Source organism: Ambystoma mexicanum, chromosome 3q, assembly GCF_040938575.1.
Source record: "Ambystoma mexicanum isolate Mex_15411 chromosome 3q, UKY_AmexF1_1, whole genome shotgun sequence".
Classification (NCBI taxonomy): domain Eukaryota; kingdom Metazoa; phylum Chordata; class Amphibia; order Caudata; family Ambystomatidae; genus Ambystoma; species Ambystoma mexicanum.
Genome location: NC_090926.1, coordinates 307,420,743 through 307,956,506, shown reverse-complemented (window position 1 = coordinate 307,956,506; position 535,764 = coordinate 307,420,743). Strand labels below are relative to the sequence as shown.

Genomic DNA, 535,764 nt, shown 5'->3' with positions numbered 1-535,764 from the left:
GGTTGGGGTGTCCCATGTGGAGGGTGCTGCCTGCAGGGTAGAGTCACGGGTAATGGGGGCTGAGGTGGGGGTGTCCCATGTGGAGGGGGCTGCTGGCAGGGTGGGGTCACAGGTGATGGTGGTTGGGGTGTCCCATGTGGAGGGGGCTGCCTGCAGGGTGGGGTCACGGGTGATGGAGGCTGGGGTGGGGGTGTCCCATGTGGAGGGTGCTGCCTGCAGGGTGGGGTCACGGGTGATGGGGCTGGGATGGGGGTGTCCCATGTGAAGTGGGCTGCCTGCAGGGTGGGGTCACGGGTGATGGAGGCTGGGGTGGGGGTGTCCCATGTGGAGGGGGCTGCCTGCAGGGTGGGGTCACGGGTGATGGGGGCTGGGGTGGGGGTGTCCCATGTGGAGGGGGCTGAATGCAGGGTGGGGTCACTGGCGATGGGGGCTGCGGTGTCCCATGTGGAGGGGGCTGCTTGCAGGGTGAGGTGACGGGTGATGGGGGCTGGTGTATCCCATGTAGAGGGGCTGCCTGCAGGGAGGGGTCGCAGGTGATGGGGACTGGGGTGGGGGTGTCCCGTGTGGAGGGGGCTGCCTGCAGGGTGGGGTCACAAGTAATGGGTGCTGGGGTGTCCCATGTGGAGGGGCTGCCTGCAGGGTGGCGTGACGGGTGATGGGGGTTGGGGTGTCCCATGTGGAGGGTGCTGCCTGCAGGGTAGAGTCACGGGTAATGGGGGCTGGGGTGGTGGTGTCCCATGTGGAGGGGGCTGCCGGCAGGGTGGGGTCACATGTGATGGGGGCTGGGGTGTCCCATGAGGAGGGGGCTGCCTGCAGGGTGGGGTGACGGGTGATGGAGACTGGGGTATCCCATGTGGACGGGGCTGCCAGCAGGGTGGGGTGATGGGGCTGGGGTGTCCAATGTGGAGGGGCTGCCTGCAGGGTGGGGTGACGGGTGATGGGGCTGAGGTGGCCCATATGGACAGGGCTGCCTGCAGGGTGGGTTTACAGGTGATGGGGGCTGGGGTGTCCCATGTGGAGGGGGCTGCCTACAGGGTGGGGTCACGAGTGATGGCAGCTGGGGTGTCCCATGTGCAGGGGGCTGCCTGCAGGGTGGGGTGACAGATGATGGTGGCTGGGGCATCCCATGTGGAGGAGGCTGCCTGCAGGGTGGGGTCACAGGTGATGGGGCTGGGATGGGGGTGTCCCATGTGAAGTGGGCTGCCTGCAGGGTGGGATGACGGGTGATGGGGGGCTGGGGTGTCCCATGTGGAGGGGCTGCCTGCAGGGTGGGGTCATGGGTGATGGGGCCTGGGGTGGGGGTGTCCCATGTGGAGGGGGCTGCCTGCATGGTGGGGTTATGGGCGATGGGGTGTTAAGCGGAAAACCTGTGCAGTTCCCTCTGGGACCACTGCAAAAGATTTAGGCTTACAGGTGTTGGCAGTAAACCCACTTGGTAGCTGTCTGTACCACGCAGATTCACCTGGTAGCTGTGGCTGAGCAGTCAGACTTCTCTCAAGAAAAGTTAGGCAGTATGTGGAGTATACAAAATAGGGCAATTTACACAGTAGAACAAGCAAACACGGAACAGAGCTTCGGTGTAAAGATATATAGGTATTTATTTATAACAACACGTCTATGAAAAACACTCTGGCACTAATATGGCAAACAACTTCAATTACAATTACTATAAGTAAATCAATCCCCCTAACAATAGTTCGACAAGTCTAGGTTCAACGGCACCACTTATTTGCAGACAGAGGTGAATGCTTTAACCTAGATGGCACTCTAGTATTCGTTAGGATGGGAGAGAAAAGGCAGGGTATGAAATCAACTCGGTACCAATATTTTTACGAACAAATGCAAGGCAAGTAAGGCAGGGTCTAGTGTAGATCGCAAAGTTCAGAGACCAGGCCCACTCGGAGAGAGGCAAGGTGAGATGTCCCAAAAAGTATCACAGTGGAAATGCACTTTGAGTCTTTGTCGCAAATTGTTATCGAAAGATTGGACCAGTTCAGAACAGAAAGTTAAGAAAGCTTGGAGGCGACCCAATGGAGAGGTGAGGATTAAGACACCTCACGCTAACCGTCACAAGGAAGCCAGGTGGACACGGTACCTTGTATGTGGAGAGACAGCTCCGGCGGGGGCAGTTGTTCCTGGTGGTGGATGCAAGTCGGGGCTTTGCCAAGAGAAGAGATGATCTCGTCGTCGAAGGAAAGTTGAAGATCGTTGCACCACCAGGGAAGAGACCAGCCGTGGAGTGCTCCGTCACAAGGCACCACCTTTTGGTCGCGGTATGGGCTAGTGGCTATCCGGTTGCCAGGGTGCTCAGCACGGGCAATTCGACCACTATGCCCTGGAAGCGAAGAAAAAGCAAAGGGGACTGGTTGTTCCCACCAGTCAGGGGAAGAAGACTCTCCAGCCGGGAGATCTCCTCTGTCGTCGGGAAGTGGTGAGTCGGTTCAGCAGGGCTCCACCGGAGGTGTCGTCGTTGCAGGTCGGCTCAGCTTTACCCTGGTCGGATTCTTAGGTCCTGTGGCGACTTCTCAAGATCCAGTCCCAAAAGCCCTGCTTTTATGCAGAAAACCCCCATTCATTCAGCCTAGCTGTCAATCAAAACACGCTAAGTGGTGAGCGGGGTGGCTCACCACTTGGGCCAATCACACCAGAGTGCGATTTGAGTTGGCAAGGCAACTCAGTCCAGGGTGTCTAAACCTCCTCCAACGCCCCCTGTGGTACCCAGACAGAATGGCACCACTTTGGAGGGCTTCTGTGCAGAAGCCCGCCAAAAGTGGAACAAAGGGCTCAACCTTTGGTTTAGGAGTTACAGAGACGAACACAGACACCATTTTGGAAACCGAGTTCTGGCAGAAAATACCAACCGATAGGTTTATTTAAGACAAATAAACCGGTGGTATGTTAGAGACTAACGAGAAAAAGTATTAACCTCCAACAATGGGAAGAATCCCATAGGGTTATATTCGGGGTCGAATATAACAAGTAGTTTCCACTGCCACCAGCCAAAACTCGACGAGAGGGGACGGGACTGTGCCCCCTCGAATAACAGACCCAGGGGTAATCAAATTACCCCTACCAGTACGTCCACAATAGAATGGTTTGTACTAGTTCAGTTAGTAAATTAAGGTCTAGTAAAGCCAATGGTGAATTTACATGCCCTGGGAGACAGTAGTCAGTCCCAGGGTATGGATTCTATGGTGGGGATCCTTTAGAACGCCCCGGTGTTACGGGACGGAGGGTGCGGTGTAACACACATAGCAAAACATATGAGACCCTATGGAGTAAAAGACCCCATAGCCCATCGAACACATTGACATTCAAAGGAATTAACCACATTCATGTCCAAGAGTGGGAGAAAAGAGTCTCACTCTTGGCAGGATGGAAAAAAAAAAACTCCAGAAATCCAGATAAGCTGCTGGAGGACTCACTAGGTTAGGAAATTCAGCCTAAACAGAGAATTCTCCCTAACATGGGGGTTGTGGTGTCCCATGTGGAGGGGGCTGCTTGCAGGGTGAGGTTACAGGTGATAGGGGCTGGTGTATCCCATGTAGAGGGGGCTGCCTGCAGGGTGGGGTCGCAAGTGATGGGGACTGGGGTGGGGGTGTCCCATGTGGAGGGGGCTGCCCGCAGGGTGGGGTCACAAGTAATGGGTGCTGGGGTGTCCCATGTGGAGGGGCTGCCTGCAGGGTGGGGTGATGGGTGATGGGGGCTGGGGTGTCCCATGTGGAGGGTGCTGCCTGCAGGGTGGAGTCACGGGTGATGGGGGCTGGGGTGGGGGTGTCCCATGTGGAGGGGCTGCCTGCAGGGTGGGGTCACAGGTGATGGGGACTGGGGTGTCCCATGTGGAGGGGGCTGCCTGCAGGGTGGGGTGACACGTGATGGAGACTGGGGTGTCCCATGTGGATGGGGCTTCCTGCAGGGTGGGGTCACAGGTGATGGGGGCTGGGGTGTCCCATGTGGAGGGGCTGCCTGCAGGGTGGGGTCACAGGTGATGGGGGTTGGGGTGTCCCATGTGGAGGGGGTAGCCTGCAGGGTGGGGTGACGCGTGATGGAGACTGGGGTGTCCCATGTGGAGGGGGCTGCCTGCAGGGTGGGGTCAGAGTTGATGGGGGGTGGGGGTGTCCCATGTGGATGGGGCTGCCTGCAGGGTGGGGTCACAGGTGATGGGGGCTGGGGTGTCCCATGTGGAGGGGCTGCCTGCAGGGTGGGGTCACAGGTGATGGGGGTTGGGGTGTCCCATGTGGAGGGGTTAGCCTGCAGGGTGGGGTGACGCGTGATGGAAACTGGGGTGTCCCATGTGGAGGGGGCTGCCTGCAGGGTGGGGTCAGAGTTGATGGGGGTTGGGGTGTCCCATGTGGATGGGGCTGCCTGCAGGGTGGGGTCACAGGTGATGGGGGCTGAGGTGTCCCATGTGGAGGGGGCTGCCTGCAGGGTGGGGTCACGGGTGATGGGGGCTGGGGTGGGGGTGTCCCATGTGGAGGGGACTGCCTGCAGGGTGGTGTCACGGATGATGGTGGCTGGGGTGTCCCATGTGGAGGGGGCTGCCTGCAAGGTGGGGTCATGGGTGATGGGGGCTGTGGTGTCCCATGTGGAGGGGGCTGCTTGCAGGGTGAGGTTACGGGTGATGGGGGCTGGTGTATCCCATGTAGAGGGGGCTGCCTGCAGGGTGGGGTCGCAGGTGATGGGGACTGGGGTGGGGGTGTCCCATGTGGAGGAGGCTGCCTGCAGGGTGGGGTCACAAGTAATGGGTGCTGGGGTGTCCCATGTGGAGGGGCTGCCTGCAGGGTGGGGTGATGGGTGATGGGGGCTGGGGTGGGGGTGTCCCATGTGGAGGGGCTGCCTGCAGAGTGGGGTCACAGGTGATGGGGGCTGGGGTGTCCCATGTGGAGGGGGCTGCCTGCAGGGTGGGGTGACGCGTGATGGAGACTGGGGTGTCCCATGTGGAGGGGGCTGCCTGCAGGGTGGGGTCAGAGTTGATGGGGGGTGGGGGTGTCCCATGTGGATGGGGCTGCCTGCAGGGTGGGGTCACAGGTGATGGGGGCAGGGGTGTCCCATGTGGAGGGGCTGCCCTCAGGGTGGGGTCACAGGTGATGGGGGTTGGGGTGTCCCATGTGGAGGGGGCTGCCTGCAGAGTGGGGTGACGCGTGATGGAGACTGAGGTGTCCCATGTGGCGGGGGCTGCCTGCAGGGTGGGGTCAGAGTTGATGTGGGGTGGGGGTGTCCCATGTGGATGGGGCTGCCTGCAGGGTGGGGTCACAGGTGATGGGGGCTGGGGTGTCCCATGTGGACGGGGCTGCCTGCAGGGTGGTGTCATGGATGATGGTGGCTGGGGTGTCCCATGTGGAGGGGGCTGCCTGCAGGGCGGGGTTACAGGTGATGGGGGCTGGGGTGGGGGTGTCCCATGTGGAGGGAACTGCCTGCAGGGTGGTGTCACGGATGATGGTGGCTGGGGTGTCCCATGTGGAGGGGGTTGCCTGCAAGGTGGGGTCATGGGTGATGGGGCTGGGGTGTCCCATGTGGAGGGGGCTGCCTGCAGGGTGGGGTGATGGGTGATGGGGGCTGGGGTGTCCCATGTGGAGGAGGCTACCTGCAGGGTGGGTCACGGGTGATGGGGGCAGGGGTGTCTCATGTGGAGGGGGCTGCCTGTAGGATGGGTTCACAGGTGATGGGGGCTGGAGTGTCCCATGTGGATGGGGCTTCCTGCAGGGTGGAGTCACGCCTGATGGGGGCTGGTGTGTCACATGTGGAGGGGGCTTCCTGCAGGGTAGGGTCATGGGTGATGGTGGCCGGGGTGTCCCATGTGGAGGGGGCTGACTGCAGGGTGGGGTGATGGGGGCTGGGGTGTCCCATGTGGAGGGGGCTGCTTGCAGGGTGGGGTGACAGGGGATGGTGGTTGGGGTGTCCCATGTGGAGGGGGCTGCCTGCAGGGTGGGGTCACGGGTGATGGAGGCTGGGGTGGGGGTGTCCCATGTGGAGGGTGCTGCCTGCAGGGTGGGGTCACGGGTGATGGGGCTGGGATGGGGGTGTCCCATGTGAAGTGGGCTGCCTGCAGAGTGGGGTAATGGGTGATGGGGGCTGGGGTGTCCCATGTGGAGGGGGCTGCCTGCAGGGTGGGGTTATGGGTGATGGGGGCTGGGGTGGGGGTGGGGGTGTCCTATGTGGAGGGGGCTGCCTGCAGGGTGGGGTCACTGGGATTGGGGGCTGCGGTGTCCCATGTGGAGGGGGCTGCTTGCAGGGTGAGGTTACGGGTGATGGGGGCTGGTGTATCCCATGTAGAGGGGCTGCCTGCAGGGAGGGGTCGCAGGTGATGGGGACTGGGGTGGGGGTGTCCCGTGTGGAGGGGGCTGCCTGCAGGGTGGGGTCACAAGTAATGGGTGCTGGGGTGTCCCATGTGGAGGGGCTGCCTGCAGGGTGACGTGACGGGTGATGGGGGTTGGGGTGTCCCATGTGGAGGGTGCTGCCTGCAGGGTGGAGTCACGGGTAATGGGGGCTGGGGTGGGGGTGTCCCATGTGGAGGGGGCTGCCGGCAGTGTATGGTCGCAGGTGATGGGGACTGGGGTGGGGGTGTCCCATGTGGAGGAGGCTGCCTGCAGGGTGGGGTCACAAGTAATGGGTGCTGGGGTGTCCCATGTGGAGGGGCTGCCTGCAGGGTGGGGTGATGGGTGATGGGGGCTGGGGTGGGGGTGTCCCATGTGGAGGGGCTGCCTGCAGGGTAGGGTCACAGGTGATGGGGCTGGGGTGTCCCATGTGGAGGGGGCTGCCTGCAGGGTGGGGTGATGCGTGATGGAGACTGGGGTGTTCCATGTGGAGGGGGCTGCCTGCAGGGTGGGGTCAGAGTTGATGGGGGGTGGGGGTGTCCCATGTGGATGGGGCTGCCTGCAGGGTGGGGTCACAGGTGATGGGGGCAGGGGTGTCCCATGTGGAGGGGCTGCCTGCAGGGTGGGGTCACAGGTGAAGGGGGTTGGGGTGTCCCATGTGGAGGGGGCTGCCTGCAGAGTGGGGTGACGCGTGATGGAGACTGAGGTGTCCCATGTGGAGGGGGCTGCCTGCAGGGTGGGGTCAGAGTTGATGGGGGGTGGGGGTGTCCCATGTGGATGGGGCTGCCTGCAGGGTGGGGTCACAGGTGATGGGGGCTGGGGTGTCCCATGTGGAGGGGGCTGCCTGCAGGGTGGTGTCATGGATGATGGTGGCTGGGGTGTCCCATGTGGAGGGGGCTGCCTGCAGGGTGGGGTCACGGGTGATGGGGGCTGGGGTGGGGGTGTCCCATGTGGAGGGAACTGCCTGCAGGGTGGTGTCACGGATGTTGGTGGCTGGGGTGTCCCATGTGGAGGGGGCTGCCTGCAAGGTGGGGTCATGGGTGATGGGGGCTGGGGTGTCCCATGTGGAGGGGCTGCCTGCATGGTGGGTCACGGGTCATGGGGGCAGGGGTGTCTCATGTGGAGGGGGCTGCCTGTAGGATGGGTTCACAGGTGATGGGGGCTGGAGTGTCCCATGTGGATGGGGCTTCCTGCAGGGTGGAGTCACGCCTGATGGGGGCTGGTGTGTCACATGTGGAGGGGGCTTCCTGCAGGGTAGGGTCATGGGTGATGGTGGCCGGGGTGTCCCATGTGGAGGGGGCTGACTGCAGGGTGGGGTGATGGGGGCTGGGGTGTCCCATGTGGAGGGGGCTGCTTGCAGGGTGGGGTGACAGGTGATGGTGGTTGGGGTGTCCCATGTGGAGGGGGCTGCCTGCAGGGTGGGGTCACGGGTGATGGAGGCTGGGGTGGGGGTGTCCCATGTGGAGGGTGCTGCCTGCAGGGTGGGGTCACGGGTGATGGGGCTGGGATGGGGGTGTCCCATGTGAAGTGGGCTGCCTGCAGGGTGGGGTGATGGGGGCTGGGGTGTCCCATGTGGAGGGGGCTGCCTGCAGGGTGGGGTCATGGGTGATGGGGGCTGGGGTGGGGGTGTCCCATGTGGAGGGGGCTGCCTGCAGGGTGGGGTCACTGGGATTGGGGGCTGCGGTGTCCCATGTGGAGGGGGCTGCTTGCAGGGTGAGGTTACGGGTGATGGGGGCTGGTGTATCCCATGTAGAGGGGCTGCCTGCAGGGAGGGGTCGCAGGTGATGGGGACTGGGGTGGGGGTGTCCCGTGTGGAGGGGGCTGCCTGCAGGGTGGCGTGACGGGTGATGGGGGTTGAGGTGTCCCATGTGGAGGGTGCTGCCTGCAGGGTGGAGTCATGGGTAATGGGGGCTGGGGTGGGGGTGTCCCATGTGGAGGGGGCTGCCGGCAGGGTGGGGTCACAGGTGATGGGGGCTGGGGTGTCCCATGAGGAGGGGGCTGCCTGCAGGGTGGGGTGACGGAGACTGGGGTATCCCATGTGGACGGGGCTGCCAGCAGGGTGGGGTGATGGGGCTGGGGTGTCCAATGTGGAGGGGCTGCCTGCAGGGTGGGGTGACGGGTGATGGGGGCTGAGGTGGCCCATATGGACAGGGCTGCCTGCAGGGTGGGTTTACAGGTGATGGGGGCTGGGGTGTCCCATGTGGAGGGGGCTGCCTACAGGGTGGGATCACGGGTGATGGCAGCTGGGGTGTCCCATGTGCAGGGGGCTGCCTGCAGGGTGGGGTGACAGATGATGGTGGCTGGGGTATCCCATGTGGAGGGGGCTGCCTGCAGGGTGGGGTGACGGGTGATGGGGGCTGGGGGGTCCGATGTGGAGGGGGCTGCCTGTAGGGTGGGGTCACAGGTGATGGGGCTGGGATGGGGGTGTCCCATGTGAAGTGGGCTGCCTGCAGAGTGGGATGACGGGTGATGGGGGGCTGGGGTGTCCCATGTGGAGGGGCTGCCTACAGGGTGGGGTCATGGGTGATGGGGCCTGGGGTGGGGGTGTCCCATGTGGAGGGGACTGCCTGCAGGGTGGGGTCATGGGCGATGGGGTGTTAAGCGGAAAACCTGTGCAGTTCCCTCTGGGACCACTGCAAAAGATTTAGGCTTGCAGGTGTTGGCAGTAAACCCACTTGGTAGCTGTCTGTACCACACAGATACACCTGGTAGCTGTGGCTGAGCAGTCAGACTTCTCTCAAGAAAAGTTAGGCAGTATGTGGAGTATACAAAATAGGGCAATTTACACAGTAGAACAAGCAAACACGGAACAGAGCTTCGGTGTAAAGATATATAGGTATTTATTTATAACAACACATCTATGAAAAACACTCTGGCACTAATATGGCAAACAACTTCAATTACAATTACTATAAGTAAATCAATCCCCCTAACAATAGTTCGACAAGTCTAGGTTCAACGGCACCACTTATTTGCAGACAGAGGTGAATGCTTTAACCTAGATGGCACTCTAGTATTCGTTAGGATGGGAGAGAAAAGGCAGGGTATGAAATCAACTCGGTACCAATATTTTTACGAACAAATGCAAGGCAAGTAAGGCAGGGTCTAGTGTAGATCGCAAAGTTCAGAGGCCAGGCCCACTCAGGCAAGGTGAGATGTCCCAAAAAGTATCACAGTGGAAATGCACTTTGAGTCTTTGTCGCAAATTGTTATCGAAAGATTGGACCAGTTCAGAACAGAAAGTTAAGAAAGCTTGGAGGCGACCCAATGGAGAGGTGAGGATTAAGACACCTCACGCTAACCGTCACAAGGAAGCCAGGGGACATGGTACCTTGTATGTGGAGAGACAGCTCCAGCGGGGGCAGTTGTTCCTGGTGGTGGATGCAAGTCGGGGCTTTGCCAAGAGAAGAGATGATCTCGTGGTCGAAGGAAAGTTGAAGATCGTTGCACCACCAGGGAAGAGACCAGCCGCGGAGTGCTCCGTCACAAGGCACCACCTTTTGGTCGCGGTATGGGCTAGTGGCTATCCGGTTGCCAGGGTGCTCAGCACGGGCAATTCAACCACTATGCCCTGGAAGCGAAGAAAAAGCAAAGGGGACTGGTTGTTCCCACCAGTCAGGGGAAGAAGACTCTCCAGCCGGGAGATCTCCTCTGTCGTCGGGAAGTGGTGAGTCGGTTCAGCAGGGCTCCACCGGAGGTGTCGTCGTTGCAGGTCGGCTCAGCTTTACCCTGGTCGGATTCTTAGGTCCTGTGGCGACTTCTCAAGATCCAGTCCCAAAAGCCCTGCTTTTATGCAGAAAACCCCCATTCATTCAGCCTAGCTGTCAATCAAAACACGCTAAGTGGTGAGCGGGGTGGCTCACCACTTGGGCCAATCACACCAGAGTGCGATTTGAGTTGGCAAGGCAACTCAGTCCAGGGTGTCTAAACCCCCTCCAACGCCCCCTGTGGTACCCAGACAGAATGGCACCACTTTGGAGGGCTTCTGTGCAGAAGCCCGCCAAAAGTGGAACAAAGGGCTCAACCTTTGGTTTAGGAGTTACAGAGACGAACACAGACGCCATTTTGAAAACCGAGTTCTGGCAGAAAATACCAACCGATAGGTTTATTTAAGACAAATAAACCGGTGGTATGTTAGAGACTAACGAGAAAAAGTATTAACCTCCAACAATGGGAAGAATCCCATAGGGTTATATTCGGGGTCGAATATAACAAGTAGTTTCCACTGCCACCAGCCAAAACTTGACGAGGGGGGATGGGACAGTGCCCCCTCGAATAACAGACCCAGGGGTAATCAAATTACCCCTACCAGTACGTCCACAATAGGATGGTTTGTACTAGTTCAGTTAGTAAATTTAGGTCTAGTAAAGCCAATGGTGACTTTACATGCCCTGGGAGACAGTAGTCAGTCCCAGGGTATGGAGTCTATGGTGGGGGTCCTTTAGGATGCCCCGGTGTTACGGGACGGAGGGTGCGGTGTAACACACATAGCAAAACATATGAGACCCTATGGAGTAAAAGACCCCATAGCCCATCGAACACATTGACATTCAAAGGAATTAACCACATTCATGTCCAAGAGTGGGAGAAAAGAGTTTCACTCTTGGCAGGATGGACAAAAACAAACTCCAGAAATCCAGCAAAGCTGCTGGGGGACTCACTAGGTTAGGAAATTCAGCCTAAACAGAGAATTCTCCCTAACATGGGGGTTGTGGTGTCCCATGTGCAGGGGGCTGCTTGCAGGGTGAGGTTACGGGTGATGGGGGCTGGTGTATCCCATGTAGAGGGGGCTGCCTGCAGGGTGGGGTCGCAGGTGATGGGGACTGGGGTGGGGGTGTCCCATGTGGAGGGGGCTGCCCGCAGGGTGGGGTCACAAGTAATGGGTGCTGGGGTGTCCCATGTGGAGGGGCTGCCTACAGGGTGGGGTGATGGGTGATGGGGGCTGGGGTGTCCCATGTGGAGGGTGCTGCCTGCAGGGTGGAGTCACGGGTGATGGGGGCTGGGGTGGGGGTGTCCCATGTGGAGGGGCTGCCTGCAGGTTGGGGTCACAGGTGATGGGGGCTGGGGTGTCCCATGTGGATGGGGCTGCCTGCAGGGTGGGGTCAGAGTTGATGGGGCATGTGGGTGTCCCATGTGGATGGGGCTGCCTGCAGGGTGGGGTCACAGGTGATGGGGGCTGGGGTGTCCCATGTGGAGGGGCTGCCTGCAGGGTGGTGTCACAGGTGATGGGGGTTGGGGTGTCCCATGTGGAGGGGGCTGCCTGCAGGGTGGGGTGACGCGTGATGGAGACTGGGGTGTCCCATGTCGAGGGGGCTGCCTGCAGGGTGGGGTCAGAGTTGATGGGGGGTGGGGGTGTCCCATGTGGATGGGGCTGCCTGCAGGGTGGGGTCACAGGTGATGGGGGCTGAGGTGTCCCATGTGGAGGGGGCTGCCTGCAGGGTGGGGTCACGGGTGTTGGGGGCTGGGGTGGGGGTGTCCCATGTGGAGGGGACTGCCTGCAGGGTGGGGTGATGGGTGATGGGGGCTGGGGTGTCCCATGTGGAGGGTGCTGCCTGCAGGGTGGAGTCACGGGTGATGGGGGCTGGGGTGGGGGTGTCCCATGTGGAGGGGCTGCCTGCAGGTTGGGGTCACAGGTGATGGGGGCTGGGGTGTCCCATGTGGAGGGGGCTGCCTGCAGGGTGGGGTGACACGTGATGGAGACTGGGGTGTCCCATGTGGAGGGGGCTGCCTGCAGGGTGGGGTCAGAGTTGATGGGGCATGGGGGTGTCCCATGTGGATGGGGCTGCCTGCAGGGTGGGGTCACAGGTGATGGGGGCTGGGGTGTCCCATGTGGAGGGGCTGCCTGCAGGGTGGTGTCACAGGTGATGGGGGTTGGGGTATCCCATGTGGAGGGGGCTGCCTGCAGGGTGGGGTGACGCGTGATGGAGACTGGGGTGTCCCATGTGGAGGGGGCTGCCTGCAGGGTGGGGTCAGAGTTGATGGAGGGTGAGGGTGGCCCATGTGGATGGGGCTGCCTGCAGGGTGGGGTCACAGGTGATGGGGGCTGAGGTGTCCCATGTGGAGGGGGCTGCCTGCAGGTGGGGTCACGGGTGTTGGGGGCTGGGGTGGGGGTGTCCCATGTGGAGGGGACTGCCTGCAGGGTGGTGTCACGGATGATGGTGGCTGGGATGTCCCATGTGGAGGGGGCTGCCTGCAAGGTGGGGTCATGGGTGATGGGGGCTGTGGTGTCCCATGTGGAGGGGCTGCTTGCAGGGTGAGGTTACGGGTGATGGGGGCTGGTGTATACCATGTAGAGGGGGCTGCCTGCAGGGTGGGATCGCAGGTGATGGGGACTGGGGTGGGGGTGTCCCATGTGGAGGAGGCTGCCTGCAGGGTGGGGTCACAAGTAATTGGTGCTGGGGTGTCCCATCTGGAGGGGCTGCCTGCAGGGTGGGGTGATGGGGGCTGGGGTGGGGGTGTCCCATGTGGAGGGGCTGCCTGCAGGGTGGGGTCACAGGTGATGGGGGCTGGGGTGTCCCATGTGGAGGGGGCTGCCTGCAGGGTGGGGTGACGCGTGATGGAGACTGGGGTGTCCCATGTGGAGGGGGCTGCCTGCAGGGTGGGGTCAGAGTTGATGGGGGGTGGGGGTGTCCAATGTGGATGGGGCTGCCTGCAGGGTGGGGTCACAGGTGATGGGGGCTGGGGTGTCCCATGTGGAGGGGCTGCCTGCAGGGTGGGGTCAAAGGTGATGGGGGTTGGGGTGTCCCATGTGGAGGGGGCTGCCTGCAGGGTGGGGTGACGCGTGATGGAGACTGAGGTGTCCCATGTGGAGGGGGCTGCCTGCAGGGTGGGGTCAGAGTTGATGGGGGGTGGGGGTGTCCCATGTGGATGGGGCTGCCTGCAGGGTGGGGTCACAGGTGATGGGGGCTGGGGTGTCCCATGTGGAGGGGGCTGCCTGCAGGGTGGTGTCATGGATGATGGTGGCTGGGGTGTCCCATGTGGAGGGGGCTGCCTGCAGGGTGGGGTCACGGGTGATGGGGGCTGGGGTGGGGGTGTCCCATGTGGAGGGAACTGCCTGCAGGGTGGTGTCGCGGATGATGGTGGCTGGGATGTCCCATGTGGAGGGGGCTGCCTGCAGGGTGGGGTGATGGGGGCTGGGGTGTCCCATGTGGAGGAGGCTGCCTGCAGGGTGGGTCACGGGTGATGGGGCAGGGGTGTCTCATGTGGAGGGGGCTGCTTGTAGGATGGGTTCACAGGTGATGGGGGCTGGAGTGTCCCATGTGGATGGGGCTTCCTGCAGGGTGGAGTCACGCCTGATGGGGGCTGGTGTGTCACATGTGGAGGGGGCTTCCTGCAGGGTAGGGTCATGGGTGATGGGGGCTGGGGTGGGGATGTCCCATGAGGAGGGGGCTGCCTGCAGGGTGGGGTCATGGGTGCTGGGGGCTGGGGTGGGGGTGTCCCATGTGGAGGGGGCTGACTGCAGGGTGGGGTGATGGGGGCTGGGGTGTCCCATGTGGAGGGGGCTGCCTGCAGGGTGGGGTCACTGGTGATGGGGGCTGGGGTGGGGATGTCCCATGAGGAGGGGGCTGCCTGCAGGGTGGGGTCATGGGTGCTGGGGGCTGGGGTGGGGGTGTCCCATGTGGAGGGGGCTGGCTGCAGGGTGGGGTCACTGGCGATGGGGGCTGGGGTGTCCCATGTGGAGGGGGCTGCCTGCAGGGTGGGGTCAGAGTTGATGAGGGGTGGGGGTGTCCCATGTGGATGGGGCTGCCTGCAGGGTGGGGTCATGGGTGATGGGGGCTGGGGTGGGGGTGACCCATGTGGAGGGGACTGCCTTCAGGGTGGTGTCACGGATGATGGTGGCTGGGGTGTCCCATGTGGAGGGGCTGCCTGCAGGGTGGGGTCACAGGTGATGGGGGTTGGGGTGTCCCATGTGGAGGGGGCTGCCTGCAGGGTGGGGTGACGCGTGATGGAGACTGGGGTGTCCCATGTGGAGGGGGCTGCCTGCAGGGTGGGGTCAGAGTTGATGGGGGGTGGGGGTGTCCCATGTGGATGGGGCTGCCTGCAGGGTGGGGTCACAGGTGATGGGGGCTGATGTGTCCCATGTGGAGGGGGCTGTCTGCAGGGTGGGGTCACGGGTGATGGGGGCTGGGGTGGGGGTGTCCCATGTGGAGGGGACTGCCTGCAGGGTGGTGTCACGGATGATGGTGGCTGGGGTGTCCCATGTGGAGGGGGCTGCCTGCAAGGTGGGGTCATGGGTGATGGGGGCTGTGGTGTCCCATGTGGAGGGGCCTGCTTGCAGGGTGAGGTTACGGGTGATGGGGGCTGGTGTATCCCATGTAGAGGGGGCTGCCTGCAGAGTGGGGTCGCAGGTGATGGGGACTGGGGTGGGGTGTCCCATGTGGAGGAGGCTGCCTGCAGGGTGGGGTCACAAGTAATGGGTGCTGGGGTGTCCCATGTGGAGGGGCTGCCTGCAGGGTGGGGTGATGGGTGATGGTGGCTGGGGTGGGGGTGTCCCATGTGGAGGGGCTGCCTGCAGGGTGGGGTCACAGGTGATGGGGGCTGGGGTGTCCCATGTGGAGGGGGCTGCCTGCAGGGTGGGGTGACGCGTGATGGAGACTGGGGTGTCCCATGTGGAGGGGGCTGCCTGCAGGGTGGGGTCAGAGTTGATGGGGGGTGGGGGTGTCCAATGTGGATGGGGCTGCCTGCAGGGTGGGGTCACAGGTGATGGGGCTGGGGTGTCCCATGTGGAGGGGCTGCCTGTAGGGTGGGGTCACAGGTGATGGGGGTTGGGGTGTCCCATGTGGAGGGGGCTGCCTGCAGAGTGGGGTGACGCGCGATGGAGACTGAGGTGTCCCATGTGGAGGGGGCTGCCTGCAGGGTGGGGTCAGAGTTGATGGGGGGTGGGGGTGTCCCATGTGGATGGGGCTGCCTGCAGGGTGGGGTAACAGGTGATGGGGGCTGGGGTGTCCCATGTGGAGGGGGCTGCCTGCAGGGTGGCGTCATGGATGATGGTGGCTGGGGTGTCCCATGTGGAGGGGGCTGCCTGCAGGGTGGAGTCACGGGTGATGGGGGCTGGGGTGGGGGTGTCCCATGTGGAGGGAACTGCCTGCAGGGTGGTGTCACGGATGATGGTGGCTGGGGTGTCCCATGTGGAGGGGGCTGCCTGCAAGGTGGGACTGGGGTGTCCCATGTGGAGGGGGCTGCCTGCAGGGTGGGGTGATGGGTGATGGGGGCTGGGGTGTCCCATGTGGAGGAGGCTGCCTGCAGGGTGGGTCACGGGTGATGGGGGCAGGGGTGTCTCATGTGGAGGGGGCTGCCTGTAGGATGGTTTCACAGGTGATGGAGGCTGGAGTGTCCCATGTGGATGGGGCTTCCTGCAGGGTGGAGTCACGCCTGATGGGGACTGGTGTGTCACATGTGGAGGGGCTTCCTGCAGGGTAGGGTCTTGGGTGATGGGGGCCGGGGTGTCCCATGTGGAGGGGGCTGACTGGAGGGTGGGGTGATGGGGGCTGGGGTGTCCCATGTGGAGGGGGCTGCTTGCAGGGTGGGGTGACAGGTGATGGTGGTTGGGGTGTCCCATGTGCAGGGGGCTGCCTGCAGGGTGGGGTCACGGGTGATGGAGGCTGGGGTGGGGGTGTCCCATGTGGAGGGTGCTGCCTGCAGGGTGGGGTCACGGGTGATGGGGCTGGGATGGGGGTGTCCCATGTGAAGTGGGCTGCCTGCAGGGTGGGGTGATGGGTGATGGGGGCTGGGGTGTCCCATGTGGAGGGGGCTGCCTGCATGGTGGGGTCATGGGTGATGGGGGCTGGGGTGGGGGTGTCCCATGTGGAGGGGGCTGCCTGCAGGGTGGGGTCACTGGGATTGGGGGCTGCGGTGTCCCATGTGGAGGGGGCTGCTTGCAGGGTGAGGTTACGGGTGATGGGGGCTGGTGTATCCCATGTAGAGGGGCTGCCTGCAGGGAGGGGACGCAGGTGATGGGGACTGGGGTGGGGGTGTCCCGTGGGGAGGGGGCTGCCTGCAGGGTGGGGTCACAAGTAATGGGTGCTGGGGTGTCCCATGTGGAGGGGCTGCCTGCAGGGTGGCGTGACGGGTGATGGGGGTTGGGGTGTCCCATGTGGAGGGTGCTGCCTGCAGGGTGGAGTCACGGGTAATGGGGGCTGGGGTGGGGGTGTCCCATGTGGAGGGGGCTGCCGGCAGGGTGGGGTCACAGGTGATGGGGGCTGGGGTGTCCCATGAGGAGGGGGCTGCCAGCAGGGTGGGGTGATGGGGCTGGGGTATCCAATGTGGAGGGGCTGCCTGCAGGGTGGGATGACGGGTGATGGGGGCTGAGGTGGCCCATATGGACAGGGCTGTCTGCAGGGTGGGTTTACAGGTGATGGGGGCTGGGGTGTCCCATGTGGAGGGGGCTGCCTACAGGGTGGGGTCACGGGTGATGGCAGCTGGGGTGTCCCATGTGCAGTGGGCTTCCTGCAGGGTGGGGTGACAGATGATGGTGGCTGGGGTATCCCATGTGGAGGGGGCTGCCTGCAGGGTGGGGTGACGGGTGATGGGGGCTGGGGGGTCCCATGTGGAGGGGGCTGCCTGTAGGGTGGGGTCACAGGTGATGGGGCTGGGATGGGGGTGTCCCATGTGAAGTGGGCTGCCTGCAGGGTGGGATGACGGGTGATGGGGGGCTGGGGTGTCCCATGTGGAGGGGCTGCCTGCAGGGTGGGGTCATGGGTAATGGGGCCTGGGGTGGGGTTATTCCTGAAGGACCCAGTTATCTGGAAAGGCATTTATATAGATCGCTGCAGTTCACAGCGCAGACATTTGCGGTCTAATTCTACCACTGTTTGATCATGCCAGAAATTAAAAGTCCGTTTTTTAATGACGGTTTTGAAGGTGGGTCTCCTAACAGCCAGCAAATTAAGATTGTATTGTCTGTACCATACTTAAGATTCACTACGTTTTAGCCCAGCTAGAGGCACGAATTGTGCTGCAGAAAATGATGTGAGATTACAGTGCTGAATCCCATTTAGTAGGGTGTTGGGAGTGGAGTTCGTAAGTTACCAGTATAGAGTAAAAATAACGTCTAGGTAGGCTGGGGGCCATCCCTGCAATCCCACACTACATCGTTGAATATTCAACCGTAAATCGTAAGGGAGCCTTGAGCAGAGATTTAAGGCATTGGCTCTCTATTTCTTTAACCTTTCCAATGTGATTTTGAGCCCAAATGTCGGAGGAACAACATATGATTTCAGGTAAAAGTGTCATAGTATAAATCATAATAATAGCTTTTAAGCAGTAGCCCCTGTGACATGGGACAAACAGTTTTGCCCTGCCCAAGAGCTGACGAATGGATAAGAAGAGATTGCTTATGTGTGTAGTTCATTTTAATTTGTTGTTGATAATGACGCCCAGGTAGTCTTAATGAGTGACTTCTTCTAGGCTAGAATTACCTATTTTCCAGGCATAGTTGGTATTACTGTGGCATGGGCTAGCCCTGAAAATCATGATTTAACATTTTGGAATATTGACCCTGTGGCCGTTAATGTTAGAGTATCTGGCAAGGGAATTAAGGGAAGTGTGTAAAAAGGTGACTTTAGGTATAAGCAGATTGTCGGCATACCGCAGCCATGTCAGGCATGATGGTCCCAGTCTAGAAGGGTTGGTGTTATGAGCAGTCAGTGCTTCTGGTAGGTCTGCCAGATACATATTAAACAGTAATCGCGGCAGTATGCATCCCTACTTAACATCAACATATGTGCGGTATAGGGTCAGTAAGAAAGCCAGCAGTAGAGATCCTGACTCTGACTGTGGTCTCAGAGTGCAATGCGATGATCATGCTTAGGAGCCCAGATGGAATCCCCCAGCAAGTCTGTTTTTTGCCATAGCGCCACTCTCTTCACTGTGTCAAAGGCCAAAGAGTAGTCAATAAAGGATGGATTGATGTCTAGAGCGCCAGGCACTTTTGACACAGTTAGTGAGGGCCAGGATGTTGTCTAGGGTGTTCACTGGTTTAATTCCAATGGGGTTCTTAATAAATGTTTCCCAGTCTGATTTCGAGGCACCCAGAATTAGTTTGCTGGAGTTGGAACCGTTCATTCATTGTGTTCCAAAAGGTATGCAAAACATTAGCACAAAGAAGCGTGTTCCAATTCTCTAATTTAAGTTGTTTTTGATGGCTCCTAAGCCAGATTCCATGTATTTGTTTCCTTTTACGATAATTATGCAATTTAAAAATTCTATTTTATAGACATGAAAGCTCAATTTTTCTAGCTTGACAATCAATTCTTTCGTAAAGGAGTAAGAACTGTTCTTATGTGGTTGATGTGTTCGTCTCTGGTTTGTGAATAAATAAATATAACATTGATATATCTGACAGCACAAACACCTAACAGCCACGTAGAATGTCATTAGAATAGACATGCTGCAGGTAAATTGCAAAATCTGAAAGTCATTACCCTATATTCAAACAGACAAACTTTGTGCAGAAGGCAGTTTTCCAGTGTTCCCCCATTTTTACACATACAAAATGGCGCATGCCTCTTGTTAGGCAGAAACCTGTGCAGTTCCCTTATGGACCACTGCAAAAGATTTAAGACTACAGGTGTTGGCAGTAAACCCACTTGGTAGCAGTCTGCATCACCCAGATTTACCTGGCAGCTGTGGCTGAGCAGTCAGACTTCCCTCAAGAAGAGTTAGGCAGTATGCAAAGTATACTCAATAGGCACTCAGATACAATAATACATGCAAACACTGACCAGAGCTTTGGTATCAAAGTATATAATTATTTATTTAAAAACACACAGTTGAAACACTCCAGCACTCTTATTGTAAAATATTCTAAACACAGTTACTATTATGATATATACACCCCTTTTTCCCCTTTGGATAAATCACAGTAAAACACCACTTATTTTCATACAGAGGTGAGCGCTTAACTAGATTGCACTCTAATAAGTTTTGTGAGAAAGGGAGGGAAAAAGACAGAATATGGAAAGGTACCCCACTCTAAGATTCAGGAACACTGTTAGCAAGGCAGAAGAGCAAAAGTCACTGGTGAGTCAAAGTCCAAAGACTGGGCCCACTCTTAGAGAGAGCAGAGCACAAATGCGCCCAAGATCACACAGTTACACTAGGCTTAGAAAGTCTTGCAGAGGGTTCAAAAAGAGTTTAGAGAGGCTTAGGAAAGTTTAGCCAGGGTGTCCCAGGCTAACCCAGGTTCGAAAGCCGGGGGCTAAATCTACCCGATACAGTCGGTGGCAAGGGAAGCCAGGCGGGACATGGTACCTTAAGTGGGAAGGATCCTCCAGCGGTGGCAGTTGTTCCTGGCAGTGGGTGCAAGTTGCGTCGTCGTCCAGGGGAAGAGAAGATCTCGACTTGGAGAAAAGATGAAGGTCGTTGCACTACCAGGGAAGAAACCAGCCGCAGAGTTTTCCGGTTAAAGGTGGTACCTTTGTTCGCGGTCGTGGTAAAACATGGTATCCCGGTTGCCGGGGTGCTTGGTACAGGCAAGGCGGCCACGAGGTACGTCGGGAAAGCGAAAAGACGGTGAAACTGGTTATCCCCACCAGTCAAAGGAAGAAGACTCTCCGGCGGGAGATCTCCTCTGTCGTTGGGAAAAGTGGTGAGGCAGTCCAGCAGGGCTCCACCGGTGGTGGTGTCGTGGCAGGTCGGCTCAGCTTCTCCCTCGTCGGATTCTTAGGTCCTGTGGTGACTTCTGAAGTTCCAGTCCCCAAAGCCCTGCTTTTATGCAGCAAACCCCCATTCACTCAGCCCAGCTGTCACTCAAACATGCTAAGTGGTGAGCCGGCCGGCTCACCACTTGGGCCAATCAGGATGGAGTGCGACTTTAGTTGCCTAGGCAACTCAGTCCAGGGTGCCTAAATTCCCCTCCATCCCTCCTAAGTACCCCAGACAGAGTGGCACCACTTTGGAGGGCTTCTGTGGAGAAGCCCGCCAAAAAGTGGAACAAAGGGCTCGACTTGGGTTGGAGTCACAGAAGAGAACACAAACGCCATTTTAGAATCAAGTTTCGGCAAAAAATACCAACCGGAGAATTAATATTAATTAAATAAACCGGCGGTATGTTCGAGGCTACCGTAAATAATTAAATAAAGGTAGTAGCCTAAAACAATGGGAACTCCCATAGGAAAATATTCGCGGTTGAATATAAAAAGTAGTATCCACTGCCACCAGCCAAAACTCGATCAGGGGGGACGGAGACGTGCCCCCTCGACTAACAGATCCTGGGGCAATCGAATTGCCCCAGCCAGTACGTCCACAATATGATGGTTTGTACTGGTTCTGTTCAGAATTTAAGACTAGTAAAGTCAATGGTGACTTTACATGCCCTGGGAGACAGTAGTCAGTCCCAGGGTATGGAGTCTATACTGGGGGGTCACTATGACACCCCTGTGTCACTGCACTGAGGGTGTTGTGTAACACACATCACAAAAACACATGAAGCCCTATGGGGTAAAATACCCCATAGCCCATTAAACACATCTATATCCAAAGAAACACACTCAAATCATGCCCAAGAGTGAGGGTAAAAGAGTCTCACTCTTGGCAGGAGAAAAAAATAAACCCCAGAAATCCAGCAAAGCTGCTGGGGGACTCACTAGGTTAGGAAATTCAGCCTAAACAGAGAATTCTCCCTAACACCTCTTAAATCCAATTTAGTGTAGATTGTTGCCTCCTTCACTTGATCTAGTAACACAGGGAAAAATGGCAATTAACTAACGTATTTATTGGTTGTGCATCCTTAGGTCGGGCCGTTAATGTACGAAGATCAGGTCTGCTTTTCATTAATTTAGCCTATTGTGTAATTGGACTGCTAACGCTATGTTTTCTGCACAATGAGTGGGTGAATTAACCACTTTTACTAGTACATCCTTCAATTGAGTCCTTCGTTCATGACACAACAAGGTAATGTTTTTCTCCGACCAATTGGATTCGACCACTAGACAGATGAACGTTGTAATTTATGTTCATAGTTCTTGAGAACCCTGGCAAAGAACAAGCAACTAATTATAAAGTGTTTGTGCATGTTCTTTTCTGGCGAACGGCTTTCCCACCTTCTCCTTACACCCTTGATAATCTTGGAGAATCAGATCTTGTTTTTTGACTGAGGGTATTGACTAGCTGGCTCCATTCGCACCCAAATAAGACTGCCTAAAGGATAGTTTGGTTAACTTGTTTGGGACCTGTATGGTGTGCGGAGAAGTTTGGATCTGGAAGATCCCAGTCTTTGAGGAATTAGTTCAGAAAAATAATGAAGTTGTGACCTGCCCCAACCTCTTGGGCTGAAAAGTCAGAGGGAAAAAAGTGTTCTAGTTCTTCACTCCAAATGTTGAAGTTAGGGGCGTGTGGAGCGCTGAGTGGTAGACCTAAATATTACCCTTTGGTAGTTGTTGCTGCACTAAGACCTTCCTAAGGAAGTGGGGGTGGGGGATGAGTTATTTTCTCTTATGAGTTACCCTTCTTCTATTACAGAATCTCTAATGCATAAGCTACAGTCCAAACATAGCAGTTGAGAAACAGAGTTACTGGATAGCTGCTAACATGCTCTCATCTCCTCTTCCTTGCAGGGTTTTTCTGGACAGGTCTGAAATCTAAGCAGAGCAATGGAGCATGTAGGTGTCCTGTAGGTTCTCAACTAATGTTTGGCACATGCTGGAGGTGCGCAGATCCTTAATAATAATCTTATTAAGGTATTTATTGAGCATGGACCTAGCATAGGGAAGCAACTGAACGCTTTACAATCATAGGGGTAAGAACACAATGAGGGAAGCAGAGAAAAAGGAAGCAGGGAGCCAACAGGAGATGGCATGCAATTGGGAGCAGGGGATCTACAAACAATCAGGGAAGGAGACAGTAGGGAGCAGATCACTGAGTCTCAGAGAGGGAGGGGAGTGCAGGGTGTGTGGTCTTAGGTGTTAGGGAGGAACAATTACTTGAAGAGGAAGGACTTGAGTTCCTTCCTGAACTGCAGAAGCAATTCTGAAGCTGACGGTGAGGAGGTTCCAGAGTCTTGGAGCATATACTGAGCAGGCTTGTCTTCTGGTTCGCTTCTTCCTGCACAGTCAAAATTCCAGTCTGCACATTTCCTTAATTCTCGTGAATTGCAGGACTCTAGAGATGCTGAGTTTCGCAGTGAGATAGCTTAAGGTCTTCAGGGTGACAGCCTTGTAGATGATGCAACAGGATTTGATAATTATACAAGCTTGCAGTGGGAGGCAATGCAATTCAATGAGGGTCGGGGGGATGTGGTCGAATTTGCAGAGTCCTTTGATGAGTCTTGCTGCGGACTTCAACTATAGGTGCAATGACGCCTCTGATAGCGCTGCCTCCAATTTTATTTCAGCCATGGCTGATTTGTCTTTGGCGCAACTTGTTTCCGAACCCACCCATATCTTAGGTAACCGCCTTAATCTAATCTTTTGTAAGTGTACTGATATTACAGTTGCCACCGCCCACAGCATTACCTGGTCTGATAATTTTGTTATTCCTTTTGTTTATAATTTCACTGATTGTGCTCCTGTAAACAAAATGTGTGAAAGCGCAATTGGCGTTCAGTTGACCGGCCCCTGTTCGCTGCCCATATTAATGATCTGTGTCTTGTCACTCCTTGTCTGGATGTCTGTTCTCTCTCTCAGATATTCACCACTGTGGCTGATCTGGCGGCCCCTCTCAAATTCATCAGAGTGCGGAGTCAGTCCTCGGAGCCCTGGTTTAATGACGATCATAAACTTTGTCTCAAACGCAGGCAAGCCGAATGGAAATGGCGCTCCTCCTATCCCTCTTGTGATAGGGCAGCATTCTGTGCTACTACTTCCAGCTGCCATCAAGCTATTAATCACGTTAAACTTAATGTTTTCAGTTTTCATATTGAGAATTCCATTAATCAGCCTAAAGAACTGTTTAAGGTTGTTTGTTCACTGTCAACTAACGCGTCGCCTGCTGATTCTATTCCCCCCTCCCAAAACGTATGTGACTCGCTTGCTGATTTTTCTGTTCACAAAATAAGCGATATTCATGAGCTTATTACGAATTTTCGCAGTTAAACCGCTGAGGCTATGGTTTCTCCGCCCACCCCAGTACCTCTGCAGACTCCTGTGTCTTTGACTGTCTCTGCATCCTGTTGGGACCATTTTCCATCTTTCTTGGCTTCTGATATCTCCTCGGCTGTGGAGAGAATGAAATCTGCGTCACCTATTGATGCCTTCCCTCTTAAAATAGTGAAAGAAATTCTGCCCTTTATTGTTTTTAATGTTATGGTTGCTATTAATCACTCCTGCTCTACAGGTATGATCCCTTCGGAGCTTAAACATTCCTTGGTTATTCCTCTGCTCAAAAAACCCTCTTTGACCTAACTTGCTACTTCCTTTTTTTATGAAGCTGCTATAATCTCTGGTTTCCCCCTTGCTTGGGAGGTTCTGTGAAGACACGCTGCTTTTTGATGCCTTTTAGTCAGGGTTTAGACCTGGTCGGGGTACCAAAACTGTTTTGGTCTCTGTGCTGGATGATTTGACACTGATTTCTGACCAGGGTGGAGTGGCAGCATTCATTCTGTTAATGTTACTCTCACCTGATATCCCCGGGGGCGTCTGGAAGGCTCTGAGATCTGGAACCCTGGATGCGTAGTTGCCCAGTGCTGAATAATGAATCTTAGTTATTTGTAGGGTGAGCTATCCGTCCTGCGTTTCTTGTGCAGGAGTGCCTGACGTTTGTTGGCGAGCTGTCCGAGTTGCTTCACTGGTGCAGTATGCCTTCCTTGGGCCGCGGCCTGCTGTGAATCCAAATCTGCTGTTAGGCACGTAGGTTTGTTAATTGTAAGTCTTTGTTCTGTTTATGGTGGGAATTCGTTAATGTCTTTATCTCCTTCTTTTCAGGTGTGAAGGTCTTGATGCTGGCGTGCCGGATGGAGAGGCACGTTTGTAGCTAAGAGAAAGTGTGAAGCGCCGTGCCTTTATTGTCTTTTAAGCTAACCTGTATTTTCTTCTTCTTCTCACAGGCCACTGTGGTGCTGCGAGTGGATGAGAGCGCGATGAAAAACAGGCCCCCGGAATCCGTTAAGGTAAGTACAGCGCTGTGTGGTTTTTTAATATTGAAAGCAAACCTGAATATGTCTCTTTTCCTTTGCAGATGTTGCTGTGATGCTCCGGATGGAAGTGTGGCGTAGCGCAATGGAATTCAGGTAAGACTGATAGAATACGATGTTTTGGAAGCACGTGTTCTAGTATTGTTTTTCCCTTTCTTGTTATTGCAGGTCGCAATGTTCGAACAGCAGCTGTGGTAGCGGTTCGCCGGAATTCCTTAAGCTAGTACTCACAGGTGAGTGATGTTTCTTCTTCTCTTGGTTTCCACAGATTGCAGCCCAGTTGAGATGCTGAGTGCTGGATGGTGTTTTTTCAGGTAAGACAGAATAATCTTGTTCTTGTTCTTGCAGGATTACAGGAAGATGCTGAAGACCAGGAGCTGGACACGGTGAGCGTCACGCTGCTGGTTGCAGAATAACATGAAGCGTGTTCTGCAGTCACAGTGTGGTTTATATAGCCCAGGTAAAGTAGTACCAGGGAAAGTAGTTCCAGGCCTGCCACACCCAAAACACTAGACCGCATGGCTTGCTTCTTAGAACTAGACTGTGTGGGTGCTTCCATGTTGGATTTAAAGTCCCATGTACATAAATGGGACCCAGTTTGAATAGCCCTTCCTTCCTACATATGAGCCTGGTGCCAGGGTCCTAGATTATAGCCGGTCAAGTGGCACAGCGAGTAGAGCGCTCGCTTTGACATCCGTGCAGAGCTTGCTAACGCAGGTTCGAATACCGGCAGGGCCAAACTCAGCCTTTCATCCTTCCGAGGTCGATAAATGAGCACCACACACCGTGGGTAATAATAAGCAGCGCTCAGATACCTGAGGGTTCGTAGTGCTATATAAATGCAAAATTATTATTAGATATCTTGGACGAAAGGTCCGGGTACCTTTTATGGACACATGTTTTGATGCCAACCAGACTTCGTCTCCAACTTGGTAATCAGGAGCTTTCTTTCAATGCCGGTCTGAGAATTTTTTTTGTCTGTCTTTGGCTTGCAGTAAATGTTCATTTGCCCTTTTGAAGGCTTGAGTTATGCTTGTGTGTAGAGTCTTTACCGCTGGCATTTCCAAGGTCGTGGGGGAGTCTAGTTCAGAGGTACGTGGATGTCTTCCGTATATTGTGTAGAACGGGCTTTGTCCCGTGCTGGTGGGTATGGAGTTATTGTATGCGTATTCCGCTATCCATAACAAGTCTTTCCAATTCTCTTCCACTTGATGCAGCATGCAACATAGATACTGTTTTAATGTCTGGTTTGTTCTTTCTGTTTGTCCATCCGTTTGGGGGTGATGGCTAATGGATAATCGAACATTGATTTGTGCCATGGTACAACATTTCGCCCAGACGTTGGATACAAATTGGCTTCCACGATCTGAGATTAGGACTGAGGGGAAACCATGCAGTTTTATAATCTGTTCAAGAAATGCTTTTGCCAGACCGGTAGTGTTAGGAAGTCCTTTGAATGGAATGAAATGTGCCATTTTAGAGAACAGGTCTACAGCCACCAGAATGGTATTAAAACCTTGACAGGGAGGTAAGTCTGTAATAAAATCAAGAGAAAGAGTATGCCAGGGCGCCGGTGGAATATTCAGTGGTTGTAGGAGGCCAGCTGGTTTCAGTTTTTGTGATTTATTCTGTGCACATATCCCACAGGATAGAACAAATCGAGCAATGTCCTTATGCCAGGTTGGCCCCCAATAATTCTGTTTAACCTTTTCTAGAGTCTTAGCAATTCCGGGATGGCCTTCGGTCTGGGAATCGTGATAACCAGACATGACCAGTTCTTGCAGATCTTTACTTGGTAGATATAGTCGTTGCCTGAAGTAGGGTAATCCATCCAGAACCGTGTGATGTTCATTTTGGGAATTCCATTTCCGCAAGATCTTGGGGTTCATTAAGGTTTGAATCTTATCTTGAAGTTCACTCAGAGTCAATGTGGTGGTGAGTCCCAGTAGTTTATCACTTGGGATGATGGCAACAGGGTCCAGGGTACTGTTCGTTTTATCTTCAATACCCATACGAGAACAAGGCATCAGCCTTCCCATTCCGAACTCCCGGTCGGTATGTTATTACGTAATCGTATTCTGCGAAGAATAGAGCCCACCACAACTGTCGTGACGATTGGGCTTTTGCTGACTTTAGGTATTGAAGGTTTCGGTGATCTGTGATGGTATGTCTGGCACCTAATAGATACTGCCGCCAGGCTTTGAAGGCTGATTTTATTGCCAACAATTCTTTGTCTATAATTGCATAGTTAAGTTTTGGTGGTGAGAATTTACGTGGCCAAAAGGCCACGGGGTGTAATTGGCCGGTCTCTGGATCTCTTTGAGAGAGAACTGCTCCCATAGCTACGCTGGAGGCATCAGTTTCCATTACATAGGGGAGATCAGGGCGAGGATGCCGTAAAATTGGCGCATAGGTGAATCTTTTCTTGAGTTCTTGAAAGGCCTGTTCTGCCTCTTCATTCCATTGGAATTTTTTGTTGTTTTTTCTCAGTAACGATGTGATTGGGTGGACTATCCGTGAGAAATATGGAATTAATCGGCGATAAAAATTCGCAAAGACGAGCATGCTTTGGGTTCCTTTAAGTGAAGAAGGTGACGGGCAATTAAGGATGGCATTTACTTTGTGTAAATCCATCTTGACTCCCTTTGGCGAGAGAACAAAACCGAGGAACTCAACTTCGGTGACATGGAAGGAGCATTTCTCAAGTTTAGCGTACAGTTTGTGCTGGCGAAGTTTTGCAAGGACTGAGCGAATATGTTCCACATGATCTCTTTCAGAGGGGGAATACACCAGGATGTAGTCAATATAGACCTGGGCACAGACATCGATTAATTCCCATAATACATCATTCAGGAAGTATTGCAACGCTGCGGGAGCGTTGCACAGCCCGAAAGACATTACCTGATATTCGTACAGGCCATACTTGGTGCGAAATGCAGTTTTCCATTCATCCCCTTTCTTAACACGTACAAGGTGGTATGCTCCTCTGAGGTCTAGTTTGGTGTAGATTGGGGCATCCTTGACTTGGTCCAACAGTTCCGGGATAAGGGGCAAAGGGTAGAAGTTTTTTACTGTGATTTGATTAAAGGCATACTCTAGTAAAAAAATGTATTGTCCCTATGGGTCGGCCATGTTTTTTTAAGGCTAAGTGGCTCGATTTTAGAAAACTTTCCTATGGACCTTACCCGAGTTTTCGTCCATTAAACGCACGCGAAAACAAGCACCTGGGAGCCGCCATTTTCTGAAAATCCTATCTTTTCCCCGATCGCCCTGGCTCACCTGCTTTTGCGGCACTAAATCAATTCCCCCGCCCCTGAGCCTGACATTATCAAAACATTCATATTCCCCGCCTCTCCCCGTGACGTTACTGTGCTGCGTAGGCAAACGCGCCCAGTCGTCTTCTGCGCGACTCCACACAGAACCCGGAAATCAACACAGATCAACTCACAACACAGCGCGCCACAATTCGGAATATGAAACTGTACTTTACAATGAAACAGCAACACGGTACATTTGGTAAAGTACATTTATTTGGCATCAAATGTTTAGAGAATATTCATATGAACTCCGGAAGACATTTATTTTCTTTTATCTGTATCCGCAATAACTGTTCCGTTTCATCTTGGGTCACGCGCTGTTCCATTATGGCACACAGGGTGTTCATTTTCGTAAAAAGAATCACTTTGGAAGCACGGTGAACCGCAAGGCTGTTCCATCAACTAGGCACTAGTGCAGCCTAAAGTTTGTTATGTTACTTCTAGCCACTAGTACAGCGTAAGGGCATGTGGGCCCTTGGCGATCGTCCCATAATATGGTGATCGTGCTCCAGTTGTTGACACGAAGCTGCAGGTGTCTGCTGAAGAATCCGTCCGCCGGTGTCTCAAACAGGTGGCAGTTGCAGAACGGGATCAAATACCTGTTAAGAAAACAAATAAATGATAATTAGTCTCACTAGCCGAACTTCATTAATATTACTCATTTCATTCATTACGGCCGATCAGAAACTATTTGCTTGCAAGGGTAGTTCAATGGAGTATGTTCTTCTCTAACATAAATGCGAAAAGTAACGAGATAAATCTAGGGCAACACACAATGATAAACGACACTCTACATGCATGAGGAATGATATGATATATGATATGGCATTTGTAACGCGCGTATACTCAAGTGTTTCTAGGCGTGACGAGGCAGGTGGGGAACAAGGGCAGACAGACAACGATCCTACTAGGCCAGGTGTTTTTTTCTGATCGCGCATGGGGATGGGCTGTACAAGGATAGTTGAATACAAATTAAATAATAGGGCCAGCTGGTGGCAAGTGCAAGGTAAATGCCGGGACAAGGGGCTGAAGGATACAGAGACAGTCCCGTAGTGCAGGGAATAGTGGCTGGGCCAAGGAGCCAGATCGGTGACACCAGTGAACCTGCATGCCCATGTGCCCACTACGAACAGTTTTAACATCTTTTACAGTCATCATTCATTCATTTATTCATGCATCCATTCACTAAATCTTAATTCCGGTATAAAAGCGTGTAAAGATTTACTTACATTATATTTGAAATTTCCATTGTGTCTCTTCGTAATGCAGTCTGTAAAACGGACCATGCTCTTGACAATGATTTTTCGTATACTGACCTAAAACTGAAACTCGGTCTAGTTTCTGAATTTTCTGCCTTATCGTCTCTTACGTTATTGCGCACTCCCTTCAAATGTAGTTCTTTCTGCATGGTCCCTGTCTCAAGGTCAAAAAACAATAGACCCTTATACTTCCAGTGCGACTTGTGGGCCTCATCTGTGCACTGTCCTTCGCATTCTTTATTTGCAACATCACGTAGTATAGGCATCTGTGAGAACTTGAAGTTTAGAATCCGTCTATGTAGTGCGCCTCAATGTGCAAATGCGAACTGGCTTCTCTCCCAAATGCCACGGCCTGCTTGGCTGGCGCGTTCTAAGTGCCCCAATTTTGTCCCCGTTGTCTGCGAGCTTTGCAGCCTAAATTGAAACATTTAATTTTTTGCGGAAGGTCAGGGAAAGTATAAAGTACAACAGGAGTTGAGTTAAAAGTGAGATTTATTGTTTGTTTGTTTGTTTTATTTTTTGCAATACGCAAGCCTCCCCTCCGTTAACAGTGCGCAGCATTTACATTTACATGAGATGAGACATGAGAAAAATATATACATACACGTATGTGAGGTGAATAGAGAGAATTCAAAGATGACACCCAGCTTGTTCGCCACCCATGATGGTGAAGGTAGGGGTTAGGTTTACAGGTACACTGTACAATAACATTTATTTACAAAAATACAATCCTATTGCAATTATTTAAACCGCGATTTGTACTTTACAATCAGCTGTGCATCGGCTGGGCATGGCACAGTCGCAATGTTTGGTGGCAATGGATCACTGCTCTGTACAGAAACGTCCAAAATTCCATATCTGTGCTTCTCTAACACAGCAACAATAAGGCCTTTCACAAAGTCGAACTGCATTTCATCATAGACTGGTTTGATCACCCATTGCTTACTTCGTTTTGAAAACACCTTGGTGTAGCGAGGCATCCTTACTTTGCCCCTAGTCCTAGATTGTTCACGTCCGACATTGCTGTTATGGGCCAAGACGGCTAGTAGAGTGCGATGTTTCATGCCCCGAAAGCTAAAATGCAAGCGTTTTGGCCTGTACTTTAGGCACATATTGTGGAACACCTCCAAATCTCCTGTGTGACAGAATTCTGTCAGTCCTCTCAAATCTCTTGATAGAGTTTTGTCGAAAACAATCTTCTCAATGGCTTTGTGTGTCGGTGATGATGGAATCAACCACTTCACATTGGTGGAAATGTTCATTTGCTGTCCAGCGGTGAACGTTGGTACAGTGGTGCATCAGTGACCGCCATTTTTCAAGTAGTATTTCCACTGACCCCTCGCAAGTTTTTGAGCTCCACCAAAGATGGTTGGTGATAGAATGTGACCACTGCAAAATACTTTCAAAACCTTTTTTTTTCCTGCAGCCGAGATTTTCTTATTGATTGATTTAGCAAGATGCCATACGTCAAATTGATGTTTAATATGTGGGAACTGCTCTCTCATTGTCTTGGCAATTGAAACGTGTCTATCCGTGGCTATGAGCTCGATGTCCATCCCCCTCGATTGTAGATGTTCCACTGATTTTATAAATCCTAGTTTCTCCATGGCCACTGAGGATGTACATTGTGTTACCTGCACGACCTCCGAACTCACAATTTTCTTACTATCCATGTCCTGAAAGTGGTAGGTGCAGTACTTGGCAGAAAACCCAGGGCTATCGCACTGTCCATCGCCGGCTAGCCTGAATCATTTGCCTTCGAATGTACTTGCTAGAGTCAATTGTTCAATTCTCCAAGCATCACTAATGGCCGGAAACAGATAATCACGTTGGTATGTGTAGTACAGCGCACTAGAAATGAAATGGAGTCCAACAAACTGAAAAAAAGCCTCTAACTTTCTAAAACTGGAGCCACTAAAAAGTGATGCAGCTGCACACAGTAGATTGCCTGCTGGCAGTTTCCCCAGCATCGGTTGTGCAGACCATGAGAACCTATGATTTAATCTACAGGCGGCTTTTATTTTGACGTTAGTGCCTTTCATTTTACGAGTCACATTAATCAATGGCTTCCCACATACTTTCCCTCTAACGGAATGCACACATTTCAGCATACTTATAATTTCCATCAAGCAACTGTCGAATACAATGTATTTGCTCTCTTTCATTAGACTGTCATCCTGCGTCAACGTTGTTTCAGCTTTTGACGCTGTGGAGATGTCAACACATTGGAAAGTAATATCGCTGCTATCAAGTATTGTTGCGTCTATGGATGCTGCGGCTGGTTCATTCTCTCTCATTTCAACATCTGCTAATTCAACATTGATGGGAGAACACAACAATGTCGACATATTTTTTGGTGGCAATTTTTTGGCTGGTGTAGATTGTGTAAATTGATCTGCAACTACTTCAGAGCTATCTCCAATACATTCAATAACATCTTCTTGTAGTGGTCCGGTCGCACAGTAGCTATGGTCCAATGCAACTTTGCTGTAGTCTCCAAACAGAGCTAATTCATGTTCTGGCCATTGGACATGAGCATCTCGAGCCTGAACACGCCTCGCCTCAATTAATAGTTCCGCCATAGTGTACATGGTCTGGCAAGCCACATCTCTCATTCGCTTCAATGTCTGTGTGTGTATAGTTCTGATGCCCACGGGTAACTGGAGGAGAGATTGGAAAAGGGATGTTCAGTTTAAACACAAGATGAAGTGTAGTAGAATTGACTAGAAAAAAACATAAAATAGTCCCCACCACAAAAATTTTTTTAAAGTTATTAACTGTTTGTAACTAACCTTTTTTTGTTTTTTTTTCTTTGCAACTTTTTTGACTCGACCTTCAACATCTGCACGCTGTAGCTCCGATTAGTTTCCGCATGTCCTCCCTTCCTCTTGCGCTGCAACGGGTATATTTTCTGTATCCGCATAGACAGCAAGGAATGAGGCTCCATCGTCTCCCTGAAACATAGTACTTTCATTACTATGTATCAAAATATTGTTAGCATAAAACACGTGAGGACGAACACACAGGTACATCTCAATAGCCAAATACGATTTAAACATTGTGTGCAACAATCAAACGACAAGTATTCGACCAGTGATGATCTATTTCGATGGAACTGTCAGTATCCATACATACCTCCAGCTCTGCATGGACAGCCATGAATGGTTGTATTGGAGAGGAGGCATCCGCATCTCTCTGAAACACAATACTTGCATTAGTATGCTTTTCAATATTGGAAACATAACACACACTTGGGGTCGAACGCACAGGTACATATAAAGAGATAACCGCGAAAGATGCATTGTCCAAAAGAATCAAGGAAAATCCAAATATGATCATATTTCATCGACTTATTTCAACGATTCCTTTACATCTGCATCATCTAAATGAGATGTTGTGATTGAGGTGGAAGCTCCGTCGTCTCCCTGAAACACAGTACTTGGATTAGTATGGTTTTCAATATTGGAAACATAACACACACTTGGGGTTGAACGCACAGGTACATATAAAGAGATAACCGCGAAAGATGCATTGTCCAAAAGAATCAAGGAAAATCCAAATATGATCACATTTCATCGACTTATTTCAACGATTCCTTTACATCTGCATCATCTCAATGAGATGTTGTGATTGAGGTGGAAGCTCCGTCGTCTCCCTGAAACACAGTACTTGGATTAGTATGGTTTTCAATATTGGAAACATAACACACACTTGGGGTCGAACGCACAGGTACATATAAAGAGATAACCGCGAAAGATGCATTGTCCAAAAGAATCAAGGAAAATCCAAATATGATCATATTTCATCGACTTATTTCAACGATTCCTTTACATCTGCATCATCTAAATGAGATGTTGTGATTGGGGTGGAAGCTCCGTCGTCTCCCTGAAACACAGCACTTGCGTTTATAGGGAAGAAAGTATAGCAAATGGAATCACGTTATATGATCACGCATGATGGAGCTGTCAGTATCCATACCTCGTGCTGCTGAAGAATATCTATGGATGTTGCAAATGTAGTGCGCACTTCCGAAAGCTGTTGCGCCGATTCGTATACTTGAATGTCAGGCTCTGCATCAAGTGTAGGGGTTGACGCTCCATCGACTGCCTGAAACATAGTACTTGCATTAGTGAGGATTACAATTGTGAAAACATAACATACACCTGGGGTCGACAGCACAGGTACATATCAACGGCTAACCACGAATGAAACATTGTGTAGAACAATCAAACGACAAGAATTCCAGCTCTGATGATGATGCTCGATGGAGCTGTCAGTATCCATACCTCCTGATGTTGAAAAACATCTAGAAATGTTGTAGATGTGGCGGACGCTTCAGCATCTCCCTGAAAGACAGTACTTGCATTAGTATGGTTAACACTAATTATAACTGAAAACAAACACCAGTGGACGATAACTAAGGTGTATATCAATTGGAAAGCACTAACCAAACATTCAGTAAAATAATTACACGATAGAATAAAACTATTACTTGACATGCATAAAACAAGTATGTAGCGGATTAGCCTAATAAGATTACCTGATACGCGCTAGAAGTGGTTGATAACTGCGACCACTTCAAGGATGTAGAATGTTCTTGCTTCAGATTCAAGGGATAGTCAAGAAGTTGTAAAGGTCAATTAATGATTGATAATGAAATGCCAATATTGAAAATAGCCATGTAAGCCGACAGAATACTTGAAAAATGCTCAATACAGCACAGTTCCCTGTCCCCATATATATATACATTGCGTTTGTGGGTTATGAAATCGAAAAATAATATATTGATAAATGTCATTATTCAAAAAACTATACACTCATATCAATATCGAAATTATTACAAGGGATAGAACACTTACAATATCAATTAATCCATTCGGCTACACACTACTGCAAGGCCGAAAGCTAAATCCGGACACTTGACTCACCGGTGGCGGAATGTGGACGAATAGAGTGGGAATAGCGTTTTCGAGCAATTTCCGTGTAGTTCGCCGTTTATTCTTCTTTGTTACCCAAGAAGTTGTGTACATGTCCAAGGAAAAGTGCCGGCTGCAGATGCGGTATCGATCGCCCCTCTTGTCCTCTAAGACTTGTTGGACTCTACTTTCCAGCTCATCCAGTGGATATCCGCAATGTCTGACCCATTCTCTTATTCGATCGACAGTGTTCGGGAATACATGCATTGTAGTTCCTTCAGATTTCGCATGGGTCTTCGAAGGGCAACCGCTAATCGAACAGGCAAGCATTGTTGATAAATCTGAAAAGTAAATATCGACATTATTATACCATCTTCAAGAATAAAGATTTGATACAAAAGTAAATGAATCATACAATGATCAATGCAAGGTTTGTTTTGGTCGCAGGAACTGTACCAGTTCATTATGTGCAGCTTAGTATTTGCATAAATTGCAGAAATGTATAAATGATGTGACTAAAATCTGAACATGTGACTCATCCCTTGGATGTTCTGTGTTGCACGAGAAGGAAACATGCTTACATCATAGACTGGATCCCCGAAGGATGCAATTCGATGACAATAGACACAGATGAAAATAAATAGATCTATTGATAGCATAGCAATGGAAACTCTAGTCAATAGCAATGAGACCAATGAACATAGCACTATTGTGTACTCTACTCGCAAATAGATAGAAATTAAAAAATCTGCGAAATATGACTAGGATACATGGCCTTACCTTGACCAACAAACAGTCGGATTCAGCAAGCAGAGCAGTATGTTGCAGGAGAATAGGTGGGTGGCCACAGGTAGCACACTGATGGGTTTGCTCTAAGCGGTCACAGAAGTTCACGGATAGCACAACGACGACCAGATTAGCGTAGATCTCGGTGGTTGCCAGGTAACACGTTCAGGAGTTGACTTGCAAAGCACAAAGATGTTCTCATGAGACATATCAAGTGGTTTATAAAGTATTTGGAACAGGGGTGTGTTTGTGAATGAATGACGTATGTATGTCGTGGTCTTAGGGGGGCGGCCTGCTTCAAGGGGTGGCCTGGCTGGAGACACGGGGTCTGGGGAGGCCATGTGACCGATGGCCCCTTGGTGTGGGACACCTTTTGAAGTGAACATGTTGTTTGGCACCTTGGCCTTTCGCGCCCCGGACAGCCCCCCCCATGCCAGCGAGCATCCACCAGCGCGAACCGCCTTTGATACAGGGGGGTGGGATGGATGGGCCTGGGGCGTGCAGATAAGGCACAGGAAGACTGCTGAATGGAGACACACTTATGTGGATTGCAGGGGGGCGGCCTGCTTCAAGGGGAGGCCTGGCTGGAGACACGGGGTCTGGGGAGGCCATGTGACCGATGGCCCCTTGGCGTGGGACACCTTTTGAAGTGTACATGTTGTTTGGCACCTTGGCCTTTCGCGCCCCGGACAGCCCCCCCCCATGCCAGCGAGCATCCACCGGGCGCGAACCGCCTTTATATCAATATACAGTATATCGCCTTTATATGAATGATAGTATATCGTTGCTTATCAATAACAAATGCCACATACCGCAGATTCTTGTGAGCACAGACCCACACTTCAACCAGTGTATTATAGTGGCCCAAGACCCGAAGGTCTGTATAATCCAATGGTAATTGATAGTATAGATATATGTGATTCATTTAAAAAATCGAGACAAACGTTGTTAAAATAAATGTGGTGTTTTATTTTGTATCTTATTTTCATGACACAAAAATACAAGACTTTAAAGATTATACAGGTCAGGTTGCAGCACAGCGAGAGAAAATCCCCTGTACTGACCGCTGTCACTCGGGAACGTTTCTCTAATGGCACGAACGGCACAGGCGGGTATCACTCTTCGAACGCGGTGTCCAAGCCTCCCGTGGAGCCACCATGTAAAGGAACGATAGGCCAACAGCATGTACCACCTGTGAAAAGGAATGAAACAAACTGTTTTTAAATGACCCAGATAAGTTTAATAAACGTTTGTTGTCAATGACAATTCTTGTAACTAATGGCATTTTACACAGACAAATGCTATCTAGACAATGCACACTATTCAACGCCTTACATGCGTTACAATGATATGTAGATGTAATTTTGGATATAGTAGAAGAACATGAAATAGGAGTGGTATGACGAGCAGAGTATACTTACTCGTTACTCGGATTACGAGGACGAACAGTTGCTCGAAGTTCGTGCATAAGCACCATCAAGATTCTCAACACGGCCCGTGTGAGGCAGGCTGCCCTGAAGTCTGGCAGCTCGGTGATGCATTGCGGTCGTGGCTCGCCTTCCGAAATGTAGGCCAGGCATCCCGAGTTTTCTCGGCAGCAGCAGTTCTCATCCTCGGTTGGCATTAGCTCGCACCGATTGCATGTGCACCAGGTGGAGACGCCGTCCATGCGACTAGGCCCAGGCTCTTCATCTGTTGAATCGTCCTCCCAACTGCCGTCCGAATCCCCATCGTTTTCACGTGCTTCCCTTTCCAGTAGTTCCTCCTCGGTATACTCAGGCTCGTACATGTAGGGCATTATTGTAGCCATTGTGTGGTAAACAGAGTAAAATAATTTACCGAGATGGTACAGGTGTTCACACGGGCTACAAGCGGCGAAGGTAGCTGACCAGAGCACTGAAACGAGTCACAGAATACTCAAAGTAACACAGAGAGAGGAATGGAATCGAAAACCTGCTGCTGTGTGTTGTGAAACGGTCTGTTTATACTTATTGAGGAAAGAGGCGTCCTGCCATTTCCATGGCGACACGTCATTAGCTGAAGCGAAGCGAATGTTGACACGAGACGTGCTTTGGCGTTGGGAAATGGGCGGTACGAGTCTGCTGATGACAGGCTCAGGGGCGGGGGAATTGATTTAGTGCCGCAAAAGCAGGTGAGCCAGGGCGATCGGGGAAAAGATAGGATTTTCAGAAAATGGCGGCTCCCAGGTGCTTGTTTTCGCGTGCGTTTAATGGACGAAAACTCGGGTAAGGTCCATAGGAAAGTTTTCTAAAATCGAGCCACTTAGCCTTAAAAAAACATGGCCGACCCATAGGGACAATACATTTTTTTACTAGAGTATGCCTTTAAGTGCGCGGTAATCGATGCAAGTTCTAAGATCTCCTTCCTTCTTGGGTACGAAGAATAAGGGAGAGGCTGCCGGTGATTTTGACGGGCGGATAAACCCATTAGCCAGGTATTGATCCAGATAGGACTTCAAGTGGAGATTTTCGGTTTCCGTAAGTGCAAATTCGACCACAAGGAACCTGTGCGCCAGGTATCAGGTCGATCTGACAGTCATAGGGCCTATGTGGCGGTAATGTGTTAGCCTGTTCCTTCTGAAAAACATCTTGATAATCCTGATATTCTTTTGGTAAGGTGTCTATTGGTTCCGCAATCTCGATGCTATTCCTTGAACAGATTTCAGGTTTGGCTGTGGTATAGATTTCGGGTAGCAAGCGTGGGCACATTCGTCAGAAAAGGTCAGTCTCTTTGCACGCCAGTCTATGTGGGGATTGTGTGTTATTAACCATGGCATCCCTAAGATCAACCGGAACTGAGGAGCTTTGATGAGGTCAAACGTGATTGCTTCTTGATGTCCATCCTGACACAGAAGGGTTAATTCTGTTGTGCATTTGGTTATTGGTCCCGAAGCAATTTCTGTACCGTCAACAGTAGTTACCTTTTCAGTTGTTGGTTTTGTGCATAAGGGAAGTCCCATTTCTGTTGCCAGATCTCGATCTATGTAATTACCAACTGCTCCGCTGTCTATATATGCCTCTATGGCATGCATCCGTGATGGTCGTTGGTGATTGATCAAGGTAACTGGAAGGGCGAAATGTGAGATCTGTGACTCATCCTTCTCGCTCGACAAGCGGACCTCTACGCTTGCCGGGCCTAGTAGTTTTCTGATTCCTTTCCATCATCTTCTTTCTCTGTAGCGCCTACCACCTTCCTTGGAGGTTTCACTGGGCCTTCTTTGAGGTAGTGACCCGATTTACCGCAGTATAGGAATAACTGTAGCTGTCTCCTCTTGTCTCTTTCAACCTTGGTTAAAGAGGGTCGTACTCTGCCAATCTGTATGGGTTCTGTGGTATTTTCTAATGAACGTTGAACATCTTTTGAACGTACGTACATGGCACGATTTTCGAATCTACTTCGGTCTGTTCTTCGATCCTGTAATCTGTGGTCCAACTGAACTACCAGGATGATAAACTCTGCACAGTCTTTAGGAGGGTCTACCACTTGAGCAAGGACATCCTTCAGGTCTCCTCGTAGGCCCCGATGAAACAACGTGGTTCTTTTATCTTCTGGCCACCCCGCTTCTACAACCAGTCTATTAAAGGTGGCAATATAAGTTAGCAAATCTTGATTCTCTTGGTGGAGGGGCAGGAGTTTGTGATCAAGAACTTGTCCATGCAAGTGTCGAGCAAATAACTTTTCCATCTCCTGTTGAAAACCCCTGAAGTTCTGCAGTAATGGGTCATCCCGACTCACTAAAGGTACCGACCAGTCTGCAGCACTTCCACTCAAATATGATAATAGGAAGGCCACCCTCGCCTGGTCGTTTGGGAAAGCCCCAGGCCTACAAAGAAAATGGAGGCGGCACTGGTTCATGAATGCTGCGTATCTTCTGGGGTCTCCATTAAAGCATTCTGGTGGTGCCAGGGGTACTGCTCCTGGCAACGTTATCTGTACTGGATTGACTGATGATGGTGTAGCGACGGATGGGGCGAATCCGGGCAATGGAGCCTGCCCCGCCTGTGTTTGTAGTAGCTGTTTGCTTAGTTCATCAGTACGGTCTTTTGTGACTATTAACTCTCGTCTTAAGGCATTGGTTTCCTGTCGGGCTGTGTGTACCTCGGCGCGTAAATGTCCCAAAAGCTGGGCTAACTGATCAGTTTCAGATGTCTCCATGACGCCCAGGTGTATAAGGTTTAAAGGCTTCGTGTTCTGTTACACTCACATGATATCCCCGCGGGCGTCTGGAAGGCTCTGAGATCTGGAACCCTGGATTTGTAGTTGCCCAGTGCTGAATAATGAATCTTTGTTATTTGTAGGGTGAGCTATCCGTCCTGTGTTTCTTGTGCAGGGGCGCTTGACGTTTGTTGGCGAGCTACCCGAGTTGCTTCACTGGTGCAGTACACCTTCCTTGGGCCCAGGCCTGCTGTGACCCCGAATCTGCTGGTAGGCAGGTAGGTTTGTTAATTGTAAGTCTTTGTTCTGTTTATGGTGGGAATTTGTTAATGTCTTTATCTCCTTCTCGAAGGTCTTGATACTGGCTTGCCGGATGGAGAGGCACGTTTCTAGGTAAGAGAAAGCGAGAAGCGCCGCGCCTTTATTGTCTTTGAAAGCTAACCTGTGTTTTCTTCTTCTTCTCCTCACAGGCCGCTGTGGTGCTGCGAGTGGATGAGAGTGCGATGAAAAACAGGCCCCCGGAATCCGTTAAGGTTAGTACAGCGCTGTGCGATTGTTTAATATTGAAAGCGAACCTGAATTTGTCTCTTTTCCTTTGCAGATGTTGCTGTGGTGCCCCGGATGGAAGCGTGGCGTAGCGCGATGGAATTCAGGTAAGACTGATGGAATCCGATGTTTTGGAAGCGCGCGTTCTAATATTGTTTTTCCCTTTCTTGTTATTGCAGGTCGCAATGTTCGAACAGCAGCTGTGGTAGCGGTTCGCCGGAAGTCCTTAAGCTAGTACTCACAGGTGAGTGATGTTTCTTCTTCTCTCGGTTTCCACAGATTGCAGCCCAGTTGAGATGCTGAGTGCTGGATGGTGTTTTCTCAGGTAAGACAGAATAATCTTGTTCTTGTTCTTGCAGGATTACAGGAAGATGCTGAAGACCAGGAGCTGGACACGGTGAGCGTCACGCTGCTGGTTGCAGAATAACATGAAGCGTGTTCTGCAGTCAGAGTGTGGTTTATATAGCCCAGGCAATGTAGTACCAGGGAAAGTAGTTCCAGGCCTGCCACACCCAAAACACTAGACCGCATGGCTTGCTTCTTAGAACTAGACTGTGTGGGTGCTTCCATGTTGGATTTAAAGTCCCATGTACATAAATGGGACCTAGTTTGAACAGCCCTTCCTTCCTACATATGAGCCTGGTGCCAAAGTTGCCAGGACTGGCTCCAGGAGCCCTTTTGCAGTGGTTTTAAGGCCCTTGGGGTTCTGGTGGGAGCCTGCTTGTGGCACAACTTGTGCCCCCTCACAGTGGTCATGACAGCACTCCCCCCCCAAGGCCCCTCTCATGGTATCCTTCCTGTCCGGTTCGGGTTTGGTGGGGTTATCCTGGTGAAACCTTTTAATCAGACGTGGTGCGTGAATATGTTCACTTGGTTCCCAAGTTCTGTCTTGAGGACCGCACCCTTTCCAGTCCACTAAATAATATAGCTTAGATCTGGTACGTTTTGAATCCAGGATGTTTTTAACTTCAAATTCAGGCTCTCTATCAACTAGCACAGGTTTTGGTGGTGTTAAGACTCGGGTTCCTGGTTGTACAGGTTTTACAAGTGACGCATGGAACACCGGATGAATTTGCATGCTTGGTGGTAAGACTAACTTGACGGCAACCGGATTTATCACTGATTCGATGGTATAGGGTCCTAGATTATAGCTGGTCAAGTGGCACAGCGAGTAGAGCGCTCGCTTTGACATCCATGCAGAGCTTGCTAACGCAGGTTCGAATCCGGCAGGGCCAAACTCAGCCTTTCAGAGCACCACACACCGTGGGTAATAATAAGCAGCGCTCAGATACCTGAGGGTTCATAGCGCTATATAAATGCAAAATTATTATTAGATATCTTGGAAGAAAGGTCCGGGTACCTTTTATGGGCACATGTTTTGACCCATGCTGGAGAACAACAGTTACAGGTAAGTAACTTGTTCCTTCTCCAGCATGGGGTCTGGCATGGATTCACATGCTCATGAATAAAATAATACATAGCAGTACACACATGCACAACCACGGGAGGTGGCAAAGGCTCAACATTAAGCATTACATCCAAAACTCAATATTAAGCAATTCTTACCTCCTCACCAGGCTCACCTTAGGCGAACAGGTTGCGCAGCACTGCTTGGCCGACCCTGGACTCCTCCCTGGAGTCCTGTTCGACGCAGTAGAATCTTGTGCAGGTGTGCGTCGACCTCCACGTAGCAGCCCTGCAGATGTCCAGCAGGGGCACACCAGACAGGAACGCCGTGGTAGCAGCGATCGCTCTGGTCGAATGGGCTCTCGGACGGCCGGGCAGCAGTCGGTTTGCCAACCAGTGACACTGCATGATGCAGCCGGAGAGCCATCTGGAAATGGAAGCCTTCGAGAGAGCCTTCCCTTGATTCACCAATCCAAAGTTCACAAACAGCTGTGACGTCTTCGAAAACTCTTTGTGCGGTCCACGTAGAACTTAAGCGCTCTAGCTACATCCAGCGAGTGCAAAGTCCTCTCGGCCGGCGTCGAATGCGACAGGAAGAAAACTGTTAACACCAAGGGCTCATTGAGGTGGAAGTCCGATGGCACCTTGGGCATGAAGGAGGGGTGCATCCTCAGCACCACCCTCGTGTCATGAAAAGTCAAGTATGGAGGCTTGCAAGATAGGGCCTAGATCTCTCCCACTCGTCGTGCGGAGGTGATGGCCATGAGGAACGCTGTCTTCCATGACAGGAACTTCAAAGGCGCCGAATGCATAGGCTCGAATGGCGCCCCCATGAGCCTGGTCAGCACATTAAGCTCCTACGCCGGGGCAGGAGCCTTCATCGGCAGGAACGATCGGAATAGTCCCTTCATAAATTCGTTCACCAGGCGATGAGACCACAAGGACGCCTGTCCCGTAGTCCTGGTATATCGGGAGATGGCAGCCAGATGTATTTTGATGGAGGCGTGAGCCAGTCCAGCTTTGGCCAGCGACAGTAGGTACGGCAGTACTTGAGGGGCCGTAATCCACAGAGGGTTAATCTTCTGTGCACGGCACCAGACAGAGAACCTCTTCCATTTATGACCGTAACACTTGAGAGTTGAGGACGCCCTAGCCTTTGCAAGAACCTCTCTGCAATCAGCCGGTATATCGTACCCTCCAAACTCTAGTGCCGCAGGAGCCAGGCCTGCAAATTCAGCGACTGTGGGTCGTGATGGAGAATGGCGCCTCCTTCTCTGGAGAGAAGATCCGCGTCTGCCGGCAGCTTGACTGGTGGGGACGTTGACAAGTCCAGAAGGTCCTGGAACCAGATCTGCCTCGGCCAAGCCGGTGCGACGAGGATCATCCTGCACCTGGACTTCTTGAGCTGGTTGATGAGGCGGAGCAGCAACGGCAACGGAGGGAATGCGTATAGGAACAGGCCGTCCCAAGGGAACGAGAAAGCATCGGCCATGCTCCTCGGCTGTGGGAACCTGCTGGCGAAGCTCTGGCACTTGGAGTTTGTCGCTGTCGTGAACACGTCAATCTGGGGTTTGCCCCATCGTTGGAAGAGCCGATCCACTTGATACTGGCGCAGTTCCCACTCGTGGCATGAGCGCAGCTCCCTGCTGAGTGAGTCGGCGATGGTGTTTTTTTATTCCTGCCAAGTGGAAGAGAACCAGAAACATCCCCTGGGCGACGGCCACAGATCCTGGGCCTCCTTGGATAGGCCTGGGATCTGGTGCCCCCCTGCTTCCTTTTGTAGAACATCGTGGTGGCGTTGTCGGTGAAGATCCTCACCACTTTGTCCTTGAGGGACGGAAGGAACGACTTGAGCGCCCAGAACACTGCTCGGAGCTCCAGGATGTTGATGTGGAGAGACCTCTCCTCTGGGAGCCAAAGGCCTCTTGCGTGGAGATCTCCGGTGTGGGCCCCCCAACCCTCCAGAGAGGCGTCCGTCGTCACCGTCTCCTGAAACGCCGGGGTTTGAAAGTCCGTGCCTGTAGTGAGGTGAGCCCGGGTGCCCCACCATAGGATCGCCCGACGGAACTCCTCGTCGAGAGGGAGCCTGTCCTCGAAGCAGCCCATCGCCTGAAACCAGCGGGCGCCGAGGAACTCCTGTAGCGGACGCATCCGAAGTCTGCAAAGGGGTACAAGGTAGATGCATCAGGACATCATCCCGAGAAGGGACTTGATGGACCTCACCCTGGCCACGTCCGTGGCTAACAGGCGCCGCACCTTGCCCAGGATGGTTTTGGTCCTCTCCTCTGAAGGGGAGGCCAATTGCCCCACTGTATCGAGCTTCGCTCCCAGAAACAGTGCTACTTGCAATGGAACCCGGTGGGATTTGGGGTTTTTGATGGCGAACCCCAGCTCCGTGAGTAGCTGGACGGTTCTCGCCGTATGTTCGACGGCGAGTTCCCTTGTCCTTACCCAGTCGTCCAGGTAGGGGTAGACGTGGATCCCCTGCAGGCGCAGCCATGCCGCCACTGGTGCCAGGCACTTGGTGAAAACCGTGGGTGCCGACTTTAATCCGAACGGTAGGCCTCTGAATTGGTAGTGACGTCCCTGAACCACGAACCTGAGGAACTTCCTGTGCCTTTTTAGAATGGGAATGTGGAAGTAGGCATCCTCCAGGTCCAACGACGATAGGAAGTCGCCTTCCTCCAGCTGTCCCAGCACGTGCTGGAGGGTGACCATCCTGAATTTCTGCGCCTTGATGTATTTGTTTAACCGAGGCAGGTCCAGGATGGGACGCCAACCGCCTGTCTTCTTTCTGACGAGGAAGTACCTTGAGTACACTCCGGAGCCCCGGTGCCTCCTGGGGACGAGCTCGTTGGCACCTTTCTTGAGCATCGCCTTTACCTCCAACGCAGTTGAGGGACGTGATTCTCCTTCCTGGCCACGGGAGGAATGCGAGGGCACTTCTTTTGGAATTCCAGCGAGTGCCCGTTGGCCAGGGTGTCCAGCACCCAACGATCGGTAGAGATGGACTCCCACACTCTAACGAACTTCGTCAGCCGGCCTCCCACCGGGGTGCTTCGGTGAGGGCCCGACAACCCGGCCGGGTCAGTCTTGCTTGGAGGCAGCGTTTCCGCCTTGGCCTCCTTGGCGATGACGGCGGGATCCCCCTTGCTTGCCGCAACCTCTGAAGGCCTCCTGGGAAGAGGAGCGGGCCGCCTGGCGGTAAGTGGAGGAGCCACCACTGGATCCTTTGGAGGCATCCTGTCTGCCTCCGGAGCTCCGAAAGGGCCGTCGCTGTTGAAGTACCCCAAGGGCCCGGGCCGTCTCCGAGTCGGTCTTGATGGCCTGTAGAGACTCGTCCACCGCTTTACCAAAAAGGTTGTTGCCGTCGAACGGCATGTCCAACACTCTGGTCTGGACGTCCTGGCGAAAGTCTGTCGCCTTGAGCCATCCTCATCGTCAGAGGCAAACTCTGTTGCCCAGTTGGCGAAATCCAGTATCGCCAATGTCCGTTGCCACCGTTATGGCGTGATCCGATGCCACCTCGCCTTCCTGCAGAATTTCTAGGGCCTCCGCCCTTTTGTCATCAGGCAGGAAGTCTAGCAGGGGAGCTATCTTGAACCAGTGCTCCCTGTCGTAGCGGGCTACGATCGCTAAGGCATTGGCCGGCTACATCTTCGTCGCCGCCGACGAGATGACTCCTCGTCCCATAGAGTCCAACTTCTTGCCCTCGCTGTCCGGCAGGGAAGAGGAAGTTGAAGCCGCCGCGCCCGCTGCCTTCTTCTTAGCCGCTGCCGAGACGACCGAGTCCGGTGTGGGCTGGGCCCTGAGGCACAAGGGGACGGCATCGGGGACTCAGTACTTCTTCTCGTACCTGTCCCTCTTGGCGGGTGTCGTGGAAGGGTTCTTGAGGACAGCAAGCCCCTCCTCCCAGATGTCGTCGAGTAAAGGCACCGCAAGGACCGCCTTCCTCTTGGCCTCTCGTCATTGGTACAGAAACCCCTCCTTTTTCTGTTCTTCAGGGTAGAGCTGGAAGAGCTCGGATGCCCTGGTTATCATGGCGTGAAAAGAGCTAACCTCGTCGGCTGGGGACGCCCGCGGGGGGGGGGTTGACGACGGGATGTCCGTCATGTCATCGCCGCCGTCATCGTCCGTCCCCATCGCTGTATCCATCGCTGTATCCTCTCTAGGGTCCGGCGAGGGGGATGAGGGGTCCACCGGTCTCGCAGGTACGAAGGGCGGAGCGGGGTGGACTCTCCTCTGCTTGTTCGGAGGGCTTCCCGACGGGCCTGGTTCTGGCTCCTCCGTCGGGGTGCGTGGTAATCTCGTCCTTATCTCGGTGCATAAGGATTGGATTGCCAACAAAATGGCTGCCGAGCTATCCTGGGGCTCGGGCAATGGCTGCGACGGATGGGATGGCCGCTCCACTGGGCCCTGTTCGTCGTCATCGTCGCTATCTTCGATCACGTCAGCGGGAACCGTCCCCTGGGATCGAACCTTCTCGAACCTCTCGTTGAGGCTTGTGGACCTTTCGTTGAGGCCCTTCTCGGATTCCACCAGTTCCTCTTCAGAGGCCGATTCCGAGTCTGTAATGGCCACCGGCCCCCCCCCCTCTTTTTCAGCCGGGGGCTTCACGGGGGTCTAAGCGATGGGCTGGAAAGAGGATTCCCTCCACGGTGGCAGGGATACTCTGGGCCCAGAGGCCGTTTCCACTGAGGAAGTCTCAGCCGGCTCTGCCAGGGTCGCAGCGACCACTTCGGTAGAGGCCTTAGCCAGGTGGATCAAAGCCCTCACCGCCTTAGGTGCGTCCTGGGCCTTCGCCTTGGGGGGAGGGTCAGCGCCTCGCTCCCACTTCGAGATCGACCGGGTCCGCTCCAGAGGCCTACCCGGGTTCTCGGACTTCCTCTTCCCCGAACCAGAGCGCTGGCTCGTGGTCGAACGTGCAGGGGAAGTAGCGCCCTGCTTGGCAACCGAAGAGCCCGACCTTTCGGCGCTCCCGGTGCCCGCGGACTCGCTGTGCTTGGCCTTCTGTTGGGCCCCCGTCGCCGGGGCGCCCTCACAGGACTTAGAAGCCCGCTCAGACTTCTTCTTCGCGTTTTCACCTGCTGTGCCCTTCTCCAGCCAGGTGGCGAGGCGGGAACGACGATCTTGTTTGGTCCGTTCCGAAAGGTTCTTGCAGAACGCACAGTCTTTCTCCACGTGCGTCTTGTCCTCATGAAGGCAGAAGAGACATCGCAAATACTCGTCCTCCTTGAAAATGTTATATAATCCGCATCCAGGGCAGTTCCTGAACAGCTTGGATCCGGGCGTCGAGCTTCCCTTGTCCTGGGCCATGTCCGTTGAGGTAGGCCGCAGATCTTCCGGAATCCTCCAAGCAGTGTATACTCGACGAAAACTTCACCCTTGAGGGGCGTAGAAGAATTCCGAAACGGGTCTCCGTTATCGGAAGTAGAAACGGTGGAGCTTGAGGCTCGATTAAACCGAAAAAATGAGAAAATCTCCTGAAAAAGCGTGAAAACGCAGTAAAAAAACTCGAGAGCTAAACACGAGGACTCCCAACACTTGAGCGGGCAGTAAAAATCTGAGGATGGCTGCCAGAGGTGGGGCTTAGGGAGAGTGCAGTCATTGGCAGGGGGCAGTATGACCCAGAGATCAGTGATTGGTTACTACTAAGAAAGACAGATCAGAAACAAAACTGATACTGATTTTTTCCTTTACCGAGGATTCCCAGCCTGACGACGGGGAATATTCATGAGCGTGTGAATCCATGCCAGACCCCATGCTGGAGAAAGACTGGAATTCAATGTTTTGGAAGTGCGCGTTCTAATATTGTTTTTCCCTTTCTTGTTATTGCAAGTTGCAATGTTTGAACAGCAGCTGTGGTAGCGGTTCGCCGGAAGTCTTTAAGCTAGTACTCACAGGTGAGTGATGTTTCTTCTTCTCTCAGTTGCCACAGATTGCAGCCCAGTTGAGATGCTGAGTGCTGGATGGTGTTTTCTCAGGTAAGACAGAATAATCTGGTTCTTGTTCTTGCAGGATTACAGGAAGATGCTGAAGACCAGGAGCTGGACACGGTGAGCGTCACGCTGCTGGTTGCAGAATAACACAAAGCGTGTTCTGCAGTCAGGGTGTGGTTTATATAGGCCAGGTAAAGTAGTACCAGGGAAAGTAGTTCCAGGCCTGCCACACCCAAAACACTAGACCCCATGGCTTGGTTCTTAAAACTAGACTGTGTGGGTGCTTCCATGTTGGATTTAAAGACCCATTTACATACATGGGACCTAGTTTGAGCAGCCATTCCTTCCTACCTATGAGCTTGGTGCCAAAGACACCAGGACGGGCTCCAGGAGCCCTTTTGCAGTGGTCTTAAGGCCTTCAGGGTTCTGGTGGGAGCCTGCTTGTGGCACAACTTGTGCCCCCTCACAGTGGTTATGACAGATAGACAATCAGCTGCTTTTGACACAGTCGACCACTCCATCCTGATCAGTCATCTTTCTGCTGCTGGGATCTCAGGCACAGTTCTCTCCTGTTACACTTTTCCTGTCTGATCGCCCTCAGTCACTATCTCTTCAGTCTTTCGTCTCTGCTCTATCTTCCTTGGTTTGTGGGGTTCCTCAGGACTCTGCCCTCTCGCCCACCCTGTTCAATATTTACATCCAGCCTCTTGTTGTTCTCATCTGCTCCCATGGCTTCAGATGCTACTCTTATACTGATGATACTCGGATCATAGTACGGCTGGATCTTCTTCACCCTTACCATGCCAGTCAGCTGAGGGACTGCCTGTAGGCCATTGGGAGCTGGATGAGCGACAACTGGCTCAAATTGAATGTGGGTAAATCTGAGGTTTTGGTCGTGGTCTCTACCTCGCTTTGGCCTTCCTCTATTGGTTCTTTCCCTGTCCCTGCTGCGGTTGCTAAACATCTTAGTGTTACATTTTCTGCCTCCCTTTCCATGTCTTCCTAGATCAGCTCAGTGTGCCATGGCGGGCCATTTCCAGCTGAAGATTCTGAGAAAGGTGCTGCAGTTTATCCCTTCATCTTCGTGCCCTGGTGGTTGCCGCCTTAGTTCTTAGTCGCATTGACCACTGCAACTCCCTTTATTTGGTGCAACCGGCTTATCTGGTACAATGTTTGCAAATCCTACAGAATTTTGATGACCAGCTAGCCACCGACAGCCCTTTCAGGGACCACATCGCCCCTATTCTGCGTACATTTCATTGGCTCCCTGTGGCCAAGCGTATGCCCTTCAAATCTCTGTGTCTTGTACACATGGCCTTCCATGATGTGGGGCCTGAGCACCTGCAGCAGAAGTTCTGGCCCTATGTTCCTGGCCGTCCTCTTCGCTTTGGGGACAAGTTTCTAATTTCTGTGCCTAGATTCTGCCTTGTCTGAATTGGTGGCCGTTCTTTTTCTGTGAGGGCTGCCAAGCTGTGAAATGTCCTGCCCATTGCACTTCGGTCCATGGTGGCCCATCTGCAATATAAGCATGCTTCAAAAACTCTGCTCTTTTGATTTTCCGTGTCCGGCAGTCGGTGCCTTCACAGTTTTGTTAGGTTGCCTACTTGGTTTTAGTTGCGCTGTACCTCGGTACGAAATGGATAACTTAAAAAGGACGAAAGATACTGATGATGAAGAAAATTGTGAGGCGAGAAAAGTGGGCAGAGAGACAGCTTTTAGAGGCACCTTTTGTAGGTGACTCATGAAGCCACTGATCTACAACAAGGTCTCAGCTGGTCGATAGCAAAGAATCACAAGCCCCACCGAAAGAAAAGACTTTGCAGTGTGAAGGGGGTGGAAATGCCGCAATAGCTGCTGGGGTCACAGAGACAGAACAGGAGAGGCAGGTTCCCAAGAGCGCTCTTTCGGGACTAGCCCTTTCCAGTGAAGCATGTACTTGAGCGTGCACCCTCCTGGGTGTGAATCAAGAACAGACCTAATTTCAGGAGCATCAGAATCAGAAACAGAAATAAAAATGTCAGAGGAGCTGGTAAACTGATGTGCAGGCTCAGCAGGCTTACAGAGTAAAGGGCAGGGTGTGGGCATATGCTGCAAAATGTGTCGGGTACGGTGAAACAAGGTTGAAAATCCTAAAAGGACAACAAACAACATTGTGGGCTACATAATCGGGAGGTGATTGTCACTTTCGATCAGCAGAGGCCCTTGTAAGTGTGTTTAGCCTTTTGTAGTGTGTGGTGGGTTTTGTGATATATGGAGATAATCTTCTTGGCTAACTCTTGTGCTGCTGAAACAGAATTAGTTCTTGGCAGCAGGACAGGGAACATGCGGGTCAGCAACCTGTCAGACAGCAGAAAGGGGACATACCAATGGATACATGATGATGGTTGTTGGAGGCAAATTCAAGAGTTCTATCTAGCTGTCGTGTCAGTGATATAAAACATGTGTTCTATCACCTAGTTAACCAATCCATCTGGTCATCACGTTGCATGTGAAAAGCAGGGCAGTGGTGAACTTGCAAACCTAGTTGTTTGGTCAGAGAATGTCACAATGCAGCCGAGACCCTTATGTCAGGCAAGCTATGAAGACAGACAATGGGCCTCATTACAACCATGGCGGTCTGGGAACTACGGTACCGGTAAGCATGCCGGTAACGTAGTTCCCGGACCGCCATACTACATGCTCTGCTTTCACCCGCCAAGGTATTCCTGGCGGGTGTAACGGCACCCGCGAGCAGAGCACGTCGGATGCACCGGCACAACTCTGAATGTGCCGGTGCATCCGACGTCTCCATCCCCATTCAGCCCTATGGGGAAGAATGGGGATCGTACGCCCTTGATTCCGGTACCCGCAAATGGGGAATTACCGGGTCCGCCGAGCTCGACATGATCCAGTTCTTGCCCATTCGTGGGTGCCGGAAAAAATGCAACTCCGGCGGTAGCGTGCCGTTTTTAACGGCACAGCTACCGCCACAGTTGTAATGAGGCCCAATGTGCTGGATGAACAGATGAGCCAGATTTAGATTTTTCAGATAGTAGCACTATTAGTGGAATTAAATGTCCCATCTTGGCATAAGGGTCAACTACTTCCCAATATTCTTATGAGTCAGCACAACTGTCACAGATGGCTCAAAGAATACTCTGAGTCCCATAGACAGTTCAAGTTAAAAAAAAAAAAGACTGCTCAGGGCCGTAGGGCCATCCCTCTCTCCCTCTCTCTCGCTCTAGAAAGCACCAAGGCTTTATAATAATAATAATACTTTAATGTGATATAGTAAGAAAATAAATTCAAACTTTACACATATATCAAAAGTCAAAAAAAGAAAAGTTAAACTCCTAGAATCATACATAAAATACATCTGATAAAATAAAATCGTCAGGTCCTCGAGCCTTAATCACTAAAATGGGGTCTAATACAGAATACACAATCTAAATTCAAAAGAAGCTCGAAGAGACTAAATTCCTTCTTTACTGATGTTTTCAACTGCTTTCACCAGTTGCCAAAAGTGCCTATGCCACTTTATGATAATTAGTAATAGAGTGAGCTAAATTTCCTAATCCACGTTCTATCTGTTGCCAGACGTTATAGAGGGCTATAAATAGGTGCATGTTGGAAGTATTAATACAATATAGCCAGAATGAAAATTTAGATATGGTGCTAAGATCATGCACGAATTCAGCCAGAAACTTGACAATAGAGTTCTTGAGTGCCGTGCATTGAGTTAGAACATGTCTGGCTGTTTCAGGACACAAGGGAGATTTGCACAAGCGGCAAATTCGCTCTGCAGTAGGAATGTTTTCCCTGGCTCCTGTAATCGCCAGGGTAGGTAGTTGACCTAGTCGGAACAGGATAATAAATCGGCGGAGTCTTCTAGTGGGACAGAGTAAAAGGTAGTCTTGCGGTTTCATGAACTTGAATGTTCTGTAGTTCACACAACGGTAAGATTTCAGAGTGTCCAGGTGGGCGAAGTTCTCCAGCCAGTCCCATAGGTCCACCTTTTTCCCCAGGGCATTTAGCATTTCCTTGGTCACCGTAATCCCTTTATGTTTCCAACCTATATCGTCCAGGAATTTTCCCATGTCTTTATACAGAAGGGAGGAAGTATGTTTTTTACTGAATTCCTGGTGTAAGACTGCTAAGAGGGGATTGGCCGTTCCACTTGTCATTTTCAGATAGAACCCAGTTCTTCTTTTTAATACCATGGCCTTCAATGAGGGCAGGCCCAGTTCTAATCTTATCAAGGCCATCGGTACCCCCGGGGGGAGACCCAAAATGCGTCGCCAAAACTTTCCCTCTAGCACTTGGAGCCAAGCCAGGTTCATCGTCAGCAGAGATTCTAGTCCATAGATGACCATTGGTGCAAACACTTGTATGTAGAGGTGACGTGTTCCCCACAGAGTAAAGCCTCCTTGTTTGTTAGTGAAAGATGCAATAAGAGAGATCACTTGGAGGGCCCTGCTGATACGGCCCTGTTTACATAGTGCATAATCACCTAAGGGCTCTATTTCCACTCCTAAATAGCGATAGGACGGAACATACAAAATTGTGTGTTTAAATACTGTTAAGTTCACACGGGTCACCCTTTTCCTCGTGAATCGCAAGACATTAGTTTTCTCTAGGTTAATAGTCAAGCCATTAATCTTTGCATATTCCCAGAGGGCATGGGCAGAACGCCTGAGGCCGCCGATGGTATTATCAAGGACTACTAGGTCGTCTGCATACGCCAGGACCTCGCATAACATGTCCCCTATTTTAGGAGGACAGTTATTAACCTCCGCTAGAGTCGCCGGTATGTCGTGAACATACAGGTTATAAATGAGGGGCGCTGTGACACAGCCCTGCTTAACCCCTCTATTTTGTGGTACATTTTGAGTCGATTGGCCCTCCTGATTTAAACGTAGGCGTACTGAGGTATCGCAGTGCAACAGTCTGAGATAATACAGCAAGCCAGAGGGGCACCCCAAAGCTTCAAGCTTGTTCCACAGCCTTGCTCTTGGGATCGAGTCAAATGCCGCCTTAAAGTCAATAAATAGTGCATACAGAGGGGGCTGATCCCTGCTAAGTGCCCTCGTACGCAGAACATCCATTACAAGGAGGTTGTGCGTTGTTGAAAAGTCTCGTCTAAAACCGCACTGGAATGTACAAGGCTTTGCTTGGGATGCTCATGATTCTCTGTCTTGTGGGTGGTCTTCTCTCATGCCATGTGTTTCACTGGAAGAGTAAAATAAGCCTTGGCCAGCACCTGGATTCAAAGGCTTGGGAGTGAAACAGATGTGTACTACATATATATATAAGTTGGCACATGGGGAGGGGACTGGAATAGGTGCCCTCCCAACCGCCACCTTTCCACTTTCGAGTAGGACTGACTCTGGATTCCTCCGTTGCCATGTAGACCGGGCTTCCCATCCCCCCTTGACATGGTCAAGTTGCTGACCTTGTCACACAACTCAGAGATGAAGTCCATATTTTCAAACCCCCAGGCTCTGTCAGGTACCTCTGACTGCTGCAAAATGCCATATGGTGATTGTCAAGTTTCCTTATGTTGTGCACCAATTGTGCCTTCCCGTACAACGTTTTAATTGTCCTTTGCTATGTGGGGCCACCAAAACCAATGTTGAACCATCTCCTTTATTCGGAATTTTGAGACTGCTTAAGGAGTTAATGGATAGGGGCACATAAGGTCAGTCTTGCAGTTATACCTAGTCTTATGGGATTGGTTGTACCACTGGGTGTTGTTTAACAAGCTTAATTAACTCAGGAGCTTGCAGTGATACTCTGAGTTGCTGTTCCAGCATGACAGCGCTCCAATGGTGGCTGGTTGAATGGGCTGTAGATTAGTGTTGGGCCGGGATGATAAGACAACGTGTAGTTGAATCGGATGAAACACAGCATCCAGTAGGTGAGCAGAGGGCTGAGACATCTGGCTTCTTTCACGTAAGTCAGATTTGTATGGTCCGTAATGACTTCTATCGTGTGCAGAGCTCCTTCCATCAGAAGATGCTGTTGTGTGAACCCGTCCTTGATAGCCAGAAGCTCTTATTCTTAATTGACATAATTGCACTCTATTAGGGTGAGCTTTTGTGAGTGATAGGCCATTGGATGTAATAACCATCCATTCCCTTCTGGCACAGAACATCTCCCACGGTACTGCTGGAGGCATTTGCTTCTAGTACACAGGGTTTGTGAGGGGCAGTATGGATCAAGTTGGGTGCTAAACAGAAGGCATCCTTGAGATTGAAAGCTTCTTGTGTAGCTATATCACAAACGAACGGAACAGACCATTGGGTTAGTTGATCAAGGGTCAGCCGGCAGAAATCTTCTTTAAGTTGTCAGTAAAAGCTGGTGTAGCCAAAGTATCGCTGTAGTTCTGTAAAATTGGTAGGCGTGGACCAGTTTAGGATGGCTTGCACCTTCTTCCGAACAATTCTCACCCCACTGATAGCCTTTAGTTAAAAATATAAACAGTATTTTGGAGTCAGCGTAGTATCCCATTATTCATGTTTGATGTGGTATTACTATTGTCAGGGTAGTTTCTATATCATCCAGATGCACAGCTATTTAAACCGCACGTAAATCATGGAATGTGTCAGTGATAAAGTGTTGAAAAGAGACAGGAGCATTAAAATGGCCCAAAAACATGAGAGGGTACTCGAAATGGCCGTACTTGATGTTGAAGGTGGTCTTCCACTTGCCCCCTTCCAAGATTCTTACCAGGGGGTTATACTCTCTATGCTAAACCAGCTTGGTAAACCAGGTCAAACTTGCTTGATTAGATCAGGAATGAGCGGAAGCAGATAGTGGTTCGTATTCTTGCAGTTGTCAGTGCATGACTGGAGCTCCGTTCATTTCTTTTTTAATGAAAGATATCGGGACTTCAGCAGGCGAAGTAGAAGGTCTTCTGCAGGGATTTGTCCAAATAAGTATTCAGGACACTTTTTTCTTCCCTATACAAAGAACCCATTTGCCTATGCAGAATCTTCCGATCAGGTATGAGATTGTTCATGCATTCATAATGTCAATGCGGGTGCAATTTGTCAACTTCTGTCAGTGGGAACACGACTTGATATTCAGGTGTATTATCCTTCACAGAGGGAACTATGGCGGAGCAAGCCGTGTCTATCACGGGAAATCTGGTGACGAATGCAGAGGTCTGACAAAATCGTCACTTGTTGAGTAGGCCAGCTGATGCTGGGATTGTGCAGAAACAGATGCTGTGCCACCTGCCATTGATTGTGCGCTCACCAGGAATTGGCACTACAATGCAAAGATATTGCGTGATGACTGTATGCCTGAGTGAGTGACTGTTTGTGTTGTGTAAAATTAGGAAAGATGGTGTGTCTTGGTTGTATGTACTGCTGGCCATGATGAGTGAAAAGCAGAATGTTGATGAATACTGTGGGAATGCGTAGGTCATACAATGTTGGGGGAGTCCTTTCAATGAATTTTCCTTGTGAATGCAAGTTGGGGGAGAGCTGGGATTAATGAGGTGGCCAGTTGGTGTCTCCTGTCAAATATGTTCCTAAAAAACCTAATGTGTTGAAATGACCATTGCTCTGTAGGTGTACAGAGATGATAAGTGGTTTCTAAACTCCTATTTAGCTCCACACTATTAGCGATCTCAATCATAAAGGGTAAACATGCAAAACATGAATATGGCCTTCACCCCTGCTGTGGGGAGGCGGACATGTCCTTTAATGGCCCACCAGCCCGAGCCTAGTGGGCCTCAACGAGGGCTGTGGCCCGTTAAAGGCTATGGCCCTCATTCCGAGTTAGGACTACACCATCGAGTAAATAGCTCCATGGTTGGCAACCATGGAGCTATTTACTCCATGGAATACCGGCATGGTGAATGGAGTAATTACCGGTCCATTCCAAGGTTGGATGGACCGGTAATTCCCCATTCACCATAGCCCTTCCCCATCCCCATTTCTGCCCCCATAGGGCTCAATGGGAATGGGGAAGGAGGTAATTACGGCACCGTAAATTACGGTGCCGTAATTTACTCCAAGGTCACTTTGCGGGTCCCGTAATTTACTCCTGCTAAAAGCCGGAGGTATAAAGGGACCCGCAAAGGGAACTCAGAATACGGAGGTAAGGGATTACCGCCATCGGTGCCCTAACAGGCGCCGGTAATCCCTTACCTCCAACCTCGGAATGACCCCCTATGTCTGCCAGACACAGCGGGTGTGAAAGCCATTTGCACCACAGGGATTATCTGGGGTACAACTGTTTTTTTTCCCCGGGAGATTAGCTGTACAAGCAATGCCAAACTCCTGAGTACAAAAAAAGACAAAAAAGATGGCCACCATCATAACGAAATGGAACTAAGTCCCCTTTCTATTTCTGTGGTGGCAGCCGGGAGATGGAAGGAGCTCCTGGAACAGAGCACAAAGCCCCGGTCCAGCAGGTAAGTGGGGTGGTGGGGGGTGGAGAAGGGGTATGTTTTGTTTTTGGTGTGTGGGGAGGCAACAGGGAGGAGCTCCCTGTTGACTCTCCACATTAGAATAAAAAAATGGTGCTTCCCAGAGAAGGGCTTCGGTTGACTGGAAACAGCGGACAGAGAATATGTATTCTCGCCCGCTGTTCCAGACACCTGATTGGCTTAGCGCCCTTCCCTGGGTACGAATGGCATACCTTCGTCTCTTAGCGTACAGGCCAAGGGCAGGCTATGCTATCCAGAAAGGGTGTGAGCTAGCACGGAAACATCCAAACAACAATAGGGCTGTTGCAGCAAAATAAGACAAATGTTCAATGACAGTTCTGTAAAAAACAAGACTGTTTAAAAATACAAGCACAATAATAAAAGCACTGATGATTGCCTCCTGTAAGGTAACACCAAGAATATGCAGACTTTTGCATGAAAGGGGCACTCTGGGTCTAAAGACAGGGGAACAGAGGCAAATATGTCTTTTAAAATGGTAACTAGTGATACAACATCCTTTCATCGCGGGACTTTTTCTCGCAGGGTTTTTTCCTGCAATCTATTTTACAAAAAAAAAAAACATCCATTTTTTTTGGGGGTGGTTAGAACATTATATATATGGGATAGGGGTGTTTAGGAATAGATAAAACTGAAAGGGAACAGGGGGTTGGTGGGGACCACCCAAAAATAATGTAAAAAAATTTGATGTGTTTTTTTGTTAACAAATTCACAGTAAAAAACCCAGCAAAAAACAGCCCACGATGAAATGACATGCCACCTAACTAGTTGGGTCTTTAATGTCTCTAAGACCTAATAGGTCAAGTATAATTTACTTAAAATAATAGCCCTAGCGAGACATCTTTCTTTGTTAATCTTGGGTAATTGGGATGCCTGGAGAACCCCAAACGGCTAATGTCCACATTCATCGGGCAATGGTAGCCAGGTGTGATTTTTTCATCACTGTATTTAAAAATGACTGATTACAACATGGTACATATAGAATAATTAACTACATGCGCTCATTCACAAATGCATTTTATTTAAAACATTTAATAAAGCACAAACCTAGCCTGAGTGAATACAGAGAGCTGTACAATAATAATTTACAAAAAAGTGAAAAAATCGAACTTTACAGTACACGATATAAAAGATGAAACCCCAATGAAATAGCAGAAATAATTTATACAATGAATATCTAAAGCTGAACAGTCAAATTATTTAGGAAAACGAAAGGTTATAAAATGTTTGCACAAAGTTAAAAGAGAGATCCAATTTCAAGCATGGAGGAAAGGTATTCCCTTGGAACATCGTAGAAATATCGTCTTTTTTGGGCACTGGGGATATTGTGCTCCTCGTGTCACGCAATCCTTTGTTGATTGCTTTTAGCAGGTACCAACTTCTCCTTTAAATTAGGAATACACCCTTATTAATGCCAATTTATTCTTTAAAAAACTATTGTTCAAACCGTATTATCATTATTTTCATTGTACGGGCGCAGTATGCACCTCCTGATTATTAGAAAAGAGAAACCAACATAAACAAAATACATTGCAGTACCACATTTCAGTTTAATTTAGCTTGAGGACAACAGGACACATTTATGAATACATAATCCGACCTGCCATTTTTAATCTTTCCTCTTTCATCTGTCCACATCTCTCAGTTCATGAGGGTTGTCCCCATAACTAGCACATTTGTTCTTATGAATGAGTTGTTAGGAATAGTCCTTCCCCATCTACATTCACTTGGTTGTTAGGGGAGGGTTAAACAGTTCTGGATACAGCAAAGTCCTAAAAATCTCCTCAACATTCCAAAAATGAGGGTACAGAGTTGCCATCATCTACGTATAGTCCTGGAAGTTCCTCAGTGCTCCTGGATTTCCTAAACAGGCAGGCAAGATTGGGCCTCATTACGAGGTTGGAGGTAGCCTTGCCGGTTTTACCACCAAGGCTACCTCCATACCGGAAAGAAAATCTGGCACCCGCGAATGGGCAATCACTGGGGTATTCCGGCCCTGCCGGGCCCGGTAATTGCCCTTTCGCGGGTGCCGGTGCTGGTAGATGCCCATTCCCATTGAGCCCAATAGAGCTCAATGGGAATGGGGATGCCTGTAGCACCGGCACGGTTCATTACCGTGCGGGTGCTACAGGCTTGCTGTGCTCGCGGGTGCCTTTCATTCCGCCAGGCCTGGTGGAAGGAAAGGCACCCACCAGCACAACTCAGACTTTTCCGGTCCGGTAACAATGGTACCGGCAAGCTTACTGGTATTGTTGTATCCAGACTGGCAACCTCGTAATGAGGCCCATTGTTTATAAATGCACAGGCAGAGGCTGCACAGGGGTTTCTGAGATCTATATTGTACGAATGCCCTTCCAGGATGAGGAAGAAAAGGCAAAATAGCTTATTGATAAAAATGAAGGAGTTTGACAAAATTCTGGATAATGCACCAAATATAAAAACTCTTAACATTTGTTTTCAGCGTGAGATTCACTCCTGCTGCATTTGGTTGACAGTTGTCGATCAAGCACAGTCATTGTTTTTAGATGAACACGCAGTTTTGGGATGTATGTTCTAAATCTTGGCCATCTTTGGTACCAGTCCCTGAAAGGCAAATTAGTTCATATCATCGGCTCTGCTGACCCAGTACTGCAATATGCCCTCCACCTTTTGAGTGATGAGCACATCGACCTCCAAGTCTGCTTCATGTTTGTGATCATCAAGGCACACTTGGAGGACCCTCATGTACAGACTGGTATATGGAGATAATAAGATGCAAGATGCCATGATGTCTAAGATACATTTCACTGTTACTGGAGGAATAGTCAACACTTGTAATGAAGGAACGCTTTAGGGCTGTTTCTGTGTTCCTAGAAAATTCATTCTTCAGCTGGGAATCCCCACAGAGTTCTCTTAATTCTCCAACTACTAGAGAATGTGAATGCTCCTTTTAAGGTTTTTGTACTTTATATTGGTTTGTATAGCAAGGAGAGCTTTGACAAGAAGCTGAGTGCCTAAGTATGCATGCAGTCCAAATACTAGGCGCTTTATATTAGATCAAAGTAGAAGTAGCAGATACATTAACCAGGTGTAGTTGGGGGGCAATAGGACAGGAAAAGGGAACTGCACTGATAAGACAATATTAAAATATACAAAGAGCAAGAATTACAGTGTAGAGGATTTACATATAATACAGGCTTATCATATGCAGTTTATATCAATGTAGAGGAGAGGATAGGGGATTAGAGAGGAATGCTAAAACCAGCTGATAACTGGGCTGCTTCTTCAAGTATGAAGAGATGCTCTTTTTAGGGAAGTTACTGAGTCCAATACACGTGTAATGGACTCAATGTCAGGTGGTACAGAGTTCCAGTGGTGGGTGCAAGGCGGTTGGGGATGGTGACAGGCGGAGTTAGCTAGGTGGCAGAAAACCAATGGATACGTGTATAGTCTTCAACCAAGAATTGAAAGAAGGAGCGATTGCACATGGACCGTCAAAGAAGTGGTGCACAGAGGTGGGTGAAGGTAACTGAGGTTAAAGGGGTTACAAATAGCAAAGTTGAGAACCTTGTCAAGTAGGCCAAAGGTATAAAGTGGAAGTTCCATAAGGGTGCTTGTACAGTAATCCAGCCTGCTGATGACAAGGGTGTAGATGTGAGTTTTGGCACAGTAAAAGATGCACAAGGGATGGATATTATGGAAGTAGAGGAGGTTAAGCCTGGCAGCCATAGAAGTAGAATAAGTGAATTTCTATAGCTTTAGGGCACTGTCAGTGAGAACCATTTGGTTGTGAACCATTGGGTATGGGATGAGGGTGTCCAGGGGAAAGAAAAAGAGGAGAGGAGGAGTGTGGCACTAGAATTCGGCCGACCGATGACCCCACCTTTGGAGGAACTAAGCATCAGACAGTGAAGCAACATTCAGCGATGAAGGGTAATCAGGCAATTTGTTATTTGGAAAAAGCTCCACAGTGAAGGAAGGAAAGATGAACAAGATTGCAGAGCTATCGGCAAAGTAATAATATGAGAAGCCAAAGGAGGAGATTAGCTTGCCAAGGGACAAGTTCCAGTGAGTGAATAGTTGAGTACCAAGGGCTGACCATTAAGGGATCCCAGTTGGTAGACGGGTTGCAGTGGATGTTGCAGCATTACAGGAGACATAAGAACATAAAAGTAGAAGGCAATTCCGATACAGGCAGTGTCCTGGAAGCCAAAGGACTATAAAAATAGGAGGACGGTTGAATGCGCAACAGTATCGAATGCAGCAAGGATATCAAGCAGGGCAGGGTCTAGAGGAAAGGTGGGAGCAGTGGGAAATAGTAAGAAAGTTAGCAACATGGATAATAATTGCTACTGCGGTGTGATGGCTTACTACCCGGACTGTCAGGGGTCCAGGTGTACATGCATCTCCTGGTAAATGGTGATTCGGATGAAGACCACCTGTTTTAGCATTTTTAAATATTGAGGGAGAACAAAGACAGGAAATTAGTTTGCAGGGTTGTTAAGGTCAGTTGTTGTTTTTAAAGAGGGCCAGGATGGTAGAAACCCTTATCAATTCATCCTGAAAAGGGCCGACAAGGATGTAATTCTTCCTTACATGGCCTGCCAGTGTGACCATGAATTCTGAAAAAAGACCTTTTCCTGTGGGGACTTGAAAAACCTCAGGAGCTTTTCTGTGAGTAGGTCATGTTGAAACATACAAGTTATCCTGAAGGTCTACACTGCATAACCAGTCTACATTGTGATTGGTCTGTGTTTCTCCTTGTGGGTGAGCATTTTGAATGTGTGTTTTGTGATACAGTTGTTTACATATCACTGGTTCAGGTTAGACCTTATGCCTAGTGTGCTTTTGAACCAAGATCTATCTTCTCAGTTGTTTCCTGGGTACTCTTTCTACTGCACTCTTACTGCATAGAATGAGCTTGATGTAACATGCTTTATATTGTGGGTTTTTCTAGGAGACGTGGTTTACAATTATAAGGTTTAGAAATTATTTCTGGTATATAGTACCCATGTATGGCGCTCTTGTAAGAATCTACATGTTTTGTTCCCAAATGCATTTTTGCAGAAACATTTTCCTTTGCTTTTGCTGGGATCACCTTGGGCTCCTGCATTGTCAAGCCATCTATACCTAATCTTGTGCCCAACTGACTTTCATCCAATTTTTTTTTTTGTTTTCGATGTCATGGGAATTTCGCTCCATTTTTGTCAGTATACAGTCATAAACCCTTCTTTCAAACCTGAAGGAACAATGCAGTTCACAAAAGTAATTGAATTTGGCTCCATTTTCGCTCATTTATATCATTTATCGCCATAAATCCTTCTTTCAAGCATGAAGCAATCATTGAACGGCCCTCAATTCAGAGAGTAGGTGGTGGTTCTCTTTCTTCAGCAGGCCGTATCTCCTTAAATTATGTAAGCTTCTCAAGACCTTCCCTTTAACCTCCTCCTTGCCCCTCCTCCTTGCCTACTAGTTCTATCTGCCTCTATGCCTGGTGGCCTGTATCTCTCATGAGCCTTCCAAGGCAGGCCTGCCTTTGACCAGTCTCCCCCTTTCCCCTACCAGCACTTGCCCTCAGGCACCTTTCCCGACTAGCCTTCTGAGTCTGGTCCCCCTTCCCTCCCTCGTACTAGTTGACCCCTAAACCCTTGCCAGAGCACTTGCCCTCCTGGACATCCCTTAGCATTTTCCCAGCCCCCTGACCCCCTCTCCCTTGCACTTCTCCCTCTTCCCCTCTCCCAGCACTTCATGTAACTGCACTTGCACAATCCAAATGTCACAAGGCCTAGTAGGACTGTTACTGTTATTTTCTCCCCTGTTCCCTCCTTGTCTTGTGGCGCCTGGAAACACTTTTAATGTATAGGCGCCATACAAATGCTCAATAAATAAAATAAAATAGAGCATTGGATTTTGCCGCTGCTTGGGTGCTCAATCACAGCTTTGATAGAGCATAGTCATTATGAATTGGATGCAGGCGCATCAGTGTGTTCCCAGTGCGGTAGAGGGAGAGGGTCCACCCATGTCTTCTTTGCCTCTTTCTCTCTGAAACTGCATTTTTGTTGCTTCCATCGGGGTGGTGGAGGTTGAATCTGCTTGCAACTTTTTTTGGGGGTACTGCTCTGAAGAACAGTCACAAAAAGAGCTTTCAGTACTCCAAATCCATAGATATTAGCGTACAAGTGCATGCTCACAGGCAATAAATCCACCAGAATACCAGCAAACTGTATTACCGTTACCGCCACTCGGTCTGGTGGAATGTTCACCAGATTACGAGTGGCGGTAGTCGTTGTAAATCCCCATTTCATGGAGTCCCATTGGACTCCATGGGGGATTCTGACAGTATTACAGGCGTTGGTATTACTAGCGCATGTAATACCAGCGATTTTTGCCATTAAGGTGGCAGAATGATGTCCAGCTTTTAGCTGCAGATCATTTCACCACCTCACCAGCAAACTCATAGTTGGCTGGTGCGGTAACGTGCTGTTATACGTTAATTCTGGCACCTTACTACCACACCAGCCATCTTGTAATGAGCCCCATGTCTCTGGAGGCCAAGTCTAATATATCAGCTGATGCGCTAAGGATGTTGTTTGAAAACAACTCTACTTCACACAGAACTGAAACTTCTTGTTTCTTTTCCTGCTGTAGAAACAGAAAACGGTCTTCAAACATGTCCAGAGAGACTCTAGGGTATCAAGTTATATACCCCTCCCCCTAAGCAAATGCTATTGCTGTGTGTGGTGATCGGGAACTCCAGAGTGTAAGATCTCTTTTTGGATGCAAACACCACCAGAGCGTTTGCTGGTAGTGGTAGATGACTCCTTCAAAAGAATGGATAGTCTCCTGGCCTCTTGCACTTGCTCTTGTGCTGGGATTGTCAGGTCTTGGCCAAAGCAAGAGCAAGAAAAGGTTAAATTGCAGGTTTCATGCAACACGGTGCAGACAGCACCTTCCTTTCAGGTGCTTAAGAAGTCTCCAAACTGTAAGAAAGTACTAATGTTTGAATTGATGTTGGCAAAAGCGGTATCTTGAGAGGGTCTGTTGCCTGGAGTCTGATATCACTGAAAGAGATCAAGTCATCATGTGCTGGTGATAAAGATTGCAAGTTCTACCTCTATGAATCAGATGTGTCAAAGCCCAAATAAATGGGTATTGGTGCCTGATGGTTCCATCTCCACAAAGGGATTGAGTGTAAGCTGATGCAGGCTGTCTTCTCAAAGGAGGCATATTCAGTGCAAGGAGGATATCTATTATTTATGATAATGAAAGAAGCATTAACTCCATAGCATCTACGGGGGCTTGCTGCAACACGCTTACCAACTGCTCTGGACATATTAAAGCAAGCAGTGAGTTAAAGGGGATTATTTACAGTGAGGTAAGTTTTTGGTAGTATTGATCTACTGCTCAAAGGCGAGTAGCATCTCAACACCTGTTTCTCAAAAGGCGGGCAGCACCTAGACTTTGAGAGGTCAGGCCATGAAGCTACTGAAGGGAGCCTTCTTGGTGGCATAAATCGCCTTCATGTTGGCTGTTCTGCGGAGGTATGCTTCAATAGCGAGGGTAATGCAAGGTGGCTAGCTTAAAAAGGAAATGGTGGGCACCTCTGAGTGACTCACACGGGTTCCTGAAGGGAACTCAGCAGTACCAATGAAATGTGTATCCATTAGCGTGCATACCTTCACCTTTGCTGATTCAGCAGAAAGCCTAAAGCTTAATATGTACATTTTAAACTTCAGAAGACGTTAAAAAATCATGTATTGCATGGCTGTGCAATAGCTGCACCCACCTGCATTGTAGTAATGAGAAAGACACGCCACTCATTTATAACACCCATCCCCCTTTCCCATCCCACCACTGCATCTAGTGCAAGGCTTACATATGAATGACATGAGGAAACTGTGGAGAGAGGATGGAAGCCTCTTTTAGTCACAGCAGTCTATCAAATAAGATGGGTGCCAAGAAAGACGTGGTTAAAATAAATTCAGCCGCCGACACAAAAGTTCAAACATGTTCTTCGAGAGTGGAAAAAAAACACAAATCTAAAATTCCCGCTCCTTTTTCAGATTAAAAGTACAGGTGAGATTTTTTAAAACACAGAGCATATAGTAACAGCCTACGGTGTTTTGGTATCCTGTTTGAGAGGAGGTGTAAATACAACCAAGGGGCTGCTTTTGGATAGAATATATAACTAAGAGGATGTCTTGCTGCAGGCATTTTGGAGGCTAGCTAGCGGCTTGTGACCCTATACCTTATGCAGCAAGGTATAGGGTCACAATCCCACATGTTGTCTCTTCCTTTGTGCTTAAATAAAGACATTTGGAAAAAAAGATGAAGTTAGATTTTTCGTTTTTTCAATCAGTTTTTTATTATTATATTTAAAACTGCTCCAGGATTCCAATGGACAAGCATCAATATCCCAATGGTTATAAACGTCGGTGAAGATACCATATGAATAAACACATTTCACTTTTTTTTCCTTGACACATTTGGTGACAGTGGTGGCATGTTCTCATGAGCCTCTTCAAACCTTACAAAATTCAATGAGGATTTCCTTGGCTCTTTGAGTTTCCGTAAAAGGAAGCGTTTTTCATTCTTGAAGTGGTATTGCTGAATGTAGACTTCTCAAGACCCTTGCTGCTCTCCACGCCCTCACCTTTGTCATGGATTTCAGAAGTGGCGTTGGAAGAGGATGCTGAACACCTCGCACTATCCAGATCTAGCTTTTGTACACACCATGCTCTTTGTTTTCTAAGCGCATCCACTGGATGGATTGTTAGATGGCTTCACATCTAACTTTTCTCTTCTATGAAATTCAGCATGGGACGTTGGTATGACACCTGCATGTCTTCTATCTGCCTCCTGACTAGTCATAATACATGTAGGAGTTTGAAACGCCATACATTGCTTTTGGGACGTTCATGGACAATTGTTGTTGCAATGTGTTAAATTCTACGGCAGGACACATGCTCTTTCTCTCATCCTGCTGCATAATTTTGCAGTCATCCTCAGGAAGGCAAGTTGACACATGTAACACGCCCATCTTCAAAGGACTCCACACATCTGTGATATATTCCTGTAGGATACTCAGGGCAATAGTGGCCTCCACATCTTTCCATGCTCTGACACAATTCAAGGCAAGTCAATCCATGAAGATGAAGGGCAGGATGCATGTTTGTCCTCACTTGCACACATTCACCCATTCTGTGACCCTACACTCTTCACACAACACGTAGCAACACCAATGGAAGCGGCAGTTACAGCGCTCGCTGCGAGTCTGCATCAGGATATTGTGCCCCCTGCCACAACACAGATTGCCACAACTGTCCATCTGATGGCTAGTTTTGTTGCATATACGCCCCTGGGTGCCGGGGGAGTCAATCTTAGGGTCCTTCTCACAGAAATCTGGTGACTTCTCGAAGTACACAAGCTCTTTGGCCAGCCGCTTCTTATTTAGGCGGCGGGGATGAAATACACCTGTGTTTTTGTTGTGGGAGTTGATGAACGTGGCTCGCTGGAACTTCTCCCTCAGCATGGAACTGACTGAGCGAAATTCTGGGGTGACGTGCCAGCAGGTCTTGAACTGGCAGCTGCCAGATGTACCATGACATTTACACCTCCGCTTCATATTCTCCATCACTGTCTGCAGAGAAAAACAAAAAAGCATTGGACATGGCAATATGCAAGGGCACTCGCACACGTCTAGATCCATAAGTTATCTTCTAAACATTTCCTCATTTTACCTCTCGTTCTATATTTTTACCTCGACCCCAATAGAGCAGCTGGTGGAAATAATGGGATTCCAACCAACATTTGGAATGCTCACAAACATGCCTTATTTTCAATGACTGTCATTTGTGCTGCTGGTGTCCATAGAAACCCTGCAAAAGTCGTTTACCTACTTTCATTTCTTTCCACTTACAACCTCATTCGGTGTATGGTTGAAATGGAAAAAGCGTGGTATTTTAAATACTTCATATTTTTAAAATACCACCTAATTATGAGTGTTGATCTCATGGGATTAACCTCATGGAGTACATTCTGTGCAATACAGGTGAGCCCAACACATAACAAGTTGGTATTTTTTAAAAATAGAAGATATTTAAAATACCACAGGTTTTTCCCATTATTGGTTATTGCTGCCTCTTTCAGTCTTTTCCACTGGCGGATAACCTACTCCAGTATGGCTCACTGCCCTCTTCTACTGATTTAGAATTCGTATCAAGGTGCACATTTGGGGCTTGGTGAAAAGTTTTAAAACAGCTGACGACAGTCTGCGGCCGTCCAAATCTAAATGCTGAGTGAAGATGAGTGGGCTACAAAAGAGTCATGACCTGCCGGAACATGGTGTTGTCTATAGGGAGGAGGCCGTCCTTCAGTGTGCAATTGTCTATAAAAAAGAGGCAAGAAGAAGAGGATGTGGAATGACAGGAAAAAGATGCAGCCTACAAGGAAACGCAAAGCTATTGACTGAAGGCAGAGCAAAGACAAGAGTGAAATGGTGTGGTCACAGGGAGGGCATTGTTTATAGGGCGGGTGAGCAGTCTACATGGTGGAAGGGGTGGTCAGCAAGAAAAAGTCACAGTCACGTTGCCGGAGGCACAGTCCACATGGTGGATGTATAGGAGACAATGAGGAGGCATGGTGTGTGTGGCAGGAACATGGTCAGCAGCAGGAAGGAAGCCTGGTCTGCACAGAAGGAAGCCTACCATGAAAAGTGAAGGCTGGGTCATTAGGAAGGAGTCTTTGGTGGTCTACTGGGAAACTATGTGATCTGAAGGGAGGAGCTGTAGTCTGACTGGAGGAGGCCTTGTTTACAGGGAGAAAGCCCGATATGTAGGAAAGAGGCTTGGTCTTTGGTGCAGAAGATGGTTTCAAAGGAGGAATCCAGGTTTGAAAAGAGAAGCCTCGTCTCAAGATAGCTCGTCTGGTCTGCATAGGAAAAGGCGTTTTCCACAGGAAGGATGTGTGGGCTAAAAGGCTTAGGGATGGTATTCAAGGAGGAGGCCTGTTCTACAGGGACACAATGTGGTCTGAAGGGAGGAGACATGACCTATAGGGTTGGTCGCCTACAAGGTGGAGGTCTGGTCTTTTTTTAAATAATTTCTTTATTGTCAGATGGATTTAAATTATAAACCTTTTCACATTAATTAAACAATTTAACATGAAAAAATCTCAATACAATCTAAAAACAATAAAAATACATACATTATGAATATAAAAGTCATCAATAGAGCATAATCAAATTTGCACTCCCAACATTGAGAATATCTCAATTAACATCCGATATGTTCTCCGAAGAACACGCCACATCCAGAATCTTCATACTGGGCACATCAATAGCAGTGCCCGCTATAGGAGTCATCAGAATGGGAACAATGGAACTGCTGCCATCAGGCTCGAGGAGGAGATACTTCTCAGGTTTTAATTGGGAGCTAACAATGTAGGCAGAACATGACATTGGGCCCAGGGCAAAAACCCAAGAGCATGTAGCATGGACTTACAGGGAAACTACAGCGAAAGTTCTGAAATTCCAAAAGAGGAATTACTCACACCGTTGGAGGTAGTTGATTTCCCCTGGACAACCCGAGGACCACAGCAGACCTGTTTCTCCCACTTCCTATTATATTACACCTGTATAATCACCTCCATTTGCCTGCCACTAGACTGCCGGAAATTCTGCTGCGCTACACGCTCCAGCTGCCTTTTGATTTAATGAAAGGTGAGCACAGCAGCAAAGAAAAAAGAAACAAAAACTGTGTTGACTGCCTAAGACTGCAGTAAACTCTGCCGAACTCCACTGTGCTCTGTGCCCCAGATGCCTTTTAATGAAAGGTTCCTCCACTTGCTCGTGACCAGGGTACCAGATGATCACATAACACAAATAGTACGAACACTACCCCACCATTTAGTGCTCACAAGCAACAAAAAATTCACACAAATCGAGTGGTGGTCCTAGTATGAGGATCACCATGGATTATTCTCATGGGAGACTTAGTTGTTAATGGTGCATACAAAGAGAGACAGAATGATAGATGTGAATTCTAACTATCCCTGCCTAAACGGATAGGATATCTAGGAAACGCTGATGTACCGCTTATCTAACAGTGATAGGAAACGGAATGGAATATCTAACCAATTCTAGTATGCACCTACCATCAATTGGTATTGGGAATAAGTCTCATATCATAATTAATTAGGCACACTGTGTAAATAAAGTGTGTCCTATGACTGTGCAGTAAAAATTGAGCTAAATAATGTAGCATTATCACATTCCTTATGTCAGTCTACTTGTGGTAAGAATACATTTTAATAACCTGTAAAAGTGACTGGGAGTGTGTAGGTGTTAATAAAAGATGACATAGGTCATAAGTTTAATAAAACCAGGTACTGAAATTACCCAACCCTTATATGTAAACCCATAGGGTATTTTCTGTTAGGGTGTCTCAAGAGATAGACTGAAGACAAGAATAAACGCTTCCTCAGTAAGGTGGAGAGCCTAAAAGGCACCCACCCGAGTGTGGAAGCTAGAACCGATAATTTCTTAGAGTTCTGTGTCTACCGGTTTCGTGGTTTTTACTAGAGTTTACCCACTTTCTTCAGGACAGTCTTCTTTAGGTACCAGAACAAACTGGCAAGAACAAGGGGAAAAGGATGGATTGCTGGTCGCTGGAATCCTCCTTTCTGGTACTGCTATACAATCCGTGAACAAAGGCAGTGGCCCTGGAATAGTTCTTCTCAGGCACCGGTGTGAATGACTGTGCGCTGTTTGTGTGTTTTTCAACGCAGCGCGCTATGGCATAGGATTCAATGTGCATATGTTGATTCCACAAGCTGGGAAAAATACCGTCGGAAGTTGTAGCTGCCGGGCTATCCACAAAGCTGCAAAGTAGTCGTATGGATACATTTGGAATGCATTTGTTGTGTCCCTTCATGCACATGTTGTGCTAGCTGGGACTGTGGTAGAACGTAATCTCCAGTCGGTTCTGTGGAAAAGTGGCACCGACTGGAGATTGATTACATTCTACTATATTTGGCGATCAACTGTGTCAAATGCAGCTGAGAGGTCTAAGGGGACTAGGAGACACAAGTTGCCAGTATCAATGATTCTGAGCACATCTTCTACCACTTGGATGGTTGCAGTCTCACTGCTGCATTTTGGGTGGAAGCCAGAATGGTAATCGTGGAGATCAAGCTGGTCAGTTTTGGCAAGTAGATGGGTCGCACCTACTTCCTTGAAAAGCTTCCCGATGAACAGGAGGCTTGTGTTGGGTCTGTAGTTGACTACGTCCTCTAAAACAAGCAAGGTCTTTTTTGAGAAGGAGTTGTATAAGACCTGTCTTCAACATGTCTGGGAATGAACCTTCACTGAGGAAGTTGTTCACAATACCAAGGCGTGCATTAAGTGCTGGGCCAGTGGGTTGTTTAACAAGGAAGGCAGGGAGAAAATTGTCCATTTAAATAGAGGGTTTGAGTGAAGCGAGTGTGTCTGAGGGATCCTTAGGAGAGAGTAGAGTGAAGTCTGTCCAGGAGGGCACTGCTGGAAGGGGATGCATTTGAGGCATCAATGTTACCTCTGATTTGATCAATCTTGTCAATGAAAATGTTTATTCCGTTGCATTCCTCTTATGAAGCCGACACCTTGGGGACAGGTGTGGGCTTGGAGAAGTTCTATGCTATGCAGTGCTATACAGTGCTATGCTATGTAATTCTGTGTTGCCGCAATGTTGTGGTTGTGTTGGACTGCAGCCATGTGGCCCTTCTCTCCTGGAAATCCAGGAAGGTCTACTAGAACCAAGGGATGCAGAACACCATTAATAACCAGATGGCGTGTGACTTTACAGCCAATACATCAAACAGCTATAAGTTCTCTAGTTGTCACCCAAATGTCTGCTTCTTCTGCCACCAAGCATTGCATACCTTCAGTCCACACCAACACTGGCTTCAACTCATATGCTCCTTCCCCTGCAACATCATCCTAAACCACAGAGAACCAATGACATCGCCAAGCAAGAGGTCGGCAACCTTTGCCTCTCCAGACATTTTGGACTACAACTCCCATCAGCCACAGCCAGCATGGCCATTAGTGAGGGATCATGGTAGCCATAGTCCAAAACATCTGGTGAGCCAAAGGTTGCAGACCCTGAAGGCTTTGTCCCTACTGACCTGACAGTATATATCCACCGTGCATCATGTCTAGACATTACCTGAATACATTTGTAAAAATTGGTTACCCGCATGTGGTCCTCTGGGTTTACCATGGGAGTGCAGGTGGTGGTAGTGTAGAGGAGGAGCCGAATACCTCTACCGGAAGTCCCGCCCCCATTCTGCCTCTATGTTGGCATCTGGAAATTGTGACATGCGCAAAGCCAATAATGACCTACACTGGGAAGAGTCCTTGAAACAAGGTATCCATTGAGAAAACCCTGTATGTATCCACGAAGACATGACGGTCTTCTGAAGGAAGTTCTGGAAGAAGTGTGAAGATGAACTAAAGAAGACTGGTGACGTCACATGGAGCAGAAATGACTCACCCAGAAGAGATGCAAATGAAGAGAGGATATAGACCTTATAGAATCTGATGGTGAAGTAAATAATTGAGCAACGTTTCAGGTGCGGAATGAAGATTGCACGTGCGAAGAAACACTGAAGAAAGTGCAAAGCCATTTCACAAATTTACAGATGCAGTAACCCGAGTAGGCATAGTAATCATAAGGCTGGCTATACGTAGTGAATAGACTGCAGGCGGTGCCGCCAATATATATATACATATATTACACAGCCACGGTAGTGGCTGTGTAGTTATGGTTAAGTTGCTGTTTCTATAGGAAGAGCACTTTTTGGGCGGCTTATAAAGCCGCTCCCCCTGGACGAATCCTCACCAAACTTTGCAAAAAAAGTATATGGGCCACTCTGATTTTTTTGCAAAGTTTGGTGATGTTTGGTCCGGGGGGGGGGGGGGAGTTATAGGGGGAGTCCCGAAATGTCTTTTTTTTTCATAGACAGAATGGGGGAAAACTTTGCGCAATGAAATCAAGCTCCTTAGCCCAAAAACTGATGACAAGCTCAATACGAAAACGAGTTCACAGACTACAAAATCCTTAACTGTCTTCTCAAAGGCTCCTGCGAAGTCAGGGTTCACAGATCAGCCGAGGCACCCTTTCCCTCTAAGTGCAGGGAAGGTTTAGAGGTGTTCATGATCAAAGTAATTGGCTGGAAAGGTCCTCCAGTACTACTTCCTGCAAAAAACAGCCTCAGTGTTGTCCCAGAGGCTTCTTCTCTCAGCCCACCTCCACCCAGGACCAAAGACATCCAAGTGATGTGAGGGTCAAGATCCACAGCACTCTTGTGAGGGGAGATTCACCACCACTTAACCCACCAGAAAACAATAACCACAGATTTGTGGATTCTTCCAGTGGTGGGCAGGGAGTACTGTCTTCCTCGTCCTCCCCTTCTCACTTGTTCTTTGCTCTTCTCATTGGGGTGCACAACCCTTGCAGACACAGATTCAAAATAATCTTACCGGTGTGAGCAATACAACATGTACTCTTGTCTAACAAGGGATGAGCTTTTGCTTGTTCTTTTCATCTCAAACCGAACATGTCTGGCCATCCGATGATTCTGAATTGCTTCTTTCAAACATTTTTTACCCCATGAAAAGTTCAAGATGATAAACCCAGCAATGACACAGATGCGCCAGCTCTCTGAGGACTCCCTCTCAGGACAAGTGGCGACAGAATCTAAATATGATCACTCGTTTGGAGAGTGGGGACCATTCACTCCCTGACTGCGAAGAAAATTGATGAAGATGACTTTGAGAGACGTTGTCATAAGAAACTATGTTATTTATATTTCGAGCATTTCCAGTCTGGCAATGGAAAATATTCAAAGAATGTGACAGTCTGTCAACAACGGACAAATGTGGTCCTGCGTAAGTAATTTATTTCTTTTCTTCAACTACTAAAATGCTTATACTGCGACAGCAGAAAGAGAAAAGTGACTAACAGGTGATGCAACTGTTAGGTTTCATGTTGCATTAAAAGAAACATGGTGCCACAGTGCACCCACGTGTGAAACAAACTCCAGACAATCTATACACGAGGGAAGTATACATGGACATCTGTGTACCATGTGGAATGAAGGCAGGATCGTGAAAACTCGATAAAACACTGTATCGCTATGCCACATATAAAGCTGTTCTTATTAATACTTTGCTAGATCCCTCTCTCAGGATATGTTTCACCTCACGCTGTTTATCGTCGTGAAGGAATTCTAGAACGTTTGACATTTTCTCCCATTGTTTGTGTTCATACCTAGAAAGCATAACGGCTGCATTTGCAAACCTTATAGTCATCGAAGATGTTGTAGAGACTTTCCTTCCTAAACGCTCCATCCTTTTCGACTATTTATCTTGCGGAGTTGACGTTATTGGGTTAGACTACTTTCTCCTCACAGCTGCTGCAAAAATAGACTCAGGCAATGTAAGACCACAAGGACACATCAGGGTATCCTCCTTAGGTTTTTTTATCCCGTCTGTTCTAGCGGAAGCCAAAAGCCTATGGAACCCTTTGCACAAGTGAAATATATGCCACTGAATCCACAAGTGGAGAATTTCGTTGCTGCTCCAGAATCGGAATATCCTTAAGTACAATATTAATCTCTCAAGGATCATTCTGTTGTTGAGGAACAAAATCTCCCTCATATAGATGATCTCGCAATCCCACTTCCAATAGCCTAGAGTATATCTTGAACCTCTTCTTCAGTTCTTCCTTTTGAATTTATCTATCTATCTATATTAGTTTTTATATAGCGCTAACTCGCCCAAAGACCTCAAAGCGCTCACAGAGATGGAACAGACATATATACAAAAAGGAGGACAGCAGGAGGTTGATTTTCCAGAATACAGACAGAAAGGATGGTAGGTTACTCTGCTCCCTCATCAAACAGCCAGCTCTTAAGCTGCTTTTTGAACAGATTGATGGACACACAATTTTTAATGACAGTGGGAGAGAATTCCAAATTGTTGGGACCCAGAAATTGAAGTTAGTACTACCAATTATTTTTAATAGTTGGCGGGGTTGAAGCAAATCTTGGTTATTGTTAGATCGCAGATTTCTCCTGATAGTGCCTTTCTTTATTTTTCTTGAAAGATACTTTAGTGCGGCACCAGCTAGACATTTGAGGTTTATAGTCATTAAATCGAATGTAAAAATGTCGAAAATCATGTCGAAAAAATAATGTCGAAAAAAATATGTCGGATTTCTTTTTTTGGTTGCTTTTTATTCGAAATGGGGGGGTTTCCCGCTAACCCTCCTTTTTTGTATTTTTTTTTTGTTTTACCCATTTTTTTTTACCCCCGGAACCCAAAATAAACATGTAAATAAAAAAATTCAAAATTCGACATTTTTGTTTGACATAATTTTTTCAACATTATTGTAATTCGACATTTTTTTTTCTCGATATTATGACTGCACACCAACATTTGAAGACCATCACTATGCCTTTAAATCTGATTCTTTGTCCAACCGGGAGCCAGTGAAGATTCCTCCTGGCTGTTGAAGTCCTAGAATGTCAGCTGAGCCCATTTAATGCTCTAACCACACCGTTCTGAATAGTTTGCATTTTTCTTATATTGGATTTCGAGGTGTCCATTAAAAGACTATTGCAGTAGTCCAGTTTGAATTTATTATGGCACCAGCAATTACGGCAAGATTGGGCTTGGATAGATATGGGAGGATTTGCCAGAGAAGATTGGAGAAAAGGGCACACGTAGATTTTAGGTATGAGGCATGCCTTTTAAAGGATAGATGCGAATCCATAAAGGTACCGAGTGTTTTTACGCAGTCAGATACTATGATAGTGTTATTGTTGATTTTAAAGCTTTGATATTGATCCTTTAATTTTTTTAGTCTCTGGGGGGTATCCACTATCATTAGTTCTGTCTTGGCTTCATTGAGGGCCAGTGAATTTGAAGCCATCCATTTTTGTATGGCAGAAAACACCTCTCTTACTCTCTGAGCATCTTTTTCATAGTCTCCTGACAGTGAGAAAATCAACTGGGTGTCGTCGGTGTAATTCAAATTGTTTCTTCATCTTTCTACCAAGGTGCGTTTTCACCCTCTTCCATTAAATAAACTTAGTTGTTGATGGGTTGAGATTTCATTGCCTCATTCTCAGCTACAAAAATTTTTATTGAGGTAATGATCTCCTAGATAATTGATGCCAAAGGGTCTGGTTTATTGTCCTTTTGAAGCTGCTTTTGCTTTTTTTTCTTTCTTTCTTTCTCTTTATCTAACGTCCTTTGAGTCTTTTTCTCCTTTTCTCTCAACTTCTTCCAGTTTCTTTTCAATGTATTGAAGTTCTTCTTTTGCTTTCTCTTGTGCCAAAGCAACTCCCATTTATTGTTTCTCCTGTTTTGGCTGTGGCATAGTCAATGTCATACTCGATGTAGAAGGCCCTGACATTGAAGACTACACCCCTGTTACCATTCTCTCTGACTGTGGAGGTTCCAACATCATGGACTGTGACAATGGGTCCTTCAAAACCATAGGTACCAATGACATAATCTTCGCCATTACTGTGCTCAACTATGATGCCAAATGAGCCAACAGTGAAGATTGTGTCATCATGTGGTCCAACAATGGTGTTGAAGTTGAGGCGGTGATGCTTATACACTTCAAACTCGGCGTCAGGGATTGTCGACATCGAGAGTCACTCGCAGGTGACGTAGGCCTGGCACAAGCTCTGCTCTGAGAGCCATTATCAGCTAATTCCTTGGCTTGACTTGGACTGAGGGTTTTGAGGAGATGAGATAGCGAGATTTTTTTTTCACTCACCTTATGTATTTCATATACCTTACATTTTTTCTTTGATATTTCTGCAACTTCCCCCTCAGACTCAACATATAAAATCCTCATAGCTCTTTCTTACAGCCAGGAGTGTCGTGCTCTGCATTTAGGCTGCGCACACAGTCCCTGATGTTCATTCAGATATGATCCTCTGCCCATATTTGGTACAGGGCTCGAAGATGGTTTGTTTTCTCTTTTCAGTCATCCCCACTCCCTGACATGAAGTGCTTACCAATTTAAAGTTTTGTTTTGCACAGAGAAAGGCTACAAGAGCTAAGCTCTGAAAGGGACCTGCACCTACACATGGGGTTAAAATCCGAGGTGTGAGGTGATGGGGGTGTAACTATTGTCTCAGCAGGTCAGATGGCTGGTGGGATAAAACAAACCCAATTGCGCTATTTATGTAAGGTCTTAGGGCCGCATCATGAGTTGGGCGGAGTGGCAAAAATGCAGCGGTAAGGCTATTATCACTGCATTATTGCTCCGCCCAATCACCAGTTTCGGGGAAGATCGGGGCACTCACCTCCAGCTTTCAGCTGGAGGTGATTTTGCCGACTTTTGTCCCATTCTCAGCACTATTACTGCCTGCGCTATTACCGCCATTGGTAATAACACTGAAAAGCCCCATAGAGTCACATGGACTATTAACAAAAATCAGGCGCTAACAGCGTTGGACTGACTTGCGGTAACGCTATTTGCGTTGGCGGTATCCCGGCGCAATTACCGCCAGGGTTACGCCATAGCTGTGATGAGGCCCTAATGTTTAAATACACATAACAATGAAGTCAAGATCATTACTATAGGAAGATTGTATTTTCTAACCGGCGCATTCCTACCTCGATATCTTAAGCTTACGTATCTATAAACTATCCAAAGCTGGAGAAAATAAAGGTATTTAGCTGTGGCTACAGTCGTTTAGCATTGGCATCGTTTTTAGATGTACATGCTTATTTAAATATTCCCCAACACCAAAGAGTAAATGCATTAATAAATCATCCCTAGCAGAATTGATATGTTAACATTATTATGGATACGCCCCACATTATGGCTTTTTAAAAAGGCAGGTGGGGCTTGTGTATCCCAACTGCCAGCAAACCCTCTAAACTCCTACCTCCACCCCTAACACCTCACATTGAAAGTATGTGAGATAAATCACAAGACATCCTATGGAGAGGCTACGTGGCCATGGGAATGCTGAAAGGGTAAAGGTAAATAGCTTGATTTTCTCCTTCAATTGCTCGTCTATAGAGTCGCATAATTATTTGAATATACACAGATGAGCAAGCAATAGGTACCCAAGAGGGGAGGACAAATGTTGTGTTAATGTAAAGAGATGTTGCATCTTTGAGGCAATGGTGCCTGCAAAACACCCCAAACGACCCCCTGCTCAGTGCACGTCAGATGCCCCTCAATGGGGTGTTTGCACAGAATGCTGTTGTTGCCGCATTTCCTCTCATGGAATGCCCAGGCACCTTGCTTGGTAACTGTTTCCGTGCTGCAGTGTAGCAGTAGTTGATGCAGTTCACAGCCCATTTAGTTATTGCAGTGTTCGTGACAGAACGTGCTTTCTTGGCCGATGAACAGCTGGGAAGCACATCAGAATTCCTCAATCTTTCAATCTAGTAACTCAGGCACCCATTCACCTGCAAAGTATGAAGTGATTGCTGCACTGCTGTAGCAGGGTGCTTAGACAATGCAAAGTCGCCTTCTTGTTTAGTATCATAGTCCGAGTAAAACATAGGACGGAATCAGGAAAGCATCAGGAGCCTGACTTTGTCTGCATGGAACTTGATGTTTGGCACAAATGCAGAGAAAGCATGCATTTCAACGACTTTCCTAGGAAATGTTATAGCACCTAGGAAATCTGTCTTCCGAGTGACATAGGTTAGGTCTGCAGAATGCATTGACTCAAAAAGCACCGAAATGCACTCGGTGAGCACCACACAGGGAAATGCCATGAAAGCCACTTGACTAGAGGGAGTCTGCTGAGGAACACCCTTAAGATCTCCTTCACAAGAGAACGAATAAAGAGGGTCATGCTCATTCTCTTGTATCTTGCAATTGCTGCCAGTTGGACTCTTACTGGAGTGTGCTGAAGTTCCGAAGACACCAGATGAAGTACATATGGCAGAGAGGCATAGCAAAGTCACAGAGTGTAATCCTTTATTTTAACACATGGGGGGGTCATTACGACCGTGGCGGTAGGGAGTTAACGGGGCGGTAGAGCTGCCGGGCCCGTTAACCCCCTACCGCCTCATTACGAGGTCTCCTCGTGGGACCCGCTTAGGACGCCTGGTTAAACCAGGTGTCCTTAGCGGGTCCCGCGAGCAGACTAGGATGCACAACGGGCCTGTCATTAACGGGCCCGTTGTTTGCATCCTCCCCATTCCCATTGAGCCCTATGAGGGCTCAATGGGAATGGGGATGTACCGGGTCCGGGTTCCCTGAATGGGGAAATACCGGGCCCTCCAAGGTCGGAATGGCCCGGTATTTCCCCATTCAGGGAACCCAGACCCGGTACCCGTTATGGGGGTAGCCATGCCGGAAATAGCATCATGACAACCTCCATAGTCGTAATGAGGCCCATGATTTCTACTGCACTTTTACATACCATGGGCCTCATTACAAGTATGGAGGTAGCCATGCCACTTTTAGCGGCATGGCTACACCCATACCGGGTACCGGGTTCCTTGAATGGGGAAATACTGGGCCATTCCAACCTTGGAGGACCCGGTATTTCCCCATTCAAGGAACCCGGACCCGGTGCATCCCCATTCCCATTCAAGCCCCCATAGTGCTCAATGGGAATGGGGAGGATGCTAACAATTGTTAGCATCCTGCTCTGCTCGCGGGACCCGCTAAGGACACCGGTTTTACCAGGCATCCTTAGCGGGACCCGCAAGCAGACCTCGTAATGAGGCGGTAGGGGGTTAACGGCGCTGGCAGCTCTAACGGCACCGTTAACCCCCTACTGCATGGGTCGTAATGAGGCCCCATATCTTTGACCTCCTTCTTGTGCAGACACTGCTGCTAGGTGTTGTGCATTACTTTCTGTTGTGTACATGGAGCTGTTTTGTTGTCAAAATCTGTGGTGCACCGTAGACACAGAATCTGCACCACCCACTGTGCTGATGGTATTGTTTTCTCACTCCATGACAAAGTGGGGTATCCCACCCCTCCTCCCCCACTAATTGTGATTTAGGGGGAACCCATCAGTCGGGAGTCAGACCTGTTTTGACACTTCCTCTTAGCCTGTGTTCTGACATGACAACTTACTGTCCTCTGTGTGATTTCTGATGCTGGTAACTGTAGTGTTCAGTTTGCTGAAACTGTGGACTGGTGGTGGATGGCAAATATCCGCCAGTAAAATTCCTTCCTCTTCCTGCACAAAAGGAATTGGGCACTGCTGCATAATGGCGCCCAATACCATGGCTGTGTGTATTCCTGTCTCTTCCTCTAGCAAGGCAGTGTCTACCCCTTTCCCGAAACAGCTGCTCTACATTGAATAGAAGGTCGAAGGCTTGCACCTGCATATCTGGACTGGAGTCTGTGCACCTCAACCAGGATTGCGCATGGAGAACCTGCTTCTTGCTCCTTTAAATGTGCCCTTTGGAGTCCAAGTTCAAGGCTGCTTTCATGGGATGCATAGATTCTACCCTGCCTTCCTGCAGAATGTCTTCGGTTACCTATCATTTGTTTTCAGGAAGATAGGAATCAGATTGGAGATTTATTCCAAGTGATCCTAGCATACATTGTCAGCATTATCACTGTATTGGAAGCCCTGATGTCAAGGTACGCTGGCCATTTTTCTAGACCCCTTCTCAGGCGACATATATGTCATAAAGCCTGGAATTAAGGTTTTCTTCACACCACTATGAACACCACTGAATCTAACACGAGGAGGCCTCTAAAGCACATCTGTGACTCCTCTCACGCCTTGTACATTTCTCCATAATGAACAAGAGAAAGACGTCTTGAAGATTCCAAGGCCATTTCCCCAACAATGCAGAAAATAGAGGTGGAAAGTACACAATTTTCTGCCTCCTCTTTCTGTGCAAATACATATCTGCCTTCTTCCGAAACGTTTTGCACCTGCTGCTGAAATATGTTATTGACCCTCTGCATTAGGGAGATAAAGGTTACTCATATAGCAAACATCCTCGTTGTAATTGAATGGGTCATATTTAGGTGTTATGTAGCCCTCCCAGGGACCATCCTAAGAGTGTGAAGGATACTGTCCAGGTTGTTCTTCTGCATAGATTGGTTGATGGGTCATATCCCTTCTTCTGTTTCATTGTCTCGGGGGTCTCATACATTGTAATATGTATGGGTAGACCTCCATATCTTCTTCCTCCTCATCTTCCTCTGGGAAGGTAGGTATCTCACCCTTATGTCCAATGCAGTCTGTCTGAGTGGCTGGACATACGTTTTCTTTTTTTGCTTTAAACTCTGCAGTTATGATTTGCCTTGTAGGGATGTATTCACCAGTATAGATGGAGACTGATTGCCTGAAAGTTGGAAGGCCCCTTTTATTTCTCCTTCTCCTTTTGTTTTTCTTTCTCCATTCTTTCCTTTTCGGACAGATTTTTTCTTATTTCTGCTATCTCACCATATCCTTCTTTTGTTGACTGAGCCTTTGTCTCATTCTGTCTGTTTTTCTTTACCTAGCATTATCCTCTAACCTGGCTTTAGCAGCCTTCAGTTGTTCCTGGACCCGTTTTTCTGGCATCCTCTCCACTACCTCTGACGTTAACCTCGAAGTGCTCAACAGTGGTTTTCTCTTCTTTGGCGCTGGTGTGACCATCATTGACACTGAGCGCCCGGAAGTGGCTGGTACCAACTATGATGAAAGATAGATCGATGGCCTTGCCATCGATAGACCCAATCCATATGGTATGGACGAGGAGGAAGGCACTGATGTCAACTATGTGAAAATCTTTGGTATTGACGGCAAGGGTCATGACATAAGCAAGCCAAAGTGGATCGGATCGTAAACCGTCATGAACCTCAGAACACTCAATACTCAATGATGTTGGCAACCCAAACCGAAGACAGAGCAGCACTGTTATCAGACCTCCATTTAACATAATATCTTCCAGGTAGTGGTTTGGGTTGTTGGAGAAGAGGGTGGGAGTGTGAGAAATAGTTTTCAAGTCTGGCATCTTACTTACCTTCGGATTAAGGTTTTAGGGTTGGAGTTATGTGGTCCGTGGGGCATGCGTCAGTTTGATAAAGCAAGCACTACTGTTTTTAGAAATAAAATATCTTAATGTTGGGCTTGTACAAAATTGTGTTAACGTGTATTGTTTAGGAGAATGTACAGTACTTGTCATCAAAACTTTTAATATTGGACAACATGCCATGTAGCCTTTGCCGTGAAATAATAATCTGCTTCTCACCGAGCAACCACCCACCAAGCTATTTTATCCCTATCCCTGATTCGCCTAAATGCAAACTAACCATATCTCTCCACTTCCTTTAAAGTGTGGTGCCATGCACATGCTTTAAGGCATACCCAATGTGTTGCTTTATCTACTGTCCAGCAGGGCAGGCACACAATTCCATAGCCAAGAGGTTTCCAAGCTAATAGTGGTGTTCTGTGCTGTTAAAGCTTGTATATGTCTGTATGCAGATTTTCTGAGAGAGTCCGAAATGGTGTTTTGAATGCCTGCTAGGTGGAACGGTACCAAGAACATCTGGTGATCAATGATCCAGCACTGCAGGTTCTGTGCCTCTAGAGAGAGGACTGGCAACCTTGGCCCACCCTGCTTCTTGATGTAATACATGGTGGTCGTGTTGTCCATGAAGACCCTGACTACCTTTCCCAAGACCTGAAGCTGGAAAGACTTGAGAGCCCAGAAAACTGCCCGCAGTTCCAGCACATTGACATACAAAGCTTGCTCCTCTGGGAGCCATAGGCTTCTGGCATACAGTCACCCTGTGTGGGCGCCCCAACCTTCCAGTGATGTGTCGGTAGTGACCGTCTCCTGATGTGCAAGGGTCCTGAATGGAGCCCCTTGTAAGTTGTGAGGGTGAATGGACCACCAGTGCAGGACTTGGCGGAAATTTTGATCGAAGGTTATCCTATTGTTCCATGAGCCGGAGACTGGTTTCCACCTGGCGTCCAGGAATTCCTGAAGCTGCCTTAATTGCAGCCTGCAATGAGGGACCAGATGGATGCATGAAGACATCATTCCCAACAGAGATTTGGTGGACAGGACAGTAGCAATGCTGGTTGATGACAGCCGTTGGACCTTCCCCAGGATTGCCCTTCTTCTTTCCTCCGATGGGGTAGCCAGACACGACACTGTGTTGGTTCTGCCATCACATGTAACACACTTCTTGCCAGTCTTGGGCCTTGCTGAATTGCATTCACTCATAAAAGTTCACTTTGTGGGGGTCTTGGGACGGCACCATGAACGGTTTGGGATAGTTTATGGAGAATCCAAGGGAGGTTAGAGTCTGAACTGTCTCTGCGGTCTGTTGCGCTGCATGGGCATGAGAACAAGACCAGACCAGCCATTCGTCCAGGTATGGGGAGACATACACTCCCTTCTGACAAAGGAATGCTGCCAATGGGGCCAGGCATTTGGTCAACACCCTCACGGCTGATTTGAGGCCAAAATGTAATGTCTTCCTTGGATGATGAACCTTAGGAACTTCCGATGTTTTGGGTGAATGGGAATGTGGAAGTACACATCCTCCAGGTCCAGCATCGCCAGGAAATCTCCCCCCTCCAGTTAGCTGAGCACATGTTGCAGCATGACCATTCTGAATTTCTGTGACTTCAGCAATTTGTTGAAACGACACATGTCTAGGATGGGCCACCACCCACCTGACTTCTTGCGAACCAGAAAGTATCCGGGGTACACTTCGGAGCCCTGAAGACACAGAGGAACAGGGTCTATTGCCCCTTTCAGCAGCATGGCCTGAACGTCTTTGATGAGTTGTGTTCCATGCTGTTCTTGCCTTAGCACGGGAGGAATGCAGTGGCACTTGTCTTGAAACTGCAGAGAGTGTCCCTGCTCGATGACGTTGAGCAACCATTTGTCCGTGGAGTTGTGGCACCACATGTCAACATTCTCAGTCAGAGGACCTCCCACTGGTGTGCTGAAGAGGGGGACCCGGGTCTGGGCATGGTCAAATTTCCTTCTGTGTCTGCATCCCTGTGGTTTGCAGACACTACGCTGGGTACCTCCCCTATAAGTCTGGAAGCGGCCTCTATATGCCTTCTGTGGAGTAGAGTGGGAGGACTGATGGTAATAAGGGCTGAGCACCTTAGAAGTTCACGAGACCTTCCCCTTTTAGGAGCAAATGGTCTGCCTCCCCTGTTGTAGCATGCCCAGAGAGCGTGCCATATCTATGCCAGTCTTGATGGCAAGAAGAGACTCTGCCTTTCCAAAAAGGTAATCCCCGTCAGAAAGCATGGCGAACACCTTGGCTTGGACCTCCTGCCTGAATTCTGTGGCCCTCAGCCAACCTTGACAGCGTAGGGCAATCCCCTTGCCCATCTGCTGGAAACCGGAGTCAGCAATATCAAGGGCGACTGTGATTGCATGGCCATATGCCACTTCTCCCTCCTGAAAAATGGCCATGGCCTCTGCTCTTTTGTCATCTGGCAAGAAATCGAGGATGGGCCCTAACTTGTACCATAGCTCTCTGTCTAATCGTGCCTGTATGGCTATGGCACTGGCGGCTTTATCAGTAGACTCCTTAGAGGTAGTTATGCGCTTGCCAGTCGCAACCAGCTTCCTTCCTTCCAGGTCAGGTGGGACTGAGCAAGAGGATGAAGGATTAGACAGCCTCTTCCTTGCAGCAGCCGAGACTTCTGAGTGCCATGTTGGATGGCCTCTCAGGCATTTTCGAGCCGTATCCGGCACACTATATTTCTTCTCCAGCATCTCCTTTTTCATAGGAACTGAAAAGGGTTTCTGCATCACAAGCAGCCAGTCCTCCCAGACATCATTCAGAATCAGGGCTGAGACTACGGTCTTTCTGGATGATTCACGGCACTGGAAAAGAAATCCCTCTTTTTTCTTTTCCCCTGGGACCAGGTTGAAGAGCTTAACCATTCGAGACATCATCACCTGGAAAGATCCCACCTCATCAAGTGGGGAGTCCTTAGATGGTAGGTCTACATCTGGCGGCTCACCGTCTGCAGGGACATAATCTTCAAATTCATCTGTACCCTGGGCACCATCTGTATCCGGGGAAGTGTACGTACAAGTGTCTGTTCCTGTGAGGATCAACTCCTCCACAATAGAGGGCCATGAAAAAGGAGGTTGCTGCTGGGTTGCAGGCACAGGAAGAACCACAGGAGGACCAGGAGCCATAGGCGGTAGCCGCTGCTGAATATCAGAGATGTAGAGGAGGTCCCAAATACAGCCCGCACTACAACCATCCATTTTGAAGTACCAGGAACATTCACACCGAGATATGTGACGTATGATAAGCAAATAAACCAGCAGAGAGCCGCAGTAGGGCTCTGTCCAGTACCTATCAGAAGAATGACGCCTATTGAAGTACCAGTACCAAGGAAACCATGGACAGTAAGGACAGTAAGGTACCCATTGAGAAAACCATATCAACAAATGAGACGAAACGAAGATCGCCTGAGTACAGAAGAAGAAATGACGACCAGTGAATGACATAAAGAAACGAAACGCCATGAATAAAGGATATCGCAAACCTAAAGGATATCACAAACCTAAAGTGAGAAGACAATGTCAAAGTAAGAAGTTTTAGCAATGAGTATGGCTAAGATACTTAACCAGTTTACACGTGTACATATGCTTGAAACTGCAAGAAAGCTAAGAGAATTGTGCGGCTTGCTATGCTTAGTAGAGGGATAGGTCGGCAAGCGCCATATACATATCTACCTCAAATAAAGCACATTATGTGAAGTATACTTCCACTTTGCACAAAAGGCAGAATTAAAACAAATTACTAAGGCCATTTGAGAAAGGTTTCACATTCAACGAAATCAGGAGCTGAGCGGCAGAAACAAAACTCAGCAGAGGCAACTCGTGCCTACGGAAGCAGGGTCGTATTCATCAAAATGAACGAGCAGTAGCTACAATTAACTGAAGCAAGGACCAGAATATACTTCTTTGAAGGGGCAAGATAAGAAGGCGAAGGCAGGTGGTGGGTGAACATAAAATTAAATACACAAATTATTGAAGGAAAGGCAAATCCACGGTGTCTGAATCACGTGACCAGCCGAAAGAACATAAGCAAGACCCCTACACCTACGCATGGCTGTGAGCCAGGAGAAGATATCTAGACAGAAGATGCAGTATTGAGGCCAACCACAGCAAAATAATTGACACATAGCCACTAAATTGATGATTGATTGGAGGAAGGCCGGGTAAGTTGAGGGGCACTCTGCACCTGGCCGACTATTCTGCGTGCTGCTAAGCAAAGTGAACAAGTATGCATGGGGTTGGTGCCAACCAAATCACAGTGGACCAAGTAATCTAGGGTCCTATAGTTAGTAGAACCAATGGGATGTCGTACTTTTAGTGACATCTGCAGTAGTCATTTTTGAAGGAAGGGCTTAGATGCCCACCTGACAGGGTTTACTCAATCCCCTCACTCCGTTACCATATACAGATATAGTACCTATAGTAAAGTTACCTTTTCCGAACCAATAGAATTGCATGTCAACTTTTGGGTGTTACACGTCAATGATGACGAATTTTCAGTATAAATGTTAGGATTTTTATGAAGTTCATTGGAGTTGAAGCGATAAGAAGATTGCACAATTGCTGATATTCATGACTCCCTGTTTTTTGTACCTGTCATTAAACGGACTCCCTTTGCCAAACCGTTGAGTTGTCCTTATTGATTGGTGTTGAAGTATATATCTGCACCCCCATCCATCTCACGGGTTCTGCTATCTTGTCTTAAAGTGCTTCTGAGCAAACTCCGACTCTATGGGCCGGTCGAGGGCCTCGGAGCACACTTGGTAGCAGAGATTGATGGTTATCGATTAGAAAAAGACACCCATTGACCGTTGACATAAAATAACTCTAGGTCCTCGGCAATATCACAAGTCCTTTGCCATTCGGCTGAGTAGACAATGAAGCTCCCCGTAGACAGTGTTAGAGTAAAAATAAAATCTGCAGAACGAGGTCTGAAGGGACCCGTGTTACCCACATAACCTCTTCCCACTCCTACGGGCAGCTGAGCGGGAGAACGGCCAGAGAAAGCAGTGACAAAGGCGGTGATCACGAGCATCCAGAGAGGAAACATGCGAACGGTAAGTGAAAAAGACTAATGTTTTGGCAAAAGTATATACGTTAGAACAAGTAAGGGAAAAGGTAACGGGGGAGGTGGGAAAAACAAAATATAGTCAGAAATAGATAAGAATGTATATATATATGGGGAAGGACATAATGACTCAAGAATAATCAAGTAACCAAAGAGAGAATACCGGTAAAGACACCCGAGAAGTGAGAGGAGTCGCCTAATTCCTACGCTTTTAATACAAGCAACTTGTATCCAGAGTCCTGAATGAAGAGGAACAAAATAGGTCACCACAGCGGTTAAAGACGCCGTGAAAGGGATAAGTTTAAACTCCATGTCGAGGTAATATTAGAGGCAGAGGTATATGTGGCCAGCTAGAGTTCGTCTAGTCTGTCAACGTCTGTCTTATGTGTTGTTTGTTGTGACATCATAAGTCAAACATTTTCCTTAGAGGAACTGACATAAGATTTATGCGATTGAATAACTGAGATATTGTAGTACACAAATTGATGTTTATTGAGTGAAATAGAAGATATAAAATTTTGTGGAAAAATCTGGATTGGTGCTTGCAGTGATTGGTGCTTGCTCATATTGTTGGAAATGTTTAAGTCACGTAAAGCATTGACCAGTTATATAGAAAGGGAAAGGGAACAGATTTAAGCATGGGAGACATGACTCCATTAGCACACATGTGCAAACAGTTGCCCAAACATGCACCTAAGCTGAAAAAGCACAGTGCAGAATGGGTTAAAGAAACCGCCCACAAAATGTTTATGCCTTGGCCACAGGGCGGGTCATTATCTAAAGCAGTTTTGCACCATATGACGACATACTTGCACGCCACATACACGGGGAAAAAGTTAGACAAATAACTAGCTAGCCGAGAATTGTGGAAAATGTATCAACAAGGAAGAGGAACCACCATCAGACTGGATACTTAATGTATGCACAGAGAGGGGTGAGACACCCTCAGCGCCACCTGCCCCATCTGAAACAAAGATTGAGAATGGTAAGAACAAAGGGTTATTCCCGCTGAGAGAATTGAAAGCAGCCACAGGTTATAGCAACCCAGCGTATGAGTCACCTACGTAAAGTAGTGACGAAAATCCGATTAAAGATAGAGCTAGAGATATCACCTCCAAAGTTCGAAGAACAAGGAGAGACACGATGATGAGAGAAGAGACCAGACACAGGCAAGTACATCACTCGACATGGAGAGAGAAGGAAAAAGATGGAAAAGAAGCAAGGATAGAACTGATGAGATAGCACTCGCACAGAACGAATTAATAGGAGGGCAGATTCTGTTGAAACTTGACGGCAAGGGCAATGATGACGTGAAACAAAAGGAGATGTTAGACAATGTACAGAGGAAAGAGAGGGAAAAAGAAAAAGGATTGAGAGACGAAAGAATAAAGAAAAGACATAGACAGAGACGAGAACAGTTATATCGCAAAGAGCAAGAAAGGCAATGCGATCGCAAACAGAAAGCAGCCACAGAACAAGACAGATAGGAGCAGCGAAGGTTAGAGGAAGAACAAAGGATACGAGAGAAAAGAATAAAGAGAAGAAGGGATGAGGAGATCCGAAGAGCAACTGAACGTAGGGACGAAAAGAAAAAAGAGGAAGATAGGGTCAGAGAGGAAGTGAGGAAGCACAGAGAGTTCGATGACGATATAGAAAGTAAGCAAAGACAGAGAGCACGCAATCTTGGATATCTGGAAAGAGAGATTAAAAAACCTGAGCCAGTAGTAGACTGGGAAGACATATAACAATTCTTTCCTGTGTACGATTCAGTACCAGGCACATCGAGAACAAATATCGAGGATAACTTCGGCACCAGAAGCATCGGAGAAACGATCGATAGAATATATGATGAAATGGGGCTAGAACAAATACCCCAAAGGAAAACGAGCGCCTGGAGAGCACTCAGCTTTATGACACTGAGGATGTCTCCCGAAGCAGTGGGAATAGAGAACTTCCTCTAGATAGATTACAAATAAGCAGGAGCAAAGAGGATGCAAGAAGTTGCACAAGTTGGGGGCAGACAATGTCTGACACTGAAAGAAAGGAGCGTGAAGAAACAGAGAAGGAGAGAAGACGTGAAAAGGGAGTCTCAGGAGGGAAAGGGATAAGATGGTCAGACTCTGGGGGATCTACACCGAGGGCATCAGAATTCGCCACACAGTCAGATCAGCATTAAGAAGTATCTCACGGTCAGAGGGGGGTGTCGCCACCACCCTACTTGAGCCGACTAAAGTCATTGCCTGGTAGACGGCGATGCAGGAATATTACACCTGCAATAGACAAAAGAGCAATGAGAGAGGCGGAAGAGGACTATGCGTCCCAATTTCCGTTGCTTGAGAAAGGAGGAGCAAGACCACAATATATTCCATGGCCACACATAAATCGGGAAAACCTGAAAAACAAGTTTCCAATGTTAACATCGGGAGCCGGGAAATGGATACACGAGCTTGAAAAAATGACGGGAGGGAACACGCTAGCTATCAGGGATATCAAAGGTCTCTTAATCGCCATACTTGGTGATAGAGCAGACGATGTGTGGACATGGGCGGGTTACCTTGGTGTGACCACAGTTAATACCGCGCATGACGTAGCTCCATTTAACAATTGCAGAGCCGCGGTATGGAAAGCACTACAAGTGCTATACCCAGATACTTCTGATATGAGAGCTATCATGACACGTAAAATGAAGGAGTCGGAAGACCCGTTAATTTACATACAGAATTTTCAAGACACCTGGGTACTCGAGACTCGGGAATCTTGGGGGAAATCTATACCCGTGTTCTACCATATATTGTGCCAAGGGCTGCCAGAACCAGTACAGAAACAGCTCAAGAAATTGGTGGGAATCGAGGCCAAGCCATGGTCAGAAGTACAGTTGACCATCTCACACTATTGCAGACTGCTGCAAGAAAATATATCACTAAAAGGAAGCTGCACGAAAGGGTGAAGAGGCAAAATTAGTGCAGAAGAAATTGTCAAAATATGCTCTTGAAGGAGCCATGATAACTAACACAGCTGAGTCGAGCATGTCACAAGTTAATAATCCACAGCAGAATAATCAGGGCAATACTGGGTTTTACCCCAGGGGAAGAGGATTTTGAGGAAGTGGATGGCAGAGCAATCAGGGAGGTTTCCAGAATAATCAAGGGGGTTTTCAAAATATGCAAAATGGCAATCAAGATATGTCTAATGGGCAAGTGATCAGACCACCGCCAGTATGTTGGTTGTGTGGGATGACAGGGCATTTAGCACACACATGCAGGAATCAAGGCATGATGCAGAACGGCCAAGGGATAGGAGCAGGTACGGCGAATCCACCAGCATTCTTACAGCAGGGAGTTGCACAAAATCACACAGTGCAACAACAAACAGCAGGAGCACAACAAATCCACCAGCACACAGTGGGACAAACTTGTATATGGACTAGGGCAGCTCACTGGGAACCCTGATGTGTTCTATCCTATCAGTGACACCAGACCCTCACCGGGAACCAAGGGTGGATGTCGTTATAGGGGATAAAGAATATTTCTTCTTAGTTGACACGGGTGCAACACGTTCGTGTATACGTGAAGGCAAGTTTTCCTTGTCCGGAGATGCTATAAATACTCAGATTTTCACAGGAGCTACAAGTCGTGATCCCTTTACAAACACACTTCCGGTCTCTATAGGAGAATGTGAGATGAATGTGCCTCTATTATATTCACAACAAACCCCAGTAAACATTTTGGGTCGAGATCTAATGACAAAACTAAATATGACAATCTCGTTCACGGAAGAGGGCAAAAAAATGCAAAATGATTAGAGCATACGCAGGACACACATCCATGAGAGCCATTTCATTAGAGCCAGAAATATTTGTGTATGGAATGCGCGTGCTAATGGCAGGGCTGCCAGGCCTTGCTGAGAAAACCATGAGGACCCCAGACAAATTTTTGTTCAGGCCAAGAATACCTATGCACGAGGAAAGGGGACAAATATTACCTTTAATAATACATAAAGCCGCAATGCGAGGAAAAGTGGTTTTGATTGATGGTCTGATGATGAAGGCCGACAATGGTGCACAGTAATCGCCATTGAAGAGGGGTATAGATTGACTGATGTCATTGATGCCGATCTGTTTGATGAACAAGCCGACAAAGGAGAAACAACAGTGGAGGTGAGCTTCACCTTTTGGGTGAAAATTATAAAACGAGAAGTACATCAGAGAATGATGTTAGCACAGAACCGCCCCGAAAACTGCGAGAGAGACATGGCCCTGGTGCCTGTCTCAGTGTGGACCACAGGACCCTATGACGTAGGCCTATTGAAAGGAGTCGGAGAAGTGAAGATTAAACTGAAGCCAGGAGCAATTCTACCGAAAACAAGACAATATCCCATGTCCAGGGAGGCATGTGAAGGGATTATTAAAACAATTTTGGCTATGATGGAGCAAGGCATCTTAGTGACGTCAAGGCCGATAAATTATATTGTTGAGGCCGAGTTCCCTTTAGTCCCAAACCCGGCTACAATTCTATGTAATATACCTGTTGAGGCAAAATATTTCACGGTGATTTACTTGAAAAATGCATTTTTCTCAATCCCGTTGCACCGTGACTCACAAGATCTGACGCCATTCATGTTCAGACAGATGCGTCAGAAAAGCACGAGGCTACCACACGGGTACTGTGAGTCTCCTTCTATCTTTAACAGTCCTGCAGATGGACCTAAGCAATATTACATTAGAGAGTGTTGTCTTGCAATATGTGGACGACATATTAATTTGTAGCACGACAGAGGAGCAATGCAGACACGATTCTGTTCAGCTATTGACTACATTGGCTGAGAAAGGATATAAGGTTGACAAAGAGAAGTTACAGTATTGTCAATGAGAAGTACTCAACATAGGTCAGCCGATCTCTCATGAAGGGAAAAGAGTTACCCCAGAAAGAGCTGAAGCCATACTAAACACAGCCAAGCCACAAACGGTAAAGCAGATGCAGAGCTTCTTAGGCTTTTGCAATTATGTCAGGGCATGGGTCTTTGACTACAGCTCCTACACCAAGCCATTGCTTCAGGCCCTAAAGAAGGCACAAGTGACGAAAGAAAAGATTGAATGGTCTGAGACCATGGAGGAAGGATTTGCTGAGCTCAAAAGAGCCATTTCTTTGGCACCAGTTTTAGGAATCCCCAGTTATGCAGAAGAATTTTACCTGTTCTCAAACACAAATGGCAGTGTTATGACGGCAGTACTCACGCAGAGAACAACATTGGGGTACAGGCCCCTAGCATACTATAGTGGAAATTTGGACCCAGTGATGAGAGGCCATTTCCCGTGTGAACAAAGTTTAGCTGCTGCAGCGTTTGCCATAGAGAGAACTACTACCGTTGTAATGGGATGCTCAATGACATTGTTCATTGAGCACTCGCTATTTGAGATCTTAGAGAAGCCTAAAGGCACACTGACATCTCAGAGAGCTTTTGCTTATGAAATGATCATATCGAATCCCTCAATCAAGATAGTTCGATGCAAAATAGTGAACCCAGCTATGTTCATAGCTGAGCCAGTTACTGAAGGAGAGCCAATACACGACTGTGCTAATTATAAAGGATTCTATGATGAAATTCCCAGACTGAAAGAGAATGCACTGGCAGGAGGAGAAATTATTTTCATTGACGGTTCTTCGAGAATCGATCAAAACAATGGACAAAGATATACAGACGCTGCTGTAATGAATCACACAGCAAACAGCGAGTTTGGAGTGCTTCTCAGTGCACGTATACCGTCTCATTATTCAGCACAAGCTGAAGAATTATTGGTGTTGATACTCACGATTGAGAATCACATGGACCAGGAAGTAATGGTGTACAGTGACTCCGCCTATGTTACGACAACAGTGCACGCAGGCTTAGCGCGCTGGAAAAGGAGGTGCTACCTCCGAGCGGACACCATGCCAGTACAGCATGCAGCCTTGTTAGACAGACTGATTAAGGCACTACAGCTTCCAGTGGGCATAGCCCATGGGCCACAGGAAGGGGAGAGATTTTATCTCACGAGGAAATCAAGCAGCAGATACGGAAGCCAAGCCTATGGCATCTAAGAATGAGACGATCATGGGTATGGAAGTTATTAACACTAATGAGAGAATGAGTGTCACACAAAGTACACCTGAAAGTTACAACAATATGGGACAAACACAGTTAATGGAACTCCAAGGTGAGGCACCACAGGAGGAGAAAAATGTATGGAAGCGGTGAGGGTGTTCTTTAAACCCCTGTGACAGCTTGTGGCGACTAGACAGCACTGGTAAACCAGTAATGCCTATAGCCCTGTTAAAATTAGCACAGGAGCAGATACACTACCCAGCACACACGACAAAAGAGAATCTAGCGGCAACGCTTGTGGAGGACTGGTTCATACCGAACTTAGTGGAGCATGTTGCACTTTTTCTGGTGAACTGTATAATTTGCCAACAGTTCACAGCTGGGCACACATTGAAGGTAATTAGAGGAGTCATCCCAAGGCCTAACGGACCTTTTCAACACTTGCATGTCGATTATGTCAATATGATTCAAGTATGTAAGCGGTACAGATATTTAATTTTTGTGGTGTGTCCATTCTCTAGATGGATAGAAGCAGGTCCCTGTACACACCCAGACTCTACCTGTGTGGCCACATTTCTAGTGAAGGAGGTATTTCCCAGGTGGGGGTATGTGAAGTCAGGAGATCAGATAACGGGACCCACTGTGTTGAAGTTTTCGAGCAGATTAGCTTGTTGCTTGGTATAAAGCACAAGTTTCCGTCGGCGTATCATCCGCAAGGTAACGGGAAATGCAAGAAGCTCAATGGCTTATTAAAGGAAAGGATAGCCAAGTTGAAGTTTACCCTAAGAAAGGGATGGTTGCACTGCCTTTCTTTGGCATTGTATGCACTCCGGAATCAACCCGGTTCCAACCATCATTTTACCGCACAAAATAGCCACAGGAAGAAGAATGCACACTCCACTGACACCCCGAGACAGTGCTAGATGTGATGCCCAGTCAATAGGAGAAATTTTAGGGTCTGAAATGCAAAATTACTTGAATTGCATGACATCTTGTCTTAATGTAATTTCAGGCCAGCTGCAGTGACGACGAAAAGGATGCAAGGCAGTACGGAAAACAGAAGGAGATATTATTGAAAGGACAGCTCAAGGACTTTGTGTTCCATCTGTTTTTCCTGGAGACACCGTGTTGGTAAAAAAACCATACGAGGAAAAGGTGGGACGAGCCAAGGTTTAACAATCGCTTTACAGTGGAAGACTGCACTCCCTCTGCAGTAAAACCACAAGGAAGAAGAGCTTGGACCTTTTTGGGTGACATCAAGCCATACATGGGAGAAGGCCCCCTGCCTGCACCCCAGCATGGAGAGACTACAGACGATGGGGAAGAACCACAGCACGTGCAGACGAGATCCATGAGAAGGAAGAAGGATGCATGAGCAGCAGCAAAGCAAAGACAAATTACTTTTGTGCAAAAGCTGTGGTTTTACTTTGGACATTCCTCGGAGCAAAAAGGAAGATAAGGACATACAAATAGACACTCTGTGCATCCTAGTTGCAGGGTGAAGAAGAAAATTGCATTTATAAACCAAATATCCTGCCGAATTTTAACTTTGGACTGAGGCACACTGAACCTTAATAAGGAAAAGAGAACATGCAAAATTTTGATCGAGGACACATAAGCTGGAAGAAAAACCAGTATCCTGACTCTTTCCGTACAATAACCTTGTTCGGTATCAATTATGGTGTCCCAAAGTAGCGACATCATGAAAGATGTGGTGACATACTTCGATCTAGTGCTAAGATTGTACCCGTCAGTGGTGGCGAGGCTCACCAGTGTCACTGACTTTCTTTAAGATCCTGAAAACGAAAAGACTATAAAAAGATTGCTTACTGTGATTGCCGAGCAGTTCCTCCTACTTCCTGAGTACAGCAAGGAAAAGCCAAATGTCCCAAGCGGACAAGGAAGCAAATGAGCTTATCAACGTATTGTTCTTTCGCCTAGCGAAGAGTGTCCAGAACTTGTTGGGAGAACGACAGATTATTAACTTTTCTTCCAGATCCAGCAAATACAGAACGTCTGAGCATCATCCTAAATAGCATAGTAATACAAGTGGCTCTCCACGCAAACAGAAATTGCAGACACTGTTCACAGTGAAGTGAAAAGCAAACAGTCCCAAATTCCAGATATCCCTGTCACCAGAAGACAGCAGGTTGGAAAACAATGCGTTCCTCCAGCTAATCGAGGATTTTCCAGAGCGTGTGGGGAGACCGATCGATGTTGACATCCTCACATACATCAGAGACCCAGCAAATTCCACATAGATGGGCATGCTCCTGCATGGTATTGTGATGCAAATCGAACTTTCTAATCATCAGCAGAACAATTTGAGAAGATTTTAAACTTTCCGCCGAGGGACAGATCGAGAGAGCAGTGTCAAAGATTTCATTTATTTTCTTTTTCTTTTTTGTACTGACAAGGACACAGCATGTCTTCAGGAATTAAGCAGATCAGAGGCATAGATTGGGAGCTGAAACATTTTGAACATGCACAGTAAAGAGACTTGTTGAATTATTGCTTGATTTTGACACTCCCCATAGCCTAAACAAGAAAACTGTATCCAGAACTAACAGACAAATCCAGTGGTCTGACAAGGAGAGACAATTGTTTAAGTTCTACAGCTCACAAATAGAACAAACAGGATCCAGAGACAGTATTATTTAGAATTTGTATTAAAAGTTAACACATTTTTATAGATGATAGAGATGACAGGAGGAGAGACGGTCACAGTTCCCTGGACGTAAATGCTGCTGCCTAACCTACAGGGGCATAATGTATTTGTGTATTATATTCATCATCATTTTACTGTCATTAATGATGCATTTTTTATTGGTGCACAAATCGTTCCAATTCCAGTGCACCAACCTAATGATGCACGCATGAAGCCTACGAAGGCACCCAGACCTTACATAGTCATTCCTGTCCCTAGAAGATCTGATAATGGAGTGAGTGAACTAGCAATAACACACACACACTTGTGGTAAAAAGCAAATTGAAAAGCCGGAAACAGGGTTGGTAGAGTATGAATGAAAAATGGTTACTGAGAACCACACGCATGCAAACATTGAATGCACATACACCAAGCCTAGTGTCAATGACTGCAGAACCACAATCCAAAGCATGGGAGAAGAAAAGACTGCCTACTATGGGAAATCTCACTACAAATAAAGTAAAGAGCCAAATGAAGGAAGCGGACGTCATGGAAAAACAAGAAGAGTTGGAAAGAAAGCTAACAAAAACAGCTGTATCAGAAACTCTTGATCCAACACCAAGAAAGACAAGATCAAACTCAGAGAAAATCTCTGCACGAGCACAACTGATAGCAGACACATTATGGCCATTCATAGCCAGAGAAAGGAAAATACTAGAGGAGTTGAAGAATAAACCCACAGAGACAACATTGCCGAGTATATATGTTCCAGTAAAAGGGACACGTACAAGTTATACAGTGCAGCCATATACTGAACCCAAGCCAGATTGGATGCAGACATTTCTAACCAGAAAGAACAAGACATATGAGGACAAGGAAAGCACTGCCAGACTTCCGTCCACTCAAATGGCACAGATGAAGAGGCCTGCACCATGGACCAGGATACCTGAGAATCCTCCAGTAAGAAAGAGCCATATAGATGCATTGAGGGATGTAGGTAGTTATAGCAAACTACATGAAAACCTTAAGGATCAAGAGAAGCATGCACAGAGACGACAGTGAACTAAACGATTACTTGGACAGCACAGCACATCTGGGAAACAACATTTGGTACCAACAAATGAAGGAAGTTGGAAGGAGGAGTTCAGAAGGGGAATGATTTGTTTGTGCACTCCTACCATACAGCATGGGGAAGTCCAAGATCTTTGTAGCTGTAGAAATTGATGTCCAGACAGCACACTATCTTTCGCATGTAGCAATGTGCAAGACCACAGGCCAGTTCATGGGTAGTGATGCCTCACTGAAATGGGCAACTGAAGCAACCGATCCTGATGAAGATGAGTATGTTCAAGACATAAAGACAAGAGACAGAGCTCATACTAAGAATCATGTAATAAGGTACGAAAAACCTGGAGTAAAAGGAGCTGAAATCAGATGGGAAGTGAACCAGAAACTAAATGTCCAAGGAAAAACTCCAGAATAGGCTCAAAGTTGGAAAAACAGAGGCCACATGCAGATTTGGGGAACAGTGCTTTCACCAGACGGATGGGAGAAAGGAGTAGTAATTTGCAGGGCATGGACGGTCCTTGGAGCCTGCAAAGAAGCAATCGAGAATTCACAAAGACTGTGCAAGCCCTTATGGCCAGACTTGCAAAGTTATTGACATGGGTCGAAGACAGAGGAGGACCCTTGCAGATTTTGCCACTGGAAAGCCCAAAACGATGTTTCAGGAATAATGGCACTAGAAAGGTGGGAGGGAATCAGAACTGTGGAAGAGTCTTTGATGCTCCAGGAATGATACAGGGTACTGGAGTAATTATGGATCATTATTGGGCATGTAGATCCAGAGCATACATCAGACTACCAAGAAACTGGGGAGGTATATGCACAATAGTGAATGTCCACGTTCCAGCATTGGTGATCCCGAAAAGTGACCTGAATATTGACAGTTTCCCAAAAGCAGATGCTCACCTGAGGAAAAGGAGATCAGTGGAACTGCTAACTCGGATGAAGAGAGAGAACTACTTTTTGGCCAAATCAGAAGAAGCCTTTCATGCAATCCCATATGAACACAGGCTGTTTAGCCTCACCTCATCAGTGTTCACGACAACTTTCATGCTAAGATTCCAAGTTGGAGCAAATACTAAATGGTTGCAGATAACCAGATTTGAGTTACTGCAGACCATCAACACAACCATAAAAGGATTCAATGCGATCAAAGAGGAGTTAAGAGCAGTCTGACTGATGACTCTCCAGAATAGATATGTGCTTGACATGATCACAGCCATGGATGGAGGAGTTTGTGCAAAAATCGGAGAATCATGTTGCACATTTATACCTTCTCACGATGAGGAAAATGGAATTCTAACAGAAGCCAGAGGTATGCTGACAAAACTGCAGAACCAGATGATTGATGAGATGGACGAAGTTCCTGATGACAGTTGGTTTGGATCAATTATCATGGGTTCCACAATGGATGGCAGAAGCATTCAAGTTTCTAGGAGCCCTGTTCGTGAGGATACTGCTAGGATTCTGTGTTATCAAGATAATAATCTCCCAATGCCAGAAAACTCAGAAAAAAGCCATAGGGATGAAGATCATGATTGATGTCGAGCCAGCATGGAAGCCCAAAGACTTGACTGACGAAGAAATAAGAGAGATTTTGTGAAAGCCAGCATTCATGCACCAGAAGGTTTCTATATCCCAAGAAGCATAGAAATTATGTGGCAAGATGGGTTTACTGCTGCCCAAATGGACAGTGTCAACTGATGACATGGAATAAATATGAACACATGAGAACAGCAGGAAGTCTAAAAGGAGTCATAAAAATATGGACTCCAAAGAGACATTTCATCAGACCATCATGTATAGACCCAGAAGATGAAGAAAGAATGGACCCAGGCGATGAAGTGAAGGTGAATACAGAGGATCCAAAGAAGATGGATCCAAAGAAGGAGGTGAAAGTGGTCGATAAATCGCCCAGAGGGGGGAGTGTAGAGGAGGTCCCAAATACAGCCTGCACTCCAACCATCCATTTTGAAGTACCAGGAGCGTTCACACAGAGATATGTGATGTATGATAAGCAAATAAACCAGCAGAGAGCCGCAGTGGGGCTCTGTCCAGTACCTATCAGAAGAACAATGCCTATTGAAGTACCAGTCCTGAGGAAATCATGGACCATAAGGTACCCATTGAGAAAGCCATATCAACAACCGAAGATCGCCTGAGTACAGTCTCTGAAGAAACCAAAAAGGTCTTAATGGAAGATGAATGGTGACGTCACAAGAACCTAAACGTAACTCATATGCAGAAGAAATGACGACCAGTGAATTACATAAAGAGACGAAACGCCATGAACAAAGGATATCGCAAACCTAAAGTGAAAAGACAATGTCAAAGTAAGAAGTTTTAGCAATGAGCATGGCGAAGATACTCAACCAGTTTATACGTGTACATATGCTTGAAACTGCAAGAAAGCTAAGAGAATCGTGCAGCTTGCTATGCTTAGTAGAGGTATAGTGCAGCAAGCGCCATAGTGCAGCAAGCGCCATATAGATATCTACCTCAAATAAAGCAAATTATATGAAGTATACTTCCACTTTGCACAAAAAGCAGAATTAACAAAAATTACTAAGGCCATTTGAGAAAGGTTTCACATTCAACGAAATCAGGAGCTGAGCGGCAGAAACAAAACTCAGCAGAGGCAACTCATGCCTAGGGAACCAAGGTCGTATCCATCAAAATGAACGAGCAGTAGCTTCAATTAACTGAAGCAAGGGCCAGAATATACTGCTTTGAAGGGGCAAGATAAAAAGTCGAAGGCAGGTGGTGGGTGAACATAAAATTAAATACACTAATTGTTGAAGAAAAGGCGAATCCACGGTGTCTGAATCACGTGACCAGCCGAACGAACAGAAGCAAGACCCCTACACCTACGCATGGCTGTGAGCCAGGAGAAGATATCTAGACAGAAGATGCAGTCTCGAGGCCAACCACAGCGAAATAATTGACACATAGCCACTAAAGTGATGATTGATTGGAGGAAGGCTGGGTGAGTTGAGGGGCACCCTGCACCTGGCCAACCATTCTGCGTGCTGCTATGCAAAGTGAACAAGTATTCATGGAGTTGGTGCCAACCCAATCACAGTGGACCAAGTAATCTAGGGTCATATAGTTAGTAGAACCAATGGGACGTCGTACTTTTAGTGAAGTCTGCAGTAGTCATTTTTGAAGGAAGGGCTTAGATGCCCACCTGGCAGTGTTTACCGAATCCCCTCACTCTGTTACCATATACAGATATAGTACCTATAGTAAAGTTACCTTTTCAGAACCAATAGAATTGCATGTCAACTTTTGGGTGTTACACGTCAATGATGACGAGTTTTCAGTATAAATGTTACGATTTTTATGAAGTTCATTGGAGTCGAAGCGAGAAGGAAGATCGCACCATTGCTGATATTCATGACTCCCCGTTTTTTGTACTTGCCATTAAACTGACTCCCTTTGCCAAACCATTGAGTTGTCCTTATTGATTGGTGTTGAAGTATATATCTCACCCACATCCATCTCACGGTTGCTGCTATCTTGTCTTAAAGTGCTTTTGAGCCAACTCTGACTCTATGGACCGGTTGGGGGTCTCGGAGCACAGAGACCAGAGTGTCGAGAGATGACAAAAAGTTCCAAAGAAACATCTCTTGGCAGTGGATCTCTCAGAGCCTGAGGCATGAAGATTGGGGCAGGAGGCCAGAGGCTCGTAGATTGAGCAGGCTGAAGAGGTTGTGCAGGCCGCTGGGCTGTCTGAGGAAGCAGGCAAACCCCTCTCCCCCTAGGGTGTGAGCTTACCTTTTCAAAGACTTCCTCCTCCTCTTCCTTCTGGGGCAGGATGGCAGGTGCAGAGACAGGGGCTGGAGACACAACCCTGGGAGGCCCCAAAGGGGTGGCAGATAGTAGAGGGGCCCTTGTGGGCTTGGGTAGAAATGAGGATCTAGACGCATTTCCCTCTCTCTGCTGGAACCTCTCGGTTGCCCACAGTCATCGACGAGCCTGTCAATGTGACAAAAACTGGTACCGCTAGCCTGGCCGACGGTGTCATGGATGTCGTCGTCGACAGAGTCTTTGTCAATGAGGATGACGATTTTGACAACGATCTTGGTATCCTCATTGAGGAAGTCTTTGGGGTCATCGCAATGATGCTGCTGATGACGATGGGCGATATTTCATCGACAGGGTTGACGGCAAAGGAGTGGCAGATCTCTGGCCCTCTGAAGATGGGGTTCCCTTTGTGCCCGTCACCGATCCAGACGACTGAGACACCATGGCCACGGTGCTTGTAGACGACGAAGTTGGAGAGTACAACGACTTCACCTTTTTAGGTACCTTCCCCTTGCAAGCGTCCTCAAAAGATCTAGATCAGGGGCAGTACGATCTTTGGGCCTGCCGGCCCTTGCAAAGGTTTGACTGTACACACATGCTGAGTCAGAGGCCTTACCTTCCTCCAGCCATGAAACCAGTCTCCGATGGCGATCCTTCCTCACCTTAGTGGAGAAGGACTGGCAGATGGGGCATCCTTTCACATTGTGGTCCAGGTGCAGGCAGAAAATGCACTTCTGGAGGTTGTCCTTGATGAAGATGTTCTTCTGACCACATCTTGAACTGGCCTTGAAGAGGCTCTTCTTCTCGGCCTCTGACATGGCACGTGAACTAGGCCCAAAACCTGTGGCCTCACAAAACGTAGCAATCAGATGGACGGTGGGATCAAGTTGGCAATGGATCCCCGCTGCCGACAAATCACAACGGTGACGGATTGAAGAAAGTTGGAAGGAAAACTAACATCTCTAACATCATCACTCAAAACACCAAAACCAATTCCCAGGTCACAATATTGGGGGATTTCAACCTAGGTCTTTCTGACCCCAAGGACACTGCTGCCACGACTATTGACAATATCCTTACGAATGCTGGATTCACACAGTTCATAAACCAACCTACCCACGACAAGGGTAGAACCCTTGATTGGCTAGCCGCCCATAATTGTCCCATCAACATCACCTCCAACCAACAGTGCTCATGGACTGACCACAACTTAATTACATTCAATATCGAGTCCAAATCTGTCAGCCTCTTTCCTAGCATTGCACCTGCTACGGCCACTCGCAATAAACGTGACATCACCTGCGACAGACTCCTCCCTCTCCTCCTCCCGGCTCTCAATGACCAGGCTCTCTCATGCTCTGACCCCACGGCCTTGGTTGACGCCTTTAATCGGGCTATGCTTAAAGCCTTAGACACCATTGCACCCTCTAAACTGAGAAAATCCAAACCTCGAGCCCACCTGAAGTCCTGGTTCACACCCCAGTTTAGAACTTTACGCAAAGATAAACAAATTGCGGAATCTCACTGGAAAAGTAACCACTCTCCAGCCAACAAATCGTGTCTACTCTTGGCCACCCTTAATTACAAGGAAGCCATACTCCAGGCAAAAAAAGACACATACAATAAACGCATCGAACAAGCCAAATCCAACACCAAAGAACTGTTTAAAATCCTAAAAGAACTTGAAACTCCTGTTACTGCACCTGACACCTGTACCAAAGATAGCACCTGGTGCTCCAAAATCCAAGAGGCTCTCCTAGGCAAGATTGCCACTCTTCAGATTAAAATCAACAACAAACAAACTAGCCTTCAACCTAACCCTCTACCGATCCTTACACCTACTATAAACCACTCCATCCCAGATTGTCTGACTCCTTTTAGCTTCTCTCCCCTCTCCATTCCTGAAGTGGAAAAGATCATCACCAGCCTTAAACCTTCCAACTGCCATGGTGACCTCTGTCCTGCGCCTATTATTAAGGAAGCAGCTCATGACCTAGCACCATTCATCACTACACTCATTAACTCTTCCTTTAGCTCTGGGATTGTACCGGACAACTGAAAGGATGCCTGGGTCATCCCGCTCCTGAAAAAACCTACCTTGGATCCCAGCATACCCACAAACTACAGGCCAATCACCACTGTCCCATTTTTACTAAAAATCCTTGACCGTGCGGCATACCTACAAATTCAAGAATAGCTTGAATCAAACAAACTTCTGGGACTCAGGCAATCAGGGTTTCGGCCACGCCACAGTACTGAAACTGCCCTTATCGATTTAAAAACGCAGGTCGAAGATCTCAAAGACAAAGGCAAACTTGCGCTACTACTTCTCCTGGACCTCTCGGCGGCTTTTGATCTTGTTAATCATAAAATTCTTTGTCACCACCTCAAATCAGCTGCACACTTCTCAGACAAAGCCTCAACCTGGATCAGTTCCTTCCTCGATAACAGATCAATGCGCGTGTTCTCTCCATTAGCAGCCGCCCCACCGGCCCCGGTCTCCTGTGGCGTGCCTCAAGGGTCCTGTGTCTCGCCCACGTTATATAACGTGTTCACCAAACCCCTTTTTGATATTCTGGACCACCTCGGTGTCACGTACACCAATTACGCTGACGACACCCAGATACTAATCCCTATCACAGGTGACTACACTACTGACTCCCTCGCCATCAACGCCATCTACCAGGTCATCCAAGCTTGGATGGCTCAACACAGACTTTGTCTAAATGATGAAAAGACAGAGCTCCTCATTCTTGGTTCACCACAAAAACTCACGAAACTTGACCCTGCTTTTAAGTCCTTCACCATTGACGGGAATACTATCCCTACTGCTAAGGACACAAAAACCTTAGGGATTTACATTGACTCGACATTATCCCTGACTAGACAAACCAACTCAGTCTCATCAGCAGCAGCTTATACTTGTAAGCTTATTACGGCCTGTCGCCCGTTCCTTTCCACAGCTAACTGCGTGACCTTGGCTAGGACCCTTGTACTGTCCAAGGTCGACTACTGCAATGCCCTTTACCTAGGTACTAATCGATGTAACTTAAATAAGTTACAAATTGTCCAAAACAATGCGATCAGAGCGGCCCTCAACATTCCCAGGCGCCAGCACATATCCGATACTAGGTGTAACCTTCACTTGCTCTCTATCCCACACCGCATTTCCTTGAAGTCTTTGGCTCTCACCCATAAATGCCTTCACAACCAAGCTCCCTGTTACTTGGCGAACAGATTTGCCCTCCATAGCTCCACTAGACCTCGCAGATCGGCCCAAGCCCCCACGATTCAATCTCCAAAGATCAGGTGGAACCAGCTTCCCCATCTTGGCAGCCAAACTTTGGAACTCACTCCCTAATGAGCTAAGAGCAGAACCCTCCTTCCTGAAATTCAGGAAATGAGGGGAGAGGTCTTACCAAAGCCTGGCTGTCCTCCCAAGACATCTAACACTGGCTCACTGCCCTACTTGCACTTTGACAGACTCTTGTATATGCATTCTGCTTATCGTCTTAATGATATTCTCCTGTTTGTAAATTTTGAAATTCTCCTGTAAAACATTTATACTGCCATGTTATACTTTCATCATGTTGTATCCAAGTTATGCGCCCGGTTGCCCCTGGGCCTGGTGCGCTATAGAAATAAAATAAATACAAATACAAATCAAAATAGTCAAAATACTCGAGAAAGTCGAAGGGCGAAACTCGAGGACTCCCAACATGAAAACGTGTATTAAAAACCTGAAGGTGGCCACCAGAGGTGGAGCTAAAGAGGATGAATGTCATTGGTTGGGGCAGTTTGACCCAAAGTGACAGCAATAGGCTATACGAGCGAGAAAGGAACTTTTAGCTTCAAACTAAACAACTTTATTTTACAGAGGATTACGAGTGAGACGACGAGGAATATTCATTGCATGTGAATCCATGCAAGACCCCATGCTGGAGAACTGAACACTTCACTTAAACAAGGGAACAGCTGGCTATATACCTGATCATCAGTGCTTTTTCTGTGAATTGTTATGAGCTAAAATTAAAAAACACTGTTTGATTAAAATATGCACTATTGTTTGCAAGCAGATTGGTGGAGTACAACACAAATCCAAAGATATACAATTAGAGGTCTATTACAGGTAGCTACAAAAAAACATGCCAAGTGGCTCAGATTGTTTATGGCTATTACTCTCATAGCATCAATGTGCTGCTTTGGCAACAAACCTCCACTGTCTGATTTGTTTAGGTCTGATATTTGAAAACAATAAAAAGAAAAAAAAGAAACAAAATATGGCATTCGTTGTCTATGAGTTTCTAAGCTGCACTGTGACTGATGGAAGGTCTATCTTCATTCCTCAAGCAAATCGTCAAATCTGTCAACTACCAAAGTGACTAGTTCGCGTTTAGAATGTGTTTTTATTAACAGGTGGAGTCAAATAATGTTATCCAATCAAGCAATTGGCAGGGGGATATTGTATATGCGAAATTGTAAATGATATGCTCCATGGACAAAGACTTTTAATAATTAATAATAGTAAGAGAGGCACTGTTGCTTAAAAAAGAAAATGATTGCATGGAGGACTGAACATTAAAGGGATGACTTTGACAACTTGTGATATTATTGGGCTTTATGAGCATTGGTTACGTACAGGGCATTAAACCGCTTAATGGGTATTGTGACAATTCACCAGTGTGAGAAATCTGAGGGTGTTTTTACTCCTAAAACCCCTGGATCCTCTTCTTCGCAGGTGGCAAGGGAAAGGCCATTGCTCTTGGATCCCGACCCGATGGGTGGAGAAGTGAGGGAGGATCACCTAGGTGGAGGCTCCCCGCAGATTGGGAGTGGGGTGCAGATTGGGAGTGGGATTTCCCCCTTTACCTATTTATGACCAACCTAACCCTTCTCTGACCCTTATGGGCTACTTCAAGACCTCTCCCCTCATTTCCCCAAATTTAACATTTAAAAGTACTGGGATGAGGAAGAGGAGACAGAGTAATAAACACTACACCTCCATTTCACCACTCTGGTACTGGGTTGAAGAAGATGATTGCAGAGTGTAGTGAGAGTCAGGCATGTACCTTTAATCATAGTCAGGCAAACATAGGTAAGGATCCACACCTGTAACCTGTTAAGCGGTTGCAGGAGTATAAAAGAGATTAACAAGGAAGCCTGCATTGGAGAGACCAGCATGGGCCCTTTTTGTATGGTGGGATCGGAGAAGGAGCCAGGACGCTGGCAGATACCCCAGAGACTTGTGGGGCACAAGACAAGTATGGAGTGCTGTTGCCTCAGGTGTGGGAGCCTCCAGGACAAAGCATGAACAGAAGGAGCGGCGGGCGAACCAAGAAGAGAGAGGATGCCGTCCGCATCCGTTGAGAAATCTCTCCAATTGCCGGCATGCAGAGGAAAATGCCTGGCATGTGAGCTGGGCTTGCAACAGATAGCTCGCCAGCCTCGGAATCAGAGAAGAAGCTGCGGATGCCGTCGGATGGAGACGCAGAGAGCCGGTGAGTGTCAGGGAGAGCACATGGGCACCAGGGCACTCCTAGAGGTCCATAGATAATTAACAGTCCTGGAAAGCAAGTTCAGCAAATGCGTATTGAATACCGAATTGAACAGAAACTTTAAATTAAGCATAACAAATGCATCTTAAATACTGGAGTGAATGGAAATGTAAAATCAAGCATAACGAATGCATAGTAAATACTGAACTGAATGGAAACTTAAAAATAAGCATAACAAACACATCTAAAATACCAAACTGAAAAGAAAGGTGAAATTAAGCGTAACCAAACTGAATGAAACCTTGAAGCTAGAACTATTGAATACGGAATACAATAAAACGTTATGGGCAAAGCAAATACTGAAAGACAGCCAAAGTGCCCACGGTAAAGGGCGCAAGTGTGAAAGAGTGCCACAGAAAGGTGGGGTATGAGCAAAACCCCCACAAAGTGAACTTTTATGAGTGAATGCAATGCAGCAAAGCCCATGACTGGCAAGAGGTGTGTTACACATGATGGCAGAACCAAGAGGTTGATAAGGAGAAGCCATACAAGGGTAAAATTGCACATAAAGCCAAGCGGCCAACAAAGAGAAACAAATTGAAGGTGACTTGGTGACAGGTGCAGGAGATGAAGAACATAGGGATCCTGGTTGTGCGACCTGTGATGGGTGGGCCGCTTTGTCTGACATCTGCACCTAGACCAATGACCACTGAATGAGGAAAAATCAAAGACATTGGGCCTCAATACGGGTCCGGCGGTAACCCTGCTGGTGCTACCAGCGGGTTGCAGCCAGACCCGTAATGATTTAACGGTACCTGACTTCCCAGTGCCACCGGCCCATTGTGAAACAAACCAAGGAGAAGCATTGTGAGTGAACTGGTGAGGTAAACCAGAAGGGAACTGCATGTGTTGTCTTAAGAGCGAAGCCTCAAGACCCCTTTGCATTTTAAACTGTGTTGCCTACAACTTGGGGAAGGGAACTCTGAGGATTGTTTTGAACTGTATTGCCTTGAACGTGAGAAAGGTAATCTTGAGACTTTTGAGGAACTTTCTTACACTTGGGGAAGGGGAGCTGAAAGAAAGCTGGGAGCTGGAAGAAGCTCAGTACTTTCAGTTAAGCACTATTTCTTTTGATAGTAATATCCCTACACATTGGTTAGCTTTATTTGTGAGGGCAAGAATAGGTTTTGGACACAGGCGGACATTTAAGTTGAACTCTTTGATTCAGACTTTCCTTAGTTTCGTTCAGTAGGGAAATCCCACCTTAGTATAGGGCAAGTTAGGCCTTCTACCATCCTGACATTTGAGTTAATTAATATCTTTTGTTTGAACTTTAAGTCTGTGGTCTGTTTCTTCATGATACCTTCACACCAGGTATGTCACTGCTCCCCAGTGGGAGCCCTTTCCCATGAGGCTAGGGCCAGGCTCGGACTGGCCTTTAGGGCAATAGGGAAATGGCCGAACCAAAAATGCAAAATGCTGGTGTGGGCCAGTTATTTCTGGTCAAAGCGGGCCACTTTTCTGCCCACTGTGGGCCAGTTTCATGAGGTACTTCACTAAGCAGCTAGTAATTTTGACCAGTGTTGCTGAATAAATATTGTTTAAAATGCACAATTTGCATCACATTTTATCAAAAAACAACTCCCCCTTGGGTACTATTCAAACAGTCTGTAACAAAAGGAGTTAATTGGCATTTGCAAATGTGGGGCACTTTTCCACTCGTGCCTGAGACAATTTTATGCCCCAGTCCAATCCTGGCTAGGGCAGTGTGGCCACTAGCCAATAGTTCCCTTAGGGCTGGTTCAATGCTGGAAGACATCTTGGGCAAGGGGTCCCCCTCTGGGGACTAGGATGATCACCTAGGGTACAGCCCCTTGAATAATATCACAACCAAATCTTCCCTAACCCCTCTCCTTTCCAAACCACTTCCTTGAGAGTAGACCAATGTATTATTGTAGTACATGGGATACAGCCAACACAGAAAGTACTAGGACGAAGAAGAGCACAGAAGACATGAAGATTACTGACTGTGCTAGTACTGGTATGAGGTGGCCCACAGGAGGCATGAAGATCAAAGTTTCAAGAGATACAAAGGACTTTGACAATCCGCGAGGGTGGGACTGGCAACAATGCATCACAAAAGACGATTGACTATAGAACTTGTCAAGCCCAGCTGGGAGAAGCAACAGGTGTGGAAACCATCCAGAGCAGAAGTTTTCAAATCCTGCCGGTTGACCGGAGATACTGATGAGCGGAAGACGCTGGCAAATCGTTGAGGGACTTCTCGATGGGTCCAGCTGGAGCAGATCCGATCACAAAGCAGGAAAAGAGAACCGAGTAGTAGTGCATAACGTGCAGCTGCCATGGTGCTACGGAAGCAGAGGAGAGAAGCCCTAAGAGCTGGAAAGATGGAGCCCAGTCCGAGGAAGTCCTGGTGGCGTAACTAAGTCCCAAAGAAGGTAACGGGGGTATGCAAGATCTGGAGGGGACACAGGGGTTGAAGAAAAGCAATCTTGAGCAGCTCTCCACTGGCCCAGTAGTAACAACCAAACTATTGGAAGAGTGGACCGAGCGTCTGAGGAGGACTTCCTTGTCGCAGTGGCAGCAATAAGTCCAATGACCACCAGAGAATGGTCTGGTACCCCAACACAAGTGAAGTGAGCATCTGCGGAGAACCTCCTCATCACAGTGGCAGCAATAAGCCCACTGACCACGAGAGAAGTATCTGGCACCCCAACACAAGTGAATCGAGCAACCGAGGAGAACCTTCTCATTGCAATGGCAGCAATAAGCCCACTGACCACCAGAGAATGGTCTGGGACCACAATATTAGTGAACTGAACATCTGAGGAGAGCTTCCTCGTTGCAGTGGCAGCAATAAACCCACTGACCACCAGAGAAGGGTCTGGGACCTCAAAATAAGTGAGGTGAGCATCCGAGGAGAACTTTCTCATTGCAGTGGCAGCAATAAGCCCACTGACTACCGGAGAGGGGTCTGGGATCCCAACATTAGTGAACTGAGCATGCGAGGAAAGCATCATCATCGCAGTGGCAGGGAGAAGTCCACTGAAACCCCGAGAAGGATTTGGGACTTCGCTAATACTATGAGCGAGTAGAAAAATAAACATCAAGTTGAAAGATAAGGAAACAACCTCTCAAACCCAAGGGGAAGAAACTTATGCCCTTTGAATATACTCAAGAGACGCCAGGGGAAGGGAGTCATTTCCCCGGTTTTGTTATGAATTATATTGGAGTTTGAGGACAAATCCAGGAGAAGGGAGTCATTTTTCTGGTCCCAAAAGTTGAGTGGTACAAAGATTTTGTTGGAACCACCAGTCAGGGGAAAAGAGACATTCCCCCTGGCATCCTTTTGCAACAGAACATTTCGGAAACACCACCTGAATAACAGGAGAAGGGAGTCATTCTCCTGGAGAAGGAACTTTCTGTTGGATTATTCTTTAGTTGTAGTGTAAGGGATAGAAGTATGGTGTCACATGGGACAGTGGAGTTTGATTTCAACAGACATTAGTTTGAGGCAGGAAACCTAGGGATAGTCAGGGTTTCTTTTTACTATAAATGAACGTTTTTAGCAACCACTATACCACCTTTGTGTCAGCTGTCTTCTTTGACACCCTTACAGTAAATGTACGAGTTAGGCGTTGGCCAGTTCTCATGGACTACCGACAGACACACCGCCTGAGCCTGCTTTGTCGCTTTTAAGTGTCTACTGTATACTTAGTTTGAACCTCGTCCTGCCCAAACCAGGAACTTCAAAAGGGTACCCTCTCCACTCCATGCACTGTCTGTTTCAAAGAATGCAACCTGTTCTTTAAAAGGGGGTTGCACCCTTTTACTCCATCACAACTTCCATTCCCATTTCACACTAGCCTCCCTATCTGAGCCCTCCCACCTCCCCTCACGCTTGTCGCAGTCCCCGTCTGCCACTTCTTCCAGGCTGCCCCTCTCCCCTGCACCCTTTTCACACCCTCCTGACCCATATCCCTAAGCCCACCTGTGCTGCCTTGCTTTGCAGTGAGGACCCACATGGCAAAGACAGCGCAGTAAATACCTCCGCTGCTAATGTAGCAAGGGTGAGGTATGTCACGTATGTAAATCATTCAATCATTCAATGCCTAACGTAAAATAGAAGTCCCATTTCTACTGCATTTTTCTCACAAGAAATGTAAACATTAGGAGCAGGATTGGCCGATACAACTTACTGTATTCAACTAATCCAGCTTGTAATGCATGTGTTGGAAACATGGAAGCCCGGGCTGCTGTAGTACATTGCAAGGGTACATGAAGACACACTTCTATCATGCAATGTAATTTACGTTTGTCTTTTTTCGTAGTAACTGTATACTATGGATGTTTGTCGGGTTTTCTTGGCCAATTACACACTGAAATATAAAAAGAACTCCATTCTATGGAGGCATCTAGAAACACTTCCCTGCCTGAAATGCAAAAGCAGGTGACATTGTAGACAACTGAGCAGCGGTAGCTACACATGGGGAGTTTTTATACTGTACTTAAGGAAATTGCAGGAGTTGAGTGCACCACAAAATATAGTTACCACCTGCTGGATATGTCTGTGCCAAAAATAACTTTGTTTATAGAGACTAAATTACCACTCTTCTGCACAGCATAGGTAGTGAGGGGGATCAAACATACAACTTAGAAAAAAACGGAGTTGTGACCTCTCCATCAGTGCTCTTTTTAAAAATAAATATTAAGCATACACATGGCTTACAATTGTACGCCCTAACCAACAGTCGAAGATAGCAGGTGGTAGGAGTAAAGACAGAACTACAATGTGGAGATTGGCACACCTACTGCACAGGAGCTAGTAAAAATGACATGTCCCATACACAAAGAATTATCATTTTAAACAACGGGCAGAGTTTCACAAAATCAAAGGAAAATAGCATTGATCGTATAGGTGGAGATAAACTGACAATTTTCACTGATGGTGGCACCATTTTAGTAGCTGCAGGTATTTCCGTGCTTTACTTTTTTAGTGTCCCTAGTGCATAGGTGGGATTGTACGGGATACTGGGTAAATGTACAAGGTAGGACTCAGCCAGTTATTCTAGACTACCAAAGTCCAGCCAGACTCAACCAATCAAGTTGTAAGTACCTACTGTATAAGTAGTGTATTTATACTGGGGGTATGGTTTCATTCAATGTACTGGAGCCTATATTTTATATTTCATATTTCATATATACAGTAGGAGACGTATTTGCATCAGGCAACTTATATGTTTTTTGTAGTGGCAGTATACTTTGGCAAGTACCTTTTGTTTGGTCAGTCTTTTCATGAATTATTATTATAATTAATAATGGAGAGGATAATTAATAATATGAGATTATTGGTTGTGAGGATGGAACCAGAGCTTCTGGGGTTGCTTGCTTCCCAGCCATGGGGTGTAACCTTTGGTACACCAAAGCTCTGACTATGACACATGCCAGAACGGTTGTGCCTGATAAAAGTGTGCCCATCTGTGTTGAGTACAGTGAAAGCATGTGCAAACTCCTCGACTGATGTTGAATGACAAGAAAACACAGGGGCTCATTTTGGACAAAATCGTAATTTGACGTTGGAGAGCTGTAACGTTTACACTGTAACGTAAGCAGCCCCCAAACACCATAATTTTTTCACTTGCACTGCAGGATGCAAATATAAAGGGCAAAAGGCAACGTACAAGCGTGTACGCCACCGTTTGCCCTTTACATTTGCACTCCTGCCTGGCATGTTGGTATGCCATACAGTGTTTACTTTTGTTTGTGAGCACTGTGTGCCATGCTCATTGCAAGCGGCACTTACAAATGAAATGCAACCCGCCCCCACATGCTGGTGTAGCCCATGAAGACATTTTGCAGATACCCTCCAGAGCACAGGCCTTTAATTGGGACCAATGATGCTTTAGCCCTTACTAAATGTATGGTTCTATGTTCATTCTTCGCCCGTTTTGTTTCACATCACTTTTTGGCGATTATTATTTTTATTTACATTTTTATTTATTTTTGTATGTATTATTTATCCCTATAAACAACCCCACCCTACCCCTTACATGCCTACCCCCTCAAGCATGTGGTCACAGTCTTGGTGAAGGAAATCTTTCATATCTGCCATCATCTTTACAAATAATGAGGGGTAAAACGTAATCCAAAGGGAGTATTTTGAACAGATAAAGTTAACACTTTCTCATTGTGGCTTACCAGTGGTACAATGATTGAGGGCATATCAGGGTGTACATTTACCTATCCTGCAAGTGAGTACCACACAACTATTTCCCCTCCTGGAGATCGGAGCACTTCTGAGCTGGAATAACTACCTTAAACCTTTCTACCAGACGAAATATGTTCAGGTTGTTCCACAAGTTTGTCTTGTTCATCTTTGCCACTGCAACGTAGTGATTGTAGAATCCTAATAGAATCTCTTAAGTGTGACCACCTCTATCAGATTCATTTGGAACATTTGGAAATATTTGATAAACATTTGTGAGAGATGGGGGAAAGAGGAAGGGGATTTCTAGTAGCTGTAATCTACATTCTTTGCTCACCCCCTAAAGGATTGAGGGATATTGTGTATTGGTTCTAAGCTTGATGGAAAAAGGGCTAACCTCATTCCTCCTGGAGAATAATATTTCCTGGCTTTGGGACCACAAGTTCCTGCTCGTGGCAGCAGGTGATGTTACAGTGAGGAAAACATAGGGTATGTAGACGCTTCTTGGTTTGGAAACTGATGATCAATTAATGTAGTCCTATCATTTCTGAGCCTTTGCTTCATAGGCAAAAAAGAGCTTGCAGGAAGCAGTCTCTCTCTTTTTCCCTCTCTCTTTCTTCTGAGATATGAAAATAGGTGCTTTTTCTAAGCCTGATTGATAATAGACGTAAGTGGTTTCGATGTTAGGATATTCATCTTTTCCTTAGATAGTTCCTTGTCAGTTGACAAGTGAAAAAGGTGAAGACCACTGAAAGGAAGTTTGTGCTACTTCGCTTATGCTTCAGGGATCAGTTTGATTTATGGGCAAGCCTGCTGTCTGACATCTAAACCAATGCGCAATACCCTGACAGACATGTCAACATGCATTGTAATGGACTAAAACATATGTATGGCCACTTGTTTGACCTCTGTAATTCCCACCAAGAACTGCTCTTTCTTATTTGGCACAAGGTAACCGGAAATTCTGTGGCATCGTTCCATGGTAAGCCCTTACAGTGGCCTCTGTGTTTGTCTATCGAAGCTGTAGGGCACTGCTGAGGTACATATTCTTACCTACAACATTTATTGAAGTCTTCTATTTGCCTAATGTAGTTAAGTTGGAGACAAATGAGAAGTAGAAGGCCCTCTGTCTTTAGCCGAGATGACTGTTGAATGGGCCAGATGGGTAGAAGCAGGCCACAATTTCTCCACGGGTGAAAATGAAATTTTGCATCCAGCTTCATATTATTAACTCAATGGGTGGTGTCCTATATTTTCTTGACCTCCCGGATGACATGAAGTTGCAAGGGTATTTGTGTTTTACTTGCTTTTGCTGATCGACCAGAACGAAGATCCCTGTTTAGGCTGCCAAAAGTCTCTCAAGATTGTAAGCTGATAAACTCCTCCATCATTACCATTACTCTCTCGTGATATGCCTTTTCACATTAAGGCTGTGTTTGGTCTTCTGTTAGGGCTATTTCTGCATGCTTTAATTTCCATAGAGGCTCTTTGGTGTCCAGAGATTGGGACTTAGTGACCAGAACGTCAGTGCTGTAGGACACAAAATGAGAGTATGAGCTGGTTACAGGATTACTACTTTTGAGTCACTTGATATTTTTTGTGGTGAGTTTTAGTATTGATTTGCACTTGATAGATATCTGCATGCTTTTACTTTTGATTAACTTAGCAAAAAAGAAGGCACGCACCCGGGCCTGTATCACTTGTGATTTAATGTATGTCCCCTTTTAAGAATAGTATAGAATGCTCTTAGACTGTGATTTTGTGCAATTCGCTCTCTTCTCTATTTATTTTCACTTGGTGTGAACAAAAGCCTGTGTGGGGATTTGGAGGAGTTGCAAGAAAGTACAAATTGGAACCCTCTTAATTTGTTTTCCAAACTTTACCCATGGGCCTGTCATTTTCATGTTGGGTAAAAGCTCTGGAGTGAAGGAGGAAAGGTGACATCTGGAGCCAGGCGATGTCAGCCAGGAAAAAGGGTTGTGTTTACTATTGTTGAGATACTCTATGAATTTTCAGCCCGAGAAAGTAGAAGAACCCATTTTGACATTGTTCCCTCTAGAATTTCAGTCCCCTGCTGTAAAAGATGCCTCTCCATTTCTTTCTAAATTTCCATAGCAAAGTACTAAAAAGCACAGGAGTGAACAGTCATAACAAAGATCAAATGCATACTCAAAATGACAGAAAAGAAACTAAAACTGAACAATGGAGGTGCATCACCTCACTTATTTCAGAAAATCATCCACTCTCAGAAGTTGAGTGTCTGGGACTGTCACTGCAGCTGCCGTATTTAGTTAGCAGACATTAAAAAAAGACTTTCAATACTATCAATGTTTGTCTCCAGCAGTTTCGGCATCAACGTTCAAATGAAGACACGTTGAAACAACTTCAGAAGTGTTTTGATTATTGCAAATACTCTGGTTTTCTGTTAATCTTAAACTTTTAATGTCTAAATATATTTTAATTCATTAATATATAGCTTATATGCACCTAGATTAAAACTAACTTTGACCCACGGTTTCACTGACTGATCCTGTGTATGTATGTGCATCCTTCAACAATGGTGATAATACTTTGTAAGGTCTTTATTTTGTTGTTGTTAGGAAAAAGAATAAAAACGTCAGATCATTTGCTGCTAACAGGAGTCACACCTTTTAAAATGAAAGATTGCTTAGGGCCAGCTAGTGAAAGAGCGTGTCCAGGCACCAAAGAACTCATTACTCGACAACTTGCAAATGTGTACAGTTTTCTAGTGTATGATTGAGGGTCCTGTGGCATAGCCTCTCACATAGTAGGGTATCCATACCCAGATAGCAGACTTCTCTCACATAGGGATAACAATTCTGCAAAATACATACATCCTGCAAAGGTGTACCTGGTGCAGTAGCGCAGACTTCCAACTAGGCTAGACTTGTTTGCAAGCCAGGAGTTCAGACACAGCCATTGCCACAAAGCCGATGAGTTACCTGCCGGCCCACACGGTTGTTGTGGATCCTCATTCGGGCTTGGATGTCCCGAGGGGATTCTCTGGAGTCTAGGAAATCCCTGGAGAACCTTTCCCCAAATTCCAGTTCGTGGCTGCAGCCTCCCCACTCCCATGTGTCCTGTGGGTTGGGCTCTGCTGGCTCGCCAAGCAGCGGTGACAGATCTGGATGGTAGCCCTTCACTTTGGCCAGAGCCTGCAGCTGCAGCTGGTTCAACTTGAGTCGTATCTTCTCTTCATTGCTTCGTCGCTTCCCCTCACAGCCACAACCATGCAGCTTCCCGAGACTGCAGGCTGTGGCCACTGAGTGCATAACACCAGCCGCCAGCAGGGAGAAAGTGAAGGCGCTCTCACGGAAACCTGGGGGCAGAGGAGAGGAGTGTTTTTAGGATGACCAAAGGAAGACACAAAATCAACCCCCTGTCCCGCCTCTTTGCTTTACATAATCAGATGGTCCTTTGCTCAACATTAAGTGCTCTGTCCTTCGTCTCTCTTCTATTCTTCTATCCAGTGACCTGCCTTATAAGGATTCCCTTTCAATGATCCACTGAAGCCAACCCAACTAAAAGCTTTCTGCTTTTCATCTTTACTCCTTCCAATGGCCTTCAGACCTGCCACAAAATCACACGTGCTGTGCCTTCCTCTGCTCCTTCCTTATGGACCGTTTACCCTGCTGACCCATCACCCAATTCGGATTTTCCTGCCTTTGCTCTACTTTCCTACCAATGAGCTTATCTTTGCATAACTAAAGCTGTCCTGCTATTCGCTCATCTTTCCAGTTATCTACAGACCAACAGCCAACTTCAACTGCTCTGCTCTTGTTTGCCTTTTCTTCCAGTGGCCTGCTGGCTTTCTGTCCAAACTAAGGTGCCTACCCCTTCCTTTTAAATGTGTCCCATTTTTCCACGTCCACTAAAGTGCCAAGCGTTTCTCTCATTGGTTCTTAAAACGGCAAGCTTCCCTTTCACACTGCCTAGGAATTCGTTCTGACCCAATCGTCCTCCCTTTAACTGTAATAACTAGAAGTAATCTAACCTCCCTCTCTGTGCATTTAATGCTCGGGGGCTAAACACAAATTGATGTGCTGTGTCGTTCTGGATCTTGGTCCCTCCATCAATGATGCGTGCTATGGTTCCTTCAAACCAATTTCACTAACTGTCTGCTCTTCACCTATTGGAGGTTGCAAGCTGTTTTTTTCCAATGGTCCTGAGGTTGCTCTGCTTCCATTTCTTTCCAGCCCTCGAATCCACACATCAAGGTATGCTGTGTTATCCTTTCTCTTTAGTGTTTGAACCTTGCACATATTGAGTGTCCTGCAGCCTAGCTTCTGCCCGTCCTCCATAAATTAAGGCCTATTGTCTATCCCCCATTTTGGTTCCAAGGCCTTACACATGTTGAGCTGTGCTGTGTTCTTTATGTCTTGCATTCAGATGGGCTACATCCTGAGGTATGCTGTGCTATCTATCCTAAATGGTATTTATTTACCAATAAAGTGAGTGACATTCCTGCTCCTTTCCAAGCCAGAAATATAGTAACACTTTGCCATCCAGTCTACCCGCACATCTTCCTGCCTTATACTTAAACACAATCATTCCTGGCACTCCAGGAGACCTTACTAGGCACTCCCCTGTAATCTCTTGTCCTGCCAATGACTTGATTGATTTGCCCTTGCTCTTGGCCTCATACATGTATATTGCACTTGTCACCCATCTGTCCATGTTCTCTGTCTGGGTCTTGCGTCCTCCTCACACCTGTCGTTCAGACAGTCGTGTAATTGTCTCCTTCCCTGCCTGTCATCATTAGTCACATATCTGTCTCCCGCCTGTCCCTGCCCTCCGCCTTAGACTACTGTGCCTTCCCCATGTATTGCCTTCAGCCTCAGAGAGTTTTGTGCTTCCATCCTGCCCCTTCCTCACAGATGGTCGTGTGCCTTTACTTATCACTGTACCTCAGTTTGATATTCCACTTCCCTGACAGTGTTTGCCTCAGTCAGTATTGTGCCTCCACCTACCCTTGTCTCTCTGCCACAAAGAGTTTTTGTCTCCCTCCTTTTCCAGTCATTCTCCTTTATCAGTCTTGAGCCACTATTCTATCACCTCAGTCTGGCGGCTCACCTCTGTGTCTATCCCGATCAGGAAATCAGGTGCCTCCCTCCTGCACTAGTCCTCCTCCAAATGCAGCCCTGTGCTTTCCTCCTCTGCCTTCGGTCTTCCTCAGACTTTCATGTCCCTACCACCAGTTTCACTCTTGATCTCAGTCACTGTTGTGTCTCCCACTTGTTCCACCACTTCCAACACTTTTGCGACTCACCGCCCCCCTGTACTTCTACTTTAGACATTGTTCTCGCCCACCCGTCTGCTCCTGTCAACTGTGTACCTCGCTACAGTGCCTGCTCGCTGTATCATACTGTTCTATTTCTATCTTCTGTGTCTACCAGCACTATGGGTGGATGTGTTCTTACTTTAGAGAAACCAGCTACAAAAGTGAGCTTCTGGCTGTTATTAACATTTTGTTAGCTGTACAGAAAATGAAGACATCACGTGTTTCCCTTCAGCATGCTCCTTTTCTGTGATGTATCTTATTTCAACAGACTTAAGACTAAATACCATAAACTGAATCCATATACCACAATATGAGTTCACACAGCCCACTAGTATTAACATATTATACAACACACCTCAACTTGAATACAGACACCTCAGCAGTCCACACACTTGAAGCAGAGTTCACAAACACATGAACCAGAGCCCACAAACATAAACCTGAATCAACAAACCCAAGCACGATGAAAAACATTACGCCCTTCAATGAGCCTTAACTTGAAGTAATTTTTTCTTCAAAATAAAGATGTTTGTTTTATTTGAACCTTAACTTAAGTTCACACGTTGTAACCTCAATCCACTCCAGCACACCTGAAGTCAATACCATATACTTTAACATGAGTCTGCCCATCTAAACTGGGTTAATACACCTGAATGTCAGTCTAAAAATGAACATACATGAATACCATTGAATACACATCAGAACAGGCATCAGCACAACTCAACAAAAACATTGCTCAACAAGTATCAATACATTCCAAAATGCAACACCAAAAATGAACATGTGTCAACACGAACCAAATCAGCTGAACATTACTCAACACACCTCAAAAGGGCTTTGTCTAATGAAACATATATTGCAATACATCTAAACATTCAGCATATCCCAGCACGCATCAGGTAATTTCCTCACCACAATATTGTCAAGGCAACATCCCAAATACCCCAACCAGTATCATGCTCTTATGTGTCCCAACACACGGACAAGAACCATAGTTCCTGAAAGAGTATTAGCACCCGGGGTGGCGGGAGCAACTAATCAGATTGCTTGGATCGTGGGCTGAATCCCACAATCAAAGCCCGCCTTCCAAGCAGCCTGCCAGCTGCTTCCCCTGCCCCGCCATCTTACCCCAACCCTCCCTTCATGTTAAATTCCCCATCCTTCCCACCCCCACTTACCTGTTCTCTAAAGCGGCGTTGACTCCATCCTGGCCACCATGGAAATAGAAGAGGGACTCCTTATGGAGCCCCGCCTTCCTGATCCATTGCGGCCTTCTTAAGAAAGTATTTTCTTTCAATGAACGGGATGCAGCGAGGCGTACCGTTCATTGAAAGAAAATACATTGTTCTTAGCACCCTGGCTTACCGGATTGGCAACCCGAGGTGCCAATAGCAATAATCACTCGTTCCACAGGCTGGAACGGATGATAACGACACCGGGGACCCTCGTCGTCGCTATGCTCGTACATGTATCAACACACCACCAGGTGAAACTCCCAATAATCATGCTCAAGTCAACACACCAGCAACGTTTAACATCCCTCTAGATTTGGCAGCATCTGCTAAAACACACCGACATGCACTGACATACCTCAGTATGAATCAACACATGTCACTGTGAATGAACACACTTGAACATGTTAAACATACCTTCATTTGCAACAAAGGTAAAGATGATTGGCCATATATCAACATGGATCAAAACATGTCAATAGGAGATGCAACTCATACAGTCAGGTTTCCTGCCTCTGCGAAGTCTTAAATTCAGGACCAAGAACAGAATTAGATTAGACTGAGCTGGTTTTCAGATCGGTTGCATATAGTCACCAGAAACGTGTGTTTTACACTGGCACCATGGAATGAGAGTTAAAGCTTTCCTAAGGACTAAGAAGGGTGCAAGGAGAATCAGAAGGGGAAAGAGCTCAAGACCCTCCTTTTCTAGAAATTGCTCCTAGCCTAGGTCCATACACCGGCCATTACCCACCATACCTGATGCCCAGTGTTCCTCCCCTGCATACTTATAGATCCCTTGCTGACAATTGCCCTTCCTCCCCTGTTCTTAGATCCCCACTCCCTTGTTTTTCTGCTCCCTCACCTTGCTCTTTCCCCTATGGTTGCAAAGCGCTCTGTTGCTTCCCGAAGCTAGGTCGCGCTCAATAAATACCCTAATAATAATGATAATAATAATAATAATTAGAACATTTAGTTAATGCAATTCAAATATATTTAAATTATAACATGATGTCAAAACAAATACATTCAAAATAAGTACGATTAATTTCGCAAAATAAAGTCAGTACTTGGATTGAAATTATGAACAATATTCAGGATTTGCCACTGGATGAAAGTGCAAAACGTTCTTTAAATAAAATGCATATTGTCGTTTGAGATTTTTCCTAGCTGACCTACAACCAGAGGAATAAATTAGGTCATGCCCAGAAACTAGGGCTTTGCCACATTGCAGGAATCTTTGGTTAAACTCGAAGAAATCACGCGTGCAAACGACAAAAGCAAATTCTTTTGTAGGGTGCAATGTATTTCATAACTTAGCTTCAGGACTGTCACACTTTGGTCTAGGTATGAAGAAGCTAACTTATTTTAGCTCAAGTTCTCTCTAATATGGATCTGGCATGCTTAAGGGCTGTGCTTTTATTGTTAAAGTGCATGGCCTCCTACCTATGGGCATCACTGCACAGCACTTCCTGAGCATTATGGCTAAGATTTTGGATAGGGCTTCTTTCCATATTCTTCTTGGAAACATAGGTGTCGGTGCATGGCCTGCCTCTGTGTCACCCCCCCACCCCCGTTGATCGTCAATTGCATGGTCAACTGCACTGTCAGGGTAAAACTAGAAAGAAGATCCAGGACTCTGTGCCCAATTAATTTTGCCAAAAAAAACCCCAACCCAAAATATAAGCATCCATTGAAATGGTCATTGAAACATAGCAGTAAGACCATTTCAATGGACGCTTATGTTTTGGGTTGGGTTTTTTTTTTGGAAACATACGTAATTTATAATTTGACTCACATAGAGGGATACAGATTTGAATAAATTGTGAATATAACAGCCCTGATTTGAGAAAGGCCGAGGAAGGCCGAAACACCTGTCATCAGCCTAAGGGCAATTCATTAAAAATATGTACCCACATAATTGGGCGCAGAGTCCTGGATCTTCTTTCTAGTTTTTCCCATTGTCTATGACGGGTTTCTATTGGCTTACCGTCAATCCAGTGAACTGCGACCACACAAAAGCATCTATATAAGGGGGAGTAGGGGTCTCCTACCCCCTTTCCACTGTTTGAATACACTCTACTAACGTGGAAGAACAACACTACTATAACCATTGAATCTCGAGTCGCCGAACAGACCAGCTGTACCCATAAGCCTGATGATGTGTATACTTTTGCACCGTCAGGGTACTTCAGTGTCTACCACAGTATCCTCTTCTTGTATTCCACCATTAGGGTAGAGTGGCTAATCATGTGATCCACTAAACCAATTTGAAGCGTATAGCTCCTCAGATAGTCCAGCTTCTTCTGACTGTTCTTGAGCACTTCCTGACAGGTAAACAAAGCATTGGGCATTGAGTGTACCATGATCGTAATTCTATCTAGCAGTGATTGAGGTGCAAAGGTTTTATCTTTTGGTTGTCTTTGTCCACATGTACTCAAAATACTGTCAGACCTGATAGCCGCTGCTTCACAATGTCGAGGCTTCCAGCTGTTTCCCAACTTTGTTTCGCCATCTACAACCCAGACTCAGGGCCATGGCATAGTCTCTTTGCTGTAAAACCTGAACCTCATTTTCAGGAGGCATCAATATTTGGTAGAGGTGGCATTCTTGTCAGCAGCAGTAATTGCTATTTGGTGAGACTTATCAAATGGTTGCTGTAGATGATTTACATACTTGAGGTACGTTTAATGTCATGTCCAATCTGGGGTAACCTCAAATCAGAGGTTAGTAGCAGGAAAGACTTCCGTCCAAACTTCATGAAATAGGTAACTAACCCATGGCATTATTGCAAACCAAAGTATCCCTATGCTGGCTCCAATGTGCCTGGCCCTCTATTGGCAAAGTGCCAAGCATGTCTAATAATGCCCGATTGAATCTTTCATCTTGTGCATCTGCCTGAGGATAGTATGGGAGGTGCAGGTTTCCTTAACATTGACAAGACGCATTGTTTCACGTATGTGACAGGATTGAAAACCAGGACCTTTATTTGAATGTAGTCATGTTGACCGACCATAGTACTCAAAGAACTTTTTCCATATCGCTTTAGTGACTGTGGTGGCTTTTTGATATTTAGTTGGATTAGCTTGAGTGTATCAAGGGAAACTATTTGATCACCAGGATGTTTTGTACTCCTCTGCTGTTTATCTCCACAATCATCAAATTGGTACACTCTGGGTCCATGGGCCTGGCACTCTGCAGCAGGCGAAGATAGGCTGCAGGATGAATGCCAGCTTTGTGGGTGAAGCACTGAACAAATGATTAACAGTACGTTTCCACATCTTCAGTAAAGCATGGCCGGTAGTATCTGGTCTGAATGAGCTCTATTGTCCCTATGTTATGCATCTCTTCCCCGGTGCCCATGCTGGTAATACAGAAATTACAACACAGCAGGAGAACTCTGATGGGATATTACTGGTCAGGGAAGCAGGTAATCACTGATCTGACTTTATTTACACAGAACTCCACCTTTACCACGGTTTTCCACTTTGTAGTCATCTGATACTCTGCCTCATAATGAGGCAGAGTAAGTCCACTCCTGTCCCACATGGCATTGTCTATGCTGCCATCTCGTAACTGCGCAACTCAGATTTACTTTCGAGTCCTGAGGTCCAAATCTGCTTGTTTAAAACAGATGCTATTGTAGTAGGCTCCTGGTATCCCTGTTGAAGTTCCTCCCAGATTGTCCACCACTCTGGCTTGGTATGGATTTGATTTGGTTGAATTCACCCAGCAAGCTTCCCCCTACATGGATGAAACCTCTGCCTAGGAAACTTGTGCATATTCTTCATCTAGGTAAGGCAGGTGGGAGAATGTATTTTTATCAGATTTGCTCACTTCAGGCTGATACAAAAATTGAAAATCATAGGCAAACAGAGGGGCTAGCTAAAAATAACCTAGAGCATCCAGTTTGCCTGACTTCAATATGTAGGTATACAGGAACAGCAGAGGCTGAGATGCAAGCAGCAAGGAAAGAGTGAGTATGGAGGACTTTTACAGAGAGGAAAAGACAGATGCACAGGGAAACGGGATTCGGGTACGGGAGGAGCCAAAAGGCAAAACTAGAAGTTCTCAGGTGAGGACACATAACAGCATCAATAACGGGACTGAACACATGGGCCTGGAATGCTGCAAACGATGATGCACATTTTGTTCCATATGGTCATTCTGAAGGACCATTTTGGAATCATGCTGTGTTAAATAAAAATGGTAATGCTTTCAGATTTCCATCTCTAATAAACATGTCTGTCTCTGTGCCCTTCTTCCCATTGAATCATGCAGTGTCCTTCTTTGGATCCTAACAGAAGATGAGAGGGTTGCTTTCAGTTCTGACTGTTTTGTTCCATGGAGATAGTCTTGCAGTGCTTCCATGATGATCCACTTCAAATCTAGAAACTCAGGTTTATCTACTAGATGGTTCCTTTCAGGTGGATTCAGGCAGAGGTGGCAAAGGCAACTAGTCTCCATTTTCCTTGCTGATCCTGGTATAAGTCTGCAGCTGGATCATCCAGATTGGCATTCACATGAAGGACATCGGGACGTTTCATATCATTTCAGGCCAATACAGGAGCTTCTATAAGAGTCTTGATAAGTGTGTGGAAAGCTTGCATAAATGCAATGGTCCAATGCTCCCCAAACGGTTCACTGTGATGAACTGGAGCACGGTTCTGATTTGTATTTATTTTCCTCTGTTCTGCTGGTAGCCTTTGATTAGGTCTGTAAATGGCCTATCACTTTCTGAGAAATCTGGGACAAAACCTCGATAGTAACTGCAGAAATCCAAGGCTTACGGGTCAACTCAGAGAAACCTAGAGGGCAGGTAAAGGCTGACTTCCCCAGAACTTTGGGATACATGAGTATCTGGTAATAGCTACTATGCAGATTCAACACTGAGAACCAATGGCTTCTATCAAGCAGTCTAGAGCTTCATCTATTTTGTGGCTGTTTAACCTTCTATAATCAAAACACATTCTGACATCATTATTTTTCTGCTTGGCCACCACAGTCAGTGAACCATAAGGGCTCTTGGACTCTGGAATTAAGCCATCTCCTCCAGATGGCACTTGGCATCTTCCACAACAGCTGGAGTGATACATCTCAAACATTCTCTGAATGGGGCATCATCACTGACCAGATATGGTGTTAAACACTATGTGGTTCCCCAGTGTCCCAATGATGTGCCGACAATAGTCCCACTTCTTCAGGTGGCTCCTTTATTGCATCACAGCTTGTAGTTGAACCTTGTACGGGAAGGGCTTGCGAACTGAGCCATTTTAATGCCTCCTGCAAACTGGACAGAATGATATGTGATACTTGTTTCTCCCCCAGTTCATTTGTAAGCACCTTCCTCTGAGCCAACAGCCCCCCTGGTAAGTTATAATTTTCCACCTAAAGCCTTGCATGTCGTCAGTGTGGGCGGAGATGGATCTGACCAGATAGGATTACTATGATGTGGACTGCAATACTACCCTAACTATTCATGATGGAGATCATATTTTCTACAAGTCCCACATGTGGATCATTATGAGCCAATTGCTTCTTTAGCTAAGCCTTTGGCAGACAGGATGCATTGTTAATGTGCAGTCATAATGTGTGCAAGTCATTTGCTTGCTGCATATCCTTGCAATTCCCCCACACACTGCAGAATTTGTCCCAATCACGAAAGGTACTTCTGAATAGGCATGCCAGGTGATGCTTAGGTGATGCTCACCAGTGCCAGAACAGTGAAAGTAGTGTTAAATTCTGCTACTATCAGATTCACTCCAGTCCCAATCAATAATTCAAGTGGAAGGTGCTTTAAATACAGTTGGTAGTAGGCCTCATAGTCAATGGCCAACTGAGATTCACTCTCCAACTGAGCGTTAGTGCATCTTCCTTACAAATCGACTGGGACCGAACTACTAGCAAAATCAATCACATGGGGATGACAACAAACCTTTGGTGGGTGGTAGGTACTGGTTGCTTAACACACATGACATATTATTCTACATGATTGGGTACCTTTGCTGTGTCAGTACTTTCCGACATAGTCGGACGTGCTGGCTGCACTATTTTTCCGACATGGCATGCAGAGGTGATCACAATGCAGCAAGTGTAGCAGTCATGTTTTCATAGTCAGCATCTCGGTGAAACTCTGGTGTAACGTCATCTAATCTACAGCAGTAAAATAAATACCAGGGGTACAGTGGAGTAGCTTGCCAGGCTGCCTATTTTCGTGGCTCTTCTGAATTGCTGGCACACTCCTTCCTTTGAGGGTGTTGCAGAGTCTCTCCCTGTTGCCACATAAGAGGATTTATGTTAATAAATTACCAGTTTGTGCTGTAACCACTGCATCAACTGTTGGAGTTCCCTGACTATATGAAGTATCTGTGGTAGCATTCTCTCCTTTCTTTGTGTTACAGTAAATGCTTTTTTCATCCATCTCTCCTTGCACAGTTCGGATCTCTTTTCCAGTGACTCCTTCAGCCTCACTTGAATGAGCATCATTTGAACAGTCTCTATCTTGGGCAGCACTCATTTAGTTTTTCTGCCTTCACTTCTTTTCTCTGATGGGCCAAGTGGACACGTCGCTCAATGCGGTAATCTAATAGATTTTTCTGATGGTTCGTGCTTGGTGGCATTGAACTTCACCGTCAATTTTACTCGAATTCTGTGCTACCAGATGCTTCCTCTAAGGTATACATAACTTGTTTGGAACAGGATTAGAGTTTAAAAAGGATTGAATTGTCTTTAACACTGGCCCCGTGGCGCTACAATCACACATCGCCATGTCTAAAGATCTGGCAGTTGCAACACACTTTCAAAGTATTTTTTTCATCAGCCAACAACTAAAAATGATCTTTCCCTTTAGGTGCAGGCTGTTCCTCTGTAAACGGGCAGTGGCTGTGGTAGCAAGCAGCCTAGCCTTTTTCTCTCGGAGTGTGAGATCAGTGGTGGTGCAACAGATGTACAGGTTTTTCTCCAGCTATACATTTAAGAACCAAATGGGTATTTTCATTACAGAATCTCCTTCCTGTAACTCACTGGCTACGTCTTTTCCCCTAAAAACGATGAGCGCTATATAACAACATGACACATTTCTTCCCCAGTTCAGGAATCCGGCATATTAGCTCTTCACTTTCCATACTATGGATTCTAATATAGTGTTAGTGGCCTTGTAAAGCTCCCCTCTGCTACTGTTGGTGGCTATGCTGTGCCTGGCACTCTAAGAAAAAGGGTGTGTGGTTAATTAGTGGGACAGTGGGAAAGAGTGGGACAGTGGGAAAGACAGATGCGAAACCCGTAGTGTTGATGGGTGCAGGTTGGAAGCACCCCGGTGCCTGTGTGCCAATCTGCTTTCTATGGGTTTGGCGGAAGAAACTTGGGAATATGTTATTCCTAGGGAAGAGTCCAAGATCTGATCAAGAGGAAGCCTTGGTTGTGGCTCAGTAAGTATTCATATGCTAACAGTACGGCTGGTGGTGGCAGTCTCTGGGGGGTTTGTGTGTGTGTAGCGTAAGGTGGTAAGAGATCTTAAAGAGGAGCCGATTAGTCAGCGGAAGGCACAACAACTTGCTACCCTGCTGCTACCCCAGGCCATTTGTAGACAGGTAAGGAAACAAACGGAGTGGACCCACAATTTTAGAAATATCTTAAAGACACCTTTATAAGATTATTTGGGACTAGCCATAAAACCACCCATGCATAACGGTGGTAAAAGTATACACAAGAAATTACTATAGTAGTTAATTCCACCAATGACTGCCCCCTCGAATCCAATACTACATCAAATTCTTAAATGTATATAGAAAACAATATTGTCTTTAGGCTTTTGGGCTTCTACTGATTGACCTAAAGACAATATCTATGTTTCCTTGCATACAGAAATAGCTGTTCTGAACAGTAAATCCCATGGCATCTTTTTCTATAGCCAGTTGGGCTCTTTTGGCACAATATTGCCAAGGTGCAACCTCCTTGATTTGTATGTGGTACGTTTGGCAATTCCACAGATCAGACATTGCCCTGATGAAGGACCACACTGACTCTTCAAATGCGTAGGCCATGTCTGTCTGCCATTTGATCACGAAGCATGTTATTACCACATTAAATCTGATGATTGCTTAAAATTCTTGATTTACTTGCTTTATACATACATTTAAGAATTTGATAGTATTGACTACAAAGGGGCTGTCATTAATGAAATTAACTAATTCAGTAATTTATCTTGCAGACAGGTTCCATTTCTCTAGCTCCCAATGCCACTTCTCCCTTTCTCTCTGTCTCTAATTCTCAAATAGATACATTGTACCCCATGGGGAACAAAACACACATCTGTGAGTTGGCAGATGAGGTAAAGAGCCGGTGTGGAAACACAAATATTGTCATAACCTGCCACGGATTATGGGATTCAAGGATTTAAGGTTCAGTTAAAGGGCAGCTTAAACTTGAGAGCCAGGTAGAGTTCCTGAGTCATGGAAATTGGCAATCATGTTTCCAATATTTCAAAAAGGAAGTAGATATAACCCCTTGGCTTATCGGCCCATTTCTCTCCTAGATACCAATCTTAAAATATTTTGTAGGGTCCTGCTTGATATCTTGGTGCATTGGGTCACCGAGAGCAACATTCTTGCGAGGGTTCAGCTTGGCTTCTGTCTGGGGCTCGGTACAAGCAAACAAGCCCTCAATCTCTACTTAATAAAAGCCTACTCTTTGTATATGAAACAAGCGCCAGTTTATTTGGCCTTCATGGGCCTGAGCACAGCATTTGATAAAGTTAACAAATCTAAACTCTGGCATGTGCTCAGATCCTTGAATTGCGCGAATGATATTCCAAATATTATGAGAAACATACATCTGGACACCAAGGCATATGTCAAAACTAGAGCAAATAGCCATTTCTTTCACCTTTTACTTTAAGACATCAGCAGGAGTATGCCAAGGATGCATCTTGGCTCCGTTGTTGTTCTCGCTATAATCCTTGTGGATAGTGGTACTGATCTACCAAAGTTTTGGAATACATTTCTTCCTGTGCTCGCCTACGCAGGCGACATTGTGCTAATTGCTCGGACTCTGTGAACCTTGCAAATATTAATAAATGAGTAGCCTATGTACATGAACTCCTTTGATCTTCAGGTGAAGTCTTCAATAATGGTTTGTAAAAAAAAGAAGACATCTCAAAATACCCCAGATGTGAAGCAACCAATTCCCAATCCCGTAGGTGACAGAATTCGACTACCTTGACATCAGAGACCCACACATAGCCAAACACTTAGTATGAAACACAATTTTGGTGGCATTGCTAGATTTAAATCACAACCGCCCAATATGATCCTTAAAATATATGCGATGAAAATTTAATCTTTTGGCACTTTATGGTGCCACCCTGTGGGGAATGTTGAATGAGTTCTTGCTGCAACTTTGTGAGAATTGTTTTTTAAAGAATCTGCTGGGCCTTCCTCAAGCAACACCAAATCATGCTGTCCATTTTGAGTTGGGCATCCATCATTTGGAGAATGATCTGAGAATAGAGCCGTCCCTTCACTGGGTTTTCCTCTGGTCAAATCCCAAATAAACCCTATTGCATTTTATCATTAACAATATCTTGAACAAATCTGGGGCCCTATCAATTCCCCATTTTAAGCATATTAAGCACGCCATAACAGAAACAAATACATTTTCTAATCAACTTAAAACACGTTTTGCTACGAGTGGCGTGCAAGCTTAGAAATGCAGAAACTGTCCAACCAGACGTATGCATGGCTTGCCTCAAACAAAATGTAGAACTATCTGTTATGGAGTAACTTGTTGAAAGACAAGTGCCTAATCACAAGGGCTCGTCTTAATGGCTTACCTCTCAGACCGATAACGGCAAAGAATACAGGCAATGATCATGATGAAAAGTGCAATATGTGATCAGACTTTTCAGAAGATTTATTACACGTCATATTCTTCTGTACGGCATACCAACAGGATAAACAATAACACTGACTTTAAGGGATGCTGGCTTTACACAATGCTGTCCAGCTCTTTATTACCTACTAAGAACTGAAACCCCCTTAGTAGGCTGGGCACTACTTTAGTTTCTTAGACAGGACCTAACAATAAGGGGCAGAAAAGCAACAGCAGAACATAACTAATGCTCATGCTTAACCTTGATTTTGACTGATTTTGCCATCGCTTGCCTTTTAGATTGTCTTATACTCTTTATGTACTATTATTTTTAATGATGTGTTTCATATGTAATAATTGAATATGTTTTATGGAATTATTTTTCTGTGCAATAACTGAACGGACAAACCAACGAATGGTCATATCTATAAACAATAGTAAGGTTCCTCATTGAACACACTCTGAGTTCATTACAAAAGTCAGCTATAAACACTCTGTAGCACAGTGGAGCCTCTTAGCAGTGCCTCCACAGAATGATGTCATTGTAGCCTGTTACCGGGAACCAATAAGAAATTGATAGTGCAACTTGTCTGGTGAGTAGGAGATAGGCTACTGGGAACTTACAAATTCCCCTGTTGAGTACATGAGGTCAGTCCTAAACTTGAGCATTTTATATACCATACCTGTGGGCAGTAATTTACTTGCCAATAATTTACCTGAGCTGACAGCACCAATCTCAGGAATACGTCCAATAGCTAAAATAATTTGAACCGTTGAAGGAAATGTTATGCACTATGTGTTAACATCACCTGCCCTGCTCTGGGGACGTCCAGTGAGGCCTTCTCTAGGTTAGCGGATGATGGGTTTAGGAGCTTTAAGGCGAGGATCCCCTTGTCACCCTTGCAAAGTCCCTGTCTCATACAGTTAGGAACAGATAGGATTAGGGTGTCTACCAAGGGGGCTCGGTTAGGGAAGTCATCCAGCAAAGGAACCCCCACAAATGGAGAGACTAGCCAGCCCCAAGACCCACATTAGAAATGGGAGCCACTCTCAGGGGTAGCGCCATCCGGTCATCCCCACACCAGCTTATAGAAGATACACACCTGGATTCCATTACCCTAGAGAGGCAGAAAGGCAGGACCAGGGTGTGGCAAACAGTATGCTGTTAAGACTTTCTTTAGAAAGTCTGCAGTTTGGTTGAACACTTTTGGTCAATTCGACCAAATGCATAATGTGTATAAGTAGGGGAGTAGGGTGTGGGGGTGATGAGGGCGAGTGCATGGAAAAAGAAGGTGGGGGTTCCCTCACTACAAAAAAATGTCAGGTGGGACAAAACTAGTCAACCATTCTGCAAAAGAATGTTTTTAAAACACGCAGAACCATGACAGAGAGGGAACTGATCAAGGGGAGGCACAGGCATATTCCAAGAACCACAATGGGGCTGTAAGCCATCCCAGAGGGTGGAAACACAAAGCCAATTCCCGGCACAGTAATACAATTTAGTCCTCTCTCAACAGAGAGAAGCTTGTAGGTGGGGAAAATACGCTATAAAAACCCAAGAGCTCAGTCTGATAGTGGAAGCATTTGGAGTAGGAGCTGAAGACAAGAAACTGAAGACAGAAGCTGTTTTGGAGAAAGCTGTAGGAGAGACCAGGAGGACCTCGAAGAGGAGCAAGGCACAATAAGCTGGAATACATTTCCAAAAGCCTGGGCTACACTGGAGCCTTGAAGCTGGAGAGACAAAGGAGACCAAAGAGAGGAGCTAAGAGAACCGCACTAGCTGATAAGGTGTGAGCGAGTGGTGGCCAAGGATAGTAAGGGCAATAGGCAACATCTGAACCTACTAGCTGACCATAAAAAGTCACCTGCCACCTCAATTCCATACATGCATACAACACACCATTTCTTACTCGCCAAGAGTCAAAGCCAAAGGCTATTGCAAATTTTGAGCCCTGGTAAGGGTGACCCGAGAAAGCGTGCTACAAAGAGAGGTAAAGAAGGTGCAAGTAGTATTAGCAAATTAGAGACAATCATTGTGGAGAGGAGTGGAGCTCAGAGAGCCGAAGAAGATTCAAATGACAGTTGTGTGTTGGTGAAGATCATTGTGGAGATGGGTAATGCCCGGAGGGGTGAAGAAGGTGCGCGAGGCTGTAGTGAGTCAAAGAAGAGCATAGAGGTGCCTGGTGGCAGCCAGAGGGGTGAACAAAATTCAAGTCATAGTTGTGAAGTGGAGAAGATCATTGAGTATAAGTAAGGTTGGTGCCCAGGGAGGTAGGAAGTGGAAAAGCCAGTAGTGAGTTTGAGGGGGTCCTTGAGTAAATGGGTGATGCTCAGAGGGGATAAAAAGGTGGGAGAAGTAAGAAAGACCTGGAAAATTTGATTGAAAAGGCAAGGTGCCCATACTGGTGAAGAAGGTTGGAGAGAATAAAGAGAAGAAAGGCGAATACAGCGGCAAAAGGTGGGTACGAAAGGAGAAAGAAAGTGAGGAAAGGGATGTGAAGTTGGTCAAGAATTGGTAAAGGAAGTGGAGGTAGGTAGAGCAGGAGGATGACCGGAAGAACAGGAGGAGAATTTGGTCCAAGAGTTAAGGAAAGAGATAGAGAACTTGAAGAGGTTACAGGAGAAGCAAGGCCAGTTCTGGTTGAGGAAACTGAAGTTGAGGTTGAGGTTAAGCAAAGTGGGTTACGGGCCAGAGAGGAGAGGGTGAGGCGTAACGGAATCGTAGGATGGAGAGTTAGAGTAATTGGCCACCCTCCTGTCCCACCACACTTTCCTGGTCCACATCAAGGACTTTGTGACCTATCACACCATCTCCCCAAACTGCTTATTCCTTGCCCTCAAGCATCAGAGCGTTCCACTGAGGTAGAGCACATAGTTGTGCAAAAGCCTCGAGGAGGAAGAGAGACCATCAAATATGACACACACTTCCCTCTATTGCAGCACCAACACGAAATCACACAGCAAACTGTGCACGCCTTCCACCTCCCACTCCATCATAACACACTAAACCCCCAGCACTACACCACAGGCACACAAACCAATCATATGGAGACTCATGCACCAAACCAACACCAAACTATGCCACCTAGAAGCAAACCCAACACACAGTGTCTGTTTTCTTCTGAGCTGAAGCTACCAACATCACAGGAAAAGCTCTCTTGTGCTCTCCATCTGCGTCCCACTAACTAACCCCCAACTCTGCTTCCTTGTCAGATGCAACTGACTGCCTGGAGACCATGAAAAAGGCAGAGATGTGTGGTATAAATCACAATAACATAACTGGGAATAAGAGCAAAGCTTTATCAAGAGATAATTCTATTAAAACTGGGACCATTGCAAGAGTCATAAGAAATGGCAATATCTGAAAAAGAATGGAATTCGATTTCCCTTGAGGGATCTCTTTACCCACCCATGTCCACACAAACAAGCAACTGTTCCTTTTTGAAGTAAATCCTCACTTCTGACTCTCTTGGGAGGCTGCAAAAACATGCAAAATCAATATGAAAGAGTACAGTAGGTGAGGGGCTCCATGGTGAGTCTGTCACTGAAGAAAAAACCTAACCAAGGAAGCCACAGTCTGCCTGAAAACAAACAATAGGACAATTCCACAAATAGCCCTGTTTTGATCTGCATTGGCTCTTATCGTCACACACCACAGCGGGTCCCTAGAGGAACTTACAGGCGGCAGGTGGGCTGGAACAGTAGGCAGAACCGCAGCATGTTCACTTGGATGTCTCAGCCACTGATGCTCAGTCTGATGTGCAGCAGCAGCTTTCCCACCATGAGTGCCCGAAATGCAGCATTAAGCAGGGAATGTAGACACTGCCCCTGCAAAGCAGTGGAGCTTTGAGAAGATTCCTATCTAGTGCCAGGCAGGACAGTCTCAGGCATAAGATCTGGAAGTCCATGCATAGGGCCTCAAGCATCCATGATGCTCAGATGATACCTATAAGACTGAAGATCAGGAACGGCGGGTGTGTCGTTCGTCAGCAACTATAACCCCCGAGCGACCGGGTTCGGAGCAGGGCAAGAAACCCAGCAAAGAGCTGGGTAATGATCCCTGGGACAGTCCCTTGTTGAAAGGCCTGACAAGTATAGGTGAAGCCTGTCGGGAAATGAGCAGCACAACCAGTATTACCCTTCCCCTGTGCCAAATGTTCTCCCATTCAAACCCCAATGTTCTACCCCCCCCTACAGTAACCATAATATCCTCACCATAGGGAGGAACAAATAATCCCTTTACAGGGTTTCTGAATGATCAAAATGGGTGATCATTTTGTATAAATAAATGTGAACATAATCCAAATACTACCCTAACAAAAATCGACAGCACCACCTGACAGCCATATTCTGCGTTCGAGTTTAGGCATGAGTTTAGCATTTAACAGAGGCACCTGTCAGGCAGCATAACTCCACAGCATTTATATGGCATAGCAGTTACCAGATCAGTGATAGTTTTATATAAAGAATAATAGTTATAGATAGGGACGGTTGTACAGTACCCACACCTCTAATATTTCAGCACAAAGCAGTTTTATATTATATTCATTAAAAGTTGGTGTTGAGGGAGAATTGAAGGGTGTAATCACATAATGTGTCCATGTAAAGTCCTCAAATTGCTTACTTAAGTCCCTCTCCCATTTTATTTTACTCATGGGGTTGAGGAGGCAATAGGTCTTGCACCAAATTGTAAAGCATCGAGACAATTCTACAGCATCGCATGCTGTTACTATGCATTTAAGGGTAGGGTATCGAGGTGGCTTTTGAGGAAAATGTGGACTCCATCACTTAAAGGCCATGCACGTACAATGGTATTGGAACGTTAAATGAAAATTACCAACCTTGTTAACAAATTGCTCTTTGGAAACAAACTTGCCCTCTGCATATATCTTATATAAAAGGTATGCCAAGATGGGAGCAAGTGTTCTCTATCTCTTCATTGCACTTAGAACCCAATTCCTCGATACCCCACAGGCGTGTAGGAGAATGGGATATTCACCCATTTATGCAACTTTCTCCGACCCCTTATAGAGTAGAATACTGGATCAAATGTACAGGTATCAGTTGGGTTGATAGAGAGCAGGTTTGCTTGTATCGAATGTGGGTGGACTTACAATTTCTCCTATTCAAATGTGAGACAAGAAAAGGGATCATGCATCCGATCGTATGCTAATTGAGTTTGTGCTCCTAAGTCGTAGAGTTCCAGAAAAGGGATCATGGCATCCAATCGTATGCTAATTGAGTTTGTGCTACTAAGTCGTAGAGTTCCATGTCGGCCGCCCCAAGTCCCCATTGGGAAAAAGCGTGCCATTGTTTCCCATTTTATCTTTGCAGACCTTGTGTGCCATCCTAATTGTATTAAAAGTGAGCACAGCTGCTCAAAAAGGGTCCTACCTGGCCATATGGGAATGTTTTGGAATAGATTAAAAGAGTTTGGGAAATGTTAGTATTTTAGTGTTAGATATGTTCCCATATGTAGATATGGGCAACAAAATCCATTGTGAGATTTTATGATGGAGGGATTGAAGGTAGGTGCTGTGATTGTTGTTCAGGAGCGAGGTGTCTACTCACTATGATTCCCAGGTATTTTACTGATTGCTGTTTCCACTTATATTCTCCCATACCTGGTGGTTTAGAGGTCTTGTTTGTTAAGGGAAACAGTAATGATTTTGACCAATTTATATGAAGGCTTTAAAAGTGGCCACATGTCTCTTTCTCTCTCTATCTCCTGTGTGAGCAGGCAAAGGTTTAACGTTTTAACGTAGACTACAATCTCGTCAGCATTAAGGGATATGATCTCTTTTTGCCCCCACATCACCAGCCACCTTTCTACAGGCAAAGTTCTAATCCTGGTAGCTAGTTTTTCCAAAGCAAGAGTGAATAGGAGGGACGATAGGGGGCAACCCTGTCTATTTCCCATATCCAACTGGAACAAGTCTCAGCATCTGCCCAGCAGACTAATCCTCGTGGTGGGAGCGAATATAATAATTTCACGTACTTCATTAACCTGAAATTCCGATTTTCTCAAGGAGTCTAATCAAATGCCTTTGGACCATCTAATAGAGCTGCCACTGCTTGGACACCTCGGTCAATTTGGGCCATGATCGCACAAACATTTGCCGTAAATTTAAAGCTGTGGATCTGCCGGGATGAAATGCAGAGATTGATCAGGATGAATTAGTGGAGTTACCTGTGACATTATATGATCTGATAGGAGTTTTGCAGAGATTTTTTAATGTATATTTATTAACGATATAGGCCTGCATGAGGCAAAGGGCTTTTGAGGAAGGCAGTGCCAAGATAGCATTTAGAATATCTGAAGCGATTAACGGGAATTGTTTTGAAAAAGTGCAAGTACTTACAGTTTGGAAATCATTTGACATCCTGGATAATGTTAATAATTTCTTTCTGTGTTCTTGCAGGCACTCATTTGTGTCCAGCATGGCTCAACGAATTATAACTGTGGTCATGTGACCAATGATGACTCACTTTCATTTATGGCATACCCAAACCTCCATAACGGGCTAATGCGGTTGTACCTCTACTTCCTTTGATGGAAGTTCATTTATGAGTCATTTCAGTAGGGATATATGTGAACCACTGGCTTCTGATGTTGGCAGACACCAAAGACAAGCATTTAATTAAAACTCTTTGAACCAAAATTAGTTGGGCAGGACATTCCTTAAATTAAAAATGTAGACCACTGATTGCAAACCTCAGATATTTGAAGGATTCTGTATGCACCAACATTAGAATGCATGCATCTTGCAGGTGAAGTAAACATGAAATATCGAACTCCGAATGGACGTTAGAAAATACATTATAGTTATACTACAAAGCCCTTAAAGAACACCCGACCTTAGATCTCTGTTAGTGCTTTCTTCTGCCAAAGAAGGCTATACTCGATTTGTAGACATCCTCCTGCAGGTGTATCAACAGCAAGTGTTTGGGTATTGGAACAATCAAAGGGGTTGCCTGTTGAACTCAAGGGTTTGACCTAATGTTGCTGCATTTGGATTGCTGTTTGGACCCATTGTTGTAAATGCATCAGTGTCTGCACATATCAATAGACATCTGCATTGTGCTCTTGCACACAGACAGTAAGATTATGCTGAGTGGAGGCATGTCCCGGAAGAGCAGAAGAGGTAGGAGGATTCCCTACATTGTTCATTATTCAGCCCTCCCAGCCAGGCTGCTGATGATGCACTGGTAAGAAGAAAATGTGGCCAGGCCACTGTGGGAGCCAGAGTGAGTGAGAAGGTAGAGTCATGTGTGCGAGGAGTGGTGCAATAAACGGTATGGCCAATCTAGCCATCTAGAAGCATCCAGAGGGTTAGTCTGTAAAGGTTCCTTGCATCAAGACCAAAACAGGGTGGTGAATTTGTGGATGTGGAAGGGGAGGGGTGTGAGTGGGCGGGGCAAGCTGGTAGTCCCCCACTCCAACTCAAAGATAAAATGAGCCAGAACAGGGCTGCCAATATCAATGCAGCAATGTGAGAACACTGATACAAAGACTGACAATACAAACCTTACAGATGCTATCACACAGAACTAGCTGTAAAGATAGTTTCATAAGTGTTGATTGGTTAATAACACAGTACTGCATCCCACACTTTTCTTTCAATTATACCCACTGATAAACACTTGACAAAAGGTTTAACTTAGTGTAGCTTCATTAGTTCATTGTCACTTGGGACGTATGATGGATTAACCGCCCTAATTGATTTAAAATCCCAAATCGATGAGCTGAGAGACAAAGGGAGGACAGTACTCCTGCTCTTACTTGATCTCTCAGCTGCATTTGATTTAGTGGACCATAAGGTCCTCTGTAGACACCTTGACTCTGCCGCTCACTTCTCCTCTGAGGCTATCAGATGGATTGAATCATTCCTGAGCGAGAGAACCATGAGAGTATTCTCTCCATCGGCAGCCGCAGACCCTACCCCTATCCTGTGCGGTGTTCCTCAAGGTTCTTGTGTCTCTCCAACGCTATACAACATTTTCACCCTTGTTCGATGATTTGGACCATCTGGGTGTCATCTAGACTAATTATGCAGATGATACACAGATTCTCCTCCCGCTTTCTGGGGATCATAGTAAGGAGACGGAGTTGGTGAACAGGGCATATCTTATCATCCAGGCATGGATGGCCACTCATGGCCTTTGCCTGAACGATGATAAGACTGAGTTGATAATCATGGGTACACACGCCAACATCAAAAAACTAGGCCAGGAATTTTCTTCATTCAATATCGACGGAAATACCCTCAAAGTCTCCAAGGAAGTAAAAACCCTTGGTTTCTACTTGGACTCCACTTTGTCCTTTGATAAACAGGTAAAATCCTTGGCCTCCACCACGGACTACACTTGCAAGCTGATAAGAGCAAGGACAGTTGTTTGATCCTGGCCAGAGCCTTAATACTATCCAGAATTGACTGCTGTAATGCCCTCTACAGTGGTGCTAACAAAACCACCATCCGGAGGCTCCAAACATTACAAAATAACACCTTGAGAGCAGCACTTGGCATAAACAAAAGAACCCATATCTCCTCCATTAGAAACCAACATAAGCGGTTGTCTAATGGCAACAAAATATAGCTAAAAACGTTATCACTGACCCACAAAGCATTAAATAACGGGGCCCCCAGCTGCCTTACAGACAAACTTCACAGAAGAATCTCTCTCAGACCAACTAGAGCTACCAATGCTAATTGCCTGGCTATACCTAGATACAGGCTTATCACAATTGGTGGCAATAGTTTCCCAGTGAAGGCTGCCAAATTATGGAACCTACTGCCACTAGACATAAGAGCAGACCAACCATACCTACATTTCAGATTTTTTTTTATCTAACACCTCATCTCTACTGACCTCTAGTCTGCTACCCTTTGGCTAACTCCGTACCTAGATCAGCTTATTCCCACTTGCCTAATTTTCCCAGGTAAACTCGGTGTCACCTTGTAACTTGTATATTTGTACATTACATATTTTTGTGTAACCATATATGCTTTTATATTGTATATTGTGTAACCATGTAAGCCTTTATATTGTATATTATGTATATTTTGTAACCTTGTAAGCCTTGCATTTTCTTACTGCTGCGCCCTGTTACCTACGGGTCTGGTGCACATAAAAAAGTCAAACAAACAAACAAACCCTAAGAAGGGAGTAGTTTCTTACCTGTAACTCCATTTCTCCAGTGTTGGTATCTTTCATGGATTCACATGCTTAGAATATTCCCTGTCGTTAGGCTGGGAACCCTCGGTATATTTATAAAGACCTTTCCTATAGGAAAAAATGTCGACACTTCTGTGTCCTATCTACGTCGTTTTCGGGCTGCATACGCTTGACCCAATAGGACGTAGGGATATAAATAGCCCCACCCCCGCGGCTCCCTTCAGATTTTAACCCCCTAAGTAGAGGGAACATATAGAGTTTGCATTCAGGGGAGGCCGGCGGGCGCATGTGAATCCATGAAAGATGCCAACGCTGGAGAAATGGAGTTAAAGGTAAGAAACTACTCCCTTCTCCAGCATTGGATCTTTCATGGATTCACATGCTTAGAATAGATTATACAGCAGTACCCCTACCATGGAGGTGTGCCATGCAAACCAAAACTTTCCAAGCCACATATGCAGCTGGGTATGCGAAAATCCCCATCAAGGTACATTGAGGATAACTAAACATATGGCATAATGACAAGAGTATGTATACCCCTGTATGGCGCTTACCTTACCGAAACAGGTGCCGAAGGACCGCTCGCCCCATCTGCATATCTGCCGCATGTTGTTGCTCTAGGGAATAATGGCGAGTAAATGTGTGCGGCACCGACCATGATGCCGCTTGACAGATGTCCACCAATGGAATTACAGACCATAATGCTGCCGATGACGAAGCGGATCTTGTTGATTGAGCTTTTGTGCGTCTTTCCAATGGTTTTCCTGCTTTAGAGTGACAAAAAGCAATAGCCGATGACACCCAGCGGGCCAGTCCTTGCTTAGAGATCTATTTCCCCTTCACCGAAGGTCCATAAGCTACAAACAGTTGCCTTGTACGTCTAAAACCTTGAGTGTGACTGAGATAGAACTTCAAAGCTCTTTTTACATCCGAGTTTTCTCTGCCACAGAAGAAGCCGTTCCAAAGAATGTTGGAAGAACAATAGACGAATGTTTTGTGGAATGTCGTCGCCACTTTAGGAATAAAGTGAGGATTGGTTGCTAATACTACCTTGTCTTTGAAAAACCGCAGGTATGGAGGATCGATGACCAATGCCTGTAATTCCGAAAGCCTCCTTGCCCGCGCAATGGCTACTAAAAAGTCAATTTTCCATGACAAAAACTTCAACGATGACATCGGTTCGAACAGAGCTTTCATTAGTGCTGACAGTACTAGATTCAAGCTCCAGTTTGGTGGAAATTTCTTAGCTGGCGGGAAAGTTCTAAAAAAGGCCTTTCAGAAAATGCTTCACCAGTCGATCGCTGAAAAAAGGTGTTGAATGTCTTTTTCGAGTAAACCTCGAGATGGCCGCTAAATGAACCTTTAGAGAGGAAAAAACCAATCCCTGCTCTGCCAAGTGTAATAAATATGGCAGAATTTGCTGTGCTTCGACGTTCAAGGAATCTATCCCCGGATGATCCCTGCACCATATACAGAATCTTTTCCATTTACTTGCATACGAAGCGTTTGTGGATGGAGCTCATGCTGCCTGTAAAATTCGTTGACACTCTGAGGGAATGTTCAAATACCCGAACTCGGAGAAGTCAGGAGCCAGGCTATCAGGTTGAGGGAGTCTGGATCGTGATGCCAAACCGCTCCTTTGTCTTGAGATAGAAGGTTCGGAATCTTCTGGAACCTCACTGGCTCCGTTATCGACAGTTGCAGTAGATCTGAGAACCACGACTGTCTCACCCAATAAGGAGCCACCACAATCACCCGGCACGGGTACCTGTGAATCCACTGGATTGTCCGTCAGATGAGTGGAAACGGACGAAACACATAAGCAAACTTGTTCGTCCACGGGAAGGAGAACGCCTCCCCCATTGATTCGGGCTGTGGCCACCTGCTTGCAAACCGTGCACACTTCTTGTTCTCTCGGGTCGCAAACAAATCCAAGGGTGGATGACCCAATTTTCTGAAGACTTTCGCTAGCTAACCGTCATCCAGCACCCACTCGTGCAGTTTGTTCAGTTCCCTGCTGAGTGAGTCTGCCTGTATATTCTTTACCCCCGGAAGATGGTAAGCCATTATGGTGATATTCTGTTCGAGGGCCCAATGCCATATTTTCTGAGCTTCGCTCGAGAGCGTTCTGGACCGTGTGCCCCCTTGCTTCCTGAGGTAGAACATTGTTGTTGTATTGTCCGTTAGTAGTCTGACAACCGACGCTCATATGCGCGGCAGAAAGGACTTCAGCGCCCAACGTACTGCTCTTAACTCTAGCACGTTTATTTGAAGAGTAGACTCCGCTGGGGACCATTGACCTTGAACTTGCAGGGGGCCTAGATGAGTTCCCCATCCTTTCAGCGATGCATCCATCACTACAGTTACTTGGAAATCCGGCTTATGCAGGGGCATTCTCTTTGTCAGATTTTTGGAGAGCTGCCACCACTGAAGTGCCTGCCAAAGATCGTGGTTGATTCTCAGCTTGTCCGACCAAAGGCCCCGACTCTGGGGGCACCGGTCTGCCAGAAACTCTTGTATCGGCCTCATGAAGAGACCACAATTGCTCACCAATGGAATACAAGCTGCTAAGGCTCCTAGTAGCGACATGTATTTTCTGACTGACACCCTGGTGCCCACTCTCCATTCCTTTGCCTTTTGAGTCAGTTTCTGAATTCTTTCCACTGAGGGGCTCACTAGCCCTGATTGGGTTTGGAACTCTGCGCCCAGAAATACTAAGTTCCTTGAGGGCGATAGCAAGGATTTCTCAAAGTTTATCACAAACCCCAAGCGTTTCAGAAGTTGCATGGGGGCCTTTAGACTTGCTTCAGTTATGCTCGGAGACAAGCCTTTTATCAGCCAATCGTCCAGATACGGGTAAACATGATGACCTCTTCTTCGCAGCCACGCTACCACTGGAGCCAAACACTTTGTGAACGTCCTGGGAGAAGACTTTAGTCCGAAAGGGAGTACTTTGAACTGGTAATGGCTTCGACCGACTAGGAACCTTAGAAATGTTCTGTGTCGTCAATGTACCGGCATGTGAAAATATGCGTCCTGTAGATCTAACGACACCAGAAAATCTCCCGGCTGCACTGACCGGATGACCTCCTGAAGTGTAAGCATCTTGAACTTTAAACTTTTTAGGTTCTTGTTGAGTGTCCGAAGGTCCAGAATAGGTTGCCATTTGCCGTTGGGTTTTTTGACCACGAAGTAATGAGAGTAAACTCCCTGACCCATCACGGCCACTGGAACGAATTCTATAGCCCCTTTCTGCAGCATAAGCTCCACTTCTTGATGTAATATGTGAAGATGGGGTTGCGCCGAATACACTGGTGGAATCTGTGACGGCGTTTCCTTGAACTGCAGAGAGTGGCCTAGTTTTACTGTGTCTAATATCCAGCGGTCTGTTGTTATGCTTTTCCATTCGTCAACGCGACGGGCCATCCTTCCTCCCAGGACGTCCTGTACCATGTCATTGTTGTGACTTTGACTGCCTGTCTTTTGTTGACGATGAATATCCTCTTCTTCTCGAAGCCTGGTAGTTTTGGCCTGGACCGCCCTTCTATAACCTTGGGAGGCGTATGATGGCCTGCTGAAATTACGGTCTCTCGATGCAGTAAAACAGGAATTTCCTGATGCCCCTTGGAAGGGACGAAAAGATCGAAAGGCTCTTCCACTTTGTAGGGCTCCTAGTGACCTGGCCATATCCGTATCCTCTTTCATACCTTTCAATGCTTCGTCGACTTTCTCCCCGAACAGTTGATCACCCTCACACGGCATATCGAGTACCTTGTACTGCACTTCCGGTCTGAAGTTAGTACATTTCAGCGAGGCCTGCCTTCTCAAAACTACTCAATTGTTTATTTGCTTAAATCCGGACTCCGCCAAATCCACGGCAATGTTAATCGAGTGGTTCGACACTTCTTCCCCTTCCCGGACCAGTAACATGGCCGACTTTCTAGGTTCTTCAGGAAGGTGTTCTAGGATAGGGGCTAAACGATGCCACATCTCTCTGTCATATCTTGCCATAATTGCCAGCGAGTTAGCTGCTTTAACTGTCGTCGCTCCTACGGACAGAACCTTTTTGCCAAACGCGTCCTGTATTCTAGCCTCATTATCCGGAGGGGTAGAACATTTGTGCTGCGATCTGGCCTTCCTAGCTGCTGCAGCCGACACCAGTGACTCTGGAGATGGTTGAGCAATCAAGCATTTAGGCGTAGAGCCTTGAATTTCTTCTCCAACCTGCTCTTTATCGCTGGTTCTGAAAATGGATGGCGCATAGTCCTCAAACCTTCCTGCCAGACGTGGTCTAGAATGGGAACTGAGAAGACTGACTTCCTTCTTTTCCCCATATGGTCGAACAAGAAGCACTCCTTCTTTTCTACCTCTGGGCTCAGACCAAATTCAATAAAGGCTTTGCCCATCATCGTGTGAAAAGCGATGATGTCGTCCAGTGGTGATGGTTGAGCCGGGCTCCTAGGTGCTTCCATCTCCGCTTCCGACTCCCATGTAGGATCCCTCGAAGGGGATGAGGATACCTCTGAAAAAGAGTCTCTAGGTTCCGACTCGGAATCTTGTAACTCCCCTTCTTCTGGGTATGAGCGTAGGGGTTCTTTGCTCACTGGTCGGGAGGCTGGATTTTCCGTAATCCGTGTCGACGGACCCGGTTCGTCGCTGGCAGCTCTCGTCGACATCCCCGAAGGTGCGTCTATGAGGGGTAACTTCTCATCCAGCCGCTTCAGGAGAGACTGAAGAGTGGACAGCACTTGCAAGGATAATATAGATTGAGGGTTTAATAACAACGACGACGAAGCAGGGACATTTTGCCCCCCCCCCCACAATGGTCGACGACGCCACTCCCTGCAGATCTGTTGGACCAGAGATCTGTTCTCGATCCTCCTCCATGGATGATACTGAGAAAGGCCGCCTCTGGCTGTAGTAAGGTCTCTGGTAGAACCGCATCATACACCTCCGGTTGCCACGCCCTTGGAGGCTCTACCGTCGACGATGTCAACGTGGATGGGTCTATTGTCACCATCGTATTCACCGAGGCCACTACAGGCGTTGCCTGTGTTGACGGTAATACTCTCGTCAGCGACAGAGTCTTTGTAGACAATGCTATTGGCTGTGACGCAGACTCCTTTGGCGATCCCGCCTTTTTTGAGCCAGATTTATGCCTCTTCGAATCTCTACTCGAGGACGACCTGTGATGGTCGCCTGAGGAGGAGGTCTTCGAAGGGTCCTTGTCTTTTTTCGATGAAGATGAAGAAGACGACTTTCCTTAATGGCGATCTTGTCCATGTTTCGACGAGGATTCTTTCGCCTGATGTTTTTCTGAAGGGTGTTTCTCCATCGAACGCGGCTTCTTTGGAGGAGGCTCTGCCGACACCGACCAGCGATAGGATTCCGTCTGGATGACTTGGGCCTGGATGCCAGGCTGCGCGCCGACCCTACCTCCGATGAAGGATAGGTTCCTTCATTTAGCCATGTCACCAGGTGTCTAGTCCTATCCTTTAGCGCCTTCTGTGAGAAGCCTTTGCAGATCTCACAACTGTCCACCGAGTGGTGAGGGTGCAGACAGTACAAACAATCCATGTGCCCATCTCCTTCATGAACCTTTTGCAGTCCACAGGTGGCACAGGGACAGAATAACGCCTTTCCGGACATTTTAAACTGACCAGAGTAGAACTCAACCTTGTACCGAAGTAGAAACAAACATGAGGTGCTCCCGCTACTTTGGAGACGGTTGAAATCTGAAGGGAGCCGCGGGGACGGGGCTATTTATATCCCTACGTCCTATTGGGTCAAGCGTACGCAGCCCGAAAACGATGTAGATAGGACACAGAAGTTTCAAAAAATGTTCCTATAGGAAAGGTCTTTATAAATATACCGAGGGTCCCAGCCTGACAACGGGGAATATTCTAAGCTTGTGAATCCATGAAAGATCCAATGCTGGAGAACATCTTGATCTAGGCAAGTCAATTTTTATTTTGATTACATTCACTTTTTTGCTCATCAACAGATATCAGACTTCTTTTCCTGGAAATATCAGATTGAATTCAGAAATGTAATGAATGACATGCAAGTCTCCTGATGAAGATGAGGGGAGGGGTAACGTTATCCACTGTTCATTTGTACTCGTTGAAACACATGTAGTCTTGAAATGAGTTTTTCACAGTTGGGTAGATATGTTTGTATTGGACATTGAATGTATGAAATATCTAATCAATTTTCTCTTGCATTGAATTTTAGATTTGTTTTTAATTCATATACCTGTTATCATTTCTTGAAGGTAGAGTCGCATACTTACATAAATGTGCAGAGCTGTAACAGCTTAACTTCTCTCATGATGTACATTGGATTTAACTAGAAACATTCAGACTCATGTGTCAGTAGATTTAATGACAGATTTGTTCATTATTGTTAATTGATTATCTGTTCTTTATGTTATGTTTGTTTAAATCTTTATATTTGAACTCAGTGGGAAGGTTCTTGTATTTGGCTTTTCCACGTTGCTAACCATGCTGCTAAAACAGCAGGCATAGACATGACTCTGCTTAGCTCACAACTTCTCAGTCAGGAATACTTCCTATAACTCTTTATCACCCTCATTGACAGTATCACAGATCTGAAGACCAACAGTTGTAGTTGCAGCAAAACTTAGTGATGGATAAATGTGGTCATGAAGTGGAAACCGAAACAATGACCACCTATTCCCAGACAATCCAATGTTTCAAACTGTTTCAAACCAAGCACACAGGCGTAAGCAACAATTAAAGAGAACTGGATGCTGGTACCACCAAACCAATATTTTAAGTTCTAAGACAGCATTCATTTTGTGGTGGAATTATCCAGTGCCTGTAAATAATCAGCCCGAATTGTACACATAAACAGTCCAGCAAAAATATATAGCTGCAAAAAGTATCCGTGCTTTCTGAAGAGACAGGCACAATTAATTAACCAGCACAGTGAAAGAATACGATAAAAATAAAATAGTTCAAGACAATCAAACAATAAAATTAACATTTCACTAAGCCCTCATTAGAACAATCTAAACCCGGATAGTGGGTGGATGCCGAGACAGTGGCTGGGTGGATTAATGTACCACGTGGTCTTGGTTGTCCTTTGTTCTGACTTAGCAGCAGGAGCACCAAGATAGGAAGCAAAGGGGATGCCTGGTCCTTGTGGCAGCCTCACGGAGTGTCAAAGAAGGCAAGAACTGCTGTCAGCGGCCACAGAAATACAGGTACACTCGCACCTGAACTCTGTGTGGGAAATGTTTGCCAATGGAGTATGTGTGTCTAATGTTTAGTTCCTTAATTGATTTTAGCTCGTCTTTTGCATACACTTTTTCCCTATTGTGTATCTTGTTGCAATGAGTCATTTCGAGAACCTTTCGGGGATGCTACCCAAGTCTTGCAGGCAGAGGACTACAGGCTTCTTTGTGAAGGGTTTCCTACATTGGCACCCTGTAGTGAGTAGAGCACTTCAGTTGTACATATAGCCATGGTAGGATGTAGTTTCAACACTTAGTCTATCAAAAGGGGCTCTCCGTCCAGGCACATTGACTATTCTCCTTGTTGGCACTGCTTGTTGGCTCGCAGTGTCACAAGTCATCTCGAAGGGGATGGCTAATAGCTCCCAATCTCGGATAACACTACCAGAGTGTGACTGCACCTAAGTTGCAGAGTCATTCTGCCCTATGAAACATTTTCGGTCCATGCGATCACATCCAGGGAAGTCATTTGGGGGTCGCAACTGCGGCCCCTGAGTTCTCACTTGCTACCCCTGGGGTATCCCTTGCTACCACAAAAATAAAATAAAAAAAGTGTTCTTTTTTTATTTTCATGGAAGCTCCTGGACTGTGGCCAGCGGCTGGCGTTCTTGTACAGGCGTCTAAAAAAAAGGGGGGGGGGTCCACAAATGTATCACTTTGAGCAGTTACCCTAAATAAAAAAGAATAGGTATAACAAATAGTCTTTCTGGAATTCTATACAATAATTGCTAGACTCATTAAAGGTTTATTTTAGGCACACTTCAGGGGGCGAATCACTGACATTCCAACTCGGTGTCCTCGGTCACTTGATAACATTCTTGTGCCTAAAAGCTTGTGTACAGTGTAGAAATGTTTGACCATAGCACATGAAGTGGCCCTTGATTTCATTGTGCCACAATTAATGCTTTGTTGTAATGTGTCTATCTTTCCCTGGCATGCTGTTCAAGATGTTTGTTTGAGGTAATGAGTGCCCTGAGTAACGGGATGCCGCGTGAGTACGATGCTTTCTCTGCGGTACTCTAATTACTTTAATACACAGTTAGGAACCCTCCCAATGGTATGTATTTATCCAAACTGTGAAGCCTGAAAAGTAGATCTACACAGGCTTCACATGTGACCAACTTTGCATCCGATCTGCAGATGAACTGGCCTGCTGTTAAATCGCAGTTATCTGTTTAATGGTATCCAATACAGAGTTTAATTTGCTTTCTGACTTTGAGAACATTCAGACATATAATTGCTCATTTTAGTATAGCCAGCAATATAGCCATAGCTGGTAAGATAGCTCAGTGGGTTGAGCGCTCGCTGCTGCGATGTGTGCGTGATATGCAGGTTGCAGGTTCGAAGCTCGGCCAGGCCAACTCAGCCTTTCATACTTTCGAAGTCTATAAATAAGTACCAACACAGGTTGGGTAATATTGTATGTATATTTGTTCTAATTAATAGCACGTTGCTATAATTTGGCCTTGGGCGTCTGCTTGCATTCACAGTAATTTGGTAACATGAGCCTATACACACTGATTTTAACGATAGATATGGTGATTCATTGTTGTATGAATGTATATCACATTACAATCATATCTTTTCCGAAAAAAGCTGAAAACCATCTTGTTTAACTAACTCACTCTCCTCATGTTGTTTACTCTCTCCCCCTCCCCTCCTCCCTCCTCTTCCCCCCCTGTAGACATTTCTCTTCTCTTGCAACTAAGAAATTCATTTCAATGTATGTACAACTAGTCATCTGCATATCCTCTGTTTTCTTCTCGTGCAACCAAGTAATGACTGTAATGTATGTAAAATAAGTAATTTTCTTTTCCTGTAACAAGCGCCACGATGCCCACTGGGCTGCCTGTGCGCTAAACAAATGCGAATAAATAAATAAATAAATTAACCATGCCACTTCCTGTTTTGTCAAGGGGTGAAAGGTTGTGTTCCATCACTCCCAGTGATGCCACTTTGGGGTGGGGTCAAATGTCATCACTTTCTGTGATGTCATCAGAGGTCAAGGGTCATGTGACCTGGATCTTATCAAGTTTTTGTATCTTAACTTCAGCTTTTTAACTTGTGTTTGTTGATCCAATGGCTTTGGTGTTCTAATATGTCTTATCGCTCTGCGAAGTTTTTCGCTGCTTAAGTTCCAAGTCAAATTGATGTTTGTGTTTAAACATAGGTTTATTAGATCTTATTTGTACCTCAGTGAAGAGTTGGAGAGCTGATATATAAAGTCCATCTGATGGAGTTTCAGGGGTTTTATTCTGAGTGCTAGATTGAATGCACTAATAAAGATCGAAAAGATGGTGCGGGGTCCATTGCAATCGATTGCGACCACTGATTACAGTTAATTGATTGTCTACATGTGTATCATGCTGCCCGCATTTAGGTACAGTCCACTTCCATGACAGTCTTAGTTGATCATGATCACTAACAATCTGTTTCTGAATGCAGAAATTATCAATGAAGGAGAACATATTTCGGTCAGTGAATATGTAATCAATGATTGTGTTACGCTCACCTGGTTCCCACAGGGGCGTCGACCGGAACTGGGCCGCTGTTGTTTCCACCAGCGTGACGTGTAGCGCCGAGATGACTGACTGGACTGGCCCGCTCAGCCTAGTTTGTCTGGCTCGCAGGAGTACCGTTCTGCAAAGGAGAAGAGGAATTAACCACCCGTGGAATTGAGTGTCAACCCACCTTCCCCACACCCGTTGTCTTCCCACAGATCACTCTTGATGTCCCCTCCTTAGTCTCACCTGATGGTTTGGAAGGATGAGCTCTCCATCCTGCGTCGACCGCAGGGGCGCGTTGATGACCAGTTACTTCACTGGCGTAGAAGAATTGGTGAGTTCCAGTATTGACTCTAAAGTCCAATTGTTCATAAGAGTTCAAATGTCTGATCTTCACTCTGTCCGATTCCTTGCAGGTTGCCGATTAATCCACTCGAAGATTTCCAAATGGCAATTGGTAAGATTCAGGTAAGTCTAGTGTGGTTTTCCCCTTAGGGGCCGGGGTACGGCGATGAAGCAGAGTTGACTGCGCTGACCCGAGATGAGGTGAGTACCCCCCGTGGTAAATCAGGTAAGTCCTTGGGGGTAGCTTGTATAGCCTTAGAGAGTCCCCTTGCTCACCTTGCTGTCTTTGTCTCCTTAGGTGTCGGAGGGCGGCCGCGAGATGGAGAGAGCGTGATGGAATGCTGAAGTACCGCCAAGCAGGTGAGTTCAGCGCGGCGCCGTAGGAATGCGAAGCAATGCTTCAAAGACTTCTGTCTTTCAGCTCCGTGGCGAAATGGATCAGGATTCAGGTAAGGATTAAAGTTAAAACTCCTGTTCTAACCTTTATCCTTCTTTTCTTCTTGTTTCAGGAGTCCCAGGACTGAAGCGGGCGTGGCTGAAGACTGGAGCTGCTGAAAACACGGTGAGCGTTACGCTGCAGCAAGCAGAATAACGCGAAGCACGTGTGGCTGTCCGGGCGTGGTTTAAATAGCCTTGGAAGAAGATCCAGGTAAGTATTCTTCCACAGCCCCACCCAAGTAACAAAATAGTCCCTTCAGTAAAATAGTCCCTGCTAAGCCTCATTTGGCTTGAGTCTTCATGCAGCATGGTCTGCTTCAGGTGAGTATGCAGCATGGTCTGCTTCAGGTAAGTTATCAATAATGAGCCTGGCACCCATGGCGCCAGGACTGACTTTATCTTTATGAGCCTGGCGCCATAGGCGCCAGGACTGCACCCAAACAGCCCCTAACTGGGGCTTTTGGGCATGCTCCAAGTGGCATGATGCCTGCTTCCGGGGCTGCTGGGCCTGGTCTGGTCTTCCGGGGGCAGGCATCATGACAGATCGCTTGCTGATGCTGGCGCACCATGTGGGTTGTGCCGGTACATAACCCTCCATGGCTCCATTGAGCACCAATAATAGCCATCAGACCACACCACCTGCGAGCTAAGTGCGTATGCTGTTGGTCTTTAGTAGTCAGACAAGTCGGATTTAGATCACCTACAATGAATATGGCTGTAATGCATGAATCGGAGTCGATCAAGTCAAGCACTGATTCGATGGCAAGGGGGTTCGAGTAGATGTTAACTAGAGCTATGGAATTCGAGTGATAGGAGACTTTGACTAGCTGGATGAACTGATTTGGTTCGGCCCATTTCATTAAGTTTAGGCCAGAGAGTTTTTGGTAGCTACAAAAAGACCCGCCACCGGTCATCCTCTGGCTTGAATTAGTGCAGAGGTCATCACAATTGTATAATCATTCCACACAGGAGTGGTCACCAGCCACGTTTCCTGTAAAGCTATGATATAAAACTTCTCAAGAACATTGGATTTGTTGTTAATTAAATGGCAATAACCACGGGTGTTCCAAGAAATTAATTTAAATGTCTGTGATTGTTCCTTTGGTAATGGCTATGAATTGAGTGTCCTTCATGAGCAGTTATTCTGTCGATTGTGATTGAAGTTAGGTCCAGATTGTTTATATGTGGAATTTATAAAGTGAAATCTTCTAGGGTCTTGTGCTGAGCCCCTAGGCTGAAACGTGTTGATAGAATCTTGTGTCTTCTTGGAGGTGGTGTTATATCTCTCATACGATTCATAGGATAAAGTGAAGCCTAGATCAAATATCATTTGTCTGGCTTGCCATATTAAGTTAAGGATTCCACCTGATCAGATCCACAGCCTTGCACTAGTTAAATCTGACTCGTGAAGGAACTCCACTAGATCTATATCAAATTACGACAGGTCTTCCAATCTCGCTACATCAGAAAAGATATTGAGTACCGAGGTACGGTTGAGATCATATTTGTCGTTAAGAGTCCACTCTGCATTGTATTATCAATGTGTGAAAGTGAAATGCATTGTTTGGTACACTATCAGGTTTAATGGGCTTAGTCACAGACTTCAGTTGCACATTTCACTTACTGATCAATGTCGATGATTGAGGTTGATCTTGTTCAAGGGACTGGGCATGGTTCCGACCTGCAAATCTGAAGATTTCACTGCAAGTACAGAACTAGAAAAAAACTGGCGAACTGACTTTTCTATTTCAGTTATTCTTTGCTCGAGAGGGAAAGACTCTTTTCTGTCATTGGAGTATTACGAACTTGGAGGTTGTGCGACTCCATTTAGATGAGGATCATTTTTGGATGGATTGGAAGACTGTGCTTTCTGATATTCAATTTCATTTAAGAGTTCGTCAAGTGGTTCTTGTGTAATTTCTGCCACAGACATCAAATTGTTATTTTTTTTTTTGGATGATGCATTATGGCTTGACATCTTTGTGTATTTTTTGGTGATGGCAGCACTCGCATCCATAGATCGTTTCTTCGGTTTAATTAAGTTTTTTAAGAATTGTTTAGATGCCGCCTGATTTGTCAGTGCAATAGCTTTGATGTTTTTACTTTTCTTCGACTGAGGCAAAACAGAAGATTTCATGCTAGAGATTCTACTTGGATTGCAAAAGATTCTAAAATCATCCCTGACCTCTGCTAACGCTTGGGTTTTTTTTTTTATTGGTTTTTTGGTCGTTCTACGATCAGCGTTACTAGAGGGCAGTTTGGGAGATTCGGGAGAATTATATTGGCTGTTGCTAATGTTTACAATTGTGGAGCCTCCTACTGCCATGTCAGAATCGATTGCTGAGCATGGAGGATGCACAAGTGAAGCAGTATTCAAATTGGGCTGTGCAGACTAAAGATGTCAGAGGTTTTTCAGAACTGTGGGGTAGATGAGCACAGTTCCTAAATGGACAGGTTAGAGGTACTATTTTGCGACCCATAGGCAAGTGTATGGAGGGTTTGGGATATGCCATACGATGTTCTGTTAGAATGGAATTTGCATTAAGTTGTTTCTGGAATATATTATTCAAGAGTTCCGTTTGAGTATTTGGCCTAGCATCAATAGTCTCGTACAATTTTGATAAAGATGAAAGAGCCAGGTTCATGGCTATTAGATCAGGCTGAAGTAAAGGTACGATCGAAGGAGAAGAGGAAAGGGAAGATGTATGCATGTCATCCCTTACGGGAGGAGGATATCGACAAGGACGACAAATAGAATGCAGTGGTTGCTAACATTATTGGAGATTGTGACAGGCTAGAATAGTGAGATATGTTTGGTTCGTTGTGCCGTGATTTAGAAGGAGAAGATGGAGTTGCCCAAATGCGTGGTTGATAGGACGCTAGACTCAACAGGGTAGAATGAGAGTATGTCCGTTGAGGCAGAGTACGCCCCAGTTCTACTTGGTGGCACGCAATCTTTATGAAGGTGATTTGCCTGATTAACTGTGAGTGGGTGCATTTCAAATGCTCAACAAGCTTCAGAGTGTCCACTTTCGACAGCATGTCCGTCTTCAGAGTATACAAAATGGACCTACGACTCTTCAGCATGCAAAAAAATAAATAAGAGAAAAGGAGTTGCGTGTCAGGATCGAAACCCAATGCTCATGTATGCAAATAGCAACTGGCAGGTTTCAGGTGCTATGGGGATCCCTTGTAACAATAAAGATAAAGTGCAAATAATAAACGTTGACTTACAGCAAGCACATGCATAAATCGTATCGGCACACCTTGCCCACCTCTGCCCAAAACAAGCACAAACAGCCCTTTCCAACAGGGCTTCACAACAGCGTGCATGAAAAAGCATGTGCCCATGAGGTAATATGGTGTTGTGGGTAGGGTGGGAGGGGTTTATCCACTCTGAAGAAATTTGCTGCAAAATGCTGCAAATTGCACCTACAAGTTGGAGACAAACATGAGTGTAAGTAGGTTATCAATAATACGTGTGCTAGAGTCCAAATGAATAGTTCCAGGGAGAGCGTACAGTTGTGGTCAGGAAGCAAGAGTCCAGGAGTAACAGCCACAAACAGCCCTTTTCAGCAAGGCTTCAGAACAGTACACGCACAAAAGCGCGTGCCAAAGAGGTAATATGGTGTTGTGGGTAAGGTGGGAGGGGTTTATCCACTCTGAAGAAATTCACTGAAAAATGCTGCAAAATGCACGTACAAGTTGGAGACAAACATGAGTGTAAGTACGCTATCAATAATACGTGTGCTAGAGTCCAAATTAATAGTTCCAGGGAGAGCTTACCGTTGTGATCAGGAAGCAAGAGTCCAGGAGTAATAGCCACAAATAGCCGTTTGCAACAGGGCTTCACAGCAGCGCATGCGCAAAAGCGAGTGCCCAGTAGGTAATACGGTGTTGTGGGTGAGGTGGGAGGGATTTATCCACTCTGAAGAAATTCGCTGAAAAATGCTACAAAATGCACCGCTGTAGTCAGGAAGCAAGAGTCCAGGAGTAACAGCCACAAACAGCCCTTTCCAACAGGGCTTTACAACAGCGTGCAGGCAAAAGCGCGTGTGCAGGAGGTTATATGGTGTTGTGGGTAAGGTGGGAGGGGTTTATCCACTCTGAAGAAATTTGCTAAACAATGCTGCAAAAGGCACCGTTGTGATCAGGAAGCAACAGTCCAGAAGTAACAGCCACACAAGCCCTTTCCAACAAGGTTTCACAACCGCCCTTTTTTTCTGAGTGCATTACATATAATTTGCATTTTATCGTTTTGGCAGAATTCTTGTAATCACAAATCCAATTCTTGTGTCTTGTTTTCAAGTTTTTAATCTGCATGGTTCACAATGTGCACTCGTTAACAGTTTATTTATTGATCAACTTAATTTGCCATTTTAATAATTGTTTACATGAAGCGATACTGGCATCATATATTTTTGGCGTGTTGGGTTCTTGTATGTAGACAAGAACATCATTGCTGTTACCATATAGACGTGTCTCCTCACCTAGTTCGTTGATGGGTATTTACATCATTTGAGTAAACATTAATTATGTTACTCACGTTGTTTGCAATGTAATTATTGAATTTGTTCATGTTAGATGCTCTCCAAATTGTTCCATTACCCTTGTCGTTGACCTCAAGTAATCCGATAAATGGGTTTGTTGAATTTTGCATTAATCTGCAAGTGTAAGCTTAAGAAGGCATAACTACTTAATGTATTATTTTAGATTTTGAGTGAAGTTACCCTGCTTAAGAGAAATTCACCTGTGAAAATGTAATCTAGCCTGCTCGACTTGTCGTCACTTTTCCATGTATGGGGGAACATTTAGTTAGGAAGCTCACAATCATGTACCATGTGGATATCCACATTTTGCGTGAAGTCTATCCACTTTTGCCCATGTAAGGCTTGCTTTATGGCACTGATTTGACGATGCTGACTAGCATGGGAAACTTTTGTCTGATCTGTTCTCGCATAAATAATGTCACAATAAGCATTCAAATCCCTGCAAATTATGACCCTTGAGTCACAGTTATGTCATGACCAATCCGTGATTATCTGAAAAATCAGACACAGATCTTGCTGTGTGTTTACACCAGGAGGGGTCATAGACATTTTTTATGAGGATTTGTAGCTTAATCGTATTCTCGTTGATAGTTATCTCAACACACAGTATATTATCATTCGTCTGCATCGTTTTGAATTCCTGAAGTACTGATTGAGTTTTAGCACCAACTATCAGCCCCTCTAGGCCCATAAATGGTCCATCTCAGTGCACAAGGCTCTATTGCGGGATAGCCGTCTATATAGATATTTGTCCACAGCCAAGTCTTCTGCAATACCAGTAAATTATATTTCTGCAGAATTAATAAACCTTCAGTATGTCTGGTATGATGTGTGTGACCTCTGGTATTCCAGGAGAGTAGACTTATACCTTTTGTATAGCAAAGAACATATTTTCCTGTGTGGTTTAGAGCATATGGTAGCCAATACCGTCTACTAACAGCTGTCCTCTCTTTGTTTCCATTTCCATTCTTTGGATATGAGTAAAAAGAAGGACACTTATCATTGCATACAATTTTGAAATTACAGGTTGAACTTAATTGGTCAGTATCGGCTTGAAAATAACATTTCAAATGTGTAGACCATTTTTAGCACAGAAGCATAATTCACCATGATCAATTCCACTGCATCCACAGAATGACAATATATACAGAGCCTACATCCACCAATGTTGTAACCCTGAGTAGAGGTATCGTATTTAATAAGTTGAAAATGAAAAAGCGATTCAAAGGTGAGTTTTCTTCTGTTGCAAAAATATCTGTTAAACAGATTCAGTTACAGTTGTTGGATAACAGTTTCTAACAGTTTATCATGTTGCTATTTGTTGGTAAAGGACCATCATCAATTTCTTGATATTGCCTGATCAACGGTGACATTGGTTTCTTATCCACGTTATCTACATTGTTGTATGGACTTATTTCAATCACACTTTCATCAAGCTCAGGGTTTTGCAGGCTTGATGCAATTAATATATCAATTTGCTCTGAATGCAGCATTGCATTGTTCACACTCGAGTTTTGTCTGACAACCCACAAGTCTAATGTAGCTCGTTTGCATCTGGAAGCTAACTGCTTCCTGGTTTTCTTCTTGTTAATTGGTTTTCCTATGACCTCAATCCGACTATCCTAACACTCATGTGCCAAATGGTGCACCGAAGAGATAGCCAGTGCTTGCGAATTTGCCATGCTAGTAATTCCGGGGGACATTTTCTTATTTTGTGTGTGTGTTTGTTTAGGTTGGCCCCTGTTGCAGCAATCGTTATGCTTATTTCTATTTTGTTTACGCTTTACGTGTTTGGGTAATGCAATAGGAATATTGTTGCACGTTTATGGAGGATCCTGGCAAGTGGATAGATTTGTGCTTACAGCAGTCCTTAATGTAAGTTGGTCTTGTGAAACGACTGCTGCAGTAGAAATGAGACATTCTAGTTTGTCACTATTCATATCACCCCGGTTTGTAGCCGGTGGTGTGCAATGCTCTGACAGGTTATTTTCTAAATAATACGAGTGGGTACGCTGAAATATTAAAATGTCGTGATCATAATATATTTTCTGTTCGTTCTGTATCAAGAAACATGTTGTAATTAGTGATTTCAAGAACACTATTGATTGAGTGTTGGAAAAGGAGCCCTGTTTGAGTGAATTTGATTAAGGAAGTTGCTAGCATTGCTGTTCCAAAGATTATAAATTCGGAGTTCCACTGAGGCCTCAATCCTTTAGTCACTTCCAGAGTAGGAGCCTCATTTCACTTGCAACCATCATTGGTTGCCACTTCTCATTGTAAACTGTTGCATAACTCTATCAAAGAGTTATTATCAATGAAGGTGTTTATGGTTTGTGCAGTTGTCTGTGTTTCTGCAGATTCTAAACTTACGCTGTCTGCCTGAATTTTTAAGGGCGGTGTTTACCCTTCAATGGATTGAGAGGTGAAATAGGCAGTCATTTTTCCCCAAACTGCTTCATGGTTTAACCTATTCGATGACATGTCTAGGTTTACATCAATCAACGGGGCTTGGTCGGGAACGGCCTCGGAATGGAGGCCAGATTTTTTTAGTACTACTAAGGTTAAAGGGTATTTCATATTATCAGGAGTAAACAATAATGTAGAACAAGATTATCAAATGAGGTACCTCTTGAATCGAAGCCCTTGTCCCTGTTTGGTTAGCACTGCTTCGTAAATCCACAGCGCACTGCCCCCAGCCGCAGACTGCCGACTGCACTCTTCCGCACTCTTGCCGCCTTGCGGTAGCTTCACATAAGCGAAACTGAATTAATGTTGACATCCCAGCTGGGGGGGGAACAAAGTCAACAGCAACGTAGTCACTCGTGAATGTTCCTAATCCACATGGTAGTGCCCTCAATCTGCCAACTGCACTCTTCTGCATTCTCGCCACCTCACGCTCAAAAGCACTGGGAACCCAATGGTGAATCACACAGCTGCTGCTACAGAGCCAGAGCAGCCCACCTCTCAAGTGACAAATACTTTTAATAACAACATTCTGGAGGGGTTGCATATAAAAAACGTGAACTTGCCATGATAGCAACTCCCCGAATTGTAGACAAAAACATCCTTTTTTTGGGTTTCCTCATTTGTTATTCTCGAAAAACAGAATGTATACAGCATCAAGTCACCACCACTGTAGTCTCTCTCGGAGCCACCTAGGCATGTGCTTTTGTGCAAAGTGTTTAAGCACATGAACACTGTCTTTAGCGTAGGAGTGTCTCACTTTTAAGCCTTCCACAGTGCCATGATGCCATTGTGACACTAGACATGTTGAACCCATGTTCAAAAAAGCACAGCAGGCAACGTCCTTCTATTTACTTCCCTAGGTCCCAGGTGGCCACATATGACCAGGTTCTAAAGGCAGATAAACTGGAAATAAACATGGGGCATTTTAAATGAAAAGGTTTTCAAACATGGTTGCACTGGGTGAAAACCCCCCGGATAGGGCTTTCTGGAACTTTCTGCGGCCTGCTAGGACCTTTATGGACCTTTGTTTAGTGGCGTGTGTGTGAGGCAGGAGTCCACTTAGATTGAGGCCGGACGTTTATGGGTGTAAATCTGCAAAATCCCGCCTTTGAATAGCCTTTTCAATATGGGCTGCAGTTACTGTATCCTGTTACGAGAGGACATCAGGTAAATCTTAAGTGAGAACAGCGCTGTAGAGCCTGGGTACCAGGTTACATTTCCAGGTTTACCTTCCATTCCTGTGATCTGTTCATTATTTGCGTATTTAGTGGAGTGCTACCTGCTTGAAGGCACTCGAAAAACAGACATTAGGGCACAACGATATAATAAAGCATTGCATAATATAACCTGACATGACATGACCTAGCCAGCATCATATCCCCCAAAACAAAACAAAAAACGGGTGAATAAGTACATAAAAATGCAAGTGAAAAGTCTTAGTTACTTACCTGTAACTGTTTTTCTCCAGCATTGATATGATATGATATGGCATTTATAACGCGCCTATACACAAGTGTTTCAAGGCGCGGCAAGGGAAGGGAACAAAGGGAGGACAGACAGCGATCCTACTAGGCCAGGTGTCATTCAGATCATGCAAGTGCGTGGGAAGGGGGTAGGGACAGTGCAGTACATGGGAATAGATAAAACAATTAAGAATAGATAAAACAAGTAAGTAACGGCCAGCAAGAGGCAAGTGCATGGGTAAGTGCAGACATCAGGTGTCAAGGGCTGGTAGGGGAACTGTAGGGATTCAGAAACAGTCCCCAAGTGCGGGGGTTGCTAGGTGGGCAGTGCTGGCGGGGGAGGGACCTGGGCCCGAGATCAGAGGGTGTCCAGGTAGCCAGTGCAGTTACGGTTAAAGCCAGGAAGTCGACAGAGCAGAGGAGGATAAAAAATAGAAGCAAAGAGAAAGGTTTTTAGGTGCTTCCGGAACTGGAGATGGTTCTCCTCAAGTTTAAGGGACGCAGGGAGGCTGTTCCAGAGGGAGGAACCAGCCAAAGAAAGAGATCTACCACCAACTTGTTGCTTGGAGAAGCGACTGACCCTGAGGCAGTTGGAGGCAGATGAATGGAGAGCTCGAGAAGGAAGATATTTAGGGAGAGAGAGTTGAAGTTATTAAGGCCCCAGGCTCCAGAAGGCCTTGTGGACAATGCAGAGGGTTTTGAACTTAATCCTCGCAGCCACTGGGAGCCAGTGCAGAGATTTCAGTCCTGGAGAGATACGATCTCTGGGCTTGATGCCAAGGACAAGTCTTGCAGTCCTGTTCTGGATAAGTTGCAGAGGGTGGAGCGTAGAAGCAGGCAGATTTAGAAAGAGGTTGTTGCAATAGTCCAGCCTACAGAGAACCACAGCTCTGGAGACAGTGAGCTTCTGGGGGAAGGAGAGGAAAGGAAGAATACCTCTGAGGAGGTGCAGCTGGTAGTGTGACTTCTTAGAGACGTCAGAGATGTGAGGGGAGAAGGAGAGTGTGGAGTTGAAGATGACCCCAAGGTTTTTAGCTTTGCAGGTGGGAGCAGGCAGAGGGCCAACAGAGAGCTACAGGAAAGGAGGGAGCAGGTGTGCCGATGAGGAGAATCTCAGTCTTACTGGCATTAAGGCAGAGGTAATTGGCGGCACACTACTCCTGGATAGCAGACAGACCGTCAGAGATGAGGGAAGGAGAGTAGGAGGCTGAGGGTAGCCTGAAAATGAGCTGGGTGTCATCCGCATAGCACTGAAAGTTGCGGCAGAGAGCGGTGATGCGATGGGCAAGGAGTGCCAGATATTGGTTGTACAGCCAGGGAAAGAGGTTAGACCCGTGGGGGACACCAAAGGTAGAGAAAAAGGTAGCAGAGAGGAAGGACCAAGTTGGACCTGGGAGGGTCGGTCAGAGAGGAAAGAAGTCAGCCACGACAGAGCCTGACCATTGATACCCAGGTTATCACAGAGATGGTTGAGCAGGATGGCATGGTTGACAGTGTCAAAGGCAGAAGAGAGATCAAGCAGGATGAGGACGCAAGGGGTGTTAGCGTCAAGGTTGGAGAGCAGGTGTTCATGGATTTTCAGAAGAGCAGTTTCCATGCTTCTGACAGCTCTGAAGCCAGACTGATGGTTATGAAAACAACCAACAGATTTAGTGTGGAGATTGAGCTGGGGGATGGCCAGTTTCACCAGGAGCTTGCCCAGGAAGGGAGTGATGGAGAGTGGGTGATAGTTGGCCAGGCAGGAGGGGTCGCCACAGGGTTTCTTAAGAAGAGGGTGCACAAGGGAGTGCTTCAGGGGGAATGGGAAGACTCCAGTGGCGAAGGAGTGATTGCAGAAATCAGCCAGGGCAGAAGCCAGGGAGTCGATGTGGTCCTTGATAGTTTTGGAGGAACAGGGGTGAACCTGTTCCGACGAGACTTTCATAGATCGGACAAAAAACCTCATCTGCAGAGAACTGGGGAAAGGCAGAGAAGGAGGGAAGAGAGGTGGCTGCAGAAGGGCCAGAGGAAGAGCAGGGAGTAGGGGGAGCGAGGGGATAGCAGGAGAGTGAGGACAGAATGTCCTGAGTTTTAGAGATGAAGTGAGAAGCCAGTGCCGTGCAGAGGGCCTGGGAAGGGACAGGAGAGGAAGAGACTGCGCCAGGATTGCCCAGTTCCTTGCAGATTGTGAAGAGTTCAGATGAGTTGTTAGATTCCGCAGAGAGGCGTGCTTGGATGTGGGCTCTCTTCTTGTTGCGGACAGAGAGCCGGCATTGCCTTTGGAGCAGGCGGCAGGCCAGTTTGTCAAAGGATGTACATGAAGCACACCATTTCCTCTCGGCCACCCTGCACTTGCGTTTTAGGGTGACGAGGTCAGAGTCGTACCAGGAGTTGCACTTCGCCTTGGGCTTCAGGCGGATTCTCACGACAGGGGCAAGGATATCAAGAGTATCAGATATAGCAGTGTGGAGCGTGGAGAGGGCTGTGTCAGGGTGATAGTCAGCCAAAGGGGGAGGGGGTGAGAAGGTGACGGCGAAAGCCTCAACTGACATACGATTCATGGGTCGGATGACCGAGAAGGTGGGTGACAGTGATGGAAATGGCTTGGCCCAAGGGGTAGGGAGGGTGAGGTGGGAGGAGAGGAGAGAGTGATCACTCCAGGAGAGAGGAGTGGAGAGAGGGGAAGGTCTGAGGAGATTAGAACATCCAGAGTGTGCCCTGCAGAGTGAGTTGAGCCAGATGGGAGAATAGTGAGTGAAAAAGAGTCGCAGAGGGAGGACTGGAGGCATCCAGGTGGATGTTAAAGTCTCCAAGAATGAGGAGTTGAGAGGTCAAGACCAGGAGTGAGGAGGAGAGGTCCGTCCATTCAGAGAGGAAGGAGGCGATCTGACCAGGTGGCCGATAGATAGTAGCCACAGTAAGGGAATGGCTAGGGGAGAGAGAGAGCCTGCAGACGAGGCATTCAAAAGAGGAGTAGGCCTGCGTAGGAGTGACAGAGACAGGAATCCACTCGGGAAGATCAGGGCTACACCCCTCCAGAGCAGTTGGACCTGGGCCTGGAGAGGATCTTGTAGCCGTCAGGTAGGAGCGTGTCAAAGCTAGTGACAGAGCTGGCCGTAAACCATGTCTCAGTGAGACAGAGTGATATATTTGAGGGCAGAGACCCTCTTTTTTGTGTGGGGGCCTGACTCTAGAGGGTTAGACAGGAGTATTGAAGAGGAAAGATAGAGTCAAAGGCTACCCTTGTCACTAGCGCAAAAAGCAGTCACTGTTGTGTTAGCAGTGAAACTAGATTAATATATACTAGCTCATATGGATTACCAGGAACAGATAATCTTAAAACAAAGTTTAATTTAGCAAAAGACACATATTTACACAAATAGACATGTGCCTCATGTGGCACGTGGGGTATGCATAACACGAAACAGTATAATATGCATAAATGTGGGTTAGTAGGTAGAAAAAGTGACTATTATTTCATGTATTGCTAAGTCAAGTAGCAACACACAAACATTGTCGACACACTGGGTGTTATTGGTGTTTCTGGTTCGGTGAGTATTGGAATTAGGACAGAGGCTGTATAGATGGAACAGCGCTGCTGTGGGCACCGAACTGTCTTCAGGACATTGACTCTGATAAAGACGATGTTGCATGCGGATTAACGTGCACCTAAAAATGTAGATGGAAATTAGTTTAAAAAGATTTTAAAAAGAAGTGATCAAAGAGTTGTCATTAATGACAGAGAGAGCACTGCAAAAAGGTTGACCTACCTAAATTACTGTGAATGCGCCATGGCGAGAAATTCGTTGAAAAGCCGACTGACGGTGGTACAGGTGGCTGATTTTCAGTCTGAACCATCATAATATGGTATCTAAATAATAAAGATATCCGTTGTATGATTGTGGATTTTAAAAATTAAACAGGAGGCTAAATGAATATTAAGGATAGAGTAATTACCTGGAGGCCAATGGGTAGCATCAAGGTGTTCGATAAGGGGACCTGCTTGCAGGAATATGATTGACTTGTTGCAATTTGGAAAAGCCTATTGAAGTGGGAACAAAGGCTAGGGTTAATTTAAAGGCGGAAAAAGCATTTAATGCATCATGTAGTATAGGTGGGTGAAGGCATTTGAGTGGGTGGAGCCACGTTGTCAAAAGATGCAAACCACATGTGATAGCGTTTTTATTTTGCTAATGATGCTGGTGAATCTAGCGTGCGTGCTCTTAAAGGGCAGCCCTGTAGGTGATAGAGAGGTGCCGCACGTTGATGGCACTCAAATGTGAAATTTGCCAAAAAAGGCGATTGGAGTGAGGAAGCACTGCGTGCCTAGATGGGTGAGCTAAACGGCGTGAATTTCTTGGAGAGACTAGTGGGCGTGCGCCGCGGCGAAAATGAAAGGAATTAAAAGCATCACAATTTCTCCTTAGTGCGTGCCTGGATGGGGGAGCTCGTTTTTAGTGAAATGCCTCATTAACTGTCTCGTAAGATCAGAACCTAAATGGTTTTCTTACCTCTCGCCGGAACTGTATCTCTAGAATGGTGCCGTATCAACTACGCGCATGTGTGCAGCGATGTAGTGTTTATATTGAGAATGAAAAAACTTTATCGCTAGTTCTGTGTTGCTTCTGCAACCGTGCATGCGTAGGAAGGAGTAGTGTGCTTTACTGTGGATGTATGCATACTGGGGGCTTATTTAATTACCGTGGCTGAAGCAATAGCACAATTGCAATGATTGTATAATAAGCTACATGATGTGAATAGATCATGTAGAATGGCAGCAAAAAACGGTGCAAGTGTCTTAATTGCTGCTGGCTGTATGCAATTAGCTTGTGTGGGTGGACAAAGCAAGGCTGTGTAAGGCTGTGGCTTGCCTGCAAAAAATAATAATTATAGGGTAACATATTACAGATTATTACAATTGCATGCTTCGGGTTACAGGTAAAATGTACTCGTGTACGGGCTGTTGATCAGTGAATATCTCTATAAAGTGTTGTGGGTGCCTCTTGTGGAACAGTTGATTGGCAGGGCATTTCTAAGTGAAAGAGAGCTTACATTGGCCACAAAAACCTTGCAAGGATTATTTAGTGTGATGCATGATGTAAATAAATCATGCAGAGTTGCAGAAAGGTAGTTAATACAGGTATTTTGATTGCTATTAGCTGTATATAATTAACGTGTCTATGTGGACACACAAGACTATACAAGACCATAGCCCGTCTGCAAACAAAAGTTACAGGGTAAACATAATCCAGAGTTATACAGTTGCATGCTTCAGTGTTACAAATCATGATACAATACAATCATGTCCGTGCTGTTGATCAGTGAAAGGCTCGGAAAGGTGTTGTATTCATTTCTTGTTGAATAGGGCAGGGCATTACTGAGTGAGGAAGAGGTTCCACTCAATTGATATATTGAGGCCTTGTTTCACTGAGTCTAAACGATAAATACATTTTTGTTCCAATTTGTGTAATGCTAGATCTCTATTCCCCCCCCCCCGAGATGGGATTCTGCCTGTTTGTAAAACGGCCCAAAAAATGTCATTATGGCTGTGTTTCTTTGCCTTGAAATGTGCAACTAGAGGTTTGCCCTCTACTTGGTTCTTGACGCATGACCTATGTTCGCATATCTGTTGTCTTATCTCTCTTTTGCATTTGCCTACATATATTAGACTGCATAGACATTTGATGATATAGACTGACCACTTAGTCTTGCAGTAGATGAGGGAATTGAGAAGCCCAAGGATTGCCATTTAGATCGATGGTTTTGATATTACCGGTCAGGGAACAGACCGAGCAGTTTCCACATTTGTAATGGCCTCTAACAGGTGGAAGGTGCCATAATGTTGTTTCCCAGCCACATTGTGCGTCAAGCCCGAAAAAGAGCCAAATGCACCAATAGAGAATCCTGCCTGACACTGACAATAAGAGAGAAACATACGACCAAGATGACATGTGTCACGACTTTAACCTCTCTGAGCAATTCCCTCAAAAAAGTTATACTCAAACATTGGGACAAACTATAGACAGACTCTTTCAAGCCCGAGAAACCAAGATTTGCATTCAAATGCAGCAGAAATTTGAAGGATCTGTCATGATGCCTACCCCCAAGGAGCCAGACCGGGCCCAGAGGCAGACATCATGTTCCCGAGGGAAGTCCCAGCGGCCCCAGGTAGGGGCCCTTTGGACTCAGTCCTGGCGCCTTTGGCGCCAGGCTCATGTTGGACAACAGTCCAGGCGCCATAGGCGCCAGGCTCATAAAGGATGACTTTGTGTTAAGAAGTGCTTGGTGTGAACTTACCTGATGCAGACCGTGCTGCAACATCCAGGCCACCTAGAGGCCTGAATGGGACTATTTTACCTATGGGACTACTTTACCACACGGGTGTGGCCGGAGGAAGAATACATACCTTAGAGGAAGAATACATACCTGGAACTACTTTGAAGGCTATTTAAGCCACGCCCAAGCAGCAACTCACGCTTCGCGTTGTTCTGCACCTAGCAGCTGGACGCTCACCGTGTCTGCTCCTGCATCCGGACTCCAGCCACGCCTGACAGCATCCTGGAACACCTGTAAAGGGAGAAGAGAGGAGAACAGGAGAAAGAAGAGACATTACCTGCTTAATCCGCATTCCAGAGTCATCTCGCCGACGATCCTTAAGGGAAGACATTCATTTTTAAAAGCACATCGCATAGCTCGCTGCAGTGCTGCATTCCACTCACCTTTACTAGGCGCCTTCTTGCCCATCAGCGACCATCTGGATCTTCCACCGCATTTCAGCGCCTAAAGGAGAAAAAGACAAGAACACAGGTGAGCTAGGGAAGAGAATAAGAAAGGCTTAATTTCCACCATAAGATTTACCTGTTGGGTCAATCCCTCTCCACTTCGGGTTGGCACCGTTTCTTCGGCATTTCCGAACCCCGGCCCCTAAGGGGAAAAAGACATTAGCATTAGTGAGCGAATGCAAGGACATTAGCGGAACGCTCATCTAAGACTTACCTGATATTTATTATGACATCTCTTCTCAATTCGGGTCGGCGCCGCATCTTTGGCCTTTCCGAACCCCGGTCCCTAAGGGGAAAAAGACACAAGCATTAGTGCATTAATGCAAGAACACTAGAGGAACCACTCATCAAAAACTCACCAGAATTTTCCTTCGACGGTTCCATTCCCTAACTCGGAATCTTCATTCAGCACCTGAAATAGAGAAAACAGACAATGGTTATTTAAAGCTTGAACTTGCAACAGAATTCCTACGATACCTTACCGGAAAAGTCAAGCGAACTTGAACTCTCACCAATCCGAGATCCAGAGAAGTAACTGGATAACAACGCGCCCCTGCATCAGAAGCAGGATGGAGAGCTCGTCCTTTCAGACCCTAAGGTGAGACTTCACGGGGAATCGCAGAAGGGTTTCGTGGAGGGTGAAAAGGGGAGTGGGAAGCCTACGCATTATCCCGCAGATTGTTAATACTCCCTTTTCACACACAGAAGGATATTTCTACGGGCCAGACAAGCCAAATTTGGGGGTCCGGTCAATTCCATCTTCCGAGTCTTGCGCATCACCCTAGAAGAGGCCACAGCAATCCAAACCAGGCCAGCGCCTCCGTGGGAGTCAGGTGAGCGTTACAGGATCATCTAGTACATACATAACGAGAAGTTGACACTCCTAGCAACCTTCAAACAACGTTATGGCACCTTCCACCTGTCAGAGGCCATTACAAATGCGAAAACTGCTCGGTCTGTTCCCTGACCGGTAATATCAAAAGCATTGATCTAAATGGCAATCCTTGGACTTTCAATTCCCTCACCAATTGCAAGACCAAGTGGCCAGTTTATATCATCAAATGTCCATGCAATCTAATATATGTAGGCAAATGCAAAAGATAGATAAGACAACGGATATGCGAACATAGGTCATGCATCAATAACCAAGTAGAGGACAAACCTCTAGTTGCACATTTCAAGGCAAAGAAACACTGCCATAATGCCATTTTTTGGGCCATTTTACAAACAGACAGAAACCCATTTTGGGGGGGAAATAGAGATCTAGCATTACGCAAATTGGAACACAAATATATCTATCGTTCAGACTCAGTGAAACAAGGCCTCAATATATCAATTGAGTGGAACCTCTTCTTCACTCAGTAATGCCCTGCCCTGTTCAACAAGAAATGAATACAACACCTTTCCGAGCCTTTCACTGATCAACAGCACGTACATGATTGTATTGTATCATGATTTGTAACACTGAAGCATGCAACTGTATAACTCTGGATTATGTTTACCCTGTAACTTTTGTTTGCAGATGGGCTATGGTCTTGTATAGTCTTGTGTGTCCACAAAGACATGTTAATTATATACAGCTAATAGCAATCAAAATACCTATATTAACTACCTTTCTGCAACTCTGGATGATTTATTTACATCATGCATCACACTAAATAATCCTTGCAAGGTTTTTGTGGCCAATGTAAGCTCTCTTTCACTTAGAAATGCCCTGCCAATCAACTGTTCCACAAGAGGCACGCACAACACTTTATAGAGATATTCACTGATCAACAGCCCGTACACGAGTACATTTTACCTGTAACCCGAAGCATGCAACTGTAATAATCTGTAATATGTTACCCTATGATTATTATTTTTTCCAGACAAGCCACTGCCTTCAACAGCCTTGCTTTGTCCACCCACACAAGCTAATTGCATACAGCCAGCAGCAATTAAGATACCTGCACCGTTTTTTGCTGCCATTCTACATGATCTATTCACATCATGTAGCTTATTATACAATCATTGCAATTGTTGTGCGCATTGCTTAAGCCACAGTAATGAAATAAGCCCCCAGTACACATACATCCACAGTAAAGCACACTACTCCGTCCCACGCATGCGCGGTTGCGGAAGCAACACAGAACTAGCGATAACGTTTTTTCGTTCTCAATATAAACACTACATCGCCGCAAGCATGTGCGTAATTGATACGGCACCATTCTAGAGATACAGCTCTGGCGAGAGGTAAGAAAACTATTTAGGTTCTGATCTTACGAGACAGTTAATGAGACATTTCACTGAAAACAAGCTCCCCCATCCAGGCACGCACTAAGGAGAAATTGTGATGCTTTTAATTCCTTTCATTTTCGCCGTGGCGCACCCCCACAAGTCTCTCCAAGAAATTCACAGCGTTTAGCTCACCCATTTAGGCAGGCAGTGCTTCCTCACTCCAATCGCCTTTTTTGGCAAATTTCACATTTGAGTGCCATCAACGTGCGGCACCTCTCTATCACCTACAGGGCTGCCCTTGAAGAGCATGCACGCTAGATTCACCAGTATCATTAGCAAAATAAAAACGCTATCACATGTGGTTTGTAACTTTTGACAACGCGGCTCCACCCACTGGAATGCCTTCACCCACCTAGACTGCATGATGCATTCAATGCTTTTTCTGCCTTTAAATTAACCCTAGCCTTCGTTCCAACTTCAATAGGCTTATCCAAATTGCACCAAGTCAATCATATTCCTGCAAGCAGTTCCCCTTATCGAACACCTTGATGCCACCCATCGGCCTCCGGGTAATTACTCTATCTTTAATATTAATTTAGCCTCCTTTTTAATTTTTAAAATCCACAATCATACAACGGATATCTTTATTATTTAGATACCATATTCTGATAGTTCAGACTGAAAAACAGCCACTTGTACCACCGACAGTCGGCTTTTCAACTAATTTCTCGCCAATGGCGCATTCACTGTAATTTAGGTAGGTCAACCTTTTTGCAGGGCTCTCTCTGTCATTAAGGACAACTCTCTGATCACCTCTTTTTAAAATCTTTTAAAACTAATTTCCATCTACATTTTTAGGTGCATGTTAATCCCCATGCAACATCATCTTTATCAGAATCAATGTCCTGAAGACAGTTCGGTGCCCATAGCAGCGCTGTTCCATCTATACAGCCTCTGTCCTAATTCCAATACTCACCGAACCAGAAACATCAACAACACCCAGTGTGTTGACTTAGCAATACCTGAAATAATAGTTACTTGTTCTACCTACTAACCCACATTTATGCATATTATACTGTTTTGTGTTATGCATACCCCACGTGCCACATGAGGCACATGTCTATTTGTGTAAATATGTGTCTTTTGCTAAATTAAACTTTGTATTAAGATTATCTGTTCCCGGTGATCCTTATGAGCTAGTATATATTAATCTAGTTTCACGGCTAACACAAAGGTGACCGCTTTTTGCGCTAATGACAAGGGTAGCCTTTGACTCTATCTTTCCTCTTCAATATTCAGTGAGACCGAGGACATTGAGGTCAAGTTCTTCCAGAAGGCGGCAGATATCAGAGAAGTGTTTGACAGCAGAGCGAGAGTTTAGAGTGTCAATATGGAGAAGGTTGCCATCCTTGAAGGACTTCCGGGGAGGGGTACAGATCAGAGGAACACCCTTCGGAGGTGTAGAAGGAGCCCGAGAGGGGGCAGAGAGGGAAGGAGAAGGCAATGCAGCCAAGGAGGCGGCAGAGGTGGGAGGCGGGGTAGCCACGGAAAGGGGAGAAGGGACAGCAGGAGAAGAAAGGAAATTGATGAGGCGCGGGAAGCGTCTATCAAAGAGGTGAAGGTTGGCCTGAGGACCTTGGACCAAGACGGTCCCATTGGAGTAAAGATTAATGATGAACTTGGAGGAATGGAAGGAGGCCAGGGGGGCGTCCCAACGAGTGCCACCATTAATGGGAGAAGAGGAGAAAGGGGAGAGCACAGAGACCATATGAAGTGTCCGTAAGTCGGGCGCAGGGACGACAAAGAGGATGTCGGTGAGAGTTTCCTTGGAGGAGGCACTGGTGGAGGTGCCAGCGATAGGGAGGCCTGGGTTGGAGACCAGGATGTCCTTTTTAAACTTCTTCCTACCAGATTTAGTGAGGAGAGCAGGATAGTCAATAGAGAAGCAGTTAGAAAAGATAGGAGAGACAGAGAGCACCATAGAGTAGGTGGGAGAGGAGAGAGGTGAAAGGGAGAGGGGGAGACACTAGAGAAGGACACTCGAGTAGGCAAGCAAGTTGAGCAATAGGACAAGATGACGACACTCAGGAATTAAAGAGCTTACAAAATGCACAATTTAAGATAGGAGAGAAGGCACGCCTAACTTTGAGAATCCTCAAAAGAGGGAGAAAGGCCTAGGTTTCACAATGAAATTTTAAATACTGAGGCAGTGCATATTATAACAGGAGAAAAACGCATCTAAATTTGAGAATCCCGAATAAAGAGAGAAAGGCCTAGGTTTCACAATGCAATTTTAAATACTGAGACAGTGCAATTTTAAATATTGAAGTGATGCAATTTTAAATAGACAGGAGAAACAACACACCTAAGATGTGAGTCTGCTAGGTGGAGGGGGTAAGCAGGGAGGCCTGCATCATTGACCAGGGTGATGACTGGCAAATGGCGTCCCCTGCGGACACCTGCAGACACAATCTGGAGCCGGCTAAAGGGAGCCACCCTTAGCCTGGGATCCCTTCGCTGCAGGGGCTGGCGAGCAGAGCGCTGCCCTAGGAACATGAATAAAGACCTGAGAATTAACCGATCAGGGGAGGGGGGCGGGCGGGAGGGAGGGAAAAGCACAACGAAGCAACAAAGGGTCAGGGAGAGAAAAGCGCTGCAACCAGGGGCAGGGGGCCCAACAATTTGAAAAATATTATGGCGCAACAAGGCCAGGAGGGTCACAACGAGGAGGCACTCACCCAGCACGTATCTTTCATAGATTCACATGCTTGAATATTTCCTGTTGTCAGACCGGGAATCCTCTGTGATTTCAATAATCATTAAAAATGTTAAATATATACATTATTTCCATAGAACATGAATGTAGATTGCTCCTTATGGTCTATGAGCCATTCACTTGTGTAGTCCCTCCACCTCATTTTGTTCCTTTATGGCCCCAACCAATGAGGTGGCAGGGTTTAAGCTCTGCCCCAGTCAGCCATCTTCATATTTTGAGCCGTAGAGACTACAGTATGATGGATGCTGAGCGTAGGAGCAGCCTCTCAGGGAGGCGGGTGGGCGCATGTGAATCTATGAAAGATACCAAGGCTGGAGAAATACAGTTACAGTTAAATAACTAAGACTTCTCCAGCATTGGATCATTCACAGATTCAGATGCTTGAATAGAATACCAAGCAGTTAAGAACATGCCCCCATCATATATACAATAGATATGCAGAGAAAAAAACATTTCTGAGAGCCTTTACCATACAGCAACACAAAGGTTACATACTTAGGGAAAGGCGGGAGAGAAGGCTGATCCTACCTTATGTAAAGAGGTGGTGAAGCACTGTCTGGCCAACTGCAGATTCTTTGTTGGTATCTCTGTCAGGCAGTAATGCTTGGCAAATGTGTGCAGAGTGCTCCAGGTAGCGGCTCTGCATATGTCTTTCAAAGCTAGCCTGCGTGAAACGCTACTGAAGCTGCTCTCCCTCTGGTGGAGTGAGCTGAAGGAGGCTTGGTGAGGAGGTCACCTTTTGCTTGGTGACAGTGGGTGATACATTGAGAGACCCAACGTGCCAGACGTTGCTTGGAGATATGTTGGCCTTTAGTGCGGCCAGAAAAAGCAATTAACAACCTGTTGGAGAAGCGGCACTCCTTAGTTCTCTGTAAATAAAACTTCAAAACTCTTTCCACATCTAGAGAATGCAGCGTTCTTTCTGGCTCAAAGTTATGATTCTGGAAGAAAGCCGGTCGGGCAATGCGCTCTGTGAGTGTCATTTTTGACAAGACCTTGGGAAGGAATTTAGGGCGTGTTCTCAAAATGACGCGATCCTTATGAAACAAGGTAAAAGGAGGCTCTAATGACAAAGCTTGCAACTCACTGATCCTCCTGGCCGATGTGATGGCTATCAAGAAGGCTGTTTTCCAAGATAAATATTTTATGTCACATCTATGAATGGGCTCGTATGGTGGTGTAATGAGAGCTGTTAGTACAGTGTTTAGACTCCAGGCTGGAACTTATGTGGGTGTAGGCGGGTAAGTACGCATCAACCCTTTCAGGAAGATTTTGACAGCCGGTTGTGTGAGTAATGACTGTTTTTCTGGGATCGTCATGTATGCCGATATGGCCGATAGATGGACCTTGATAGAGGATAACGAAAGCCCTCCTTTAGCCAAATACAATAAGTAAAGAAGCACTTGGTCAACCGATGCGCTGAGTGGGTTGATTGATGACGTCTCACACCACTTGGAGAAACAAGTCCATTTTTGGATATAGGTGATCCGGGTGGAAGGAGCCCTCGAAGCCTTGATAATGTCCCAACAATCCGCAGGAAGATTCAGATTCAGATTCATTAGCTTACACTGCTCAGGAACCAGGCCTTGAGGTACAGGCTTGCTGGGTCGTGGTGGAGGACTTTGTGGTTCTGTTGCATCAAAAGATATTGATGCGCTTTGAGGTGAATCGGGGGCCAACGGAATAGATGCTGTAGGGCCGAGACCTGCCGAGCCCAGTCCGGTGCTACTAGGATCATTGAACAGCTCTGTTCCTTCAGTCTGTGCAGTACTCTCAATATGGGTGAGATGGGGGAAAGGCATATAGGAATTTCCCTGTCCAATCCACTGAGAATGCATCTTCTACTGACCGATGCACCGGATACCTGGAGGCAAATTCGTGGCACTTTTTATTGACTTTGGTGGCGAAGAGGTCGACCTGTGGATGACCCCATTTGGCAAATATTAGTTGGACTTCTTTCTCGTCTAGTTCCCACTCGTGAGATGTTGTGTACTCCCTGCTCAGCTTTTCTGCTAAAACATTGTCCACCCCGGAAGATGTTCCGCCTTGATTTGCACTCTGTGGCGCAAGGCCCATGCCCATAACAGTTGAGCTTCTTTTGACAAAATCTCTGACCTCGTGCCCCCTTGCTTGTTTGTGTAATGCATGGAGGTTGTATTGTCTGTCTGGACGGTCAGCACCTGTCCAGCTATTACTGGAAGAAAGGCTTTCAGCGCCCACCGTATAGCCCTGAGCTCTAGAACATTGATGTGGAGCAGGGATTCCTGGGCGGGACAAGTGCCCTTTGTTTGGAGGTCCACCAGGTGAGCCCCCCAGCCCTACAGGGATACATCTGTCCTGAGGAGAAGGGTAGAAGTTGGAGTCTAGAATGGCTTTCCTTGTAACAGGTTTTGAAATGTGTTCCACCATCGAAGTGCCTTGTGCACGGTTGTCGGTATCTGGATGATATCCTCCCATGAACCGAGTGCTTGTTTCCATTGGCGGTCCAGTGCCTCTTGAACTGGTCCCATGCAAAGTCTGCAATTTGGTATGAGAAATATATATGAGGACATCATGCCCAGGAGGGATTTGAAAGTGGGTGCTGTGGTTGTCCCTTTTTCCAGGAACCATGAGGTCAAGTGGAGAATAGCTGCTATTCTGTCTGCCGATGGTCTTACCCTGGGAATGCCTGTGTCAAGTTTGGCCCCCAGGAAGAGTACTGTCTTGCTGGGCACTGGGCAGGACTCTGTTTTGTTTATTGAAAAACCTAACCCTTTTAGGAGGTTTATTGCTCTCAAAGCCGCCAAACGTGAGTCTGGATGAGCTTGCCCTTATCAAGCAGTCGTCTAAATATGGGAAGACTTCCTTTCCTGTCCTTCTGAGTTTTGCTGCTACGGGTGCCAGACACTTGGTAAAAACTCTTGGTGCCGACTTTAGTCCGAACGGGAGCACACAGAATTGGAAATGTAACTCTCCTACAGCGAACCTGAAGAACTGTCTGTGGGCAGGGTGAATAGAAATGCGGAAGTAGGCGTCCTCCAAGTCCAGAGTGGCCAGGAGGTCTGCCTGTTTAGCCACGGTAGGACGCTTTGCAAGGATATCATCTTGAATTTGATGCTCTTGATGTATTTGTTGAGCGCTCTCAGATCCAGAATGGGTCTCCACTGACCGTTTTTCTTCTTGATCAGAAGGAAACGGGAGTAGAAACCTCTTCCCTTCTGCTGATATGGGACAGGTTCTATCGCTGCTTTTTGCAGCAATTTGTGAATTTCAGACATCTCGTGCTTTAACAGATGTACCTTGTAAGGGGTGGGTGCAAGGGATGTAGTTTTATCTAGAAATTCTATGGTATGACCCTCGCGGATCACCTGCAACACCCACTTGTCCGATGTTATAGATTGCCAACGTTGAAAAAATTGGCTTACTCCTCCCCCATTGGGGTGTGACGTTGAGGGGAAGACATGGTTTGTCAATTTTGTTTGCTCTGGGCTTTGCCCTGGTGGAGCCACACCTTCGCCTCTGGGAGTACCTGCTAGAGTATTGGTGGTACCTGTTGTCCTGGGATGTGTTTCCCTGCGTCTTTTGGCCATAGGAGGGACGATTAAATCCTCTGTATTTTGAGGAGGAGCCTCAAAAAGGAAGAAAGGATCTACGGTCCTTGTCCTTTAGGGAACTGATGGCTCGAGCTGTGTCCATGTCCGTCTTTATCCCTTTCAGGTGGTCATCAGCCTTTTTACCAAATAAGTCTTGACCGTAAAATGGCATGTCCAATATTTGTGCTTGGACCTCCGGTCTAAAATTCGTAGCTTTCATCCAGGCTTGTCTCCTCAGTACAGTACCGTGGGCCATTTGTCTGAATCCTGATTCAGACACATCAACTGCTGCGTCAATCATATGATCTGAGGTAGCTTCCCCATCTGCTATGATTAATCTGGCTTCTTCCTGAAGATCAGTTGGTAAACTTTTGACCAGTTTAGACATACGAAGCCAAGGTTCGTGGTCAAATCTAGCTGTCATGGCTAGTGAGTTGCCCGCTCAATGGTGAGAGATGCTGAGGAGGATAACTTTCTGCCCATGGTCTCTAACTTACGACCTTCCGTGTCTGGAGGGGCTGATAATGGTGATGAAGGATTGGCTAACATTTTCCTGGCTGCCACAGTAATGACAGAATCTAGCTTAGTATGTCCCCTCAAACAAAGCGCTGCTGTATTAGGAGCTTTGTATTTCTTTTTAAGTCTTGTAACCAGAGCAGGAGTGGATAATGGTGTGGCCAGTATCTTAGACCCAGATTCTCATATGGTATCAAGAAGAGGAATGGTAGTGACCATTCTTCTACGTTTGTCCCTGTGCTCATAAAGCACCGACTTTTTCTCTTCCAATGTGACTTGTAATTTGAATAAGTCTGCGGCTTTGCTGATAATGGTATGAAATGAAAATAAATCGTCCGGTGTTGAAGAGTCACCTGGAGAGTCTTTCTTTCTAGGTTTCTTAGCAATGTAATCATCCCATTCGCTATGAGTGTCAGGCTCATGCGTGATCTCACCTTCCTCGGGGTCCGAGAAATCCCTGAAAGGGTCCTCCTGCCAATCTGAGACTGATGCAGTCGATGGCACCATTGTTGGATCTCAAAACGGTGATCTTGGTCTATGCGATGATGTCGGAGACGGGACCCTTGTTGGTGAAGCACTGAGCGTCCTGCTCCTAGATCTGTGAGGAGGCTCAGGTGAGTGTGTTCTTTTATGTGGTCTGCTCCTGGTAGGAGAACGTCTTGGTGTGCTTTGCTGAGATGAGATGTCCCTCCGAGGGGATCTTAATTCCTTTGATATAGGGGACCTATTCTTTTCCTTTTGACGTCTGTTAAATTATTCAATGATCCTTTGCATCGTTTCCATGAGCGATTGATCATAAGGATCGGCGGGTTCCTCTGTGGTCGGATGCCAGGGAGGACTGTGTTCCTTGGGGGTGAGAAAAGGTTGCTCACCAACAAATTCTGTCTCCGAAAACTCCTCTTGAAGAATGAAGTCAGGGTGTTCTGTCATCTCTCTTAAAGGAGATAATTGTGCTCATATTGGTTCAGGAGTTTCTGAAATAGGAGGCACTGTTCACATTGGTTTGGGAAGACTGCTTTCATTGGATGGCATAGCAGTGGCCTCGGCGAGGGGCGTTTTGGACTTTGTTTTTTCCGTACATGAAGAAGTTTGTGTCTTTGACGGCAGCGGCTTCGTGTATGATGACTTCGTCGACGGCGGCTTCGTGGACGATGACTTTAAAGACAGTTGCCGGTCTTTGTCCATTGACGAGAGCTTCGTGGACAAGAGCTTTGTGGACGAGTGATGGGATTCCTTCATCGATGATTGTTTCGTAGATCCTGTTTTCGACGATGAGGATTTGGTCTTCGCTGACGAGTTTTGAAGTGTTGTCGTCATGGACGATAAGGGTTTCGTCGCCGACTTGGTCGTCGATGGGCCCCTATCCTTATTGCCGAATCGTAGACGGCTTCTCCGTGGACGACGTCCCCCCCTCTGATTTCTTCAAAACGCCTCCTTACCTTTGGAGGTGGTTTTTTTCCTCAGGATGCCGTATCTTGTGGTCTCCAGAGTCCAGAGGAGGTGTGGAAGAAGTTAAATCCAGCTTCCTCTTACTTTTATGAGAGGGAGAGGTGCTCCTTTCCACTGAAGAGGCCCTTCTCTTAGAAGTCTGCCTCTTAGATGGTTTGCTGGAATGTATAGGAGCTGTTTTGGCAGATTTTTCGTCAGAAGACAGACCTTTGGCATCTAAATGCAAAAGAAGTCTTCTGTGTCTGTCTTGCAGGGTTTTGTTTGAGAAAGACCTGCAAATGTCACATGTATTGATATCATGAGGATAAAGGCAGTAGATGCATTGTTCATGTAGATCATTCATGTAGACAAGTTTCTTCATGCACCTCGTGCAGTCCCTGAATAGGGAAGGCTTCTTGGCAGTTTGAAGTTCAGCCATGCTTGAGGTGAATTTCACTCGACGAATTTAGGGTGAGAAAATACATTTTCTGAGCCCAAAAAAAACAGAGCAGATAGCCCCTGGACATGGGAATAAAATAGAATACTTTAAAAGAATATAACCTAACAAAGATAAAAAATTTCGAAAGCTCAGAGAGCTGGAGGATTCCCTCTGTCTGTTAAGACTGCAGTGAAAAATCTGAAGATGGCTGACTGTGGCAGGGGCTTAAACCCTGCCACCTCATTGGTTGGGCCCATAAAGGAACACAATGAGGTGAAGGGAGGGATAGACCATAAGGAGCAATCTACATTCATATTCTGTGGAAATAATGTATATATTTAAAAAAAATGTATAATTATTTAAATCACTTAGGATTCCCGGTCTGACGACGGGTAATATTCAAGCATCTGAATCTATGAAGAATCCAATGCTGGAGAAACAAGCAACACTAAGGATGATTCCAGTTAACATGCATTTAGCTTTGGGAACAAACATATAGATCCCAGCAGATAAAACATCACACAACATGTTCCTACAGTTTAAAAACATGATATGGTATAGCATCAGTAACACAGTGTAACATACCAAACCTAAGAAACCGAGACATTCAAATGAGTGCAGAGCATAGAAAACATAGCATAGTGCAGGCACATAGCAAAATATAGATCAAAGAGTGACCGCACCGCTTGCACGGGATGGACGTATTGCTGCACACTGCTCAAATGGACCTCCACAGCAGATATTAGTAAATTGTTCATTGTAATTTTAAACAATATTCATGATTTGCTGAAGACCAGCATGATTTGTTGTGCTGTCTGTCTGACGCGTTTCTAACTCTTTTATGTGAATACTGACTAACCCCTAATATTCTAGTTATTATCCCTGATGATTTGTATGTTCTGTAAGTGAAGTAAATAACTGAAACCAATTTCTTTCAAAACTATTTTTTTTTTGTCTCTGGTGTATCTTTGCCACTTTTCGTCACCTTTTTTATTTTTAATTCTTCATTATTTGCATTGTTTCACTCTCTTGTGGGTGATTATAGGCTCTTTATTGAAACTGATATTAGTCTGTGCATACATATTACACACAGAGCTTGTTGGTAAAGATGTGGAACAGTGCTTTTTTCTTTTATATGTATACACTTTGTTGTGTGCTGCACTTTAATTGAATACCCTTTATGGGAAGATTAGATATTTACTACTAACTACCAGTCAATAGTATTTAATATTTTATTTAGTTTGCTTTGTTGAGTCTTTAGTTGGATTCTCAATTACGATTATTTGAAAAGGTATTTCCTAAGTGAGAGAGAGGCCAAACCATGTATAAATTATTCTTGAACAGTTCTTTAAGCCAAGTGCATAATGGCTACTTGGCATTTCAGGGAACTGCCATTTTCCGTATTTCCTTTGCTTTCACAGTAATCAGACTCTCGTAGTAAGATATGTATCTTAGCAGCAGTGTTTCACAGAGCTATGAGATTTATTTCTTCTTATAGGGGAAACAACGGATGGCTGTCAGGTTAGCAACTGTGAACTTAGTTGATTCCAGTTTGTTTAACATATTTTTGGATAACTCTTAAGTTAGATGTCCGTTTGACCATTTGTGGAACTACTTTTCACAGCATCTCCTCTCCTTCTATACTAGTTATAGCCATGTGACACCAGATGCCATATTTAAGCACCAATGTTTTACAGTGCTCTTGTTACATCTTCCACGTCCACTACCTTACGAACTCCTATGTTTCCCACAGACTCACGTTTCCACAAACCCACATTACGTAGCCCCCGAGGCTTACCTCTGGGCGCGCAGACAAGGCGACACCAGTGCACTCGTCATGTCAGGGGCTTCCATGGCAGACTTGGTGTCTATCGCCCTTCTCTCCGTTGGCAATGTAATTGGAGGTTCCCATTTGGCCGCAATCACCGTTGCCCATGTGGACCTGATCGTCACGTGAGAAGACCAAACGCAATCGGTATCACGTGACGACTCCCACGCCTCAACGTTTCTTGTTGAGTATCACGTGATTTTCCCCAATGGTTTAAATGCATTCAGAAACACCGAAACGGTGCTTCACAGCTGGTCTTTCTCTTGGACATTGCTGCGCTTCGAATCTACCAGGAAACATTTGGTCTCTCGACAACGGTTTGCTTAACGGATTGCTTTCTCTATGCCCTGAACTTGCCTTGAACTCTATCGGAACTCTAGGTTACTCGACACCGGTTTGCTTAACGGATTGCTTTCTCTACGCCCTGAACTTGCCTTGAACTCTATCGGAACTCTTGGTTACTCGACAACGGTCTGCTTAACGGATTGCTTTCTCTACGCCCTGAACTTGCTTTGAACACTATCAGAACTTTTGGTTACTCGACAACGGTCTGCCTAACGGAGTGTTTTCTCTTAACCCTGAACTTGCCTTGATTAGCTCTGGAACTCTTGGTTTACTCGACCACGGCCGGATTTTCTCTACGAACCACAATTCTTTGGAACCTGGGCCTATGGCCTTTCACTAGGCGTTCGCCTGATCAAGCACTTCAAATCCCAGTGCTTACCGTCATCCACCAGAGGTTGTGGAAACCTATCCTAACCTGAGCTCAGGTCCAATCACTCTCCTTCCTTTCCGGGTGGACCCGCAGTACACATACAGTGCACATAGGTAAGAACATTTAGTTTCTATTCCTAGATACCCTGTGAATTGCATTTTGCCCTGTACTAATCCCTCCTTGCCTTACAGCGCTCAAAGGGTCCTTCCGGCAGTTCCTGACTCCAGCCTCGACGAACTACCACACCTGTGGCTCCAAGGATTGCACAGGCAGTGTTCATATAATTGCCTGTGTGGTACTTGGGGACGGAGGTATTCATATCTGCACGACCGGCAACTTTGTAAACAGCTCTGTTATTTCAACATTGTTGCAGTGCACACAGGCGTATGACCGTCAGGTAAGCGGCTATAAATTCTGTGTATTGTAGAATAGTAAGCAGTCCAATTAGAGGTATTGTAGTAGATGATTTAGAGTCGGTTGCGCGATATTCATTTGGGACCATTGAATTCTTGCACTTTACAAGGGTGGTTGGCCACATATTTCACAGTCACTTCGGTGATATGTAACATCACTATTCTTAGCAACATTGTGGTCAAGAACTAATACTTTTGGTCTTTTTAATCTCTTCACTGAACTCAGTTGATTAGTTTATATACCAACTTTTGTTTAATTCAACTTGGAGTTCATATATCTGAGTATATTACATTGTTACTAATGTATGGTAAGCATACAATATTGTGAGTATTGTCTATATAATTTTTTTGCTACAGATGACAGTCTCGGAAGAAGAGTTTTTTTACTCGAAAACGCCTCAGACAGACAGCACAACAAATATAGCTGGTCATCGGCAAATCATATTATGTTAGTTGTGCTCTGTATTTGTTGTTTATAGACTTTTGCGGAGAATCTGGAATTTAAGTTTGTTATAACGCATATTTATAATGTGTAAAACTGATTAATACATTCTGTTAACAAACTAATTTAAATATTGTTTTAAAGTATATTTAACAATTTACTATTATCTGCTGTGGAGGTACACGTGGGCAGTGTGCAGCAATACGACCAGACCACACAAGCAGTGCGATCCCTCTTTGATATATTGAGTTAGATCATTGGCTCTGTAGGATCAGATGCTTGCTGGCACTCCCTCTTTTAATTACTAGTGTTAACATACATTACTTGTTAATGAGAAGGGAGAGCAGAGACTCCATTTTATTTCTTACATATCTTAACATGCCAAAGATAAGCATCCCAAACAAATAATAATGCAACCCATCAGAAGCAGAACTACAAATGTAGTGTTGTGTCCATAGTAAGATAATGTAGTGGTTTAATTTTGCCAGCACACACACACACACACACACAAACCCCACACACCAGACTCACAGTTTCTCTGTTGCTCTGGGGGTTGACTGCTTTCAAGATGTGAAATGACATGCTCTTTTGTAGGCCAAGGCCAAGGGCTCAAAAGCAAGAGAACTCCACCCCTCACACACATCCTTCATTCTGCCCTGAGGCAAATGGCTGTTTCCTTTAATTAAGAGGTGTTAGTTATCCTTTCAGTAAGAGGTATTATCTATCCTGGCAACAAGAGGGAACATTTAGGGCCTTTTCTGCAAGTGAGTCATGGCTCATTCTTTGAAAAAACGGATTGCTTCCATAAATTGAGTTTCTTTCTTTCTTATTTTCTTATTTATTTTGTGTTATATACAGGGCTAACATGCTGCCTTCCATTAGCTTCTTAGTGCTTTGAGGCACTGCAGCCCGTTGCAAGGCCCAGGAAAGAAAACACATTAAAACACATCAAATAAAGAGGTTTTAGTGCACGCTGGCACTGTGCCTGGGCCATAGGGCCCTTAGAGGGTGTGAGGATGTGAGCAGGGTGGCCGCCGGAATGCGGGACGCCCGTGCAGAGGAGCCCGCTGTACCGCGGGCGTGTGCGGCGCAAACGCTGCCAGGAGTCGCGCTGATGGGGGGCACCGGGGAGGTGTCCCTGTCGACTGGAAAGCCTTGTCGGCGTTCCGCGGCGGTGCCGGCGTTGCAGCCGCAGCGCCGCGTACGCCACGAGGACCCGGGCCACTAGCGCTGCGGCTGAGCAACCCGGGAACACGGCGTGCATCGGCGGCCTCTGGCGGCGAGCGGCGGCGGGGCTTGGGAAGTCGAGAGCCCGGCTCATGCCGACCGCTCGGCGTCGGAGGAGCGCCGTACACGTGGTCAGGAACCAGACAGGGGGGGCAAACCAGAACCCCCTCCTTACCTCGAGCAGGGCAGACCCCTAGCAGCAACATAGGGCCTCGAGCAGGACGGGCCTCCAGGGAGCATGCCTCAAGGGAGACACCATGTTGGGGGGGCGGGGCCTATGGAGAGGGCGTGTGTCAGACACGACCCAGGTGGGATAGCGACCAGGGAGTGGCTGACAACAGGGAGGGGGAGCCGGGACCAGGCAGCCAAGGGAAAGGAGGAGGAGGGGAGGGGGCAGCTCTACTCATAGAGGGTGGGTGACTAGGGTCCCCACCAATCGGAAAGGGGGGGAGGGAAGTTGTCCTTGATTGGCCCTCTTTCCCTCCAAGCATCGGGTATAAAGGGGACTGGCCTAATGGCAGTGTGGTTGCTTTTTGCAGGGAGAAGGAGAGGAGAGTGAAAGCAACTGGTGGGCCTATCCGGGTCTGTGAGAACAGGAGACACTGCAAGGGGAGAGGAACTCCTGGTGCCTTTTACTCACAGTGAAGTAACTGTGGGACAACCTGGAGTCCAACCACCGTGGTTAAGACATTACATTTAACCAGTGTGTAATAAAGGTCTGCAAAAACTCCACATCAGCTACTGTCCTGATTTCCACAAGTGGCGCAGTCGGCAGGATTAACGAGAACACCATGGAGAAAATAATACAGACACTGTCAGAGGGGCAACAACAGTTACAACAGCTCTTCCAACTTCAGGCCCAGCAGGCGGCCGCTGATCGCCAAGCCTTTCAGCAGGCAATACAAATGCAGGGTACCCTGCACATCAAGAGACGATAAAACACCTGACGGATGCAGTGACCGGCACCTGAAACCAGCCCATGGTCCCTTCCGCAGTGTTGCAGAAATTCAAGGAAGGCGAAGACCCGGCTTTCTTTTTCACCACATTCGAGAGGATCGCCCGAAATGCACAGTGGCCGGTGGACCGCTGGGGCCAGTATGTCGCTCCCCTTTTGTCCGGCATCATGCAAGGTGCCTACCAGGCCGTTAACCCAAACGGAACCACGCCTTACGCTGAAATCAAGAAGGCAGTGTTGAAACGGTTGGGACTTGACGAAGAAGCCTACAGAATGAGGCTACGCGACACTAGACTCAAACCGGGGGAGAACCCCCGACAGCTCTTCTACCGCGTTAAGGACCTCACCAAGAAATGGCTGCAAGCACCGGGAACAGGCCTACAGGATGTGTTAGATAAGGTCACCCTGGAGCAGTTCGTCGAGGCCCTACCCCCTCCGATGCAAAGATGGGTCCGACAACATCACAGACCCACCTTATCTGAGGCTGTGGACATAGCATCAGCCTACCAAAAGGCCGGGGGGGGCGGGTAAACCCTTTGGGGTCGGTTCTTCCAATCGCAGCCCGATGCCACCGTTGGAACCCCTCACAACCAAGAGCCTGCGAGTAGTGCCTCCCAAATGGAGAGCAATGGAAGAACGCCCTTCTAGACCCGAGGAGAAGAGGAGCGGTCCCGACCTGCGGCCCACCTCGTTGTCCACGGGATACCGGCAACCGCAATGTTATGACTGTGGCGAGTGGGGCCATATAGCCCGGTTTTGTCCCCAGAAGAGAGGCGCCGAGCCGATGGAGATCGGATTCATGAGGACGGAGCAAGGACCATGATGCCAAGGTCTCTACGAGATGGACGTCCGGGTAGACGGGAACCCAGCCAGGGCCCTACTCGACAGTGGAAGTCGGCAGACGGCGGTACTACCAACCGTAAATGATTCTCCTGACCTCACCAATGTTAGTATCCCAATTCGGTGTATACACGGGGATGTGAGGACCTACCCCATGAAAACCATAACAGTAGAGGTGGGCCCTAACGTTGCAGAGATGAGAGCTGCCGTCCTCCCCTCCTTACCCGCCCCGGTGGTGATTGGGACCGATCTGCCCCACTTCCACCAGACTCTCAAAGCCCTAGACCAGGGATGGTGGGAAAAAGCACCCTTTGCCAGGGAACCCATCCCCCCGAACACCCAGGGACGGGAGAGACCTGCTAGGAAAAGAAGGGAAGCTCGCCTTGCTAAATGCGCATCCATGTATGCCACCCAACGGATAGCCTGGAACCCCGAGGACCATGAGGATTCCATCCGGGGAGAAACCATGACGGACCCTACCTTAACACTTGCCCGCGAAAGAGCCATCACAGATGGGGACCCAGACCTGACCAAGGGAGCCGGTTTTACATCTAGACAGGGCCTGCTCTATCGGGTCTACCAAGAGGAGGGAGGAGCACGAAGGGAACAACTACTCCTGCCTAAAACACACAGGGGTATTGTCCTCCAGTTGGCACATAATCACCCGTGTGGGGGCCACATGGCCTCCCTAAAGACACAGCAAAATATTCTAAAACGTTTCTACTGGCCAGGGGTCTATGGGGAGGTGGCGAAATTCTGTAAGGGGTGCAAAACCTGCCAGCTGACGAGTGGGGAAAAGCCAGCCAAGGCACCTCTACAGCGGATGCCCTTGATCACCATACCCTTTCAAAGGATAGGTATAGATCTGGTAGGCCCGCTCGAGCCAGTCAGTCGTGGATATCGATACCTGCTGGTCATTGTGGATTATGCCACCCGGTACCCCGAGGCCTTCCCCCTAAAGGGGACGTCGGCTAACCAGGTATGCGACCAACTCATCCCATACTTCGCACGGGTAGGCCTACCCACCGAAATCCTCACCGATCAGGGTACAAACTTCATGTCGGCTGTCATGCGACAAGTCTGTGAAAGACTACAGATCAGACGGCTGCGCACCTCGGTCTACCACCCCCAAACGGATGGGTTGGTGGAGAGGTATAACCAAACGATAAAGAAAATGATGAAAAGGGTAACAGGCCCGGAGGGGAAGGACTGGGATAGGGTCATACCCCTGATCCTAATGGTATTGAGGGACACTCCCCAATCCTCGACAGGATTCTCCCCGTTCGAGCTGCTATTTGGAAGACAGCCCAGAACAATCCTAGATCTGGTCAAGGAGGACTGGGAAAACGCTAAGGAAACATCCCTCACCGAGTACGCCGAGGACCTTAGGGAACATCTGTCTACCTTGAGGGGACTAGCAGAAACCCATCTAGGTATAGCCCAAGACCGGCAGGAGAGGGCATACAACAAGGGCTGTCGCCTAAGAAAGCTAGAACCAATGGATAAGGTGCTAGTGTTGCTACCCACCAGTACGAAAGAAATGTTGGCTCGGTGGAGAGGTCCTTATGTGGTGAAGGACGTGGTGGGACCAGTGAATTACCGGATACACCAACCTGACCGGACCCCATCACATAAAGTCTACCATATAAACCTACTGAAGAAATGGACCGAGCCTGCCCCGGTCGACGTTCTGGCCACCCAGGGTACGGGGGTGATCTACGCAACCGGCCAATTGGATGCGGTGCAGTGGGGGGAAACACTCACGGAACACATGAAGAACGAGATCCAGAAGACGCTCCACCCCCACCGCAACACCTTCTCCCATTTACCTGGAAGGACCAGCCTAACGGAGCATCGTATTGAAACCCTAACCGGACACATAGTCCGGCTGAGGCCTTACAGGATCCCAGAGGCCTGAAGGTTGATCTTTAAGAAGGAGATCGAAGAAATGATTAGGCTGGACATCATTGAACCATCAACCAGTGCGTGGTGTTCTCCAATCGTACTCGTACCCAAGCCAGACGGGGCTGTACGATTTTGTATGGACTTTAGGCAGCTCAACATGATATCTCACTACAAGGCCTATCCCATGGCCAGGATGGATGAACTGCTGGAAAGGCTAGGTGCTGCCCGTTACCTCAGTACCTTGGACCTAACCAAGGGATACTGGCAGATCCCACTACGGGAATCTGACAAAGAAAAGACGGCCTTTGCTACGCCCCAGGGGCTCTTTCAGTATAAAGTACTACCATTCGGGTTGCAAGGGGCTCCGGCCACCTTCCAGAGGCTGATGGACGTCCTTCTGCAGCCCCACGACCAGTACGCCGCAGCCTACCTGGACGACATCGTGATATACAGCGCATCATGGAGTGACCACCTGACCCATCTACGCGAGGTGGTCGGCACCCTGACCCAGGCCGGACTCCATATCAACCCAGGGAAATCGGTCCTAGGGACCCAGGAAACCAAGTACCGCGGACATATAGTCGGTGGCGGAGTGATTCGACCACAGGTGTCCAAAATCGAGGCTATTCAGGGGATCCCAGTACCAACCAACAGGAAACAAATAAGGGCCTTCTTGGGGTTTATAGGGTACTATAGACGCTTTATTCCCAGTTTTTCTTCCCTGGCTGCGCCGCTGACCGAGGCGTTAAAGATCGGGGGTTCCCCAGACCTGTCGACCAATCACGCAGCCATACTGGCCGTCGAGGAGCTGAAGCGCAGTATATCATCCCACCCGGTGTTGGTATGCCCTGACTTCCGGAAGCATTTCTTCCTGCAGACGGATGCCTCTGGCATGGGGTTGGGGGCAGTCCTGACACAGGAGGTGGACGGGTTCCTATGGCCGATCTGTTTTGTGAGCCGGAAGCTCCTGCCGCATGAGTTAGCGTATTCCACGATCGAAAAGGAATGTCTCGCCATCAAGTGGGCGGTGGACACCTTACGATATTACCTACTGGGGAGGAAGTTTACGTTGTATACCGACCATGCACCGCTGCAGTGGTTGGCGAGACACAAGGACACCAACCAACGGGTACTGCGGTGGTTCCTGCCCCTCCAGCCCTTCGACTTCATTACCTTACATAGACCTGCCAGCTTCCAGCTGGTGGCAGATTACTTGTCCAGGTGTTCGATCCGGCCCGACCGGCCTGGATCTGTGGTGGGGGTATGTGAGGATGTGAACAGGGTGGACGCCGGAATGCGGGACGCCCGGGCAGAGGAGCCCGCTGTACCGCGGGCGTGTGCGGCGAAAACGCTGCCAGGAGTCACACTGATGGGGGGCACCGGGGAGGTGTCCCTGTCGACGGGAAAGCCTTGTCGGCGTTCCGCGGCGGTGCCGGCGTTGCAGCCGCAGCGCCACGTACGCCCACGAGGACCCGGGCCACTAGCGCTGCGGCTGAGCAACCCGGGAACACGGCGTGCATCGGCAGCCTCCGGCGGCGAGCGGCGGCAGGGCTTGGGAAGTCGCGAGCCCGGCTCGTGCCGACCGTTCGGCGTCGGAGGAGCGCCGTACACGTGGTCAGGAACCAGACAGGGCAAACCAGAACCCCCTCCTTACCTCGAGCAGGGCAGACCCCTAGCAGCAACATAGGGCCTCGAGCAGAACGGGCCTCCGGGGAGCATGCCTCAAGGGAGACACCATGTTGGGGGGGCGGGGCCTATGGAGAGGGCGTGTGTCAGACACGACCCAGGTGGGATAGCGACCAGGGAGTGGCTGACAACAGGGAGGGGGAGCCGGGACCAGGCAGCCAAGGGAAAGGAGGAGGAGGGGAGGGGGCAGCTCTACTCATAGAGGGTGGGTGCCTAGGGTCCCCACCAATCGGAAAGGGGGGAGGGAAGTTGTCCCTGATTGGCCCTCTTTCCCTCCAAGCACCGGGTATAAAGGGGACTGGCCTAATGGCAGTGTGGTTGCTTTTTGCAGGGAGAAGGAGAGGAGAGTGAGAGCAACTGGTGGGCCTATCCGGGTCCATGAGAACAGGAGACACTTCAAGGGGAGAGGAACTCCTGGTGCCTTTTACTCACAGTGAAGTAACTGTGGGACAACCTGGAGTCCAACCACCATGGTTAAGACATTACATTTAACCAGTGTGTAATAAAGGTCTGCAAAAACTCCACATCGGCTACTGTCCTGATTTCCATAGAGGGACACTAAGAAAGAGTGATGCCCTTAAAACACCCTATCTCTGGACCAGCATCTGGATGGCCCTGAAGACCCTTTCAAGGAGCAGAATGAAATGGGATGCAATGCAATGTGGTGAAATGAGATGTGCTATGTTAGACATTACCTCAGGCTCCTGACAATCAACTTTTTGCATGAGACCATTCCTCTATACTCTACTAGCACCAGAATTTGGTAACTACATCCTCTCGCCTCAGTGACTGCAAGGTTTAAACATAGTACCAGACAATTAGCATTGAGCATCCAAGTACTATTTCACCAATAGAGTATCATTGTGTATTATTGAGCAATTTTATAGTTAGCGATTCAAGATGGGAATGCTCAGATTTCCATGAGTAAAACATACTGCAATGCCCTTTAGCTCAGCCCAATCAGGAAAGCAGGAACACAATGATAATAACGTTTGCTATCAGCTGAGGTAGAAATTATGAGAAACTATGAACTCTGTACGTGTTTTCTTTATCCTTCATAAATAAACTCCAATTCTCCAGTATTGGTAACTTTCCCAGATTCACATACTTTGAATATTCCCCATCGTGAATATTCCCCATCGTTAGGCAGGTAACTCTCAGTTACCCTTGCCCATCTTGCATTCCATTTGCCTTGTTTTTGGCCATTTTGCTATCAGCCAATGGGACGTTGAGTGCTCCACTCCACCCCTTGAGACCATGTTCAGATTCTAACCATGCAGACTTTGATATATCAACTTAGCAGAGCATTTACTAGGATCGTTGGAGGTCACATGTGGATCTATGTAAGATACTAATGCTGGAGAACTGGAGTTACAGATAAGCAACTTACTCCTTCTCTAGCATTGACTTTTTCACAATATGACTGCTTTGAATAGATTGCAAAGCAGTATACACATTACTAAATGTTCCGGTGGTAGATAGGGAAAGGCTAATTTTACTGAAACATTTGTTGCAGCACTGCTCGTCCCACTGCAGCCTTGTTTCTTGCCTGCGCGTCTAGACAATGTTTTGCTGAAGTTGCGTATGGCATTGTAGAATGGGCACAGAGCTTATCACTGAGCGGTCTGTTAGCTTTCGTGTGAGAAAAGGGGAATGAACAGTTACCCACCCCGATGCCCGTTGTTTGGAGACAGAGTTTTTTACTTAGTAGAGGATTCAAACTTGATGAACAACTCTGTTGTCTTTCTAAATTCCTGTGTTCTTTGAATACAACATTTAAGTTCACGTTTGACATCAAGGGAATGCAGGGTGAGTTGAGATGCTAAGGTAGCATTAGCAAAAAATATTCATGGTACACCAGTCGAGTTTATGTGAAAATCTGACAGTGTCTTAGGAAGAAAACATGGGTTGTTTTTAAGTACCACTACTTGAAAAAAACGCAGGCATGGCTTGTTCACAGCTATCGTTTGTAGCTCTGACACACGCCTAGCAGATATGATTGCCACCTAAAAGGCCACTTTCCAGCACATGCATTTTATCTCCACCTTGTACATTGGTTCAAAGTGTAGTTTAGTGAGCATTCTGAGTACAGTATTTAAGCACAAACTGGGGGCCACCTTCCTGACTGGAGGAAAGGTACCCAAAAGCCCTTTCATACATGGTCTGATTATTCTTTTGCTGAACACTGGGCTTTTCCTGGTCTCCGTGTGTAGCTTGAGTTAGCAGCCAACAACAAGAGGTATGGGAGGACACTCTGAATGGTCATAGATTTTGCCTGAAACACCATACACAGAAATGTTTCCACTTTAGTCAGTACGGTTTTGCTGTCAACCTTGCCCTTGCAGACTGTAGCACCCTCCTGCAATCATCCGAAATGTTTAAGTGTTCAAACTCTGCAAAGTCAGGAGCCACACTGTAAGGCTGAGTGACTTGGGATTGTGATGATACATTTGTATGCCGTTCGAGGATATGAGATCTGCCGTCGGCATCCAGAGCAGCAGATGACACACTGAGAGTTGAAGGAGATCTGAATACCACTACGGTCTGGGCCACGCTGGGACTACAGGTATGGCCGAACTGGGGTGTCACGAGACAGTGACCTCCACTCTGCTTAGTAGCTGTATCGAGGGAAATGCATAGGTGAACAGACCTGTCCACGGGAGGGAAACAGCGTCCCGTTCTGACCTCTTCTGAGGGAATCTGCTGGAAAAAGTATCATGTTTTTTGATATGCTGAGTGATGAACAAATCTATTTGGGGGGGTTCCCCAAGTTTTTAACAGCTTTGCCAGTTGTAGCTCCCACCTGTAGTACTGCCTGCTATCCTGCTGAGTTAGTGCGCAGTCTTGTTCTGGGCACCTGGAAGATGGTACATACACCTGCAGGGACGTGCCTTTTTGGAGGTCCCAGTGCCGTAGGTGTTCTGCCACCAGTGATATCACTTTCGATCAGGTGCACTCTTGCTCCTGTGTATAATAAATCATGATTATGTGACAGAAAAGAATGGCGAGCCCATCTTATTGTTCTCAGTTCGAGTACACTGATGTGTAGGCATGCTATTTGCTTCGACCACTGTCCATTTATGGTCAGCGGTCGCAGGTTTCCTCCCCAACCACTCCGGGATGAGTCTTTTACCAGTGTTTCTTGATATGATGGTTCTCGTTTATGGTGAAAGGGTCGAAAGCAATTGTTTCGAATGCAATATTTCCAATTCAAAAGGACCGGAAAAAAAAATTCGAATGCAGGTATTTTTTTTTTTACAGGGGGCTCTCCCCCCCCTCCCAAACACCCGTTTTGGGGGTAAAAACCTTTTTTTTCCTATACGGAAGCCAAAAAAATAAAATACATTTAAAAAAGGGCATTCATATTTTTTTTTCGGTCCTTTTGTTTCGAAACTATTGCATTTCGAAACAATGTATTCGACCCTTTGACTGGACACCATGGTTCTCTCAGTAGTGTTCCCTGTGTGAGAATCTACATTTGGATCCACTGCTGCAGGTGTGCTAAGAGAGCTGGTTGAATGGTGATTTTGTCTTCACAGGGGTCTTAGAGCTTTCTGGCAGACATAATTACTGTATGGCACTCATTTGTAGTGTGTATTGGGGATAAGGGAAATGCAAGATGACATTGCTCCGAGTATAGAGAGGTATGTTCTCACTGAGACTGCAGGGACTGTTATGAACCTTCAGATTATGGAGAGGATGTTTTGCACTCTTTTCCCTGAAGGCTTCACTATTATGTCTGCTGTGGACAAGAAGGCCCCCAGAAAGACATAATTCTGTGTGGGTCACATGGTTGATTTTATGTAATTGTTGGAGAAACCTAGAGAGGTCAGCATGCACACTGCCTGGGTTATAGATCGGGTGGCCAGGGTCTTTGCTGGCGCTCAAACTAGCCAATCGTGTAAATATATAAACGCTGTGACTGTGTGTCCTTAGGTGTGCAGCTATCGGCGCTGACATTTCATGAAAACCATGGGCGCTGACCGGAAGTAACTTGAATTGGTAGTGAACTGTCCCCAATACAAACCTTAACTATTTTGTATGGGAAATATATGGAGTACACGCCTTTCCCTTTTCCTGTTTTGGGACCTTTCCAATGGTCCCTTTGAGGAGCATAGTAGTCACTTCCTATAGAAGCAACTCTTGAGTTTGGGGGCTTCTTTTTGAAGTTCAAGATGTGCCCCTTTTATAGGATTTCTATTACCCATTTGTCTGATGTTATCTCTACCCAATGTGGATAAATTCCTGTCATTATGTCCCCACCGAGAGACCAAGGGTGTTGGGCTTTTTGTAATGCGAGTCAGGCTTGCTGTTTATTTGAGCTGGGTCTTTTCCGAGCAGAGCCTCTTTGTTTTCCTATTGGATGATAGTCTTTGTTTCTTCGGTATCCCTGATATTCTCCATGACAGGCCTCTGGATGATAGACCTGATGGCTATATGATCGACTGCCTTTTGTCCCTGGCGCCGATCTATCTGTTACTCCATGCAAAGGCCGGTAACTTCTTGTGGACCAATCGACCTTGCACTTTCGGTATCTGTTTTAATCGCTTTTAAAGATTCATTGATCTTCTTGCCAAACAGCTCTCTGTCATCAAATGGCAGGTCAAAGACGTTTGAAGCTGCAATACCGTCCCATTTAACATCTGCTTGAGCATATTAATAGTATAGTATGGTTGGAGGCTTCCTTCTTCTCATGGATGATATCCAGTATTTCATTTCTTTTTTCTCTAGGAAGATGCTCTAAGGCAGGAGTTATGCAATGCCACATCTCCTGTTCTAGCTTTCCAGGATAGCCGGTGAATTAGCTGCTTTTACTGTAGTGGCTCCCGTAGCCAAGACCTTCTTCCTGAAGGCATCCGCCTTTCGGCCTTCATCGTCTGAAAGGGCAGAGCTATTTGCTGAAGGTGTGCTTGATCTCCTTCTGGCCGCCACTGACACCATTGATTTTGGCGTAGACTAATTAGCTAAACACTTTGGAGTGTTGTCCGAAGCTTTGAATTTCTTCTCCAATCAGCCCATGGGAGCTGGTTCTGAAAAAGGGCATTTCATAAGTAACAGTCCTCTCTCCCATACATGGTGTAATATTGCTATGAATATGTTATGTTATGTTATGTTATTTTGCACTTATATGCACTCACAAATCTTCCATGTTTTTTCATGTAGCCAACTATAAAACAATCTTTTTTTTCTTCTGTAGGATTTAGTCTGAATGTGTCACAGGCTTTGGTTATTGTAAATTATCAGGAGGAGGAGACTGACAGAGACCGGCATATTGGTTGGCATAAAATTGCATTCATCAAAAAGAAAAGAAGAAACCTAACTCTTGCTAATGCTCAGAGGGGTTTCCCTGCCTCAACTAAAGCTAAGGATTCTGTCAGGATGTCTGTCTAAAATAAATAGTCCACCGTCCTGTGTCCAAAACCTATTTTCGTCCCTTACACTTTAACTAAAGCTGGTACCACTGTTCTTGGTCCAGGAGAATGGATCCCTTCTACTGGACAGTGATTTGCAGTTCCTGTGCGTAAGGGAGCCGTTTCCTGAGGGAATGACTCCCTAATCCAGTGTATAGTTATTTTTCAAGATGTAAATTAAGGATTTGAATGGTGCAACAAAAGAAAGTTCCAAAGTGTGCAAAGCAAAGTTCCAAAGGATACGAATTTCTTAAAGAAAACAAAGTTCCAATTCGAGCCCTTGGGATCGAGAACATGAATCTCTTCTCTTGGTCTGGCTCAGGCTTCTTCAAGTGTCAAAATGTCAGAATGTCTACATTCTCTTGGCTTTCAACTACTTCTCAGGATACTGTAGATAGGTAAGGCAAGAATAGGTATTGTGCTTATCCATCTTTGCCATTCTCCACAGATGCTTCACTTGAGCTACTACTTGTCATGATAGGGGTATTTTGTCAAGGCTTTAACTTCTGCTGTGGGTCCCAGCCTCACAGTGGCTTCTTGCTGGGTTCCGTTCACCTCGTATAGTCGCCTGCCAAGTTTACAGACTATGGTAATTCTCTTGGAGACCTTGATGGTTTCTGTGCGTGTGGTTTCCAGACAAGCACTTGTTTCTTTTGGTATTGTGTTCACCTGGTATACTAGCTTGCGAGGTACTGTGACTGTGAAGATCTCGTTGGAGGCCTTGATTGTCTTTGTGGGTGCAGGTCCCAAGCAAGCACATGTTTCTCTTGGGATTTTGTTCCCCTAGTATACTAGCCTTCCAGGTACTGAGACTATGAAGGCCTCATTGGTGGCCTATGGCTTGGCATGGGTCCCAGACAAGTCCTTTGTAATCCTGCCTCCATTCTGCTGTTCCCCGACTTTTCTGGAGAGCTTATTGGTGGTCTTCGGTTGTCTGCGGGTGCTTCAGGCCTTCTCAGCTTCCCTCGACTGCTGGGACTGTGGCGACTCCAAATTGACCTGCTTCTGGGTGGCACGTCTTGGCTTCTCCATGCGTTCCAGCCTTTCCATCTGGCTGGGTGCTCAGCCTCTGCTTCTCTCGGGTGTCCATCTGCAACTGATGTTTTGGGAAAGCCTCTGCTGGCGGGCAAGTTTCCCTGCTTCTGATACTCTCAACATCCTCTATCCTCTACTGCTGCCGGGACTCGACTCCCCCGCTTCCTCCTGGGAGGGTCTCCCTCTCTCTGCAAAGTCCCTCTTCCCTTTTTATGTTCCATTCCGATTTGCTTACAAAAAAAAAAGACAACCAATGCGGTTGGTCACCGCTGATTGCCGTAAAATTCACAACTTCTTCAACTTCAAACAATCACCACTACTTGACACATGTTAAAAAGACAAACTAATAGTCATTCAACGTATGTGAATGTGTCTTAATGAGGTCACGGCAGTGTCATATTGAAACATTCAGGTTGAATATTATACATCTGTTATGAAAAGGCCATTGACACAATTGATATGATTCAAAATACAACAACAGTATAGTCTGACAAAATTCTTCTGTCCTGAACCTTAACCATTCAAACAAAACAATTACATCTAATCCTCTCCATGCCTGTAAGTCACTAAAAACGCCACCACGTATTTTGACATGGAGGGGGAGCTCAACTGTGTAATCCAAGTCCCAGTTTTCGAGAAACGTTCAATTCATAATACTCTTGATGTATATCAGAATGAAAAAGCTGTTCAGCACAAGGCCCACCCACGTCTTCGTCAGGGCAATACAATGTGAATGTAAAGTTCTAGAAAGGAAAGTATAAGTTGTAAAAGGAAACTGAAGACACAAAATCAATGGAGTGATGAAATAATTGACTGGTGAAAAAGGTGAGTGGTGACGGTAGAGGTACCAGAAAGTGAAGGAGGGGAGACACACATGCCAATGAACTGACTAAACGTGAAAAGGAAATAAACAAAAAATGTGGTGCCGGAATTCAATTCAAAGCCAGTGTAGGGGTACGAGGAATGGAATTCCCCCAGAAAACCTTGCAGTACAGCATTGTGCCGATGGGTGTGTCCCACAAAGCCAATATAACAACCACAACAAAGCCCATAAAGGACTGAAGTCACATGTCAGGGCACTCATTGTCAAAAGACACAGAAGTAAATACACTGAAAATATCAGTGGAAGAAATGTTCCAGTAGTCTGTAAAGAGCATGAAGATGTATAAGGCTTACGTTTAGAGCAAAAATGTCACTTTATTATGAACCGACAATTATATGAATAAAAAGCTCTTTACCTCTAGGTTTTAGAGGATACAATACTGATGTGGAATCGTAGGTTGTTCAAGGAACTGCATGTTGCATGATTCAGCAAGTGGGGTGGAGGCTCATCAATACATATGGCCTACAAAAACAATGCAAAAGGGCAAGAAAACGATTGAAAATCATAATTTTAGCGAGGGAGCCAGAGAAAGGGAATGTGAACCAGATTTACTGCAACTAAGAATAAATCAGGGGCGCAACAAGCGAGACCTCGGCATGGTACATGCTTGGATGTCAGCCGATTACGGCACTCTGTTTAAAGAAACCGTCGAGGAAGTGACGTCACGATGTGACGCTGCTGGAAGCCATGTCAAAGTCCTATGGGGTTACCATGGACACCAAGCGTTGTTGGCACGTAGGAGGGTGCAAATGGCCTGCATGAATGACCGATTCGTGATGGAACATACTTGTAGGGTTCTCTTGAGAGAGCTCATGAATTTTTCCGCCATTCCGTTTGCTTGCGGCCACAGCGGTGTGATTGTTCGATGTTGAAAACCAAGATGTTCCGCAAACATTGCGAAGTCATGCCCGCTGAATGGAGGGCCATTGTCCGACTTGACTACCGATGGAATGCCGTAGTCAGCGAACGTCTTGTCCAGGGCGGGTATGACTGCTTGAGCACTTGTTGAGTGAATGAGGTGCACCTCCGGGAATCGTGACATTTCGTCCACAATTACTAGCACGTATTTCCCGTTTGCCAGTGGTCCAAACATATCTACAGCCACTCGGTCCCACACTTGTGGAGGCATCGCAGACGGCTGTAGGGGTGCCGGGAAGGTTCGGTGACCCACCGCTTGGCAGGTGAGGCACTTGCCTAGGATCTGTTCCACCTGTTCGTCTAGTTTGGGGAACCAGACCTTTGTCCTCAGTTGTCTCTTGGTGGACACAATTCCGCGGTGTCCAGCGTGTGCTATGTCCAGTATTTGTTTCTGCAGGCTGGATGGTATTACAATTCTGTTCTCTTTGAGCAGCAGGCCTTCTGGGGACACAGATAGGGTGTGTCGTATTAGTTTGAAAACGCGGAGTTGAGCCTGTTCGGCTTCGGTCAGGTCTTTGACATGCCATCGGTCTGTTCGCAGACATTCTTTTATGAGGGACAGCATTTTGTCAGTAGAGGTGGCTTCCACAAGTTGAGTAATGGAGACATGTTTGGGGAATGCATTGTTGACTAGGAAGTTAAGATATTGATTTGCTTTCAAGGATTGCCGTTCTACTTGAGCAGGTAGTGGGTATCGGGAGAGAAAGTCAGCTGGGTTGTTCTCTTTGCCCGGGCGATGTATGATCTTGAAGGAATATTCCTGTAGGCGTAGACCCCATCTGGCGATTCGGGGTGGCATTTTGGCCGTGGGTTTGCCATATATCGTTGTCAGTGCTTGGTGATCAGTCACAACCGTGAAGGGGCGGCCATATAGAAAGAGGTGGTAGTGCTCGCACGCCCATACCACGGCAAGGCTCTCCTTTTCGGGTTGCGAGTATGCGCACTCTGCCTTTGATAGACTCCGGCTGGCGTAGGCTACTATGCGCTTGGGTGCATTGGGCGGCGCTCCCGGTCTGGATTGGGCTAGAATGGCCCCTAAGCCTACCGGGCTGGCGTCCACAGTGAGTTCCGTGTCATAACTGGGGTCATAGTAGGCCATGCATGACGCAGAGGATATGCGCCTTTTGATTTCCTGAAATGCTGCCTCGCATTCTGTTGTCCACTCAAATGCCTGGTCTTTCCCGGTGAGGGCTCTTAGCGGGGTGCTTACAGACGCAAAGTCTTGAATGTATCTCGTGCAATAGCTGGCCATGCCCAGGAACGATCGTATGCCGGACGCCGAAATGGGAGTGGGGGCATCCACCAGGGCTTGCACTTTCTCAGGGTCGGGGCGCATGCCTTTGTTTGAGAAGATGTGGCCAAAGAATTTCAGGGTGGTCTTGTTGATCTCACACTTTTCCGGGTTGAGCGTGAGATTGGCGTTTTCTAGCGCCATGCAGACCCTTCGTAGCGTGTCATCGTGGCTTTCTTGGGAGGTGCCGAAGATGAGAATGTCATCACTGTAATTCAAACAGTGCGGTATGTGCTTTATTATTTGGTGTATCTCGTTCTGAAAGATCTCAGCTGCAGATGATACGCCAAAGCTTAACCTCTTGTATCTGAAAAGTCCTAGATGAGTTGAGAAAGTGGTTATGTATCGAGAGGACGGGTGAAGTTCAAGTTGGTGGTAGCCCTTGTTTAGATCAAGCTTCGAAAAGACGGTGGCTCCGTGTAGTAGGTGTATCATGTCCGTCATGCGTGGAGCCAAGTGTCGTTCTCTTTCGATGGCTACATTTGGGGCCCGCATGTCTATGCAGATGCGTATTTTGGAGGTGCCGTCCTTCTTGGGTACCGGTACTATGGGTGACACCCATGGGGTCGGGCCCGACGCTGGTTCAATTATGCCTTGTTGGAGCAGTGAGTGAATCTCATCTTCCACTTGCCGTTGTATGTTGAGGGGAATGCCCCTGTAGTGTTGGGCGATGGGTTTTACTTGCTGATTAATGTGCAGCTTGATTTGTTTGTCCTTTAAACACCCAAGTCCTTTGAAGAGTGACGGGAATATCTTTTGTATCATGTCTTTGGCGCCAGAGGTGTATGCAGACATGATCTGATACATGATGCTGATGAGGCCCATTTGTATCGCTGTGCGGAAACTCAGGATGCTTCCTCCCGGGACTTCACCTTTTATTACGTATATCTTTACTTTCTGGTTCTGCTCCTTGTAGCTGCAGCGTGCAGTGAACATTCCGATACAGTCTAGCGGCCTGTTGGATCCGTAGGGGTATATTAGTGTGTCGGCTGTCTTCAGGTCTTTCTTGACTTCCAGTGATTTGTATATTATGTCATTGATGACGTTCACAGTAGCGCCGGTGTCTATTAGGAATTCTAGGTTGTGGCCATTTAGTTGGAGTAGTAGGGTCGGACTGTATTCGGCCGCTGTGGCATTTCCAATGGCATGTACATATGCTCTTTTCCTTTCTCCACTGGATGAGGATGACCTTAAAGGCTGTCTGTCCTGCGGCGAGTCATCGACGTACCTTATCCTGTGCCTTGGTCTGCGGTGTGGAGAGTGGCGTCTGCTCTCTCGGTGGGTGGACGTTTCTCTCTCTCTCCTCTCTTCTCGCCTCCTTGACGAAGGCGCTTGTTCTTTGGATGAGCTGTGAGAGCGCCTCCTTCCGTATGTGGAGCCTCGATGTGAGTTTTTGCGCGGGCTTTCCTTTCTTGGACGTCCGCCTTCTCTGCTGCTTCCCGCAGTTTGAAGGAATTTGATGTTCCTGCAGACGGACTGGAAGTGGTTGTCCCCTCCGCATTTATCACATTGATGTCCGATTGCAGGGCACGGGCCTGTATGTGGAAAGCGGAAACCACAGCGATAGCATTTTTCTTGGTCCGACGGGCTGGCAGGCGTGCGGAGGGGGCAAAGGGAGGCTGATTTGGCATTATGTGTGATGGAAATGTTGCCTAGAGATTCCGTTTGAAGGGTTAGTGCAGCGTCGGCTCTTGCAATTTGGAGAATCTCCTCTAGTGTTCTGCTCTTTTGTAGTAATTTCTTGCGAAAGTCAGGAGAACCGCATCCTGCTATGGTTTGGGATTTCAGGGCTTCTTCGGTAGAATATTTGTCGAAATCACAGTACTTCGCTCTTTTTCTTAGTCTCATGACGAAGTTGTCCATGGTTTCATCTTTGTCTTGCGTCGTGGTGTGGAACACATGTCTCTCGTAGTCGACGTTCCGTAGGGGTGCGAAGTATGCATTCAATGCGTCAATTATGCCTTGAAAAGAGTTGGTTTTGTCCTCGGGCATTTCAAACACGATGTCTCTTACCACAGGGCCCAGAGAGTGAAGTAGGATGCCCCTCAAGCGGCGTTCTTCTCGCACACCCGAGGCGTCGATGTAAATGTGAAGTTCTTTCAGCCACCTGGCCCATCTGGGCGCCAGGCTGTTGGTGTCCGTCATGTCGAAATGAGGGACTGCTTGTAGCTGCAGAGATTCAGAGGATGTGTCCTCTCCATTGTTGACTGTTCTTGGAGTGGAGCTGGCTTGGGGGCTCTGTAGGCCACTGTCAATATTGTCCGTTAACATGTCGGTGGATGATGTAGCCTGGCTGCTCTGTTGTGACGCTGTACTCACGGGAATGGCTTGTGTTGAGGGACCTGCGCCACTTCTTGTAGCGGCTCGGTCGCGCCCGCTGAACATAGGGGCTAGCGGTGACTTTGGCAGCATGAAGGCGTCATGTGCAGGAGTAGGCCCTTGGATGTCGGGCTGCCGCGTTTCTTCTTGAGAGATAAGGCAGGTTGATAAGGGGGCTGCCGTGTCCAGGCAGCAGCTGTGGTCGGTGAGCCACACGTAAAATGCAGGCTGCCAGCTGATGCGTGCAGCCGACGGTTGCTGTGCTCCTTCACTGCCCCTCAGTCTTCGGCGAGCAGGCTGCCAGCTGATGCGTGCAGCCGCCGGATGCTGAGCTCCTTCACTGCCCCTCAGACGTTGCTGTCTTCGGCGAGCGAGCGTGGGCGGGCCGGTGGCGAGCAGCAGACGCCGGAGGCAGTGGATGCGGCGCGGCCCTCACGCGACGCTGAAGTTGCCTGCAGGCGGGCGGATGCCGGAGGCAGAGGCGGTGTAGCGCGGTCCCCGCGCGACGCTGGGGTTGCCTGTAGATGGGCGTGGGTCGAAGTTCCTCGTCGCCAGTGTTGGCTTCCGACGTAGGTCGGAAGCGAAAGTAAACTAAATCAGGCTCCGACAATGATTCACGCAATGATACGCGGGAGCCAAGTTAGTGTATGCACACTCTTTATTAACTACGCCAGCACTGGCGTTAGAGGCGGTAACCCCGCCTCTTCCCTTTTTCTGTGGCCACGCCACAGCCGGTCATGAACATTAAAAGAGGACTAAAACTTTAAATAAACGTGTCCGTGAAACTAGGACACAACAAGCGTAAAGCTTGTGTGTGGAGTGGAAACGCTGAACGGACAAAAGTCAGCGTAACGTATACAAAAATAAATCCGATTGCAAAGTTGGAGTGAACAAGGGGGACGCAGTTGCACAAGTGTTCTGCAACATTTGTAAAACATATAAAGATTGATTATTGAGAAGAAATCATAACAAACGGATGTATATCATTTATGTCCCTTTGTCACGTGAAGAGAAACAAAGAAATCCCAACACCAAAGGTTGTGTAGGGATTTGATTATATCAGCAAATAATAAGCACAATATGCTGTCTCAAACAATACACGTGTATGAAACCAAAAAATGGATTCGGTCAAGATGACCGAATCCAAATGACATACATCACCAAGTGACTGAAAACAGATACTACTAAATGTCCTACTGACTAAATGTTTGTAGGACATTTTGTAGCATCTATTTGGTGGTGTTGGTAATTTTTTTTTTGGGGGGGGGTCGGAACATCTGTCCCTGCAGTTGACCCGACCCCCAAAAAAAAACGCTGCGGGGGCTGCTGGGATGTCCCCCGCAACACCCTGCTCACTATACTATCCAGTATAGTGAGTGGAGGTTGCGGGGGATACCCGTGCAGCTGACCTGAAAAAAGAAAAAAGAAAAAGGATCCTGCAGCATCGGTTCCCGATCACAGAAGTGGAAAGGGAACTGGCGTTGCAGGGACCAGCGAGACCAAAGGAAAGGCAAGTAGGGGGAAGTGGGAGAGGGGTTAGGGTTTCTTTAGATTTGGGGTTCTTTTACCTTGAATGACCGAATGGGAAATGTACAAACAATTTTGCATTTCCGTCACATTTATTTCTGCCATGGTAAAACAACCCCAATTCCAAAGAATTAGCTAATCATCACAGTTCACTCCTCTCTCTCTCTCAATCAGGCCACTCCTGGGTCTGTGAGTATTATCAAATAAGGTTCTCTGTTTTTCAAATATTTTACAGGGTCTCCCTTCTGTGGGATGTAACAATTTTCTCAATAATGGTCCAAAGTAAATCCTCAGAAGTATGTCCATAGTAGGCAAAGTGCTCAGGGATCCGATTGGAGGCTGTGTTGGTACTAATGTGTGAACAGCATTCTGTTAACCTAATAGACATTTTTCAAGTTGTCTGCCCCATGTAAAGCTTATTACAGGGACGATGTAGGGCATACATGACATTTTTTTAATTACAATTGGAGTGGAACTTGAGTTCCCACTTAATATTGCCATATGTAAAGAATTTGGTCATGTTAGTTGAGTCACAGCCAGAACAATTTCCACAGCTGTAATGACACCAAAGTTTTGGTAACCCCCACATTTCTGTTAGGGTTGAATCTCGGGGTTCAAAATATGTTCAGATTTGCTAGACACAAATTGACTAGTGCATTTGTACTGGTTTCGGTAGAGTATTCCACATTGCTCTGCTCTTCTTCCTCATCCCAGTATTACAGTCTCATCCATGTACTCAATGTTCTTCCTCGTCTCAGTGTTTCTTAGGGAAGTGACATTGCCTATTCTGCAGATATACATGTGTGTGGTTAGTGCGTCGAGTGCAGTATAACAGGGTGGTTGAGGGTGGGGTGTAGCGGAACTATACTGCGTTTGCCCTGGCATGTCCTCCCCTGTCCCAGAGGGGTGTTCCCCTCCCATGTGATCTCCCACAGTGCACTACCCCCAGGGGGACTATTGGACTGTGGCAGCACCGCCTTGGCCCCATTGGAAGAGTTCTCCCTTATGTGAAGAAGGGACGACATCCAGGGATTTGTCACACTACGATTGCGTGAAACGCTCCCACCTGATCTGGTGGTGATGGTTTGGGAGGGTAGTCTGGTCTTTATGGTTTTAGGTCAGTGTCTTCTTCCCAATCCATGTTCTGAGAAGAGACTGATGAGGAATCTGTGTCCCTTAGCTCTGGGTCCGTCTGTGAGTGCTCCCCTACTTCCTGATCTGCAGGGACTCATCTGTTTCCTCATGTACAGGTGCCAATGGCGATGGACATCTCGGTCCTTGCGTTTGTTGGTTGCACCCCTGCTGATGTTTAGGGTAGGGCCTATGTATGTGGTTGTGTACCAGTTTGATTATCTGAAATTGTGTCTTGCCGTAGAAGAATGTATCTATTTCATTCCGACATTAATATTTGCAATTAAGTAAGTACTGTATACTGAGAAACATTTGAGGAGGAACTATGGGGTCCTGTGGGGGCTGTATCTTTGGCTCTTGGGATGAAGCCGAGGCTTGTGGAGAATGTAGGTCTGCTGCCACCATAGAGTCAGCAGAATCAGAAAAACTTAGTGAATACTCTTATCAATTTTCAAATTCTGAATCTAACTAGTAGTTTCAAGATCTGGTCCGACAGGATATCTGAAATGACAGTAGCTGATGATAGCGGTACTTCAGAAGAAGTAGTTCCGGTTCCCTTGAAAGACTGACTGTGGTGAGAGCCTTCCAATTTCTTATTGCCTTCTTGCTCCCCTCACTCTGGGAAATGTCTTCTTTTTGTAGTTATGTTTTTCAACGAGATATTTGACGACTGTTTTGCAGTGGGTGAAAGTCTGGTAAGCATTCTCAATGAGCCCCCCGATGCCTGGGAAACTTTAGTATCCCACAGTGTTGACAAGTCCTCCGTGGATGTTCTCATTGACGATTCCTACTCTCTAGTGTTCAATGTTGTTCACGATGTACCGCTTCCTTGCAATTCATTCAATGGTGATTTCTTCATTGTTTTTGGTGAAGTCGATGATGATGTTGTGCCATCGATGATATATTTTCCCAGGACGATTTTATCTCCCCACTGGTCTTTGATGACTTCTCCACCGCCTTCGCTGCCACCGATGAATGTCCTGTGTAAAAGGGACAGCATTGTGGCACTGTCGGGGGTGGTTATGAGGTAATATCATCCCCATCAATATTACCGCCATATATATGGTCGTCGGGAACGGCCATAGGCGATATTATTAGTGGGGATAATTTTTGGGGTAAATGGGAGCGGGGCAATAATACGGCGGCATTCTTGTATAGCGATATTTTTGTGGGGATATTAACACATGGAACCCGGGGGTTGGGGGAGGAGCCACTCCAACCCAACATGGGTGCCTGAGTGCAGTCAGGCCCCCTCCCCAGCCCCCCTTACCTGCGCTGATGAGGCCTCAAGGCCGCAGAAGCAGCACAGAAGCCGGGGAAGACGTGCACTGAGGAGTCGCCGGAAATCGCAGCAACATCCCTGTCAAGGGGTGTCGCGAACACACAACGCCAGCCGGAGGACGTGACAAGGGGGCGCGCAACACAAAGGGGTGCCATGCTATTCACAACGCCGACTGGCTTGAGCGAGACTGTGTCTGCTGGAGCCTGTGCCAGTAGCAGAGACCAACTATCCCACCAGGGATTATATTTAAATAATAAATAGGGCCCCCTCAAAGACCTCAAACCGACTATGCCACCAGGGACAGCATTGTGGCACTGTCGGGGGTGGTTATCAGGTAATATCATCCCCATCAATATTATCGCCATATATATGGTCGTCGGGAACGGCCATAGGCGATATTATTAGTGGGGATCATTTTTGGGGTAAATGGGAGCGGGGCAATAATACGGCAGCATTCTTGTATGGCGATATTTTTGTGGGTATATTAACACATGGAACCCGGGGGTTGGGAGAGGAGCCACTCCAACCCAACATGGGTGCCTGAGTGCAGTCAGGCCCCCTCCCCAGCCCTCCTTACCTGCGCTGATGAGGCCTCCAGGCCGCAGAAGCAGCACAGAAGCTGGGGAAGACGTGCACTGAGGAGTCGCCGGAAATCGCAGCGACATCCCTGTCAAGGGGTGTCGCGAACACCACAACGCCAGCCGGAGGACGTGACAAGGGGACACGCAACACCAAGGGGTGCCACGCTATTCACAACGCCGACTGGCTTGAGCAAGACTGTGTCTGCTGGAGCCTGTGCCAGTAGCAGAGCCCAACTATCCCACCAGGGATTATATTTAAATAATAAATAGGGCCCCTCAAAAACCTTAAACCGACTATGCCACCAGGGAATATTTTCTTTTTTTTTTAAAAGCCCTACAGGCCTTGAGCAACACAATGTCCCTGGACCTTATCAATGTCCATGTTGGAAAGGGGCGGGGCTTACCAGCCCTTTTAAGCCCTCCCATATCTTTCTGCTGTCACACCCCCTTGAGCCAGGTAAGCCATTCGTTAAGTCCCCCCCCTTTGACACCTGCCCTTCTGCCTGTGCCTCTCGGCCAGGTGCGCCCCATCCCTTGTGTTTCCTCCGTGTGTGGTTCCATTGCACTCTTCCTTGTGCTGCACTCTCTCGTCCCTTCCATCCTTGTCTTCCTGCCTCCACATCCTCTGCCCGTGTGGTTTCCTCGCAATCCTTGATTGTGTGTACTCTGTGCCCCTTGCATCCTTGGCTACGCTCGCGCCTTCTCCTCCTTTGCCTGTGTGGTTCCCTCACAATCCTTGATTGCATGTGCTCCACGCCCCTTCTGTCCCTGGCTATGCTCGTGCCTGCGCGTCACTTTGCCCGCGTCGTTCTCTCGCAATCCTTCATAGCGTGTGCTGTGCGCCCCCTCCATCCTTGGCTATGCTTGCGTCTGCGCATCCTTGCACACGTGTTTCCTTCACAGTCCCTGATCGCGTGTGCTCTGCGCCCCGTCCATCCTTGGCTACGCTTGCGTGTCCTCTGCCCGCGTGGTTCCCTCGCAATCGTTCTATCCTTGGTTGCTCGCACCTAAGTGTCCTCTGCGTGTCCCCTGCTCCCCCTGTAGGCCGCTTCCCTCCCCCCTTGCCCTCTTCCCCATACCAGCCCCTGTTGCTACTCTGCTCTGCTGCTTTTCTCTTCTTCTAGGCCCCTTTTTTTGCTTGATTGCACTGTTCTTGTGTCTGCTATCATTGACTGCTGTATACTTGTACTGCCTACTTCTGTATGTGTTTCACTCTTCTCCTTAGGCTCCCTTGATAAATTGTTCTTTACTTAGCCCTCACTCTGCCTGGTTGTCCCCCGTTGTGTTCCTTTTTCTTTCAGGTCCCCTCATTCTTACTCTGTTAACTGGTTTGTTTCCTATCTTTGACTGCTGTATACCTGACTTCTACTTCTGCATGGTTTTCATTCTTCTCCTTAGGTTCCCTTAATCATTGTTCTGTTCCTTATCCCTCATCCTGCCTGTTTGTTCCCTGCTGTGTTCCTTTTTCTTTCAGGTTCCTCATTAACCGATTTGTTTTTCACATCTACATGACTGCTCTTCTTTTTTGTTTCATCAGGCCCATTGTGTATTTTATTAATTTGTTCTCGTCTCCTTCTTGTCTCGTCTGCTTGGACCCCGCCTTTTGTGCCCCCCTAGTGTCTCCACCCGCTTACCTTTTCCCTGCACTCCTCATCCCCCTTCACCTCCTTCCTCCCTTCTCCCCTCCCTCAACATCCTATATGGTGCTCTCTGTCTCTCCTATCTTCTCCAACTTCTTCTCTATTGACTATCCTGTCCTTCTAACTAAGTCTGGTATGAAGAAGTTCAAAAGGGATATCCTGGTCTCCAACCCAGGCCTCTCTATGGCTGATACCTACACCAGCGCTTCCTCAAGACAGACCCTTACCGACATCCTCTTTGTCGTTCCTTCACCAGACTTAAGGACTCAACATTTGGTCTCTGTGCTCTCTTCTTTTTCCTCCTCTCCCAATAATGGTGGCACCCGGTGGGAGGCCCTCCTCGCCCCCTTCCACTCCTCTAAAACCATCATTAATGTTTACCTAAATGGCACCGTCTTGGTCCAAGGCCCTCAGGCCAAACTCTTCCTCTTTGATAGACGCTTCCCGTGCATCATCAACTTCCTTTCTTCTCCTACTGTCCCTTCTTTCCCTTCGCCGGCTCCTCTGCATCTGCCCTCTGGCACCTCTCTGGCTTCCCCTACTTCTTCTCCGGGTGCCCTGTTGCCTCCCTCCTCTGCCACCTCTCTGGCCCTTTCATCCTCCTCCTTGGCTACCTTGCCCTCACCTTCTTCCTCTTCTGCCCACCCTCAGCCTCCTTCTACACTTCCACAGGCCATGCCTCTGACCTGTACACCTCCACAGAAGTTTTTCAAGGGTGGCAACCTTCTCCACATTTCCACCCTCAACTCTCGCTCAGCTGTCAAACACTCCTCCGACATCTGCCGTCTCCTGGAAGAACTCGACCTTGATGTTCTCTGTGTTACCGAGACATGGTTCACTGCCAGATGTGTCACAAGCTTTGGCACTCTCCTCCCTGATGGCTACAAGATCCTCCCGAACTGTTCTGGTGGGGGTGTAGCCTTGATCGTCCCGGTGTGGATCCCTGCCTCTATCATTCCTATGCAGGTCTACTCCTCCTTTGAATGCCTGGTCTGCAGGCTCTCTCTCTCTCTCCTAGCCGCTCTTTCACTGTGGCTACTATCTACCTGCCACCCGGTCAGGCAACCTCCTTCCTCTCCGAGTGGGCTGACCTCTCCTCCTCCCTCCTGGCCTCAACCACTCAACACCTCCTCCTCAGAGACCTCAACATCCACTTAGATGCTTCATGTCCCTCCTCTGTACTCTTTTGCAACCTCTGCAATTCTATTTCTCTCTCTATTCTTCCCACAGGCCCGACTCAATCTTCAGGGCACACCCTGGATGTTCTGATCCCCTCAGACCTAACACTCTCACCACTCCCCCTCTCCTGGAGTGACCACTTTCTCCTCTCCTCTCATCTCTCTCTCTACCCCTCAGGCCGAGCCAACCCCTGCACTGCCACCCGCCTTCTCTGTCATCCGACCCATAAAGTGTGTGTGAGCGGAGGCTTTTCGCTGCCACTTTTTCTCCCCCTCCTGCACCTCTGGCTGACTCACATCCTGACAAAGCCCTTTCCAACCTCCATTGTTCTATCTCTGACACTCTTGATGTACTTGCCCCTGTCACGAGAATCCGCTTGAAGCCCAAAGCCAATTGCAACTCTTGGTACGACTCAGACCTCGTCACCCTTAAACGCAAGTGTAGGGGGCTGAGAGGAAATGGCGGACATCTTGTGCTCCCTCTTACAAACTGGCCTAACGCCTGCTCCAAAGGCAGTACAGACTCTGTGTCCACACTAAGAAGAAAGCTCACATCCAAGCCCGCATCTCTGCGGCATCTAACAACTCAGACAAACTCTTTAAAATCTGCAAGGAGCTGGCCAATCCTGCTGCAGTCTCTACCTCTCCTGTCCTCTCCCAGACCCTCTGCACGGCCTTGGCTTCACATTTTATCTATAAAACCCACGGCATCCTGTCCACCCTCTCTTCCTGTCCTCCTTCTTCCTCTACTTCTCCCTCTATCTCTGGCCTTCCTGCTGCCACCTCGACTTCTACCTTCTGTTCCTTTCCTTTGTTCACCCCTGAAAAAGGTCTCTAGACAAGTCTGATCTATGAAAGCCTTGTCAAAACAGGTTCTCCTCTGTTCATCCAAAACCATCAAGGACCACACTGACACCCTCGCTCCAGCCTTGGTCGATTTTTGCAATCACTATTTCGCCACTAGAACCTTCCCTTCCCCCCTGAAGCACTCTCTTGTGAACCCTTTTCTTAAGAAACCCTCAGCCAACCCCTCCTGTCTGGCTAACTATTTCCTGATCTCCATTTCTCCTTTTCTGAGCAAACTATTGGAAAGGCTGACCATCCCCCAGCTTAACCTTCACATCAAATCTGTTGGTTGTCTCCATGACCATCAGTCTGGCTTCAGAGCGGTTGGAAGTGCGAAAACTGCTCTCCTGAACATCTGTGAAAACCTGCTCTCAAACCTTGATACTAACCACCCTTCTGTCCTCATCCATCTCGACCTCTCTTCTGCTTTTGATACGGTCAACCATGCTATCCTGCTCAACTGGCTACGTGAGAACCTGGGTATCACCGATCAGCCCCTTGCCTAGCTGACTTCCTTTCTCTCTGACTGACTCTCCCAGGTCCAACTTGGGTCCTTCCTCTCCTCTATTTCTATATCTACCTGTGGTGTTCCCCATGGGTCTAATCTTTATCCCTGGCTGTTCAACCAATACCTGGCACCTCCCTCCCACCGCATAGCTGCTCTCTGCTCCAACTTACAGTGCTATGCGGATGACACTCAGCTTGCTTTCAGTCTCCCCTCAGCCGACTCTTCTCCCTCTCTCATCCCGTATTGTCTGTCCGCAATCCAGGAGTGGTGTGCCGCCAATGATCTCTGCCTTAATGCCAGAAAGACAGAGATCCTCCTCATCAGCTAACCAGCACTATCCTTTCCTGTCACTCTCTGGCCACCCACTCTGGGCCCTCTTCCTGCTCCCACCTGTGAGGCTAAGAACTTCAGGTCATCTTTGACACCACACTCTCCTTCTCTCCTCACATCTCTGACATCTCTAAGAAGTCAAACTACCAGCTGTACCTCCTCAGAGATATTCTTCCTTTCCTCACTTTCCCTCAGAAGCTCACTGTCTCCAGTGCTCCGGTTCTCCCTAGGCTGGACTACTGCAACAGCCTCTTTCTAAATCTACCTGCCTCTACTCTCCGTCCTCTACAACTCATCCAGAACAGGACTGCAAGACTTGTCCTTGGCCTCAAGCTCAGGGATCATATCTCTCCAGCTCTGAAATTTCTCCAATGGCTCCCAGTGGGGTCAAGGATGAAGTTCAAGACCCTCTGCATTGTCCACAAGGCTTTCTGGGGCCTGCGACCGCAATACCTCCAACCCTCTCTATGGAAATATCTTCCTACTGGAGCTCTTCGCTCCTCCACCTCCAACTCCTTTATTTATTTATTTATTTATTTTAAACGGTTTTTATTAATTTTTAAAATGAACAAACAATACAAACCAAACTGGCAGCACTTTTTGCAACAATCACATGAACATCAATTAGTCAAGACCACTGCTCCCCCAATCCCTCCCCCCTCAAGAGCTTGTTTGTCCTTCACTTTCCGTATCTGCTACGTGTGGCAGGGTATCACCTCCTTCGGAGTCTGCAGAATCCGTTGTTGTTCCAAACAGTCCTGCTATTAATACTCTCCATGCCATCAGGGTACCCACTTCTTCCCCACTCATGCTACATGCCTCCTGCCATACCACCGTTTCAGCCTCCGCCCATTTCTGCAATTCCCGCCACCATACCTCCACCCGTCGCTTATGACACTGCTTCCATCCCATGGCAATCCTTCGTTTTGCGAGCACATATGCCAAGTCCTTCAATTTCCCAACATGTTTAAGTTTCCGTGGTCTGGGAAACCCTCCCAACAGGCAGGCCCAGGCCGTATCTATAATGAGCGTGACCCCTTTGTCCGCTAGTTTTTGCGCCACTTCTCCCCAGAAACTCTCAATCACTGGGCAAGACCAAAACATGTGTGTCATATCAGCATTTTCCTTGTCGCATTTTGGGCACGCTTGTCGTCCCGCATTTCCGAACTTAGATATTCTCATCGGGGTCATATAAGCTCTGTGCGTTATATACAACTGTATTTGTTGTAATCTAGCATTTCTTGACACCTTCTTGTGGTATCCCATAGCACACTCCCACATCCCATCCTCCATCTGTGCTCCCACCTCTGTTTCCCAATCCAACCTCAAATGCGTCAACTCCTTCCCAACCCGGGTCATCACCATCTCATACAATCTAGAGATTTCATGCCCCCCTTCTGATATGTCATATATTGTCCTCATAGTGGCGTCTGGGTCCTCCGCCAATACAGTGGGCCTCATTCCGAGTATGGCGGTAAGGGATAGCGGCCACCGGTAACGAGACCGGTGGCGGTATTCCCTTACCGCCATACTCCGAGTTCCCTCTGCGCCCTCGCCCTTAACGCCTGCTTTGAGCAGGTGTTAAAGTCGAGGGCGCAAAGGGGCCTGCAAGCCAATAACGGTGACCGTAATGAACGGTCACCGTTATTTGCATCTTCCCCATTCGCATTGAGCCCTATGGGGGCTCATTTGGGAATGGGGAAGAGCCTTGGTGAATGGGGAATCACCGCCCCGCCAACCTTGGAATGGGGCGGTGATTCCGCCATCCACCAAGGCGCTGCCGGTCCGGGTACGGCGTCAACCAAGGCGTTAATAGCGCTATTGGTTAGCGCCGTACTCGGAATGAGGCCCAGTCTCAGGCCAGATTTTACGAATATTCTGCACCAGCCTTAGGCACGTGACATACTGGCCCCTATGAAAGCCTGTCTCTTCCCCTAGTCCTTTAAAATCCCTAATGGTCCCCTCTTGCCAAACATCCCCCAATGTAACCAGCCCGACCGACTCCCAGTAGGTCTTGATTATCATCCGTTGCTGCTTATCTTCCCCTGCCAAAGCAACCAACGGCACCTGCGGGGAACACGGGTACGGGTCCTCCATCATTCGACATACTCTACGCTACATCTTCCACCCCAGCAACATCATTCCCGGGCGCTCCTTCATTTCTGAATTAGGCAACCAAATAATTTCCTTCAGGTAAAACGGAGTGCAGTCTTGTCCAAACAGCCTAAATTCAGGAGTTGCCTCATCAGAGAGCCATTTGACCACATATTGCAACTGACCAGCTGCATAATATTCCTCGAAATTAGGCAGCTTAATACCCCCCTCTCATGGAAATTCTGCAACTTCCATAGCGCCACTCTATTCCGGGTGCCATGCCATAGGAAGTCTCTGCACATACTATTCAGCTTGGCAAAAAACTTCTTAGGTATCATATACGGAATATTGCTGAAAAAATGTAAGAGCCTAGGCAGGACCACCATTTTAAGCATCGCCCTCCCGTCCCATCATTGCCAACGGCAACTTCTCCCAAAACCTCATGCTTATACGGATTTTTCCCACAGCCACCTCAGTGTTATGCAAATGTTCCTCCTCTACCGTATGATACACATCTATTCCGAGGTAGCGGAAGAAACCAACCGCCCATGGTATCGGCAACACTGGCAACCGCTCCGGAAGGGTTCCTCTGTAGCTACCCAATGGGAATATGCTCGATTTTTGGGGGTTCACCGCTATGCCAGACAGTTCCGCATACCTTTCCATTACCTCCAGAATATATTGTAGATTTTCCTCCGGATATTTCAAATATAATAGCAAATCGTCAGCATACAGGGATATTAGGTGTTTCTCACCCCCTACCTCAATGCCTATCGTGTCATATTGTTGCCGAAGGTACACTGCCAGGGGCTCCAGGGCCAGAATATATAACATCGGGGACCAGGGGCACCCTTGTCTGGTGCCTCTGCTAAGTTGCCACCTCTCGGATATCACCGCTCCTGTACGAACCCTAGCTAGCGGCTCACTGTACAGCAACTTCGCCCACCTAATGTAGCCCGGCCCCATCCCGTATTCCCTCAGGGCCTCCAGCAACCACGACCACCTGACTGAATCGAAAGCTTTGACTGCATCTAAGGACACAACCGCCATTTCACCCTCGCTCTTGCTCCCCCATTCAACCCCCCGGTGGAGTCGCCTATGGTTGTGGGTTATATTCCTGTTGGGGACATAACCTGTTTGGTCCGGATGTATCAATTTACTAATAACTCTCCGCAATCTATTAGCCAGGACCGCCGTCAATATCTTGCCATCCTGATTCAGCATTGACAAGGGTCTGTAGGAGCCACAGCTATACCCTGGTTTGTTGGGCTTAGGGAGCGGTATTATGATCGCTTCTCTAAGCGATTCGGGCAACCGGCCCACCTCAAACGATTCATTAAGCATTTCTAGCATGGGGGGAGTGCCGCCTCTCTATATGCTTTATAAAATTTGCTAGGAAGTCCGTCCGCTCCCGGGGTCCTACTGGTGGGCAGCTGCCTCACCACCTCATCCAATTCCTCCAAAGTAATCGGTGCATCCAGTTCTTCTCTTTCTTCGGCACTAATCTTAGGTAATCCAATATCTCTTAAAGTTTCCCTTATCTCCTCTCGGCTGCCCCCACCTTTGTCCTCATATAGTGCCCTGTAATAATCCAAGAATGCCTCATTGACTCCTTCTTGGGTGTCCGCTACCTCTCCATCCTCTCTGGTTATCGTCCTAGTCGGGGGCCTAGCACACTAAGAGGTGGCCCGTTTTATCCCCACCTGCATGCTGCCTCTCAACATACTTCTTATAGTTAAGGTTGCAGAGCCTTTCCCAAAGTTCCGCACACCGCTGCTGTAGTTTAAGTACTAGCTCCGCATCCCCCCTCCACTATTGAGTTCCCTTTCCAGTTCATCCTCAGCTCCCCCTAACTTCGTCAGGACCCCACCCTGCAGGCCCTTTGATTTAGCGATGGCAGCACCCCGCAACACCACCTTAAAGGCTTCCCAGAGTGTGCCCGCCGAGTCCACACTGCCAGTGTTCTCTTTGAAATAATGTATAATCTCGTCTCTGATATCCTCTCTGAAGATCGGATCCTTGAGCGCCTCAGTCCGGAGGCGCCACATCGGTATCCGCGCCCTGGGGCGGCAGTACCGACAGGACCCTCGTTTTCTATTCTATTTGGGTGGTCTCTACCACCACATCTGGCATGGCAAAAAAATAATCAAGTCTCGTATGCAGTTGTTGCGGGGCTGAGTAATGCGAATGCTGCTCCCCATTAGGATGTTTCAGTCTCCAAACATCTGCCAGCCCGAAGTCGTCGAGCAGCGTCTGCAAAGCCCTGGCTGCTGGGCTGGGCCTATCAATCTTATCATCAGATTTGTCTACCCTGGGGTTCAGCACACAATTAAAATCCCCCCCCCAAATAACCGCCCCACCCACACACTTACCCAGGTTGGTACACAGAGTCCTAAAATATGCTGCCGTGTTTTGATTGGGGGCATACGTATTTACAATGCACACCTCTTTATTCTCCACCAGCGCCTTCAATATAACCATCCTCCCCTCTGTATCCACCACCTCCTGTGTAAGTTGGAGCGGAACGTGCGGTGCCACCCAGACCAACACTCCCCTAGCGTAGGCAGAATACAGAGAACCCACTACAATACCTCTCCACTTCTTCCCCACCAGCTCCAACTTTTCTCGCGTCAGTTGCGGCTCCTGCAACAGTGCAATATCAATCTTCTGTCTTTTCAAATACATTTTGACCTTGTTCCTCTTTAAGTAACTATTGAGTCCCCTGACATTCCACGTTACGATCTTAAGATCCCCCATAGCTCATAAGTATAACCCCCCTTCCGTGCAGCCTATCCCACCTGCTCATGCGATACAGATACAACCCTCTAGCTCTTTCTTGTAGCCTCATGTACAAACTCGAACTCCCCATAACTATGTACACCCCAAACTCCCCACTTCCCTCCTCACCCTCCACCCATCCCTTCCCCAACACCACACTCCCCAACTGCTGCCCAGCTCCATCCATGGAACTCAGGCACCCCCACATCTAGCCCTGCAAGCACCAACCAATGCCCAGAGCTCAGTAGGGTGAAGTCGCCCTAATGGCCACTTAACTAAGGTTACTAAGTGGGGTAAAGATATCCGCTCTGCAAGGCTCCCCTAAAAGCAGCAATAGGCACAGTGCTCATAACATGTTTAACGGTCTGGCCTTCTCTGCCTAAGGCCGCTCAAATGACTATAATCAAGTCCCAGATTCCTATTCCGCGCCATCTTGTAGCGCCCTCCTCGTGCACTACTTATCTCCTCCATCTCCTCTTCCCGTCTGAACGTCAGGCTCCTGGGGGCATCCCTGCGCGTCGAGCCATCCCATGGCGTCCTCCGGAGTCTCAAAAAAGTCCTGTGTTTATGAAAAACTTTAAATTTCGCCGGATACAGCAACATTTATTTATGGCCCGCCTCTGTCAATCTCCGCTTTACCATCTCAAAGTTCATACGGCTACGCTGCACAATCAGGGTATAGTCCGGGTAGGCCGTTATATTTGCCGCCCCTCGTTTAATCGTTCCACCCTTGCGGAAGTGTTCTAGTATCCTCTCCCGATCCCGGTAATTAAGGATTTTGGCAATTACTGGCCTAGGTGGGTTTCCCGGCGGCGGCTTCCTTGTCAGAGCTCTATGCGCACGTTCCACCGCAAATCCCTGAGATAAAGCTCCTCCGGGTAGCTCCTGCAACAGCATAGATTCGATGAACTCCGTGGGATCGTGGCCCTCTGATCCTTCTGGCAGGCCTACGATGCGAATGTTATTCCGTCGGGCGCGTCCTTCTGCCTCCTCCGCCCTGTTCTCCAAGTTGCCCACTCTCTGCACCAGGGCATGCAATTCGGCCTTATGGGAGGCACAATCCGCAGTGTTCGGGCTCACCTCTTTCTCGAGGGTCTCAGTGCGCTCCGCCAGAGACCTGACGTCCTGTCGAAGTAAGTTCACCTCTTCCTGCACCTCACCGACCTTAAGGTCCAATGCCGTTTTCAGCTCAGTAACGGCCAGTTCAAGTTTAGCCTCCCAGGCCGCCTTCAGGTCCGCAATCGCAGCCAGGACCTCCTGGTTAGTGCCCGTCACAGGCATGCCGCCTGCAGGCCACTTATCCTTGCTCTTGGAACTTTCCGGACCAGGGGACGTCTTGGCGAAGTCATCCAAAGTGGGCTGCTTCGCTTTCAGTCTCACGGTTCTATTAAACATGATTCTGCAGCCGCTGGGCACATTCCAGGGGGCCATTCTCGAGCCACCCCCAGGCGAGACCTGTCCACTACCATGGGTCGTGCTTTCCCATGCAGCCGCATAAGCCCCACTCCGGCAGCTCCACGGGGTGGGGGGGCACGCACAGTCCACAAACTCTGTGAGCTTCTCACGCCGAGCTTTCCATGCACAGTGTCTCGCTACTTCGATGTGTCGTAGTGCGGCCTCAGCCCTCTATCACATCCCCAAAGGCCTACGCCAGTAGTACAACACTCTAGAAATACAGGCCGATTCGCGTTAGTAACCCAACATAGGGGACCTGCGTTCCGCGCAAGTTACAAATACGCACACAGTCCGCTCCTGTCGCCCGACCACCGTGCGGCCTGCTCCTTCCTTTGTTCCGGTCGTTGATCAACCATTTTGTTTCGTCTTCCGTCTCCGGTGCTCCTTATCTTTTTCACACAATACTCCACCGCCATTCCTCCCACGCATTCCAAATGTTCACCAAGCGCAGTCAGTCCGTTCACACACCGACATGTGTGTTTTCAGCAGTCATAGGCACGTTGTTATGCACTATTTCGGCAGGATCATTTCAGGATCTCGGGAGCTCCTCCAGATCACGTCCTCATACATGGCCCTCGTAGCCACGCCCCCCCCTCCACCTCCAACTCCTTGAGGGTCAGTCGTTTCTCCAAGCAACGAGCTGGGGGCAGATCTCTTTCTGTAACGCTCACCTGGCTCCCACGGAGGCTCTGGTCTGGGTTGCTGTGGCCTCTTCAAGCGTGATGCGCAGAATTCGGACCACCGATTGAACAGGACCCCAAAATCTTGCTTGTCTGGCCCGTAGGAATATCCTTCTGCAGATGAGAAAGGGGATTAACTGTCTGCTGAATAGTGTGCTTGCTCCCCCCTTTCCCCCTTTGTTCTTCTCTGACTTCCTCCAAAACCCCCGGTTTAAGCTCACCTTATGGTTTGGAAGGATGAACTCTCCATCCTGCTTCTGGTGCAGGGGCGCGCGTTCGTCCAGTTACTTCACTGGTTTTCAGAATGGCGCTGGCACATCCACTTGACTTTTCCGAGCGATACACCGTAAGTATGAAGATGCAAAAGTTCAAGTGTGAGCCTCCTTTTATGTTGTTTTTTCTGTCCTTTATTTCAGGTGCAGAACAAAGGCGATGCGTTGAGGGGTTGAATTGCCGGTGGTAAAATCAGGTGAGTTAGTGATGAGGGCGACCCCTCTAAATGTCTTTATAATTTCCCAGTAATGTCTTTTGTCCTTTCCCCATAGGGGCCGGGTTGCGGTACCTGCCAAAGATGCGGCGCCGACCCGAGATGTGGAATGGTTCACCAAGAAAAGCCGGTAAGTAATATGCCTGAAAATTGAGCTTTCCTCTTGTGTTCCCTTGCTCACCTTTTGACTCTTCTTCTCTCCCCTAGGTGCAGAGATGTGGCGACCGGTGCTGAGAGCCGCGATGGAGCTGGGCGGCGTCTCGGGAACAGGTGAGTGAAGCGCGGTGCTTTTAAATGAAAGTCTTCTTTCAGGAATGCTGGCGTGAAGATTCCGGATGCAGGTAAGAAGGTTGAATAAGTTCTTGGTTTTCACCTTTCTCTTCTCTTTATCCCTTACAGGTGTTCTAGGTTCGAGGCGGGCGTGGCTTGAGTCCAGGTGCAGGGGCAGACACGGTGAGCGTTCAGCTGCTGGGATGCAGAACAACGCGAAGCACGTGTGGCTGTCCAGGCGTGGCTTAAATAGCTTTGGAAGAAGTTCCAGGTGAGTATTCTTCCACAGCCCCACCCAAGTAACAAAATAGTTCCTTCAAAAAAATAGTCCCTCCTAAGCCTCATTTGGCTTGGTTCTTCATGCAGCATGGTCTGCATCAGGTGAGTGTGCAGCATGGTCTGCTTCAGGTAAGTGCACCAAACACTTCCCCTTATGAGCCTGGCGCCTATGGCGGCAGGACTGATGTCCAACATGAGCCTGGCGCCAACGGCGCCAGGACAGAGTCCAAAGAGCCCCTATAAAGGGCTGCTGGGCTTGTACCCGGGGGCGTGATGCCTGCTCCCGGGGGTGCTGGGCCTGGCCTTGTGCTCCGGGGGTAGGCATCATGACAGCACTCCCCCCCCAAGGCCCCTCCCAAGGTCGTTTCCCCAGGAGGTTTCGGTTTGTTCGGGAAATTCCGATGGAACCTTTTTACTAGCCGAGGTGCATGTACGTGGTCGCTGGGTTCCCAAGATCTTTCCTGAGGCCCGTACCCCTTCCAATCAATTAGATAGAAAAGTCTTGATTTTGAGATCTTAGAGTCCAAAATGTTCTTCACCTCGAATTCAGCCTCCCCACCTATCTGGATTGGTTCTGGTGGCTTTATTAATCTGGTTCCTGGTTGCACTGGTTTCAAAAGCGACACATGAAAAATGGGGTGATTCGCATGTTAGCTGGTAGATCTAGCTTGACTGCCACTGGGTTAATTATAGCTTTGATCGAGTAAGGGCCTAAATACCTTGGATTAAAAGTCTGAGGTCCCTTGAGCGATAAGTGTTTGGTAGCCAACCATACTTGATCCCCTATTTGGTATGGAGGCGCCTCCTTTCGATGCAGATCCGCATTCTTTTTGTATTTCCCTTTCGCATGTTGTAAGTGTGCAGTAGCATCCTTGAAGGCTTGAGTAATCGTAGAATGCAAATGGTCCACTGCGGGCATTTCAATGCTCAAAGGTGAGTCCAAGTCTGAAGTACGAGGGTGATGTCCATATAGGGTATAAAAGGGGCTTTGACCAGTTCCAGAGTGTATCGAGTTATTGTATGCATATTCAGCCACCCATAAAATATCCTTCCAATTACCCTCCGATTGGTGCAACATACATCGTAGATATTGTTCAAGGGTCTGGTTTGTTCTCTCCGTCTGACCATCGGTCTGTGGGTGGTGGCTGGTTGAGAGTCTTACGTCGATTTGTGCCAGTTGACAACACTTTTTCCAAAAATGAGAAATAAACTGGCTTCCCCGGTCGGAGATTAGTATGGACGGGAATCCATGCAGACGGATGATATTTTCGAGGAATTCCTTGGCAAGAACAAAAGCTGAAGGTAATCCTTTCAACGGAATAAAATGGGCCAACTTGGAAAATAAATCCACCACAACCAGAATAGTATTGTATCCATTACAAGAGGGCAGGTCCGTGATAAAATCTAGTGACAAGGTGTGCCAAGGCGCTGGTGGAATGTCTAAGGGTTGAAGAAGACCGGCGGGTTTTGTTTTTTTACCTTTGTTTTGGGCGCAAACTCCACAGGACATCACAAAAGATTTAATATCCTTTCGCCAGGACGGCCACCAGAATTGTCGTTTAATTTTTTCCTCTGTTTTGGCAATGCCAGGATGTCCTTCCATCAGAGTATCGTGATGACGGGAAATAACCAGTTCTTGCAATTCCTTTTCTGGCAAAAATAAACGTCCTTGGAAGTAAGGTAAGCCATCATTGATTGAAAAGGCAGACCCCCTTTTGATCCAATCCTGAAAGGCTGAAGAGTCCAGGAATAGTTTTACCCGTGCTTGAATGTCTTCAAGAGTTTGTAAAGTGGTTATCCCCAAGATTCTTTGTTCGGGAATTATCGGCACAGGTTCTGAGTTTGTGTCCATTTCTCCCATTCCAATTCGAGATAGCGCGTCCGCTTTGCCATTCTTACAGCTGGGACGGTAGGTGATTACAAAATCGAACTCAGCAAAGAGCTGTCGTGAAGACTGAGCCTTGGCAGTTTTTAAATATTGTAAATTTCGGTGATCAGTGATCACGGTGATGGTATGCCTGGCGCCAAGAAGATAATGCCGCCAAGCCTTAAAGGCGGACTTAATGGCTAATAATTCCTTATCGGTGATTGCATAATTTATCTCCGGCGGTGAGAACTTTCTGGACCAAAATGCTACGGGGTGCAGTTGGTTGGTTTCGGGGTCTCTCTGAGACAGGACAGCTCCCATGGCTAAGCTGGATGCGTCGGTTTCGACTATATATGGGAGATCAGGACGCGGGTGTTTCAAAATAGTTGCCGACGTAAATTTAGCTTTTAATTCCTGAAAGGCTTGGTCAGCTTCCTCGGTCCATTCAAAACGTTTATTCTTCCGCAAGAGTGCAGTGATGGGTTGCACCACCCGTGAAAATTCCGGGATAAACCTGCGATAAAAATTGGCAAAACCAAGCATGCTTTGGACACCTTTCACCGAACTAGGTGATGGCCATTTGAGGATGGCATCCACTTTCCGTGAGTCCATTCGGACCCCTTTAGGTGTCAGGATGAATCCAAGAAACTGAACCTCGGTGGTATGGAAAACGCATTTTTCCAGCTTTGCAAACAGTTTGTGCTGGCGCAATTTCTCAAGGATGGCCCTGACATGTTTTCTGTGATCAGATTCCGAAGAGGAGTACACCAGAATGTCATCGATATACACGACAACACAGACATCGATGAGTTCCCAAAGGACATCGTTCATGAAGAATTAGAAGGCAGCAGGCGTGTTGCACAACCCGAAAGGCATCACCTGGTATTCGAATAATCCATATCTTGTACGGAAGGCCGTTTTCCATTCGTCGCCTTCTTTTACTCGTACCAGATGATAAGCCCCCCGGAGATCTAACTTGGTGAAAATTGCAAGCATCCTTCACCTGGTCAAGGAGTTCAGGGATCAAAGGCAGAGGGTAACGATTTTTAACAGTTATCTGGTTCAATGCGCAGTAATCGATACAAGTTCTAAGGTCGCCTTCTTTTTTTGGCACGAAGAACAAAGCCGAGGATGCCGGAGACTTTGACGGGCGAATGAAACCATTGGCTAGGTATTGATCTAAATATTGTCTCAAATGCAGATTCTCCGGCTCATTAAGGGCATAAATCCTGCAACAAGGGGGTTGTGCACCGGGCACCAGATCGATTTGGCAATCATACGATCTGTGAGGAGGTAACGTGTTGGCCTGTTCCTTTTGGAAGACGTCCTGAAAGTCTTGGTATTCCGGAGGTAGTTGCATGGAGACAGAGGTTACTGATGCTAGACTGATCTTCAGTTTTTCTGGGTAGCAGGTTCGTGCACACTCCGGAAAGGTTATTCTCTTCGCTCGCCAATCAATTCGAGGATTATGTGTCTCTAACCAAGGGATTCCGAGAATAACCTGAAACTGTGGAGCCTTGATTACATCAAACACAACTGCCTGCCGATGGCCGTCTGGACCTACAAATGTCAGCTCAGCTGTGGAATGTGTTACCGGTCCCGAGGCAATTTCGGTTCCATCAACTGTGGTGATGACATCTTTGCTGGTTTTAGGACGCAGGGGAAGGTTAATCCTGGAGACCAATTCACGATCCACGTAGTTTCCTATAGCCCCACTATCGATGTATGCCTTTATTGCATGCAACCGCTTAGGCTGTTCCGGATCTACGAGGACCATTGGCACAGTGAAATGCGAGGTCTGAGAGTTAGTTTTCAAGCTCGGCAAGCGGACCCCTACGCTTATCGGGCGGGGTCGTTTCCCGATACAGAGGTTTCATGGATTTTATCAGTGCCTCATACCACCTTCCTGGGCGGCCTTGCCGGGCAATCTCGTAGAAAGTGTCCAGAGGATCCACAATAAAGACATAAGTGCATCTGCCGTCTTCTTTCACGTTCTTTTGCGTTAAAGGTCCTTTAACTCCTCCGATTTGCATTGGCTCAGAGGCTTCAGCCCCCTTGAGGTTAGCGTGGGTCTTGACTAACACCCGGGTCTCAAACTTGGACCGATCTGCTTTTCTGTTTTGCAGTCTGTGATCCAATTGGACCACTAAGTCTATATATTCTGAGCATTCTTGGGGCGGATTTACAACTTGGGCCAGGACATCTTTAAGTTCTCCGCGTAGACCTCGATAAAATAACGTGATTCTTTTATCCTCTGGCCACCCAGTTTCCACAATCAGTCTATGAAAGGTTGCAATGTAGGAAAGGAGGTCTTGATTGCCCTGTCGCAGAGATAGAAGTTCGTCATCTAGAGCCTGCCCCTGGGAGTGACGAGCAAATAACCTTTCCATGCTTGCTTGAAATCCTTGAAAATCACGAAGAATCGGGTCATCTTGAGTTACCAGTGGAACTGACCAATCGGCAGCACAGCCGCTGAGATATGACAATACAAAGGCTACCTTGGTCTGGTCGTTAGGGAAGGCCCCAGGTCTGCATAGGAAGTGCAAACGACACTGATTCATGAATACGGCGAATCGTTTGGGGTCCCCAGCAAAGCGTTCGGGTGGGGCCAGCGGCATGTTTCCAGGTAGATTAATCTGCACCGGGTTACTGGAGAGCACAGGAGCGGGGTTCCCTCCGGAACCGGGTAAAGGAGTTTGTCCAGCTTGACCTTGCAAAAGCTGTCTAGCCAGGTCATCAGCTCTTTCCTTTGTTACAATCACTTCCCTCCTGAGAGCATTAGTCTCTTGACGAGCGGCGTGTACTTCGACCCGTAATTCCCACAGTAGTTGGGCCAACTGGTCAGTCTCAGAAGTTTCCATAGCGCCTGGGTGGGAATTTGTAGGAAGTCTTCGCGTTCTGTAACGCTCGCCTGGCTCCCACGGAGGCGCTGGTCTGGTCTGGGTTGCTGTGGCCTCTTCAAGCGTGATGCGCAGAATTCGGACCACCGATTGAACAGGACCCCCAAATCATGCTTGTCTGGCCCGTAGGAATATCCTTCTGCAGATGAGAAAGGGGATTAACTGTCTGCTGAATAGTGTGCTTGCTCCCCCCTTTCCCCCTTCGTTCTTCTCTGACTTCCTCCAAAACCCCCGGTTTAAGCTCACCTTATGGTTTGGAAGGATGAACTCTCCATCCTGCTTCTGGTGCAGGGGCGCGCGTTCGTCCAGTTACTTCACTGGTTTTCAGAATGGCGCTGGCACATCCACTTGACTTTTCTGAGCGATACGCCATAAGTATGAAGATGCAAAAGTTCAAGTGTGAGCCTCCTTTTATGTTGTTTTTTCTGTCCTTTATTTCAGGTGCAGAACAAAGGCGATGCGTTGAGGGGTTAAATTGCCGGTGGTAAAATCAGGTGAGTTAGTGATGAGGGCGACCCCTCTAAATTTCTTTATAATTTCCCAGTAATGTCTTTTGTCCTTTCCCCATAGGGGCCGGGGTGCGGTACCTGCCAAAGATGCGGCGCCGACCCGAGATGTGGAATGGTTCACCAAGAAAAGCCGGTAAGTAATATGCCTGAAAATTCGGCTTTCCTCTTGTGTTCCCTTGCTCACCTTTTGTCTCTTCTTCTCTCCCCTAGGTGCAGAGATGTGGCGACCGGTGCTGAGAGCCGCGATGGAGCCGCGCGGCGTCTCGGGAACAGGTGAGTGAAGCGCGGCGCTGCAGCGAGCAACGCAGTGCTTTTAAATTAAAGTCTTCTTTCAGGATTGCTGGCGTGAAGATTCCGGATGCAGGTAAGAAGGTTGAATAAGTTCTTGGTTTTCACCTTTCTCTTCTCTTAATCCCTTACAGGTGTTCCAGGTTCGAGGCGGGCGTGGCTGGAGTCCAGGTGCAGGGGCAGACACAGTGAGCGTTCAGCTGCTGGGATGCAGAACAACGCGAAGCACGTGTGGCTGTCCGGGCGTGGCTTAAATAGCTTTAGAAGAAGTTCCAGGTGAGTATTCTTCCACAGCCCCACCCAATTAACAGAATAGTTCCTTCAAAAAAATAGTCCCTCCTAAGCCTCATTTGGCTTGGTTCTTCATGCAGCATGGTCTGCATCAGGTGAGTGTGCAGCATGGTCTGCTTCAGGTAAGTGCACCAAACACTTCCCCTTATGAGCCTGGCGCCTATGGCGCCAGGACTGATGTCCAACATGAGCCTGGCGCCAACGGTGCCAGGACAGAGACCAAAGAGCCCCTATAAAGGGCCGCTGGGCTTTTACCCGGGGGCATGATGCCTGCTCCCGGGGGTGCTGGGCCTGGCCTGGTGCTCCGGGGGTAGGCATCATGACACTTTCTTTCACTGGTGCCTCCCTCTGGAACAGCCTCCCTGCCTCTCTGAAACTTGAGCAGAACCATCTCCGGTTCCGGAAGCACCTCTAGACCTTCTTCTTTGCTTCTGTCTTCTCTCTTCCTCTCCTCTGCTGACCTCCTGGCTGATACATGCACTCGTCATCTGGCTACCCTCTGAACTCGGGTCCAGGTCCCTGCCCATCCAGCTGCATACCCGCACTTGTGGTCTGTATCTGTAATCCTACAGTCCCCTTTCCAGCACTTATTAGACATCTGTTGTCCGCACTTCTAACACTCGCACTTGTCACCTGTGGGCTGCACTACTTGTTTTGTTGATTCCTTGTCCTGCACTTGTTCATCCTCCCGTGGAACTTCTCCCCTCCCCGCTCCTCTGCACTTGCGCAATCTCAATGTCACTAGGCCAGGTAAGATCGTTGTTTTTGCCCTCCCTCTGTTTCCCCTCCCTTGCCTTGTCGCGCCGTGAGACACTTGTGTATAGGCACTTTATAAATGCCATATCATATCATATCATATCAAGTGGCCAATCATGGGAGGGGGTGGGGTATATAAGTAAGCCTGTGTGAATGCTTTAATGTGGGTTAGTTGGGTGAGGACAGGGGGTGGTAGAGGACGTCCGAGAGACGAGTGGAGGTGAGAGCAAAAGAAGTGCAGAGTATACTATTAAGAGGGAGTCTGGGGAGTGTTTGAGTGTGAAAGTAGAGTTTGAGTAGTAGCACTAGAGTAGGGGACCAGAGGGATAGTGGTAGGAGTGGGGGAAAGGGAAAAAGGAGTGAGGGGTTCTATGATAGTGAAAGGGGTGAGCAGGACACCATATCTCTGGGTTCTATGATAGTAGATGGGGTCAGCCAGGCACCATATCCCTGGGTTCTGTGACAGTAAAAGGCATGTGCAGGGCACCATATCCCTGAGGTTCGAGAAGTAATAGTAATAGTTGGGAGTAAAGCAGTAGGTAGCTGGAATAGTGGGTAGTGAGTGAGAGAAATAGGCAGCAGAATGATAAATGGTAATAGAGAGTGAAAGCGAGCGCTAGTGAATAGAAGAGTCTGATTATAACAGTAGTACAAGGTAAAGGTAGTACAGGGATACTATTAGCAATGAAATAGGAACAAAAATAAACAAAGAGTGGGAAGAGCAACAGTGAGTAGCTATTGGCATTAAGTGAATCAGAGATTATGAATAGCGGAACAATAAGAAGCGGGGACGTAGAGTGAGATGGAGGAGGTAACAAAGGGTAGCTGCAGGTGCACGTGATAGTAGGAACAGGAGTAAGAAAATAAGTACAATTGAAGGGTGGAGGTGGAAAGGCAGAGAGAGAGATCAAAGGGATAGTGACTTGATGGGAGGAGAACAGCTTGAGAGATCAGTATACCGAAGGGTCAGGTTTGAGAGGGTGTAGAAGGAGTGAGCGTGACACAGAGCGGAAGGAGGCATTGATCATAACTCCTTGAGACTCCTAATCGGTATAGGAGAGGGAAAGTTAAAAGATCCCTAGGGATCCATGTAGTCAATGACTTAGGGAAAACCTGTGAAGCCCAGTTAGTGAAAGACAGATAGGGGTTACCGGTTTCAGGGCTACTAACATCCACGTTAGGGATGTCTTGGGTATGGGGGGTGGGGGGCAAGGCCGAGGTAGACGAGAGAGGGGGCCTGCCCGAGCACCAAATATCCCAAGCCCCAGAAGAACCAGATACCTTTGTCACAAGAGAAACGCCATCTTATTTGTAAAGCATTTTAATAAAAACCCTTGGACTTGCTGTCAGAGTGCCGCCGTGTCACACCTGTCAACAATGTGTTTTTTGCCAAACACAGTTTTGTCATAGACCACGATTCTGAGGAGTGCATGTCTGTGGTTTTCAATGACGAGGATCTCCTGATCGCCGTCGGTGGGGGTGTAGTTGCCTTCATCAACCGGCACTTCCCGGTTACTGCTGCAAGTCTTTTACTTTGTTGTCCTGTCTCTTGTTGTGACATTGTGACATGGACCCAGACTTTTCCTTTTTCTCTTTTTCTTTTTGTGGTCTTTCTTCAGATCAAGTTCTCTTATGCCTCATCTGGGTCTTTTCACTGGACAGGGGGAGGGCAACACTACTGCAGGATTCAGCTTCTGAAGGGCGGGTACAAGCCTTCCTTTAGCCAACAGGCTAGACGCCTGTGCCTATCCTTGAGAGTCCTTGAGCTGAACATTTGACAAATGTATATTCTTCCATGATGTGATGGGCTGAAGGCAGTAGGTGCAGCCATGGTGAAACAGAAGTCCTCTTTGTTTTAAAAGTTAATATAGAACTTCTATAGAGCTTGGGCTATTCTAAATATTTCCTTTGATACTAGGTTTGGTAAAGACATACTGTGGACATCCTTCTCATGACTTGCATAGATGAGAATATCGATAGATGTAGAAAGACAGATAGACATATAGATTCACACAGATAGACAGAATAACAGATATACATATATACAGATGAATATGTAGAGAGACAGACACACAGACAGGCACGCAAATAGATATATAAGGTGACAAGAAGACAAAGAGATAGCTATGCACACTCTGCAGTCCCTGAACTGCATTTGTCTTCCAGTCTGCTGCCTTCCCAGACATTCTCCCAAAGAATTACCACCACAATATCTCCCTTTTTGCAGGTCGCCCCCCTCTTACCAGAGCATAAAATGGGTGGACTTATCCAGAGTCCTCTTATAACATACCCAAGTAAATGGGGGGTCAAGTATCCTGGGGAGGGAGGGAGAGGCAGGCATCAGTACTGTGATGAGGAAGAGAGCAACAAGGTGCAATGAAGATTACCTGTAAATAATTAGAGCATTACCCCTATGTCCTCTCATCCTCGACCCAGTGCATACATGTGAAGTGTAGCCCAAAGCTTTAGATTGACCAGCTAACCCATGAAATGACCATAGACCCATCATCTGTTGTGAAACCAAATGTACCTTCATTAACAATGAAGCAGAGATGGGTTTCATGTTAGAGCAGCCCGTAGCACTGCTAAAGCAAAGTCATGGTGAGCCCGGTCTGATAGATGGAGTCGATAATGGTGCATGAATGCTCCCGGAGTAGCTCAGGTGGCAGTCCTACAAATGTCCCTTAATGAGCCCCCTTCACCTCTGGTTAAAAGGACGTCACCCATTCTAGTGTACCGACCAGCAATGCCCTCAAGAGGACAAGCCCCAGAAAGGGAGTAGCCAACGGAGATGGCGTCCTTGAGCCAGCGACTTATAGATACAGAAAAAAACTTATGACTCATCCTTGTCCTCGCTAAAGGCGAGGTACAAACTGTTGGAGGGTTGGTAAGGAGCGTTGCTGTCCATGTAAGTCAATATGGTATAGATTCAATGGGGGGTCAATGTGTAATATCAGGCGCAATAATCCCTCACCGGAAACACCTAAAAATGATGATTAGATGGATTTAGGTATTTACTGAATTTATTAATCAATTTATCACTGCTATCACTGCAATATTCTATGCTAGTATCACTCCACATCCATGAGATATGTCTCTGTAAATTTCAAGGATGTAGATTGAGCTAACATACACATTACACATTGACCCCCATTGAATTTATACCAAACAGAGATGAACTTGGGGCACCAATGAGAGGTAGGGTCACCACACAATATGTGGGATAGCTAGAATGATTTACCAGCAAGATTATTGAAATACAGTCACTTATTTATTTATTTGTTCATTAAACAGATGCCAGGAAGAATTTAAGAATATTTCAAATATTTCAACTTGTAAAAATAGATGTAATTGCTCCTGAAGAAGGGAATTGAATTCCCGAAACACGTTGAGCTGCCGTACCAGTAGTCAACGCTATATAGATACAGAGACGGATATCTGTATACTGCAATATGAAGTAAATATTGTAAAAAATGATGTGGACTATTGCTTATGAACTTTAATTATGAAAAAATACTATTTAAGATGAATATGTTGTAGCATGTATGAATAAACTGTAAATAATTTTGAAAGTTGTGGATAACAAATTACTGAAACAGTATTATGAAAATTACTATTATCAATCATTACTACTGTCATTTCATAAAAAGATAAAGGGCCTCATTATGACCGAAGCGGTATGGTATGGACGGTGTCGGTATGACACTGGCACCGTCCATACCGTACTGCCTTATTCTGAGGTTCCCTCGCGGGTTCCTGACAGCCCGCCAGGTCATATCTGGCGAGCTGTGCGGCACCCGCGAGCAGAACTCGTGATTGCACCGGCACTGTTATAAACGGTGCCGGTGCAACTACGCTGCCGACCCCCATTGTGCCCTATGGGGAAGTATGGGGATCGGGAGCCCGGCATAACCGCCTCCCGCAAATGGGCAATTACTGGCCCCCTCATCTCGTAATGGGCCAGTTATTGGCCATATGCGGGAGGCGGTGCCGGCAGCGAGCATGGCGGTAGCCGTGCCTGCCATACAGGCACGGCTACAGCCATGCTCGTAATGAGGCCCAATATGTCCCTTAGGGAAGTAATACTATGAATGCTTATTCTTGAATACACAAACAGTCAATTGACTAATTGAACCATCTCTGAACAAAAACAGCTAAATTGATTTACTAATTGATTTACTTATAGTTTGTCGTTGGACAAAAACTTGAGTGTGCAAGGGACGCAAGTGTTCCACAGACCGTGGACACCCTTTTGTCTCTAAGGATTTTACTACTAAATGTTTGGTTGTTTTGCTTTTATTGTGCACAGCGGAACTAAAGCTGAATTTAATTGAATTCAACGTGAAAGGTTAAACCCATCAAAGGCATGAACATAGGATCACAATGAAGAGAACTGCCTCGAGGTTTAGAAACAGGTAGGTAACCTGGCAAAGGTGATTGCTACCGGGAAAATGGTCTTAAGCAAAAGGTATTTCAGTTCTGTTGAAGAGAGAGGTTCACAAGGAAGGCCTTGCAGATCCCTGTTCATGAGGAGAATGTCTTAGCAAGTAGTAAGGGACCTAACGCTAGGATGTGAAATAGAAAGCCTCCTAATAAGCCTGGCAGTTGTGTTTTCTGTCAGATGGAAATGCACTGTGAGCCCTGCAAAGCTCGGCTAGCTGCCCCCTGAGTCCAAAGAGATGAATGAGCCAGACCTAGATCAAATCCCTCCTTAAGGAACTGAGCAAGGGTGGCAGCACAGCAAGCCTGCATAACAAATCATTCCTGCTATACAGGCTACAAAGACCCTCCCTCCAGTGCTAAGAGTAGGAGCACAAGATCAAGGGTCACTTGGATAGGTAAGAAGAGAGGCCCTGATCATGTTGCTGAAGGCTCAACCTTTCTCTCAATGACCTGGGGGAAACAAATGTGGCAGTGGACATGGGAAGGAGAAGAGGTGGACTGTGGCAATCTGTAAGAGTTTGTCATGATAACCCTGAAACATCCCTCCATCATCCGCGTCAAGACTCTGGAAATTAGAGGGGTGGGGAAAGGTTTAAAGCAGATCCTCTGGCCACGGAATTATGAGAATAGCGCTGCCCCAGATAGCCTACTTCAGGGCTTTCAAGCAGAACAGTGGATACTTGATTTTGAATTCTGATTCAAATAGGTGCAGCTCCGGCAAACCCAAATAGGACAGTAATCATCTGGCAATAACCTTTGATGATGGACAACCATGCTGAGGAAGTTTGCTTGGTAGTTGCCGATCCCTCTGATGGGCATCTACAGAAAACAGGTTCCTTTCTCCTCAAATTCTAATGGCGGGCGTTATTATTATGGCTAAATGATGAGACCATGCTCCCCCTAGCGGTTTACATAAGCCACTACCATGGTGTTGTCTGGCTGGATCCGAACCAGCCTGTACAGCGTCTGTGGAGAGAAGAACAGCAGATCCCTCTTGATTGCTTCCAGTTGCCACCAATTGGATGACCTGAGGGATTCCTGAGTGGACCACTGCCCCTGTGTAGTTATGTTGGCAGAGAATGTTCCCCAGCTCCTCATGCTTGCATCTGCCATGATAAGAGCTTGGATGGAAAAATTGAGGGAGATCTCTGTTAGAAGATTTTATGGACTAAGCTGCCACCACAGAGCAGACGTGAACCGGGTATTTACAGGGACCAGCTGCTCGATAACCACATGTCACGGAGCCCAGTGACAGTGAAGGTGACACAGGAGGGAACACAGGTGAAGACCTCCCGAGAGATTGACGAACACAGAGGCCGCAATCATACACTCAGCACTCAACTATCCCTGTGCTGTGGCATTCTGCAAATGGCTTAAGCTAGCTGCCTCCTGCATGGTGCAAAAGGACTGGCCCTACTTGGTCAGAAACTGGTCTCCCATACACTGGAGATCTAGGGATGGAGTTGGTCGAGGTGCCTTGATGTTCACCAGAAAGCCATGAGCCGTTAAGAAGCTGCAAGTCCTGCACACAGCATTGTCTACACTGAATGGAGAGGGACTTTGAATCAGCAAATCGTCCAAGTAGGGATAGAGGAACAGGTATAGTAAACTGATAGTTAATCAATCATGTCGTTTTGCACAACGTAAATTGCCCTCCAACCGTGCTAACGGTGCCCCCCCCCCGTTGCAGCGTGTCACTAGGTGCCGGTGATGCGCCACCTAGCCTGGATTTTCTTGCTTTGTTTCTTTTGTTGCCTTTAATAGTGTTAGGGCAAGTCTCTTTCTGTCCCATCACCCTAGAACGGTGGCGCATCACCGGCACCTATGGACACGCTAAAACAGGAGGGCACAGTTAGCATGGTTGAAGGGCAATTTAGGCTGTACAAAATGACATGATTGATTAACTATCAGCTTACTATACCTGTATTCTTTTTGTGTGAATATGTTAGGGTTTTGGTACAGGTTATCCACCCACCCATAGTCCCTTTGTGTATTTATTACGGATAGAGAACCACCATCTCCTCATGCAGCCTCCTCAGCAACATTGTCAAAATCTTTTTGAACTCAGAACTCAAGCTGAAGGCGAGGACAGTAAACTGGAAATGCTGGTCCCCAATAACGAAGCTCAGGAACCGTCAGTGAGGTGGCGTGATGTGGAAGAAGGCATTCTTGACATCCAGCTATGTAAGCATCAACTGGAAAGCACCAGGGGAATGATTTTCTGCAATGACTTGATCTAGGACCAGGTAGTAGATCCCAGATGACCTGGAGACCCAAAATATGGTGAAATAATACCCCCACTCCCTGTGCTTCAGAAAAACAGGGGGGGGTGATTTTCTCTAGTAGATCATGCATCTTTTGTCACAGCGGGGCCAAATTCTGAGGATCCCTGGGTAAGGTCATATTCCTTGTCCCTGAGCAGGAATGAAGAGCAGTGAACTCGATGGAATAACCTATTTTGATACAGTCCAGTGAAGAGGTCCTTCCTCTTCCTTGGGTCCTTCCTATTATCTATCTTCCTCTCTACCTGTAGTGTTCCCCAGGGGTCTAACCTCTTGCCCTGGCTTTTCAACCAATACCTGGCAACTCTCACCCACTGCATTGCCATTTTCTGCTCAAATTTCCAGTGCTGCGCTGACGACACTCAACTCATTTTCAGGCTGCCCTCTGCCACCTCCTCTCCCTCTCTCATCTCTGATTGCCTAACTGCCATTCAAGTTTGGTGTGCCACCAATGATCTTTATCTGAATGCCAGCAAGATGGAGATCCTCCTCATCGGCACACCTTCAGCATCATTTCCCCTCACTCTCTGGCTGGCTTCCCTTGGCCCTCCTCCTACCCCCACCTGCGAGGCTAAGAACCTCGGGGTCATCTTTGACTCCACCCTTTCCTTCTCCGCCCACATCTCTGAGGTCCCTAAAAAGTCACATTTATTACTGCACCTCCTCAGAGGTACTCTGACTTTCCTCTCCTTCCCCTAGAAGCTCATGGTATCCCAAGCTCTGGTTCTCTCTAGGTTGGACTATTGTAACAGCCTCTTTCTAAATCTACCTGCCTCTACTCTCCGCCCTCTGCAACTAATCCAGAACAGGACTGCGAGACTTGTCCTTGGCCTCAAGCCCTGGGATTGTATCTCTCCAGCCCTGAAATCTCTCCATTGGCTCCGAGTGGATGCATGGATTTAATTCAAAACCCTCTGCATTGTCCACAAGGCTTTCTGGGGCCTGGGTCCAAAATACCTTCAGCTATCCCTCAGCAAATACCTCCCCTCTAGAGCTCTTTGCTCCTCTACCTCTAACTCCCTCAGGGTCAGTTGTTTTTCAAAGAAACGAGCTGGGGGTAGATCTCTGTATTCGACTGGGGCCTCCCTCTGGAACAGCCTCGCTGCCACTCTAAAAGTTGAGGAGAACCATCTCCGGTTCCGGAAGCACCACAAGACCTTCCTCTTTTCTTCTGCCTTTGCTCCCCCTCTCCCCTGCTGAGCGGTTCTCTCTTGGCACTGTGCACCTGCTCACCCTCTGTCCTCCGGGCCCAGGTACCTGCTCACCCTGCCACCCTCCCGCACTGCCTCCGGGACACCCCTTGCACTGGGGTCTGTATCTGTACCCATACAGCCCCCCCCTTTTTCTTCCTGCACTTATCAGACCTACCATGTCTGCCGCCTTAAACCTAGCACTTGCAAATTGGTGCCTGCACTACCACTGTCTGTTGCCTTTATTATGTTTATTGTTATTTATCTGTTTCTCCTCTGCTTCGCACTTTCCACTTCTCCCCCTTCCATGCACTTCCCCCCCCCCTCTCCCATGCACTTGCGCGTTCTCAATGTCACTGGGCCTAGTAAGATCGCTGTTTTGTTCTCCCCAGTTCCCCTCCCTTGCCTTGTCGCGCTCTGAAACACTTGTGTAAGAGCGCAATAGAAATAAAATATCAATATTAATATCAAAAGAGAAGAAAGTAGGGCCACCTGCATAGTAAGTGAAATGTGATGGCCTACTTTCCTGTGTTCCTTGCAATATCCAGGAAGTTGTATAAGTCTGAGTGTATATCTATAACCTTCACTAATGACAGGGAGAAGTACTTTCCATTCCCATTCTGTATCACTGGGGGGAATTTATGTTTCTATTTAAAGCAGGTCCACTAGTAACCATTCATACAGTACTAATCTGCCAACACACAGTCAGAAACATTAAGGCATCTATCCAACTAAGAACAAATTGAATGAATGAATGAATTTCTGTAAATCTGGTAAAATAAGAGTTATTTTGAATGAATATAATTCAAGACTACAAAGAACCCACTGAATGAACACAATTCAATGTAATTGGAATAAGGAAAACAAAGCATGTATTGAATAAATACAATTCAATCTAATGAACAAGTAAAATTGAATTTGAACAAGAAAACTATACCATTTCATCATTTAGGAATCTCTGTTTTGAGCGCAACAAAGAAGGATCCATTTTTTGCAGGATAATATACTAATCAGTCAGACTAATCAGTCAGATACACACAGAGTATAGTGAGCCCCATTGTGCCACATAGTGTAGTGAAGTGGCGTAGCTATCAAGCTGTTCCTTATCCATACTAAAGAGGGGTCAAAGCGTTGCTTGGGTGGGGTGGAGAATCACCTGTTTCTTATTTGCGGCCTCTGTGTACTGCTCTAGCATTGCCCCCAAAGTAGACATAGCTTTCCTTCAGCCTCCTACCCCATGTGAACCTTATGTTAGCCCTTTCCATACTTCTTGAGGTTGTCTCCTGGCTAGACATAGGGCAGGCAGGGTAAGCCATTCTTCCCCGTATATTTATACATTTGGTAAAGCATAACTCTCTCAAGATCAGGGCAGGCATACCTGAGCCCATAGAATGCCCATTACTAGTTTTAATAAATAATATGTTCATTTGGGGCCTAGGCCCAAGATATCGGAGGTGTTTGCCCAACTATAGGGTCTTGTCCACATAACCAGACGCTCTCCCTGACGGTATGCCTTGCCTGTAAGCCGGTCTCCATAGGCAGCTCATTCACCGGAGATCAGTTTGCGCAAGATTAATGTTCCTGCTCGAGCGGGCCTAGTTCCAGTGCTCAAACAGTGGTCCCTGCATGCTATGCCACTTAAGTTCAGGAAGAATACTGCCCTCGGGTGCGGTTCACAACCCTCCCAGTTGGGCACCTAAGCAGCACCTATAGGACATGGGCCCGTCCCACCTACTCATGCGCAAGCCCACTCACCTTCCTTGCCGTGGGCCTGGTCTCCCTGATGGGTGGCCAACTCCTGGTGTCCTCCGTTGGTGGGGATAGCCACAGAAGACACCCCAGAACCGTCCACTGCTGAGGGTACAGCTTGGCACATTCTCGCCAAGTGTTGCATTCAGCTACCTCTACGTCCATGTGTAAAGAGTAGGCTGATGTATCCAAAGCCTTTGACATAGTCTGGCACACAGGGCTTCTCCATAAGATAATCAACCTGAAGTTTCCAAACTACTTGGTTAACCTACTCTGCAGCTACCCGACTGAATGCAAATTCCCTGTATCGGTTTCAGAGGAATGCTCAACAGCTCGCTGCACTTGAGCAGGAGTTCCACAAGGATCTATCGTGGGCCCCTTCCTCTTCAACTTGTTTACAAATATTATACCAAAACAAATTAAATAGATAGAATTTACACTTTATGCAGATGATGTAGCAGTGATTTCGCAGTCCTTCAGTGAAAACAAAGTTGCAAAATATTTACAGACGTCCCTTGACAAGCTATCTGACTGGTATCTGGCTCTAAACTCAAGTAAAACTACAGCCACGATGGTCACCAGGGGTGCGCTGATGCTTCCAGTCTCAGTGTAAAGCTCCTCCATCACGGGCCCATAAAGTGACCTGAGGCCCCACTTACTTGACCCCCCCGCCCGGCAACCTATCAGGAGGAGAGGCGAGCCCCCACCGCACCCCTGCCCCCTGGTTCCAAGCAGGGAGTGCTTCGGAGGACCCCACCCCACTGGCCTAGGGGGGCGGCGGAACCACCGTGTGGTGTGTGAAGAAGCTCCTCCGACTAGGGGAGCGGGGGGAGTCCCTCTCCAATGCTGGGTGTCTGACGCCGGGAGGACTGTCTATGCACACAGGGAGCCAAAACCGGGACTCTTGATCCAAGCGGGGATCGGTGCACATGGAAACACCTTGGTCCAGGAGGTGTGCAAGTGGCTGCAGCAGACCAGGGGGCAACACCATCCGAGGGGAAGGTGGTTCTGCCTAAGGCCCGGACTAGTGCCAGTGGCAGTGCCAGTGAGGCAGGGGGCGAGGCCCTGCAACAACTGCCCAGAGAGGTAACAGCCTTCAAGCGGATCTATTAAGAGGAATCCCTCCTATATACCTTTTCTCTCTCCCCCAAAGTTGAAGCCCTGGCTGTCGGGTTTAGGGGTGGAAGAGACATTTTTGCCCAGCTCGTAAACTAGGGACCTGAGCAGGCGCAAGGAAGGAACCAGAGAGCAAAAAAGGAGTGGGTAACTGCCCGGTGCAACTGAGGTCGCCAAACCGGTACCCTACAAGAGAGATAAGGCCACTTTGTCTGTGTGGAGCAGGCTGGGAGAAGAAGGCTCATCCTTGTGGGGGGACAGGACTTGCGGCTGACAGAGGAGGACCCCAACCCCCGGGAGGGAGCAGAAGATCCGCTGGTCCTGTGCAGGGAGGTGTGAGCCCTCACTTCTGGGCATGTACCCGCCCCCAGGACCTCAGATAGAGGACAGGTTAGATGTTGGAGGCTCACTGTAGAGGAGGGCCTGGACCTGGTGCTGAGGGTGGGTGAAAACCCACCCCACGAGAGGGTAGAGGAATTACTGCCTGTGCTGCGAGGTGAGGGTCCCCAATTTTGGGGCATATGCCCGCCTTCCGGGCCGCAGATAGGTGCAACACCCAACGACAGGAAGGTATTCCCAAGGAAAAGATGCCTGGAGGGTTATCTCTAGTATCCCTCACCGCACACAGGCAGGGTCATCCAAGTGGAATCCTAACCTGAACAGCAGGGATCTGTGCATGGAGGCAAGACTGAAGTTGGCAACCTACAAATATGCGCCGGATTGCCCTGGAGCCGGAGTAATAGTACAGACCAAAGAGGATGGCGAGGTGCGCACTCCAGTTCCCAGTCAAATTATACCTGATAAAAAATAACTGGGTTAGATCCCAAAAAAAACGTAGTAAGTATTAACAGGGTTGAATCCCAAAACAAAGAAAAAGTATTAACAGGGTTGGATCCCTTCTGCTCTTCTGCTGTTCTGTTGCTCTGTTTTTGTTCTTCTCCTAGCGCTTTCCTGTCACAAACATTCATCAGGGAGACTGTGCTGGTATGCAGGTGGTTCCAATTAGTACCTCTAATAGTCTCCAGGGATTCTGATAGCTGTAGTTGTCTCATGTTGCCAATCAGGTGACCAGGAACTGACACCCCTCCTAATCCTCAGAGACTGCATTAGCAACTTAATTGGATTCACCTGAAAAGAAAGTCAACACAACCTCCCTGAAGAGTGTTGGGACACGAAAGTGCTAGGAGGAGGAGAACAGCAGTACAAATGCAGCAGAAGGGATCCAACCCTGTGAACATTTTTTGCAACATTTGGGATCTAACCCTGTGAATTGAACACTTTGGGATTTAACCCAGTTATTCTTTTTCTTTTTTCAGGTAGTATATTGGCCAGGACTTGGAGTGCGCGCCTCACCCCCCCTTTTGTTTTTACATGTAATTTGTGGAGATCCGGACTCCATAGGCTGCAGCAACGGGGATATTTTGCCCTACAGTGGAGAACCATAGTTATGGTTTTCCCCTCTCCCCCTGCTAAGGGTAAGATATGTGCTCCTGGAGGGGAGTCTTTCCTTGGTCACCTGAATTGAACAAATGATTTCACTACAGCTCCCATAATCCTCAGAGACTGCATTAGCAACTTAATTGGATTCACCTGAAAAGAAAGTCAACACAGACTCCCTGAAGAGTGTTGGGACACGAAAGTGCTATGAGGAGGAGAACAGCAGTACAAATGCAGCAGAAGGGATCCTAACCCAGTTATTCTTTTTCTTTTTTCAAGTAGCATATCGGCCAGGACTTGGAGTGCGCACCTCACCCCCCCTTTTGTTTTATTAGTACAGACCAACATGGCCACTGCTCCAGAGAAATCCGCTGCCACTAAAAAGGGCGTTGCTGCTTTGATGGAGGAAATCAGGAACATGAGGGCGGACGTAGGTGGTCGGGTCGACAAAATCACCCAGAGAATAGATAAAATGGAGGAGAGACTGGAGGAAGTGGAGCATAATCAAACCTCCTTCAATACCCTTGAGACCCAAATGGATATGCGGATATCCAAAATGGAGAGACATGAAGAAGAGGTCAGAATGATAATGGATGACTTAGGTTATTCCGACTCTTGCGGTTTTCTAAGGCTTTTTCGGAATCCCAGACAGAGAAGGAGAGACGGAGGTAGATCTGAAGAGAGCATTATATGAAATCACGAAAACTGGTTTTCGAGGATGACACCATAGACAAAGCGAAGATTGAGAGAATCCATTGAGCGGGAGGGGCGGCAGGAGGCCCCAAGTTGGACCTCGCCTGGTTCCATAACTACGGTGATGAATTGAAAATTCTTGAGAAAGCCAAGCAGAGGGGCCCGGTCATGTACGGAACCTCTAGAGTGACAATCTTTCAGGATTTATCTTCCTTGACCATTGCCAAGAGAAGTATGTGCTCGGCCCTTACGAAGTGGCTTAAGGAGAAGGGAGTAAGGTACAGATGGGGGTTCCCGTTCTCCATTTCTTTCGAAGTCGAGGGGCACAAATACATGATGGAAGAGGACAGTTGGTGAGAGATGCCAACACGTCAAGGGACACGAGAAAAAAGGTGGAGGATGATAGGCTGTGGCTAATCAAGGGGCCCAAAAGAAGACAGATGCCGGGATCCAGAAAATATAGGAAACTGAATACTTCACCTGCAGCGGACACCACAGAGAAGGTGCATAATCTGGGAGCTCCTTTTCTTATTGTAAGGTGTTCTAGCGGGATCAGTTGTCTCCAAAAGAAATAGGTTATAGCGTTTTTTGTGATACGCCTGGCAGCTGTGGGGTGGCGATCGGCTGCAGCCAGGAAAGTTGAGGTTACGAATGCTTGGATCTGGGAAATATAGGAAGTTGAGCATGCCACCTATGGCAGACACTTGATTCATAGCCGGGAGCAGCCCAGGTGTGGACATTGAACCTGGGAGGTATCTTTCACAGTGTACGGTGGTCATGTATGACCAGGTGCACCCCCATGATGTTATTAGAAAGCGGTTTGTTTGGTTGGGGTATTTGCCGATGGCAGGGGTCGGCTGTAACCTGGGAAGTTGTGGTTCGGTTTAGTGGGGTGGTGGGGCTCAAAGGTAATGAGATGTTTTGGGCACGGGACTGGGGGGGGGGGGACACTGGTTGCAGCTGGTGGTCCGAACATAACCTGGTGATGTCAACTGGGTGGAGTCAATCGTCCTATTGGGTTACTTAGGGAGTAGGGGAGGATGCCAGGGTGGTGGGTAGGATACGGGTCTTCTCAAAGTTGTGGTTTTCGGTTGTTGGGAGACAAATGTATGTGCACTGGCCGCCCGGAGGGACAAACGATGTGTACTGTGAGGTTCTGGAAATGTTGGAGGTCTATGAGTTGTGGGACATATGGCGGTACATGCACCTGGATGAAAGCGGGTACACCTTTTACTCAGGCCCCAGACGGTACTTTCGCCTGAATTGACTACATGTATATCTCGAGGGGTCTGAGGGATGAAGCACTGAGCTCGGAGATTTCCCCGGTCACATGGTCAGACCATGATCAGGTATCCGTGGACCTGAACTGGTAAGGGTTGGTACCCAGGGGGTCTAAATGGGGATGTAATGAGTCCCTATGGAAAGACCAGGTGTTCCACATGGAATTGACCAAAGAGATTGAGGATTTTTTTTAAATAAATAACACGGGAGAGGTCTCATGTAGAATGGTGTGGGAAGAGGGAAAGGTGACATGGACGGGATCCTGATCAGGGAAGGGGCTCAGAAAAAACGAGAGCGGATGCTAATTGAAAACAGACTGTGGGTTGAGATCGCCCAACTAGACAAGAGGGCCAGTGACACCACTGAGGGGCGAGAAGAAAGGGTCATGGAAGCGAGGGGAAAAAGGGAAGTGCTATGACTCCTAGAGGAATGTCAAATGATACAGAAAGTGCAGTTCCTGAAACAAAGATGTTATGAAAAAGGAGAAAAGGTGGAAATATTACTTGCCACCAGACTGAGGGAACAGCAAGTTGAACGGTGGCTAAAGGGCATTGAAGGGGTGGATAGAACACAGAACCAAGGGACGGATGGGATCCAAGAAGCATTTGCATTGTTCTATGAACATCTCTATACAACAGACGTCAATTCAGAGGCTGGAGTAATAACAGAGTACCTTGAGGGAACTCCGATGCCCAGGCTCTCCCCGGAGGAGGCTGAGGCAATAACGGCCAAAAGAAACAAAAAGGGCAGTGGCAACAGTAACTGTGGGGAAGGCCCCAGGGGAGGATGGCTTCTCGGCTGGCTTTTACAAGGCTTTTATTAACCCCCTAATCCTGTTCATGGTAGAACTGTTTAATGATATCCTGGAGACAGGGAAAGCCCCAGAATCCTTCTCCCGGGTGCTGATAACTGTGATACCCAAGGAGGGCAGGGACCCCCAGTTATGCAGATCCTATCACCACATCTCCCTCCTGAATATCAACACGAAAATCTATGCACTAGTCCTTGCAGCAAGACTTGAGATATATATGCCCCAACTGATCCACTCTGACAAAGTGGGCTTTATAAATGGGACGTCAGGGGGAGGATACACTTAGGAAAACCCTACATATGATTCATGAGGCGCATGAGATGGGGGGAGACCCTGCTCTCCTCTCGGTCGATGCTGAAAAAGCCTTTGACAGGGTTGAGTGGGGCTTTCGCAAGGAAGTGCTGGGTAAAGTAGGCTTGTGTGGCATTTAATGGCGGTTATTCCTGCTGGTTCACCCTAAGCAGGGGTACGAGATAGGGTTGCCCACTTTCCCTGATACTATTTGCGCTCTCCCTGGAACCGCTAGCTCAGAGAATTACAGAGGATCCCCTTGTAGAAGGATTCACGGTGGGGGGAGTGGAATAAAAGGTTGTATTATATGCTGACGATATGCTTCTGCATATTAGGAACCCCTAGCCTCCATACCTAGGGTAATCGGGTTGACTGAACAGTACAGAGTTCTCTCCGGTTTTAAGATTAACAGAGCTAAATCAGTCCTGTTCCCCCTGGATAGGGACAGGGACGCAAATATAAATAGGTTGGCTCCACTGGGATTACTGGTCAACCTGGGCACATTGCGATACTTAACCTCACGCAGGACATGGGAGACCTATTTCAGGCCACCTTCCCCACTCTCCTGTCCGGATTCCGGGCTGATCTGGAAAGATGGTAAAAACTGACCATATCATGGCTTGGACATCTCAATACCCTTAAGATGGTGTGCTTACCAAGGTTCCTCTAAGCATTCCAAATGCTTCCGATTCATGTCCCTGAAGCCTTTTTCCAGGACATAAAGGGGGTTATGGTGAAATTCTTGTGGCATTGGATAAAGACGAGAATATCCTTTGAGGTTCTCACTTTACCAAAGGATAGGGGCGGGTGGGACTCCCGAATGTGAAACTGTACTATAAAGTGGCACAGCTAAGGGTCCTCATACCCCATGTCAGAATGCAGAGGGAGTACCAGTGGGTTGGTCTGGATAATCTCCACCTGTCCCCCGCCACTCTGGGGGAATGGCTGTGGGTGCCTAGAGAAAGGCTCCCCCGCATAATTTGCGACCACCCGATTCTGCGCACAATATGAGAGGTATGGAGACAGGGCGCAGAAATGCAGGGGGTAACAACATGGCCCTCTCACTTGAGTCACTTGTGGACGGAGTACGAGACACAATCCTGAATCCTGAAAGATTTCAGGCATGATTTGAGGCAGGCCTTGAGAGGGTTGGCCAATTGGAGGGATGGCACCTTTATCAATATAACGGATCTGGAGGGGGAGCTGGACTTGGGCACCCTCTTGGTCTTTTCTTACCCCTAGTTAAAAGGGGTGCTCACAGGAGGGAAATTGAGGTACGAGATACAGAGGGACCTTACTCCATTTGAGAAGCTCTTAGATAAAAGAACGGAAATGAAGGGCCTGATTTCTGTGATGTATAGGGAACTGTTTTTTGCAGGGAACGGGTTCACTGAAAAGCTGAAGTGGAGATGGGGAAGTGACATGAAGAGGGAAATAGACCCGGTGCTGTGGTTGAGATTGTGTAAAGGGGCCTGAACCTCCATAGGTGGCAACATGATCCTGTCAGGCTCTCAAAAAGATGTTTCAGACTGTAAGTCCCGATTGCTGGCGTCTATGTGGGGATAGAGCTGACTATTGGCATATGTGGTGGAGATGCCCTCAAGTAGAGGTGTTTTGGGATGCAGAATTGGGTTGGATGAAGGAACTGGACAGGGGGTTTACTGGGTCAAAATGCTCTTCCTAATCTTGTTTCGGGTGGATGAAGTGGAGGGAGAACTGAGCATGGTGAGGGGGTTGGTAGCGCCCCTGCTGCTTGCAGCACTGGCCTGCCTAGTGATGAAATGGAAATGAGCCCGGACTCTATGTCAGAGGTACTGGATCAATGTGGCGCTGAATATATGTACCATGGAAAGAATAACTGTAGGACTCCATGGGAGTGTTGCGCCTTATGAGAGCACTTGGGGGGAATTTATGAACAGATATTTGAACAATTGAAACAATAGGATGATGAGTACAAAGATTGAGGGCATGAGGGCAAGTTCTGTTCTGACCAGGAGGTAAAAGGGAGGAGCTCCCCACATTGGGGCTGCCACCAACCAGACTATATCCCATGACGAATGTAAGGCTCAGGTGGCGGCCAAGGACATATGTGTAACACATGACTTTATTATCCTTGATCTCTAGACAAGCAAAAGTTTTTTGTTGAGATTTCTTTGAGTTAAAAAGACAGGTTATCATGGGGGTAGGGGCGAACTGGGTCGGGGGGAAGAAACGTTGGTTGATGAGTTGTCTTGTTCGCAAGGTCTGATGTTATTGTTATGTGAAAACCTATAATAAAATTAAAAAGAATTAAAAAAAATACAGCAATTCTACCAGGAAAAATGGTGAATTCCACCCTAATGGGGAGGGAATCACTTAGGAAACCAGCAGCGCCTGCCTAGAGTAACAATGGACGCAAAACTAAACTGGAAAAGCCATATTGAAAAAATCCAGCAGAAAACTACTGGCAAACTAGTAGCACTATACCCACTCTTGCAGAGTAGACCTACGCCAATATAGAGCAAGAAAAAAGTCATCCATGCCATAATCAGGCCCACCTAAACCTGCACATCTCCGTTGGGGAATGGCTGCCACAAGCGACATTGCAGCATTCTTCAGAGTCCAAAACAAGACACTACAAATTTCAGCGGGTGCTCCAAACTGGACAAAGACAGCAGATCTCCATCGTAACCTGAGTATGGAAATGTTAGATAAACCTCTCCTAAAATGGAACAAAAAATTCTATGAAGAATTGAATCGGAAAAAAACACTTGATCAGGAAACTTCCTGGTGTCACCACAAAGCCATTTGACCTCTACCTGTGGACAAATGCAGCATTGAACTTGTGAACTATCGCATCCCCACTGCATAGCGATGTAGCGCAGACCAAGATGTGTTCCTAAACGTGACTTAAAACTTCAACCAGCTACATTGGAGTAATGAGGCAAAAGCCTGAGCATCCAAAAAACACACTTCCAGAATATCTCTGACAGCGAGAAAGAAGAAAGTGGCTTGTTTCCATTTTTCATTCCCGGGCCGCCCTCCACTACAGCCTGGGACACCACCTTCTCCTTCTTTAATGACCACAGCACCTTCCTTACACTGGACCGCCTCATAGCTTCCATGCCCAACCACAGTTTCTCTGTGGGAGGAAAGGCTCCGGCCCGACTCTCTGTCGACTATGGCTTTCTCATGTGGCCTCTGTTGCCCCGGAGGCTGCCTAGGTAACATCACCACTTTCCCTTGTACCTTCTTTGTTTTTTCAACCGTCCTTTGCTGATCTTAACAGCTGACTTTGCCCAGTCCACTCAGGCCAGCCCCCATAGGGGTGGCGAGAATATACCACTTTTGGACTGCATAAGGAAAATGATTGAACAAAATGTATTAAGCACAGTGATAACCAAGTAATAAAATGTGCAGTACAATAAACAAAGTGGGACAATTATCTATATTTGGGTGAGTGTGAAGTGATATTATCTTGAAACCCCCTCAAAACCCAAATAGGGGCTCAATTGAACCAGGGGTTGCACCAGTCCAGGTGCAAGTTCTCACTCTCTAAATTAATTCCCTCTCCTCAAGCTCTATATACCCCTTCCTGTGATACCACTCCCATTCATCCTTCACTGAAACCCCACCCTGCCCTTTCCCCAGTACATAGTTGTAAATACTGCCAATGATAATCTTGTAACATATTTCCTGTAATGTGCACATTTCTAGGTGTATATCAGTGTCATACATGCCAACCCTCCCAATTTAGGCGGCAGACTCCCAATTGTTCAATGAATAATATTGCCTTTTTCCACTTTCTCCCTCCTAAAATCATTCTAACCCCCAATTAAAGCCTAAGGGAAAATTAATTATTCCTGCAGTCCATTAAAATATCTCCCTCCCAGATACTTCAGAATGTTTCCATGTATGCAGTGTTGTTTCATCTTCTTGTCGCAATGCCTCCATACTGTACGTGGGTTTTGTATATGTTGTTACATCTCATCTATCTGTATAGGTACCCATTCATGGGATAGACCAGTCAGCCATATGTGCTCCTGGAACGAGTGTCTTGTTGACATGCTTCTCCCTATCCAAATAAATACAAATATAAAACATCCATCAATCTCTGTATCCACCTATCTATACATACACACGCTCAAAGAGAACAGCCACACATATATAACATTCATCATACACATCTTGACTTTCTTCAGTAGAACTCTGACTACATCAGCATGCCTCAACCTGTTCAAACAAACTTTAACGTGTACTAGTACATAGCAATATACCTCTGCAAACCTGTGTGTATCCTAGCCTCTCACTGTACTGGAATGCAGTACAACACTTCATCATGTCAACACTACTCATTATTCATTTTCCTGCACCACTCTAACCCAACATGAATGAGTGTACCACCATACTTTTTAAAATACATTGACATATATAAATATATCAGCATGTACCAACATACTCCTCCAGCAATATAGGTAAACATACCCCTTATGTTCCTAGACCATTGGCCCTTTAGAACCCCCATTAAGATGTGCCTAGCCTAGACCATCTTGTGGCAATGGAAGGTTTAATTACCTTTACAATGTTCTTATTTAAATGTGGCATAATTCCACTAAGACCTACGCAGGGATATTTCTTCTCTGCCCATACCTCGCTTTAAAATAGCGCTTTCCTGAGGGACTTTGCCCCCATTTTCCAAGGTGGAGCAGTTCCATCGCTGAGTACGGAGCTGATGCTGACACTCGTGGATGGCGATCTGGATTCCCTGTAGTGCTGAGGCAGTGACATCAGGACTACGCACACACATCCCCATCTGACGCTTGCTGAGACCTGGTAGGGTCAGACACACAGTGTTTGGTGTCAAAATAGGGTCACCGGGGAGCCGAAGGCCCAAGATGTCTGTGCACAGTACTCTGAAAAACAAGGAAACAGAAACATATTGAGAAGAGAGAAAAAGGTTTGATGAATATAAGCCCAATGGCTGTGGGTTTACGGCGCGGACAAGTAAATAAATAAAATAAAATAATAAAAATAATAGCATTTAATGGGGCCCCCTTTTATGCAATGCAACATTTTGACGGGTGGTCACGGCCCCTTGGTGTCTTTGGTCCCGCCCCTTTTGATACAGTTTTCATATCCATTTAATATACATTTTATATTTTAAAAAAGATATCAAAATGTTTGGATATCGATATTATATAAAATGTATATTTTATATGAAGTTGGTAAACATTTAATATGAAAAGGCTATCAACAAATGTTTTGATACCTTTTTTATATCAAATGTATAGAAAGATAGGAGCAGCCGGCGACAGTGTTGCTTGGTCTACTACAGAGGGTGAAGTGAGCTCTGAGGACTGCGATAGGAAGTGGATATACATTTTATAGAGAGTTTAGATGACGTCATGATGTTATAATTTCAAGAACATAGAGAGTGATTGTAGATGGATATGGTTTTGATATACAGCTAAAATAGATTCTATTTAAAAAAGCCTAGCAAAAATCTATTTAAAATGTATATACAAATATAAAAACGAATATAAAAATCAATTTTTTAATGTAAAAATGTATATAAGAATGTACATCAAAATTAATATTGTTGTATAAAGTTGTCCCCCCCAAAAATGTGATAGCGAACTTTTTTTCATATCATTTTGATCTAAAAATATGAACTGGACATAAAGTCTATGGGCCTCATCACGACTTTGGCAGTAACCCTTAAATCTGGCAGTCGCGCTATTACCGCCGGATTTAAGGGTCCGCCAAATCAGGACTTCGGCGGATTTCGCCCCAGCTCTTGGCTGGGGGAAATCCACCGAAAATTTGCGCTATTACCACCGGCGGAAAATCCGCCAGCGGTAAGAGCGCAAATTTTCCCCATTGAGCCCAATGGGGAATGGGGCATTCCCGAATGGGCTCAATGGGGAATGGGGAATTACATGACCGCCAAACTCGTGATCCGGCGATATTAGCGCCGGGGAGTTCGGCAGTAGGGCTAATACCGCTGGCGGTAATACCGCCAGCGTTACCGCCAAAGTCGTGATCAGGCCCTATGTATAGTAGAGATGTGGTTATAGCCTTCCAGACGATCAACAGGGTCTAAAAATAACCCTATAGAGTTAAAAGACCATTGTCTTGGACAATACAGCAAGGTCACTGCCAGCTGAAAGTATCAATGACAGAGCTGGCTCGTGTTAGACAGTAAAAATGGTTGGTTTTAAACGCTTGTGAATTTTTGCATTTTGCAGATCTCAGCAAAAAGCACATGTTTGTATTTCGAGGTGTGGATAAGAAATGGTTGTATTGCCTTGTGTGAGAATAAAACAATTTCTGCATTATGCAGACCTCAGCCAAAAAAGACATGTTTGTTTTCCAACGTGCAGATAAGTAATGTTGGTATTGCGTTGGGTAAGAATACAACCATTTATGCATTTTGCAGACCTCAGCAAAAAGACATGTTTGGTTATTGTATTTGTAGTCTATCTGGGAGTTTTAGCGGCAAAGGACGACCCCAATTGTAAACAACCAGTTTTAAAACTAAAATGTATATTTTATATCAAATTGATATCAAAATTATACCCATTTTAGATCAAATATACATTTTATATAAAATTGATAGCAAAACACTTTAATATCTCTTTGATATAAAATTTATATTACATTTATATGAAAAGGGGCAGGACTAAAGACACCAAGGGTGCATGACCACCTGTCAAAAAATGTCAGAAAGGGGACCTATGGAAACCATTACATTTTCAGATGGGATGTAGTGCACCAAAGGGCGGCTGTTTCCGAACTATCTCTCCTGACTGAAGGCAAATGGGATGTGAGGTTCACAGTGCCACTGGATACAGATGCTTTTGGACTCTGTTGGAAAGTGCTGCTTAGCCAGGCTTAAATTGGAGTCAATGCTATCAAACTCTGCTAGTGTTGATCAAAACATTGGCGCTCATTTAGGGAGATCAGAAGGGATAATGTGACCAGCCACTCTGTTTTCATGAAACTATTTGATGTGTGTGCAAGATTTGGCCAGGCATAGGGTAAAGGATCTGCAGTGTTGTGTAGGGTTAAATCCCAGTGGTCCTATGCTGCTGTATGTGAAGTGAGACAGTGGCAAACTCATTCAATGGCGGTCGTTTTACAAATCCGGCAAGCACAGAAAGAGGTATAAAAAAGATTTTAGGCCAGGTTTTGCAACAATTTATTTCACTCAGGCGCATTTGTAAAGTTTTTGTTGGTGGGGTATGAGGTACGGTACAGACTTACTGTGTTCAATGTTGGTCACTCTTCAACAATTAACACACCAGAGGCCAACACTGGATGATCATGTAACGCTTCCATGTTACACCAAGAAAGCTTTTTCTTGGCCCCTCCTCCTATTTATATGTCCCACTCCATGTGCTTCCAACTGATCCCCATGCATGGACAAAAGTCTGTTCCTGGACTACGCATCCTTGCTGGGGACACAATATTCACATGCCTTTTGAACTCCATCTTCAAAAACCATATGATTTTACACATGCATGATATTTTCATGCTGGTAAAAAAAACAATGAATCCACCTTTTTAGCCCCTGCTAAAAGCAAACGGATTCCACAGGCATCCATTACAAATGCTGCCTGCCATGTGTAAATGGCAGGTAGCATTTACACTATTTGCAGTGGTGTAGAAAAACGTGTTAAGGCCATTTCACCTTTTTTTAAACACTTTTCTAAACACCTTGCAGTGAATATGGCGAAAATTGCACAAAGGGGACCGTTTGTCAGAAAGGACTAATGTAGGATGCCCCCTTCGTGATTTTTACCCTTTTTGTAAAATGAGTCCGACTATGTAGCAATGCCCAGACCGGAAGTCACAGGGCCTGATTTACAAAGCGTTTTTCAATGGGATTGCACCATTGTAAAAGGCTTTTGTAAACCAGGCCCACAGAGTCCTAAACTCTAAGGAGCTCATTTTAGAGAAACTTATAATTTGGTGGCAGGGAGCCAATATGTGTAGACATACACGTACGCAGCTCCCTGCCATCAAATGTTGGTCATTTGCATGACGGAGTGCCAATGTGCATGACAAAAGCTGGTGTCACTGCCTTTTACCTGCAGATGTGTACTCCGCCATGCAAATGAGTAAACTCGGCATACCATGATCGCATGACTGGCAGCGTTTACAATTACAATTAAACACTGCCTGCCAGGCATACAATTAATAAAACTGTGGCGTGGCATGAATGAAAGGTGTAAAAGCCTTACCCAGAGCTTTTAAACCTTTCATTCACGTTATGCCCGGAGCAAAATTAGACCCTAAGGGAGCGATGTGTGTAAAAACCAGGCAGCAGGGGCATGGGGGACTTGCAACGTAACAAACGTTTGTGCCACACCGATCTGCTCCTGCTGCCAAAAAGAAACGCATTTACACCAGCGCCCCCCCCGAATTTGTATGCGTTCTCTAAAACTGTTAACAATGGATGAAGGCAATTACAATGAGCATTAGTGCACACCTTGGCGGTTCCCTCCATGCAATTAGCACGCAATGAAATATAACCCCTATAGGGCTCAGCCTTTCAGTAAGGAAATGAGGGGGCCCTCAACATCTGCACTTACGCATATTGCATTCCCTTCCTTGGCAATTTCATTGTTTGCATTATGAAGTCCAAAAGATTCATGCAGTTCCCAGCAGACCTAGGCTCACATGCATTATTTGAACTTTATAGTTCAAACAGGTGTTAATGCATCCTGCCATGTACACATTGGGGGGGGGGGGGATTTTACATGGATTCATGTAGAATTCCCCAGCTTTTAGTAGGTGCTAAAAGCTGGCGGCTCCAAAGAAATCCAAAGCATTGACTCTAGCATGAATTAGATGCGTGTGTAAATGCAGTTCTTTCTGGAAAGTGGAGTGTATAGGGAGGCCGGAACATTTATTATGTTCCATGCGTCCCCTCCAAAATATAGAAAATAACCCGGATTCGTAAAGCATGTTTAAATACCATGCATACACGTTTTATGCATAGTTTTTACACATGTAAATGCATGAAAGCTGCATGCATGTTTTTTATACATGTCTGACCACGCCAGTTACTTGGAAAATCAGCCACGCTGACTCAGAGCCATTTTTAGGGGCTCGCGAAGCAGGCAACAACTTGGAGTGCAGATGGCAAAGGGATGCTGCCCAGCCAGCCTGTCAAATCTGTCACCTGGGAAGCAGAGATCATGATTTGTATTTTGACAATCATTAACAGGCAGCAGCAATGCTTGGACAGAGGCAAAGGACAGACGTCTACCCTTCCCATATCCATCTACCCACCGCCCCCATGACGCAACCAGAGGCTTACTAATTTTACCTCCCAAACATGATCATTGCCCTGTGAAAGTGAACATCCTTAAAACCATCTCACTACCGTGGACACAGTTGGCAATTACCACATTGAGATTCTGGCATGCCAGAGTGAGGGCAGGCCACAGCAGTGGCGTAACACAATATTTGGGGCCCCCCCTGTGAGCCATGCAGAGGGACCCCAACAACTCAACAACAAATCACGGGTTGCACCACTCTCTAGGCCGGCCTAGATTACCACGCTTGCGCAATACGCATGAACGTGCTGCTGCATGGATACGCCACACACTGCTCTAGGAGAAAGATATAAATATGCGTTTTAAAGAAATGTGCAGCACACTTTCTGAGAAAAATTGGCTAAAAGGCCAGAGCGTTTGCAATTGTTTTTTAGGGCTCCATCAATCTAAAATTCCAATACATGCAAGTCACCAACAGGTCACAGGAACATTAATGCATTAACTAATATAATGCTTTGCTATTAAAAATGCCATGCCACAATGAAAACATGTCCAAATGGCTGCACAATGTAGACCAGTCTAGATACGTAATAACATATTACAGTAAAGCATGCCAGGCCACATTTAGACATACCTAGACTGGTTGCACCAGAATACCAGTCGAAGCAATAGCACTTATCATGGTTATTTTATCGCAGATGCCCAGAATAATATACAATGCTGCAGTAAGAACCAATAAGTAACCAAGGAATTAAACACAAGTAGTATTGCAACACCATTGAGCTGTCTGGGCTCTGCCCTCTGCCCCCCCAACCCCTTGACATTTTGGGCTATGTTGACTTGACCTGGCTGACATAGAGAGCTATTGCCAGACAGAACAGGACAGAGGGGAATAGTTTCTTACCTGTAACTCCATTTCTCCAGCATTGGTATCTTTCATGGATTCACATGCTTAGAATATCCCCCGACGTCGGACTGGGAACCTTTGGTATATTTATAAAGACGTTTTCCATAGGAACAAATTTCAATACTTCTGTGTCCTATCTACGTCGTTTTGAGCCGCTTCCGCCTGCCCCCAATAGGACGTAGCGGTATAAATAGCCTCGGCCCCGCGGCTCCCTTCAGATTTTGACCTCCAAAGTAGTATGAGGTATATATATATATATATATATAGTTTGCATGCAGGGGGGCCGTCGGGCACATGTGAATCCATGTAAGATACCAATGCTGGAGAAATGGAGTTACAGGTAAGAAACTATTCCCTTCTCCAGAATTGGATTTTTCATGGATTCACATGCTTAGAATAGATTGTATAGCAGTACCCTTAATTCAGAGGTGTGTAATGCAAACTAATATCATCATAGCCACACATGCATTTAGCCATGGAAAAAACTTCCAGTCATGGTACATTAACAGTAAAAAACCAATCATGATACACTGATAGAAGGAAAACACCCCTCTATGGGGTTTACCTTACTGAAACAGGTGTCGTAGGACTGCTCGTCCCATCTGCATATCCTGTGCATGTTGTTGCTCGAGGCAATAATGTCGGGTAAATGTATGCGGCACCGACCAGGATGCCACTTGGCAGATATCCCCCAGCGGGATTCCCGACCACAATGCCACCGATGACGAAGTGGATCTCGTTGAATGGGCCTTTGGGCGCTTTTCCAGTGGCTTCCCTGCTTTCGAGTGGCAAAAAGCAATCGTCGACGATACCCAGCGGGCAAGTCCTTGCTTTGAGATCGCTTTTCCCTTTGCCGAAGGGCCATAAACTACAAATAGTTGTCTTGAGTATGATTGAGGTAAAACTTTAGAGCTCTTTTTACATCCAATGTATGGAGAGCTTTTTCCGCGAAAGACGAGGGTGTTGTGAAGAATGTCGGCAGTACAATATAAGAATGCTTGTGGAATATAATTGGAACTTTTGGTATAAAATGAGGATTGGTTGCCAATACCACTTTGTCTTTGAAAAACCTCAAGTATGGCGGATCGATAACTAACGCCTGTAGTTCCGAAAGTCGTCTTGCCGAACTAATAGCCACCAAAAAGGCTAATTTCCACTATAAGAATTTTAAAGATGACGACGACATAGGCTCGAAAGGCACCTTCATTAGTCCCGCCAGTACCAGGTTGAGACTCCAGTTTGGAGGAAACTTTTTGGTTGGAGGAAATGTTCGAAATAAGCCTTTTAGGAAATGCTTAACTAATCGATCACTAAACAGTGGTGTCGAATGTCTTTTAAGAGTGAATCTCGAAATGGCTGCCAAGTGAACCTTTATTGAAGAAAAAGATAAACCCCTTTCTGCTACGTGCAGCAAATATGGAAGAAGCTGCTCTGCCGCGATATCCAGGGGTTCTAATCCTGGTTGATCCTTGCACCACATGCAGAATCTCCTCCACTTACATGCATACAAAGTATTTGTGGATGAAGCCCGCACTGCTTGTAAAATTCGACGACAGTCTGAAGAAATGGTCAGAGCCCCAAATTCGGAGAAGTCAGGAGCCAGGCTGTCATGCTGAGGCCGTCCGGGTTGTGATGCCAAACTGCTCCCTTGTCCTGAGATAGAAGGTTCGGAATCTTCTGGAACCTCACTGGTTGTGTTATCGACAGCTGGAGTAGGTCAGAGAACCACAACTGCCTCGCCCAGTAAGGGGTCACTAGGATCACACGACTTGGGTATTTGTGAATCCCCCAGTGAGTCGGGTGGTGGCCATCTGCTCGCATACTGTATGCATACTGTATGCACTTCTTGTTCTCTCTCGTCGCAAAGAGATCTAGGGAAGGATGGCCCCATTTTCTGAAAACTTTTGTCAATTGCTGGTCGTTCAGCTCCCATTCGTGCAGTAGATTCATCTCCCTGCTGCGAAAATCTGCATGTACATTTTTTACTCGTGGCAGGTGGTAAGCTAATATGCTTATCTTCTGTTTGAGAGCCCAATGCCATATTTCCTGAGCTTCGGTCGAGAGAGTTCTGGAACGAGTACCTCCCTGTTTCCTCAGGTAGAACATTGTTGTTGTATTGTCCATCAATATTCTTACGACCAATCCCTTTATGCATGGCAAGAATGATTTTAGGGCCCAACGTACCGCCCTCAACTCCAGTACGTTGATATGAAGGGTCGTCTCTTCCGGTGACCACTGACCTTGCACTTGCAGGGACTCCAGATGGGCTCCCCATCCAGTTAGAGATGCATCCGTCACCACCGTCATCTGAAACTCTGGTTCCTGCAGGGACATTCCTCTCGTTAGATTGTCTAAGAGCTGCCACCACCGAAGCGCTTGCAGAAGCATGTTGCTGATAGTCAATTTGTCTGACCACAAGCCCCGACTTTGGGACCATCGGTCTGCCAGAAATTCTTGTATTGGTCTCATGAAGAGACGACAATTGTTTACTAATGGGATACACGACGCAATGGCCCCTAGCAGCGACATGTATTTTCTTACCGACACCCTGGTATGGGCTTTCCACTCCTTTGCCTTGTGCCTGAGTTTGTGAACTCTTTACAAGGATGGTTTTACCAGTCCTGATTGCGTCAGGAACTCCACACCCAAAAACACCAAGTTCCTTGAGGGAGTTAAGGAGGCCTTCTCGAAGTTGATCGCAAAGCCTAACCGCTGAAAAAGTCGCATAGTGGCTTCTAGACTTGCTTGTGCTATTATCGGAGATGACCCTCTTACCAACCAATCGTCCAGATAAGGGTAAACATGATGACCTTTTCTTCTTAGCCAAGCTGCTACCGGAGCCAAGCACTTTGTGAACGTCCTGGGAGGTGACTTCAGTCCGAATGGGAGTACTTTGAACTGATAGTGGGTTCGTCCGACTACGAACCTTAGAAATCTTCTGTGTCGTCGACGCATTGGTATATGAAAATATACGTCTTGCAGGTCTAACGACGGCAGAAAATCCCCCGGCTGTATAGATCGGATAACCTCCTGAAGCTTAAGCATTTTGAACTTCAGACTTTTCAGTGTCTTGTTGAGATCTCGGAGATCTAGAATGGGTCGCCACTTGCCGTTGGGTTTTTTGACAACGAAGTAACGGGAGTAAACTCCCTGACCTCTCTTGGCCACCGGGACCAATTCTATAGCCCCTTTTTGCAGCATAAGCACCACTTCTTGTTGTAATATTTGAAGATGGGGTTGCGCCAAAAACACAGGTGGAATGTGTGGTGGCACGTTTTTGAACTGCAAAGAGTGGCCCAGCTTCACTGTGTCTAACACCCAACGGTCCGATGTTATTTTCTCCCACTCGTCGACGCGGCGAGACACTCTTCCTCCCAGAACGTCCTGAAGCTCGTCATTGTTGGGTCTTTGACTGCTTGTCTTTTGTGGATGATGAATAACCTCCTCTTCTTCTAGAAGCCTGATAGTCTCAGCCTCTTCTAGTCGCCTGGGAAGCTCGCCTATAGCCTTGAGAGGAGTATGATGGCCTGCTGAAACCCCGGTCCCTGGATAACACAAATCGTGAATTTCCTGATGCTCCTCTGAAGGGGCGAAAAGATCGAAAACTTCTGCCGCTCTGTAGGGCTCCAAGAGAGCGTGCTGTGTCCGAGTCTTCTTTCATGCCTTTTAAGGCCTCGTCCACCTTCTCCCCAAACAATTGCTCTCCTTCACACGGCATATCAAGCACTTTGTACTGTACCTCTGGCCTAAAGTTCGTACACTTAAGCTAGGCTTGCCTTCTCAAAACCACTCCGTTGTTTATTTGTTTGAAACCTGCTTCCGCCAGGTCTACAGCAATGTTTATTGAGTGGTTTGACGCCTCTTTCCCCTCACGCACCAGCAACATAGCAGATTTTTTTCTGTGCTCATCCGGCAGATGTTCCAGGATGGGGGCTAAACGGTGCAACATTTCTCTGTCATATCTCGCTATTATAGCCACTGAGTTAGCTGCCTTCACCGTTGTCGCTCCTACCGACAACACTTTCTTGCCAAAGGCATCCTGCCTCCTGGCCTCAGTCCAGTGGGGTTGTGCATTTATGCTGGGACCTCGCCTTTCTTGCAGCAGCTGCCGATACCAGCGATTCTGGGGAGGGCTGCGAAGACAAACATTTTGGAGTAGACTCCGGAGCTTTAAACTTCTTTTCCAGTCTGCCTTTAACCGCAGGCTCCGAAAACGGATTGCGCATGGTTCGTAACCCTTCCTGCCAGACGTGGTCTAGAATGGGGACCGAGAATACAGACTTCCTCCTCTTCCCCATATGATCAAACAAGAAGCAGTCTTTCTTCTCATCCTCCGGGGGTCAGGCCAAACTCGACAGATGCCTTAGGCATCATTGCGTGGAGGGAACCAATGTCATCCGGTGGCGCCGGACTTCTTGGAGCTTCCACCTAAGCCTCCGATTCCCATGTCGGATTTCTTGAAGGGGACGATGATATGTTTGAAAAAGACTCTCCACGCTCTGAATCGGAATCCGGTAACTCTCCTTCCTCCGGATGTGAGCGTGAAGGATCCTCGCTAACCGGCTGGGCTGTTGGTACCAGTGCAGGTGCACCAATGTGAGGCAACTTCGCGTCCAACCAGCTCAATCGAGTCTGCAATGTGGATAACACTTCCAAGGACAACACTGCCCTGGGATTCAGTAACATTGTAACTGGGATACTTCGCCCACTCGAGACCGTCAACCTATTGACACTCTGTAATCCCAAATCCGTTGGGCCTACCACCGGTTCCCTGTCGTCTTCCACAGATGATATCGAAAGGGCCGCTTCCTGTTCTAACAGGGCCTCTGGTAAGATCGGATCGTACACCTCCGGTTGCAGGGCCCTTTCAGAGGAGCCGCCGTCGACGATGCCACCTTCTCAATCATCATCGTCTGAATTGACGAAGCGATTGCAGGAATAATCTGCGCTGATGGTAATGAAGGCGTTGTCGACCAAACTCCCGTCGACGACAGCTGTGGTTGTGGCGCAGGCTCCTTAGGCGTTCCTGCCTTTTTTGAGCTTGATTTATGCTTCGACGAATCTCGACTCAAGGATGACCTGTGATGGTCTCCTGAGGAGGTCTTAAACAGATCTTTTCTATCCTTTTTTGACGAAGAAGAAGAAGCTTTTCCCTTTGATGACGATTCCCTTTTAGAATGTTTCTCAGAGGAACGCTTCTCCGTCGAACGTGGCTTCTTCGCCGGCGGCTCTGCAGATACAGAGCGGCGGGGAACTACCAGAGATTTTGAACTCGAGGCCAAACTATGTGTAGAGCCTACCTCCGAAGGAGGGTACGCTCCCGCGCTGTCATTCAGCCACGTCACCAGACGTCTATTTCGGTCTCTCAGGGTCTTCTGGGAGAAGCCTTTACAAATCTCACAACTGTCTGCAGAATGATGAGGATGAAGACAATACAGGCAATCCTTATGCCCATCTCCCTCGTAAACCTTTTTCAATCCGCAAGTAGCACACGGATGGAACAACGCCTTCCTAGACATTGGGAAAGAAACAAAATCAACCTTGTAAAATAGCCGATAACTCAAGGTGATCCCACTACTTTGGTAGTCGGTTGAAATCTGAAGGGAGCCGAGGGGCGGGGCTATTTATACCGCTACGTCCTATTGGGGGCAGGCGTAAGTGGCCCAAAACGACGTAGATAGGACACAGAAGTGTCGAAATTTTTTCCTATGGAAAACGTCTTTATAAATATACCGAGGGTTCCCAGTCCGACGGCAGGGAATACTCTAAGCATGTGAATCCATGAAATATCCAATGCTGGAGAAATGTTAAACAGCACCTGGGTTTCGCTGTTAACAAGGGCCCAGCAATTACTAACGTAAAGCATTTCACTGTTAGTACCTGCATTCAAATGCATAAATAATTCTTAAGGCAATTGAATCTTGATGTGGGTTTAGTACTTGCATTCCAGAGAAGTGATTGAAAGGGTGGAGAGGAGACAGGAGACCGCTTATTCTGACAGCAGTACATACGTAGGTGTGGTCAGACTTAAAGGAGAGCGTTAACTGCTTGCAACATTGAAGCTGCACTAGAATAGCCTCATTAGAATGCATAAAGAAGTTAGATACCCTACAAAAATAAGTTTTTGCCCCTCCCCTACCACCTGTGAAGTTAGCCCCTCTCCCAACATTTGAAGGGTTAGCACCCCCTGAAATGTAAGTTTTGTTGTGCCCCTGAACTCAAGCACACACACTATTCAACATACACACGCACACCCAGACACACATACATTTAAATGTGTACCCTTTCACCATGCAGGCACACCCAGACAGCCACCCATACATTTAAGTGTGTGGCCTTTCACCATACAGGCACACAAACTCAGGCAGCCACCCATACATTTAAGTGTCCACCCTTTCACCATACACTCACACAGGCAGCCACCTATACATTGAATTGTGCACCAGTTCATCATACACTCACACAGGCAGCCACCTATACATTTAATTGTGCACCCTTTCATCATTCAGGCACTCCCATGCAGCCACCCATGCATGTAAGTGTGCACCACTTCACCATACACTCAACATGCACACCCAGCCATCCATACAGTTAATTGTGTATCCTTTCACCATACACTTAAATAAGTATGCACCCTTTCACCATACACTCACACAGGCAGCCACCTATACATTTAAGTGTGCACCCTTTCACCATACACTCACACAGGCAGCCACCTATACATTTAAGTGTGCACCCTTTCACCATACACTCACACAGGCAGCCACCTATACATTTAAGTGTGCACCCTTTCATCATACACTCGACATGCACACACAGCCACCCCTACATTTAATTGTGCACTCTTTCATCATACACCCACACAGGCAGCCACCTATACATTTAAGTGTGCACCTTTTCACCATCCACTCACACACGCACACATCATGGGGTAAGTCATAGAGCTCCCCCGCCCCATTACATGGAGGTCTCCAGCTCAGAAGCTTCTGTGTCATGGGGTATCGGGAGTCACTCTGCCTTCATGAAGAAATGATTTCTGTTACGCTGTACAGGTGGGCAATAAAGTCCTTTTATCTATGTTGCTGGTTTAATCAAAGGGTGCAGAGGCCGACTGGCGGAGTAGGAGGTTGTGGGGGCAGACGTGAAATAAATAAATGACCAGAGCAAACGTTAACATATGAGGAATGGACGAATTAGCATTGATTTATGGGTTTGTGGAAGAGGGATATGTTGAGTGACTACAACTACCAAATTTCTTTATTTGCTAAATGAAAGCCCAGAACTGGAAATCATTCCTACTGATCTCATGGAGTCACTTGGCCATCCTATGCTGTTTAATCAGATACACACACAAAGGTAAGGGATAAGCAAGATTGTTACCAATTATGATTGTTGCTGTTCTTCAAGTGTTAGGCTAGGACTAGGCTTGAAAACATGGGAAGGTAATGGTTTAATGGAGAGGAAGGTTTGAAGACTGACGGGATTGCACCTAACGGGAACCTGCCATTAATTTGGGATTGGTTACATCCCGGCGATTTACTGGGTATTTCAATAAATTGCCCTTACACTTGCATCATATAATAATATTAATTTGGTGATTTATTTAGCCCTTCATGTAGGCGGACCATTTCTAAGTGCAGTAATAGTCATTATTATCCACTCGTGGTACTGGATGTGTCGTCCTCAGAAAGATAAAGGGATGAGTTGACCGAAAGAGGGTTTCCAACCTGTGTCAGATGGCATCAGCTCATTCCCAAAGCAATTACTTTGCAGATGAGGTTTCCACACGGTGTGACACCGTTTCCAAGATGTTGGCATTATATACCCAGGTACGCACACCATTAGTGATACATACGTGTTCCACATACTGAGATCTTGGACTCGGGGACTCTCACCACATGCCAGGTTTCACCATTCAATGGTCATGAACTCATTACTTGGCAAACATTATTAAAATGTGCCTCTCTAGTCACATCATATGACAGCATGACTGCATTACCGCATAGACTACTTTTCTCTTAGCGTCCACTATTTTGCAGAAACCATGTAACATAACCTTAATATACCTTGGAACTGCTTCCCTGTTCCCTGCTGCCTAACCCCTTCCTTTTCTTCCACACCCTTCTTGTATTCTCCCACTGGAACATTTGGAACAGCCTTTGAGCCATCTGTTCACTGAGAGAGATTTTGGCTCTTACTACGCTTTCAAATGAGAGCACAATTGTTGAAAAAATAGATTATGCAACAGTAACAGACGCATTTGCTGCAGCAACATCTAGGAGAGTGCCCTTCGTTTAGGGCATGAACATAAACATGGAAACTAATTTTTGATTGTAATATTGTCTACTTATTATTTTGTAAGTACAATTGCATAACATGTTAATCAAAAATTACAATGATTTAATCATGTTAGCGAGGGCGTGAAGTGGGATTTTCAGCATGAAAGCAACGTGAGGGGCTATTGGCTAGAACCTGCCCTGCACAGAGTTCAATTTTTTCAGGAAAAGGGGATATTCAGCCTGGGTTTGAACCCTGAAACTGACAAAAGCGTGGAACCCTCTTAATGAGGGTGTACACTCAGCTTGCAAGCCTGCTGAACTCCTTTTGTGATCAGTCGTAAGTCAGAGGGCCTGATTTACAAAGCGTTTTTCAATGGGATTGTGCCATTGTATAACGCTGCTCAGCCTGGAAGACAGATAATGCTGACTCTTGGTTAGAATGCAAAAAGTCACGAGTGCAGACTCTTTCGGCACTCTTTTACACATCACTGATTGGCAGCACGTGTTTTGGCAGGCCGCAGGGGACATTCCGTGCAGGGTGGGGCCCAAAACTGCTGCTACCTGAGGTCTACGGCTCCATGTTTCCATAGCATCGAAGGGAAGGGCAGGGAGAACATCTCCTGCGGCCAGAGTGAATCACAATTGATAAGCAGTGCAGATCAAAACACGTTGGTGTTACAGGAGGATACTATTAGATGTATTACCTCACCAAAAAAATACATTGGTTCAAAAACAGGAAACAGGAATAATAGAAATAGATGAGCTAATACAGACATCCAGCTACAGTGCCTGGCCCTTGCACTATAGCGTTCTTCCTTGTAGTAGGTAGGACGAAGCAGTGCGCAATGATACCACCTGACTCAAGCGTTTGCTCAACTTGTTACTTTATTTGCATTTGTCTCTGCTCATCTCCTGTCCCCCTGGAGTGCTGTCCACTTCCCTTTAGTGCCGCTCCTTTCATTCTTGACCAGCCCTTTAATGTCCCGCACTGTCTACATCTTCCCGGGTCAAGCAAGATGAGCCTTCTGTGAGAAATTACTAGCTGGCAAGGGCAGAAAAGTAGTTCCAGGTACGTTCGCTCAATAAGACTTGCTGAGACACAATTAGCCGCTTTGGCTTATTGATGGGAACTTTTTCTTTGTGGCGCCTTTGATATTGATATTTTATTTCTATCGCGCTCGTACACAAGTGTTTCAGAGCGCAACAAGGCAAGGAAGGGGAACAGGGGAGAACAAAACAGCGATCTTACTAGGCCCAGTGACATTGAGAATGCGCAAGTGCATGGGAGGGGAGGAGGGGAAAAGTGCATGGAAGTGGGGAGAAGTGGAAAGTGCGAAGCAGAGGAGAAACAGATAAATAACAATAAATAAACAATAAAGGCAACAAACAGTGGTAGTGCAGCCATCAATTTGCAGGTGCTAGGTTTAAGGCAGCAGACAGGTAAGGTCTGATAAGTGCAGGAAGAAAAAGGGGGGGCTGTATGGGTACAGATACAGACCCCGTTGCAAGGGGTGCCCGGAGGCAATGCGGGAGGGTGGCAGGGTGAGCAGGTACCTGGGCCCAGAGGACAAAGGGTGGCCAGGTGCATGGTACCAAGAGAGAACAGATCAGCAGGGGAGAGGGGGAGCGAAGGCAGAAGAAAAGAGGAAGGTCTTGAGGTGCTTCCGGAACCGGAGATGGTTCTCCTCAAGTTTTAGAGTGGCAGGGAGGCTGTTTCAGAGGGAGGCCCCAGCCGAAGACAGAGATCTACCCCCAACTCGTTTCTTTGAAAAACAACTGACCCTGAGGGAGTTGGAGGTAGAGGAGCGAAGAGCTGGAGAGGGGAGGTATTTGCCGAGGGATAGCTGAAGGTATTTTGGACCCAGGCCCCAGAAAGCCTTGTGGACAATGCAGCGGGTTTTGAATGTAATCCTTGCATCCATTGGGAGACAATAGAGAGATTTCAGAGCTGGAGAGATACGATCCCAGGGCTTGAGGCCAAGGACAAGTCTTGCAGTCCTGTTCTGGATTAGTTGCAGAGCGCAGAGTAGAGGCTGGTAGATTTAGAAAGAGGCTGTTACAATAGTCCAAGCTAGAGAGAACCAGAGCTTGGGATACCATGAGCTTCTGGGGGAAGGAGAGGAAAGGCAGAGTACCTCTGAGGAGGTGCAATAGGAGGTTTGACATTTTAGAGACATCAGTGATGTGGGCAGAAAAGGAAAGGGTGGAGTCAAAAATGACCCTGAGGTTCTTAGCCTCGCAGGTGGGGGTAGGAGGAGGGCCAAGGGAGGCCGGACAGAGAGTGAGGGGAAAGGAGGGTGAAGGTGTGCCAATGATGGGGGGGATCATCGTCTTGCTGGCTTTCAGGCAGAGATAATTGGCAGCACACGAACCCTGAATGGCAGTTAGGCAATCAGAGATGAGAGAGGGAGAGGAGGTGGCCGAGGGAAGCCTGAAAATGAGTTGAGTGTCGTCAGCATAGCACTGGAAATCGGAACAAAAACATGGCAATGCAGTGGGCGAGAGTTGCCAGGTATTGGTTGAAAAGCCAGGGCGAGAGGTTAGACCCTTGGGGAACGCCACAGGTAGAGAGGAAGAGAGATGAAAGGAAGGATTCAAGTTGGATCTGGGAGGGTCGATCTGAGAGGAAAGAGGTCAGCCAGTGCCTGATCAGTGATACCTAGGTTTTCACGGAGACGGTTGAGCAGGATGGTATGGTTGACTGTGTTGAAGGCAGAAGAGAGATCGAGGAGGATGAGGACAGAGGGAATGTTAGAGTCAAGGTTGGAGAGCAAATCTTCACGGATGTTCAGGAGAGCAGTTTCCGTGCTTCTGGCAGCTCTGAAGTCAGACTGGTGGTCATGGAGACAGCCAACAGAATTGGAATGAAGGTTAAGCTGAGAGATGGCCAACTTTTCCAGGAGTTTGCCCAGAAAGGGAGTAATGGAAATTGGGCGATAGCTGGACAAGAAGGATCAGCTGTGGGTTTCTTGAGAAGAGGATGCACAAAGGAGTGCTTTAGAGTGGAGGGGAAGGATCCCGAGGCAAAGGAGTGGTTGCAAAAATCAGCAAGGGCCGGAGCGAGGGTGTCAATGTGGTCCTTGATGGTTTTAGAGGAACAGAGATGAACCTGTTTTGACGAGGCTTTCATGGATCGGAAAGGACGAGAAGGATGGTGGGCGGTGGTTAAAGGAGGGTCAGCAAGCACAGATGGAGAGGGGAGAGGAAGGCTGTGGGTGGAGAGGGTAGACAGGAAATCCTGGGTTTTGGAAATTAAGTGAGAGGTAAGGGCATTGCAAAGAGCCTGGGAGGCAACAGGAGGGGTAGAGACTGCAGCAGTGTTGGCCAGCTCCTTGCAGAATTTAAAGAGTTCGGCCGAGTTGTTAGATGCCGCAGATACACGAGCTTGAATGTGGACTTTCTTGGTGAGGACAGAGAGTCTGTATTGCCTTTGTAGCAGGCGACAGGCCAGTTTGTCAGAGGATGAACAGGAAGTCCTCCATTTCCTCTCAGCCGCCCTACACTTACGTTTAAGTGTAGCTAGGTCAAAGTCATACCAGGAATTGCACTTGGCTTTGGACTTCAAACAGATCCTCATGACAGGGGCAAGAGCATCAAGCGTATCAGAAATTGAAGAGTAGAGCAGAGACAGGGCTGTGTCAGGATGTAAGATAGCCAAAGGTGGAGGGGGGGGAAAGATAGTGGCGGCAAAAGCCTCAACTGACACATGCTTCATGGGCCGGATGTCCGAGAAGGTAGGTGGCAGTGTTGGGGTAGGCTTGGCTTTGGGGGAAGAGAGGGAGAGATGAGAGGAGAGGAGGGAGTGATCGCTCCAGGAGAGAGGAGTGGTCAGAGGGATGGAGAGGGGGAGGTCAGAGGAGATCAAGATATCGAGTGTGTGCCCTGCAGAGTGAGTCGGGCCAGAGGGGAGGATGGACAGGGAGAGGGAGTTGCAGAGGTCATGGAAGAGTACAGAGGAGGAGCAAGGAGAGTCTAAATGTATATTTAGGTCAAAGAGGAGGAGGAGTTGCGTGGTAGAAGCCAGGAGCGAGGAGGAGAGGTCTGCCCACTCAGAGAGAAATGAGGTGATTTGACCAGGAGGCCGGTAGATGGTAACCACAGTAAGAGAATGGTTAGGCGAGAGAGAAAGCCTCCAGACAAGGCATTCAAAAGAGGGGTAGGTCTGAGTGGGGATGATAGAGGCAGGAATCCACTCAGGAATGATCAGGGCTACCCCCCCCCCACCGGCCCGGGAGGATATGGGTGCAGAGAGGATCTTGCAGCCATCAGGGAGAAGAGTGTCAAAGCCCGTGACATAGCTGTCCATGAACCATGTCTCAGTAAGACCAAGGACATCAAGGTCTAGTTCTTCAAGGAGGTGGCAGATGTCAGAGGAGTGTTTGACAGCAGAGCGAGAGTTGAGAGTGGCAATATGAAGAATGTTGCCAGCCTTCAAGACCTTCCGGGGAGGGGTACAGATCAGAGGTACGCCCGGCAGAGGAGAAAGAGCCATAGGAGGGGCAGAGGAGGAGGAGGAGAGAGAGGGCAAGGTAGCCAAGGGGGAGAGGAGGGGACAGCAGGAGCTGAGAGGAAATTGATGAGGCGAGGGAAGCGCCTATCAAAGAGGAGGAGATTGGCCTGAGGGCCTTGGATCATGACAGTGCCATTAAGGTAGACATTACTGATGACTTTAGAGGAGTCGAAGGAAGCCATGAGAACTTCCCAGCGAGTGCCACCATTAATGGGAGAGGAGGAGATAGGGCAGAGCACAGAGACCATATGAGGAGTCCATAGATCTGGCGAAGGAACGACAAAGAGGATGTTGGTGAGGGTCAGTCTGGCGGAAGCATTGCAGTAGGTGTTGGCGATAGGAAGACCAGGGTTAGAGGCCAAGATATCCTTTTTGAACTTCTTCCTACCAGACCTAGTGAGAAGGGAAGGATAGTCAATGGAGAAGCAGTTGGAAAAGATAGGAGAAACAGAAAGCGCCATTGGGGTGGAAGTGAGGAGAGGATGGAGATACAGGGGAGCTAAGGCAGGTAGGTGTGGGACAAAAGAGAGTGGGTGGTCGCTGGGCTGGCAAGTTACAGAGAAAATCAGTATACAAGCAAAATACAGAGAAATTTGCAAAGGGCAGCAAGATTTTACTTTTTAGAACAAAGTAAAAACAGCAAGATTCGACTTTTTAGCACAAAGCAAAAACAGCAAGATTTGACTTTTTAGCACAAAGCAAAAATAGCAAGATTTGACTTTTTAGAACAAAACAAAAACAGCAAGATTTGACTTTTTAGAACAAAGCAAAAATAGCAAGATTTGACTTTCAATCGTGGAATCAGATGTTAGCAAAGGGTTTTAGTAAGCACTGCCGCATCAGGATGACAACATGGGAGTAACAATTAGAAAGATCAGTGATAGTCAAAGGTGATAGGAGTGAGTCGATAAGGAGGGAACAAACCCATTTTTCTGGAGGAGGCAAAGCCAAGGCAGTCCAGATTTCTTAGAGGAGTGAGGTGGCAGCATCATTGTGGTTAAGGTGCAGGGAGGACCCCAATTAGGGTTCCGGAAGCGGACAGGGAGCAGGCAGGGGCCTTAGAAGTGGGCCTTTGCTGAGAGGGCTGGCTGAAGCCTTCCGGTCCCTGATTGGATGGAAGAAAACACTCAGCAACCAATGGGAGTGCAGCACATGGAGAGGTTGTTCAGCACAGCCTGCCTACACAACAAAGAAAACCATTGCGGCCATCTTGGAAGGGCCAAAAAACAGTCAAATAAGCAGGCAATCGTGGGAAAAAAACATGTACTTTCAAAATAGCAAAGCAGCTCCAGGTATTAAAAAGCTCAAAAAATGGCAGCACGATTAAAATGCCAAATAAGACAGTCCTTTCCAACAATAATATGCAAATTTAGTTTTTTTTCTTTTTCTTCTCTTTTTTCCAATTTCAATTTTTCAGGTTTAATGGTTCCCCTGGAGGTGCAGTAATGCACAGAAAGTGCACCTACCTAATGGAATGGTCAGCAGCCAGGCACAAACTCCACATGTGCAGGAGAACAACAGATGGCCAGGAGGGTGGAAACAGGACCTCACTCTCAGTGAGAAGCAGATGAAAGAAACCAGTTCCAGCCAGTAGGCCTTGCTGAGAGGGCCTGCTGAAATCTGCCAGCCCGTGATTGGATGGAAGAAAACACTCAGCAACCAGTGGGAGTGCCTTAGCTCCACTTCCTTGCTATGTAGTTCCAAATTGTTTGTATAGTCTTTGCATACAATTCCTCTAGTTCCACTACTTCTATGTGAGGCATTTCTCGCAATGGTTCTGTCTGGGTGTCCTACTGTTACCATGGAACCTTTGATGTGAGTTGCCAACATGTGACGGGTGTCAAATGTCATATCTGACTTTTCAGTATTGGTGCTCCTATTTTCAGATGTGTTAATTTTCAGCTGCGATCTGAATTCCTTTAATGCATTCTTTTTCGCTTGCTCCTTTTCTTTAATGGTTCTCCTAGGTTTACATTGGCAATTTTGTATGCACATTTTTCCTTGCCTCAAGTCAGTAGCACATGATGTTTGCTAACCCTCAGCATTGTGGCCAGAGCTTGAATTCAAGAATATTCTACTTGTTTCACTGTGTTGTACACTTTTCCTTAGCTCATCCATACATTGTTCTATCATACCTTTGGTTTAAGACTATAGGGGAGATATCTTACTATGTGTAACTCCAATGTGCTTCATGAAAAGGGAAAGTTGTGTCCATTGAAGGGTAGATCATTTTCTGTTTACAGAATTGCTGGAATACCCCACATTGAGAATATCTCATCAAGGAGGGGAAAAAAAGTGAATGGAGACGTAGACGGTGTCACAATTATCAGAAGAAACCTGGAGTACTCATCCCTGAGGACTAACAGGTACTTTTTGCATTTGTGAAGTCCACAACATTCTCCGGGATGAAGTCCACAACATGCATCGGGAAACTTTGAAATGATCAGGGGTTCTGTTTTGCCAGTCTTTTCATGCACTGACGCAGGTGACACACCCCCACTGCTCTATCAACCATATTGTATAATGAGGGGAACCATATGGTGTCTGTCAAAAAGGGTGCTGGCACAGAATGTAAGGAGGCAGTGGGTTAATTGACCAAAAGGGGCCCCCATGCAGTGATCAAGCACACCCTCTGCTCTCAGGAGACCTCCAACCACCGGCTCTGGAACTCTCAACACCAACATTCCAGTCACCTACAAACCTTTCACACATGCACAATGCCATACCTGGCCGGTTCCCCCCTTCAACTCCTCCTTATCAGGAATAAACAAAACATACGCCCATCCCACAGCATTGGACTGTTTATTCTCACTCAATCAGCTGCCTGTAGGGTCATCCCACGCACATTCCTCATAACATCCTAATACTTTTTTTACCTTGACTCACATTCTTCATCGCCCCGCAACAATTCTTGTCTGTTGACATGCACCAGTCCAGATATGCCCAGTCATTCAGGCATATGTTCAGAGGCAGGTTTGCATCCCCTTAAGACAACGAACAGGGTGATGATATAAGTGGTGGAATGAGGTGTCATGCAGTAAGCCCATATCCTGTCATTCATGAGTGTGCTCTCATTTAATCCAGAGCTGTTCACTAACTGGAGCGTGTCCTTCACTACTCTATTAAATCTTTTGACATGACCATACTCATTCTGACAATACAAGACCGTCCTTTCATCACCATATATTTCAAAGCCTGGCATTTATACATGCATTTTTTAGAAAAAATGGGCATCACATTTTTTTGGGGTGGGTAGGAAAGGGCAGATAAGGGTTTGGGTGGATAGTGAATAGGTAAAAATAGGGGGGTTTTGGAGGGATCCCGCCACCATTTTTTTCCCGATGAACATGTTCGTTATAATGTACACATTTAAGTGCCAGGCGTTGAAATATACAGCAATGAAATGGCATAGGACCACAAGACCGTGGCCTTGTGTCCGGCTTCAAGTATCCTCAAAAATATGTGCATGTTTTCTGATCTAAATTGCACCATGTTTTGGTCAAGTGGGAAGGGAAACTTTCCTCCTGAAATACCAGGTCCAAGAATTTCTAGTGCTGCCGTACTACTTCCAGCGCACCATTACAATGTTTCTTGCCATCTCCAAAATACTAAAATGTCATCACTATAGTTGAAACAGTTGTGCTTGCGCCTGATTACCTTCCATATGCTCTCCTGGAATATCTTGGCAGCAGATGAAATGCCAAAATTGGGTTACTGGTACCTCTATAAGTACAGAAGAGAGGAAAATGTTATAATGTACCTTTATTGCCAATCTAACTCTATCTATCCCATGAATTTATAAAACAGTGGGGCACCACTTAGATAATTGTTTATTTCACTGATATGCAACCCTGAATGTCTCTCCCCTTCTATGGCTTTGTTGGCCTGTTGCATGTCAATTTACATCTGGATTTTGACCTTTCAGTAATTTTTCGGTACTGCCACAATAAGAGATATCCATGGTTTTGGACCAGTTGCAAGTTTAATAATGTCGTCCTTGAGTAAATTCTCAAATTTCTTTTTTAACTTGTGGTTACAAATGTATGAGGCCTCGACAGTGACGCTGGGCCATGAGCTTTGTGGATTCATCAATATGCAGCTTGACTGGTTGCTGCTTGGAGTTTTCCTAGTTCTTGAAATAGCAAGTGATGCAGTTTAATGATTGGAAGTGTTTGTGCTGTTTATGTCCATAGCCCTAACTGTTGCTTGGCCAAGCAACTTGTTACTTAGAATTTCACTGTTAAGGCTTTCCCTTTGCACTTAAGCGCACTAGTGCATTTTCTATGATTCTTGTCAGGACCCTTTGGATCCCAGGGGAAAACTTGCAAATCTAATGGGTATATGGAAGGTTGAATTTTCATTTTCTCATAGACAGAGATCCACATAATGTTGAGCATTCCTCCTGTGTCAATCACGACTCTGGCAGCTTAACCCCCTACATCTTCCTCTTGACTTCTCAACAGCCGTCATCATGTATATGTATTCCGACAGTCTCTGAGGCAAAGGGAGTTGTGCTCCTGATGACCATAATTCTAATATGGCTGTTACTGTTCTAACTTTGTCAATCCATGAGCCTTGTGGCAGTTGCATACAAAATTCGGTTTTTTATCAGAGCTACTAGATTTCTGGCGTATGGTAGAACATTTAAGTTCATGCACGAATAGCTGACCACGTCAAACCAAACCTGAAGCACATCTTGCCAAGACTGGGTTTGCTCCCTCGACTGGGCTGGCTCTTTCTTTCATTCGAAATTTGCTTGATATCTGGCACATCTCTTCCACTGTTGTTGCTTTTCCTAGTTCCATTTTAGCAGCCTGGTCCTCTGCCCTGGCTTACGCCCTGACCATAGCATGTTTGCTAAAGTGATCTGCTCCTTGAGCAGTATTTTCCGGAATGATGGAAATTCGCAGCCCCCTTTGATCCGCAGACAGATGACTTCCTCATTATTGAATTCATGAAAGTCGCAGTGTGACACTAGTTTTCACAGTCTTGTGAAGAGGTCTACTGATGTTGACACGCTGAATTAAAGGTGTGCGGCTCAAATTCAGTATTCCTTTGGGGATCAAAATATTCCCCATGGCTCTCTTTAATCTCTTTGTAGGACGTTACCTTGTGAAAATGTATGTATGCGTTCTTTCATCTCATCACCGACCAAATAAACAAAGTCATCTGCTATATGTGTCAGAGTAATCCTCCTTTTGTACTTCAAGTTCATTTCTGAACTGCTGAATTCAACTTTCCTGCTTGGGTCCCAGTGCGTGAGAATCAGACATGTCAAATGAAGGCAGACATCTGAATGAGGCTGCTCATGTGCTTTCTGTGTCTGACATGATTGTTGCAGGATAGGTGCTTATGCGCGATCAGCAGTTATTCGAATATGGCAAGTATATAACGTGTATATCAAACCTCTTTTTGATCAGCTTAATAAAATGGGGGTGCAGTTTACCAACTACCCAGATGACACCAGTTGCTGATGGAGCTGAGTGGTAATTTCACCAGTGACTCAGCTAAGTTCACTTCTATCTATGTGTCTGTGAAGCGTTGGATGTCTGCCCATTGGATGTGCTTGAACAGTTCAAAAGCTGAACTCATGATCTTTGGATCAGTACAAGCCAGAGCTAAGCATGATTCTAAATATTCTAGCTTTGATATCGAGGGCAATAGTATCCTAGTTTTGGATAAGGTGAAGACACTTGGAGTCTTTGTTTAATCTTCTCTTGGTGCATGCTGCTGGTATTGGTTAAAACTCGCAATATCAACTGAGGCTCTTGAGACAGGTCAGACCTTTTGTTTCTAACAGAAATTGTGAAACCCTTGTTGGAGCTTTGAGCATGCCTATAATTGACTGCTGTAATGCATTCCTAAGCGGTACCAGTAAATACTGCATTCACAAGCTGGCGGTGCACAATGAAGCAGTCGGGACAGGCAGAAATGTCCCCACTTATTAGTGCCTCTATGGGACGGCTCACCCTTACCTTAAAAAAAGTCTCAAACAGTATGAATCAAGAAGAGCTGTGTGTTCCATTAATACCACACGCTTGGTATGCCCTGGAGCCAAGCGGGTGAGGGGGAATGGCCGTTCCTTCCCTGTTCAGACGGATTGTGCCTGGAATACCCTGCCCATCGACCTGCGACAAGAAAGAAATCTGTTCTTTTGTGTCTGGATTCTCTGTGTCATGTTCCTGATGTGTCCTTCAGTGTTGGCGTGCACCCTGATGCCTGCATGCTTTGGCACGTGGTAGATAAATAAGTCCAGTCGATGCAACTGAGCACATGGTATGTATGGTGCAACCTGTACTTGGCAGACGTTCAGGCAATGATACACGTTGCATCGCAGACAGAAGAATTTAATGACTTGATAGTTTTAAGTCCACAGTGTCGAATTTTTAGCTTTTTATGCGAAGCTATGGGGATTTATTTACATAAGCAAAGTAGTCATTGATAGTGCCACAAGCATATGCTGTACTCTTGGATGCAGACTTCCGAGAAACATACCCGAAGTAAGATGGACACCAATTTAACTGGGGACAAATCACATGAGAGTTCATACGAATAGACCCGCTACCCTGATGTATATCAGCAGCTCACGGTTTAAGTATTTTCCCATGGACCAGGTGCACAGCGAGGGGAGAGGGGTGAAAGTGGCAGACCACACCCTGCCCTTCAGCACAGGAGCAGCATCAGCCCCGTGCAAAGCAAGGGCTCTCATCAGTGAGGTCCCACATAGATCACCCTTGGGATGCAGCACTCACAGGAACCTCACTCGCCAAAAGCCAGGATGCTACCAGGAGCAACAGGCCACTGCCATACAAAGATGGAAGCCGCTGGGAGTCTGACGACTTTCATTGCCAAATGTCATGTCCTTGCAGTAGGTAGGACAAAATAGTGTGCAAATATGCCAGCAGACTTGCGCATTTGCTCAACATGTTACTTTATAAGCATTTGAATATTTGGCCAAACGTGGTGTTCTTAAACTTAATCCATATTAGAGCGTGTCTCTGTACACCTTCTTTCCCCCAGTTCCCGTGTAAAGTGTGTCCGTACCCCCACTTCCTAATAGTGCCGCCCCTTTCATTCTTAATGTTTCATGTGGTATTCTGTGCTCCTAGCAGCTGTCATTCTTATGGGCCTGCACGTGCTTTACCATTAATTGGCAACACTACATGCACCACATGCTGTCCTCGTAACACTGGTAGTAACAATGGCATATTAAACCAGATGAGCCGCGTCCACGTACCTCATTCGACCCAGGCCCAGTGAAACAATTTCTGCCATCCTAGGCAAAAGGTCATTTTGCAGCACCCCCACTCATCATAAGTTGTATAACTTATTTCCATAACAAGGTAAAATCAAATCACTCTTTTTTCCACATACAATTTGTACCACTCAGTCAGGATTAGAAACTATGACCAGATCACGCAGGTTAGAATCAATGAGAAGATCAGGCAGGATTAGGGAAAATATCTATGATATCAGGTATAACTAGACATATTAACTAACAGACATCTCCACCCCACAGCACACTTGCCCCTCACTTGGTCTCTGCAAGCTCCATCCGATTTAGATATGGAGAGACTGGCTCTGCTGCCATATCCTTGCCATGCCTCCACTCACATCCATTCCGTCTTCACTAAATGGAGTCAATGAAAGGCAGAAAGCATTGGTGTCCTTTCTCCTTCCAGGCATCAGAGATGGCAAAAAAGAAACCCTCTGCTTGGCCGTGCCTTCCCAGCCAGGCAGATGGAATTCCTTTGGCATCTCAGATGCCTAGGAGGATGTAGGAGTGGGCCTATCCCGGCCAGCGTTGAGCAAGTGGTATACTTCCCAAAGCAGTAACTGATCCTGTAGGTCTTGCAGGTAAGTTCTTCCACCAGGCTGATTGATGGTAATGTCTGCCGTAGTACCACGGGGTCAGAATATGGAGTAAAGAAGTGATGGAAGCCATGGCTCGATTAGGTTTCCTAAATATAGGCATTAGTGAACATGGGAGTTTTAAACAACTTTGCTGGTCCAATGGTATTTAAAATGTACCAATACCCACAAACGGTGCCTAAAAAGGCCCCCGTGGTACTACTCAGTTTGTTGCGTAAAATCATCAATTGAATTTGGACCTAGCTGACGCTTCCTTAACGCACTAATCATTTACGGCACTGGCAGACACAATGGAAACTTTATTTGCGTCCAGAAAACACAGCAAACGCTGCAGAATTTCAACCTGACATACAGGAAAAGTACAATATGGGTAACATCGGAGCAAGTGATCCACACAAAAAGAACAGGTACAGCATTGAAAGCTTTGATTGCATACTGGATGGTTACATCATGGGCAGCAGCACTGCAAGCTACTTTCAAACACTGACCAGGTACAACATGAATAGCAGCAGTACCACACAGGCACCCCGAATAGTCACTGCATTGGCATCAGTGCTGCAAATTGCCCACATGTAAGAGCTTTTCTCAAAAACAGAGCACGTTCAGTTACTACACTGACAGGACAAGCTCTGGCTTCCCTCACAAATAGAAGCAACAAATGGACAGCATAGGCAGGGCCAGTAAAAGCTTTCCTCAATCATGTACAGGGCCAATGCAAGATTCCCATATATGATGGGCAAGGCCAGTGGAAGCTTTCCTTACAAGTAGGGGCAGAATGTTCTTTCTGTAGCTTCACCCACTCGGGAGAGGAGACATATGGGAAAGGCAGCATATGCTATCATATTATTATCATCTGCTCTTTTGAAATTGGGATACGAATGTGTGGCAGTCCATGTGGATAATGCAGTTGATATTGGAGCAACAAAACCGGCCACATCACACAATAGAAGTCCAGAGGAGAATGCTTGGTTGGTGGGAAAAAACCTAGAGACTTACTGGTAGCTTTGCATACAGATAAGATCTAGTCAACCTCGACAGAGAAATCGCGAAACACTGCATGTCGGGGGCGATGAAGGATGGGAATGGTTAATTAGCATCCTACCGCAAAAAATGTTTCCACATTGCTAATGAATTGCCTATATTATTAACATGGAACACCAGGGGCCATAAACATTTATTTGCACAAGGAGGGCTAATAGAGCCTATCGATTCCTTCACCTTTTTTGCACTACAAGGAACCTGGTTAGTTACCCCATTTATTGTTGATGGGTGGAAATGTATATCAAAGGATGACAGGGTCCTAGGGAAAGGCCTAAGGGGGGGGGGCTTGATACTAGGGGTCAAGTATCCCCTACAGTTGTCCATGGTAGATACGAAATCTACATATCTCCTGGCAGGCAAAATTCCCCTTGAAAGAAATCAGGTAGGTGGAATTGTTGGAAAAGAGATGTTAATTATTACTATTTACGATCCTCCTACTACGAAAGAGCACACCAAAATCATTAGTGAATTAGAAACTCTAATCTCAGGAAATGCAGGAATCAACAGTATCATGTGGAGATTTCAATGCCAGAATTCCCAGAAACCGTATGGTTGGTTAAACAGAAACTACTATGTGCTCCTCTCCCAGCAAGGGAGGAAAACCAGACATTGGCTGTAAACGAGGCTTGGGTTGGGCCAGGGTACTGTACTCACTAGGGCTAATGATGGTGAATGGAAATTGACCCTCTGATTCCCCTCCTCAATTCACCTGGACCTCTAACAACAGTGCTAGTATCACAGACTATGGGCCTCATTACGACTCAGGCGGTAAGGGTTTTACGGCGGCGTAAACAGCGCCGACCCTTAGCGCCTGATTCCGAGGTCCCTTAGCGCCATGGAGGTTTTAACACCTGCTTTTAGCAGGTGTTAAAATCCATGGCGCTAAGGGACCTTGATGTTAATTACGCCACCGTAATTTACGGTGGCGTAATTAACGCCTTCCCCACTCCCATTATGCCCTATGGGGCAAAATGGGAATGGGGAAGGGAAAATGGGGATTTACCGCCCCGCCAAGGTTGGAATGGGGCGGTAAATCCGCCAACCACCATGGCGTAAACGTAGTTTACGCCATGGTGGTAAAGTCACGGCCCAGGCGGTAACTTACCGCCTGGGTCGTAATGAGGCCCTATGTATTTTGCTCCAACTTAGTAAACTCTGTGATTGATATGAATATCGCGCAAAGAGAAGAGAGCGATCATCATTCCCACATTTGTGTGTTAAACTGGGTTAATCCAATTGACTTGACAGGGCAGAAGGGAGTACTCGCAATTAATGCACAAAATACCCACATCAATTGGACAACAAACAATTTACATGTAGCAGGTGAAATGGCGAACAAGCTGCTTGTCAGATATATTACTGAAGAAACAGCAGGAAATGACCATGGGAAGTGCAACACAGGGAATTGAAAGTTATGAGACTCATATACAAAGCATTACCTTCAGTTTTACTACAGAAAAGAAAATGATTGTCAATCAGGGAGGGGCCCAAGTGCAGTTAGTCCATCGGCACTGCTTTGATGTCGAGTTAAGAAATAGAAAACGACAACTAAGAGCTGAATTAAGGGGTATTACGAGTGCTAGGAGCAAGTCTATAGGGCAGCCAAACATCGTGCATCTTATAAACTGTGGCTAAAACATCACAAGTATGTTTTAGAATGTAAAAAGTTGCGCAAATTGGTATATTGTAGTATGAAGAATGACACAAAACAATTATGCAGCACCATCAATACTAACCAAGAATACAGTACCCTGGTATGGGAAGTTTGAGAAAGGGGAAGTGTTAAACACGAAGCTACATTGGGCGCCTGCTCCCCCTCTCACGTCCGTCATGAGATAGATGCAACACACCTGTGGACTTATTGTTGAAAACTGACATATATCAAGAACATGATCAGTGTTAGTAAATCTTCAATGGCCCCCGAAGCGCGATGTTAGGGAGAATATACATTTCTGCCCTAATTTCCTCCCACCTTACAGACCCCCCAGCTCTTTTGCTGGATTTAGGATTTCTTCATTTGAACTCGAAAGTGAGTGGGACATTTGTTTCACTCCCTCTTGTGTTTTTCACTGACTAGGAATTTATGTTTTCACTGTTTTTGGAGTCTAACAAACTCCATAGGCATCTGCTTTGTGTATAGTGACACACAGCACCTTCAGTGCAGTGTCACTGTGAAATAATTTGAATTCCTTTGGATTTCTCATAAGGTTTAAATACCTTTTCTTGGGTGAACTACTGTTCCCAAGAATAGTAAGGTGAAATTGATGTTACTTACCTATTTACTTTGTAGGTCCAGCACACACAATATTATGTGGAGTGCTGGCGGGTACCTTAGTAGCCCCTTATCCTACTTTCTCATGTAACATGTTTTGTTACCTTAACTACTTTAAATGGCTGATGGCAGTGGTTTACTTTTTACTACCATTGTGCTTGTATACCACAGGCTGAACCCTCATCTGCATTACAGCACCAATGGGTGTCCATTTTGTTAAAATGGCCCGTCTTCTTTTTTCACCATTTTCTGTTTGTGAGGTATTTCTTGGCTTTTACTCTCCATTGAGATAGGTTTGAGCCCTTTGTGTGTTTTGCTTTTGGCTGGCTTCAACCCTGAAGCCCAGCCCTGCCTCCAGTGTATCTGGAAGGGCAGGAAGTGACAGAGGGTCCTCAAAATCCCCTGTTCTATGCCTCTAGGTGTCTGAACGAAACCCGTCCTGATTGGCTGGCTGTCCTAAAAGGACAGCCACCCTGCTGTGTGATTGACAACCTAGTCTTTGAATGAAGGGGAAACTTGCTTAAAAGGCGAGGGTTTTGGAACTAGAGACGGAGTCCACCACTGGAAGAAACATCCAAAGATCCGGACAGAACGACTTTTCCCCTTGGGCTGGTAGGACCAACTAGCCCTGAGAGGAACTCCACCTTGGAGCAATCCCCGACTTGCTGTGCCTCTGCATTGCTTCAAAAGCCCAATGCCAGGGGTCGAGTGTCCATAACCGAGTGCAATGTCTTCCGTGGAACAAATCCGGCCAAAAGCTCCAGCAGCCTCCTAAGGACACTCCAGAAGCAGGAAATCCCTCACCAGAATCCCCTCACCAGAGTCTTGGACTGAGGGAGTAAGGAAAGTCCAACCAGAGATATTCATTCTGCATCAGTGCTGTTTGCGAGGCGCTGAAACCGTGAGTGCTGCTGAATCGAAGAGAACCCATAGCTTCCAAAGTCCTTTCCCGAGTACTGCCGCAGGAGCCCTCCAAACGTCCTCCCTCTTGTCCACACAACTGAGGCTCAGGAACCAGGGTCTGCTTGGCTGTAGCAAGCCAGAATCCAGCTGGACCACTTTCTTCAAACCAGAGGTACTGTGTGGGCTTGGGGTACTGACCATATTTCCTTACGTCATGCTTTCTCACTTGAGAATTGCATTGACTTACATTTTCTGAGTTGGTTCCAACTCCCTTTTCACAGGCTTAACAGCTTGTGTGCCTTCAGTGATTTTATTTCAACTATCTGACTTTGTGAAAGACTTTTACCCAAGAAGTGCATCAAAACTATAGACTTTGTCCAATTGACGATGGCTGTCCTGGCTCTCTAAAGGCACCTTTCTGAATCCAGTGACTTTGGCATTGCTTGTCCTACATAGGTTGTAATTTGTTGAACACCTTTACTGCTGGGAAAGACTAACGTACATTTAATTGGCGGATTAAAACTGTCTTCCAGCTATAAGAAAGTATGTTCAACCTTTCTATTTCCTTTAATCCTTCCTTCCTGAAACTCAGAGTTTAAAAAGTATATTGGTGTTAAATATAAATGCGATACTATCCTTGTTATTGAAGTCACTTCCGGGTGTACGAGAAATGTATTAGCATAAGCAAAGTGTATTCACCAACTTTGTTAACTTTGAAAAGTGATTCCAAAATTTACTTGACTGTTACAAACAATTGCCTTTTTAAAGAATTAATATATATTTATAACTGAAACCTTGAGAGTATAAGTGTTACTTGGTTACTTGTATTGACTGATTTCATCTGTACGGCTCTACAGCTCCCATTTACCCCTCTTGAGATAGGCCTGGCTGCTCAGTCAGAGTACCAACTTGTGTACTACAGACCTATACCAAAAGGTGGGTTACCTGCCACCAAGCAGATACGTATTTTGTAGTCTCACACAGTGTGACTGCACCAATTCTTACCTAACACTGGAAAATATATACAGATGGTTGTTTAGTATGATTATTGCCTGCACACAGACACTAAGGTAAGAGTGATAATGAATCATCTTGGGCGGATGAGTAAATGGATCGGGCCTTGCTCTGGACTCAAACAGGGATGCATTATTAGCACCAACACTGTTTAATCTATACCTGGCTGACTTGCGGGATGGCATTGCTCATTACAACTCGATACCACCCAAGTTGGGCAGGGCAGAGATACAATGGCTTGCATACGCCGACAACCTGGCATTGTTGGATTTAACACCAAGGGGACTGTAGCCCTTATTGGATCGATTACATCAGTATGTAGTGCTTAATTCACTAGAAAGTAATGCTAATAAGAAACAATTAATGGCGTTTGCTCCCAATTATCATCTTCTTTTGGTCACAAGTCCCAATCCTGGACATTAAATGGTGACAAAATTGATACTGTCAGTGCCTATAAGTAACTGGGTGTAATTATTGACAGCAGATTAAATGGAAAACTGCATCTCCAGAATGTTCAGCTCAGAATCACTCCGGTCACAGGTGCTATTAAAGTACTGACTTACAACGCAGGAGGTTACTCTATTGGTATGATCATTAAGGTATATAAGACTAAAAGCTGGCCCATATTAACATATGAGATTGAATTCTGGGGTTTAAAGTTTATTGCTAAATTAGCACTGATGGAAAGATGTATATTGTGGAGGCTACTGAGGCTAAACAAGCATACTCCAGCAGAATACATCTATTTGGTATACATGGTGAGTATTGCCACGAGAATTGACCAATGTAGTCTACATATGTTTTGGAAGATAACAAATGAGGCAGCTGGCACCTTACTATGATAGCTTGGGGCACGCTAACCATTACAAAAATATGTATATGAAATCTAGTACTATTGTTAAACTTGTGGACCATGCTCAGCTATGGCTCAATAGAACCACTGTCGATGTAAACTTTCTCCCGTACTCAGGATTTAAGAACAAGATGCGCCACATCCTTGAAATACACTTTAGAGATCAACACTTGGTGGAGTTAGTGGGGAAATCTAGTGTTGGCTTATTTGTCATTTATAATCTGGGGAGGGAAGTATACCTTCATATGTTAACAGTTTCTCTGGGAATCATTTAATATGGACGTATAATGAAGTTTAATGAGGACATGATCCACAGAAAATTGGGAGTGTGCCTGGGGACACCAAGAGACGCTAGGCTATGTCGCTTATGTCGTGAAAACCTGAGAGAGACTACCAAACATCTACTACTGGAATGTGTAGCCCTGGAGGGTGTTGGGGCTAGACATATGCAGTCTTGGAGTAGACGGGATAATGAAAAAGAGAATGACATGTGGGAAATATGTATGTCTGGTAATAATGATGCATGTATAGTTTACTTGATGACATTGTGGATTATCATTAAAAACATCCATAGTATCATTAACATTTGACATTCTAACATTGTGAATGACTTGCTTTTTAAATTATTTTTCATGATGTGAAAGAGAATAGTATTTAAAGTTGACTTTTATTGTTAAACTGTATAATACTTATTAATAAAAATAAAATGTACCATAACTAATAATAATAATATTAATAATAACAATAACATTAGGAAAAAGTAGAAGAATGCCTTGCAAGCCTACATAATTTCTATCTCTATCCTAAACCTGAGTTACAGGCTAAAAAGCTCAGGATCAGCAGAACCAAATTAATCTTACTGCAACTTAAGCAGCAGCCCATCCAGCTTCATGTTAAGGCCTTGTCCTGCAGAAATGATCTATCTACTTGAGTCCCTGCAAACACAAAAGTCCTGTATGTATTTATTGTTGTGCGTCTATAGTTCATCATCTTAACTTTTCACGCATTTGGCATGAGACAAAGCTGCACATTGATATGATATGAGGGGTTATTTATAACGCGCTTAATACCCAGAGGTTTCTGAGCGCGGACCCGGGGATCGGACCTGTGTTGCTTCGTGTCGTCTTGCTTCTACAGCAAGCATGTTGCCACTGAGCTATCCTCCCACTCCCATTAACTAACTACTTTACCTTAACTAACACATTAAAAACATTTACATTTACAAGCACCCTATGAAATACAGAAACTTAACAACACTTTTCCTCGAAACCTAAAATCCCACTTAAAAAGTCAAGAAAACTATTAACCCACAACTCTTCAGTCCGTAGCTTAATAAAAAGAATCCAATTTCATATTCCGCATCATTTCTAGGGCTGGGCAATTCAGACATAACTGTTTTAGCAATTCATCCTCCTGCAAACAATACTGACAATTTCGAGACCCCTTTTCTCTCTTGCTCCTAATACCCATCATCTCCACTGTTGGCAACAAATTCAATTTGAACCTTAATAGCACAGAGGTGTGCAGTCTCGGAGAAGCTGCAGTCTGTTGTTGATTTCCTTCGCTGTCCCGGGCTTCCAGTTGGAGGAGTGCTGAAAAAACACCATCAGGCACAGAGCAGTGCCGAAGTGTGCAGTCTCGGCAGTCTCCGGTGAGCTACGGTGAGGTGGTGAGGGTTTCTTCTTCCCTCCATTGAACTGAGTGCTTTTAAGAGGGGGACTAATTAGTAAAGCCCATGGTGCCTGCGGGGCAGAGACCTTTTGAGCCATGGTAGGGTGGGACTAGCGCCCCCTGTATTAAGGAACAAGTAAAAAGCCAGCGTGAAAAGGGGAGATATTTTCTGATTTTTTATGACGCCTCGCACCAGCAGTTGATGAGTGAGATGGTATCGCTGGGCCACAGTAGGAACTTGAGGCGGTAAGAGAGGCTGTCAGACTGTACCTCTGCTTGGTTAGCCTCTTCATATCTACTGGTGTGGGGCCGTAGGGGAAGAGTCTGCTGTTATGGTTGCTACTTTGTGAATGAAGTATGTGGGCTGTTGCCTGACACTACCTTGGCTAATGCTAATGCTCCTGCAGGGATGATTCCGGTGAAAGCAGCAGCGATAAAAACTGTTTTGGTTAAAGTGTTGGAAGAGCCGCTGGACGGGGCTTCTCTTTAGCCTGTGATGGCTCACGTTGGCGGGGACACTTGCCTAACTCCTAAAGCGCTGGTCAATGTTCCGCCAGCAACATAATGTTTACGCCACAGAATAAGCCCATTATGGATGGGTCTGCTGGGTAGGGGAGTTTGGACCCCGCACTTTGCCAAGGGGGGGAGTAGTTTATGGCCTTATTAGTAATCTGGACAGAGAATTGTCAAGAATTGAGCAGAATATTCAGGCCATGGTCCGCTTGGAGTCTGGGTAGAATCTGTACTTAATATCAAACGTTTCAATATTGGCGCCTGTCATTTTGCATGAAATAGGAAAGTGTGTGAGGCTTTCGCTGGATTTTAAAACTAACCAGTGGCTTATTCCGGAACTCATGTGCTGGCACTAACAGAAATTGTGCTACATCAGCTTGCGCTAAAGAGCCAGGAGAAATGTGATATAGCCTGCTCAGCAATACTAAAGGAGTAGTAATGTGGCAGCAACAGATGTATCACCACTTTATTGCCATTTTACCTTGCCACTATATTCATAGTTTGGAGGTGATGTGGAGAAAAATACCCTAGCAGATGGCTGGAGATTTGTCCTCCAGATTACTTCCAGAAAATGGCAGATTTACCACAAGCGAAATTATGATGTAAATCCTCCAAATCCCGAATGGAGTTCTATGGCAAACCACGAATGGGGGATTCGCACTGTCAAACCGACACAATTGATCTGGCATATTTACAGCGATCATGTTTGAAAATAACGTTATTTGAGTTTACCAGTATTTCCTCTGGAAATACTGCAGAAATCGTAATGGGGTCCCGAGACTTTCACTTTTTGTGGTGACTTTTCTTTTCTAGATGAAAACCAAAGACCTTAATTCCCAAAGGAACAGACTTTTCCTCACTCGCAAAAAGTATTCTTTGCTGAGCCTGGGGGCTCAGATCTGAGAGGAGTACAGTTCTGTTGTCATTATGCACCCCGTACCTCAGATGTTGGTGTTTTAGGACAGCCATTACCATGCTCCCACTGTTGGTAGCTCCTTCAGAACTTCTAGTCTGAGCCTAAAAACCCTGGTCACCACCACCAACACACGTGTTGTCCATCACTATACCACTTCAAATAAGGCTCAGTGTCTATCACTATCTCACTTCAAATAAGGCTTTGAAAAAACTCTTTTAGCTCTTCCTCTGCAATATCTCAGGAAAACCTCCAGAGTTTTGAGGTCCTCCCTTTCGCTAATATTTCTACTCCGTTTTCCAAATGTTAAACAGATGAGAAAGCAGAATGCTGGAAGCTCTTATAAGTGTCCTATGATGCTCTTGAATGGTAATTCAGGGGCAGACACATTTGATTCAAGACAAGTGACTCCTTTTTAGCAACAGACATCATAGCAGAGGATTTTTGCCTCTTTACCTCCATGGACGAGATGCCTGTTTCAACCACACCTGTCGTCTCGTGCATTCTGTCAAAATGATTCCATAATCCTTTTGTTTACCTCATTGAACCCAAGAAGGGTTGTGCTTGATGTCACAGATCAAAAAGGTAGGATTTACTCTTCACCTATTTCTTTCCTTTAGTTGTGCTCTTGTAGCCATGAAATGTGTATTGGCATTCCTGCAGCTCAGGTTACTCCACAACAGAAACAGTGGTTTCTGCCTTCAGACAGCAGTACCAGTGGATCTGCCTCCATGTGTGCGCCACATATGCATTGCTGCCACCACTCCTGCTAAGCCAATCTGGGTGCCAATGCCCATCCAGGCCAATTCTGGCGTCAGTGCAAGATGCTGTTTCACTGCTTCTGTGCCCTTCCGACCTGTGCACCTTTGCATTTAAAGGCTGTACTCTCTGATTGAGATTTCTCTGCACAGGCCATCTCTGCAATCAAATGCCTCAGTGATTCACTGAGGCTGCCATGACAGCCTGAAACCATGTGCTTCTGGGAACTAGAGGAACACTCCTCACCTCCTGAATTCACAGGCTGGAGGCTACATTAGAGCACTGGCCCTTCACATAACAGTGCATCTCCAACTCCAGGAACATCCTGCAGCGGAAAACCCAAGATGGGACGTGACAGGTGGGCCATGCAGTAAATCCAGTGCCTGAGTCCACAGAAAACATGCCCACCTTAGGCCTGTGGTGGCTCTGCTCACCCATTAGATACCATTAATTGACCAATCATGGTGCAGATGCTGATCTGTTGGCGTAAGAAATACCCAAATGCAATAAAGGCCTGATCCCTTAACAATTGCCCATTTTCCCAGGCACTCAGGAGAAAGTCTCCAGTAGGTCTAGCATGAGCAGTACTTTGGTTTTACTGGCATCAGCGGAAGTGTGTACAAATTCCTTTGTATCCTCCAACATATTCCCAGTACCTCTATCTGGTCTATGTGACTGATTATCACTCATGTAGGACTGACAGCGTGTCCAAGAATATTTGAAGTTGTTATACAGTTGTTCCTTCCATATTCTTGTCCACAAAATTGAGGTTGAAGATGAAGCAGTGAATGGCTAACTCTTTTCTTTAGGCAAGGGTTTAGAGCAGTATGTTTTAAGGTCTTGAGGACAAGACCCTCTTTAAGAAATGCTGTGACAGGATGCCATCAGTGACAGCGGAATAGCCTGAGCTTTTTTGATTTTTAACATAAAATGATGAGGGGAAATCTGTCTCTGAAAGCGAGACCTGCTAATCAGACCCCACTTTCATAATTAGTATAGTGCAAACATGTAACTCTGCTGAACCTGTATTCTGACACCAGTGCCATGTAGTTTAGAGACATTGCAGTTACAAAGTGACATTTCCAATCCTGCCAACAGCCAAAGATAGAACCCAAAGTTACAGCAGGCAGAGCCTGCTTTAAACCATGGTCATCCCTGATCCCAAATTCTATAATTATATGTCTCCAAAGCCTGGGAGCAGATGAAACTCTAAATATAAGTAATGTCTAGTTTTGACATGCTGGACTCTTGGAATCTACAATTATACCAGCCAAAACCTATTGGCGTCATATTATTGTTCGCTTGTTTGCTTGTGACTCATCTCACTGATACAGCCTTATGTGTTTCAGCATCTACGTCGGATTTCACAAACAATAGTCATTTAGGCCCAGCCCAGGAAACTACCTTTTTGATCTCTTTGGGAAAACATGTCTCATTCTCCAGAGAATAGGCCATCTCTACAGGGGGTTAGCTGGGAACGACTGCTTCAAAGGCGAGCCCTGTCAGGACAATGGAGAGCTCACTCCATCTCTTTCGTGCAGTGCAGGTAGCAGAGAGGGCAGGGTTAAAGTTGTCAGCAGAGAAGCATTAGACCAGAGAAGGGTCCCACCATCTTGGACTCTCCCAGGTTCCCCACGCTCACTGTGGCCCATTCCCAATTCCTGCAGAAAAGGGGGACATGGCCAGCTGGGGAATGAGGCAGAGTGATTCCCCTTCAGCTCCTGGGTGCCATGTGGTTTTTATGAGATGGTGCCTACTCCAGTGACTCGTAACGTAGGAGCTAAGGTCACCAACCTGCGTGGTGCCTCAGTGATTGATCCGAGCTGCACAGCGACACAGACTATAGCCCCAGAAAGACCAAACCCCAAGTGGACCTCAGCAGCGACTCCGACAGCAGCCCACATGGTCGCAACTCACTGGAGAGGTAGGTGAAATGGCTTTAACCATTGGCCGCCTCCATACTACGGAATGTGGATTGCCGCTGAGACGACGTGTGTGAATTCCTGGAGGGTGTCCACAGCGGGAGACACCCCTACGGCGTGGAATGAAAAAGAGCTAGAGCGTCACCGGAGTGGGAAGCACTGCTGACACACAGTGCCGGCTCAGCGGGCACTCTGAAGGTTGCGGATTGATAAAGATGAATGTGAGGGCTGCCTTTGCCATGAGTTGAGAACCAGCCTGAGTTGAGGAGCGTCGAGGTCCCTGGTGATAATGCCATAGTGACACAACAGGACAGTAGAGACCACTAGCGGTGCTTGCAGCCATGTAGGTCACCTCAGCCCAGAGGCAAAGAGTCACTAAATATGACTATGTAGGACCTGGATTTTGAACACCTCCCTCCTTACAATTTTGAACCATACCAGCCCCAATAATCTGGCCAGACGATGCTGTAAGTGTAGGGCAACAGAAGCTTCTCCAGTAGGAGTTGCCAGATCAGAAGCTGAATCCTGGTTGGCCGTTTGTATTTCCCTGAGGTGAAAGCTGCCCCATGAAGACGGTTCTCCCCAAGAACAAAGAACCGAAACAGAATTACATTAAATAGATGCTTTCAGCCACTAGCTCATCCCATAGGATGGAGGCAGGAAAACAGAGCCAGAATCCAAGCACCCTCTTTCAGAGACGAGACTGCTCCTGCTATGAAAGGGGACATTAAACATATGCTTTTGGAGCTGAAATAGGACATCCTACTTTGCAGGCAATAGTTTTCCTCCTCCATTAAAGAGCTAGACCAACATTTTCACAAAATTGAATCAAGAGTGGAAGCAGATGAAAATGGTCTCTCTGAACAGGGGTACGAGCAGGACCTTTTAACCTAGAGGATACAACAATTAGAGAAAAACTATGCCCTCTTTGCTGATAAAGTAGAGGATGCCGAGAATAGATCCTGTAGAAATACTATTCGCTTGAGAAGTATTCCGAATGAAATTCAGGCGGCAGAACTTTAAAAATATGTGTGAGAATTCTTTGAAGACCTCTTGGGGAGCGAGACTCTGCCTTCTTTGATATTTGACGAAACCCATAGTCTTCTCACAGTATCAGCAGCGGAAAAACGTTAACCCAGATTTACGAACAAGGGTTTACTATCTGCATATCAAGGATCAAATCATGAGAGCAGCGCAACAGAAAGATACCATTACTTTCAGAGGGGCAATGATAAACATCTTTCAAGACTTATCCCAATCTACTCTCCAACTCTGACGAAGAATGAAACTTATCTTACTATGTACGACTCAAGCACGATAACACTGCATAAAAATAGGACCACCTCTTCACCTTTGTTTGTTTATTTATTTGTAGAGCGCACCTGGCCGTTAGGCATCTGGGCGCTTATGAAGTCTTAGATTACAGTTACATCTTAGGTTACATTTACAGCTGAGGTTACAGTAACATCTTAGGTTATATTTACATTTACATTAACAGCTTAAAGCAACATATAGGAGTAACAGTAGAATGCAGAGTAGAAGGTTAACATTGGTATGTACATGTGCAACACAGGTAAGGTCACGGTTACATATAAAGGGTTTACATAAGCAGTTATAGGCAACATATAGGAGTATCAGAAGTATACAGAGAAGAGAATTAACATAGGTATGTTAAGTGCAACACAGGGGTATTGCCTGGAAAGTAGGTGCGTATGGACCGGTCAAAGGGTTATGCGTCAGCAGTCATTGGTGTGTAGCCAGAGTTTAACATTAGTTTTGATGGAGTGGAAGGAGGGTGTGGCTCTTAAGGAATCCAGGATTGAGTTCCATAGTTGAGCTGCCAGTACTGGGAAGCTTGAACCTCCAGTTCGCTTCAGATTGAAGTTGGGGATTCTGATACTGTTAGCTTGAGCCTTTCTGATGGGACGTTTGTATGTATACTTTTTTAAATTTTTCTATGAGGTATGCAGGTGCTTTGTTATTGAGACAGTTGTATGTAATGTTCAGAGTTTTAGGTTTGATTCTGTCATTGATGGCCAACCATTTGGTGGATCTCCTTTGGTCAGATATGTGCTGTCCTTTGGGAATGCCTAAGGCTGTTCTAAGGGCATTGTTTTGCAGGGTTTGGAGTTTATTGATGTTTATGTCATGACCCTTGCCCCTGGCCCTCACTGGCAAGTCAGCCTTCCAGTTAGGGCCAGGTCAAAGGCCTTAAAACCTCATCCAAGACTCTCTTGGAGCCAGCCCTGGCGCCTTTGGTGCCAGGCTCATAACCATCATGAAGACCAACATTAGAATGGGACTATTTACTTGAGACTATTTAACTTGGGGGGGGGGGGTGGTTCAGCCAACATGGAGGCACACACATAGCTCAGTTACAAGGAACTGAGCTATGCGGTCCAGTCTTGTGGGTGTGGCAGGCCTGGGACTACTTTACCTGGACTACTTTGGGTGTGGCAGGCCTGGGACTATTTTACCTGGACTACTTTACCTGAGACTATTTAAACCGCACCCAAACAGCAGAACATACTTTGCGTTATTCTGCTGTGGGCAGCGTAACGCTCACAGTGTCCAGTTCTTTGATGCCAGTTTACCTGAAACCAAGGACCTGCAGAGAGAGAAAGAACACTACGAAACTTACCTGGAACAGTATCCTGTCTTCAATCCATCGCCGACTTAATTTCCACTCACCTGAAGGTATGAACTCCATCATCCGGCACCGCATGCATCCTAGAATACCATAACCTGGAAAGAGGAAAAAGAAAGACAGCATTAGTAAGCGTTTACTCACGTTTCCTCCCGAATGACGAAAGACACACAATTCTTACCTGGGTAGTCATCTCCTGGTCAGTATCATTGCTGGAACATTACGGCGCTCGGCGAGGAACATCGCAACCTGCAAGGAGAGAAAAGACACAGGTTAGCAATATAAAAGGTGAAACAGCGCATTGCGTATTACTCACCGGACAGCATCGTGCACACCGCGCTTTCGCCTACCGGCCCATGCTCATCTTCAAACTGCATGACAACACCAAAATACCTTTCCATACCTAAAAGAAAAGAAGCAAGACATTATTATTCAAACTAAGAGGAATATAAGAACTGCGTATAAAGACTGTAAAGCAGCAAACCTACAGAGTCGCAGCTGGCCTGGATTCCCACAGGGGGGCTTGCACCCGTGAAGTAACTTGGTCGCTTCTCGCCCCCCACATCTACGCGCCCCTGCCACGAGGAGCAGGATGGAGAATCCACCTTTTACAATATTAAGGTGAGGAGAGGGCCCAAGGGGGAGGAAGGAGTTGAGGCCAAGGGAGGTGGGAAAACATAAAGACAATCTGGTATTGAATCGAGCTCTCCTATATTGCAGACCCATCTTTAACCAGAGGCCTTAACAAGGGACCGGGAGAGGATTCAAAAGTGCAAATCATCCAACCAGGGCTGGGTGGCATCCCGTGGATACCAAATGAGCGTAACAGTTTACTAGTGCCTAGGTAAAGTGCGTTGCAGTAGTCTAGTTTCGATAGGATTAAAGCCTGTGCAATAGTGGTACAGCTATCAGTGGTCAGAAATGGTTTACATGCATGGATTAGTTTGCAAGTGTAGTTTGTTGCTGATGCTGTGGCATTTACTTGCTTGTTAAGGTTAAGAGCTGAATCTAAATAGAAGCCTAAGGTTTTAACTTCCTTGGCTACATTGATTTTAATACCATCAATGTTGATGGATTTGTACATGTGGGAAAGTTTGTTTAGTTTGCTAGTGGATCCAATGATTAAAAGCTCAGTTTCTTCGTTGTTCAGACATAGACCGTGGGTGCCATCCAGGTTTGTATGATTTGATAGATTTTGTTTATGAGGTTAGTGTCTTTGTTATATTCTCCCTGGATTGGGATGAGGATCTCGGTGTTGTCTGCATAATTAGTGTATGAGACACCCAGTTTGTTCAGAATATCAAAGAGTGGCTCTGTAAAAATATTATACAAAGTAGGGGAGACACAGGACCCCTGAGGAACGCCGCAGGTGATGGGTACTGGGTCAGCAGCTGAAGTGGCGAAAAGACTCTTATAGTTCCATTGTCCAGGAAGGAGTTTATCCACGCAGTGGCCTTTGTGGAGAAGTTGGCAGCCGATTTGAGATAGTTGCATAGTACTTTATGGTCGACGAAATCAAAAGCAGCTGACAGATCTAGGAGTAAAAGAATAGAGGTTTCTCCTCTATCTTTATGTTCATCTAGTTGGTTCTCGAGATCGAGTGCCGTCTCGGTTCCATGTTTTGGTCTTGGTCTGAATCCAGGTTGTCAAGTGCCTAGTAAGTTATTAATCTCCAAGTAGGATTGAATCTGTAGATAGGCAGCTTTATCTAAAATTTTAAGGAGAAAAAGAACTGTCGTTATGGGTCTATAATTCGTTGGGACACTAGGGTCTAGGTTAGGCTTTTTTAAAAGGGGTAGTATCCAGGCATCTTTAAGGTTGGTAGGCACAGAGAAGAATTTAAAGGATGAGTTGATGAAGGAGGTAACAAAAGGAGCTAGGTCTTGTGCAGCTTCTTTGATAATGGGGGCTGGGCAGGTATCGCCAAGGCATCGAGAAGGTTTAAGTGATGTGATGATATTCTTAGCTTCCGCAATGGAAATAGACCTGAAGTTGAACTGGTTGTATGGTTTAGTTTGGTTGATGGCGAGTTCTTGTAAAATGGCTTCTTGAGTGGAGAGCGCAATGTTATGGATGGAGGTTCTTTTGGCTGATATTTTGTCTTGTAGCATGGAGATTTTATTGCATAAGGCATTTTGAATGTTTGTGCACCAGGCTTTATCTTTGGGGCATGAGTCTACAGGTGCGATAGGGGATTCTAATTCTCTGAGAATAGAGACAATTTCCCTAGTGTTTGAGTTTGCTTTTTTAATTCTGTCATTGAAGGTTTCTTTTTTTTGACTGTATAATTTCTTTCTTATATCTATTGGTGAGGGAGGTGAGAAGATTTTTATTTTGGGGGAAAAGGATTTTTTTTCCAACAGGCTTCTGCTTGTCTTTTTTCTTTGCGCAGGGCTTTTAGGCTTGGGGTAAACCACGTGTTAAAATGGGCGAGAAGTTTAGATTTGCTCAGTTTCAGAGGCGCAATGGCATCTATGGCTGAGTTGATAGTGTTATTATACAGGTCAACCAGGTCATTAGGGTTGGTGATCGGGTCGGAATGATTGGTGATGGGCTGAATCAAAGGAAGGAGATTTGTGACTGTTATATATTTTTTTTACAACGAGTGAGGGCTGATTGTCGAAGTTTGAGGTAAGTCGAAAATGGTAAACGAGATCAGGTAATGATCAGTCCATATGCACAGTCCAGTGGCAGTTATGAAGAAGGTGCAGTTTATATCTGCCACCCAGTCCAGGGTACAGCCTTTGAAGTGAGTGGGGCTGTTGTTCCTGATGGTAAGGCAGCTTCCATAAACATATTAGCTAGGATAGAGGCATTAGTATCTTAAGGGTCATTGAAGCCTAAGTTGAAGTCGCCAAGTAGGATAATTTGTGTCCCAGGTTTGGCATTAATATTCAGAAGGCAGTTATGCCTTCTTCAAAAGTTCCTAATGGGCCAGGAGGTCTATAGATTAGGTGCACAGCAATAGTGTGTGAGGCGGAGATTCCTAATTTTAATGATAGTAATTCCGCTGATGGCATAATCATATGATTTATTTCTTTGATGGTGAGGTCGGCTCTGCAGATGAATGCTATGCCGCCTCCTTTGGAAGTTTCTCTGTCTTTTCTAAAGATGGTGAAGTTCGTAGGTATAGCTAGCATTAGGGCTGGGCCGGCTGCTTTATGCAGCCATGTTTTGGTGACTGCTAGGAAGTCAAGTTAGTTGCAAGTAATGATGTCGGCAATTTCAGATGCATGGGCTAGCAGAGATCTAACGTTAATGAGGCCTCCTTTGAGATCATGAGTTTTTTTATGGTATCACTGGTGTGGTCAGTGTTGATTGAAGTTAAGGTTTCAAGGGACTTAGTGCAGGGTTTCTGACTAAGGATAGGTTCAGTTTTAGAGGTGTTGCAGAAGGCTTGTGTTGGCTTCAGCTTGGAATGGTTGTGTGAGTGGTAGGCTGGTGGTAACTTCGGCAGTCTAGATCCTAGTCTATAATTTCTCAGTTTGGTAGGACAAGTCTGGCTAGGGTAGATCTGGGTGGTGGTGTCTAGTGTCTGTTGGGTTGAGGGCAGGGCTTGCATCTGGCTACTTAATTCCCTTGCTGTCGGGAGTCTATAGTAGAAGGCTGCCATCGTAGATAGGGCAATGAGTGTGGTAAGGATGACTAGAGAGCAGGTGGTTGGAATGGACATAGGAAATGTCATATGGGTATTGGTGGAGGTATTCGTCTAGTATCGGCAAGTGTAAAGTGTAGGTCTAGGCTAGTTCAAAATGGCAACAATATGCGTAGGTCTAGGCTAGTTAAAAATGGCAACAGTGAGCATAGGGCCAGGCTAGTTTAAAAATGGCAACAGTAAGCATAGGGCCAGGCTAGTTCAAAATGGCAATAGTAAATATAGGGCCAGGCTAGTTCAAAATGGCAACAGTGAGCATAGGGCCAGGCTAGTTCAAAATGGCAACAGTAAGCATAGGGCCAGGCTAGTTCAAAATGGCAAAAACAAGGAGGTGATGGCTGGAAGGTTTAGACTGAATCTTAACCACTGGCATTGCTCGGGGCAACCCTCCCGACCATCGTTATTCGCCTGCCAAGCCATTACAGAAGGGGAAAGACCATATGCAAATCAGGCTTGGCCCCACCCCAAAAGGGGAAGTCCAGCCCGAACTGCTAGGTCACATCCCTTCTGCACGAGACCACAAGCATCCCCAAACATGTTTCACCCTTGTTGGGGCTCATTAGTGAGGAGTAGCTTGGGTCTCTAGGCCCAGCAGGCACGGGACCCACGTCTGGGCATACCCGTCCCACTCGGGGTGACAAAGCAAAAACAAAGAGGTGATGGCTGGAAGGTTTAGACTGAATCTTAACCACTGGCATTGCTCGGGGCAACCCTCCAGACCATCGTTCTTCGCCTGCCAAGCCATTACAGAAGGGGAAAGACCATATGCAAATCAGGCTTGGCCCCACCCCAAAAGGGGAAGTCCAGCCCGAACTGCTAGGTCACAGGCTAGTTTAAAAATGGCAACAGTAAGCATAGGGCCAGGCTAGTTCAAAATGGCAACAGTAAATATAGGGCCAGGCTAGTTCAAAATGGCAACAGTAAGCATAGGGCCAGGCTAGTTCAAAATGGCAACAGTATGCATAAGGCCAGGCTAGTTCCAAATGGCAACAGTAAGCCTAGGGCCGGGCTAGTTCAAAATGGCAGCAGTAAGCATAGGGCTAGGCTAGTACAATGAGTGGCAAAGTGCTCAGGTCTATTTAGGTTATTTCAGTATGATAGAGGAACAGTATGCAGTGTTTAGATAGATTCCAGAGGCAATAGTGTGCATATATGGTAGTATGCTAAGGCACGTAGTTGGACAATAGGCGCTAGAGCGAGAGCAGTGATAGGCAGTTTAGTTAGTTATACCATTATGTGGGTTCACCAGGTGACACATTAAATGCCAGCATGAACAAGGACAGCAGAATCAATTAGGCAAGCACATGAGAGGCAGCTAAAAAGCAAGTAAGTCAGCTAAATGTGGCTAAGCCAACCCAGGGAATCACATTCAAAGCAATTAGGGTAATGTAGGCAGGGCACAGGCAGCAGAATCAAATTGCACAACACGTCAATGTGAACTAAGAGATAATTAGCAAGGTCTGTAGTGAGCCACTTAATACAGTTTGTAGCACCATGTTAGAGGCCGCAAAGTTCGTATGTTATAGCACTTAGAGGCAGCAATAATTACATTGGCACTGCATGTATAAAACCACTGAAGACAGTTTAAATTGATATGATACATGTACGTTGTTTAGGGATAGAGCAAATAACGTTAAGCATCAGTAATAGGTATATGCATGTCAATACTAGGCTACTTATAGGCAACAAGCAACGCTATACAGTGACATAGTAAGCAGATATATAATGGCACATTCAGTTACAGGGAGTGGGGGCCGGTTAAGCACTAAGGAGTGAGAGTGGCACGCAGCAACAAGTGTGGCAGGGGGCCAATATTAGTTAGTAGTGTCTGGCAATGATGTCTCACAATAATGTCAGCGGTAGTGTTTACCGGTGGAGCTGGTTATTAAGGGTAGCGCAGACAAAGTCAACAAGGAATAGAAGTTAGGCTGGGCAGGAGTTGATGTGGATCGATAAGAAAGCTTACCAGTGGTAGCAGGGACACCACGGCAGGAAAGCCACAAACGTTGTTGAAGGGGTGCAGGACTCCTGGCCCTAGGCTCGACAGCTCCTGACAGGCTCGGGACAGGAGCCTTCGCTGGTCCGCCTTAGTTGCAGATGCTGGCTTGCACCTGCTGGCGAGCCTCGCAAGGGGATAGGCTGTGTGCTGGCCAATCCGTAGCAAGGTGAATGGGAAGTGCGCTTTAGGTGCCAAAATTTCAGAGGTCGGCCATCTTGGCGTGAACAGACCTTATGGTTGTCGGGCACAAATCAAACAATCACGTAGTTGTTGCTGGTCTTATCTTTCTTCATTAGAAAGCAACACACATTTCAATGTAAGGGTGAACAAAAAAACTGCATAACATACAAAGAGGCAGCTTCAGTTTTGGGGATGTTAACTGAAACTTCAGATGATTTATTGGATCAAACACCCCACCCACTTCATAGGAGGGATCGGTGAAAGGATAAAAGATGGAAGAAATCACATGAGAGGACTCAGCATGGCGAGGAGTCAGACCTTACATGAGAAGTACCTTATGCCCCAGGGTAGAGACTCTGACTGATAGACTTGGATGCAACACTATTATTGTTTTTACTTTTAACTTCGCCTGAGCTTATGAGGTTGACGGCTGGGGGTGCCACCCATGGAATACAAATTTCAGGTCCTGAATTGGAGGAGTCACTGGGGCAGTTAAGGCGCTTATCATGAGGTAAAATTAGGCACAACAGAGCTATCTCATTTCCCAATGTCCATTGCAAATGTAAATCTGCACAATGTTTCCATTTGGTCTTTGAGACTGAGATGCCTTGTCTTTTTGGAATGGATAAACCATGAACTTACGTTTATCTTCCGTATGGTTCTTTTGATGTTTTTTTTTCTTCATACAGCTTCTGAGTGATGGTGTGTGGAAATGTTCTAGGGTGATCCTTATGATGTGCTGGAATCAAATAGGGAGGGCGATCAGGTCAGTGGACCATTCTATGGCTGTTACACAATGCAACATGAGGTAAAGAGGGATGAGCTTACTCTGAATTCACTCAATGTACAATGTGCAAGGCCTTAATTCGCCTATAAAATGATGTAGGGCCTTAAAGCCTTGAAACCTGATTCGGCACTCCTTCAGGAGACTCGTCTCTTGCAGAGCGTTCAGTTGAGGTTACATTCTCAATGGTTTCAAAAACAGAATTTCTCCTCAGCGCCATCTAAAATGCCAGGGTGCCAATTGTTTTGGTGAAGGGTATTGATTGGATAGTTGAAGATGTTACATCTGATAATGAGTGGAGAGTTTTAGGGATCAGATTAAATCTTTACAGGTGGTTAGTGAACTACTTTATTTCCATCTACACTCCAATGAGGGCCAAAATTGTATTTTCACAACATTGACCCCCAGTACAACTGATTTTCAAAACAGGGAATTAGTAGTTTGGGGGATTTAATACTGTGCTTAACCCCTTACTTGACAGGTGTAGGACAGATATTTATGCAGCGATTTGAGGTGATATCATGCTCACAACACCTGATACATAGGCCCCACAGAAGATGGGTGTATTTATATTTTTGTATTTTATTGAATTTATATAGTGTTTGAATCCAAAACACTTTACAAGAGGAACCAACAATATACAGCAAGCAGTACATAACAATTGAATTAAACCAGAAAGCAGTACAAAAACAATTTACATTATGGAAGGGGAAGAAGAGGAGGGAGGGGTCAAGGAGAGAGAAGAGATAAAGGGTGGCAGGAAATGAGAGAGAAGAAGTATGAGAGGAGCGAAAGGGAGTAAGGACAAGGAAGGAATAGAGGAGGGTGAGAAACTTACAGGAAATTAGGAAAGAGAGAGTGGAGAGAAAGGAGAGAGAGAAAGGGGGAAGGATGTAGGCGTCATGATCCCTGTCCCTAGCCCGTTTAGGCAAAACACTGGAATCAGGCCACGATCCCCCACATGGTCCTTAAAGGCCTCCCCATCTCATCTGAGACCCGCTTGGAGTCAGACCTGGCCTGTGGCGTCAGGCTCATACATGACTCAGAGGAAAGACTTGGCACTGGACTTGGTAATGCATTTTGGGCAATATGGATGCCCCCACATAACTAAGTTCCATGAACTGAGCTATGCGGTCTAGCTTTTTGGGTGTGGTTTGACCTAGGGATACCTGGGATACCTGGAGGCTATATAAACCACGCCCGGGCAGAGAAACACGCTTTGTGTTACTCTGCGCCTGCAGTGTGACACTCTCCGTGTTCGGATCGGTCTCCTGAAGGCCTTCGCCTTTCCTCCGCATCCCGCGTACCTGAAAGAACAAGAACAGCATTAATATCACACTTACCTTGAGGAGAATCCTGCTTCCATCCATCGCTCCTCCGGTCCTGTGGACAGAATTTCGGCAGTGTCTTCTCCATCTCGGAACGCCGCACCCTGGGAAGAAAAGAACGAAGAGAGAAGACATTGGTAAGCATGCTCGCATCCCCGATTCTTCTAAAACAGCAAGAAGAGTCAAACACTTACCTGAACTCGAGCCGCTCATGGTAACTTCAGCTCCGGAACACGCCATCGACCTACAAAGGGAAAAGAAAACACAGGTTAGCACATAAAGGACAAGAAGGCGCCGCACAGTGCGCTTTACTCACCGCACCATAACTCTCAGCCGGTGGCCTTACTGGGACATTGCAGGGCCTGCAAGGGACAAAGAGAGACATAGGTCAGCACATGAAAAAGCGAACAGCGCCGCGCACCACGCTTTCACTCACCGCTAGTGCTCGGCTCCCCTAAGCCGCACAACACCATCACCGACCCCCTCCAACACCTAAGGGAGAAGAGAAGACATTATTAACGGGCAAGAGACAAGAAAAGGACAGTTCACCAAGAATCAACAAACTTACCTTGTCGGGCTGGAGTTACAAGCCCAGACGCATTGGGCCTGCAACAGTGAAGCAACTAGGTCGCGCAACGCCCACATCTACCGACGCACCCCTTCACCGAAGAACAGGACGGAGAGCACACGACAAAAGAAAACAAGGTGAGGAGAGGACATAGGGGAAGGTTGGTCCTCAAGGGAAGTGGGGGTCAAGCAACCAGAGACAATAAAGTTAAAATCTGGAAATCCTGTATTTCAGGACCGGTCACCAGTCGAACAGATTCCAGGGAAGGGTTCGAGATCGTGAGTGGTCCAGACAGGCTGAGTGGCGTCCCCGTGGATATCAGGTGAGCGTTACAGAACGCAAAGCCTCATACCATAATCCACCTGGACGTCATGGAAACGTCAGAAACCGACCAGTTAGTTCAAATGCTGGGACAGTTACGTGCTGAAGTACATGCAGCCAGGCAGGAGACAAATATCCTGAGGAGGGAGTTGATAGTCGCTAAAGAACGCACTGACGACTTGAGTCGGCAACTTCTCCAGTCACAAGCGGGACATGCACCGTTGCCCGGTAACGTGTCATCAATGCCAGTACCATCAGCCAACCCTGTACAAATAACCCTTCCTGGGGCAGTTCCTTTGGCCCCACCTGAACGATTCACGGGAGACCCCAAGAAGTATGCAACATTTATGAACCAATGCCGTCTGCATTTCCTTTGTAGGCTTGGGGCCTTTCCAAATGACCAATCACAGGTTGCTTTTGTGCTATCCTATCTGAGCGGCAGTGCTGCAGACTGGTCTGTACCCTTTGTCAGTCAGGATGATCCGTTGCTACAGGACTTCAGGGGTTTTCAGTAGGAGATGGAGAAACTCTTCGCTCGTCGTACCCATGGACAGGCATTAGACAACAAACTTTTGTCCCTTCGTCAAGAAAACCAAGACCTATTAACATATATAGCAACCTTCAATAGGCTTGTGGTTGAAGCAGGATGGCCGGAGGAGAAGAGAACCACGTTATTTCATTGGGGGTATACGGGGGGAGTTAAAGGATGTTCTTGCTCAAGTGGTGGACCCCCCTGAATGACTGTGCAGAGTTCATTAACCTTGTGGTTCAATTAGATCATAGGTTGCAAGTCCGAATAGCAGATCAGATCAGACTGGACACTCGCCCTATGTATGTATAATCAAAGGACAATGCTTCACGAACAACAGAAAGTTCAGGGGAACCAATGCAGATCGGAGGGGTCAGGGCCCCCTTGACTAAGGCTAAAAGGGACAAGAGAAGGCAGCAGCAGTTATGTTTGTACTGTGAAAAGTCCAGTGAAACCACCAAGGAGAACCGTAGGGGCCACAGACAAAGAAGATACCAACAAAGAATCGGAAAACTACCAAGCCCGGCAAGTGTAGGGGTCCATTTGTCGAGCAAAGAAAGTGAACTACAGACCTCCCATTTTGCATTGTCTGTGATCTTGATCAACCGCCAACAATCATCTCGGATGCATGCCGTAAAGCGTACATAGACAGTGGAGCAGTTGGGAACTATATGGACCAAGATCTCGCAGCAAAGATGGGGCTTTCTTTATGCCCTAAATCAACCACTGACTCTTCACCACTGTTGATGGTATGGAAATAGCTTCTGGTCCAGTATGCCAATGCACCGCAGTGTTAACCCTTCTGTGCCAGGATGGACACCGGGAATCTATCGCTTTCGACCTCAAGGCGCCCCAGTTCTGGTTGCTTTTAGGAATGTCGTGGTTGGTAGCTCACAACCCTCGAATAGATTGGCATGCAAAAGAGTTGGCCTTTTACGAAAGTTGTGCTCATACTTGTTACCATCAAGGGAGAAAGTCAACTGATACTGACACCCCTGTTCAAGGAACAGCGGCAACAACTCTGGGGGTAACCGGTACCCTACCAAGTGAATACCAGGACTTTCAAGTCGTATTTCAGAAAGAACAAGCTAATACCTTACCACTGCACTGACCATACGATTGCCAGATCGACCTGATACCCGGCGAACAGATCCCTTGTGGGCGAATCGACGCTCTCACAGAACCAGAAAACCAGCATCTAAAGTCCTACTTCGATCAATACCTGGCAAACGGATTCATCCGCCCCTCGAAGTCGCCCGCACCCTCTACTCTATTCTTCGTGCCGAACAAGGAAGGGGATTTGAGGACTTGCATCGACTATTGCGCATTAAACCACATCACCGTAAAAAATCGCTGCCCTCTACCTCTCATTCCAGAACTACTAGACCAGGTTAAAGATGCCCGGATTTACACCAAGTTAGACCTTAGAGGAGCGTACCATCTCGTTCGAGTGAAAAAACGGTGACGAATGGAATACTGCTTTTCGTACCAAATATGGCCTGTACGAATATCAGGTAATGCCCTTTGGCCTTTGGCTCCCGCTGCATTTCAATAATTCATGAACGATGTCTTAAGGGAATTAATCGATGTCTGTGCCTGATGTTTATATTGATGATATCCTGATATATTCCGCCTCCAAACAGGACCATGTCAAGCATGTTCGATTTGTTCTGGCAAAACTCTGCCAACATCAGCTCTATGCCAAACTCGAAAAATGCTCATTTCATGTATCCGAAGTGGAGTTTCTTGGTTTCATCCTCACCCAAAAAGGAATTTGAATGGATGTACACAAGGTAGATGCTATCCTCAATTGGCCATCGCCAAATTCATTCAAGGGAGTCCAGAGCATGTTAGGTTTCGCAAATTTCTACCGCCGATTCATCTCAGGGTTTTTGCAAATAGTGCATCCAATCACATCATTGCTAAGAAAATGCAATAAGAAGTTTCAATGGACAGAAGAAGCAGAAAAAGCCTTCCTGGGAACTCAAGGTAAGATTTACTTCTGCCCCGATTCTACGTCATCCTCGCCCAGACCTCCCGTACGTGGTGGAGTCGGACACCTCAAGTATGGCAATGGGAGCTGTTCTCTTACAAAAGGACCCAGAAACGGGTCAATTACACCCTGTCGCCTTCTGGGCTCGTAAATTCACACCACCCGAGCTCAATTACGCTATCACGGGCAAAGAACTCCTAGCCATCAAGTCAGCCTTTAAGGCCTGGCGACATTATCTCCTAGATGCTCGACACACAATCACCGTAATAACTGACCATCGAAATCTACAGTACCTAAAACCAGCAAAGGCTCTATCTTCACGGCAACTACGCTGGGCCCTTTTCTTAGCTGAATATGATTATGTGATCACGTTTCGAACAGGAGTTAAAAAGGAAAAGGCTGATGCTCTTTCCCGTATGGGTATTGACGAACAGGTATACAAGACTCCCGATCCAATAGCCATTATTCCAAGTGACAAACTCCTGGGAATTACAGAAACCATAGCTCAGAGCGAGTTACATGAAGCAATCCAAAGCTTTATGAGTCCCGAGCATTTACAAGAGTAAAGTACACAAGGAGAACATCACACAATAAAAAACCAACTACCCAACTTCAGGAACCGTTTATTCCTACCGAATAAAGAACTACAAGAACAAGTCATCTCCGGTTATCACGACTCCTTAATCGAGGGCCATCCTGGAATTGCAAAGACTCTAGCCAAGGTAAAACGAAGTTACTGGTGGCCCACGTGGCGTAAGGACATTATCCAATTCATCCTATCCTGCGGTGTATGTGCACAAAATAAATCATCAAAGCAAAAAGCAGCTGGACTCTTTCAACCATTGGAAATTCCACCAGCGCTCTGGCATACGCTATCCATCGATTTTATTACCGATTTACCACCCAGTCAAGGATTTAACACCATTCTAGTGGTTGTGGACCTATTTTCAAAAATGGAATACTTCATTCCTCTTGATGGTCTTCCAAACGCATCCACTTTGGCAAAAGTGTTTCTCGAACGCATCGTACGGCTCCATGGGTTTCCTTCGGTACTGGTCTCGGATCGAGGTACTCAATTCGTCTCCAACTTCTGGAGGAAGTGTTGTTCTATGGCCCAAATCAACATTCGATTATCCACCAGTCACCATCCCCAAACGGATGGTCAAACAGAGAGAATGAACTAAACATCCGAGCAGTACCTACGCTGTATGCTACATCAAGTAGACAGAAGTTGGACGAACCTGTTATGGATAGCTGAATATGCCTGTAATAATTCTCTACAAACCAGTACTGGGCAGACTCCCTTTTACACCATATATGGTAGGCATCCGTGCACTTCCGAACTAGATGCCCCTTCTACCTTGGAAATGCCAACAATTAAAAACCTGCACGCGACCATTTCTCAAACCTTTAAAAGGGCAGTCGAACATCTACTCCAGGCTAAGAACCGTCAAAAGAAATTTGCTGACCATCGTCGAGCAGAGGCCCCCAAACAGATTCCAGGGAAGGGTTCCAGATCGTGAGTGGTCCAGACAGGCTGAGTGGCGTCCCCGTGGATATCAGGTGAGCGTGACAGTAGGAAAGGAAAAGGAGGGGTTGGGGAGAATACTAAAAGAAGTAGGAGAGAGCAAAGGGTTTTAAGGAGATGATTGAAAGAGATAGGATTTTAGGGAGGTACGAAAGTAAGTAAAGAAGGAAGTGGAGCGGATGGAAAGAGGGAGGCGGTTCCAGTGGAAAGGGGAACTCCTCTAGGATCATGTATCCAATACGAGATTGCTTTGTACTTTTGGGAACATCGCACCCCCGACATTTCGATCAACACTGTTTGGTATACCTTCAAGCCAGTAATTATAGGTTGTTAAATTAGCTTGGCTTCCAAATAAAACAAGCAGAAATGGTTGGCAGTTACTCTGCTTGTTAGAAAAATTCAATCTCTCCAACAACAACACAAAATGAATGCTTCTCGCCAAGTGAACACTAAATTAAAACACGCTTGAACGAATGTACTCGCCTTGAAAGCTAAAGACACGCTTATGCCTTACTGAAAACAAAACCATTTTATTTTATGCATTCCAATAAAGAAAATTAGCTTTTGGTTTTACAAGTTAGAGGTACGAGGATGGCCATTAGAGCGTTCAAGGATCAGTCAGACATAAGATTGTGAACAATACACATAAGTGTGATATCGGTAGATCTATGAACAATTGTTCACTAGACAATGAGGGAGGTCCAGGGCCAGGAGGAAGATCTAGCCTCTACTGAGATACTGATGCTTTATCCACTATTAACTTGAGGGTTCAATGAGCCCAGTACATGCCAGGAGATCCAGGCAGTCATTAATTTCTTATCAGGGGGGAAACCATCAGACCCAAAAGGTTTGTCATCAAGGTGTGCAAGTTTGCTGGTACTGCATTTAAGCACGTTATTTAAAAGCTTTCCGACAGCTTGATTGAGATAGGCAGAATGGCCCTCTCTCTTTGCTTTGTTGGCTCTTGACACCCACAAAGCTTTTGACCAAGTAGATTGGACTTACCTGGACTTGCTGCTAAAGAGATTTGGCCTAGGCAAGAGATATATAAATTGGATTAACATTAAATATTCCTCCACATCAATAGCAATTTACATGAACAGCCAATTCCCCACTCCCATACCTATCACAAGGAAAGTGGTCTTCAAACTTTGGGGCTGGCTCATACGATGTCTGGGGTAAAGGAGGGTGCGAGGGTCTTCAAAAAGTGAGTATGGATGCTTCTTTCAATATAACGTACAAGCAGTTATTGTATCTGGGGAGGCCCCAGCAACAATATTTTTCCTCAAGGGAGTTCAGCATGAAAATGTTTGAATACCACTACACCAGGATCACCATTTCTCCTTGTATGGAACCATTCGCACAACAAATTTGAGTTAATGCCTCCATACAAGGCCAAGATTTAAGAACCCTGCATCATAAATAGCTCTTTTCATTGATGATATCCTTTTTTTTATAATAGTTCCTAAAACTACCCTCCCACCTCTGAAGCAAGAGATAACCAACTTTGGTGAATGGTCAGGCTTTAAAGTTAACTATCAAAAATCCCAAGCGTTAGGCATTACGGTTCCAAAATAACAACAATTGAACTTTAGTTGGCAACCCAGAGAGATTAAATACCTGGGGATTTATTTGACTAAATCTCACTCATCATTATTAAGATAAAACATATCCGAGTTTCTCCATCCAATAACCAAAGATTTGGTGTGTTGTAGTCCAGTGGACATATCCTGGATATGTTGGATAATATCATTTAAAATGAATATGCTACAATGACTATTATACTTATTTATGGCTTTTCGAGTTCGCTTTCCCACTCAGTTTCTCTCTAAAATGCAAAACAAAGTCTCCTCATTCATTTGGGCCAACAAACCCTCTTGTGTAGCTTGCTGTCTACCGTTGGCCTGAAAATGCAATGGTGGTCTGGGAATACCCAATATTGGTTGGTGCTTGACTGGGTGGATGATACACACTCAACAAAATGGAAACAGATAGGGCAGCACGTCATCCAATCATTTTTACCGAGATTAATTCCCCTTCGACCACAAGCCGGGTGCGCCTTAAAAGGCAAACTAGTAACAATTGATATCACATTGTTTTACTGAGAACAAGCCAATAAGAAGTTCAAATGATCTTCCTACTTTTCTCCCTTATCTCCAATCTGGGGGAACCAAGACCTTTTCTCTGGTCTGTGATGGAGGGATTTTGAGAAATGGGTACATGGGGGGGGACTAACCACATAACAATTATTTTATGATCAAGGTAGCATCCTCACCTTCGATCAATGCAAAACCCGGTTTTCGGTACTCGAATCAGATGCAGACAAGGAACTAGAAATACTACTAAATTTGAGGACACTCTATTGGCAGGAGCATCAACTAAATGAGTTTCAATCTCATTTCAAATCTTTGATGTAGTGGGTGGTTGTCCAGCCTATAAATAAATGCAAACCTGGGCCGAAGATATGCATGCTGATATAGCCATGCCCTCTTGGACTAGTTTTTGGGATAGAATTTCTAAATCCTCGCTGTCCACTCAGATCATGGAAAATGGTTATAAAATGTGTTTTAGGGGGTACTTGACCCCCTTGAGGCTCCACAAAATAAGCCCTGGAAGATTCCCTCTCTGTTGGCGCTGGCCCGGGATAAACAGAACCTTCCTACATCAATGGTGGGCTTGTAGGGTCATTCGCCCCTTTTTCGTCACAATCCTTAACAACATGTACATAATTGCGAAGGTGCAGCTTCCATTGAATCCTCGTATTATGTTGTTGGGAGATGTTGAAGAGGAAGAGGTTTATAGGTTAAGAGGGGCCACCTCAAGGTTGATTACTGAATGCATAATCGCAGCTGGGATAACAGTTGCAGCTCACTGGACATCTCCTCATGCTGCTCCAATCGCTGAATGGGAGGGCCTGCCTACAGAACTTTATGGTCATGGACAAAATTAAAGCAATACTTAAGAACACTATACCTAAATTCAGTGCAACTTAGTCCCCCTTCCTTGAATAGGTAGATGCCAAAGAATGTAATAAAATTTAAATAAAAATACTAAAAAAAGGAAATCACTCTGGTTATGACATCACCAGAAAAAAGACTCTGAACACAGCAGCCAAGATGCGACCCCTCACAGAACGATAGAAGGTGGCCAATCTGCTGTGGCAGTGTGCCCATTTAACCCCCTCGATTGAATCATCTTTGGACCAAAGAAGAAGAATAATTTTGCCTCACAAAGATTTCTAAGAAGGTGAAAGCCATTTCCATCAACCATCCCAGGAGAACAATTGGGGTGATATGATGATTGGACAAGGCTTACTGCATGCTGAAATAGGAACCTGCCCAATGGAGGGGACAGCCCCTGAAAGTGTACTCTGGAAACCTTCCTGGCTGGGAAGTGCAGAAGAATGCTGCACCTTTCCCTTGGAGACCATGGACGGGGTCACCCAGCAACCAGAATTCAAGAACCCATCTCTGGCCATTGTTTGTCCACTTTGATTGTTTGTCGAGATGGCTCCACCGCTTCGAGATGCTTTTAGAACAGCTAAAAGCATGGAGAGCTGCCTTTGCCACTCATCGTTTTTGAACTGCTGTCGTAAAGTCAAGAGTGGTCAAACGCAAAAACAAGTGCACAATGGTTGCTGGTACAGTTGGGGATGGGTCAATGAGCAGATGTCATCTCTGCCCTTTGTGTAGATGTGCTTGGTGTGGCAACAGGACATCCACAAGGAGCAAGGACCAAGAAAAACCACATGTCCCAGCAGCCCCATGGCCAAAAACTACAGCGCCAGCAGCCCGGACTCTATCTAGGAGAAAACCAGGCACACGGGGCCTGCAAACAACCCGGGCGACGCCCAGGCCGACACCCAAAGCAACGCGCATGCGCGAGAAGGCTACTGCACATGCGCGAACCCCCGAACGCTTGTTCGCGCTCGAGATTGCACCCAAGAGGACGCATTTTACAGAGCTCCAGCAGAAGCCATACGCGGGGCCCGCCCTTGCTGCTAGGAAGATACTCACTGGCCCCGCATTGCCTAAGATAAGTGGCAGTTATTTTACTAACGTTACGGCGCATACTTACCTTGTTGACTAACTTTGGGAAGGCTCCGGTTGACTGTTTGACAGCCGCGAGTTCGCGAAGCGCATTGGGGAAACTGCAGATACTAATCCAGATGCATGCCGCAGTTCGCTCGCTAGTTGCGGGCATTTTCATGTCTTGGTAAAACGAAGCACCCACGGCTCACGGGACGAACAAACTAACTGTTTCCTTTTTTATCAGGAGCATACTGATTACGAAGCGCCAGCTGCCCACACAGACTGAACAGGCGGCCAGCGGAGCAAGAATGGGAAAGCCAGAGCTAAGTGCTTTTCTATTTAATGTCTAAGTATCTAACGCATTTTCTGCCAGGTGTTGTTGTTGCTAGCCACAGCCGAGCACTCCTTGGGTGCACATTTCTAGTTTTGAGGAATCCTTTCCGTGTATTATGTGTGTGAACTTATGTGCCTTCACATTGTACTTGGGGGGGGGGGGCTAATGTTCGTGTCAATCCCGCATTTGAACACTGCTCAGTGCTGATATTAACTGAGTGAGGTATTTCAACAAAAGGGGGTAACGCATGCATGAGATATGAATGCATGTGTGTGTGAATGTGATTGCTGAGGTACAGAAAGAACTTCAGCATAGCAACCAACAAACAGGCTCATCGAGGACAGAGCCAAGGAGCATGCCATCCCCTTGAACCCCTCTACCTATCCATAACCCCTCCCTAATCCTCAACCCGGTTTTCCCACTTCCTCCAACCTATCCAATCCGTGGACCCTAACCCTCTTTCCCCATGGGGGTCACGGTGGCCTGCGTTCACCTAATCCAGGCGCCAAGACCACCAAGGGGAGGTAGGAGTTCTTGCTGCTTCTGCGCTGGATCGTATCACGCCATGACAGTAGCGCAAACCCACGTATTTCCTAAGCGCCCAAACAGCACGAACTCAGAAAGCCATGGAAGACATAACCCGCGTCCTACAAGAGTTGAAATCTGCGCTCGAGGCAACTAGGCAAGACTATGCAACCTTGGCCAGCCGGGTGCAGGTGCTGACAGCTCAAGGAAGCCCACTTCCAGATGGGGCCCCTCCAACTCCAGTGCAAGTCCAAGTGAACACAGAACCACCCATGCCCGTAGCCGCCCCAGAAAGGTATGGGGGGACCCCCAAAAGTACTCTATTTTCATGAAGCAATGTCAATTGCACTTTCTGACTAGACCAACAATCTTCCGATCTGATCAGTCGCGCACCGCCTTTGTTATCTCCTACCTCACCGGAGAGGCAGCAGCATGGGCCACCCTTCTCGTACAGAAAGATGATGCAATATTGTATGATTGGACGGAATTTCAAGAGGAATTTGGAAAGGTATTTCACAGAAGGGTAGCTTCTTTGATACAGGATCTGGAACTACTCACCTTACGGCAAGGGAGCAAAGATTTAATCACCTATGTGACTACTTTCAATCGTTTGGTGGTAGAAGCCGAGTGGCCTCACAAGAAGAGAATGGCTCTTTTTTACCAGGAGCTCCAGGAAGAGTTAAAGGACCTAATAGTGCAAATAGATCCCCAGCCAACCACTTGTTCGGGAATGAATGACCTGGCCTTGCGCTTGGATCATCACCAAGGTGAGAGGAGGCAAGACAAGAGAAGGTGAGAGGGCAGACCAAACTTAGCAAGACTGGATTACCCCATCTAGCTCCGGTAAAGTGGAAAAAAAACCAGAGTCTGAGCCCATGCAAATAGGGACAATTCGAGGGCCGATCTCCAAGGAAGAACGGGATAAGCGACGGCGGGAGAAGTTGTGTATGTATTGCGGTAAACCCGGACACTTCGTGCGGGAGTGTGGGGCGAAACCTAAGAACATTCCATCTCTGGGAAACGCCAACGCTCGCCAGTGAGTCGGGCGGATCTGCGGAGCCAAAACCATCACAACACCCCTCTGAATACGTTGGGAAATGTGACGCATGCCCATAGAACTCACATTACCGTTACAGGAATTCTACAGACACGCCAGAATGACCAGTCTGTTACTGTCATGATTGATTCAGGAGCTACAGGCAACTTCATGGACGTAAGCTACACCCAAAAGATGGGTTTACCAGTAAGTTCTAAGGACACTCAGGAAGCACTCTGTTCCGTTGATGGATCTCTGTTGAAGTCGGGACCTGTGACACAGCAAACAGGGGAGATGGTATGGAACATCCAGGGTCACAAAGAGTTAATCCGGTTCGATGTTATTGCAGCCCCCAATTTGGATTTATCCTCAGCCTGCCTTAGCAGGCTGAGGATAACTGTATTTCAGATCACGGTTTTTCAGTATTTCAGTCAACTGTATTTCAGATCACGGTTTGGCCTCGATTCCTACTAATTTCTTGAGCTGCTTCTGTACCTGATCTGGCAGCCTTGGCATAATATATGGCAGAACACGGGTATAGATTTCCCCCAAGATTCCTGCGTTTCAAGTACCCAAGCGTCTTGGAAATTCTGAATATAAAGCAAGGGGTCTTCTGACTCCTTCATTTTCCGTGACATTATAGCTCCCATGTCAGAAGTATATCGATCGTAATACTTTCCATACTGCGGCTCTGCAATTGTTAAACGGTGCTCTGTCATGCGCGGTATTAACTGTATTCACACCATAGTAACCTGCGCGTGTCCACACATCATCAGCTCTATCACCAAGTATGGCGATTAAAAGACCCTTGATATCCTCTATAACTAACGTGTTCCCTCCCGTCATTTTTTCTAACTCATGTATCCATTTTCCAGCACCTGAAGTCAGCATTGGAAGCTTGTTTTTCAGGTTTTCCCGATCCATGTGTGGCCATGGAATATACTGTGGTCTCGCTCCTCCTTTCTCGAGCAACGGAAATTGGGATGCATAGTCCTCTCGCTCTTCTCTCATTGTTTTTCTATCTACTGCATGAGTGATATTCTCTCATCGCTGCCTACCTGGTAATGTCCTCAGTCGTCTTCCATAGGGTGGTGGAGACACCCCCCTCTGACCGTACAATATTTCTTCGCATTGGCCTAACTGCGTGGCTGATTCCGATGCCCTCGGCGCAGACACACTAGAATCCGACCATCTTATTCCCTTTCCACTTGAGAAGCGTCTTTCGCGTCTTCTATCGTCTTCCTTTCCCTAATATTTCTCTCTTTCTGCGTCTGACATTATCTGTGCCCAACTTGTGCAACTTCTCACATCCTCCTTGTTCTTACTGATTTCCAACCTATCTAGGGAGAGCTCTCTATTCTTACTATTTAGGGAGACGTCCTCAGCATCATAAAGCTGAGTGCTCTCCAGGCGCTCATTCTCCCCTCCCCCTTGGGGTACTTGTTCTAGCCCCATTTCATCATATATTCTATCTATGGTTTCTCTGATGCTTCTGGTGTCGAAGTCATCCTCGATACTTGCCCTAGACATGCCTGGTACTGAATCGTACACAGGAAAGAATTCTTTGATGTCTTCCCACTCTACTACTGGATCAGGTTTTTGAAACTCTCTTTCCAGATATTGAAGATCGCGTGCTCTCTGTCTTCGCTTACGTTTTATGTCGTCATTGGATTCTCTCCGCTTCCTCGCTTCTTCTCTGACTCTATCCTCTTCCTCTTTCTTTGCATTTCTATGTTCATTTGTCCTTCGTATTTCCTCATCCCTTCGTCTCTTTATTCTTATTGCCTGTATCTTTTGCTCATCTTCTATTTAACTTCGTTCCTGTCTGTCTTGATCATTAGATGCTCTCTGTTTATGATCTCGTTGTCTTTCTTGCTCTTCACGATATAACTGCTCTCATCTCTGCCTATCTTATTTCCCAAGTATTTCATCTCTCAATCTTTTTTCCTGTTCCTTCTCCGTTCTCTGTACATCGTTTAACTTCTCTTTTCGATTTGCGTCATCAACGCTTTTACCATCGAGTTTCAATAGAATCTGAATTCCCATCCATTCGTTCTGTGCGAATGCTATCTCATCAGTTCTATCCTCATTTCCTTTCCATCTCTTGCCTTCTCTCTCTGTATCGGGAGATGTACTTGTTTGTACCTGGTCTTTCCTCTTGTTTTCGCGTCTCTTCTTGTCCCTTGGGACCTTGGAGGCGATATCTCTACCACTGTCTTTGTCTAGGCTTTCGTCATTACTTTGCATAGGTGACTCATATGCCGTGTTGCTGTGCCCCGTGGTTGCTTTAAGCTCTCTTAGTGGGTATAATCCATCGTCCTTACTGACTTTGATTTTTGTTTCAGACGGGGCAGGTGGCACGGAAGGTCTCTCACCCCCCCTCTGTATATACGTTAAGTATCCAATCTAACGGTGGCTCCTCCTCCTTATCCTCTTGGTACATCTTCCAAAGCTCTAAAGTAGCTAGGCGTTTATCTAACTTTTTACCTTTGTATGTGGCATGCAAATATGTCGTCATGTGCTGTAGGACCGCTTTAGACAGCGATCCACCCTGGGGCCACGGCATAAACATTTTGTTTGGGGTTTCTTTAACCCATTCCGCACTGTACTTTTTCAGCTTGGGTGCATGTTTTGGCAACTGTTTGCACAGGTGTACTAATGGAGTCATATCCTCCATGCTTAAACCTGTTCCCCTTTCCTTCATATAACACTTGTAATGACCTTCTGTTTCTTTAAACAACTCCAACAATATGAGCGAGCACCAATCGTCGCAAGCTCCAATCTTGTTTTTTCCACAAAAATTATACTTCTTTTTTCAACCAACAAATATCAATTCGTATTCCACAATATCTCATTTAATCGCGTAATTTTTTATGCTCGTTCCTTAAAAGGAAAATTCATCCTATGACGTCACAAAACAAAACACATAAAACAGACGTTAACGGACTAGACAAACTCCAGCTGGCTACACAGATTTCTGCCCCTAATCTTATCCCGACATGGGGTGTAAGCCCATCCCTTTCACAGCGTCTTAAACCTCTGTGGTCTCATATTTATTCCCGTTTTATTCAGGACTATAGATGCAGGCTTCTTCTAACTGCTATATTGAGTGTAGGAATTTGGGCATATCCTTTCTCTACTCGGGTGTCCTCCCTGGCATTCCCCTCTTCTCGAGTGTCCTCCCCGGTATTCTTATCCACTACTTGGTCACCCCTTGAGTCTCTATTTCCTTCCCCATATATATATATATATATTCTACTCTGCTTCTAACTATATTTTGTTTTCTTTTCTTCCTCTCCCTCCGTTACCATCCCTTACTTGTTCTAAGGCATGCACTTTTGCCAAAGTATTCAGTCTTTTTCACTCACCGGTCGCATGTTTCCTCTCTGGATGCTCAGGATCACCGCCTTGGTCACCGCCTCTCCTGCCGCTTGCTCACTCAGCTGCCCATAGAAGTGGGATGGGGTTTGTAGGGGAAAGTACAGGTCCCTTCAGGCCTTCACATGCAGGTTTTGCTCTTTACTCTTACCACCATCTATGAGGAGCTTCACAGTCTACTTATCCGGATGGCAAAGGACTCGTGACATTGCCGAGGACCTAGAGTTACTTTATGTCGACGGTCAATGGATGTCTTACCTAATTGATAATCGATAACCATCAAACTCTACTACCAAGTGTGCAGGAGGGACCCCAGCCAGCCCATAGGACTGGGGTTTTCCCAAACAGCACTTTAAGATGGAATAGCGGCACCCGTGAGATGGATGGGGATGCAGATTAGTACTCAAGCATCAAATCAATAATGACAACTCAATGGTTTGGCAAAGGGAGTCAGTTTAATGACAAGTACAAAAAACAGGGAGCTATGAACATCAGCGGTTGCTCGATCTTCCTTCTCACTTGAACTCCAATGAACTTCACAAAAATCACATCCTTTATACTAAAAACTCATCATCGCTGACGTGAAACGCTAAAAATGTTGAATGCAATTCTATTGGTTATAGGAAGGTAACTTTACTATAGGTACTATATCTATATAAAGTAAGGGGGAGACGGGATTGGATAGACAATGTCAGATGGGGCAACTAAGCCCTTCCTTCAAAATGGCTACTGTAAACGTCACTAAAAGTACGACCTCTCATTGGTTCTACAGACTATAGGATCCTAGATTACTTGGTACATTGTGATTGGGTTGATACCACGTCACCTTGTACTTTTCCACTTTGATTAGCAGCATGCAGAATGGTTGGCCAGGTGCAGAGTGCCCGTCAGCTCCCTTAGCCTCCCACCAACCAGTACCACCATCCATCACTGACCCACTGGCCATGTGTCAATTAGTTTATAATTTGTAGGCCTCGATGCTGCCTCTCTGTCTGGGAGAACTCGGATATCTGTGTATGGCTCAAGGCTGCGCGTAATTGTGAAGGCCCCAACTCTTCTTGCTTGGCAGGTCACGTGTTTTAGGCACAGTGAAATCATCTCCATCTCAATGTAATTTGTGTATTTGATTTTAGCTTTCTGTCCACCAAATGCCTTCTGTTGCTTATCTTGACTCCTTTGAACAGGATACTCCGCTCTTGGCATCGTAAATTGTATTAGCCTGTGTCAGCAAAGATGACCTTGGTTTCTTTGCACGGTTCTCATGCATCTGCGTTTCGTTTCTGTCTTTGGCCTTCGATTCCCGTGTTTGAGGGCCTTCGCTCCTGGGGCCTCTAGTAACTTGCGGTTGGTTCTGCCCTTTTGCAAAGTGGATATATCCGTCATATAAAGTGCTCCTTTTGAGGTAGATATGTGTATGTGGCACTTGTCGCACTATAGGTTTCTACTAAGCATAGCAAGCCGCACGATTTCCTCAGCTTTCTTGCGTTTCCAAGTATATGTACACGTGTAAACTGGTTGCGTATTTTATGGCATAAGCTTCTTATTCTTGACATCGTTCTTTTAACTTCAACTCAGGATGTCGCTTATCCATGGTGTTTCGTCTCTTTGCGTAATTCACAGGTCGTCATTTTCTTTGTCTGAGAGTCAGTCTGAGTTCTTGTGACGTCACCATTCATCTTCTTTTAGGACTTTGTTGACTTCTTCAGGGACTGTACTCAGACGATCTTCATTCCGTTTTATTTGTTGATATGGTTTCCTCAATGGGTAATTTACTGTACATGTTTTCTTTGGTGTCGGTACTTCAATAGGTGCTGTCAGTCTGATTGGTACCGGGCAGAGCCCCACTGCGGCTCTCTACTGGTTTATTTGCTAATCGTATGTCACGTATCTCGGCGTGAACGTTCCTGGCACTTCAAAATGTGCGCTTTGAGTGCGGGTCGTGCTTGGGACCTCCTCTACAAACTGTCACAGACATGTCATATAAACACATTTGTGTTTGTTCTTATGTTCGCTAAATGCTCTTTGTTTTTTGCATAGCACTAAGTAGTTTACAATGGACCTATTTGTGTTCCGCCCCTTTCTCACAGATGTTCTGCTAGATGATTTTTCTGGACGGCTGATGTTGTCAGGGATAATTTAACTCCTGTAGCTCTATTTAAGTGATCTCTGTGCTTGGTGGGGGTCCTTCTGCTACACACTATGCAGCAAGCCAGGTAAATTTGTGGGTTTATAAGTGCTCAACTCACCCTTAATGGAGCACAGGAAAAAACACTGGCCCATCCACACACCAGCTCAGGTAACTGTCAACCTTACACATCATTATTCAAACCACCAACATTCCACATGACACCATCAGGTTCCACTGACAACCAGCACACTAAGTAATGTACATAATTAACATTTCTATACTTCTCCCCCGTTCGTTCATAACACACACTATCAGAATGAACACAATGAGCATATTACTACACCTCTCCCCGTTCACTCATTGCAACAAGACAAAACCAGACACCTTACGTGGCAAAGGAAACACACCACCCCCGAGCTCACCTGCCGGCAAAACCACAACAAGTGAGAACAGATGAAACTGCAGATGGAAGAACCTTTCACCAGACAACCATATATTCTGGTACCAAACAGCCACGTGAGTAATGCACCTACCACAGGAAAACAAAACAATGGAATACAACATATTGGAAAACTGAGCAGCCTACACAGCACACACAGCTAACCAGCCACTGCAAATTTAGACAACTGATGCCATCCACCAGGCACAGGAGATAGCAGATGCCTAACAGTGAAAACTCCTAGACACACCTTCCAACGGCACTGAACAAACCAACCACACTCACCACCACTGTAACCAACAATGGTAAAACACCCATAGGGCAAACTCCTGACTGTAACAACAGTAAAACCCTGGCTGTAACCAACAGCCTAAAACAACTCACTTTATTGACATCCCCCACTGTAACCAACAGTCAAACTCTCGCTGTAACCAACAGCCTAAAACAACTGATACAACCACCCCGACTGTAACCAACAGTAAAATTCTGGCTGTAACCAACAGCCTAAAACAACTCACATGACAACCCCGACTGTAACCAAAGTCAAACTCTTGCTGTAAATACCAACATCCTAAACAACTCACACAACCTCTGTTGTAACCAACAGTCAAACTCTGGCTGTAAACAACAGCCTAAAACACCTCACACGATCACACCGACTGTAACCAACAGTCAATCTCTGGCTGTAGCCAACAGCTTAAAACAACTCACATGACCTCCCTAACTGTAACCAATAGTCAAACTCAACGCCACCCTGCACAACTGAACACAACAAATAGAGACATACTAACACAACAGCATGAGTGCAAAAACCTTTTTGAACACCATCCTGCAAAGTACTTTCACTGGGCGTCCAGCAAAGAAATGTCCACCTTAAACCTTGCACCCACATGTCCAAACTTTGCCCCCTGGAAGGAAAACATGTTACTGTCCAATAAAGACAGGTACATTGCCCGCATTAAAAAAAAAAAAAAACACGAGTGTCCCACAAGATAAATACCCCACACCCACAAGTCCAAGTTCCCCCTAGAAAGGAAATGCAAATTAAGGCATGGCAACTCTGTAAAACACAACACAATAAAGCAACACAAAATAAAACTTGGCAATATTAGAGCGCACTAGTGGGGTACGAGGGGCCACAACATGAACACGCACCCAACAGTTGCACAGCAGGTGCCGGAACGTATCCCTGGCCACGCGGCTCAGGCTCTGTGCTCCGCCGCCCGGCCCCAGCACCCTTCCTGCTCCTTTCCGAGAGGGATGTTGGCCCCCCCCGCCCGAACCTCAGTTACATTACCAGCGCAGAACTTCTCCTCTCCGATGGCTCACAAATCTCTGATCTGTTAATGGCTCAGATCCTTCTGCACCACCCAGCCCGCAAGTCCTACGAGGTCAAAGGCAAACCTCGCCCTCAGCTGTTACTTCAGCTGCTCCCAGCAATTGCTCCTGCTGCACCACAGGGCCTGCAGTCTTGGCTAGTGGCAATGTGGATGGGGTCTCTTCGGGGGCAGTGTCTACCCCCTGGTGCTCCCCCACAGCAGCACCTGGTCCTTGCAAAGGAATCCTCATCGCCATTGAAGTGATCTCTGTGGGGGTCCTTCTGCTACACACCACGCAGGAAGCCAGGAAAGTCCATGGGTTTATTAGTGCTCAACTGTACACTGTAACTCTTAGTGTAGCACACGGAAAAACACTGGCCCATCCACACACCAACTCAGGTCTCTCTAACTGTCCACCTCACACATCATTATTCAAACCACCAACATTCCACATGATACCATCAAGTTCCACTGACAACCAGCACACTGATAAGTAATGTACAACCCGAACATTACTACATCCATCTTGTGCAAGCAAAAGTAAATTTAAAGTGACATAGCCTTTATTTTGTGAAGACTGGTGTGTCACCAGGGAATATGTGCATTACTATTTGCCCTTCCTTGAAGGCAGTTAATAGCTAAAGATTATCATGGGACTGGCAGACAACAAGGGCAATGAGTGAGCACTTAAAAGGAGCTATTAAACACACACGGCCTCAGTAATTTATTTAAAGAACATGGATGATTTACTCACTGATTGAATTGCTTATATCCCAAGTCAGAAAGGGACTTATTTACAGACAGAGGTTGTTTAGAAACTGAACCAGAGGGAGTTTTATTTACAGTATGCAGACCTAATTTAAAAAGAAACACCTAAGACCATATTTGGTGTCCAAAAGTACATCTTTGCAGGGGTTTAGGAAGCATTTTTTGTTTGGAACAGGTGGCCTTTGCTTAATGGGCATGTGCGTCCTTTAGGCCATGTCCAGCACAATTGTCCAGCACAATTTGCTCACGCCTACTTTCCAGAGCCCCCCTCAATTTCTCTACTAAACAACAAAATAATGGCACATAGGTGGAGGCATCCCGTTCCTTCGGGTGGTAAAAAGGACTGCTGGGCCAGGCTGGTTGGAGGAATTTGTGTGGGGAGGAACACACAGGCACGTCCTTGTGTGCTTCAAATTTAAGGGGGAAGCTAATTTTGCAGTTTAAAGGGTTCCTGTCCTGTCCGTGGGGGACAAACTCCACCCATCATTATGGAGGAAAGGAGATGGGATGGAGTTCTATCCAACTTGGCGCTCTATCACTACATTTGCCAGCCTCTATAATGTTTCTGCTCCTCCAATTTGCTTGTATGAGCGTGTTGGCATCATCAGGTTACGTCTGGAAATATTTCTCCAAATAATGAAGGTACTTCTACTTCTTTGTCCTCTTCTTTTCTCTGGTTTATTTTTTTGTATACAGTATATTTTTCTAAAAATCCCTTTTCTTTATCTATAGCTCCAGATTTGTTCCTTGGAGTTTTATAATATCCAATCACTCTATTGATTCTTATTATCAAGTACATCAATTCATTATGCAATCGCGTATTGAATAACTTCTATGATTGTCATGAGTAAATAATGATGAGATTTTTATGATTATTTAGGTTTTGATTGATTTTCTTTGATAATTGTTACAATTATGTGCTATTATATATATATATATATATATATATATATATATATATATATATATATATATATATATATATATAGAGAGAGAGAGAGAGAGAGAGAGAGAGAGAGAGAGAGAGAGATATATATATATATCTGCATCATTAGTAAGAAAATTAGGAGGGAATTGCAAGGAATTTCTTAAGTTTCTCCATTCAGTGAACTGTTTGTTAATCACTTATCTATGAGCTAAACAATTATCAGTATCTTGTCCTAAAATTATCTTTTGTTGATACTGTTGACAGAGAATCGTGTTGCTCCTGATGAAAGGAATGTGTTCCCGAAAAGCGCTGAGCATTTTTTGAATAAACCCAAAAATGATTTCAAATTACCCTGGAGTCTGAATAATTACCTTGGATTACTTCTACACTTGATTTTTAAATCTCTGTGTTTTGCATAATATATGTACATTCATATTGAACTAAATTACATTACGGCTGGTTTTCCGAGTCCAAAGGTGTTCAGGGGACAGGGGCATCCCAGAATTGGGATTCCATTGTTTCCAACACAGTATTTATAAAACACTATCCCAAACCCCATTAGATCACTACCGCCTGGATCGAATATGGAGAGTTAGGATGTTCCTGAGGCAGTCTAGACAGCCGGCTTCTAGATCATCACCTCTAGCATAAGCCAGTTAATGACAATAGGGGTCAACATTCAGTAGTACTTATCAAGTTTAAGGACGCCTGGGTTAGGGCAAAGGTTCAACGATAGATGAAATAGTGAGTGACGGCAGTAGGGCCCCATGAAACCTTTAATAAAAAATCCTTAAACTGCCTCAGAGACTGGGAGTGATTCTTGAGCCATCTCTGATGACTATAAATAAAATGTGGCTTTGAACTGGAGGTCTACTGCGATGGCTGCTAGGTGGAGTTGTGGAATATGCGACATGGCATAAATGGATTATCTTAATTTCACATTTCAGTTGAAAGGGGTTTCTTCAAGCCTTTTTTAGCCCACCATAACTTTATTGGTGATATAAAAGGCATTCACAAGGCATTCAAAACTGTAACTTGCTGTTCATCTAGAGCTTGGAAGTGATGTGGTCAAGTACTTACATTGCTACTACACCACTTAACTAAAATGTGTGATCCTGGCCAACTCATTTAATCTCACTGTGCCCTACCATACCAGAGTACCAATCTAGAAGACATTTGATTCAGCATGTACACCATTGAAAAAAGCCCCACACTGGTGTTGCTCCATAAATCATCATTTGTCTCTAAGCTCACTCATGGAAACAACCTATCATTTATATTCATCCCATCACCCCAAGGCACTCATCTAAGCCAGCAACATCTGTCTACTGCTGCACTGCGATGCAAGTCCATTCAGGGACTCCAACTGCCCCCAGGAAGTGAGACATGGCCAGGGTCTAGTATTGCCATGAGACCCCCTAAGATAGCTGCCGCCTGAGCGTCGAAGCACAGCCTCCCTGAGCAGCCACACACCAGCACTAGAGGCCCTGATTGACCGCATCAACTTCCTGAATGCATGCCCTTGGTCCGCCGGATGGTGGAGCCATCATCATCCCAAGGCACTCACCTAAGGCAGCAGCAACTGTCTACTGCTGCGCTGTGACTCAAGTGCATGCAGGGACTCCAACTGCCCCCACGAAGTGAGACATGGCCAGGGTCTAGTATTGCCATGAGACCTCTTAAGATGGCCGCCGCCGCAGCATTAATGCACAGCCTCCCTGAGGAGCCACACACCAGCACTGCAGGCCCTGATTGGCCGCATCAACTTCCTTTATGCCTGCCCTTCGTCTGCCGATGGTGGAGCCGGCATCTACCCAAGGCACTCCTCTAAGGCAGCAGCAGCTGTCTACTGCTGTCTGCTGCTTGCCACTATTGCCCGGGACCGAGCAACACTCTACTGCATCGACAATGAATCAAACGAAAGGCAAGCCTGACGTACAAAAATGTACAGCTGGCACTTATTGTCCATCCAGTAATGGCTATGCTCCTACACGATGCACGTGACACTACCCACTACCCTGCCCAACCCCCTTCCTCCCCACCGCTGCTGCTTTCATATCACTTGAAGGAGCGCATCATGCAGCAAAAAGCTGCGACAACTATTCCCGAGCACAAGGTAGCTAGGTCCCCGATTACCTACCCGCCATTGACCAGACAATCCCTCTATCATCTACACGTCCTCACAGCGCAAAAACAATCCTGACCCATCCAAGCAAAACGCCTCCCCCACCACAGCTCCATGAGGGACTACCAGCATCTCTCCCCAAAAGAAAAAACATGTGCACTGGCTGGTGCGCGTTTATACACGCCTGCACCACTCCAGCAGCTCCGGCTCATGACCCCCGCTGACGCACCTCACTGCCACACAAATTCTTGCATAGCACCACCACCACCCACAGGCCTCCTAAATGTTCACCACTTTAATCACGCCCCATCTAAACTCTCCAAATACCAGGGTCCCCCCCATCGGAGCATAGCACTGTCGCTCAGCCAAGCCTCACCGCCAACGCTGCGCCGAACCGGCCCCCATTCTCCACACCCTAAGATGCCGCTCCGCTCCTCCTCTGCCCCTCCCCATCTCTCTCCAGAGACATTCCTAACCAAACTGATGCTCCAGCCCCACCCCACAAGCAGCAAGAAATGCCAGATTATGCTTGTGAACCGGCAGTAGCCTCCCTACCACCTCCCAGTATCTAGCCAAATAAGAAAAAGTCACTTGAGTTCAAGATCCTGGCCATACTCCCCCTCTCCCCAGTCACCAAAACATCGAATGCCCATATCCAACTACCCAGGAAAACACCTACTCTCCCCACGCCCACCACGCCCACCACTACAAGCAGTCAACAGAAGAAAACCGCTTTGACCCCTACACCCTACACCCACTCACCATTGCCCTCCCCACGTTACAGCCAGCACCATCATCAAACCCACACCAGGACCGAGGTCCACAACGAAAACAACATCAGACATCAAACGCCTTAATGCTGACACATCCTGCCAAGAACCCCAACAATGCCCACGACTCTATGGAGCTCTCATCATTGCTAAGTCACTCCCTGCTCATGCCCTGGACATCAATGACCTGATTACCAATCAAAAACTAGACTTACTGGCATCACAGAAACTTGGCTCCAGCAAGCCTCTGGCCCCGCGCTATCCCTAGCCCTTCCCGAAGGCTTCACCATCCTAAGGTGTAATAGACCAGACTCCTGAGGTGGAGGCATAGCCCTTATCTATAGGGACACCCTTCAAATCAGACCCTGCAGCAACACCACATATGCTCACTGTGAGCACCTTGCCATTAAACTGACCACTGCTCGCACAGACTCCATCACCATACACACGCTCTACCAGCAGCCAGGACCCACAGCTGCATTTGAGGAACATCACAGCCACGCTATTGGCAATAATATTAAACCAACCTCTAGAGCCATAATACTAGGTGACTTTAACCTAGGCCTCATTGACCCTTCCGATCCTGCAGCTTCTGTTGCTGTAATGCTCTTTCAGACCTTGGATTCTTATCTCCCACCGACAACAAAGGCAAAACCCTTGACTGGATATCAGACCTGAACAGCTAGTTCAACATCACCTCCAACTCCTCTTGTCCCTGGTCGGACCATCATATCATTGGCTTTTCATTCCCCTCGCTGAAACAACCCCTTGCGCCCAGCCCACGCTACCACCAACCTTAGCCCGGGTCTCCCAGAAAATCACGAAAGATTCCATCTCCCACTCCCTCAACCGCAGTGGAAAAAAGACCCTGCGAATCTTCCCAAAACGGCTTTTAACAAAATGACCAAAGAATATAAACAAGCTATTACAGCTGCCAAACCTCAAACCTACAACTCCAGAATTGAGAAATACCAACTCAAACTCCAGGGAATTGTTCAAAATCCGCAGAGACCTTGAATCACTTGTCACAGCCCCAAATTCCACTGACAAAGACGAAACATGGTGCTTAAATATTCAGAATGCCAAGCACAAGAAAATATGCCTACTCCAGAAAAACATTTAGTTGAAGCAAAGCCAAACGACCCCCACTAACTTACCAACCCCAACCATAAAACACACTGCACCTACTTTCCACTTCAGGGAAATCTCAGAACTAGAAACAGCCAACATCCTGAAAAACCTTAAACCCTCAAACTGCAAGGGTGACATCTGTCCAGCTTCCATAATTAAAGACTGCTTGGAAGATCTGGTACCCTTCATTACCAAATTCATCAACGCCTCCTTTTTCTCAAACCTAGTCCCAGCCAGTCTTAAGGAATCCTGGGTCCGCCCCCTACTGAAAAAACCATCACTCGACCCCCTCCAGTCCCAAACAACTACTGCCCCATCACACCAGTACAATTCTTGCTTAAGATCCTGGACAGAGCAGCCTTCAACCAGATCCAATCCTACCTCGAATCTAAACACATCCTAGGGATGTGTCAATCAGGCTTCCGACCTGGCCACAGTACAGAATCGGTTCTTCTAGAGCTAAAGATCCAACTTGAGTCCTTCAGAGAAGATGGCAAACCAGCCATTCCTCTCCTACTAGATCTATGGGCTGCATTCGACCTAGTAAACCACACCACCTTATGTGAGCACCTTATTACATCAGTTAACTTCTCCGCCAATGCCACTTCCTGGATTGCCTTCTTCCTAGAAGGGAGAACAATGAGAGTCTTCTCAGACACTGCGAGTGCTCCTCCTATTCCCATTCCCTGTGGCATCCCCAAGGTTCCTGTGTCTCCCCCTCCCTCTACAACATATTCACCAAACCTCTATTCGACATTCTCGATGACATCGGCATATCCTATACCAACTATGCCGATGACACCCAAATCTTCCTACCCCTGTCAGGCTCCTACGAAAAAGATTCCCTCACGCTCAACAAAATCTACTCTACTATTCAAAAATGGATGGCTTCCAACTACCTGTGTCTGAACGATGATAAGACTGAGATCTTGCTGGCAGCCCCACCTGCAATGATGCAAAAGCTCAGCACCCAATACACTGCATTCAGGATAGAGGGGTTCCAGATCCCCGCCTCATCTGCAGTAAAAACTCTGTGCATTCGCCTGGACTCCGCCCTCTCCCTCACCAAACAAGTAAGTGCTGTGGCATCCTCAGCAGCTTACACAGCCAAACTCATCAATGCAGCAAGACAATTCTTGATGCCAGAGTGCTGCCTGACCATTGCTAGAGCTACCATGGGCGCAAAACTGGATTATTGTAATGACCTCTCCCGGGACTTCCAAACAGAACATTAACAAACTCCAGATAATCCAAAACAACGCCCTCCAAGCTGTGCTAAACATCCCCAGAAGAGACCATGGGGGTCATTCTGAGTTGGGCAGTAAGGGTTACCGGGCACCGGTAAGGAGACCGGTGCCGGTAAACCCTTACCGCCCAATTCCGAGGTCCCTTAGTGGGAACCGCAAAGAACGTGTGGTCTGACCACACGTCCTTTACGGGTCCCACTAAGGGACCAGGGCGCTAATTATGGGCCTGCTGTTCGCGGGCCCGTAATTAGCACCTTCCCCATGCCCATTGAGCCCTATGGGGGCTCAAATGGGAATGGGGAATGGTTGGTTGAATGGGGACTTACCGCGTCTGCACAGGAAGGAATGTCCCGGTAAGTCCCCATTCAACCAGACCGGACACGGACCCGGTATTGGAGGCAGCCATGGTCCTAGTAGCACCATGGCTGCCTCCAATCTCGGAATGAGGCCCCATATTTCAGCCACCAGAAAACAGGCACAATGGCTCCCAATAAGGGAAAGGATTATTTTGAAAATGTTATCCATTACCCACAAATGTCTGAGCAACACTGCCCCGCAATACCTTGCCCAGAAAATTGAGAGAGCAAAATCCATTAGACCAGTTGGGTCTATCTATGCTCATCGACTCACCCTACCAAAAGTCAAAAGAGACAAAGGAGGTGGGGTGAGCTTCCCGACTGTTGCAGTTAACCATTGGAACTCCCTCCCCACACATCTAAGAGCAGAGAACACCTACTGGACCTTCTGAAAGGCATTGAAAACTTGACTCTTTGCCTAAACAGACATCTACCTTCACGTTGCCTATTGTTATATTAACATGCGCCGATGTGTTTTGTCTGTTTTGATCCACAGCATGTTATATACCGCCACATTTAAGTCTGTATCATGAAACTGGTTTGCAACAGCGCCCTGGTGACCCAGGGTCTGGGCGCTTTATAAATGGAAAAATAAATAAATAAATTGTGAACACCAATGCAATGTGAAGAATATGGGCTGCAAAAAAGTGATGCATGCACACCTAAGAGGCAGCACATGAAACATCTCAGATTGTGTTAAATTGACTTTTATTTTGTATGCACACGTACTGGCTTTAAGCCCATTTAATTTAGTGCTCCCAATGTTGTCAGAGAAACAAACTCGAAGAAGATAGAGGTAACATAAATTGGCAAAGATTGCATAGTATGGCCAAGCAGAGGAGTCAGGATTAGATGCCCACTCACCCCAGATTAGTCATCAAATCAGTCAATAGTTGCCAGGTAGTAGAGGTCTCTTTTGAAACAGTAGGCTTTCCAAACTGTGAGTACTGAAAGACTAGAAGGGCCTAGTAGATCTGTAGGGCTGTCTCTCAGCAAGGGTACAGGTGGGATATCATGCCCCTATTTAATTGCCAAAACATTCATACTTCCTTACAAACTTGAAAGGACTGCTGCCTTTGTGGTGTGACATGGGCAGTAAAGTACTGTATTGTCCGTCATGCAGAATACCAAACATATTTTTATTTTTATTCGTTAAAGCGCTGACCTAGCTGGAGAGCAGAGGAGCGCTGTATAGAGTGTGGGTAGCCAGCATTTGGGCTGGAATATTTTAACAGTAGTGCAGTACTGTGAGGTCTGTGTGTCGGTATGTGCGTCCATTGGGATTAGTCCTTCATCAGGTGTTGTTGTTGAAAGAGCCATGTTTTGAGAGATTTGCGAAATTGGAGAATTGTGGGGGCATTTCGAGCCAACACTGGGATGGGTGCTTGACAAGAGAAGGATTGTTTGTGGTTCGTCTCTTTGTGGACGAGTTCTGACTCATGCCGGTTGATTGGCATGTGATACAAGTACTCAGCATTTGAGGCAATAACTGACATGTGAGACACAAATTAGGCCACAATATCTGGAATATTATATGTGAACATGGCATTTGATGGCAATAGATGCCATGTACATGGTTCGAAATTGAGGGGAGTTGGGAGCTAGTTAGCTACTACCTTTAGCCAATAAGGGCCTTGTTAGCGTGACACCCACAGCTACCAGGAGCTACTTTTGACTCTCCAGACCAACTGATGCCGAACAAATACACCTATGTGACTTAAACTTTGTGCATTAGGGGCAGTCAATGAATAAACATTAGGACACATCTATATAACATTTAAAGTATGAGGGTTCATAAATAAAGAGCACAATTATAGGTTTGCATCTTATGCCGAAGTTAGATTTGTGGAACGCTATGCATTAGCTCCTGGTTCTCCAGTTATAGCTTGTGGTCACTGGAAAATGTTGGATACCCAGGGGCTGTTTTTAGCTCCTGCTTATCCAATTTTAATTTCGATCCCTGCATGTGATAAATATTCCTAGGACTTTGATAGGAATACTTAGCAAGCAATGTGAGTGTCTGCCATTTCATGCTGATATCTGCCATGTAATGTGCAAATCCTGACATTTCATGGAGATACATGGCTTTTCAAGGCCATACACCTGGTTCGAGTAGATGGAATTTGATAATGTAGAGGAGCAGCCTCTCTTCCGCTCTTTTTCTAACAAGACAGGTAAATATGGTAGTTAGGGCCAATACCCCTCTCTACTGTCTAACATTGTAAAAATTAGGAGTATTGTCTATTGGGGCAGCTAAGCTTCCCTTATTTAAGGCAAGTACATTGAAAATAGGTAACACTGGACACACTTATTTAGGGCAACATAGAACATGAAGGGTAAGGTATGCTTACATTGCGCACAACAATAATGATCACAGAATATAGATTAGAAAAAGATAGCCCTTGTATTACAGATGGCTGCAGGTCTCAGAATTCCATGAAGGTTTAAAAAGTGCTGGAAGCACAGGAAAAGTACTGTGTGCAGAGAGTATGTTGGGCAGAAAGCCAAGGTACAGTGAGATGGCAGAAACAAAAAGTCTGAAGATGCCCCTGGGCTGATGCGCTTTAAAAATATGAATAAATAAATAAATGAAGATGAAATTCCTGGGAATTTGTTTTTGTCCAGCTTTAAGGTTGCACCACATGTCGACGATTCAGTGAAATTTGGAATTTGGGAAACTAACTAGTCTTGCTAATTTGCATAGGGAGTCATGTGTTTCAGGAAGTGTTTATGTCCAATGGGACACAAGCAATGTCTTTACCTTTAAGTAAAATGGCCAATTAGAACATGTTAAAATCTAAGATTCAGATTAGCATAACAATTATTGTGCAATACTGTATTTTCTGTAAAAAATATATTTAAAATGGACAGGCTTTGAGTCCTTGCTTTGCTAACTGACCAACTATGGCTCGTGTAACGGCTCCCAGTTGACTGAGAATAAAACCTTTGCTGTTGGAACAATCCATCTCTAGAGGGGCTTTTATTGATTTATGACCGAGCAGGGCCTCCTCAACAATAGCAATACTTGCCATCTGATGTGAGTGTCTGGCACATGATGGGAACGCCCGACATGTTAGTAGCATCTGAGCATTTGTTGGGAATACGTGGCATACGATAGAAGTACCCAGTGCTTCAAGGCAATGCATATGATACAAATATCTGAGTATGAGTTGGGAATATTTGTCATATGTGTAAATATGTAATTGCAGGGCACTAACATCCCCATGGCTACAGTGTGACATTTGATGGCACTAGATGCAATTTTATGAAAGTATTTGACCTTTTGAGTGAAAAACCTGTCATGAAATATGAAAAACTGTATTGAATGCTAATGTCTGGCATGTGAGTACCGAGCAGGAGAAAATATGAAGCATGAGTATGTGTCATTTAAAGGTAATACTCGACATGTGATGTGATTACCTGGGCATTTGACTGAAATACCTGACACCATCAAAAATTATTTCACTGTAACAATATATCTGTTAGCTTTGTCAGTGTTTGTTTATACATGCAGTCCACATATTGGTTGACAAAAAAGTAAACATAATTTTACAGGATGTGATCCCTTTATATCAAAGATGATCTGTTTTTGGATTGACTTTACATTTTCAAATCATGTAGATACAAATACACCTTGGAATTGCTTAAGTGTGACCTACAATTATAGTATTGCAGTATATTTTTTTTCTGGCCAGATTTACCTGTGTAAGGCCATACAAACAAATAAAATGTTAAACCATGTCCTGTTAACCAAACCTTTTCCCCAACCTATTTTTGGAGTGAGTCCGCCGCTCTGCCTTCCTCTGAGGAAACAGGACACAGCACCATGCAGTCCTCAATGTACGACACAGACAAAGGACATGGTTCTGCTGGCAGGTTTGGAAGCTTTGCTTCTCACTGCAGTTCTGTGAATTCTGAGAATTGTGACACACATTGGTGGTCAATGGGACTGTAGGGGGCTCCTCCTAGTTCATTCAGATTACAGCAGAGACTTTTTGAATCTTGCTGTAAAAGGGTACATTCTTACAGACACCCTCAGAGCTTTTCATTTGTTAGGTAAATATTTCCCCTCTGAGAGATCTCTGCTACTCTCATGTAACCACCTGACACTTTATGAGGCCTTGCAAGGCAAGTGTTTACCATCAATATTATATTCAGTATTACAGCTAAGGTTGCCTGGGAATGGACCAATGGTCCAACCTGCCTGTGTGCCACTTGGGGGACCATTCAAAAGTAAAAAATTGTGTTATCTTGAAACTTGCGAGTGGAGCACTCTTATATCAGTTTGAAATAGGCCGACGTTCACTTATGAGGGCTGAGCTGGTATTCCACTCTGCCCCCACAATGAAAGAAAATACCTGGGTCTTTTTCAGTGTGGCACCCTGTTAATAGGATGGGTGCAGGCCTTCATATAACAGCCAGGACTTGCTTCTGGGGCGCTCCCCACCCGGAAGGAGAGCACCACATCTTCACGCTGTCACCCAGGCTGAACTATCGCTTCACCTAGGGCTCCGCAGCAGGAAGTGGAGCACTTTGTGAGAGCTGCTTGTCCCACTACTTGCCTAGGCGGTACCATCCGAAGTCCCGGGCCACTCTACAACCGTAGCCGGGGTGAAAGCACTTTGTGGGACCTCCCTGCTGTTGCTGATAGTTCCACTCCACTCTTGGAATACACAACCCGGCAAGGACGCTGCCTTTTGCTCCCCCCCACAGCTGCTGATGGTGCTTACTAAAAAGTGCACCTTATGAGGACTGTGTATATTTTTAAGGGCTCTTAAGATTTTAAACCTTTTATATGCAGCTGCTCAGTAATAGGTTTAATTGTGTTTACTCCCTTTAAAAGAAAATATAAAACTGCTTGTGTACTGGAGCGTATTTAATATATCTCTATAACATCTAATCACTAAAAAGAAAATCCACTGGCATCCATTTGTCTGAGTGTTGTGTTTATATTTAATATAACCTAGTGTTTCCCTTCATAGGGATTTTGGAATATTGCTGCACCTATCACTTTACTGACTCAATCGTTATCCCAGTGTGGCACAAACAGGGTTATTGCAGGTCTTGGGTGAACGGGGATGCCGGAGACAGGTAAGAGGTGGGCTTAAAGACAAAGAAACCAAGCAGAAAAGTGGTTTATCATGCCCACCTGCAGCTGTCTCCCGCCAAGTGCAATCTGAATCATGCCCATTACATTTTTTTGAGGCATTGCTGAGATCACCCTATGGTGTGCCTATACCTACTCTACTGATCAGGCCTTTCCTATCCGACATCTTGGTGTTAGTGTATATATTGCTAGTGTCCAGTGAACGTTTATGTTTTTCCCCACATGTTATTTTGTACAATTTTTGGGGAAAGCCTTTAATTTGTATATGATCATAATCTTTGTCCATCTACAGATAGAATAGACTGCGCCATCAGCATCTATCTCGGAATACTGGACTATCTTGCCAAAACAACTACAACGAATACATAACGCAGCAGCAAGACTACTCCTCGTACTCATTAAGAAAGAACACATCACACCAGCACTGAGGACCCTACATTGGCTACCAGTTTAAAAAATAATCTTCTACAAAACACTCTGCACAACCTACATAGCAATCCAGGGTTAAGTAGTAGAATTCATACAGGGAAGAATCGCCAACTACAAACCGAATGGAACACTAAGGTCCAGCAAAGGCAATTGCCTTGAAAAAAATAAATCAAACCGAAATTTGGTAGATCAGCATCCTCCTGCATCTCAGCAAAACTTTGGAACTCACAAAGGAAATATGATCAACAGAAGACCACCTAAAATTCTGAAAATTGCTAAAAATGTGAACCTTTAACTTACTGAGCTAAACAGGAAACACGGTTGAAGGGAAACAGCCTGCACAACACACACAAAACACCCAAAACAACTGCAACCTAATTAACCAAAACCTGGATGACCCAACTAAATAAAGCATTTGAACACAAACCACCATAGAAGAATATTAACCTTGCCAGACCAACATAACCATTGCATAGAAGGGCACAGACTTCTAACAACACTAACTAACCCTACTAAAAACCTTCCTATATCCGGCATACTCACCCTCAAATACCAAACAAAACACACACATACCTCTACCGCAGCAGATACATAAAACCACCACAAAAGGCACACACATAGCAATATCTAACTAAAAGCAACACACTACAGAAAACGAAAACGATTGCACACAAATCATCCCGCACACTCCTACAAAGAACACTGCCTAACCCTTACCAACTAAAAACAAACCCAGCATACAGTGATCGTTTTTTCTGAACTGAAGCTACAAACAGCACATCAAAGCTCTCTAGCTCTTTCCCTCTAACTAAGCCCTCCCAGCCCTCCTTCCGTTTCAGATTCGCCAGAGCGCCTGAACACCATGAAAATGACAGCGGTGCACAGTATGAATCACAATAATATAACATAACATTGTGTTGTGATTTTGCCAGATTTGCCACTAGAAGGACAGTGAGGCACCATCACCATTGATCAGCTTCAGGTAGTTAGCTGGGCTGAGGAAATTAAGCCACAACATTGCTTTATCATACGTGACACCCCGTCCCACGGAGCACACCACTCCAACAGGTGCTCAAATTGAGAGAGTCCATAGAGTCTGTCACCGGCCGGGTCAAGTGCCAGAGTAAAGCCACTAGCCTAGCTGGGACCAGTATACTGGTCTTCTATGGCCCCAGAGAAGTCAACCATTTGACATTGCCTCTTACCATACCTGAAGGAGAGCCAACAGTGTCCTATCCTCTTTGGACCCATACCCCCTGAAGAGAGTTGCAGGCTACCCAACATCCATTCCTAGACCACGTCGTGCCTTGCCCAGCACTGCGCCTAGTCCTGCGGCAATGCCTAGTGTAGGTACCATTATGGTCATTCCCGAAAACACCCCTAGTTTCTCTGTGCCAGTACTAAACCCATGAATAGAGGCACCAAACTGATAGCTTGCCCCATAGCAGACGCTTTCAAGGTTGTGTTGCTGAAGACCAGTGCCACACCAGGTGAGCATGAGCCCTACATCCGCCTTACACCCTTCTTGGGGGAGAAACCTACCTTAAGAGGTTAAGATGAATATCAGATCCGGGCAGATCAGACTAATCAGATGATACAAGACTGGAGAGCTCCTGGCCGGGAGACGTGGCGAAGCATGATTGAGAGTCTTCTAGGTCCTGCGTGAGAGAGATTCAGGCGATCTGTGCCATGCATCCAGACACCACCATGGACAACATAATATGCATGCTGGATGGTGTTTTGGGATTAACAGAATCAGATGCAGTGCTCATGGTGAAATATTAAGCCACTTGCTTCCAACCAGAAGACTCATAGAATACCTTGCCGGGACGGAGACAATTCTTCAGCTAGCTTTGCAGCGGAAGGGGTTTGAGCCAAACAGCCTCTACCTGGTTAGGCTGCAACAAGTTGTGCACAGAGTAAGATCCCTGCCTCTGATGCTAATGCATCAGGGAATCCACAAACTGGTCCGGAAGGTGCATACTCTGGAAGGAGAGACAGAGGACACAGTGTATTGTCTACCCAGTCAGCTGGCGTCCCCATAGACACCCCAAAGTATGACCTGAAACATCAAGAGGGGGAGTTGCGCCACCCATTCATACCATGCAGAGGGCACTTGCCAAGGCACTGCCTTTCATGACACCACTCAGGCCACTAGCTCCCAGGGAAATAGGGTCCAGCTCACTGCTCAGGGATATAGTGGACAGCTCACTTCTCTCAGCTCTGAGGGATATATGTCCAGCTCACTTCTAAGAAGCTATTGTTCCCAGCCTTCATATACAGTGCACATCTCACTTCGCTCAGCTCTCAAGGATATAGTGCCCAGCTCACTTAGAAGGAATAAAGTGCTGAGGTTATGTCTAAAGTATATAGTTAACAGCTGATTTCTATGAGATTTATAATATCCGGGGTATAGTGCCCAGTTTACATTTAAAGGGACATAACTCTCTTCCCTTTATGCCCCCACGGATAGAGGAACTTTTTCCCTCTGCTGCAGGCTCAGGAATAGAGTGCTGGCTTTAGGGTTACAGATATCCTCACCCTCTAGATTGCCTCCTGGGACAAATTCCTCTATTCCGCTCTCTCTCTCTGGAGTCCCAGGTCTCACAGATTTATTTGCATCTGTAGCTTCTTCAGGCTCTTTGGATATCATTGGGTTTCCGTGTTCTCTCAGCTATTTTAGGCTTTTTTGCTCTTCCAGGCATTTTAGCTCATCCAGTCCTCTTGGATCTACCAGGACCCTCTTCACTCTTGGGGCCCTCAGTTCTGTAAAGCCCCTCTGCTCTCTCAGTCAAGTGCCTCCTCCCTGAGCTCCTTCGTTAACTGAGTTGACTATGCTTCCCTTTTTGATCCTCTTGAAACTGTCACTTTCATGGGGCCAGAACCAGAAAGAAACACCCCGAAGGGTTTGGCAGTCAGGTGGATCCCTATTGCCTCCTCATTGGTAGTGAGGCTTTGTAATTCCAGACTGGAAATGAAAGGCTTTAAAAGGCCTGGTGGCCATCCACTGTGGAGTTGCAACATGTGCTCTGAATTTTTGTTTGGTTGGCTCCCCATGTATATCCCTCCCTGGTTTTACCTGCTGCTTCTAGGTAAGCGGTGTTGTGTGGTGGAGGTTTTGATTTCTGGAGCCTCTTTGTCATCCTTCTTACTTTGAATGTCCTTATTTTCCAATGTGCTTTGGAGGTCAGTGTACATGTTTCGGTTTGCCTATCCTCCTGTTAAATGTGTGGTTGTTCATCACATTGAGTTTCCATGATGAGTGTAGGAGAGGTCTCCTAAACCTTGCCGAGACTACTCTTGAATGAGGGGGGTTGCAAGAATGTGGCACTCATGGGGTTTAACTGGTTTTTGGTGTGTCTTGACTCTTGTCCCCAGAGAACGGGAAAGGTGGTCCCAATGAAAAGGAAAGGGAGTATCCCTCCTGAGTGAGGGGCTTACAAAGGTGTGGATTTCTCAGGGCTTGGACTGGATCTTGGAAGGTTTTGACTCGTGTTCCCAGTGACAGAGAAGGTGGTCACACAAAATTAAAAGTGTTTTGTGGGTCCCACAGATCCAACCTTCACTGACACCCACAAATTGACTATTGTGTGCAGGAGGATGTCTCTGCGGGTGGTGCCAGGATACTGACTTTGCCACCATGGATAAGCTGTACATTATAACATTTTGGTTACTAGCATGGGATTCATTGATACTTGGGATTACCAGCTTGACCACCGGGAATAATTTGGGGCATGTGGATGTATGAAAGATCCAATGGTGGCGAAATAGAGCTAAGGGTCTGGGTTGTCTGAAGTATATCATTGGGAGCTAGCTACAAGGCAGCTACTTGGCATCAGGGGAAGTGTATCCATTTCACAGCACTCGCTGTTTCAGCTTTTTCAATAAAAAAGAAAGAAAAAATGACAGAAAGAAACAACAAAAGAAAAAAATGAAAGAGAGAGAAACAGACTGACAGTAATTTTGTGTTTATTTTTGTAAATAAATAAAATATGTTTTAAATGTTTTCTGGGGTCCTGCTGGACCCGGCAATTATCCTAAGTGTTATACGATATGATGCAGATCCCTTGAGGGAGAAGTCTAAGTTACTTACCTGTAACTGTATTTTTCCAGCATTGGTATCGTTCATAGATTTACATGCTTGAATATTCCCTGACGTCAGCCTGGGAATTCTCTGTAATATAAATATTTATAAGCTATATTAAAAAATATCCCTTAGGGAAATGCTACACACCCAGCCCCACAGGTCCTGTGTAGCCTCTCACTTGTGTAGACCCTCCACCTTCTTTGGTCCTTTTTAGACCCAAACCAATGAGGTGGCAGGGTTAATCTCCACCCCAGTCAGCCATCTTCAGATCTTGAACCGTGAAGGCTGACAGTTGATGACTGACTGGAGGAGGGAGCAGCCTCTCCTCAGGGGAGTAGGTCAGGCACATGTGAATCTATGAAAGATGCTCATGCTGGAGAAATACAGTTGCAGGTAAACAACTAAAGACTTCCCCAGCATTGGATCTTTCATAGATTCACATGCTTCAATAAAATACCAAGCAGCTAAAGTAGTATGAATGTGTTTGATAGCAAGACATTTGTATATAGCTATATGCAATATATAACACGACTATGACTGTAAAGCTACTCACAACCTTAGAAGAACTGAACTAGAGGAAGAAGCCTAGCACAGTACATGTAACAGTTACACCAGCAACGGGAAGGCGGGATATGAAGAGAACATTTAAAGAACATTGGACTGCTCCTACCTTAAGCAAATAGGTGCTGAAGCACTGCCTGTCCTACTGCCGTTTCCCTTCTGCCGTCTTTTTCCAAGCAGTAATGCTGGGCGAACGTGTGGAGTGTACTTAGAGTAGCCGCACAGCATATGTCTTTTAGAGATGCCCCTGCTTGGAACGCTGCTGAAGCCACTCTCGCCCTGGTGGAATGTGCTGTCGGTGTGGATGGTAGCGGGTCGTTTCTCATTTGTTGGCAATGGGTAATGCAGCTGGAGACCCAACGTGCCAGACTCTGTTTGGTGATGCATCGATACTTGGTGCATCTTGCGAACGCGAGGAAAAGTCTCTTGGATGCCCTGAAGTCTTTTGTTCTTTCCATGTAGAACTTCAGCGACGTCCAGTGAATGCAGTGTTTGCTCTGCTGTGATTGTATGGTTGCCAAAGAATGTAGGTAGCACAATCCGCTCCGACAGAATAGACTCAGACATGAGCGTAGGAATGAAATTAGGGTGAGGTCAGAGGATGACTTTATCATTCTGAAAGATGATAAATGGTGGTTCGATGGAAAGTGCTTCTAGTTCCCCAATGTGTCTGGCTGATGTGATGGCCAGTAGGAAGGATGTCTTCCAAGAAAGGAACTTTACGTCACATCTGTGGATAGGTTTGTAGGGTGCTCTCATCAGCGCTGCCAGAACTGTGTTAAGGCTCCAGGTAGGGATGGCTCTTCTCTTTCTCAGAAAGGTGTGCATTAAACTCTTCAGGAATGTTTTGACCACGGGATTCGAGACCAGAGAGTCTTGATAAGGTTTAGTGGTATAAGCTGAGATGGCTGAAAGGTGAACCTTAATGGATGGGACCGCTAGTCCACGTTTTGCTAACTGTAAAAGATAAGGTAAGATTTGTTCCACTGATATTGAAAGGGTATCTGTACTTGTCCCTGCGCACCACACCTTGAAGCATTTCCACTTTTTGACAAATGTTCACCCTGTGGACGGAGCCCTGGCTGCTCGGAGTTTACCCCCGCACTCGAGGTCTAGGTTGTGGCATTTTCGCTGATGAGGAGCCAGCCCCTGAGAGACAGGCTGGCAGGGTTGTGGTGCAGCAACTTGCCCCTGTGCTGTGACAGTAGGTGTGGATGTGGTTGGTGATGGACAGGGTTCTCCCGTGCTAGTTGAAGGAGTGCAGTGTGCCATATCTGACATAGCCATATCGGGGCTATCATGATCATGATGGAATGTTGTTTGTTCGTTCTGTGGAGCACGCGTGGAATTAAAGGCGTTGGAGGGAAGCCGTAAAAGAGCTTTAACCTCCAGTCCACTGAGAACGCATCTCCCAGGGAGTATGTCTTTGGGAACCTAGAAGTGAACTGATTGCATTTTCTGTTTTTGATGGTTGCAAATATATCTATCTCAGGCTTCCCCCCACCTGTGGAACAGCTTGTCTAGTTTCTTGTTTAGTTCCCATTGGTGGAATTGTAGGAATTGCCGGCTGAGCTTGTCCGCCAGTATGTCAACCTTCCCGGGAAGATGTTCTGCCCTCATGTGGATCCTGTGCTGCAATGCCCAATTCCAGTGTCTTTGTGCTTCTTGTGACAAGATGCTGGATTCAGTGCCACCTTTTTGTTTGTGTAGTACATTCACGTAGTGTTGTCCGTCTGCACTTTCACCACCTGTCCTGTGAGTACTAGCAAGAAAGATCTCAGCACCCATCTGATGGCACTGAGTTCCAGCACATTTATGTTCAGGCATAATTCTGCTTGTGACCACACTCGCTGGCTAGTTGATTGCCCAAGTAGGCTCCCCATCCCGACCGTGAGGTGTCCGTCCTTAGGAGAAGAGTGGACGTTGGTATTTGGAAAGGAATGCCCTGTAGCAGATTGATGTCCTTGGCCCACCATTTCAGGGCCTTTTGGAGATTTGGTGTGAGGTGCACACTGTCCTCCCATGATCTGCTGTGTTGCACCCATTGCTTGTCCAGCTCCTCCTGCAGTGGTCTCATTTTCAGGATCCAATTGGGCATGATACAGAAGGACATCATGCCCAGAAGGGATTTGAATTCTCTTACAGTGGAGCTTGTTTTCCTTTGGAACCATGCAATGAGAATTTGCATTGCGGTCACCCTGTCTGGAGAGGAATGATCCCTTGAGACTCAAGTATATAGATTTGCCCCTATGAAGATGGCTGTTTGAGCTGGCACGGTAGAGGTTTTGTCTTCACTGATCAAGAAGCCTAGGTTTTGGAGTAGGATTGTCACCCTTTCCACTGCCTCTGACGCTGCTCTAAGGGAAACCCCCCTTTACAAGTCAGTCATCTAGGTATGGGAAAACGTGTATGCCCGATCATCTGAGATGGGTGGCTACTGGAGCTAGAGATTTTGTGAAGACCCTTAGTGCTGACTTGAGCCCGAAGTACTTCTGGTCTTAAGCTAGTGGCCTTCATCCAGGTCTGACATCTCAAGACTGTGCCGTGTGCCATTTGTCTAAAACCGCAATGGGCTGCGTCTACTGAGGTGTCTATCATGTGGTCCGAGACTGCCTCGCCATCTGTGATTATGGCTTTAGCCTCCTCCTGGAACTCATCTGGTCGGTGTCTTACTAGGTCCAACATGCAGAGCCACAGTTCTCTCTCCAACCTGGCCATTATTACTATGGTGTTACTAGCCCATACAGCCAATGAGGCTGCTTCTGAGACCTTTCTCCCGATTGCCTCCAGATTGCGTTGTCCTTTAACGGGCAGAGCTGTGAGAGGAGAGGCCGGGTTTTGCAGTCTTTTTCTCGCTGCAACCGAGACTACAGAGTCTGGCTTAGTGTGACCTCTTAGGCACCATGGTGCCGAATCAGGAGCCTTATATTTCTTTTCTGGTCTTGCCACCAGTGCTGGCATGGAGAGAGGGGTGGCCAGAATATTTTCCCATCCTTCCCAAAGTTTATCCAATATAGGGATTGTGGTTACTGTCTGGTGCCTCTTGTCCCTATTTCATAGAGGACTGGTTCCTTTTTCTTCTGAAGCTACCTGGATTTTGAAAATGTCAGCCGACTTGGCGATATTAGAGTGAAAAGAGACAATATTATCTGAGGGAACGTTTTTAATATAGTTTATAATTCTTTACATTACAGAGGATTCCCAGTCTGACGACAGGGAATATTCAAGCATGTGAATCTATGAAAGATCCAATGCTGGAGAAAGTAGATCTCCCACCAAGTCGCTACTCTTGAAAATTCACTGTGGCTGTGTCATGTTCCAGGAGTTCCAGCTCATTTAGCCTTTCAGTATGGTGCAGTAACTCCCTACTTAAACAAAATAAAGCAAGTGGAACACTTCTAAGTGCATACAGTAATAAAGATAAATAACATAGCACATGTTAATTGGGTATTCATTTATGTCACTCAGGTTTTAGTGCCAGCAGAAATAATCAGGCTGTGCGCCATAAACACACATGTACACCGCATTTGTTTGCACTGTGGAATGGAACACACAATGTCGCTCTTATCCTATGATGCAGTGCTGGTTCTACTGTCTTTTAAAAACATTTTCTTTTTATATTTAGCCCAATTCTAAACTCTGCCATTTTAATAGACAAGGGTATTATAGAGATTTGGTGAGGATGTCAAAATGTGGTCAAGTGGGCAAGCCAGGATTAGACCCCAGTACACTGAGACCACAATCACCAACTCAAGTCACCAAACTACATATCCTACCAGCTAAAGATTGCACGCTTACAGGGAAAATAATATACTTTCTAGAATGCGTGTACCTCTAAAATTCTTTATCCTTTGAGACAAGTAAAATATGGTAGCATAACAATTAACTTTGTGTTAGAAAGTACATTTTGACAAGAGACCATAAAAATCATATCCTCCCTTGCCTCTTCGCACCCTGAAAAACGTGTGTATGGGCGCGCTATAAATAAAATGTCATATCATATCATAACAATTTTAGATACACAGTGATTCGGCAATGAGAACTAACATAACCTTGAATGGGTGCAGGATTTGCAGTGTAATTATAGCAACATTTGTTCTTTTAAACTTTGTTATGTTAGTTCATTCGTTTTATACATGTTGTGTTGTCTGTAAGCCCTTAAGGGCGGCAATGACTGATTTGACACTAATATTGGTTTTGAGCTAACTTGTTATTTTCATTCACTTTCTCATTTTAATTAATATTGGTTTCTTGTAGAGCACTGCTGCTGTTTGGTAGCCCCATTTCTGTTGAAAGATTGTCTTTGTTATTCATTTTAGACTGGCCCGCTGTGGTCATTTTACCACTGTGGATGGAGCCAGTTATTTGCATTGCATGTTGGCTCACTGAGTGGCCGAAAGCATTATCCAGATTCCCAGACCCCCCTTTGTTTCGAATAAATTAACTTTGGGTTTCACCCTAAGTTAACAGGGCGATCCAGACGTGGACCCCTTGCTCACTGTTCTTAGAGAGTGCAACAGTTTCACCTCACTGATGATGCCCAACAAGGCTGAAACACGTGTATGGGGTTACTGATGGTACTCTTGTTCAGAGGAGAATTGCCTAGCATTTCGGCGCTGGACTGCCCCTGGGCAGGACAAAGGCTGATATGCGGGGAAATTTCTTCTCTGTGAAAGGGACAGTGAGCTAAAGACTTGGTAGAGTCTCTCCCAGGGGTTATTCACCCAAGAACAGGTCATTGGACTGTGTTCGTGCTGGTAGAGAGATTCCCAGACCCCCCTTTGTTTTGAATAAATTAACTTTGGGTTTCACCCTAAGTTAACAGGGCGATCCAGACGTGGACCCCTTGCTCACTGTTCCTAGAGAGGCAACAGTTTCACCTCACTGATGATGCCCAACAAGGCTGAAACACTTGTATGGGGTTACTGATGGTACTCTTATTCAGAGGAGAATTGCCTAGCATTTCGGCGCTGGACTGCCCCTGGGCAGGACAAAGGCTGATATGCGGGGAAATTTCTTCTCTGTGAAAGGGACAGTGAGCTAAAGACTTGGTAGAGTCTCTCTCAGGGGTTATTCACCCAAGAACAGGTCATTGGACTGTGTTCGTGCTGGTAGAGAGATTCCCAGACCCCCCTTTGTTTTGAATAAATTAACTTTGGGTTTCACCCTAAGTTAACAGGGCGATCCAGACTTGGACCCCTTGCTCACTGCTCTTAGAGAGGCAACAGTTTCACCTCACTGATGATGCCCAACAAGGCTGAAACACGTGTATGGGGTTACTGATGGTACTCTTGTTCAGAGGAGAATTGCCTAGCATTTTGGCGCTGGACTGCCCCTGGGCAGGACAAAGGCTGATATGCGGGGAAATTTCTTCTCTGTGAAAGGGACAGTGAACTAAAGACTTGGTAGAGTCTCTCCCAGGGGTTATTCACCCAAGAACAGGTCATTGGACTGTGTTCGTGCTGGTAGAGAGATTCCCAGACCCCCCTTTGTTTTGAATAAATTAACTTTGGGTTTCACCCTAAGTTAACAGGGCGATCCAGACGTGGACCCTTTGCTCACTGTTCTTAGAGAGGCACCAGTTTCACCTCACTGAGGATGCCCAACAAGGCTGAAACACGTGTATGGGGTTACTGATGGTACTCTTGTTCAGATGAGAATTGCCTAGCATTTCGGCGCTGGACTGCCCCTGGGCAGGACAAAGGCTGATATGCGGGGAAATTTCTTCTCTGTGAAAGGGACAGTGAGCTAAAGACTTGGTAGAGTCTCTCCCAGGGGTTATTCACCCAAGAACAGGTTATTGGACTGTGTTCGTGCTGGTAGAGAGATTCCCAGAGCCCCCTTTGTTTTCATTATATGACACAAGCTGCTCTGGCTTAAGAGTCACACAGGGCTTGCCCAAACGTTGGATTCTAAACTTCAGCGGATTCAGAAATTGCTTAATTACAGCAGCACTGACTCTTTTCAACTTTGTTATGTCAGTCAATTTTCTTTATTTGTTGTGTTGCTTGCAAGCGCTTAAAGTGGTGGTGGGTGCCTAGACACCAATATTGGTTTGTAGTAACTAATCATTTATTTCATTTTTTTTTATTTTCCTTAATAATAGTTACTTGTAGAGTGCTATCGTTTGCCAGAGTTTGCCTATCCCCATTTCTGTTGAAAGGTTTTTTTGCTATTAATTTTAGACTGGCAAAAGGTGGTCATTTTACCACTCTGGGAGAAGCCAGGCATTTACACTGCATCTATGGTCAGTGATTGGCCTATGGCATCATATGAAACCAGCAGCTCGGGCTAAAGCAGGAGTCGGCAACCCGCAGATCTCCAGATGTTTTGGACTATGACTCCCATGATCTATCACCATTATCTATGCTGGCAAGGGCTGATGGGAGTTGTAGTCCAAAACATCTGGCAAGCCAAATGTTGCAGAATCCTGGGCTAAACGCCTGCATGCAGCTCACCAAAGGCAAGACCATCCGAGTCTGTTTACCAGTCTGGGCTTTATTCTGCACCTTTTTCATGGGCCAACTGGTGTGCTTCTGTTCCAGCTTCCTCATGACTGATACATGATGTCCCGATACTTTGATCGTTCAAGACATCAAATCATCTTTCTATGAAGGAGAAAGACATACTGGCGCAAGGATTTCTTTGTTATATACAGGGCAGGATAAGTATTACAATGCGGAATGACCCCAAGTCAAATGATATTTGCAGAGACTGCTCGTTCGCATCGCGTAGAGGGACGGATTTTCACTCTTCATCTAATCAGAATATTAGCACCCCTCACATCAAAGCAATGTTGATTAATGTACGATCAGCTATCACAAATTGTATTTCCATCAACATTCTTATTCCTTATTTTAAACCTGATTTACTTTTTATGACAAACTTAGCATAAAACATAACCGCACAGGTAGGAAAGGTGGGGATGTTGTATTAGATCTAAAATTAATATGAGCATGAGCAGCGTAGACTTATTGCATTTTAAATGTTTATTTGGTGCAACAACCACAGCAGATTCTTGCTAACCTTCTTCCTCAATTTTTTTTCACAGAATTTATCATTTTTGCTGACAGCTCCAAGGTGACTTTATTGGAAGATTTGACCTACTGGTTTGATGTACCAGGCAATTCAAACACCAAAGCTGCTCTTGTTTTCTTGCAGATTTTTGACTTTTGCAATTGGTCTATGAGACAACACATTGGACAGGCCCAGATGTTTGACTGTGTTTTTTATAATCCAAATTTAATAACAGAGCATTCACCTACTTTTCTCCTCTGGTCCAATCATGCTGGGGTACCTTTTTCTGCTGCTATTGATACTAAGAACAGGTGCAAGATAATAAATCTTCTCTTTAAAATTGAAAATGGTCCGCTGTGCACGACTGTCTGAAATAATCTTACAGCAAATCATGTTTTCTTTTCGAGGTGTTAGCCCAGCATTAAAAAGAATCACAAAAGTTTGGGTTTTGATACCTTTCATTGGACTAGCTGAAAGGAGTATGCTGAGATGGAATAATGCATTAGCTTTCGAAGAAACTAAGAACCTCTTCATCAGATGGTGAAAATCCTTTGAAATCTTTGGGAACAGGGACCAGATCACTCTAGGAATTTGGACAGGTTCTAAGAGAAAACCTCAAAAGCTATCCATAATTCAGCCCCTTTAAAGCTTTAGAGATGTTGTAAAAAATACAACCTGGTAACACATGGTATACCTCAGACCATTAGGTCCTGAACATTTCTTTTAAGCAACCTGAAGGGACTTCGGAAGGTAATATGATTGCAGCTGTAAACAGAAAATGTGTGTATCTCCCAGATCCTATAATAAGGCCTTAGTTGGCACAAAGAACAAATATTTTCAATCCTCATATTTAATATTGCAAAACTGTCTCGGGAACAGGTTAAAGTACTCAGTCATTTGCAATCCTAGTCCTTTGGGATGTTCAGAAATTCCTTCACAACCAATTTGTGATAACTTTGCTTTGTTTTTTTTCACCAAAAGTCTTAAAATTCAAGCTGAACTAATCCAGTCTGAGATACTGATGGAGTTATGCTTTCCATTAACATACTTTAGGCTTAGAAACTAGATCAATTTTTCTGAAATGTTAGCCTGTATCAGTTAACATTCCTAAAAATGATGTCTTTTCTTCGTCCCATGGGATCACCACAACAGCCATGCCCCGGCCACCACACATTTTGGATGGCCGTGCCCTTGTTGTCTTTGCCATTTGCACCATTAGTAAAAACCTCTAATACTTGGATAGTTCACAATTTTTCCAAACTACTGGTAATTATCCTGTTGTTGAAAAAGCCTTCTTTTGGTCCTAGTGATCCTTCTCCCTTTCTTGCCAACTTCATCTCTCTCCGATCCGGGGAAGATTGTACTTCTCAATTGCAAACATTTATAGAAGAACCTCCTAACTTGGATTATCCTCTGGCAGACTTCTGCGCTACAGTATGATGTCTGTTATTGTCACAGCACTGGATGATATCAGGAGAGTAGTGGATGACGACGGTGTCAGGCCCTTAGTGTCTTTAGCTCGCTCAATAGCTTTCAACACTGTTAATCATTCTTACCTTCTGGGTCATCTTCTGGGTCTCACTGTTATTGCTTGGCTGAAGTCCGATTTGTCTGATTGAATACAGTCAGTGGCTCTTCCTCCTTTTGAGTCAAAGCTAGTGGCGGTCACTTGTGGTGTACAACAGGGCTCTTCCCTCAGTTCTCTTTTGGTTAATAAACATTTAAGATCTTCGGCCAATTTTGTTTGCTCTTACGAGCTAACCTGCTTCAAGTATGCTAATGATACCTAGGTAGTCTTCGGATTTGGAGGTTGACCTGGGAACTGCTACTGTCCTTTTTAGGAGATGCCTGCAGGAGGTTTGAGAATGGATGGACAGCAACAAACTAAACTTTAATCCCTCCAAAAGAGAGCTTTTGATATGTTATTCAAAGACTAGGATAAGTACAACTGTTGATCATTGGAATGCATGGCTTATTCATTCTTGGCTCACGGCTTTAGGATCCTGTGCTACTTTGGTACGAAATCTGGGCGTTGGTGGATTCTTTGCTATATTCCTCCCAACATCTTAGCTTAACTTGAAGGACTTTCTTTTTGATTGATTGATTGATTGATATTTAATTTCTATCGTGCTCATACACAAGTGTTTCAGAGCACGACAAGGAAGGGAAGGGGAACAGGGAAGAAACAAAAACAACGATCTTCTCCAGCATTGGATCTTTCATGGATTCACATGCTTAGAATATTCCCCGTCGTCGGACTGGGAGTCCTCGGTATATTTATAAAGACTTTTTCCATAGGAAAAAATGTTGACACTTCTGTGTCCTATCTACGTCGTTGTGGGCCGCTTATGCCTGCCCCAATAGGACGTAGTGGTATAAATAGCCGCACCCCCGTGGAACCCTTCAGATTTCAACCGTCTACCAAAGTAGTGGGGTCACCTCGTGGTATCTGCAATTTTACAAGGTTGATTTTCTTTCTTTCCCATTGTCTGGGAAGGCGTTGTTCCGTCCATGTGCTACATGCGGATTGAAAAAGGTTTACGAGGGAGATGGGCATATGGATTGCGTGTATTGTCTTCATCCTCAACATTCTGCAGACAGTTATGAGATTTGTAAAGGCTTCTCACAGAAGACCCTGAAAGTCCGAAATAGACGTCTGGTGACGTGGCTGAATGATGGCGCGGGAGCGTACCCTCCTTCGGAGGTAGGCTCTACACATAGTTTGGCCTCGAGATCAAAATCTCCGGCAGCTCCCCGCCGCTCTGTATCTGCAGAGCCGCCGGTGAAGAAGCCACGTTCGACGGAGAAGCGTTCCTCTGAGAAACATTCTACGAGAGAATCGTCATCAAAGGGAAAAGCTTCATCTTCTTCTTCGTCAAAAAAGGATAGAAAAGATCTGTTTAAGACTTCCTCAAGAGACCATCACAGGTCATCCTCGAGTCGAGATTCGTCAAAGCATAAATGAAGCTCAAAAAAGGCGGAACGCCTCAGGAGCCTGCACCACAACCATTCCTGTCGTCGACGGGAGTTCGGTCATCGACGCCTTCAATTCCATCAGCGCAGTTTATTCCTGCAATCGCTTCGTCGATTCAGATGACGATGATTGAGAAGGTGGAATCGTCGACAGTGGCCCCTCCGGAGGGCTGGCATTAGGAGGTGTACTATCCGAACTTACCAGAGGCCCTGTTACAACAGGAAGCGGCCGTCTCAATATCATCTGTGGACATATCATCGTCCCCTTCAAGAGATCCAACATGGGAATCGGAGGCTGAGGTGGAAGCTCCAAGAAGTCCGGCGCAACCATCACCGCCGGATGACATCGGTTCCTTCCACGCAATGATGGGTAAAGCATGTATCAAGTTTGGCCTGACCCCGGAGGAGGAAAAGAAAGACTGCTTCTTGTTTGATCATATGGGGAAGAGGAGGAAGTCGGTATTTTCAGTCTGGCAAGAAGGGTTACGAACCATGCACCATCCGTTTTCGGAGCCTGCGGTTAAAGGCAGACTGGAAAAGAAGTTTAAAGCTCCGGAGTCTACTCCAAAATGTTTGTCTTTGCAGCCCTTCCCGGAATCTGTGGTATCGGCAGCTGCTGCAAGAAAGGCGAGGTCACAGCATAAATGCACAACCCCCCCGGACAACCAGGCCAGGAGGCAGGATGCCTTTGGCAAGAAAGTGTTGTCGGTAGGAGCGACAACGGTGAAGGCAGCTAACTCACTGGCTATAATGGCGAGATACGACAGAGAAATGTGGCACCATTTAGCCCCTATCCTGGAACATCTACCGGATGAGCAGAGAAAATCTGCTATGTTGCTGGTGCGTGAGGGGGAAGAGGCGTCAAACCACTCAATTAACATTGCCGTAGACCCGGCGGAAACAGGTTTCAAACAAATAAACAACAGAGTGGTTTTGAGAAGGCAAGCCTGGCTTAAGTGTATGAACTTTAGGCCAGAGGTACAGTACAAAGTGCTTGATATGCCATGTGAAGGGGAGCAATTGTTTGGGGAGAAGGTGGACGAGGCCTTAAAAGGCATGAAAGAAGACTCGGACACAGCACGCTCTCTTGGAGCCCTACAGAGCGGCAGAAGTTTTCGATCTTTTCTCCCCTTCAGAGGAGCATCAGGAAATTCCCGATTTGTGTCATCCAGGGACTGGGGTTTCAGCAGGCCATTGTACTCCTCTTAAGGCTATAGGCGAGCTGCCCAGGCGACTAGAAGATGCAGAGACTATCAGGCTTCTAGAAGAAGAGGAGGTTATTCATCGTCCACGAAAGACAAGCAGTCGAAGACCCAACAATGACGAGCTTCAGGACGTCCTAGGAGGAAGAGTGTCTCGCTGTGTCGACGAGTGGGAGAAAATAACATCGGACCGTTGGGTGTTAGACAGAGTGAAACTGGGCCACTCTTTGCAGTTCAAAAATGTGACACTGCACATTCCACCTGTGTTTTTGGCACAACCCCATCTTCAAATATTACAACAAGAAGTGGTACTTATGCTGCAAAAACGGGCTATAGAATTGGTCCCGGTGGCCGAGAGGGGTCAGGGAGTTTACTCCCGTTACTTCATTGTCAAAAAACCCAACGGCAAGTGGCAACCCATTCTAGATCTCCGAGATCTCAACAATACACTGAAAAGTCTGAAGTTGAAAATGCTTACGCTTCAGGAGGTTATCCGATCTATACAGCCGGGGGATTTTCTGGCGTCGTTAGACCTGCAAGACGCATATTTTCATATACCAATGCGTCGACGACACAGAAGATTTCTAAGGTTCGTAGTCGGACGAACCCACTATCAGTTCAAAGTACTCCCATTCGGACTAAAGTCATCTCCCAGGACGTTCACAAAGTGCTTAGCTCCAGTAGCAGCTTGGCTAAGAAGAAAAGGTCATCATGTTTACCCTTATCTGGACGATTGGTTGGTAAGGGTGTCGTCTCCGATAATAGCACAAGCAAGTCTAAAAGCCACTACGCGACTTCTGCAGCGGTTAGGCTTTGCGATCAACTTCGAGAAGTCCTCAACTCCCTCAAGGAACTCGGTGTTTTTGGGTGCGTAGTTCCTGACGCAGTCAGGACTGGTAAAACCATCCTTGGAAAGAGTTCACAAACTCGGGCACAAGGCAAAGGAGTGGAAAGCCAACACCAGTGTGTCGGTAAGAAAATACGTCACTTCTAGGGGCCATGGCGTCCTGTATCCCATTAGTAAACAATTGTCGTCTCTTCATGAGATCAATACAAGAATTTCTGGCAGACCGATGGTCCCAAAGTCGGGGATTGTGGTCTGACAAATTGTCTATCAGCAACAAGCTTCTGCAAGCGCTTCGGTGGTGGCAGCTCTTAGACAATCTAACGAGAGGGATGTCCCTGCAGGAACCAGAGTTTCAGATGACGGTGGTGACGGATGCATCTCTGACTGGATGGGGAGCCCATCTGGAGTCCCTGCAAGTGCAAGGTCAGTGGTCACCGGAAGAGTCGACCCTTCATATCAACGTACTGGAGTTGAGGGCGGTACATTGGGCCCTAAAATCACCTTACCACCTGCCAGGAGTAAAAAATGTACAGGCGGATAATCTCAGCAGGGAGATGAATCGACTGCACGAATGGGAGTTGAACGACCAGCAACTGAGGAAAGTTTTCAGAAAATGGGGCCATCCTTCCCTAGATCTCTTTGCGACGAGAGAGAACAAGAAGTGCACACAGTATGCGAGCAGATGGCCACAACCCGACTCACTGGGGGAAGCATTCTCCTTCCCGTGGACGGGCAAGTTTGTGAATGCATTTCCTCCATTTCCATTCATCCGAAGGACTCTAAAATGGATTCACAAATACCCATGTTGTGTGATCCTAGTGGCCCCTTACTGGGCGAGGCAGTCGTCGTTCTCTGACCTACTCCAGCTGTTGATAACGCAACCAGTGAGGTTCCAGAAGATTCTGAACCTTCTATCTCAGCACAAGAGAGCAATTTGGCAACACGACCCGGACGGCCTCAGCCTGACAGCCTGGCTCCTGACTTCTCCGAATTTGGGGCTCTGACCATTTCATCAGACTGTCGTAGAACTTTACAAGCAGCGCGGCCTCCGTCCACGAATACTTCGTATGCATGTAAGTGGAGGAGATTCTGCATGTGGTGCAAGGATCAACCAGGATTAGAATCCCTGAATATCGCGGCAGAGCAGCTTCTTCCATAGTTGCTGCACTTAGCAGAAAGGGGTTTATCTTTTTCTTCGATAAAGGTTCACTTGGCGGCCATTTAGAAATTCACTCGTAAAAGACTTTTAGCACCACTGTTTAGTGATTGATTAGTTAAACATTTCCTAAAAGGCTTATTTCGAACATTTCCTCCAACCAAAAAGTTTCCTCCGAACTGGAGTCTCAACCTGGTACTGGCGGGACTAATGAAGGCGCCTTTCAAACCTATGTCGTCCTCATCTTTAAAATTCTTATCGTGGAAATTAGCCTTTTTGGTGGCTATTACTTCGGCAAGACGACTTTCGGAACTACAGGCGTTAGTAATCGATCCACCATACGTGAGGTTTTTCAAAGACAAAGTGGTATTGGCAACCAATCCTCATTTTATACCAAAAGTTCCAACTATATTCCACAAGCATTCTTCTATTGTACTGCCGACATTTTTCGCAACACCCTCGTCTTTCGCGGAAAAAGCTCTCCATACATTGGATGTAAAAAGAGCTCTGAAGTTTTACCTCAATCGTACTCAAGACTTTAGAGGTACAAGACAACTATTTGTGGCTTATGGCCCTTCGACAAAGGGAAAAGCGATCTCAAAGCAAGGACTTGCCCGCTGGGTATCGTCGACGATTGCTTTTTGCCACTCGAAAGCAGGGAAGCTTCTGGAAAAGCGCCCAAAGGCCCATTTAACGAGATCCACTTCGTCATCGGCGGCATTGTGGTCCGCTGGGGGATATCTGTCAAGCGGCATCCTGGTCGGTGCCGCATACATTTACCCGACATTATTGCCTCGAGCAGCAACATGCAGAGGATATGCAGATGGGACGAGCAGTCCTACGACACCTGTTTCAGTAAGGTAAGCCCCATAGAGGGGTGTTTTCCTTCTATCAATGTATCTTAATTGGTTTTTACTGTTAATGTACCATGACTGGAAGTTTTTTCTATGGCTAAATGCATGTGTGGCTATGATGATATTGGTTTGCATTACACACCTCCAAATTAGGGGTACTGCTATACAATCTATTCTAAGCATGTGAATCCATGAAAGATCCAATGCTGGAGAAGGGAATAGTTTCTTACCTGTAACTCCATTTCTCCAGCATTGGTATCTTTCATGGATTCACATGCGCCTGCCGGCCTCCCCTGCATGCAAACTATATATTATATATATATATATATATATATATGTATATATATATATATATATATATATATATATACCCCATACCACTTTGGGGGTTAAAATCTGAAGGGAGCCGCGGGGCCAGGGCTATTTATACCGCTACGTCCTATTGGGGCAGGCGTAAGCGGCACAAAACGACGTAGCTAGGACACAGAAGTGTCGAAATTTTTTCCTATGGAAAACGTCTTTATAAATATACCGAGGTTTCCCAGTCCGATGACGGGGAATATTCTAAGCATGTGAATCCATGAAAGATACCAATGCTGGAGAAATGGAGTTACAGGTAAGAAACTATCCCTTACTAGGCCCAGTGACATTGAGAACGTGCAAGTGCATGTTAGAGGGGGAGGGGGAGAAGTGCATGGAAGGGGGAACAAAAGGAGAGTGCGGAGGGAGGAGGAAAAAAACATAAATAATAATAAATTAATAAATAAAAAGGCAACAAACGGAGGGAGTGCAGCCAGCAAGCGGCAAGTGCTGGGTTTAAGGCAGCAGGCTGGGTAGTTCTGATAAGTGCAGGAAGAAAATAAAAAGGGGGGGCTGTATGGGTACAGATACAGACCCCAGTGCAAGGGGTGGCCCGGAGGTAGTGCGTGTAGGTGGCAAGAGGAGCAGGTACCTGGGCCCGGAGGAAAGAGCGAGAGTAGAATCAGAAGCGGAGGGGGGGGGGGGGCGAAAGCAGAAGCAAAGAGGAAGGTCTTGAGGTGCTTCTGGAACCGGAAGATGGTTCTCCTCAAGTTTTAGAGTGGCAGGGAGGCGTTTCCAGAGGGAGACCCCAGCCGAAGACAGAGATCTACGTTCCAGCTTGTTTCTTTGAGAAACGACTGACCCTGAGGGAGTTAGAGGTAGAGGAGCGGAGTGCTCAAGATGGGAGGTATTTGCGGAGGGATAGTTGAAGGTATGTTGGACCCAGGCCCCAGAAAGCCTTGTGCACAATGCAGAGGGTTTTGAATTTAATCCTTGCATCCACTGGGAGCCAATGGAGAGATTTCAGAGCTGAAGAGATATGATCCCAGGGCTTGAGGCCAAGGACAAGTCTCGCAGTCCTGTTCTGGATAAATTGCAAAGGGGGGAGAGTAGAGGTAGGTAGATTAAGAAAGAGGCTGTTGCAATAGTCCAACCTAGAGAGAACCAGAGCTTGGGGGAATGAGAGGAAAGGAAGAGTACCTCTGAGGAGGTGCAGTAGTTTCATTTGAAGACTCTGTGATGGCTTATAGACTTTCTCTTCTGCAGAACATTCAACTTGCTAATGTATTTGTGCCTAGCTGCATTGATTACTACAATGCTATCTATCTTGGGCTTCCAAAATCTGAACTATATAGACTTCACTTAGTCCAGAAATCAACAGCCAGAGTGGTTTTGTGTCTGGCCCAGAGCGAGCCTTTCGTCCTCACCCTCTGCACTTTTAACTGGCTTCCTGTAAAAGAGCAGAGTACCCTGCAAGGCCAAGGTCTAGGTTTTTTTCAGAAGCGTTTCCCATTTTATGTCCCTTCCAAGTCAGTAATGTCAGCTTTGGGAAATGTGCAGTTTTACACCGACAAGATGATGTGTGTGGCTAATCGTTTCCTAATCAGGCAGCTGTTCTCAGGGACTCCCTTCTAGTAGAACTTTGCATGACAGCAGATCACGTTGTATTTGGATGCAAGCTTAAAACCTATCGTTTGTTCATGTTAGTTAGCTGCTATATTACCTATCTATGCCCTATTGTTTTTAAAAGGTCAAGAAAAATATAAGGTGCCATGTAATCATAAAGGAAATGTACACCTCAGTGGAGCTCATATAGTACAACACCTGATTTCTAACATTAATAAACTCTGGCTCATTTAGGTGCATTTTGATCATTAATTTCTTACATTTCTATTCAGAGGTCTCATGTTTTCCATGCCATGTGTGAGGAAGTTATCCAGCCTGATTTTTTCTTGAAATTTAGTGAATTTTAGCCCTAACTTGAAACCAAGGGCAACAAAACTACAATTCCCAGAATTCCGTAGCAAAAACAGCAATGGATGCTTTTCTCACGCAGGGCATGGGAACATTTGAAAGCTCTTTACACAATGCATTCACAAAATGAAGCACTGCACTTAGAATAGTGTGGCTACCGCTGTTTTCAGAATGTAAACTAATTGATGTTCCCTTTGGCCACAATGACTAGATTAAAAGCCTGGAGCAGGGGGGGCGCTGTGACGCGGCGCGCAAGATGGCGGTGGCCTGAGAGCGCTCCACCGTAGACTGACTAATTTGGTCTGCATTGCCCCCTGATGTGGCTCTATCCAGCAGCTACTGCGGTGTTGGCTGCAGCGGAGGGTGGCGGGCAGCGCTGGGAGCAGTTTCGGCATCAGAGCCCGGAGGAATTGTCATCGACCGGTGGTTCGGGCCTGTGATTGATTGCGCGCTGCCCCTCTCCCCAGCGTTGACAGCCGCGACGGGGCCAGGCGCTTGGTGCCGGGGATTGCCTTGGTGCCTGTGCGGGTCTCCGTTGGCTGGGGCGGCGTTGGAGCTGTGGCTGCGCCTGGCGTTGGTGGCCGGCTCCGGAGCGGGAGATCTCTGGGCACTCCAGAGAGAGAGGCGCTCCCGCCCGCGACACGTGGACCTTGCCCGCCCGCTGAGGTGAGCGTTGGCGAGGGACCCCCACGGCTGGGTGGGACCCACGAGGGGGCTGGATTGTCCTGTGGCCGGGTTTTGGTCCCCCTGGCCTCTTCCCTCTTGGTTTGGCTGGCGGCAGGGTTTTATCCTGTGGTGGTGTCCTGAGGATCCTTCTTCCGCTCCTCTGCTGTGCTCTGGACTGCTGGTGGCGGGGGGGGGGGTCCTTGGAGCAGCGACGCTCTGGTCTTAGGGAGTGCTCGCTGGACTGGGGGCCTCTGTCTTGGATGGGCTATCCCCCCCGCTGGACATGCCGCAACCTGCTACTGTGCCTTGAATTGGGAGGGGTGGGGGGCTGTCCCACCTTCCTGACATCTTCACCTGCCAGGGTTCCTGCGGAGATGAGCCTGGGATGAGATTCGGTGGTCTCGGTCTGATCAGTGCTGATCTTGGGTGGGGCAGAGGTGCCGTGTCCTGGTTGCACCTCCAAGGGGCTCCCTGGGCTCCCCTGAACGGCTTGTTTATTCACTCCTGCCGTTCTGTTGCTATTGGCTGGGAGCCCTGTTCGGGGAGTGCTCCAGTGGGAGGCCTGGGCCTTTGTCGTGAAAGAGTTACCTAAAGATATCTCGGCTGTGTGTGCCACGGTCTTTTTCAACGGATCTGGCATTTTACCCTCAATCAATCCTCGTGGTATCTGTCTGGCATGGGTAATCAGAAAAAGCAGGCCAGGATGGAGCAGTTCGACAGGACCGAGATCCGTCACAACAGGACTCAGGCTCTAACTCTTCGCAGATTGACATTGGGGCCCTCAATCAAACTCTGTTGGCGTTGAAAGGGAGCACAGACAGTCTTGGTGCAAAAATTGATGCTTTATCTTGCAAGGTAGACTGCTCCGCGGTTCAGATTGATAAATTGTGCGGCAGAATGTCCGAGGCTGAACATAGAATTGGGGACAGCGAGGACAAAATAGCAGTGCTCCAGTGGGAAGTCGCTTCTCTTCAACAAACGGTCCAGACAGTTGTGGCAAAGAACGAGGATCTTGAGGGGAGATCTAGGCGGAATAATATAAGGATTACCGGGGTGGCGGAATACACCCAGATTGACAATATGGAATTGTTTGTGGAAAGGTTACTGATGGATGTACTTGATAATCCCCCGGTCACTAGCCACTTCATGGTGGAGCGAGCACATCGATCGTTGGCGAGCGGGCCTCCCCCTGGTGCTCCCGAGAGGGCCATTATCGCTCGGACTTTCCATTATAGAGACCGGGATACGCTGCTGAGGGCGGCGAGAGAGAAGAAGACTCTTAAAATGGGGCTCAGCAACTATACGGCTCTTCCCAGACTTCAGCCAGCAAGTACAGGACCAGAGGAAACCGTTTCAAAATGCTAAAATCATTCTAAAATAAAAGGCTGTTCGCTACGCAATGCTGTATCCAGCAAAGCTTAAGGTTTTTCATGATGGCAAAACCCTGTTCTTCACCTCCTCTGATGCTGCTGAGAGATTTGCAAACGAAATTCAAGCTCCTGAGGAGTCCTCTCGGGGCTCACCCTGATGTAATGCTGGATGTTATGCCCTTTTTTTCTTTTTTCTTCTCTTTTCCTCTACTTGTATGATCTGGTGCCCCGCAGGGGCTCATATTTGCCTGTTTTAAGGGTAATATTGTCGATGAAAGGGGCAATGTGGTTAATGTACATACTTCAGAGGATATGGTGTAGCCCCCGGCCAGATGGAGCTGCAGCAGCCCCCAGCACCCCTCATGCCCAGCGGCGCTATGCTTTTGTTTGGTGTGTTCTGTGAGGGGTTTTTGGAGGTAGGGTGGGATGTGACAGCCGGTAGATTGGGGTTTCTGGTGTGGGTGGGTGGAGGGTGGGGAGTTTTACTTCAGAGGGTTTTGAAGGTTAGTCAAGCAGTTCTGAGAGTGTTACTTGTGGGGGGATCTATCTTTCAGGTTTTTTTTCGGAAATATTGGCACCTTGGGGTTTCTTTCCATGTTCTTTTTGTTCAGTGTTCACCTACCACGCTAAACTTGCTGCCTCTAATTACTGTCCTTGTTCCCACATGACGTAACTCAGGTCTGTGGGCCTATCGCACTTTCAAATATGAATCTCACTGTAATCTCATGGAATATTCGGGGCTGCACTAACCGGAAAAAATCCCGACTCCTTGCGCACTACTTGAGGAATCATCATGCCAATGTCTTCTGTGTCCAAGAAACCCACCTGGGGCCGGAGCAAAGCTTGCCAGCGTTGGCTGGCTGGGGAGTTCATAGATATGCCTCTTCATACTCTACCCATTCCAGGGGTGTGGCAATTTAAATTCACAGTTCCTTGAACTTCAAATTGCATAAAACACTTACATATACAGAGAGTCGGTTTGTCATGGTGGCAGGGGAGATTGCGCGATGGTCGGTCCTATTTGTAAGCATATATGGCCCCAACTATGACTGCCCTGACTTTTTTCTGAATTGTGCTATGCACTTGCGTACATTTCCCGGGTATGAGGTGGTCTGGACGGGGGATTTCAATGTGGGTCTAATTCCCCGGAAACTCAGGATAGCATTGAGGATAAGAGGAGGGAAATACAGCTTCATTTAGCCGACGAGGATAGGTTTCTGGGGGACCCGATTATAGCTTCCAGGTTTGTGGAGGGAGATCGTCCTAGCAAAACGCTTGCTTGGGCTATTCGCCAGGAGCGCCATCTGCGATCTATGGTGGAAATTGAAACTATGGAGGGAGAGTCCACCAGGGATAGTGGTAAGATTAATGAAATGTTTCGGGGGTATTATGAAACGCTGTACACCTCTAAAACGAGAGCTTCTCACAACGACATCACCCGTTACTTGGATAGGGTAGTACTGGGGTGGCTTGACCCAACCGTGGGGGCTTTGTTGAAAGAACCTCCCACGGATGAGGAACTGCTTCAAGTTATTCAATCTCTTCCAAATGGTAAGGCCCCAGGAATAGATGCATCACTGCCGAGCTGTACAAGGCTTTCCCTGCTTTAATAATCCCTCATTTACGTAAAATGTTTGAAGCGTCTGCTTCTTCCGGGGTTCTTCCCGAGTCCACTAGGACAGCTTTGGTAACTGTTCTGCTTAAGCCAGATAAGGATTCCAGATATTGTGCATTGTATAGACCTCTGTCGTTGGTAAATACCGATAATAAGATTATCGCCAAGCTGTTAGCAGATAGGCTTCTTCCTCTTATGCCAGCCTTGGTTCTTCCGGACCAGGCGGGATTTATACCGGGCCGGTCTACTCAGAACAACCTTCGTAGACTATTCACTTTGATGCACAACATTAACCCTGAGGTCCCTATTGTAGTCGCAGCACTCGATGCAGAAAAGGCATTCGACTCTGCCGAGTGGCCTTTTCTTTTCGAGGTCCTCAGGAGAGCTGGTATGGGCACCACGTTCTTGCAGTGTATCCGATTGTTGTACACGGCCCCAAGGGCCCTGGTATATACTAACGGTATCCAGTCCGCTCCTATCTTTCCTTCGAGGAGCACTAGGCAGGGCTGTCCCTTTTCCCCTATTTATTCGCTTTAGCCATAGAACCAGTGGCCTGCGTTCTTAGGGAATTTCATGCCCATAGGGGGGTTTCACTTCGGTCCCATACGTCTATTGTCTCCTTGTACGCGGATGACATGTTAATATACATAAAGTACCCGCAAATCAATCTGAATCCTGTGGTGGAGGAGATCCAGGAATTTGGGGCTATGTCTGGTCTCTGTATCAATTGGGCAAAATCTGGAGGTGCTTTCGCTTACCCCAGATGTCTCCCCTGCAGATATCGGTGACTCTTTTGCGTGGCGTCCACTAGGCATCTGTTATTTGGGTATCCGGGTATCCACTTCCCCTGTTAGGCTTTATGAGGAGAATTATCTCGCCGCCTTAAAACACTTGGAGCACAGAGTGGATACGTGGTCCCGCCTTCCTCGTTCTCAGGCCGCTCGCATTGCATTGTCCAAGATGGTGGTGTTGCCTAGGTTGTTATATGTGTTCAACAATGTACCGATTTGGCCTCCGGTTTCTTTTTGGCGACGTGTGAAGACATTGATGAATAAACTGCTATGGGCTGGGAAGTATCCTCGCGTCTCCCTGGAGACTATGTGTCGTCCCTACTCCCAGGGGGGAATGGATGTGCCAGATCTTAATTTATATTATTTGGTGGCACAGGTGCAGTATGCTGTGTGGTGGTGGTCCCCCTCGGTTGACCTAGCGCATTCTCGTTTGGAGAAGGCCATCGCGTATCCTGACGATCTTAGGGGTCTCTTGTGGGCTCTGCGGGAGAGATGCCCCAAGGCTGAGATCCAGCCTATTGACATCACTATCAGAGCCTGGCATCGGCTCACGGAGCGGACTAGGTTGCCCCAGTGGTACGCTCCAGCGATGGCTATATTTATTTTTAAATTTGTTTATTGGCATTTTTCAGCAATATCAATCACATAACATTCAAAAGTGCCGTGCACATATATGGTTGCAATACATTTTTAACTTAACATTAAACATTATCGTTCCAGCAATGGCTATATATCGCGTTCGGGGCATCCCGCTCACACATGAGAAGGTGTTTATTCAACACTTCTCTAATCTCCAGATTCATACTTTGGGGGATGTGGCGCCGGACGGTAAATTTGTGCTCTGGGATGATCTCACGGCAAGGGGCCCTTGGAATCCTATAACACATCTTCTGTATTTTCGGTTGCGGGAGTTGCTGAGAGCCGGGTGGAGTGAGTTCCCGGTCGCCCCTCTCCCTTCCCCTCTCATTTCATACGCCACTGAGCCAGCATCCACCAAGAAGCTAATCTCGACTCTGTACGGTTTGGCCCGAGAGGCCCACCCTTCTTCTGGTACTGGTTATAGGGGTAGGTGGGAGAGCTCCCTGGGGAAAGTGTGGTCGGAAGAGCAGTGGAGTCAGGTTTGCATTCAGACCAGGGCCATTTCTGTCAATTGTAGATTTCGCTTGATACAATTTAAATTTTTGCATCAGTCATACTTTTCCCCTCTGAGAATACACACAATGTTTCCTCTTCAGCCCCCAGAATGTAAGAGGGGATGTCAAACCCCTGTTGACTTTCTTCATGTGGTGTGGTTGTGCCCCTTGGTTTATACTCTCTGGTCGAGTATAGCAGAGGCTATGTCAAGTATGATTGATATTGATATCCCCTTTACCCCCGAATGCTGGTTGCTAGCGCTGGTGGATTTTGGCTCTGCTAGCCAGAGACGCCTTGTTGGCATGGCTTCAGTTCTGGCCAGGACGCTTTTAGCACAGAAGTGGGGGGCCCCAGCGCCGCCCACGTTCCAGCACTGGCTCAATCTGTTGGCGTGCTGTGAACACAGAGAGACTCAGTACAATTTAACGCTTCCAACTGCCAGCAAACCTATAGACTACTGGGGCCCTTTCAGGAGTTATATGGCTAGGAAGGAGGACTCGGAAGCGGATTCAGATGTGAAGTCGATGGAGGGGTGACTCTGTGATGTTTCTTACTCTACTTGGGCTGTGCAATGTTATGGTCACAATTTTGGGATGGTGGTGTGGTGATAAGGTTTAATTTCTGTCTATATCTGTTTTTATTTATGTGGCCTTTTTTTCCAGAGTGCTAAAGTACTTTGCTGATGATATGCTTGGGGAGAGTGTGGGGGGTGGGGGTGGGTTTCCAGGGGGGTTTTGTTTCTCTACAATATTTAGTTGAGGGGGTTCCTCGTTGGAATGCTGTTGAGTATTGTTTATTGTTTTTTGTAAAATGCAAATAAAGACAATTTAAAAAATAAAAACAATAAACACGTGCTGTCTCTGAGGCAGGCTAACCCCCTTCCTGGAGAGAAGCGCATGTCAAGCAAAAAAAATTAACAAAATAAAAAAAGCCTGGAGCAAATGCATCAAATTCCTGCAGGCTTTAGAGCAGGAAAGAGAAGTATTCCACAAAATTAATTCCTGGAAATCCTCTGATCAAATCTGTAGAGTTGATTTGCCCCTACTGATTGGCTGATAGATCGCTAATAAAACTCTAAAAAGAAGATTTCCACTGGAGAAAGGTTTCATCAAAACAAGATTTCTGTATCTCTCGCTGCAATTCATAGTTGCACTGTCGTCGAGCCTGTCATCCAGACAAGCGTGACCAGTCAGTAGGAAGCCACACTAGGACAGATATACATGTGCCTTTGGCGAGAAAAATAAAGGCAGAGACTATCAGATTCCCCAGAAATGTCAGCAGTCCTGTGTGCCATGAGAAGCTGCATCTTGTTCTGAGAAACAAGAGCAATCATTGGACTCAAAAACTCAGTGGTTTAAAATATATTTTAAAATGTGTTAGCATGGTTACCGTCCTAAACTAAGAAATTTCAATATACAATATCTCGAAGAAAGGTTTACATTATTATCAAATTGAACAATAAGGCATTGAACTCTGTCACAACATACACAGAGGGTATTGGCACTCTTTCTCATTGGCACTCACCTGATCCTCATGTTGGCCCAATAGTCAGATAAAATTAATATGAATTTCACATGTCAAAGAAATGTATAAATAGCTCTATAACCAATTTGGGAATGGGTTCAATCACCTCTAACTCTCAATGTAAAGCATACCAAACTCATAATATGGAGAATTTCAAAAAAGGCAAGTAGCGTCAACACTGGATGGACACAAAAATAAGGTAAGTAAAATGTTTATTAAGGAAAGATACAAAATGGGCAAGAGAAAATTTAAATGCTCTTGCCACCAGTCACCATATTCGATAAAAGCTTTCTAAACACAGTTAAACCTGGGGATCCATGAAATTGCCTCTCTTGAGAATAAACTCTGTAACCAAGAATTAGGAGAACTTCTCCTAACAAAAAGAAACAAGTCTAGAGGTTTTGTATGCCTTACTCGGACCTCCCTCCCTAGGATCACTTCTCATTTGTAAAAAGGTGGATTAAGTAAAGCTGTAAGCCCTCCGTGTCCAAACAAAGTCTGTGGCTTAAGCAAATGTCTCTGTCTTCCAGAAAAGGCCTCTGAGTTTTACAATCCTCAATACAGGGATAACTTCCCGGGTCATATAGAGTCAGGTCCTCTGCTTCTTATCCTAACCTCCTGGGAGACCTCTTTGCCTGGGTATCAGGCCTTACGTGCAAATACATGTTAGGCCTGGACAGGGGCAAAAGCTAGAGCTCGGTGAGATGGAAGTGAGTTGCATAGTTTCTGTTGGAAGACCTGACCTTCTCTGCTTGTTGAAGGAGGGCGAATTCTCCATCTCCCTTTTTTGGTGTCCTGCCCAACAACTCCTCCTCATCTATTTCTTCTGCATCCCCTGACTTAACCTCTCATCCTTTTTTCTCTCTTCTTCCCCCTACTCTATCACTCACCACATGCTTGTATCTCCACTTCTCTTCCACTCACACCTGTCAAAACATTTCCACCTATCCTTGAACGCATTCCTCCTCACCCCTTAATATTTCCTTCAACCTGCTCCTGCCCCATTTCCACCTCTTCTCACTGTATGATAATCCCCATAACCACTTTCTTATTCTGATCCACATCCTTCTCCTTCTTCCTATGTTCCTCCTCACAACTCCATTGTTCTTAGCCTCAGCCTACTAACTTCTTGCCACCTCTCTTCAGCCTCCTTCTTCATGTTCTGACACCACCTCATTCTGCCTATGTCTACAGCTTCCCCTAACACTCCTTTTTTTGCATCCAATGTTCACACTACAAACAGAGACTTCCTGTTTTATGTAAAGTGATTGCCTCTCGCTTAACCAAGCTCAAGTGTTTTTTCCTTTTCAGGGCAAGAAAGACGTTGGGTCTGTGGTAGTTTAATATAGCTTTCTTGTTGTTTTTGTGGCTGCACCCCTTCTCACCAACTCTTTACTTTTCTCCACTTACTCACTACTTATTTTGTCTTCACCACCTCCTCCTGCTCTAAATTTTCAAATTTTACATTTTATTAATGTTATAGCAAAATAGATAGTTAATCCACAAATTACAGAATTTCATACATATACAACACATTCTCAATACATACTCAGTAAAATGTACTTATTAAACCTCTGTATAATTGAATCAACATTTCAAACAAATACACAAATATCATTTCATTCTTATCATCCAGACAAATTCCACGACTGATCTAAGAATTAACACTTATGTACTGTCTAGAGTTACCACTACTTTAGACCAAACTCAATGTAATGCCATAAGGAAAGACTCAGAATAAGAATTCAAGCAATATTGCCAGAAATGGTCAGATAGAATATAAGACCAATTATGTACGTACTGGCCATAGTTCGAATAATAGACACTTTGCATTCTCGGGCAACAGGTCATTACATGTCTCACTGTTTCTATAGCATCAGTATTCTTACACATACGACAATAGCGTTGGTCGTTTGGTAATTTCCATTGCGTACCACGAATAAGGCTAACCGGAAGTTGGTTAATTATCATGCATATATGGAATTTGCGTAATAGAGGATCAGGGCAGCGTATCAGGTAAGATTGGGGATGTAAGTAAGAGTACAGCGTTCCTTCTATGTACTTGTGGTTGTGTAATTCATTCATACGCGTAAAGTTGGCTTCCCAATCCTTTTTCCTTCATTTTTGTTTAAATGGCAATTTGAAAGATTTATAATGACCACAACAGTTACATTCAGTGTTCCATTCTAATTCGATAAATAGAGCACGACAGGTAGTGTCGTATATATTCGTGCAGTCATACTTCCTCAAATTTATCACGTTAGACCCAATAAAGTGCAATAGTTCACTTTCTGGTTGGCACATGGCTTTCAATAGCAAGAGTCCCCGCTGTTGCAACAGACTAGCTTTAAGGGGTTGGAGACCCAGCTCTACCCTTACATATTGGATCGGACAGGAGGGAGGCAAACCTAAAATATTACGCCAAAAATATCCCTCTATTTTTGCGAGCCATGATACGTTTTTCATTCTGATGACTTCAATCCTATAAGTGACAACTGGTGTTAACCATTGCCTGTAGAGCATTAGAATTCCTTTCAAGGAATAACCTGCATAATGATATACAAAGTTCTTTATGAGTAAAGTGATTTGTTTGGCACGTCTGATTTTATTTTCAATTAGCAAGCCAAAACCCGCTTTGCTGCTTAACAATATTCCTAGGTATCTATAGCTATTAGTGTATTCGATGTTACCCCAGGATACCACCATCTTCGGTCTATTAATTTTCTTAGATGAGTAGAGCATAATTTGAGTTTTTATTAAATTAATAGTGAGTCAATATTCTTTAGCAAAACTGCCCAGTTCTTCTAGAATTGATTTCATCCCACTAAAAGTATGATCCACTATTACAAGATTGTCTGCATAGAAGAGGGCAGAGACCCTTTCGGTACCGAATTTAGCTGGACAATTTGCTTTTGCTTCCAAACGACCTATCAGCTTCGAAAGGTACAGGTTAAACAAGAAAGCAGCCAATAGGCATCCTTGTTTAACCCCTTTGACTTTTATAGGCTTAGAAAGACGTCCCTGATTATCGATTCGCACTTGGGATGCTAGTGTTAGCGTGAAGTTGCTTCAGGATCGTGAGTAGCCAATTTGGGCACTGCATCTCATTAAGTACTACCCACAATTTCGAACGATTGACGCTGACAAACGCAGATGTAAAGTCTATAAAAGTTATATAGAGTGATTGATTGCCTATAATCTTGGCTCTAGATGTTATTGCGTCAAGAAGGCAAACATTGTGGGTAGTACTGGTGCCTCTCTGAAGCGAGATTGAATGGGTGCAAAATAGAATTGGCATTATACCAACTTTGTAAGTGATTAAGGATGATTGATGTACACACTTTACTAGTGGTATCAAGAATGGACAGCATCAGTAATTTTCAGGAATATCTCTGGCTCCAGCTTTAAATACTGGAATTATAATGGCTGTCTTCCAGGATATAGGAATAGATTGGTCATAACAAATCTTACTAAACAGTACAAAGAGTATTTCAGCCCATAGGTTAGAGTCTTGTTTCATTACTATAGACGCTAGACCATTAGGGCCGGGAGCCCGGGAATTATTCAGATGTCTAATTATTTCCAGAATGCTTCCTTTTGAATATTCCAATGGCCTCATAGATTCATTGGATTTAGTAGGGGAATAATGTTTATGTTCGTACATGATCTTAGTTAGTTACGTCTCCCACTTTTCTTCACTTAAGATGTTCAATACCATTTGCTTTGAATTAGTTCTAGCTCTATTAAGTAGTTTCCATATAGTCGATATGACATTCTTCAATAGCACACTGATCATTGTTTGCCATTTCAAATTAATTTTGGTAAACCTTCTGCGTTTGCACCAGTTGTAATAATTATTAGCTATGCTCTTCTTACGGCTGCAATAAGATAAAAGGGGAGCTTCATATTTTTCAACGTACGTAGCTCCCTCCTATATTGTTGTCTCATAACATGCAATTCACCATCAAAAGAGCAGTTCAAACGTTTACCTGTAACATTATTAGCAGTACCAGAAAAAGTGGCCACATCAGTGGCAATCGTTCTGATGGCATTTTCAATATCGTCACCGTTCATGTTCAACATTACAGTATGTAAATCACCTAACAGTACACCAATACTTCGAGACATTTTTTTACATTTACTAACATTCCATTTCAATCGATTGCCACTGTTATTAGCGCTAATGTGCATAGGGCCTTGCATGCCGCAGTCTAGAGTAGTCATGTTAAGTTTAGCCCGAATGAGTGAATGATCACTAGCCACTTAGTCTAAGACCTCAAAATCAGAGGTACAATTAAGCATATTAGTATTAGCCCAACAGTAGTCGAGGGTTGCTGATTTTTTTCCCACAGGCCCAGGTTCTTTTACCAGGTGTATCACTACTAGTTCTCCAATTCAGGGACCAACATTCCCACTCAGCTAAGTAGGATCTCCATTTTTTACCTCGAGCATTACATTGTGTTCTAATCATGACATTAGATTTTTCTATGTTCTCAAATCGTTCAGATTTCTGCACAAGTCCACATCGTGCATTAAAGTCTCCTCCTAGTATTACCACATGATTATTGTCTGTCGCCAGCCAGTTCGTTATTAGCTCATCAATTGTATCAAATATGGTATCTGTATGTTCACCACTAGTGGGGTGGTCATAAATGTTTATTATTAGCATTTTGAATATAGAGGTGGAGTTTTTAGCAAAAACCTGAACAGCCAGTACATTATCATTAGGTAGTAGCGATGTAACCTCACTTGCATGGAAATCATGAGTGACCCCAATAATGAGGCCACCATAAGGTCTGCCCTTAAGGCCTTTTTTTGTGTTGTGTTGGAATAATAAATTGGAGTCAACATGAACATCTTTTTGTAGCCATGTCTCTTGTAACATGAATACTGAGTTGGAAATAATGGCATCAAAAGAGCAGCCTGAGATAATAAAGTGGGCATGGCCTCAAGTATTCCAAGATGCTATGGAACATACTCATGGTTCGGGCTGCTGCATTTGGCTCACTAATTTCTGCAGCCCCATCCACCCAATATGGTTCTCTTTAGCTATGTCAGTGTTGGATTTCGATGTTGCACTTGTCTTACATGACTTACAGTGATCACATTGAGTTTGTGGGGTAGATGAGGGGATAGATTGATCCAACCCATATTCCAGGTATTCAAGGGATTCGGCCTGCAACCGTACCAATGCAGCTGTAGCTGGGAGTACACAGTGGACCTTCGTAAATGCCCCAAAGTCACGCCTCAATGGTTCAATAAATTCCATGCCGTATGAGCTGAGTATCCATAATGCTGGAATTTTATTATATAGTGACATCAGCGTCGATCTGTTGATTGGTTTCTTTGTTTTATTCTCAGATTTTTCACTCACAGCTACAACTCGAATGCTAGGTGTTTTGGCAGTAGGTACATGCAGTTCAGCTGTCAAGTCTGTAGATATTCCAGCAACACAAGCATCTTGTGTTTTGCTCAGAAGGCTGTCGGATACCAAAACAGTTTTGTGTGAGTCACAAATCGATTGTATTTTGGTGTCCTTGTTGTTATCACAGGTTTTCGTATGTTGCAGGTTATTTTCTTGGAGAAGCCAGCTTGTTAACATACCTGTTTTAAATTCTTGCCGTTTCCTTCTTCGATTTGCTCATTTTCGTAGGCGTCTGTTTTTATTTTTAGGAAGATTCAAAGAGGATGCCATTGAATTATGGGAGTGGACAGATTGACTTTGCACGTCTTCCATAAGAGGTATGATTTGGGCTTCATCATTCTGCTGTCTCTGTTTCTTAGCAACTCTTCCAGCTTGTTTCTGATTCGGTGTGATAGTGGAGAAACATTAGTAGGCTCAGGTACATTTGTGGCATCTATCAGCTCTACTGACATGTTAGTGTTTTTTCCTTCACCATTTTTGTCAGTATTGATAGCTTCACTTATAATATTGGCATCGGCTGTGCCTCTATGATAGTCATATAAAATGTCTAGGATCTCACCATGCTTTAGAGAACTGATTATATATTCTGTCACAGAGTTTAATCAATATCTTTAGCGCAAAGTGGAGTAGGCTTACTGAGGGGGTAATATTGTGAGAACCCAAGTCATTAGAGTTATGTCTTGAATTTTTGCCAGTCTCAATGGGCATTCCCACTTTCCCTGATTTCCTCTTTGATGGCTTGGATCGTGGAGTTAGGTTGAAATGACAGTGGAAATATCGAAGCCGTACTAGACAATCTGGGAGATGAGCACAGTTGTTTGTTCCCCTCTATAGGTCTCGGCACTTCCAAATCTTCTTCTTGTATTTCACCAATATTACCTGCCGCTTCAGCAGTTGCCCTATTAGAACCACACAGTCGGTAACAAAGTGCTAACAATCAGTTCTCATTGATTGCGCCGCACGAGGGTGCAGATGTCAAACTTAGCTTTGCATTACTTTCACTGTTATGGACTTGTGCGGTAGTTTTGGCATTAAGCTTTGTTGCCTCCTCATTAGTGGCATCTTTTTATTTGTCTGCACTGAAGATTTGTTGCTTTCATCATTCGTTGCTTTCGTCCGCTCCTCTCTGTTATACCTTGCGGTTTTCCCATAAGGTTTAGACTTGTAGTGTTTACTTTTGCTTTGTACTTTTCCAGGCATTGTGTACATTGGAGCCTATCAATCGAGCCAACAGTGTCTTTCAGCATGTAATCACGAGAGAAGTAGGGGTATGTCAATCGATCAGCGGGTTTCAATTTCAGGCAGAGCATTACTGGATACAATATATAATTAAATATAAATTGTCACAGCTTCACCTGGCCGAACACCGCAGAACACTCTGCAGCACACTTCGCTACACGATCCGCGTGTACGGCTGTATTTATGTAGAGTTCTTCTGGCAAGAGCGTCGCCGCAGTAGGAGGAGAAAACAGACCTTCAGGAGGAAAGTAAAACAACAGCAATCCAAGGGAAAGTATCCACCACAGAACACTCTGCAACACACTCCACACTCCTCTATTTTCACCTTTATCCAGCCTTCTTCTTATTGCTCTGTCAATACCTCCTTCTTCTTGTATCTACTGCTTCCGCTAGCACTCAATTTTTGCATCTAACTCCCACCTTGCTACCAGAGATTTCCCGGTTTATACAAGTGTTGACACCACCCCACAGACATCCTCTTAATTAATCGGGCTCAGGTGTTTGTTATTTTCTGGCAAAGAACAGTATTGGGTGACTAGTAATTGAACCTAGCTTTCCTCCTACTTTTGTGCCTCCCCCCATGCGTTCAGGCTGAGCCTTGTTGAAGACCAGCAACCATTTTGAAACTCTACTCTGATACTGCAGCAAGCACGGTTGCAACCATAGAGCGATGTGCCTGTGCCAGTTATTTCCTCGCCACTTATAAGAATCAGCAAAATACAGGTGTCTGGGTAAGGAGGAAGAGGAGGGAGTTCTGTGGCCATGTCACCCTAGCTGACTGCATCAGCGCTCAAAACATCATTCTTGGTTTGCTGGTGCCCATGCCAAGTCAGCGTTTAAGTTGCACTGTTTGGGCTGACACGGTTCCTGGTGGTGAGGAGGAAGAGGAGGGAGTTCTGTAGTCTTGCCCCCCTAGCAGATTGCATCAGCACTTAAAACATAAACCCTTGCACGCCAGCGCCTGTGCAAAAGTCAGCACTCAAGTCACGCTGTTTGGGGGCTGGTTGCATGGAGCTGTGGGGGCTTGTAAGAGTGTTTGCAGTGAGAATTCTTATTGGAGAGAGAGCCATTTCAAAGACAGAGCCTATGTAATCCCACACTTGAGGAAGTGACCAGGAAGTAACGCCAGTATAAAATATTACAATGTGAGTGAAAGTTTACAAAACGTTGTGGTAGTTTGTAAGCATGGGCAAAAGAAAAGCTGCACGTAATCAAGTAACTCAACCTCTTTGTAAGAAACCAGCGGTTTAAGGAGGGGTGGGGGTGTTCAATATCGGAGAATGAGACACTATTAGGGGATATTAAGGCTTTTCTTGCCCAGACCAGGGAGGAGGAGGCCAAAAGAAAATCTCAGAGAATGAGACACTATTAGGGGATATTAAGGCTTTTCTTGCCCAGACCAGGGAGGAGGAGGCCAAAAGAAAATCTATAGGCCCAGAGGAGCAAAAGAGAACCACTGTAAACGCCCAAGTTCAGAAAAGCTTTACTGTTGAGCCTAATCATTTGGCAACATATGGAATACTCTGTGCAGGTCATCAAAGGAGGGGGCTGTAGGTATTCACTCCCTGTTGAAAGACATTTAAATACTAAAAACACTCCCAAGGTCCCCATATGAAAATAATCCTGGAACTGACATTGTCAATACTGACCAGGAAGAGGAGCGTGATTTGATTTGCTTTTTGGAGGATATTGTAATTTCTAACCGTTTTCCGCCCCTCAGTGGATGTGCTGATCTCAGACCATCTGTTGAGATACTGCATGTGTGTATGTCTCCTGTGACCTCCTAATCAATAAGGGAATAGTTTCTTACCTGTAACTCCATTTCTCCAGCATTGGTATCTTTCATGGATTCACATGCTTAGAATATTCCCCGTCGTTAGGTTGGGAACCCTCAGTACATTTATAAAGCCGTTTTCCATGGGAAAAATGTTGACACTTCTGTGTCCTATCTACGTCGTTTTGGGCTGCTTACGCGTGCCCCAATAGGACGCAGCGGTATAAATGCCCCCGCGGCTCCCTTCAGATTTTAACCCCTCCAAAGTAGAATGGGGGTATATATATTTTGTATACAGGGGAGGCCGGCGAGCGCATGTGGATCCATGAAAGATACCAATGCTGGAGAAATGGAGCTACAGGTAAGAAACTATTCCATTCTCCAGCATTGGATCTTTCATGGATTCACATGCTTAGAATAGATTGTATAGCAGTACTCCTGATTTGGCGGTGTGAATGCAAACCAATACCATCCTAAGCACACATTTTCTCTTTTTTCTTTTTTAAACTTCAGCGGTTACACGTTGGTTTAACAAACAACCACAACAACAACCACAATATACATTAAGATATATATATATATTGATTAAAGGACATTCCCCTGAATAGGGCTTACCTCACTGAAACAGATGACGTAGGACTGCTCGTCCCATCTGTACATCGTCTTCATGCTGCCTTTCGAGGCAATAATGGCGGGTAAATGTATGTGGCACCGACCAGGATGCCGCCTGACAGATATCTGTCAGCGGAATCCCAGCCCACACCGCCGCCGAAGACGAAGTTGATCTTGTGGAATGGGCTCTCGGACGCCTTTCCAGCGGCTGCCCCGCTTTCGAGTGACAAAAGGCAATCGTCGACGAGACCCATCTAGCCAGTCCTTGTTTCGAGATCACCTTTCCTTTTGCCGACGACCCATAAGCCACAAACAGCTGTCTTGTATTTCTAAATTGCTGAGTACGATGAAGGTAAAACTTTAGAGCTCTTTTCACATCCAGTGTATGGAGAGCTTTTTCCCTGACCGATGAAGGAGTCGCGAAGAATGTAGGTAATATATCGACGAATATTTATGAAAGACAGTAGGAATTTTCAGTATGAAATGAGGGTTGGTCGCCAACACCACCTTGTCTTTAAAAAATATGGAGGATCAATGACTAGTGCTTGTATCTCCGAGAGTCAGCGTGCTGAAGTGATAGCCACCAAAAAAAGCCAACTTCCACTATAAGAATTTCAGAGACGAAGACGCCATAGGTTCATTAGTCCCGTCAAAACTAGGTTAAGACTCCAGTTCGGATGAAAATTTTTAATTGGGGGAAAAGCACGAAATAAGCCTTTCATAAAGTGTTTTATCAGCCTATCACTAAACAGTGGTGATGAATGCCTTCTACGCGTGAATCTTGAAATGGCTGCCAGATGAACCTTTATCGATGAGAAGGATAAACCTCTCTCTGCTAAATGCAGCAAATATGGAAGAAGCTGTTTCCGGAATTATATTCAGAGGCTCTAAACCTGGTTGATCTTTACACCACAAGCAGAATCTCCTCCACTTGCATGCATATGACGTGTTTGTGGACGGAGCCCGTGCGGCTTGTAAAATTCGATGGCAATCCGATGAAATAGTTAGGGTACCAAACTCTGAGAAGTCAGGAGCCAGGCTGTCAGGTTGAGACTGTCCGGATCGTGATGCCACACTGTTCCCTTGTCCCAGGACAGGAGGTTCGGAACCTTCTGAAGCTTCACTGGTCGCACTATTGATAGCTGGAGCAGGTCGGAGAACCATGCCTGTCTCGGCCAATAAGGAGCCACTAAGATCACTCGACACCGGTATCTGTGAATCCATTGCAGGGTCCGTCCTATGAGTGGAAATGGGGGAAAAGCGTACAGAAACTTGTCCGTCCACAGGAAGGAGAATGCCTCCCCCAGCGAATCGAGTTGCGCCCATCTGCTGGCGTACTGTGTGCATTTCTTGTTCTCCCTCGTCGCAAAGAGATCCAGGGAAGGTTGTCCCCACTTTTTGAAAATCTCCGACAACTGTTGCTCGTTCAATTCCCATTCGTGTAGCTGATCCATTTCCCTGCTGAGAGAATCTGCTTGCACATTTTTTATTCCCGGAAGATGGTAGGCTACTATAGTTATATTTTGTTGTAGAGCCCAATGCCATACTTCCTGAGCTTCTGTCGAGAGAGTTCTGGAATGAGTACCTCCTTGTTTTCTTAAGTAGAACATTGTTGTCGTGTTGTCTGTCAATACTCTCATCACTGATCCTTTTATGTTCGGCAGAAAAGCTTTCAAGGCCCAACGTACTGCCCTCAACTCCAGCATGTTGATATGAAGGGCTGATTCCTCCGACGACCACCGGCCTTGCGTTTGGAGAGAGCCCAGATGCGCTCCCCATCCAGTCAGAGATGCATCCGTCACTATCGTCATATGAAACTCCGGGTCCTGCAGGGGCATCCCTCCAATAGATTTTCGAAGATTTGCCACCATCGTAGTGCTCATAGGAGCTTGTTGTTGACAGTCAGTTTGTCCGACCAAAGCCCTTGGCTCTGGGCCCATCGGTCTGCCAGGAATTCTTGAATTGGCCTCATAAAGAGGCGACAGTTGTTTACCAAGGGGATACACAAAGCCATGGCCCCCAATATCGACATATATCTCCTTACCGACACTCTGGTGTTGACTTTCCACTGTTTTGCCAGCCGATTGGGCCTGTGAATCCTCTCCACAGATGGTTTCACCAATCCTGACTGAGTTTCAAACTCTGCACCCAAAAACACCAGGTTCCTTGAGGGAGTTAAGGAGGACTTTTCGAAGTTGACCGCAAATCCTGGTCGTCGCAGAAGTTGCATGGTGGCCTCTAGACTTGCTTGCGTTTTTATAGGGGACGACCCCCTCACCAACCAATCATCCAGATAAGGGTAAACATGATGACCCTGTTTTCTTAACCATGCTGCTACCGGGGCTAAGCACTTTGTGAACGTTCTGGGAGATGACTTTAATCCGAATGGGAGCACTGTGAACTGGTAGTGGGTCCGCCCGACTACAAACCTCAGGAACTTTCTGTGTCGTCGACGCATTGGTATATGAAAATACGCATCCTGGAGATCCAACGACGCCAGAAAATCCCCCTGTTGAATAGACCGGATCACTTCCTGAAGTGTGAGCATATTGAATTTCAGATTTGTTTTGTTGAGGTCTCGAAGATCGAGAATGGGACGCCACTTTCCGTTGGGTTTCTTCACAACAAAGTATCGGGAGTAAACTCCTTGACCTCTCTCTGACACAGGTACCAATTCTATAGCCCCTTTTTGTAGCATAAGAACTACTTCTTGTTTTAAAATTGGCAGATGGGCCTGAGCCGAAAACACTGGTGGAATGTGCGACGGCTTGATTTTGATTAGTAAGGAATGGCCGAACTTCACTTTGTCCAATACCCACCGGTCTGATGTTATCTTCTCCCACTCGTCGACATGGTGAGACACCCTGCCTCCCAGGACGTTCTGAAACTCGTCATTGCTGGTCTTTTGATTGTTTGTCCTTCATCGACGATGTGTAACCTCCCCTTTTTCTTGAGGCTTGATAGTCTCGACGTCTTCTTGCGGTTTGAGAAGCCCACCTGTAGCCTTGAGAGGAGTATGACAGTCTCTTGAACGTACGGTCCCAGGATGACGAGAACTGGGAATTTCCTGACGCTCCTCTGAAGGGGCGAAACTAACGAAAACTTATGCCACTCTGAAGGGCCCCAAGAGAGCATGCTGTGTCCGAGTCTTCTTTTATGCCTTTACAAGGCCTCGTCCACTTTCTCCTCAAATAGGTGTTCTCCTTCAAAGGGCATATCCAACACTTTATATTGTACTTCTGGCTGAAAGTTGGTGCATTTGAGCCAGGCCTGTCTCCTCAAAACCACTCCTTTGTTAATTTGCTTAAAGCCTGATTCTGCCAGATCTACGGCGATGTTTATGCCGTGATTGTAAGCCTCTTCCTCTTCACGAACAAGTAACATCGCAGATTTTCTATGTTCGTCCGGCAGATGTTCCAGTATGGGTGCTAAACGATGCCACATTTCTCTGTCATACCTCGCCATAATAGCTAGAGAATTGGCCTCCTTCACTGTTGTTGCCCACACCGACAACACCTTCTTGCCAAAAGCATCTTGTCTCCTAGCCTCGTTCTCCAGAGGAGTTGTGCATTTATGTTGAGACCTTGCCTTTCTTGCAGCAGTTGCCGATACCACTGATTCTGGAGAAGGTTGAGAAGACAAAGATTTTGGAGTAGACTCAGGAGGCTTAAATTTCTTTTCCAGTCTGAGTTTAATCGCCGGCTCCGAGAACGGATGACGCATTGTTCGTAGCCCCTCTTGCCATACATGCCATACGAGAAGCTTTTACAAATGTCACAATTGTCAGCCGAATGGTGAGGGTGGAGACAATATATACAGTCCATATGGCCATCTCCTTCGTACACCTTCTTTAATCCACATGTAGCACACGGACGAAATAGAGCTTTCCCAGACATTAGTAAAAAACGAAACAACAACCTAGTAAAATAGTAGATGACACGAGGTGATCCCACTACTTTGGAAGACGGTTGAAATCTGAAGGGAGCCGCGGCGGCGGGGCTTTTATACGGCTACGTCCTATTGGGGCACGAGTAAGCAGCCCAAAACGACGTAGATAGGACACAAAAGTGTCAAAAATGTTCCTACGGAAACCGGCTTTATAAATGTACCGAGGGTTCCCAGCCTGACGACGGGGAATATTCTAAGCATGTGAATCCATGAAAGATCCAATGCTGGAGAAGTGAGTATGTCTGTGGACAAGTTATCCCTAAAGACATTTTGCCAGGTGACAGCTATCCTTGGTCGATGTGAATCATGTTAAACAGGCTGTTTGCTTGCATTGTGCTGGTTATAATAAGACTTTAGATAACTGTGCCAAAAAATCTGAATAACTAAAGGATTTGACTGCATTATTGAGAACCACAGAGATAGCTTTGCATCTTTTTCTGCAGTTACAGAGCAGGTTCTATGCCCACAGTCAAATGAACGCAGATAGGAGTTGTAGATGCCCCAACTAACTGTAATCAAAGTCCTGGCATGTGGTCTAGCAATCTTCTGGCAAACACCAGGGCAGGCAGGAAATGCCTGCAAGGTCTTATCTATGTCAACTAATTGCAGTGAACCGGGGACTGAATGGGATGTACATCCCCCAAGAGCCTAAGATTCATCTATTTCCTGTAAATCGTTTGACTAACCCAAAGTGGCAAAAGAGATTCCTACAAGCAGGACATTTTACATGACAAGGGTACCTACGCTCTCTAAGGGAATCTGGGAAAGTCATGGCTCTTTGACTGATAAAAGAATCCACTGGATTTGACATTTGAAGGGATGTTGTGCCATCATAAGGGACAATATTATATCTGTCAGTAGGAAAGAAGATTACTTCACCATTTATGATGTAATCGAGGTTACCCTAAGAGACCGATATTTAATAGAAGGACTCTTAGAAATCGACTAAGGTGCTCTTCCACCAGCTGGTTGTTATGTTGTGCTATGAAAGGTGCTGCTGAAATCTAAGCCTGCTATTTCTTTCCAGGACACTGTGAAGTCTACTAGGAGCACTCTTAGTGGAAACAGTATCAGGTAATAATATCCCTATATATATGGTCGCCATATATAATGTTGCCGTGAAAAGGTTGTGGTGACATTATAGAGGTGACCATATATATAGGGACAGGGGAAGCAGGGTTGTGGGGGTGTCCCTTGCTCCTCTTGAAAAAAAGGATTTGGGTGTTGCGGGTCTGTCCCCCTCATGTTACATGTAATAATGTCCCCGCAAAAAAGGCAATTTTTCAGCGATATTTTTGAGGGGACATTATTACATGGAACCATGGAAACATCAGCCAGCGCCCCACAGGACCACCACACTGGGACCTCGCCATAAGGAAGCTTGACATGATCCGCACCCCCCACATGCGGATATAGTTGACCCAAAGGGGAATCGACAGGGACATTAAAGATTTTGTCCTCAAACATAGCAGGTGTAGCAAGTAATTTGGGGAATCCATGCTGGATGTTTTTTTGTTGAGAAATATGATATTGTGTGTTTCGAGAAAACATAGGTAAGAAATCCCCTACAATTGCCTGATTATCGAAATGTTAGTATTCCAGCAGTTAAAGGTTCACATGGCCGCCCTTGTAGAGAATTATAATTTTGGTGCCATGAGAAGATGAGATATAAATTCTCCACCCTGCATAATCCTGATTTCCCATAGTTATTGCTCAAATGGTACGTTATACAAATTGTAGTATGTAATATTTCAATCAATCAATTTACTATATTTCATAAATTTCCAAATGTACATAAAATTACTAATTCATATGCACAGTTCATCACAAAAATAATAATAAAATGGCTAAAACGTCATAAATTATCGATTTTACATAGATATCTTTTCCTATACACATTTCATTACAATAACATGATAAGAATAGCATATCTAAGGTAATATTTTATACAAACTCTCAAGGTGCCAATTATAAACCTTTTAACTTCACAACATACTAAGTGTTCATTTTGAAGGAAAGTTCATGCAGGATGGCATTGCCTGAATCCATTTTCCTTTAATATCGGTAGAATTGCTTACTTTGGGCAACAAAACATAAAATCTTAGCAGATCCTCCACCACATTTAAAGTGCACATTCATTTTTTCTTCTCCGGGCCACCACGTTCCCATGTTACTCTTGTCTCCTCCAGGGGTAATACATTTAACCTGACGTTTGTAAGAATTAACACAGAATACCTACTTTACAACCACGTTAGATATGGTTCTGTTCCCAGGGTGGTTTTAAATGGATAATAATTCCTCACTGATGCCATTCTCTTGTACCCCAATATATTCCTTGATGTAGATCTTTAATAGTCTGCTTGTAATTACTCTGGAGTGACAAAGGGTTCATCAATCAATAGCTAAATGCAATTTTTGTTAGCCCTTTTTTAACATAATAGAACCAGGGTATTCTAAATGGTGTGTCACTGCGCATCATGTCAGCTACCAGTTTCCTGGTAATCATAAGTTCTTCATTTCCCCATATTGCACACCATGTCAAAAGTGATTGTGTTTTCATCCGATCTTCTATGTACAGAGCACCAAGTTCTTAGTGGAGGATGAACAGTGGCGTTCCCTACCAAAACTTTAATATGTTCCGTAGAAAGGCATTCTTACTAAAACCAGCTTTTGTAAGTGTATGTATCTCCAGACGTCAGCTGCATTGGATGCCGAACCTACAGTCTTAGCTTGGTATGTCTTCATTATAGCCAGAATAGAAATGCTTCCTGTCTGTTTGACAAAGTGAAAAGGTGCTGCATTTTGCTCTCTCATGTGTGCGGCTTTCTCAAGAATGTGTTGTGCCCATGGCAGCTTATTGGGAAAAGTAGTGCGCAGATAATCGTACTTCTCAACCAATTGTGGCATCTTTCATTTATATAATATATTTCTAGGGGGGGGAGGGTTCCTTAGACCTATTGCCATTATTTTGGACTACAGCAAAACAAACGAGGGGATGGCTGGAAGGTTTACAATTAATCTTAACCTCTGGCATTTCTCTGGGCAACCCTCCAGACCATCGTTCTTCACCTGTCAAGCCATTTTTAAAAGTTAAAGATCATATGCAAATAAGGCTTGGTCCCACCCCAAAAGGGGAAGTCCAGGCCAAACTACTTGGTCACATCCCTTCTGCATGAGACCACAAGCATCCCCAAACATGTTTTGCCTTTTTGGGCCTCATCAGTGAGGAGTAGCTTGGGTCTCTAGGCCCAGCAGGCACGGGATACATGCCTGGGCATACCCGTCCCGCTCGAGGTAACTACACCAAAACAAAAGAAGTGATGGCTGGAAGGTTTAGAATTAATCTTTATCTCTGGCATTGCTCTGGGCACCCCTCCAGACCATCTTTCTTCGCCTGCCACGCCATTACAAAAGGGGAAAGACCATATGCAAATCAGGCTTGGTGCCACCGCAAAAGAGGCAGGGCAGGCCGAACTGCTTGGTCACATCCCTTCTGTACGCGACCACAAGCATACACAAACATGTGTCACACTCTGCCTCTTGTCTCACCTGTTTGTCCTTTGATGTCTTCCTTCTTGGAGGTCTTTCTTTCTTTCTGGTCGTTCGGGACTTGTACAAGTACGGACGAGTATCCTCTGTCGCCAGTGTGCAGACCAGATACCTGCCTCGAAGAGACGCTAGACGTCCTGAGTTCCAGGTAGATCAGGCGAGTATCAATCTAAAGTCCGGGACGGGTCTGGGAACCAGGAAGGAATCAAGGAACTCGCACAGTGCCGAGAACAGAGTGCGAGAACGGTACGGATCAGAGTCGAAGGCCAGGGAAGGAAAGAGGTTTGAACGAATCCACAAGTGGGAAGCGTGAGGAGCGGTACTGAGTGGATACCAGGAAGGAAATAGGGTACCGCTGGCAAAAAAGGGGGTTAGCACGGGAGTAGAGGAAAATGTTAGGTACGCACTTGCCGGTAACACAGAAAGGTAGTGTTGAGACACGCAGAGCCGCTGGGGCGTGTCTGTTTTCTAGGAAGTGGCAGGTCTAACTGAAACACTATACAGTAGACTTCTCAATTACGCCGGCCATGTTGGTAGTATACCGGACACGATATTGCGGTGCTTGGTGGGCACATGTAGTCCAGAAAGGGCGGAAATGGTGAATCATGACAGCATGCCTCCTCTTAAACTTCGATGCACCAGGTTTACCTGGATGAGTCAGATGGAACCTCCGTACCAAGAGGGGGGCATTCATGTTGGACACAGGTTCCCATGTTCGTTCACTGGGCGGATAACCTTTCCATTCCACCAAGCATTGCAGTCGACCTCTCATATATCTGGAATCACATATCCTGGAAACCTCAAATTCGATTTGATCATTGACGAGTACAGGGGTAGGTCGAAGAGCTGTCCTGGTGGATTGAGAATAGGGTTTGAGCAAGGAAGTGTGAAAAACGGGATGGATCTTCTTCCAGGATTCTGGTAATTGAAGTCGAAATGTCACAGGGTTAATGATTTCCTTTATTGCAAAGGGCCCGTAGAATCGAGGGGTCAACTTATTGGGTCGTAGGTGTCGAGGCAAAAGTCTAGAAGAAAGCCAGACCTTGTCACCAATGGCATACATAGGACCAGGTCTCCTCCTGGTATCTGCATGTCTTTTAACATCCATCCTGGCTCTTTCTAGATGTATTTTTGCGTCCTTGTGTTCAGTGACTAAATGCTCTATCAAGGAATCAATCGAAGGAACCGGGGTGGAGTGAGGCAGGAGAGTTGGCAGAACAGATGGATGGAAAGCTTGCCTACAAAAGAAAGGGCTTGTCTTGATAGCGGAGTGGTCAGAATTACTGTATGCAAATTCAGCTACTGGAATTAAAACTGGCCAATCATCCTGGACTTTGGAAGCAAAGCATTGTAAGTATTGTTCTAGGGTCTGATTTACTTGTTCGGTTATCCCATTAGACTGAGGAGGGTATCCTGAAGATAGGGAACGTTGAATACCGAACATTTGACACAAGTACTTCCAAAATCAGGAAATGTATTGAAGCGCGCGGTCTGAAATGATTTTGGAAGGGAGACCATGTAGTCTAAAGATGTGATTCAAAAAATATCCCTGCCATTTCTTGTGCCAAAGGTAACTTATACAAAGGAATGAAATGGGCCAAGTGGGAAAATAGGTCGATGGTAACCATAATGGTAGTGAAACCTTTGGAAGGAGGTAGATCCATGATAGAATCGGTGGCAATTATCTCCCACGGCCGGTCTGGCAATGCAGGTTGATTGAGAAGACCCGCTGGTTTTCTATTGTCGCACTTGTTCCTACTGCAGACAGCACAGGCTTGGATCGATGTCTTTATATCATCAATCATTCTAGGCCACCAAACGTTTCTCTGGATGACTCAAAGGGCAGCTTTAATGCCTCGATGCCCGGAATGGAAGGTATCATGACAGAGGTTTGTTCTTGGTTCTCAGGGTATGTGTAGGTATAACCAATCTCTTGTCCTTGAAAAGGTAACCATCCTTAGCGATTAGGGACCATTGGTTGGTCTTGGTGTAATCCTTCCAGAAAGTGGAGTCTCAGTGTGGACATTATCCAATAGAGAGCTGGCCTGGGCTACGAATACAGTATCGGGAAACATCTTGGGAAAGGCACAGGCTTCATCCGGTTCGCAATCAGGATGTCTAGGTAATACATCAGCGATTATGTTGGTTTGTCCGGGTACATGTTGAATGTGAAACTGATATTGGGCAAAAAAAAAGGCTCAACGAGCCTGACGACTGTTTCTGCACTCCAGAGATTGCAGGACCTGTAGATTCCGATTATCAGTTCGAACTTGTACAGGCAACTTGGCACCCAAAAGCAAATGACGCCACTCTGTAAAAGCCTGTCGGATGGCGAGCAGTTCCTTCTCCAGTACTGAGTAATGTGTTTCACTAGGATTCAAAGTTCAAGAAAGGTATGTAATGGGATGTTCCTCTTTGTCCTCGGATTCTTGTTTTAGCACTGCCCCAATAGCGTAATCTGAGGCATCAATTTCTACCAGGAAGGGTTAATTGATGTCGGGTTGAGCCAGGACAGGTCCTTGAGTAAACCTTTGTTTTAGTTCTTGGAAGGCGGTTTCTTGATCTACTGACCAATTGAAGGGTATGTCTTTCTTTAACAATGCAACTATAGGTTTTACTATGGCAGAGAATGCAGGAATGAACTTCCTATAAAAATGTGCAAGTCCCAGGAAGGATTGTATCTGTTTTACGGATGTAGGAGCAGGCCACGAAAGAATAGATTCAACCTTGGCGGGATCCATTTCTACTCCTTGGGGACTTAAAAAAATCCCAGGTAATGAACTGTAGGGACATGAAAAATACACTTCTCTGGTTTGGCCAGCAGCTTATTCTCTCGCAGGTGTTGTAAAACCAAGGTCACATGTTCTTGATGTAGGATGGGATCGTTGGAATATATCAATATGTCATCCAGGTAAACAATAACAAAAAGGAATAGCATGTCTGAAAAGACTCTATCCATAAAGCGCTGGAAAACCACTGGAGCATTGACAAGACCAAATGGCATAATCAAATATTCAAAATGTCCGAAGGGCGTCCTGAAGGTAGTCTTCCACTCATCGCCTTCCTTTATACGGGTTAAATGGTAAGCATCCCGCAAGTCGAGTTTGGTAAAGATTACGGCGCCACGTACCAATTCCAATATGTCAGAGATGAGTAGTAATGGATAATGGTCCTTGAGGGTGCATTTATTAAGACCCCGGTAGTCCAGGCATGGTCGGAGTTCCTTTGTGTCCTTTTTGGGCACAAAGAACAAAGAGGTCCCAGCAGGAGACTTAGAAGGATGAATGGTTCCATTGGCGAGATTGGTGTCCAGGTATTCTCTTAGAGCTCTTTTCTCATGTTCTGAAAGAATAAACCTCCTTACAAATGGTATAAATGCAGAAACTTCAGTATCGATAGCACAGTCTTCTGGTCAATGGGGAGGTAGTGACTGAACAATGGCTGTTGAGAATACATCTGAAAATTGATGATATTTTTCAGGTAGCTGGGTGATGTTGGAAACACAAATAGGTGGTTGTTCTAGGATCTGGGTTTCCGTGGATATGGGTTGCATCAAATTCCGGGACAGACAATGAGATAGACAAAATTCTGAACCTAAAAACAAAGACCCGGCTGCCCAGTTGATGTATGGTTTGTGTTTGTGAAGCCAGGGCATTCCCAGAACCATTGGGTAATGAGTTGCCTTCATTATGTCAAAACGTTACATCTCCTGGTGGTTGTTTATTGAAAGTAGTAATTCTGTGGTTTGCTGGGTTATGGGTCCAGAAGACAATGGTTTCCCATCTATCCCTTCGACCACCTGGATAATTTCTTTGGAATCTCGGGGAATATTGTGCTTCAAGGCCCACTCGTGGTCCAGGAAGATACCCATTGCATCACAATCCACTAGGGCCAGGATGGAATGTTTCTGCTTATTGGCGGTTGACAAGGATACCTGAAGTACCACCAAGGTGTTTTGATGATGACAGCTCAAGGAAGGAGAAGAATCAGAGCAAGTTCCTTTCTCCCGAAGCTGGGCTCCGTTCAAGATCGGGAGCTGGCGTTTCCCAAACGCCGAGGTGGGGCTATTGGACAGTTTCTTACGAGGTGTTTGTCAGAGGCACAATACATACAGAGTCCAGTATTGATCCGATGAGTCCTTTCCTGTGGAGAGATAGGTCCCCGCAAGGAGCCGAGTTGCATAGGTTCAGTATTCGGGGAGTGAGGAGTGGCTGTTTCTTTAGGGCTAGGATAATCCAAGGGGGCCTTTGGTGGTAATGTCTATGTTTTTCTCTTCTCTGCCTTTCTCTTTTGAATACGGAAGTCGATTTGTAAGGACAAGACTAATAGAGCCTGGAAGGAACCTGGACGGGCCACTCTAGATAATTCATCCTTGATTTCATCATTTAACCCACGACGAAACAAGGTAAAAAATGCCTCTGGGGTCCAATCTGCCTCCTTAGCCAATTGCTTAAAGCGGGTTTCATAAAACAACATATCTTGGTTTCCTTTTTGGAATTCCACCAGCTTCTCTTGGGCACTGTAACCTTGTTCAGGACGGTCAAACATGGTTTTGAAGGCATCCATGAATCCTTCATAGTTGTCCAGGAGCGGGTCTCAACATTCACCAAGGGAGTTGCCCAGGCTAAAACATTTCCAGAGAGATGGGAGATTATAAATCCCACTTTAGCCCTGGGTGTAGAAGAAAAATAGTAGGGTTTGAATTTGAAATGCACCAGACATGAATCAAGGAAGTAACGCATTGCCTTTGAGGCACCATCGTATTTGCCCACTATGCCCCCTACCAGGGCACTTTCCTGGAATGCCGAGTACCTGGATAGCACAAGTTGTTTTAGTGCTGCATTTTCAGATTTGAGATTCTGAACTTCTGTTGTTATCTCTTGCATTCCTCTCATGAGGTCCTGGACAGCATCCTCCATGTTAGTTTCAATATCAGGCTTTTGGCGTCTCAAACTGTCACACTCTGCTTCTTATCTCATCTATTTGTCCTTTGATGTCTTCTTTCTTGGAGGTCTTTCTTTCTTTCTGGTTGTTCGGGAATTGTACAAGTACGGGTGAGTATCCTCTGTCGCCAATGTGCAGACCGGAAACCCGCCTCGAAGAGATGGTAGATGTTCAGAGTTCCAGGAAGATCAGGTGAGTATTGATCTAAAGTCCGGGACAGGTCTGGGAACCAGGAAGGAATCAGCGAACTCGCACAGTGACGAGAACAGAGTGTTCGAGAACGGTACGGATCAGGGCCGGAAAGGAAATAGGGTACTGCTGGAAAAAGGGGGTTAGCACAGGAGTAGAGGAAAATGCTAGGTACGCACTTGCCAGTAACTCGGAAAGGTAGCCTTGAGACGCTCAGAGCCGCAGGACGTGTCTGTTTTCTGGGAAGTGGCAGGTCTAGCTGAAATACTAGACAGCAGACTTTTCAATGGCGCTGACCATGTTGGTAGACTACCAGACACAATATTGCAGTGCTTGATTGACCATGTAGTCCAGAAAGGGTGGAAACGGTGAATCATGACAACATGTTTTGGCCTTTTTGGGCCACCTCAGTGAGGAGTAGCTTGGGTCTCTTGGCCCAGCAGGCACAGGACCCACGTCTGCGCAAACCAGTCCCACCTTTGGTGACTACAGCAAAACAAAAGAGGTGATGGATGGAAGGTACAGAATTTATATTAACCTCTGGCATTGCTTTTGGGTTGGGACCAAGCCTGACTTGCATATGGTCTTTCCCCTTCAGTAATGGTTTGGCAGGCAAAGAACGATGGTCTGGAGGGTTGCACAGAGCAATGGCAGAGGTTAGAATTAATTCAAAACCTTCCAGCCATCACCTCTTTTGTATTACTTTGGACTTGACTGCATTCATAGACAGAGCCCTGGTGTCCATAAATATCACAAATGGATTAATCAAGGTTTTAATGCATTCAGGGTTCTTGCCTGCAAGACTGCATAACCTGCATATAACAGGACAGGAAATAAGTGTCCTCCCATCGTCAGAACATCAATGAGCTTTAATATTTCCTGCACTAATTCATTAATATAGAGGTTGAAGAGAAGGAGTGCCAATATGTACACCCTGTCTTACTCCTTTTTAAGAACAAAAAGGAGTTGTTTGCTAGATGATTCAGCTCGGATGGACATTTTTGAATCTGAGTAAAGAGCTTTCAAGATTCTTAATAAACATGTTGTGGTAGTGTAGTAGACCCCATACACAGTTCCTATTAAAACAATCAAAAGCACTGGAGAGGTCCAAAAAACCCAAATACATTTGTGAGCCATTACCAACGTTGTACTTTGTAAATATCAGCAGAAGATTTAGCATCTGCTCCTGAGTGCCCACCCCCACTCTAAATCCATACAGTATTTCTGCAAGGCGCTCTGAGGCCCTTTACCATTCCAGTAATCTTGCATGGATTACCTGGCCAAACAGATTAGTTGCCTCATCCAACTAGGAGATTGGCCTATAGCATGCAGGATCAGAAACACTACTCTTATTAAATATTGGCAATAGTATCGCCAATTTCCATGATTCCAGTATCATATATTACCTCCCGATTGCATTAAATAGTACTAAGAGAATCTCAGACCAGAACGGCACATCAAACTTGTATAAATCGGCCAGAAAATATGTAATATTTACTTAGGGCCACTCAAAGGCAGGACTTAGACCCCTGAGGGATCTCAAGAGTTAAGTTCAATTACTGCTACATTCTAACTCAAAAATGATGCCTGTAGGATTCGAGTCATGGGGGACTATAATGTACAAGTCAAACCTTTGCCTATATAAGAAGGGCTCATGCAGGTAGTTGAACTGGTGTGGATACATCCTTGATGTGTGCACAGATATCCCTGTCTGAAGGCACCCAGATGTTTTAAAAGTAGTTCCACTATTACAGCAGGAAATGGCCAGTTTCCAGGAAGACATATCCTCAAAACCTGCTTTTAGGAGAGGAGCAACACCATCTAAGGTAGATTATATATTAATCGATTGTGCAAACTGGCAACAAAAATGTTTTCAAAACTACAGGTGGCTTGGTGTGCAGACGCCCATGCAAGCAGTCTAATTCGGGGCTGTAGTATTGTTTCACTGAACCATGGGCCGCCCTGTTTCTCTCCAGGAATACTTTGATGTTATCCAAGAATTCCTTGCAGGATATAAGGGACCTATGCATATTGTCCTATGGGGAGGGCTGTGCCACCAGGCTGCGGCCAATTTGAGCATACTAAACCGTACTAGTGGGGTCCTTGCTTAAAGGAGCGGGGAAGATTACTTGCAGATGTGACAAGTTCCTGACAAAAGGCTAGGCCAAAGTGGGGCAGGCCAGAGGGTCTTCGCCAGATTACCCTCACGCTCAGCATCACATAAAAGGTGGTTGCATCTAGCCCCTGTGGCGATAAAAACCCTCTCCCCCAACAGTCAGGTATGGGAAATTGTCCCAGGAGTTAGCAACTTTTTCCAAAGACTTTGCTATCTGGACAGAAACACTTAATGTGGGAATATATAATGTAGATAAGCCAGAGACACATCCACTAATGTCCTATATTAGGTTTGAGGCACCCAATAGCATAGTCCACAGCCTTACAATCCTATTCACTACAATAAGCCACCCGTTAGAGAGACGGATACACATTTGAGTCTATATATATCACTTACCGACTGCAGAGCCAGAGGGACAAGGTGATGATCCAAGGGCAGGTGTCGGAGGGTGAGCTGTGGGCCATACTCTGACCGCACTCTGCACCTGGGTCTCTTCTGATGTGAAAGCACCCTAGGGTGGAACCTCGTCTTCATCTCCTGGCCCTGGGGGGACTCTTCCCCACAGACCCCCAGGCTACTTGGCCACTGCAATAGGAGAAATACTTGGGTTAGTCTGTTGGGCAGTGGAGCAGAGTGAAAATCAGAAGCAAATAATGAAAAACACAAGTTCCATTATTTCAGATTCTGGTGTCTACTCTGAAGCTTCTTCTGTACTCAAATGTATGGCTAGAGAGCGCACAGGGACTTAACATACATGACACACTGACAGAGATCCTCACAGATAAAATGATGACTTCATAAACACACAACTAAGACCATCACAGGCAAAAAGAGTTTCTTACAGTGAGTCGTGTGGATAAAAAAAAATACTTTCCTGCAGTGATGTCCTGCTCACCCCAAACCTACATCAGAACATGCTTCTTTAGACGTTATTCCCGTACTTCCTGATATTTCATAAGAGAATAGGGCCTCGCAAAGAAAGGGAAGGTTGCAAGAAAACTGAGTTAAGAACCCTCAGGCACCCACCGCTGCGCTCTTTTACTATAGGAAGGTAAATGCAGCTCCTGAAACAAAGTGTGAAAAGTCTGAACTGTGCAGATAACTTACACAAGAGCCCAGCCTCAGTCCTGGAGATATCAAGCCTCCCAGAACCCGCTCTCCTTAGGTTCCTAACAGCGCTTAGTAGCTTCCAGAAACCAAGTCCAGGGCATTGCTTTCAATAGATGAACTGACCAATGCCCTCTGTCATTTGAAAGGGACCCCAGTTGCATCGAGCCTGCCTGCCCCCACCACCTACCTGTTCATGACCAAGAGTGGGAGCAGGTTGTATTTTACACTGTTCACTCCTGGGCAGAACCACAGTGACAACACAGTCCCTTTTCTCACACTTGAGCTTGAATTTAAGAAGGCTGTGGCCTCTAAGAAACAATATTTCCTTTAACCCTGTGCACCCCATGTCTCAAGATTCCCATTATCTCTAACTAGAATATATGTTTTCAGCAGCAGAATTTAATGACATCAAAATAAGCTCCTCGTCATCATCAATAGTACTGTACTTTCGTATGATACCATAAAAGTCACAGAGAAAAAGCAAAATACAAGAAAGGTAAAATAAATAAATATAATAAAGGTCTCATGAAAATATTTAAAAAAGAAATGACAAATCACAAAGTTCATGACGCAATATATAAGGCATATGAACGACAGCCGTGAATAGTGCAAGCACTGAATTCTCACGTTCCTTTATTCCCATTGCCGATTTTAGAAAAGCCTGAAAAGCCAATCCCACTATTTTATTTAGTATCAGATTTAAGAGGGCTGGCCGGCACTGTGTGAAACCTCTCGATTTTAATAAAGCTATCATCAAAGTGAAGAGACGGATAAAGTCGTATGTTGGACTAAACAGAACAGAATCAAGCAGGGTTTCCACTAGTCAGAGCAGAAAGGGAGTACATTAAACTTCATTGCATGCTGACAATTTGTGAAGATGTTGGCAGTCGGCAACAAGCCAAATCTGAAAGAAGTTAACGATCCTCTATCATTGGGTTTAGAAATCAATGCTAAATAGCTGTCAATCGTACCTTAAGAATCTCTCAATTCATAGTTTTTCTTCAATTTCACACTTTTCCTCTGCCCTCAATACATTTTGTCCTAAACAGTGAACCGATTTTCCAATTTATTTTTTCTAATGGTGTAAGGCCGGTTAAATATTGGCATAATACAGAATGATACTGTCCCTAGATGCCAAAACGCCAAAATGCCAAGTTAACAAGCCTTAGTAGAGCACCTCCAAATTGAGCAGCAGAGACCGTTCATTGTAATCACATGCCATTTGCAATCAGGGAAATATTAGTGTCAAGATCTCTTAAAAATAGCTACGGGTCATCTCATATAGGAATCACAAAACACCTTGTTTATAGAACAGCTAACGCCCGAGTGCATGCGATTTAAAAAGAAAGTAGACTAACGGCTCAATAGCTAAGGCGAAAAGCAGCTCTGAGTGGAGACCTCCCCCCAAACCCCATGTGTCCCTCTCTCTCAGGAAATGGATTCTGACACGTGACTATTAGAGGAAACCCTTCATCAAGGCAATACAATAGTCACCAGCTTCATCGTCTTAAGAACAGAAAACACAAGACAGCATTTCAAATCAAAAGCGGTCTTGATATCTAAAAACAGGCGCCCTACTGTTATTTTGTGATCAAGAAATGGTTGTAAAAAACGGCCTCAGATTCCCCAGCAATGACCTGCCCTATATACAACCTGATTGTTCCGGCAGGACCATAACTGGCATTAGTCCCTTATCTAAACTTATATTGTCAACATTGAGCATCAACAACAGATGATATGATGAAAATGTGCTCTTATCTTTATCGAGCTTAAGCAATGCTGTTATATGGGCTTTCCTTTTAGTGTTGACAGGCATAATATTAATTAAAACGTTCTCATATCATTAGTTCGACAGTGTGAAGATGTGATTAAACTCTAGATAAAATTTAATTGTGAGCTTGTCAGAGCCAGGTGCCTTACTGGGTGGGGCAAAGTCACCAAATTAATCGAGAACTTCACAAATGAAGCTCAGAGCATTACAAGGTTCCCTATGGTTATTTTCGAAGGACGCCAGCTCTGCCCGATTCAAGTAAGTGCAATTAAGTATATTTTCCTGAGAAACATTGCTTTTGAATCAATATAGATTTTACTAATATGATTTAAATGTTTCATAGAGCGCATGTGTCTCTAAATGTTGTACTAGCCACGTAATAATTTCTTCATTACTGTTGTCTTCATCTAATGCACAATCAAGCTAGTAGACGCTTGGGGTAGCCATTCTGACAAAAGCTCATGCTCATGTTCCTTTGGCACATATTACTAGTTTCCCTGTGGGCCATGTCTCTGTATTGGTAAAATGCATTAGTTTAATATCTAAAAGGGTGTGTTTGCAGCAGAAGGCTCATTGAGTGCCAGAAATGGGGGAGTCTTAGATTGAAGCATGGATGCAAATGTAAGGCCTATTAGAGCCTTATATTTAAACCTCCAGGCAATAATATTCTGGTGGTCTATATTAAAATTAATGTGTATTAAAATGGGAGTCAGCAATGGTTAAAGGCAATGTGGCACATCAGTATTGGCTTTAAGTATAGCAAGGGTGACCATCCACTGATTGATTCGAGAGCAGAATCATGTACCATAGAGTGGAGCATGACTGCTATACATGGAGCATTGACTGTTCACCACAGGTCAAAAAAATGAAACAGTTTCATCGACGACAAATAGTTCTCCTGGAGCTAGATTTTATCCTAGGTGCAGCTTCCATTCTAAAAAGGGAGTGCTCCAAGACTTCATTAAAGTTGCCATCAAAAATAAACTCAGTCTTGATGAACTGGTGGAGCCTTGCAAAAGGGTCTCAAAGACTTTGGGAAGTCATGGTTTGAAGCATGTAGATTATCAGGTCAGTTTGGGGTCATAGAGCATGCAAAATACCATCATCTATTGGCTTTTAGAGTCAACAAAAGACTTGCAAAAACAAAACTGCAGGTCTCAATGGATCAAAGATACCATCCCTCTGGAATGAGTAGAGTTTCTTTAATGCCACTTTGGATTTTCTGAGGACTTTGCAAAATTAACATGCACCTCCGTGGATCAATGACTCTCTGGAAAAATTGCCATCTGCAAAAGATGCCTGCTAAGGCAAGCTAAATTTGTTGAGCCTTTTCAAGATTATTGATACCGTAACTTTCCAAATGACCGTAACCACAACTTTAGCTTTATCGGGCATAGTGTGTCTGTAGGTTGTGGAATTTGGCATACATACCTGGAAAGAATAAGGTATACAGTCCTGCATTTCTAGCCACACGTAATCTTGTATTTGCAAACTGAATAGTACGATGGCATAAACATAAACAACTCATGATGTCATATCCCACTCCTGCCCACATTAACTTAACCACAACTGGCAGAAAAGTGGCGTCCCATTCCAAGACCACCTTAATGGCGTAGTTCTGTAACAGTGATATATAGAAAGGTGCAACAATGTACAGTCAACCCACACTCCCCACAAAATATAATAATTTGCTACCAAAATGGAAAACATTAACAGTCATAGCTGAGTACAGGAGGACGAGCAGCACCATGTCAGCTGACAACCGAGTAGAGGAAATTGGAAGGAGAAACACAAATAGCATTGAGGGAATCATATTGTTTAAAGCATCCATTAAGGTAACATATCAGGAGACAGGACCTTTATGAACTCGGTTCTATTTGATAAAGTATTTTGCCTCATCGGGAGACAGGAAATGGTAAGACTTTAGCTTAGCCAGAAAAAAGCACCTGAATGGCCATTTGGCAATTACAGTGTAAAAATGTCTGAAAGTGTAATATTTTTAAAATTGTTTGTGCGTTACTGCTGCCTCGTTTCCCTCCTTCCCCTTCCCCTCACCTTGTCCCTTCTCCTCCTCTCTCCCCTGGTTCTGATTGGGCAGTGGCCTGTAGCACAGAGGTGCCTCGTTGTGTCCGTGGCTTCAGGCCTGCATTTTGCATCAGCTAGCTGAAGCACACGGTAAGATTTGCTCGAGCGTTCTGCTCGTGAGTGCCTTGGGGGATATTTGTTATGCATGTGGCTCCATCTAGTTGTTTGGCCCCAACGTCTCGTGTCCCTTTCCCCTTTCCCCGACCTGCTTCCGCTTTGTCTCCAAGCCGCCCACGACCCCTGATTGGCCCTCTGCCAAACATAACTGACCTTCCCAGGGCAGCCCTCTGCCCGGCAGCAGCCCCTGCAGCTAAGGGCCCCTAGGCAAAGGGCGGCTCCAGCTAGTGTCTGCATGTGTCTGCAAGGGAAGCCAGTTGCCAGCAGTCAACCAGTAGCGGCTAAGGTGGGTGGGAGTGGCCCAGCCTTTTCCCCCACTATTCAGGACTCTCAAGCTTAGGTGTGCTTTTTCTCCTGTTTTTAAAATTGCATTTGAAAAGTCTTTAAAATCCAAGTGTCAGTCATCTTGTCCAATTGTGAACTTGTCTCGTCTGCTTGCACCCTGCCCTGTGCCCTTCCCTAGTGTTCTCCCCTTCCTACTCCCTTCTTCTTCTCTCCTCTCCCTACCTACTCTATGGTGCTCTCTGTCTCTCCTATCTTCTCTAACTACTTCTCTATCGACTATCCTGCTCTCCTCAGTAAAACTGGTAGGAAGCAGTTTAAAAAGGACATCCTGGTCTCCAACCCAGGCCTCCCTATCACTGACACCTATACCAGTGCCTCCTCCAGGCAAACATTTACCTACATCCTCTTTGTCATTCATTCACCAGACCTATGGACTCTACATATGGTTTCTGTGCTCTCTCCTTGCTCTTCTTCTCCCATTAATGGTGGCACCCGGTGGGAGTCCCTCCTGGCCTTCTTCCACTCCTCTAAGGTCATCATTAATGTTTACGTGAATGGTACCGTCTTGGCCCAAAGCCCTCAAGCCAACCCCCTCCTCTTTGATAGATGCTTCTCGCGCTGCATCAATTTCCTTTCTTCTCCTGCTGTCCCCTCTCTCCCCTTCACGGCTCCCTCGCTCTCACCCTGTTGTCTCCTCCTTGGCTACCTTGCCATCTCCTCCTGCCTCTTCTGCCCCTCCTCAGGCTTCTTCTACACCTCCGCAGGGCATACCTCTGATTTGTACCCCTTCCCGGAAGTCTTTCAAGGATGACAATCTTCTCCATATTGGCACTCTCAACTCTCGCTCAGCTGTCAAACTCTCCTCTGACATCTGCCGCCTCCTGGAGGAACTTGACCTCGATGCCCTCGGTTTCACCGAGACATGGTTCACGGTCAGCTCTGTCACAAGCTTTCACACTCTCCTTCCTGACGGCTGCAAGATCCTCACCGCTCCCAGATCCAACCGTTCCGGAAGGGGTGTAGCCCTGATCTTCCCTGAGTGGATCCTTGCCTCTGTCATTCCTATGCCGGTCTAATCATCTTTCAAACGCCTTGTCTGCAGGCTCTCTCTCTCTCCTTGCCATTACCTTACTGTGGCTACCATCTATCGGCCACCTGGTCAGATCTCCTCCTTCCTCTCTGTGCGGGCGGATCTCTCCTCGTCTCTTCTGGTCTCGACCACTCAACTCCTCCTTCTTGGAGACTTTAACGTCCACCTGGATGCTTCCTGTCACTCCACTGGACTCTTTCTTGACCTCTGCAACTCTCTCTCACTCGCAATCCTCTCCACAGACCTTCCCTTTTCTATCACTCTCACCACTCCTCTCTCCTTTACTGATCACTTTCTCCTTTCCTCCCATCTCACCCTCTCTACCCCTCAGGCCAAGCCAACTCCAGCACTGCCACCTACCTTCTCGGTTATTCGAACCATGAAGCGTGTGTCAGTTGATGCTTTCGCCGCCACTCCCAACCCACCAGTTCCCCCTTGGCTGACTCACACCCTGACACAGCCCTTTCCGTGCTCCACTCTGCTATATTGGATACTCTCAATGTTCTTGCCCCTGTCATGAGGATCCGCCTGAAGCCCAAAGCCAAGTGCAACTCTTGATTTGACTCAGACCTCATCACCCTTAAACGGAAGTGCAGGGTGGCTGAGAGGAAATGGCGTGCTTCCGGTACATCCTCTGACAAATTGGCCTGCTGCCTGCTCCATAGGAAATACCGGCTCTCTGTCCGCACCAAGAAGAGAGCCCACATCCAAGCCCGCGTCTCCGTGGCATCTAACAACTCGGCCAAACTCTTTAAAATCTACAAGGAGCTGGAGAATCCTGCTGCAGTCTCTACCTCTCTTGTCCCCTCCCAGGCCCTCTGCACGGCTCTGGCTTCTCATTTTATCTCTAAAACTCAGGACATCCTGTCCTCTCTCTCTTCCACTCCCCCTCCCCCCTCTTCTCCCTGCTCTTCCTCTGACCTTTCTGCAGCCACCTCTACTCCCTCCTCCTGTGCCTTTCCCCTGTTCTCCTCTGACAAGGTTTCCAGACAAGTCTGATCTATGAAAGTCTCGTCAAAACAGGTTCACCACTGTTCCTCCAAAACCATCAAGGACCACATTGACACCTTGGCTCCTGCTCTGGCTGATTTCTGAAACCACTCCTTCACCACTGGAGTCTTCCCCTCCCCCCTGAAGCACTCCCTTGTGCACCCCTTCTTAAAAAACCCTCTGCCGACCCTTCCTTCCCGGCTAACTATCGCCCAATCTCCATCACTCCCTTCCTGAGCAAACTCCTGGAAAAGCTGGACATCTCTCAGCTTAATCTTCACACTGAATCTGTTGGTTGTCTCCATGACCATCAGTCTCACTTCAGAGCTGCCAGAAGCATGGAAAAAGCTCTCCTGAACATCTGTGAAGACCTGCTCTCCAACCTCGATTCCAACACCCCATGTGTCCTCATCTTACTTGATCTCTCTTCTGCCTTTGATATGGTCAACCATGCCATCCTGCTGAACCATCTCTGTGATAACCTGGGTATCACCGATCAGGCCCTGGCTTGGCTGACTTCATTCCTCTCCGATCGACCCTCCCAGGTCTAATTTGGGCTCTTCCTCTCCTCTATCTCTAACTCTACCTCTGGTGTTCCCCAGGGGTCTAACCTCTCTCCCTGGCTGTTCAACCAATACCTTGCACTTCTTGCCCATCGCATTGCCGCTCTCTGCCCCAACTTTCAGTGCTATGCGGATGACACTCAACTCATCTTCAGGCTCCCTTCCGCCACCTTTTCTCCTTCTCTCATCTCTGACTGTCTATCTGCCATCCAGGAGTGGTGCGCCGCCAATGATCTCTGCCTTAATGCCAGTAAGATCGATATTCTCCTCATCGGCACGCCTGCTCCCTCCTTTCCTGTTACTCTCTGGCCGGCCTCTCTTGGCCCTCCCCCTACTCCCACCTATGAAGCTAAAAACCTAGGGGTCATCTTCGACTCCATACTTTCCTTCTCTCCTCACATCTCTGACTGGCTAAGAAGTCACACTACCAGCTGCACCTCCTCTGAGGTATTCTTCCTTTCCTCTCTTTCCCTCAGAAGCTCCCTGTCTCCAGAGCTCTGGTTCTATCTAGGCTGGACTACTGCAACAGCCTCTTTCTAAATCTGCCTGCCTCTACTCTCCACCCTCTGCAACTGATCCAAAACAGGACTGCGAGACTTGTATTTGGCCACAAGCCCAGAGATCGTATCTCTCCAGGCCTGAAATCTCTGCACTGGCTCCCAGTGGTGGCGAGGATTAAGTTCAAAACTCTCTGCATTGTCCACAAGGCCTCAATACCTTCAACTCTCTCTTCCTACATATCTTCCCTCTCGATCTATTCGCTCATCCGCCTCCAACTCCCTCAGGGTCCGTGGCTTCTCCAAACAGCAAGTTGGTTGTAGATCTCTCTCTGGAACAACCTCCCTGCCTCTCTGAAACTTGAGGAGAACCATCTCCGGTTCCGGAAGCACCTCAAGACCTTCCCCTTTCGCTTCTGCTTTCTCTCCTCCTCTCCCCTGCTGATCTCCTAGCTGAAACTGAACTGGTTACCTAGCTACCCTCTGATCTCGGGCCCAGGTCCGCTTCCTGCCAGTTGCACACCTGCACTGCCCCCGCCCCCCGGCAACCCTTGCACTCGGGGACTGTTTCTGTATCCCCTCAGCCCCTAGTAGCACTTGACACCTGATGTCTGCACTTACCCATGCACTTGCCACCAGCTGGCCACACTCTTATTTATTGTCTTTATTTATCTTACTGTTACCCTATGTACTGCACTGTCCCTTCCCCTTTCCCCCTGCACTTTTCCCCTTCCCCCCTCCCCTGCACTTGTGCGATCGCAATGTCACCTGACCTAGTAGGATCGCTGTCTCTGTCCTCCCTCTGTTGTCTATGATCACTGATGTCAAAAGCTGCCGAAAGATCTAACAATAAGAGTAGAACTGGGTGGCTTCTTTCAATGATTCCCACGATGTTAGACTTAAGATCCAGAAGAGCTCTTTCTGTTCCATGTTGGGATCTAAAACCATATTGGTGGCTATTTATTCAATTATCTTCTTCTATGAACTTCTGAAGCTGTAGATATGCCACTCAGTCCAGGATTTTTAACAGATAAGGGACATTGGTGATTGGCCTATAATTCTTCAGAACTGCAGGATCAAGTGTGTCCTTTTTCAAGAGGGGGGTAACCCAAACATCCTTTCGGACAGCAGGTACAGTGCCAGATTAAAATGATAAATTAATCATTTTTGTGATCCAAGGGATCAGAACGTCTAAGGAGCCTTTCAAAATGTTGGAACGGCATGAATCCCCCAGACAGGATGTAGACTTCATATTTGTAACAATCTCTAAAATCTAATTTTCAGTGAAGCTATGAAAGACAAATCTAGGGAGGGTTTCAAGTGTGCGTAAGTGTGAACTGTTTATGGTAGTGAAATCATTGTTAGATGCTGGGCTGGTCATTTGATTAGCAATGGATAGGCGATGACCCGCAATTCTATTCACAAATTCATCCTGTATGGATCGACACCAGGTAGAGTCTTTGGAGACAGGTAAGAAGGGAGATGAGTGTTTTAAATAGTTCTTTAGAATTTCATTTTGAATTATCAATGCGTAAATTACAGGTTTTCTTTTGGCTTCGATAATGGTGTGTTTATATAGTTGTACACATTTTGTATAGTTCTCTAGGGTGGTGGCGCAGGCGTTCTTCCTCCATTTTCATTCTGCAGCTATTTGTATCTTTCTTGCTTCCACAATCTCATCTTTGAACCATGTTTTCTTCATGGTTTCCACTTTTAGCAGCTTTGTTTTTTCAAGGGCAAGGATATCAATGGTATTCTTAATGGCAGCTGATAAGTGAGAGGCCAGGTCGGAGGAATTTACACACGCTTCAATATGACCTATTTTAGTTGTAATAAGAGCGGAGAATGCAGTGGCTGAGACGTTATTAATGTTACGGCAAGTCCTCTTTGCTCTAGGGTTTGGGTCAAGTCTGGGAGGAGAGTTTGGGAGCCTAATCGCAGTATGAACGAATAGATGGTCCGACCATGGACATGGTGGGGTGCTAGTGGCTAAACTCTGGACATTATGGGGTCATTCAGGGAGGAAAAAAATCAGTGTATGCATTGACATGAAAGCCCTGAGAAAAGACAGCGTTTTCCAGGCACTAGGTAGTATGTTTTCCAAAAACACTTCTCGTAGTCTGGTGGTTATGGACTCTGCAAAGCCATGAATTCGTGTTTAGCCTTCACTGAAGTCAGATCCTTCACAAAATATGTTAATATAGCTACTGGATGATGTACAGCATTCTCTATGCTGACAATCTGCCACCCAACCAACCAGCTTTTAGTGTTGGTACATGCGTGATGGCAGCCACCTATCGCAAATCTATTAATATGTATGGTAAAGAAAGAACAGGAGGGCTGGCAGAGGAGGAGAAGGCATGAGGATGTGAACAGGGATACTTTAAGTACTGACCCAATCACTCCAAAACCACAACTATGGTGTAGGGTGGCCCCTCCCACTACTAGTACATCCACACCCAAAACACAATTACATGGTATATGGCGTGTCTTTATGTTTTGTGAATCTCAATTAAGCTGGAGCTGGTCCTTTCTCCTACTCAGTTTCATGCCTGCATAATATGTGTGGACTATATCAGATGCTCTCTACCTGCCAAAACCTATACAATGACCCCTGAGAGTCTTCATCTGTATGTACAGATTCGCTCCATGCCCAGTCATTTCTGCAGCCAGATCAAATCTGCATTATGCACTGGCATGGTACCTTATTTACGCTCAGACTGCAGGGACAGCAAAGGATTCATAGATACATCAGACACCACCACTGCCCTTCAGATCTGTGTCTTACAGATTCTTTTGGGCATTACCAAATCTCTACTCTTACCTCTCGGCTATCTGACTATCCTCTACTCCTCCGACCTGCCTTCTCCTCCTTTATATCCTCTCTACCAGGATGAACTTCTCCAAAACAGACCAACGCTAGTGTTAGAGGACGGGATGTGTTTTTGTCATTGACGAATCGTAGATAAACTAGTGGTGGGCTTCCTGGTCTCACATGATGACACATTGTCCAACTGGAAATAGTGGATCTCTTGATGAATCACAGGTTTATTCATTGGGTTCATATAGCCAATAAGGGACCTCTCAGTTGAGTGGTCAAGTTCGTTCAGTCATTTAGAGGCCACAAATATCCTCTAGGAGGTAAGGGATGGCAACGATAAAAAGGAGCCACCTGCAACACTGGCACAGAAGGTGTACCAAGTGCACGTGTCCTTGGAAGCTGATAGTGAACAAGGAGTCACCACTGTCCTCTCTAGTGGTGGTGTGGTGTGGAGGAGAAGAGCGGTCCTAGCATGTCCCAGGGTCAGGTTGCAGCATGGCAGTGACATCAAACGTACCCTGGTCAAACCCCTGCACTAGTCCAGCCTGGCCAATCAGCATCAGTGGCACCAGGAACTATGGCCAGCAGATGGCCCCTTTTACTGGAGCCACCCCCCAAGTGATTGGGTATGATTGACAACCATAATCAATCCTCATTCGTCATGTGGTCTATGCCATAAGGCATAGGTGGCTCTATTGCCTTTATTGCGGGTACTTTGCTAGCTGTGGGGAGCTAGACTGTGTAGTGATGGTGGGCAACCTAAGGAGACATATGGATTGTCACCATATGTCCTGCAGGATGTTGTTATGGGGGGAAGGACTGAGGCTTCCTTGGGGAGGGACAGGCCACACAAGTGGCAGTGAACTGTGGGAGGGAATGAAAACTTTAGCGTGCGGCTGAACCCTGTGAAAAAACAGAGAAACGTAATGGGTGGCAACACCCTGTGGGGGAATCTGAGAACCTTTGCAGGAACATGAAAACGTTTGACACATTTGCAATCTGGATTTGAAAGCATGCCTTGCCCCATAGTCAAAGCAATGGCATGTGAAAGACAGCAACTAGTCAGGGCCTCTCAGTCACAGTGACTAGAACCTCAACTATTTGTTTCCCAACCACATTCACGATGAAACATCTGCAATCCACTTTGCAGTTCTAGGCATGTACTGAGTAACAAATCAACATCATCAACTGAGCTATTGTTTTGGTTGGAAGTAGATGTCCTTCCACTGTCTTCCGCAATAAAATGCGTGCTCATCTTTATACAATTGTCAACCGTTTAACATGCAGCACTGCAAAGCATATCTTGTGGTTAGAGATGTGATGAGTTGACCTGCTGCTACTCCGGTGCCTAGTGGGGTGATTCTAAAACCCTCTGAGACACCTGTGCAGCATCGCCTCCTCATAGCAGGGACCAGTCACATGTCTCACATGATAGAATCCACTCCACCCCAAAAGAAGCCAACCTCAATTAGTCAAGCCATTAGGGGGATGATTAGAAAATAACACTACATTTCCTACATAGGAAAATCCGGATAGGACCAGGAGGTCACATTCAATATTACACAGATAGGAGAGCTTGAGGTGGACCAACCCAACAAAGGGTGTTTCAAACCCCAGGGAAGATGCCCAGGGGTATACAAAAACCTTCACCTAAAAAGGGAAGAAAAAGATATTTTATCCTCAGCCACTCTCCTGGGGAACTTATCATATACAAACCACACCAAGGAAAGCAGGAGAAGGCCAAAGTAGCTTTAGGGGGAGATGATCTTCAAGAAGAAGGGAGAGAGGCAGCAGGTGGAAAGGAAGAGACAGGGCAAACCAGTGAAAATCAAGATGGCTCGCCCACCTCTTGTAGCCTCTACCTCATTAAGCCGACCCCCAGAAAACCTGCAGTAATTAAGCTGCTGAAGCGAGTCATGGTAGGTCCCTATCCTAAAGTCTCAGCTGCAGCCTGTTGGCTTGAAGACCAGCCTAGGGAAGGTGCCAGGCCACTCAAAAATCAGCAGAAACATCAGTTCCTGCATGCACTAACACAATTTTCTACACAAATCAGTATCATTAGAACAACATTAATTACAGGAGAGAACAAAATTGTTATAAATCCTCTAATTGATAACAATGAGCGCTTTGAAACACATCGTGTATAGGCGCTACATGAATAAGCTATCATATCATAATAACATATTGCCACTCTCTTGAGACCGAATCATGTATTCAAAAAGAAGAACACATTCTGATGTTTCCATTCCTCAAATGAGCTATCGTCCATTTAAAGAAAATAACAATGTATTCAATTCTCAAAATAACAAAGCTCCACCGCCTACACATGTTTTACCCCTCTGGGCTTATTCAATGCATACATATCTAATGTACATCAATGTTTCCAAAAATGTTTAATATGATTCATGAAACATATTACCATGCATCACATCAAAGACAATTTCAATAGAAAAAGATAATCATATACAAAGGAAAGAAATACAGCAAAACAAGGGGAAAAGAAAAAACAAGAACATAATATGTTATTTCAACAATGCAAACAACACATTACACAAATTCACATGTGTACATTAATACATTCAATTAGTATTACATTTCATCTTTAATTCATTCCATAATGTATAGCCTTTTATTTAAATTCCGTTACATGCACATTTTAAACTTAATATGGTCTTACCCTGTCATAGTATATTTTTTAACCTAATATGAGGGCAGACACAAAGATCTTACCAGCAGGAATAGAACGGACAGGTCTTATTTTACGGATATTAAAGAGTTGGTAGCGACAGCTTCAAGAGATATTAGAAATATGAGAAGGAAACGTGGTGGCGAGGAGGGCAGAACCAGCTGAAGCAGTGGGGTACTTGTAAGATAGAGGGGACCCAAGGGTGGGACCTGTCAGTCAACCAGCCAAACTCTGCTACCATGGGAACCTTGCTCCATCCAAATCGACAGATGTGAAACAAAGACTTAGCCAGTCAGCACCCCAATGCACAGGGACTACTCTGGAACCAGGTAGACGCCTCACCATTTATGTAAACCTTAAAGAGGAACTTTATAGGGGATCCAGGACCTTCCCAAGCAAGCCCTCAACACTAACTTACTATTGGCTTCAGGAGGGGTTCAGCTAAAGAACCTGGGAGAGACATTTGAGGAATAATTTAATCCCTCCTCCCCCATTTGCTATTTTGGCCCTAAACTGTGCACAATCCCAAATAAACCTTTGTACACTGTACATGTGAGTAAGTCTTCTCTGTGATGCCAGTGGCTGGCCTGACAGAGACAACAACTCCTGCAGCACTAAAATCTCTCTAGGACTGCACAATTGCAGGAGGCAGGTGAACGCTTCTACAGCAATTCACAGAGGTGCTGCTGGCCAGCCAGACTGGTTGCTGTATCAATACTATACCAGGTCACCATCCCTTCCGCTAGGTGAGGTGTCTGATAAATAGGTATCAAGAGCATGTCCGTTTGATGGTGCGTTGCCTGATCCTTTTGACTATCTGTATTAAAGATGCCTGAATCATTGTAAAATATGTTCCACAGATTTTGCTCCCCATAGACTTTGATAGCATTGCCCACACAACTTTCAACAGGTGTCAGTGATGTGCTTCTCAATGATGCCGACGCCTTTTGTTAGCTTGACATGTCCACTGTATTTAACATAATTTGGGCTAGTTGATGCCCCTCATTTTGCCTGAATTCTCTCTCGGATTGATGTTACAAGAGTTGGAGCAAAGCATCCTTGCACATTTTCTCAGTGTCTCCTCCTTGTGATGTTTGCTGCAGGTATTCCTCCCCTGAGAGATATGGAAAAAAAGCATCCACTTTGACTTTGAAACAAGGACCCACAAAGGAAGCCAGAAGGTACTCAATGTTGCCGTCAAATCCAACTACCAAGGGATCACCAAGGTTGAAAGCAGGTCCCTTACCAGCTGTGCCTCATCTGCACCACTTTCCAAGGCACCAGCCCTAACCATGTTGGTCAAGTTAAGCTCAAGCAGGTACTCCACGGTGAGAACCTCACTCAGAGATTTGTTGTGATAGCTGACCCACTTGGTGGTCTCCTACAAATGTTGCACCGAAGAGCAGACATTAGACAGCCGTTGTTAGTGTTTGAAATGCCCCATCTAGAGCTTTCCTATGGGTGTTGCAGTAATCTGTGATGACATTGTACTGCTCACGTTGCCTGACCAGAATGTGTAAATAAGTGTTCTAAATGGTGGCCACTGAGGTCTGTTGTCCAGTGGCAACTTGTGCCACACTTGCAGTTGGTGCACTACATTTCTAGCATGGTAAACCCAGTAAAAATGGGAGCTGATCTTCTGAGCCACAGCCTCCATTTCTTTCACAGCCTTACAATTGTTGAAAAAGCGTTTGACCACAAGGTGAAGGGCATCCACAAATCGCAGGAAGTGCATTGACTTGCCAATTCATAAGGCAAAAAAACATTTGATCCACTGTCTGCTGCAACAAAGCCCAAAAGCAAAATACAAGGCCTTAGCAACTGTCCTTCTGCCTCAACCCCTTTCTCCCAGAAGTCAACTCTTTGGCTTATGCCCTGATACTTATGCATGCTGAACTGCACAGACCTTCTGCTCTCTTTATTTAATCCAGGACCCCTGTTGGCCTTTGGAGGGAAGAAAGGCTACCCATTGTGCCGTGACAGCTATTTAATGTTCTAACCGCTTGTCCACAGGTCCCTGGTGAAGTGGACATTTTGCCAGACTGACTGCTGTAGTGCCTTCCCCACTGTAGCCATAACATCATTTTACATTTCATGTACCACTTTGCGAGAGGACAGAAAAGTAAGCTGGGAACTTCCCAGTCTGATAGAATTTTCCTATAAGGCCACGGAATACAGGAATTTCCACAAATGAGTAAAAAAATAAATCTGTTGTCAACATTAGAGCCAGGTTAGCATTGAATGGGCGATGTCTTTCATGGAATGTTTTTTGGCCACACTCAAGCGCTTTCATAACACTGCTCTGATGCAATGGGGAATCACTGGTACGCACCACTGAAGTACAGGGGGTAGAGCTTGGCATCTTACACAAGTCAGCTGAAGTATTTTCAAGTGTAATTCAGCCGACTGGTGTAGTAATACTGCTCAGATGTAGTGGGAGGGATGTACCTCGGATCTTTTGACTTCTTCCCATGTCTGTTCATGGTGGCTCTGCTTATGGGGCCACTTAGATGTGATTCCCAAGCTGGCCCCTGCCTTCCTACAGCTCACTGCTTTCCAGCAGAATGTGAAAGGGGTCAGATACAGTTGCTGTTCATTCTCTGAGAAGTACTGCCACTCAGGGGTGTAGACTTTTGATTTTTCTCGGGATGGCCTTTCCAGGGGTGCCTGGGCCCCTGGAGCACCCGCTTTCTCTGCGCTCATGCTGCCACCTGGTGCTCGGATGGTGGTGCTGGTGGAGTTCTTGATGCCATGGAATGAAGTGATGTGCTTTCTGAGGTGCAACAGGCTGTTTCTAAAAGAGACTGCATACAGGTAAGGGGCACACTTCTATTAATACTACAGCCGCTGCAACTGTAGTGTCACTCACCTCTGCCTCACTTCTTTCAAACAGAAATGTTTGTTTCCGTCTGCACTCTTCCTCAATAATCTCATCATTACTACTGTCTGGCCTAGTGGATGGGGTCGGTGGGGAGAGAGACCCGGGATTTACAATGTCCTTCTACTGCTCAAGTACTCTGTCTGTTGATCTTCAGTAAAAAATATCTGCACACTTCCCCCTCCCGTCCCTGAGATAGTGGACGGAACTGAAAGTGCAACCTCCTCTGTCGGTCTCGTGGGATGTGCATTGTCGTGGTGCAATACCCTTGCATGTTCTTTTACTGGCGCATGCACACCAGAGTCACCGGTAACAGGGTGCACGAAACTTGAGTTGGACAATACCCTCAATTGACCATGTACAATTTTGATATTCGTAGCGCACATAGCACGTGCAGCAGCAACGGTGAAAAGACCTCTAGCGGCATTTCTTTCCCCTCCCTCTGGTTCGTTTGGGTTCTGACTTGTTGTTCCAAATGTGCGTCACCCTCCAAGTCCCCGATTCTCTGCTGCTCCATCCCAGCAAAATCAGGTGAGTGAGCCTCTTCCACAAGCTGCCCTCAGTGATTCCTTGATTGTCATGTTCCTCATCCCAGATGTCACCCGATGACATGTGTCTCGTCCAAGAGACAAACAGTAAACGTTATGCCACCCGCCACCTCCTGAATCTCTACTGCTCCTTCCCCACAAAATCAGACAATCGTAATTTGACCACACCATACCCACAGGATTCCAGGCAGCTCTTACTCAAGCACCCATGTGGCACCCGTTGGCATGTGTATCGCCCACTCACTTCAGGAGACGGCATTGACTGCATTACCTGCCTCTTTCCTGAATCTTTGCTGCTGCCCCCAGCCAAATCAGGCGAGTGAGACTTTCTCACCAGCTGCCCTCAGAGATTCCCGGCATCTTCCACTCCGTCTCTCAGGTGTCACCTAATGGCATGTATCTCATCTACATGCTTCAAGATATGGGCAATAACTGGTGTGTTACTCCCCGCCTCCCTAAATCTTTCCAGCTCCCTCCCAGCAAAATCAGGTGAGTCTAGCCAGCTGATCCTACTCATCCCATGTGTCACCCAATGGCACTTGTTTCGTCCACTCACTTCAAGAGATGGAAGCTGACTGGTGTGTAACCTGACACCTCCCAGAATCTTTGCTGCTCCCTCCCGACAAAATCAGGACCCAACAGGTGCCCTCACGGATTCCTGGATTCACCTGCTCCTCCTCTCTGGTGTCACTCAAATACATGTGTCTCATCCACTCGCTTCAAGTGACATGCACTGAGTGTCTGCTGGTCCTAACCAGCAAAATTAGGCAAGCGTTACCCTCTCTTAAGCTGCCTTCTGGGATTTCCAGCCGCCCCCCCACTTCTCCTCCCAGTTGTAACCTGATGACACCTCTCTTGTCCACACGCTTCAAGAGACAGACACTGACTGTAGTGTCACACACGTCTCCCCATATTTCTGCTGCTCTCTTCCGCAAAATCACGAGAGTGTGACTCTCGCGCAAACTGCCCTCAGTGATTCCCAGCTCCTCCCAGGTGTCATGTGTCTCTTTAAATCGCTTCAAGAGATGTCGGGTGTTGGCATGTCTGTTGGTCACCCTCTCAAAATCCCTAAAAGTGTAACACAATGCTGTGTAAGCAAAACAAATTCCAAATCTCATTCTCGCAAAGCGTACCATTCGCTCAAAACATCTTCTTACAACTACTCTTAATGCACTCCAGTTTAGTGGGACTCCTTCTCTAAAATCTTCCTGAAACTGAATGGGTGTTGCTGCCAAGTGTCCCACTTTAACGCATATGGAGCGCCCTCAGAATACGTTTTTCAAATGTTTGTTCAAGGTCCATTCTGGATGAAGTGTAATTCGAGGTTGCAGAAAAGTTCATAAAGGCCTACAAACCACCACCTCTCCTGCTGACCATTGAGCATGATTGTGCAGCCTACAACTCATGCCTATTTTGCACATTACCATGAGTGCCCCCACTGATGGTGTGTGAAAATCAGAAACATGATTTGCCCAGTATCACAATGTGCTGCCACTGGGAATCGATGATTTGTTAATCTAGTTTCATAACCTCATGGTAAGATTGAGGTGAGATGGCAGTCGATCTAAATTGGAAATTACGTAACAGGAAATGAGACTCAGAGTGGAGCTAACAAATAGGGACATTTAAGGATTTCCTCAAAAAGAGTGCCTGCTAAAAGCAGGGCGGACTGTGATAGCATCACCTCATAGGTCAGGCAGAGCTTGTTTTATGTCTATTGTGGAAATGGGGGTGCCTTTCATTCAATACTGAATGTGAAACACTGGGTTAATCCACCTCTAGAAGATATGCAATGAGGTCATTGCATGTTGTTAGAGCACGGAGACGGAGAGATATGGTTGTGATTATTTCAGCGATAATGTTTGGAAATGTAACTACCGAGGTAGATCTTGGGAAGAAACGTATTCTCCACTAGCAATAACGTATTTCTGTCTAAATTAACATCCATTTGCAATATGCTGAATGTGCTTCCAAGTTAATGACATTGAGGGAGCGTGCTCCCATACGGTTGGCACGGCTAAGAATGAAAGTGCTCATTAAGGCCATCATGTACAGCATCCTCAACTAACGTCTCCATTACAAAATTGCCCTAACCTTGACTTATTGGCATCATGTATCTATACATTGATAGCTCTGGTGTGCTCCTTATTTAAGTAATGCAAATACTTTATGAATGGTGCATGATACCTTTCGAACCGAGACATCATCCACCCTTGACAATTATACATGGCAATTATTACTATTAGTCATAATATCATCATTAGGAAAACTACCTCTAAATGGAGAGAGGTGCACACGTTACTACACCCTGAAGTTGGCCTTGGGAGTTGGAAGCATGTCATAAATTCGCTATAATGCAACATAGCAAAGTTGGCACGGGCTGGGGCAGAGTCAGGCCGATATGACTCTGAAAGGTTGATGGGAATGTGCAAATGCTAGTTTTCTCTCAGGTGTCATGGCTAGGAAATCGAGTTTGGCAGGAATAGAACTAGCCATACAGCTTTCACCTGTCAATGAATAGCCAGGAAGTCTAGGACAGTGTCATCCCATTTGCTGCAACAGGCTGTTCTGATTGGCAGAGTCACTACATTTCAGGCTCCATACGTATGAGAGACAATGCCCAGAAGTTGGTAGAATTGGACACCTTTCATTAGTGCTAGGGTTTTTGGAGAGGACTTAGAGGAGAAGGTGGGCAAAGTCCCCAGACAAAATAAGAATGCAGGCACTCTCAGATACAAGGCTTGCTCGCATCCTCAGAAGACTCGTCTAGAGCAAGACGGTAGAGCATGTTAACACACCTCGGCAGGGCAAGGCTCCATTGTCTCCAAGGGGAGGCGCAGACCAGCCCTCTCAGACAAAGGGTCCTGACCCCCACTAAGAATAAGCAGTCTTCACTGCAAGGGTATATCACAGGTTCTGGCGAGACTGGATCAATTTTGCCATCAGTGGTAAAAAGATGTATCAGACCTTTGGGTATTTGCGATCAGCATGGTATTGCGTAGAATTTGCATTAACTACTCCAGTTATTGGCTCACATACCACTCCAGTTCCCCAGCACATGGTGATAAAGGCAGTACTGCAGGAAGGCTGAGGGCTGTGTCAGTGGAATGGTGATACTCAGTCATCTTTCTTGTCCCAAAGAGCTCGGGGGAAAGCGGGGGCTGGAGGGTTCAGACTGGTCATCAACCGGAAAGAAGCCAACTGATTCAAAGAGAAGAGCCCCTTCAAAAGGAGATACTGCAAGGGATAATTACACCCACTGCAAAGAGGGGAATGGCTTGCATCACTGGACATGATGAACGCATATCTGCATATTCCAATCCATTTGGCGTATCATCGCCTACGGTTTGTGGTGGACACTGAGCAATATTAATTTGTGATGCTGTCGTTTGACCTGCGATTGGTCCCTTGGGTATTCACCAAGACTCTGGGTCCATTGGTAGGAATTCTGCATGAGGATGGGGTAAGGATCTATCTGTACCTGTAGGATTGGCTGATATATGGATCATCCCAGTCCCAGATGGAGGAGGATGTCACCTGAAAGTGCACAGCCTACTGATAATGTCGCCAACTCTCATCTGACTCCAATTCGGAAGTTACAGTTAATCAGCACTGTCTTCATCACAGACAGTAGAATAGTCCAGCTACCAGAAGACAGGCCTACATCTTTGAGGACAGTGATTCTTGGCCTGGGACGATTTGTTTGCTACTGCAAAGGCTTGCATTCATCAATGACCCTTGTCTCACCTGCATCAGATGTGGTGATCCTCCTCCCAGAATTTTGAGAAGAGGATGCTGATCTCGGAATAAATCAAAGAGCTGCTCCTGATGGGCCAGAGCCCCGTGGAAAATAATGACGTGACACCAGAGCAGATTTCAAAATGTCCTGCTTTATTAACATGGAACTACGTACTGCCTTATTCTCTCTCACTCCTCCCCTACCTTTCCCCTCTTCCACACGTGACTCCAATTTTTGACCCAGCAGTCGACCAACGAGTCCATGAACGGGAACCATACATGGCACCTTAATTGCTGTTTCGTATTATTGGCACCCTGGTGCCCCTCGTGTTCTGTCTTGATCACTTCGGCACTCGACAGCCTCGTAATAGGATGACTTGGTCCTTAACTGCAAGTTCGGTGTGAACCCTTGCTAGTCTGTCGAGCTCTTCTCTGCACACCCCTGGGTAGTTTAGAACTGCGCGCCGGTAGTCTCTCCATTTGTTGTTACTTGTCATGCTGACCACCAGTGCTATGGAAAGGTCGACCACAGATGCAGCCGCAACTGCTTCAAGAGACAATGCAGGTGGGAGTGTGTTGGCAGCCACATAATTAATGTATTCGGTGCTGCCTTTCCTGGTGACCGGTGAACCTGTCGGGTGCCGAGACAAGTAGTCGGCAGGGTTGTGATCCCACCCGGGTCTGTGAACAATGTCATAGTTGTATTCCTGCAGCCTGATGCCCCAGCACTCTCTCCTTGGTGGCATTTTGGTGCACGGGCTGCCCAGCGACAGCAGTGCCTGATCATCTGTAATGAGGGTGAACTTCTTGTCGATAATGAAATTGTGAAAATGTTCACACGCCGCCAGGCTCTCCTTCTCGGCCAGGGAGTAGGCAGACTCGGGAACTCATAGGGCTCTGCTGGCGTATGCGATGATGTGTCTGGAGTGGATATCAGAACCGCTCGTCTGTGCCAGATGGCCCCTAGCCCAACAGGGCTTGTGTCCACCATTTCCGTGTGCCACTCAGGGTCGAAATAGGCCAAACGGTGAGCCTCTGACAGGGCCCTTTTAATGGAGACAAACGCATCTTGACATTCCTCTGACCATTCAAACATGCTGTCTTTTTATAGCAAACACCTCAAGGGCTCAGTGAGGGAGGCGTAGTGGGGTATATAGCACACGCAGTAGCTGACCATCCCTAGAAAGGAACGGACGTCTGCAACTAGCTTTGGCTCGTGGAGGTGTAAGATAGTACTAACCTTGTCTCCAAAGAAATTGAGTTTGATTTTACTGAAGCAACATTTTGCGATGTTGAGCGTCAAGCCTATGTCTTGGATGGCCTTGCAGGTCGCAAGTAGAGCAGCATCATGCTCTTCCCGCGAGGTGCCAAAGACAAGTATATCGTCACTGTAGTTTAAAGCCCCTTTTATAGGTCTGATCACCTGCCTTATGGCCTCTTGAAAAATCTCGGCCGCTGACGAAATGCCGAAGTTAAGGCGGATGTAGCGAAACAGCCCGTCATGGGTGGTAAACATGGTGATTCCTCTTGACTCCGGGTGTAGCTCCAACTAGTGATATCCTTGGAGTAGGTCTAGTTTGGAGAACATCACAGATTTATTGAGCTGAGCGATCATGTCCTCAATGCATGGGCCAGGGTGCCGTTCCCGCTGAATGGCTGTGTTGGCCGCCCTCATGTCCACGCATGGCTGCCCTCCTTCCTTGGACACTATCACTAATGGCGACACCCATGGTGTCGGACCGGTGGCTGGCTTGATGATTCCGTCGCTCAGTAATTGGTTTAGTTCCTTAGATACAGCCTCTTGCAGGAGAAAACCCACTTCCCTTGGGTGCTGTGGGACGGGCTGGACATTGTCATCTTTATGCAGCCAAATTGGAGGTCCCCTGAACTTTCCTAGACCTTTGCATAGGCGGTGAAATTCAGCCAGAATTGTCTCTTGTGTGATGGGGTGCGGCCTGGTGACTACAGCATTTATCCATTCTTTCTGCTCGGTGATGTGGTTGACTGGATTACGTCCCCTTCCTTGAAATGGATGTCAATGAGGCCCAGACAGGACGCGGTGTGGTAGCTAAGGAGGCATCGCCCCTTGGTTGGGCTTCGAATGATGTGGATGATTGCGGTCACCATTCGGTCTTCATGCATGAGCCACCTCTTGAAGTAGCCAATGGAGTGAAGGGGCATTGTCGCTCCCCACTGGAAGATTTGTGAGTTTGTTTTGGCGAGTGCCAGTATTCCGGGTATTTGTAGGAACTCTTGCTACCCATAATGTTGACAATGGTGCCAGAGTCGACTAGAAAGCAAAATTGCTTGTTGCCAATGTTGACCACTATCCTAGGGGCCTCCTTCACCTCACGGTCATCTTGGATGAGATTGACGTATTCGTCTTGGTAGGCCTGGTTGTATTCGTCCCTTCCATCTGAGGGTGTGGCTTGATATGGGTCGCTGTAGTCAAGGAATGATTGTGGGGTTCATCATATTCGTCTTCTAGCTGCGGAGATAGGTCGTAGTAGTCATTGCACTGGACGTGGTCGGCTGGGGGATATTCGTCGATGGCTCTGACGTATCGTAATTGCACTGGCTGGAAAAATCTGTTTTGATATGTTGGTCATTGTGTGGCTCTCCCATATGTTCTGTTTTGTGGTTGTGGAGTTAGCCTAGGGGTAGGGAAAGGTCTACCCTCTCTGCAGACAGATTGAAAGTGTCCTTCTCTGCCACAGTTGGCACAAATTTGGGAGAGTGCAGGGCAGGTCCCTGAGTGCGGGAACGCCATGCCGCACCGGTAGCATTGCCTTTAGGGACTGGGTCCCGGTTGGTTAGGTCCTCTGTATGGTGCAGGGTCTCTGTCTCCTGGTCTCTGGGATACTGGTTGTATTGATGCAATGAGTTCGGCCTTATCTTGTTTGGTGTTTGAAGTACCTGTCATGGAGGCTGCCTGCGCGTCCACTCTCTCGAAGATCCTTGCTAGTTCGCTCACTTCATCGATTGAGAGTGACTTCTTCAGCAACAGTTTTTTAAGGGAATTGGACAGGCACCCCTCTATTACACATAGCTGTATCGCCTTGTCTAAGGAAAATGCGTGGAATTGGCAGTGCATGCCTTTCACTCTCAGGCGGGTGATGAATTTGTCAATTGTTTCTACCGTTTGCTGCATGCATTGATTAAACATATTTCATTCATAGTCTCAATTTGGCTTGATAACAAGTTTCTTGTTCAGGGCATTTATCAGTGAAGGGTAGTCTGGCTGGTCTTTTGGGGGAATTGTCTTGACAATGGTTTTTATTTCGCTCTTGGTTGATTTACATGTCATATAAGTTAGGTGACTTCTCTTCCCCTGCTGCTTTTATGAAATGATTGAAATCGTACATCCACTTGACCCATCGGGGGCCCTTGTTCTCTTGCGGGGTCATTGTTAAAAGGAGTGGCATCCGCAGCAGGGTTACTTTGGAGTTGGGCGTCGGTGGCAGTGACCCCTGGTTGCTCATGGTGGCATTTGAGGTAGGTTTGCTCTCGTATACAGGAGCTCCATGTTGAAATTGATTGTCGGCGCAGGTGCAGACTGGGCACGGCCATGGGTATGTAAGGTGTGCGCTGCAGTGGATTGCAACCTGTGCATGTAGTTTCCATTAGGTTTCACCCCCTTTGCGTTATGTCCATGCTGTGAATGGGAGGGGAGGTCTCTTGCCACTGGGGCCTTGTGTGCGGTTGTTGTCTACTAAAAAAGGAGGCTCTAGCTCTGTTTCGTCGTCCCCCTCGTGTCGGGTAAGTATTGATTTTTTTTTGTGGTGGGGAGCTCTTTCTGTGTTTATTTTCCCCTTTTAATTGCGGTATGCTTGCAAATGTCTCTCATGTGCTCTCCTGGGCAGCTTAATGGGGCGCTGCTGTGGTGGGGAGTAGGTTGGCCGCAATGCAGGCTTGTCGCGGCAAGGACTGGTGGAAAGGGAGAGCAGCGTGCCGTCACCAACCTGAATGGAACTTCAGGAACACGTGCACCGACTGCGAGACCTCTGCTAGTCGCTGGCGGACTGCCGTGTGACGGACAAGGTGGAATAGGAAGGACGCGTCAGGACAGCTGTGGATGGCAGCTTCTTTTCTTTTTCTTTTGTTTTTTTTTTTCAGCCCGGGATCGGGTGAACATGGCCGCGGGATTGCTGGTGCACAGAACACAGAGCAGGAGCTGGATCAGCAGGCTGGCGAGGTGGGATCACCCGCTGTGCAGGACTGCTCCGGGTTGCGGGAGACAGCCACGTCGCAAGTTGTTGGACCGGAAGCCTGTGGAAAATAAGGACGCGACACCAGAGCAGATTTCAAAACGACTTGCTTTACTAACATGGAACTACGTACTGCCTTATTCTCTCTCACTCCTCCCCGTCGTTACCCCTCTTCCACACGTGACTCCACTTCCCTTAAAGGAGCAGTACTGGGTAATAGCTTCCATGGTGATTGGTCCCAGCTAGTTGAAAAAGCCACGTTTTTAGACACTTTGAATTTTGGGGGCATTCCGAGCCTATACTGGGATGAATTGCTCAGGGGCACAACAGAAAAGGTATTGTAAATATATTTTAGCTAGTCTTTGTGAATAAGGTCTTTTGATTTTCCTTCATTCAGGTGTATCTGTAAGGCATTATTACATTCCAAAGTGAGAATGCTAAGGAATTATATGTCAGACTTGCCATCTCTCAACAGCCCATGGGCCTCTTTAAGATATTGATCCACACTCAACATCACTAGATTTGTGACTGTATCTGATTTTCTGATGACTTTAGTTTTATCCATTGGTAAGGATTTAGTAGCCTCGCTGTTTTTTTCCTAAATTTGCCACTCTTCTTTAACCATTGTTACACTACAGTTTCAACCCAATCTTTCAGAATTGCCTTAACAATATCATTTATCTTGCCTTTTCAGTATTTCAACATCCTTTATTGTTCAACATCCTTTATTGTTGGCTGGTATGAAAGTTAACCCCAATTTCAAAACCGCGATACTTGTTGTAAAAGAATTTTAAAGTCTGCAATTTGTTCATGCAGTTTAGCTGAATTCAAATAACTACATATACATATACCTGTATATGTGTATGTGGGGGTAGAGGAGTAGGACGTGGGCATTGGAGTTGAGGGTGTGTGCACTGGCCGAATTCATGATGGCCAAAACTGCACAAAGTGCACACTTTAAAAAGAAGGCTATGAAAACATACAGAACCAAGCAAACAATTCACTTGCAATTTTAATTCTATCTGATATAGTAAACGCACAATTTTCATCCTCTGCAACAATTTCCATGTGTGAGTTTGCTGTCAATGTCTGCAAACAGCTCTCCCCTAAAATGTAATGAGCTTCATTCCAGGTTTGGCAGTGCGGGAAAAAGTGGTGGTAATTCTGTTACCACCATGTTTCTTGGCAGTAACAGAATTGTCACTGCTTTTCCCTCATGAGCAAATTATAATTTTTGGCAGATTTAGTGCACAGTAAATACGCTGATTCTTAGTGGAAAGTGCTGGTTTCACCTTCAGCTTGTTGCTGGAGGTAAATCCTCCACTTAACCTCCAAAAATTGGCAGATGTTCCATACAGTAATTCCACCAGCACGTACATCCACGAAAAATCCCAAAATTGGGGATTACACCATCCTCCCACCACTTGTAATCCCATGGAAAACACACAGGACATAGTGGCAGTAACCATAACGAATTTTAGCAGTAATTAAGTAATTGGCTGCTGAATTACAGGCAAACTTGGAATGAGGGCCAATGGTATTTCTTCGGTCTCAATATCATCTCCATTAATGAGGCTCTTGGGGATACAATCCCCTGAACATTTTGGTTTCCCTACCAGTTTTTTCCACATATGAGCGTATTCATTTTCTTTGTTTTGTGTTCTGTAAAACCAGCCTCATTTCTTCGACAAACTTTGGGCCCTGCCTCTTATCACATGCTCACTTGCCATTTTCACCCATGAAGAGCTAGGTGGGTGAAGGCTTGCATCTATTTGTATTTAAAGTCCTCATAATACTGAAGATCATATGTTTAACATATTATCATATTTTCCTGAAAAAGTATAGAAGGTTCCTTTTGAATAGTCTATTTGATCTCTTCAATTTCCTTTCCTGTCCCTGGTGAATCTCCCACTGGCATCTGTTCAAATTATCTTGCATTTTAAACCCAAACGCTTTGATTATTTTCTGACCTTTTTCTTGACTCCATTTATTTTATAGTGTTCCAATAGCATTATTCAAATTCTTAATTCGTAATCTTGTATATTCGATTACATATGTAACCATATCTTCATAGCAAGTCTCCAGTTCTAATTCCCACTCTTCAAATGGACTTCAGGTATATGTTCCGGTTTTGGAAACTGTTCACTACTGAAAATACTTTACTGTCTAAGTGCTCCTAGCTTTTGTACAAAGGGTATCTGTCACCACTCACAGGTGCAAGCTCACTCCCAACATGAGAGGAAAAAAGCAATGAGAGTCACTAATGAATCTGGAATGTACGAAAAATGATTGATACTGAAAAAAACTACTTCCTTTTCAAGCCTTGCATCCTGCACAGACTTGGTCGCAATCCCCCAAATATGCCTGGCTGCACCACCTAAGATGTAATTGTAACATCTGAATAGATACAGACAATTCTACAAATGTGTGGCTGGATCTCCATGTGGCCCCTTTAGAGATGTCCATCAAGGCATCATTTCCGTCCCTCTTATTTCATAGGCACCCATACACTATGTCACTAACAGCATTAGCTCACAAGGGTTACAAAGCATCAAAACAGAAGTTACAATTATGTAAAGAAAGGGATGCAGTAGTTGGGGCACAACGTGGTATCAGGATATTGACTATTAGCCAAAAGAAGTACAGAAGCTCTATTAACGGTTCATAAACCTATAACAATAACACAGATGTGTACATTTCTAGGGATAGCATGGCACTGTTACCAGTGGATTCTAGGTTACACAGCATTGATCAAACCATTACAAGAATTAACAAAATTGAACTTGCCTGTACCAATAGCATGGTCAGCAGAGGATGCACAGGTTTTCACCTTGAGAAAATATGAACTCAAAAGTACAGCAGCCCCAGGGTTGCCCAATTGCCACAACAATGTACACCTTATATTGCCATGAGAGAAATGGATTTTCATTAGCAGTTCTTTCACAGAAACTTGGTGTGAAACACCATCAACTTGCATTTTACAGCACATCTCTTCACCCAGTCTGCAGGGTTTCCCTCTTGTCTCAAATATGTCACTGCAGCCGCATAAGCAGTACAGCAGTGTGAATATATGGTACTGTGATTCCCAATTGAAGATGCAGTCTTACATGCTATTACTGCAATATTAAAGCAAACCCCGTTCACCTTCTCACTTAACATAATATGAGATGTTGCTACTCGGTTTTTCTCATATTACACTGACATGCTGGCCTGTTTTAAATCCTGCATCTCTAGTATTGGGTCCAACAGATGGCGAGCCCCAATATTGTGTAGCTTTTACAGATTAACTTGCACTACCCAGAAAATACCTCCTTAATGTGCCCAAACATAATCCTGGCCTAATTGTTTTTGTTGATGAGTCCTTTTGTGATGGTGATAATGGGAAATTCGTTTTACGCTATGCTGCCTGTTCTACCCAAACAGTAACAGAGAGTGCCCTGTTGCCAAATATGTTCTCCTCCCAGGTTGCAAATTTGGTATCTCTGACACAAGCATGCATGCATATTAGCAGATCAACAGAGTGTCACGACTTACTCTGACTCGAGGTACCCTTTTGGGGTGGGGCACAATTTTGGTCAGTTATGGAACTAGAGAGGTATCCTCAGATCATGACGTGCAGCCATCAAGAATAACCCCTATTGTTACTGTTTGTTCTCTATTTCTTGATTCTATCTGTGTTTTACGACAATGGGAAGGGAAAACAAACTTGGAGCCAGGGGCGTTGCTAGGGGGGGGCTAAGGGGGCTATAGCCCCTGATCTTTTGGTTGTAGCCCCGGATAGAATCTCAGGAGCTACAGCCAAAAGACCAGCTAGCCCCCAGTCCCAACAGTTCTGACATCAGCTTAGCCCCGGGTCTTTTCCAGACCTAGCAACTCCCCTGCTTGGAGCTGTTATCAAGAGGTATACATTTAAACAATGTGATCACCACTGTCAAAGTTAATAGTTGGCCATTGTGGTGAAAGGGCAGCATCATGGCATGGGAGGGAGGGGATTGTGGATTCCTTGGGTATTAGAACTGAATAGAGAACTTTTTATTAGTGCGCATTCCATCTGCAGCGAAATGCAGAATATGATACAGCAGGTTGTAGGTCATTTGGTCGAAAACCAAATGATCAAATGCCATTTGATCGAGAGTCAAATGGTTGAAAAATGGTCGATTTTTTTTTTTTTATGGGGGGTTTCTCCCTCCATCCCTCTTTTTCTATATTAATTTTTTTTTTACCAAACAGAACTAAAAAAATATATAAATGAAAAAATTCAACCATTTTTTTTTCAACCATTTCACTTTCGATCAAATGGCCATTCGATCTTTTATTTTCGACCATTTGACCGGACACCGATACAGCAATCTCTGCCACCAGTGTTAAACCACAAACTGCACCTGTTATTGTCCAGTCAAATGAATCCTACAGACCAGAATGAACTTATGTAGCCCAAGCTACCACATGCAACCAATCTTGCATTGTAATGTGAGAACAATTGTATTTTTTAGAAAATAGCAGGCACTCCGAAAGGATGATAATGTGGTACACGGACGGCAGGATTCAGGTAACAATTGAGGAAATGACACACCATGGACTGTATAAAGGAGACACCCAACTCGAAGTTCCCTTTCCAGTGACAGTGGACATGGTGGCTACTAACACTCTTTGCAACATTGAGCACAACATTGACATTGTATTTTATTAACAGATTTATCAATGGAACATTATTCTACCACTAATATGGTATGCTCTCATAGACCTTGTTTGTACTGAACAGAGAGATATTTAGAAAATGATATGGCTTTTTCTGTAGTGCAATATTCCATCTCTAATTTTATAAATGCAGGGAGGTCAGGAAATGTGGCACGAGACGGAAACCGTGCTAAATGGGCTAGGACACATGGTATCTATCTCAGCCATTTGTCTAGTAAATCAAAGAGCTTGTTCATCATGACATGTAAGCGGAACGTTCAGGATTGTGTGTGGAAAGGGGCAAATTCTGTGCCTGGCGTTTATACAAGGGCCAATCACCTAAGGGCCGTTTCGGTCGGTTGGAGAAGGAAACCAGATTTATAAGAAGACAAATGTCAAACGTCAATACCAATGTCAGGGAAGTGAACTCCAGCGAGTGCGCCAGGAGTGGTGTTCAGCATTGTTCGGCACCTGGACTTGTCTTTCTACATTATTCTGCATGATTGAATTGCAAACTTCAATCCCGTGCTGAGGTATACACTGAACATCAAAACATTTGCTAATCCTGCTACAGATGCCTTGCGAACACTACGTGTTTACTAACAGCCTGTATATCCTATTTTACTCAGGCAAACAAATTATTGGGACATTATTTACTGCTTACGGAGCAGTGGCCACGCCCCCAAGCTGGAAGCAGCACATAAGGAGCGGGTGTACGCATCCGCACGTGCGTATCAAGCAATTGCTCCAGGAGTGCTGTTCGGCATTGTTCAGCACCTGGACCTGTCTTTCTACATTATTTTGCATGATTGAATTGCAGACTCCAATCCCGTACTGAGCTATACACTGAACATTAAGACATTTACCAAACCTGCTACAGATGCCTTGCGAAGCACTATGGGCCTCATTACGAGATCCGCGGCAAAAACCAAACCTTACCGGCATAGAGGCAATACCGTGTCCAGATAGCACTGACGCCGCAAACAGCGGCCGATTACGAGAATGCATGCACACGCGTAGCGGCATGCCGGTATCGTCTGTACCGGCATGCCGTAAAAGACCCTAAAACCCCTGCTAGCGGTGTTATGGAAAGCGCTAACACCTCCTCTGCCTTCATCCACCCCTAAATAATGGGCTCTGGCAATACCGAGCCCGCCAATACCGGGCCCAGCAATACCGGAACCGGAAGTAACGTCATTGCGCCAGAACGGGAAATGCTACGGCGGATATCTTGAAAAACACAATCCATTGCAATCCTCGAGACACAGGACCGGGAGCCACACACCACCAGCTACATCTGCAGCAACACCTCCAGCACAATGCCAAAGGCCATTAAAAAAGGAGCATCCCGCCAGCAAAAGGAGTGCTTCTCTGAGGACGAGTTAAACATGCTGGCAGACACTCTGGCCCAGAATGGAGACATGGAGTTTGCATCAGACCTCAGGAGAGGTGCGCAGCTGAAAAAGAAAGAAATATGGGAGCAAGTGGCCTAGAAGGTTAGTGCGGTTGGCACCACCCCCCGCACCATCAAGGATGTCAAAAAAAGGTGGGATGACCTGAGCTTCCGTGTGCGCAATATCCTCTCTGCAAATCAGAGCCAGGGTCTGGCTACAGGCGGTGGGTCCAACTCCCCGATAAAACTCACTCGATGGGAAGAAACCTGTGCCAGCACCATTGGCATGGAGGCGATAGAGGGGGTGGGAGACATGGAGCGTGGAGTGCTGTCATCGGCTGATGGAGGTGAGTGTCCACGCAAACCACTGGAATGCAAAGTATGATGATGGGCCACAAATGTGACAGTGACATGAGCCAATGCATGGGCCATCACACACACATGGACACATCCCTGCCTAGATCCTGTCCCCAGCACGTCACATCGACATGCATGCAGCATGCCAATGCCATACCTGAGACACAACCCACAAACAGCTAAACGGCATGTATCACACGGCACGCAGTCCACAATACAAAGCCATGTCACACAGCATACACCACCTTACACATGTGTGAACCAGACTTATGCCTGAATAACACCCCCATCTAGCAGGCAACTTGTATATCACAACTCCAAGACAGCATATCATCAAATGTGTACAACTGCACTAATACCAATGTATGCATGATGCATGTATAACCATCACTGATGCCGTCCCTCTCTCGGTCTCCCACAGGCTCAGATTCCGACAGCGATGCTCAGGACACAGCTGCACAGGCCACGACTCCATCTAAGAAGGCCAGGGGCAGGGAAGACAGCAACAGGCCTTCCACGTCTAAGGGCCCAGCCAAGCAACATCAGCCACTGAAGGCAAAGCCGACACAGTGTGGCAAGGCACAGGGGCGGCAAAGGACAGCCGCAATACCAACAGTGGCTATACCTGTGGAATCCACTGAACTGGAGCCAGTGGCAAATGGACCCTGTCTGCTGCAAACAGCTATGTAGGGGAGGCAGCTGCCACAGCGCCCCAGAGTGGCGATGAAGGACAGTGCCAAGACAAGGTATGTGTCCCTGAGGACGACAACCTGTCAACGGAAGTTGTAGGCACACCCAGCCCCAGCCAAACACCCCAGCACACCCCAGTGAGCACCCCCAATAGCACCACACTCAACAAGTCTGGTGCAGAGGCAATACCAGAGGCCTGGAGCCCCACAGAGGACCCACATGCATTGAGCCCCTTGCCCGATGTCCCATCCACCTCCACAGGGGTCTGGGACGGGGAGTGGCAAATGGCACAGATGGAGGGGTGCCAGCAGGAGCTGACAGGGCTTGTGAAACAGTACGTTTCAGATGGTGACCTGACAAGGAAGGAGGCCCGTGAGAACACTACAGCCATGAAAGGGACCATTGAGTCTAGCAGTATACGCATATGTGAGGAGCTGTCGGCAGTGAGGCGGGTCCTGGCCAGGATTGCCGATGCCTTGGATGCTCCGCGTCCTGCCCCGACAGTGGAGCATGCGGGCACAGGGTCATCATCCAGCTCCACCCAGACGAACCCCCTGCGCAGGTCATCGCGCACCACGCGGCGCTCCAACATACCGCCCCCAGAGGCCAACAGAGGACACAAGTAGCAGGGGCAGCCTGCATGTGCAGACTAATGTAGACTCATGTAGCATACCATTGCACACCATGTGTGGGGGAGTTGTGGGGGGGAGGGGAAGGGGGTGTGTGGGGGAGGCGGGAGTTGGAAGGGGGTGTGTGGGGGAGTTGTGGGTGGAGCGAGTGTGTGGGGGGTAGTGTGAGGTGGAGGGTCAACACACTTGGTTCATATTACCTGTTCAATACACCCGTTGTGTACCAAAAAATTACATGACTGGACATTGCTTATTGCGTATGTCTGCTTTATTGGTTTACAGTGCACAGTGTCCATGTACCCCCACAAACAGTGCCCTGAGTCCCACATCCATGGCAACCTCTGCATCCATGTGTCTTAGAAATATTGCCCTATCACAGACTGGAGCACAGCACGTCCCTCCTGTGCATCGCCACCTGGATGATGTGCAACCCCTCCTTCATCATCCTCATCCTCACCTGGTGGTTGCTGTTCAATGTCAGGGGGTAGAGGCACGTTCCATCGGATGCACATATTGTGCAGCATGGCACATGCCATGATGATCTTGGCCACCTTCTCATGCCTGTACAGGAGTGCCCCATCCGACCTGCTGAGGCAGCAAAACTGTGCCTTCAACAGGCCAAAGGTCTGCTCGATCACCACACGGTATGGGTATGGGCCCGATTTTAGTCCTCTTCATGCCTGTTCTGTGGGTTCCGGACAGGGGTGAGGAGCCACAGCTTCAAGGGATAGCCAGCATCACCTGCATGGGTGCAAAATAAGGTATTTGTGTGTGTCAATTCCTAACATGACACCTGTACTTATCACTCACATGCCTGCATATTTATGTTGTTCACATGCACATGTCCCTGGATGTATCTACACATTTTAACTTGCCACAATGTGTGCTGTCTCATGGTCTACAGGTGTGGGTTGCACCGTCCAGATGATGCAGGGTGTCCACTTCCTTGCTGGTGTTCATGCACTGTGGATGCCTACCGCTGTATTTGCTATCATCTATGTGATGTGGAGTGATGTTTATTCCCATGGTGACATGCAGTGCTACTGTGGTGGTGGGCCAGTGACAAGCAGTGTATTCCCTTGGTGGGATTCATTTGTGCGCACTCATGGATGCATGTCCTGTGTTGTGTTTTGCTGTAGTCATTTACATTGTGCATACTCACAGCATGTCACTGCATTGTGTTACAGAGGGTAAGGTCTGATGATGTGCAGTGGACATGTTGTGGGATGTGGGCTGGTTGCAAGTCAGGCATATTTTCATTGGTGTGCAGCTTCCATAATTAGTATGAGGTTTAGGTGTCATGTTCAGTTTGGGATGCTTTGGGGCACAGTGTTTTGCAGTATGGTCATTGTCCAGTCACCACCCCAATCACACCCGGGTGGTGTGTGCATCTCTCCCCCCCCATTACGCTGCCATGTGCCTGTCATGCAATTTACCAAGCAGCCAGGCACGTCGTCCAGCATGTCGCTCCATGTAGCGTGGTAGCGTGGAGTTCCGCAGGACCACAGAATCATGAGTTGATCCGGGATATCGGGCCCAACAATGTGTGATGAACTTGATGGAGTCACATACCATCTGCACATTGACAGAGTGGTATAGCTTACGATTGCGGTACGCCACCTCCATGACATTTGGGACCACCAATTCCACATTGGTGCAGTCGAGGGCACCGATACAATTTGGCATGTCTGCCAGTGCATGGAAGCCAATTTTTGTGTCAAAGATCTCCTGAACAGTCCGTGGTAGGGATATGTAGTCGCTTGAGTGCTTCAGGAGGGCATCCAGCACTTGGTTCAGCATGCGTGAAAAAAAAGGTTGTGATATGCCATGCATCTGCCCCACTGTGTGCTGGTAGGTGCATGTAGTCAGGAAGTGGAGAACAGACACTACCTTCAGTAGAGGGGCAATGGCGGTGCGTATTTCAATCAGGTTGCCAATGTCGTCGTGTATCATGTCCACAATGGTGGTGATGGTGTCCCGGTCCAGGCGGTATAGGGTGGGGATCTGCTCAGGGGTTAGGTTCAAAGGACTGCTTCTGATGCGAGGGATTGGAGGCTGCCTGTGTGGTACCACTGGCTGCACTGGTGGGACTTGCTGCGCTTGTCTCACCCTCATTCTCCTCCTGCGTCTCCTCTGTGGTGCCTGTTGTAGTTGTTGCTCATGGTGTAGCAATGCAAGCATGTCCTCCAGCCCCAATATCGCAACTGCAAGTGGGATCATTTTGGTGTGGTGTGTGGGTGTGCTCGGCCAGACTCCATTGCCTCCACCTGTGCTGATTGTGTGCACCTGTGGCAGTTGGGAACACTGCACATTGCTGTTAGCGGGTGATTTGCGATGCCGGCATCGCGGTTTCCCTTATTACTGCCTTTGTGATGCCGGTAGTTGCATGTCGCGTGACTTGTGATGTCCCCCTCTTAGCGGCATCCCAGCATTGCCAGCCCGTAGGGCCGCGTGCCCGTGCGCATGCCGGTACAGGGGAGCATGGTCTCAGCGGTGGCTCTGATACCGGGTTGTCGACTCTTAATAGACCTGAGCGGTATGCGGTGCCAGTATTCCCTTACCGGCATCGTTTTTCCATTACCGTGAATCTCGTAATGAGGCCCTATGTGTTTATAACAGCCTGGATATCTTATTTCACTCAGGCAAACAAATTACTTGGGACAATATTTACTGCTTACGGCGCAGTGGCCACGCCCCCCGATCCAAAAGCAGCAAATAAGAAGCAGGCATGCGCATCTGCGCACGTGCATCCTGCGAGTGCTCCAAGAGTGCTGTTCGTCTGTTCAGAGGATTCAGGGGTGAGGCATAAGGCAGTGTTTACTTTAAACGCTTTGAGCTTGGTTATTTGCCCAGATACTTTATTTTTCTTGTAAAGGTATATAAATGCCACAACATGAGCAACAAAACGAGGGCCTTGGTAGATATACTCACGGCCCTGTTGATATTTTCTAATCGCCGGAATAGTTTGTCACATGCTATGGCCCTCCCATTACCCCCTTCAGCAATTAAAATATGTGCATTCGGTGAGCCAGCTGAGAGTATTAGTGGTGGAGAGGGGGCACGGAAAGTAAACTTGGGGCCCTGTGAAATCATCTCCTCTCTACCCCCTTTGGTTATTGAGATGGGTTCCTTACCACAGGATATACAAGATCAAATTATGGATAGGGATTCTATTGATTTTCTTCCTAATAATCAAGATCAGCTTAATGGGTCTTATGTATATACACCCTCTATCTCTGGTAATGGGGAAATGATACTTTGTTAAAAACCCACCAATTAGGCAGCAGAGAAAATGATAACGGCTATCTAATGCCCAGCAGTAGTATGTCAGCTCTCATGTGCTGATAGAGGAGGATACTAATGCAGTGGTTTCAACCATATTAAATCTACGCTACCACTTCTCCATGGAAAACGAAAATCCAGACTTCACATTTAAATGAAATTAGTAATCAAGTAACATCACTTATACATTTGATAAGGGAGCTTTCTTCTGTTCCTGAAACCATGGTGGGGGGTATTGTTTGCAAGGAATTGGAAAGGGAGCTTCCTTTAAAACATTTTGCAGTGAATGGCCTTACTGCCACCAGGATGGAAACTACACCTAAAAGGGCAGAAAATAGCAATAGAGAGATCAACAGGGACATTATTATTAGTAATAATGATCATGCTAAAAAATACAAAGATATAAGAAGGTAAAAAATCCCTCACTAAGAAAGCATTAAATAAATCATTGTGACAAAATGTATGTGCAACCTGGTATTTGGAACCCCAAATGGAAGAGACTTGATAACAGGGAATGGGTAGGAAGGTCCCTGGAGGAGACAGTAGGAGAAGCAATATTACCAAATGGGCTATATGTACCTTCCGATCTCAGGCTGGCTGACGCCTTGAATCACAAGGGAACGGTCAAAGGAAATTTGGAGGAGTGTGAGCATAGTAACACGACTGAAACAGCTATGTTCAAAATATTTAATCAGAATCTGCCGGGATAAACAATTCCTGGTTACCCACCATATTGAATTGCTTTTAAGTACAAACAAGAAGGGGGTGTCTGCAAAAAAGGTGCAACAGTTGAGGCACTGCCGGTTACATTTTCTCCTAAAAGGCGCATATCGTCTAATAAAAATGATAAAAGGGATGTTCCTATCAATTCCCCTACAATGAACGAGACGGAAAATAGAGACCTCATAAAACTGCTAATATTTCAGGAAAAATGTAAAGCAGTAAATGATGACGGAAGGGCCCCATGTGAACCACAGATAAATACAGGCCTTCGTTATGAAGTCCAAAAGGTCACCCACACATAGATAAATTACAAAACCCAGCAATTCACTCTTGTTTTCTCGTAGTGAGTTGTGAAATACCTTTGATTCCCCGTCAGGAGTTATCAGGGGTGAATCTAAAACATGTAGGAAACAATGAAGAAAGTGAGAAAGAGGCTAGAGATGTCTTAGGTGGGAATATCAAGACCACCCTTACTGATTTTAATATCCCCATTAAAGCTCAAAGGGAATTTCTGCGGACATAAGAGGGTTCCTGTACAAGGTGTGTGCTCTGATAATTCCTTAAGTATTAAACCCCGGGAATCCTGTTTTAGTTATCCTGTCTTCCCAAACGAAATGAGCTTAATGCTGAATTACATGTTTAACAAAGGTGGTCCCGATTATCTGAACAGCAGCACTGTATTATCCTTAGTTGATGAAATACCATCACTTAGGCTTATCACAACTAATGACATCAAACTGGTTGATTTCATCCATCTTGGAAGGAAAGAGTATGTGCGTCTGGTAATTCCCTCGAGAATGGTTTATGGAGTAATGATGAATGAAGTAGAGAACCTCCATAAAGTAGGTTATGATCTTTGCCCCTTTGAATTCCCTTTGGGGGTGGGCCAAGAGGGGAGTGCGAAAAGAGATGTGGACAGTGGAAGCACAGCTAAATGGAAGACTTTTTTAGTGAAGTCTCAGTAGTTTATAGAATAGTTAGATAGTTCAAAAAAGGATTTGAGGTGCATAGGAGAGAAATGCAACCTTGACACATAGGTTGTGCAAAATACGGAAAAACAAACAAGTTCCCGATTTAGGAACTCACGTCCCCTGCACATTTCTTATGTCTGGAATACCAGACCAACAATTCATAGCTTGAAATCACAATATTTCTAGTAAGTATTTGTATTACATATACTAGGAGAGAGAACGTTTTGAAAAAATGATCATTCAGTCAAATTATGTCACAAGAACAAGTCTTCATTTTATTCATGATGGCGAAGCTGTGGAAGGCCCAACGCGTTTCGAGTGAAAAACACACTCTTCATCAGGGGCAATTCAAATTATGGAAAAAATTATATACAATATTTACATGAGAATAAAGAAATGTGGTTCTTTAGGTCAACATATCCTTGCTAATTCAAGTTAAGTAAATAACTATTCTCCAAATCATCAATTTTTGATAGGCTCTCTGAATGTACTAAAAAAGTCCCAATGCTATAGTAAGTAATTATTACACATTTAAGTACAGTAGGAATGTATTATCTACTATCACAATCTGAAGGGAGACATCGTTCCCATCTTGTCTATAGCTACTTGATAAAGGGTACCTCAGGAGGGAAAGACTCTTTAGGATGTCATTTGGGTCAGATTGACCATGTCAGATTTAAACTTTTAGAATATGCAGCAAATGAAGTAATCTCAAAAGTCTGACCTTGTGATTTTTTGTAATATGTGACTCTTCTGGGTTCATAAATGGTGATCTCCGAATGGTAGTACCCGCTCATGCGGGGAAATGGAATAATTCTAAACTGGATGCAGTAAATTATCGGTAGAATAAAAGGAAAACTTAAGTAACTGCTAAACTGGATGTCCTAAGAGGAAAGAAAAAGGGCAAAACGTTGACTTACTAAAGTCTGCGTGATGACTCTTAGATGGTGGTCCAGTCAAGGTCAGTGTGTACACTTAACTGATCTCCAGCAAAAAGCGTGATCTACAAAGGTAAGTAAAAAATAACAGTGGAAGTCAGTCAGTGCTTTGGAGTAAAAGCACTAACATCTTTATAGTGATATCCAGAAGGGTGGGTCAGCAGAGCCAGAGTCTTCTTACCTGAGTCTTCAGCTAGAATCTTCAACAGTGTTGCACAATGGAGACAGGACACCCAGATGGATGTCCGACTCCATTATCAACGTTGCGGCGCGCTAAATACGATATTTGAAGATGACGTCATCACGCACATGCGCGTAAGACGTCATAAGGTAGAACTTAACAAGTACCGTAATCAAGTAATAAGGTATAACCTTATGGGTATAAAACATGGGTATAAAACAAGTCCGTGTCCAGCCCTGTTTACATAATAACGTCATCACGCATGCGCGCGGGTGACATCACATGTAAACAAAGGGGGCGCCGTATCTAAAATCAGTAGAAAGGACTAATCTGAATGATTAGGTATCTGCAAATTGAGTTAGTATGCTCCAGTGTCTTAGAAATGTAACAAAGGCATTCAAATCTCCAGAAAAACAGCTGAGGGGAGAAATAATAAACCAAAAAGAATGGGGGAGTTTTTGTTACGACTCATCGTGGTAGCGAGGGTAATTTGGGCATGTAAGTGTCTAAAAAAGTCTGATCCAGCTCTTCCTGAGAGAAAAACAAGGGGAAGGGATAAAGCAGCGGTAGACTGCAGGTCTAAGATAGTAAGATTATTGCATCAGTAAAAGACAATCAAGTCTGTCATGGTGTTTAAGGGATCAAAACTTTAAAAACCTGGGTCACGAAACCCTCTTCCTGACTATGGGAGAGAGGCATGTCTAAATTGGACGGACTAGAGAGGGTGCCGACTTACACTAAACTAGTCGGTGAGCTCATCTAAAGTGTGAGTATATATATATGTTCCAATTTTTAGTAAAATCAAAGGTGATCATAAGCGAGGGCATTGATAAATAATTACATGGTTTCCAGTTACACTGCCCACACAAGGGGTTCACATTCTGATGTGGAAATTGTGTATCCGTGGGAGCAACTGTATCCAGTGCAGATCATACTAGTACTTAAAAATGGCTGGATAGAGAGATGCACTAGCATCATGTCTATGGTAATCACAACACATACCTTCAAAATTTCGTGACTGATGTGATAGTCACTTCTGAATAAGGTAATGTCTGCCTGGATTCGGTTCACATTATAATGACTGGTAGTATACAATTGAACAGATGCCAAAGTGAAGATAAATAGACCCAAATGGGGTCAGAGGAAGGGAAGATAATGGGGGAAGAGGAAGGGAAGATAACTAAAGCTGTAAAATGTGTGTTTTAAATAAAAGGACCCAAGTAGTAGTCTTCATTAAGGCCAAGACGAGACATGGCGTCCAGTTTATGAATCCAATAAAGTTCTCGTTGAGCCAGTAGGTTTGGCAAATCGCCACCCCTTGAAAGGGGATGGATCACTTCGAGTATTGCAAAACGCATTCGTGAGATATTATGATTGTCTCTGAAGTGACGAAACACAGGTGATTTGAGATTTTTCATTCTGATCTGAGACTTGTGTTCCGTCCATTTTTCTTTAGCACGTCTGCTTGTCTTCCCCACGTAGTATTTACCACAGGGGCATCGGATGGTATAAATGACATTTTTTGATTCGCAAGTAGCATAACTCTTCAGGGGGATCTTTTTCCCATTATTTGGATGTCTAATGTGGTCTCCCTTTATGACGTTGGAGCAATGTTGACTATTAAGGCATGGTAGGTCCCATTTTTTTGTTTCATAAATGTCCTCTGGGTAGATTTCTTTGGTCTTTCCGCTTTGATCAGAGTATCTCGAAGGTTCCTCCCTCTTTTGTAAGCTAGCATAGCCTTATCCCTTCCCCTTGTTCTTCTCTCAGGAAGAGCTGGATCAGACTTTTTTTAGACACTTATATGCCCAAATCAACCTTGCTGCCACGATGAGTCGATGAAAACTCCCCCCTTCTTTTTGGTATATTATTTCTCCCCTCAGCCGTTTTTCCAGAGATGTGAATGCCTTTATTACATTTCTAAGACACTGGAGCATACTAACTCCATTTGCAGATACCTAATCATTCCGATTAGTCCTTTCTACTGATTTTAGATACGGCACCCCCTTTGTTTACATGTGACGTCACCCGCGCGCCTGCGTGATGATGTCATTATGTAAACAGGGCTGGACACGGACTTGCTTTAATCCCCAAGTGCATTTAATAGTACCTGTTTCACTGGCACAACACTCTGACCATTCTTTGAACTATACCCATAAGGTTATACCTTATTACTTGATTACGGTACTTGTTAAAATCTACCTTATGACGTCTCACGCGCATGCGCGTGATGATGTCATCTTCAAATATTGTATTTAGCGTGCCGCAACGTTGACAATGGAGTCGGACATCCATCTGGGTGTCCTGTCTCCATTGTGCAACGCTGTTGAAGATTCTAGCTGAAGACTCAGGTAAGAAGACTCTGGCTCTGCTGACCCACCCTTCTGGATATCACTATAAAGATGTTAGTGCTTTTACTCCAAAGCACTGACTGACTTCCACTATTATTTTTTACTTACTTTTGTAGATCCCGCTTTTTGCTGGAGATCAGTTAAGTGTACACACTGACCTTGACTGGACCACCATCTAAGAGTCATCACGCAGACTTTCGTAAGTCAAAGTTTTGCCCTTTTTCTTTCCTCTTAGGACATCCAGTTTAGCAGTTACTTAAGTTTTCCTTTTATTCTACCGATAATTTACTGCATCCAGTTTAGAATTATTCCATTTCCCCGCATGAGCGGGTACTACCCTTCGGAGATCACCATTTATGAACCCAGAAGCGTCACATATTACAAAAAATCACAAGGTCAGACTTTTGAGACTACTTCATTTGCTGCATATTCTAGAAGTTTAAATCTGACATGGTCAATCTGACCCAAATGACGACCTGAAGAGTCTTTCCCTCCTGAGGTACCCTTTATCAAGTAGCTATAGACAAGATGGGAACGATGTCTCACTTCAGATTGTGATAGTAGATAATACATTCCTACTGTACTTAAATGTGTAATAATTACTTACTATAGCATTGGGACTTTTTTAGTACATTCAGAGAGTCTATCAAAAATTGATGATTTTGAGCATAGTTATTTACTTAACTTGAATTAGCAAGGATATGTTGACCCAAGGAACCACATTTCTTTATTCTCATGTAAATATTGTATATAATTGTTTCCAGAATTTGAATTGCCCCTGATGAAGAGTGTGTTTTTCACTCGAAACGCGTTGGGCCTTCCACAGCTTCGCCATCATGAATAAAATGAAGACTTGTTCTTGTGACATAATTTGACTGAATGATAATTTTTTCAAAACGTTCTCTCTCCTAATATATGTAATACAAATACTTACTAGAAATTTTGTGATTTCAAGCTATGAATTGTTGGTCTGGTATTCCAGACATACAAAAGTGTGCAGGGGACGTGAGTTTCCAAATTGGGAACTTGTTTGTTTTCCAAAGAGGGGAGTGGCCAGTGGCCTGGGGGTGTTGCTCTACAGATCAAGAGTTAATGGAAGAGAGGGATCGGCTGGGAAGGTACATGTTGATCTAAAGATGAGGCGGGACAGATCTAACTGGCGGTGGCTAGTAATAACATTTAGAGAATCCATCACTCAGTTAAGAGAAATGAGAGGTCCTCTTTAGCGTAGATTCTGATCTCACACTAGTTTCTTGGAATGTTTGAGAATTCTCTGCACTGTGCTCAAACATGACTTTGTGTTATTTTTTGCGCTCATCCACACTTATTTGCTTACAAGAAACTTGGCTGACTGGATTGCCTTCTTTTGAAGGCTATGAAACAATAAGTGAACCAGCCCCTCAAGGCTTGAGGGGTCACTGTGCGGTTTGGTCTCCTCATTGCAGTCCACCAAGGAATGTAAGGGTGTTCTTGTGGTTATAAAAATAGATACAGGTGACCAGTTTAATCAACTTTTGTTGTTTAATATATATTGGAATTTGCTTGGGGTTATTGATGTTGAACCAAAAGATTGAAGATTGGTACCTGACATGCCAGGTAGGCCAGGTGGTGGTGTTAGGGGGCTTTAATACAGGTTGCTCCATATCCCCATTGTTGGATTGTGATCAATTACTGGGGGTGTTCCTCCCCAACACCTACACTGTGGCGGGACGAGGATCGAGTCTCGTGGGTGAGCGCAGTTAGATGCAAAAAGATACAGAGTCAAAGATGGTGCTCCAATTTGGAAGGTTGGGGTTTACCACTACTGTGTAATCTCAAAGGGTGCAGGTCAAAACTCTGCTACCTGGTTTGGTAATAATACCTCATCATGTATTGATTATATATTTGTTTCTAAATCCATCTATAATGGGAGCAGATCATTTGAAATCCTTGATTCTGAGTTTAGTGATCATGCAATATTGTTGGCAACCTTTGAGTGGAACAAATATGATCATTGTGTGGATATCTACAACTCATCTGTTAAGATAAATCAACAAGGTAACCGATTGCAGAGCTTAGTCCACCCGGACCAATGCGGGTTTGTCGGGGTAAGGAACACGTCTGGTAACATCTCGCACCTTCACCACATTATGGATCCAGTGAAGCCACACAAGCGTGACTTGGCAACAGCCTCCTTTGACGCTATGAAGGTGTTTGATTCCCCGGAGTGGAGATGGCTATTCCGGGTGCTGAGGGAATTCGGGTTTGGGGATAATATATGTAGATGGCTGGCCCTAAGAAACCTATGGCGATGGTGAGGACTAACAACTGGGTGTCGGGGACATGGGAACTGTACAGGGGGACGCGGTTAGGTTGTGCAGCTTCCTCAATTCTGTTTGCCCTGTCCCTGGAGCCTGTGGCAGCGTTCCTACAGCAGGAAATGAAGGAGGCCGGGATTGAAGCAGGAGGTCAAAAGCATATTGTTTCCCTTTAAGCGGATGACTTGTTGTTTTACAAGGCAGATTCTAAGGTTCATCTCCCAGAGCTGCTTGAAATATTGCGAAATTTTCAATACATGTCTGGCTTTCGCATTAATCCGGGGAAGTCGGTGCTGTTCCCATTAGGGGGGTTAAGAGATTGTCCACTGGAGGAACTGCCAGAGTTGGGAATAAAATGGGAGAGGGAGTCATTCCAGTATTTGGGGGTACGGGTATTCCATGAAATGGCGGATACATTTGTACACAATACAGGGAGGGCATTGTCCAAAATAGGAGACTCAGTCCAATTCTGGAAGGTTTTACCCCTTTCTTTGATGGTTAGGGTGGCACTATGCAAAATGGTGATCTTGCCACGATTGCTTTATTTCTTTACCAATATCCCTTATGTGCCGAAGAGAGTCTTTTTTTAAATGCTGGAAGTTAAGGTTAGGGAAATATTGTGGGATATGGGGAGGAGGAGGATATACTTAGAGATATTGCTGAGGACTAGAGAGGAAGGGGGACTAGGCCTCCCGAATTATGAAAAGTACTTTGTGGCGACACAGTTGCAGTCAGTGTTGGTGTGGGGTCAACCGGGGGGGGAGACGCTGAGGGGGTTGATGGGGGATCTGCCGCCGAATCGTAGGCCGGTTGAATTACTTTGGTATCCAATAGGTAATAAGGGGAGGACTATCGTGTTTGAGGCGGTGAGAGAGACGTGGAGGAAGTATGTTAGTGGTAGGGTGTCTGGGGGGCGTTATGAGGGCAGTCTTCAATGGGGTGCTGATTAGAAGCTCCGCCAGGGGATTGGGAGGGTAGGAATGCAGAGGCTTTGGGAGAAGGGATGTGAGACGGTGGGGGATCTCTTTGATGGTGGGAAGATACTTACCTGTAAGGAATGGTGCTTGAAGTTTGGCCTACCGAAGGGGCTTTTCCTAGCATATGGAGCAGTGGTCCGTAGGTTAGCGGAGATATGGGAGGGAATTCTGGAGGAACCGGAGCTGTGTCCGGTGCTCTGAGTTTTGCTAGACCGGACGGGAGGTAGGGCGCATATTTCACAGATCTATAAAGCCCTACGGGAGGGGGACTCTGAGGGGGAGCTGAAGGTTAAGGAGAAGTGGGAGGCGGACATGGGATACCAAATATCGGAAAAGGAATGGGCACAGGTCTGGGGTCTGGTCTGGAAGACATCAAGGAACGCCCGCTTCCAGGTCCAATTTAATATTTTACATAGGATGTACGTGACCCCAGTGGTACTTCGGGCAATGAACAGGGATCTGTCGGATGAATGCCCTAGGTGTGGCATGGCACAGGCTGGGTTCTGGCATATATATGGGAGTGTGGGATAATAGCTGAGTATTGGGACGAGGTTATTAAAGGTGTGAATGGGTTGCTGGGGACCAGGTCGCAACAGAGTCCGGAAATATGTACATGGGGTAAGCTCCCAGGGGGGAGAAGGCACAAAATACGGAACAAGATGGGCCGGTTCCTGTTGATACTGGCTAAACACTGCATGGCAATAGCATGGAAACGCCCACAAGGCCCAGCGATAAATATGTTGCGGAGGGTTGTCCGGAGATGGGGTATGGCGGAACTAACGATTTTGCAGAAGGCATACACTAAGATTGAAGGGGAGCGTGTGTTGATTCATTGGACTCAATTGTTGAATGACTTGTCAAAGGCTAATGATTTACGGCTGCCTAGGTGGGGGCGGGGGACGGGGGGGCGTGGGGTAAGGACGAATGGGGAAGACATGAACCAACGGAATGGCGGTGGACCCGCCTGATTCTCAGGGATACCATAGATGAAGGAGGATTGCTTGCCGTGACCTATGGAAGGAATGGATGCCTGGAGGGAAGGGGGGGGTAGAGGGGACTCAGTGGGGTTGTGAACTCAATGATATTATTAAAAGTTACTAAAAGTGTTGGGGGTAACTGGGGGGTCAGGGAGTTGGGGAGAGGAGGGTGGAGGGGAGGGTGGGGGTGTTACTGGTTTGTTATTACAAAATGCCAATAGTGTTTAAAAAAAACAAGGCAACTGATTGAGATGGAAGGAAAATAATGTATATTTAACATGTCTATCCTAAAGGACTTTGAGAACTCCTCTCTAGAGCTAAAGAGGTCAACATAAACCTGTCTGTCTTTTAATAAATATATAATGACTGTACTGGCTTCAACTGAGAAAGGAAGGTCTATATGTTCATGTGCACAAATTAATCCTAGAATACAACAAATGGAAAGGATCATCAGAATGGAGAATTTCACCCACAGAAGAGCATAAAAATAAACTTACAGAAATCTCCTCACACTATAAAAAAAGAAATTGTCCTGGCCAAACGGAATTCTTACAATAAGCGAATAGTCTCAGCTAACGCAAGTAGGAGGGAGCTGTTTTCAATCCTAAAAGAATTAGAGTCGCCCACTCCGGATATATGCACATAAGACAAAGCCTGGTGCACGGAGATACAACAAGCATTAACCAACAAAGTCACCATGCTTCGAAAGAAAATTGTGGCTAAAAAAGCTTCCCTTAATCAGCCGCCAATGGTTAACAACCCACCCCCATTGGAGCAAAATACTACTAGCCAATTCAGATTTCCCAAAACCTCTATCCTGGAGGTGGAAAAAACTATTCTCTCTCTTAAGCCCTCCAATTGTCAAGGTGACTTGTGCCCGGCACAACTCATAAAAGATGCTGCCAGAGAACTCTCGCCCTTCATATCCAAGCTCGTAAATGCCTCATTTACCTCAGGCATTGTACCATCCAACCTGAAACAATCATGGGTACTACCCCTACTAAAAAAACAATTCCTCGACCCCCTCATCCCCACAAATTACCGTCCCATAGCAACAGTCCCCTTTCTGCTAAAAATCCTGGACAAGATACCATACACCCAAATGCAAACATTTCTAGAACAACATAAGCTACTAGGAACAAGGCAGTCCGGCTTCCACCCTCAACATGGTACCGAGACAGCGCTCATTGACTTGAAGGCCCAAATAGATGAGTTAAGAGACAAAGGCCAAACAGCACTCCTACTTTTGGATCTCTCTGCCTTCTTCGACCTTGTAGACCATAAAGTCCTTTGCAACCACCTTAACTCTGCAGCGCACTTCTCCAAAGAAGCCATACTATGGGTCGAATCTTTCCTGAATCAAAGGACCATGAGGGTGTTCTCCCCCTCAGATGCAGCGGATCCTATTCTGATCCTGTGCAGTGTTCCCCAAGGCTCCTGCATATCTCCGACACTATACAACATATTTACCAATCTGGAACTTCTTGGTATCACCTACACTAATTATACAGATGATACCCAGATCCTTCTCCCACTTTCCGGGAATTACAACACACGGTCTATGCCTGAATGATGACAAAAAAGAGCTAATCATTCTAGGCACGCACTCCACCCTCAAAAAACTAGGCCAGAAATATCATGCCTTCAAGATTGATGGAAACATTATCAATGTTGCCAAGGAAGTGAAAACTCTGGGCTTCTGCCTAGATGCCATGCTCTCCTTCAACAAACAGGTGAACTCTCTGGCCTCATCCACAGCCTACACCTGTGAGCTTATCAGAGCTGGTAAACACTTTATCTCTGATGAGAACTGCTTGATCCTAGCGAGAGCCCTCATATTATCCAGGCTTGATTATTGTAATGCCCTATATATTGGGGCTAACAAATTCATCCTGCATAGAATACAAATTCTACAAAATAATGCCTTGAGAGCAGCTCTTGGAATCCCCAAACACACCCATACCTCTAAGATAAGGCGGAACAACAACTGACTGTCGACCCAAGACAAAGGGCCTCATTACACGGATGGCGGACAACCATGGCGCTATTAGCGCCATGGTTCATGCCAGTAAAATACTGGCACCGCCTTGGCGGAAAGGGGAATTACCGCCCCATTCCAAGGTTGGCGGGGCGGTAATTCCCCCTTCCACCATTGCCCTTCCCCATTCCCATTTTTGCCCCATAGGGTTCAATGGGAATGGGGAAGGCGCTAATTACGGTACCGCAAATTGCGGTACCGTAATTAGCTCCCTGGGTCCCTTTGCGGGTTGGTTTTTAACGCCTGCAAAAAGCAGGCGTTAAATCCCCCAACCCGCAAAGGGACCTCGTAGTAAGGTGGTAAGGATTTACCGGTACCGGTATTTTACCGGTACCGGTAAATCCTTACCGCCATCCGTGTAATGAGGCCCACAATCTTAATGAAAGTTGCCTCCCTCACTCACAAAGCCCTGAATAATGTGGCGCCACCCTATGTCTCCGATAGATTCATAGAAAGAAGATCATCCAGACCTTCCAGAAGCTCCTATGCCAACACCCTTATCATCCCGAGATCAAAATTGACCAAGGCCGGAGGTGCTAGCTTCCCCGTCCGGGCGGCCCAACTATGGAACTCACTGCCCACAGCCATATGCGCTGAGAAATCCTACCTTAAATTCAGAGCCAACTACATCAATCACCTGAAACACTCGATCAACTAACCACCACCCACGGACTTCCTCCTGCCTGTATTATAGATACAAATTGTATATTATAATTGCTCTATTTTGCTTGACCATTGCTACACCACCGGCAAGCATTATATAAATATCATATCTTGTATATATCCTATTGTATAAATATGTATAATTACCTGTATAATAAGGTATTGCATTGCTGCCTATCCTATCTATAGTATTTTCATCATGTAAAATGCAACGTGTAACTATTGTAACCATTTGTAAGCTTCGCATACCTTGTACTGCTGCGCCTTCTTATCCTTGGGTCTGGTGCGCATTATAAATGAATAAAACAAACAAACAAACAAACAAACAAACAAACAAAATAGATATGGCAAATAAATAACATTTCAGATGTGGGATTGGATGCAAGAACCATTCTAATCATTAAAAGCCTAAAGGAGGAATTGAAGAACTGGACCAAAGCTTACCGGTTTACTTTACTTCAAAAAGTGAGGATATGTTGACCTCTTTGAGGGAGGGTAGCTCATGTACATTTTGGAGCTTGATCAATGACCTTGAAAGGACGCAATGCTCCCTAGAAACTAATCCAATAATGGAGGAGATATGGGTTGTGTATTTAGGGATTTGTATAAATTGGGTGTGAATACAAGTCTGAACTACCTGGATGTAACCTATGTCTTGTGGCCACTGAAATTCACATCTGAAGAAATAGCTGTAAGGATATCCACGGCTAGTCCTTCGAGAGCAAGGGGCCCTAACTCCCTCATCTATACAATATTTAAACAGAACATTGGTCTGTGGTCCAGAATATTTTATGTACTTTTCACTGACATTGTTAACACTAAGAAAATTCCCACATCCTGGAAAATGTCTTATGTACTCCCAATATATAAGAAGAGGAAGAAGATATCTCCCGGTAACTATCGCCCTATCTCCTTAATGGATGTAGACTCAAAAATATTTGCTTCAATACTTTGGGACATGTAGAAGAATGGTGCATTGAGAAGAACATCTTACATATTTTTCAGTTGGCATTTCAGAAGCATATGGGTAATGATTGTGGAGGTCTCCTGCTGAGTAGTCTACAGCAATTGGCTTGGAGAGATGTAGCTTCCATGGAGTGGTTTAGCGGATCGTCTGACTCTTTGGTCTAAACTAAAACATTTGGGAATTCCTGAAGGCCTAGTGACCATATTGATTTTTACACACCTGGAGGCAGTAGATGGACAAATCCGTACTCCTGAATTGAAGCAACAGGAGGTTAGTCTGATCATCCAAGAGGTTAGTCTAATCTCTTGGAACATAGCTGGCTTCAGGAAACACCAGATAGATCAAGATTGGTGTAGGTTCATTCGGGGATACGAAGTGGTGTGTCTCCAGGAAATCTGGTTACTGGGTTCGCCCATACTTCAAGGCTATGAGGCCTACCAAGTACCGGCCACGAAGGGGCTTAAGAGTAGGCCGTTCAGTGGGCTGGCAATATGGATTAGTACTGCTCTCGACTGGCAAAATTTCAATATTGATTCTGGCTCCAGGCGCTTCGGAAGGGATCAGCCGGCAAAACCCACCTATCAAGGAAATAATAGTGCCAGGCACATAGATGACATTCTCCTGTCAATGGAATTGTGGACTAATGCAAAGGACTTTGAGGTCCTGGAAAAACAGGGAAGGGACCACAAGCCACCACCTCTATAGCTGATTAATTTGGGAAATAAAAGTGTAATTACAAAGGTAATCCTAGCTGTCCTATCCAAATCCAAGGATAAACTAAAGAGAGAATTAAATTGCTCGATTTGGACTTAGTTTTATTAAAACCAAAATTATATGAGTTGATCCTTCCTGAATTCGAGCGGCTCCTATTAATAGATCCCAGCAATGGAGATATGCACTCTGCATATGATAATTTGATCTGATTAATACAACCGTTTAGTTTGTGACAAAGCCCAGCAAGAAGATAACAAAGCATGTGATACATTGCAATACTTTGTTGACAAGAACTACGAGATACCTAAACTTGACATCCTGAACTGCTTAAAAAAACATAAGGCCCCAGATACAATGGAATTGAAGCGTCTGAGGGCAAAGTATAAGTCCTTAATAAAGACTAAAAAAGAAAATCATGTCTGCCGAGAATGGGATAAAATGCAGGAAGCCTTACAGTCCGGGGATATTTCCAAATTTTGGAAAACAGTCAGTGGGATTAAAGAAGGGTGTGGCAATAATACAGCTGTTAATATAAGCCCTAAAACCTGGAGACAATATTTCCAGAACCTTTATGGTCATGAAATGCAATCAGATACCCAGAGTATTGCAATACAGGACTGTGACAGAACTAATTCCCCAGTTACAATCCAATTTGAACTACAAGAGGTTTATAATGCTATCTGCTCCCAGAAGTGTGGAAAAGCCCCCGGACCGGACCTTGTACCATATGGGCCCAGTTTTATGGCACCTATTTAGCACAATTCTTGAATCCAATAAAGTACCCTCACCTGGCAAAATGTGATAATAGTTCTAATTTATAAAAAGGGAGGGAGGGAGTATCCGGGGAACTTTAGGCTGATCTCCTTACTGGATGGGGTAGGGAAAGTATTTGCCAGAGTCATCTATGAGCGCCTTCAGGAGTGGGTGATTAAGGAAAATGTGACCACCTTGAGGCAGGATTTCGCCCCAAAATAAGTACCACGGTTCAGGTGGTACATCTACACATGTTCATGCAGAAAAACACAGCCCTGAGAAACATGAAGGTATATTCTGTGTTCATTGATCTCAGGACTACTTTTGATTCTGTGTCACGAGAGTTGTTGTGGTCAATTCTGATAAACAGGGGTATACCAAAGGGCCTTTTACGAATAATAGCAGAACTCTATTCTCATAACGGCGCATCAGTGCTATGGGGGCTAAGGAGTGAGCTAACAGAACCTTTTGAGGTGATTAGGGGGGTGAGACAAGGATGTGTCCATGCCCTCCTATTGTTCCTATTGTACATTTATGAAATACGCCATGTAAGATAGAAATGCTTGGACCAGCCGAAATTGGGCCAGGAGGCCATACCAATGCTGCTTTTTGCAGATGACGCTGTCCTTTTATCTACATCTGCAAAAGGGATTGCGAGCACTCTTGAAAACTTTGTGGAGAAATGCTCGGAGTTGCATCTCGAGATTAACATAGGAAAAATAAAATCATTCATTTTTCGGACAAAATTCAAAATATTTATGGAACTCAATTTGAACATCAAAGATTCTCTCCTTGAACAAGTGCAATGTTATGATTACCTGGGCATAAGATTTAATGACATGGGTAGTTGGACATCGCAGGTGCTCAAATCAAGTGCAACGCTAGAAAAAAATGGGGGAGTGATAAGGAGGTTTTTCTTTGCTCACGGTCTGGGTGCTATATCTCCGGCCCTCACAATGTATGTTGCCCAGTCCAAATCTGCTGCCGTGTATGAGGCAGAGATCTGGGGTCATTCTACCTGAGAAAAAATTGGGGTTTGTCAAAAGAGCATTTTTGAAAAAGCCACTCAGGCTGTAGACAGCATGTCTGGCTAGTCCGGTATATTTAGAACTAAGTTTAAGGCAAATTCAAAGTGCTGCCCCCCTCAGGCCGGTACTCTACTGGCTCAGACTATGGTCAATCCCTGAACTCACAACATATTTTACGGCACTGATATACACAATGTAATTTAGGGTGCTAGATCCTTACCTTGGCTGACACATGTTAAAATAACTTTGTTGAGAATGAATTTGGGAAACCTTTGGTTAGCGCCTGGACACCAGAGGGTTTTGGCGCAATATAAATGATTTAACATAACATAACAACCCACAAGGAGTAACCTTGGGAGACATGAACAAAGTCAAGACAATTTCACAGTTAACATTGCAGGTTGAACTGGTTAATGCTTGTAACAGTCTGGCCAGGGGACCTATATACCTTGCCGATAAGTTGGCCACAGGGTTCAAAGAATATTCAGATCTGATTAAACCCCCCCTTGCCTGCTCTCTGTGCTTAACATACAGGTTCTCCCAATTGAATTTGGCTTATCGTACTAAAAAGTGGCAGACCACTGGCACTGACTTATGCTTGGTATGTGGCTCAGCTAAAGAATCTATGGATCACTTCCCGTTATTTTGTCGGGGCAACTGCGTGGCCAGGTGCAGGTATTTAAAAACAATAAGCAACACACGCGGTATACGCCGAACCAGTGATACCCTTCTACTTTTCATGTGTAGCAATGATATAAATGTAGTGTTCTTTGTAGCAAGTTATATTCACTAAGCATGGCCCATAAGAGCAAGAACACAAAAAACTGTAGGACTTGAGATCTAGAGTGTTACTACTGTAAATCGCGCTTAAACTGGAAAAAAGTGACTTTGTCCGTTTTACTATGTCTCCAACACACTTGATTTAATATTTTAATTTAAGTAATGCCATATGCGTTCTGTTGCTGTTTTTGCACTACCATGAAGCTGCTAATGTACTTGGGATCCACCTTTTCTTGCAATGATTGCACTTTTCGTAAAATGGTTGAAATGATTGTTTATTATGCACTATGATGTAAGGTTTTATTTAGAGCTTCTCGTATCTTATTTACTCTCTGCATAAAATGATGCCATTTTAAGCAGCTAACACGATTTATGAATTGCTATTTTATGAATTGCATCTCCTTTTTAACATTGTGACATAATGTGTTCCTTTTTTGGTATATAACATAATTGTCGAATAAAAGTCATATGATGATGATGATAATGATATTAATTTTTCTTCGTAAGAACTTAACTATTCCACTAAGGCTTAATAATGATGGACTAATGCACCAATCAATTCCAACTGCAAATCGCCCTAGACAGGGATGTATATTGGCCCCAACATTATTTAACATTTATGTCTCAGATGAGGCTGAGTTCCTTTCTAAATCAGCCTTTGTTTCTCCAATAATTGGCAAACTAACGATTGTTTGGGCAGCATATGCGGACGACTTTATTTTAATGGATTTAACTCCAATTGGGCTCCAAAGATTTATTAAGAGTTTTAATGATTATATGTATGCAAGTAACCTGTTAATCAACCCTTCAAAGACAGTTGTATTGAAATTGAGTAGATCTCGTAAGAAATGCTATTTGTCATGGTACATCAATAATACTAAGTTCCAAGTCAAAGACAGCATGGTTTGTCTGGGGTACCGTATTATTGGTACAAAAGGGTGTAGATGTGCACTCAATGGTTCTGGAGTTTTAGCTACTATCCTTTGATTAGGGTCAATGTACCTCATTATAAGTTTGCCGGTCCGGGAACTACGGTACCAGTAAGCTTGCCGGTACTGTAATTCCAGGAAAGGCAAACTACGAGTTGTGCTTGCGGGTGTCTTTCTGCCTGCCAGTTCGGACCTGGCTGGCAGAGCGGCACCCGCGAGCACAGCATGTCGAATGGGGAGGTGCATCCGACCTCCCTATTCCCATTCGGCCCTATGGAGCCGAATGGGAATGGGGAGCATCTTTTTTTCCGGGGCCCGCAAATGGGCAATTACCGGGTCCGGCAGGGCTGTAATGACCCGGTAATTGCCCATTCTCGGGCACCAGAAAACAAATGACACCAGCGGCGCCGATGTCATAATGAGGCCCAATGTATCTAGGATTTTAAGGTGCACCTAGTCAGATCTATGCTACATGATCAAATAATGGTATAGAGAACAGGTCCTTCGAAATCATTGAAGGACAGATTTAAGGACACTTTACACAATATAATTGTAAAACAATATTACAAACAAGATTGAGTTTGTCAGATTCGAAGTTATAGAAAGTTTCTACTGATTTGTGTACAAAGAAATTCAACAGTTGAGAAGGAATTTGCTTCTCACATTAGTAAATAACAAAATAAAAAGGCATATATTTTGTACTGAGTAGTTCTTTACAGGTATATACAGTTCACCTGATAGTTGAAATTAGTCATTGCGTTGTTTTTACAGAAAACATTTACATAAAGAGAACATTCACTGGCATTTTTGTCTTGATATCACAACAATTCAGTACTAGAAGTCTTGTTAAACCAGATATCTCAATAGGGATGGGTGTTACAGTCACCTATTAATTACTTGAGTTTCTGGCTGAATTGCCCTTCTTCAGGTAAGAGTATCTGGGGATGCAGTCAGATTCTAAAAGTGAAAGTAAAGACAGATTGGTATCAATGTTGTGGAAACACTTAGAAGTTAAGCTACTAATTTTTTAAATATTTTTCGTTTTGCAAATTCAGTGGATCCATGAATCTCTTGTCACTGAAGAAGTGATATTACGGGTTGTGATGCCCTTCACATATGTAGGAAAATGAATTCGCCAGTTCTGTGGGTAAAAATGTTTTTTATATAGAATCATGAATATGACAGAGGGGCAGACAAGTCGGCCTCTTGTGGGATCAGATGCTTAAAAACAGCCCTGGGTCCCACTCGAGGCCGGCATTAGTGCAACATTGTGGCGAGTCTCATTCCTTTCAATGTGAATAACACCCTTCCATTTCATAAGAAGGAATAAGAGTATTGGGTTTTGTAATCTTCCTGTCTGGAAAATCAGCAGCAGCTCTGCCTTCGTTTGGGGAGGTTCAATTCACAGTGTCTGTGGACAAGTGATTGCGTTAGATATGGTATTTAGTTGTTGAAGTGATAATTAAGTTTCCACATTTTCATCGCGCCACATGGCAGTGACTCATATTCTTCATCCCATCTATTGTCTATATTGCACGGTTGTTTGTACCTTTCTTGGTGATGTTATGTTTGTCCGCTTCTGGTATGGTTGTCAAGGAAGCGTTGACTCTATAGGAGTAGTCAAGTTCAAATGTGTTGAGGGGATTCAGAATGTGCGTGGTTGTGCCTGCAAGGAAAATCCCAGTGTTAACTTTGTTAACTTTTCGACCATGTGGGTAGACATGCTAGTGTCTACAAGTTCTTCTGATGAACCTATCGATTTAGGGTTAGGTTTCTACGAGGCTTACCATCGCTTCCAATGTTCTTCGCATGTCCATCCGCGTTCGCATTCACTCGCTCGCTCTCCTCGCGTCTCGTCGCGTCTGCTCATTGCTGGGCAGCGGGCGTGCCTGCACGTTCATTCATATTGAAATCAGGTCGATGAATCAAGTACTGCTGAGCACCATCTTGGTCTATGTTTTGAGGTTGAGTCAATGCAGTATAAATCAACTAATGACCATTTGTCCTGCAATATGGTTGGAATCCAAGTTGTAAATATTGTCCCTTTCTCCAGAGTAATAACGATGTTTAATACTGGCAGCTTGCTGTTTGATGTCCATTAATATCTCTAATGGTGTACGGAAGTTCTACTTGATTGAGTCATGCATAATAATGGAGGATATGGCATTCTGTCAGTCACATAATTGTACTAATGGCATCTAGATATCTATGGTTTCATTAATTCGTGGTTGCAGTTTTCACATTGTTCAGCAAGTGCATAATAATAGATAACAATTAAGGTCCCAATCCACATTCATCCCATGTGGATACACTGTGTCAAGTTGTTCAATCTAATATATTTCTCTCTGTTGCCGAAGTCTATTCAATGCCCCACCTTTCCCACAATGCTCCTTTCAAGTTTATAAGCCTGCTGAAGAGCTATGGGCCAATAGCAGCCACATAAGGCCCGGTCCGTGGGCAGGATGTGTGTGGAACTTGAATATCCACAAAGAAGTGGCAAATCAAGATTGCCGACCAGCCAGCCACATTTGTGCTCATTGTCCCAGAAATAACAGCAGATGTCTAGTTAGGTCCCGGAACAGATTGACAGTTTTGGCCCTTTGGCCCTGCAAGGCTGCAGTGCACCAGGAACCTACAGCCAGGACAGATAGTAGTAGTAGAAGATAGAATATGTTTTTCACGTTTGTGTCATGGGTTTTCATTAGAGAGATCGGAACTATTGAGCTTCAACGACAGTTTGGGTTAGCAAAAGCTCCCTCTTGAGATTTACACTTTACAATGTAGACATGCACTAGGACCCAGCTGTTTATTGGCCGGCTGAAAGGAAATGATTAAGTCTTGCTTATGAAATGGCATTCAATTGGTTAACTCTCTTTCTATATTGATTCTCAACTTATTAGACTATATATATATATATATCAATGAAAAAACGAGAAACAAAAGGACGTTATAGTTAAGTTGCACTAATAAAAACCTATGAAATTCAATGGAAAAACATTGTTACATGTTTTTTGTGTCAATGACATTTGTGATGTCATCTTTGATGTCCTGGGTGTTAGTCTTAGCAGTGCACGGTGGTGGCGCAAGTTATGGTTGCTTAGCTTACCATAACTGGCGAATTTCGGAGGTTTTTTCAGTTGTGCCTGTAACCATAATGTCCCTGTAACAATGTTTTTCCATTGAATGTCATAGGTTTTTATTAGTGCAACTTAACTATAAAGTCCCTTTAACAAAGTTTTTTCATTGAATTTCATAGGTTTTTATTAGTAAAACTTAACCATAACGTCCCTTTAACAAAGTTTTTTCATTGAATTTCATAGGTTTTTAGTAGTGCAACTTAACCATAACGTCCCTTTAACGTTTTTTCAGTGAATTTCCTGGGTTTTTACCAGTGCATGCAATTTTCCCACAACTTACTAATATCATACTCACCCAATAAGCAATATTTTCGTCCAATTTACAAAGTTTCACCTTAAAACTCTGCCATTTCCCACCTTGTAGCATCATTTTTAACACGTCTATTCACTTTTTGCAACTTTTTGAAATAATTTTTCATCCGTAGCCGTCCGGGAACATCTGATTTCATCGCATACCTTCTGGACAGTGCCACTTGACCATATGCTTGCGCGCGGCATGGTGACATGTTCGCGAAGGCATCTGTACTTCGTGATCGGATCTGTGCTTCGAAGACAGTTCGGTACTGCATTTTCTACTTATCTAGGAACTTTCAACTTCAAAATTTCCCTTGCACACCTCCTACACCTTTTTGTACTCATTATGCATTAACAATCTAGTACACGGTACATATTTGGAAGAATTTTTATCAAAACTGCTATTTATCTTAAAAATGGCATCAGTTATTGCCATCCCTCCTCCCCAAGAGCCACCACCACCACCAGCTGGAGAACCTTCACAACAAAAAAAGCACAGTACTTCCAAAGACAATGAAGAGGACCAAGAAGATGAGGTAGAGGAAGGGCCTACTTCTAGCACTAAGATCTAATCATGGGTGTGCCAATTCTTTACTACTGTTGGGAGTGTACCAAAGGCTAAAACTACCAAAGTGAAATGTACTCCTACGGGGCCACCTACATGCGCTGCCACACCAAAACAAATGACCACAATGCTCTCAGAAAGGTTGTTCCTTTCTCAGCAAGTAGTAAGCTGTCTTCCTCCACCTCATCTTCCTCAACAAATACTGTAACCACACAGCCTCATGTCTGTGTGCTTCCGCGCATTATAAAGAAATGAATAAATAAATAAATAAGGAGGGCTCTGGACCATTATCATCCATTGCAGCCCCTGAAATGGGGGATAAAGGCCATTAGCACCCCTGGTTCTCAAAGCGGGAGCCCAGGGTGCAGTGTCCGGCAGTAAGAAGGAAGGAAAATCCTTTTCCAAGACAGCCAACATGGAAAGAGAAGGGGGGCTCCGTACACAGCCCCTCTTCCATTGCCATGGCAGCCTGCAAAACCCTATGAACATATTACCACAAGCACATGTTTTCCCTTTCAAACCTATCCTACCTTCGAATAACTTTACCACATAGTCGGTCCCAGGTGGACATGGCCACTTTAATACCATTTTTCATCCCTAGCGGTCATGGCCAGTAGCCAGATTGTCTGCGTCATGACCGTATACCATGATCCAGACAATCTGGCCACTGCCCATGGCCACAGGCTACACATCAGTCACCAAAGTTCTATCAATATTTTTTGTACCTACATTACGACACTTGTCAAAAAATAAAACACAAGCACATTTGCAAAACCATGCTTTAATGTCCTTTTTATATTTTTTTATTTTTATTTATTAAATTTCACTGCGCCGAAGCCCGCAGACATCAGGGCACAACAGGGGATACAAGACGAACAAGACAAAAAATACTCCTTATATAGGTTTGCTAGAAATTCACCCATGTTTTATTTTTTCAAAAGTGTCAAATGCATGCACACACAATAGTCATATAACTTAGCCCGCAAAATCGATTCAGACTTTACCACTTTAGAAGACCACAAAAATAAACTCATAAAAATCTCCTCACAGTATAAGAAGGAAATTATCCTGGCCAAACGTAACTCATACAATAAGCAAATCTCCTCGGCCAACTCAAGCATGAGTCAGCTGTTCTTCATCTTAAAGGAACTAGAGTCGCCCAGTCCTACTCCAGATATATGCACTAAAGACAAAGCTTGGTGCACAGGGATACAACAAGCACTTGCCAACAAAGTCACTATGCTCCAAAAGAAAATAGCGGCTAAGAAAGCAACACTCACTCAATCACCAATACCTAATATCAACCCACCCTCCATGGAACAAAACGCAACTAACCAATTCAGATTTACAAAAACATCTATCCGGGAGGTGGAGAAAGTCATCCTTTCTCTGAAGCCCTCCAACTGCCAAGGAGATCTGTGCCCTGCACAACTCATGAAAGATGCCGCTAGAGAACTATCCCCCTTTATAACTAAACTCATTAATGCCTCTTTCACCTCAGGTATCGTGCCGTCCAATTTAAAACAATCATGGGTACTGCCGTTGCTAAAAAAACAATCCCTAGACCCCCTTATGCCTACCAACTACCACCCCATTACTACAGTCCCCTTGATGCTAAAAATCCTGGACAAGATAGCATATACCGAAATTCAAAAATTCCTAGAAAACCACAAGCTCCTGGGAGTGAGGCTGTCTGGCTTCCGCCCACAGCATGGGACTGAGACCGCTCTCATCGACTTAAAAGCTCAAATTGATGAGCTAAGAGACAAAGGTCAAACAGCCCTCCTTCTACGCTTGGATCTCTCGGCCGCAGTCGACCTTGTAGATCATAAAGTCCTCTGTAACCACCTTAACTCCGCTGCACATTTCTCCAAAGAAGCCATAATCTGGGTTGAATCCTTCCTCAGCGAAAGGACTATGAGAGTGTTCTCACCTTCAGATGCAGCGGACCCAATCCCTATACTGTGTGATGTCCCCCAGGGCTCCTGTGTATCCTCGACACTATACAACATATTAACTAAGCCCCTTTTTGATGATCTGGACCGTCTTTGTATCACCTACACTAACTATGCAGATGATACTCATATCCTCCTTCCCACTTTCAGGGGATTACAACAAGGATTTGGCCGTGGTAAATAAGGTGTATCTCAACATCCAGGCATGGATGGCTACGCACGGTCTATGCCTGAATGATGATAAAATTAAACTAATAATATTGTGAACACACTCCAATCTTACCAAACTAGGTCAGGATTACTCTGCATTCAAGATCGATGGTAATACCATCAAGGTGGCTAAGGAAGTGAAGACCCTAGGTTTTCATCAAGATGCCACCCTCTCCCTGAACAAACAGGTGAACTCACTGGCCTCAGCCACAGTTTATACATGTAAGCTTATCAGAGCCGGTAAACACTTTATTTCTAATCACAACTGCTTGATTTTAGCAAGGGCTCTTGCTTTATCTAGACTCGATTACTGTAATGCATTGTATATTGGGGCCAACAAATATATCCTACACAGATTACAAACTTTACGAAATAATGCCCTGAGAGCAGCTCTTGGCATCTCCAGACGATCACACATTTCTGAGATAAGGCGCAACAATAATTGGTTGTCTACCCAAGACAAAATCCTATTGAAAGTTGCCTCCCTCACACACAAAGCCCTGAACAATGTGGCGTCTCCTTATTGACTGACAGATTTGTAGAAAGAAGATCCACCAGACCCTCAAGAATCTCTAACCCCAACACACTTATTATTGCAAGATTCAAATTGACCAAGGCCGGAGACGCCAGTTTCCCTGTCTGGGCGGCCCAAGTATGGAACTCACTTCCCCACACTATACGTGAAGAGAAATCTTACCCAAATTTAGATTCAATTACATCAATCACCTGAAGCTATCGACCAACTAGCCAGCGCCTCCTCCATCTTGCTGATATCCTAGCTGCAACCTGTATAATACCCTGTATATAAATCATTGTACTACTGTTATAATCTATATACTCTATTAGCAGTATATGTAACTATGTAACACCTGTTGATAAATATCCTGTAGGTAATTTACTGTACTATTGCTACAACCTGTAAATACTATAAGCATTGTGTGTAATTAGCTATTTTTGTACTATGTGTAATTATGTAACTATGTATCCTAAGCTTCACATATCCTGTACTGTTGCGCCCTCTTACCCTGGATCTGGTGCGCATTATAAGTGAATAAAACAAACAAACAAACAAACAAACAAAAACATTTAGATCTAGATCTAACATCTTTTTGCAAACGTTTGTGTAGATTTGTCAAATTGCACCACATTTATAAGCCTTTCCAATATTTTTGGACCCCCCCTCTTATTTTGCCCCTCTTGACAGAATCCCACCAAACTTAGCAAGAACATACATATCTAGATATATAATCGTTTCGCAAACCTTTGTGTAGAATCATCAAATGGCACCACATTTATAAGCCTTTACAATATTTTGGGACCCCCCCTCTAATTTTGCCCCCTCTTGACAGAAAGCCCACCAAACTTTGTAAAAACATTTATACCTTGATCTATAAACATTTTGCCAATGTAAGTGTAGATTCGTCAAATGGCACCTCAATTATAAGCCGTTACAATATTTTGTGACCCCCCTCTAATTTCTGCCCCACTTGACAAAATCCACTCAGACTTTACAAAACCATGTATATCTAAACCTAAAATCTTTTTGCAAACTTTTGTGTAGATTTGTCAAATGGCACCTCATTTATAAGCCTTTAAAATATTCTCGGCCCCCCCCCTCTAATTTTGCCCCCTCTTGACAGAATCCCACTAAACTTGCAAACCCATTCAGAATCAGGTTAAGAATATAAATGCAAAGTTTCATGCAGTTTCATTAGGTGGCGCCAAAGTTATAAGCCATTCCAGATCTGCTTTTCACCAGCCCTGTAATGCAGAGGTGCCCGCGAACTTGACAGAACTGTTCACGAACATCCGGACCGTTTGCTGACTTTCACGGCAAAACCACCTGTTTTTTTGCTTCTTGCAGCCATATCCCATCCCATCCTCATCACCCCTCAACTCCCCAGAGATTACTTGATAAGTTTGACAAGTGCATAGTTGTGTTTTTTTATATGTTTTTACAGCGATGTCTGCGGACAGTGGCAGTTGTCCGTGAATCCAAGATGGTGGGCGCATCGAGAAAATGTGACGCACCTCACGCTTCACTCCAACCAATCAGTGAACACGTCGTCTGTCCGCAGACATGATGTAAGCCAATTGGGCAATAGGTGTCCTGTCCGCAGAGCGAACAGGGAAGTGTGTCTGCAGAGCGGACATAGATATCACACATTTTTTAGACCTACTTTTTGGTCGTTTTAAAAGATAATACTGGACGGAAATGTCCACCAAATTTACAAAAGCACGCCTTCGTGACCAAGCCGCCGCTCCTGCTGCAAATTTGTTGAAAATCCCTCCAGTGGTTTGGGCTGTAGACGTGAGCAAGGTTTTTTCTCCATTCAGTCTATTGGGGAAAAAAATAAATTTTGGGACCTACCCTATAACTTTGCCCCCCCTTGACCAAACCTCACCAAACATTGCAATTAGAGTAGGCCATATACTTTTATTGCAAAGTTTGGTGAGGATTCGTCCAGAGGGAGCGAACTTATAACCCGGCCAAAAAGTGCTCTTTCTATGGGTTTAGCAACTTAACGATAACTACATGGAATATATATATATATATATATTAACCAGGTTACTCATCGTAGTGACCACCTTACTCCTAGTCCATAGTACCCTTTCCTCCATACGTATGGGACATCTCTCCATCCTGTGGAACGGGACCGGAGCACTTTGTAAAAAGCATCCAAAAAATGATTTTCAAAAATGTGTCCTTCCTCTCTTTTTTGAGTGGGGCCCGGCACGCGGACGTAACCTTGCCCACCTTGGCTCCGCCCCGCGCATCGCCTATCAGTCCTTTTCTATCGCCAGGTCAGAGACCTATTAGCAATAACAGAGGAACCTTATTAGAGGGGACGGCGGGCGGGCGTATGGAGGAAAGGGGACTATGGACTAAGAGTAAGGTGGTCACTTCGGTGAGTAACCTGGTTATACTCCTACGTCCCATCCCCTTTCCTCCATACTTATGGGAGATTCCCAAGCACTCCTAACAGGAACTACGGGTGGATGGAAATACCCCTTACTGAAAAAGGTTCTTCAGCACAGCCTGACCAAACTGAGCATCAGCTCTTGAGCTCATGTCAAGACAATAATGCTTACAAAAAGCAGATGGGGAGGCCCAAGTAGCTGCCCTAGCGATAGACTCCCAGGGCACATATTTCTTAAAAGCAACCATGGCAACCTTGCCCCGCACCAGGTGTGCATGAATACCCTTAGGAGGTTTCAGCCCTTGGACGGTGAAAAACTCCGTAATGCAGGCGGCAATCCACCGAGAAATAGTTGCCTTAGACTCCTGCTTACCCTGAGGGTTACCAAAAGTCACAAACAGTTCAGAAGAACTCCTAAGTCCAGATAGAACTTAAGAGCCCTTCTGACATCGAGACAATGGAGAACCCTTTCGGCCTCTGAGGTAGGGTTCGGAAAAAGACCGGCAGGGAGATCGACTGAGTCAGATGGAATTCAGTTACCACCTTCGGCAGGAAAGCAGAATTCATCCGTAGGACTCCCTTATCCTTGTGAAAAACCAAAAAGGGATGCTCCACTGACAAGGCCTGGAGCTCACTCACCCGCCTCGCTGACGTAACAGCAACCAAAAAGGACACTTTCCAGGATAGGTACTTGAGTTCCACCCTGGCCATTGGTTCAAAAGGCTTATGGCACAACGCTGTCAGGACTACATTTAGATCCCACGGCGGGTGCGGACTACGAATTGGAGGGTAGAGGCGTGTCAAGCCTGTAAAATGCCTCTTAACCACTGGATTTCACAGAGAGTAAGAGCATTGGTCCGTAGAAAGGTAAGCGGAGACTGCTGAAAGATAAGTTCTGCACCACAGAACGCGAACACCCGACTCTTCTAAGAAGGATACGAAGGACAGCACCATGTCAATCGTAGCCCCCCTTGGGTCGAACTGTTTTTCCAAACACCAATGACAGAACCTAAGCCATTTACTTCTGTATTGGGATCTAGTCGAGGGTTTCCTGGCTGCTTGGATAATACGCACGTTATCCGCAGACAAGTTAAGATGTTCTAAAGACTTGAACTCAGGCACCATGCCGGCAAGCTGAGCGATTGTGGGCACGGGTGCCACATCTGCTATTCCCCCTGATGAAGAAGATTGGGGGTCACTGGTAACCGGATTGGCGGATACACCGACAGGTGTTGAAGTTCTGAACCAAAACCTGGCCGGCCACCACGGGGCTATGAGTAGAAGGGAACAGTTCACTGAGTTCTTCAGCTTCCAAATTGCTCGATGGACTAGAGGCAGAGGTGGGAAGGCGTAAGCTCTCATGTTGTGCCATGGAATCTCGAGCGCATCCCCCAGAGAGGAGGCTCCCAGCCCCCCTCTGGAGGCATACTGAGGAAGCTTTGTGTTTACCGCCGTAGCGAAGAGGTCCACCTCCGGTGTGCCCCAACGCAAGAAATCCATGAGAGGACCTCTGCCTTCAACTCCCACTCGTAGCTGACCACTGTCCGCCGGCTGAGGGCATCCACTGTGACATTCAACTGGCCCGGGATGTACACTGCAAGCAGCCAAACACCATGAACCACAGCCCACTCCCAAATCTGGATGGACAGGTCCACGAGAGGGGGAGACTTGGTTTCCCCTTGCTTGTTAATGTAATACATCGACACCACATTGTCTGTGAGCATGCGGACCACATTGTTGGCTATAATCAGTCTGAATGCCCTGAGCGCTAGGAAGATTACCAGAAGCTCTTAATGATTTATGTGGAGGAGCTTGTCCTGAGGCGACCAGAGATCCGAGACCTGAAGAGGATCTAACGTCGCACCCCACCCCAGGAGGGATGAGTCTGTCATGATCGTCACCGTAGGGTCTTGGTCCTGAAACTCCGCACCCACCGACAGGTTGCTGAGAGATGACCACCATTCCAGGTCCACTCTCATGGAAGCCGGAATCATTACCAGCTTGGAATCCGGGTCCACAGCCTGACACCAAGAACTACGAAGAGCCATCTGGGTCCGCCTCATCTTGAGACGAGCCAGAGGAAGAGCCAACACGAACAAGGCCATGAGGCCCAGAAGCCTCTGGAACCACCAGGCCGACATGCTCTCCGACTGCGCAAACATCTGACACGTGGCATTCTGTCCCCGGTCAGGTACACTCTGCAGTCGATTGTGTTCCAGCAAAAACCCAGGAAAAACAAGTCCTGTGAGACCGTCATGGAAGATTTCCGCCAGTTCACCGACAGCCCAAGGTGGAACAGGAGCTGAAGGAGAGACTGAAGATTGCCCGCTGCTTCCAACGGACAAGGGCTCCATAAGAGCCAGTCGTCCAAATACAGATACACATGTATACCCAGCAGACGAAGATAGGCCGCAATCACCGACATCATCTTCGTGAAGACACGCGGTGCAGAGCTGAGGCCAAAAGGAAGCACTCGAAACTGGAAGTGCTCCTCTCCCAAAGATTGTGTGGATTCCAAATCAGAATATGCATGTACGCATCCTGAAGATCCACCACACTGAGCCAATCACCTCCCTGTGCAAGGAGGACCGTATCTGGCTGAGCGTGATCATCTTGAATTTCTCTTGGGGTAGGAAAAGATTGAACTGGGAAAGGTCGAGGATGGTGCGCAGGCCAGACTGGTTGGGTTTGGGCACCGTAAACAGCCGGGAGTAGAAGCCCTCCCCTCGCTCCCTGAGGGGAACGGGTTCCACAGCTCTGAGGTCCAGACGTTTCTGAACCTCAGCTTTGAGGGAGGGCGAGCCCGACAGCTGAAATGGAGGGTTGAAGTGTGGGGTAGGGGGTAGGGGTAAGCGGAAGCCCACCTGAGTGACTGACAAGACCCATCTGTCTTCGGTGATGGTCTGCCATGCCTCCCAATGAGACGCAATGCGTCCTCCCACCGGGGTCTCGCACGAGCGCAGAGAATCCTCATTTTGTGGGTTTTTCAGTGGTGTTACCACCTGAACCTGAGGAGGATGCTGAGGAGCAGGAGAAAAACCGACTCCGTTGTTGCCTATGGTGGTTATTCCCCAAAGGGGTATCCACTCGGTGAGATTTCCGATCTAGGAAGCCCATAAAGCCAGAGTATCAACCCCCAACATAAGGCCCCGAGCCGAGGTGTCTACGTGATGAGCCGCAGCCTCCAGGAGATCCTGTGCCAAGACCCTGGCGTCGGATAATCCCACTTTAAAGTCTTCCAGCTTCTCGACCGGGATGCACTCCTCAAACTCTGGCAGACCTTTCCACATCCGCATATTAGCCCCCGCTAACCCCAGTTCGGCATTGGCCTGCCTGAGCTGCAAGGCCGAGTTGGCGAAAATTTTTCTCACAAGGGAGTCAAGGAGCTTATCCTCCTTTCCCAGAACCTGAGTAGCCGTCGTGGAAGAGGATGCTGCAGGCCTGGACTGCAAAGTGGCCGCAGCCACCACTGTGGAGGAGGGTGGCGGACAAGACGACAGGGCCACCTCTTCCGAAGAATGCAGCCTGTATCGCACATCAATTTTCTTATTGAAGAAAAGTCCAGAGTGTGGCTTCTCCCAAACCCTACGGACCTCGGCCAGAACGTCCTTCTGCAAGAACAGGCCGGTACGCTCCAAAGGAGACAGGGTGAACGCCCCAGAAAGCACGCCCTCCTGTGGAGCGGGTGCCTCAGGTACCGGAACATCTAAGAAGGCCATCATGTCCAGTACCCGGTCATGGAAAGCTCTTATAGAGCGGGGCACGTCCTCGTTGTCCTGATCGCCTTGCGCGTCATCCGACAGGTCAGGATCCTGCTGAGCCATGTCGGGCGCTGCCTTGTCCACAGGGGACAATGGGAGCAAAGGCGGAAGAGTCGAGGAGGCACCGTAGGCATGGGAGGCGCCGGCGGAACCACCGGAGGAACGGGTGGAGCCGGAGGCGCGGCGGACATATCTCTCTAAAAAGCCCTTTGAAATATTCCCTCATGGGGTCGGTACGCATGACCGTTTGAAATTTACTGAAAAAGGCTTCCTCTGGGGACTGCTTTGGCGGCCTCTCATGAGGAGGATAATTCCAGGGACGTAACGGGGAAGGGTTCCACACCGGCCCCTCCACCGAAATACCAACATAAATCAACGGTGCCGACCCCGCGGGCAACGAAACAGTGTGCGGAAGGGGCATCCAGGCGTTCCAATCATAAACTGACTGATAAGGATGCGCACAAGGGACTCTATGTTCACCCACGGAACCAAGCCCTACACCTGAGGCCAATGGCGTAGTTGTAGGGGCAGCACCCAAAATGGCCGCCTCGGTCGTGGCAGGAACGGGCGCCATTTTGTCATCGCCTGAGGGGAACTGCGGCACATGAGGAAGTGAGACAGGGGTCCCCGTCGATGGATCAGGGGTCTTAACTTTAGCCTTAACATAAGGGACCTCGGCAGAGCCGGTACTATGAGGCCTGGAATGTTTCTGCGACATACCAACCGCCAAATTAGCCTTCCAAGGAAGGACCTCGGCACTGCCAGTAAAAGAAGAACTTTCCTTCTTTGCCCGTTCAACAGGTCTGGTGTTGCCGCAAGAGCGGGAACGGTGAGAAACAGCTTTCACCGATAAGGCCTTGCCAGGCCTCTCAGAACTGTTGGTAACTTTAGCCTCTGTACGAGGGACCTCAGACCCTGGTCCGGTAACAGCCTTATCTGCGCGGGCCTCGAACATCCGTTCGGTGACACCAAGCCCACCCAGGGTGTCGGGGCGCACCCCGGTCTTATTCTTGAGGGATGCCGAAAGTGAGGCCTCAGAGCGAGCTCCGGTACCCCCCGAATCAGTAGAACAGGGTCTACAAATAGCCCCCACAGGAGGGGCCTCGGAGCGTGCTCCGATATCCACAGGCCCCTTACGGAGACCCTCAGAGAAAACTCTGGTACAATTATTAGGCCCAACGGGCACTTCAGGGCAATCCCCGGTGACAGAGCGATCAACGCTCCTCCCGGCCCGGGAGGAACCTGGGAAGGTATCCCCCGGCCTGGGTGCTTTGAAAAGTAAAGAACTTACCGGGCGTTTCTTCTTTTCGTCGATGAACGATTGAAAATGCGAAGGAGGAGTTCGTCGGAACACCTCCTCCCACCACTCCAACCGACGTTGAAGTACCCAGACCGAAAGGGAGTCGCAGTAAAAACAGGAGTCCCAACGGTGATCCGGACCCAAGCACTCTAAACAAAGAGGAAGGGATCCGCCCTCGCGAAGCGTCGGTGGCACGATGAACAATCTGGAAAGTCTAGTTTGAACGACGTAAACAGACTAGTACACGATCGCTAGCGAGAGCCAGAGAGAAAAAAGGGAAGAAAATCTTCTGAGGATGCAAGTGCGTCCAGTCCCGAACGAGCGGAGAAAAGGACTGATGGGCGATGCACGGGGCGGAGCCAAGGTGGGCGGGGTTACGGCTGCGTGCCGGGCCCCGCAAGAAAGAGAGGAAGGACACATTTTAAAAAAAAAAATTTGGGATGCTTTTTACAAAGTGCTCTGGTGCCGTCCTACAGGACGGAGAGATGTCCCATAAGTATGGAGGAAAGGGGACGGGACATAGAAGTAATATATATGTATACACTCCAAGTCCAGCAGATCTCTGACATAAGTAGACAGACACACCTTACAAACGTTTTTGGTGTCTTGGTGTGAGAAGAGCCATTGCAACAGCATACCAATATGCCATATTGTGCACTCCTTAAGCTTTGCTATGTCTAGGTATGGAGGGCACTAAAAATAAACCTTTATATTCCTTATAGTCCGCCATAATGGCATTATTCATATTATAATGTGCAGCTTTTTTTGTTGCAGGTGCCAATCTAATAAAAGATCAATATATTTGTGTATGCTGCTAGAGAGGCTGAGATTCCTGAAAATCCGATTTTCTATTTGCATGGTGAAAATGTTAAAGATGATAATGCAGTATGCATTGAAATGTATGCCTTGATGAAAATAAATGTCTACTCGTTCTGTTAGGGGGTTAATAAAAGTCATTCCGTTTTGACCAGGCTCCCATTAAAGCCTTAAATCAATACTTATGTAACAAGGATTAATAAGTGATTTTTAATAAAGTGAGTAGTTGCACAGAAACTGCAGAAGGGGTGACTGAGGGAGCGAAAACATATTCCTTTGTTTTAAATTGTTCTCTTTTAACAGTTTTATCTTGCCTACTTTATTAACTTAGACTAACACACATTATTATAAAACCGCAAACATTAGGGTTGCTTTTACATTTTACATGAGATTACAGCCTATAGAGGGGTTGGCAAGATAATATGAGGCCTCAAGCCACCATAATATGCTGACTCGGCATTAGCTGGGAAGCAGCAGAGAATGGTAATAATGGAGGATTCAGTATAGGATATTGACTGGTGGAAAACCACAGACTGCCAGGAATATGAGAAAGACAGCAAGTAGCCCCAAGGTTACTGCCGAATCTTGACATTTCAATAAAATTATCATCACATGATCGGAGGAAGGAGAAGACAGACTAATGAGGAAAGTAATAAATGAACGAAGTGGAACTTGCTCCCAAAATGGGAGAAAGGATCTTCTCAAGACTATTAAGAAATCCATTCGGCAGATTCAATTATTCTTTAAAAGAGTGTGACTTGGGAGACAGCGCTTAGGGGACTGCTGGAAGTTTAAAAGAGGACAAATTGATGGTTTTTGCATTGCATTGCAATGTGATAAACTGTCTCTGTTCCTTGCTTCTCTTCCAGATGTTATTGCATTGTCTCTGTTTCTTCCACAGGAGTGATTTCCCCAATGATACAACAAGTGACAGTGATGCCCCTAGAACTCCTATGCAGAGCACATCCAGCACTCTTCCCATTTAAGGCATGTCATGCCCTAATAATAAAATAATGTGTTATGGTTGGTGGTTTTGGCCCTCCAAAATTGCCCTTTACCCCCCCAAAAAGTATGGTAAGAAACCTTCAAATTGGACCATATTAAAATACCTGACGGATAAGACAGATAGCTGAGTAATATGAATACAGAGGTTTCCAGGCAGAGATGCTGTCAGATGCCTCACCCAGACATGTCTGCTTGAAGACTGAATGTTCAATCAATCCCCAAGCAGCCTGCAAACCAAGAGGTGTCACCAAATGGCACTGTGGTGTTCATTAGCGGCTGGACTCTTGCTGCCTTCAGGTTAGTTATACCTTCATTCTTTCTAGCATCAGGCCAGAGGGCAATTAAAGCCAGGAATTGTGGATTAAGTAAACCAAGTAAATGAAGTCTTTTATCGAGCACCTCAGCCATTTCAGTGGTCTTTCTGTGTGTGGATATGGGTCTGGGCCTTAGTGGAGGTACAGGTGGAGGTAGATGTGAAACTTGAAGTATTGATGAGTGAAGGCCGAAGTACCCAAGTCCTATGTGCTGGTACAGTTCTATGTGGTTGGTGGTAGTGAAACATGGGTATGTATTTTATCACAAGAGGAGAACAGGAGATGTATAACATCTCTAGACATTGGGTGAGCTGATGGCTTGAGGGAGGGGAGTGTGATAAAGTAAAGATGGGAGCTCTGGCATTGCACCAACAAGATTGTGTATTGTTCGACTATATCCTGTGGTTTATGGTATTACTAATTCAGGCACCTTTTTTTACAAGGTATCTTTCAGTTACCTAGCCTACCTTTAAGCCAAAGAACAATTTGACACAATCCTTTTGTTACGTTCATAGCTGTGTGTAGGCCATTTTGAGAATTTCATGAGATCATTGGGCTCAAGAGCGATTGGAAGGATCCACAGCAGAGAAGGAAAGAGAGAGAAAAGAGGAAGGAGGCTGTGAATATGTGTAAACAAATCCTTTAAGTCATTATTGAGACTCGGTGTGACTCACTGGCGACGAGCTCGACCTCCAGAAGGAAGCATTGCATGTATTGCAGGGGTAGTGACCTACCTAGCTGCATCCTCTGCAATACGCACAGAGATTTGTTTGCTACATCGTTGTGTGTGCATCTTCAGGCCACATGGGGGTATGCCACTGATACAGGGTGCAATGTTCTAAGGTAAGGATTTACAGTATTACCTTAAGAGCGCAGCACAAACTGTAGTCCGTTTGAATGGAAATACACACAGTGTGCGCACAGAGAAGGATCACAGCCCTGTGCCCCTCAATGCCTGTCCGGAGAGACGTGGACTAGAGGAAGGCACCCCAAGACGGACACGGTGTAGAAGATGTTGCAGCCTAGGGCATTCTGTTGTTTGGCAAGGCTTGCTTGGCATTGCGCTGGCTGCACAGTCATTTATTAAAAAACGAAACGAAAACAGGAACGCAAGGGTCATCTAAAGGACTAAGTGATGCCTGGCAAGAAGTATTTACAAGCCTCTCCACAATATAAAACAGCACAAAGGGAATTCTACAAAACAAAACAAAAAGAAACCTTTAGGAAAATCAATACAGTAAACATAATATAATCCCAGAATAATAACACGAGCAGAATGCAGCACATAGAGCCCCGTCCAAAATGTCTCCAGAACCGAGGGAAACATAAGTTCCCATGGCAATGCTGGAAAGCGGATTTTGACACGTATCTGGAGGCCATAGCTGGGGCTAAAGTATCTGCAGCAAGAAAAAAGCATTATTTATGCACAGTTTGGCCTCGGAAGGACAGGAGGTCTGTTGGTATTTACCACCCATACTAGAGGATCAAGAGGGAGATGGGCTAAATGTATGCGAAGACGTTGTAGCAAGAATAGAGAAACCATATAAAAAGAAAGACGGTCATGCTAGAAAGGTACAACTTCTACAACAGGGAACAACTGCCATGAGAATCCATCAATGAGTATCTGGCTGCTCTTCGAACAATTGCAGCCAAACAAATGCAACTTTGCACAGTTTTTAAACAAAGTGCTAAGGGGCCAGTTGATGGTTCACCCTACCAACAACCAAATTAGGGAAAGAGTATGGAAGGAATCAGAGCCTTCGTTGGAGGGGGTAATTAGAATTGCTGAAAGCACAGCGAGATCATCTACTGCCCAACATCCATCATCACTCCTGCTTCTGCCATTCAATTTGTTATTTGAACTCGGCCGTGCAAAGGATCAATGTGCCTGAGAATAAAAGGGAGTGTGAGCATGGCCTTATTTTCTGGTCTAGTTTATAGCTTGCCCAAAGTCTATTTTCATCTGACTATGTGAAAGGAGACCATGTTTTGAGTTCCGTCGTCGTATTTAATACTATTAAATGAATAGAAGCTGCCACTTCTAGTGTGTTTCCATTACACCTCAAACAGGACCTCTGCACGCTTCTCATGTTCATTGTATCTTCTCGAAAACCAGGTTCTTGGCGGCCCAAACTTTTGACACAGGGCCAGACAAGCCTTCTCGAATCTTCCTTTTCCGTCAGCTGTTTTATTCTACTGCGTCACACATTCAACCCTTCTATTCATGGGGTCTTAGTTGGCTAAAATGCATTGTGGAACATCCAGATTCTATACACACATATATATATATTGGCGGCACACCCTGCAGTCTGTTCACTACGTATAGCCAGCCTTTTGATTACTTAGTTCTACTTGCGTTACTGCATCTGTACAATTATAAAACGTCTTTGCATTTTGTTCAGTGCTTCTCCCGTATGTGCAATCTTCATTTTGCTTATAAAATATTACTCAATTCTTTACTTCGACATCAGATTATATACGATCTATTCACATTCTCCATTGGCATCTCTTCTGTTCTCTCTATTCTCCCGTCTGGGCCGACTCATTCTGCAGGCACACTCTTGATGCTCTGATCTCTTCTGACCTTCCCCTCTCTGTCCCTCTCTCCACTCCTCTCTCCTGGAGTGATCACTTTCTCCTATCCTCCCACCTCATCCTCCCTAACCCTCAGGCAAATCCACCTTCATCACTGCCACCCTCCTTCTCGGTCATCCGACCCATGAAGCTCGTGTCAGTTGAGGCCTTCGCCGCCACCTTCTCATCCCACCGTCCCCCTTCGGCTGACTCCCACCCTGACACAGCCCTCTCCATTTTCCTATCTGCTATATCTGATACTCTTGATATCCTTGCCCTAGTCATGAGAATCCGCCTTAAGCCCAAAGCCAAATGTAACTCCTGGTATGACTCGGATGTCGTCACCCTAAAACGCAAGTGCAGGGTGGCAGAGAGGAAATGGCGTGCTTCATGCTCATCCTCTGACAAACTGACCTGCCGCCTGCTCCAAAGGCAATACCGGCTCTCTGTTCTCACCAAGAAGAGAGCTCTTATCCAAGCCCACGTCTCTGCGGCATCTAACAACTCGGCTGAACTCTTTAAAATCTGCAAGGAATTGGCCGACCCTGCTACAGTCTCTACCTCTCCTGTCCCCTCCCAGGCCCTCTGCACGGCATTGGCTTTCACTTCATTTCAAAAACTCAGGGCATCCTGTCCTCACTCTCCTATCACCTCCCTCCCTCTATTCCCTGCTCTTCCTCTGGCCCTTCTGCAGCCACCCCTCCTCCCTCCTTCTCTGCCTTTCCCCTTTTCTCTGCTGACGAGGTCTCCAGACAAGTCCGATCTATGAACGTCTCGTCAAAACAGGTTCAACCCTGTTCCTCCAAAACTATCAAGGACCACATCGACTCCCTGGCTCCTGCCCTGGCTGACTTCTGCAATCACTCCATCGCTTCTAGAGTCTTCCCATCCCCCCTTAAGCACTCCCTTGTGCACCCTCTTCTTAAGAAAGCCTCTTCCGACCCCTCCTGCCCAGCTAACTATCGCCCAATCTCCATCACTCCCTTCCTGGGCAAGCTTCTGGAGAAACTGGCCATCTCCCAGCTTAATCTCCATGCTGGATCTGTTGGTTGTCTTCATGACTATCAGTCTGGATTCAGAGCTGCCAGAAGCACGGAAACTGCGCTCCTGAACAATCATGAAGACCTTCTCTCCAACCTTGACTCTAACACTCCGTGTGTTCTCATTTTGCTCGATCTCTCTTCTGCCTTTGATACTGTCAACCATACCATCCTGCTCAACTGTCTCTGTGATAACCTGGGTATCACTGGTCAGGCTCTGGCGTGGCTGACCTCATTCCTCTCCAATCGACCCTCCCAGGTCCAACTGGGGTCCTTCCTCTCTGACATCTTTTTCTCTACATGTGGTGTCCCCTAGGGATCTAACCTCTCTCCCTGGCTGTTCAACCAATATCTGGCACTCCTTGCCCACCGCATCGCCGCTCTCTGACCCATCTTTCAGTGCTATGCGGATGATACCCAGCTCATTTTCAGGCTACCCTCGGCCTCCTCCTTTCCTTCCTTCATCTCTGACTATCTGTCTGCTATCCAGGAATGGTGTGCCGCCAATGACCTCTGCCTTAATGCCAGTAGGACTGAGATTCAACTCATCGGCACACCCACTCCTTCCTTCCCTGCAGCTCTCTGGCTGGCCTCTCTTGGCCCTCTTCCTGCTCCTACCTGCAAGGCAAAAAACCTCGGGTCATCTTTGACTCCACACTCTCCTTCTCTCCTCACATATCTGACGTCTCTAAGAAGTCACACTACCAGCTGCTCCCCCTCAGAGGTATACTTCCTTTCCTCTCCTTCCCCCAGAAGCTCACTGTCTCCAGAGCCCTGGTTCTCTCTAAGCTGGACTACTGTAACAGCCTCTATCTAAATCTGCCTGCCTCTACTCTCCTCCCTCTGCAACTCATCCAGAACACGACTGCGAGACTTGTCCTTGGCCTCAAGCCCAGGGACCATATCTCTCCAGGACTGAAATCTCTGCACTAGCTCCCAGTGGCTGCAAGGATTAAGTTCAAAACCCTCTGCATTGTCCACAATGCCTTCTGGGGCTTGGGGCCAAAATACCTTCAACTCTCCCTTCCTAAATATCTTCCTTCTCGAACTCTTCGCTCATCTGCCTCCAACTCCATCAGGGTCAGCCGCTTCTCCAAGCAACGAGTTGGGGGTAGATCTCTCCCCGCGGCAGGAGCCTACCTCTGGAACAGCCTTCCTGCCTCCCTGAAACTTGAGGAGAACCATCTCCAGTTCCAGAAGCACCTGAAAACCTTCCTCTTTGCTTCTGCTCTCTCTCCTCCTCTCCCCTGCTAAATTCCGACTGAAACTGCACTAAATCTGCAACTGGGCCACTCTCACCGATCTCGGTCCCTGGCCCAGCCACTCCCCCCTTGCACTGCCTCCCTGGCAACCCCTGCACTGCGGGACTGTCTCTGTATACCTACAGCCCCCCTTCCCAGCACGTGTCTGCACTTACCCTGCACTTGCCACCAGCTGGCCCTTATTATTTATCTTGTTATTCTACTACCCCTGTACTGCACTTTGACCCTCTCCCTTTCCCCTTGCACTTTCCCTTCCCCTCTGCCCATGCACTTGCACAATCTGAATGACACCTGGCCTTTTAAGATCGTTGTCTGTCTTCCCTTTGTCCCCCCTCCCTGCCTTGTTGCTCCTTGAAACACTTGTGTATAGGCGCGTTACAAATGCCATATCATATCATATCATATCATTCTGGGTGCGTAATGTCTGCTTCAGATGACGTCACCAGTCTTCTCTTTCACTCATCTTCACACTTCTTCTGGATTTCCTTCAGAAGACTGTCATTTCTTTGCAGGCACATCATGTAGGGTTTTCTCAATGGATACCTTGTTTCAAGGACTCTTTGCGGTATAGGTACCATCACTGGTGTTGCACATGTCGAAATTTCCGGTTTCCAACATATAGGCAAAATGGGGGCGGGACTTCCGGTAGAGGCACTTAGCTCCTCCTCTACAGCTTGCATATTAAATCCAGTAGTTCTCCTGAAATCCAGTCTTCCTACATTTCTGTGCTTGATGGGAGGAATGTGGAGAATCAAGGGGCTATCCTCAATTTATTTTGGCAATTTTTCTTGGTTAGGGATAGTGGATTGGAATGCAGGCTGCCTCAGTGATAACCACAATGAGGAATCATGGTATGTTATAATTAAACCTAGCTGGCCTCATTGCAGTGCTGGTGGCAAAATGCTCTTCAGCAATGCTCTTCAGCAAGCTCAGGCAACAGTGCAGTGCTAGTGCAGCCTCATCATGTATTGTGATCCACGGATGCAATGATTGCGATGGGTAAATGTATGGCATTGACGGCTTGGTATCTGCAGCTGCGGTGTGTGATCAAGAATGTTGTGCAGAGTTCTTAATGAATGGTCCATAAAATATAGCCTTCATGTTGATTCATGTGCTCATCCACAGCCCTCTTGCCATGGACAGCTTGTTAGGAACCCTGCTCCTTCACAAGGCCAACCTGGAAAACGGCTCTTTTCTATTTCAAGGCTGCAGTTAAAGAATTTAGGAGCATTGAAATCTCTTCACATGCCAGGTGTTCCCTTTGCCCTATGTACACAAGGCCAAACTGCCAGATAGCACATTTTTATGGCAAGAAGGAATGTAATGACACTGGCACAGGTGGGATTTGGGAAGAATGGGATGCTGTAGACTGCTGTAAGGGTCCCAGAGGGTCCCAGAGTGACCATGAAGGTATTATATTATAGTTACATCTAGATGCTCTTCCCCCTTCCCAATTTGTTGGGGCAGAGTACATAGAATATAATTAAGTTTGTAAATTTTCGCTCCTGCCTATTAGACGCTTCTATCTTGCGAAATGTGAACCGGTTCTTTTGTACGGTTTGGACATTTGTACAAAGGACTTGAGTTCCTACCTAAATGTGATCCAGGGGAAACTGTGGAAGGAAGTAATGGGCCTTTCTAGGGCAGTCCCCAATTCCATTATTCGGCACGAGTTATGTCTCATATCACTTAAAGCCAAATACTTGTGGAGGCAGCTCTCTTCTTTTAGAAAAATACATGATCCTCCGATAAACACCTTATATGAGTTGGTGAATAAGGTAGTCAAAACGGGGGCTGTACTATCTATCAAGAGTTTTAGCGATAGAATGTTTTCTTTGTTGGAATCGCTGGGACTTTGTTTTGACGATCTGATTCAACGACCGGGATTAGTTAAAAAATCTTTATTTAGGTCAGACTGGGTAGACACAGTAAATGATATAGAGTCCCATATTACCTACAAGGAGTATGCTAAATTTTTGCATGCAAGGGAATCGATTCCTCTATATATTCAAAGATTTCCTTGCCAGAAGGCGAGAACCACATTTATGCGTTTTAGACTAAACCAGATGCCCACCCTAGAAAGAATTTACCATTGGACCCATAAAGAAAAAGGGTCGAATGAAAATTCTAAAAGTCTCTCATGTCGATTTTGTGGAGCGACTGACATGATAGAAACACTTATGCACCTTCTCCTTACATGCACCCATTTTGGGAATAAAAGATCTCTCTACTTTACAGATAGATTTGATGGGGATTGGGAAATATCGAAGAATCTGTTCTGGAGTCGCTGCATGTGGGGTGCAAATATCTCCCTAATCCTCGCATTGAATTCACTCCTACTTAATATTCAGGAGCAACTGGAAGCAAAAAATAAGGAATTCAATGAGTAGAGACTAGAGTGGATCTATGGTATATGGGATGATCTACGGTATATGAAATGTAAACTGTATATAATATGTATGGAATTTGATTTTATGTCTAAGAACGATTTTATAGGCTGATAAATGCGTTGAAATCTCTTTATATATAGATATTTGTATTTGTATATTTGTATACCTGCTCATAAAATGAAATGTATTTTTTCTTATTTGTTTGTAATGCACTTTATGTTGTATAAGGTTTTATGTAAACTAATCATACAACAATAAAAAATAAATAAAAAAAAAATATAATTAATGTGGAGGAAGTTAGCAAAAGGCCTCAAGTGGACATATTGTGCAGAGCCCCATGGCCAGACAAAGGATCTGGCCTGGCAGAGATGTCCAGCCAGTAATCCTACCACAATGCCTGGGGCTTAGTATGCTTTGATAACTAACATATCCCACTGATGTGCGCATGCCTATGAAAAGCCACAGATGTTGCTTTGAATTTGGTGGAATGCATGAGAATCCCCCAGGAACCAGTTCACTATGCAGAGTGCAGGCCTTAAACATACTGCACACAATACACCTGGCGAAACGCCACCATGGTTTATCAATCATTGTCAGGCACACAGGAATGTCTTGTTCTGTCTAAATAGAACATTCAAGTCCTAGCCAGCTAAATACATGTCCTGGTTCAAATGGTAATCAGATAAAATCCCAGGGGTGAACACCACCTTCTCAGCATGGAAGACTGTCTAACGTTCCTTAGAGAATAAAGTCTACAACTTTCTCACTCTCCTGGCGGGAGTGACCTCAACCAAAAAAGCAATCTTCCAGGAGATGACGTCAAGTTTGGAGGAAACTGTAGGTTCAAAAGGCTTCTTTGCAATAGAATCCATAACGAAATATAAATCCCAATTTCACCTTAAAACTCGACTACTGTCTTCTCCAGTTTTACATATGTCAAGGATTTTGATTTTTATTGTCCTGCTCGCCCCTTTGTTTCTCGCCCATTTGTTTCAACGCTTTGGGTTAAAGTGCTTTATAAATAAATAAATACAAACTGAGCATTAGGGTAACGGGAAGTGGGTAATAAGTAAGATCTGCAGCATTTGTCACAGATTAATACATATACAGCTTGGCACAGTTTGTAGATTCAACTAGTAGATGCATAGCGGTTATACCCTTCCCCTCTAGAGTTGCCAAGGAACCAATAAGATCTGTATCTATTTTTTCCCATACCCTAGTGAAAATTTCACATATAACTACACACACACAGGCATCACCAAACATACAACACACACAAACACCACTCAATATAGCGTAATCAGAGTTACCTGACGCTAATCACAGGTAAAACTAGAGAGCAGCATGGTCCTAAGAGCCCATGGGAAACATCATCGAGATTCAGTTTTCATTCATACAGCTCATTAAATGATGACCATGCATCTAAGCAAAGGTCTTCCTTGTCTCGCCTTGCATACATCGCCTCTCAACCGTTGAAAAAATGTAGAGCTCCGTGATCAGACCTTCCACCTGTGTTTTGTACTAGTCTGCCAGACCATCAGTATCTGCTTCATGGCTATAATCAAGGCCATGCTTATCCAGTCATACTGGCCCTTGCTGATGCTTAAGTCGTTCACTTTTTAGTGGTGAAAAGCCAAGGCCAGTTGCTCAATCATGTGACAAGTTACTGTCACGTTCAGTCTATTCATGATATCGACCCAGAACCCTTTAACTCTCTCACAGTCCCCCTGAAACATGTGGCGCAAACTCCCCTTCTCACTCCCCCATTCACAGCAATGGTTATTGTAAGGTCTTTGTAAAGTCAACCCAGTTTCTGCATCCGCTTAGACCGCATACAGTCTCTGGTTTTATGAAGAGTATGTTGAGATCTAGCTTTGCAGTAAACGTGTCCCAGTACATGTATTGCATTGTTCTACAGGCACCTCACAATTTAGGTTATCTTCCCATTTCTGCCTTAGTCATCTCATATGTCATTTGTACCTTGCTCTCAGGCATGACATTGATAAATGTGGCCAGCTTTCTTTCGGAGGGAGAGTCAAACAATCTAAAACGATCTGGTCCATCTTTCACGGGATTATGTTTCAATGCTTGGGAGGATGAATGATACTCTTAAATATGATAGTTTCTTGATTGGCACAAAATCCTGTCTTGAGGATTCAATGCTAGCCTCAGCGACATATCGACCACTTTACCAAGAAAAATAAATTATCTGTACTGGAAGCTGATTCAAATTCTTCTGCTCTGTTGAAATGCCCATATTGAACAGAGTGCTTCACACTTTCTGAAAATTCTCTAAAAGGACTGGTCTGATAAGAGTTCTGATCAACTAATCAACTAGGCAGAGACATACCAACCAAAATCCCCCAAAGACTGCGATGCGCCATTATAATTAACAGAACCTAGGTAAACAATGATAAGGGAAAATGGGGGCCAAAATGAAGACACTCATACTGCAAGTGCCAACCCCTAAACCTACATTGTAAGCCAGAATTATTTTTGATATTTTCACATCCTAATCCAAATAAATTAAGCATCTAGAAAAACTGGAAATGCTAACCAATTCCCTCAAAGAGACTTGAAGATGTTCCACCGGTGCAATGCTCAATGGAAGGCTCTGAGCAACTTCTCCAAATGGCTTCTTTTGTTTCTACTCTGTTTATGTGTCTTCTTTTTTTGTTTATATTTATGAATCATGTTAATACAAATATGTGATCAATATAATAAGTCATAAAAACAGCCTTTTGTATGAAGTAATATAACAGGGATATATGAGATACTAACAATAACTGTAATAACTCTACAATATGAATATATTCTAATAATGGTAATGTAGACAAGCAGGGGGCAGATAGACAAAGATGATACAAAAGGAAAAGGAGGAAGGGGATGTTAAGGACATAATAAACACTAAAGTAATATAACATTCAATTAATTAGAACTGGGTCGCTGTTTTAACATCTGGATGTCCTAAAGATGCCTTAAGTTAGGCATGGTACCTCATAACTACTTGAGACATTCAATTTACCAACATATCAGTCACATCCTTGTTTATGGAAAGGGTGGATGCTCGCAAGTTAAGTGCTGGCCTCTCATAAGGGGCCAGCCTGCACTTCCTCTCAGTCCTTTATTCTTCCTATGTCGATAAATTGAGCACTATTAAATTGGGTACTAATAGCAGCTGTTATTACAGCACTTATAATGGGATGAATCCTGCATGAAGCACTATTTAACAATACTAATTATAACTACTATTATTAGAACAGCTTCCTAAGACAAACATTGTAAACATGTAAACTCATCTGATGTCTGAGTGGTAAGCAGATGTGTAGATTTGTCAGATCCTTAAAATAGTTGTGCAGAATAACTAGACAAAATTGAAGGTAATGGAATGTAAGTGGTCTTGCATAGAGCCATTTGCCACGATTGGTGGACTCACTGCATTTTGCTCTGTAAGAAAAAAGGGGGTGGTATTCATTAGTGGAACAGTGTGAAAGATAGATGCGGAACATGTGGTGGTGATGGGTGCAGGATGGAAGTACCCAGTTCCTGAGTGGCAATCTACCTTCTATGGGTGTAGCAAGGATAAATGGGAGTATGTTACCCTTAGGGAAGATCAAATAGACAAAAGCACTTTGGTTCTGGTTAACCGCTTTTGTGGGAGTGTGCAACAGGGCTAAAGAGGAGAGCTTAGTCGTGGCTCTGTTAGTGTTTATGTGCTAATGGCTAGGCCTGTTGTGGCGGTATGTGGAGGTATTTTTGTGTGTAGTGTAAAGTGGTAGATCTTAGAGGTGAGTTGGTTAGTCGGAGAAAGGCGGGAGTAGCCCTTACAAAGCAAAACCCTTTATTGCTATCCTTGGCCATTTGTAGACAGGTTCCATTTCTATGGCTCCCACTGCCACCTCTCTCTTTCTCTCTCTGTCTCAAATAGATACATCGAGGAACAAAACAGGCATCTACTAGTTGCCAGATGAGGGTAAGGGGTGGTATTGAAAATAAGACATTATCTTAACCTGCTAGCGCTTATGTGAGGCAAGAGGTTTTGGTTCAGTGGAAGGGCAGCTTGAGATTTGGGGACTGCAGTCACCCATTTCACCTTCCTTAGTATGTTGGTTAGCAGGCTGAGAAATGCAGCCAACCTCACTCTATTATGCTCATGTGCTATGTTCAACTGCCTGCTGAGACGTTTGCCCATCTGCCAGGAGTCCATCAATCACTTGCCTAAAAGTCTGGTCCATGTGTTCAAACACTTTCTTCCCAGTACTGTCCCATGTCCTATTATCTTAATCCAGATAATGTTCAATCTGGGAAGTGGAAAACGTTCCCTCCTCTAAAGCCACCATCTACATATGCTTCAGTAGATAAGATACCTTGAAACATCACTATCTTATCTGTGGATGTTTTGTACTTAAAGTACTGTCTAAATTCGTGAACAACGCAGGCTGTGAAAAGAAGTTTTTTTTTAACAAATGTGCAGCACATTCATAAAGTGATGTTCCCACGGAAAAATTGGAAACTGGTTATCTCATTGAATTTTGGGCAAAGGTTATGAACAAGATAGCTTTTCTAGAACAATCAACACAAACCCTTCATTGCGTCAGTCATTACACTCCTGAACAACTTCTTTGGAAGGACAGAAATCTGAATCTACTCTGAGGAAGTAGTATCCAAACGATATGGCATTTTGTGGGATCTGCAGTCGCTTGAAGCATGCAAGGCACATCTAGAGGGAATATCAAACGACTATCTATGGGTGCAGGTTCTGCTATAATAGCAGGTTAAACAGGAGTAGGTAAAAACAAACCCCTAAGTGTATATGCGAGCACATCCAAGACCCGCCTGAAGACAGAGCAGCACGCAAACTGTCTGAATCTGAACGTGGAACATGTATCCTCCTCTCTTCCCATTCAGAGGGACAATCGAAAGACATGAGAAAATAAGATAAATGCACCGACTATGACTTGAATGCCCTCTGGGGACAGTACCGAAGATATATTAAAATTAATAGACCTTGGACACTGAACTATTGTCAAAAATACATTTGACAATGTTTGCTGAGGAGAAGTCTTCAGAATTGGAGAAAACATTGAAGTTAACGGAACACCATTTAAAGCTTCCATGCCCAAAAGTGAAATAACAATGCTGTGTCTGGAGAAGAAAAAGCAGAAAAAATATAACAAATAAATCCCTTTAAGTCGGTCGAACGAAGACCAAAACATTTAGGAAGAGTTTCATATTTCTCTTACCAATTCTTGAAATGCAAGCAATTCACTATTTATTTAGATGGGTAACCTTTCAGATTTGTATGAGAAATTCCAATTTTTAACACCAGTTATTTTTCTAATAATATTTTCATTGCAGCTTTCAGATTTATTTTTTACAGTATCAGCTGATAAGTGTTTCACATTTTAGGCACTTTTACAAGGCTTAGCAATTATCTCTTTTTTGTATTCAATCCACTGAATAATTTCAGACTTTTAATTCAAGTGAATAGATTCTGCTCATGTAATTCATGCTGGGCCGTCTATCTATATACCAGCATAGATTGGGAGGTCCTTTGTTTTCTTTGCATTGTGGCTGACTACCATGCGAGTGAACTTGAAATTTAAGATGGTATATTGCCAAGCATGTCAACAGGAGTTAAATTAACAGGATCTACCTACCTAAATTAAAGGTCTGGGACCAGTAAATTGATTCAATACATCTCTCTATATATATAAAAGGGAAATCAGTGGATATGTGTGTGTGTCTGTTCGAAATGTTCAGCATATTTACTAAAATGCTACAAACCTGAAATTTGGCATGTGGGTGGGTTTCATGGTGTAGACAATGTAAAAGTATAAAATATAAATGTTTAAAATGTTTTTTTTTTACCGGTCTGCAATGCTTGAGTATGTGTGTGTGTGTGTTCAATAGGTTCAGCATACTTCCCAACAAAAGTTCAGCATACTTCTACAAACCTGAAATGTGCCATATTGCTAGCTTCCATGGTGTAGACAATGTAACAAGTATAAAATATATCTTTTTGGGATTTATTCATTTATTTTTTAAGCGGTCTGCAGTGCTTAACCCAAAAATATGGCTCCTTGCACCGTAGTTCTACGTTAATTGTTCCTAAAGTTCAGCTGTTCATGAACATTTCAGCAGTTCACTGTTCCTAAACTTTCAAAACTATCAGCATTCTAGCTGACATTAGCAGCACTCACTTTCAAAGTCATGCGGGTGGCACAATACGGTGCTTTCGTAGTAATGCAGATGACAAGAAATGGTACATGTCTCTTCAAAAGGGTCCGCAATGACGTTGTCCACCCCCCGAGGCGTATCTCTCATGACAATTACAAAAACCACCTTTTCCCACGGAAGTTGATGAATGTATGCCATCGCAACAGTACGAAGTACGAAGCTTACATGCTTCAGCCGTCCACGTACGGATACAGCACTTCAAGCTTACACGATTCAGCCCTACACATATGGCACTTATGGTGAGGTCGCTGTTGCCTCAGCTGTAGGTCGGGACACCAATAAAGTTGCTGCACAATCTCAACGCTCCAACTCAAAGTAGCTGGGACCAATTTACGGGATCCATGCGTTTCACATGCTCAGCTTTATGTGGCTTGCTCCATGTGGCTTGCTCCAGAGTTGGAAACAAAGATAATTTCTTCATAACAAATCCTATGGGAAATACTAGTAATATTGTCTACCAAGAAGCATTGGTTTAGTTCATTAAATAAACTTCAAACTAATACTGAAGTAGTAATTACTGTGAGAAGCCCAGGTACACCTGCTAATACATTATATAAATGATAAGCCTTGAAAAAGCACCAAAACATGTCAGCCGATGCTGTAAAAATGAATATAAAAGCTGCAATAATGAGATTATGAAAACAACAGCTGGTCCTAAAAAAGTGGAATCCCTCATCAACATCTTTAAATGCCTCCACCAAAATACATATCTTTGCTAACATTTCAAATACTGTTACACAAAATATGGCACTGTCTCCAAGTGTTTTGAGTGTTTTGAAACATGTTTGACTGACTTAAAGGGACACACCAGGATACATCTCTTATACAAACAGACAATTTCAAATTGGCCACCCCTTTCGAAAACACCTGCAGCTCCCTGATAATTCTCCATATCAATTATACAAAGTGTTTGTGGGTGTACCACTCCCAGTCTTTCCTCTTCTTTGTTTTTTGCAAAATCACAAATATCTAGTACTGAAGTGGAAACTGCCTCTGCAGACCACAAAGGGACCAATCGAGTTTGCTGGTCTGGATACAACTGTACCGGTAAGCTTGTCAGTACCATTGTATCCAGACTGGCAAACTCCGAGTTGTGCTCGCGGGTGCCTTTCATTCCGCCAGGTCTGACCTGGCGGTATGAAAGGCACCCGCGAGCACGGCATGCCTGTAGCACAGGCACCGTAATGATTGGTGCCGGTGCTACAGGCATCCTCATTCCCATTGAGCCCTATGGGGCTCAAATGGGAATGGGGATCACCCGATTCCGGCACCCGCGAAAGGGCAATTACCGGGTCTGGTGGGGCCAGAATACCCTGGTAATTGTCCATTCACGGGTGCCGGATTTTATCCGCAAGTTTGGAGGTAGCCTGTCTGTATTACAGGCATGGCTACCTCCAAACTTCTAATGAGGCCCTGTGACTTTTGTTCTTTGCTTGTCTTTACAATGCGTTCTCTTTGTCTGAGGATGGAATACTTGGTACCATTCTTAGACTCGTGATTCATTTTCTTTCCCTTCAGAGTCAGTCCAGAATCTATAGAATGGTAAACATGGAATTATGTAAAGTTTTGTATCTTCTAGTACCAAAGCAGCAGGATTATGTAAGGATTGGTGCTCAACTTCAAAGAGATAAACCGCTGGAACCACTGTCGTCACTTCAGGAGATATGGTCACAAAATTCAAAAGAATCCTCTCTAGAGGAGGCAAGCCCTAGTTGGAGCTGGTCTTAGATGTTAGGGTCCCTCTTCAGCACTGCACTGACCTTGTCCACGGGAACTGTGTGCCTGGTTCTGAAGGATTGATGGTTACACCATGCAGATTTGCAGCCTTGCCGAGTAGGTGCATAGCGGCAGTTCCAGAGCCCATGGTCTTTACCTTGTCCACTGGAAGCCTTCAAGCTGTGGTAGTGACTTTTGGACCTTTGCTGACGGACCCTACAGTCACCCGCACTGAGCCTGATCAAGGTTTCCCTTCCCTGTGCCTGAGATGTGCAGTTGATGATGAAGTCCACCACTGCCCACAGAGCTTTTATCCTTTATCCTTCATATTCTGGAGCAGGGAGTGAGGGGTGATTCCAGCATAGAATGCCCAAGACTGCAGGAGATGATGACTACCCAAGCATCTGATGCACACACCGTGTGGGGCGCTGCCCAGGCGTAGCACATGCATATGATGCATGCCTTAAGGCCGGTAAGACATGGTGAGCGACTTGCGGCAGTCAATGGAAAAAATGTAAATAAAAAACTAAACCAATTGTAGCTTTAACATTTTACATTTTTAAAGAGGATAATGTGTATGATGACATAGAGCCTCACACACCAAACGAGAAACCCCTTTATAATAAAGCACACAAGACATAATGAGGGGGGTGGACGAAAAAAGCTGTTCCCTACCTGACACGTAGGTGGAAAAGCAAAGACTGGTGGTTGGGCTGCTGGGGCCCACATATAGGGGCTATGGAGCCCTTCGCCTATGAAGGGCTGCGCACCAACTGAGAGCGGGGGTCTAAATTCTATAGCTGAAGATCCGCAATAGCAAAGAGCAGATGTGAGGGTTGGTCATCTGCGGGGGCACGGTTCCTAACACATTGGGAATGAAGGAGATAATCTGGACATAAGATTACCTTTATTTCTTGTAGGGACTAAAGGGTCTTTAGACCATTTGTAAAAATCAAATACTCTGCAAGCACTGGGTCCCTCCTATTTTCACTCTAGGTCTGCGCTCTTCATTCGCGCCCCCCCCCCCCCGCCCTCCCCTCGCACTGAAGACTGCCTCCAACACAGTCATCACAGTCAGGACGACACTGCCTCCATATTAGGTCTTTGCCTAATTGTGGAATAGTGGCACTTCTTTCCAGTCGACAAAAACAAACTTATGAGTAAAGGCACTTATGGAATGTTAACATTTAAAGTTTCTGAGTATACGCAATCACTAGACTGAACCATCCAGACAAGGGGCTTGGTGGGGCAGCCAAAACCTCCATATCACAGACACTATATGTTGCTTGTGGTTTGTAAACGGATGGAAAGTGTTGTGGGGAGCAACACAAAATAACAGGTTCAATTCTTCTGAGTGTTGCAGCCTGAGGGGCTGGGAGTTCTGCCTGTGCACCAGCCATACCCTATAAGTAATGAACTTCAGACAGGAACCCTATGCAGCCAAATTCGCTGTTATTTTCACTGGCTGAGGTTCTGGAGGCAGCTCAGAGACATGCCTACCTCAATATCTAGTTCATATTTCTCTGTCCCATTCCTTTCCTCTCCACTTCTCCTTCTCACCTCCCATTTACCCTCAGCCTTTCCTAGCGTATGCTCCAAAGCTAAGCTTCAAGTTAGCACGTAGCTTTACTTCAATGTTCTTCTTTTTAACCTCCATATTTCAAGTGTATATACCCTTCAAGCTCTGTTCCCCAAAAATGAACAGGGGGCACTTGAAGACGTGCTCCCGTAAATGCCTTGTTATAATGTAGGTAGTGATGGCACTGTGTTCCCCATTTTCCCTAGTCAAGTAACCTCGACGATTGCCTGGATGTATATATATATATATATATATATATTTGTTTTAGGTGATTCAGAGAGCAGCAGCATGTTCCACAAGATCAGGGTGAACCTCGGTGGACATACAGTCTCTGGTGTCCACTGCATTCACCATTGTCACCAAGGACATCCACCGCCAGACTTGGTCACTGTGAGTGACTCCAGTCCCACAGCATTGCAATCTGAAAATGCAAACCTGCCGCCGTTGCAGGATTCCTTGAAGAAAATCCATACTGCATGGTTTCTCAAAGAATTGCTTCCATCCCACCACAGCCCCATATTATCTTAACAGCAGCTTTACATTCTGACAATCATGTCCTCGGACAGACTATCTCTTTCCAGAGTCACCAGACACAGAGAACAGCAACAGTGAGAGTACAGAATATCCTTTAGCCCAGCTTAATCCAAGGGTCCAACTGCGAAATGCTACTTCTGATTTTGTTATACTTATTCACTACTGGATCTCTTTTGACATCATTATTTTCTCATAAAAGTCAATGTCTCCGGCTAGACATCAAACATAATAACATGTGATAATCGTATCTATCTGTACCAGGTGCCATACACCCAGAAAAAGTCTCATGTCTCTCTTTCATCGGTTGAACTTGTTTCCTTTAAACTCGTTTTCTTCTGTGCCATTTTATCCTTTAACGCTTGCTCTCCATGCGTTTCTCACCACCAACTCCCCTTGCCTCATTTGATCTCCGTCTCTACCGGTCTACCTCAATGTCACTGCCCCCATTTCCCCTACATCTAGTACTCTGTGGCTTATCACCGCCCTCTTGTATCTATCCTTCCTTCCCCTTTGTGCCTCGATCTCTCTGCCCGATACTTACCTCTCTGATATTGTATGCTAATCCCTCCTTCATCTCTTCCCTGTGCCCACATCCCAATCCATCCCTCTCTTTCTCTCTCTGCCCAATCCCGTCAACATCACTTCCCCTTTGCCCGATTCACACTAAACCTCGGTTTTTCTGAACAAGTGACCCTCATCTTTGACCTGTTCATGTTTGTATTTGGATTTGTATATTTGTCACATGCTAATCCCAATGGGAACCAGACAGGAGACCCTTTATCTGGGTGCAGATTTCAAATAAAAGAACCAGACTATGCAACCATGGAACAAACAACAGAAGAGGAATGGAATAGTTTCTTACCTGTAACTCCATTTCTCCAGCATTGGTATCTTTCATGGATTCACATGCTTAGAATATTCCCCGTCGTCAGGCTGGGAATCCTCGGTAAGTTATATAGGCATTTTCCATAGGAAAACTTCAGACACTTTTGTGTCCTATCTATGTAGTTTTGGGCCACGTACGCCAGCGCCACTAGGACGTAGAGGTATAAATAGCCCCGCCCCCGCGGCTCCCTCAGATTTCGGCCCCCAAAGTAGTATGGGGGGATCTCTGGTTTGCATGCGTAGGGGAGGCTGGCAGGCGCATGTGAATCCATGAAAGATACCAATGCTGGAGAAATGGAGTTACAGGTAAGAAACTATTCCCTTCTCCAGCATTGGATCTTTCATGGATTCACATGCTTAGAATAGATTGTATAGCAGTATCCCCCAACGTTGGAGGTGTGTATGCAAACCAATATCACAATAACCATAATGCATATTTACCATGGCAAAACATCACATTATAGTATGTTAACAGTGAAAACACAACACTTTAAAGTACATTAGCCGAAGGATGTAACCCCTTAATTGGGGCTTACCTTATTGAAACAGGTGCCGTAGGACTGCACAACCCATCTGTGTATCCTCAGCATGTTGCTGTTCGAGGCAATAATGCCGGGTAAACGTGTGTGGTACCGACCAGGGAGCCACCTGACAGATATCTCCCAGCGGAATTCCGGACCACAATGCCGTCGACAAAGAAGTGGATCTCGTTGAATGGGCCCTTGGACGCTTTTCCAGCGGTTTTCCGGCTTTTGAGTGACAAAAAGAAATAGCAGACGACACCCATCGGGCTAGTCCTTGTTTTGAGATCGGTTTACCTTTAGCCGAAGGGCCATAAGCCACAAATAGTTGTCTTGTGTCTCTGAAGCTTTTAATGCGATGGAGGTAACATTTTTAAGCTCTTTTCACGTCCAATGTATGGAGAGTCTTCTCAACAGACGAAGGTGTTGGAAAAAACGTCGGCAGCACTATAGAAGAGTGCTTATGGAACATGGTAGGCACTTTAGGAATGAAATGAGGATTAGTAGCCATCACGACTTTAATATTGAAAAACCTCAGGTACGGTGGATCGATCACTGAAGTTTGTATTTCTGACAGTCGTCGAGCCGAAGTAATAGCCACCAGAAAAGCCAATTTCCACGACAAAAATTTCAATGATGACGATGACATCGGCTCAAAAGGGGCCTTCATCAGCCCTGCCAGAACCAAGTTAAGACTCCCGATTGGAGGAAACTTTTTCGTGGGAGGAAAGGTTCGGAACAATCCTTTAAGGAAATGTTTAATCAGCCGGTCACTAAATAACGGAGTTGAATATCTCTTCCGAGTAAATTTCGAAATGGCAGCCAGATGCACTTTTATGGATGAAACAGACAAGCCTTTTTGAGCTAGGAGTGGCAAGTATGGTAGAAGCTGTTCCGGTGTGATATTAAGCGGAACCAAACCTGGTTGACCTGCGCACCATATGCAGAATCTCTTCCATTTGTATGAATATGAAGCGTTCATTAATGGCGCCCTCGCAGCTTGCAAAATGTGACGACAGTCCGCTGGAATCGCTAACGTACCAAACTCGGAGAAATAAGGAGCCAGGCTGTCAGACTGAGGCTGTCCGGGTCGTGATGCCAAACAACCCCTTTCTCTTGAGACAGAAGGTTCAGGATTTTCTGGAACCTCATTGGTTCTGCCGCTGAAAGATGGAGTAGATTGGAGAACCACACTTGTCTGGCGCAGTACGGGGCCACCAGGATCACCCGACATGGATATCTGTGGATCCATTGCAGCGTCCGACGTATGAGCGGAAACGGGGGAAAGGCATACAGAAACTTGTCCGTCCACGGGAAAGAGAATGCTTTCCCTAGTGAGCCTTGCTGTGGCCACCTGCTCGCGTATTGTAGGCATTTCCTGTTGTCTCTCGTCGCAAAGAGATCGAGGGCCGGACGACCCCATTTCTCGAAGACAAGGTGTAGTTGTTGGTCGTTAAGTTCCCATTCGTGTAGTCGATTCATCTCCCTGCTGAGAGAGTCTGCTTGCACATTTTTAACTCCTGGCAAGTGGAATGCCAATAGATATATCTTCGGGCCCAATGCCAGATCTCCTGGGCTTTGGACGACAGAGTTCTGGAGCGAGTTCCTCCCTGCTATCTTAGATAAAACATTGTTGTTGTGTTGTCTGTTATGATCCGTACAACTGATCCCTTTATCCGTGGAAGAAAGGATTTCAGGGCCCAACTCACCACCCTTAACTCCAGCACATTGATGTGAAGGCCGGACCCCTCCGATGACCAACGACCCTGAACCTGTAGGGAATCCAGATGAGCTCTCCATCCAGTTAGAGAAGCATCCATCACCACTGTCATCTGGAACACCGGTTCCAGCAAGGGCATTCCCTTTGTCAGATTTATGGAAACTCTCCACCATTGAAGCGCCTGCACAAGCTTGCTGTTGATGGTCAATTTGTCCGACCAACGCCCTTGACTCTGTGCCCATCGATCCGCCAAGAATTCCTGAATCGGCCTCACGAAGAGACGACAATTGTTGATTAAGGATATGCAGGAAGACATGGTCCCCAGTAGGGACATGTACCTTCGCACTGACACTCTGGTGTCGACTTTCCAATCCAATGCTTTTTGCTGTAGTTTCAGAACCCTTTCGACGGATGGCTTTACCAGTCCTGACTGCGTCTGGAACTCCGCCCCCAGAAAGACCAAGGCCCTTGATGGCGATAAGGAGGACTTTTCGAAGTTTATTGCGAAGCCCAAACGTTGTAGGAGGCACATGGTGCCATTCAGACTTTCCTGTGCCCTTTCCGGAGACAATCCCCTGACTAGCCAATCGTCCAGATAAGGGTACACATGATGACCTTCTTTCCTTAACCAGGCTGCTACTGGAGCCAGACATTTCGTGAACGTCCTGGGAGACGATTTCAGTCCGAACGGGAGGACCTTGAACTGATAGTGGGTTCGTCCGACGACGAACCGTAGAAATCTTTTGTGTCGTCGACGCATCGGATTTTAGACTCTTGAGCAGTTTGTTGGGAGCTCGTAGATCTAGAATGGGACGCCATTTTCCATTGAGTTTCTTGACGACAAAGTAACGGGAGTACACTCCCTGTCCTCTTTCTGCTACTGGGACCAGTTCTATAGCCCCTTTCTGCCGCATAAGCGCCACCTCTTGCATTAGTATTTGAAGGTGGGGCTGCGCCGAGAACACCGGTGGAATGCGTGGTGGCTTGTCCTTGACCTGTAGAGAATGGCCCAGATGTATTGTGTCCAAAACCCATTGGTCTGTTGTTATGCGCGCCCACTCTCGACGTGACGAGACACTCTGCCCCCCAGGACGTCCTGAAAGTTGTCATTGCTGGCTTTTGGCCTGTTTATCCTTCGTCGACGAGGAGTAGGCGCCTCGTCGTCTGGAGGTTTGGTAATCTCTGCCTTTACGAGTAGCTTGGGCTGCACGTCTGTAGCCTTGGGAAGAGTAGGAGGGTCTGCTGAAACCTCGGTCTCTAGATGATCCAAACCGGGAGTTACCTGATGCTCCTCTGAAAGGACAAAAGGAACGACAATTCCTACCACTCTGGAGGGCTCCAAGGGAACGAGCCGTGTCAGAATCTTCTTTCATGTCCTTCAAGGCCTCATCCACTTTCTCCCCAAACAGGTGTTCTCCTTCGCACGGCATATCCATTACCTTATATTGTACCTCTGGTCTGAACGTCGTGCACTTAAGCCAAGGCTTGCCTTCGTAACACTACGCCATTGTTGATTTGCTTAAAGCCTGATTCCGCCAGGTCGACAGCAATGTTAATGGAATGATTGGAAGCCTCTTCTCCCTCACGTACGAGCAGCATGGCAGACTTCCTGTGTTCTTCAGGCAGATGGTCCAAGATAGGAGCCAGCCGATGCCACATCTCTCTATCATACCTGGCCATAATAGCCAGGGAGTTGGCTGCTTTTACTGTAGTCGCTCCAACCGATAGCACTTTCTTGCCAAAAGCATCTTGCCTCCTGGCTTCGTTTTCTGGCGGGGTCGTGCATTTGTGTTGAGACCTTGCCTTTCTGGCCGCCACGGCGGATACCACCAATTCTGGCGAAGGTTGAGACGTCAAGCACTTGGGAGTCGATTCCGGAGCCTTGAATTTCTTTTCCAATCAACCTTTTATTGCCGGTTCCGAAAAAGGATGACGCATGGTTTTTAGTCCCTCCTGCCAGACATGGTCTAAAATGGGGATAGCAAATATCGACTTTCTTCTCTTGCCCATATGATCGAAAAGAAAACAATCTTTTTTCTCTTCTTCTGGGACTAGGCCAAACTCTGCACATGTCTTACCCATCATGGCATGGAAAGCACCCACGTCATCAGGCGGTGATGGCTGCGCCGGACTCTTTGGAGTTTCCATCTCCGCTTCAGAGTCCCATGTAGGGTCCCTTGAGGGGGATAACGAGATGTCTGAACCCGACCCTTCACGTTCCGACTCTGACAGTTCTCCTTCTTCCTGTGGACGAGAACGATCTTCCTCAACCGGGTAAGCGGTAGGAATTCTGGATGGACGGCGAGGAGCCGGGCCTGGCTCGTCGACGACTGGCGAAGCCTGTAACACTGTCGGGACACTAGGCTGAGGTAACCATGTGTCCAACCGCTCCAACAGCTTCTGTAACGTCCCCTCCAGGGATAGAACTGTCTGGGGATTCAGTAAGGAAGAGGTAACTGGAATGGCACTTCCACTCGAGAGCGACACCGACCAGTTGGTTGTAATCCCAGATCGGTTGGATGTGCGACCGGACCACGTTCATCCTCTGCCGACAAGATGGAGAAAGCCGCTTCTGGTTGCAGCAAGGCCTCAGGCAGGATCTGATCGAAAACCTCTGGTTGCCATCCCACCGACGGGGCCACCGTCGACGATGACATATTTTCCATAGCCGCTGTTTGACCTGACGAAATAACCGTAGGAAGAGCCGTTGCCGAAGACAAAGCAGGCGTCGACGATCGGACCGTCGTCGATGAAGTCTGTGGTGCATGGCCTTGAGGTGTTCCTGCCATTTTTGAACTCGACTTGTGGGACGAGGACTCTCGACTCGAGGTAGACTTATGACAGTCTCCTGAGGAGGATTTCGATGGGTCTTTTCTCTCCTTTTTAGATGAGGAGGAAGGAGACGAAGCCTTATGTGAAGAGGAGGACCTTGCAGGATGTTTCTCCGAGGGGCGTTTTTCAGATGAACGTGATTTCTTCGCTGGAGGCTCCGCCGACACTGAGCGATGAGGGGGCACAGGAGACTTAGATCTCGAGGCTGTAGAGCCTACCTCCGATGCCGGGTACGCACCCGCTCCGTCATTGAGCCAAGTAACCAGGCGTATGTTGCGGTCTTTTAGGGTCTTTTGTGAGAAGCCCTGACAGATCTCACACGTGTCCGCCGTATGATGAGGGTGAAGACAGTAAATACAGTCCATATGCCCGTCACCTTCATACACTTTCTTAAGACCGCATGTAGCACACGGACGAAATAACGCCTTTCCAGACATTCTTCGAAAAGAAACAGTCGAAGAAGAAGAAGAAGAAGAACACACAACCTAATAAAATAGTAGATACTCGAGGTAATCCCACTACCTTGGAAGATGGTTGAAATCTGAGGGAGCCGCGGGGGCGGGGCTATTTATACCTCTACGTCCTAGTGGCGCTGGCGTACGCGGCCCAAAACGACATAGATAGGACACAAAAGTGTCGGAAGTTTTCTTATGGAAAATGTCTATCTAACTTACCGAAGATTCCCAGCCTGACGACGGGGAATATTCTAAGCATGTGAATCCATGACAGATCCAATGCTGGAGAAGGTAGTGAGCATTTTTCAAAATGTAAGTAAAGTGTCAACCTTGCGTAGCTCCACGGTAAGCTTGTTCCACAATGTGGGGCCAATTACTACAAAGTTTCTGTCGCCCCTGGAACAACTAGTGTGAGGAATTACTAGGAGGTTGCTGTGCATTAGCAAACACCTTACAGGCTGGTGCTATTTTAGCAGCATGAACAGGTAAGGCGGGGCCAGCCCAAGCTTGCTCTTAAAAACCCAGCAGAGCATTTTAAACTGTATCCTTTGCTGGCACCGGCAGACACTGGAGTTCTCGCGAAAAGGTGTCATGGACGTGGAAGATGAGGAACAATGTTGCATTTTGAATATTTTGAAACTTTAGTTGCTGATAGTTCGGTAGACCAGCATATACAGCGTTACCATAATCAATGTAGGAATTGATAAGGATACCAGTAACCAGTTGCCAGTATTCTTCAGGGATAAAGGGCAGAGCTCTTTTCAGTAGCCAGAGGCAAAGGCTGCAGCACTGGCGACTTTGTTAATATGTGATAAAAATGATAAATCCTTATCCCCCAAAAGTCACCAGATTTATCACCCTTGATGCGTAAGAGGTAGGGAGCCCAAAAAGTTGAGGAGTGCTAGGAATACAATGAGGGTTATTTAGCAACAATAGCAGGCCAAGCAATAAAACCTTTCTTTTCTTAGGGTTGAGTCATAGGCCATTACTGGTGAGCCAATCATGAAACTTGAATAAACCTTTCACCGAGATGGGGAATGTTTCGAAGGAGCCAGAAACATTGACACAAATATGCATATCATCTGTATATGAGTTATATAAATGATAGTGCAACTGGAATCTTTGTAGGATTCTCATCAACAGTTCTATATACAGATTGTAAGTAAACGTGACAGGGGTGAACTCTGAGGAACACCACAACCGAACTTAATGGGTTCTGACATATGAGGGCTAATGTGAACCATGTGTTCTCGGTTTGAGAGAAAATGATTAAACCAATTAAGGGTCAGCTCAGTCATCCCTGTCAGACTATGGAGCTGAGGCAGTAGAATGTCATTAATGAAGGAGTCAAAGGCCGTGGTTAGGTACAACATAATTAATAAGGACATTGGACCACTGCCTGCGTTGGCCAAAATGTCCTCCCAAACAGCAAGAAGGGCAGACTCTGTGCCATGCTTGGTGCAAATGCCCAATTAAAAAATATATAGGATTTAATTTTGTGTGTGTAATCCTGTAATTGCAAAGTCAACATTTTCTCCACAATATTCGCTATCCGGGAAGAGCTGGCTATAGGCCTAAAGTTATTCAAACTAGAAGGATCCAAGGAAGGTTTTTTAAGAATGGAGAAAATAAAACCTTCTTAAATGAACTTGGCACTATACCTTGCGAAAAGGATAGATTAATAACATAGGAAACCACTGAAGCCAACTGAGGTGCCAAATTGCCAACTACTATGGCCGGAATTGCGTTGAGCTTGAGTTGAGTAGGTTTTAGGGGCAGAAGTAGAGATGAAACTACCTCAGCCGAGCTTGTTTGCAACATGAAAGGAAAACAAACCAAGGAGATTTCATCCATTTCCCTCGAGAGTAGGACTGAACTCGTATCAGACTGAGAAGAACAGTTCTGTGTGTCCAGTTCCTTTGTGACTGTTGGTTGCTGCAAGTTTGGTCAAGGTTTTGTCCTATGCCAAGTTTGACTTGGATGTCTTTTATTTTGAAGGGAAAAAAATACAATAAAGTCCTGAACCAACTTTTCCGAGTGGATAAGGGAGGAGGACAAACAGGAGGGTTGGATGAAGTTCTTAATGGTCCTAAAAAGTTAATCAGTGTATTGCTTGCTGCCAGAATCTGCTCCTGAATGTAAGAAACTTTGGAGGAAAGAATCCCTATTTTATAAGCTAGCTGTGCTTGGCGGGCTATCTCCAACCAAACCGTGTTTTGATGACGCCGCCAATTTTTCTCAGGTCTTCTGACTTCTTTTTGTTGGGGTCAATAAATGTAATGAATACCACGATTTAGAAATATTTTTACATTCCCCCGCTTCATGGGGGCATATGATTATTGGCAGCAAAAAAGAGTCGCAATCAACACTATTATCCAAAGGGGGTATATTGGCCACCAAACTTGAAGAGGGGATTTTTAATAAGGTGGATTTAGATCTATAGCTTAGAGGGACATTTCTCGGAGGGATCCTTCTCATGCCAACTGAAACTAAACAGTTGTATATAGTTATCACGGCCTAAAGGTAATGGCTGGAAGGTTTTGAATCAATCATAACCACTGGCACAGCTCTTGGCAACCCTGCAATCGTTTAAGCCCGTTAAGCCATTACTGAAGGGTAAAGTCCACATGCAAATCAGGCTTGGTCCCGTCCCAAAAGGGGCTGTCCAGTCCGAACTGCTAGGATGCATCTCTTCTGCACAAGACCCATATAATGATCACTCCAGCTTACCAGAATCGAAGTGAGGGACTCAATAATCAATTGCCTGCCAAAAATCAAGTCAAGGCAATGTTCAGCTAAATGTGAGGTTTCATTCCATTCTCTCTCTCTCTGCTCCGCTCTATACATCCCTCTCCTTGCACAATTTCCTGTCCGTTCTCCTCTCTTTCCCTCATTGCCCCCCCGCCTAGTTCCCCACCGCAACAACTAGCTGTCCCATCCCCACATCATCTCTCTCTCAAACTGCCCCTCAATAGTAGTGGCTTATTTACAGATCACTGGCTCTTTATATTCCATCTTACTCCATCCTTTCTCTATGGCCCAATATCCTATCTTGGCCTCCAAAGCTTCCCTGCCAACCCTTCTTTCTGCCCAGTTGCCCTCCATCTCTACTTACATAGGCCCCAGTCCAAATCTTGCCCTCTCTTTGTCCCACTAAACGCGCCTCCATCTCCCTCTTTTTATAGCTCAATCCACCTCTATCCTTCTGTCTCAATGCTCCATTCTCTCATTCCCTCCTTTATACCCCAGTCTCACATCATTTTCCCTATCTATGCCCAAATACCCTCCTTCAGACAGTCTCTCCAAGTTTAGTTGAGTTTGTTTGTATAGTGCTAAATGTCTAAAAATGTGTTGGTGCATACTGCTTCTTAAAAAGAAACCAGGACTAGCTTTACCTAGTGGGACTGTTACGTAAAGGGCCTTTTTGATTTTTTGTAAAAGTGTGGCTGATTTTACTCCAATACATTTTTGTAACACTGCAGTTATTTTTCCTCCAATTTAAGGTTTATCTAGTGAAGGTGAAAGCTTATAAAATACCTTTAGGCAACAAATGACAATTCCTCACCACAGTATTCATTGGAACATCAACTGAAGGTTGGGATCAAGAATTAAGAGTTTTCCTGGCATTTTATTTTGTACAACTGAGAGGAGATAGAACCCGCCCACATATGATCCTTTTCTCATTGTTCAGTACTAGCCAACTGCTGTCCTTCCAAGGTTTTTCTTCCAAATAATGGTTAAAAAGGCTGGCCTCTTTTGCATGGTCTATGGTTATGACTAAGAGAGTTGTGCAATGTGCTTCATCCGTATTTGTTTGAACCCCCAAACTAAACATTGTAAGCGCTTGCACGCTTTACCCGTTTCTTCTCGGGTGAACTCCAATCTGCTATCTTATCATCACCAGTTAAAGGCACGGCTCCTATCTCTGTATTTTTGTTAACCCTCTGATTTACCTGGTCTTGTCCTCTGTCTGGAACCAAGGATTGTATATTCTTTTTTAATAATTTGAATCTTATATTTGTGCTTTTGGTACGGCGCTCTGCCTCCATACTCTAATGCTATGTTGGATTTTCAGAAACAAACAATAAAATAATATACAAATAATACTGGAGCTATTCAAGCGCTATGAACAGCAGGGAACGTTGTCAAAACACACATGTGGGCGCTTCCCGAGGGGCTTCAGAGTTACCACATGCAGAAAGGATGGAGGCAAGCCGCATGGGTGGTGGTTCCCATACTCTGCCTCTGGCATTAAGTGCTCCTCTGCATTTGCCAAAGCAGGGTTCACATGCCTGCCGGCAAAGGCCTGTGCCAGTCCTCCACTGGAGCACCTTACCAGGCTGTCACCACTTACCTTTCCCAAACATAGGATCTCATCTAAATCTGATCGGACGTTTGGTCTGAAAAGGTGCTGCTTGGAATTAGCTCCACTGCAAGACATTTCCCAAATTCCAACCAATCACAGAAAGAAATGCCACAGGCCAAGCAGTAACTGGAGTTGTGTTTCAGGAATACTGCTGTCGGTATTCCATAAACATCACTTGCTGTATTTGTTTATACATTTTCTTGTATCCATTTCCAACCTCGTTTTGTGGGCGGAATGGATAGTGTGTAGTAATGGTTCCCGCCATTACTGTAATATTTTTGAATGCACAAAAGTTTACATTCTGACTCTAATTCATTACACGTGAAAGGCTGTGTGAGGGTAGGCTACAGAGAAGCACACTTTCTCAACTTTCTGCAATGCCCCCATTACTTCGGTGTGTGTCCTGCATTGAAGGGAAGGGCTTTTCTCCTGTGCAGTTGAAAAAATAACTAGAAGGATGTTTTACAAGTTTCCCTCCACCTCTAAAATGGCGGTAGGGATTACCCTGTAATCGTGGATTTCAACTGGAAAGCTGCTGCAGGCATGTGCCATTATTGCAGCAACGAGGTTGACGGACTGGTACAAACAGGGGTATTTTGCAAATACTGCCTTTTTTAACGTATACCCTCGAACCTGTAATGACTCCAATGATGTTTTAGCTAACAGTCTAAAGCTTCTAGGGTTTAATTAATGCATGCAATAGTTTTCAATTAGAGATTTTTAGAATGATGGATTGATTATTCGCTCGAGGAGTTCACTGTGTAACACCTTCAACCCACCCTAAGAGACGACACGAACCCAACTATATCCACGTATGAAAGCGTTTAAAGATGGGGATGGTCACGCTGATCTTGGACTGAGATCTACCCTAGCCACGCACGGGGCAGCGACTCTGGGGTCCTAAGCAAGGGGTCGCCTCTCACATCCCGTTGGAATCGAACCACCTGCAAACATTTCTCTGGTTGGACCATCTTGCGCTCTGGGGTGACCTTAAATTGATGTGCTGGGCCCGACAAAACTCTTTTGGGTTTGTATTCCGGTGAATGTATTTGCTTTTTCATTTGATGAGGTCTCTGGTCTCCCTTGCACAAAGGCGAGCTCGTGTATACACTAATTACCCGTGTGTTGTCCATTGAATGTCGTTTGAAGTTAGTTACCCCCAGTATGACAAGGGAATCCATGGGGGTTTACCCCTACCGTCTCTGTAAATAAGTATTGATTGGCAGGCCCCCCCTGCTATGCCGCTAAGAATACTGTGCTCACCCCTCGCCGTCTATTCCTAATTCTGCAGCCCCACTCCTCTTCGGGCCCCTGCCTATCGCTCTCTCCATGCCGCATTCCCCCACCTGCGCCAGTCCCCTCTCGGTTTCTCTGCCCCATGCTCTCTGACCCTCCCTCTCTCTTCTCTTTCCCTCTGCGTGCACTTATCGCAGCCGACCCTGATTCATCTTTCTAATTACAGAACAATACCTCTTCTAAATGTATGTCTGTGTCCCAGGCGCTCGCTAGCTCTTTGTCGCCCCCTCGCTCACGCAAGCACGTATGTCAGTTCCTAACAGTCACGATCTTACTCTCACACCAGCATTATCAGCTGTTTTTTGTTTGAATCCCCCTTGCTTTATATCTTCACGATCCCCCCATCAGTCTGTCCTGTCTTTTTCTATCTCACTGCCTCCCTCTTTTGCCAGTCTGACTCTCTTCTGTCCACCTCTGCACTTATTTCAAACCCCCTGGCCGCTTTCTTTCTCGCCAGTTTACTGCTGTCTCCGCACGCCTTATTCCCCCTCTCCCTGCCTCTGTCCGCCTCTTATCTGACCTTTCTCTAGCAATGTCCGTTTGTTTCAAGTCCTTACCCTCTACCCCTTTCCTTCCCCTTATTAATTTCTTGATTCTCTGGTTTTCGGGCGCCTAAGAGGCGTTTTATTGAATGGTCGGCGCTTCACATGCGACGCACTCCCTGATCCTCTTTTATTCGCTGCCCAGCCTTCTTTTACCTTTCACACTTATGACCGCATCCACCCTGCTCTTCCTCTCGCCCCCTCAAACAGCCCAGCTTCTTTTTCTGTATTTCTCCCAATCTCTTCGCTGCTTCCTCTATGCTGCTCCCTTACTCTGCAGTGCCTGTGGTCTCCCTGTTATTTAAAGTCCCACCCCCCTCTGCTCCCCCACACCACTGCACCGTCACAAACGCCGCGGGTGCTGCTCACCTGAGTTGCTGGCTCCCACACTGCCCAGCATACGGGGCGTCTCTGGTCATTGATGTAGTTTTAGCCGGCCTCATGCTGCCTGCAGTATTCTGGGCATTGGCTCGTGTTCGGCGGGGAGAGTCAGGGGGCGTCGAATCTGACTTCCGGTAATGGGGGCGATTGTCAAGTTATGCGGGTCTTCGCGCAAACGTCCTACCGTTATGCATGGGTGCCCTTAACTGGTGGAAGGCAACTGCCGTGCACGGGTCCAATTGTTAGGTGCCCCACGCTACTGGGTTCTTACATTAGTTTCTCTGTGTTGGTGAATGCTTGAGGCAAGTGCACTGCACTGGTGGGTGCTGAGGACAGGTGCGTCATGTGCGGATTTCGGAGGGCGGCACCCTCTCCTGGCGGCTCGAGGAACACGGTGACCAGCGCTGATGGGTGCTGGAGGCAGGTGCGCTGTTTTGATCCTAGAAGCAGGTGGCTTGCGAAGGTGCTTCTGGAGTGAGGGACCCTGCGCTCGTGGGCTTGTGAGGCGGGCGCCCTGCGCTGGCCCACCACTTCAGGTGCCTTGTGATACTGTGCTGGACGAGGCAGGTGCCCTGTGCTTGTTTTGGAGGCAGGTGTCCTCTGTCCCGCTGCTTTCCCCCGCGCTGCCTGGGCTCCGCACTGTTCTCTCTGCCAACAGAGAGCCTGTGCGTGCTTCTCTTCCCTGTGAAGTTGCTGCGGTCTCTGCTGGAGCAGCCACTCCCTGCAGCTCCAAAGCACTCCCCCTCCATGGCACGCACCTCTCCCCCTCCATGGCACCCACCTCTTTCCCTGCGAGCCGCCTGCCGCGCCTTTCATCTCGAAACATTCTACAGCCCCTGATCTATTTGCAGCCAAAAACGTTACTGTCTTTCTGATCCTTTCATCCTCCCCGCTCTCTCTGATCCCTCTTTCCCCTCGTCCTCTGATCTCTCGCCCCTCCCGCCCCCCAGGGCCGAATCTTTGCCAAACTCACGATCTCTTTCTGCAGCCCCCCCCTCCACTTTCTCGCACCCATCACACTACGTTCACCATCTGATCTGCTTGTGCCCCTTCCCCACACCAGATCTCCCTCAGTGCCTTCTCTTTGTGGCCTGTGTCTTACTTTCACGGCTCACAAAACCTTAGGCACTGTTAAATAAATCCCCAAAACCACTTTTAAAATCGGACAAAACAATAACATCTTTTTTTTCATTTATTGTGTTTTGGTTACAAATAACAAACAGGTCAATCATCAAATAAAGTCTATGAACGAAGAGGGCAATCAGAACAATTCATTCATTAGTAAAAACTCAAATTACCATTCGATCAAGCCCAGCTTTTTCAGAAAATTTAAGATCCTATAATTAGGGAGGTACACTGCAAAGCAGTGACCCCCAAAGCAATCGGAGTCCATCTTGTACATGTTCAACATGTATTTCCCCAAAATACGACACGCACTTCAGCCAATGGCAGACACTCCACAACTAGGGGCCTGATTCATAGAATTTTTGGCACACTTTTCAGCACGCAAACTCCATTCATTGATTCATGGATCAGAATTTGCGTGACTTTTCTTGACTTTGTGCGGGTCCGTCACAACGTTGCATGCACCCGAGCGCTTTGTGTGACACATCACGCAAAGTATGGGACGGGCCTGTGCAAAGAAATAATACGGGCGGGACATGCAAATTCCCCATGTCCCCCACAAAATGAGGAAAAACACGGAATAACGTGGGCATGTTGAGGGACGGGCACGCAGAGAAATTACCAGTCCAGTCAAGCGCAAACATAACCAAATTCATGGATTTCAAAGCGCAACGTCACATTGGGAAAAGTCACACGCAAACCTTGTGATCTTACCACCACAATATAGGAGACACAAAGTACAACGCTCAAACTCCCAACTCCCTCCTCTTGTATCACCTGTGCTTTCCTAGATTAGGACTAGAGTGTAACCTTTTCTCTTGTGTTAATAACAACTGCTATCTACTGACTCGGACCATTCTGTAACCTGGTCCCACACATTATTTATTGTATTTATCATTGCCCTCTGTTTCTCACTGCTATGTAACCTTCGGTAATTTGCTGCTCAATAAGTTCAATGCAAACAGAATAAGTTCCCTATTTGGGAACTCCTGTCCCCTGCACACTATCAATGGCTAGATAAGCCCAGTAATTAATACATCTTAGTAAATTCTCAATGAGGATATGAGAATCATATGACCTTCTATATAAGAAAATAAACTTTAGGAAAAAATGACATTCGAAAAAATGACATTAGTTAGACTTCACAAGAGGTTTTCAATTTTTCTGAAGAATAATTTATTTTTCATGCAGGTGTGCCCAACACCGAGATTGATCCTCTTCACCAGGGGCTGATAATTCATTTAACTTTCAGATCTATTAATGCAAAAAAAATTTAAACATATGTGTCAAATTAGATTCTATCCATTCTGAAAGTTTTTAACAAGTATATGGTGAAAAAAACAAATATCACATTTGTGAATACAATAGGAAATCAAGCTAATCTTTATTTTTTAGAACCCCTGAGTAGCAGAAAATAAATAAAGTACCGTTGTTTACTATAGAAATTTTCCTAAAAGAAATAGTTTTGCTTGTATTTTGTAAGCCATCAGAAATGTCAAAAATGGTGGAATAACTTGTATTTTGTAAGCCATCAGAAATATCAAAAATGGTGGAATAACTTTTGTAAGTCATCATGAGTGTCACATGTTACAGGACCAATATGCTGTTATAAAACTCTTAAGGTATTCAGAAAGTTTAAGAATAATCAACATATATTATGATGATATTGAAAAATATGAAGTCAACACGGGTAACTCAGAGAAAGCATACCGTATTTTCCTCATTCTGTTAAGAAGATTCAAACATGCTTAGGAATGAAGTCCCATTTGTCATGGAATACTGGAGCATACTTCATTTGCTATAAGAAATATTAGATATGTATATTCAGGAATCTAACTATATAAGTATGTTGAAAAAATCAGTACCAACTTACTCACGAGCATTTACAGAAAACCTACAGACTGCAATAGCACATTACATTTTGGAAGTTTCCATCCAAGTCACCTCAAGGACAATTTACCATTCAGTCAGATGTTAAGACTAAAAAGGATCACATCAGATACTACACTACTCCAATGTGGAATATGACAACATGAAGGAAAGGTTCAAGAAGAGAGGATTTCCCGATGAAATTTTGGAGAAAACGGTCACACGCACTGAGGCCCTAACGAGGACTAACCTTCTTGAAGAAAAACCTAAAAAACCTACTACAAGACTAATCCACACCTTAAAATTCTCAAATCAAAGTTAACAAATTAAGAGAATTATCACAAAAACTGGACGTTAATAAAATCAGATCCTAACCTGCACAGGTTATTCCCCGAGCCACCCATGTTGGCCTATAAAAGGGGCAGAAACTTGAAAGATAGCTTGATTAAAGCTGAAAAAATTAAAACCTCCAATCAAACTACCTTGAGAAAACAAAAACCTGGCACTTATCCATGTCTACACTGTCAACACTGTGCTAATATTATTAAAGGAGACTACATCCGCCATCCTAACAACGGCAAAAAAATATTCCTCTCAGATTTTGCAACATGTGACAGTAAAAATGTTGTGTATGCCCTGAGATGCTCTTGTGGCAAATATTACATTGGCAAAACAATCAGAAAAGCAAAGGAACGCTGGACGAACACAAATCTAATATCAGAACTAATAATGATAAATCCCCAGTGTTCAGACACTTCAAAGAAAATGGCCACAATATTATCCAATTAAGATGGGTAATTTTGGAAGTGGTAAAAACGAGCTCAGAGAGAACTCCAATGGATACATAAATTAGATGCTGTCAATCCCCATGGCCTTAATGAGGACTTTTACTTGGGACCCTTTCTTTAAAAATATGATAAACACCTAATTACAGCCTGATTCTGAAATATCTCTGATTGTGACTCATTGAAATTTTCATCTGATATGCAAGTTTAAAGATTGTGCACTCTTGGTAATGAGACAGAATTACATGGATGTTACGACTAATTGTGATGACAGTATTTCTTAAAATATTCAGATCCCGTCCCTGGAGTGTATTCCAGTATTCTACAGCATTTGATACATAGATTGTGAACTCACTTAGGGGAGACAGCCAAGATCCTGGGATAGCATGTTTCACATTTCTACTGTGTTACTGTTCTATGAGAACCCAGAGATAAATCTGTTTTGATTCATAGATACCACTCTGGAGTCGTCCACAGAGATACACGTCTACTGAATAGGCATATATCCTCCAATGTACACTTAGTTATATGTTCCTCCATTTACCCTGTGTATTCTGTGAGCTCTTCTTTCAATACATATTGAAGGGTGATTAAGGATTAGCTGACTCCTTGACTGCAAGATTACTTTCAACATTTGATTGCAGACATAAAGCTAGTAAACACATCCACACATGTTGAGAAGCTCACTTTGGACTCAATATAGACTCTCAGATAAAGGACTTTTTTCCCGCTCATAGAACATCTACGCCACACGCGCAACTAATGCAGTACTATGATGACCTTCATCCTTGAAGTTTACTCTGTCCTGTGACGTAGCCGCGATACACCCCTTTGTTTACATCCATGACATCTCGCATGTCAGCGATGTGATGACGTCATGGGTTAAACGTATATTTATTCCACCATTTTGGGAGCGAACAAACACAGCGCGGCTGGTCGCCATTTTTCAACGCATTCTGTAGAACCACATCCACTGATGTTAAGCAAATTTACACCAGTGGAGGTTCCAACACTCACTGTGGACTCTACTACAGAGTAGTAAGTACTCTTTACCTACGTATCCCATACCCACTAATTTATGAAATTATATTTTATTTATATTGCGCTCGTATACAAGTGTTTCAGAGAGCGACCAGGCAAAAAGGGAGGGGAACAAGGGAGAGAAAAAACAGAAAAAAACAGCGATCTTACTAGTCCCAGTGACATTTAAGAAAGCGCAAGTGCATGGGAAAGGAAAATAGGGGAAAAATGCAGGGAGGGGGGCGGGTGGAGTGAAGTGCAAAGCAGAGGAGAGAAACATAAATAAATATTAAATAGAATAAATAAGGGCTTTAAACCATGGTAGTGCTGCTAGCAAGTGGCAGGTCAAAGTTAGTCAGAAAGGTATATCTGATAAGTGCAGATGAAACGTGGGATGGGGACTGTATGGGTACAGATACAGAACCCTAGTGCAGATGGTGTCCTGGAGGCAGTGTAGGAGGGTGGCAGGGTGAGCAGATACCTGGGCCCGAAAGAACAGAGGGTGGCCAGGTGCGCAATGCCATGAGAAGAAACAGACCAACAGGGGAAAAGGGTGGCAAAGGAAGAGGCGAAGAGGAAGGTCTTGAGAAGTTTCCGGAACCAAAGATGTTTTTCCTCAAGTTTCAAGGTGGCCGGGAGACTGTTCCAAAGGGAGGCACCAGCCGAAGACAGGGATCTACCCCCAGCTCATTTTTTTGCAAAACGACTAACCCTGAGGGAGTAAGAAGTAGAGGAGCAAAGGGTTCGAGAGGGGAGTTATTTACGGAGGGATAGTTGAAGGTATACTGGACCCAGGCCCCAGAAAGCCTTGTGGACAATGCAGATGGCTTTAAATTTAATCCTTGCATCCGCTGGGAACCAATGAAGGGATTTCAAGGCTGGAGAGATACGATCCCAGGGCTTGAGGCCAAGGACAAGTCTCGCAATCCTGTTCTGGATTAGTTGTAGAGGGCGGAGAGTGGAGGCAGATAGATTTAGGAAGAGGCTGTTACAGTAATCCAGTCTGGAAAGAACCAGAGCTCGGGAGACAGTGAGCTTTTGAAGGAAGGAGAGGAAAGGTAGAGTACCTCTAAGGAGGTGAAGTAAAAAGTTAGATTTTTTGGAGACATCAGAGATGTGTGCGGAGAAGGAAAGTGTAGAGTCAAAGATAACCCCAAAGTTCTTAGCCGCACAAGTGGGGGTGGGAGGCGGGCCAAGGAAGGCCGGCCAGAGAGTGAGAGGAAAGGATGGAGATGGTGTACCAATAAGGAGGATCTCAGTCTTGCTGGCATTTAGACATAGATTATTGGCGGCACACCAATTTTGAATGGCGATTAGACAATCAGAGATGAGGGAAGGAGAGGAGGAGGCTGAAGGAAGCCTGAAAATGAGTTGGGTGTCGTCAGCATAGCACTGGAAAGTTGAGCAGAACATTGAGATGCAGTAAGCGAGAGTTGCCAGGTATTGGTTGAAAAGCCAGGGTGAGAAGATAGACCCCTGGGGAACACCACATGTGGTGATGGAGATAGAAGATAGGAAGGACCCAAGTTGTACCTGGGAGGGTCAATCAGAGAGAAAAGAGGTCAGCCAGGCCACAGCCTGATCAGTGATACCAAGGTTGTCATGAAGACGATTGAGCAGGGTGGTATGGTTGATCGTGTAAAACGCAGAGGAGAGATCAAGTAGGATGAGGACAGAGGGAATGTTAGAATCAAGGTTGGAGAGCAGGTTTTCACGGATGTTCAGGAGAGCAGTTTCTGTACTTATGGCAGCTCTGAAGCCAGATTGGTGGTCATGGAGGGAGCCAACAGAGTCAGAATGGAGATTAAGCTGAGAGATGGCCATCTTTTCCAACAGCTACCCGGTAGTTTGCCCGACATGACGGATCAGCAGTGGATTTCTTGAGGAGAGGATGCACAAGGGAGTGTTTAAGAGGGGTGGGGAAAGAGCCAGAGGCAAAGGAGAGGTTACTGAAATCAGCAAGGGCTGGCACAAGGGTATCAATGTGGTCCCTAATGGTTTTAGAGGAACAGGTATGGACCTGTTTTGATGAGGTTTTCATAGATCAGACTTCTCTAGATATCTCATCAGGGGAGAAAAGAGGAAAGGAGGAGAAAGGGGGATGAGAGGTAGCTGAAGGAGGGTCAGCAAGCTGAGAAGGAGAGGGAGGAGGAGGGGGAGCAGAGGAGAGGGTGGACAGGATGTCCCGGGTTTTAGAGATAAAGTGAGAGGCAAGGGCATTGCAAAGATCCTGGGAGGAGAGAAGAGGGGTGGAGACTGCAGCAGGGTTGGCCAGCTCCTTGCAGATTTTGAAAAGTTCTGCTGAGTTGTTAGATGCCGCAGAGACGCGGGCTTGTATGTGGACTCTCTTCTTAGTATGGACAGCAAGTCGGTATTGCCTTTGGAGCAGGCGGCAGGCCAGTTTGTCAGAGGATGAGCAAGAAGCCCTCCATTTCCTTTCCACCGTCCTACACATCCGTTTAAGTGTAGCTAGGTCAGAGTCATACCAAGAATTGCACTTGGCTTTGGACTTCAAACGGATCCTCATGACGGGGGCAAGAGTACCAAGAGTAGCAGAAATAGAGGAGTAGAGAAGAGAGAGGGCTGTGTCAGGGTGCGAGTCAGCCTGGGGTAGAGGAGGGGGGGAGAAGGTTGCAGCAAAGGCCTCGACTGACCCACGCTTCATGGGCCAGATATCTGAGACGGTGGTTTGATTATATAGTTTGATTCTTGAATATGCATATCTTATATTTCTTATAGCAAATGAAGTATGTTCCAGTATTCCATGACAAATGGGACTTCATTCCTAAGCATGTTTGAATCTTCTTATCAGAATGAGGAAAATACAGTATGCTTTCTCTGAGTTACCCGTGTTGACTTAATATTTTTTAATGTCATCATAATATATGTTGATTATTCTTAAACTTTCTGAATACCTTAAGAGTTTTATAACAGAATATTGGTCCAGTAACATGTGACACTCATGATGACTTACAAAATACAAGTCATTCCACCATTTTTGACATTTCTGATGGCTTACAAAATACAAGCAAATCTACTATTTGTTTTAGGACAATTTCTATAGTAAACAATGGTACTTTATTTATTTTCTGCTACTCAGGGGTTCTAAAAAATAAAAAAAGATTAGCCTGATTTCCTATTGTATTCACAAATGTGATATTATGTTTATTTCACCATATACTTGTTAAAAACATCCAGAATGGATAGAATCTAATTTGACACATATGTTTAAATTTCTTTTGCATTAATAGATCTGAAAGTTGAATGAATTATCAGCCCCTGATGAAGAGACTCAATCTCGAAACGCTTTGAGCACACCTGTATGAAAAATAAATTATTCTTGAGAAAAATTGGAAACCTCTTGTGAAGTCTAACTAATGTCATTTTTTCAAATGTCATTTTTTCCTAAAGTGTATTTTCTTATATAGAAGGTCATATGATCATCATATCCTCATTGAGAATTTACTAAGATTTATTAATTACTGGGCTTATCTAGCCATTGATAGTGTGCAGGGGACGGGAGTTCCCAAATAGGGAACATATTCTGTTTCTATTGTATTCACAACCCATATGCCAGGGTTCTTACTACTCTCCCCTGCACCTTAAATCACAAAAACATTTGATATACCAGAACAAAACCCCAGCCTTTTGGAAACCTTTTCTAAATATTAGGAGTGTAAGGTGTCTAAATTCTATTGGTCAATAAGTTCAATGCGCCCAGTTACCCCAGGGTTCGGTTGCACTATACAGATAAATAAACTAAACTAAAGGAACCAACGCGTACAAAGCACGCAATGCACTCTATTGAAACGTCACTCATCCAGGATGAATGCAGTTATACTGGGAGCCATTGTACATGGCCATAGAAGGAGGAGGAGCAGGATGTGCTTTTCTGACTATGTACTACGCTCTTTGGGCTGCCAGATGACCATGTGTATGCAAGGTATAGGTTCCCACCCCATCTCATTGTAGACCTGGTCAGGGAGTGGGAGGAAGTCCTTGCATCACCCACCATCTGCTCCCATGCCCTCACAGCCGTGGAGAAGGTGCTGACATCCCTACATTTCATTGCCACAGGGTCTTTTCAGTGCACCACTGCCATTGTAGGGGGCATCTTGCAGGCCACGCAATCCCAGTGCCTACAACAGGTATTGGGCTGCATCACATCACGTGCGTGTGTGTATAGGCACATATACATGCCACGCACATTGCAGGCAAGGCAGAGAGTATGCCAAGAGTTCTATGCCATAGCACACTTCCCACGTGTGCTAAGCCATTGACTGCACACATGTCGCCTTACAGCCCCTCGGATTGATGGAGCACATTTACTGCAACCGAAAGCATTGCCATTCAATCAATGTCCAGGTTATCTGTGATGCAAACAGAATTATCATGCAACTCAATGCCAATTTCCCTGGAAGCACACATGACAGCTTCATTTACAGTCACCACTGTATGAGGCCCTGGCATCGGGAGCCTTTGGCAACATCTGGCCCATTGGTGAGTATCAACTCTCATGCAGTTGCACTTGAGTGCAGTCACATGACACACTTAAGAACAGACCATGATAATCAATGACAACAACCATTTACACATTTTCAGAGGTCAGTGCCTACCCGCTCTCACCATTCCTGTACGCCATTCCAGAATCCTGTCACACCAGCCGAGGTAAGGTACAATGCAGCACACATAGCCACTAGGGGCATAGTGGAGCGCACATTTGGGTTGCTCAAATCATGTTTCCACTGCCTTGACCAATCTGGCAGCGTATGGCAATACGCCCCACCAGAAGTATGCAGAATCATCATAGTGATTTGTGGGATATCAGCCGTACTTCCCCACATTACCAAGCTGCACTTCAGCAGAACCAGCAAAATGGCTGCGCATGCTCCTTTGAGGACCAGGGCCTTGCCTCAAAACTGCGTTTTGCAGCTACAAAAGGATGGCTGCACTGTTTTGCCAAGCACCATGGGGCAAGTTGGAACAGGGAGCACCCCGAGAAAGGCTGCCACGGTGTGTTCTTGTGTGTACTAAAGAAGCAAAGTGAAAAGCTGCGCTGCTTTGCTGCTAGCCCAAAGTTTCCCAGTGAAAAAAGGGAAATATTTTACATATAGAATGATGCCGCTCTGATGCTCTTTTCATCTGTTCTACATTACTCTGCTTTTATCAGTGAGGCCCTGCCATGTCCATCCATATTCCGAGTGTGCTTCTTCAGAAGAGGGCATTATTCCTGAATGTCAGGCTGTATCAGACAAAATCTGGGAAATCAACAGAAACTTCATTTCAGCTGCAAAAACGCTTTTGGGCTACAAAATGTCAAAAATCACTACTTCAAAAGAGGCCCTGGCTCTCTGGGTCTATGTCAATTTCAGTGGACCTGTGTCTTAAACAGATTGCTGTATAAGTGAAACTGACTAGGGCTGCAAAACAATGTTTGGAATCCAGATGGGAAAGAAAAAACGAATTTGAAAGGGAAATCCCAGCCGACTTCACCACATGTTTAAATGTGCTTTTGCAAAATAAGAAAAATACCTGTTTTAAAAGTGTATGTTGGATAAGGCCCTGTTCTGGCATAGCAACGTAAAGGGGTTTTTGCTGGGAAACATATATGGGATGTTTTATTTCATTTGGCTTGCTTCTGATTCAGAACAAAATAAAATAAAATAATGAATTAAATGCAGTGGCTGGACTGTGGAAGCTCCAGAACAAGTTTTTCTGCTGGCTAAACTGAGGCCTTCCCCCAACAGGAGCCGCAAGAGAGTTCTGGGACACACACATGTTAATTGCTACCTTTGAAAACTTTGAATGGAACAAGAGAAAGAAATGTCACACGCTCGTCAGAAATTTGTCTGGGCTTCAGCTTGAGACAATAGATCTGGGACACCTATGTGTGAAGTGGGGGAAGTGGAAATAAAACATTCAATCAAACTGGAAACCCCCATGTCCACCCTGGGCTGAAACTGACAGTTGGTGGTAGCTGAAGACAAAAATAGTGCCAGTTGAAGGACAAAGGCTGACCATCTGTCTCAAAATACTATTTGATGAATACACTTTTAAGACTGTTAATTTTGTAACCGGACAGCGCAGACATGTAAATGTTGTACAGTTTAAATGTGATTTTCGTGGCTTCTATACAAGATGTGGTGGCCGTCCATAGCATGTATGGACACAAACGCCAGGAAAATGTAAATCATAGGGAAAGTACATATGGTGGAACGTTAAACATTTATAGAAATATGCCCTATGATAACATGCACACACACCTAAAATTGTGGGATTTTGGGTGAAGTGGTTCTTGCTAAAATTATGAAAAACTATTAGAAGGACGAAACAATGGCGTATAGAATTGGGAGTGGGAACACCATGCTTTGTATAAAATATGTAATCTGCTTATGTAATTTGTTAAAGTCCCACAACTGTACAAATGTGTAATTTATTTTAAGGATGATTTTGGCAAAAAGGACTGTGGGAAGGCTTTGCACCTCATAAAACACTACCTCATAAACTGAGTCCCCTCCTACAGGAGGCAACCAACATTGGCTGGCCTATCCGGTGTTAGGGGGCAGGTCTAGTTTACTTCTGCCCAACCACAAACCCGATGATGTCACCCGCTTTATATAAGTGGTGCGAGCTCACAGGGACAGGACACACTCTCTCCTGAATTTCCAGCGCCTGCGTATCCTGACATTCCAGATCCACCGTTGGAAGAATCCAGACTCTACTGTAAGGCCAAAGCATAGCTGATCCTATCCCCACAAGGCCATTGGGAAGCATCTTGTGACCAGACTGGCTTTTCTGCCCACTGCCTGCATGCTCGCTGTATCCTTGCCATCATTCAGTGACCAGACTTGCCCAGCTGTTTGCTGTAAGGGGCGCCCGCTATCCGGTGACCAGAACCTTTTGAGCCCAGAACCCGGTTGGTTGTCCCAATTTCCAAACTCGAGTGCTGATTGTGAGTATTTCCCTATCCCATAGCAATGCATATTCTACCCATCTTGATACTTTGGGGGTAATTACGAGGTTGGAGGTAAAAAACAGTTTTTACCGACATGGAGCAAATACTGTGTCCATGTAGGAAAGAGGCCGCTAACAGTGGCCTATTACGAGTTTGCGTGCACAAGCGTAGCGGCATGCCAGTTTCGACAGTACCGGCATGCCGCTAAAGTCACAAAAATACCCCTTAGAGGCATCATGGGAAGCGCAGAGAGCACTACCGTCGCCGTCCACCTCTAAATAACAGGCCCGGCATCAATGGATACAGCATTAGCGGGCACCGCTATTAGTGGGTACTGCTAATAAATGGAACCGGAAGTAACGTCATCGCGCTGAAACGGGAAAGCGCACGGCGGCCATCTTTAAAAACACAAATCATTGTCATCCTCTCTACACAGCACCTGGAGACTGATTCTGACAGAAGAAAAACATCTACTCCACCAGTATCATGCCAAAGGCGGTGAAGAAAGGGGCATCCCGGCAACGTAAGGACCGGTTTTCAGAGGACGAGCTCACAATGCTAGCAGACACGCTGGCTGAAAATGCTGAGGTGGTCTTTGCGAATTACCTCAAGAGAGCAGCCCAGCTCAAGAAAAAAGAGATCTGGGAACAAGTAGCCCGTAAAGTGAGTGCAGTTGGGAACACCCCCCGCACAGTGAAGGACGTGTGTAAACGGTGGGACAACCTACGCCTCAGAGTGCGTAATACCATGTCGGCCAACCGGAGCCACTGTCTGGCTACTGGCGGTGGCCCTAGCTCGCCAATTAAACTCAGCTGCTGGGAGGAAACCTGCGCCAGCAGTATCAGCATTGAGTCTATCGAAGGTGTGGGCGAGATGGAACATGGCGCCACATCATCCACAGATGGAGGTGAGTGTCCTAAGAAAACACTGTAATGCAAAGTATGATGATAGTCCACCAATGTGACTGTGCCATTAGGCAGTGCATGGCCCATTGCAGACGCATGGACACATCCCTGCCTAGATGCCGTCCTCAGCACTGACACATCCACATGCATGCAGCATGCCAAATGCCATACCTCAGACACACCCCACAAACATTAAACGGCATTAGTCACACTGCACGCAGTCCACAACAGAAATGCATGTCATACAGCAGACACCACCTCAAACATGTGTGACCCCGACGTATGCCTGCATGCTCCCCCCATATAGCAAGCAACCTGAATGTCAAAACTCCAATCCCTAATCACCTCTAATGTGTAGAACAGCAATAATACCAATGTATGCATGATGCATTTAGAACCATCGCTGATGCCGTCCCTCTCTCGGTCCCCCACAGGCTCAGATCCTGACAGCGAGGCCCGGGACTCAGCGGCGCAGGCAACAACTCCCAGGAAGAACGCCAGGGGCAGGGAAGAAGGCAACAGGCCTTCTACATCAAAAGGCCCAGGCAAGTCACAGCTGCCACAGAAGGGGAAGGCACCACAGGATGCTACCTCACTGGGGCGGCTAAGAGCCACTGCCACAGCAACAGTCCCCACAACAGATGTGTGCACTGCACAGGAGCCTGTGGCCGATGGGGCTCTTTCAGCTGCCAACTGCTCTGTCGGGGTGGTGGCAGCCACGGCACCCCATAGCGACGAGGATGTACAGAGCCAAGGCCACGTGTGTGTCCCTGTGGAGGATGAGTCATCAGACTTACCTGCCACACCCAGTCCCCCGCCATCACCCCAGATCACACCATTCAGCACCACCAATGACAGCACACAGGAGCAGTCTGGAGGGGAGCCAGGGCAAGGAAGCTTGAGCCCCACAGAGGAGGCACATGATTTGGCACATGTGCCACATGCAGCATCCACCTCCACTGGTGTCCGGGATGGGGTGCAGCAAATGGCACCGACGGAGCAGCGCCAGGAGGTGCTGACAGGCCTAGTCAGACAATTTGTCTAGGACGGTGCCCTGGCAAGGCAGGAGGGCCAGGACAACACTCCGTTCTTGAGACAGGCCATGGAAGCAAGCACGACTTGTAGATACAAGGAGGAGTTTTCTGCTGTAAGGCAGGTCCTTTGCCGTATAGCAGATGCCTTGGAGGCAGAGCATCTTGCCTCACGACTGGAGCAAGCGGGTACGGCCTCCCCTTCGAGCTCTACTCAGACCAGCCCCCTTTGCAGGTCTGCGTGCACCTTGCGGCGCTCAGACATGCCACCACCAGATGCGGGAAGTGGTCAAAAGTAGATGGGGCAGCCTGAATATGGCAATTGATGCAGAAACACCATGTGTGGGGGAGTTGTGGGGGAGGGCGAGGGGGAGAGGGTGTGTGGGGTAGTTGTGGGGGGAGGGGGGAGAGGGTGTGTGGGGGAGTTGTGGGGGGAGGGGAGGGGGAGAGGGTGTGTGGGGGAGTTGTGGAGGAGGGGGGAGAGGGTGTGTGGGGGAGTTGTGGGGGGAGGAAGAGGGGGGAGAGGGTGTGTTTGAGGTGGAGGGTATGAGCACTTTTTACTATTTTACTGTTTAAAACACCCGTTGTGTACATGAAAAAATACTTGAGTGGATATTCCTTATTGTATATGTGTCATTTATTGGTCTACAGTGCTTAGTGTAAATGTACTCCCACACCCAGTTCCCTCAGTCCCACTTTCATGGCACCCTCTGCACCCATGTGTCGTAGAAATATTGGCCAATCACAGACTGGCACACAGCACGTCCCTCCTGTGCATCTGCACCGCGATGATGTGCGCCTACATATTCTTCATCCTCTTCAGCATCACCTGGTGGTTGCAGTTCAATGTCAGGGGGGAGGGGTACGTTCCGTCGGATACACATGTTGTGCAGCATGACACATGCCATGATGATCTTGGCCACCTTCTCATTCCTGTAGAGGAGTGCCCCACCCGACCGGCTGAGGCAGCGAAAACGTGCCTTCAACAGGCCAAATCTCTGCTCGATGACTTCACGGGTACGGGTATGGGAACGATTGTAGTCCTCTTCCTGCCTGTTCTGCGGGTTCCGGACAGGGGTGAGGAGCCACGGCTTCAAGGGATAGCCACTATCACCTGCATGGGTGCAAAATAAGGTATGTGTTAGTCAATTCATGATGTATAGCTGTACTTATCACACATGCCTGCAGATAGTTGTTGGTCACATGCACATGTCTATGGTTATATGCACACATTTTACCTTGCCTCAATGTGTGCTGTGCCATGGTCTTATGGTGTGGATTTGTCATGATTCCTGCCCCTTATGTCCCAGCCCTCCAAGATGTCAGGCTGGAGCGAGGCCACGATCACCTACATGGCCCTCAAGGGCCTCTCCATCCCTCCAAAGACCCACTTGGAGTCAGACTTGGCGCTTGTGGCACCAGACTCACTCACTCCCATAGGATAACATTGGGGATTGGACTTGTAGTGCATTGATGGGGACAAGATGGATGCCCCCACATATTTTGGTTCCCAGAACTACATGTGCAGTCTAGTCTTTTGGGTGTGGTTCAGCCCAGAGACACCTGGGATACCCAGAGACTATTTAAGCCACGCCCAGGCCAAGAAACATGCTTTGTGTTTTCTGCACCTGCAGCGTGACACTCACCGTGTTCGGATCGGTCTCCAGTGGGCCTGCATCTTTCTTCTGCGCTCAGCTCCTGCAAGAACAAGAACATTGTTAGGAACAGCCTTACCTTGTGGAGCTTCTGCCCATCATTCATCGCTCCTTCTGTTCTGCGGGCATCTTTGGCGGTGCCATTCCCAATCCCGGCACGCCACTTCCTAAGGAAAAGGGAAAAGAACAGAAAAAAGGCATTAGTAAGCATTAAGCAAATCTTCGCTTATTTTTAAAGACTGTACGAGCGTTAAACGCTTTCCTGAATCCCAGCCGTTCTGGGGGATCTCTGTCTCCGCAACTTCTCATCCATCTGCAAGAGGGAAAAGACACTCCAGGTTAGCGTGGAAACATCTAGAGGCGCTGCATGCCGCTCTTACTCACCGCATTTCTTTTTCATAACCGGCATCCACGCTGAAAACGTTGCGGCACCTAAAAGACACAGAAAAAGAACTCAGTTCAATACAAATATGAAATGGTTGCATTGCGCTCTCACTCACCTTCGGCGCTACTCATCTCAGCAGCACGTCGCCATCCCCGGACGCTGCCCATCATCTAAGGAAGGAAAGAAACGAAGTTAGAGAACTGTTCAAAAGACTCATTATACTTACCTGTCGGACTCTTGCCAGTGAAGTAACTAGGCAGCCACGAGCCTGCATCAATCAACGCGCCCCTGCGCTGAAAGCAGGACGGAGAGCACACTTTCCAAGAAAACAAGGTGAGCTGTGGATCAAAGGGAAGGGTTGGACCCCCGGGAAGAAGGGGTTCAAGCACACAGAGACAATAGGGAGTTAAACTCTACCAATCCTGTGTTTCAGGCCCAGTCTGCAGTCGAGTAGACTCCAGGGAAGGGTTCGAGGTCGTAAGAGATCAGAACAGGCTGAGTGACATCCCCATGGATACGAGGTGAGCGTTACAGGATTGCGTCTTGAAGCTGATTCACGGTGTACACTGCCTTGATGTTGCTCATGCATTGTAGACGCATACCGCTGTGTTTGTGTTATATATGTGATGTGTAGTGTTCTGTATGATTTTCTTACTGGCAGCGTTGGCAGTAGTCTCTGCATTATTTAGCATTCAGCGCTGATTATTCCCATGGTGACATGCTGCACTACTGTGGTGGTGGCCCTGTGACAAGCAGTGGATTCCCTTGGTGGTTTTGTTTTGTGCACTCTCATAGATGCTTGTCCTGTGTAGTGATTTGCTGCAGACATTTACATTGTGTATACTCACTGCATGTTGCTGGATTGTGTTACGGAGGGTGAGGTCTGATTATGGGTGGTGCACGTGTTGTGGGATGTGGGGTTGTTGAAAGTTTGGCATGATGTGATTGGTGTGCAGCTTCCTTCATTGCTATAGGGATTGGTTGTCATGTTCAGTTTGGGATGCTTTGGGGCACAGTGTTTTGGGATGTGGACATTGTGCTGTCACCACAACAATGTCACCATGGTGGTGTGTGCATCTCTCCCCCCATTTCACTGCCATGTGCCTGTCATGCAACTTACCAAGTAGCCAGGCACGTCATCCTGCATGTTGCTCCATTTAGCGTGGTAGCGTGGAGTTCCGAAGGACCATTGAGTCATGAGTTGATCCGGGAAATCGGGCACAACAATGTGTGATGATCTTGCTGGAGTCACATACCATCTGTACATTGATTGAGTGATATAGCTTACGATTGCGGTACACCACCTCTGTTTCATTCGGGACCACCAATTCAACATGGGTGAAATCAAGTGCACCAATACAATTACAATTTAGCATGCCTGCCAGTGCATGGAAGCCAACTTTCGTGTCAAAGATCTCCTGGGCAGACCGTGGTAGGGATATGTAGTTCCTTGAGTGCTTCAGGAGGGCATTCAGCACTTGGTTCAGCATGCGAGAAAATAAGGGTTGTGATATGCCATGCATGCGCCCACTGTGTGCTGGTAGGCGCCTGTGGCCTTGAAGTGGAGCACAGACACCACCTTCAGTAGAGGTGGGATGGCGGTGCGTATGTCAATCAGGCTGACAATGTCATTGTGTATCATGTCAAAAATGGTGGTGATGGGGTCCCGGTCCAGACGGTACAGGGTGTGGATCTGCTCAGGGGTTAGGTTGAATGGACTGGCTCTGATACGAGGGATTGGGGACTGCCTGCGTGGTACCACTGGCTGCACTGGTGGGGCTTGCTGGGCCTGTCTCACCCTCCTTCTCCTCCTGCATCTCCTCTGTGGTGACTGTTGTTGTTGCTGGTGTAGCAATGCAAGCATGTCCTCCAGCCCCAGTATTGCTACTACAATTGGAATCATTTTGGTGTGGTAAGGGGTGTGGTGTGTGGGTGTGCTCCGTGTGTGCTGGGCTAGACTCCATTACCACCACCTGTGCTGATTGTGTGCACCTGTGGCAGTTGGGAACACTGCACATTGCTGTTTGTGGGTGGTTCGCGATGCCGGTATTGCCGGCATCCCTCATTACCGCCTTCATGATGCCAGTATTTGCATGTGCACCTGACTTGTGATGTCCTCCTGTTAGCGCCATCTCGCTATTGCCAGGCCCAAGGTCTGCGTGCCCGCACACATGTCGGTACGGGGGAGCACGCTATCAACGGTGGCGCTAATACAGGGTTGTTGAGTCGGAATAGCCCGGAGCGGTATGCAGTGCCGGTAATCCCTTACCAACATCGTTTTGCCATTACCTCCTACCTCATAATGGCCCCCTTTGTCTTTATTACTCTCCCTAAGAAATCTTATCCATGCCTTGGTAACTTGTTTAAGACTGTTAGAATTCTCTGTGCACCCTGTCCTTGATTTCCTAGTGTTAGCGCCATCCTTTCATTAATCCCATCATGTAACTCCTTAGCAATATTTGGATTAAATTAATTAATTTTCCCTAAAGAAAAGGGGTACACTTCGTGAAAGGTTAGAACTGCAGCGTAACGTTTATATCCATGGGTGGCATTCCTCTTTTCTAGCCATTAAATCTTGTTTAAAGGATAGTTCCGGGACTTTTTTTTTATTGTCCCTACGGGTCGGCCATGTGTTTGTAAGCATAAATCGGTAGATCGTAGGAAACTTTCCTATGGACCTTACCCGACTTTTCGCCCATTATCGCACTCGAAATCAGCCTCCATTTTGTGATAATCCTATCATTTCGCCGCATCGACCTGGCTCACCTGCCTTTGCGGCACTAAATCAAATCCCCCGCCCCTGAAACAGACTTTATCAAAACATTCATATTCCCCGCCTCTATCCGTGACGTGACTGAGTTGCGTAGGCAAACGCGCCCAGGCGTCTTCTACGCGACTCCACACAGACCCCGGAAATCAACACAGATCAGCTCACAATACAGCGCGCCACAATTCGGAATATGAAACTGTACTTTGAAATCAAACCGCAAGATTGTAAATGTGGTAAAGTACATTTATTTGACATCAAATGTTTAGAGAATATTCAGCGATTTGCATTTTTATTTGCTCACGTTCCAAAAAGTTCGTATTGAGGAACGCGATGGTCCTTTGCTGTACACAGGGTCTTAGAGCATCTCACAATACAGCGCCACAATTCGGAATGTGAAACCGTGGTTTAAAAGCAAACGGCAAGATTGTACATTTGGCAAAGTACGTTTATTGGACATGAAATGTTTAGAGAATATTCAGCGATTTGCATTTTTCTTTGCTCTCGATCCAAATTAGTTCGTCTTGAGGGAAGCGATGTTCGTGTGCAGTACACAGGGTGTTGGTTTACGATAAAAATAAGCTCTTCGGTCGCACTGATAATCGCATGGCTGTTCCAACAACGAGGCACTAGGCCACCACAACGGTAGGTATGTTGCATCTAACCGTTAGTACCGCGTAAGGGCATACTTGTACTTGGCGATCGTCCCATAAAATGGTCAGGGTGGTAACGTTGTTCACGCGGAGAAGCAACTGGCGGCTGTAGAAGCCGTCCGCCGGTGTCTGGTACTCGTGACACAGACAGTAGTGAATGATGTACCTAAAAACATAAAAAATGAAATTAGTCTCACCATCAGATCCTTATTAAAATTATTCATTTCATAGCGAGGACAGCGCTACTGGGTGTACACAAGTGTTTAAAGGCGTGGCGAGGCATGGAGGGGGGGGGGAGTGGAGTACAAGGTAAGTAGCATAAAATAATAAATAAATAGGGCCAGCTGGTGGCAAGTGCAAGGTAAGTGCAGAACAAGTGCTGGGAAGGGGGGGCTGTAGGATACTGAGACAGTCCCCCAGTGCAGGGGTTGACAGGGAGGCAGTGCAGGTGGAGAGTGGAAGGGCCCAGGACCGAGGTCGCAGACAGTGGACCAGTTGTAGCAGGGGAGAGGGAGAGAGAAAGCAGAAGCAAAGAGGAAGGTTTTGAGGTGCTTCAGTAAAAGCAGATGTTTCTCCTCAAGATAGTGCGCGGTAGAAAACAATATGCCACATAGAACGAACAAGTACAACTGAACCCGTCTTTAAAGCCACTGTATAGTAATGAAATTGCGGTATAAACTCATCAAAAGTTACTTACATTATATTTGCATTTTCCATTGTGTCTCTGTGTAGGGCAGACCCGAAACACCACTCCTTCTTTGCCGACGTTACTTCTTCTAATGAACGTGGCTCATCGTTTCGTTTCTGAAATTTTATTCATTATCTTTTCTTAGTCTTTCAGGATGGTCCCGGCCTGTCAAGGTCAAATCACAATAGAACCTTATATTGGGTCGTGGGCCGTTCCGCCACCCGAGCAAAACATCAAAGCAGCTGACCTTCACTTTGAGCGAGCACACATTTCTAGTTAGCTGCAGTTAGTTTTAGGGACATCTTGTCTGCGTGCCTTTTTTTTTATTGTCCCTATGGGTCGGCCATGTGTTTGTAATACGGAAACATTCTATAATTTTTGTAAAAATGATTTATATTACTGTTTGGTTTAATTGCAATGGGCCTGCAACATGAGGAGACTCGAGAGAACAGACAATCAAATTACAATCATTTAAACCGTGATGTGTATTTCTCAATGAGCTCTGCTTTAGGTGGACATGGAACAGAGGCAATGTTGGGTGGCAATGCAGTTGTCCCCTGCATAGGTTCGTTCACCACTCCATGTATGTGCCTATCGAGGACATCTACGATAAGTCTCTCAATAAACTCATATTGCATATCCTCAAACACTGGTTTGATCACCCATTGTTTACTTCTTTTAGTGAAGGCCTTATTGTAGCGAAGCGTCCCTAAAGTTCCGGTCGTCCTACTTTGTTGACGGCCAACATTATGGTTATGTGCCAAGACCGCTAGAAGAGTCCGATTTATCATGCCTTCCATGCCAAAATGCAATCTTTTGGGCCTGTACTTTAGGCACATATTGTGGAACACCTCCAAATCTCCTGTGTGGCAGAATTCCGTGAGTCCCCTCAAATCTCTTGTTATAGTTTTATCAAATACAATCTTTTCAATGGCCTTGTGAGTGGGTGATGAAGGAATCAACCACTTCTTCTTCCGTGCCTCCTCTGTGGACAAATGGCCATGTTCACATTTGTGGAAATGCTCATTTGTCGACCATCGATGTACGTTGCTACAGTGCAACATTACTGACCGCCATTTTTCCAGTGGAATTTCCAACGACCCTTCACATGTTTTTGAGCTCCACCAAAGATGGTTGCTGATTGACTTGGACCACTGTGAAATACCTTGCATATCTTTTTTTTTTCCTGCAGCCGACAATTTTTTATTGATTGTTTTTGCAAGATGCCATACGTCAAATTGGTGATTTATATTTTTGTACTCTTCTCTCATTGTCTTGGCAATTGAAACGTGTCTGTCCGTGGCTATCAGGTCGATCACCATTCCCCGCGATTGTAGTTCTTGCAATGATGCTACAAAGCCAACTTTCTCCATGGCCACTGAGGATGTACTTTGTGACACATGCACGACCACCGAACTCACAATTTTCTTACTTTCCATGTCCTGAAAGTGGTAGGTGCAGTACTTGGCTGAAAATCCTGGGCTGTCGCACTGTCCATCACCGGCTAGCCTGAAGCGTTTGCCCGCGAATGTACTTTCCATTGACATTTTTTCCATTCTCCAAGCTTCGCTGATGGCTGGAAATAGATAATCGGTTTGGTATTTGTAGAACTGACTTTTCGCAATGAAATGGATTCCCACAAACTGAAAGAAATACTGTAACTTTTTAAAACTTGAACCACTAAAAAGTGCGGCCGCTGCACAAAGTAGATTGCCTGCTGGCAGTTGCCCCAGCATGGGTTGTGCAGACCATGCGAACGGATGATATTGTGTACAGGTGGCATGTATTTTAAGGTTAGTGCCTCGAATTGCACGAGTCACATTAATCAATGGCTCCCCACATACTTCCCCACCAACCCAATGCCCACATTTCATCATCATAATAATATCCATCAAACAGCTATCGAATACAATGAATTTGGCCTCTTTCCTTATACTGTCACTCTGCATCCCAGCTGGTTCGGCCTGTAACATTGAGGACATGTCACTCGCATGAAAGGTACAATCTCTGATATCGTCTTCCGCTATGCTGAGTGATATTGATGGTGTTTCATTGTCGTCCACTTCATTCTCTTCCATTGCAACATCTGTTCCTTGTCCGGAGATGGGAGAAAAAAACAATGTCTTCAACTTTCGCGCGCTCTTATTTTTTGCGGGTGTGGATTCTGTGAATTGATCTCCGACTGCATCCAAACTACCAGGAGGACATTCACTATCAATGGCTGGTGGTGGTATAGCTCCGTTGTCAATCACTTCATATTCTTCCCATTGGCACGATGCATCTCCAGTCTCAAGTCCCTGCCAAAAGGTTTGACAAGCAACATCTCTCGTTCGCTTCACTGTCTGTGTAGATCTAGTTCTTACACCCACTCGCAACTAGAGGACAGATTAGAAAAGGGATGTTCAGTTTAAACACAACTTACAGTATTGAACTATTGACAGTGAAAGACAACATAATATAGTGAACAGGACACTAACCTTCTTTTGCTTTCTTTTCTTTGAAACTTTCTTGCCTCGAACTTCAACATCTGGACGCTGTTGCTCCGACTCGTGTGTGCATGTCTCCACTTCCTCTCGCGCTGCAACGACTATATTTTCATGATAAGCACATCCATCACTCACTGAGGCTCCATCGACTCCCTGAAACATAGAACTTTCATTAGTATGTATAATAATATTGAAAACACAAAATGTACTTGGGGACCAATACCCATACGTACATCTCAATAGCAAAACACGAATGAACGCATTGTGTAGAACATTCAAACGACAATAGTTCACGCATTGTTGATCTAGTTAGATTGAACTGTCAAGATCCATACCTCGGGCTCCGCATAGACTTCCATTGATGATATTATTGAAGATGACGCTTCAGCAACTCCCTGAAACACAGTAATTGCATTAGTATGGTTTTCTATTTTGTTTAAAAGAACAAAAACTTTCTGCAGGCGTCAACGGCTCATCTAAATAGACCTGCACAAATGATCAGTTGTCTAAAATAAATAATGGATATCTAAATATGATTCGATTTGCTCCATCGTTGGAAGTGTCACCACCCAGAGATCTGCATCAAATACTAGGGGTGATGTTCTTGTTGAAGAAGCTCCGTCAGCTCCCTGAAACATAGTACTTGCGTTAATAAAGAAGGAAGTATAGCGGATGTAATCACATCATTTGATCTCGCATGATTGATCTGTCAGTATCCATACCTCGAAATGCATAAGAACATCAAGGGACGCTGTAACTGCGGTGCACACTTCTGCAAGCTGTTGCGCCGACCCGTAACTGCATGCTCCCCCTTCTTCTTGGACTAATGCTCCATCGACTCCCTGAAACATAGGACTTTCATTAGTAATGAACACAATATTGAAAAAAGAAGACACATAGGAGGGCGACGACAGAAGGACATACCAATGGCTAAAAACGAAAGAAACATTGTGTGTAACAATCACGCTACAAGAATGCAAGATCTGATGATCTTCATCGATGGAACTGTCCGGAAACGTACCTCGAGCATCTGAGTGACATCTACGGTTGTCGTCAATGCGTTGGACTCCTCAGCATCTCCCTGAAAGACAGTACTTGCATTATTTTGGATAACAATAATTATAACTGAAAACAAAGACTAGAGGACGAGTACTGTGGTGTACCATTAGGTAAAATAATTACACGATCAATTAAAACTATTGATTTACATGCCTAAAACAAGTCAGTGTCAGAATAGCTAAGTAAGATTACCCGATAGGCGCTTGAAGTGGCTGATGACTGCAATAACGACACGGATGGAGAATCTTCCGCCTTCATATTGAGTGGATACATAAATGGGGAAATTATTGTTAGCTAATGCTACACACTACCGCAATGCCGAGAGATAAATACGTAAACTTGACTCACCAGTGGAGGGATATGGACGAATAGAGTGGGAATAGCGGTTGAGAGCAATTTTCGCCTCGCTCGCGGTGTTTTCTTCTTTATTAGCAATGATGTGGAGTACATGTCTGGGCTAAAGTGCCTGCTGCAGATGCGGTATCGATCACCCCTCTTGTCCGCAAAGACTTCTAGGACTCTACTTTCTATCTCAGAGACTGGATATCCGCAATATCGGACCCATTCTCTTATCTGATCTATTGTCTTAGGGAAAACATGCATTATAGTACCTTCAGATTTGTTATGGGTCTTCGAAGGGCAACCGCCAATGGAACAGGCAGGCATTATGGAAAGTTCTGAAAAGTAAAGATCAACAATTCTCTATGAATACCAATGTGTTAAAACATTAAATGACACATAAAAGGTTCAATGCAAGGTCCGTTTTGGTTCTTGGAACTATACACGTTATTCACATGCGGATAAGTATTTCAATAACTTTCAAAAAATAGAAAAAGTAATTTGACTAAACTCAGAACATGTGACTAGTTCCTTGCATGTACTGTCGTGAACGAAAAGAAAACATGGATGCAATTTGATGACTACTAGCAAATAGATATAAAGTAAAAAATTGGGCGCAAAATGATTATGGTACATGGACTTACCTTGACGAACAAACAGTTGGATGCAGGGATCAGAGTAGTTTCTTGTCGTAGAACAGGGACCAGTTCACAGGTTGCAAACTGACGAGTTTGCTTAAAGTGGTCACGGAAGTTCACAGAGACGAAGAGCAGATAACCAGCACCTTCACGGGTTGACTAGCAAAGCGCAAAGAAGTTCTCATTAGAAATATGAAGTGGGTTATAAAGAATTCGAAAAAGGGGTGTGTTTGTGAATGAATGACGTGTATATGTCGTGGCATTATGCGGTTTGCAGGGGGCCGTCCAGCGTGTGGGGGGATGCTTGGCAGGAGACACGGGGTCTGGAGGTAGACATGGGAACAACAACCCATGCTCTATAGACTACTTTGAAGTGTACATGGTCTTTGGCACCTCTTGGCCTTTATCGCTCCCTGACAGCTCCACTTGCCAGCACAAGTACCCCGGTGCGAACTGCCTTTGATAGGGCGGGGGGTGGATTGGGGCGGTGGTCGTGCAGACAAGACACAGGAAGACTCGTGAATGGAGACACACTTATGTGGATTGCAGGGGGCCGTCCAGCGTGAGGGGGGATGCTTGGCAGGAGACACGGGGTCTGGAGGTAGACATGGGAACAACAACCCATGCTCTATAGACTACTTTGAAGTGTACATGGTCTTTGGCACCTCTTGGCCTTTATCGCTCCCTGACAGCTCCACTTGCCAGCACAAGTACCCCGGTGCGAACTGCCTTTGATAGGGCGGGGGGTGGATTGGGGCGGTGGTCGTGCAGACAAGACACAGGAAGACTCGTGAATGGAGACACACTTATGTGGATTGCAGGGGGCCGTCCAGCGTGAGGGGGGATGCTTGGCAGGAGACACGGGGTCTGGAGGTAGACATGGGAACAACAACCCATGCTCTATACACTACTTTGAAGTGTACATGGTCTTTGGCACCTCTTGGCCTTTATCGCTCCCTGACAGCTCCACTTGCCAGCACAAGTACCCCGGTGCGAACTGCCTTTGATAGGGCGGGGGTGGATTGGGGCGGTGGTCGTGCAGACAAGACCCGTTTGCCGCAGGGCCTCACCAAGGAGAGGCCATCTAACTGAATGTAAGAGGATGGCTGCAGGATCTACTACATGGAAGGCAGGGGGGTGAGTTTATAAATACCTCACCCTCCCAGGAGAATATATGGGGGTCATCTCTGTACCCGGTGCCCAAAAAGAGGATTTATTATGATCAACCATATTTATTATTTACCTATAACCATGTTTTGTATCAATAAAATCCAACAGCTTTTTATTGCCAACGCTTGATGCCAACCCACAAAATAATATATGTATGACTGCTGCATATATGGGTTCAACGGTTATGTGGATTGAAGGTGTGCGGCCAGCGTGAGGGAGGATGCTGGCCGGAGACATGTGGTGTGACAAGACAAGGCACTGGAAGGCTATTCAACGGAGACACACTAGATTCATTTAAAAAATCAAAACAACCATTGTTAAAATATATGTTGGGCTTTATTTTAGATTTTAATTAAACATAAATAATAAACATTACACATTGTAAAGTTGAGGTTGCAGCACATCGAGGGAAAATCCGCGGTATTGTCCACTGTCACTGGGGAAATGTTGTCTAATGGCAAGTACCGCACAGGCAGGTATTACTCTCCGAACGCGGTGTCCGAGCCTCCCGTGAAGCCACCAAGTGAAGCAACGATAGGCCACCAGCCTGTACCACCTGTGAAAAAAAAAGATGCAAACTGTATTAAACTGACCAAACTTTCTTATCAATGTCGATTCAGGTAACACATGTCATTTTTCTTAGAAAAAAATTATATCTAGAAAATGCACTATATGGAACCAATTTACATGCGTTCGAATGATATGTAAATGTAATTTTATATGTGGGAGACGACCATGAAATAGTGGTGGCATCACTGACATCACAAACAGAGTATACTTACTCGTTACTCGGATTACGCGGACGAACAGTGCCACGAAGTTCGTGCATAAGCACCATCATCATCCTCAACACTGTCCGTGAGAGGCAGGCTTCCCTGAACTCTGGCAGCTCGGTGATGCATTGCGGACTTTGCTCGCCTTCCTGCAGACTTTGCTCGCTTTCCGAAATGTAGGCCAAGCACCCGGAATTTTCACGGCAGCAGCAGTTCTCCTCCTCAGTTGGCATTAGCTCGCACCGATTGCACGTGCACCAGGTGGAGACGCCGTCCATGCGACATGGTCCAGGCTCTTCATCCGTTGACTGGTCCTCCCAACTGCCGTCCGAATCCCCATCGTTTTCGCGTGCTTGCCTTTCCAGTAGTTCCTCCTCGGTGTACTCGGGCTCGTACATATACGGCATTATTGTGGCCATTGTGCGGTAAAGATAGTAAAATAATTTACAGAGATGGTACAGGTGTTCACACGGGCTACAAGCGGCGAAGGTAGCTGACCAGTGCACTGAAACGAGTCACAGAATACTCAAAGTAACACAGAGAGAGTAATGGAATCGAAAATCTGCTGCTGTATGTTGTGAAACGGTCTGTTTATACTTATTGGGGAAAGAGGCGTCCTGCCATTTCCATGGCAACACGTCAATAGCTGAGGCGCAGCGATTGTTGACACGAGACGTGCTTGAAATGGGCAGTACGCGTCTGCTGATGTCAGGCTCAGGGGCGGGGGATTTGATTTAGTGCCGCAAAGGCAGGTGAGCCAGGTCGATGCGGCGAAATGATAGGATTATCACAAAATGGAGGCTGATTTCGAGTGCGATAATGGGCGAAAAGTCGGGTAAGGTCCATAGGAAAGTTTCCTACGATCTACCGATTTATGCTTACAAACACATGGCCGACCCGTAGGGACAATAAAAAAAAAGTCCCGGAACTATCCTTTAAGTAAAACATGTTTTTTACACTTTTTTTATTTATTGTTTTATTGGTTGTTTAGCTTTCAACCTTTAACATGTTTGAACACATCCTCTCTTAGTTACAAAACAATTCCTCTATACATTTTCTACTTTCACCAGTTTATCGAGAAATTTCAGAGAATCTATTGTTACACCAATTTTCGAGGCCATCAAAAGCCTCGCCCAGGTGAGGTCTTCCCTGTATTGGCCTAAGTCAATCGAAAGGGATGGCATCGCATTTGCTTTCTGCTCAGTTAACAAGGGACAAGGCACAAGGTGTCTAGTTGTTTCAGTCCTATTTGGTTCTTTACAAAAGCGACAAGTTGCTTCCTGTGCCGTTATCACTTTCCTAGTCAGAAGCAGTTCATTAGAAGACAAGATGTTCAGTCTACATTGTAAGAGCAAGTCCCTATAATGAGGCAATGGGAATTTCATCAGTTAGCGTGGCAACTCATTAACCTTTCGTTGTTCCCAGATAATTCTCAAACACAATTTACTCTGTTTTTTTTGTTCTAAGGTATCAAACCAGTCTCTGTCTAAAACAGCCTTTTTCACCTTGTTTGGATTACTTTTCAAGGTTTCAAGAGCAGTATTTAGGTTTCCTAAATGATCTTTACAAAGCTCTCCATCTTGACAGATTTTTGTTTTTGATTGAGGTGATCCCTTTTAATATCTCAAAAGGTTCCGGGGGATTATCTATGACACATTTGCGGAACAGAGAGAGTTTTCCATAGGACAATTGATGTGAAATTACTGTAGTCTTAATTTGTGTCTTATTACAGCTGCAGGAACTGCATTCGGTAGTCTTAAAATTTTTCCCCTAAAGAAGGCTTTACATATGTCCCAGATTTTCCAGGATAAATTCAATAACGCCTCCACACCATAAGTTATTACTGGTGTTACTTTTTGCTTAAAAAAGGTGACAACTGGAGTGAGGGAAAAAGTACCATAACGATGGCACAAGGCTCTTCCTTGATTTGTTAGTTTTAAGAGTTTTTCACTAATTAATGAGTAGTGGGCCAATTCATGGATGTTCTTGTTGATACATGTTCCAATATATATGATAGAATCCACTGTTTCCAACAGACTATTTTCTATCTTCCAAGTGAAGTTTTTCCCCTTTTTTTTGTTTTCCGTAGGCGGACTGCATAATCATTATCTTAGATTTTCTTGCATTGATTTTCATGTCGTTAATGTCCAAATATTCTTTAAATGCATTTAGTCACCATTTCAGTCCAATGGCTGCTAGATCTACAAAGACCAAATCATCCGCGTATAAGATCCACGGAATTGGACCATCTTCTATTGTTGGTGGAAAAGCCCTAATTTGTTTTTGAGAGTCTATCATATCTGCCAAGTAAAGCATGAACAAAAAGGGTGCAAGGGCACACCCCTGTTTGATTCCCCGATATGTACTTATTTTCTTGGTTAGGGTACCATCTTTACAGAGTTGAATTTGAGTAGTTTTATTCGAGTACACTGCTTGTATTGCCTCTAATAAATCCTACGGGCATTCCCAGTTCTTCAATTTGTTCCAGAGTAGTTCTCGATGTATACAGTGAAAAGCCTGTTCAAGGTCTATAAACCCAAGATACACTTTGCTCTTAGTTTCAAGTGCTTTTAATTTCAGCAGATTTAAAATGAACAAGTTTAAAGATGTACCAACTCCACTAACAAAGGCGGATTGTCTCTTGTCCAGAATATCCGCCTTGATTGCCCATGTTTTCAAGTCGTGCAGCAATATCGATGCAACAAGTTTGCCTATGGAATCCAATAGGGCTATGGGCCTGTAGTTTCTGGGATCGCTCAAGTCTCCTTTCTTAAAGATTGGTACCAAAACAGCATCTTTGCATGATGGTGGAATGGTTTTAGTTCAAATAGTAAATAAAAAAAATCTGCCCATTTATCTTTGTTATCTTTAAGCACTTGATTGGAGATAGCGTCGGGTCTCGCTGCCCTTGATGAGCTTAGTTTGGTAATCATATCATTTATTTCCGTATGGTCAAAAGCCATTGACCATGGCTGGTGAGAGTTTGGCATAGTTTGTTTAATTGCATTCTCTTTATTCGCGAAGAGGGAAGTGTAATGACTGTGTCAAGGAGTTCCCCCCTTCTCACCTGGGTCCGGAGCTTACCAGTGTTTTCGATCGCTGCCTTCTTGCGAACGCTCCTGGTCTTGAACAGTGCTGCTCGAGTCTCGTCTGGTTCCAGGTGGCGTTTAGTTCTGGGAACGCGGAGTCCAGGAATCCGGGAGTCTTGGAAAAGCTAGTAATGCTCGGAATCAGGAAGGGGGAAGGGTCAGGAGCGGGTAATAGCACTGGGACAAATGAAACAATACAGCGAGCTACGAACACACGTCTGAGGCTACTCTGCAATAGCATTGAGACGCGCGGAGCCGCGGAAGGCGTGGTCTATAAATAGATCACGCCGCGTTCATCGCATGGAGCGAGCAAGGGCTTCAGCTCTGGACGGCCATGTTGGAACTAGTACGGAATGTAAGCCCCATTGAGACAAGGACCAGGAGGTCCAAAAGGGGAGTGATCTGAAGTTCATGACAGCATGCCTCCTCCGAAGGCCTTTTCCTCCAGGTTTGCCCGGGTGTATTAGGTGAAATCTTCTGAGCAACTGAGGAGCCTTGATATTTGAAACAGGTTCCCAGGTCCTTTCGCTAGGAGGATATCCTTTCCACTCCACTAGGTATTGAAGATGGCCCCGCTTATACCTGGAGTCACAAATCCGGGCCACCTCATATTCCAGTTGGTTGTCAACCAGTAGAGGAGGAGGTCTACTGGATTTTCGAGAGAATTGGATGTAGGGCGTCAATAGGGATGTGTGAAAAACTGGATTAATTCTTTTCCAGGAGTCAGGTAGCTTGATTCGATATGAGACAGGATTGATAATCTCCTTGATGGGAAATGGACCATAGTGGTGGGGAGCCAGCTTGTTTGGTCGCAAGTGTCGGGGAAGTAGTTTTGATGACAACCACACTCGGTCACCGACCATATAGGAAGGACCTGGTCTTCTCTTGGAGTCTGCATACCTCTTGGTCTGTAACCTGGCTTTTTCCAAGTGTTCTTTAGCCTCCCGGTGAATGTTGATATGAGTTTCGATCCAGGAGTCAACAGTAGGTACTGCTGTAGGGTAAGGAAGAACCAAGGGTAAAACCGATGGATGTAACCCCTGACTACAATGAAAGGGGCTGGTCTGTAGCGCTGAGTGTATGGAGTTGTTGTAAGCGAATTCCGCAACGGGTATCAGGAGAGACCAGTCATCCTGGACCTTGGTGGCGAAACATCGGAGATATTGTTCCAGGGTCTGGTTTGCACGTTCTGTGGCTCTGTTGGTTTGGGGGTGATATCCTGAAGAGAGGGCACGTTGGATTCCTAGAACTCGACAGAGGTATTTCCAGAATTGTGAAATGTACTGGGGACCCTGGTCAGATATGATCTTGGAAGGAAGCCCATGTAGTCGGAATATGTGTTCCAGAAATATTCCAGGTAGCTCTGAAGAGGAGGGTAGTTTCATCAGTGGCGTAAAATGGGCCATATGGGTAAATAAATCTATGGTGACCATGATGGTAGTATATCCTCGGGAAGGTGGTAACTCCACTATGAAGTCTGTGGCGATGATTTCCCATGGTTTAGAGGGTAGAGTGGGCTGCAGAAGAAGACCCGCCGGTCTTTTGTTATCATGGTTATTTTGGGCACAGGTCATACAAGCCTGGATGTATTGCTGTACGTCAGACTTCATTTTAGGCCACCAGAACTGTCTCTGTATAAGACGGAGGGTGTTGGTGATACCTTGGTGCCCGGAATGGAGTGTGTCATGACAAAGGTTTATTATGTTCTGCTGTAACTTCTGTGTAGGAATGAGTAGTGCATTGTCCTTGAATAAGTAGCCTTCCTTGGCTCTTAATTTCCAGTGGTTTCTTGTTGAGATGTCCTTCCACATTTCCGAGGATTGGGTTTGCGATCGGACTTCTTCCAGGAGATCAACTGCTTGGGCTACGAAGATCGTGGGAGAAAACATTTTAGGAAATGCCTTATCTTCAGTGGTCACGTAGTCAGGACGGCGAGACAAGGCGTCAGCAATCAGGTTCTGTGATCCAGCGACATGAGTAATGTGGAACTGATACTGGGCAAAAATGTAGGCCCAACGTGCCTGATGACTGTTCCTGCACTCCAGTGACTGTAGAATCTGAAGGTTTCGATGATCAGTACGGACTTGGAGAGGATGTCTGGCTCCCAGAAGTAGGTGTCGCCATTCAGTGAAGGCTTGGCGAATGGCTAACAGTTCCTTTTTCAGGACGGAGTAGTGTGTTTCACTCGGAGTTAAGGTTCTTGAAAGATAAGCAACGGGGTGTTCCAAATTGTCCTCCATTTTCTGCTTCAACACTGCTCCTATGGCGTAATTAGAGGCATCCGTTTCCACTAAAAAGGGTCGACTTGTATCGGGTTGAGCCAAAATGGGAGCTTGTGTAAACTCTGTCTTCAAACGCTGGAATGCAGTTTCTTGTAATGTTGACCAGACAAATGGGGTATCCTTCTTTAGAGCCACTATAGGTTGTACAATCTCGAAAAAGGTGGCTATGAACTTTCAGTAGAAATTGGCTAGTCCTAGGAAGGATTGGATTTGTTTCCTGGACGTGGGAGTAGGCCAGGCGAGAATGGCCTTTACTTTTGAAGGGTCCATTCCAATCCCCTCTGGACTAAGGATAAATCCCAGATATTGCACAGAGGTAACGTTAAACAAACATTTTTCAGGCTTGGCTAAGAGGTGATGTTCCCGGAGTCTTTGTAGAACTGCCTTAACATGTCCTTCATGCTTCAGAGGGTCCTTGGAAAAAATCAATATGTCGTCCAGATAGACAATGACAAAGAGAAACAACATGTCAGAGAACACCCTATCCATAAACCGTTGGAATACTGCTGGGGCATTGGCTAGTCCAAAGGGCATGACCAGGTACTCGTAGTGTCCAAAGGGTGTTCTAAAGGCGGTCTTCCACTCATCTCCTTCCCGGATACGGATAAAATGGTAGGCACCCCTGAGATCCAATTTGGTGAATATTACTGCACCTCTCACTGCTTCCAGGATATCCGATATCAAGGGTAGGGGGTATCGGTCCTTAAGAGTGCATTGATTTAAGCCATGATAATCGAGGCAAGGTCTAAATTCCTGGGTGTCTTTCTTAGGATCAAAGAACAATGATGCGCCTGCTGGTGACTTTGAAGGTCTTATGGTACCGTTTTCAAGGTTTGTATCCAGATATTCTTTGAGGGCCTTTTTCTCAGGTTCGGAAAGGATAAACATCCTACCGAAAGGGATCACTGCCGAGGTTTCCGTTTCAATTGCGCAGTCTTCGGGTCTGTGTGGAGGTAAAGCCTGGACTATGACAGTGGAAAAGACATCGGCGAATCCTTGGTAGGCCTCCGGAACCTGTATTATATTGGAAACCATGAGTGGAGTTTCTTGCTCCTTAGGTGGTTCCTGAGGGGGTGTTAAAGGAAGTTCCAGGGATAGACAATGAGGAATAGTGATGCTGCTGTCCAGTTTATATACGGGTTATGTTTTTGTAACCAGGGCATACCCAATACCATGGGGTAGTGGGCGGACTTAATGATATCGAATCTGATTAGCTCATGATGGCGGTGTACTGAGAGCTGGATTTCCTTGATCTGTAGGCTTATGGGCCCTGAACTGAGGGGTCTTCCATCGATGGCTTCCACAGGCTGCATGGTGCTTCGTGCCTCATATGGGATTTGATGACTGACAACCCATTCCTGATCTATGAAGGTTCCCATAGCTCCACAGTCAACCAAGGCCAGAATGGGGCAGATCTTACTCTTCTAGGGTGAAAGAAATGCCTGGAGATCGACCAGTCTGTTTTGTCCAGGAGAGTTCAAGGATGGAATTGATGTGGAGCAAACATCTCTCTCCCGAATCTCTGCTCCATTTAAGATCGGGAGCTGGCGTTTCCCAAACGCCGAGGAGGTGCCAGAGGACATTCCCTGACCAAATGTTTGACTGAAGCACAATACATACACAAACCCGTATGGATCCTTCTCAACCTTTCTTGAGGTGATATGGGTCCACGAAAAGATCCAATTTGCCTGGCTTCAGGTTCTGGGGCTGGGATTGGGTTTGCGTCCGTTCTGGCTGTGCTCTCAAAGGACGTCTTGGGTAGGTTTACCTTGGATTTCTTCTTTTCAGCCTTCCTTTCCTGGATGCGAAAGTCTATTTGCAAGGCCAGGTCCATTAGTGCTTGGAATGAATTTGGTCGAGCCACCCTGGCCAGTTCATCCTTGATCTCATCGTTCAGGCCTCTCCTGAACAGGGTAAAACTAGCCTCAGATGACCTGTCTGCTTCCTTAGCCGATTGTTTAAATCTGGTCACATAAGTGAGCATATCTTGGGAGCCCTGTTGAAAGTCCAGCAAGCGTTCTTGGGCAGCATAGACCTGCTCTGGATGGTCAAACATGCCTTTAAGGGCCTGTATGAACCCATCATAGTCATCTAGCAGGGCATCGCCGGAGTTAACAAGGGCTGTTGCCCAAGTTAAGGCGTTTCCGGAAAGGTGGGATATGATGAAACCCACCTTAGCCCTAGGAGTCGAGAAATAATAGGGCTTAAAGGTAAAATGGACCAGACATGAATCCAGGAATCCGCAAAGTGTTTTTGCCGAACTATCATACTTGTCAACAATACCGCCCAACAGGGCACTCTCCTTTGTAGCAGAATCCCGGGATAAGACCAATTGTTTGAGCGCGGCGTTTTCCGCCTTAAGATTTTGGACCTCGCATTAAGTCCTGCACGACGGCTTCCATCTCGTTTTTAGGTTCGATCGGGTGGCGTCTCAAACTGTCATGGAGTTCCCTCTTTTCACCTGGGTCCGGAGCTTGCCGGTGTCTTCAATCGCTGCCTTCTTGCGAACGCTCCTTGTCTTGAACAGTGCTGCTCGAGTCTCGTCTGGTTCCAGGTTGCGTTTAGTTCCGGAAACGCATAGTCCAGTAATCTGGGAGTCTTGGAAAAGCTAGTAATGCTCGGAATCAGGAAGGGGGAAGGGTCAGGAGCAGCTAATAGCACTGGGTCAAAGATAACAATACCACGAGCTATGAACACACGTCTGAAGCTACTCTGCAATAGCATTGAGACGCGTGGAGCCGCGGAAGGCGTGGTCTATAAATAGACCACGCCGCGTTCAGCGCATGGAGCGAGCAAGGGCTTCAGCTCTGGACGGCCATGTTGGAAGTAGTACGGAATGTAAGCCCCGTTGAGACAAGGACCAGGAGGTCCAAAAGGGGCGTGATCTGAAGTTCATGACAGACTGATCCATCTGTGTTCTGAAACTTGATTTGTCGCAACTGCCATTTGCAAATCCTTTCTATTATTGATAATATCCCAGAGGTATCTTGTTTTACAGACATTGATAGCCACCAACATTTTTTCAGCATCTAGTTGTAATCTTGTTAACTTTAACCAATTTTGATAAGTTTGTTTGGATTTTTTCATTGCTTCATTTTTCCCCGGTAAGTCCCCTTTAAATAGTTTTTCGACCAGGATTTTACTATAGGCATGATTATTTTTTATCTCATCTACTTTCCTTGAGTTTTGCTTGTTAAAACTTGTCCTTTTCTTTCCAAACCGATTTTCGCTTTTTAACTGCTTTATTTTATTAAAACCGAACCTCATTCCACCTTGGAAATCTCATTCATTTCGTCAGCTATATTGACTCTTTCACTTCTACATTGTCCCTGTGATGTGCATCTATCACCCAGCCTAAAAAACGCATTCCGATTTAGTGTATTTCACCCATTTAAAAAAATAAAAACGTTTTTGACTTTAAAGTGGAAACAGAAAAATCCAACTTTTCCATGTGTGATTTGACTGCACTGTGTTTTCAATTTCAACCTGCTTTGTGAACTGTATGCATTTTGTGATACCTTACCTTATAGTTGCCAGTGATATAACATCCCTGATACTGTGATAAAACATATGTACATCATTATTTAACCATATTTATTAAATATAAGTAATTATTTGTTAAAATCCGAGTGTCATTTTAGGCCATAGCAAAGGGGTTTTGCCTCTTATTTTGTGAGGGAAGGTCGGATTTTGATTCTGTTTGATGCCTCATATCCCTGACTACCTGCTGCTTCTTTCTATCCACTCAGAATTCGAGTAATCGTGGGTTGAGGGAACATTGCAGGGGGAAGCCTTAACTTGGGTGCTATCTAACCTAATTCAAAAAGTGCTCCTATTCATTTGTGCTTTGGATACATTCTTGTAGAAGGTTACCCAAGTGTATTTTAGTGGTTTTCATTGTCATTATCACCCCGTTGGTGGTTGCTGCCCATATAAAAATTGTGTGATTTTCTTTGAAATTAAAAGAAATCAATATTGTATTCCCACCAACCGGCCTAGTTCATGGTCCATTGTGACCCGGAGCATTTGTAAAAGGGGGTGTGAGACGTGTTGGGTATCGGCTCAATTTGAATTCGTTGAAAATAAACAAAATGTATTATAATTGAGAGCTACATCCTAGGCTAAGGGCAAGAGTCCTGATCCAGTGTGTGACACCCGGTTAGAATCCTTTACAAATTTGTGTCCTGCACAATGTCGCCACAAGGCGTGGCATACCAGTAGAGATGCAGGAAGGGCATCACCCTCAGCCAGAGGCCCCACCGATGCCCTTGGTCTGCCAAAGGGCACAGGGAGAGGCTGTACACAATCAGCTTGTGCAATTGAATATAAGGTCCTTAATCAGTAGCATGTCATGCAGAGGATGGGAGCAGAATAACTCTTACATCATATAATCAGACACACTCAGGAATTTGGCACAGTCTCATCCAACTGTTTTATTATCAATTGTCTAAAACAGGGAGTTACAACGGACATCAACGGATGTTCGAACGTGCTTTCACGCAAATCACATAAAAATACATTTATATAGCAGAAATCTGTCATACATGACGTCATTCTATGTGGCAAATAAGAAAAACCTACTAGGGATCGGGATTGGATTAAGGGGAACATCTAAGTATACTTTCTATAATGGGGTGGGTTGTAGGCCATCTACTATCAGGTGAACAGCTTAAGCGTGCGCTAGTGCAAGTCATCCTCAACACTTATTAACTACACAGAATACTATTGGTTCTTAAACTATAAGGCCCTTCGTTATATGTCCCTCTACAATTGGTTGGCACACTCTTGCCATGTCTGGAACATTTGGCTCCTTAGCAGCACGTAAGCTCATACCCAGGTGCCGGTAGGTGGACATGACTTTGCTTCCCACCCAGTTAGCCCCACATCTCTCATCGCCCATGCCTTCTGCCATGCAGACTGTCTTTGATCTTGGCCTTGCAGTAGAATCTCTTCTCTTGGGAATAAAAGGGAGTATGGGTACACACTTATCACAGTTCTAGTCTGCATACCCAACTCCTATTTCCATCCTTGGCTCACGTGACAGGTGATCACAATTTGGCCCATTTTATAGCATTTGTCTTGAATTAATAAACCTGGTACTCATGGTGTTCCTTCATTGCACCTTAACAAGGGATAGTTCAGATTCTCATGTTCACTGTTCTTTATGGATAGATAACCGGCTTTGGCTTGCTCCAGCTTTGATACCAGGCCAAACAGCTTTGCCCATCAAGTCCGCGATCTCCAGCTAATTCTTTGCTGCGACACATACAGCTCTCAATCCTTCTATCTCTGTGGGTTTGAACGTACTAAAATTTGTGGCACCGATGTCCAGACACTATACAGTGGTGGCTTGCCCTGCAGTCTATTCACTACATATAGCTAGCTTCTAAGTTTACTTAGTCTGCTTGTGTTGCTGCATCTGTGCAGGTATTAAATGGCTTACATTTACTGCAGTGCTCGGCACACGTGCAATCTTCTTTCCTGCATAAAGATGTTCACTAAATTCCTTATTTCATCATCAGTTTCCATAAGGTTCATACATTCTCTTCTTCAGCCACTCTTCTTAGTGTGTCGCCCTCACTTCTTGTGATGACACCAGCTTCTCCTTTTTTCATATTCCTTCAGGAATCTCCTCTAAGGAATTGTCATGTCTACATGGTATACATCAGATAGGGGTCTCTTAATGGGTACCTTTTCTCAAACACTCATCGCAGTATGGTCACATCTACTGGTGTTAAGCATGGTGCAGTTTCAGTCTTCCAACATACAGGTAGTGGTGGGGCAGGACTTCCTGCAGCGGCGTTCAGCTGCTACTCTACACTCCCCCCTCTGGTTCTCTTTCCCAAAATATCCATATCTCTTCTTCATTCTTGCCATGGCAATTTAGCATCTTATTTCCTTTGAACATGATTCCAGCTTCATCCATTCCAGGCTGTTAATATTTTACCATTCAATGCCTTGTTTCTGGCTTCTCTCTTGTCTTTAAATCTTGCACATAATTGTATTCTCTAGGAGATTTCGCCTTGTTCATCCACACTATGGATGCTGTTATGCATTGGAACTTTCCTTTTGTAAGGCAAAGTGCAAGGTGTGTCAGGCAGTGGGATTTTTTCACTGATACTTCGGTGGCTATGAATATTCAGTTACGCTCACCTGTTCTCTGCGGGGTCGTTGGGGCACGGTTGGAGCCCTTCCTGTAGTTGACTCCCTCAGACCGCTTCTCTACCCCAACAACTGCCACTTCGTGGGCCGTAAAGGCGGGACCTGATAGTGTGCAGGGTGAACTTTCCGTCCTGTTTTCCTTCAGCAGGGGTGCTGCGTATGGACCTAGTTACGTCACTGCTCCAGATTGCGGAGGTCCACACCAGCTGCAACTGTTCTGTCTTGAAGGTAAGTGTTCTTATGACTTTCGTATTGTTTGTGTCCTTGTAATGACACTTATTGTTCGTAAGGGTATGTTGTTCTTTCTCCCCCCTGTAGCAATGAAGATGACCCAGGAGCGCGAGATGGCAAAAGGCAGCAGCTCTGGGAATTTTCACCACTGGTAGGTAAGCTGGTGATTTCTGAGATTGCCCCAAGTTTTTAAGTTATGCCGCTTTAACGGTTAAAGTCTGTGCTATCGCTCATCTCATGTCTTTTACTCTCTTTGCAGATGCGGTAGGTTGGCGATGGCTGGAGGCCGGTACCTGGCTCCTGATGGTGGTCGGAGACGTAGGTTCGCTTCGAGACAGCACCCAAAGAAGGTCCTAAGTCGATGGAATGCAGTACAGGTAATGTTGTTGGATGTACCTGTCGAGGACTCCGAGAAGGTGAGTATGACTGCGGCCGAGTCGGGAGCTGATGGCGAGACTTCCAGCAATGAAGCGATCACAGGTAAGGCTTACGCTGCGACTGCTGATTGAAGGCAAATGGCTATGCTTCGGATGGTGGTGCGATCTCAGGTAAGGCGAGCGCAGCGACTGTAGAGAGGAAGCGAATGACAAGGCCTCCGGTGATGATGCTTTCCAGGTAAGATGGTCGAGGTGGCTGGATGTGCGCGTGTTGATTCAGGTAAGTGGCGAAGGGCTCCGGAGTCGGAGAGCGCACATGCTGGATCTGGTAAGATGCTTCTGGTCTGCGGTGAGCGTTACGTTGCTGAAAGCAAACTAACGCAAACTAACGCAAAGCGCCAGTGTTCGGGTGGGGCGGCTTATATAGTCTGTCCCCAGCCACTCCCTGTAGGCTCTGCCTTGTGGCCCCACCTAGCTCCTCCTTCAGTCTTCTGCGCGTGCCTTCTCAGTGGTAATCGGGCCCCACCCGGCCTTGCTGCACATGCCCCTGATATTCTGTGTGCTGAGCACACTTTGAAATGAGCTTGGTGCCATAGGCGCCAAGACTGGGTCCATTGGGACCTTGTTTGTAGTGGAGAACTAGGCTCTTGCCTAGTGACCATGACCGCACTCCCCCTCAAGGCCCCTCACGGTGGGTCTTTCCTCTGGTCCTGGTTTGGTGGGGTTGTTCCGGTGGAATCGCCTAATGAGTCGTAGGGCATGTACGAATTTGGCAGGTTCCCATGTACGATCCTGGGGCCCGTAGCCCTCCCAGTCAATGAGGTAGTAGAGTTTTGAACTTACCCTTTTGGAGTCCAGGATGTTCTTCACTTCATATTCCAATTCTCCGGCTATGACCTCCGGTGGTGGTGGTGTTAGAATCTGCGTGTCTTGTTCTACTGGCTTTAAAAGGGAGACATGGAAAACTGGGTGGACTCGGAAGTTGGGTGGTAAATCTAATTTCATGGCCGCAGGATTTATGATGGCCCTGATGGAAAACGGGCCCAGGTATCGTGGCCGAAAGGCACAGGGTCCTCTTAAAGGAATGTGTTTAGCTGCCAACCATACTTTATCCCCAACATGATATTGTGGGGCCTCCCTCCTGTGCGATCCGCAAATTTCTTCTGCTGCTCCTTGGCTCGCTTTAGGTTCTCGCTGGCTTCCTTAATGGACTGAGTGATTCACTTATGCAACGATGTCACTGCTGGCATTTCCAACTCGTCCAGAGGGTCGAAAGAGGATGTTCTTGGATGCCAACCGTTCATAACGTAGAACAGGGTCTGACCAGTTCTAGTATGAATTGAGTTGTTGTAAGCAAACTCACTTAACCAGAGAATGTCTTTCCAGGAGCCCCCAGTTTGTTGTAACATGCATCTCAGGTATTGTTCAAGCGTTTGGTTCGTCCTCTCCGTTTGACCATCGGTCTGGGGATGGTGACTAGAAGAGAGCCGAAGGTCGATGTGGGCTAGTTTACAGCACCTTTTCCAGAAGGCTGAAATGAACTGGGACCCCCTGTCTGAGACTAATACGGATGGAAATCCATGTAGTCGGACGATTTGTTCTAGGAATACTGTAGCCAAAGTAGCGGCGGTAGGAAGTCCTTTCAGTGGGATGACGTGCGCCATTTTGGTGAACAGGTCTACCACAATAGTGTTAAACCCTTCACAGGGTGGTAGATTGGTGATGAAGTCCATCGATAATGTATGGCATGGTGTTGGTGACACTTCAAGAGGCCTCAGCAGCCCTCCTGGATTTTGTTTTTGGGATTTATTTTGCGCACAGACACCGCACGTGGTAATGAACTGGGCAACGTCTTTCCTTCAGTAGGGCCGCCAGCTATTCTTTTGGAATTTGGCTCTAGTCTTGTCGACCCCTGGGTGCCCTTCCACCAAGGACTCATGGTAATTGGCTATCATTTTGGTGCGTATTCCCTTGTCCAGAACATACAACCTTCCCTGGAAGTACGGCAGATTATCTTTGATGGAGTATTGTTCTCCCTTACTTATCCACTCCTTTTGGGCAGTGGGGTCCATGTGGGCTTGAAGCTCAGTCTGTAATTCTTCCCAGCAGGTAGTAACGGCTATTTGGTGTTGAATCCGCTCCTCAGGGATGATAATAGCTATGGGATCGGATGGGCTGAAGGCATCCTGGTCCTTTCCCATTCTTGACAAGGCATCAGCTTTCCCGTTGCGCACTCCAGGCCAGTAGGTGATCACAAAATCATATTCCACAAAGAATAACGCCCAACGGAGTTGGCGAGGGGATTGTGCCTTGGCCGTTTTCATATACTGTAGATTACGATGATTGGTAATGACAGTAACTGTGTGTTCGGCTCCCAAAAGGTAATGCCTCCACGTCTTGAATGTTCCTTCGATCGCCAGGAGATCCTTATCGGTTATTGCGTAATTTCGTTCAGGTGCAGAAACATGCGGGACCAGAATGCTATAGGATGAAGCTGCCCCGTCTCAGGGTCCTTTTGTGATAAGACCGCCCCCAATGGCGATGCTGGAGGCATCTGTTTCTACTACGTAAGGTAGGTCAGGCCGAGGGTGTCGCAATATAGGTGCTGAAGTGAAGGCTTGTTTTAGTTCTTGGAAGGCAAGTTGGGCCTCTGCTGACCAAATGAATTTCTTGTTTTTCTTCAAAGAGACGTGATCGGGTGCACAATTTGCGAGAATTGAGGTATAAAGCGTCTATAAAAGTTAGCAAAGCCCAGTACACTTTCTACCCCTTTGATCGATGTTGGGGAAGGCCATCGAAGAATAGCTTCAACCTTACGTGTGTCCATATGCACTCCTCTTGGAGTAAGCATGAACCTCAAAAACTCGACTTCTGTGACGTGGAAGGAACATTTTTCTAGTTTAGCAAACAGTCAGTGCTGGCAGAGTTTTTCCAACACCCCACTAACGTGGCCCACATGTTCTTCTTCGGACTGCGAATAGATTAAAATATCATCAATGTAGACGAGAACACAGACATCCAGCAGCTCAAGGAGCACATCGTTCATAAAATACTGGAAGGCTGCTGGTGCATTGCATAGCCCAAAAGGCATCACCTAATATTCGAAGAGTCCGTATTTGGTCCGAAAAGCGGTCTTCCACTCATCACCCCTTTTAACTCATGCGAGGTGATAGGCTCCCCAAAGATCCAGTTCTGAATAGATTTTAGTGCTTTTTACCTGGTCGAGCAATTCTGGAATGAGCGGCAGAGGGTATCTGTTTTTGATAGTTATTTGGTTCAACGCCCTGTAGTCAATGCACGTTCTAATGACAGGTTTTGGCGCATTCTTGCGGAAAGGTCAGCACTTGTGTTCTCCAGTCGATTCTGGGGTTAAGAGCCTCTAGCCACGGCATCCCTAAGATCACGTGGAACTGTGGAGCCCCCATAAGATCAAAAGAGATATCCTCTTGGTGACCTTCTTGACAAATCAGCGTAACCTTTTCGGTGTGTTGCGTTACCGGCCCATAGGATAGTTGTGAGCCATCCACAGCAGTAACGTTCTCCGCCTGAGGTTTGCGCCGAAGAGGGAGGCCAATTCGTGTGGCTAGGGCCTGATCGATATAGTTACCAACTGCTCCACTGTCTATATACACCTCCAAGGCGTGCACCTTCGATGGTTGCTGGTGGTGAACTATGAGAACTGGAATGACTAGATGTGAGGTCTGACGTACTTTCTGGTTTTTGCTCGACAAGGGGACCCCTACCCCTAGCTCTCTCGGCTTTAGATATAGGGGCCTGTAACCCCCCGATTTGCATTGGTTCAGTGGTTTTGGGGGTCTTGCCTGGATTGTCCCTGGACCTCACATAGACAGGTCTCTCTTCAGACCTAGTGCAATCCATCTTTTGGCTCTGTAGTCTGTGATCCAGTTGTAATGTTAGGTTGATGTATTCGGCACAGGGTTCGGGAGGATTGACCACTTGAGCTAGCACATCCTTTAGTTCCCCTCATAGCCCTCGGTAAAATAACATAGTCCCTTTCTCCTCAGGCCAGTTGGTTGGTACAATAGGTCGATTGAAGGTGGCTATATAGGTCAGTAGTAAATCCTGATTCCCCTGTCTGAGGGACAACAGTTTGTTGTCTAAGGCCTGTCCCTGAGTGTGTCTTGCGAACAGTTTCTCCAATTCCCGTTGGAATTCCCCGAAGTTGTGCAGCACAGGGTCATTCTGGTTGACCAAAGTTATCGACCAGTCCGCAGCACTGCCTCCTAGGTACGAAAGTACAAAAGCCACCCTTGAAGTGTTGTTCGGGAATGCACTTGGGTGGCACAGGACGTGCAGGTGGAACTGATTCATAAATATAGCAAATTTGTTGGGATCACCTATAAACCGTCTGGTGGGGCCAGTGGTACAGCCCCTGGGAGTACTACTTGGACTGGTGGCGATGATGGTGTAGGGGTTGACACATTCCCAGGTAACGGGACCTGCCTCGCATGTGATTGAAGCACCTGTTTTGCTAGATCGTCGGTTCGTTCTCGGGCAATGATTAAGTCCCTTCTTAAAGAGTTTGTCTATTGTCTGGAGGCGTTTACTTCAGCCCGTAAATCCCACAGCAATTGGGCCAACTGGTCGGTCTCAGAGGTATTCATAACGCCCAGGCAGAGGTTCAGAGAGGCTTCGCGTTTTGTTACGCTCATCTGGTTTCTGCTGGGGCGTTGAGGCACGGTTGGAGTCCTCTATGTAGTTGACTCCCTCAGACCGCTTCTCTCCCCCAACAACTGCCACTTCGTGGGCCTGGAAGGCGGGACCTGATAGTATGTAAGGGCGAGCTCTCTGTCCTGCTTTCCTTCAGCAGGGGAGCTGCGGATGGACCTAGTTACGTCACTGGTCCTGATTGCGGAAGTCCAGACCGGCTGCAACCGTTCCGCCTTGAAGGTAAGTGTTCTTATGACTTTCGTATTGTCCGTCTCCTTGTAATGACACTTATTGTTCGTAAGGGTATGTTGTCCTTTCTTCCCCCTGTAGCAATGAAGATGACCCGGGGGCGCATGAGGGTAAAAGGAAGCAGCTCCAGGAATTTCCACCACTGGTAGGTAAGCTGGTGATTTCTGAGATTGCCCCAAGTTCAAAAGTTATGCCACTTTAACGGTTAAAGTCTGTGCTATCGCTCACCTCATGTCTTTTACTCTCTTTGCAGATGCGGCAGGTTAGCGATGGCTGGAGGCCGGTACCTGGCTCCTGATGGTGGTCGGAGACATAGGTTTGCGCAGAGACAACACCCAAAAAAGGTCCTAAGTCGATGGAATACGGTACAGGTAAGGTTGTTGGATGTACCTGTCGAGGACTCCGAGTCGGGAGCTGATGGCGAGACTTCCAGCGACAAAGCGAGTGAAGGAAGATGGCTGTGCTTCCGACGGTGGTGCGATCTCAGGTAAGGCGAGCGCAGTGACTGTAGAGAGGAAGCGAATGACAAGGCCTCAGTAATGATGCTTTCCAGGTAAAATGGTCGTTCATTCAGGTAGGTGGCGAAGGGCTCGAGTCTGGGAGCGCACGTGCTGGATCTGGTAAGATGCTTCTGGTCTGCGGTGAGAGTTACATTGCTGAAATCAAATTAACGCAAAGCACACTTTGAAATGAGCTTGGTGCCATAGGCGACAAGACTTGGTCCATTGGGACCTTGTTTGTAGTGGGGAACTAGGCTCTTGCCTAGTGACCATGACATATTCTGGAGGTTTCTAAATCATAAGGAATGAAGGAATACATGTAGCAACCCTCCTTAGATGTCCTCTCTCCCACCTTTTTCATGTGCTGATACCACATGTTATTACAAAAGTGTGCTGCATTATACAAGTATCCCCTCATTATCATCCTCTGACAAGAGCAGGATAAGCTTGAAGGATAAACACAAAAACAGCAATAACAAGTCTGTGAGCATCTCTGTTTGTTAAGACCATAGATTCAACCAAATAGATACTCAGTGAGAAACTAGTCGGGCGAAAGATAAAAAATCAAGGCTTACTACCACATAACAGAAATACGCCAGTCACAAGGTCAAAATAACAATGGTATTTATTGACAAGTAGCTACTCGGTTCTCAACACCCCACAATGTGTGCAAGTAGACACCTTAAGACGAGAGAGCGTGAACATCTCACGAGCACATACATTTATATGGTTTCTCCACAGTCCTGGACACGTCATCCAACCCCCCTTCATGTAATGCAAAGCCTTGGGGTCGTGACCAACTTACGCAATTGATTTATACATTAAACTTCCTTTCCGCACAATTAATAATTTACGGTCTGAGAACGGAATGGACTCCTATGTGGGTCCGTCATATCATGTTTTCTTAGTACAGGGTACAAGGTAACATTCCTTGTTTTACTCGCCTATGTTATTTTCTGTTGTTCCATGGGTCAAAGGTCAGTTCATTCTGAAGCAATGAAAATAAGGTTTTCTGCAGAAGGGCATGTTCAGCTCATTTTACTGTTTGAACGGGGAAGGCACTGTTGGGACAGGATGGTATCTAAATTACTGATTAGCAGTGTTCTTGCTTAGCTTCAAGGCCCTTGAGTGTAGGATAAACAATTCACTTTAGCAGCTTCAACATTCCTGTCTTTGTCAGCACCATAAAGCATCATAAGGTAAACTAAAGTTCACAAAACGGCCTCTTGCCGTGTTGAAGACGAAAACACATAATCTGTGCATGGAACAGAGAGTAGAAAATTATCAAGAGGGCGGACGAAACAAAATTGCAGCGTAGTCAGCTTATTCAGGTTAATTAATTGCGATATTATAGTGCGATGCAAATGTGCTTCGGCCAACATTTACTATCAGGCGATATTAGGGCAAATATGTTTTCACAGGGGTATTGCCATCATTTCCAGTTGTCAAATTCAAATTCTAAATTTGGCATATTTGTGACACATAAACAACAACCTAAAGTTCATTTTCAAAAATTCCTGTGACTGTATTGCAAGCCTGCTATAATATATATAAGGAGTGTCCAAGGGTGAGCCACAGTCCAAATGCAAATATGCATTTATCAATTAGTTGCTTTTTCATCCGCCTTGTTTGTCATTGATCAAGTCTGCACACGCTGAAATTCTTCTTCTTGTCTTGCTTCTAAATTGACAGTTGGGGTGGGGCGGTCTCGCCGGTGTACAATTTTACATCGTTCAAATGAAGCCTTGCTTGTCTGCCTTGGACTTTTACTGCTGAGGGAGTGACATTTTTAACACAAAAGGGGCCGTTAAATCGTGGCTTGTGCCACTTTCTGGTAACATTTCTAGTTAATAAGGCGTCTCCAATAAACAGTTTAGGTGCTGATACTAGTTCAGTTGATCCAGTTTCTGAATGGTTTTCGTCTGTGTTCTGAGACCGATCCCCCTGGCGCTTGAGTTGATCTGAAATGAGAGATGCTAGACATGTCAAATATTCATTCAATTCATTTCCTAACATTTTTGCTGTACTCTGGGCATCACTTCTACTCCTCAATGGAGGTGTAAGAGGCGTTCTCATTCGCCTCCCTATTACTAGCTATTGTGGGGTGAGGTGATGGACCGAACCAAGCTGATTCCTTACGGCATATAAAGCTAAGGGCAGGTTATAGCCATCCCTTTTTCAAAGTTAACTTGATCTTGGCAATCCTTTCTTTAAGGAGGCAGTTGAGACTCTCATATATCCCGTTTGCTTGTGGGTGATAAGCAGAAGAAAACGTATGCTTAATGTTCAATAAAAGCCCTATCTGTTCAAATACTGCATTGACAAAATGTGGCTCACTATCGGATCTCAGCACTTCAAACACACCCTATCTTGGAAAAACTTCTCGCACTAGAAACGTTGCTGTGCAAGTGGCATCAGGGTGTATACACGGACTTACCTCGATCTACCTGGAGAAGGGACATACCACCACTATCAGATACCTGTATCCAATAAACACCTGCAGCATATCAACCTAGTCAATATCTAAATGCTGGAAAGGACCATTTCGTCGAGGTATTACTCCTCTAATCATTCTCAGTGTATGTCCAGCGATAAACCTTTGACATACAAAGCAGTTTACTACATAAAATGCAATGTGTTCTAACAGATTTTTAATAAACCAGTCTTCCACAATTGTTGCAGTAAGACTTTCTCTAGTTACATGTGCGGGGTAATGCAGCTGTTCAAGTGCAATCTTTAATAATGGTACTAACATCACCGGCTTTCCAGTGCTATCCTGTCGCCATAATGCTTCTGTGGGTGGATGAGGAAACCCCCTTCATTTCCATAATTCCTGCTCTTCCTGTGGTGCTCTTCCTTGAATTTCCATCAATTGGGCCATTGGTAATATATTAAACTCTTCTTGTACCACCATAACTGTGACTACCTTCTCTTTAATGTTTGGAGTATCAAAACTTGAGATATCTGGTGAATATGCAACCCTTTTGGCTTCTGCATCTGCGGCTTTGTTCCCGCAAGAAATAAAGTCTGTTCGCTAAGTGTGAGGAGCGTATTTAACGACCGCTATGGCTAATGGGAGTTGTAGTGCTTTAATAAGCCTGTCCAATAAAGATGTGTGCTGTGTATTGTGTCCGCACAGAGGTAGCCCCTCCTTTTCCAATTCACTAGCCCTGCGTGTACGGTTGACGTCACATAGGCGGAGTCACTATACACCGTCACTTCCTGCCCTTTGTGTTTCTCAAGCACGACAATGAATGCTACCAATTCTGCTGCTTGTGCCGAAAAGTGAGACGGTAGGCTTGCACTTGCTACCACTTCAAATTCACATTTGCTCTATGCCTCACTACAGCTGTGCCAGAATGCCTGTCTCCACTAGTTTCCTCAATTTTCGAAGAACCATCAATAACGGCATTTCCCCTTCTGGCAATGCATTCTCTTAGATACAAGGTATATCATCATAAAATTCACATAATTCGCAGAGTCATGCACATGGTCACCCTCTGTCACTGGCTCAGCTATAAACGTGGCAGTATTCACTATTTTACACCTGACGATTTTGATCATTGGATTCAAAATGATTACTTCATAAACAGAAGCTCTCTGAGATGTCAATGCACCCTTAGGTTTCTCTAAAATGGCAAACAAAGCATGTTCCACAAAAAGTGTCATAGAACAGACCATTACAATGCTTGTAGACTTCTCAATTGCGATTGCGGCGGCTGCCAATGACTGTTTGCAAGGGAATTTCTTTTCACAACTGGGTCTAGAATCCCACTGTAATACGCTAGAGGCTTGTATCCCAATGTGGTCCTCTGTGTATGCACTGAAGTCATGACTGTCCCATTCGTATGCAAGAATAAATAAAATTCCTCAGCATAATTGGGAATTCCCAAAACAGGAGCTGTACAAATAGCTTTTTTCAACTCTTCCTCCATCTCCTAAATCCATTCTATTGTAACCTTGTCCATTTATGCCTTTTTTAAAGCCTGCAAAAGGAGTCTTGTGTATGAACTGTAATCAAACACAACATAATTACATAGTCCCAAAAACTGTTGCATCTGTTTTACCGTTAGTGGTTTTGCGGTTTTCAAAATAACCTCAGCCCTTTCAGGTGTCACCTTCTTTCCCTCATGTGAGATCAACTGACCTATGTATAACACCTCTTCTTGGCAACACTGGAATGTTTCCTTGTCTACCTGGTGTCCTTTGTCTGCTAGGATATTCATTAGCCGAAATGAGTCTTGTCTGCACTCATCTTCTGTAGTGCTGCAAATTAAAATGTCATCTACGTATTGTCTCACCATGCTTTTTAAATCAACACTTCCTAGATCCATCTGAAGGACTCTGTTAAAGATAGATTGAGACTCACAGTACCCCTGAGGCAAACAAGTGTGTTTCAGACGAGTCTGGCGGAACGCAAATTAAGTCAAGTCTTGTCAGTCCTTGTGCATCGGGATTGAGAAAAATACATGTTTCAAATCAATCACTGTGAAAAATCGAGCTTCCACTGGGATACTACATTTTGTCATTGCCGAGTTACGAACTAAAGGAAACTCTGCCTCTACAATCTGGTTAATCGGACTCATATCCTGTATGAATCTCGATGACCCTCCCTTTGATTTCTTCACAGGATAAACTGCAGTGTTGCACAATGATTCTGATGGGACCAGAATACTTTGTTACATCAGTGCTGAGATGGTCTTGAATATACCCTCATCAGCCTCTCGAGACATGGGGTACTGTTTTCCTCGAGGTAAAATTGCCCCTGGGTTCAACTTTATTTTGACTTCACCTATACCCTTTAGTAAACCTACGTCATAGGGGCCTGTATTCCAAGGGAATGCGAGGCACCTTGTCCAAGTCTTCTTAAAAAAATGCTGGACGCTGCTGCATTATTGCCATTCTCTGTGGGACTTCCCTTTTCTCTATCCTTATCCAGTACATGATGCTCATAAAGAACACTACTTCATTGTCGGTTGGGTCATCTCTAAACATGTAATTGTCAGTAATGTCAGTCAACCTGTACCCTTCTTCGATAGCTATGACTGTCCTCCATGGTCTACCCTCATCATCTGTTCCTTTGAGCATTGCCAATTCTCTTCGTACTATTGCTGCTTTGAGCTCTATAGGGATAGTCTCTCCCCCCTATTTGTCCATATGTATCTATGGTCTAAACAAGAATTTGTCAGGTATTCTCACAGTCTTCCCCACTAAGCCAGGTAACCATGTTAACAGAATGCTCACCTCATAAAGAAAAACCTCTGGCTCAATTGGAACGCCTTGCACAGCCACTTGCCTGTGAATGCTAGTACAAACTTGCCCACGTTTAAATAGTGTATTCCAGGAGTGGAACAAACTATCCCTTCGACAGTAAATTAAATCGTCATGTTAAGTTTTCTCATCAAATCTTTTCCCAAAATGTTAACTGGTGTCTGTCGTGTATACAACAGTGGAACAGATATGTCACACTCTCTTGTAAAGACTGGTAACTCATCAGTAAAAGGAACTTGACTTGTTGCTCCAGAGAACCCTTGAGCATTCATGGCAATTCCTGACATTGGATATTTTCCCTCTCGTATACATGAATGAGTAGCCCCAGTGTCTACTAAAAAAGAAAAATATGTGCCTCCTATTGTTCCTCTTGGGGGCCTGGTGTCACAGATAGTACTGAACACATCAAGTCACCCTGTGAGCTGTCCTATTGTGGGTATATGCATACTCCTATACCTGTTAAAGAAGTCCCTCCCACTACAGTGGCACCTCCTATTCTAGGTGTCAATAATTGTCCTGTGTTTACATACTGCTGTGTCTGCATGAGGGTGTGTTGCAAAAGCCCTTGTGGTGGATTCATTTGCACTTGCTCTGGGTGTGGTGTCTGTTGTATTCACGGCGCTTGTGTTTGTACACTGTCTGATTTTGGGCAAACATATCCCTATGTTGTGTGCTATATGGTGGAGGATAAGCTGTCCCCCCTCTTGTGAATTGTCCATTCTGTACATTCCCTTAGCTCCCACATAAGCGCGCAATGTGTCCTACCATCCTACAAGTCCAACATACAGGGGAAGACCTTGGTAAATTCCTCCTTGAACATTCTGGCTCTTTTTGTGCATTTTTAAACCCACCTTGATTGTTTTGAAATCCACCCCTTCCTCTATATCCCATACCTCTACCTCGTGCCATGAACCCATTTCCTCCTTGGTCCATTGGGTGCTCATTATTCGCTTGCGATGTACCCACAGCTTGCTGTATCCCCAGCCCTTCTCCGCTTGTCAATACTGCCCTTTCTGTTGCATATTTTGACAATGTCTTCTGAACTAATTTAGCATCCTCAGTTTTCCTAACCTCATCTTTCTTCATATTTTTCTCCTGCAATAGCCGACAGTGATGCACTATTGTCAACTGTATCTCAGCCCATGGTTTGGCTTTCATTCCCACAGATTTCTTCATTTGTCTCTGAATTGGCTCAGGCAACCCTTGACATAAAATGTGGTAAAATAATGCCTGCATTTTTTCCCACGGCTCTTTCAGTTCAAGAGTCCAATGCTCTTGAATGTCGTGAATGTAAGCAATAGGGTCTTCATTTTCTGTGTCATAATTGCACCCATATCTGATGTGTCAGGATACGGCACTCTGAGAGCCCTCCACACGTCTGCCCTACAATTATTAAACAGCGCTCCATTGTGCGCTGTGTTCTGTGCTGTCACACTTGAATAGCCTGCTCTCCTCCATATGTCATCAGCTCTTTCTCCAATAATGGCTGCCAAGAGACCCTTAATGTCTCCAATGACCAACGTAGTTCCTCCTGTCATTTTATCTAATTCGTAAATCCATTTTACTGCAACTGATGTCAAACTCAGGAGTTTGCATCTTAAATGATCCTTATCCATCTGTGGCCATGAAATATACTGCGCTCTTGCGCCTCCTTTTTCCAATAAGGGAAACTGCGTGAACCATAACCCACAATCCAATGGTCCCTGACCGTCTCCTCACTGGTAACAATCTTAATCTGCTCACATATGCCGGTGAGTCTCCTTTCACACTATACGATCGTCCTCGGAGATGTTCTGGATATGAAATGGGATCTGGCGTCCTGTCCAGATCCCATTTCCTTCCAAATCCGACCATCTTACTTCCTTGTTTGTCTGCAGGCTGCCTTCGGGGGCACATGCGCCTTCTCCCTCTTGGCCACGGAAGGATTCTCTCTCCTCGTCTGACATATCTAGTCCCCAACTAGTGTGACTCTCGTCCCCTTCACCCTGGTCTAGGTTCAGTCTGCTTAAGGACAAGGCTCTATGCTCTAGTCGAAACAGATTTTCTTCTTTGTTTCATGGTTTAAATGCTGGGGACGCATACCCTTTCCCTCAACTTTCACAGTGGCTACTTCCCTTTAATTCCTGACAGGCCTTATCAATCCTATTTCCAATGCTTCCTATATCAAAGTCTTCCTCTTATAATACTACTCTACCTTCATTGAAAGAAACTCTTCTGTTCTGTCCCATCATATTGCTGGACTCGGCTCCATTAACTCCTTTTGAATGCGGTTAATATCAAGTTCCCGTTGTCTCCTTTTTCGTCCTAATTCTTCATCTAATCCTCTTTGTTTTCTCACCTCCCTTCTGATTCTCTCCTCCTCTTGTCTTATCTCTTCTCTCCCCACTCCCGCTCTCCTTTTTTCCCCTCTTCTCTTCTCTTCATCTCTGTATTCTTTTGTCCCTTAATTTCTGTGCTTCTTGCTTTCTCTTCTATAATTATCTTCCATCACTCTCTGTCTATTATCATATTTTCTTTTCTCTTCCGCCTTTCTTCTTTCTTTTGCTGCTTTTCCTGATACACCTGTTCTCGTTGCTATCTACTCTTTCTTTTGTGTTCGTCCTCCTTCAATCTTTGTTCCCATTCCGTCTTTTCTGTCCTGTTCATCTTTGTCTTCTCTTTGCCTTACTTCCTCGATGCTTTTCCCACCTAACTTGAGTAATATCTGCCCTCCCATCCATTTGTTCTGCACAGTGTTATCTCGTCAGCTTTATCTTTCTCTCCTTTACATCTCTTGATGTCTCATTCTATTTCTGTCGCTATATTCGATTGCTCACTTTTCTCTTCTTTATCTTGTATGATCCTAAAGATCCCCTCTTTTCTCTTACTGTCTTCTGGACTATCGTCACTGCGATAAGCAGGCGGTTCGTATATCGGATTACTATACCCTGCCGCCGCCGCCTTCAGTTCCTTTAACGGATACAACCCTATGTCTTGGATATCAACGCCTTTCATTTCAGGTGAGGCAAGGGGAGCCGAAGGCTCGACACCTTCCTCCTTACATTGGCTAAGCATCCACTCCTCAGGTGGCGGAACATCCTTCTATTCCTGATACATTTTCCAAAGCTCTAAAATAGCTAACCTTTTCTCCAATTTCTTCCTCTTGTAGACAGCGTGCAAGTATGTGGTCATGTGTTGCAATACCGCTTTTGACAGTGATGCCCTTTGTGGTCATGGCATGAATATCTTATCTGCCGTGCCTTTCACCCATTCCACACTATACTGCTTGATTTTGGCCATGTGTTTTGGCAATGTCTTGCATAAATGCATCAAAGGAGTGATATCTCCCATTGTGGCGAGTCTCAATTGACTATCAATACTTGCCAGACTTTATAAAAAATACCTTCATCAAACACAATAAAAAAGAGCGTGCTCCAAAAATCGCTGTTCACACCGCTTTCTTTCTCTGGATTGGTACCAACCACTTCCCTATATAGACAATATAACTCCTTGACTTTGATCTCAATTCTTTCACAACTGTTTGTTTTGCTCTTTGACACCTCAATTCAACACAAATACACAAACAGACAAACTAGTCGACTTTTCACATTTAAAACCTCGGTGATCGCCCTTTTTCCCTCTAATCAATACTCTATAACAGAGTTTACCTTGTCTTATATGAACCTGTTTATACGTATCCTAGAGACTCCGACTGGAGCATAAGACAAGTACTTCTAGAACTCCCTTGAGTCAGGACTCGTTAGCCGCTATCTCTATTTCTTCATACAATATTTCCCGTTACTCCCGTTACTTTTTGTTACTTCCATTACTCTTGTTACTCTTGTTACTTTTAGAATTACCACAGCCCTGTTCCCTTAATTTGCCATTCTCCTCAATCTACTCACCATTCGGTCATTTGGCTCAAGGCCTTCGGTATTGTCTCCTCCAACCGATCACTTTCGCCTTCCGCCCTCAAATCGCCTATGTAAATCAGGTACGGATTTCGTCAAAGAGGGACCCTGCCCAACGTCTCGATTTTCTTGCACATTTTCGATTTGTCCACTCTCCACAAGAAATCCTGCGATCTTCTGGCTAAATGACGGAGGATGTCCGATGGTCCGAAATGCCGGAGCTTAACAGGTCGATGGGTCTTTAACCATCCAACATTGCTACCACGTGAACATAAGGTCCTTAATCAGTAACATGTCATGCAGAGGATGGGATCCAGAATAACTCTTACACCAAATAATAAGACCGACTCAGGAAGTTGGCAAAGTCTCATCCGTCTGTTTTATTATCAATTGTCTAAAACAGGGAGATACAACAGACATCAACTGACATTTGATCGTGCTCTCAGCGCAAATCACATAAAAATCCATTTATATAGCAGAAATTCATCATACATGATGTCATACTACGTGGTAAATAAGAAAAACCTACTAGGGATCAGGATGGGATTAAGGGGAACATCTTAGTATACTTTCTATACTGGGTGGGTTGTGATCGGACATCTACTATCAGGTCAACAACTTAAGCCTGCCTCTAGTGCAAGTCATCTTCAACACTTATTAAAGAAATCAGAATTCTATTGGTTCTCAAACTATAAGGCCCTTCGTTATAGTTATATGGCCCTCTACAATTGGTTGGTATACTTGTGCCATGTCTGGAACATTGAGGTCCTTAGCAGCATGTAAGCTCATACCCAGTTTCCAGGAGGTGGACATAACTTTGCTTCCCACCCAATTAGCCCCACATCTCTCATCACACATGCATTCTGCCATGCAGACTGTCTTTGAATGTGGCTTTGCAGTAGATTCTATTCTCTTGGGAATAAAAGGGAGTATGGGTGCACGCTTATCACAGTTCTAGTCTGCATGCCCAACTCCTTTTTCCATACTTGGCCCATTTTATAGCATTTTATTGTCTTGAATTAATAAACTTGGCACTCATGGTGTTCCTTCCTTGCACCTTAACGAGGGATAATTCAGCTTGTCATGTTCACTGTTCTTTATGGATAGATAACCAGCCTTGGCTTGCTCCAGCTTTGATACCAGGCCAAACAGCTTTGCCCTTTAGCTCGCGATCTCCAGCTAATTCTTTGCTGTGACACACACAGCTCTCGCTCCTTCTTTCTCTGTGGGTTTGAACTTTCTAAAATGTGTGGCACCGATGTTCAGACACTATACAATGGCGGCTTTTCCTGTAGTCTATTCACTAAGTGTAGCTAGCTTCTAAGTTGACTTAGTCTACTTGCGTTGCTGCATCTGTACAGTTATTAAACAGCTTACATTTTCTGCAGTGCTCTTCACACGTGCAATCTTCTTTTCTGCATAAGGATGTTCACTTAATTCCTTATTTCATCATCAGTTTCCATAAGGTCCATACATCCTCTTCTTTAGCCACTCTTCTTAGTGCATCACACTCACTTCTTGTGATGTCACCAGCTTCTCTTGCTCTTGTTTTCATATTCCTTCAGGAATCTCCTCCAAGAGATTGTCATCTCTAAGGGGATATATCAGATAGGGTTTTCATAATGGGTACCTTTTCTCGAACACTCGTTGTGGTATGTTATGTTATGTATGTGTTTATGACGCGCCGAAAGCCAGCAGGCATCATGGCGTGGAGAAACCGGTAAGACAGATTCACAGCTGATTCCAGCTAGCAGCTGGTACCAAATAAGCATAGGGAGCATGCCTATCTATAGTGATGTTTTATTGAAACAGGAAGGTTTTCAATGACTTCCTGAAACTCTGATAAACATCATCTTGCCGAAAGGCAGCTGGCAGCTTGTTCCAGTATTGTGCTGCCTTAACTGGAAAGGATCTGCCGCGCCCTAAAGCACGATTTGCGCAGGGTATGTTCAATAAGCCTGCATTGGCTGACTTTAAACATCTCTGGGGGATGTAGAATGAGAATTGTTTTTTAAAATATCTCTTACAAAGCCAATGTAAGGCTTTTCTACCTGTCGATATGTATGCTCTCTGTTTTTGATTCCCTTAACTATACGAACTGCGTCATTTTCCATTACTTGGCACCTTTCTATCTCCCTCTTGGTGGCTCCAAGTAATAGAGCGTTGCCATAGTCTAGACGAGATAATATGATTGCTCTAGCAATGGTGGCTGTATTTCTTCATTGATGTATGGTCTTATGGCTCTCAGTAAGTGCAGATAATAGGCGTTGTTTTTATGCAGGTAGTACTTCTGAACCCACTGATGCTTCAACCATCATCCGAAGTGTTTTAACTTGAAGCATTACCGTAATGTTAGCTTCTTTGATGGTGAAAGCTTTGTATTCCACACTAAGGTTGGATCTGGCCTGTCGTGTTCCGACGATCCTCAGTTCAGTATGGTCACAACTACTGGTGTTAAACATGGTGCAGTTTAAGTCTTCCAACAAACAGGTAGTGGGTGTGGGGAGCGGGACTTCCTGCAGAGGCGTTCGGCTGTTCCTCTACACAATCGTACTTCAACTGAATACCAGCCCCTGCGGAGCACACACAATGTAACCACATCCCTGGTGCCATTCAATTGTGATTTGGGGCCAATCCACTGTGTCCATAACACCACCCTGAGAATGTGTGTCTCGGAGAGGCAAAATGTGTCCATAGTCTTAAAATCAACTGCAACAACCACTGACATAGTCATAGCAAGTGGAAACAACAGCATACATGTCCCTCACACCAAAGCACACAACACAAACAATGAAATCCCTTACCACTTGCACATGCCCCACAACAAGTACTGTGCACGCAGACCACCAACACACGCATGTCAATACTAGTAAGAAGGCACAGCACAAAAAGTAACCAGTAAATAACACATGAGAGGACTGCCCTGGCTGGCCACCCTGCATGTGTCGCACAGCAATAAACAGGTAGAAGGACACCCCTTTCTCTGACAACAATTATGCACACCACATCCTCCTGGGGCATATGTGTCCTCACCACATGCCCGTCTACTCCCTTTCCCTTTTGTGACCTTACCACTTATGGTGCAGGCAAAAGAAAGTGGTATGCTATATGCAGTGGTACCCCAAAATCAAATAAATGCATACGCGATATTCAGAAAACTTCCAAAAAAAGAAAAAAGTAGTAAGCGATTTGTAGTGGCACCCCAAAATAAAATAAATGCATACTAGCTACACTGTAGGCCTCAAAATGGACAAAAATACATGTGCGTATGCACAGAGGCAACCCCAAAAACAAAAAATGCAGTATTGTTACTTGAAGGAAACGGCTTGCGTAGCACCCCAAATGTGTGTCTGCGTAACTTGTCTTTCTTCGTACCGTCTCACGCACAACCAGTTATGAGCATCGCATATCTTAAATATCCCTGTCATTGCCACGTACTGACATACTTCGTAAGCCACGTAGGCGTGCTGCATGTATCATGTAACGTACATGCCTTTACTCTGTAATTTGCTGCCTCAGATGCGAAACACCACAAAGACCCTTTGCCTACCTTCAGTGCCATTACATTTGCCTCCACCTGCCCTGTACTGCCGCCCACATCGCCATCTGCTGCTGCCTGCCGAGAGTGAGTGCCTGCTACCCACCTTTACTGCATTGGAGTGCCTGCTGACCCACTTATGCTGTGCTCCTGGGGCTGACCTGTAAGGCACTGTGACCACCTCATCTGCTGTCTGGGACTCCCACCTCTCATTCCACCACCACTGCTCCACAGCTCATTCACAGGACCCCATTAGCTCACCCACACCTGCCTCAGGGGTTGCCATCTCCACTGAAGTTAGCATCCTAGTGGATGGGGTTCTGGGAAATTATGATGCCCACTTTAACCCAGCAACACAGCAGGAACATGAAGGATGGAAATAGATCTAGGTGCACATCACGGATGCCATCAACGTGGATGGGATGGCAGAATGTTGCCCGAAGACCGTGCAGAAGTGATGGGAGGACCTGAAGACCCACAGGTCCTTGAGAGGTTCTACCCAGAGCTCCATGCCCAGATCTGTGAGTCGCAACAACGTCTGCGAGCTGCTAGTGAGGAGCTATGTGATGCACTGCTCTACAGTGTATGTCTGTTGTGCATGGCATGCATGAATGCAGGTACTCCCTTCTGTATGTAGCATGTGTGTTGCAGTGATATACAGCAGCATGTAGCTTCCTGACAATGCTTGCCATGTGTGATGTCATACATCTGTTGATTGGACATGTGCTGGTATGTGCACTGTTGTTTGTTGGTGACTCGGCCCACTCATGTACATGCAATGTCAGTTAATGGTAACACATGCTCGTGTAGTAAGGATGCCAGATTACGATGTTGTGGGCAAGTGAGGGGCATGTATGCAGGACAACTTCATGTGTAGTATGTTTTCAAGTGAAGCACACTCAACATCTGGAGGTGACACATGTGTATGAATGTTAGTGAATGTCATGTTGGAGCATTGACCTCTCAGGGACGATAATATGATCTGTCATCACACTGCATGTGAAGTCAGAGTTGATGTGTGATCATGCCATGTGTATGTGCTGGGGCAACAGCATACACGCTTGTACCTATGAAATTTGTGCATGTATGTGTTGCATGCTTCCAGGTCAGGGAGGCAGGGAGGCATGTTGCTTCATGTAATTGGGTGGACAGATGCCCAAGCAGGTGTTCACATGGCCATGCTGTGCGTAGTACAATAATCAGTCTCTTGTGGGATTCAGCATTCAACTGTGTGTCTTGCCATTAATATGTTCCCAGCAGTACCCCAGACCATCTATGCTTCCATGCATTCCATGGTCACTTTGTCATTGCCATTGTGCCATGTCATGTTTCTTGCAATGTGTTTGTGGACCGCCACCTATGTGTTGTGTTGACATGTGAATGTGTCATGACTGTGATGCATCATTGACCCTACACTTGTGTGTCAGTTTTCATGATAATTACATGGGTGTGTATGTTTGTGTGGCTGCTGCTGTTTGACCCATGGTGACTTGATGTTACTGTTCATGTTGTATATGCCACACATGCTTTGAAACTGTTGACTGATGTCAATGCTCTTTGTCTACTTTCCCACAGTTGCTGCAGCTGGCAAAGAGGGCAGTCCTTCAGACCAAGGCGCAGACCCTAGCCATGACCCTGTGACACCACCTTTCCAGAGAACGATGTGGCTGAGGGAGTGCCTGGACCATCGGGCGTGGCTGCTGGGGGAAAGTCCCAGGCGGTGCGACAGGGTAATGCCACACAGGCCCATCCATGGGGGAAAACACTCTGAAGTCCTCCAGGTTAATGTCGGTGGAGGTGGAGGATGAGGCTATTGCAGGCCAGCCCATGGGGTCAGGTTGGGGCGTCGAGGAGGATGTCCATGCTGCAACCCTGTCCCTGGGGGCATAAGGATGTGCAGGCCAATCTGGAGGTTCCTGCACAAAATCCTATCCATGGGCCATCTTCTGCACCAGCGACCACCTTCCAGGATGCCTCCACCCAGACCAACATCCCAATTCCAGCCGATGTGTCGATTCTTGATCATGTGCTGCCCCTGCTGGCTGGTCTCATGAGGCGGACCGCAGTAATTTGTGATGATGTACAGGCTACTCGCAGACAGCTTGTATATCATCACAATGAGCTATGCTGCCTCCTGGCCATGCTGGCAGCAGCACTGCTCTTGGGTGGGCTCAGTGGGCTTTTCTGTGTATTGGCTCCCACGTCCACTTCCTCCTCTGTGCACCAGTCATCCTCCAGGGTGCCTTCCTGGCCACCTTCCAGTATGGCCCCCTGTACAACAGTCCCACCGCCCTGCCTGGTTGAGCTTCATACCTGCCCAAGGTGGGAGTCCCTGAGAAGGCAGATGAGGTGGACACTGTGGCTACCCAGACAATAACACAGGCACAGGCAGTGGAAAGTCAGCCGGTGCATCAGGGCAGTGCAGGTTCTGTATGTCCCCGATGACAGTCATCAGGTCGGAGGTCATACCTCCACAGCTTTCACTCTGCACAGTGGCAGCAGGTGGCGACAATGAGGAGGCAAAATGTATCAGGAGTTTCCAGCCCAAGGAGGAAATTGGCACCAGTGAAACAGGAGGAACAAGGGGGGACATGCAAACATTGTCGTCAGTGTTTTGTAGATTCCAGGGCCAGCTAGTAGCAAAGAGGCAGCTGGAAAGGGAAGCAGCTATGATGGGGGCCAGGGCTGAGGTGGCGCTGAGGTGGAAAAGGAGGCGGGCTGCCATTCCGAAGGCTCCTTACAGGTCGGAAGAAGAGGCAAAGCAGCAGATGATGGCCACCCTGCAAGCCCTTCAGGAAACAACAGAGGCACACCTATGTGAGGAAGACATTGCATGTGACTCTGTCCCGGACATTGTCAGAAATGGAGAAGACTAGCCTGCTACCTATATATATATATATATATGCTTCATTAGGATTAGGTTTCATTTTTGACTTTTATTTATTTATTATCCCTGGACTATTTGGGGATTCCCTTCATTTTATTGTATATAGTTCTATTTTAATACATCAAACAGCATGTCCATAATCTGCGCCTGGGCTTCTGGGCAGAAATTGGTCACCTTTATCTAGGCCTAACGCCTGAGGCTGGATCTGTGTGCCAGCTGTCTAAACCCTCCTTCTGCTGCATCCAATGTGGAATCTATTATGTGGTCTAATGTGGTTTCTCCATCCTTTACAATTGTCTTAGCCTCATCTTCCAGGTCAGATAGCAGATACATTTCATTGTATTAATCTTATGCCATAGCTCTGTAACATAGCGAGCGGTCATGACAAGTGCATTCGCTGTTCTGATGGACAGTGAAGCTGAAGCTGATACCTTTCTGCCAATTGCCTCCAATTTCCTGCCCTCTGGGGTTGGCCGTAAGCGGGATTCTGGGTTAGGCAGTTTTCTTCTGGTTGCCACTGTTATGACCAATCCGGCTTCGGGTGACCTCGGAGGCACAGCGTTCAGCTATCTGAGGCTTCGTACTTCTTTTATGGCAGGGCTGTTATAACTGGTGTAGATAACATGCTATTAAGTATAGCCTCACCAGTTTCCCACATGGTGTCTAGTAAAGGTGCAGCTGGGGTTGTTCTCCCTCGTTTATCCCTGTGCTCCTACAGCATCAATTTCTTCTCTTCCATTCACACCTAGAGGTCAAACACCTGTGTGACCTTGCTTATTATCATGTGGAACGAGGCAATGTCATCAGATAGTAAAACCAACCAGGGAAGTCTTGCCTCTTCTGCTTTTTGATGACTTTGGCATCCCATTTATCTGCGTCTTCTTGCAGTGAATCCTGTGGGATTTTTCCCTATTCTGGTTCCTCTGCCAGTGCCCGATCATGATCCACTGGGTCATCCCATGGATAGTGGTCCTCTCTGCGGTCTGAGAAAATGGATCATGCCTTTGTTGATCCCAGGGTGAGATGCTCCTTGGCCTCTTGAGCGGTGGTAAGCCGCAGGGTTAGATATACCAGAGCATGCTCTCATTGAACCTGAGGGTGAAGGGCGCCTCTGCTTATGAACTGGTGGCACTGTAGAATGGTGCCCGCCTTCCACAGTGGCCTGTGGCATCCTCTGGCGGTTCCGAGTTTGGTTGCCAGGGAGGGCTATCCACCTTGGGTATTGTTTTCACCATGTGTTTCTCTATGTCGAAAAGGCAGCTCTGTCATCTCCTTTATTGGAGAAAGGTTGACTACGTTGATCCCCGTTGACTGCGGGGTTGACAGGGTCTGCTGCTTCTCCTTTTCTGTGGATGGGCGATGGTCCATCGATGAGCTATACTGCTCCATTGGTGAGTGTGACAGTCACAAGTGATTACTTGTGAACAAGGCCTTTTTGGTGGACAGTGTCTTCCTCATCGATCACAGTTCCCCAGTTGACGAGGACTTTCCCGCTGACGGTCTACTTGTCTTCGTGGACGGCTGTCGATGACAGCCGGTCATGATGTTTCATGGAAGGAGCCGCAGTCGACGAAGCCTCCATTGACGATGTATGCACCAGTGATTTGCCAGCCGTAGACAGCACTGTGGACAATTTTCTCGTGGATGACCTTTGTGCCGACATACCGGTTGTGGAGCAGCTCGTGGACAAATAGTTTCCTGGCACTAGATGGGGCCCTTTGATCTGTTTTGACTATGATCTTGTACCTAGGGCGTGGTGCCATGTCCCTTTCTACTGAGAAAGCTCTCCTATTTACTGGAGCATGCTTCTCAGGGATTCCGCGCAGAAAACCTGGAGCTGTCCTGCTAGATTCCTCATTGGAGGAATGGCATCTATTTTCTTCTAAATAAAGAAGTCTCCTGTGTTTGTCCTGAAGGGTTTTCTCAGTGAAAGTCCGACATATGTCACAAGCCTCAGTTTAATGAAGGTGCAGGCAATAAAGGTATTCCTGATGAGGGTCTCTCCGAAAAAAATAATTCTTGCCACATCCTGTGCAATTCTTAATGAGGGATTTTTTAATCTGTGAAGAATCTTTCCTGCTTACCTCAGCCATGACCAAGAGGAGCCAGATGAAGATAGAACAGTGGGCAATGTTTTGCTCCCTGATGTCTGCCAGCAGCTAAAAAGCACAATAGCTCTTACAGTAGGGTTTGATCTTTCCAAAAATGTGTATATTGGTGGCAAATAATTACAAATTTGAGGTTTTTCAAGAAAAAGCTCAGGGAGCTTTGGAGGATTCCCTAGACACTTAGACTGCAGGGAAAAATCTGAAGTTAGCTGCCTGGAGTAGAGCTAAAGCCCTACCTCCTCATTGGCCAGGAGCAAAATAACCAACATTAGGTGGATAGGCTGCAAAAGGAAAGCCCTTAGGGATTTATTAACAATGTCTATTGCTTTATATATGACAGTATATATACACCTGGGATTCCCAGTATGACAAGAGGGAATAATTCAAGAATGTGAATCTATGTGACCACCATGCTTCGTTTTGAACACCTTAAAGGTGTGGCATTTGTAAAAGAAGCTTGTTCTTACACAAATGTGATAAATATGAGAGAAATCGCTGCACCATCAAAGTCTCCCAACACATTACCACTCAATTGGGTGAGATTCCATCTGTTTATAAAAGGCGACCATGCCAGCCCACTATTCTCTTTTGCCGGTTGGCACCCCCAGCCGAGAGCACCTCGCCTATTTCCAAATCTGGGATGTAGTTAAAATCTCCTGTTAACACAAATATACTACTCTGAGTTGAGGTCAAGATTGATCAAATAATAGTTTCCGAGAAGAAATTTTCAGCAGACACTCTTATTGGATAACAATACATATTTACAATTAAAATCACAGAATATACAGAATATTCAATTGCTGCATGGCCCTGATAGTCGGCCCAGGATATTCCTCCATGTATAACCAATGAGTTGCTTATTGCTATTAAAAGACCCCCATTAGGTCGACCTTGGTGCCCCTGGGTAGCCAGTTGGCAAAACACCTTAAAGCCATCCAAATGCATATTCATCAAACGCCAAGTCTCTTGAAGGATGATTACTTGATAGGCCCGGAGGGCTTCACATAGCTTAATATTTACGCATAATTGACCATGTCCCCTTGTATTGCACAAGCCTACTTTCTTTTTTTATTGTGCTTGGTTTATTCAACCTTTCACAAATACATTTACACATTTTATATAAACACATCTAAAAACGAAATACACCATACTAAATATAATTTTTAAATGAATCAGGATACATCTTTACATCAATTCATTATTAAATTAACATCTTCTTGATGAATCTCACCCAAGCTATAGATAGTGACAGCAGGTTACCAGCCCATATCTCATACAGTATCATACAATAATGTTGAATCTCCATAACTGCGAGGGCGAAAACATGGTATTTTTATCATTTAATTTTTGCACTTATTGTCACAAATATCGATGGGTTGTGCACTAGAGGTATTAATTTGTAAGAAAAGGTTTAAAGATTCAAGAATTATTTTCTGAGATTTTGGGCATTCACAGTGATTTTTGCGCAGTAATCACATAGATCCTCCCATACCTCAAAGCCTCAAAATTATATGGCCCGACATCAATTAAAAAGGTGGCAGAGTATTTGAATGGCAAATCATAGGTTCCGATAAATTCCTGGCGCAAATGCTACCAGGTCTCCTTGAACCCCATTTTACAAAATGTGCAAATTGGCTCCTTATATTTCTTAATGTTCTGAATGCCTTTAATTTCGCCAATGTGCAAAATCTTTAAGAGAAATCTCATGATTATGTTCCTAAACCTAGCGCTGGGAAACTTAATCATGTAAGGTGGAAGAATTGCAAACCCTTTCTCAGTAGTGACCAGATCGCGACAGAGCAAATAGGTGCCATGCACGGACTTGGTCATAATGCAATCTAAATCCCACAATTTGATTTTTGTTTTTTGTTGGATTAGCGATACAATCTTCCCAGGAGACCGACATTTAAGAGTGTATATGATCACAATACTCAGTAAACAAACTTAGATCTACACAGGTGGCTTTGGTTAAAGTGGAATTAAAATCTTTGTACATGGAATTTTTAGGCCGATCCAATCATTCATCAAATATCAATAGTGAATTCCTTCGCACACAAGCTTATAAAGACATAAAACTCGGACACTACTTTCAGATTCTGCTCTTGGATAAAGATTGAATAGAGTGGTATTATTATGCTTCTTCTGATTAGCAAAAGCTGCTGGGAGCCATGACCACCCCATGTTGCTCACCTGAAACTCCTGCCAATTGCTTTCTCAGTATGGGGCAATTGCCCATTGCCCTGAATCATTCCGTTTCAGACAATAACATATCTCTAATCACCCTCAATGGAATTTGTAGAGCTACCGAATCCAAGGGTATCTTGGCGCTGCAATGTGGAAAAACCCTACCGGTAGAGAGGCACAAATCTAGGATAGACACAAGTCTTTAAAGTTTTCAGGAACTTAGTATGATCTTAAATCAACCTTAAGGAAAGGGGAAGGGAAGGGAATTCCAAAGAATAGGTGCTACCACAGAGAACACCCTACCACCTACAGTTACCTTGCGAATCCGAGCGACAGAAAGGACACATAGATTAGAAGAGCGAAGGTTCCTAATGGCTCTATATGGGGTGATCTTCTCACGTACATGAGAGGAACCATGTCTGTAGAAAGCTTGATGTATTAAAGAGCTTTATTCTGAACCCTACTCTCCACAGGAAGCCGCTGGAGTCTATGCAACAGGTCAGAAGCATGCGCATACTTAGGTAATCCAGCCACTTACGAGGCAGCTGAGTTGTGCAGAACTTGTAGCCTATTGAGATGATAAACAGGCTGAGCCAACAAGGTCGCATCACAGTAGACAATAATCCCCAAAACTGAGGAAGCAACCATAGGCCCACGAAAGGCGTGGGGGATATAAGGAATAATCTTTTAGTTTTCTTAATTTATAGTGGCCCACACAACATCTGGTGCTAATTTAAAGATCTGGAGAAAGGGAGGCAGAACATTTGATTTCCAGATTCTTTACACAGTCAACTGGGATAGGGAGCCTGCCCAGTGAAGGGGGCCAGAACTCTGGTGACCACAATGACTGAGCTGACAGACGTACAATCACCAGAGCGTCTGTCTTGTTCCTGTTCAATTTCAGCCAGTTGTTATTCGTCCAGTCTCTGATATTTGCCAAACAACCTCTCAAGCATGCAGTGGCACCCCTTCACATTCTAATCTATTCATAGGATCAACTGGGTTTTGTCTGCATAAGAATAAAAACAACAACCATGAGAGTGAATGAGGCTGGTTTATGGGCATATATCAACATTAAAAAGTAGGGGGGAAAAAGCTGATCCCTGACGGGATCCGCAGGTTCGAGCAGATGGAGTAGACCCAAATGGAGAGAGAGAGACAGCGTCTGAGATTGGTTTGACAAAAAGAACCTAAACCAGTGAAGCATGGTGCCGGAGACAGTGGCCTAGCACAGACGCTGCCACAGGATGGAGTGGTCGATTGTATCAAATGCTGTGGACAAGTCCAGCAGAATTAGAACCCCTTCCCAAACCTGGTCCAGCATCCTGGCGGGGTCATCGATAGCCGACACCAACACTGATTCAGTACCCCTAGATGGAAAAAAACTGGACTGAAAGGAATCCAAGATGGAAGCATCCTCCAAAATATTTCTTAGCTACGGCCTAACTGTAGCTTCTCTAGACTTTCATGAAAAACATGAGGAGGGGTATAGGACAAACATTTTCTGGAAATACAGGATATAAAGTATGTTTTTTCAGGAGGGGGTAACTATGCTATGCTTAAGAATTGAAGAGATTACCCTGACTCAAAGAATAATTCCAAGCAGGAGTGAGAACTGAAACTATATCCACACCAATACTTTTTAAAACTTTTTAAGTAATAGGGTCAAGAGGGGAACAATATTTTAGCTGTGATATAACTGTAATGACTTGGTACTCAGAGGTTAAACAAAAAGTTGAAAATGAAGCATCGAAATGGAAAGATGACAAAGTAGTGAAACAGGGGGTAACTGCCACCTCTTTTTCAGAAGCTAGTATGTTGCTCCGAATATTGACAATCTTCTGGATAAAAAAGCAGAAAGAGAGTCACAAAGAGCCTGAGAGGAGGGAATTGAAGCAGAAACTAAACTGGGAGAGGAAAGTTCCCGAACTACAGAAAACAGCTCTTTAGGCTGATTAAGGGCCTCTGAAGTACGGTTAGTAAAATACGTAGTTTTAGCCTCTTTGATAGCCTTATGATAATTAAGGTGGCAGGCTTTCAAAAGAATGTTATCCTACGGTAGGCTGAGCGCCAATTCCGTTCTGCCTGTTTATACAGAAGCTTGAGAGGATGAAGGGAGGCCGTATACCAAGGAGCTGAAAGTCTCTGAGGTCTTTTGACTAGTTTCAATGGATTCAACTCATCAGCAGCCACTGTCAGCACAGTTTGGAATGAAGCCAGGGATCACAATCTGAAATTGGTGACGACTGCTCAAAGTGTTCCAAAATGCATGAAGACAATGTGGGAAGCCCAACTTGCTTCCATGAACGCTGTGGTTCAATGATCAGTCTAGCCGCTGTCAGGATTTGAGAAACAAAAACAGTGAATGGAACTATGAGATGGTCCGACCAAACCACAGGCAGATTAGGATGAACCGTCACATTTTTAACGTCAGCAAAAATTAAGTTCAGTGTATGTCTCTTAATATGAGTAGGGGCATGAACATGTTGCAGTAGTTGAAAATCCGCTGAAGTGGTCATTAATTAACTTGGCTGCAAGTAGGTCTGAAAGATCATCAGGCCCAAAAATGTAAGTCTCCAGCAACGACCAGACAGGCATATTTCAGCTGTAAATCAGAGACTAGGTCTGAAAAAGCCTCTGAAAATAGCGGGACTGAGCGGAGAGGATGGTAAACAATCAAAAAGTGTAACACTGAGTTTTGCGAAAGGGACATTCGAATCAACAGATGTTCCATTTTGATATTGTGTGAAAAGGCAATAATCGAGCACTGAAGGTGCCATTTAAATATAATAGCAACCCCTCCTCCTGGGTGGACAGAGGCGCAATCTTCGTGAATG

The 535,764-nt window shown here is 46.2% G+C and overlaps 1 protein-coding gene across 1 annotated transcript; it reads right to left on the bottom strand.

The window, feature by feature from the left end:
- Window positions 1–63,482: 63,482 nt before the first annotated feature.
- Window positions 63,483–469,891, bottom strand: WNT10B (Wnt family member 10B). Its single transcript, XM_069653844.1, has 5 exons — window positions 469,174–469,891; window positions 369,269–369,457; window positions 237,357–237,619; window positions 112,545–112,921; window positions 63,483–64,783 (listed from the first exon to the last, which is right to left on the bottom strand). The coding sequence occupies exons 2-5, from the start codon at window positions 369,334–369,336 to the stop codon at window positions 64,322–64,324; spliced, it is 1,170 nt and encodes a 389-aa protein (XP_069509945.1). The 5' UTR covers window positions 369,337–369,457; window positions 469,174–469,891; the 3' UTR covers window positions 63,483–64,321.
- Between the last annotated feature and the right edge of the window lie 65,873 nt (window positions 469,892–535,764).

Coding starts and splice junctions, on each gene's coding strand:
- WNT10B (XM_069653844.1), bottom strand. CDS start 369,336: ATGGCCCACAGCTCACCCTCCGACACCTGCCCTTGGATCATCACCTTG. Junction 237,620..369,268: donor TCCCTCTGGCTCTGCAGTCG/GTAAGTGATATA, acceptor CTTGTTTTTCAG/AGTACTGTGCACAGACATCT. Junction 112,922..237,356: donor AAGCGCTATTTTAAAGCGAG/GTATGGGCAGAG, acceptor CTCTGCCCCCAG/GTTTCCGTGAGAGCGCCTTC.